At 39.6% G+C, this 538335-nt stretch overlaps 10 protein-coding genes and 1 pseudogene across 19 annotated transcripts; 7 read left to right on the top strand and 4 right to left on the bottom strand.

Annotated features, from left to right (window-relative positions):
* The first annotated feature begins 25181 nt into the window (after positions 1-25181).
* On the top strand, positions 25182-54212 carry pcdh8l.L (protocadherin-8-like L homeolog). Its single transcript, XM_018225303.2, has 6 exons — positions 25182-25449; positions 33509-33584; positions 46671-49084; positions 49597-49664; positions 50630-50763; positions 52953-54212. The coding sequence occupies exons 1-6, from the start codon at positions 25435-25437 to the stop codon at positions 53318-53320; spliced, it is 3075 nt and encodes a 1024-aa protein (XP_018080792.2). The 5' UTR covers positions 25182-25434; the 3' UTR covers positions 53321-54212.
* Positions 54213-105596: 51384 nt separating this feature from the next.
* Positions 105597-172570, top strand: entpd1.L (ectonucleoside triphosphate diphosphohydrolase 1 L homeolog). The gene is given in 10 exon segments (NM_001092268.1): positions 105597-105635; positions 155335-155462; positions 157629-157746; positions 159965-160115; positions 161532-161691; positions 162081-162314; positions 164868-165128; positions 166641-166754; positions 167703-167840; positions 170998-172570. Coding segments are annotated over 10 exon segments (1527 nt in total). The 5' UTR covers positions 105597-105619; the 3' UTR covers positions 171205-172570.
* A 32650-nt stretch (positions 172571-205220) lies between these two features.
* Positions 205221-232145, top strand: cpn1.L (carboxypeptidase N subunit 1 L homeolog). The gene is made up of 10 exons (XM_041570000.1): positions 205221-205442; position 205999; positions 207720-207916; positions 208529-208684; positions 219639-219812; positions 222352-222463; positions 224728-224867; positions 228508-228607; positions 229877-229995; positions 231892-232145. Exons 1-10 carry the CDS (start codon positions 205221-205223, stop codon positions 232015-232017), a joined length of 1347 nt encoding a protein of 448 aa, XP_041425934.1. The 3' UTR covers positions 232018-232145.
* A 14410-nt stretch (positions 232146-246555) lies between these two features.
* dnmbp.L (dynamin binding protein L homeolog) lies at positions 246556-351471 on the top strand. Of its 6 annotated transcripts, none has more exons than XM_018225296.2 (18): positions 246556-246698; positions 269084-269230; positions 273603-273692; positions 277198-277320; positions 280893-282848; positions 323914-324110; positions 326284-326383; positions 333207-333354; positions 333827-333844; positions 336914-337113; positions 337212-337342; positions 338363-338467; positions 341982-342110; positions 343834-344166; positions 345141-345320; positions 345426-345624; positions 346840-347348; positions 348829-351471. In XM_018225296.2, the coding sequence occupies exons 2-18, from the start codon at positions 269086-269088 to the stop codon at positions 349012-349014; spliced, it is 4749 nt and encodes a 1582-aa protein (XP_018080785.1). In that variant the 5' UTR covers positions 246556-246698; positions 269084-269085; the 3' UTR covers positions 349015-351471. The 6 variants fall into 6 exon arrangements, with proteins under 6 accessions (XP_018080785.1, XP_018080787.1, XP_018080786.1 ...); XM_018225297.2 differs by lacking the exon at positions 246556-246698 and adding an exon at positions 259347-259803; XM_018225298.2 differs by lacking the exon at positions 273603-273692.
* Positions 351472-353053: 1582 nt separating this feature from the next.
* Positions 353054-393509, bottom strand: abcc2.L (ATP binding cassette subfamily C member 2 L homeolog). The gene is made up of 33 exons (XM_018224735.2): positions 393417-393509; positions 392522-392609; positions 388605-388778; positions 387076-387216; positions 386802-386936; positions 378610-378720; positions 377186-377241; positions 376285-376513; positions 374825-375009; positions 373737-373914; positions 372968-373222; positions 372436-372501; positions 371784-371921; positions 371395-371541; positions 369500-369584; positions 368049-368115; positions 366709-366835; positions 365971-366147; positions 364323-364490; positions 363791-363974; positions 363216-363336; positions 362770-362893; positions 361947-362166; positions 361628-361782; positions 361228-361383; positions 360767-360966; positions 360264-360390; positions 358706-358807; positions 358369-358512; positions 357158-357316; positions 355576-355742; positions 354357-354551; positions 353054-353618 (listed from the first exon to the last, which is right to left on the bottom strand). The coding sequence occupies exons 2-33, from the start codon at positions 392561-392563 to the stop codon at positions 353489-353491; spliced, it is 4665 nt and encodes a 1554-aa protein (XP_018080224.1). The 5' UTR covers positions 392564-392609; positions 393417-393509; the 3' UTR covers positions 353054-353488.
* A 5600-nt stretch (positions 393510-399109) lies between these two features.
* On the bottom strand, positions 399110-414437 carry cutc.L (cutC copper transporter L homeolog). 2 transcript variants are annotated; one of them, XM_018224646.2, is made up of 9 exons: positions 414351-414437; positions 413633-413709; positions 411855-411914; positions 410883-411092; positions 410365-410400; positions 405242-405375; positions 404137-404164; positions 402067-402172; positions 399110-400306 (listed from the first exon to the last, which is right to left on the bottom strand). In XM_018224646.2, the coding sequence occupies exons 2-9, from the start codon at positions 413703-413705 to the stop codon at positions 400195-400197; spliced, it is 759 nt and encodes a 252-aa protein (XP_018080135.1). In that variant the 5' UTR covers positions 413706-413709; positions 414351-414437; the 3' UTR covers positions 399110-400194.
* A 59-nt stretch (positions 414438-414496) lies between these two features.
* On the top strand, positions 414497-472455 carry cox15.L (annotated as a pseudogene).
* On the bottom strand, positions 436570-440509 carry LOC121395458 (protein kinase C delta type-like). Its single transcript, XM_041569021.1, has 9 exons — positions 440329-440509; positions 439291-439394; positions 438577-438738; positions 438189-438277; positions 437923-437985; positions 437666-437804; positions 437250-437438; positions 436983-437111; positions 436570-436701 (listed from the first exon to the last, which is right to left on the bottom strand). Exons 1-9 carry the CDS (start codon positions 440507-440509, stop codon positions 436570-436572), a joined length of 1188 nt encoding a protein of 395 aa, XP_041424955.1.
* On the bottom strand, positions 462011-486739 carry entpd7.L (ectonucleoside triphosphate diphosphohydrolase 7 L homeolog). 4 transcript variants are annotated; one of them, XM_018225290.2, is made up of 13 exons: positions 486623-486739; positions 484270-484395; positions 482278-482460; positions 477340-477545; positions 475302-475452; positions 474348-474451; positions 471898-471957; positions 470283-470431; positions 468145-468311; positions 467524-467848; positions 466097-466182; positions 465493-465654; positions 462011-465137 (listed from the first exon to the last, which is right to left on the bottom strand). In XM_018225290.2, the coding sequence occupies exons 2-13, from the start codon at positions 484275-484277 to the stop codon at positions 464906-464908; spliced, it is 1833 nt and encodes a 610-aa protein (XP_018080779.1). In that variant the 5' UTR covers positions 484278-484395; positions 486623-486739; the 3' UTR covers positions 462011-464905. The 4 variants fall into 4 exon arrangements, with proteins under 4 accessions (XP_018080779.1, XP_018080782.1, XP_018080781.1 ...); XM_018225293.2 differs by lacking the exon at positions 486623-486739 and adding an exon at positions 486482-486601; XM_018225292.2 differs by lacking the exon at positions 486623-486739 and adding an exon at positions 486471-486573.
* A 4193-nt stretch (positions 486740-490932) lies between these two features.
* slc25a28.L (solute carrier family 25 member 28 L homeolog) lies at positions 490933-499483 on the top strand. Its single transcript, NM_001094037.1, is given in 2 exon segments — positions 490933-491312; positions 496341-499483. Coding segments are annotated over 2 exon segments (561 nt in total). The 5' UTR covers positions 490933-491006; the 3' UTR covers positions 496596-499483.
* On the top strand, positions 496595-504414 carry LOC121395366 (mitoferrin-2-like). The gene is made up of 3 exons (XM_041568736.1): positions 496595-497610; positions 501387-501443; positions 502206-504414. The coding sequence occupies exons 1-3, from the start codon at positions 497526-497528 to the stop codon at positions 502712-502714; spliced, it is 651 nt and encodes a 216-aa protein (XP_041424670.1). The 5' UTR covers positions 496595-497525; the 3' UTR covers positions 502715-504414.
* The last annotated feature ends 33921 nt before the right edge of the window (positions 504415-538335 follow it).

The following is a 538335-nucleotide window of genomic DNA, read 5'->3' as shown; positions in this document are numbered from 1 at the left end:
ACTGATTTTCTTTTTCTCTGTAATAATAAAACTAGCTTGTACTTGATCCCAACTAAGATATAATTACTACTCATGCTAATTAGACAGCCACTAGGCATGTATGTGTATGTATATATATATATATATATATATATATATACACACACACACACACACTCAGGTATGGGACCGGTTATCCAGAATGCTCATGACCTGGGGTTTTTAGTTAACGGATCTTTCTGTAATTTGGATCTTCATACCTTAAGTCTACTAGAAAATCATGTAAGCATTAAATAAACCCAGTGGCCTGGTTTTGCTTCCAATAAATTATAATTATATCTTAGTTTGGACCAAGTACAATGTACTGTTTTATTATTACAGAAAAAAGGGATTTTATTTTTAAAAATTTGGATAAAATGGAGTCAATGGGAGACAGGTTTTCCATTATTCAGAGCTCTCTATACGGTGAAAAAGAGATAACGTTTATTTGTTATTCCAATGTTTCGGTCTTTCTTAACAAAGTAAACTTTATGTATTTTTCAGCATACTTTAGGACCTGTGAGTGCCTTGCTTTACATGATATTCTATATATATATCTTGACACTGGTGCTCTGACAGTTGTGCTGTATGGCATCCCTATCAAGAGAGAACACCCTGCCGTGGGACTTCCTGATACAGAGCTAAGCCTGGGAGTAGCAGTAGCTCTTTAGTTATATTGCCTGAAGGTGTATTTACAATCCTGCTCCGGTATGTTATTAAGGTGTGTTCATTTTCCTGGCTGCCTTTGACATGTTTGCTCTGCTTTTTATATTGCAATGTATTTCTACTCTGTGAGGTTTCTTGCTGCAGGAAGATAAACACGGTAGTTAATAAAAGTGAAAGGACTGTACCTAAAGTGTTTGTTGCCTGATGAACCCTTTAATCCTTGCCGTGCTTGTAGATTGTAGCTGAACCCAGAGCCAAGGAAAGGGTTAAAATTAGGCCATTAAACAGGCTTTAGGGCTCTTACACAGGAGCGGTTTTACCTGCCCTCCCCTGCGTTGCACTTTCTTACGTTCAGCCGCAGGGGAGCTCAGGAGTAGACGCACTGAATTATTGTCAATGGGGCTGTACTCACACAGACGCAGGTTGAGACGCAGCATGTTGTATTTTACCTGCGTTTGGCGCTTACATGCGTCTGTGTGAGTACAGCCCCATTGACAATAATTCAGTGCGTCTACTCCTGCGCTCCCCTGCGGCTGAACGGAAGCAAGCGGAACGCAGGTAAAACCACTCGTGTGTAAGAGCCCTTAGTAAGACAAGGTGGCCATCTCGCAGTGGTGGAACTGCGGGTAGTGGGACTTCACCAGGGTCCGCACCTAAGGTTGCCTACTTTTACTGAAAAATATTACCGGCCAGTGGGGGGGTGGGCACCAAATGTGGGCGGTCCGTTATGGGAAAAGGAGGCAGGGCTACGTGGTGTGCCACAAAAGGGGTGGAGCAACATCGCAGAGATGTCCACAGCGCTGGAAAAAAGGTAAGTTCTGTGAGAATTGGGGGCAGGCCAGGGGCTTTTTTTAAAAGGAATTACAAATAAATTTGTAATACCGGCCCCGGCCCTGGCAGGTGTTTTACCGGCTAGGCCGGTAAAATACCAGCCGGGTGGCAACCCTATCCGCACCCCCTCGGGGCTTATGCGTAAGCGAATCTGCAGTGAAAGTTGCTTTTGGAGGGGGGTAAAGGGGGCCTGGCTGCATGGCCTGCACCCGGGCCCCGCGGGTGGTAGTAACGTTAATGCCATCTTGTGCCTTTAAAGCAGGACACATTCACTTCACATGAATGCATAACTGCGCGCAAATCAAACTTGAGTTGGATGGTGACATGCATGTTATTATGAATTCCAATCATCCCCCATTAACTTCCACCACGTGGGGCAATTGTAAAGAATAATATTTAAGTCATGGGCACACTAAGGGGCATATTTATTATGTGATGTAAAAAACAGCGGGGATAATTCACAGCACATCACCAGGCTTCACCATGTAAAAAATGTTTTAAGCATTTAGAATGACTTCCACCGGAAACAATAACGATGGCAAATCTGGCGTTCGCATTGGTGTAAAATAACACACCTCAAAAAATTTGTAATTTATTGTACACAGCATTTTACACCGTTTTTCCTGAGAATTCCATTTTACACAGCATAATAAATATTCCCCTAAGTCAGGGATCCCCAACCTTTTGAACCCGTGAGCAACATTCAGAAGTAAAAGGAGTTGGGGAGCAACATTAACATTAAAAATGTTATTGGGGTCCCAAATAAGTGCTGTGATTGGCCATTTTGCAGCCCCTATGTGGATTGTCAACCTACATTGAGGCTCTTTTTGGCATTACACCTGGATTTTATGCAACCAGAACTTGCCTCCAAGTCAGCAATTTAAAAATAAGCACCTGCTCTGAGGCCACCGAGAGCAACATCCAAGGGGGTGGAGAGCAACATGTTGCTCACGAGCTACTGGTTGGGGATCACTGCCCTAAGTGTATGGCCTGCATCTCTCCTTCTGCATTTTGTAGGCAGCCAGAAAGAAGTGGATCTGTTCCTATAAGCATACATGTATGGTGGTACTAACAGGCACTGTATAAATCAGTCGTCTTCATCATCTGCAGAAGAAATTCTTTGCAGTCTTTGAACACACCCAACATCACATAAATCTTCAACAGCTGCAGCTTAAAGGTAATCTAGTGTCTCGTATCAATTAACCTCTGCTTTACCCTGTGGTGAAATGCACAAAAACTGCAAGAAAAATGCCCATAAGTGTCCTTCAGTAGGTACATTCATAAAAATAAAACGTAAAAGTACTTTTTTGCAATTATAAAAAAAAAGCATACCATGATTTAAAAGGTGTACACCTTTTCAGTTAGTCTTCATTTTTTATAGTGTTTGAATTATATGCCTTTCTCTTTAACTCTCACTGACCCCAGCAAAAAGTTATTGCTCTTTGGGGCTACAATTGTGTTCTTATTGTTGATTATTATTACTGATATTTTTCTTCCCATTCATCTTCCAGGCTTTGACTGAAACCTTTTCCTGGTTGCTAAGTTGAATTAGACCCTAGCAACAATATACCTGCTGATATTTTAAACTAGAGAGCTGCTGAGCAAAAAGCTAAATAACTCAAAACCACAAAAAATAAAGACCAGTTGCAAATTATTGCAGAACATCGCTGTCAACATCTAGGTGAGCTACCCTTTAGGGACATAGTTGTCTTTTCTAATTAAGAAAGCAGTTTTTACATCTTTTTTCACCTTTAGGGCTCTTACTGACGAGCGGTTGAAGCTGCGCTCCCCTGCGTTGCGCATTAGGTTTTTTTCAATGGGGCTGTACTCACACAGGCACGTGTGGGCGCCGAATGCAGGAAAAATGCAGCATGTTCCGTCTCAACCTGCGTTTGGCGCCTACACGCGCCTGTGTGAGTACAGGCCTATTGAAAAAAACCTAATGCGTCTATTCCTGCGCTCCCCTGCGGCTGAACGCAGAAAAACAGAATGCAGGGGAGCGCAGCTTCAACCGCTCATCAGTAAAGCCCTTATATCAGTTTGGCACCCCCCCCCCCGAGCCCCAAAGAATTTGGGAATCATTGTCATAAATTACCTAGTTTAAGCTCAGGATGGAGCAGTGTTAGTTTTTGCACATACAAGGGGGGTTAAGGTTTATGTATTATAAAGTATGGAGTCAGCCCTTCTTATAAAGCATTCCAGGCAGAGGGCTCCTTAGTCAAACAGTTCTTACACTGATTGTAGCAATTTCTGGAAGCTTTTTCTATGCCCCTTTGATCTTAGCTTCTTGCACAATTTCATTAATGAGGTGCAGTTTGAAAAGTATGCATTTTTTTTTATACTTATTATCTCTTGCAATTGACCGTAGCAATGTCTGGGAATTTGGACCAATATAAAAATGTTCTGTGCTTCATTATTACAGTGATTAAAGGGGTGGTTCACCTTTAAAGTAACTTTTAGTATGTTATAGAAAGGCCAATTTTAAGCAATTTTTCATTTGGTTTTTATTTTTTATAGTTTACATATTATTTGCCTTTTACTTCTCACTCTTTCCAGCTTTCAAATGGGGGTCACTGACCCCTTCTAGAAAACAAATGGTTCGTCAAGTTACAAATTTATAGTCATTGCTACTTTTTATTATTCATCTTTTCCTCATAGTCCCTCTCCTATTCGTATTAAAGTATTTTATTCAAATCAATTCATGGTTACTAGGGTAATTTGGACCCTAGCAACCAGACTGCTGAAATTGCAAACTGGAGAGGTCCTGAACAAAAAGCTAACAACTACAAATAATAAAAAATTAAAAACAGTTCCAGAAGTACCTGTTGGACAGCATTGTTCTAAGGATTTCTGGAATCACATGTAAAGAGATGAGCAATGACCAATATCTTTTCAATTTAATTGAAAAGTTATATCATGGGATGCTAGGATGTTTGTCAATTTAAAAAAAATGATTTCCTTTTTCTCTGTAATAATAAAACAGTAGCTTGTATTTGATCCCAACTAAGATATAATTAATCCTTATTAGAAGCAAAACAATCCCCATTGGCTTTATTTAATGTGAGACGCGCGGCAAAATAATTTTGACGCCCATTGACTTCAATGCGATTCAAAGCGAAGCGGCACAGATTCGCCCATCACTATCTACGAAGTCTGAAGGTGACTAGCTCTAGGGTTCCCACCACGGCCTCATCAATCAGCACAGTGCACTTGTATCTAAAGAATCAGTGCAAAATTGCCAAAATTTGAACACAATTGTTTTCCGCACAATTTGCATCAATGCGCAAGTGCAGTTGCATGTATTTTATTGCATTGGACACAACTGTGTCCAATACACAACTGTGGAACACCACATGCAATTACATTTGAATTATGAAAACTCTCCCAGCTATCAATATTGCACAGTGAGAGTAAACCTTGCATTGCATCATGGGATTTGTAACCTTTTTTTGTATATGCTAATGCTGAAAGCCGAATATGTGTGACCAAAGTATAGGCAAATGGTCAAAAAATACAACACTGATGGCACTGATGACACCAGTGGTAGAGGGGTTGTAATCTTGTTTTTGACGTCCATATGTTGTGATGTTTGTTTCTTTACAAAGCATTGTGCAAAAACACTTTTGAACTTATTATAAATAAAACAATGGGCATTACTGTCGACAATCACACAAATACATACATAAGAGGTGTTGCAAAGGAATTTCCAGTTATTTATTCACCTTTCCATATTGTGATATTAAGTATATTATAAATATATGGCATTTACCTATTACTGCTTTCTTATACCCTGTAGTTATTAATAAAACATTTATTATATGTACTAGTGAAAATATTATTTGCCTTTCATTGAGATGTATTCTGCAAATGTAGAATGTGTTTTATGTTTGAAATATTTTATTTGGTTTTCACAATAAACCATAAAAATCAATATGATAACAAATAGTATGCAGAATAAGAAGATTAATACGACATATTATACAGAATGTATAACTTACAATAGAATATGTTTTAATGTAAAGTATTCAGATAAGTTAAACAGAAGATTAGGTCCTGCTTACAAGTGTCAAAACATTCGTTGTTGGAAGTGAGACAGGTGACTCAATAGGTAGGATTTTGGGTGTGGTAAGGTCTAGCAGCTGAATAGATTCCTGCTTTTAAGGGCTTATTTTCAGCAGTCATGTATGACCTTTAAAAATGTTCTTTTTTCTTCATTTTAAGAATGTCACTAATAATTTATTTGGAATGAAAACGTCTAAACTTAGGGCTCTTACACATGAGCGTTCTGACCTGCGCTCCCCTGCGTTCCGTTTTTTGGCGTTCAGCCGCACGGGAGCGCAGGAATAGACGCAAGTCATTATTTGAAATGGGGCTGTACTCACTCAGGCGCGTGTAGGCGCCGAACGCAGGAAAAATGCAGCATGTTGCGTCTGAACCTGCGTTCGGCGCCTACACGCGCCTGAGTGAGTACAGCCCCATTTCAAATAATGACTTGCGTCTATTCCTGCGCTCCCCTGCGGCTGAACGCCAAAAAACGGAACGCAGGGGAGCGCAGGTCAGAACGCTCATGTGTAAGAGCCCTTATTAATGAATGTACTAAAAAGGAATTCTAAAAAACGAGAAATCTAGAGAAACATTCAGCCATAGTTCTAGAATTGTAAATACATTCTCTGCCTAATTTACCTTTTCATGTGTCACTAGGAGAGCAGATAGACGTTATCCCCTAATTGGCCTTCAAACTGCCCCTCCCATGCCACAGATCCAATCACCCTCCTTCCATGGGGGCTACCCTACAGTTATGCAACCACTTTCAAGACTGAGGGGAACACAGAAGCTGTCGCTAGTAGGTTTCCATGTGGTATATGGAACAGCTAAAGCTGGCCATAGATGTTGAGATTTTTAAAAGATCAGATCCTGATCGTGAGACCACGATCTTCTCAGAACGATCGTACGAATCTACCATCAACTAAAAAGACCAATTTACCAGGAAAACAAAGGGGAGCTGCCTGCTTGGCCCTGCAAACATAGAGAGATTGCACTGGGACCGACAAAGATTTTTTGACCTGGCCGATCAATTTCCCGACAGATGTCGGCCGAAAAATCGTAAGATGTACGATCGTTTGAATACCACTAACCGCACGATAATTTCGAAGGATTGGTCGGGCTTCCCTAAAATCGGTCGTTCGGCAAGAAGAATCGTCGCGTCTATGGGGACCTTTAGGGTAGCCTCATATAGAGAAACAGATGTAGATAGAATGGCAGGAGAATAGGTCGGGAAAGAGAAAAACAAGTAAAACATAATACAGAGAAAGGGAACATAAAAAGAGGGGATGAGAAAAAAAGGAGAGGAAACATGATTGCTAGAGATCAGACTTACTGTGTGAGATGACAATGACATGGCATAATAAATATTAGGGAAGAAGCATAAATATACAAAACAATGGATTGAGAATGGAAAGAGAAACAAGGTAGAAGAGAGGTGGCAAACACAGGGTTGTTCAACTGGCACTCCATAAGTAGTGATGGGTGAATTTGCGCCGTTTCGCTTCGCCGAAAAATTCGCGAAATTCGCGAAACGGCGAAAAATTCGCGAAACGACGCCGGCGTCTTGTTTTTGACGCCGGCGCACGTTTTTGACGCCGGCGCCCGTTTTTCCGAAGCCGGCGCCCGTTTTTTACGCCGGCGTCCGTTTTCCGAAAAAAAATTTTTGACGCCGGCGAATTTTTTACCGCGAATTTTAGCGGGAGTTTCGCGAATTTATTCGCTGTCGGCGAATCGCGCAAATTCGCCGCGAATTCGCGCCTGGCGAATAAATTCGCCCATCACTATCCATAAGTAAACTGCCTACAGCCCCAAACTCTTTGCTATTTCAAGCAGCATGTCTTCCTTCCCACTGTAAAATCACAACACTTTCATTACTGGAGTTACATGATGTCCATTAAAGAGAAAAGCCAAACCATTGCTGTACAAAAACTATGAGTGAGGCAGAAGGTGGTAGCAAATGTAAAAGTCTAAAACAAAGATTCAAATTCCCATTGTTTCTGCCTAAATTGAGAGGAGGGGGTACATTTGATACAGCAGTACCTGTTGGACAACATTGTTCTAAGGATTTCTGGCATCACATGTAAAGAGATGAGCAATGACTAATATCTTTTCAATTTAATTGAAAAGTTATATCATGGGATGCTAGGATGTTTGTCAATTTAAAAAAAATTATCCTTTTTGTTATAATAAAACAGTACCTTGTATTTGATCCCAACTAAGATAGAATTAATCATATTAGGGTAAGTTCACACAGGGCGTTTTGGGGAGATTTGGTCGCCTGGCGGCTAATCGCCTCGTTTTTGCGGCGACTAATCTCCCCAAACGCCTTCCCTGTTCCTGCGCCGGCTAAAATGAAAAAACGTTATTTTCTTTATTTTCTTTATCTTTATAACCAAGTCAGCATTCCTACAGTGCCTGGTCGCCTGTTTCACAAATGAATTTAGTATCTAAGCTAATGCATGTATTTTGCAAAACAGGGTTTTTGGTTACAAAATTATGATCATAAAATTGATAATCCACTATACCATGACAAGGTAACCCCCATATGGTGGTCCTAACTATTTACTTCTGGTCAATTCTTTTCTGGGTTCGCACCTCCCTGCATAACTTGATCATTTTATCTTTTTTGTATGTTTGTAACTATCCTGGCCATATCAGCTGCACTTCCTTTGTATTTTTATTTGGCCTTGAAGTGCTCCAGCAACTGCCCCTTTTTTGTATACTTCAGCAGAGTGCCTAGAGTTCTACTGCAGGAAGAATGGCCAGACTTCAATGTGGGTTTTAGCATCCCCACACTTTTCCTTTTTAATGGTAGTCTTATACCTTTAAAAATAGGTGTTGGTTTGGGCAATCACTCTATTTTAGGGCTCTTACACACGGGCAGTTTTTCCTGCACTCCCCTGCATTGCGATTTCTTCCGTTCAGCCGCAGGGGAGCGCAGGAGTAGACACATTCAATTATTGTGAAGGGGGCTGTACTCACATAGACACATGTAAGCGCCAAACGCAGATGGGACGCAGCCAGGTCTGGACTGAGAATTAAAATAGGCCCTGGCATTTCAGGTACACAGAGGCCCAAACAGACCACATAGAGGCCCTAAAAGCCCCCACCAGCCCACTAAATACTGACTTTCTATTGGACCTTATAGCAGCCCCTCTGGCATTTGCCAGAACCCACAGATTGCCAGTCCGGGCCTCGACGCAGCATGTTGTATTTCACCTGCGTTCGGTGCTTACATGCGTCTGTGTGAGTACAGCCCCCTTCACAATAATTGAGTGTGTCAACTCCTGTGCTCCCCTGCGGCTGAACGGAAGAAATCGCAGGGGAGCACAGGAAAAACCGCCCGTGTGTAAGATCCCTTAAAAGCCGGAGGCAGGGGAGGAAGGACAAGCCTATGAAACCATTGCTTAGATCAGGGCAACATCTCCCTTATAAATGCTGTGGCATAGGAAAGGATCAAGCCAGTTAGATTTGTACTTTGGTGCTGGTCTGGGCAATCACACTCTTTTACAAGCTGTAATCGGGGAGGAAGGAACAAGCCTGTGTAAAAAAACAATGCTTTTGTATTGGCAAACCTCTCCCCTTATAAAATACTACTGGCATGGGGGAGGATCAAGCCCATTTAAGCTGATGCCTTGGTCCCCAAGACATGCAGTTATGCAGGGAGGTGCCAACAAAGAAAAAGCTTGACCAGGGTTACTGTAAAAAGTTAGGACCACCATATGGGATTTACCTTGACGTCGTATGGTGGCTTATTTAATTTTTTTTTAAAAAACCTGTTTTGCAAAATACATGCATTGCTTAAAAACTAAATTAATTTGTGAAACAGTGGACCAGGGAATGTGTGTTGATCAACCTTTACTTTTTTGTATGTTTGTAACTATCCTGGCCAGATCAGTTGCACCTCCTTTTTATTTTTATTTGGCCTTGGAGTGCTCCCATAACTGCCCCTTTTTAGCATTCCTACAGTCCCATCTTGTGTATCTGTGCCCAGTCTCACCCCACAACCAGGGTATATTTAGGTCCGATGCTGCCCTAGGCATCGGACCTAAACACACCCCCACGTCATGCTCGCTGACGTCAAGTGGCGTATTCAGCGGAAGTGACGTCAGCACGCAATGCGCATGTCGTAACATTCGTCCACATTCTTTCATAGACCCCCTATCCCTCAGCTCCGTCACTTTTTTTTTTTAAAGAAAAATCCCAAAAACCAAAAAAAAATAGGCAACCCGAGGCCCCCCCCACACAATTGTGCCGCCCTTGGGGGCCTATATATAAATACGGCCCTGGCCACAACACTATATTGTAAGGTTTGTCTGACTGCCATAAGGGAAATGCCTCAAAGTGTGAAATAAATGTGTAGCACAAACACCAACCCTCATCCTGAACCTGAGCCAAGAAATGTGACATCTAGACTTAAACTTCTTCGTAAGCAGGAAACATTCACAAATAGCATTGTACTAATCACCGAGTGAGACAAAGTGCAAAACAGCATCTGCAGCCTCTATGCTAAGGACACAACCTCTATTTTAGTTTATTTACAGTGTAGAAAACAGATAAATGTTTTAATGTACATGCAGAACCCCATTGAATTTAATAAGAAGATCATCAGTAGAGTTTTTTTTTTATATGATTTACATGGGTAAGTTTATTTCCTTGCATTGAAAACAGCCCTCATTGTGATAAACGCCAGACATTATGATGTTTTGGGGTAAAGGCCTAGCAAACAAGAGGACAGGGTTCATGGTTGGGAGGAGAGTCACACATAAGCAAAGGAAAGACTCTCACTAAAAGGGACTATAAAACTTATTAGCATATACCTTTTTCCACACTAGGTACTTCTAACAGTACTATGGATTCTGGTGGGTAAAAGCATTACCTGTTGTTAACAGTGGAATGACTAGGATAAGACTAGTAACAGGTAACTAGTAACTAGTAACAGGTGCTTACCCTGGAAGTATAGTATGGAAACCACCGATAATATTCAGATAAGAAGGACCAAGCAATACAGAAACAGGAACAACCTGTAAGTTCTCTTATAGCTTCTATGGTCAGATGTCATAAGGCCTATGTTTCACCTAGAGGTGTATGGTATAAATAAGCAAAGCAGTACAGGTATGAATCCTGCTATACAGAATGCTCAAGACTTGTGATTTTCTGTATAAGGGATCTATCTGTAATTTGGACCTTCTTAAGTATCTTAAGTCTAAAAGATAATTATTTAAACATTAAATAAACCCTATAGGCTGTTTTTTCTTACAATAAGGATTAATTATGTCTTAGTTTGGATCAAGTATAGTGATGGGCAAATTTGCGCCATTTCACTTCGCTGAAAAATTCACGAATTTCCATAGAAATTCGCAAAACGGCGAAAGATCAACCATTTTTTTTACGCGGGCGAATTTTCGCGCCCATTTTGCAAATTTATTCGCCGGCTGGAAAAACGTGCAAATTCGCGCCTGGCGCGAATAAATACGCCCATCACTAATCAAGTACAATCACAGAGAAAAAGGAAATATTTAAAAAAAAAATCGGATTATATAGAAAATATGGAGTCTATGGGAGACAGCCCTTCTGTAATTCATAATAAGCTTTCTGGATAACGGCTTTCCGGATAAAGGATCCCATACCTGTAATAGTCATTTTCATTTTATTTATACTAGCTGCTTTGCTCTGTTCAAACAAATACAGACTTTTCCAGTGGAGGTCATTATTTACATTAACTGAATAGACACACATTATGATAATATTTCCACCTATATTTATTTAAGAGAAGGATATTACCCTGCCACAATAAAGCAGAAAATTGTGGAAAAGCCCCAAGGGAACACTCTCTACCAATCTGCACACATTATAGCTGGGGTCAGGCAATGGGAAAATGCTGAACGACTATTTGCACATTGATAAGATAGCATAATAACCTCTTGGCATTTCAGAGAATATGGACTGTAAATAATATATTCATAACACCATAGAAGAATGTATTGTATGCCCTCACATTGGAGTTCCCAGTGTGACACACCTATATGCAAAAACAGCAATGCAGAATATAATATTAATAGGGAAATCCATCCTGTTGGACCTGCATTTTGGGGTACAAGTTGGCACTAATATTCACTTGTATGAGATTTGTAGAGGCATGTTTATGAAAGGTTAACCCCTTAAAATCCCAGTGAAATGGGGGCAGTGGAATTTTCCTCTTGTGACCTGTGGTGAGCTCTATATCACATTTTTATAAATATGCCCCATTATATTCAGATAACAAACATGTCTATTTACTCAATGGCATCATACATCTGTAATGCTATTTAGGAACTGAACTTGTTCTGACTTTAGATGCACTGCCCCTTCCACACTGATTTGTCTCTTGTCATTTGCTTGGCAGGCTTTAACTCCCCGGGGAGCAAACATTACAGACACCAGTGGTTCTTAAACGCTGAGATAACTGTTTATTCTCTGGAACTTTACAACATTCTCTTAGAAAAAGGTTTCTCAGATGTATAAGTTCAATAGTGCATTTAATATATTCACTTGTAAGGAATTCTTAAAGCATTCTCTGTATAAATGAACCAACTCCTTCAACATTCCTGCTGCCTGGGTGGGACAGTGGGGAAATATAATGTTAAAGTCAGTTATATGTACATATGTTATTGTATATTTTTTTTTGTTTTTTTATCTTCATTATTTTCTATATGTTATGTATTGAACTTATTGCACCAGCCTAAAGTTTCAGCTTGTCAATACCAGCAATGATCCAGGACTTCAAACTTGTCACAGGGGGTCACCATCTTGGAAAGTGTCTGTGACACTCACATGCTCAGTGGGCTCTGAGCAGCTGTTGAGAAGCTAAGCTTAGGGGTCGTCACTACTTATCCATCTGAAAATGAGGTTTGTCTGTAATATAAGCTGATGCTACAGGGCTGATTATTACATTCTGATGCTAATTGCACTGGTTTCTGTGCTGCCATGTAGTAATTATCTGTATTAATTATTAATCAGCCTTTTCTTTTCTATGTGTACCAGGGACGGACTGGGGGGGTCAGGGCCACTGGGACTGCTGTCCTAGGGCCCCCCTCCGACCCCCCGCTCCCCAACTGTGATGCGATGAGCCTCTCGGTGCGCATGCCGAAGAATTTTTTTTTAACTCAACCCCAATATCGGGAGAGCGGGTCTGGCCTGGCGGGGGCCCATGAGGGTCGGGCCCACCGGGTTTTTTAACAGCAATTGCTGTTATCATATAGTTACAGGGTCGGACTGGGCCGATGGGATACCGGGAGAATACCCGGTGGGCCCTGGCTCTTGTGGGCCCTGCCGGCCCAGGCCCTCTCCCTGCCAAACCTCTCCTACCCTAGACTCCTGAAGAGAAAAGGTACGCATGAGGGCGCTCACAAGGGGCTGGAGGCACAGAGGGGACTTTGCACCAGGAGCTTGGGAGCCGGAGGGGAGAACCTGAGACCAGGGCCAGATTTACATAGTGGGTGCCCCTAGGCCCACTTCCATTCGTCGCCCCTGTCCCCCCCTTTATTCGTGCAAATTTTCATCATCAATGGGGATTGGCGCATGGGAAATTTAAAAAATGATTGTATCTCCAGGGCATCCCCAGTGTTTTTGAACCAATGTGGTTGTGGTTGGGCAGCATGCCACCCCCCTAAAATCCTGCCGCCCTAGGCACGGTCCTAGGTGGCCTTTCCACAAATCCGGGCCTGCCTGAGACAGCAGCCCAGTGGGCCCCGGGCCCCCAGTCCGACCCTGTATAGTTATACAACATTAAATGTGACTAAAGGGTTTTTTTTCCCATCAGCAGACCTTTGTGAAATGCATGGGTCACTGTTTCTGTACATGATTCATTTTTGATTTCCATTATATTTTAAAGGAAAACTGTACCCTCGCACAATGTTGGTCGCTATATTGCATATATTGCTGCAGTATTTCTGGTCAGGTGATCTCTGAGGCAGCACACAGGCCATCAAAAAATGGCAGCTCAAGGAAAGAGATGTAAAAGGGAAATATTTACTGATAAAAAAAAATATATATACATATATACATATATATATATATATATATATATATATATATATATATATATATATATATATATAATACAACACCCTGGAACATGGATTAATTAATACAGACCAAAGCTGCAAGGTAATTGCTGCAGCTAAAGTACCTGACTGACCTTGGGAGGAGGGACCCCTCCCACCTGAGAGTGAATGAGAGAGAGAGAGAGCAGGAGCTGCACTGCACAGGGAAGGTACTAATTACCAGAGTTTTGTGTTATATTGTGATTCTTTTGTTTTAAGTTGGTGTTGGGAAAGCCACCCAACTGTAGTTAGGCTGCCAACTGTGTTTAGCCAGCTCTCTGGTGCAAGGTTTTAATCTTCCTTGTTTTGATTTCTTTGTGTGCTTGTTACTAAAGACTGTGTAACAGAATAAATTGCAGGCACTTGCCTTTAAGAGGAGCGACTACTGTGACTGTTTTTACCCTAAAAGACTGTGGAAAGCGGCCCCAAGACACTGACCCAGGTACCCCTACCGGTCTAGTTGTCACAATAAATATATATATATATATATATATATCCTGACGACGGTTCTGAGGGAACCGAAACGCGTTGATGTGGGGTAATCTGTAACACTCCAATAAAAGACTTTTCTTTATCACCATACCCGTGAGTGCTCCTATCTGTACACATGTGTTTCCCCCTGAGAAGCACCCGGGATGTGATCAACTGAGGGTGAGTGCCGGAGAATCGTTTGACTATATATATATATATATATATATATATATTCCAGTTTGGTAAGATTCTTAAATAGGCTTCTTAATATGATATAAAGTATTTTTTGCTTAAGTATTAATTTTCGGGGCAAACTTTTCCTTTAAGGAATGGCACAAACAAATCTTGAAAGGAAATGATACCTTATGAAGCATTTGCCTTCCATTTATTTCCTTAAAATAGAACTGAAAACATCATGGTTGTAGTCGCCATGCAGATAGATTACTGTATTTATTTTGCTTTATATTCATATTCATAAACAGGTACTTGCATGTTCCTTACCTCTGCCAGACCATTCTGTTTTTTGAAGGCAAAATGAACCCTCTAGTGGTCATAAAGAGATGTTAATCATCAGTTCATATTTACAGAAAAGGGCCGTTACTGCCACCATGTGCAAAGCAGGTTCCATTGCCGTGAACTGTGTTCATTTCATCATTAATACCCATTATGTTTTAGTAATGTAATTCAACAGCAGTTTTTTTATGCTTACCATTTATCTTATTCACCACTTCAAAGGTTTACTAAAGTCTAACATCAGAATAATCACAATCGCCATTCCAACAATAACTATCACCACCCAGAGAGTGATGTTATGTGAAATAACGCCCCAATACTGTCTCTTGGCTATATATATACAGTTTATCAATTGAAAACATGACCAATATCCATTAATGAGTTTAATTGGGTACAAGTTTATTACTGATATTAATTAGATGGCCATAATTGATTTGATAATAATTGTTATTTATTTATTAAAACAATTATTCAATAAATAGGGGGTTATTTACTAAACTCCGGATGCAAAAATCCCGAAAAATTTTTGATTTCTTTAAATAAAATCGGACTATTTAAAAAATCGGAATTTATTAAACCCTGTGGATGGAAAAGTCGGAATCAGAAAATCCGGCATCTCAGACCTGTCGAGGTTGCATATAAGTCAAGGGGAGAAGTCTTAATGATTTTTTGATGTGCGCTACCTTGAAGTTTTCTGAGTTTTTGGGCAAAAAGGAAGAAAAATCTGAAAAAATCGTGAAAATCTGATTTTTTTCCCCGCAAGGCTAATTTTCTGGAAAATGTAATAATAAGTGTAAAAAACCCAAGCGGATTTAATGGGAGTTTGTAGCAAAATATTTTGAAATTAATTCAGACTTTGATAAACAACCCCCCTAGTATAAACCATTTATAGTTTTTTCTTTTGCTATATTGTATTTATACTTTGGAACCAAAAAATCTGGATTATACTTTGGAACCAAAAAAGTTTGGTCTGTAATATAAGATGATGCTACAGGGCTGATTAAATTCTGATTCTAATTGCACTGGTTTCTGTGCTGCCATGTAGTAATTTTCTGTATTAATGACTAATCAGCTTTATATTGTGACATTTCTATTCTATGTGTACTGTATATTGTGAGTGGGTCCCTAAGCTCAGTAAGTGACAGCAGCACAGAGCATGTGCAGTGAATCAGCAGAAAAGAAGATGGGGAGCTACTGGGGCATCTTTGGAAACACAGATCTTTACTGCTAAAGGACTGTGGTTGCCTTGGGCTGGTACAGAAGCACAAAACATAATGTACAACATTTCTACCTACTTCTTTAGTTCGGCTTTAGATCTCCTTTAAAGGTACAACTACATGAGCGTCGGCAGATCCAAAGTGGTGTACCAAAACGCAGGCATCAAGTCGGATGCAACGCAAAATAAGGTAAGAAATACAAATGTCGAATGGTGTTGCAGTGTTCATCCGATGCGACGCGACTTTCGGATGCAGACGCTGCACGCTGCAACACCATCCGACATTGCTATAATGTGGACATTTCTGGCATATTTTATGTTTTAAAGTTGATTGTTGCTTTACACACCAGTGGTTGTAATAAGAAATGGGAAATAATGGGAATTTGGGTGATATAACATGCCCAGGTGCTTTCTGAAATACTAGCAGCTTAAACTACAATATAAAATGTTTTATATGAATATTATTGTAATGTACAGAGCGGCCTCTTACCTCCTGCAGCCTCTCACAGTGCTCTCATGTCATATACAGCAGTAGGATATGAAGGAGCAGCTTGTGAGAGACAGCCTGGGGCAAGTGAGAGCGCAGCAAGGAGGGAGCAGGTACAGGTAAGATGAGGAGGAGTCTGGAGTGAGGTAAGAAACTGGATATTAGAAGGTTAGCTGCACGGCACTGATCCAGCTACAAGCAAGGGGAAAGATAAACAGAGAACAAGGAACTTCCTAGTAACCCCATTAGTCCAGTTGTACGGGTGGTGAAAGAAGAGTGCTGTGTATCTTGGTGTTTAAACAAAAGATTCATAATAAAGAGATATTCTTTTATTTGCCAAGACTTGTAATTACATATTGTATATAAAGGCAATTACACAGGATATTTCATGTCTTGGAAGACAATTAAAAATGGCACATAATGTCTTCACTGTTATTGCCATAAAGTGTGACTACAGCTGCAACCAATATTGAGAATTTCCGCACCTCCTCTCCTTTCCTATGGTACTCCTGCCTGGTGGTGCAGAGCTCCCTAGACGGTCAGCACACGTCACTCATATATGGATAGCGTTGGCAGAGAGTCGCACAAACATAATGTTTTTTACCAGCAAAAAAACATGGTGTTTGTGCGACAACAGCTGCAACCCCATACTACCCCAACTACCTGCAACAGCACAGCCCCTAACCCAACGTCCATTAGGGAGTCCTAAAGCTTAATTCTGTATGCTGTATTTATGTTTCATTTGCTGAAAAACCATGTGTTAGAACAATAATCTTTCCAAAATGTTATTTAGATGTTAAAGCTGATACCACAAATTAATAATTTCACTGTTGAATATTTAAATGGGTGGTTCACCTATACGTTAACTTTTATTATGTAATAGAATGGCTAATTCTAAGGCATTTGCAATTGGCTTTAATTTTTTGTCTTTTTATTAAGCAGTTTTTAAAAAGTTTTTTTTTTTTCTTTTCAGGACAATTATAACAGTTAGAAACATACATCTATTAAGCTTCCTGATGACCAACGTATCAACAATTCCTAGTTAAAGGGGTAGTTCACCTATACGTTACCAGTTACTATTTTTTAGAATAGCTAATTCTAAGCAACTTTTCAATTGGCCTTCGTTTTATCTTTTGTATAGTTTTTGAATTATTTGCGTTATTCTTTCCAGTATTCAAATGGGGGTCACTGACCCCATCTAAAAACAAATTTTCTACAAGGCTACAAATGTATTGCTATTGCTGCTTTTTATTACTTGACTTTCTATCCAGGCCCTCTCCCTATTCATATTCCAGCTTCTTAATCAAATCAATGAATGGTTGCTAGGGTAATTTGGTCCCTACCAACCAGATTGCTCAAATTGCCCAAAAGCCACAAATAAAAAAAAAAGGAAAACCAGTTTCAGCTTGTCTCAGACTATCACTCTCTACATCATACTAAAAGTTAATTTAAAAGTGAACAACCTTTAAAGTGATCACAACTAGGGCATTAATTACCTAAGCCAGAGGCTTCATGAATCAAAATCATTTCTGCACAGGCTGTGTTCTAATCCCTGGTCAGTCTGTTGCTAAAATGGTTTCATGAAGAATCATACAGCTTTTTAGCAATACAGGTATAGGATCCCTTATCCGGCAGCCCGTTATCCTGAAAGTTCCGAAATTACAGAAAGCAAGTCTCCAATAGACTCCATTATAATCAATTAATCCAAATGTTTACAAATGATTTCCTTTTTCTCTGTAATAATAAAACAGTATCTTGTACTTGATTCCAACTAAGATCTAATTAATCCTTATTGGAAGCAAAGCCAGCCTATAGGCTTTATTTAATGTTTACATGATTTTCTAGTAGACTTAAGATATGAAGAGCCAAATTACAGAAAGATCCATTATCCAGAAACCCCCAGGTCCCACGCATTCTGTATAACAGGTCCCATACCTGCATAACTTTGAAGGAAAGCTTCTGGTGATGCCTTCATCTTAGGTAATGCAGCCCTAAGTCTAAATCCTAGGTATAACTCATGTGTCACATTACAGGAATTGGACCTGTTATCCAGAATGCTTGGGACCTGGGGTTTTCTGGATAATGGATCTTTCTGTAATTTTTATACTCATAATTATACTAGAATATCATTTAAACATTAAATAAATCCAATAGGCTGGTTTTGCAGGTCCTGACTGAGAATTAAAATAGGCCCTGGCATTTCAGTTACACAGAGGCCCAATCATCCTACACAGAGGCCCAAACAGCCCACACCAGCCTACTAAATAGTGACTTTCTGTGGGACCTTATAGCAGCTCCTCTGGCATTTGCCAGAACCCACAGATTGCCAGTCCGGGCCTGATAGTATGTAAAGAAAAGAGACTATGAGAATAAAGAGATTGAGTGAGGAGAGGAGGTATAAAAGTTTGGAAACTGGACCCTCAGCCTAAGGTTTTCTGGTGGGCCCCTGGTATCTCAGTCCGACAATGAACAAATTATATATCTGAGTTAGCTGCCCCCCAAAAATTGATTATAGTTATAAAGTGTAGAAGCTATATTATATTCTGCCTTTCAAGATAGCTCCCCCTTAATGCTACAGCACATGCTTGACATTCTTGACAATTCTGTGCTTCAAACTTAAAATTTAAAGAAAGACCTTTCCTGTTTCAGAACAATAATGTCCCTATGCAGAAAACAAGGTCCATAAAGAATGGGTTTGCTGAGATGGGAGTAGAACATATTGACTGGCCTGCACCAAGTCCTGACCTCAACCCAACTTAACACCTATGGGATGAATTGGTCAAGGTCTGAACACCAGTCCCCAATCTCACAAATAAAATAAAGAGGTTCAGCCTGTCTAACAAATGGCTACTAGAATTAAATCTTCCATGGGCTACTGATAGTGATGGGCGTCAAAAACGGGCGCTGGCGTCAAAAACGAGACGCCGGCGCCGTTTTGCGAATTTTTTGCCGTTTTGCGAATTTCGCAAATTTTCCAGCGAAGCGAACGGCGCAAATTCGCCCATCACTAGCTACTGACTGTCTGCTGTCAGTCCCCCAGACCCCTCAAAATTGACCCATACATTAAAACTATGCCATAGCACCTAATCTGTCACAACACAGTCAGTGGCGGAACTACCAGGGGAGCAGGGGTGCGAGCGGACCAGGGCCCGCACCCCCTCAGGGCCCCCCGGCAGCCCGCTCGCCACTAGAATCCGCCATGTATGGAGGGGGGCGGGGGCCCAGCTGCACATCACGCACCAGGGCCCACCCCCCTCTAGTTACGGCACTGAACACAGTCTTCTCATAGGGTGGCCACCCTGCAGGTCTAGCATTGATCATACATGATGTTTTTATTTTATATTATAATATAGTAATAAATATGGGTTTAAAAGATGAATTGAGGCTGTGTTTGCAGTATCCAGTGTACCATAGACCACCATAGCAAATTTAAATGGTTTTGAAAAAATCCTGAAGGTTGTCAATTTATTATTATTTATATATTATTGCCGCTAATTGGATCTTTGATTTCTTTCCCTCTAATATTTAAATCACAGTCTTCTTCTTGCCTGGCCCAGGTATTTTATGCACCTGAAAATACTTTTACTACTTTTGCACATACAGGTACACTCATGATCACAAATTAGGCTAATGTCAACCTAAAGTTATCACAAATATTAGAAAAACAGAATGGCCCACACAGATATGTGATCAGAAACTATATGTAGGAGATTAAGAGTTGAGAGAAAAACGCATAAGATAAGAGATAAGAGGTGGGAGATAAGAATAGATAAGGAGCTCGGAAAATCTCAAGACAAATGTTAATGAAATCCTGGAAAAATATACTTTTTACTGCCTTGGCTGTAACCTTTGTGGAAATATCCTAAAGCGAGAGTGCTTGTATCATCCCTTATCCTTTTACCTTCTTGATTGCTTGTTTTTACCTGTGAATATTTGTTTTGAGGTGTCTATGTGGAACATAGATTTGTAATACTATGGATTCCTTGCATCAAACAGACTTCAGAAGAACACTGGCATTCACAATTAGGATGATTTATTTTGTACATAAGGCTATGTGGGCCATACAATGCTTTGAGACAATTTTTAAAACTTTCTTTGAAAGTTTAGAAAAAGTTTGATTATTTGTAGTTTATTTTGGTTTAATCAGAATGTGTACTTTCTAAAAAAAAAATATGTGGGTTTCTAGGGTCTACTTATTGTATGAAACAAATTCATATACACTATTTTCATTTGGAGGTCTCTATATAGCACATACTTGCATACTGGATGTCAAGACAACTGGCTTTGACATGATGAATGCCATCAAAACTGCTAAGCAAATCATAGTATTATAGTTTGGTGGTATGTAGAATTAAGACATATTAAACCATGATTTTTTTTTACAATTATATGGTTTTCTGTGATTTTCTTACTATTGGATGGACAAAACAAAAGCAGCGTGCTTTTACAGAACACAGGACGTCCTGTTTCCATATACACTTTAAATTTGGGGTCACTAACTGGTACATACTTTGGAAATCCGCTACATATTGGGTATTCTATTTATTTATTTATTCTATTTAGAAAACCCCCTAACATTCATATTTTGGATGTTTAATCTTTGTACCTAATGATATAAGGGATAAATGCTGCTGTGTGTAATGCGCTACAAGGATTCCCTGCATTGTACCATCTTACAGCTTACAATAGAACACACAGGAAGGACAAGCATTATAATACATAAAATGTATAAATATATAGAGATTAAGTGGCAAGAGGCACAGTAGGAAGAGGCTCCTGCCCCTAAGAGCTTACATTCTAAGTCAGTGGATAGCATTCAGACAGCAATTGTAAGGCAAAAGTGCACAAGGTTTGGGCATTGGCCTTTAAGTGCCAGGACCAGACTAGACTAATGTTTTTTATATTTAGATAGTTTGCCCTATGGAATAATTGTGGCTTTACCCCCAAGGTAAATTGATCTACTTAAGAGAGAAATAATAGAGCATAAGGGGTATTTTCATTTTGGGGTCTCTACATGCCATACACAACCCAGTATCAATATATTTAAGACAAAGACATTTTGTGCATACTGCTACTAAAAAATGCCTTACCCTTTAAACAAAACAGGGATTGTTTGTCCATATATTGCAATATATTTAAGTTGGCCAACTACGTCAAAGTCATCCCATATCTGGCCAGTCCTACGCTCAATTTTCATCTGATTCATTAAGAATTCTATTGATTCATTATACAGTTTACAAAGATGTATACAGCTCACTCAAATAACTGATTCCAGTACAAACAAAATCTAACAAAATAACTGCCTTTTGCACAAATTCTGCATGTAGAGAGACATGGTGTCTGGTGATTTTAATAATACATCTTCTAGGCAAAAGGAGCCCCCCTATAAGATATATTGGATCCAACTGTCAATGACTATCTAACACCCAACTCCTGCATGAAGACAGAATAAAGAGAAACAGATGCTGAAAGAGTAAACTTTATTTCAAAAATGATGCAGAATATTTAATTGATTGTATTTAGAAAGTTTCTTATTTCAGTATGCTGCAGCATATATTACATTTTCATTTTCGCGATCGTTCCCCTTTAAGGACTGATCAACTCCCTTCACCTAGGAAAGTCTGCAGGTTGTAGTCCTCAATGGATGTCCTAGACACTCTGAAAGCAAATTGAAAAGTGTTAAATCCACATATATAGTACACAACAGCCATTAATATCCTGTAAATTGTTTCTTTATAAATGGTGCTTAGTGATGTCATCAGTTATAATTAATTCTCAGTGATGTCGTATCTGTCACATGATTCACTGAAAAGTGTGTTTTATAATAAAAAATGTACCCTCTGCTAAAATACGAGGATATTAGAGGTCAACTTGGAGTCCAATGGTTTGTATAAAAGCAGTTGCCCATATTATATGGTCATGGAACTGTTTGGTGACTTATACTTATATTTTATGATAGGGGTAAATGATTCACTATATGAACAGAATATATGTATTTACTCCTGGAACTTCTATGTTCCAGTGCAATGTAACCTAGGTACTGTATTTATCCAAGACAAAAATCATCACTGTCTATTGATAAACTTTATTTAATTTAGTTGTATCACTTGACCCGCGCTGATCCTACCAGTCACCTAGGTAACCAAGCATTTGCTTTGATGCAAGTGCAAATTCTGTTCCTCAAGTCTAATCCTCAACAAAGAACAAGAGGCCACCCCTTTAGGGCAGATACAGATGAGAAGATTCGGGGGATTAATCGCACGGCAACAAATCGCCTCTTCTACGGGTGACTAATCTCCCAAACTGCCTCCCCACCAGCTACAATGTAAATCGCAGGCGGGATTTAACTCGGAGCACTTCGATTTCTGAAGTTGCCCGGAGTTTCCTTGTGGGGTAAATCTGGGCGACTTCAGAAAACTAAGCACTCTTAGTGCAATCCGGCTGCTGATTTCGATTCTATCCAGCGGGGAGGCAGTTCGAGGAGATTAGTCGCCCGAAGAAGAGCCGGTTTGTCGCCGGGCGACTAAATCTCCCCAAATCTTCTCGTCTGTCTCTGCCCTTAGACTTGAGGAACAGACATTGATCACAAGCAACAGTTAAGGTTAAGGAGTTGTGACATGTTATTTGGGAGACTTTGCATGTTCACTGTACAGAAAGGGAAAATAATAGAAAACAATAGCCAGTATATACCCATTACTAGGCCTGATTTAGCAAATAACATTAGGGGGCAGATTTACTAAGGGTCGAATATCGAGGGTTAATTAACCCTCGATATTCGACCAGGAACTAAAATCGTTCGACTTTGAATATCGAAGTCGAACGATTTAGCGCAAATCCTGCGATCGAACATTTAGATCTATAGTTCAGGTGTAACTATGTCAGGTGTAACTAGTACTAGTACAAACACAACCAAGACAAATAATCTTCAATTACAAAATTGAATCCTTAGGATAGGACTACACAGACATTTTTGGCGCGATACGACGCGCTGCGGCAAAACGCTGGCGTCAAAACGCATACGACGGAAATAAGGTAAGTGAATACATTGTCGGATGCATTGTCGTTGATCCGATGCGACACGCAGGGGCCGATTCACTAAGGGTTGAATATCGAGGGTTAATTAACCCTCGATATTTGACTAGGAATTAAAATCCTTCGACTTCGAATATCGAAGTCGAAGGACTTAGCGCAGATAATTCCTTCGATCGAACGATTAAATCCTTCGAATCGACCGATTCGAAGGATTTTAATCCAACGATCGAAGGAATATCCTTCGATCAAAAAAACGCAGGCAAGCCTATGGGGACCTTCCCCATAGGCTAACATTGAGTTTGGTAGCTTTTAGCTGCCGAACTAGGGGGTCGAAGTTTTTCTTAAAGAGACAGTACTTCGATTATCGAATGGTCGAATAGTCGAACAATTTTTAGTTCAAATCGTTCGATTCGTAGTCGAAGTCGTAGTCAAAGGTCGAAGTAGCCAAAAAAACACTTCGAAATTCGAAGTTTTTTAATTCGAATCCTTCACTCGAGCTTTGTAAATGTGCCCCTAGGTGCCCATTTTTAAAAGGCATCAAAGTAAAAAAACTATTGGTGCTTGCAGACTGCCACAATGTTTGGAACATTTCTTTACAGATCATCAGATCATCTGTTGCCACTTTCCTTCCCCATGCTCAACAGTGGAGCTGAAGTTCTGTAAAGAAAAGAACTACCTTGTTACTCTTGCATTCCTTTCTTTAGCTTGGCTCAACCAAATGAGTGGGGCATGGTCTGTAATAAGCTTAAAGTGGTGCCCCAATATAAAATACTTAGAGATTTGAGGGCCCACTTGAAAAGCCAGACACTCCTGCTCTACAATTCTGTAGTTTTTTCAGGCTGAGTGAGTTTTTGGCGCAAAACGTGCGGGAAACTCGAAAATTGACGCCTGCGTCAATTTTGGATGCACGTCTGAGAAGTTGCTTGCGTCAGTTTTGACACCGGTGTTAAAGTCAATGGGCGTCTGAATAATGTTGATGCGCGGTGATTTTGACGCAAGAGACTTTTTGGACACGCATCCAAAATCCGTGGGAGTTTCGCAAATTTATTCGCCGGCAGAGGAAATTCGTTGCCAGGCGGATTTATTCACCCATCACTACTCACCATATTCAATTTATAAAGTGTATAATATTATGTGTAATAATTATGATTTATGAATTCTGTTTATTGTGATCACTTGAGGGTGTCTAACTTTTGGCACCCCCAAGTAAAAAGGACTTTCCTTCTCCATTAAACAAGTCAGTATTATATAGAGGAGAAAAATAACTATATGTATTTAAAAAGTGTGTTTTAGTGCAAACCAGTATATGTGCTAACAATTCTAGTATGCCATAAATAAGCTATAAAAACTATAAACAAAAATTCTTATAGATCATAAAGGAATAGAATTCTTACCTGTATAATAACTAAACCATGTTTTGCTATGGGTGTAACAGTCACCAAGCAGGGGAGAGAAGTACGCCATTTGTTTTTGTTTTTGGTTTAATATTGCTGTATAGCTGATATTGCTGCATTACTGTATTCATGGATATGCTCTGGGCTTACCATACTTCTATAGAAAGATATACACTCAGTTTTGAATGAGGAGATGGAGATGACTCCCATTCTACAATTACCAAAATGTGGCGAATATCTGACCTTATGTAATTTAGAGTACTTCTCAACTGAGGATGATGGGAGCTGTGAGCTCATAATAAGTAAACAGAGAATGGTCATTAAATCTGGAATAGACAGTAATATAAAGAGGTAGGGCGTCTTCAACTATAACTGCAACTTCCAGCATCCTTGGCCAGTAGTGATACTAAATTCCTGTTTTTGTAACTATAGGCAGAGTTCTTAGCGATGTTGTTGTGGAAGGTCAGCAATCAAAATTTCCTGAGGAAAAGGTTTAACCTGCAATAAAGGAGGAAGAAAGAGCTACAGCAGCCATCACATTAGCCAATGTACCAAAGCCAACACCGGGGACAACTGCAGTGATCAATAAGACTCAGTAGGGGGCTGTCAGGGTGCATTTTGCAACTCTTTATTTAGGTATCTGGCCATGATTGATTGATTGAAACCTTAAGATAAGGAATGAGTCGAAAGTGGGTGAGTTTTTCACTTGAGCTCTAATCTCATATTTTCATAAAGCTGCCCCTTCCATTTGCAAAACACTTGCTTTAAAAATCATTGACATGTTTTAATTTATTTTAAATGTAAAAAATTGCTTGGCATTACATTTTGTGGGTGGATAGTCCCATTATGAATCTTAAAAAACAGCTTGGGTATCCTTAACAAATACACACAGTTATCTAAGTGGCCAGGCTCAGGTATAGTGTAATGCTGTGAAACACTTTTTGTTTTTTATTGTTTTTTATTTACAATAGACATACTCTTTATAGAAAGGGCAATGGATATAGGGAGTCATTTACAGAATGACTTCTTAGCAGTAAGTCCATATTTTTTTATTTGCACGTCAGGCAGTTTTCTCAGCACATCGCAGCATAACATTCAGGATTGGTTAAGTAACCTGGGCAATGATGTAACTGTGTAACAACTTTATAGCAAAAATGAGCAGGCACTTCCAAAGACCAATATTCCAGACAGATTTGTTATTTAAAAAGTATTTTTATTTCAGTGCACTAGGATACAGCCTTACGCGTTTCATATCATTAGGATACTTAATCATAGGCAACTTTGCAGAATTTAAGAGAGTTGGGTCATGCAGAAATACTGTGGCTTTAATTTGGAGTGAGGCTGCCCCAGGATGATGCAGAGAGGTGTGTGTGGGATGCAGGTAGGGTTGCCACCCGGCCGGTATTTTACCGGCCTAGCCGGTAAAACACCTGCCAGGGCCGGGGCCGGTATTAAAAATTTACCGGCAATGTAGCTGCCGGTAATTTGTAATGCCCTTTACAAAAGCCCTTGTCCTCCAGTAAAAACTTACATTTCCTTTGGCTTCTGCGATGTGGCCCCGGCCCTTCTGCGGCGATATCCTGCGACCCCGCCCCTTTTTAAAGTCGCTGACCACTGGCTCCGCCCCTTTTGCATTACGGCCCGCCCCTTTATTACCCGCCCCCACCACTGGCCGGTATTTTTTTTTTTTAAAAGGTGGCAACCCTAGATGCAGGGTTTCTCTGTTTAACAACAACAACCTGGAGGAACAGGGGTTGTGGACTCTCTGCCCCCTTGATGTATATACTGAGAACATCTAACAATTGTTACTTACTGTAATAAGCTTTAGTTACCAGTAGGTCCTTCTAACTGGCACGTGGGCACAGATTCTGATTAGAAGAAAAGAGGTTCCGTCTAATTATTTGTAAATGGTTTTGTTACAGTGAGAGCTGTGAAGATGTGGAATTCTCTCCCTGAATCAGTGGTACAGGCTGATACATTAGATAGCTTTAAAAAGGGGTTGGATTGCTTTTTAGCAAGTGAGGGAATACAGGGTTATGAAAGATAACTCATAGTACAAGATGATCCAGGGACTGGTCTGATTTCCATCTTGGAGCCAGGAAGGATTCTTTTCTGAGGAAAATTGGAGAGGCTTCATGGGTTTTTTCGGCCTTCCTCTGAATTAACTAGCAGTTAGGCAGGTTATATATAGACTTAAAAGAATGTTTCAATTTAATTTACTATGTAATATGTCTTTAATATTTTTAGAAGTATTTGCAATACTCCTCGGGCTCCTTCTGGTGTTGGGGGCAAAGGGAAAGCCCTCACAGCTCTACCCTAACCTAACCAGCCCTGAATCTTTGTACTGCTTTCCCATGAGTAAATAAAGGTTAATATCCTAAGAACAAACATCTTATGCTGCAATTTAAAGAGACTGTTCAACATACACATCAGTCCCTGTCCCACTGGAGTTTAGTTTATCCTTGACACGTTGTCACAATGACAAGGGTCATTTCTGTCACTTTTCCGCAAAGTATTTGGAGTGGGGGAGGAAATCCACACAGATATAAATACTCCATGCAGAAAGTAGCCATGCTAGAATAAATCTTAGGAACCTAGTGCATGTGAAATGACTTTCCATTACTCCTAAGTTTTGTACTGTGCCACTGCTAACAATCTATTTGGTACCTTGTTGCAGTGCCCTATTCTGTCTTTTCCACTGAATTAAACATTTAGGGCTATTCCACACGGGGAGATAGCCACGCGTTTGCGGTCGCGGCGACAAAGCGCCGCGACCGGCGCAGGCGACAGTTTTGTATGGGCGCCTATGTAAAAACGCCTGTGCTAACCACACGAGGCGATGCGCTTTTCAACAGTCGCCTGAAAATGCTTTGCCAGGCTTTTTCAGGCGACTGTTGAAAAGCGCATCGCCTCGTGTGGTTAGCACAGGCGTTTTTACATAGGCGCCAATACAAAACTGTCGCCTGCGCCGGTCGCGGCGACTGGCGCGGCGCTTTGTCGCCGCGACCGCAAACGCGTGGCTATCTCCCCGTGTGGACTAGCCCTTATACTATAGGGCAACTCACATAGCTATTTCTGTTGAAGGAAACGTAAGATGGGCTTATCTTATAATTCTGTCAATGGGGCATTTACTGCCAGATGACTAACCTTTGAAATGCTCCTTATTCTGCAATCATTCTTTCTAAACCAACTGACCCTGGCATTATCAGTGATCTCTGTCCCTTATCTCATGGCTTCCCAGTGGGCTCTGCAGTCTGCCTGTCCCAGTAGGGCAGCAGTAATAGCAATGTCTGAAGATTGCATCTCCTGATATGGCTGCCATGTTTATATTAGGCATCTGGCAAGTACAAACATGTCTTTTGGAGAGGAGATAAAGGGCATCCCACTGGGTGGCAGTGACAGCTGGGACAAGAACATTCCTAATAATCTCCACATCAGCTAACTTGGCACTTTAATATCTCCTACAGGCAACAAAGGGGGAAGGCAAGATCTTTAATTTGCAGAGGTGTGAAACGCCTCACCTTCCTACTCTCCATTTGTTCTAATATTCCCCCATTTGCTTTCATGAGGAAAGCTCCAAATGTTGATGTGGTACCTAATAAACTGGTGGAATATTTCCATCTTGTAATTGGCAGCAATGATTGTGAGAATCATGGGTCATTTCCCTCAGAATACCATTCCTCATGTTCCTTAAGAATAATCCACTGTATTTGGGATTTCACACTCATCCTTTTTTATACAAAAACTGTGCCTATAGTCTCAAAAAGCATTCAGTTTTACCAATCTCAGCCACTCGCACAGAAAGAAAATTTTCCACTACTCAGTTAGCACATCTGGGTGAAGACCAATGTAAGCACTCTCCTTCAATTCTTACTAACCTTATTGATCTGACTGCAGGCAGAGACAGGCAGCCACTGTAAGGGTATGGGTACATGGAGTGATTTTGGTCTTTTTGCGATCCAGGCATTTAATAGTTATGCAGGCAGATATCAATATACCTTATAACTGGATTTATGGATCAGACCATAATTGGAAACATGGCAGTTAGCATTTCTTAGGACAATCTGCCAGTGTACCTATGGGTTCAAGCGATTGCTACAGAAGGGTAGAACTCAAAATGCCCAAATCTGTGCCACTGCAGAAGCAAACGAAAATATCCCTTGCTGTGAATGGGCCTGAGACTGAATTTTAGCTAGCTTGGTGCACTCTGTTTATTTCAGGTCCTAGGATACAGAAAGGCTTTTGTGTCTTTTACCTTAATATTAGGAGAGACAAGTCATCCACAGTGCTTATTGCTGCTACTCAGTAGCAAAATACATATCGTGCCTTATTCCTTAAAAGAGATGCAAAGTTACAAACAATGTGCTCATTTTGCCACTAGAGAGCATAAAAGTCACTTTGCAAAATACTTCTATTTTAATTACCGACTGAGACTGTGAGGAGGCATACCTGGTAATGTGTGATAACTTAACGGTTAACTAATATAACCCATAGCGTAAATAACAACACTGAAGCAAAACTTCCTTTTAGTGGGTAAGGGTCGGCCACAGCTTTTATTTAAACAGATTCTTATTCATAACGTACACAGAAAAAACTTGCCATTAATTTACCAACCATTAATTTCCAAATGCCAGCCACCGCAGCCGCGGTGGGCATGTAGGTCATTCCAAATACCGTCTAGGTAACCAATGGCAAGGACACTTTTACCCCGCTGTGACAAGGAAATACAAACACTGGAAAAATGTAATTTTTTTTTTTTTTTTTTTTTTTTTTTTTGACACAAACATACAAAACTTGCAGAAACAACAGACTGTAGTAAATGACGGGAGGGTGGGTGGGCAGCTCCACCAGCGCTCCAGGATCCTGAGGGAAAAGGAAGCAGGTAAGGCACTCCCTGCTATAAATAACTGCCCTCCCCTTCTGCTCCCACCAATGATACTCTAGTCTAAAACCACCAATCACCAATCCCCTGGCCTGTCATCCCTCCTCCCAGTCATTGGCACCCTCGCTACACCCTTTGGTGCCCTCAAGTAATAAAATTGTTTCTTCATTCCAAAAGGTGCAAACCAAAAAATCCTCTTATTTTGCCTTATTTTTGTCTGCTGAGCAGCAAATCAGAAACAAGTAGTCTCTGTTACTGTAGATCATTGTTGTCCTATTGGCCAGTGCTCTGCTTGGTAGTGAGAAGTGCAATGCCCCCCAGCAAAAGGATTAGAGCAGCTATTCAATTGCAAAATCAGTAAAGAAAATTTTAAAGATGCAGCAGTGGCATAACCAGAGGTTTTACTCCCCCCCCCCCTACCCAAACCTGTTTTAACAATTACTGACAATTTTTGGGGGGCACACACACATACACATATTCACTATCAGTCAAACCCCTCTTTGGGCTCTTTATAATCCTATGCCCTCATTAAATGTAAATGTGTGGATGTACCTTGCTACTTAGATCCAGCAGCTTGCTTGTTAGCCTTACAAATGGTGGCTGTCAAGCAAATAATATTTTTTTCTTTACATTATGAAAGTAATGTCATTCTCAGCCACTTTCCAATAAATATGAGTTACAGTTTTTCCTTTATTAAAATCTGCAAATGAAGTGGGAATTGAAAATACAGGTATGGGATCCATTATCCGGAAATCTGTTAGCCAGAAAGCAACCGAATTACAGGAAAGGCCATCTCCCATGGTCTCCATTTTATCCAAGCAATCCAAATTTTTTAAAATTATTTCATTTTTCTCTGTAATAATAAAACAGTACCTTATAATTGATCCCACCTAAGATATAATGAATCCTTATTGGAAGCAAAACCAGCCTATTGGGTTTATTATGCAGATCCAAATTAAAGAAAGATCCATTATCTGTAAAACCCCAGGTGCGTAGCAATCTGGATAACAGGTCCAATACCGGAAATTGCTGTCTGCCATGTTATTACAGTTTCAGTTTACCAGACTACAGACACAATGTATCAGAAGTCAGCTCTACTCCAGCCAAGATTCCAGTTCCCTCAATGCTTTGCACTCCCCTTTTGCTAAAGAGGAACTATCTCGAAAATGAAAATTTAATATAAGCTTCAGAATACTGAAATAAGAAACATTCTAAATACAATCAATTAAACATTCTGTACTGTTTCTGAAATAATCAAGTTCATCTTCACTATTCCTCTCTCAGCGTCTGTTTCTCTTCATTCTCTCTTTATGCAGGAGTTGGGTGTCAGATAATAATTGACAGTTAGATCCAATATTAGGGGCTCCTTTTGCCTAGAAGATGTATTAGAGCTCACTCTTATTAAAATCACCAGATATCATGTCTCTCTACTTGCAAGATTTGTGCAAAAGGCAGTTATTTTGTTAGATTGTGTTTGTAATAGAATCAGGTATTTGAGTGAACTCTAATTCATCTGCTAGGAAAGGAAGCCCCCCCTATAAGATATATTGGATCAAACTGTCAATGATTATCTGACACCCAACTGCTACATGAAGACAGAATGAAGAGAAACAGATGCTGAGAGAGAGATAGTAAACATAAACTTGATTATTTCATAAATGATGCAGAATTTTTAATTTATTGTATTTATAAAGTTTCTTATTTCAGTATGCTGAAGCTTATATAAAATTTTCATTTTCACTATAGTTCCCCTTTAAGGTGGGGATAAAAGTGTCCCTTCTGGGCTAAATTAGCAGTTTATTGGCCTGTGTATGGGGCCTTCTAATAGGCCTGCTGACCAATATGTGGCTGAAAATCCCATCTGGGTGAGAACTGCATCGGCTCATTAATGCAGTCCTCACCCTATAGCCAAGAATTATTTCTTATTGCAGCTTTGGGTTGGCATCCCTTGATGGTGTTGACTGATCACTAGATGTCTGTCACTATTCAATAATCCACATCCTCCTTGGCCTTTTATTTGCAGTTTCAGGCCAGAAGTGGAGACAGCTTGCTCTCTTCTTTTAGTTCTGGGTCTCTTGCATTCTTGTGTGAAGTCCTCATTGTTCATCATAGAAAAATCATACATCAGTATAGGGATGACACTTAAAATATATTATAAATTCAAATTCAGATTTATCCATGATGTAACTATTTATTTTTTTTGAAATTGGTAGTGTGTCTTAGGCTATAGACAAATTGGAAAATGAGGTTGAATGTTGATAAGTGCAAGGTTATGTACTTTGGTAGAAATTATATAAATGCCATTATGATATTAGAGTTATACCCTAAATGGCAGTTTGTTGGAGATTTCCTTAAAGGAGAAACAAACCCTTGATACTAAAATCCCCTACCCCCCTATCTTACATAGAAATCCGCTGGACAGAATCTGCACCAAGGGGTAAGTAAAGAGTTAGGGGCATTTAGCAAAGGTACCACCAAGGCTGGGGGGAGCAGGGAGGGGGGTCTATGTAGGGTAAGGGAGTAGGGGATTTTAGTAGCAATGGTGTACTTCTCCTGGGATCTGAGCATGTAGGGTCGGACTGGGTCAGTGGGACAGCGAGGAAAAAAACAGGTGGGCCCCCTGCTCTTGTGGGCCCCACCGGCCTAGATCCGCACTCAGATCCTTCTATTTGCCGGCTCATTCCTGCCTTGACCACTGCCCGGCAGCCCGAAAAACATACTGCGCCTGCGCACGCGCACCCCGGGCCCCCAATCCGACCCTTTTCTTTACAGTGAGGACAGTGAGGTTGTGGAATGCACTGCCGGGTGATGTTGTGATGGCTCATTCTGTTAATACTTTTTAGAGTGGCTTGGATGATTTCTTGGACAAGCATAATATCCAAGGCTATTGTGATACTATTTTCTACAACTAGCATAGATATTGGTTTATATATAAGTTTATAAATGTCAGTGTACAGATAGGTCACTATGAGTATGTGTATATATGTGCACTTGGGTTCATATGGAGGGGATCATATATGTGATGGATCATCTGACCTGTGATGTTTTAAATGTTAAAGGAAACTGGAGTTACTTATTGTAGCCTTGACAAAGGGAGCGGATACTCTCAAAATGTGTGGGTATATATATATAGGAATTATCGGCACTCACCATTCACATAGTCATTTGCTGGGTGCTAACCGAAAAAATTTTTAGCAATCCACGAAAGCACTCACAGCAGTCGCCACCCAGCTGTATCTGAAATCATTTATTGGTGCATGGTGTATCTACGCATTTCGGCTCACCTGGAGCCGTCGTCAGGATAATAACAGGAAGTGTGGCACATCATTAAATAGCCCCCAACCAATCAGAATTAATGAGGGATTGATTCTGATTGGTTGAGGGGCCATGCGTTGATACACCATGCACCAATAAATGATTTTTTGATACACGCTGGATGGCGACTGCTGTGAGTGCTTTCGTGGACTGCTATACATGAGCTGACTTATAGACAGCTACCTCCCCTGTGCATCATTAGTCCATCAATTCACACTTGGCCCCAAGCACACTTAGCACCTACCGATGTACACATGAGGCAACAAATGTGTCATTATCCAGACACATGCTTGCAACTTGTGAAAACTGTCACCTCTGCACACCGTGTAGTTACCTCAAAGGTTTTTAATTACAACCTAAATAAATACTCTGAATAGAGAATAAAGGAGAATTGTTTGCACTTCAACTGGCAACTACATATTTTATTTAACAAAATTTATAGAGAAACCAATCAAATTGCAATGAGTAGAGATAAAATAACTTATTTTATTATATTATGCCGCAGATGCCTAGATGACTTGGTAATGTTAAGTGAGTCTCCCTTCATCTTAGCAGCCTTTCATCTGTGATGACTTCCTGTATCCAAAGAAACTCCAGCTACTGAACTACATCTCCAGACTGAGGCTCAAAGGTTGGATATTCCTAAATATAAATTTGTGTACCTTATATTGGGAGCACAGTCCACTAGTGATGTGCGAGCTGGCCCGAAACCCGCAGGACTTGTGGGTATAACCGCGGGTTGGGCAGGTTTGGACCAGCTACCGCAAAAAACTTCAGGTCACGGAGCGGTTTCAGGTTGAGCTCTCACTTCTGCTCTACCCACCTGCCTCACACTGCCAACTTCCAGACCTTTGATTTATAGACTCACATCTGCTTTCATGACATCACTGCAGGTCGGACCAAGGTCTACCCAGGGACATAGGATTGGGAGGGTACGGGTGCAGGTTGAGAAAAACTCGACCCACTACAGTCTACCTACAGACAACTGATAGCAGTACAAAGAAAAAGATGGGGATATTCTGGGAACATCTTTGTAGGCACAGATCTTCAATGCTAAAGGGATGTGGTTGCCTTGAACTGGTGAAGATATACAATATAATGTGTAGCAGTTCTACCTTACTTCTTTGTCATGCTTTAGTTCCCCTTTAAATATGGCAGGCTTATTCACCATAACAGAAACTGCTGTGCGTGGAGCATGCCAACAATTACACAAGTTGTGTATTTGTGGGTGAAAGTTGGTGTAATAAACTAATCTCTAAAACCTTTGCAAAAGTCAGGGGTGGATTTTTTGCTCATTACAAAGTTATTGCCTAGAGTACACATAACACTACATTAAGTACTTCTTTAATGTCATCAATTAAGAACGAATTAGTAATTAAATGCCATGTGCCTTGGGCCTTTCCAAATACAAAAGGCTATACCGCTCATAAAGGCACAATTGCTGCTTGTTAAACTAAAGAAAGATGTTGTTAGATACCCCAAAGCCTTTTGCTACATGTGTCCCTTTAGGCTGGGGCCTCACGTGAGTCTTTGGTCTTTTTCCTGGGAAGGTAGCATTTTAGGGATAGAAAGAATTGTGTTAGACTCTTTAAGAGAGTTTTAGTTATAGCACAAGCAACACTGATGGCATGATATTGGCATACAGCAAAAGGGCTTGGGGGCTTTAAGTACTAAAACAGCCTCCAATAGAGTTGAAATTGTCAAACAATCTTGTCATTATGGGGGATGCGGCTGCATTTTCAGACTACTACAAAATGCTGCAAATAAGTCTATTATGGGAAGACTAATAACGCTCAACTGGTTTTCTTCCAGCCTCCAAAATGCTGAGATCACTCTGCCAGTCTATGGCACACGCAATGCTTAAAAAATGCTATTTGCCCAGTGGAAGGAAGATTCTCCCTTTATGCAGATGACTTATTAGTCTACTTAGCAAATGCAGGCCCTCACTAGTAGTGATGGGCGAATTTGCGCCGTTTCGCTTCACCGGAAAATTCGCGAATTTCGCGAAACGGCGAAAAATTCGCTAAACGGTGCCGGCGTCTCGTTTTTGACGCCGGCGCCCGTTTTTTCGACGCCGGCGCCCGTGCCCGTTTTTGGCGCCGGCGTCCGTTTTTTCGGAAATTTTTTTTGACGCCGGCGAATTTTTGCCGCGAATTTTCGCCGGCGTTTCGCGAATATATTCGCTGGTGGCGAAACGCGCAAATTCGCCGCAAATTCGCGCCTAGCGAATAAATTCGCCCATCACTACTCACTAGCTACATAAAACACTTTGGAAAACTTTGGATAAATCTGATTTATTACTTGTGGATCCGACACCCCTTTCTGCTCAACTGCAGCAAACCCGCCTAATGACAGCAGAGGTGTTTAAATACCTTGGAATCCAAATCCATCCATATCTAGCTACCTATATATCACGTAACCTTGAACCAGTCCTATCCTCTCTGAGGGCTGAATGATCGCATTACAACGAGTAGCAATGGGCTCCGACGGGTCGGCCTGTGGAATAATTAAACCTTCCTGATTTATATCGTGGCCAGATATCGATCGGGAAGACCCGTCGGAAGCCCCCATACATGGGCAGATAAATTGCCGAATTGTTCTAAAGGACCGGTATCAGCAGCTTTATGTGCCCGTGTATGGCCAACTTTAAGCTGTACCCACAGTACTCCCCAATGTTATTACACCCAATGTGCCTCAGTGGGAAAATTCCCACCTCTCGCATTTTTATAAATTTCCTGACTTCTTATATTGGCACCCGCAAGCAGGTTAGGAGTTTTCAGGATGTGCTTGATGGCTGCATACTTGGTACATATAAGTTCTTTAAAGAGAAACTTGCAGAGCTCACTCTCTCCTAACTCTGGTGTTTCCAATTCAGGCAGGTTTTCCAATCACAATTTGGTGGAGTTGATATACAAATTTCCTAACCACAATATGAAACTGCACTTTGGTCTCCCACCCTAACGAAACCTATAAAATTTTACTGCAAACAACCTCTCCATGCCTTCAAAAGGCCTATCATAAATCCCGGGCCCAATAGAGGAGGACTAGGATGAGGCAATAGACAGAGGCTACGATTATTATTCTATACGGGATAAACAAATTCAGTTTAAATGGTTACACCAATTCTATCTTACACCCATACTGCTGAGGGACTAAGTTCCTACACATGGCCATGTCCTGTCTACAGGTAGCCAAGTTTTGGACTGAGGTTATGCTTCTACAAGCAGATAAACTAGATTTTCCTAAGTTGTTAACATATCAGGTGTGTATATTGGCAAGGAAAATCATTGGATGAGATCCAAGCCCCCATGGGGGCTGAAATAATCTGAATAAATCTGGAGCCCATGGTGGGAAGCAGAGTTAGGTGGACAGGGTTCCCTGACATGAACTGAGATACACAAACCTACCTACTTTGAGGACCCAAATGTCCTATGTAGACCCTGTGTGGTGGAAACAATACTAGCTGCTACTTTTGAATAGGAGGCACCCATGAAAAGCACTCCAAAACTGCAGACCCACAGTGCTCCCCTTAGCGGTGACTTCAAGCCACCCAGTACAACTAATGGCTTTTGATAACCTCTACAGGTAACAGCGATCAAACTGCTGCATGTGCTATAGTCTTTATGTAGCTTCCTCCTCACTGCCCATGGGGCCCCAGCCTTAATACAAGCAATTTTGCAATTGAGCCAGCCTGGAGGAATAAACACTCCTGTGTCCTATGTAACCTCAGTTATTAAAGTAATAATGACAGGTTCCTATAGCTATAATGTTAAGTGTTACCAATTATGCAACATTGATACCAGTACTGACACCTGCACTTAAGCTGCCCCAGCCTAAGTCCATCCAAATACTGAGACAGGGATATGGGGAGAAAGCGGTTTTCCTAGGTCATTCCGGGCAATTTTTCCACAGACTGGAGTACCAAGATAAACAGTAGTCTAGCCTACAAGGATTGTGTCATTAATAGAAATGAATGGTGCAATTCTGCATGAATAGTAATACTAGTATGTTCCCTATAGTTATATGACTATGTCAATATCACTTTAAGGAAATTTGTTTTTGCAAAAAAATTGGCTCTGATTTAACATGACAAACAAAGAAATTCCAGCATTGTGCTCATTTGTTCCATTTGTTCATTAGTCTCCCATATGGAACAAGCCGTCCAGGCTGTGTCTTTTGGTGCTAGTCTCTTGGACCCTCATTAAAAAGGCTTTCTTTAATCTAAGTGCACAAAATCCAGTTTGTTTAGAAACAACATGTCGGTAACAAAAGTGACACTTAGGCACACGAGGTAATAACAATTTGTTCCACTTGCACAATTTGTTAGAGAGTGTCTGTGGCTGTTGGAAGCAATGAAAGGGACAATTGTTCCCCCGCAGGGCTGATAGTTGTCCCAGACACATGTGGAACCCTTATTTCTCCTAAACACTCTCTAATTGGGAATAATAAATGAATTTTATTCCTGACAAAATGATGGGAGAATTATTAGGAAGCTGAGCTTGCTGTGTTGTTTAGGTATCTAATATTCTAGTAAGTGTTTGCTATGCATTGTGCATGGACCTGCTACTAAGGGTAGGGCTACAAGGACGTTTATGGCCCACCATAAAACATTAGACCAGGGGCCCATTGTCAGTACTAATATCCTTCATCTCCTCAATCAACCTCTATTCCCGCAGTTTGTTTTCTTTACATACTATAATCTATTATTCCATCTTTTTGGCCTCTTTGTTCTCATAGAATAGGGAATGGCCATGAAATAGGACAAAAGTTTAGCAGCATGAGGGCTCACTGACACCTGGGCCCACTGGAAGTTTTCCTGGTATCCCGGTGGGACAGTCCGGCACTGTGTGTCGCGTCGGATCAACGACAATTCATCCGACAATGCATTCACTTACCTTATTTCTGTCGTATGCGTTTTGACGCCAGCGTTTTGCCGCAGTGCGTCGTATCGCGCCAAAAACGTCTGTGTAGTCCTATACTAAGGATTCAATTTTGTAAGTGAAGATTATTTGTTTTGGTTGTGTTTGTACTAGTACACCTGACATAGTTACACCTGAACTATAGATCTAAATGTCTGCTAAAGCTAGAGACCAATAAGGGATGTACCCAGTCTTTATAACAGTTACATTTAGCACAGCCAAAGGGCATATTTACTACAGGTTAAAAGTTATAATTTGTTGTATTTATGCCAAAAATTAAAATATGCCAATTTCTAAAAAGAGTTGCATACCAAGGTTTAGCCAGTGAACTTGGCATTGGCAAAGATTCACATCTTTTCACCAGGTGAAATTTCTCCAGAAACTATGAATATTCTCCAAGAATTGTCAGTAATTGTTACTAATATGTGCCATTGGGTAATCATAAATAGAAAATTGCCATTTTAAAAAATAAGGGCCGCCCCTGGGATCCTAGGTCACATGAGCCAATTAACAGACAGATTTCTGTCTTTTACTTCCACACTTCTTCCTGTTGGTAATTCAAAGCAAGAGATGTAAAAAGGCAATATTTACTTAAAGGAGAAGAAAAGGTAAAATACAAATACAGTTATACGTATATATTGCCCCTTGAGTGAAGAGCTACTTACAGAAATGCTGCCTCTATACGATTTCCCCTTTAGCTGTATTCCGAGAGCGATGTCAAAAATATTGTAAAGTGCATATAAAAGGGCTCTTACACATGAGCGTTCTGACCTGCGCTCCCCTGCGTTCCATTTTTGGCGTTCAGCCGCAGGGGAGCGCAGGAATAGACGCAAGTCATTATTTGAAATGGGGCTGTACTCACTCAGGCGCGTGTAGGCGCCGAACGCAGGTTCAGGCGCAACATGCTGCATTTTTCCTGCGTTCGGCGCCTACACGCGCCTGAGTGAGTTCAGCCCCATTTCAAATAATGACTTGCGTCCATTCCTGCGCTCCCCTGCGGCTGAACGCCAAAAAACGGAATGCAGGGGAGCGCAGGTCAGAACGCTCATGTGTAAGAGCCCAAATAGAAGACATCCCTCTGTAGATCCAAATCTGCTAGATAAGGACTTGCACATGCGCAAAATCAATCATCCAAGCCCTGCGCATGTACAAACAGTTACAGTCTATCCCCCAGGCAAGCGAGGCAAGCGTTTGGCAGCATTGAAAGCATGATGCGAGGGGTCATTGGGGAAGGAATAAAATTAGCGCATTCACACTTTCGGAAAATAGGCACAGGATGTACATCAACAAAACGCCGGACGCAAAGTCCGCAACAGGGATTTAGTTCTATCTGTCGCTACTAGAAATCCACATCGAATTGGCATGGCAGTTATCTTGCAGAAATTCACGCAGATATCTATCAGGCAGTTTTAAAATCCCATTGGGGAGAACTGTATCATCCATTCCCTGTCTATTTGGCCCTGGAGTGTGGGCAGGCCCGAACTGTCAATCTGTGGGTTCTGGCAAATGCCAGAGGGCCTGCTGTATGGTTCCACAGAAAGTTACCATATAGTGGGCTGGTAGGGGGCTGTTTGGGCCTCTGTGTACTTGGAATGGCAGGGCCTATTTTGACTCCCAGTCCAGGCCTGAGTGTGGGCAAGATCTGCTAGTTTGGCGACCTTAATAAACTAGCTGATCTTTCTGTGTATGAACAGCTTTAGTTATAGGTAGTAACTATAGTGCATGACTGTGACCTGGGTTCCAGTATCAAACAGGGCTTGTATTGGATGGCCATCTAACAGAATGTCCAGCAAGGACTTAGGGCCCACCACGGTTCTATCCCTTTTCCCAAAGGATTTTATAAACCGTCTGGGGCAGCTACTCTGTCTCCCACATGACATTGTCTGCACTGGGAAAATCAAAATGTCTATCCTTAACACACCCGAAACAACTGGTAGGGTTAGTGGCAAGTAATCCCTGGTGCCACTCTGACTGGGACATTTTTTGGGTCATGGTTATATGTGGTACCTCACCTCCTTCTTAATAGGTAAATCGGAGCTCAACAGAGAAATTAACCATTATGCTATCAGATCTTTACATATTAAGGAATTTGACAAACCGTTTGGTGATGCAATGCAACATTTTGGACCGGTTTTAGTCCACATTCAAACAATACTTCTATGAGTTTATCTCCGTTTTATTTCATATAAATCACTTGTTAGAAGAGTTATGCAATGCAGTGATTATCTAAATTATGCAAGAATGGGATCCATTATCCAGAAAGCTCAGAATTACAGAAAGGCCATCCCCCATAGACTCAATTTCAACCAAATTATTAAAATGTTAAAAATGATTTCCTTTTTCTCTGTAATAATAAAACAGTACCTTGTACTTGATCCCAATTAAGATATAATTAATCATTGTAGGCAAATCAATCCAATTGGATTTAAAGTTTAAATCTTTTTACTTAAGGTGGCGTGATCTAAATTACAGAAAGATCCCTTATCCGGAAAACCCCAGGTCCCAAGCATTCTGGATAACAGGTCCCATACCTATATAAATCTTCCTATGCCAACATGTTGTGCACCTATTTAACAAAAGGTAAATGCAAATCTTCTTAGAGATATGCCATAATATCTCCTTGGCCTAATTCACCCATTATTTTTGGCAGAGCTATTAATTAATTATTGTTTAAGGTAAGAGTGGCAATGAGAAATATAAGTGCCAAATGTGAGACAACACTCAGTCCTAGGGGAAACTAGTAGGGGAACAATTGTGCCTTTCCTTGCTGCAGCCACAAACTCCCTAACAAATTGTGCAAGTGGAACAAATTGTTCCACCCTCGTCTGTTAACTTGTCAATTTTGTTACCTCCATGTTGTTCCAAAACAAACTGGCATTTTTTGTGCATACGGAACATTTGCAAGAAATCTTTTTTAAATGAAAGCTTGTTGTAGAGGACTCATTTTGGAGGGTTTCTTCCATATGGTAGACTGATACACAAATTTGGAAGAACTTTTTTTTTCATGAACTTTCTTATATTAAAACTGAATCCAGTAATTGTTAAAAACATTGTCCATCTGGCTCTATAGGAATGGCTACAAAATACACTGGCATGTCTGTTCCTTTGGTACATGCCTCCACTATGCCTTCAAGATTGCTCCCACATTTAACAGTTGTTTTGGACTATAAAATTGTAGCACTGCTCACACAGTAAGGAACGGCTTAAGGGAATTCAATGCTTAGGGCTGTTCAGCGTCATGTTGAGTTGGTTTAACAAGGAGGCCCTGTGTCCGTATGATGTCTATAGGTTTGTAAAACTGAAAACACCTGAGGCCTAATGGATTTAATTACCTATTCATTTCTAATTGATGCCATTTGCAAAGGTCCTCTAATCACTGAAGTGTCATGTGAACTCTTGTCACAATATGAAAAAAAGTTCTTCAGCCTTAAATAGAAACTTTTAACAAGAGTATTACTGTTTCGTGAGGATGTTCTGCAAATAAACACCTACACAGGAAAACATACACCAACTCATAAACACACATAGAGCTTGCGTGCAAATTCACACTGTCGGAAGTTGCCCTTTAAACACTGAATCGCTAACACTTCCATTTCAAGATATTTCATATTTCTACAAAACATGTAAATAAGAAGGTTGAAGTGTTGTGTTTTGGAAGGAGCCAGGTGTAAACATAGAATCAGAGGGGATTAATATTATCATTAAAGAGATGGTTCACCATTAAGTTAACTTTTAGTATGTTATAGAATGGATATTCCTAAGCATCTTTTCTATTGGTCTTCATTTTTTTTCTTTTTTATAGTCTTTGAATTATTTGCCTTCTTCTTCTGATTCTTTCCAGCTTTTAAATGGGGGTCACTAACCCCATCTAAAAAACAAATGCTCTGTAAGGCTAAAAATGTATTGTTATCGCTACTTTTCATTACTTATCTTTCTATTCAGGCCTCTCCTATTCATATTCGAGTCCCTTATTCAAATCAACACATGGTTGCTATGGTCATTTGGATTCTAGGAACCAGCTTGCTGAAATTAAAAACTGGAGAGCTGTTGAACAAAAAGCTAAATAACTCAAAAAACACAAATAATAAAAAATGAAAAATAATTGCATATCATCCAGAATATCACTCTCTACGTCAACACCAGAATAAAAATTTGCATAATAAATTAAAACATATTTCTAAATAACTTTGCAGTATACATTAATTACAATTTTTCTATACTTTATAAGTTATGTGTATATGTATTGCTATTGAAAGCAATGTTGACGAGGCAGCTGATTAACAGACCTGTCTTTGCTGGGGAACCAAAACTTTTGCAACATTGTTTAAAAATTAACAACCAGGAGTTAAGCAAATGCTGCTTTCAATAGCAATTGTTTTTACAAATAACTTGAAGAGTGGTGAAAATGATTGTATTTTGGAAAGTTGCTTATACTTGTTTTTATTTGAGGCAAATTATTATTTTGGGTTGACTTGCCCTTTAAGATGTCCATACATGGTGGTCAAGTTAATGTCTGGATTAAATGTTTTAGACCTCCCAATATCTGCCATGTATGGCCCACAGCTTTACTCCTTTTGTTATGTGCTGCTTTACACATGGGAGTGGAAAAATTAAAGCGAGCGGTTATGGCTAATAAAATGTCATTTTAAAGTAAAAAATAAATAAATAAAACCACTTTTGTTATTTATATCATAGTTACTTGGCTTCTGAATAGGTCTTAGGTCAGACCACAGATATGGGCCCTAGCCTCAGAGTAGGCCCATGAACATATATGTCCTTCTCATTCGTGCTATTTACACTGACCAAAATCACATTAAGAAGTCAGGGCACACAGGCAGATTCAGTGAGATTAGTCACCCGGCGACAAATCTCCTCTTCTTTGGGGCAACTAATCTCCCTGAACTGCCTCCCCTGCCTTCCCGCCGGCTAAGTAAATTGAAAGCGGGATGGCACTTGGTGAGATTCGTTTTCCGAAGTCGCCCAAAGTTTCCTTGTGAGGCGACCTCGGGCGACTTTGGAAAACAAATCACGCCAAATGCCATCAGGGGAGGTGAGGCAGTTTGGGGAGATTAGTTGCCCCGAAGAAGAGGAACGGGACCATCGCTAGTGGTCATTTGTACTCTATCACCAGGCGACTTTTCGGTCTGGCGAATGCACGTTACTCCGCAAATTCACTAAAATGCAGATTCTACTGAACATTACCTCTTTTGCCAGAGTTGCCTTCGCCACTCTTCGCCAGGCGAAGTGCTATAAAGAAGTTAGATCTTCCTCAATCTTCTAATACATTAAAGTTCAAAAAACTATGGCGACATTTTTTTTTTTTCCACACATTTTAATACATATGGAACATTAATTTTACAGTGGGCTCATGTGTAGGCCATTATATAAATTCTCTTGTCTTTATTAAGGTTCCCTGGACATGTGTAATATAAACCAGTAACTTAAACCATTTGCAGCAACATTTATAATAAAGACGTCCATACAACTTTAAATTACCTGCCCTATGCAAATTGACCTAAGCGCAGGATCACTAGCGAAGTTTCACTAGGCATAAATGAATGCTAGTGCATCTTCACTATGAAATGCTCACACAGCCGAAGTAACGCTACCGAAAAGTCGCCAGTGTTTGATGCCCGGGACGAAACTTCTCATTCTAGTGAATTAGCGCATTCGTAGCGTATTTGCGCCTGGCGAAGTGGTGCGATGGGTGCGAAGTGGTCGCTGTTGACAATTCGCCCTTTAGTAAATCTTTTCCATGGAGAGGATATTGACACAGAAATTAAAAACGACCACTAAGAAGTAGAGCCTGCGTATAGTGGCCCCTTAGCTTTAAACTAGGGATGCATCAAATCCACTATTTTGGATTCGGTCGAAACCCCGAATCCTTCACAAAAGATTCGGCAGAATACTGAACCGAATCCGAATCCTACTTTGCATATGCAAATTAGGGGTGGGAAGGGGAAGCTTTTTTTACTTCCTAGTTTTGTGACAAAAAGTCACAAGATTTCCCTCCCCATATGCAAATTAGCACTTGGGTTTGGTTCGGCCGGGCATGAAGGATTCGCCCGAATCCTGCTTAAAAAGGCCAATCCTGGCCAAATCCAGAATCGAATCCTGGATTCGGTGCATCCCTACTTTAAACACCAGTTGCAAGGCTGTGGATTAGATATTACTGATTATTTTTGATCAGTAAAACTATGGCCCTAGACATCATGCATTGTCAAGCCTCCCACCCTTTTATTTGTCTCCCCATATAATACACTGTTTAGCAGCCCTGTCTCCGGTTTATCTTTTGAAGCACTGCAGATCTCAGCTAATATGTGCAGTCACAGCAATTACTTCTAAGGCCAATTACACTTAGGGTACAAGGGACCCATTGTGTTAAGTAGAATACACCAGAGAGAGTGCCAGCACTGCCAGCTTGCAAGTGATAGTAACCTGACAATGCATTACATAGTTACATAGTTACATAGTTAAATTGGGTTGAAAAAAGACAAAGTCCATCAAGTTCAACCCCTCCAAATGAAAACCCAGCATTAGTTCACTTAGAATTGTATCCATCCATTTTTAAAATACTGCAACTATTTAAGTTATTTAATCAAGTCACCAACTTTATAGTGACTTTAATAATGTGTCGCAAAATATGGGACTAAGATAGTTATGGGATCCTTTATATGGAAACACGTTATTCAGAAAGCTCCTAATTAAGTCCATTTAAAGGCTCTTACTCACTGGCGTTTTGACCTGCGCTCCCCTGCGTTCCGTTTTTTGGCGTTCAGCCGCAGGGGAGCGCAGGAATAGATGCAAGTCATTATTTCAAATGGGGCTGTACTCACTCAGGCGCGTGTAGGCGCCGAACGCAGGAAAAATGCAGCATGTTGCGTCTGAACCTGCGTTCGGCGCCTACACGCGCCTGAGTGAGTACAGCCCCATTTGAAATAATGACTTGCGTCTATTCCTGCGCTCCCCTGCGGCTGAACGCCAAAAAACGGAACGCAGGGGAGCGCAGGTCAAAACGCCAGTGAGTAAGAGCCCTTAAGCAAATCATTTTATTTTTTTCTCTGTAATTGGGGGCAGATTTATCAAGGGTCGAATTTCGAGGGTTAAAAAACCCTCGAAGTAAAAATCCTTTAAATTCAAATATCGAATTCGAAGGATTTAGCGCAAATGCTTTGATCGTTCAATCGAATAAAAATCGTTCAAATCAAAAGTTTCGAATGATTTTAATCGATCGATTGAACGGTTTTTTTCGATCAAAAAAAGCTTAGAAAAGTGCTGGGGAAGGTCCCCATAGGCTAACATTGAAGCTCAGTAGGTTTAAAGTATGAAGTCAAAGTACTTTTTAAAGAGACAGTACTTCGATTATCGAATGGTCGAATAGTCAAACGATTTTTACTTCGAATCGTTTGAATCATTCGATTCGATCTAATTTGATAGAATTTGACCCATTCGATGGTCAAAGTACCCAAAAAAATATTTCGAAATTCGAATTTTTTTTCATTCGAATTCTTCACTCGAGCTAAGAGTAAATCTGCCCCTAAGTGTAATAAAAAAACAGTGCCTTGTTTTTGATTGTAACTACACTGCATTAAAGGGGTGGGGTGGTTCATCTTTAAGTTCATTTTCAATATGTTCTAGAATGGCAATTTCTAAGCAACCTTTCAATTGGTCTTCACAATTTATTTTTTATAGTTTTTTTTAGTTATTTGCCTTTTTCTTCTCAATGTTTTGAGGTTTCATATGGGGGTTACTGACCCCATCTAAAAACAACTGTTTTGTAAAGCTACTAATTATTGTTTTTGTTACTTTTTATCACTCATCTTTCTATTCAGACCCTCTCCTATTCAAATTCCAGTATCTTATTTAATTCAGTGCATGGTTGCTACTAATTTGTACTCAAAACCCACAAATAATAAAAAATGAAAACCAACTGCAAATTGTCTCAGAATATCACTCTCTGCGTCATACTAAAAGTTCAATTAAAGGTGAAAAAAAACCTTTAATCCATATTAGTGGCAAAACAATCCTAGTGGGGTTATCTCATGTTTAAATGAGTTATAGCAGACTTAAAGTATGATAATCAAAATTTATGAGATCCCTTATACATTTTTAAGTCTATAATATATGTTTTCTTAACTATATAATCATCAAGTAGAAATAAATCATTTAATTTATAAAATTATGGATAGAACCCTTATCTGAAAAACCCCATGGTTTCAGCATTCAATTTAATAGAGCCCAGATAAATCCATATTAGTGGCAAAACATTCCTTGTGGGTTTATCTAATTTTTAGCAGACTTATGGTATGATAATTAAAATTTCTGAAAGACCCCTTATACATTAATATTATTACAAGTCTATAATATTTTTTTTAAACATTTAATTATCAAGTAGAAATAGATTTGTTAATTTCTAAAAAATATAAGAAAGTTGAGGGAGGTCCAGTATGAAAAATCTTTAATGTAGACATGCATTTAGAAACTCAAAAGAAAGCTAGATTTTTTTTCTCTCTTCATCCTTACATATTTGGTTGTATTCATATAAATGTGCATTTTGTTGGGAGACTTTAATGCCTTTAATTAGGGCCATTTGCTCATCCTTACTGTCCATTTGTCTCTGAGGAAAGTGACAGCCTAATGGGATGGCTCATTTACATATCACTGGGGATATAACCCAGGGCAGAGATGGGAGCAGCAGATAAACTCTCTCACTCCTGCAGACAAGACCCACCCACTGGGACTGTTTTAAATGATTACACCTTTGGAAGGAGTCCAAGTTCTTCACTCTTTCTAAGCAGGGTCTCACAGCAACTTTTTTGGTGCAACTTTACCACGAGAGATAGACAAGATGTTACTTCTACTAAAAGCGATATCACTGCTGCTTCTGGGACTGATGGCTTCACAGTCACTTTGCGAAACTATCCAATACTTCATAGATGAAGAAGAATCCCCTGGCACTGTTATTGGAGTTTTGTCACACCATTCAATGTTTAATACCACAGACAGTCTTGCCAACAATTTCCGTCTGATGAAGCAGTTCAACAGTTCCCTCATTCATGTCCGAGACAGTGATGGGCAGCTGAGCATCGGTGAAAGGATAGACAGAGAGCAGATCTGCAGGCAGTCTCTTCATTGTACCCTGTCTTTGGATGTGGTCAGTTTTTCCAAAGGACAATTCAAGCTGATAAATGTGAAAGTGGAGGTAAGAGACATTAATGACCACAGCCCTCACTTTCCCAATGATGTAATATATGTGGAGGTCTCTGAGAGCACCCCTGTTGGCACCAGGATACCTGTAGAAATTGCTGTAGATGAAGATGTTGGCTCCAATGCAATCCAGAACTTTAAGATCACAGACAACAGTCACTTCATTATTGAGGTGCAGACCAAGGGAGATGGGGTCAAATATGCAGATCTGGTCTTAATCAAAGAGCTCGACAGGGAAAACCAACCAACCTATAAATTGGAGATAATGGCTATGGATGGTGGACAGCCTGCTCTGTCTGGCACTGCAGTAGTTAATGTAAGAGTCCTGGACTTCAATGATAACAGCCCTGTATTTGAGAGAGGCACTATTACTGTGGACCTTATAGAGGATGCTGCAGTGGGATATATTTTACTGGACTTAAACGCTGCTGATGCTGATGAAGGTGTGAATGGAGAGGTGGTCTATAGCTTCAGCCCACTGGTATCTCAAGAGGTACGTCGCCTATTTAAAATCAACTCCAGAACTGGTGGTGTTACCTTGGAAGACCAGGTTGACTTTGAGACCAAGCAGTCTTATGAATTTGAGGTCCAAGCCCATGATTTGGGTCCAAACCCACTTAGTGCTAGCTGCAAAGTCATTGTGCATATAATAGATGTAAATGATAATGCCCCAGTCATCACCATCACCCCACTCACTTCCATAAGTGAAGACTTTGCCTACATTACAGAGTCAGCTGCCAAGGAGACTATTGTAGCTCTGATCAGTACGACAGACAGAGACTCTGGTCCACATGGGCAAGTTCATTGCATTCTCTATGGGCATGAACACTTTATGCTGAAACAAGTATATGAGGATAGTTTTATGGTAGTTACCACTACTAATCTAGACAGGGAAAAGATAGCAGAGTACACCCTGACAATAGTGGCTGAAGACCTAGGTTTCCCTTCACTAAGCACCAAAAAATACTACACAGTCAAGGTGACTGATGAAAATGACAATGCTCCTGTATTTTCTAAGCCAAAGTATGAAGTGTCTGTTCTTGAAAATAATTTTCCAGGTTCTTATATTGCTACAGTGGTAGCCAGGGACCCAGACACTGACCATAATGGCAAAGTAATTTACAGGCTGGTGGAAGCAAAAGTAATGGGCCAATCACTATCTACATTTGTTGCTATTGATGCAGATTCTGGGATGCTCCGGGCTGTAAGGTCTCTGGATTATGAAAGAATAAAACAAATAGATTTTGAGATAGAGGCAACGGATAATGGAGTCCCTAGACAATCAAATCGTGCTCAAATTAAACTCAAAATAGTTGATCAGAATGATAATACCCCTGTCATAACATATCCGCTGCTGAATAATGGGTCAGCGGAGGTCCTATTGCCAGTCAGTGCCCCTCAGCATTATTTAGTTTTTCAGCTCAAAGCTATGGATGCAGATGAAGGGCAGAATGCACAGCTAACCTATACCATAATGAGGGATACCCAAAGACTATTTGCTATTAACCAAGAAAATGGAGAAGTATCCTTAAGAAAGCAAATAAACCCTGACCAGACCAAGGAACTTAACATTGTAGTTGCAGTGTATGATTCAGGAAGAACTTCCTTGTCCACCAATGCTACAGTAAGGTTTATCCTCACAGACTCTATGCCTTCCAGCATTGAGGTGGTCATTTTGCAACCATCGTCTGAAGACCAGCACCAGATAGATCTGTCCATTATCTTCATTGCAGTTTTGGCTGGAGGTTGCGCATTGCTGCTTGTGGCTATCCTGTTTGTTGCGTGTACTTGTAAAAGAAAAAGCAATGGATTTAAGCAGGTACCTGAGAAGCAAGGGGGATACAGTAGTGACCACCTACTAAAGAACTCCCCTTCTGAAATGGGATCATCTAACTCCTCTGTGTCTCAATCCAAGTCATGCCAAATCTCAATCAGTGCTGAATCTGAAGACTGCAGCATGTCCTCTAACAAAGAACATTGTGGAGACCAGCAAACAGGTGCAAAGGTATGCAATTATTTCATTATTTGCTTATTCATACTTGTTCTAAATTCAGTTTCTCTCATCTCTTGCTGAACTTCAACTCCCAGAATTCTCTATCAGCCTTCAGCTTGCAGTTAAATCACAAGTAACAGGAAAGAGGTTGTTGTCATCATCAGAATGCAGACAACCCAGTAATGTATTATTATTTGGAACTTTATCGCATAACAGAATTAGCCAGTAACCAATCCATTTCTTGCACAATATTACTTTCACAAAAGATAATGTTTGTGTTACTTCTGGAATTATAAAAGTCAGAACACTCATTGCAAACTCAGCATGAAAATCCATTCAGTAAACACAGTTCTGTATTTAATGGCTAGGGTTCTTATGGATGAGAGATGCTCCTTTGACAAAACATAGCCAGTTGAGGCAACTTCTCATACCAGCATTGCTGTATCAAATACATACAGTATACTAGCACTGAAAGAAAATATAGAATATAAATACTAAAACACTGTTTTTATTTTTTTTTTCAGCACCTGGAGTCTGTCCCATCTTATGAGACATCTAGCTGGCAGCGGGACAGTTGTGCAGGAAGTGTAAGGTAATAATTACTCTTCTCTTACCAGTTCTGTTTTAAAGTTAGGGGCAAAAAACAAGCTACTATAACATAACCATATTGTAGTAGATATACAGTACAAAATATTCTGTCACAATTGTATCACCTGTATTTGGCCATTGTTACTGTCTTTTTAGTATTTTAAGACTTCCGTAGCAGAAGCATAAGGCAAGCCCTCTCTGTGGTTTAACTGAAAAATAAAATACAAAGAAAATAATTGTTTTTTTTAAATGATGTATGGCATGGATAGACAGTTTAAGGTACTCAAGCTGTTTTAATGCAAAACCCAGCTTGCCCTAACAGGCTTCAGCAGTCAGGAAGATTCTGAGATTTGTAGTTGAACAATATCGAGTGGCTGTAGGCTCACTACATCCACAATAAAATGATGCATCATAAAGGGGTGGTTCACATTTGAGTTAACTTTTGGTATGTTATAGAATGACTCATTCTAAGCATTTTTTTCAATTGGTCTTCATTTTTTATAGTTATAGTTCTTTGTCTTCTGACTGCATTCAGCTTTCAAATGGGGGTCATTGACTCCATCGAAAAACAAATATTCTGTAAGGCTACAAAACAGTTATTGCTACTTTGTATTACTCATCTTTCTATTTAGGCCCTCTCCTATTTATATTCCAGTCTCTTAATTATTCAATGCATGTTGCTAGGGTAATCCGGACCCTAGCAACCAGATTGTTGAAATTGGAGAGCTGCTGAATAAAAAGCTAAATAACTCAAAAACCACAAATAATAAAAAATGAAGCCCAATTGCAAATTATGTCATACCACTCTCTACATCATAATAAAAGTTAATTTAAAGGTGAACAACCCCCTTAAGCCCCACTGGTGCTCCAGCTAAGGTTGCATTATAAATCCACTTAGAGACATAGGGGATTAGTTGACACTTTGCATGCAGGACATGCTTTTGTGACATCATGTATTTACCATCGCAGTGGGAATTCTCACGTGGAACAGTACAGCACAAAGGACAGTGGCAAAGGAGACAGTGACTTCAATGACAGTGACTCAGATACCAGCGGAGAAGGGCAGAAAAAGAGCTGTGAGCAGCCAATTCAGACTCAAGGTGGTAAGTGTTAAACATTCTGTAAAAACACATGAATACTGTACAGGGCATTACTACATGTAAAACTGGCCTGCTCAGGCTGACCCTTTAAATCAGTAGTTTTATGATATTTTCAGTTACACTTACCTCTTAATACTGTCATAGATATGTGAATACATTGCCGTATTAGCCATTCTGTTATAGTTCCAGGGATAGCTAGTGCAGCAAATGATTATTGAGTAAATAAACATTTCCCCAAATCTCGCACTAACACATAGAGCATTTTGTCCTTCGTCCGTGCACGATTAACTGTCGAAATAGAATTGTGCATATAAAACACTTTTCACAGGGCTAACAATGTAATTGTGCAAAAATGCAGAAGCATTCTTTTTTCATGAGATTGTACAGGATTGCTGCTTGTTTTACATTTGCATTTCTAACACTGACAGACAGCAAGGTATTGTCAGGCACTTTGGCACCCATGGGAGAGGCAATTTCACGCAGATGACAATGCACCCTGTCTGTCATTGCCCTTAGCCTCAGCCCTGCATCAATCTGCTTGGGGCCCCATTGACGGACATGTTTACAGTTTGGGAGTCACTACTAGTTCTCCAAACAGTCATCTCATTGCTAAGCTCGCTAATCTTAGCATCAAGGCCATATACTATCATAATTAAGGTTTAATAATATAGTCATTAAATCATTTCACAATCAGCTGTATAATGGTCACCTGAGCTCTAGCAATCACCCAGAGCTTTAAGTATAATTGTAAAGAGGGAGAGAAAGATGGGATATACATTTAAATAATTAAATAAGCACTGAAACATGTTTCAGATTCAAATTATAGTTTTTACCTGATGTGGCGCATTTATGAACATTGAGAAAATCTGCACATGGGCAGTAACCCATGGCAACCAATTATAACTGGCTGCTTCATTATTTTACATGCAGTGGGCTAAAAGTAGCTAATCATTCATTGGTTACTGTGGGTTGCTGCCCAGGTACACAGAGGCCCAATCAGCCCACACAGAGGCCCAAACAGCTCACACCAGCCCACTAAATACTGATTTTCTATGGCACCTTATAGCAGCCCTTCTAGCATTTGCCAGAACCCACAGATTGCCAGTCCGGGCCTGGTGCTCGACATCTATATACGTTTCTCTAACTGAGGTGAGACATTAAAGAAGAATGTCTTGCTTTCAGAGTGAATGGATTTAAATGAACACATAGAACAGACATGGCCTTTTGGGATATATCCTGGGTGAATCAGACATATTATTTATTATTAGAAGGAACCATAGAGGAAGGACTGAGGTCACATGACAGCTGTAGCCTTTTATGGCATTGCTACCACATGTGCCACTTCCTGTTCTCTCAATCTCCCTGTTTCTGTCACAGGACGGTGCTACTTTCTCTTTTGTTTGTTTTTACATGGCTGGCCTGGGACAATAACAGGGCAAATGTGTAGCGTTAGGGCAATGGCACATGTCACATTCTATCCAGCATGGGAAGCAGTCTCACAGGTCCTGGCATTTATCCTCTAATGCAAACAAGACATGCACCAATACCATCAAGGCTCACACATATTTTACATACGTGTTGCTGTACTACAACATATTAGCATGAGCTAAAGCATGTTGGGAGACGTAGTCCAGGAAGATTAGCCACTTAATGCAAGAGGAACTTTTCCTGTCTGCTTTGTGAACGCCTGCATTATTATTATTTTTCATAAGGCATTCAATATGCCTTAATAAAAAAAATGAAAACTGGGTAAATAGATAGGCTGTGCAAAATAAAAAATGTTTATAATATAGTTAGTTAGTGAAAAATGTAATCTATAAAGGTTGGAGAGAACGGACAGAACAGAACCCAACTCTCTTACTCTGAGTTAGTCAGCAAATTTAAGGAGGGCCACTTGGGACATAACTATTCAGTGAGTTTGCAATTTATCCTTAGCTTGCAGTTCAGATTCAAAAGAAAACAGTTATGACCCATGTGGCCCCCAATCAGTGGAAACCAAGAGAGCTGCAAAGCTATTATGTTAGACATCCGTTCAATCCAGCCTTTATAGATCACATTTTTGGATAATTAACTATATTAGAAACATTTTTTAATTTGCACGGTCTATCTATTTACCCAGTTTTTATTTTTACAATAAACTATTCCTTTAATAAATGTAAAAAATATTTACTCTTCCTTTATTTTCCCCCCAGGTGTACCATACACAAAGGAAGTGATGTCATACCGGCATGTAGATAACCATTTTGGCCACAGAAGCATCAATGGTAATCAATGTGGGAACTACACGCTGCAAAAGGGTTATGCAGTGTCTTACTCATTGGCTCCTGTCGGCACCTACCATACAAGTCAACCAAAACTGTTGCCTCTCCCTCACCACAGAGACCTATACTACCATGTCAGCCAACCTAACAGAATGAGGGCAGAGTATGAAAGAGATATAGCATCCAGAAGTGGAACATTATCTCCGCAAAGAATGTCTAGAATAAGGCACCAAGAACTGCACCACAATCCACAGGTTTCTCTGCAGCACTACCCCACAGAAATAGCTACAGCCTTCTAAGAATTAGGCATGCACCTATTAGAGCTTGTTAATAATTGGCCTGATATAACTCAGGCTTACACAGGCTTTATCTGCTTTTTAATCCACAATGGCTGCTGTTTTTTTCTGTATGAGCCTAAAATAATGCAAAATCACTTTCATCCTATGTGGCTGTTCACATGTGGATTGTAGGTGTCCCACCTGAGAATGACGAGACTTTTTGTGATATTCTAAACTAGTTTTTGTCCAACCTGACATGGGGCTCCTCTGTTGAAATGACAAATCCCATATTATTACACTGAAAAACTTAATGTTCAAGTCAGGAATGTCCAATCTGTTGCCTTCTAGCAATAGTAGAATTTTGAGTGTTGTTGTTTTTTCCTCTCAATTCTGGGCCCCAACTTTTCGTTACTGACAGGACCCTAATTGGACCACTTACTGTATTTAAATAAAACTACTGATGTGTTTTTATCAAGGCCTCAAGCTGGCCATACCTAGGCTGATAAAAGATGCTTATTTGGCCCCTCTATACCAAGTTTAAAACTTATCAGTTAATTTATGTAGTGCTTAAGTCTGCTGGAGCGAAATCTGGCTGAAAATTGTCCAAATATATCTTTGGGGCAGGTTTGAAAATCCCACAAATCTGTGAGTTAATGGTTCATGTACTAATGCTGTATAATCTGAGGACCAACAATCTGATGTGCTTGGTGAGCCACCAAGCCATGTATGGCCAACATAATTGTATGTACATGTACTACTAGGAAAAATGGATTCTTGTTGCACTGATCAGCATTGATACTGTATAATATGTATATAATAATATACTGTGCATTCATGTATATTATGTGTCCAAATTTTTGTACATAGAAATTTCTTTCAATGTAAAATATTCTTAAAGATTTTCAATAAATATTTATATGAAAATACACTAAATGAACTGTTTTTATTATCCTGTATTTATATAGGCTTATTATTGAGGTTGCCACCTTTTGAGGGTGGGCAGGGAGGATTGGCAGGGGAGGCTTGAGACATTGTCCAAGAGCCCCATTGGATGACAAACAATGGTACTCTATCCCTTTTTATTTAAATATTGTAAGTTTAATAAGCACGAAAAAAAATAATATATATATATATATATATATATATATATATATATATATATATATATATATATATTGTATTTATGATACAATATACCAGGTCATACCAGTCACCCGAAGAGTTTTTGCAGGGCCTGGCAAGGTAAATCTACGGTTAGCACGATTCTCACCTGAAGATTTGCATATATTGCATTTCTTTTAAATACAATTAGTGCCCCTCCAGCAAAATTAATTTATTAGTAAAGTCCAGGTAGTGATCAGGTAACCTTGTGATTATTCATAATTTAAGCAGAAAGCTGTTTCTGTTTTTAATGCCTGGTGGCAGAATGCAGAATCTATTGCTAACTTTGAACATTTGTAAGTACTGAAAATTGTATTTACTGATTCCTGTGAAGTTGAATATAACTTTGGAGAAAGGAATAATGATTTAATTGGCAACTGTCTGATTTAAATAACATGATCCAGCATCAACAGCTTCTATAGAATTCATTGCCTCTGCATTTACATTACAGATCTGTGCACCTAGTACTGACTGTATTGACTGCAATGAGAATTGGACCAATGTTGATTGGTTTACAATAATTTAAATAAGCCCCTCGGTCTCTTCACCAGGCAGATTACAGTTCCTAAAAGAGGAAATCTTAATACCCACTGAAATAGAGCACAGTGCTTCACAAGTTAAATAAACAGCCTCCTACAAATTATCTTTATGCAGACATGTGGGTAATAAATATAAACTGTGGGTAGTATACAGGGTTGTGTGAAATGGCCATTAGCTTCTTTGAAGTGAAATGCCTTTCAATCGGTGTTCTGCAACTGATGTGGATATTTACAGCTGCCTTCCAGGTTCTTTAGACGCAACGATCGTAGCTCTGGACTTGACGTAATACTGTATATAAAGCATCCATATGCCCAAATCACAAAGGAATGTAATATAAGGAATGTAAGTCAAGGCAAGTGTCTCCTATTAATACTGTAAACTTGAGGTTTCTGTATATTTTAAAGGTCCTGAATCCATGTGGTATTAGTTTACCAATACCACCCTTAAAGGCGTTGTTCACCTTTGAGTTCATTTTTATTATGATGTAGAGAGTGATATTCTGAGACATCTTGGAATTGATTTTTGTTTATTATTTGTGGGTTTTGGGTTATTTAGCTTTTTATTCAGCACCTCTCCAGTTTGCTATTTCAGCAATCTGGTTGCTAGGGTCCAAATTACCCTATCAACCATGCATTGATTTGAATAAGACTGGACTAAAAATTGAAGAGGACCTGAATAGAAAGATGAGTATTCAAAAGTAGCCGGAAAGAGTCAGAAGAGGAAGGAAAATAATTTAGGCTTAGAATTTGCCGTTCTATAACATACTAAAACTTAACTTAAAGGTGAGCCACCCCTTTAACCAAAGATGTTACAATTGAGGTGAGCTATGGTACAGTATATATATATATATAAAGGAAACCACATTGCCTACAGAACCAATTGATATAAAGCTACCCATCAAAGCATTGATAAATATCAAATCCGCTAAGCAAAATGCACAAGGCCCATTATTTAGTTTTGTAGTTAAGCAGGTGTAGAGAATTTTTAAAGTGGAACTCCGGCTTCCAAACCAAAATTTGATAAAGAGGCCCACATAACACAGAAACCCCTAATATATCCATCACAGTTACCGGTTTCTTCAAAAAGTATGAATAAATGCCATTTTCTATGCTAAATCCAGCTGTTTAACAGTTCTTCTCTTTCTGCATCATTTGAAATCCTGGTAGGGAAGGAGGGACTAAATACTGATGTTACAAATTGTAACAACTTCTCCACAGCTTACAGAAAGCATGCAGGAACTACATAACCCACAATGCATTGCACCATGATGTTCTGTTCCTTATTGAAATCACATGTGCAGGGAATTGTGGGGTTTGGAGGATGCAGTCAAAAGGTTGCCATAGATGCAAAGATCCGCTCGTTTGGCGATGTTGCCAAACGAGCGGATCTTTCCCCGATATGCCATTAACAGACTTGGCTATATCGGGGGTAATCTGATTGTTCGGCTGTATGGCCGAACGATCAGATTACGATGTGCCATGAGCTCCGGCGGGATCGGTCGGGTCAAAATCAAACCTGAACGATCGACCAAACGACGATCTCCGCCGGACGAAAGATGTCAGCACACGCCACACACGATCCGAAAATCGTACGAATCCTCGATTCGTACGATCGGATCTGTGTGTCTATGGCCACCTTAAGGGTTGCTGACTGTTGGATACAAAGTAACAGTAGTCAGCCAGCTCAGCAAATTAGTCAGCCAGCTTAGCAGAAGAGCAAGGGGCTAGGCTTAATGAACTGTCAGAAACCATTAAAAATCATGAAAAGTCTGCATATTTTTTAATTGATGTATATTGCAAAGTTGCTTGAAATTATGTTTACTGTTCAAAAAGCTTAAGTTATGTTTTTGTGGAGTTCCCTTTTAAGAACAGGGTTTTTTTTTAAAGGGGAGACACCCTTGATGGGTAGCTGCTAATAATATCATATAGCGGAAATGTTTAAATGCTATTATGGGAACATAGAGCCCTTGTTACCTCATGGGACAATACTATGAGGCAGGTGTTCCCCTGTGGATGCCTATGAACAAAAGTTTCACTTGTACAGTTTGTTAGGGAGTTTGTGGTTGCAGCAAAAGGAAAGGGACGAACTGTTCTGCCACAGAACTGAGTTATCTCAGACACTTCGCAATTATGGTTGGTAGACAAAACACTGGCATCTTAAATGTGCCAAAATAATGAATTATTTTAAGGGAAAGTATTTATACGTACATGACTTACTTTCTTCTTATTATCTGCAAATGTATGTAGGGCCCTATAGGGATACAGGCCCTATAGAGTTAATCTTTTCACCATTTCCTTGGGTTATTGGGTAGAATCCCTGTTACAGAATAACCTTTACAGTGATAGGCTGAGAGATTTGATGACACTGCTCTGACTCACTCCTATATAGTGTGTGCAGGGAGTGGCCTCTTCCTCTTTTGCCTCTGGATGTGATTCCAGCTGGATGTGCTCAGGGGGACTGAGTGCAATAGGCCCAGAAGAAGGCATGTGTCCAAGTTGGGGACCAGGAAACCCCGTGAATGAGGAACAGATACACTAGGGCAGACTTGTCATAGTCTCTCTAGGAGAGAAAGGCAGAGAGGATAGAGAGAAAGAGCAGCTGAAGCTCCAACAAGGATTTGCAGAAAGGGAGTAGCTTCCCAGAGGCTCTGTGTGTTGCCTCCAGTCAGGGACCTCAGTGAAGAGGGACTGTAGGGTAGAAGCTGCTTTCCTGACAACTTCCAGGAGGGAAAGGTTGTACTGCAATTGCCTGTGTACTCTCTGTGTGAGCCCGCCTTGTTCTGTGTGAACTCTCAATATGCTGTTTTCCTCAACTCCTGCGTGAGTATTAAAACCTGTGGTCATTTGTAGAGATGGCGCGAACTGTTCGCCGGCGAACTTGTTCGCGCGAACATCGGGTGTTCGCGCTCGTCGGAAGTTTGCGAACGTCGCGCGACGTTCGCCATTTTGGGTTCGCCATTGTTGGCGCTTTTTTTTGCCCTCTCACCCCAGACCAGCAGGTACATGGCAGCCAATCAGGAAGCTCTCCCCTGGACCACTCCCCTTCCCTATAAAAACCGAAGCCCTGCAGCGTTTTTTCACTCTGCCTGTGTGTGCTGAAGAGATAGTGTAGGGAGAGAGCTGCTGCCTGTTAGTGATTTCAGGGACAGTTGAAAGTTGAATCGTTTTGATACTGCTCTGTTATTGGAGGGACAGAAGTCTGCAGGGGTTTGAGGGACATTTAAGCTTAGGTAGCTTTGCTGGCTAGTAATCTACCTTCTACTGCAGTGCTCTGTATGTAGCTGCAGTGGGCAGCTGTCCTGCTTCTGATCTCATCTGCTGACTGCTGCAATAACAGTAGTCCTTGTAAGGACTGCTTTTATTTATTTTTTTGTTGTTTTACTACTACTACTACTACTACTATAAGAGCCCAGTGCTATTAGTCTAGCAGTGTTGGGGAGTGGGACTGGTGTGCTAATCTGCTGCTCCTAGTAGTTCAGCAGCACCAACTTTAATTTTTTTTTTTAATATTCATTTTTTTTTATTTTACTTTTTTTTATTTTACTACCGCTGTAGTAGTGTATAAGTTGACCTTTTAGGCATTATTTGCCCTGTAGGCATTTTTTGCCCAGTGTGTTATTCAACCAACTGCCATCTAGCTGTGTGACCTTGTTCACATTCTGTCTAAATATCCATAATATTACCGTCTCCAGAAAAAAACACCGGAGTGACTTTTTTCAAGCAGCCATAATATATTTTACGTAATCCGTATCCATCGCTGTAGTAGTGTATAAGTTGACCTTTTAGGCATTATTTGCCCTGTAGGCATTTTTTGCCCAGTGTGTTATTCAACCAACTGCCATCTAGCTGTGTGACCTTGTTCACATTCTGTCTAAATATCCATAATATTACCGTCTCCAGAAAAAACACCGGAGTGACTTTTTTCAAGCAGCCATAATATATTTTACGTAATCCGTATCCATCGCTGTATTAGTGTATAAATTGACCTTTTAGGCATTATTTGCCCTGTAGGCATTTTTTGCCCAGTGTGTTATTCAACCAACTGCCATCTAGCTGTGTGACCTTGTTCACATTCTGTCTAAATATCCATAATATTACCGTCTCCAGAAAAAACACCGGAGTGACTTTTTTCAAGCAGCCATAATATATTTTACGTAATCCGTATCCATCGCTGTATTAGTGTATAAATTGACCTTGTAGGCATTATTTGCCCAGTTTTTTTGGCCGCAGCCACTGAAGCACAGAGGCCAGAAAAAATATGCCATATAAATGCTGAAAATAGTCATTTTTTGCCATACGTTGACTCAACGTATATGGCAAAAAATTACTATTTTCAGCATTTATATGGCATATTTTTTCTGGCAACTGTGCTTCAGTGGCTGCGACCAAAAAAACTGGGCAAACAATGCCTACAAGGTCAACGTATGGCAAAAAATGACTATTTTCAGCATTTATATGGCATATTTTTTCTGGCAACTGTGCTTCAGTGGCTGCGTCCAAAAAAACTGGGCAAACAATGCCTACAAGGTCAACGTATGGCAGTTGTTTAAAGAGAACAGTAGATTACTAGCCAGCAAAGCTACCTAAGCTAAAATGTCCCTCAAATCCCTGCAGACTTCTGTCCCTCCAATACAGAGCAGTATCAAGCAGATTACTAGCCAGCAAACTTACTATCATCTGTCCCTGAAATCACTAACAGCTCTCCCCCTACACTATCTCTTCCAAGCACACACAGGCAGATTTTTCAGATACATTTTTGCCCTTGATCCCCCTCTGGCATGCCACTGTCCAGGTCGTTGCACCCTTTAAACAACTTTAAAATCATTTTTCTGGCCAGAAATGTCTTTTTTAGATGTTAAAGTTCGCCTTCCCATTGAAGTCTATGGGGTTCGCGAACCGCTCGCATTTTTGCGCAAGTTCGCGAATATGTTCGCGAACTTTTTTTCCGACGTTCGCTACATCCCTAGTCATTTGCCCTTTTTGGCATAATAAACCGTTCCTGATTAAGAAACTCCTGGCGCCCAAGTTGTTTTTGTGTGCACAGTAGCCTGGGGGGGATGTAGTTGCACTACACCATAGAGGGAACACTTCCACTTAGCGAAGGCCCTGCCCTGGGTGTAAGTCGCGTGTAACCCATGCTCTAGTGTTCTAGCTGGTGAATTAACCCCGAGTGGCCCAAATAGGTGTTACATGTATAAAACATGTTGGCATATGGAGCTGCAGTTACCATTCTTTTCTCTTTGCACCAGAGGGGACGTGTCTGCCATCTGCTGGTAATGTATGATAAGCACACATGTTAGGAAACCTCCACTCTGAATATTCTGTGCAAATTTAATATTATGATCGCAAATGCAGTGAGCAAAGTGAAATTTTAACCACAGTTGCCATGTTTTTTCTCACAACGCAGCATTTTTCCCAGATATCAGAATCATTGTGGTTGTAAGGGGGTGTTACACTTGACACAACTGTGTTAAGTTTCCAAAATGAACACAACTGCGCACACATTCTGCTGTAGATCAGACTTCTGCCCCCACTTCTTTAGGGACAAGTTGTACCTGTGTCAATAGAGTGCTTGATTTGGAAGGGATGGCAGGAAGGACTGAGGAAGGATTGAGTTGCACTAAGCACAACTTTACAGAAAGAATACATTTTGGCAGTATGTGACCCACAAGTAGACATTGAACTGATTATTAATAGATCCCAGCATTACACCTAAACAACTACTTTAAGTCAGCCGTGTACTACAGATAAATGTAACCATGTTTGTTTTCTCTGTAATGCTATGAGGGTACATTTTCTCCTGATGCATTAGCTTCAGTAAATACAAACTCCATATTGTTAAAATGTAAAAACCTCTGCTTGAATCCTATGACATCTATTATCCGGCATGCTTGGGAGCAGGGGATTTCCAGATATGTTTTTTCTCTGTAACTTGGATCTCCATACTTTAAAGGGGTTGTGCACCTTCAAACAACTACTTGTTTTCAGATAGATCACCAGCAATAACGACTTTTTCCAATTAATTTCTATTTTCTATGTGTCACCGTTTTTCTAATATTGTAGTGTAAAGTGTAATTTTTCAGCTTCTAAAGCAGCTCTGGGAGGGGGGTCGCTGACCCTGTAAACTGTTCTAAATTGATACATTTAGTTGATACATTTCTTATCTTTGTCCCTGCTGAGCAGAATCTCTGGGTTTCATTACAGGCAACTGTTGGAATTGATACAATAGTTACTAATACTCCAGAGATGCTGCTGAGAAATGTATCAACTAAATGTTGCAAAATTGTAACAGTTTAGAGTCTGCACCTGAATTACTGAGCTGGCACCTCAAACACCAGAGACAGGAACATTCACCTTTAAACTTAGATTCTGGAAAAATGGTAAAAATAAATAATGAAAAATAATTGAAAAAAGTCTTTATTTCTGGGGAACAATCTGAAAATAACTGAACTGAAAAAAGTGTTTGGAAGGTGAACAACCCCTTTAAGTCTACTATTATTATTTATATAGCACCATTATTTCCCATAGTGCTTTTCAGAGTAAAGAGATACAAATAGAAGACCAAATACTTTCAGACAAAGCATTACACTAAAAGGGATTCACAGTTACAACTGAATATTGCTGGAACACGATAGGGGGGAAGGCCTTGATCAGAAGAGCTTACATTTAAAGAGGGAGAGGCAGTGAGACTAAGGTGAGGGTAACCTGTTGGTTAGGATAGTAATGGTAAAGGTGGCCATAGACGCAACAATTACGATCTTTCGTGGAAAAGATCTTTCCAAGAAAGATCGTTTGTTTCAATACACATGTGTATAGCTGAATCATCAGATATACAGGTAGAAACAATAGAATTCAACCTGTATCTGACGATTCAGCACTAACAATGACAATGATGTTTGGGTGCCTTTAAGGGCAACTGATCAAAATTTTCCATCCAGCCAGATCAACGAGCCGACCAATATCCAAGTTTTCTGCCGATATTGATCGGTCCTTTTCCCACCATAAACACACCGAATATCATACGAAAATTATTTTCGTATGATATTATCTGTGCGTCTATGGCTACAGTGTGAGTGTTAGACGTGCTGGGAGATTGTTACTTCCCGGTGCCTCTCCCCGAATGACGGTGCCATTACATTGTGTGCAAAATAGTTCATTGGCCATCCATCAACAATTGAAGAGAAATATACAGTACAGTGATCCCTTTATCTAGTGTTACAGTATCAGCTGCAGTACAGCTTTCAAAACATATTTCAACGTTGTTCTGTTCATGGAGGCCAGCAATGGATATAAATGCCCACAAGATGTCTCTAAAGATACATGCTGATATACATTAGGGGCAGATTGATCAAAGTGTGAGATTAGAACTCGCAACAGAAAAAACTCACCCACTTTCTATTCATTCCTATGGGATTTTTTTTGTTAGAGTTCATCATTTGATAAATAAGCTTCTAAATATGTATAATGAGAAGCACAATATTAATAACAATAATCTTAACTGACCTTCCTGTCAAACTGCAAAGATTTTGAAAAAGGTTTGAAAATAGATGTGTATATGGACTGAAACAGTGACCTATATTATTATTATTAACATGTATTTATATAGCACCAACATATTTAGCAGCGCTGATATATATCTGTGGCACTTCATAAAGAAATTCCTGTTGAATTCCCATTTTGTAAATTTATATATATATAAAAAAAAAATTATATATATATATATATATATATATATATATATATATATATATGAGTCTGTGGAGGAGTCGGCACTCACGTCACTCGGTTCAAACATGCCTGGGTGCAATGTCCAAAATTTTGAAATATCTATCCCACAAAGAAGGTCCGCACTCTTAGGACTTTTGTTTAAGTCCTGAGAGTGTGGACCTTCTTTGTGGGATATAATTTAGGCACTAATCAATCTACATGTGAATGCACTTTTCTATTTCACATTTAAAGTGCATTGTCAAGGAAAACCCATTTGGGTATCTGTGTCAGTCAAAATGAGAACCTTATAACTTAATATTGCGAATATTTATGAAGTTGCCATGCTGTACATAAGAAATATAATCAATACACTGGTATATATCATACTTACCAATGAAGTGCCAGTTTTTGCATTTGCATATTGGCATGAATATTATAATACGACTCTGTTGTTAGCTTATCATAGGAACCTTGAAATGCTTCTATAGATTTGGTCACTTTTAAACAATGTGGTAGATTTTCTGGGACAAAAATGGAGTGAATGGTCAAAATGGGGGCAATGCCTGGAATTTGGGTTCCTATGACATAAAATTTACATTCCAGTTTTTTTAACCTTGAATGACCTCAAAACTCAAATGGTACTTTTCTTAAGAAAAAACTTGATTCTACAAGTTTGAGTCCCTCACTCGAAAACTCAAATTCAGAGGAAAAAAATTCTAACTTTTAACCTTGGCAAATGGTCCCAGGAACCTCTGCCATTGACTTATACAGAACCTCGACAAGTTTTGGGTGGTGTATTTTCAGATTCAAGCTATTTCCAGGGTTGAGGTATAATAAATCTCGGATATTCCATTTTTTTTTTTTAAAAAAAAACTTGATCGATTTGAGTTTTTTTTAACCCGAAAATTTGACCAAAAAATACTTTAGTGGATAAGATAACACAATATGCTCCTTGGTGCCTTAGTAGCTGCTCCTCAGCTTTAGACCTAACATCGCTAAATACAAGGTGCTTTGTGTGACTTGGATTAGACATTTAATCAATTTGCACAGTGATTTCTTGATATCTGCAAATCTAGCATGCATAACATGCTGTAAGTAATCGAGACCACAACCACAGCCAACCAGCTGCAAAGGAAATCAGCAGCTATGTGACATAAATGAGTTAACACACAAATCTGTTGCTATTTAGGGCACAAATATATCTTTGGAATAAAACATTTAGAATGTGCCCTGAATATACTTTGTGTGGATCTCATCTGAGTCTCAACATATACTAATGGCTAAGTATGAATAAAATCATAGGCTGTTTCATAACATTTAAATGTCTGTCTGTGAATGTAGATGTGGTGCAATGATGCAGGGCTGTTGGAAAGGGAAATTATAATTTGGAGAAAGTGGTGGGGCTTCTAACGTCAGTAGTTAGAAGCAATATTTTGGTTTACTTTTACCTATAATAAAAAGCTCAGTGCTGCAGTGCTGGCATTTTTTTAATGTCCTTTCAGTCCAGTGTCACTGTGTCATACAGCAAGAGCATGCTTTACCAGTGAAGACCATTTTTGGCCTTTTTTGTGGAGCCAGACTTTGTAATAATACTCTGCATGACAGGTGTTCTTTTTGTATGCAGTTTTTGCACAGAAATTCAGTAATTCTGACTTCTAGGTCAAGAATAATGGATACTGACCAACAAGCAGCTTACACTGATCCCAATCGAGACAAGAAACCATCGGAGTGGTGATGCCAGGCCAGACAAGGAACCAAGGATAAGCAGATTGGCGATCAGGCATATACTGTACAAGGATGGGGCACAATAACATCCACTAAAGTGATCCCAAGGGCTGGGCGCATTGGCGCAAACTATAAATTTGCAAACGGTCTTCCACTGTCGGAAGTGGTCGCTAAACAGTTTTCGGGTTCGCAAAAGCTATATTAAATTCATGCAAAGCAAAATTCGTTCGTGTAAAGGCATAACTTTTCGCATTGCGAATAGCTTTCCCGTTACCGACTTTTATTAAATTCCCCCGATAGTGTCATAAAACACATGGCAACATTATGCAAGCACAACAACACTTGCATATTTACACATCAGCATGAGCATAATTTTGCACATGGAAGGACAGCAATGCACAAAAATGCCATGTAGATCGCTGGAAGAGCAGTTTTCTCATAATAGGAGCACCAGCCCAGGGTGTCAGGTAAGTAAATACAATCACTTGTTGTGCCTAACTTTGGCACCCCCAAGTATAAAAGGACTTTCCTTCTCCTTTAAGGAGTATAAAATATTGCGTCTTGTGGCCCAACACTTGGGGCTAAGAGCAACAGTGTGGTATGTGTCTTTTGTACTTTGCACCTTGCCCCATACATGGTAAATTAGATTATGTACAGCTAAGGAACAGTAGTGCATGGGTTACACTGGACTCAATGATGGGCCTTCACTATGTAGAAGGAATGAAGGGGACATCTAGTAGTGGATCTACAACAGGTTACTGTCCTTAAAAATAAAATAAGGGTGCCTGATTCCCTATTCATGCTGCAATCCATCCCTTACCAAGCACTATATTAAGGGGGTTATTTATCAAAGGTTGTATTTTAGAGGTTTGTGAGCTTTTTTAGACCTCAAATTCACTGAATCAGTGAATTTGAGTTGAACAACCCCAAAGCTAGGGCCGGATTTATATAGCGGGCACCCCTAGGCCCGTTGCCGTTTGTCAACCCTGTCCCCTCCCCTTCATTTCCACAAATCTTTATCATCAGGTTGGGAGCACCAGGGATTGGTGAATGGGAAATTAAAAAAAACTATTGTATCTCATGATGAGCCCCAGAGTTTCCGAACTAATGTGGGTGTGGTTGGGCTTCATGCCGCCCCCTAAAATCCTAGGCCCGGGCCTTGCTGGCCTTTTCAAAAATCCGGGCCTGCCCAAAGCAAGAATTGATTAAGTCTTCAGTGGGAAAAAACTTGAATCGATCGAATTGATTGAGTTTTCGATCAAAACCCACCAAAAAAAGTCGAACATCATGAAGGCTATTAACTTCTTAAAATGGTTGAAGGGACCTCAGCAATTGACTTCTACATGACCTTGACAGGTTTTAATTTTTTTTTTTTTTTTTTTTTTTAAACTTGCCTTTTTAGAGCTATTTTTTAACCTGAAAATTCGAGGTTTGACTGAAAAATAGAAAAAACAACTCAGCCTTTAATAAATATCCCGTTAAGTGTGGCAATAAGTGGTCACAAGCCTATGGGCCTATGATATATGCTTATATGCAAATATGCTTATAAGCAAATCTAGATACTGTACATCTGTCCAGCAACTAGGGAAGTGATGAAGTGTTGGGATTTAGGGTCCCTATGGGGCACTGCAATAGTTTTTGAGATAAATCACTTTTACATTTACTCCTTCCACCTGTTTTATTTTCCTGCTGCAAACAGCTCATTGAGAGAAGGAGCAGTCAGTTGTAGAAAGCAAAAATTCAAACAAACTGATTTCTGTAAGAAAAAAGGTTAGGTTGCTATGATACACTAATAAACCACCTAATATCTCAAAAAAAAAAAAAAGGTTTAGAAAAGATATTTATGAATCAACTGCTACACTTTGAATCCATTCTTTGTGTTACACGTTTAGCCAGTAGAACTACCCAAATTTAGCAGACACAAAATGCTGTGCTCCCAGGGTCCTTCATGTGGGAAAACAATGTCTTTTACATTCACAGACCAATTGCACAAAGACGACTCTGTCTTTTTCAGAAAAGTCTATTAGAAAAAAAATATTTCTGTTGTTAATTTGGCACAGGAGGATAAAGTCATTGAATGAATAGAATTGGTTTTCTAATCTAATTGGAGAGCCAGTGTCAGGCACTGAGTGTTTCACAAACGAACGGCATTTTCATAAAGCAGTAAATAAGGCTTCAGATATTTATGTATAGATACAGCATGCACACCGACTGTTGTGCACAAACACATGCAGCTTCCTATATAGACTATCAAGTCACTCACTGTGGGCTTCGTTAACCAAAGTGCCCACTGGTGAAAACCATTAAAACAGAGGCAAATGTTTTAATATAAAAATGCCATACAGGAGGGTTTTGCACCAAACTACTATTTTAGCACCTATGGACACACCAGGCTGTGTCGTAACTTCATATACAGCAGACCCCGTGGTTGTGGGAGGGCCCAGACAGTGGGGTCTGCTGTATCATGTTCTCCTCTAATGGAACCTACCTTAAAGGAATACTGTCATGTTTTTTTTTTAAATGCATCAGTTAATAGTGCTGCTCCAGCAGAATTCTGCACTGAAATAAGTTTCTCAAAAGAGCAAACAGATTTTTTTTTATATTTAATTTTGAAATCTGACATGGGGCTAGACATATTGTAAGTTTCCTATCTGCCCCCAGTCATGTGACTTGTTTGATAAGCTTCAGTCACTCTTTACTGCTGTACTGCAAGTTGGAGTGATATCACCCCCCTCCCGCAGCAGCCTAACAACAGAAAAATTGGAAGGTAACCAGATAACAGCTCCCTAACACAAGATAACGCTACCTGGTAGATCTAAGAATAGCACTCAATAGTAAAATCCTGGTCCCACTGAGACACATTCAGTTAAATTGAGTAGGAGAAACAACAACCTGCCAGAAAGCAGTTCCATCCTAAAGTGCAGGCAAAATGACCTGAGATGGCTGCCTACATGGTAATATTATAAATTAAAAACAATACACTTGCTGGTTCAGGAATTCAATTTTATATTGTAGAGGGAATTATTTGCAGTGTAAACAGTGTAATTTAGAAATAAAAACGACACCATAAAAACCATGACAGAATGTAAACGGCAAAAAGCCCTGTAAGCAGGTAGCAAGGGGGGTGCGGAAGGAGGAACTGTTTGCACTGGACCCTCCAAAGAGTTTTTTGCAGTCGGCCACTGTGTGGATAACATTTTGACCCTGTGCCTTTGGAATAACAACATCCAAACACCTATGGTTTTCAGCATACCTCCCAACATTTTGGAAGTTAAAAGAGGGACAAAAAGTTTTTTGACCACACCCCCAAAAATTACAAAATTTGGCAGGTTATGAAAGTTTGAAAATATTTCTCCTTATCTAAACTGTGTTTTTGTGTCTCAAAATTGTTACAAAGTATCTTATTTGCACCTGTGGCTGTTCTGGACTCTCTGCTAAAAGCCAATTAAGTGAGAAACTTTGTTTCTTTTTCTGGCTGTTCAGTGCAGAGAAAAGAGGGACTTTCCAGTACAAATGAGGGACTGCGGGTTGAGCTGTCAGAAGAGGGACTGTCCCTCCGAAAAAGGGACAGTTGGGAGGTATGTTTTCAGCACAATTGTGTCCAATCACACGTTTTTTACACATTGCCCATAAATGTACCAGGCAGGGCTGGATTTCACAGATGGGCATCCCTAGGCCGCGCGGTCCTAGTGCCCACCCGTACTAACTCCACCCGTGCGCGGAGCAAAAAGACCAGAAACGGCATGACGCCCCCAATACAATACCAGGTGGCCTTGATTAGCAAAAAAATACCCAAATAGCCAACAATATTAAACTTCTAATTGACCATAGAATATGTGATTTTGTAGTCAGGCCCGGATTTGTGGTGAAGTCACAAAGGCCCAGGCCTAGGGTGGCATGATTTTAGGGGCAGCTTGCAGCCCAGCCGCACTGGGGACACGTACTCCTGTACACGTAATCCTCAGTGCTCCGGTGCATGTGTGCGCTTGCATGTTGGGGGTGACATAGGGACTCCCAATCCCGAATCCTGGCTTGTATGTAAAGGTGAATTCCAACTCTAAGTCAGTTATAGACAGAGTCTGGGAATTCTGCCAGTTATTGTTCATTCACCTTACAGCAGAACAGCCAGCAGATGTATTTATTATCTGTTATTTATATAGCATTTCTGCAACACTTTACAGACATTATACATCATTCACATTAGTCCCCACCCTAGTGGAGTTTACAATCTAAGGTCCCTATCGCTTTCACACACAGTAGGGTCAATTTTATCAAGAGCCATTTAACCTGTCTGTATCTTTTCATTTAGGAGTATGGGAGGAAACTCACACAAACAAAGCAAGACTTACAAATTCCTTGTAGTTCCATTGGCTGTAATTGAACTCAGGACCCCAATGCTGCAAGACATCAGCGATACATTATTAATAATTAGTGATGGGCAAAATTCACGAAACGGTGAAAAATTCGCAAAACGGCGCAGACAATTTTTTTTTTGACGCCAGCGAATTTTCGCCAGCAAACTTTTGCGGCCGTTTCGCGAATTTATTCGCCCATCACTATTTATAATCCTTTCTTTATATAGTGCTGACAGGTTACTCTACTTTTTATAGACATTATTATTTTATTTGTCTTATTTCTATACAGCTTATACATATTCACTTTATTTATGTTATTTATATACAGCTTATACATATACACAACAATGTACAGAGATTGTTTATCATTTACATTTCACCCCAGTGGAACTTACAATATAAGTTCTGTGTTACAGTCATACACACACACACACACACACACACACACTAGGGTAAATTTCACCATAAGACGATGAACCTTCAATTGCCCTGCAGTCATGGGGAAAAGTGCTATTCTGTTGGCAAAAAACTATCAGCACCAGTTTTGACAAGCTCTAGTAGTGATGTTTGTATTGCTTCTCTACTATAACCTCAGGATTGTAAATCTGAGACGGTTACATTTATGGAAAGGGTATACCAGAAGGCTGGGGTAAGGAGCCTGTGGATGTATGGTATATGGTGTTACAGGTATGGGATAACTTATCCGGAAACCTGTTATCCAGAAAGCTCTGAATTACGGGACGGCTATCTCCCATTGACTCCATTTTAGTAAACAATTCTTAATGTTTAAAAATGATTTCTTTCTTTTTTCTGTAATAATAAAACAATCCCTTGCACAACTAAGATATAATTAATCAATAATGAAGGCAGACAAATCCTATTGAGTTTATTTAATGTTTAAATTATTTTTTGGTAGATTTAAAGCATGAAGATCCAAATTACAGAAAGATCTGTTATCTGGAAAACCCCAGGTCCAGAGCATTCTGAATAACAGGTCTCATACCTGTTTCATAAAAATAATTGGATGACAATGTTCTTGGGAGCATGAGCCAAAGCATTGCACTGTAATTTGAAATAAAACACTTTAATTTTTTGGTGTTACTGTTCCTTGAAGCCGGGTATGGAGATCCAAATTGCAGAAAGATCCCTTATCCAAAAACCCCCAGGATAAAGGATCCCATAATCTGTATGTGTCTGTGGCATAACCACTTTGTGAATGCAGTGTGAATAACCCTGAATTTTGGATAGATTTGTGATTGTTTTGTGCACCAAATACATGTATCCTATATAGTGATGGGAGAATAAATTCGGCAGCCACTAATTTGGGACGAATTTCCACATTTTGTCGCCAGCGAATAAATTTGCAAAACTGCAGCAAAAATTTGCTGGTGAAAAATCCAATGAGACAATAAAAATTGCACGCATCAGAATAGTTGCGTTCATAAAATTGTCGCGCATCAAAATTATTCAGACGTCCATTGACTTTAATGCATTTGGATATAATAGTCGCGCATATAAAAATTTCGATCGCGTCAAAATTGACGCTCGTCAAAATTATTTTGACACCCATTGCCCATAATTGCCTCACAAGGAAACTTCAGACGACTTTGGAAAATGAAGCGACGCTCGTGCCATGTCACAGGCGAATACATTCTAGCAGGGGAAGCAGTTCGGGGAGATTAGTCGCCCCAAAGAAGAGGCAATTAGTCACCGGCGACTAAATCTCCCCGAATCTCACAGTGTGACCTTACCCTTATAAAGTCATAATAGGAAAGGCATAAACAGCTGATATACCTAAATCTTTTGTATTCCTTTAAATACACAAGATATAGAGGTTGTTGATAATGGAGTTGGTATGTTTATACTATTTATTCATTAAAGCACTTTAAAGGATTAACACTAGATTTCTGAAGTGGCAACGGATGGGTAACAGCTGTTGATCTCAATAGAAATCTTGCTGATCTTATCATGTTATTTTGACTTGTCATGATTACAGTTTAAAGAAAGCACAGCAATGTGGGCAACAAGCTGGTAATATTACAACATGTTCCTAGGAGTTAGCTTAAATATTTATGGATTTCACAACATTGAAATTAATAGTTCATGCAAAACATACAAATTTGAATAGAACTTCCCCTTTTTCTGTGTCCTGCAGATGCCATGCAGAGACCTAAATAAGAATTATTTCGGTAATGGCATGGAAACCGTGTAAATAAATATTTATGTTAAAAAAATAACCTACTTATGTTTGGATCCAAATTTAAACTCTTGCTCGGGGGAGAGGCAACAGAAAAGTCTTTCTTATTTCCAATCTTGTCCATATAAAGCAGTATTGTAAGTTTAGGTGAAGTTGTAGAAATACAACAGAAAAAGATAAAGATAAAAAGCCATGATATGAATTGGTAAAAAAATTCTGTGCATGTATATTTCTCCCATGGTTCTGATATTCTTATTGTAGCTGCACCACCCAATGCTATTCCTAATCCTACTGCCAATACTGGAAAAAGAGGATTACAATGTTATCATAGAACTCAGTACTTATATATTGATACAGGTATAGGATTCTTATTCACAAACCCATTATCCAGAAAGTTAAGAATCATGGGAAGGCTATTCACCGTAGACTCAATTTTAAGCAAATCATTGTTTTTTTTCTAATTATTTTCTTTATCTTTGTATTAATAAAACAGTACTTTGTACTTGATTCCAACTGAGATAGAATTAATCCATAATTCTGACAAAACAATCCTATTGGGTTTATATTTAATGCTTAAATTAGTTTTTTAGGAGACTTAAGGTCATGGAGATCCATACTGCTTTATACAACCCTTCAAGTAAATGAAATAATAGAGGAAAGTGGAATTTCAGCTTGGGAAGTTTACTAAAACTTTCCATTGGAGAATTCATCATTATATATGAATACAGGAATTTCTTGGGAATCCTACTACTAAAATTAGTTTCCCAAAACCGTCATTATTTTCCGCTTATGGAAAGAATGTGAATTTTATCGTTTGCACAAGTGAGTAGTGCAGGGCTGGAACTAAGAGCAGGCAATAGTGGCAGCTGCATAGAGCACAATGGGGTGCCTCAAATGACAGGAGTAGTGAGGGACTGGGGGAAAAAGGAGGTAAACCAGCGAGTGGTGACTGCAGCAGTGGAGAAGGGGGTAGTATTGCAACTGCTGGGCCTTGGGTATCAATACAACCTGGGCACTGTGTCTGTAGCACTGGCACAGGCACAGTGCAAGTACTTCAAACACAAAACAGCCTATACACAAACCAAAGCTATACACACTATACAGTGCTTAATTAACACAATTCAATTTCCAGAGCAGATGTTTGACACACTTTAAAAATGCTTTGTAAATAGCAGTACCATAATCTGGTTTGGGTGCTCACTGCCCCAAACCCATTGCTTCAGATATAAAAGTGCAGCACAATGGCATCCCTGCACAACAGCACATACATTAGTACCTGTTCCTTCCTCTGACCTGGGTGCAGCCACCTTGAGTCGATAGCAAGGAAACACAACGGTATACACCAACAATAGATTTAGCCTCAGACTGGAGTTCCGGAGGCCCACTGGAGCTTCCACCACAATGGCAATGGGGATTGATGCACAGGAGATTTAAAAATCTATTTTATCTCCTGCTCATCCCCAGTGTTTCTGAACTAATGTGGGTGTGGTTGGGCAACATGCCGCCTCCTAAAATCCTGCCGCTTAGGCCCGGGCCTTGGTGGCCTCTGCACAAATCCTGGCCTGGCCGGGTGGCAACCCTAGCTGGGGGGATGCTATTAGGAGCAACATGGGTCGTAGGCCCTGAAGAGATTGTAGCAGTGCACACCAGAACTACAAGGACCTCAACACTTGCTTTTAAAAACTTCTAAGCTTTATTAAATATCAATTGACAGAATTGTCTGATGAATTGCTTGCTTATGCTCTTTGGGGGTTATGCCCAGGAGCAGTAACCCATAGTAACCAATTAGCAGGTATAATTTACTGGTCACCTGTTTAAAGCATACATCTTATTGGTTGCTATGGGTTACTGCTACTGGGCAAACTTAGTGGCTTTTAATATATATGGGGGTATGAGTTTTTGAGGAAGAGAGTAAGCACAAAATGCATGAGACCTCAAGTGTTCTATAAGTGGATGTTTACTAAAGCTCAAACGTTTTTTGGAAGCAAGTGTTGCGGTTCCGGAGTTCACTGCTACAACTGATATTTTGCACTGGCACAGTGTCTGTAATAAAAAGTACTGAAAAAGTTAATTTTGCGTCAGCAAATAAACAACCTTCAAACAATCCTTAAAAAAATGTTCTATGACCAATCCAAATTTACAATGTAAGAACTGTTTAATAAACAAAAAAAAAAAATATAAAAATATTACATTGTGAAATGCACATTTTTATGCAAACTTATTCCATTATAAGTTTGATTACATTTTACCTTGATTTTACTTTAGCTTTTCATGTTGATTATAGTCTTAAGTTGTTGTTATGTAACTAATGCCAGGCTCTATTTTATTTTAGTCAAATTCCAATAAATACTTTCCCTATGGTTTCACACCCTGCCAGGGTGTTGGACTCTGCTTCCTTCTAAGGACCCTTTAAAACATTAGAAGCTTAATAAAGCTTAATCTATTTCCAAATTAACTAATGAACCTGTGGTCATACACAGCAGCAACATATTTAAATGCATCCTTGTGATTCCATTTCTAAAAGTCCCCTGCTGAAAGGGTAATTAGGTCATCTTATAATGTGAGACTACCTAATGGGACGTTTCAGCACAGCCCTTTCCATGTAAATTCTTGCTTAATGAGAAGTTATGGAAGCTACTGTATAAGCAAATCTGCTAAAAGCAAAATCAGTGTTGTCCTTCCTGGTGGCTCAAATGAACAAACATGTATTCCAAAGGAATAACCTTTAAAACCTGTGAGCAACATTCAGAAGTAAAAGGAGTTGGGGAGCAGCACTAGCATGAAAAATGTCCCTGGGGTGCCAAATAAGGGCTGTGATTGGCCATTTAGTAGCCCCTATGTGGTGCTATATAAATGTACAGGACTTTTAAGAATCTTTTGTGTGTTCAATGACAGAAAACTATCATACAAAACAATCCCTGCGGTTAGCTGTGGGTATCTTTCAGCGGGTTTTAAAAAGAAAAAAATATCCTTTCTTGGGGTTTATAGATACGGCAGTCCAAGTTCACAAGTGGTATGTGTGTGCGGTTTTTGATTTTTCTAAACAAATGTGACCTTGTAAATCTGCACATGAAGGATCGCTGAGTGGACGCTTAAGCCCCCCATACATGGGGCGATAAAAGCTGCCGACAGAACGAGTCGGCAGCTTATTGGCCCGTGTGTGGGGCCATCCAATGGGCTTCCTCCGATCGATCTCTGGCCGAAAGTCAGACAGATCTAAATCGGGCAGGTTAAAAAACCCGTCAAACTGTGGCTGCATCTGTGCGTTTATGCGGTACGGGAATCCGACGGCCCTTATCTGATGCATTATGAGCCGATCATTGGGCCCTAGGACCCATGATCGGATCAACCCAATATCGCCCACTTCAATGTGGGCATAACAGGGAGAGATCTCTACCTCTATGGCCACCTTTACACACAGATGCAGTTAATCTGGAACCAGTTAAATCTAATTATTTAAGGCAGTGGTCTTTTTTCATTCAAACCCCATTTGAGACCCAATATTTGGCCAGGCCTCCCCCTTAGCCTATAACGAGATTGCACACATATGAGAACAATTCTGTGTCAATCAATCATATCTAAGAATATCTAGACATTGACTCACCTTTAAGTTTATTTTTAGTATTTTCATATTTTATGAATGGATAATTCTAAGCAATTTTCAATTGCCCTTCATTTTTTCTTTTGTATAGTTTTTGAATTATTTGCCTGTCTTCTTCTGACTTTTATTAGCACTCTAATATCTAAAAAAAAAAATGAATTCTCTATAAGGCTACAAATCTATTATTAACTGATACTTTCTATTACTTATCTTTCTGTCCAAAAATAGGTTGTACGAAATGAAGACTAAATAACTCAAAACCATAAATAATAAAAAATTAAAACCAATTGAAAATTGTCTCAGAATATCAGTCTCTACTAAAAGTTCACTCAAAGGTGAACAACCTCTTTAAGACTACCATATGTTTATCAAAAGATCTCGTAAATGAAACTATTTTTGGAGTGAAAACTCCATGCTCCCATATTTCATTACACTGAACTAATATCTGTGGCAGATTAGGTTACACTTCAAAGCTGCCTCAGATGCCAAACTTTGCCGTCTTCTTCTAACTCTTTCTAGTATTTGAAAGCTAGAAGGAATCAGAAGAAGAAGGCAAAGCTTTGGCAGCTGAGGCCCCATTGACTCCATTTAAAAACAAATGCTCTGTAAGGCTACACTTTTATTATTATTGCTACTTTTATTAATCATATTTTCATTTTCCAGTCTTTTATTCCAATCAATGCATGGTTGCTAGGATAATTTGAGCCCTAGCAACCAGATTGCTGAAATTGCAAACCACTTGTTCACAATTGTTCACTTAACATCTTGCACAAACTGACCTTCAAGATGTCCTTCCATGAGTATCTATAACACAAAAGGTTATTCTACTCAAAAATGTCTAACTGGTCTTCAGGCTGGGCAGCCTTAGCCAACGCAAGTTCTGATAGCAAAAAACACTTGGGGATTTGTAGAGTTTGTCACCCAAGCAATTTATCATCCTAAGTAGTGATGGGTGAATTTATTCGCCCGGCGGGAATTCGCTGCAAATAAATTTGCGAAATGGCTGCGAAAATTCGCGGGGTCAAAAAAAATGTACCGTCCGTTTTTTGGACGCCGACGCATTTTCGCCAAAAAACTAGGGATGCACCGAATCCAGGATTCGGTTTGGGATTCGGCCAGGATTCGGCCTTTTTCAGCAGGATTCGGATTCGGCCGAATCCTTCTGCCAGGCCGAACCGAATCCGAACCCTAATTTGCATATGCAAATTAGGGGTGGGGAGCGCAATCGCGTGACTTTTTGTCAGAAAACAAGGAAGTAAAAAATGTTTCCCCCTTCCCACCCCTAATTTGCATATGCAAATTAGGGTTCGGATTCGGTTCGGTATTTGGCCGAATCTTTTGCAAAGGTTTCGGGGGTTCGGCCGAATCCAAAATAGTGGATTCGGTGCATCCCTACAAAAAACGCTGTTTTGCAAATTTTTCGCCGTTACGCGAATTTCACACGAAATTCACTAATTTTACGGCAAAGCAAAACGGCGCAAATTCACCCATCCCTAATCCTGAGGAAAGGGGGAAGCAGCAGGTCTCTGCACTCTGAAATGGATACTAGATGGTGTAGAAGAAGAATGGGAACGGACTAAAAGCCATCATGGCCGCTTACAAAAAAAAAAAGAGGCTTTAAACAGAATTATACTAAAAACAGTGCAAATATGACTCCTGGGCAGGACTGTTTTGATATTTAGGCCCCCGTTGTTATGTGCCTATGGCCACAGCATGCCTATATAGAAAACCTTTATAGAAAATGATGTGCCTTTTTAACCCCTCTCCAACCCAAAGCTGGACACTTGTGATTTAATTCAGCAGCTAGGTAGAGGAAAGTAGATCTCTTCTATGCAATTGTGACATGCAATGGACTGTCCTGTGCATGCACTGATCACGTATATCAGGGCAGAAGAAGGGGGCCATGCCAAGGCTTGCACCGTGTATAAATCTGGAACTGCTCATGCAGCATAGTGAGAGTAAGCATCAAGCAATTGCATACAGAAACCAATTTTACAACTTAAAGCCATTGTTTGTGAACTGAGAATAGATATGAAGTTCAAAGCCAAAGTGTGACGCCATGGTGGAGACTTAGAATATTAGATTGGTACAAATTGCCTGAGTTGTTTAGAGATCTCATTTTCAGTATAAATAGAGATGGATACACCACTTTGTTTTTCCAAGCAGCATCTTGTTTTAATAACGTCCTAAGGGACATTAGACAGCGACAGCAAAACTGTGCCCTCATTATGCTGTAAATAAAAGGAGAGCAGCATGAAACACCAAGAAAAATGCACTTACTTTGTGGAAAAAAATGTAATTATACTTTTTATACTTAATTAAAGGGCAACTAAAGTCTGACTGACTTTTACATAGAGTAGGGCTATATGTGTGTGCAGATTTAGAACCACATTCTAGTTACCCATATCCCTATGAAATTAATTATTGTAAATTCACAAGCTGCAGTTCTATTAATATTTACTTCACATAAAAGCATGGCTTAACAGAAAGGAGTAAAGTCTGCATGACACCATGATAATTATTTTTTTCTGTAGTAGATATTTACTATGGAGGTAATTTAATTTAATAACTGCAGATCAGGGTGCAAAGTGCAAAAAAAAAAAAAACTGACCCAATCTGGCACGTTTTTTGCACTGCCATTCACTTCAGGGACACTGCTACCATGAAGCAAGATGAGATCCTTGCCGCAGGCAGCAGCACCTCACTGGGTTACCAGGGGTGGCAAAAAGCCACTCCTGTAACTGTAAGTTTCCATTTTTAAATCCCTGATGCTGAAAAGTTAAGTGTGGGGGGATGAGGGCAGCACCTCGGGTGGCACAGGGGCCAGTGTCACCTCTGCTGCACTTAAAAAAAATTGCTGCAAGATCTTGTCTCCAAGATCCAAATGATCTCCCCATTGATAAAGGTCTGCCTGCATTGGGCAGTGCTGTATTCATGGGGGGGGGGAGGTGAGGCACCTTGCACCCTCCGGCCCACTACCTGTCCCCATGTCATTCATGGGCACAATGTTTTGAGAGGCTGCAGAAAGGAGGCAGAGAGCCTATGAAAAGGTAGGCCATGGAGATCACAAAAACTGTGGGGTGAAGGTGAAAAGCCACATTCAAACAATAAGGTAGGCCCATATCCCTATGAAATTATGCACACTGATTTCACAGGCACACTGAGGATTGGAGAACCCATAAGGAGGCAGAAATGAGTAACAGATGGAAAGATTGAGAAGATTGGGGGAAGCATGGGGATAAATGGATTAAGCTGGCTAGAACCAGGGGACTGGGATTGATTGGAGAGGAAGTGTTGTTACAATAATGTAAGTTTTCAGGAAGACATTGGCTCCATCCAAGTTGTGTCACACACACCAATAGGATTAAAAATTTTATTCAGATATTTACACCTCAGTACAAACCCATTGCTGTAAACATGACCTGGATGAAACCAATTCCTTCCTGGATACGTGGCTTTGTTTTAGTGATATGCTTTTTTCCCAATGAAAGACATGTGTTTGCATAGCTCAGTGGCCTGCGTAGCAGTTGTTTGTCGGCTCGGCCCCAGCATATGCTTCAAGTTTTACAGTCCTATACATAACAGATGTGCTTTCACAAACAGATATAGAGAGTCAATGAGTTAACTGGTAAGGCGCTCCGAGCAATAAAGAAATTGACATCCATATGGTTACCCCACCCTTACAGTGCCACTGTGATATTATTTGATAATCATTCGACTGAGACAAACATGGGGGTGATACTGGGGCTGCAGCTGCCGGTAGCAAAGATGTTATGACACTGCTGCTGTTTGTCTCTGCATTTAGTTTGAGGACCTTGGAGAAAGACTGTTATGCAGTGCAGCCTTTAAACTAAGGTTATTACCACGAAGAAAGCAAAACCTTTTTTCTTTAAGAATTTATTACTAATTTGTTTAAACTCGCAGGCTGTTCTTGTTGATACTAGGACTGGGATGTAATTCCCTGCATGGGGGATATCATCTTACATTACTAAATGCATTATCTCACACTTGCAGTTTCCCATGGTACACAATGGAGTTGCTTTAGGCCAAGGTCACACTTAGCGATTTGGGGAGATTTAGTCACCTGGCGACTAATCGCCTCGTATTTGCAGCGACCAATCTCCCCAAATACCTTACCTCTGTCTTGCGCAGGCTGAAATGAAAAATTGCCTGCGGCATGGCACATGCGTCACTTCGTATTCCAAAGTCGCCCGAAGTTGCCTCGCAAGGAAACTTGGGCGACAACGGCATACGAAGCAACGCGTGTGCCATGCCGCAGGCAATTTTTCATTTTAGCAGGCGCAAGACAGAGGTAAGGCATTTGGAGAGATTGGTCGCCGCAAAGACGAGGCGATTAGTCGCCAGGCAACTAAATCTCCCCAAATCGCCCAGTGCGACCTTACCCTTACTTTCCATTTGCATACAACCATTCTCTTTTTCACCCCCACCAATAACATCTCCCTGAAGAGAGCTTTGCTTACATTTTCAGACTATTAGCTGGTCTATTTAGATCTTAAAAAAATAAGCACTTTACAAATGTAAACCCTGCTTCACAGATGTGACTTAATACAGAACAGATGCTCACCTAAACATTCCTTTACAGAAAGCACAAGGCCCAAGGCCAAGAGTAATGAATTTAATTCAGATGATTTCTGCTGCTATAGTGTTTCCCATTCCACCACAATGATACTGCTGAATGTGAGCCTGTATTCTATCCAGTGGGGATGGATGGTTCGATTTCAGAGGAAGTGTGCCTTGGAAACTGCTTTACCCCTGTGCTTATAATATACAGAATTGCAGCTGTATTGTACTTTTCTCTGTGAGCCAAGACATATAATGCACTGTGAGGGTACTGGAGGTGCCACGACTTGATACCGCAGATCCAGCATTGAGCATTTCTGCACCTGCCACAAGAACTTGCTCACCTGTTTTATCTTATGTGTGTGTATGTAGCAGAACTAAGTATTTACTACTGAGACCCTGCCCCTATCAAACATTGACCCTACTGTTTGTAAATCATGATAGAGACCTTAGATTGTAGGGTCCACTGGGGCATGGACTGATGTAACATGTAATCATTACAAAAATGTGTCAGAGCTATATGCATAAATAACAAATAAAAATAAATAAACTTGGGGTTTTCTTTTATGAAGCTTCAGGATCTATGGAAGTGTCGAGTAGGAAAAAAATTATTAAAATGAAATGTTATGAATAAGATTTATAGCGAATATCGTAGAATTCAGTCAAACAAGAAATAGTGAGGCCACCATGGAAAGAATCATATCATTTTCCATAATCCCCTTTTCTGCAAACAATGTTCTTCAAGCGAAGATGGAAAAACCAGCATATAGTCAAGATAAACATAGGGTTGGAATATAAAAGGGTGTTTCATTGATACATTAGATAGCTTTAAGAAGGGGCTGGATGGCTTTTTAGCAAGTGAGGGAATACAGGGTTATGGAAGATAGCTCATAGTACAAGTTGATCCAGGGACTGGTCACATTACCATCTTGGAGTCAGGAAGGAATTTTTCCCCTCTGAGGCAAATTGGAGAGGCTTCAGAAGGGTGCAGTAACCCACAGAATCCAATATTTTTCTGATTATACCTCTAGCAAACGTTGCATCTTTTACTAAATAACTACTGAAAGCAACCAAAAACTGAATATGAGCCTGTCTTCCACTCATCTACTTCAGGCAAGCAAGTCAAATTGTACGCTCCGGTTAAATCAATTTTAGAAAGGATCTATGCATGACATAATCTTTGAAATAGTTCTAGTATGACAGACAATATTGATTCTCAGGGTATGATGTTACTTCACTAGAACGGAAATTTACACCCCAGAGAGTAAAAAAGGAAGGAGGATCAATCCATTGCAGTGATTTTAATCAGTATAGTTCTTCATCTTCAATGCAAGTAACAGGTGCGTAAACACAAGAAAAAGGAATAGGTTTTTCAAGGAAAGAAGCTACTTGAGCCGCTGTATTTTCAATGAGCTGGACATGTCTCTGAAGATCCCGTAGAACACATCTAAGATATAGGGATAGTGTGTAGGCACCAACCGATACCCATCTTCTTCCAAACCAGCTGATATTTATCTTCTTCCAAACCAGCTGATATCCATCTTCTTCAAACCAGCTGATACCCATCTTCTTCCAAACCAGCTGATACCCATCTTCTTCCAAACCAGCTGATACCTGCCTTCTTCCAAAACAAGATGGCTGAGAAGTAACAGAAGTAACAGTTCTAGAAATGATAAAAAAAGTAAATGTAGTTCTGTCAGTAGCCCAGTCTATAGTTGGATTATGGATATTTAACCAGGCTAGAACTAGTATTACAGCAAAAAGCAAAGATTCCATAGCTTTAAATTTTTGTCTATGTGACAGGACATGGATGGTGTTGGATGCTGAGAAGACTCTTGAATGGAGATTGGAGAACTCTCCACAGAAGGGCTGAATGATATACTTTACACCCACAAGCTTAAAGTAATAATCTTTACTACTTGTACTCCTCATGTATCCCACTGCAGAGAACTAAGGAGGAAAATGTAAGTAGGAGTAATAGTAGGAGATAGAAAGTCAGTTAGAGAGTTATTAAAAAGTTTGCCCTCAGTTTGTTCAGAGGAGAGAGCCTTCATCTCCACAGTACGAGAAAAGATTCAGTCATCTGACAAATTACTTTCTCACCAAGGAGAGGACAACGGATGACAGTTAAATACAAGAATCTACAGAAGTAAGAGACGTAGAAGTGACTTCAGGCAAGTCAGGTGGTAGAGCTTTATGCAGAAACCAAGGATAATTTTAGGCATTCCCTCAAATGTCAGTCTAATGTTAGACAAGTAGAATGAAGTCCTCTAAAGTATCATAGGGTTAATTTACTAAGGGGCAAAAATTCGCCAGTGATGGCTTTGCAGCCATCGTAACACTTTGGCAGGCAAAAATTCGCTCAGGCAATGCTAATTTACTAAAATGCAATGTTGCGTCCAGGGCTCCGAACGCTGGCGAATTTTCGCTAGAGTTACTTTGGCGATCAAAGCGAAGATGCGCTAGCGTTCAATTATGCCTAGCGCAACTTCATTAGAGGTCTTCGCTTAGGCTAATTTGCATACGGCAGGAAATTATAATGTTGAATGGACGTATATGTTGCAGCAAATACTGTACATTACATTACATAAGTTCAGGGAACCTTAATAAAGACAATAGAGTTGTTATAATGCTCTATAGATGAGCCCATTGTATAGTTAATGTTCTGTATTTTAGAAAATGTATGGGGGAACCCGGTTACCCATAAAAAAAATTTCAAGGACTTTTGCAGGCTATCACTCTGAAAAAAGGAAAAGACGCCCCGAGGCAACTTTGGGCGACTATTGAAAACGCATCGCCGCGTGTGCATTAGCGCAGGCGATTTTGCGCTGTAGCCTATGGGGAAAAGACGCTGAGGCAGTTCGGGGAGATAGTCGCGCAAAAGATGTGGCGATAAGTCGCCAGGCGACAAAATCTCCCCGAATCTCCTCGTCTGGCCTTACCCTTACTCAGGCCAACTCATAATTGGTGTTATCTGTTTGTTGTTATTATATATGAAAGACCAAGACAGTATTAAAGGGTGTCCTTAAAAAGCCTTATAAAGCAGTCAGTTTGTTTATTGATTTACTAATCTCTTACCTGATATGAATATATATATATATATACTGTATATACTGTATATATTTATATGGATGTATACACATGCACATCGCTCCCCTTCAGCCTTTGGTCCATTCTTTCATTGGAATTACAGCTAACACTTTTGTGCAACTTGTAACCGAAATCACTTCAGATTGAAAATAAAAACATTGTATATAAAATGATTCTAGATTTATAAGAAGGATGCAAATGAATATAGATAAATGCATGTAGTGCTCTGTCAGTTTTTGTTTTCACTTACCCTTTAATACTGCATGTCCACGATCTCTTAGTCTGTTTACTTTTAAAGTTTCCTAGTATTCTAATAATGTGAACTGTTATTTATTTGGATTGACCTCTCTTTGAGGCCAGATGGCTGTGTAAATGTTATAAAAACATAATAACATTTCTTTGGATCCTCAGAGAGTTCACCAAACCTGTACTATGAAATTATGCTTGGACATAAAAGAAAGAGATTTTTAACTACAGTGTATACAAGTCCAATATACAACATTAAAGCAAGCTGTGATTTTATAAGACACTAGGATTAAACCCTGATTTTTACCTGCACAATCTCCTCCACCTCATTGTTTTGCGTCAGTTTAATAAATGAATTATTTATATGACAAGTAGTAGCAGAAATGTTTCTAGCATAAGTCTGCATGTGCCACTTTAAAGCTGGGACAGGACATCAGATTTTGTAATGTCTTGTAAAGCACTGCGTACATTTGTGGTGCTATATAAATACAATACAAATGGAAATTAGCAGCCCAAGGGTTAATTGAATACAGTCTATCGAGGCCTTCATAAAGCTGGTGATCTGAAAGCCTGCCTAGAAGCATTAATCTGTGTAAAATTGCTAATATCTCTTAAAAAAACATGCAATAGAAAATTCATGTAAATTCCAGAAGGACCACCCTGAGTAATTTTACATCAAGTCATTAAATATTAAAGATCCCCTTTAATGAACACAGAGGTATTATGTGCATCATGGATATAATATGTACCAATAAACTCTGCTCAGTCAATAAGTATAGTTTAGACTGTAAATGCACAAATGGAGGGATTAATCAGACTCTCTTACCCCCACCAAATATTTACAGAGTTTAGCTCATGGGCAGTATCGGGGGGGGGGGGCTGGGTGCACATTCTGTCACTCTTGCGGTCACCCACCACCTTAATTTTCTTGGGAAAGTCACACTACAGAAGTATAAAGCCCACCCTTGGTCATTACTCCACTTCCTACTCAAGTCAAGGTCCATAATATGTCCCTCATCACTTAATGATTCTGATAATTCTGGTTAGTAGTTTGAATACTTGTCACTCTTTGGAATACCGTACATATTGATCATTAGCCATGTTTTAATATTTATCTCTAATGAATGCCAGCAGGACCCTAGTTCAGCTCACGCTGAGTAACATATAAATGCTGGCACATAATATAATGAGCTGCTATAATTTTATATATACACTTTTGGAGACCTTTGGAAGCAACAGGTTTTCTCAGTAATCCTTAATAGCATAGTTTTAAAAAAGGGCGATGAAAGAGAAACAGTAAAATGACAATGAAAGCCTGTTTACAGATGTTTATATAGGCACAAATTACAGGGTGGCGGTTAGTAAAAACACATATAAAGTTCTTGAGATATATTGAAGAAGGTCTCATTGTAAAGGCTGTTTTCGAAATAGATTTCTCCTATGGAAAAGCTTTATATTCTGTTCATAAATGTTTGCTCATACCTTTAGAGAAACTCATGAATAAAGTTTCTGTGTAAGTCTGAGCTTATAAATGAAATAAATACTAGGGATTCACCTAATCAAGGATTCAGTTTGGGAGTTGGCCTGACTCCAGCAATATTTGGATCTGGCCAAGTCCTTAGTTCTCAGCCAAATACAATCTGAACCTTTTAAATCATGTAAAGAACTGGATTAAATCAAGCTGATATTTTAAACATTTGGATTTTACTCAAATATGAAAATACAGATTATTTAATTATTATTATTCTTTTGCCCAGGATTTGGTATCCAGCTTCATTTTAAAAAATTTCCTTATTCCCCTTTTGTAACAAAAAGCACAAGGTTAAACAGACAACCAATAAATGCTACCTGCTGATTGGCTGCTATGGGCTACTGCATATAGGAAAACATAGCAGGGCTCATTTACTTTTGTCAAGGGTGTATGTGCTAAAGCACTAAGAGTGCACCCCTTGGTGCTCACCTAACAAGCCCCAAATACTAGGAGAATGTCCAGGACAGCCCTGTCCATACCACCTGCCCTAGGGCACGTAGTAAGGAGAGGGCCTGGTTGACTTAAAGGAGAATTCAACCCTAAAGTTAAAAAAACCCTACCCTACATATACCCCCCAGCGTAAGTGTTACCCCTGTCAAATGCCCCTAACGTTTTACCCACCCCTCGGTGCAGATTCAGGCATCGGATTTTACGGGTGCCATCATTAGCCGTTTATATGTGGGTTAAATTCCCACAGAGAAGCCAAAATACAAGCATTCTTTAGAAATCTGAAAATGGGGCAGCGACATTCACAGAGACCATACAGAGAAGGGAACAAGGATCCGAACTGTGAAAGCAAGATCCTGCCCCAGAAATGGATTCCTCAGGACCTTAATGGAGCTCTTTGGAGACAAATAGAGCAACACTAAACTCTGTAGATGAATAGTAGAGTGGAATGTTTTATAAATTTGTGAAATGAAGAAGGAATACTTTTTACCAAGTTCCTAAGAACAGACCAGGAAGACTTCCCCTTTCTGTTGTCATAGGCATAATAACTTCCAGTTTGTAATCTGTAATTGCTCCAATAAATGCTTAAAATTACAGGTATAAAATGGTTACATTATGAACAATTATAAGGTATTATATGCATTATTCATGAAATGAGTAATAGGGAGGGACTTCCTTTCCACATTAAGACAAACTGTGCATTATGTTTATGTTAGATACACAGATTGTAGCTGCCTGTAATAGATTCTATTGTTTTCAAATACAGCAGATTAACTAGAGGTTTTGGAGTCATGGAGCAAAATTTGTCTGAATCACATCTCCATTCCTACAAAACTCTATATGTCAAACATCAAATGCTTCATTCCTACTCAACATCAAGCATTCATATAACCTTGCCTATCCAATGATGGGTCATAGATTTAAAGGAATAGTTTTACTGGCCTGTAAAGGCATTATTATACAAATTGAATTGCTTGTTTAGCTATATGTGAATATAGATACAGTAAGAGGTAGTGGAAAAACAGGAAGTCTGCTTAGCAACTAGGGCTGAACAAAATATTTGCTCAGCAACTTTCTCAGCAAATAATTTCTTTTGCTTCTCAAAACCTTGTTGCTTTTGTTTGACTCGTATAGAATACTAAAGGGGATGTTAAAAAACTAGATGTAGGAGAGTGGTCCATAGCATGACTTTTAGGTTTTTTTTTTTATCAAAGTCAGAATTTATCTTAATATTTTCTACTACAAACTCCAATCAAATCCGCTCAGTTTTTTACGCCTATTTATTACAAAATTTTCGCGAAAATTTGCTTTTCAGGAAAAAAATCTGATTTTCACAAATTTTTCGGACTTTTTCATCCTATTTTCACGATTTTCGTCATTTTCACCAGAAAACTTCGGGGTATTGCCCGAAACCCAGCGCACATCAAAAAATCATTGGGACTACTCCCATTGACTTATATGCAACCTCGACAGGTCTGAGATGGCAGATTTTCAGATTCGGACTTTTCCATCCTCAGGGTTTAATAAATTCTGAAAAATTTGTGATTTTTTAAAAGTCCGATTTTATTTAAAAAAAAAAAACACAAATTTTTGCATTCGGAGTTTAGTAAATAACCCCTTAAATGTTCAAAATAAAGGTTTCAGCAATTATTTTATTTACTGGCCTATTACAAAACCCAGAGAATAGAAGGTGACCAGAAGACCCTAATGATCTAATATAAGCAAATGGAAGCAGATTCGCTAAAGGGTGAATTGTCGCCAGCGAGCACTTCGCACACTTTGTGCGCCACTTCGCCAGGAGAAAATTTGTTTTCACAACGCTAATTTCACTAAAATGCAAAGTTGCGTTGTGAATGCCGCTAGCATTACTTCGGCAGTGCAAGCGTTTCAAAGCGAAATTACGCTAGCGATTGCTTCTGCCTATTGAAACTTCGTTTGTCCTCTTACACTTAGGTCAATTTGAATAGGGTTAGTACATAAAAGTCATATGGACGTCTTTATTAGAGATGTTGGTGCAAATGCTTGAAGTGCCCACTTTTTATTACAAATGTCCAAGGAATCTGAATAAAGACAAAAGAGATCCTCTAATACCCTACCCATGAGCCCACCCTAAAAAAAATGTTCCATGCCCCTCAAATGTCTAGGGAAAAATGTTAAAAAAAAAAAAGTTTAATAGTTTGGACTTTTGCAGGCAATCCTGCTTTAAAAAAGGACAAGTCACCAGATTGAGGAAGATCTAGCTTCATTTTAGCAGTCTGCCTGGAGTGGAGGTTGCGAAATATTAAACGTTCAGTAAAATTCGCACTTTATTGAATTTGCGGCGTAACGTTCGTTTGCCAGAGCGAAAAGTCATCTGGTGATAGAGTGCAAATGAACGCCAGTGAATGTCATGTTCACTAGCAAATTGTTGCCTACACCTGTTAGTAAATTGGCAATGTCCCTGCGGATGGGCTTTCTGGCGAAATGTCGCTAGCGTTGCCACTTCACCCTTTAGTAAATCTGCCCCATGGTGTTGGAGGGGGTCCCAAAGGTAAAACCTTTATTACTGCTTTTTTCTCTCCTGAATGCATTGTTTAAGGCTCCCACACCCCTGTATATGGTGGGAATGAAGAGACCATAGAAGCCTATAGTTTTCAGGAAAGCGTGTGGCACTATGCTGTCTTTCTATCTATTCATCCTCTCTGCCTTTCTATAAACTTGGGAAGCTCTCATTCTGTCCAAGGATTTCATAAGCGTCAATATTTTAATATAACTCAGCTTGTAAACATTTATGAAACTGCTTGTGCATATTTATATTTATATTCCCATATTAGAGTCTGTATCTAATTACTGAAGTAAGTCTTGTCGGATACATCCAGCAGCTTTTGAATTGCTCAGATGGCACTTACTCGGTGTTGTGAATCCCTGAGCAGGTACCCTGACTGTACTGTAAAATACCTGTCATGTAGGTACCCATATGTAATAAACATGCAAAGGGGAATATAGAGAGTATAGTTTTACCAACATACAGTTATTAGAGAAAGACATTGACAAGGTGACCATTTATAGACATTAAGGGGGTTATTAACTAAACTGTGTTTTTTTTAAACTTGAATTTTTCAAGATTTATTAAAGCCCGATGCAGCAAAAACCCAAAAATCCACCATCTCAGGCCTGTCAAGGTTGTGTATAAGTCAGTGGTCAGAGGTCCCTATACTGTAGGCCGAAAATCTGGCCATTTCTGTTTTTTAGGGCAAAAATCAAACAAAAAAAACGAGCATTTCGGGAAAAAACTTGTACGATTTGGGTTTTTGATGGATTTTATCAAGTTTTTACCTGAACCGATTAAATCGAGCTTTTTTAGTATTAAAAAAAGGTATAATTGTGCATGGGAGTTTAGTTGTGGTTTTTTATTTAAAAAGAGATACATTTGGATTTTAGTGAATAACCCCCTAAAAAACGACAAATTCCCCATTAAAGGGGACATATATTATACATTTTTTATACTTTACTTATACTTTTTAAATACAATAAAATAGAAGGAATCTTTTTTCTGTCTAGTACCTTTTGTGTCAAATATCCGTAAAAACAAAAACAAAAAATGATTTAGGGATGCACCGAATCCACTATTTTGGATTTGGCCGAATCCCCAAATCCTTTGTGAAAGATTCGGCCGAATACCGAACAGAATATGAGCCCTAATTTGCATATGCTAATTAGGGGTGGGAAGGGGAAAACATTTTTTACTTCCTTGTTTTGTGACAAAAAGTCACACGATTTTCCCTCCCCCCTAATTTGCATATGCAAATTCGGATTCGGTTCGGCTGGGCAGAAGGATTCGGCTGAATCTGAATCCTGCTGAAAAAGGCCGAATCCTGGCCGAATCCCGAACCGAATCCTGAATTCGGTGCATCCCTGGTTTAATTAATTTTTTTGTTTTTTAATACAACTCCCTGCATCTGTTGTTATAATACATGATATACACTTTCTGCACATTAGTATTTATTAATATCTAATTACACAACTGTATCTTCTTTTTTTTAGTTTTTCCTCTATGCACCACATATTAACATTACACGTACAGAAACTGTTTATCGTTTACAATGTTAATAGGTGCCGGGAGTTATAATACTAGGTGCAAGAACAGTGATGTGGAAAGCTCAGGCAGTCAGGTGGGTGGCAGGGAGGCAATCAATGTGCGTAAAATAAGAGAAAGTTAGAACAAAAGGAGTTAGGTGAGCATATTTTTTTGAAAACAGTATTTTAATAGAAAGGTATAAGGAAAACAGTTTTAGATAAATTAATAGAATAACATACATTAGTGCATTTTGATCATTTATGATATATGTCCCCTTTAAGGCAGTGTGCTTGGAACATACAGGCAGGAGGGTAGGAGGGGTTGCCCTGCAGAGTTCAGCCTATCAGCCTATGACCACTTCCTGTGGAGAATGAAGGGAAAGGTTCTCTCTGCAGCTCTGATATAATGACAGCTTTAGGAGGTAAAATGCTTTCAAAACATTTTTTTTCCTGTAGCATTACATATTTTAAAGAAGGATGAAAAATGTAGCTGAAGGTGATTATTATATGAAATGTCTCCTTTAAGTGATGGCTCATGGTCCAAACAGAATTTGAGGGGCCAACCTTCATATAAGTATCATTGACTAAAGTGTACATGGTCTTAGACTTAGACTTAGACTCCTACAACTCTTAACAGCCTTTGGCATAAGCTTTTAGTCACTCCTCCTGGCTAAGGGTGCACCCTATTGTACCACTAGTTAATCATGTAGAATAAGAAATCCTCATTATTCCTACAAAAATGGAATCAATGGATTTGCCCATTATTATGACGAAATCATTATACCTAGAGTTACTTAACCTCCATTTTTTGGATTAGCATTTTTATGTCTGTTATGAGTAAAAAAAAAAAATCTCATAATACACAATTTAATTTTGCCAGAAGTGTACATAACTAAGAATACCTAACTAATGCCTACATGGGCATCTCATGATTTAATCACCATTCTAGGGTGTGCATGGAGCACCAGCAGGACACAGTCTGAGACACCTGTTTTCCAGCTGTTTCACATATCCTGATCAGATTTGTGCTTTGTGTCTTACTCATTATTGCTACTGTCTGTTCCTTGACTTCAGCTTTGTATTCTCTGGCCTAAGCTCTTGGGATGCCTCTTCGCTTCCAACTTGTATGATCATGTAAAAACCTGTTCTACCAGTCCTGAACTACTTATATAGTGAATAAAGTACTACCTATTCTAAAATATAAAGATATTTTAAGTCACGAGGAGTTCCATGACCATATAAAAACATGAAATTGAGGTCACTTTTTACAACGTTATTTATTATAATGCACAAATTTAAGTCAAGGGACAGAAATTACATCACTAAGCACCATTTATAGGGCTATAATTTACAGGATATTCATGGCTCTTGTGTATTATACCCTGTAACTATGCTATCTGACCAAACCTCTGGCCTGCCTTATTTTGCTCCTTTATTGTTTCCAGCACTCAAATTTGTTTTGCAAATTAACTGCTTTCTCTTTCACATTCTTTGTGATATCAGGGTTATGTCACTACAATAGTTTTGCAGCCACGTGTTGGATTACTACACACTCCTTGGCCAATTCTCACATCTGAATCCACCTACAGTCTCTTGCATTGATGCGTCTTTTGTAGACTGAGTCACCATTGTTAGGTGTCTTCATAAGAATGAATAAGATCATACAACCGGTCACCACAAACCTATGGTGGTTCATCTGGTAGCTACATGATAATTAAGGTTAAAATAGATCAATATCAATCAAGTTAATCATTTTTCCCAAGTAAATCCCACAAATCCTTAGTTATTGCAGAGAAAGACAAAAAAGAATCCATCTGAAATGGTGAATTAACAACCGTTAATTCTAATTCTAAAATGGTACATCCTAATCCATTTACCTAACAGAGCAGGATTTCAACTAGCTACAGGCTCAGTAAAGGGTAATTGGCGAAAATGCTCAGTTGCTTGGGAAAGAACTTCTGCACACAACCAGTTTGCAACCCAAACTTACTGTACCTTCTCCTGCTCCACCTGCTCCACAGGTACTGTACCACCTATTGTAATACAACCCAGACATGAAGCAAATGTTGTCATTTAGACTGATTATCATATTAAAACTCACTGGGGAAAAAAAAGCAATGGGCCATTGGACCACTAGTGGTTCTAACAGGGTTGCCACCTGTTTGGTTTTTCTTAGGAGTGTTTGGGTCACAACTGCCTGTTCGGGTTTCAGCCTTGTGAAACCAGAACAATAATCTGGCCACTATCCGCCTCTGATGTCAAAACCATGCCCACACAAAGCACAAACATATCCCCAAATGTCATAACTCCACCCCAATACCATCATCCTGCCCCCTTGTTCGGTTTTTGCAGATGTAAGGGCAAGGTCACACAGGGAGTTTTTAAATTGCATAATTAAAAATGCTTGGTCGAGAGTAAATACGCCAATGAAACCACACGCACATAATAATATGCGTTTTTCAGCCAGTAGTATTCTTTTTCCCAACATGCATTTCTGTTTTTTCTCATTCGTTAAGAAAGACATCTCACAAGAATTTTAGTAGACTTTTGTGAAAAAAAAGTCAAGCGGGAAAGCTATTTACATGCAAAATGTAGCCGGACAGCTTGTCAATATGCAACATAATTACGTCACCATCATGCAACGCCGCAAATGCATATATGTGCAATCCATCTTGCTAGAGTTTTTCCGCCATTTTGAAAACAAGCAGCATATTTCAGCGAAGAGTATTTTCAAAACTGCAGATCCCACAGAGTTCAATAATATGGCGTTACCTTGGTGTATTGGTGTTTCTACTGAAAAACGCAAATTCTGGCATCGCGTGGAAAATGTTGGCTTGCAAACGCCCTGTGGGAATTATTATAGTGTGTATTAATTTCAGTAGGGCTTAATTTTGTAAAAACGCCCCATGTGACCTCGCCCTAAAAGGCGGCAACCCTATGTGCTAATTATACTCATATGTATGTATGCAATAAATATGCGGAGAAGAATAACTGTACAGAAAAAAAAACAAATATTAGTTGTTGCCTACATTTTTATTTGAGTATGACATGATATTTTTGGAGTTAAAACTCCATACTCACAAATTCTATTGCACTGAACCAATATTTGTGGCAGATTAGGTTAATAATAAATAAAGCTGCCTCAGGCATGCAATGGTATGTCCCAAATCTGTGCATTCCTGAACAGAAACCCTCTTAAAATACTTCTCAAGAGTAGGGTTGCCAACTTTTCTGGAAAGAAAATACCGGCCTTCCTATATATTTTTCTTTTTGCCATATTAATAACATTGGGATCAACCATCATTTTTACCATGCATGCCGGTAAAATACCGGCTACAGGGCAACCCTACAGGCACCCATATGTAATAAACAAGTGCCCAATCAATACACACAGATGATAAACAGCTAATTTATTTGACTTAAAATAGAAATCATTAGATGTATTACTTATGGGGAAAAATATATATGCACCATGTCAGGACACACTAGATTCACTTGAAACTGTGTTTGTGAGGGTGATGGATTTAACATGTGTGATATTAAATCAGTGAGTCAGTGTGAGAGTTGCAAATACATGCGTAATCTCACATGACTCAGTAACGTCACACCGATTTACAAGCTCGCATTGAAACAAAGCAATTAATTCTTCGGCACATCACTTAAAATTCATGCTTCAAGCAGAAAAACCGTTTGCCAGCAAGTTCCCTTGCCTTCTGCTTGTATCTTCCATACAGACACCCACGTGAGGGGAACAGATTAAGTTTATCTCCGTAACACCGGGAGCCCCGTCTTCTCTTCCCACATCTTGAGCAAAGGAGGGGACCCTGTGACGTAGTTGCAGTCACAGATGGATAAACTGGATCACTCTCTGCTTATATTCTCCTCCAGATCCAAAGCTCCTTTAATGGAGTTGTTTTTGGCTGTCACGTGCCATCCATAGGCAGCCCTGCTTTTCTTCTGTTTGAGAAAAAATGAATGAAGTGGCCTAGGAATGTTACAATGCAGCGTGCCTTATAAATACATTTTTTGGACGGAATTTATTTTGAAGAGGCGTATGAGTAAATCCTCTGCACGCCTGCTAAATCATCATCCTAATGACAACTGTAACACAGATATTCTGTAAAGCTGAGCCATAAAATGGCTATAGATATGATATTGCCTTTATTTGGTGTGATATTAAAGTCATTTTAATCCCCCACTCTCATATATGCTGCTAGTATGAAACTTAAGACTTCCTGAAATCGTCTTTTGTAGCAGTTACCGATAAAGGGTTAAATGTAATTAAAATCACCTTTAGGCTGCTGGCACACGGTAAGATTTGGGGGAGATTAGTCGCCCAGCGACAACAAGGGTGTCCAGAATTGAATCAAATACTATACCAAAATAAGAATGTACTTAGCCCCTTGATGACATTTAGGGGCACATTTACTTAGCTTGAGTGAAGGCTTAGAAGGAAAAATAGTTTGAATTTCGAAGTATTTTTTTGGGTACTTCGACCATCGAATTGGCTACTTCGATCTTAGACTACGACTTCGAATCGAACGATTCAAACTAAAAAACGTTTGAATATTCGAACATTCGATAGTCGAAGTACTGTCTCTTTAAAAAAAAACTTTGACCACCTACTTCGCCACCTAAAACCTTCCCAAACACCAATGTTAGCCTATGGGGAAGGTCCCCATAGGCTTTCTAGGTAATTTGTGATCAAAGGAAAATTGTTCGATTGATGGAATCCTTTGAATCGTTCGATTGAACGAATTGCGGTAAATCCTTCGATCTAGATATTCGAAGTCGAAGGATTTAACTTCGATGGCCGAATATCGCGGGTTAATGGATCATACCAATTTTTCAGATTTTCCATCCGAAAACCACAAAATCTTCGGATTATTGCACAAAACCCAGCACAGATCAAGATATCTTCAGGACTTCTTGCATTGACTTAAATGCAACCTCGGCAGGTCTGAGATGCCATATTTTCGGATCGTTTTTTTCCCCACTAAGAATTCTGATTTTATAGTAAAAAAACACAAAATTTATGGGTTTTTGGCATTCGGACTTTAATAAATAACCCCCTAAAGTGTCATCAAGGCATTAAGTCCATTCTTCTTTTGGCGTTATATAGTAAAGTCATAAAGGTTTCACCTCATCTAGGAACCAATCAAATGTTTCTTTTCAAACATGTGATGCATAAATGCTACCCCCTGATTGGTATGGTTTACTAGAACAGTATTCTACTTCTAACTGCCAGTTCAGAGTTGCAATGGCTGCTATTATCACTAGTGATCTCAGCTGATGTATGTGATACACACCAGTGGTAATACAGGATAGGGCCACAATAAAGTACCCAGATATCCTGACCACATGAAGACTTTACAAGCTGTATGTATAAATTATATAGTGATGGATGAATTTAAATAAAGGAAGAGGCCTCTGTACAGCTTCACCCAGCCAGCCAGTGCTGAGGTCATATGTAGAGCCAGATTTTAGTTAGCTGAGAAGTAAGAGGGGCAAACTAGACACCCCATTTAGGTGACCAGTTTGTGTTAAAAAAGACTTCTGGAAAACCCAGCTACAAGGGTTGTATTGATGCTATTTCATTTACATGCAAACAGTGCAGCCCAGCAACCTGCATTTATAAAAAGTTCCTTTGACTTTTTAAGTATCTGGAACCCCCATTTTTCAATAAAACTCCCCGAATTAAAATAGTATATATGTACATTGTAAAGGTAGAACAATATTTATGACAGGTTCATACATAATCCCTGGCATTTTGTTACTCAGTTTAGGAAAAAATGTTGGAAAATTGCATTGCAAAATCAGGACTGGGTCATTCTCACACATGCCTCAATGCAAAACAAAAGATACAGAGAGGAGGGTAAAGGCCCTATTGGATCAAAATCACTTTTTTTCAACAGATTCCTTAAAGCAAACATAGAACTGTTGGATAATGTTAGGATGTGAATCTGTTAATGCTTTTAAGAGGGACTTAAAAGTCCCCTATTCAATCCATGTTTCTTTAGTGTCCTTCATCCACAGAACACAACCAAATTCAACTGAGCTCATCTTCAGCCAGATAGAAGATGTCTATCAAGCAACTATTCTGCTGAAAGGCGCTTTTAGTGCTGCTACCCTATCACATATAACAGGCTTAAGTAAGGCTTACATCTAGGGGCAGATTTATCAAGGGTCGAAGTGAATTCGAGGGAATTTTCGAATTAAATACAAATCAAAGTAATTTTTTGGATACTTTGACCATTGAATAGGATACTACGACTTCGAATTCGATTCGAAGTAAAATTGTTAGAATATTCAACGAAGTACTGTCTCTTTAAAAAAAACTTTGATTTCAATACTTCGCCAAATTAAACCTGCCAAAGTGCTATGTTAGCCTATGGGGACCTTCTAGAGCATTTTTCTAAATTTTTGGAAGTCGAAGTAAAATCATTCGATCGATTTATGAAATCCTTTGAGATAGAATCCTAGGAGATAGAATTGATTTTTAAGCAAAGACTTTAATACCCACATGCTGCAAGGCTCCAGTGTATACTGCACACAGCACTGGTTTCTGGGAAATCACTTTGAGCCTTGTGGGTTAAAGGTCCTTACACTGAGGCATTTGGATGTGTGTCTATTGAAATGGATGCACTGTGTGAATTCAGCATGCATTTCTCTATTTTAATATATTTTAAAACTGTGGCAAATTAATAAAAATGCAGCATTAAACATGACTATAAAAACAGATCTGAATGCTCATGGGTACAACCAAAAAAATTAGCACATCAAGCACGCATAAAATAGTCAATATTTCAGGACCATTGCTATAAAGTGAGAACCACTGACAGAAATATACTGCATGACTGATAAGGCTTCTGTTGAGCCGCATTCTGCCCAGTTACAGAGAAATCTCTGAAATCTGAAGCTTTCATATGGACTTATTAGTAATCACTGATCTGGCATTTCTGGAGTATTTTCTGATAAAGCTGGTTGCATGGCTGCCAAACTAGGAAATCTTTTCCCGATTTGGTCACTACATGCAGGAGCAAATCAGGCCCTGGGGCCAAACAATAGGATCATGATGGAGGCCTATACAAGTCAAACTTGCATTACTTCAAACAGGTATATATACCCAAATATATTTATCCACCCCTTTATAAACAGCTGAAACAGAGGCTCAGATCTCTAACTGCCTCCTGGCTATCTCAAATTGGATGAACCAGCGCCACCTCAAACTCAACCTAACAAAAACTGAACTTATCACCTTTCAACCTAAGCCTGGTCCTACTCCCCTATTTACTATCACTATTGATGGCATGCTCATTAATCCTGTCAACTCAGCACGCTATCTGGGGGTAATCTTTGACTCCTCTCTCTCCTTCTCTGATCATATTAACACCACTGTCAAAACCTGTCTCATTTTCTTAAGCAATATTGCGAAAATCCATCCCTTCCTTTCACCTGATACATCCAAGACGCTCATGCATGCTCTCATCCTATCCAGAGGAGATTACTGTAACCTTCTACTAACTGGCCTCCCTAACTCCCATCTCTCCCCTCTACAGTCTGTATTAAACACTGCTGCCAGAATTATCCTCCTCTCATCCAAAAGGGTACAGGCCCCTCTGCTGAAGTCCTTATCATGGCTTCCTATAAAACAAAGAATAACTCATAAACTCCTCCTCATAACCTTCAAAGCCCTTCAGTCCTCTGCACCTAACTACATCTCATCTTTTGTTTCTCTATATGTTCCTGCCCGAAACGTCCACTCCTCTCAGAGCAACCGCTTGGTTGTACACCCCACTACTACTGCTGTTTTCCGTACAGTGTCGGACTGGCCCGCCGGGATACCTGGAAAAGTACCGGTGGGCCCAGGTGTCAGTAGTCCCTCATGCTGCTAAACATTTGGCTTATTTCATCGTCATTCCCTATTTCTTTGAGAAAAAGAGACTAAATAGATGGAATAATGGTTTATAGTATGTAAAGAAAAGAGACTAAAAATAGAGGTTGAGTGAGGAAAGGAAGAATAATATTACTGAGATTGGCCCCCTGGTCTAAGTTTTTTGTTGGGCCCCTGGTCTAGGTTTTTTGGTGGGCCCCTGGTCTAAGGTTTTTTGGTGGGCTCCTGGTGTCACAGCCCAACACTGTTCCCATATCAAACCCTTCTCTCTTGCATTTGGAATGCCATTCCTGAATCTCTCAGGAGAGAGAATCCTCCTTCAGTGTTTTTAAAACAAAACTCAAAGACTACCTCTGGGAGCACCTGGATAAAACCCGAACTGGCACTTATATAACAGTGTAACAAACTGTAGCCCACAGCACCTTAATACCCCTCTGAATTGTGTCTGTATGTTACCCTCCCATTTAGACTGTAAGCCCTACAGACAAGGTAGGGTCCTCTAGTCTTTTGTTTCCTTGACACTGAGCACTTAATCTGTATTATAATTATATTTTTTATATTTATGTGACTTGTATTTCTAATAATGCACTTATTGTTACTTTTTATTCCAATGACCCCTTGTTTGTTACTACTAATTTATTGTTTTGTTGTACAGTGCTTTGTTTTCGAGGAGCGCTTTACAAATAAAAATATACATACATACATACATTGCGTACACCTAGACTGTGTGACTTTTCCCAGTAATAAGCTTTGAGTCAAACTTGCATTACGTCAAACAGGTAAAACCTTATGCTGCCTCTAGCTTGTGGTTTCCTTTACAAACCAAACAACTAGAAAATAATTAGACCATACCATCATTTTATCTGAGAACCACTCAGATATCTGTTACGACTTTCATTGTTAGTGTCTTAATTTAAAAGGATGAACTAGTCAGGGTGTTCGTAGCCTCTGACATTCCATCTTAATATAGTATATTTCTAAGGAAGGAAGAGGCCTTCTATGTTGCAATCTCTGACATACAATAGATCAGTTAAAGTGTACATTGTTGAAGGGGAGGGTTGGAATCTATGGTTTATTTTAGTTGCATGCAGTTTTGAAGAGATAATTTGCAACCCATTGGTCATACGCGGTTAAAACTGGACAACCAAAAATGCAAGCTCATCCCTTCAACTGAGGAGGTATGCAAAGTAGATAAGTGCAGATAAGTACATGGTGTTGGGGAAACGCCACTCAAATCCACACACTGCAGGGATTGTTTTCAATGCAGGGTAGTATAGATAGAAACTAACAGAGCTACCAGTATGCATCACCATTCATTAATTTGCCCCGCTGCATGGGGTCATATAGGTGATCACTTCTGCACTTATGGGATTCAGGAAAGGCTGCTCCTGTTTGATCTAGTACATACACACGTGACATTAACAGGTATCACTTCCAAAAGAATGACCAAAAATATGCGTAATGTAACATGTGTAATGTTTTGATAGGATTCAGTAAGAAATCAACAAGTATTTAGTATTTTAATATTAGTGTTTCTTGTTAGGGATGCTATAGAAGCACATTTATCAAGGGTCGAATTTTGAATTCATGTTATTTTAAAGTCCCTTAAATTTGAATGATTGATCCCTGCACCTCTCCCATTGGCTTATACAGCAATTCGGCAGATTTTAGGTTGCGAATAGTCGAAAACTAATTCTTGAAGGGCCAGAGTATGACAAAATCTCGAAAATCTAATTCGAATTTTTAAAAAAACATGAATCGAGTTTGGATAATTCCCTAGTCGAATTTGATAGTTTTAACCATACTTCAAATTTTCAATTGGACCCTTAATAAATCTGCCCCTGAGTGTTTAACTGGACCAGGGGATCTTTCTTCTGCAGCCAATGCTCCCCCCTTAACCTGTCTTCTCAGTCATCCATGACTTAAACTCATACATTTGCGACTATTGAAGGATTCTCTGTATTTAGACAAATCCTAGTGCCTGGTTAACCAAATCCAAACCCTTGATATGACATAACTTTTGACCAATGGACAAAAACAGGGTAAAGATGGCAGTGCAGCATTTCTGATGAAAGATTTCCAAAAAACATTGTAATTTTATTCAGGTGGGGTGTGTCTAACTCTCTGGATCTGGGAACTCAAAAGCAGGCATGACACCCCTAGATATATTTCTGTATATTTCAGTGGAATGTTAGATATGGAAGTTGGGGAGCTGCAAGCAATCAGCCATGATGTATTTTCTGAAAATATCCCTCCCAGAGGACCATTTTGATGCTGGAAGCCCAGGGCAACTACACAACTACTTTAATTGCCAACTTAAGTGCCAGTGAGGAGATTGCACAGAAATGCTTCTGCCCATTTATGGAATTTAGAACTAAATGAAAAAAAAAAAAGGTATACCTCTTTACTGGATTTACAGTGTTACTCCTAGTTAGAATTTTAGTTTGTTTTAGGCCAAATCCACAAAACATAAAATTTGATGGCTCAATTAGCAAATTGTGAATATGGGCAGTAATTAAGGATTCACTGATACCATAGTTTTTTTGGATTCAGTCAAATACTACAACCTTAATATAGTCAGAGAAAGAAAGAAACTAATTGAAGGGAAGAGAATTTCAGTGTGCCCCCTACAAAGTGTTTCTTTATTTCTCCGACCTAATACAGCCGTAAGTCACCCCCAGTATCCAGGTAGCCTCAGTGTCGGACTGGCCCACCTGGATAACGGGAAAAGTCCCGGTGGGCCCCAGTCCTTGTGGGCCCCCACGACCACACTATGTCACTGTCAGTGCTTTGTGAGCTGAGCTCCGGTTTTTGCGCTTGACTTGCATTGTGCGCTATCCCACAGCTATTGGCCCCCCGGGCCCCCAACCCGCTGCTGCTCCACTACTCCACCTGATAAAGCTGTTGGGCCAGTGACACACTGTACGCATGTTTTAGCTGTGCCGATGATGTCACTGGCCTGCGTCCTTCATGTGGGGGAATCAGAGAGGCTGAGTGGAACAGCTGACAACCATAACTTCCGCCTGACAGGTTCCTGCACTGCACTCGCTTCATGTCCTGTAAAAGTTTGTTAACAGCAGTGGCGGCTGGCAGGGAAAGAATGATAACTGTTTCTTCACAAAACAAATATTAGAGAGGAGGGAGTGGGGAAAGCAGGACGCAAATTAGATATTTCTAAGCAATCGTCAGTCTGCCCTTGGTGCCCTGTAATAGGAAACTTTACTACAGCTGAGACAGTGTCAGAGATCTGTAAATTCCAACATTCTTATCCAGGCACACAGTTTAACTCTGCATTTCACGGACCACACAATCTCTGATGTAGTGATGTTTTCTATCACAGGGCAGCGGGCAGGCTGTCCATCACTCAGGAATATATGTGTTCTGCTTTCTCTCCCGCCCTACCCTCTACAAAATCTTCTTATTGTGAAGAAATAGTTATGCTCTCTCCTCTCCACTCTGTGCTAACAGACTCCCTGTCTGCAAAATAGACTAGCACAAGATAGGGGAGAGGAAGGCTGAAAAGGAATATGAAAAGAATACAGGTGGAGAAGAGAATTGGGGAATGGGAGGAGGGGAAAATAGTAAAAAGTTATGCATCATGTCATAAGGAAAGAATAAACCAGAAAAAAACAAAAGGGGCAAGGAGATATATAGAAAAGTGTCAAAGAGATATCATTGGTAAAGAGAAAAGGAACAGATATTAAGCAGAAGGGGTTTTACAAAAAGGGAGAGGAAAATCAAACTAGAGGGCTAGTGGAGGAGAGAGAAGCAGAATGAAGTAAAATGATACTCACAGGAAGAGGCAAGAGAGGAAAATATGAAAGTTAAGAGCAGGAATACCGGAAGAAGAAAAATGCAAATGGATAGTGAGAAGAAGAGAAAATAATAATAGAAGACCGGGACAACAAAAGCGAGTATGTGAGTAAAGTGTTGTGCATTATAGTTACAGTTATACTGTTTTTGGTCTTGGGCCTCTGCTGCAGTTTGTGTTGGACCTGCAAAAGTCCTGCCTTGTGTTTGGTTAATTTATACATGGAGCTCTGTGTTTATCCTATTTTGTTTTCTGGGGGATTGATACATAAGGGTAAGGTCACACTGGGCGATTTGGGTCGCTTGGTGTCTAATCGCCTCGTCTTTGTGGCGACCAACCTCCCCAAAAGCCTTACCTCTGTCTTGCACTGGCTAAAATGAAAAATTGCCTGTGGCATGGCACACGCGTCACTTCGTATTCCTAAGTCGCGGCGTTGAACAAACAATTTTAATTTAATATTCTTTTTTTTTAATAAAAATGTTTATTTTGACATTTATTTGGGGGCGCTATTTTGTATTAGGTGGGCCCTTGAAGTCAGGTTTCCTGGTGGGCCCCAGGCACCCCAGTCCGACACTGGGTAGCCTCCCTACATTTGTGCAGACTAATCCTTTACTTGGCCATAACTGATTTGGTAATGAAATACTAAAACCTCCACAAATACATAATCCAAAACCTAATTTGCATATTCAGATTAGAGAAGAATTAGAAAATTGCATGCAGAGCAAAGAGCTTGTAGCATTGAGTTGTCTAGAGTTTTAGAGCCACATATCAGTGGTGTAACTAGATGTTACTGGACCTCACAACAAATTCAAAGTTGTTCCATTCTACCAAGATTGAAATGGCTAATATTGAAATTGGTCACTAATTAGGGCCTTACTGGGCCACCTACAGTCATGGGCCCCCCTGCAACTGCAGGGTCTGCTTCCTTTGTATTTATGCCCCTGCCACATTACCTTTTATGGCAATTACACACAGGGAATTTTGGGGTGGAAATTCGCCACCTGTGTGGGTGACAAAATGCCCCAAAATAACTGTCACAGAGATCACTGTATCCAAACCAGTGCAATAGCGTAATCCTACAAAATTGCTTCCATCTGCATTTTAAAGGGGTTGTTAACCTTCAAATGTTCTTTTAGTATAATGTAGAGAGGGATATTCTGAGACAATTCGCAATTGGTTTTCATTTTTTATTATTTGTGTTTTTTGAGTTAATGCTTTTTATTCAGCAGATCTTCAGTTTGCAATTTCAGCAATCTGGTTGCTAGGGTCCAAGTTACCATAGCAACCATGCATTGATTTGAATAAGAGACTGGACTAAGAATAGGGGAGGGATTGAATAGAATGATGAGTAATAAAAAGTAGCAATAACTATGAATGTGTAGCCTTACAGAGCATTTGTTTTTAGTTGGGGTCAGTGACCCCCATTTAAAAGCTGGAAAGAGTCAGAAGAAGAAGGCACATAATCAAAAACCTAGAAAAAAAAAATAATGAAGATCAATTGAAAGGTTGCATATAATTGGTTATTCTGTAACATACTAAAAGTTAATTTAAAGGTAAACACCCCTTTAATGCAATTCTCTTTGGATTTGGCCAAATGCAAATCCTGCAAAAAAGTGCTAGTATGTGGCTAAATCCAAACTTAATTCTGGATTGGATGCAGATAATGGCTGTCAATGTTGTAAAGTGTGAGCATTAACCATTTTGGGCTGGAACTAGAGGTAGGCAACAGAGGTGGCTGCAAAAGAAGCAACAGAGTGGGGGCAGTAAGCTAGTGACTGGCGGGGGAGAAGGTACGTAAGCAACTGGCGACACTGGAGGGGGGAGGTGCTTCCTTAAGAATTAAACTCTGGGACAGCAGAGGGAAACAGCCAGAGTGTCAAGCATTGGCGTTAGTGATGGGCGCAAAATTCTCAAAATACATCGAAGTCAATGGGCGTCAAAATAATTTTGACCCGTGTCAAGTTTGACTAAATCATCAATTTTTTTACACGCAACTATTTGGTCCAAATGCATTGAAGTCAATGAGAGGCTGAATAATTTTGACGTGTGACAATTTTTGTGCAGATTTTTCACCTGCGAATTGTCGCTGTAGTTTCACAAATTAATTTGCTTGAGGCAAAACGTGGAAATTCGCAGTTAATTCATATCTGGCAAATTTATTCGCCCATCGCTGTTAGTCATCGATATAACTTGGCCCAGCACTGGCACCAGTGATCACTTTACAGAACACATTGCTCCTAATGTTACAGCCTAGCATCCAAAATTTACCCCCATCAGTACCTGCCCTCCACCCCCTCAGGACTAACCTGCCCCCTGGTTCTGCCCCCCTTTTTCCCACCAAAAAGACATTACCTATTGTTCCAGCCACTGCCCAGGGGGGAAGTTGGGGGCGACCATGTACCCTGAACACTCCTAGGGGCGAGGGGGCCCTGCCTAAACTCATATCTGCCCTATGCAGGCCTCAGAGGTGAGAGCTATTCACATTCCAATAAGGGGAAATAAAAACCCCTTGCGAGTGCTATGCAGCCCATACTGGGACACACTGACCAATACTACATCACATACATGTGCATAATGAGCGAGCTGCAGCACTTATACACCATGCCCATGTGTGTGCCCCAAGATGGCCATCCACATAGTAGCATAGCATAGCTCTCACAAGGAGGGTATTGTTTTGTAAAATAATATTGATTTGTCCAACAAGAATACAGGCTCTCGGTGGAGAAATCAATTTCTGTAGCTCAGCTCTTCAGTAATTTGGTTGCTAGGGTACAAATTACTCTAGTAACAATTCATTGATTTGAATAAGATACTGGAATATGAATAGAAGAGGGCCTGAATAGAAAGACTGGTAATAAAAAGTAGCAATAACAATAAATATGTAGCCTTACAAAGCATTTATTTTCTAGATGGGGTCAGTGACCCCCATTTGAAAGCTGGAAAAAAATCACAAGAAGGCAAATAATTCAAAACTTATAACTTATAACTTATATCTTTTTAACATAGAAGTTAACTTGTGAACATTGTTTCTGTCAATCTGACCACTGGAGGGCAATGTTCACTGGCAGTTAGAAGTAATACTCATAATCAATATGGCAGCATCCATGTATGCAGATATGCAGCATCATATCCTCTGATTTTTACAAAATTAAGGTGAGATGGGCAAATCCTAGTGAAAAATCAATAATATTATAAAAATTATCTCCGCAATGATTTGAATTTGCAACACAGCACACGCTCCAACCCTCCTCCCACTGAGGACAATTAGAAGAGCTAAACTGGTTCAATAAATAAGATATTGTGTTACCCCTGGGTGATCCAACCAGTTCAGCCCAGTTCAGGAAAAGCTGCAGTGCAAGCTGAGAAGCCACAGCAGATGAAAGATGAGGATCGTACCATAGGTGTCCATGGGGGGGGAGGTCACAGCCTGGTCACATGATGCTGGAGGAGAAAGGCTGAATCTACTTGTGTGTGTTTAATGCATTTTTGAGTATTATTGTGCTGTAAGTGGGGATCATGTCAACCTGTGGCTGTTGCACCAAACTGAACCAACCAGAGTCCAGTGTGAGCCTCTCTTTTATTTATTTGTTATACATTTAAGCCACTTTTATTGTGTATATATCATTTCCCACAAAGCCTGTTATGTTTTGGCTTAGTCTCCCTACTGACTGGCAATTTTCCATGTTTGCTTATAAAGAATCCCTATAAGTCTCTTAATATAAATTATTTAGTAATCAATCAAATATTAGCTAGTGGCTGGCCAGCCTTCTACGTAACCCATAGAGTTGGGATAGCCACATAAATGACTGTTTGCATATGAATTCATGTTTAAAATAGACATTTTTATTAGGTGCTGTTATTTGAGAAAGAAGGAAAGTCACCCCTCAGTATATGTTATTTGAAAAAAAAGCTCCATCCTGCTAAATAAAAGCTTTGTAGTTCAACAATAGCTTGAGGAATGCAGACAGGACCAATTTTTTTTGTGGGGGTTGCAATATATTTATTCTAATGTGGGGCTCTCTGGCTGTATGTGTACTTTGGTGGAATTGTTGGGTACAGTTCAGCTGCATGGAGTATAATTTAATTAATTCTGTATAATTGGGATGTTGTCACTCTATGTGCTGTAAGTACAGGGAAATTACAAATTCCAAGGATTTGATATGGTTATTGAACCTGGCAGCATAAGGATGGAGCATTTGTTCCCAAATGATATTACTTGTCATTAGGGCTGCCACCTTTTCTGGAAAAAAATACCGGCCTTCCTATATATTTATCTTTTTTCCCTTTTAATATCATTGGGATCAACCATCATTTTTACCGGCTAGTTACAAAGTTATATAAACTGTGGGCTGCTTGCTGGGCTTTGCCAGACCTGGTATTACCTTAACGGAGAAAGAAATGTATTTAATTGGGGGATGCCAAATGTTAGGCACCTCACACCCCAGGCCAGGGGAAAACTGCAACAATTATGGGGTTCTTCCAGCGAGCATTACGGAGCGATCGGCTTCCTTCTTCTTCTTTATTCAAATTTCCCGGGGCAGACACATGCGCAGTTGAACTAAATGGCCGACTTCTTTATTAAAGTTTGGCTTTTCGCACTACTGCGTATACGCACCCAAACGAAGAAACAAAGAAGGCAGAAGCCGATTGATCCATGGTGCTCGCTGGAATAACCCCAGGACGGTGCAGTTTTTTCCTGATAAGAGCACCAGCCCAGGGTGTGAGATAAGTATAGACAATCACTTGGGGGTGCGTAACTTTTGACACCCCCAAGTAAAGACCGCCTTTCCTTCTCCTTTAAGCCCACTTATTGTATAGAGGCTAAGGCTAGGGAAACAGGTTGCATTTGGTTGATGACTTTGCCTCCCCTGGAAGATTTCCTGCAGCCGCCCATGGTGGGAGCTGCATTGTACGTGTGGCTGCTGCCTCTTTAAACAGGTCTTTCCCCCTCCCTCTCCCCTGTGCTTTCTCCTCTCCAGTGAATAATGACCGCCTCTCCCTGCTCTCCAGGCTGATCCCATGTGAGAAGCTCAGGCTGCTGCTGCTCGGGGACTGCTGCTGCTACACTGCCTGGCTGCGCTGGGGAGCCGTGGGCATGGGCTGTTTACAAGGAGGGAGCCTAAACCCAGAAGGATAGAAGCCAGTCGAGCCTCCCTGGTTTGTATCGTAGAGGAAAGCACAGCATCTGCAGCCCAGGCCCCCTGTGCCTTGTTCCATCCCAGGAACCAGACCACACTAACCTCCTCAAGCAGGCTTTCCCATGTCAGCACTGTGAGTCCACCCCCAGGCATGGACCTTTAAATAGGCAAGTCCCCTGTGCATCAGTCAGTGAGAGCACGCCAGGCACAGGCTGAGACACGCACAAGCTGAGCTGAACTGATGGACGAACCAAAGGGTAAGTGCAACACAGCTGACTTTTTGTTTTTAATTTAAACTTCCCAATTAAACCTCTGGAATTGTAAGGTTTAACCCCTGACTGCATAGGGGACCATGGAGCAGTTGGGGTCACCAAGCAGAAGACTTTACACAAAGTTTCCATTGAAAGAGCTCACAAGATGTCAGGCTTGCCTGCTGTGTCCATCCGGCTTCTTCAGCTGTTGTCACTGCAGGGGAGATGTGCCTCTGTCTGTGACATGTAGTAGAGAGTCAGTCCCTACAGTACCTGGGAAAGTTCCTGTTCCTTGGGAGTTTCTGCCACAAACATTCGGAAAATGCTCTTTAACTCCTTGCCTACCTGATGGTAATGGTACCTTTGTGTCAGGTACTCAATCATGCTAAATAGTAAGCTCTTAGCCAGAACACGTTGCGTTGTAGCAGGAGAAAGAGCACCTCTGCAGATCACCCATTCTTCATTAGTGATGTAGGACCCTAGGGGGGCCCCAGAGTTCCTATTGTCAAATTGTATGAGCATACACACTGTGTTATTATAGGGCACACAGATGGAGGCAGGATATTAAAAACTGATGTTCTGATTTATGGCACGTTAATCCGGAGCAGTTTTGCACCATTACATCATTAGTCATATATTATTATTAATTGTTTTGTTACAGCAGGGAGTATATTCATTTATAAAAGGGTGGTTCACCTTTAAATATTACTTTTACTTTGATATACCGAGACAATTTGTAATTTATGACTTATGAAGTTGTTCAGCATCTCTCCATTGGCTGCCATTTGAAAGCTGAAAAGAGGCTTAAGGGTAGAACTCCACGGGCGATTTTACCTGTGATACCTTCCGTTCCGACGTGGATGAAGGCGCAATATGCAGCGTTCGCATCCGACAGTCGTGCAATCAGCTTCTACGTGCAGCATTTGTATTACTTACATTAGATTCGGCGAATCTGACATGACGCCTGCGATTAGTCTCATCGCGTCAGAACGGAGGTGTATCGCAGGAAAAATCGCCCGTGGAGTTCTACCCTGAAATTCTGTAATTTATTAAAAGTTAACCTAAAGGTAAACTGTTAGTTTAAAACATGTATGGGATAGCCTTTCAAAATATTTATCAAAAGTTATACATGCACTTAATGAAAATCAGTTCCAAAACATAAAAATGGCTGTGAATAATGACAGGCCCTAGTCCAAGGAGCTGACAATCTACATGTGTAGATGGTGGTGCCTCTTAAGATTCAGTGTAGTTGTTTATATAAGTAGGTTTATATGTACTAACCATGTACTAAATAAAATACTAAACCCCTCCAAAATGTATAAGCTACATCTCCCAGAGAGATGAAGGCTGCTAGGAGTTGCCAGGGATCTGGTGGGGCACTCAATCACTGTTCTAAAGCCTCATGCAGTCAGGGTGTCACTTTGTACTATATCACCGAAATAGATTGGAAGCTCTAGGTAACAGCAACTTAGTGTACTTATAAAGCCTATGAGTACTACGTGTGAATGTAGATGACAGCAGGTTAATAACTGATGTTACTAATATTTGCATATGATATATTTTTATCAAAATTTTGTAGAAATAACATTATTTAAATATAGAAATAACATTATTATAAATATGTTATAACAAAGCAGTTAAACAATGGACATCAATTTCTGATCATGTAATACAAATGGCAAATATCAAGCAAACAAAAGCAGACTATTAAGTCTACAGCAGGGATCCCAAACCTTTTGAACCCGTGAGCAACAGGCCCGGACTGGCAATCTGTGGGTTCTGGCAAATGTCAGAGGGGCTGCCATAAGGTGCCATAGAAAGTCACTATTTGGTGGGCTGGTGGGGGCTGTTTGGGCCTCTGTGTGGGCTGATTGGGCCTCTGAGTACCTGAAAGGGCAGGGCCTATTTTAATTCTCAGTCCGGATCTGGTGAGCAACATCCAGAAGTAAAAGGAGTTGGGGAGCAATACAAGCATGAAAAATGTTCTTGGGGTGCCCAATAAGTGCTGTGATTGGCCATTTGGTAGCCCCTATGTGGATTGCCAACCTACATTGAGGCTCTGATCTTTATTCAATCCATATTAAAACACGCTGCTGGCTTGACGCGTTTTGGGCACAGCTGCCCTTAATCATAAGTTAGGGCCAGGTGATTGGGCAGGACATTACATCAGCACCGGATTTCCATCGGATGCTGGCAGTGCTGGATTTGAGTTTTAGGGAGCCCAAGACAAGCGCCCCCTGGCACTTGCCTGCTTGTTTGTCTCTTGTGAGTGTGCACCCACCTCGCATGTGCACAACTCCAGACAAACACACCAATGCACAGACTTTCCAACAGCCAAAACTAGCAGAAGGCAAGGAGAAGAGGTATGTTCCAGTGCCCCGCCACTGTTGCACCCTAGTCCCGTGCCTCTTCTTCCTACCCCTAGTTTCATCACTGGATGTACTACTGCTCCAGATAAGGCTTGGTTTGATGTACTTGGCCGGAACTAGGGATCGAGATCTGGCCAACTTTCGGCCAGATCTCGATCGGGGAAGCCCGTCGGGGGCCCCCATACACGGGCCAATAAGCTGCCGACTCGGTCTGTCGGCAGCTTTTATCGGCCCGTGTATGGCCACCTTCAGAGACAAGACTTCAGTCTAGAATGCTTGGGACTACCTCCTGTGTTAAAGGACTCCAGGTGAAAGTTTTGTTTGCTTATACTCAATTCCAGCCATGATATTTGTACCAGCTGTTGGAACCTTCATTCAACAACAGCGTACTGATAAAAATACATTTTGTTCAGTTTCTTGGGAAAGAAACTTATCATCAATTCGCAATACCATGTCTAAGTAAACCCCATATGGTGTCCCTAACCATTTGCCTCCAGTCAAACTTTTCAGAGACTGGAAACTCCCTGCCTTCCTTCGGAAAGTGTCTCCTAACCAGAGCATCCCCCCCGTTAGTATTTATAGAGGAGAGATTGCCCAAATACACATTTTTAAAGGCATAAGACCTCCATTAAAGGCACAGGTTTTGGGTGTTACAACCATTTGAAAATTGGCCATTCTTCCTGTGTTTCTAAATGATTGCTAATAAAGGGAGAAAAGGGCATGGAGTGCAGAGGAATTAAGGGAACTAAAAGTTTGCTGGTTGGGCCTTTTATCCAGAATGTATGTAACCTGTGGTTTTCCAGATAGGAGTTTTTCTTTCTAGGACCATAAATTAAGCCTACTTAAGGAAACATTACCAAAACCCAGATAGATTGTTTTGCCATCAGCATGACTTTATTCTAGCTTAGTTATCATCAGTCACTACGTACTGTGATTAAAAAGCAAATCAGCCAAAAATTTTAATTTGTTAATGTAAATAGGACAGTATGGGAAATGGCATTCCTGTACTTTCCGGATAAAGGGTTTCCAGATAATACAGGCAGAGTTTCCTGACATTCCCATCATTTTCTCTCGGTGGAGCAGAAGTTAGATATTCAGCAACACATATAGAGAGCTGCTTTATAAAGCACAATATTATCCCCCAAGCCTGTTGGAGTGACTTAAGGGGGATAGAATGGGGGAGGGCTGCTCATCTATTGCTGTAAGTGATGTTTATCATTTTACAGAACAGAATGACCTTGCTCAGCAGTAGAAGTTTGAACTGAAAGGCAGTCTTGTTGCTGTGGCAATTCTCAATAAATGAATAATAATGCTAAAATACTTTTGGGGGTAGAAATGGTGTACAGTAACATACACATGGAATCTTTCCAAACCTCAGCAGAATTGTAGCTAATCAGTTCCTACTCTTTCTCAACAGGCTGAGGGGAATATAGAATTAAAGAATATTCCTTTACTCTCCTTAGGCTTTGGAATCTTGGCCTGGGAATGAGTTGCTATCCTGTCACTAGGGGTGAACTTAAATATTTAGCTACAACAGCATTTTGCAGCCCTAGAAAACTGGCAGCACAGGTGTGCCCTTATAAGGGAGCAGCAGCCATGCAGTCTTTCTCTTCTCTGTATATTGCACTTCATCATCTTCAATCCTTATGAGCTGATTGGATGTGTCTATATCAGTGCTGTCCAACTGTTTCTATATGGGGATCCACAAACTGCATGTTCATGGGCCAGAACATAATAAACATTTTAGTATGCTAAGAGATCATTTTCCGAAGTTGCCCGAAGTTTCCTCGTGAGGCAACTTCGGGCGACTTCTGAAAACGAAGCCCTGCGTGTGCATTGCCGCAGGCGAGGGGGCAGGGGGAAGGCAGTTCAGGGAGACTGTCACCCCGAAGAAGAGGAGATTTGTCGCTGGGGCGACTAATCTCCCCGAATCTGCTCGTGTGGCCAGACCCTAACACTGCAGGGTGGACGGATCAAAACAGCTTAGCACACAAAGGGTTAAACTATACATTGGTCTTTTAAAGGCCCTGTTCTGCTTCAAATGACCATGTGAACTGTATTGTTAAAGCCATCAGTAGTTTATCTGTTAATGACTAGGATCAGGGTGTGGCCTAGCTAAGGACATGGACTCCTAGCATCAGCTTACCCTATGTCAGCAGGTAGATAATGATGCAGTCCTGGCATTTTAGGGACCATATTCCAAACTATTGGCTGGTTTAAAGTGTATTAAAGACTTAAGAAACCAGTTATGGGTTATTTTTTTCCTGTTGTCATGGTGTTAGGTAAAGAGGGTCAGTTAATTGATGTGTTCCTTAGTGGTGGAACAACCAAAAAGCCATCACGGGGAGCACCGTTAGAAAATGTGTAAGCACCCTTAGAGAGGAAATCGTTTGAAAAATATAATTTAAGGACTTGTTTGTGACTGAACAATGATTTTGATCTGAGTCTCTTGAATTATAACTTCACAAATGAATGTTAGGTAACACCCACAGTCAGTTTATGTTGCAACTCTCCAATTTGTCTGACTTGTGTATAGAACATTACTTAGGGTTTCCAAACCTCCCCATTCATTTCGCCGACACTCGACACAGTTAAATAGCAGTTCATTTAGAAGCACTTAATTTAGACATTCATGCAGCAGGAATTAATTGCTAATTAGCCACAGAGGTTGTGAATCTAAAGCGTGTGGTTTTAAGTGGTGAGGCGGCACCCATAGTATTAGGTGCAGGTTTAATACAAATGACTCAGATTCATGTTTCATCTGTTTGACGCAGAAGGAAATTTCAGCATACTCGTAGGTGTGCGTGAAGCCTTCACTCCTGTGATTTGTAAAGAAAAATGTTGCTCATGGGAAATCTGGTCTTACAGAAACCAGAGCAGGAAACAGATTGGTTTTCCAACAGCATATTCATTTTGATTCAGGATCAGATTTCTTTCCTTTCTTACAACATAACCCCATGGGTTCTTCAGCTTTTTCCTTTGGGAGTTTATGACAATAGCTTGTGCAGGAAGAATGCCATCCAAGGCATTGATCATGCATAACCACATACCCAGATCACTAAACCCAACCCAGACACACCAAGAGGCCAAAATAAACCACAACTATATATAACACAGTGGTTAAGATAACCTGTAAAATACACGTTCAAAAAACAACCTTGAAAAGCTTGACAAAATTTCCACAGGAATGAATGGGCCACCCACATTGCCAGCCAATCGGCACAAGGTTACCAGATTAGTTGAAAATTCAGGGATGTGACCAATAATTTATCTGGATATTCTAGATGTGTCCCTGAATTTTAAATTGATCTGGTCACCTTAACCTAGGTTCAGGTGGGCAAGTGAAAGCAATTCAAAGTAATCCTCACTCTAAAACCCTAGCTACCTCCTGGGACCAGTGCCCACGTTAATACCAAACTGAGTGCTACTTACGGGGATACTGTCATGTGGGAAAATAAAATGCATCAGTTAATAGTGCTGCTCCAGCAAAAGCAAAATTCTGCACTGAAATCCGTTTCTCAAAAGAGCCAACATATTTTTTTATATTTCATTTTGAAATCTGACGTGGGGCTACGCGACATATTGTCAGTTTCCCAGTTGTCCCCAGTCATGTGACTTGTGCTCTGATAAACTTCAGTCACTATTTACTGCTGTACTGCAAGTTGGAGTGACATCAAACCCCCCCAGTAGCCCATCAGCAGAACAATGAGAAGTAGGGCCGGAACTAGGGGTAGGCAGAGTAGGCATGTGCCTAGGGCGCAAAGCTGGGGGGGGGCTAGGCACATACCTGCTCTTTCGCCTACCCCATGTCTGGTCCCGTCTCTCCCTGACTGTGGCTGGTATTTTTTGTGCTTCTGTGCATGCGTTCACACTATTTCGTGCTTGAGTGCAGTTTCGCATATGCACGCTTGAGAGCAGTTTCGCGCATGCGCAATCGAGAGCACATTCAGCCGGCGCCGTGGCTGGCCAGGTTGCCCAGGGCGCCTGGTCAGGTTGACCCGGCTCTGATGAGAAGGTAACCAGATAGCAGCTCCCTAACACAAGATAACAGCTGCCTGGTAGATCTAAGAACAGCACTCAATAGTAAAATCCAGGACCTAGTGCTACACATTCAGTTACATTGAGTAGGATAAACAACCGCCTGCCAGAAAGCAGTTCCATCCTAAAGTGCTGGCTCGTTCTGAAAGCACATGACCAGGGAAAATGGTGTGAGATGGCACCTACACACCAATTTTACAACTAAAAAAAATACACTTGCTGGTTCAGGAACAAATGTTTTATTGTAGAGTGAATTATTTGCAGTTTTAATTTAGAAATAAAAACGACATCATAAAAATCATGACAGAATCCCTTTAATAGGAGGAATACCAGCCCCCTCCCAAGTCTGTTAGTCTGTTTTCTGCACTGAAAACTGTGACAGGCACCAATCAACTCCAGCAGAAACCCTCATGTGCCTAACCACAATGAGGGCAGGATGCTGCTTCCTTTGGCATAAACCAGGCTGGGACTCTTATCTGTGACTACCCTCGTTTTAGTTCCTTTTTCCAGTCAAGGTTCCTCTTTCTTATTTATGGCATTTGGGTAGCACCAATCTGTGAAATTGATAATTCTAATTAAATGTGTTCCTTGCACTTCCATATAGTTGCGCTCAGTGCTGCTCAGTCCTTCCTACCTCCTGTTCCGAATTAGGCACAGTTGTGCCTAGTAATGATATAGGGAAAAGAGATGGCCTGGGGGGCCTGGGGTTCACAGAGGAAGAAGTGCTTGGAGCGGGTCTGTGCCGGCTGTTTTTTTCCCAGTGTTCCCCCGGCCCAGGCTATGGCCTGGATGGAAGTCCCATAAATTCTGTGGTTTCCACAGCAGGCTGCACTAATCGCAACAGTATAGTTACATCAAAAGAATAGTGTGCACAAGTCACTCACATGCCTTGTGCCAGAAATGATGCCAAATGGACTTGGAAAATTTTTAATGCAACTGTGTCCGATTGGCTTCAACGTTTTAAGCACCATTCAGGGACAATTGTGCTAATTTTAAGACATAGGCTGAAATGGAATCAGGCACAAGTCTCCCTGTTGATAGCAAAACGCAGCTGGCACAAAGCAGGGGCAGAATTGGACAGAAGGTCACAACGTGTTGAAGGTTTGTGCAATCACATACTGTAGCGCAGTGAGAGGAAAATGCACCTTCCACTTAATAGAGGAGAATGTTTGTTTCTAATGACCTGTGAAGAGTCTCATAGATGCCATGTTTTCAAGTCATATTTACAGTACTTGCCTAAATCCATGAAAAATGCCCTGAATGGTTTTGTTTGCATTGGGGCACTGTATGGCTCCTTGGGAAAGATCTTTCTCTGTACACATGTGATAAATGTTCAGTCTTTTTACATTCTAGGATCGCAGTCCCTTGCTGTACCTGAGAATTTGCATAGCAGCCTTGTGCATCAAACAAGCATATCTTTTGCAGGAGCTCTAGCTGTTTATAACACATTTTGTACATAATTCGCATTTAAGTGTTAGCCCGTGCCAGTTCTCTTTGCAGCGTCAAAGCTAAACAAGGTAAAATCATTAGGTAAACAGAGTGGTCCTACGCAGGCGAGAGATAAGTGGGAAATAAAGCAGGTGTGTATACAATTCCAAGTATCTGTTATCTTCTCCAGCACCCCCCCCCACACACACACACACACACACTTTTTGAGAGGTGGACATTATACTAAAAATGAGCTATATCTGTGATTACGTTTTTAAAATTTCTTATATTAAAAGGGGAAAAAATAACTAAACTACATATTTGCCATGTTCATAATTTATTACCCTTGCATTTCATTTATATAGCATTATATTACCAATTATTTTTAACTGGGAAACAGGCACTAGAGACACACTGTTCCGATCATAAATGACTGCCAGGGTGAGTAGATAGTGGAATATTTTCAATGTCATAATAATAGATTTGTTGTACAGCTTTAACTACACTTGGGAGGATAGGGACGAGAGGCACATCATCATCATCACATTAAGATCCACATACTCGGGATTTTAGTATTGGTGTGTAAATATTTCACTCAGAATTTTCACACTGGATGTTAAAAGGAGTCACACTGGATGTAAAAAGGTGTTATGTAGCATATCTGAAACCCCTACTCATTACGTAGGCAATGATGTATAATATATAGGGTGCCTGATTTCAATTAAGGCTCAGAAGGATTGTCACCTTTAAAATTGACACCTTCAATGGGGCTTCTCATACTGTAGGACATCTCTAGCTCATTTAAATATACAGTATGTTATGTTTTCATTAAACCATAACTTCATTTACTAGACATTCTCCGCCAATACCACTAAACCCTCTCGGTTACAAACACATTAGAAAAATGAAATTGAAAAAAGATTAAATTGGGTGGAAACAAAGATTGATTAACAAAGGGACATCACCATAACAGCCAGAATCAGAATGTCTACTAACAGTTGTGTTATACTTACTGTAGATGCTGAAGGCTGCCCATCATAGGAATAAAACATCTAAACTTAAAAAACAAACATAGTTATCTTAAATACCCTGCACCAAGCCTAAGAAGAAGCCTCCATCCTCCTCATCACCCCATCACACCTGAGACTGAGACTCTTTGCTAAAACTTGGCTTCAGGTCTATCCCTCACACACCCCCACCAATGCCTTGGTATCCTCCATTTTCTGGCTACCCCCAGGGCAGCCCAATCCTGCCAACTGCTGCAACTAAAGTCAGTACTACCTCCCCACAACACTTCAGAGTCCATTCCTAATGGTGGATTGGAGGGAAGCTATTCTCTCCATGCTGAAAAGGTAACTGTCTACTGACTTTTTACCCCTTTGACCTCCTAAAACAAGTCTTATACCCAGCCCAGTCAGTACAACACCTCGAAACTCTCAACCCCCCATAATACCCAGCCTCATCCATTAAAGTCAATTAATTTGTGCCCCAGTTATGGCCTATGTTGTTCCACCAGTCTGTGAGTGTATTATATCAGACAATATGTCAGGTGTTTGGTCCACATCAGCTTTATTGCTGTAACACCTGTACAAGGTAAGTTAGGTGGGGAGAATGGCTCAGTAAAACGTTGGAACGACGTGTAGGGTGACAACATGTTGAGCAATTTTTATCAGATTCATAAGCAATTTGATGGGACCCTCTTCTGCTCTGGTTGGACTGCATTAAATGAATGGAATCAGAACTAACCTTATCTGTGCGATGCTTGACCTACCTCCCTTGATATCATACTTGTTTTAACAACCCGTGTGAGCACGCACTCTTTTTACACCCTGTGATAATTATATATCTGATTTGTGTATCTATGTCTTCGTTATATATTTTTGGAAACACTAGGACTGGGTGGCATATGCATACTACATATTACTGCAATTAAAGTTCAATTAAACGGTTGACACACAGACCACGATCGTACGAATTTACCATCAACTAAAAAGACCAATTTGCCAGGAAAACAAAGGGGAGCTGCCTGCTTGGCCCTGCAAACATAGATAGATTGCACCAGGACGGACAAAGATTTTTTGACCTGGCCGATCAATTTCCTGACAGATGTCGGCCGAAAAATCGTAAGATGTACAATCGTTCGAATCCCACTAACCGCACGATAATTTCAAAGGATTGGTCGGGCTTCCCTAAAATCGTTTGTTCGGCAGGAAGAATCGTCGCGTCTATGGGGAGCTTTAGACCAGTTTTGGTCCCTTTACTTAGTAGACTATAATACTTCAGTCAGAGAAATATTTTTTTCCAATTTGGTTATTATTGTACTTTTGTTATTCTGCCTTTCACTATATTTAGTGAATAAAGTACCCCCTATTGTAAAATATTAGGATATTATAAGTCACAGAGGAGTGCCATGACTATATAAAAGCACAAGGCCGAAGGCAGAGTGTTTTTATACAGGTCATGGAACTTCAAATATCCTCATATTTTCCAACAAGGGGTACTTTCTTTATTTATTATAATATACAAGTTTTAGTGAGTCATGTGACAGAAATGACATCACTACTCACCGTTTATAACTGATGACATCACTAGTCACCATTTGGGGCAAAGTCACACGTGGCGTTTTTACGTTCCGTTTTTACGTTCCGTTTTTAAAACGTACGGCCGAGCGTAAATACGCACAAAATTAAGCCCTATTGAAAATAATGGAATATGCATTTCCCATGGGGAGCTTGTGAGCCAACATCTGCTACAAGACGCCAGTATTTGCGTTTATTAGCAGAAATGCCAATATGCCAAGGAAACACCATATTATTTAACTATATGGGATCCGCAGGATTGGAAATACACTTTGCTGAAATACGCTGCGTATTTTCAACATGTCGGCCAAATTGTCGCGAGATGGATTTTGCATCTGACGTAATTAATTGCGTATTGACAAGCAATACGGCTACATTCTGCATGTAAATTGTTTTCCACTTGGCTTTTTCTCACAAAACTTTTGGAATTGTTGGGAATGAAAAAAAACAGAAATGCATGTTGGGAGAAGGCTAAAAACTACAGGCTGAAAAATGCATATTATCATGTGGTTTCATTGGTGTATTTACGCTTGACTGCATGTTTTTAAAAACGCAACGTAAAAATGCCACGTGTGACCTTGCCCTTATAAGGATATAATTTACAAGATATTCATGGCTTTTGTGTATTATATATGTATATATGAGTATTGCGTTTTATATGACACATTCCACCACATTAGAAGACCATGGCATTGGCTGAATTATGGGAAATGTTAATTTAATAAATACACTATAGTTATGAGCATGTTGCATTATTACTGTTGATTGTGTGATGTGTCTTCTAGTCCTTTCTCTATATGCATTGTTCCTTCTGGTTCTTCCCCTTGTATCCCACCTGCAGATTCAACAGTACACTATTAGAGCAGTTGTACTTTAACAGTTTTAGTCTTAATTAAAAAGGAGTTAGCTGCCAGCCAGAAGCAAATGGGGGCCTCATTTGTGCAGTGATCCAAATGATCAGATCAGCGCAGTTCAGCCATCAATGGCAGACAAGCCAAATTACACAGTATCCTGTTTTTGATGTTTAGTTAAATGTTTGCTTAAGATTTCTGGCTCAGGTCCTCTCCAGTCCACTAAAATATGAAGGGCACGTGGTCATCAGCTCTGATGCCAGTCATTGTGTAACTTACCTACCGCAGTCATATTGTATCAGTTAGAATAGTGTCAGTGGTGGTAGCATGATGCTGACGGGCTGCTTTTTATCAGCAGGTTCTGGAAATCTTGTTAAAATAGAAGTATGTACACAATACAGGTACAAGTATGGCAGAAGAACTTGTATACAGCCAGCCATAAAGAAGGGTGATTAAAGGAACAGTTCAGTGTAAAAATAAAAACTGGGTAAATAAGAAATGCTGTGCAAATTAAAAAATATTTCTAATATAGTTAGTTGGTCAAGAATGTAATCTATACAGAGGAGGATGTGGATCTAGACTAACTGCAGTAGGAGGTAATACTTGTATGTAAAACTGTTTTTTTAATATATATGTACTTGAAATGAACCTGTGTATAATTAACCTGAAAGTGAATGATAACATCATGCTGGTTAATGTTTGTAAAGATTGTTTATTTGGTTAAAAGGAAAAAACAAAGATGCAATGCTATCATATAATTGCCTTTCTGTATTGATATAATTGCACAATAAAAGAATTGTTAAAAAAAAAAAAGAATGTAATCTATAAAGTCTTGAGTAACTGGATGTCTAACATAACAGAACACTACTTCCTGCTTTTCAGCTCTCTAACTCTGAGTTACTCAGCGACCTGAAGGAGGGCCACATGGGACATAACTGTTCAGTGAGTTTGCAATTGATCCTGAGCATGCAGCTCAGATTCAAAAGCAAACCATGATGAACGATGTGGCCCTCCTCAAGTCTCTGAGTGGTTACTGCCTGGTAACCAATGAGTGGAAACCAAGAGAGCTGCAAAGCAGGAAGTAGTGTTCTTGCTATTATGTTAGACATCCAGTCGCTCAAGGCATTATACATTACATTTTTGGCTAACTAACTATATTAGAATCATTGTTTTTTTTGCACAACCTATCGATTTATCTAGTTTTTATTTTTACACTGAACAATTCCTTTGGTCCCTCCAGCTATCAGGATATTGGTCTGTGGCCAGTTCATTCCTGCATGTCAAATATATGTCTAGTGGGCAAATTTAAAAAATCTCCCTGGCCCCTTGCCCCTGCCGCAACCCCCCTCCATGCCCACTGCCCTATCCGCAACCCCCCTCTTACCCACTGCCCCAGTCGCAATCCCCCTCCAAGCCCCACGGCCTAGCCACAGCCCAATACACCCCAGCCGAGCATTCCTGTGCTTTAATTGCAATCGCAATCAGGGCTGGGGGGGGAGATCAGGGGGGGGCAGTGTGGAATCTCAGAAGGGTGTCGGTCTTGAATGGTGGAGCCTACAAAGGTTGAGGTCCACCTGGTTTTTTACCCAGTGTGCTGCCGGCTCAGTCCTGAGAACTGCATTTGAGTAGGATGAAGGCCCCAATTATGACCATATAGTTGGCCCAGGGGCCAAACAATCATCATGGATCATCATGATTTGGCCCAGTACATGGATGGCAAGGGTCCGCTAGTGCATGCCCAGCTTAAGTCTTATAAAAAAAAATCTCATTCTACAGAAAACGTTCTTTTCTTTCAGCAGGATAATGGTCCCAAACACAAGGCAAAGTAACACTGGAACATCTTTAGAACAAAAAAGATGAATAACCTTTAAGTAATTCAAAAAGGGGGATGCTGAATACATATGCAAATTTTTCTTTACTTCTTCCCCCCTAACATAAAACAATGTCACACTGAAAAAAGCCACTTCGGAGCTTTTGAAATCTAGATATCAGACATAACCCAATTTATGGTTTGTATTTCAGTAGAGATGGGCTCAACGGGATGAATACTTTGGCAAGACATTAGATTTCATTACTTGTAAAAAAGGGAACTTTTTAGAGTATTGAAGGAAGTCAGTGTGTTGTAACTCTTCATTTTTCTTCAGCTATAAATACTTTGCTCACTTTGCACATGGAGAGAAAGCACTCAACTGTGTAGTTTCAATATGAAAAATAGCAACACATGCAAATATGCAGCTTACTTAAATTTTTTCTCTTACATTTCTTGTTTGTTTTATGCTAAGGACTATTCCATTCTAGCAGTTTGGACCGACGCATATATTATAAATGTCATTGCTGGTTTCCTTTGAAGTTGGCTATAGACTACCCTTTAGTTTGTCACGGATGGCGATGCTTGTGGTTTTTAGCATTTGCAGCACATTAACCACAATGGCTCTGCAGATTTTAGGAAATGACTGTGTAAATTGTATAAATGTCGAATTCAAGTCACACAAAGAAACCGTGGGATGTCTATTTTCTCCACACCTTACATTCAGAAATGTTTGTGAATAACTGAGCACTGTGAAATTTGGTATGAGAATATTTTATGTTTCCTGATTCAATATAATAGCCATGTGTGGAATATAAATGTATATCAATCTATATGTTGTGTCATCTGATTTCCAGATATAGTTTTGTGTTATTTTGTTGCACTGTGAATATTCAGCTAAAACAGGAATTGCTGTACCACACCCTACCATACAATGCATGCATAATAAATACGCTTTTAGCAGGGGAATTGTATAATATGACTTTGCTAGGGATCCTTTTTGGTGATGAGTGAACTTTCGCAAGTGAGAGTGATAGTTTTATTGGTTGGGGAATAATATAATGGAATCTGGTTGGCTGGATTTTTTTGAAGGGGGAGTTGTACACTATTTATTGTTTTTTTTTTAATTTCTGAAATAAATATGGAATTACTGTATATTGTGTTACTTGATGTGTTGGAATCTGGTGTGAAAAAGGAATGTGCAGTGCTTCTATTTGGGAAATAGCTTTGGACTGATGAAGGGAGTGGGAATGGAAAGTGACCATACTGTTTTTTTATATAGTTTTTTTTAACCTCATGAATCGAGTATAGGTATACAATCCCTTAACCCGGAAACCCGTTATCCAGAAAGCTCCAAATTACGGAATGGCCGTCTCCCATAGACTCCATTTTATCTGTCTAATAATACAACAGTGCCTTGTACTTGATCCAAACGCATTAATCCTTATTGGAAGCAAAACTAGCCTATTGGATTTTCTAGTAGACTTAAAGGGATACCGTCATGAGAATTTTTTTTTTTTCAAAATGAAACAGTTAATAGTGCTGCTCCAGCAGAATTCTGCACTGTAATCCGTTTCTCAAAAGAGCAAACAGATTTTTTAATATTCAATTTTGAAATCTGACATGGGGCTAGACATTTTGTCAATTTCCCAGCTGCCCTTGGTCATGTGACTTCTGCCTGCACATTAGGAGAGAAATGCTTTTTGGCAGGCTGCTGTTTTTCCTTCTCAATGTAACTGAATGTGTCTCAGTGGGACATGTGTTTTTACTATTGAGTGTTGTTCTTAGATCTACCAGGCAGCTGTTATCTTGTGTTAGGGAGCTGTTATCTGGTTACCTTCCCATTGTTCTTTTGTTTGGCTGCTGGGGGGGGGAAGGGAGGGGGGTGATATCATTCCAACTTGCAGTACAGCAGTAAAGAGTGATTGAAGTTTATCAGAGCACAAGTCACATGACTTGGGGCAGCTGGGAAATTGACAATATGTCTAGCCCCATGTCAGATTTCAAAATTGAATATAAAAAAATCTGTTTGATCTTTTGAGAATTGGATTTCAGTGCCGAATTCCAAATTTTTTCCCAAGACAGTATCCCTTTAAGGTATTAAAATCCAAATCACAGAAAGATCTGTTATCAGGAAAACACCAGGTCCCAAGCATTCTGGACAACAGGTCTCATACCTGTACTGTAATTTTAAGGCTAAAGCAACCAGATCTGCTGAGTTATCTTGACAATGTTTCACTGATGTTTCCTCTCTAAAGGTCTGACTCTCTAGGCCCAGCCTTTCCACAAATCCAGACCGTGTAGCTTTCCTTTACACTATACTATTTGTACAAGCAGGCATGGTCCACAGCTGAGAAAACATGATTTTGATAACATTTTTCACATCTTTCCATAACAACAAATGAATCAAGAGAAAGGGAAATATGTAATTAACAAGCAGCTTTGCCCCTTTGAACTCGCTCCTTTAGATAAGGTATATGGGCATGTGCCAATGATCTAGAACAACAATTTGTTACAGTTGTTGCCCTTTCCTTTCCAGCAAAAGTTCACTTTTATTCTACAGCACTTGTTCAAAGACAAAGCCGCAAGGGATATCTGAGTCAACACAATGGTGGTGTAGATCTCACTAAAATTGCTCCTAAGATTGACGTTTTTCAGCAAAAAGGAGCGCCTGACCAGGGTCTGAGGTTCTATATAAAGCAGAAGTTTAGAACTTCTAAGGCTCTTTACCTCTTCAATAACCAGTGTTTTTTTTTTTTTCTTGTATATAATCTTTATATTCATTGAATCCACCAATTTATTGTTCAGCTCAGCTGAATATGTTATCTCTTTATAAATAATACAATAAGTATTATTGTTAAGTAGACGCAGTCTTTAATTTGACCTTGGTGCATTTTTCTCAGGGGACACAAATTATGTCAGATAATTAGCTTCATGGCCCAAAATGAGTTTATGTATTTCCCTTTATTGTATGCTGGTATTTCCTGGTATTCCCCACAATAAAAAAAAAGCACAAAGACCCATACATGAAGAATTCCTGGCCTACAATAAATTCTGTCTGCAGTGTTCTCTTTTTTTCCGTGCGGTCACACTCAAAGTCTTGCAAGAGAGGGGCTACAATTAGACACATCAATAACAGGCAATTATTGTATTTTCCTCCTAGACAGGACATTGGTAAATCTCATGAGTTACAAAGACAGCACTGTTGTGTAAATAAAACTTTTAAACCCCAGTAATGGGCAAATTTCCTCTTTAAGTTTCCTTGCTGTTCAATGAGAGACTAGCATGTTGTCTTTGCAATAGAGGTGTCCTTTCTAAACCCTTCACCATTCACAAAAGGTAACATATACTGAGTGGGGGGCACATTCAAATGTTGTAGTAGCTAGATATACCACTTGCAGATTTTATAATTTTTTTAGGTTTGTCTTACAGTATATCCTAATACCAACCCAGCCAGCTCTAGTTCTGAAACCAGTCCGCATAAAAGCAAAAGTACAAGGTACAATAGCCTTGCCAACTCACTGCTCTCTGGATTACCCCATGAAACACTTTAGGAATGTTTCCCAGCACAACATGACCAGTTAGAAAGTATTTCCATAGGGCATTGTAACCAACCAACCCCTTCAAACAAGGAAACTTGTGCAGAATCAGTGCATGCCTGTCAATGAATATGATGCAGTTAGCTCAGATGTACTGCACTGAATGCAAACTGTTCTGTTCTCGAGCCCCATGGAGGGAAATGATAGATTGGGCAGAATACAGGCTGAGAGATGAGCACCCCTGTATGTCAATTATTGGTGCATGTGGGACCGCAGCAGTACTTCATTGCTTTGCGTGTGTCCAAACAACATTGTGTGTTTAATTATATGCCGTTCAATTGGTTGTCTGTGGACAGGGAAGCTGAAACAAATGCTTCTCCAATATGTACCATTATATTTTTCCCAAACAACCACAGATACAGTATGAGCATAGAAAATAATTATGACAAATGAGTGATTTTTCTCATTCCAGTCCACCCAGCATTTCATTACTAGGACCCAGTAATCCTGGCATCCCACTTCTAATTCTTACTGAACTATATATCGTATATACTGGATTTAAAGTCCAAAATAAATCATGTCCTGTTTTTTAATTGACTCCACTTCATAGGCTGACAATGGCTGAAAAATGAGAATATAATTTTAGCTTGAGGCCACTAGAATTCATTGCATCTCACATCCTTGAGTTTACGACTTAAGGAAATCACCTCCCTTCCCTAATTTTTGTGTAATAGAAGCGACAGACATGTTACAGGCCATGATGTATTGCACATTTGACCTATTTGTTGACCCTTAGTAAAGTTCTGTAAGAGACCATATTTCAGCGAAGAACCAAAAGAATAAATCACCAGTACTTGGTGTAACCCATGCTGTAGCGTTGACCAGCTGCTAGAAATTATATTTTGTGCATGGGCACAATAAGGGGCATATTTATTATGCTGTGTAAAACAAAATTCACTGAAAAAAAACTGTGTAAAAAGCTGTGTAAAATAAACAGCAAATTTATCAAGGTGTGTTTTATTTTACACCATACGAACGCCAGAATTGCCTCCGTTATTTTAGTAGTGCATCTCTACAGGGACCAAAAGAGGCCACTGTTAACAGTAGATTTATTATTTATTTATTTATTAACCAAATTTCCTCTTTCACAATGAAATCTTATTTCTTTTCAGTTTCAAGAGTGTAGGCAAAGCTTGGCATGATTGATATAACTGACCCACATTTACAACACAGTAATGGGGAACTTTTAAACGGGAATTTCAGAAGCACAAAGACTCGCATGCCAACAATGACCCAATATCTAAGGGTGTGTTGAACTGAAAAATGAATGTCGTGCTTATTGCGTGACTATTCACAAAACATGTTTCTTTCTATGCTGTGTTTTCAGCCACCATGGGAACAAATGGAGCAAAGCAGGCTAGGAGAAGAGTCCCATGGGATGTTCACTGCTTGAGAGGCTAATTGTGGGACAGTTATACCTACACACACACAAAAAAGCTCCTTAAAGGGCATGTAAAGGCAAAAAAATAAAATCCCATTTTACTTTCTTTAATGAAAAGGAAACCTATCTCCAATATACTTTAATTAAAAAATGCGTACCATTTTTATAAGAAACCTGACTGTATGCAGTGAAATTCTCCCTTCATTTACTGCTGTGGATAGGAATTGTCAGATGGTCCCTAACTGCTGAGCAGGGAAACAATCATACTTATGAACAGCAGGGGGAGCCCCCGCCTTACTTCCCAGCCATGCAGAACTCAAGCAGCTTTGTTTATGATGATCCCTAAGCAGCCCAGACCACACTGAGCATGTGCACAGTCTTAGTCTTGCAAAGATGTTTAACAAAGTTACAAGATGGTGACCCCATGTAGCCAACTTTGAAAGCATAAATTATTTGTTTGATTAGGCTTGTGGTGCAGTGAGTTCATGTTTATATTTAGTATACAAAATACAGCATTTCTAGCCTTATTCTATTTTAGACTTTACATGCCCTTTAACAGTCACCAATGCCATTTTTAATTAGAGTAATGGGATCTCCACTCAAGAAGTGTTGTTTTTTTTTGCATAATGCAAGACAATGTAATTCTAAGCAACTTTCCGATATACCAATTCTATATTTTCCATGGTTTTAACATTTATTAGTATCTGTAGTTGCTACTGAAAGAAATCTGTTTGTATTCTCTCCACTCTTGGTTTCGACTGTCCAAGAAAATGTTACATGTCTGCTGGTTAACAGTCTTAGAGGATTTATAACTCCTGTTCTATAGTTAATTTGGGTTGAAAAAAGACCAAAGTCCATAAAGTTCAACCCCTCCAAATGAACCCCAGTGCACATATATATACACATATTTATACAGATCTATCTATACACTCACATACAGTATATAAACAATATATACCCATCTATACTAACTAATTGTAGATCTTTGCTGCTAAAACCGGCTTTAGCCTCTACTCTGGCTTTTCACTTGATGTTGGTGAAAATCTTCCATTTATAAGTATGATGTTGGGCAATCAATCCTGTTCCAATACATGCCACAGATGTTCAGTTGGGTTATATTCCAGGTTCTGTGCAGATCAGTCAGGTTCTTTGACTCCCATCTAATTATCCTGCTAGAATAAGAAAAGGTCTTCCCCAAATTGTTGCCACAATGTAGGAAGCTTGGAATTGCCAAAAATGCCATTGTATGATGTAGAAGCACCTGTGTAATCAACAATGATTATGTCTTAAATAGCTAAGTCCAGTTATTATAAGGGGTAGCCACAGTTTTAGGACATAGAGTGTATGTCAACATAAACACGGGTGTCTTTGTTAAGCTTCAAGTGATTTGTGGTACCCTTGTGCAATACTTGCCTTTCAGCACAAGCAATCTTTTAGGAAACCCTGTCTGAGTTTACTAATCACATGGGGTTTCATGCAGAAAAAAACAATGCCATTCTTTGGAACAAAACCTCACACAGGGTTTCCTTAAAGATTGCTTGTGTCGAAAGCCATAATCAATCTTAAATTCCTCCTCTAGGTCTTGCCATGTCTACATATAGTAAATCCAATAAACTTGTCATTATGAGATTTTCTGTATTTATCAGAATCCTGTAATTAATATGAATTCTCAAGGTCCTGAGCTATTGATTCGTCATCTTTTACATCAACAGATGACGGACGTCTGTTAACTCTGACTTGACATATATATTTACTGCAATGACACTGACTAGTATATAGTCATACATAAACACCACTTATAGAAAGATCAGTGTAGCTTTGCATATACATTTTAGTCAGAATCTTTACCCAAACAACATTGACACTGGCACTTCTTGAAGAACCCCAGACGTTGGGAGAGAAACATCACTAATCAGGATTTATATTTCCTGTGCTGATGATTTGTTCCTATTCAGCAGATTAGTGGATTTCTACATCAGTTTGGCTCCAAGAAATAGAAACCTCAATCAGGGTAAACGTGCCCTTCATATAAAAACTGATTTTTTTGCATAATGAAAAAATTCTAAGTAGCTCCAATGATACTAATTTTAAAAGGTCAATACTTTAAAGGTTATTTGTAAATGTAATTGCAGTCAAAAGCAGTATTTGCTTATTTTTGGGCCATGAGTGCAGAGAAGACAAACATACTGTACATTGCTTTCAATAGCAATTACATTTGCAAATAACTTTAAAAACACTGACATTTTCTGATGAATGTATAATGGAAAGGTGTTTAGGATTATGTTCTTTCACTATGCAAGTGGGGTGGATAACTGCTCTAAATAATTTAGGAGAAACTAAAGACCTCCTTTCTATTTCAAGTGTAGAGAATATTCTCAAGCACAAACTAACTAAAAAGGCGGATGTTCCCCTTCCAAACACTCTTTTTTCAGTTCAGTTGTTTTCAGAATGTTAACCATACTTTTTCAATTGCTTTCCATTTTTTATTTTTTTACAGTTTTTTCCAAAATTTAAATTTGATGTTTCTGTCTCTGGTGTTTGTCTGGCAGCTCAGTGATCCAGGTGCAGATTCTGTTACAATTTGCTACATTAGTTGGTAGATTTCATAGCAGCATCTGTGAAGTATTAGCATCTATTGTATCAATTCTAAAAGCTGCCTTTAGTGAAACTCGGATTCTGCTAAGCAGGGCCAAAGATAAGAAATGTATCAACTAAATTAGGGATACACTGAATCCACTATTTGGGATTCGGCCGAATTCTTCGAAACATTCAGCTGAATACCGAACCAAATCTGATCCTAATTTGCATATGCAAGTTAGAGGCGGTAAAGAAAAAAGTGGAAACACTTTTTTTACTTTCTTGTTTTGTGAAGAAAAGTCACGTGATTTCCCTTCCCACCCCTAATTTACATATGCATACTAGGGTTCAGTTTGGCCAGGCACAAGGATTCGGACAAATCCGAAATCCGAATCCTACTGAAAAAGGCCAAATCCTGGACTCGGTGCATCCCTAAACTAAATGTATCAATTTAGAACAGTTACAGGGTTGGTGATCCACTCCCCCGAACTGCTTCAGAAAGTAAAAAATAAAATGTTAAACTTCAATATTATTAAACAGTCATTAATAGAAAATAGGAAGTCATTGAAAAAAGTCTTCATTTCTGGTAAAAACTGTCTAAAAATAACTAAACTGCAAAAAAGTGTTGGAAGGTGAAAAAAACTTTAAATCTGGCTGAAAGAAGAAACTTACAGCATGAAATAATGGAACCCAGTCTTATTAGATTCTGTTATGCAATAATTTCTGACTGTTACATGGCAGGGAAACGCTAAAACTTTATGCACCCCCACAAGTAAATATTTATTGAAGTCGTCCTTTTAAGAAGAACAATGTCACCATCTTACTTCAAATTTCCAGGGATCCCTTACAAAGGCTTGAGCTTGCTCTTGAGCATTATACTAAAAGTGGAGGTCCAAGCCTATGCAAACGATCCATGGCAATAGACGAAAGATGGTAATAGACGAAAGATGGTAAATTTACCCTTGTCAGTGTTCCTTTTTGGAATAAAATGCACTTGCCCTGGGGATCTTCCTAAGAAAGTCATCTTACTTCTATTTCTATGGATCCCTTCCATAGGCTTGGGCTTGCAAGTGTGGTGTATAGTAATATTTTCCAGGGAAAAAACTGTGAGATTTAATTAGCCTTTTCTTGTCCTTTAAATCGGCAGTGGCCATAACTAGTATTTAACCACAGGCACAAGACTTCTTTCCCCAAAACACTATCGTTCTGAACAAAGACAAGAGCTTTGACAGGTTTGCTGTGCACGATCCATGACTCATCCTCTCAAAATGCACAATTAAATAAATAAGTATATATATGTGCGTTTGTATTCCATTTGCTAGCCATTGTTTTCCTTTCTTAACTGATGATGACCATTGTGGAACAGAATGAATTGTGCAGAGAGCACTGTAATTATTCCAATCAGTATGTTCTGAAACAGATATTGACTGTACTGATTATTTATCATCGTGAGGCCGTTCAGTTTCTGTCAATATAATTCTGTAGATTTAAAGGGAAGATAAAGGTTTTTAACTGTAATTTATTCAGCCATCAGGACAAGGAGGTGCAGCAGATTGGCAAGAGGCTAATATCTAGAGCAGTGATCGCCAACCAGTGGCTTGGATGTTGCTTCTATTGGCCTCATGCAGGTGTTTGTTTTTGAGTTCTAGAGCATATAATTAGCACTAGGTACAGCAAATGGTTGTCAGTTTATTGAGAAGGAAACTCATTATTATGATCTGTAGAGGATACAGTGATGAACAGAGCTTGACACATACAATGACATATACATACCTCTGGCAGGTCCAACAGGTAATTCATTCACAAGAATAATAAGCATTCATTATTAATTGGCATTTACTTCCTCTCATCTAGTGTATTTCATTATCAGCACAACAGCCAATATTACGTAGGTAAAACATCAGCAACATTTCAGGAGAGAATTAATAACCACTCCAGTCCCATTAAGGCTTCACTGGACTCTGGCTCAGAATATTTACCTGTCCCTAAACACATTAAGTGAGGTTGAAATAATCGCTCCCTGAGCATGTTCCTCAGATATTCCTCAGGAAATAGGAACAAGTTACCCCTTTAAGAAAAAGGCAGATGGATCATACACACAGTAAGTATGAGTAAATTAGATGGTTTATCTGCCATGAATTATATCATATGTGTAATATATGTGTTTATTAGGAATTGATCTAGTGAGCACTGAAAGCTCCTTTTCAGGTCCGGTATTTCCATGTCCATCCCTTACTTTCGTTTTTAGTTCCTTCTTCATTTTTCTTCATTTCATTTTTACTATGTTTACTATGACCCATAACTGCTTGATTGCTATACCTGTACATCATATCAGAACTGGGGCATGAAAATAGAGTACACTCATATACTTTTATGTTTACAGCAGTTAAAAGCTAGCTATAAATAAATATATTTTATATTTTTTTATACAAGAAAGGCACCATCCTTCCTTTACCTCTATTGCTAATCTATACCCCTATCACTAGCTACTTGAAGGAAAAGGAGAATACACCTATTCAACATCTAGTGTATGCACGGGGTGATTTTTTATACTGAACGTATTACGCTATGCTTGTTTTTAATTTCTGTTGCCACAGGCGCTGATCTCTTCCTATACATACCCCCTTTGGGAGTATATATATGCTTGATTTTGGACTTATATACAGTTGAGAGACTGTGAAGGGGTTGGCAAGAAATAATCTTAGAGACTGACATTTTTTAATTGGCTACATCTGTAAGCTATATATTGTTTTTATAGTGTGATGTGTACGTTTGAACCTGAAATACAGGTATAGGATCTGTTATTCTGAATGCTCTGGACCTGAAGTTTTCCGAACAAGGGATTGTTCTGTAATTCTGATCTCCATACCATAAGTCTACTAAAAGAATCGTTTAATTTGGAGCTTCCTGGATAATGGGTTTCTGATAACGAATCCCATGCCTGTATTATTAGTGGTTATATGAAACTCAGGCTATTGGTTATGGTATGCTCATTCCATATGGGGGTCATTTATCAACACTGGGCAAATTTGCCCATCGGCAGTAACCCATGGCAACCAATCAAATTGCTGCATATATTGTTCTACTTGCAGCTGGCTTTAAAAAGCTATTCACTGATTGGTTGCTATAGTTAACTGCCCAGTGTTGATAAATGAGCCCCAATTGTGGCTGGGTATATAAAGGGGTAATGACAAAGATAGGGAGCCACTTAGATCAGGATTTCTTAGACTTTTTTTTTTTAATTTAACCGAAATTAATTCAGTGATTCTACCTCGTGATCCAAAATTCAGTGTTTCTCTTAATTACTATTTTTTTTTAAATTACCGTTGTCAATCATTACCCAGCTTAGATGCGCCCATTCCATCAGATGCAGCATGTGTGAAGTATTAGCATCTACTGTATCAATTCTAACATTTGCCTTCATTGAAACTTGTATTCTGCTCAGCAGGGCCAAAGATAAAAAATGTATCAACTAAATTAGGGATGCACCAAATCCACTATTTGGGATTTGGCCGAATCCTCGAATCATTTGAAAGATTCGGCTGAATACTGAACCAAATCTGATCCTAATTTGCATATGCAAATTAGAAGTGGGAAAGGAAAAAGTGGGAACATTTTTTTACTTCCTTGTTTTGTGAAGAAAGGTCACGTGATTTCTCTTCCCACCCCAAATGTATATATGCAAATTAGGGTTCGGTTTGGCCAGGCACAAGGATTCGGCCAAATCCGAATCCTGGACTCGGTGCTTCCCTAAACTAAGGGGCCGATTCACTAAGCTCGAGTGAAGGATTCGAATGAAAAAAATTCGAATTTCGAAGTATTTTTTGGGTACTTCGACCATCGAATTGGTTAAATTCGTTCGAATTCGAACGAAATCGAACGATTCGAAGTAAAAATCGTTCAACTATTCGACCATTCGATAGTCGAAGTACTTTCCCTTTAAAAAAAACTTCGACCCCCTACTTCGGCAGATAAAACCTACCGAAGTCAATGTTAGCCTATGGGGAAGGTCCCCATAGGCTTGCTAAACTTTTTTTGATCGAAGGATTTTCCTTCGATCGTTGAATTAAAATCCTTCGAATCGTTCGAACGAAAAATCCTTCGATCGATCGAACGAACGTTTAGCGCTAAATCCTTCGATATTCGAAGTCGAAGGATTTCAATTCGAGGGTCGAATTTCAAAGTATTTTTTACTTCGAAATTCAACCCTTAGTGAATCTGCCCCTAAATGTATCAATTTAGAACAGTTACAAAGTTGGTGACCCTCTCCCCCGAACTGCTTCAGAAAGTAAAAGATAAAACATTAAACTTTAATATTATTAAACAGTCATAAATAGAAAAGTCATTTAAAAAAATACTTCATTTCTGATAAAAACTGTCTGAAAATAACTGAACTGCAAAAAAAGTGTTGGAAGGTGAACAACCTCTTTAAATCTGGCTAAAAGAACAAACTTACAGCATGAAATAATGGAACCCAGTCTTATTACATTCTGTTATGCACTAATCTCTGACTGTTACATGGCAAGGAAAAGCAAATTCTGTTTGGGGGTGCCAAAACTTTATGCCCCCCCCAAGAGAATTTTCCCTGTGCCAGACGTCCTTTTAAGAAGTACTGTGCCACCATCTTACTTCTAATTCCAAGGGATCCCTTACAAAGGCTTGAGCTTGCTCTTGAGCTGTATACTAAAATTGAAGGTCTAAGCCCACACAAGGGATCCATGGCAACAGAAGAAAGATGGTAAAACTTACACATGTCAGTGTTCCTTTTTGGAATAAACTGCACTTGCCCTGGGGATCTTCCTAAGGAAGTCACCTGACTTCTATTTCTATGGATCCCTTGCATAGGCTTGGGCTTGCACATGTAGGGGCACATTTACTAAGAGTGAAGGATTCGAAGTAAAAAAACTTTGAATTTCGAATATTTTTTTTTGGGTACTTCGACCATCGAATAGGCTACTACGACCTTTGACTACGACTTCGATTCAAACTAAAAATATTCAAACTAAAAATAGTCGAAGTACTGTCTCTTTAAAAAAAAACTTTGACTACATACTTCGCCACTTTAAACCTACCGAGGTACGATGTTAGCCTTCCCCATCACTTTTCCTTAGGTTTTTTTGATCGAAGGAAAATCGTTCGATTGATCGATTAAAATGCTTCGAATCGTTCGTTTCGAAGGATTTTATCGTTCGATCGAACAATTTTTCCTTTGATCGTTCGATCGTAGGATTTGCGGTAAATCCTACGATTCGTAGGATTTTACCTCGAGGGTCGAATTCGAGGGTTTATTAACCCTCGATATTCGACCCTTAGTAAATGTGCCCCGTAGTGTTTAGTAAGATTTTTCAGGGAAAAATCTCTGAGATTTAATTAGCTGAGATTTTCTTGTCCTTTAAATCTGAATAACTAGTATTTAACCACAGGCACGAGACTTTCCCCAAAACACTATCTTTATAAACAAAGAGCGTTAACAGGTTTGCTGTGCACGATCCATGACTCATCCTCTCAAAATGCGCAATTAAATAAATAAGTATATATATGTGCGTTTGTAATCCATTTCCTAGCCATTATTTTCCTTTCTTAACTGATGATGACCATTGCGGAACAGAATGGATTGTGCAGAGAGCACTGTAATTATTCTAATCGGCATGTTCTGAAACAGATATTGACTGTACTGATTATTTATCACAGTGAGGCCGTTCAGTTTCTGTCAGTATAATTCAGTAGATTTAAAGGGATGATAAAGGTTTTTAACTGTAATTTATTCAGCTATCAGGGCAAGGCGGTGCAGCAAGCTGGGAATTGGCAGAGGGGCTAATATCTAGAGCAGTGATCGCCAACAAGTGGCTTGTGAGCAACATGTTGCTCACCTGCCAATTGGATGTTGCTGCTTTTGGCCTCATGCAAACAGTTTTAAAGGATATGATCAGCACTTGGTACAGCAAATTCAGCAAACTCATTAATATGATCTGAAGAGGATACAGTGATGAACAGAGCATGACACATACAATGACATACACATACCTCTGGCAGGTCCAACGGGTGATTCATTCACAAGAATAATTAGCATTCAGTATTACCGTTATTGGCATTTACTTCCTCTCATATTGTACTTATTATCAGCCCAACAGCCAATATTACGTAGGTAAAACATCAGCAACATTTGAGGAGAGAATTAATAACCACTCCAGTCCCATTACGGCTGCACTGGACTCTGGCTCAGAATATTTACCTGTCCCTAAACACATTGTGAGGTTGAAATAGTCTTTGCCCAAATTGAAATATATGATTATTGACCATGTTCCTCAGATGAGCATGTTCCTCAGATATTCCTCAGGAAATAGGGACAAGTTAACCCTTTAAGAAAAAGGCAGATGGATACACACAGTAAGTATGAGTAAATTAGATGGTTTATCTGCCATGAATTATATCATATGTGTAATATATTTGTTTATTCTGAATTTAACTAGTGAGCATTGAAAGCTCTTTTTCAGGTCTGGTATTTCCATGTATATTCCCTTGCTTGTAGTTCCTTCTTCATTTTCCATCCCTTTACTGACCTTAGCTGTTTACTATGACCCATGCCCCCTTGATTGCTACACCTCTGAATAATATCAGAACCGGGGCATGAAAATATACTTTTTGGCTACAGCAGCTAAAGCTAGATTTTGAAGAATCAGAGACAAAAAGTTTGGATTGAAGAGTGATGTGCTAATCATTGAAGTGTGATGTTTTCATATGAACCTGAAAAACAGGTATATGATCTGTTATTCTGAATGCTCTGGACCTGGGGTTTTCTGGGCAAGGGATCTTTCTGTAATTTTGATCTCCATACCATAAGTCTACTAAAAAAAATCAGGTAAACGTGAACTAAACCCAATAGGATTGGTTTGTGTCCAATTAGGATTACTAATATCTTAGTTGGACTAAAGTACAAGGTGTTGCTTTATAATTACAGACCAAAAGGAAATATTTTTTTTAAAAATTAGAATTATTTAATTAAAATGGAGTCTATGGCCTTCGCATAATTGGGAGCTTTCTGGATAATGGGTTTCTGGCTAATGGATCCCATACCTGTATTATTAGTGGCTGTATGAAGTTCAGGCTATTGGTTATGGTATGCACATTCCATTCATTGTGGCTGGATATGGAAAGGGGTAATGGCAAAGATAGGGAGCCTCTTAGATCAGAATTTCTTGGACCCAAATTCATTCTGTAATTCTTCCTCGGGACCATGATTCAGTGTTTCTCTTAGATTACTATTTTTTTTTAAATTACTGTTGTCAATCAGTACCCAGCTCAGATGTGCCCATTCCATCAGATGGAAATTCACTGACAATCACTTGTAATAATACGTTTCGATTGTAAACTCTTGCAAGTAGGGTCCTTTGATTATATTTTATACTTGTAACCCTTGCCTGTTAAATTATTGTTTGTTAGAAATTAATGCTGAGCCTTGTGTAACTTGGTGACACTATATAAATGATGATGATGATGATGATGATGGTGATGAACACAGTATTTACGTGGTTCGAGATCATTGCAGTAATCTGTACAGCAGTGATCCCCAACCAGTGGCTTGTGAGCAACATATTGCTCACAAACCCCTTGGATGTTGCTCCCAGTGGCCTCAAAGAAGGTATTTATTTTAGAATTACTGACTTGGAGGCAAGTTTTGGTTGCATAAAAATCAGGTTTATGGCCAAACGGAGCCCCCTGTAGGCTGACAATTCACATAGGGGCTACCAAATAGCCAATCACAGCTCTTATTTTGCACTACCCAGGAAGACCATCCAGGAACAAGTTTGGGGACCCCCACTTTACAGAGTGCGCCTGGTTCCACAAATATTAAAGGCAAAATGTACCCCCCCCCAAGTCTGCCGAGTAGTCATTGAGTGAAACTTCTACCAAGTCTGGAAACATTTTAGTATTTTTCCTATGTTACAAAATCCTTTTTTTGTGTGGGAAACAGTCCTTCTCATAATTGACAACATTAAAAAAATATTTTCTGTTTTCATCAGTATGGAGACAAAAAGGCTTTTGTGCATGTGATTCAGGCTTTGATGCAGTTGTAGAGTGAAGCCATTTCTTGCACACTTTATAATGTGACCAAAAAAAGTTTGTTTGTATGGATACAGATTGTAGACATCTGTAGGTTAAATGTCACCCATGCAAGAAGCAAAGCATTGTCGGTAATTTACATAGACAGTACGGACAATAGATTTGTGGACTAATAGAGCCAGGTCTCTGCTTGCAAGACTTCTTTAGGGTTTTGCAGTCTGTGGATAACGTTTAATAATACCACTTTGAATAAACAGCTTCCTACCTCTGGACCTGCACACCAACAAGCCAAATCATAAGGGTGGTGCTCTCTCTCACTGTATATATATATATATATATATATATATATATATATATATATATATATATATATATATATATATATATAGTGAATAAAGTACCCCCTCTTGTAAAATATAAGGATATTATAAGTTACCGAGGAGTTTCATAACCATATATATATATATATATATATATATATATATATATATATACATAAAAATACAGGTCATGGAACTCCGAAGTAACTTCTAATATCCTCATATTTTGCAACTGGGGGTACTTTATTTATTACAATACACAAGTTTCAGTGAGTCATGTGACATCAGAATTCACCGTTTATAACTGATGACATCAGAACTCACCGTTTATAAGGATATATTTTTTTATCTATAAAAAATAAATCACCCTTAGCATAGAGGTATACACATATGTAAACATTATCTATCTATCTATCTATCTATCTATCTATCTATCTATCTATCTATCTATCTATATATATATATATATATATATATATATATTGCCTATGTTACAAATGATTAATACAGGTTACCATCCTCCTATTCTAAATTCTGCTTTTGCTTTTCTAGTTTTTTCAGATCCTGTACTTTGCTCTTATCTGTTGTTTTTCTGCTGATATCGGCAGGCACGCAGCTGGGCTGATTACGTGTCATTAAATAATTTTTTGGTACAGTTTGACAACAGTACTTCATTCATAGAAAATAAAGGACACCTTGCTCTAAAATATGACAATATTAATAGTAAGGAGTTCCATGACCACATAAAGGGGTACATTTGATTGTCACTGTTTTTATATATATATTTTACAGGGTTAATTATGGGTGTTATTTAGAATGCGTATATATATATATATATATATATATATATATATATATATATATATATATATATAGATGCAGATAGGAGCACTCACGGTTCTGATGAAAAATGAATGTCTTTTATTGGAGTGTTACAAACTGCCCCACATCAACGCGTTTCGGTTCTCTCTGAACCGTCGTCAGGATACGACGGTTCAGAGAGAACCAAAACGCGTTGATGTGGGGCAGTTTGTAACACTCCAATAAAAGACATTCATTTTTCATCAGAACCGTGAGTGCTCCTATCTGCATCTATTTAATTCTTCTATGAGGAGCACCTGGGAATTGATTGATTGAGGGTGAGTGCCGGTGAAGCATTTGTTTGTTTATATATATATATATATATATATTCCTAGAAAAAGGCTAAGTGCACACTGGGAGCCTTTTAAAAATTAAAAAAATTCATTTATCACATATTGACCCCTTTTTAATATGTGATAAATAACATTTTGTGATTTTTTTATAGTTTTTAAAGCCTTTTCTATGAGTATTTTTGTATGCAGCTTTGCTTGGTAGCACCTGGGTCATATATCCAATTTTCGTGGAGTTCTGGAACCTTTACCCCCTACTGTAAATATAAGGCTATTAGAAGTCACCAAGGAGTTCCAAGACTTTTGCAAAAGGGGGACATTATTTGTTGTGATACATACCATACCTGACTGTGACATCAGCGCTGCCTTTAGATCTGTGCAATTATATGTCTTTAGTAATTATCTCAACACGTGCTGGTATTTCATTCGCATACACAGCTGTGCTTTGGCCGAAAGTCAACATTCCATTTCAATAGGCGTACGTTTGTTGTTTGCCGGTATTAAGTGTCTGACATAAGCATGAGGACACCCTCTAATATCTAATGAAAACCACATTGATTACCTAAACCATTAACAAGCTCCGTGTGTTTACAAGACTGCAGAGGCATTTGCTAATCCTTGAATGTTTGTTTGGACACTGCTGGAGTGAGACAGATTGGAATAGCATGTAGCAGTAATGTACTTACTAGAGAGTTCCAAACTGTGCCTATGAAAGGGGAAATATGACATTTGCACCATTAAGGCTCTGCATCTTTGGTTTATGTTTTCTAAAGGTGGCTATGACTTTTAAAATGTTTGGAATATCTAATTTAGAGACATGGGTAGAAGCAGTAAAGCTACAAATCACTGTTGGTGACAAGTTGGCTACCACTCCAAAGTTGTTTTGGATGTGCCTAAAAGAGCAGCTTTAACATTTTTGGCACATTTCCCTTGTTTTAAACCTGTACTTGGGCACATTAGATCACTAATGTTCCACTTCTGATGACTGATAAGAACAACCATGGCAATGGTCCCAAACATTACAAAAACAGTTACTGCCGGTGCCACATCATCTTTTATTCAGCACACCTCATCAGCAAGAAAGCCATAATTTCATGCTGACATGTTAAACACAGCTTAATTTCCCCCCTATTTTTGTATTCCATTGTATAGAACCAAATGTGTCTCGTACATTTTTGAGGTTTGTTAGATAATGTGCTGGTAGCTGATTAGGTTTCTTTCTAGACAAAAAAGAAATGAATCATGATGACCTCAGTGGAAATTTCTGCAGAGTTTCAATACCAGTTTCAGATCAAGTCGAGTGCCTTTTAGTTGCAGACCGTCTTAACCATAGATGCTCAGGGGAGCTTGGCATATCTGCAACAACCAGGAAAAAAAAACCAAGATAACAGACAGAAGGTGATGCAAAAGCTTCATGGTCCTTGAGTTTCTAACAAGGATTGCATGACTCAGTCAACATGCATGTGGTGGTGGCGGTGGTGCAGATGGGTATAGCCTATAGAGGGTAGCGTGGAGTTAGCTCCTGATGAAGGATTGTTATATCTGAAACATGTTGTTCAGTATAGAATAAACAAATGCAATGACTTGATACTTGACGTGGTTCTCAAGAATGACATTTGTGCTGACTTATGAGTGTCTAGTAAAAGGATCCAACAAAATTTTCGGTAAAATTTAATGTACAGGGGTTCGCCCTGCTTCACTTGCCATTGTGTGCTTGGTAAATTTTGTTTCTTACACGTCCGAGAGGTGCTGGGCTCTCTAACCAGCACAATGCAGTTCTAAAACAAAGAGAATGGAGGGAAAGAGGAAAATTGTTTCTTTAGTAATACAATGACACATTTTAACCAGTATGTCACCATGGTCTCCATCAGATTTATTGGGTTAAAGTGCTTGTAGGCAAATACTTACACCTTATCCATTTCTTTCTTTTTCTTTGTCACAGCACTCCAAAAGCTATTGATTGGTTAGATCTATCCACAAGGCTATATGACCAATAACCAGCTAAGATTTTTGTTACTAGTACAGGTATAGGATCTGTTATCTGGAAATCTGTTATCCAGAAAGCTCTGAATTACAGAAAGGCCATCTCCCTCAGACTCCATTTTATACAAATAATCCACATTTTTAAAAATGATTTCTTTCCCCCCCCCTGTAATAATAAAACAGTACCGTGTACTTGATCCCAACTAAGATATAATTAATCCTTATTGGAGGCAAAACCAGCCTATTGGGTTTATTTAATGTTTACTCGATTTTCTGGTAAACTAAATGTTTGAAGATCCAAATTATGGAAAGATCCATTATTCAGAAACACCCAGGTCCAGAGCACTCTGGATAATAGGTCCCATACCTGTACATATAAAGTTTCCCCACTATAGTGTTCCTGTAGAAGGGAAAACCCAATAAGGGTCCTTAACTACACAGAAAGCAAAAAATGTGTGCAACCTGCCATGTTTTTGTCTTTTTTACAAAAAAGTGAGACGGTGGGCACAGGCTTGGTCCGATAAGCTTGGAATGGTTCATTCTAATTCTTTTCATGGTGGGACACAATTAACCAAAGGGTATAAAGGATTTTAAAGGCAACTGAAGATTTTTTTTTAATTTATCACTGGGTTATTAATGTTCCATTTTATTGTTACAATTCCGAAGTAAGCCTTGGCAGACATCTAAAGAAAGAAATGGCTTTATTGTGGTTCAGCACTGTTCAACGTTGTTGGACAGATGAGGTGTGAAATATCACACTTGGTTCAAAACACTGGCAAATATTTGCAACTGCCTGAGTTTCTAAGAAACAGACTACAGTACAAGTGTCAGACATTCACTATTTGGGAATCAAATGACAGAGCTTCATCACACAGCCGTTGCATTCAGCATTCATTCTTGAGTGGGATTGTGATTGAAATCTGTTGGGCAAGACTAGGTGAACTGGATGCACTATTTAATTCTGTGTTTGCCCTATGCAAGTATATTTGATCAGTCTGAGAATGTAGGAAGGGAGAACTATTTAGAGCACCATGACCTGTGCTTTCTTCAGAATGCCAGCTGTGTAGTACACTAAGCTATGCATAATATTGTGCATTGGTCAGCTTGCACCCGGGATGATTTGGATTTAAAATACCAGAGATTAGCGTGTTTATGTAAAAATTGCTGAATCTGGACATAACTGGGAACTGGAATTCAGTCCGAGTGGAGGAGGATGAATGAATCAAATATGTTGTGTCTTTATAAGGTGTTCTTTCTGCGTGACTGTTGCACCACTTCTCCCCTAGTGGTTAAAAAATGCATTGAAGGCCCATTGAGTTTTCTGAGTACACTGTATACTATAAGGGCAGGGGTACAATGCTATGCACTGTTGGGGGTGTTAAATGGTTCATGCTGTTGCCAGATGCAGAGAGGTAGTGAGTGCTGTTTTTTTCTGCATCTGTTACAAGTTGTGTGTTTGTAATATATTCAGTACCCTCTGTGTTTAATATGTGACATGCAGCTGGCACATTTTGAAGTGGTAGCCCCAAGTTCTGTTTGCTGCACAGACCAATAAATTGGATACCAATTATGTGAATTTGCTTTCAATACTTAAACATTAGTATCCAGGCCCAGATTTTTGGAAAATCCACCAAGGCCCAGGCCTAGATTAGCAGGATTTTAGGGGCGGCATGCTGCCCAAGCACATCTACATTGGTTCAGAAGTTCTGGGGCTGCTCAGGATTACAATAGTTTATTTTAAATTTCCCCATTGCTCCAAACCCAATGAAATGCACAAAATTGTGCATTGGCACGAATGAAGGAGACGGGATAGGGGTGATGAACGGCAGTGGGCCTAGGGGTGCCTGCTACTGTATGTAAATCCAGCCCTGTTAGTATCATATTGAAGGATGGTAGACAGGTCAGGATTTTTCCTTTAAATTTCCTTTGTGCCAATCCCTGTGCTCAGGATGAAAAGAGATAAGATTTGTGAGTATAAAGGGGTGGGGGGCAGGAAGGGAGGAAGCAGAAAGGTGGGCAACGAAGGGGCGCCCTATGTATAAATCCGGCCCTAATGGTAGTGAGTTTGTGTGTTGAACCCACTAGCGGAATTATCAAAAAGTGCCTTTCTGGCAGTTGCTGGATTGTACTGTAACTCCCAGCATCCTTTGTTAGTTGTAGATACAATATGTGGCAGCCTCTGGGGGGTTATTTATTAAAGTCCGAATGCCAAACACTCGAAAAATTCTAGTGTTTTTAACTATAAAATCTAAAGTTTTAATGGGGAAAAAAAATTGTAAAACTTTAATTGGAAAAAAAACTTGAATTGTTCGGGATTTATTAAAGCCCAATGATGCAAAAAGTCTGAATTCCAAAATTTGGCATCTCATACCTGCCGAGGTTGTATATAAGTCAATGGGAGAGGTCCCTATCCTATTTGGAAGTTTCTGTGGTCTGCGCTGGAATTAGCCCGAAAATCCAACTATTTCTGGCTCTTCAGACAAAAATCCGAAAAATTCAGACTTTTCGGGAATACGTCCGGAAAAATTGAGAGTCGGGGGAAAAATATGAAAAAATAGTACGATTCGGATCTTTGCTAGGTTTTTTTTTTCATTCTTGTCCCTGATTCAATAAAATCGTGATTTTTTTAAAAATAAATAAGGTCCAATCATGGATTTTCGTTTGGTTGAAATTTTTTCATTTAAAAAATCAGATAAATTCAGACTTTGATAAATAAGGCCCTGGGAGTCACTGGCAAGGCACTGGTTAGTTCTGACTTTTGTTTTTAAAATTGTGAAAAACTAAAATTAGACAATACAGAACATGCTGTATGTACTGTACGACAGCGGCAGCATACGTTTCCTGTTAAGGTTAATAACTGAAGTAAGTAGCCTTCTTATCACTTAAAGCAAGTTCTTTTTTGTAATGGGAATAATGACTGAGGATATTGGGTTAAATGAAATGCCTGCAGGGTGTGGGATTTTGATAACGTGTTTCTTCTTGGTGGTCTATTGGTATGAGGAATGTTTAGTATGATGGTCATGGTTTCCTTACTATAGGGCATTAATAACACATGCTTATTCTAAGATAGCCAGCTTGGTCAGACGTCTCCATGACTGCAATGTTTTGTTATTTAATTAAAAATAACAGCGTCCTCACACGGTGCCTATTATTTATGAGGCCAAAAGTTTTCAGCTTTGAACACTTTCCTGTCTGAGCTACATATTATGCTAATCTGAAAAAGACAGAAGAACCGGTCCTCCCTTCAGTAAGCTGGTGAGGAATTGGATTCTATACAGCAAGGACTTTCTCTCCCTGGAAAATATAATATATATATATATTTTTTTTTTTTAAGGATTTATCTATTGAGCAGCAGAAATTTTAGATACTGGCAAATTGAGGATTTTAGAAATACATATATATTTATTTGTTTTTATAATGGGATTTTTTTAGTAGGCTGGCCAGCCGCTACTTGTTAATACTGTTAAATAAATGATATATGATATCTATTATTTACTGATAACCTTAGTTCAAGTGTGCACTACCATAACAATCATTTGTGGGTGTAAACTGATTATAGATTCAATTAAGACATTGTTTTGTTATTGTTGTCTCTGGGGGGGGGAAGCCTTAGTATTCTACGGCTCCCTCATTTCTTTAGGGCTAGTCCACACGGGGAGATAGCGACGCGTTTGCGGTCGCGGCGACAAAGCGCCGCGACAGTCGCCGCGACCGGCGCAGGCGACAGTTTTGTATGGGCGCCTATGTAAAAACGCCTGTGCTAACCACACGAGGCGATGCGCTTTTCAACAGTCGCCTGAAAAAGCCTGGCGAGGCATTTTCAGGCGACTGTTGAAAAGCGCATCGCCTCGTGTGGTTAGCACAGGCGTTTTTACATAGGCGCCCATACAAAACTGTCGCCTGCGCCGGTCGCGGCGACTGTCACGGCGCTTTGTCGCCGCGACCGCAAACGCGTGGCTATCTCCCCGTGTGGAATAGCCCTTAGGGTCTGGCCACACGGGCAGATTCGGGGAGATTTGTCGCCAGGCAACAAATCTCCTCTTGTTCTCGGCGACTAATCTCCCCGATCTGCCTTCCGCCGGCTAAAATGAAAATTGCCTGGGGGTAGGCACACGGAGTGCTTCGTTTTCCGAAGTCGGCGTAATTGCCTCACGAGGAAACTTCAGACGACTTCAGAAAGCAAAGCGCTTCGTGTGCCTGCCCCCAAGCGATTTACATTTTAGCCGGCGGAAGGCAGATCGGGGAGATTAGTCTCCGAGGAAAAGAGGAGATTTGTTGCCTGGCGACTAATCTCCCTGAATCTGCTCGTGTGGCCAGACCCTTAGTGTGGGGATTTCTCGGTGATCCACCGTTTCATAGAAATGTATATAAAATTTAAATTGGTCATATTTTATCTGCAAAGACTGCTGCTATAAGTTGTAATTTTTGTACCTTTCCTTAGCTGATCTATTTTAATTCACCTAATAATATTATCAGTTTGAGCCTGCATGATTTTATGCATAACGGATCTTGCCAGACTAATTTAATTGCCTTTTATGAGGAGGTGAGCAGGAACCTTGTCTCTAAGATGGCAGTGGATGTGATCTACTTTGACTTTGCTAAAGCATTTCATAGAGTACCACACAGAAGGTTCATGGTTACATTTTATTATAAGAATATTGGCCTGGAACATAGTATTTGTACATGAATACATTACAAAGAATAGCAGTAAATGGAACATACGTACCATAGGGGCCTGTACTTGGTCCTTGCTTTTTAATTTGTTTATTAATGACCTGGAGGTGGACATGGAAAGTACTGTTTCTATTTTGGCTATGATGATACTGAATTGGAAAATGAGGTTCAATTAGGGTTGTCGTCTGTCTGGTTTTCACCCCGGACAGCCCAGTATTTTGGAAGGGTTGTCCGGGTGAAATCTGAACAGGACATTGGAGTTCATCAATGGAAAATGTGGCAACCCTAAGCTCAATGTTGATAAGTGCACGGTTATGCATTTTGGCAGAAATAATATAAATGCAAGTTATATACTAAATTGCAGTGTGTTGGGAGTTCCTTAATTAAGAAGAATCTGGGGGTTTGTCTAAGTTGTCTAATTCCAGGCAGTGTCATTCTGTGGCTACTAAAAGCAAATAAAGTCCTGTCATATAAAAAAAGGCATTAACTCAAATGATGTAAATATAATTTATATATGTGAATGTCACTTGGGTTCATTTGAAGGGGTTGAACTTAATTGACTTTGGTCTTCTTTCCAACCGAATTTTACTATGTAACTATGATAATTTTCTACCAAATTACCATCAAATGATGTCTTGGATGTCACAAACAGGCCTTAAGCTCTCCATAGATGTTGAGATTTTTAAAAGATCCGATCGTCATCGTGAGACCACGATTATCTCAGAACGATCGTACAAATTGTCCATCAACTAAAAAGACCAATTTGCCAGGAAAACAAAGGGGAGCTGCCTGCTTGGCCCTGCAAACATAGATAGATTGCACTGGGACCGATAAAGATTTTTTAACCTGGCCGATCAAATTCCTGACAGAGGCCGGCCAAAAAAACATAAGATGTTCAATCGTTTGAATCCCACTAACCGCACGATAATTTCAAGGATTGGTCGGACTTCGTTAAAATCGGTCGTTTGGCAAGAGAAATCTTTTCTATGGGGACCTTTAGATATCTTCCCCAATTATTTGTAATGTGTATCCAGGTGGCACTTTGGTGAGTAGATTTTAGTAGTGCGGGGAGTGGATCTTGTCTTATCTACAATGATAAAGCCTAGGACAGGAGTGCAACAATATGTAGGGTTGCCACTTGGACAGTATTTTACCAGCCTGGCCTGTAAAATTATGCACATCACAATATTATTAATAGGGCAGCAAGATAAATAATATAGGATGGCTGGTATTTTTTTTTTCCGGATAAGAGGTGTTTCTGTAATTTGGGACACTAGATCTTAAGTTTGCTAAAAATCATTGAAACAATAATTAAACCCAATAGAATTGTTTTGCATCCAGTAAGGATTAATTATATCTTAGTTGGGAATCAAGTGCAAGCTACTGTTTTGTTATTACAGAGTAAAAGAAAATATTTTCTGAATAACGTGTTTCCAGATAATGGATCCCATACCTGTAAACGTTGCATGGTAACAACAGGCAGTGGGTGGAGGTGTTGCCAGGCACATGAAACTGCATTTGGGATATTTCCTTTTAGCTGTTGTCCCACATGACTGGCCAATGCAGGACTTTTGGGACAGATGTTATACTACTTAAATGTTAAAAAAGAAAATATGTACGAATACCATTACGTGGGATACTGCAACGTTAGCTGATTACATATACATAAGACTGACATGAATAGGAGCAATTAGTGCCTCTCTAAGGAGCTGATTGGGCATTGTGATTCTGTGAGCTCATCCACTTTATCTGAGGGTTTCATTCATAATTTTATTTTACGTGGGTTTCAGGGTTTGGCAAAAAGACGTCATCATTTAAATTCTGCAAATTGTCAACAGGTGTTCCTGCAACAATCCCTATTTATGCCACAAGAATAAGTCTACGTCTTTATTGCCTCTCAGATGTTTGTGCATTGTTTTATAGCCTCCCCTTTTTATTGTAAGATATCATTTATTTGGGGTTTGGGCACTTCTTAAATTACAACTGTTCAGAAATTTAAAGGGACAATAAAGTGGCGGAAACATTATTGCTTGACTGCTTTAATGCCTTGCGCAGAGCTGTCGAATGACACAACATCCTCAGCAGCTATGTGTAGAGGCTTCCATATAGAGGCAGATAGAGAGAGCCAATTGTAGGCAGCTGGAGAGGTAACCACTACTCTCAGCCCCCACACCAATGAAACCAACATTTTTAAGTTTGGATAGACCAAGATCCGACACGATGCATGCTTGCCAAATTGGAAATGAGTAAAGAGGGACACAACAAACCGTCTCATGTAACATGGTGCAAAAAAATAGTCTCCAAAAAAAACTATATGTTTTTAATGTTGTAGAGTGCTTCTGTATTGTTACAGCTATGATTTTTATATCATTCTTGTGTCTCTGTTATGTCTTTAGTCCCTTCTTGCTCTTTCCTCATTTCTTATTCATCTCACGTCTCTTAATTTCTCTTCCTTAAGTGTCTGCAACTTATTGTCCTCCTTTTCTTCTTACCCTTCTTCCACTTTTTACTACTTACCCAAAGCCCCATTTCTACTTAGCCTTGGTAATTGACCTCTGGCTTTCTCTCTGTTCCTGCCTTAACTTTTCCTTCTTCTTTTTGCCCACACGCCTTTCTTCTGCTCAGTTTTTCTATTCTTTTTTACTCCTTTCGCTGTTGTCATCTCTTTCCATATGTTTTCCCCTCCCTCTTGAGTCGGTTCCTTCTTTTACCTAGTGTTTCTCCTGCTACATGTATATAGTAGATGAGGGAGCTGCACAGAGTCACCTCTCTTGAGCATTGTAAATAATGAATGGACTCACTAGAGAGAGTTCTTTGAATCACCCACCTCTCAAACCAGGGAAACCAAGGAACTGAGCGAGGAATGCTTGGCAAGAATGGGGCAGATCCTGGATCTGGAGGTGATCTACAGGGCTGGTGCAAAATGCAGGTTGTTGAGTAGCTTGACCGGGAATGCAGGACTGTCCTGCGAAAATTGGGACATTTGGGAGGTATGAATGGCAGATGGTGGCTGAAATAGACACTGCCAGATCAATGTGTGTGTGGCCACCTCAGTATGAAAAGAAGGGAGACATCACAGATGCTAGCTGTGGGTGGGATTAACAGGGAATTGGCCCATAAGCCCTAGCAACCAGAAAACAGTTTGGAAGTCAGAATGGAACATCGATAGGAGATCTGTTTTTTAGTGCCGGGTTCGGTTACGCAGCTGATAAGAAGTATAATAGGAATGCTAAAAATATAGAAACCATATAAAATAACTAATAAAGACCAACTGAAAAGTAAACATCCCCATTTATGGCCTACACTTGTCCAGCTATTTGCTGGTCATCTGTTTGTACAAGTGCACTTGTATTGCCTTATATTGTAGCATGTGACTTTTGATTTTTAATTCCAATGTAAGCAGGGAATGATCTGTAGACACACAGGGAACAGGCAACAAGGGCCTGGCTGCAGAAAAAAATGTGTCCTTTAAGCACTACTACTATAATGAATTCAAAACAACAGCTAGGCCTGCTGATCACTTCAGTCAGCTAGCTAAGTTTGACTGAAAATTAATTTTGTGAGTAAATGAAGTTAGTAAGCAGAGTCATCTGACATTTCCCTGGCTGGTTCTAAGCAGAGCAACATCACAGGACTTCACAAATGTGTTTAATTGTATATTAATTTGTTTTGAGGTTTATAACTGAGAACTGAAGTTTTATTAAGGCCTTTTCTAGTATCTTGGGTTCCAGTGTAGCATAGATTTACATTAGAAGAGAAACAAGACATGACCCATATTTCATAGGATTTTCCCCCGAATGATCACTGGCTGAATCCGAGTGCTGCTGTTTCTTTTCTCAGTGCTTAACAAAATGTAGGGCAGTAACTTATGCAGACTATGCAAATAGTTTATTCATAAAGCAATAAAACATGAATATATTATGAATTTATTGCACTTTAAACACATACGTTACCGGTATGGGATCTGTTATCTGGAAGCCTGTTATCCAGAAAGCTCCAAATTATATTATAGCCATTTCCCATAGACTCCATGTTCAGCAAATAGTTCAGATTCTTAAAAACGTAATGCTAACTAATCTACAGAAATCCATATTCGGGCAGACCAATCTTATTGGGTTAATTTTATATATAGTGTTTTTAGTAGCCTTAAGGTATGATGATCCAAATTATGGAAAAAAAATAATTTCTAGTTAATATATCTATGAAGGCCAGCTTTAGCAGTCAACATGGCAAGCAGGCCTGGACTGGCAATCTGTGGATTCTGGCAAATGCCAGAGGGGCTGCTGTAAGTTGCCATATAAACTCACTATATATTGGGCTTCTGGGAGGCTGTTGGGGCTGCTGTGTGGCCTGTTTGGTCCTCTGTGTGCCTGAAATGCCAGAGCCTATTTTGAATCTCAGTCCAGGCCTGATGGCAAGTCAGTATTCTAGTTCTGAAAGAAGCCCAGTAAACTGTGTGTGAAGCAGATTAATTGAATATGCTTCTAGTCTGTAAACTACTGCTGAAACTATAAAAGTGCAGGGATATATTTACACATGCAGTATTGCCAAATATGGCTAGCAGTCTCCTCTACATTGTTTCTGTTTCATTAATCAGGTGAGGATATTATCTAGTGTGCTAGCCAATAGATTAAAAGGAAACATGTACTTTTACTACTTACTTATTATTTCAGGACCCAAATTTATATGGAAATTGCTCATCATCAGAGGGTCCCACTGGGCCATTAGTGGCTCCTGCTTGCAGGGTAATTATGAAAACATTATTGAAATATGATTGTTATAATTTTGATTCATTTTTAGCATTTCAAATAATCAAGTTCTTGTTGGGCACCATAAGAGCAAACCCACTTGGCAAAGAGCCTTGCAAGGGAATGCTAAAGACACTTCAGTTACCAGACCAATATATAGCGGCCGATTCACTAACCTAAAGTGCAGGATTCAAAGTAAAAAAACTTTGAATTTCGTAGTGTTTTTTGGGCTACTTCGACCATCGAATGGGCTACTTCGACCTTCGACTACGACTTCGAATCGAAGGATTCGAACTAGAAATCGTTCGACTATTCGACTATTCAATAGTTGAAGTACTGTCTCTTTAAGAAAAAACTTCGACCCCCCTAGTTCGCCATCTAAAAGCTACCGAACTCAATGTTAGCCTATGGGGAAGGTCCCCATAGGCTTTCCTAAGTTTTTTTGATCGAAGGATATTCCTTCGATTGTTGGATTTAAATCCTTCGAATCGTTCGATTATTCCTTTGATTGTTCGATCGCACTATTTGCGCTAAAATCCTTCGACTTCGATATTCGAAGTTGAAGGATTTTAATTCCCAGTCGAATATCGAGGGTTAATTAACCCTCGATATTCGACCCTTGGTGAATTGGCCCCATAGTGTTAGGAGGAGCGGTAAGTGTCAGCTGATGGTTCTTTGAATCCCCTGATGCTTGCAGTTCCACCCTGCTCCCTATTTGTGCTACGTATGCAGAAGTCAAGCAGCTGGATAGTTGTTGAAGGAAAAGGAAGACTTAGCTCTGGTTGAGAATGGGGGGCAGATCCTGAGTCCTGGAAGTAATCTCTTGGTTTTATACAAAATTTAGGACATTTACAGTACCAACTTCGGCCCCAACCCTCAAAACTGGGATTGTTGGGAAGCATTATATATTTAGGTGCTGGGGGATATGTTTGCAGGTACAACCAGCTAAAATAAATCAAAGAAAAGTGCCAGTTACCATTCAGTAGCAATCATCATGAACTTTTAAAAATATATGGTACGCATATAGGTCTGTACAACTGTGAAGCATCATAATTGAATCCCCTGATGGTCAATGTACAGTATAATAACATTTGAGTAACTCCTATTTCCCAGCAATTTCCCTAAAAATGACCATTTCTGCAAAATCTTGAGACTTGACCTGAAAGAATTCTACTGCATTTTTATGTAAAAGGCAGTGAGACAAAATGTGTCACCCGCCTGTGTTAAGAGGTACGTGATGAAAGAAGCCTTGAGTTCAACAGGAGTTGGAGTAACCTTTGCTTCTTTATTATAGTAATACGGTGTTGGCAGTAGCGTAATTAGATGTTACTGGGCCCCAAAGTGAATACATTCTAGGATCCCCCCCGAAATATTGAGGGGATGTCCTGTTTTACCAATACATGTTGAAATTGCTTGTTAATTAGGGCCTTGTGGGGGTCCCTATACCTTCTAGGCCCCCTTGCAATTGCAGGGTCTGCTTCCTCTGTAGTTATGCCTCTGGGTGTTGGAAAATGTTTCATTCTCAGATCACACAAGGTTCCCTCAGAAAGATAGTCTAATAATAACTGCCTTACAGAGGATGGACAATACTGCCTTAGAACTACTGCAAACATTTAAATTTTTTCCAGCATTCATCAAGCCTGGAATTCCCTGCACTGGGGGATCCCTGCTATTAACGGATATAGTTAGAAGTTACTTTCCTTAGATGACCTCTTAAGTTTTCCTTTGGTTCCACTTGCCCCAAGGATATTTATAGCCCTTAAGAGTAGTTCTGGCTTAGTTTTTAACCACGAAAGTTTCAAGTTTAATGTGCTCACATTGAAAACCTGGAAGCTCCAAGACAGTGGTCCGTTCTCTTGCTTATTATGTAAATGAAGCTGAAAGGAAAGAAAGACCTTCAGCTCTGGAAACTGATTCTATCTTGGGCATTTCTCTCTCTTTCATTGCAGCGTTTGGCTAAGGAGAAATGTATCCAGATGGAAAGAATGTGCTTTGTGCGAGGCAGTGAATGGTGCAGATTGTTAATATGTATAAAGCAGTGCTGAAGGGAATTCCTTCTTTCAAAATGTGACATAATTCCACCGGAAAACAACGTATTACTTCCTCGCCTGCAATCAGAACATACAAACTTCCTTGCTTCAAAGCCTGATTTGCATTCAGAACTCCAACTAAATGGATCTTTTCTCTCTAAAAACCCTTTAACAACCAGGGAACATGGAATCTTATGAACTTGGAGTCCTATTTTCTTTGTAGTTACATGTACACACAGCCCCAGGGAGCAGCCAAGGCAGACCGTTTCTTTCTTTAACTCATATGGTGCTCTCAATCTGTCGTCTACCTATCTACCTCTGTTTGAATGAAAGGCTGAACCTGTAATTATAAAGATACTAGATTAATAAAAGGGGTCACATTTCATACCCAACTTTTTTGGGTCTATAGAATCATGTCATCGTCAGAGGAAAAAATTCAAACCTACTGTTCTTACAGCATGGGCTTAAACTGATTGCCACAGGACTTAATTTCACATCTGTTAGTTATCCCTTTTTTTAAGTTTTTAAGACTGATCTGATGTGGAGGAGCATTTCCATGTTCCTATGATCACAAAGTACTTCCTCAGTCTGATTCTATTTTAGAAGCTACAGATAATTAAATAAGGATAATGCGCAGTAACCATAGTAGATAATATGTAATGCACTGACCCTGTATTATTTCTCATCAAGTTTCTGCAATGAGTTATAAAGGGTCCAAGGGTCATTGGGGTCTAAACCTTGCAACACCCACACTCTCTCTATGATCCCCGTTCCATAGTATGTGCTACATAAATGAGTATCATGCACAAAACATAAATAATATACTGTGTTGATAATTGCCTTCCAACTAAGTGAGTTATCTAATTGCTAATCTTCACCGATGAGTTCCTGCTGAATATCTCGGATTAGTGGTATCCAGATTTTCTGTGAAGCCATACAAAAGAAGTCAGAAAGCAAGAAAAAACTGTTGGCGTTAAGTATGAAGCCCCTTGGCTTCCAGTTGGGAAGTTCTAATGGTGCCTGTTTGGACTATTGTACACTTAATTCTAAGGGCTGAACAGTACTGTTGGGGTTTGGGTTGGGCTGAACAGAATTGGTACTGGTACTCATTCAAGTCGATATCAGGCAGCAGGGTTTTTTTTTAACCAGGTAAAATTCTCCCCATTTGCTAAGAACCTTATTATGAGCAGTGACATGTGGGGCCCTAGGCTACATCCACATAAGACCTCTTTCAAGGCTACTGCTGGGCCCAGATTCATACACCCAAGCTCTCTACACTGGGTCAAGTTTGGCACACGCAAATACCGTCACTGGATCTGCATGCATCTGGACGCACGCCCTGTCTTCTTCTTCCAGCAAGTGCCTCAGACTGGACCCAGCAGTGCAAATAAAAATAATATTAAAAGAAAATAGAAATGGGCTCCTGATTACACTAGGCCCTAGGCTATAGCCTAGGGTAGCCTGTGCATTAATCCACCAATGATTATGAGTTTTTATGTAATGCATGGAACTGCCATTTAAGACACCAATGTCATACTACCGGTATATACTGTGGGTGGTCTTTCAGTCCATTCCCATTGGCTATATAAGTTTTGTATAATGGGACATATAAAGGACACTCATTTTGTTTCTATGGATGGTGACATGTCATCCCATCATAAAGGGAATACTATGAGCTTCTATACATTGATGATGAAATGAAGTTTCATAGCCTGGGGGTAGCAAGTCCGTTGTTGGTTATGGTAATTATCGGAAAGCACTAATACAAAAGACTGATGGAACTGTAGAAATGTCTTTGAGTTAATCATGTCCCAGTAATAATAGAGCACATAATTCAGCTATAATTATATATACATCTTTATGAAAAAAGGTGGTTTCCCCTGTAATTACCAGGAGAAGAACATCGGGTAGGTGGTGGGACAGGTGCTCTGGCTTAGCCCCTCTAACTGGGTGGCACATTAATGAGCTGGCTCCATGCAGATGATGCCCTAGCTGGATCTGAATAAAAGACCCAGGCATTGCAGGGTATCTGTACTGATTATAGGTATGAGACCCGTTATCCAGAATTCTTGGGACCTGTTTTTTTCCAGATGAGGAATCTTTCTGTTCTTTTAATCTCCATTCCGTAAGATTTGAAAGTAAAATAAGAATGGAATTTTTTTTTAAATCAGATTGAAATAATGCAATTAAAAGAAGTGGGGCTAGTAATCCCAGCACTAAAACAATAATACAGATAAATGTAGTGGTACATGATGAGCTTTGTATGGCTGCTGCTGTCTGTGTTATGATTAGATTAATATTTGTTGTTGTTTGCTGCCTTGACTACAAATCCTCAGAGCCCATGTACATAATCATAACAAAGATATTATTGATTCCAGACACCGCAAGCTATTCAGACCTAGTGCTCACATGTACAGGTTCATAGACAAATAAAACCATCAAAAAGTAACAGACAGCTCATCTGGATTAAATCATTTGCTATGAGAAGTTTTATTTCAGCTCTTTCCTGTGGGTGATTAGTAACACTATACTGATTTGGAAAGTGTCTGAAAAAGAATCTATGACACTTTCTGAATCAGTAAAAATAAAGGAGAAGGAAATGTAAAAATTAAGTAAGCTTTATCTATATACACCAGTAAATCATCAAAGTAATGCTGCTCTGAGTCCTCTGTCAAAAGAAACATTGTATTTCTTTCCTTCTATTGTGTACACATGGACTTTTGTATCAGACTTTCTGTTTTTAGCATAAAACTCCAGGGCTAGGGCTTGAACATGCTCAGTTTGCTTCTCTCTCTCTCCCTCCTCCCCTCCCTGCTGTAATCTGAGCCCATAGCTATGAGCGAGCAGGGAGAGACTCAGGCAGGAAGTGATGTCACACCAAAATAATATGGCAGCTGCTATCATAAACAAAAAGTCTTAGAAAATCGCTTGACGTGACCTCAAAAGGAAGCTTTTCCACTCGCAATAATGTGAATCACTGGTGGTAAAACCCATGTGTCGCTACAGTCTCCAAAAATTGCTTGAAGTTTTTTGAATCTCTGGTGGTAAAACCCATGTGATGCTTCAGTCTTCCAAAAATCTCTTGGTTTCTTCTTGAGGCATCCTCAAGCGAATTTTGGGAGACTGAAGCGACACATGGGTTTTACCAGCAGCAATTCACATTATTGCAGGAGGGAAAGCTTTTACGGAAGATTAGTCATCCACAGAAGCAGATATTTATCGCTACAGATTAATCTCCTGGTGTGCCATTGCCCTAAAGAAGAACACGGGTTCATACAGTACATCAGCCCCATAATATTCTCTTTAGTCTACGCTTTCAAAAATGGGAAACCACTTCTAACAAAATACCTGTATTTTTCAGTTCTTGAATATATAAGATCCCTTTTATGGAAATCTAATATCCAGAAAGCTCCAAATAATGGGAAGGCCATCTCCCATAAATTCCATTATAAGCAAATAATTAAAATTTGTAAAACTAATTGTATTTTATTTTTTTTTGTAATTCTAAACCAGCACCTTGTACTTGATCCTACCTAACCTGTATGAATCCTTAGGTTGGTGGCACACAAGAAGATTCTGGGGAGATTGATCACCCAACGAAATATCTCTTCTTCTGGTGTCTAATCTCCCCAAATGCCTTCCCGCCGGCAAGAAAAAGTATAGCTGGCAGGATGGCATACATAGCGCTTCGTTTTCTGAAGTTGCCTCACGAGGAATCCCGCCGGCGATTCGTATTCTTACCAAGGGGAAGGTATTTCGGGGACATTAGTCACCCGAAGAAGAGAAGATTTGTTGTTGAAGAAAATGTTGTAGTTTTATGTTGTATCCTTTAGATGGATGATTAACATTCTCCCCTTTAATAATGCTATTACAGCATCCACATGATAGGCACGGGAATGTCCCTATACTAGGATTCCCAAAGAAAGTTGGTTGCCTTATCTTAGGCTGTAACAAATCCACTTTCATTAGTGTACCCCCTATATTCCTAGATCTTCTATATGAAAAGAGGGGTATTCCTTTAAACAATTTGCCAAATTCTACATCTTTTTACACAATCGCCGAATGTTTATGGATAATGGACTTGATTTTCCTTGAGGAAGGATAGAGCTACTCTCTATGGATATTCCCTATGCAGTGACCTTGTTCGACTACAGTTTCCATCCTTTGTGTACAACAAATAAAGGGGTATATTTATCAAAGAGTGAAGTTAATAGTGAGGTTCTGCCACTAGAGTGAAATTCCGCCACTCCCCATTCATTTCTATGGGATTTTTAAAGGCTTATTTATCAAAGGGTGAACTTTCACTTTCACCCATTGAAAAATAAATAGGCCTTTCAAAATCCCATAGAAATGAATTGAGAGCTGCGGAATATCACTCTAGTGGCGGAACTTCACTCTTTGATAAATTTACCCCAAAGGGTGGACGAACTGATAGCTAACATAAATGTTTATATATGAAAAAATTAGTTTGCCATCATATTTTTCATTATTCTGGTGTAACTGGCCCTTTAAGTTTTATGGAATGTTCTTTTTCCTCTTTGATTTAGTCATAATGATAACATGGCCTGCCAAAAACTCCAGGGTGAGAAAATAAACAAGCCAAAAATAGGAATGAATCAAATGCAAAAAATAAATACAATATATCTGATGAAAGCTATACAAATCCCACTGTTTAGGATAGAGCAGTCTGGGTTTTCTCACCCAAAATCACACATTTTGAGTCACTCCTGATTATTATTTTACTTTCCTATGAGCATTAAAAAAAACACTAGCTTGTCCACCTTCCTTACACTTTTATTACATCTTGAAGTCTGACTCACTGGACAGAGAAAGGCTCACTGTTATCTATATAAAAGGATTATGTCCAGTTTATAGATAAATATAAATCTGCATCAGGATATAAGAAGAATGGTTGTCACACAGTAAAATAACAGATATAGAGAGTTGCACCGGTAAAGCCCTCCAAAAAAAGAAAGAAATATATAATCAGTATTTCTAAAAGCAAAATAGAAAATGTAAGCAACCCAATTATTACTTTTAGAAGAATGCAATGTATATTTAGAATGCCTACTCCACTGCATTGTGTCCCTTTTTTTAAGAAAATTGCACGAATACCTTGTTTGATGGGTGTGGGGGGCTGCGGAAGTGATCTAGTTTAGCAGCTAGGGATACAGCTTGGATCACCATTTCATTGTGCTGCTGGTGGGTTTTGTAATTGGACGTCACCATTTCATTGCCAGATTGCATTGCATCCTCGTTATAAATATGCTGTGATGTTAGAAGAGTGGTTCACCTTTACAGTATATTTTTGTATGTTATTGAATGGCTAATTATAAGCAACTTCTCAATTGGTCGTAATTTTTTCTTTGTTATAGTTTTGGAATTATTTGCCTTCTTCTTCTGACTCTTTCCAGCTTTCAAATGGAGGTTACTGACCCCATCTGAAAAACAAATGGCTACACATGTATTGTTATTGCTACATTTTATTACTTTCTATTCAGGCACTCTCTTATTCATATTCCTGTCTCTTATTCAAATCAATGCATGGTTGCTAGTAATTTGGGCGCTAGCAAACAGATTGCTGAAACTGCAAACTAGAGAGCTACCAAATAAAAAAACGAAATAACTCCAAAATAATAAAAAATTAAAACCAACTGCAAATCGTCTCAGAATATCGCTCTCTACATCATACTAAAGGGTAATTTAAAGGTGAACAACCCATTTAAGCTTATTTCTACACTACAGGTAGTCTATATAAATAAAACAGCAAATAATCTTTATGCTGTGCAACCAAACCAAAGAATCCCCTATTCAGAGGTTGGATGGATGACACTGCAAACTCTGATACTTAGAGGCAGCTGATTTAAAATCTTTTTTTAGCTTGCAAGTCACACCAACACAAGGGCATCAAAGTCTAGGAGTATGCACATTGTTCAACCTTTATTGCCTTGTAGCTTCTGCCAACGTGCCCTCACCTATCATCATAGAAAAAAATGGCTACCCAATGTTTTATAAAGGTCCCAAAACAATCTGTTTATGGCTTAAATATGTGGAAGCACGTCCTTTCAGTACAGAGGTTCTGATCCCGTTTTTATCTCCTTTGTTGCAGCTGCAAAACAGAAGAGGACATGCAACAAAAAAGTCATATTCCTCCTAGGAGCTCTGTTTCCGTTGGGTGTTATCGCTTTAGTCACAATCGCAGTAGTACAGAATAAACCTCTTCCAAAGAATATTAAGGTAACGCAAATCAACACCGATAAATATTGTCTTCACCTGTAAATTCTGTTTCTTTCATAGCACACAAAAATCAATCTCCACGGCTAGAAAACCTCAGTGATGGGCTGTAGGTGCTAATGTGGAGGAGAATTGCAAGTGTTCTCATGGTATATGAATATATTGCATTGTGAACATAATAGCTTTTAGATCTAGGTGCTTCACTTCTAAAGTATTCAATACTGCTGGCTACCGACAAAACACTTCTCAAAAGAATAAAAACCTAGAAATATGAAAACCTCCCTCCTGGGCTTTTCATACCTATACTGCAAACAGTCTCTGCTTATCCCCTGGATATACACCTCTCCCCAATAGCCTGAGGCCAGTTTCCTCTACAGCTTTCATCTCTTTCTATGATTCCCATGGTGTACTTAAAGCAGATAAAGACTTGAAATTATTTGTGCTACTACAAAGAAACTCTTTATTAAGAGTTGTCCTATGGTGTCCCACCTCAAGACTAAAGCTCCTCAACTCCCTCCAAATTCTTCTGCTTCCCCTTTATCCTATTTTTCATACTGGCATTCTACTCTAGGTCCAATTTGCTTCTCCATCCTTTCCATATGATGTTTCTTGCTCAATAGCAAAGAACTTAGGCATAACTCTTCCTCGGTTAGGTCTACTGTAATGGCATAGCCCTGCAACGTAGAGGTTTGTAAACATGGATAGCCATCTAAAAGGATTTCTGATTTTTTCTGTTTCCTACTAAAGTTTGGCAACATACCCAGATATGTAAACCATAGAGATGTTGAAGACACAACAAAAGAGGAAGGACATTGTAGTAAATTGTAAGCAGAACAATAATAATTTCTTTGTACATGAAATTATTATTGTTATTACATGTAATCGATTCAAAAAAGGACTTGGATTCAGCCAAATCCTGCTGAAAAGGGCTTAGATTCGGCCAAATTCTCGAGCCGAATCCTGTATTCTGTGTATCCCTAATTATAACCAAAGAGCATCTTTCTCTGTCACTATTTAATGTGGCTCCTGTTCCTGTTTTTGCCAGAAGTTAAGAAGCCTTCATGTGATGCAGAAGAGCTCATTAACTATCATTTTTACCCCGGAGTGTATTGCATACAATAACAAGAGTACAAGACCTGTCCTTAAAAGGGGCTTTTAGGTCTTCCTTGCAGGCATATTGTTCTACTGAAGATAAGCTCTTACACTGTACTTGTAAACACTAAAACGGAAGAAAAAAACACATGGGGAGGCCCATTTATCAAAGTCCGAATTTATCTCATTATTTACTCCGACCAAATCCTCACAGGTGTTTCCCCCTTACTTATCAAAACATTTTCCTGAAAATTTTCTGTGCAGGAAAAAAACCTAAAAAATTATGAAAAGAATTAATCATACGAATTTTTCAGAATTTTTCACCTGAAGACTCAGATTTTTCAGATTTTTGCCGAAAAACTAAAAAATCTTCGGATTATTATACCCAGTGCAGATCAAGATATCTTTGGGACTTCTCCCATTGACTTATATACAACCTCAGCAGTTCTGAAATGCCGGATTTTCAGATTCAGACTTTTCCCATCCTCGGGGGATAATAAATCCCGTAAAAATCTAGGGTTTTTTTCCACTAAAAATTTTGATTTTATAGTAAAAAAACACACATTTTTCCTGGTTTTTTTTGGCATTCAGAGTTAATAAATAACCCCCATAGTGTAATATATCCACTCAAGGGAAAAATCTCATGTGATGGTGCGTATAGCCAAATAAAGTGCTTGGAAAAAAGTGCCAAATAGGTCACACAGTGAGTCAAGCTTCTCACCGGACCTAGTTGAATGTGAGCTCAGTATACAGTACCCACCAGGGCCAATATTCTAATATGCAGAAAATCCAGATGTAGCAGACAATTCCAGCTTCAGGGGCATGTGTCAATTTTGGCTGATTACCTAATACTCCACCAAAGATTCAGCTAAATAGGGTACTGCATGCAAACTCTCATTTGTATATTCAGAAATACAAAAATTGCAAACATCTATGAACAAAATATTGGCAGCTTCAGTTGTACAGAGCTTTAAAGTCACATACATTTAAAATTTCTGTTGAACCAAATAACTATTCTAACGATTCTTGGCCCACTGCCCAAGATTTATTATAATAGTGCCTCTGTTTTTCTTCTAGTATGGCATTGTGCTGGACGCTGGTTCGTCCCACACCAGTGTGTATATATATGAGTGGCCGTCAGAAAAGGAAAATGACACTGGAGTTGTACAGCAGATAAATGACTGCAAAGTTGAAGGTTGGTAAATCATTCCTTTTTTAAAAAAATATTTTGTCTTTCAATGTTGTATTAAATTGTATGCATGAAGTGATGGTATTAGAGTAACAGGAGTAGTGGCAGATTGCAGTCTCCTGTAAGGGTTAGTCCTTAGGTTCTGGCAGCCTGGGACCTGGGGTTTTCTGTATAATAGATCTTTCCATAATTTGGATCTTCATACCATAAGTCTACTACAAAATCATGTAAACATAAAATAAACCCAATAGGCTGGTTTTGCCTCCAATAAGGATTAATTATATCTTAGCTGGGATCAAGTACAAGAAAAAGGAAATCATTTTTAACAATTTGGATTATTTGGATAAAATGGAGTCTATTGGAGATGGCCTTTCTGCAATTCAGAGCATTCTGAGAATTTTGATTATTTGGATAAAATGGAGTCTACGTTTAGTATGTTATAGAATGACTAATTTTAAGCAACTTTCAATTGGCCTTCATATTAATTTTTTTTATAGTTTTTGAATCATCTGCCTTCTTCTGACTCTTTCCAGCTTTCATATGGGGGTCACTGACCCCATCTTAAGGGCAGAGACACACGCAAATCGCCTCTTCTTCAGGCAACTAATCTCCCCAAAAAGCCTTCCCACCGGCTAGAAACTAAATCGCCAGCGGGATCGCACTTGGAGAGCTTTGTTTTCCGAAGACGCCCGAAGTTGCCTCAGGAGAAAACTGAGCAACTTCGGAAAACAAAGTGCTCAGAGTGCCATCCAGCCGGCGATTTCGATTCTATCTGAAGGCTTTTCGGAGAGATTAGTCACCCGAAGAATAGGCGATTAGTCGCCGGGTGACTAAATCTCCCCAAATCTTCCCGTGTGTCTCTGCCGTAAAACAAATGCTCTGTAAGGCTAGGGCCACACGGGAAGATTCAGGGAGATTAGTCGCCTGGCGACTAATCGCTGTGTCTTTGAGGCGACTAATCCCCCTGAATGGCTTGCTGGCAGGGTCGGACTGGGGGGCCCGGGGCCCACCGGGACTGGTGTCCAGGGTCCCCCTCTGGCCCCCGCTACCTAGGCGAATCGCCGCTCGGCATAATTGCCCAGGCGGCACATCGCGCATGCGCAAATGGCGCTAGGCGCGCATGCGTAAACGGAGCTCGGCGCGCATGCGCAAACGGGGCTGCGATGCGCCAAATTTTTTTTTTTTTTTAAAAACTGGTTGGGAGAGGGGGGTCTGGCCCGCCGCCAGTCCGACACTGCTTGCTGGTATCTCGCACCCGCTAGCGCTAAAGTCGCCTGCGCCTATTCTCACGAGGCAATTTCGAGTGACTTTGAAAAACGTGTCGCCGCGTGTGAATAGGCGCAGGCGACTTTAGTGCTAGTGGGTGCGAGATACCAGCAAGCCATTCAGGGAGATTAGTCGCCTCAAAGACGCGGTGATTAGTCGCCAGGCGACTAATCTCCCTGAAATCTTCCCGTGTGGCCTAGCCCTTAAGATACACATTTATTGTTGTAGCTACTTTTTACTACTCTTCTTTCTATTCAGGTCCTTTCTTATTCATATTCCAGTCTCTGATCCATATCAACGCATGGTTGTTAGAGTAATTAGCACCCAGATTGCTGAAATTGCAAACTGGAGAACTGCTGAATAAAAAGCTAAATAACTCAAAACCCCAAATAATAAAAAATGAAAATGAAGTTGCAAATTGTTTCAGAATATCACTCTCTGCCCCATACTAAAAGTTAATCTAAAGTTGAAAATGCTTTAATTCCTTTCTGCCTCCTACATCAGCCTTTTATGTATTTTGTAACTATAAATCCAGTGTATGAGATAATAGTTGGCTGAAAGAAAATATCCTTGTAGACATTTACACGTCTCCTATCAGACAAAATGGGAAGCTCAGCAGACACTTTATTTATTTTTGGCTCACAATGGGAGATCTCTTTATATCACCTTAGGATAAAGCTGGCATATGAGCATAAACAGTGAAAACCATGCCAAGAAAAGCTTTGAATTTGCTGAACTTGCCTGTGTCTCTATTCTCACTGCTGGCCAAAACTATATACTTGTGATGCAGAATGTTACAGTGATACAAACAGAGGGCTGACCAAGGAAAAGTCCTTTAAACCCCACAAGAGGGGTTTATGAGAAAAAATCGAATACACATTAGATTATAAATTAGTTTTCCAATTTTTACATGTGAACCTGAAATCTTCTTATAATGGGGTTCTTTTCTCTATGAAAGGCAATGGTATCTCCAGTTATGGCCACGAGCCATCGAAGGCCGGTCTTTCCCTCCAGAAGTGCATGAATAAAGTCCGTCAAGTCATTCCTGAGATGCAGCAAAAGGAAACACCCGTTTATTTAGGGGCCACAGCAGGAATGCGTTTGCTCAGGTATGAGATTAACTAGAATATTGCATTGAAACGTATACTGTCATTAAAGGTGAACTAACCCCTCCAATAAGAAAAGCACCTACCTACTACCCTAGATAGTCCACCCTCCCTGCATAGCTGATAACCCCTGAGAGTACTCCTAACACAGTACTAATGTATCGGTGCAGAGTAAGCACAGCGGAGCTCATGGGCACCATCTTTCGACTCTTTGGTATTTTTCCTTAAAGGAACAGAAGCACCAAAAATGAAAGTGTTTTAAAGTAATGAAAATATCATGTAGTGTTGCCCTTCACTGGTAAAACTGATTTGTTTGCTTCAGAAACACTACTATAGTTCATATAAACAAGCTGCTGTGTAGCAATGGTGGAAATTGAAAAAAGTCTATATGGCACAGATTAAATAGTGGATAACAGATAACACCATTATGTTCTACAGAGCTTATCTGCTGTGTAACCTGAGCCTTTTCTCCTTTGAATGGCTGCCCCCATTGTCTCCATTAAAACACTTTAATTTTTTGATGTTACTGTTCCCTTAAGTTAACGCCATATTGATGCATGTGCAGTTGGAGCAGTCTGCCTGTTCGTAGCAACTGCGCATGCACCAAAAGTTCTGGAAATTGCTGAAGGGAAGGAAGAGGACCCTGCAGTTTTGAGAATTTTTCAGAGAAGCAGGACAGATTCGCTCATCGCTAGTTAAAAAGTGAAATCAATATAAATTAGATTATAAATCAGATAAGCAGCAAAAACATAACATCTACAGGGTGGCAGATTTCCATAGGTGGATGTACTTCACTGTAACACGGTAAGAAGCTACTGATGTAACGGGACATTATTAGTGTCTCTAATAATATGCACTTCTGGAAATCCCCAATATTGCCCAATGTGGCCATTTTTGTATTTCATGACGTGAATGGCCTCTGTTTGTCAATGTATGCAGAAATTTTGGCAGAAAATGCAGTCTGTTGCTGAGTCTAGGGGGAAAAAGCAGGACTTTGATTCTGAGGGTGTAACCAATTTATGGGAAATGTAAGAAAAGATACAAAGTTTGCTACTGGTCTAATCATCCATAGCAACCATCGTTTAGTGGTTACCTGATTAAAACATCTTATTGGTTACAATGGGTTATTGCTCCTTTGCAAATAACCCAAATAATGAGTTTAAAATGAATTACGGTGCAACCCCAAGAATTCCACAACTAATGTAAATAATTGGGATAATTTATAACTTGTGAAATACGTGAATTTACCACATATGATAAACCTTGCTATCCCGAGACAAACTGTAACTGATCTTCATTTTTTCTTTTGTTATTTTTTTACAGTTGTCTCCTTCATGCTACTAACTGATGTAAAAGTAAATAGCCCCCTAATGAGAATTACTTTGAAGAGTCACAGTGTTTTTTTTTTATTACTCACAGGCTAAATAATGCAACAATGGCCGAGGAAGTCTTGTCTTCAGTGGAAAATATGCTGCGTTCCTTTCCGTTTGATTTCCAGGGTGCCAGAATAATTACAGGACAAGAAGAAGGAGCTTACGGATGGATCACAATTAATTATCTGCTTGGAAACTTTATCCAGGTTAATTTATGCTTTTGGCGCACTGCTCCTACAAAGGAGTCAGTGGGGGGTTCTGTGCTTGATGTGCAATTGAAAGGAAGAGTGGGAAGGAGAGGAACAGTAGGAAGTAAATACATTTCATATTCCTATGCCAGATCTTTGTAATCTGCGTCCAAAATTACCCATTGTTTCCCAGCAAAATCACAGTTTTAGATTATATTTTTTTAGTCAGGTAAAAACCTGAGACCCCCCTGCCCTTACCCAATACATATTCTACAATCCCCTATTCCAAGGTGTGGGTTGCTGGGAGGGGGCAGCCATTCATAGTTACCCCCCTGATCTCATAAATGTAGTTATGCCATACACAGGTCATTATTGCTTGAAAACACAGTTTTTTTTCTGTTTTATAGGATTCAGGTTGGTTCAAATATATGCCAAATTTTAAACCCACTGGAACATCTGGTGCACTGGATCTTGGAGGGGCCTCAACACAGATCACCTTTGAGTCAAAAAAAGAGATTGAATCCCAAGAAAATTCCTTGCACTTCCGCCTGTATGGTAAATCCTATGATGTCTATACACACAGCTTTCTCTGCTATGGAAAAGACCAAGCTCTGCGTCTTCAGATAGCTAACAGTGTACCGGTATGTAAAGATCTACTACACAGCTCTACTGAACGAATGTTGGTTAAACAGGATCTTTTATCCAGAAGCCCAATATCTGGAATCTAAATTACATCCATTTTAAAGGGGTGGTTCACTTTAAACTAACTTTGAGTGTGATGTTGACATTTATTTTCTGACTATTTGCAATTGGTTTTCGTTTATTTTTTTATGGTGTTTGAAATATTTAGCTTTGTGTTCTGCAACATTCCAGTTTGAGATTTTCAGCAGCTATCCAGTTGCTAGGGTCCATTTTACCCCTGCATGTGGCGTTAATAAGAGACTCGAAGATCAATAGAAGATGGTTTAAATAGATTAAAAGGAACAATAAAATTGTAACCACACAGAACAATCATTTTTCGGCTTCCGGAGTGACTCCCATTTGACAGCTGTAAAGAGGCAAAAGAAAAAGCTATAAAACTATAAAGTATAAAAAGTGAAGACCAATTGAACAGTTGCCAAGAATAGGACATTCTATAACATACTAAAAGGTAACTTAAGGGTGAACATCCCCTTTAAGCATATATTCTAATTCAATTGCAGACCTTCTACCTTGGGCTGGTGTGTTTAGTCTTCTTCCCAGGTACTATTAAAAAAAGTACTGTATTGTGCATGTACCTCACCCAGGGGGCAGCACAAGAATATGTGATAGAAGACTAACCACACCTGCTCAGGTCTTCAGTTTTACTTATTTACGGTTAACAGCCAGGAAGCCCGTCTTGGTGATTTTCCCCAGCACTAGGGATCCCACAGGTTATCTTGCTCCATGGTACTTTCCCTACTCCTGAGCTCTTGCAACTGGATCACCGCAGGGGTGCTAACCCCAACTACTCTATTTGGAGCCAGAAAGCTGCACACTAAATACACTACCTCTAACATCTGCTCCTAGAGTTACTATTAATTCGATTTCTACCACTACATAATCTCTTCCTAACCAAGGCCTGTAACCTGCTCAGTCCCACTCCTGTACAAACCTCCACGCAAGGTGGGATCCAGGAAAATAGCCCTGAGCACATGGGCTCTCCCTTCTAAACTTTTAAACACTGCCACCTACTGGGCAAGCAATGAACCAGATCAGATTACTGATAACATTCAGGAAAAGGGTCTTGCGTCCAGGGGCTCACTAAGGACCACTTCAGGTGTCAAAACTACAGGGGGAGACTGCCTATGGCGATGCCTAACCCTCAGGGTCTCTACATTTGTTTTTCAAGAGATCCCCAGTGACAATTCAGCAAGTGCCAAGGGCTTAATATTGGAAATAGGACATGGAAAAGGAAACTGGAAAAAGCGCAAGACTTATAAAGAATGACCTCTCAGATGCTCAGCCCAGCTCAGCAGTAAATCTCACAACACTTGATAACTTTATCTTTTCGGCTGCTAAAAATTGCGACAATCGGAATTTTATTGCCGCCTCCCAAGTTATGTAAACATATGATTTAATCTGGCTTCAGTATATCTTACTATTCTTGAAAGCCAATTGTAATGGGTTCAGAAACATCTCATTTATTCAGTGCAGCTTTGCCAATTTTCTCCTGCTTGCTACACAATTGCAACAATCACGTTTTTATCATTGCCTTTTCTCAACATTCTGAAATGTGCACTGAGATATTATAAAACTTGCCTCAAATAGTTGATGTATTTTAATCATAATTGCTCCAATAAATTGCTCTGATGATCTATATATATGTTTAGATGGGTTTCCTAAACGGTTCCCACTGTTTAACTTACAGTGAAAATATTTACTTGCCAATATGTGCAACAATGCTGTTATGATAATGGGGGTTATTTATATCATCTAAGTTAGCAACTTTTCCAATTCAAGACTTGATTTCAGCTGAGATGCCTTTTTCATAAACTGCAGAAAAATCAAGCAAATTGTAAAGAGGAAAACTCAAAGCCTTGACAATAGAGAGAGAAGGTGCCCATGATAGGCAAATGGTAGCTATAAAGCAAGAGACCAAGACCCTTGGGGTCATATGGGAACCCATGGGTCATACTAAGATCTTAAAACCTGCCCTCTCATCATATGAACCAGTTGGCAACCACGTGTTTCTCTACCTAAGGATGTTTGGCTTTCACTTGGCTTTTTACTTATAGATGGCCCATAACTAATATCTACACATTATACCCTAGTGTTTTGGAAGGATGAGGGTCTCTGACCCGTCGGCAGAAATCTTAAGTTTTCTTTTTAACACATCTTTTGTTGCACCAAAATTTCAGCCGTCTGCCCTACTGCTTAATGAGCACTATGTTTCATTGTTAAGCAAAAATTGCAGAATACCCAGTTTTAGACATCAGCAAGGTCACAGATGTTGCACTGGTTGGCTGTATTATCATTGGAGAATTCTCTTGCATTGCTAATGAAGTTTTTCCGCCATCTAACGTTGACACCTGAAGGATAGAAACGTTAGTCATTAGCCAAGGTTAACTTACCCTTTAAGTTTTCTAAAAGAGGTTCAGTTAATAATTCAGAATAAAGACGATATTTTGAGATTGTCCGTTAGTAGCTTATTTTATTTCTCTCTTTCTCTACAGACTGCAACAGATTCCATCCTTATGGATCCTTGCTTTAACTCAGGATATAGAAGGAACACAAGCACCAGCGACCTCTACAGTAGTCCCTGCATATCTAATCTGAGGATATCAACAGCACCCAGCTTCTTAGATGTTAAAGGGACTGGCAATTACCAGCTATGCAAGCGCAATGTCGAGGCAATCTTCGACAGAACACGTTGTACTTACTCACATTGCTCTTTCAATGGGATTTTCCAACCAACACTGGATGGCACATTTGGGGTAAGAGGGTTAGATCCTACATGTAGTCACTCTCTGGGAGCATGAGGCAGAAAGTCATATTAAGTGAGCAATCTAAGGCTCACTAGGAATGTAGTGGGTTAGTATGCTTGGTGTGTGTTTCCCCAGTGGATCTAGAGACAGAGACACAAACAAATCTTGGGGGAGGGGGGCGTGACACTAACAATTCACCCCTCCCACCTGATCCTCATCCACCTGTATGCGTATTTGCAATAGGCAGCAATGTTGGAGCAAAAGAAGGGGCTGGGGAGGCAGACTAACATACAGCAGACCCTGCTATATGGTAGTTGCACCACCGGTTAGAGAATATTTTTCTTGGTGGGTCCACCTTGGACAGGCTTGATGGTACTATGAAAAATATAGCAGTTAAGGGACATAGTTACATAGTTAAATCAGGTTGAAAAAGACAAAGTCCATCAAGTTCAGCCCCTCCAAATGAAAACCCAGCATCCATACATACACCCCTCCCTACTTTCACATAAATTCTATATACCCATATCTATACTAAATATAGAGTTTAGTATCACAATAGCCTTTGATCTTATGTCTGTCCAAAAAATCATCCAAGCAAGCAAAATGCAGTGAATTTGTATTGTTGCAGTGACAGTTGCCCCACGTGACACTTGGAGCCTTGTGAATTTATAATAAAGGAACAATTCCAGACAACACCTGCAATTGGGATTCACTTTCCTTTGATTCTGCTAATCACATGACACAGGGTCAGACTGACCTTTTGTGCATCACATGTTGTGTTTCCCATGGTCCCCAAAAAGATAAACATTACACACAACTGTCCAAAATGCAGACTTTTAGCTACTACCAGCTTTCTGCTCTCATGGGCTGCAGTGAGTTATGGGGTACTTCATCAGGCTGGGGAAACAATAATTTATGATGACATATTGCATCATAAATCTAAAGAAAATAAATAGTTTACTTATGAGACTACAAGATGTTCTTGCACAACAGCAGTCTATATTTCTTGCAAGTATACAGACTATCGTACCATTCCCAATTTGTTTACAGATGTGGCTGCAGAGAGAGTGGCTTTTGAAAATGTTTAATGGAAAACATAATCTGTAAAGTAAAGTGCAAGGTGCCTATAAGATTCCTTATGTGCACATTGCCATACAGTATGTATACATAGACTCTTTTACACTGCTTTCCTTAAATGATCATTTTCCATTTACTGCTATAGCAGAGTTACCATATAGTGGTCATACATCAGGAAAATATGGCAGTCACTGGTCTCTAAATAAGGTTTGTGTGCAAATCATTAATGAATACCTTATAAATTAATGCAGGTATATGTGGTTTTCCTCCCACGGAAACCCTGGAATATTATTTCAAAGTCAGTTCTGTTTCTACTTACTGTTTTTCCTTTACAAGGCCTCTGACCACAAGTTCCTCTGCGCCTCGGTTGGATATGTACAATTCAAAAGCAAACTAAATTTGTTGTTAATATTCAGTCTTAATTCTGTTTTTTCCCTGCTCTAGGCATTCTCGGCATATTATTTTGTTATGGATTTTTTAAAACTCACCAAGGGGGAAATATCTCTTGACAAAGTAAAAGAGACGGTGGAAAGACACTGCTCCAAACCGTGGGACGAGGTAAGAAAAATGGAGGGTTTTTTTGCGGATAGGCAGATCCTGGTCAGTATTAACACTGCAGATCGTATTTTGTTCGATTGTCTGAACTATGATCTACATGGTTCAACTCTTTACTGCTGGTATCATCCCATCAAAGAATCCAAGGAATTAGAAACGGACTCCACCGGAAAAGAAGCAATCAGCATTGAAACCAGCGTAAAAGTTAAAGTCAAGAGGCGTCCGAATAATGTTGACACGTGACTTTTCCGACGCGGGTCCAAAATTTTTTGACACCGGCGAATTTGATGGCGGCGAAACGTGGAAATTTGCTGTGTATCCGCCATCCGCGTCTGCCAAATGTATTCACCCATCACTACTCCACGATAGATGCAAAAAAAAAAAAGTCACTGTGATTTCATTGTTTGCAAATGAAGCTATCTAGCTGCTGTGCCTTACATTCCCAAGCAACCAGCAAGAAGATATTAAAGAGATAATAAAACCTACAAGTGTAGCCGTTTGATAAATCAGTTTTTGTTTGTTCAATTTCAAACCTGATAGGGTTGGACAAGGAATAAATTCATTAAAACAATCAACATAAAAATCAATACTAACTTGATCAGAATTGGTCAATACACAAAATATTTTTTAAAAAAATTAAATATATTTATTTTTTGTAACATATTTTTTTTAATTTAAAGGTGAAGTTCCAAATTCAGTTTAGATTAAAGCAAACACAGTACCATTATTATTATTATTATTATTATTATTATTATTATTATTATCCACCAAATAAAAATATGTTCATCTTCAATTGGTTCTATCAGCACAATAACTGCAAAGGAATGTGGGATATTCAGTATCAGTTCATATGCGCTGTCTATTAATAACTGTTGCAAAATAACTATAATACAATATGTTTTAATACAATGTCTTACAATTTGATTGTAATATGTTTTTCTTTCTTTTAAGGTAAAAAAAGAGTTTCCAAAAATTAAGGAAAAGTACCTTAGTGAATACTGTTTTTCTGGAACTTATATATTAACTCTTCTTGAATTTGGATACGGCTTTAACTCTGAAAATTGGAATGATATCAGATTTTTAGGCAAGGTAATAATAATAGTTTTCTCATTCAAGCTGGAAGGTATTGCCTATTCAATCTCACTTATCTCTGGGAACATAAAGGTGGCCATACAGGTGCAGATTTAATCGGCTAATTTGGACCCTTTGGATCACGTTAAAGGAACAGTAATACCAAAAAATTTAAGTGTTTTAAAGTAATGAAAAATGTACTGTTGCCCTGCACTGGTAAAACTGATGTGTTTGCTTCAGAAACTCTACTATAGTTCATATAAACAAGCTGCTGTGGAGCAATGGCGGAAATTGAAAAACGGCTATATGGCACAGGTTAACTAATGGATAACAGATAACACTATTAGACAGACCGAGCTCATTTGCTATCTGCTGTGTAACCTGAGCCTATTCTCCTGTGAATGGCTGCCCCCATTGCTACACAGCAGCTTGTTTATATAAACAATAGTAGTGTTTCTGAAGCAAACACAGCAGTTTTACCAGTGCAGGGCAACACTGCATTATATTTTCATTACTTTAAAACACTTTTATTTTTTGACATTACTGTTCATTACGTGCCTGTTTATGGGGACCTCCGATTGCTCCACTCAAGTGATATCTGGGCAAAAAAAGGCAGATGTCATTCAGGCAGGTTTGATTTTCCCATTGGTTCAGGCTAGCTGATGTTGTCCTCACCCCAACAACTCGTATACCCACTGTTGTAATCCGATGATTTGGCCCTACGGGCAACAAGCCCAAAACCATCCACCTTAGGTGGGCATATCGGAAAAAGATCCCCTAGTTTGACAACCTTACCAAACAAATGGATCTTATAGTGTAAAGCCACCTTAATTCATCAAAGTGCCTAACAGATTTCAACAGCTCTTTGTTTGATCATTGATCTGCTAGAAAGAAATTAGCACTCTGGTGCTTATATAATAGGGGTAGATTGTTGTTTTACATTTACTAACCCCACCCGCCCACCCCCAGAGTCATTGAAAGAACAAACTCATCCATCTCCTATGTGCTACCTGTATCACCGACAAAACAGACTAGCAGGAGATTATTCAGGGAATAATGCACCCCTATTGTAAAATATAAGGATATTAGAAGACATCAAAGTGTTACATGACTATATAAAAGAGCTACATGCTTTAATATAAGTCATGGAACTGTAAGGCGACTTCTAATATGCTCATATTTTAGGGAGTGCATTATTTCTTATAATACACAAGTGTCAATAAGGTATTACACATAAGTGACATCGCTAAGCACCATTTATAAGGATATATTTTACAGGTTATTCATGGTTTTTGTGTATTGTTTATTATGTTCTTGGCAGGAACTCATTTCCCTCCTTCACTAGAGTTCAGGAGAAAGGGGTTAAAGAAAATGAAACCACTCACTTGAGTTGTTTCAGATATACTGTACCTTTTTAATTAAACAACAGCAGTAATATATTTTAAAACAGACCTTAACTATTGAACTAGTATTCAGTCTAGGAATATTAGACATTGAAAGGGGCTTTGACCAGTGGATTTAAAAATAGAACCACATTTTAAAACAGGAGATGGTCCAACCATTAAAGCATTATTTGAAAAATGATGATAGCACTCTCCTGCTGATCATAATAATTTTAGCACTATGTATATCTTGTCTCAGCGAAGTCTGTGGATAGTATTTTATCTTGACTACTCAGAAGATATGGTTTGGCATTTCCCCCTTTATTAATAAACACATAAACATTCCATAATTAAATACATAGATGAAGGTGAAGATGACATTTTTACTATATTTCATTGATATTAACATTACAGGTTTCCTGTAATAAGCACAAGAAGGCCTGGGAAAATATCCTGGCTGATCTTCTTTCTTAGAGGCCTTCTCTATTTACTTGCTTGGTTATTTATTACCTGTCCTGTCTAGTGCCCTTTTTCTTTTCATTGCAAAGGTGTCACCTGCATTGCTAAGATCTTTGGCCTGCTATATACTATATTACTGGCACGCTGCTGTGCTGCTCAGGGACTTGCAGGCATTTCAAAGACAAAATTTCAGCAACTTTTCCAATCGCCATCGATGTGGTAGTACTATTACGAGCGAACCTAAGATCCTTAAGCTGGCCATAGACGCAAAGATTTGATCGTTCGAACTCCCGACATGCCACTAACCTTCAGTTTAAATAAAGTAGTAAAAGAACAGATCAGCCAATGTTCTGCCTCTGACAGCGTTCGAAAAGTTTATGTCAAACAAAGCTGTTGACAGTCTCCCACTGAAAATCGTCCGATTGGTAATACATGCAGAGATATTATCGGCACCCGACAGAAATATTTTAACCTGGCCGATCCTCCAAATGTCCGTTCTTCGTTGCCCGAAAAATGTCAGGACTCTCCACACACGGTCCGATGCAGTCCGGATCTTTGCGTCTATGACCAGGTTAACAGTGCAGGTATCAAGTCTGCAACGAAAGGGAAAAGGGCACTATATAGAAGGACAGCTAAGGAATAACCAATCAAGTAAATAGAAGAGAGGATTTAGAAAGAGGCCCACCGGGATCTTTCCTGGGCCTTTCTGTGCTTATTACAGGGAACCTAATGTGTTGCATTGTAAGGGCAAACTAGCTCTAGACCAGGGTTCCCCAGCCTTTTTTTACCATGAGCCACATTCAGATGTAAAATAGAGTTGGGGAGCAACACAAGCACAAAAATGTTTCTGGGTGGTGCAAAATAAGGGCTGCGATTATGTAGCCCCTGTGTGGACTGGTGGCCTACAGGAGACATGGATATTTAACAGTGTGTGATTAAGAGAAGCAATTTGAATTAAATCTGAAACAGCAAGAAAGAGAACAGTAAATTAAACTTGGCAAAATGAAAGGGGACAGGGAGAAAGAAGGAGAAAACAAAAGAGATGAGAAGAGACAAAAAAGAGAGATGTAAACAGGGATTTGGCCTTGGGGAGAGAAGGTAGATAGAAAGAGGTTTGGGTTGAGAAAAATGGAGACTTAAAGAATGTGAAGAGACAGAAAGAAAATATAGAAGGAAAAAGGTAGAATTTATTGTAGTTGCAGTTTGTCAGCATAAATAAATGACAATACGTTTGGTGGGCCCTTGGAATTATTTTCTTGGCACAACAATCCAACACTGACTGAGCAAAAAGAAATTCCAAGACAGCCAATGATTTTTCATTCGTCTCTTTATAGATCAAAGACAGCGATGCAGGATGGACACTTGGCTATATGCTGAACCTGACCAATATGATCCCAGCGGAGCTGCCTTATTCTCCACCACTGTCCCATGCTACCTACACTGGACTTATGGCTGCCTTCTCCATTTTGTTAGTCTGCATCATTTTGATTTGCTGGCTGACTTTCCGCAAACCAAAATGTCTACACAAGGGCATCATCTAGCAACAGTAAAATTAAGACAATTGGAGATGAAAGGGAAATTATTCTGTATGCCACTGCCTACGGACTTAAGAAAATGCCTCTTGTGGGCTCGACAGTCCGTGTCTACAACAAGGAACTTGAGAAGTAGCTTGTAAAAGCGCATTAAGCTTGAACACAAAATAAGCAGTTTGAACTCTTTGGAACAGTTCTTGCTGTACATGGATTTAAGTTGTAGTTCTCGAACGGGTCGTTTAATCCACTTCATATTTATGAAGCGTGTTTGCATTATGTTTTGAAGAAGGACACATTGGAAGTTTGCCTGTGGGCGAATGACTAAAACCAATGAAAGTACCAATGGGACTTTAAAAACTGATCTCAGGTTACAAGACACGATTCACGCTACTAGTGCATTTTTATAAGTTTTCCTTTATGATAGGAATCTGTTCTTAGTTCTTGTTAATAGAGTCCTGATCTGGGTAGAGGCCACTCTTCCAAAGCCATAAACAGGCCAATATTTTAAACCTTGGATGTACTTTGAAATTCATTGCAAGGATGTACTTTTATTAAAATTGCATTCAGTGTGGTGGCTATTAAGTAGGAGATGGTATTACCATACAATTGTCCTGCACATGTACATATTGTTACTGCATTGTTGTAAATCTGCATCTGCCCCAGATTCAGCCCTTTATTTAGCTGTCTCTATATTATTATGCTTCCACATAGACCCGATCTTCCATAAAGAAGATCTACTCAGTGTAGACCTATGGACTTACCCTTAGAGTAAAGCAATGCACAACAGCAATTGGCATACCAAATGGAAGATCAAAGCTATAGGCAGCGGCAGACTTGCAATGGGAAAAAAGTGAATATGTGCATTCGTATTGAGACAAGTCCACTTGTTAAACAAATTATAGGGACACTGCCATGGCCTCATTATACTGTGAACCTACTCCCAAAGAAGCAGACGTTGCAATTTGCTAATGCTACAAGATCTATTGCTGTGACAATTAACATACACTTTGGCTTTTAGACTTGTAATTTCCTCTTTTACTTTACTTCACTGCTTCAGGGGTTTGGTAAGTAGGTGGACAGTGAAGTTCATTGAAGTTTGCACCCCCCAATATGCAAGGCCAGAGCCTGCAAGTTTGACAAAGGAACAAAAGTGAGCACTGAAAGTCAATGAATCTTTGGTTATATCTGTGAATCTCCCAGCAAACTGCTAAGGCTGCTAAGGGAACTGGTTTGCATTGGCAAGAGGGTGTCCTTTAAGAGGTAAAGTTATCCATTAATCCTGGAAGTAGCCCTTGAGCACTATTGCTGCCTTCTTCTGCCATAGCCTATTGTTATTGTTGATGTATTCAGAATCAATTAATTATGTTTATATAAAGAAAAATAACTCAGTTATCACTGTGTTGTGTGTACTTTACTTGACCAGATGTTGTGCCTTTGCCTATTGGAGAGATTTTGTTCTCCTGTATGATGTATTATGATACATATACTATTCTGCACAAACATACACATTCACTACACTACTGTTATGGCCATACACCTACCAATTGGATTACTCCAGATATTGGTGTATAGAGCCAACATCATGACCTCTATTATAAGTCATATATCTTATAAGCCAGGTTTAAAAGTATGGTTGGATGAAGACCGCATTAGGCTGTTCATGTAGTCCTCTCTTGATGGGTCTGCATTGACCCCTGTTATCATCCAATTTTCAGCCTGGGGCCAAATGATCAGAGGAGCTCGATTTGAAGCACTACCTGGGTTACCAAATCTACCTAAGAGGCATTTGTTTATCAATTTCATCAACCAAGTGGATCTTTGTGTTTATACGTATAATATTTGGTGGAGGGTTTTCAGTGAGTGTTTAGATAAAGATCCAATCCAATCCAATATGTATTGAGATGTATCCTTCTATACTAGTATGCCTAGGTGTTTGAACTAGTAGTGGAGTAGTGGAGTGGAGGGGAAATCATTGGGGGATGTAGCTGTATCAGTGGGGAAGATTTTGGAGACCTGAGAAGTCTCCAAATAGGCATCTTACAAAGGTGGGCCAGGGCTCACCGAGTATTGCAAGATGTCCATGTACATCGGTTTTTCCTCTACTTCCCATATCTTAAGGCCTGGGATATCTGGTGCAGTTTTTATTTAAATGGCTAGTGGTTCAAACTGTAGCAGGGAAAGTCTTGTCTAGCTTCCCTAGTGATATTGAATGAGGGTGAACAAATGTTGTTAACCCACATTTGTGCCTGTTGAGATTGATATAGGTCCAGGGCCGCCATCAGGGGGGAACTAGGGGGGCAGTTGTCCTGGGCCCCGTGATTTTTAGGTCTTAGGGGGGCCCGGCCACTGTACTCACACTGTAACCGGGCCCCCACTGCTGTCAGGAAGCTGCAGAATTGTGTGGGGAGGGCAGAGCTTCTTCTACACGTCTTTCCCGTCCCCAGTTTCTAAACTATTGGTAGTTTCCCTACAGCCACATGGTGATTGGATAAGCCTATCCAATCCCTGTGTAGATCTACCAGGATTACTAAGCACTATAGCTCTGCCCACCCTACCTGATGCAGCTCACTGAGAGCAGAGGGGGGGACTTAATTTTTTTGTTTTATATTTTAATTATATTCTACAGGGCCCCTGACCACCAATGTTTTAGTAAAACTTTTATGGGGGCTCTCTGTCATCACTGTTTTTGTAATTTATTGGGGGCCCTGACCACTAATGAATTTTTTTAACTTATAGGGGGGGGCCCTGACCACCAATTATTTTTGTTAACTTATAGGGGGGGCCCTGACCACCAATGATTTTTTTTTAACTTATAGGGGGGGCCCTTACCACCAATTATATTTTTAACTTATAAGGGGGTTCCTGACCACTAATGATTTTTTTTTAACTTGTATGGGGGCCCTGTCAAATGGTTTTTTGGGGGTGGGGCTTGGGGTAGGATCTGGGGTGGGCAGGGATCAGAAGGCCCAGAAAATGTTGCCGTATGGGGCCCCGTGATTCCTGATGGCAGCCCTGTATAGGTCCACCTACAAAAGTTATAGGCAAGGCCAAATCTCTTCATCACTTCCCAAAGATTTGGGCCATTTGACCGAGTCAAAAGTCTTAACAGCATCTAGGGAGATTATGACTTGAGAGCCAGAATTAATGTGGTGGTCATGCATATTAGTGAAGAGTCTATAGCTATTAGTGAAGAGTCTACAGATTTTGATTTTTGTACACCTTCCAGGCATGAAGTCCAATTTCTCTGGATGTTCAAGCTCTGTAAAAACTTTACTCAGCCTTGTGGCAAGTATTTTAGCAAATATCTTCACGTCTGAGTTTAAGAGCAAAAATGGGTGATAAGAAGATAATATTGCCACAATCATGGCTGAGGATTCTGATTATTTCCCCTGGTCCAGGGAGTGTATTAGAGTGTTGTGTAGGTACCCTGTCAGAAACACTGCCCCTCATTTGTACTAGTCTGGAGGTAGTCCAACAGTCAATGATCTTCATATTGTCCTTAGAAGGTTAGTCGCTAGAAAGGCCTCTGGTTTTCAAAATGAGCTAATTGCATAAATGAATGCATCAAAAGGGGTGGTTCACATTTAAATGAACTCTTAGTATCTTATAGAATGGCTAATTATAAGCACATTTTTAATTTTCCTTCACTTTTTCTTTCTTATAGTTTGTGACTCTTTCCAGCTTTGAAATGGGGATTGCTGACCCCATCTTAACAATAAATGCTCTATAATATATATTTATATATATATATATATATATATATATATATATATATAATCGTTAAAGGATGGACCAGCACTCCAGTTTCAATAAATAATGGTGCTTTTATTCACATCGTGCATCCAACGTTTCGGCCCGCATTGGGGCCTTTATCAAGGATAAAAGTGCTTGTGATGATAAAACAATTTATATACCCACAATACCCTCCAAAATGGGTGTCATCATGACATCATCAAGTTGTGCCATAAGCATTTAGTGCAATTAAATTCACATGATCAAAACATATGATTAAAAATACATAGCTGAAAAGTACATATTAAAAAATACATATTAAAAAATACATATTTAAAAGTACCTTATAATTTTGTGCCGCTAGGTGTCATCAAATTATAGTGATACAATTTCCTTCACCAAATTGCAATGATACAAAACGCTGTGTATTTAATCCCAAAAAAAGGTTAAAAGAACTGTTACAAATTGCTTATGTTGATTCCAGAAACAGCAAATACACTGTAACAGCACCTATAAATAGAAACAAATTTTATCTCAACCATTTGAAACATATGTGTCAATCTTATCAGGACTATGTCTAGTATTTAGATACATATTGTCTATTTTTCTATAATGAAAATCATAAGGTGCTGTTTAGTACAAAGGGAGAAAAAAGCCAATTTAGACTAAAAAACATCCTAAAGATTGTTGCCCATTAAGACCCTTCGGTACCACACAATCCAACTCGTGGATCCAGAACGCTTCCCTTCTTAGTAATGTGTTATCATAATCCCCCCCTCTCACTTTCCTGGGGATCTGCTCAATTGGCATGCATCTGAACGATGCTGGACTATGCCTAGCCTCTGCCCAATGTTTTGCCACGGGTTGCTGTGTGATATCCTGCTTTTTATTTTTATTTTTCTCCATTCTGTCCGGATCCATTGCTGCCCTAATGCTCGACCTATGCATTGCCATTCTTTCCTTAAATTGTCTGGTAGTTTTTCCACAATAAATGAACCCACAGGGACACTTAATGATATATACCACCATAGTGGCATCACAAGACATCCTCTGTCTGATGGTATATTTTTTACCCGTATGGGGGTGGGTAAAGAACGAACCCAGAATCAGTGCACTGCATAATATGCAGCCTTTACATTTATATACCCCTGGTTTTTGGAGTAAAAAGTGCTGAACTTGGGCTTTCTGGTATTTATTTACCGGATCCGAAGGGCTCAATATCTCCTTCAGATTGCTCCCTCGCTTATAGCTGAATTTTGGTTTAGAGGGCACCTTTTTGGCAAGGGTCTCATCCGTAGTTAGAATCGGCCCAATTCTTTGTGACACTTTGTTTAACCGCTGTACTGTGTGGCCCATAGCGACTCACATAATATAGATCTTTGCCGCTACCCTTATTTTTATCTTTGCATTTCGACCCCTGTTCCTGCAGTACATCCTCACGATTAAGTGAAATGGCCCATTCCTTTGTGTCTAACAACAATTTTTCTGGGTAACCCCTATCCAAAAACTTTTTACACATATTGGTGAGGTCTTCCTCCCTCTTGGTTTGATCACTATCAATGCGCACCACCCTTAGCATCTGTGACTTGGGTAACGAATTAAGTAGATGCCTCGGGTGGTTGCTATGGTAGTGAACCAATGTGTTTCTATCCGTTGGCTTTAAATAAATACATATTTTTAATTCTTCAGCATCTTTGTATATTTTCACATCCAAAAAATCAATTTCCTGTACATCATGTTTGACTGTAAATTTTACTGGACTATCCAGACAATTTAGACGTTCCACAAATGTATGCAAATGCTCTGCTGGTCCCAGCCATAAGAAAAAGACATCATCTATGTAGCGTCTATAGAATGCCCCATATTTTCTAAACAGCAAATCGCCCAATATATGATCCATCTCGAATTTATACATATACGCATTCGCATAGGCTGGGGCCACTTTCGACCCCATTGCAGTACCTGTGCGCTGTATATAGTAGCTATTTTCAAATTTGAAGTAATTTTTATCCAAGATGAACCGGAGTAAGTCCAACATAAACTCAATGGGTGGACCTGAATATGAAGAATTGCCGGTGACCAATTCCCGCACAGCCTCCACACCTGCATCATGTGGGATGCAGGTGTAGAGGCTCTGTACATCCATTGTCACCAATATTATGTCTTTATTTGGAAAATTGATGCTCCGTATCATTTTTAAAAAATCATTAGTATCTTTCAAATAGCTACATATATTTTGTATACACGGTTGCAATAAATAATCCACAAATGCTGCAATGCCCTCATTTAGAGAGCCATTCGAGGAAATTATTGGACGGCCTGGCGGCTTTTGCAAACTTTTGTGGATTTTAGGCAACGTGTATATCATAGGTCTGATCGGATGTTTCGGCAGAAAATATTCAAACATATGTCTCGTGATCCACCCACTATTCACAGCAAATTCCAAAATGTTATTAAGTTCTTTATACAACTGTTCCGTGGGGTCAGAGGGTAATTTTTCATATTTGCTTACGTCAGATAATTGGGACAAAAGTTCATGTTTATAGTCCACATAATTCATAACAACAATTCCCCCTCCTTTATCAGCAGTCTTTATGATAATATCCTTATTTTGTTTCAAGGACTTAATGGCTTCTTTTTCTGCTACAGTCAGATTGCCCCTTAATTTTCGCTGTGTACTATAATAGTAGGACATGTCCACGTTTAACATACGATTAAAAGTCTTGATGGATGCATTGGCACTCACTGGGTCGTATGTACTTTTAGGTCTAAATTTACTCAAGGTAGAGACTATCCCCTCCGGGGTGCCTGCATGCCTGTCAATCATATTTGTATCGTGGGGAGCTGCCATAGTGCTTGCTTCCATAACACTATTGCCACTATTGGGATCAATATCTTTGGCATATTTCTCCTTAAGCCTCACTTGTCTAGTGAATTTAAAGTTATCCACAGTATGCAAAAAGGAGTTGCCACTTACCATCGGAACGTATCCCAATCCTTTCGATAGCAGCGATTCCTCCGGTGCTGTTAGCTGGTATCCTGATAAATTAAATATTAGGCTTTCTTTTTGGGCCCCTCCTGCGGCCTCCGTGACCTTGTATTTGCTGGCCCTCGATTTACCGCCGCGGCGGGTGGCCTTCCAGGGTCTCGGCCTTCCTGCTGACGCTCCCCTAAAAAATGCGCCCGTGTCGATGGTGATCCTGAGGCGCTTCCCTCTCCTTCGCTTTCCGATGCGCCACTTGCGGCTGACTGTCCAGGCGATCTGCGCGGTCTCCATTCCACGCGCTTTCTTCTTGTCACTCCGCTCTGTTGCCAGCGATACACCGCACCTTCCTTGTAGTCCTGATTTACCTTAAGCCGTTTAGCGCTCTTAAATGCGAGCAGCTCACTTCTATATTTTCCGGTCTGCTCCTGTAGACGCCCCAGCCAATCCGTCTCCTTGTCACTCTGCAGGGCCCCGCGGTGTGCTGACTCGAAGCTGGAAAGATCACTCCGTACAGACTTCAGCTCCCGGCCTACCTCCTCGACAACCAGGAGCATCAGATCCAACGAACAGCGATCCAGGATCTGACACCACCGTGTACAGAAAGCCGGGTTAGTTCTCCCAAGAGTAGGCGTGCTGTTGATCCGGAAGCCTCTAGGAATCCTATTCTCCCTGTAGTAGTCTGACAGAGAGACGCCGTGTAAATGTAGCTCAATTTCCTTTTTCTTTAGTCTGAGCAGTTCGTGGTAAGCTTCTTTGGCTCCCAACTTACCAAAGGTCTCCTCATACGACTCGGAGAATAGGATCCTTTGCACTTCCTCTCTAGTAAAGTTTTCTCCATGTGTAGTTGCGTTCCTCTGGTTGCCATCTTCCATGACTTCCAAATCACGAGGTCCGTATTCACAATTTCTTTGTGGGGTGCAAAAACGGTACAAATAAGGAGAATAAACCCCAAATGTATAATATGTCCAAGGTACCTGCACTCCAACCACTTAGATTTTTTCACGGGTGCTTGGTCAAAGTAGTATTGTATAATCGTTAAAGGATGGACCAGCACTCCAGTTTCAATAAATAATGGTGCTTTTATTCACATCGTGCATCCAACGTTTCGGCCCGCATTGGGGCCTTTATCAAGGATAAAAGTGCTTGTGATGATAAAACAATTTATATACCCACAATACCCTCCAAAATGGGTGTCATCATGACATCATCAAGTTGTGCCATAAGCATTTAGTGCAATTAAATTCACATGATCAAAACATATGATTAAAAATACATAGCTGAAAAGTACATATTAAAAAATACATATTAAAAAATACATATTTAAAAGTAACCGTGTATACAAAATATATGTAGCTATTTGAAAGATACTAATGATTTTTTAAAAATGATACGGAGCATCAATTTTCCAAATAAAGACATAATATTGGTGACAATGGATGTACAGAGCCTCTACACCTGCATCCCACATGATGCAGGTGTGGAGGCTGTGCGGGAATTGGTCACCGGCAATTCTTCATATTCAGGTCCACCCATTGAGTTTATGTTGGACTTACTCCGGTTCATCTTGGATAAAAATTACTTCAAATTTGAAAATAGCTACTATATACAGCGCACAGGTACTGCAATGGGGTCGAAAGTGGCCCCAGCCTATGCGAATGCGTATATGTATAAATTCGAGATGGATCATATATTGGGCGATTTGCTGTTTAGAAAATATGGGGCATTCTATAGACGCTACATAGATGATGTCTTTTTCTTATGGCTGGGACCAGCAGAGCATTTGCATACATTTGTGGAACGTCTAAATTGTCTGGATAGTCCAGTAAAATTTACAGTCAAACATGATGTACAGGAAATTGATTTTTTGGATGTGAAAATATACAAAGATGCTGAAGAATTAAAAACATGTATTTATTTAAAGCCAACGGATAGAAACACATTGGTTCACTACCATAGCAAACCACCCGAGGCATCTACTTAATTCGTTACCCAAGTCACAGATGCTAAGGGTGGTGCGCATTGATAGTGATCAAACCAAGAGGGAGGAAGACCTCACCAATATGTGTAAAAAGTTTTTGGATAGGGGTTACCCAGAAAAATTGTTGTTAGACACAAAGGAATGGGCCATTTCACTTAATCGTGAGGATGTACTGCAGGAACAGGGGTCGAAATGCAAAGATAAAAATAAGGGGTAGCGGCAAAGATCTATATTATGTGAGTCGCTATGGGCCACACAGTACAGCGGTTAAACAAAGTGTCACAAAGAATTGGCCGATTCTAACTACGGATGAGACCCTTGCCAAAAAGGTGCCCTCTAAACCAAAATTCAGCTATAAGCGAGGGAGCAATCTGAAGGAGATATTGAGCCCTTCGGATCCGGTAAATAAATACCAGAAAGCCCAAGTTCAGCACTTTTTACTCCAAAAACCAGGGGTATATAAATGTAAAGGCTGCATATTATGCAGTGCACTGATTCTGGGTTCGTTCTTTACCCACCCCCATACGGGTAAAAAATATACCATCAGACAGAGGATGTCTTGTGATGCCACTATGGTGGTATATATCATTAAGTGTCCCTGTGGGTTCATTTATTGTGGAAAAACTACCAGACAATTTAAGGAAAGAATGGCAATGCATAGGTCGAGCATTAGGGCAGCAATGGATCCGGACAGAATGGAGAAAAATAAAAATAAAAAGCAGGATATCACACAGCAACCCGTGGCAAAACATTGGGCAGAGGCTAGGCATAGTCCAGCATCGTTCAGATGCATGCCAATTGAGCAGATCCCCAGGAAAGTGAGAGGGGGGGATTATGATAACACATTACTAAGAAGGGAAGCGTTCTGGATCCACGAGTTGGATTGTGTGGTACCGAAGGGTCTTAATGGGCAACAATCTTTAGGATGTTTTTTAGTCTAAATTGGCTTTTTTCTCCCTTTGTACTAAACAGCACCTTATGATTTTCATTATAGAAAAATAGACAATATGTATCTAAATACTAGACATAGTCCTGATAAGATTGACACATATGTTTCAAATGGTTGAGATAAAATTTGTTTCTATTTATAGGTGCTGTTACAGTGTATTTGCTGTTTCTGGAATCAACATAAGCAATTTGTAACAGTTCTTTTAACCTTTTTTTGGGATTAAATACACAGCGTTTTGTATCATTGCAATTTGGTGAAGGAAATTGTATCACTATAATTTGATGACACCTAGCGGCACAAAATTATAAGGTACTTTTAAATATGTATTTTTTAATATGTATTTTTTAATATGTACTTTTCAGCTATGTATTTTTAATCATATGTTTTGATCATGTGAATTTAATTGCACTAAATGCTTATGGCACAACTTGATGATGTCATGATGACACCCATTTTGGAGGGTATTGTGGGTATATAAATTGTTTTATCATCACAAGCACTTTTATCCTTGATAAAGGCCCCAATGCGGGCCGAAACGTTGGATGCACGATGTGAATAAAAGCACCATTATTTATTGAAACTGGAGTGCTGGTCCATCCTTTAACGATTATACAATACTACTTTGACCAAGCACCCGTGAAAAAATCTAAGTGGTTGGAGTGCAGGTACCTTGGACATATTATATATATATATATATATATATATATATATATATATATATATATATATATATATATATATATATATATATATATATATATATATAAAACAAACAAGGGAAAGTTGTGCTCACCACTATTTTTTAAAAACCATTAGGCGGGGGTGCAATGAGGGTGTGACCACAAAATACATATAGTCAACTACAAGAGGTCCTCTGCACTCAACCCATTATCAATATATTTAAGACAGAGACATTTTGTGCATACTGCTACTGAAAAATGCTTTACCCTTTAAACAACACAGGGATTGTTTGTCCATATATTGCAATATATTTAAGCTGGCCAACTACGTCAAAGTCATCCCATATCTGGCCAGTCCTACGCTTAATTTTCATCTGATTCATTAAGAATTCAATTGCTTCATTATACATTTTACAAAGGGACTAAGTTTTACCTGCAACTTACTAGCTGCTTTCAAAGTAAAACTCCCAAACTTGGCTGCCCTTTTATTAGACACCAGTCGGATCACCTGACTATAGCTGGGAAGGGTGGGAGCTACAACATGGAGCTGGTCACTGCTCCTGTATAACTATAACAAACAAGGGAAAGTTGTGCTCACCACTATTTTTTAAAAACCATTAGGCGGGGGTGCAATGAGGGTGTGACCACAAAATACATATAGTCAACTACAAGAGGTCCTCTGCACTCAACCCATTATCAATATATTTAAGACAGAGACATTTTGTGCATACTGCTACTGAAAAATGCCTTACCCTTTAAACAACACAGGGGTTGAGTGCAGCCCTGTCTCCCAGCAGCGCACATTCTGCCAAAGCGACCCCCGGACTTCTTTGCACAGTTGAAAGTGCCAGAGAATTGCCAAACGGATTACTGTGTGCATTGTCCCACTTCCATGTGCAGAGGGTGCTGTGTGATATTGCCATCACTGTTAATCCTTCATATTACCAACAGAGGGCGCTGTGTGATATTGCAGTCACTGTTATTCTTTCATATAACCAACAGAGGGCGCTGTGTGATATTGCAGTCACTGTTAATCTTTCATCTAACCAACAGAGGGCACTGTGTGATATTGCAGTCACTGTTATTCTTTCATATAACCAACAGATGGCGCTGTGTGATATTGTAGTCACTGTTATTCTTTCATATAACCAACAGATGGCGCTGTGTGATATTGCAGTCACTGTTATTATTTCATATTACCAACAGAGGGTGCTGTGTGATATTGCAGTCACTGTTATTCTTTCATATAACCAACAGAGGGCACACTGTTATTCTTTCATATAACCAACAGAGGGTGCTGTGTGATATTGCAGTCACTGTTATTCTTTAATATAACCAACAGAGGGCGCACTGTTATTCTTTCATATAACCAACAGATGGCGCTGTGTGATATTGCAGTCACTGTTATTCTTTCATATAACCAACAGAGGGCGCACTGTTATTCTTTCATATAACCAACAGATGGCGCTGTGTGATATTGCAGTCACTGTTATTCTTTCATATAACCAACAGAGGGAGCACTGTTATTCTTTCATATAACCAACAGAGGGTGCTGTGTGATATTGCAGTCACTGTTATTCTTTCATATAACCAACAGAGGGCGCACTGTTATTCTTTCATATAACCAACAGAGGGCATTGTGGGATATTGCAGTCTCTCCCCAAGTGAACTGTTGGTATAGGAATGATTAAAAGCAACTGCAATCTCAGCTCTTGCCCGCTAACCCGAGTATAAGCCGAGGTAGACTTTTTCAGCACATTTTGGATGCTGAAAAACTCGGCTTATACTCGGGTATATATATATTCATATTCCAGTCTCTTAATCAAATTGGACCAAGTTGGACCGTAACAACCAGATTGTTGAAATGATAAACTGCAGAGCTGCTGAATAAAAAGCTAAATAACAAAGAAACCACAAATAATAAAAACTGTAAAGTAATTGCAAATTGTCTCAGAATATCACTCTACATCATACTAAAATTTAATATAAAGATGAACAACCCCTTTAATGAGAGGATGGAGTTTTAGATATATATCATATCACATATGGCTATATATACTGTATATAGCCATATGTGATACAGTAAAGTGTAAAGAGGGCTGTAGTGGGATACCCTTACCAACCTTCAATTTCAAACATTCAGCAAGAGCACAGTTCTGCAAGAGCGTTATTAAGTGCATTTCAGCATTCTCCATGTGCACATAAATTAGTGAGATTAAATAGAGCCAGTGAGTCTCTAGTTGCCAGCAAGGCTGTGAATCAGGCACTTGATGTAGTACAACTTAACAACTACAGGGGTAATTGTAATTTCTTACATCTGATTCATTATGAATTCTACTACTTATATTAAATATTTTTACATATAAGTTTTACCTGCAACTTACTTGCTTTAAAGGTTAAAACTCCCAAATGTTTGCACTTTTATTGATCACCGCTTCGGTAATCTTCGGGTCTTCTTCTTCAGCAATTTCTGTCACTTCCGGCACATGCGCAGTTGCTGCAAACCGTCAGATAGCTCCTCTGCGCATGCGCCAATACGGCGCTCACTTTACAAAGATTACCGATGTGCTGAAGATGGTGCCCATGAGTTCCGCTGTGCTCACACTTTTGCAGACCTGACTGGGGTAGGCAGCAGTGAAGTGCCTACATGCCTACTCTGCCTACCCCTAGTTCCGTATCCTGATTTGGATAAAATAGTGTCTATAGGAGATGGCCTTTCCATAATTCAGAGCCTTCATCTGGGTTTCTGTATAACGGATCCCATACCTGTATATTAACAAACAATCCCTGTTTGTTTAAAGGGCATTGCGTTTATTAGCAGCTCAATGTCAATGGATTAAAAGCAGAGGACCTCTTGTATTTGTCTGTATGAATGTTGTGGTCACAGCCTCATTGTACCTCCGCCTAATGGTTTAAAGTTTAGTAGTGAGCACAACTTTCCCTTTTTTTACTATAGTTTATACAGGAGCAGTGGCAGCACCATGTTGTAGCTCCCACTCTTTCCAGCTACAGTCAGGGGATCCCGGTGGTGGCCAATTGAAGGGCAACCATGTTTGGGAGTTTTAGTTGAGTGTAGGACTGGCCAGACCAGTGATGACAAGTTGGCCAGCTTGAATATATTGAAATATATGGACAAACAATAGAAGTTTTGTTTAAAGGAGAGGACATTTTTTGTAGCTTAAAGAGATACTGACACGAGAAATTATACTCTTTTTTATATTTATCATAATATTGCCTTTGAAAGCTACTTCTAACTTTGCCATAAAGTATTTGCACAATGCTTTTATATTACATGTCTGATGCCCCATGTTCCTGTAAGAGGGGGTTGCCATATTTATGCAGCAGGGGTCCATTAGCATTAGAATCTCTAACTGACAGGCTGAGATGAAACAGTCAGGTTGACAAAACAGTCAGGTTAAGGAACTTCAACTAACAATTACTTACAAAAACAGACCTCTCAGCAAAAAACATCAACATGACCTATAGGTAACTTTTAATATGTTTAGAAGTAATTTTTATCAGTATCACTTTAAGGCACAAAATGTTTCAATGTTCTGACTCCTTAATATATTGATAATGGGTGCAGAGTACCTCTTGTCTTTGTCTCTGCATCACTCTGGTATTGTTTTAATATTTACATTAAGTTAAGAATATGCTGTAACGTTAGCATGATGTTAAAGTTAATTGTTCTTCAGTGTAAGGCTAATGTCATATGCTGGCTTTGTATGCTAGAACTGGGATAGAGTCTCACTATAAGGAATTTTAATCAATAATACCAATAAGCAGAACCAGAACTATGGTTAGGCAGTCATGTGCCCAATGAGCAACAGAGTGGGGACGCTAGACACGTATCTACTTATCACATATTTAGGCTTTCGAGAATTGCAACTTTTGGTTCAGCTAAAGATGTGGCACAATCAGTGCTAGAATTGGGGAGGGATGCACAGGGATGCCATCCCCTCACTTCTTTATTTTTTGAAATAGCATCCTCTCAGGGGGGATGCAAGAGTTTTGAATCCCGGAACTTTGCTCCTCTCCACTTCTGCATACAAATAAAATGCAGAGGTAAAATAAAATATAGTTAAATATATACAAGATGAAAATAGAGAAAAGATTGCTGGGAGAGAGATAGAGAAGTGTTAAACAGATAAAAAGGGGGGGGCATCAGAGAGGGTTATAGAGAAAAGGAGGGAAAAAGAAAACAGGGGAAACAAAAAGAGAAAATGAAGGTATTAACAGCAGCCAATTACGGAATAGTGAAAGAATGATATACACTATATGAAATAATCTTGGGTAATATAGAATATGATGGGGTTGTGCTATGTTATGACACACAATACACAGGTACGGGGCTGTGTTTGCAGAATCTGAACTGCCAGCCAAGAAAAGTCATATGCACAATTTTTCACTTTGGGGTCCCTACAGGTCACATACGGTACTTAAAATCTAAAAATCTACGCATACTGGGCATTAAACTGTGCGTTAGAAGGAAATACCAAAATGGAAATAGCAAAATAGCTTTGCATTAAAGTGAGTGAAACCAGAAGGTATTTGGGTGTGAGGCTTATTATAACAATGGGTGTGGCTTATGGTTGTGGGAGGGGCTTCTTTCCGCACGCCACTCTACACTCACCACACTGAGCATCCCTCCACTTTTTTTACTCCAATTCAAGCACTCTGCACGATGGTTAATCACCGCTCCCACTCATCATGGGGGGGCATTGAGGGCCTCCCCACTCAATCATATTAAACATTGCATCAGTAATCCTGCTCGTCTCACCTCACCCCCTATCACTGCATTGTGTCACCACACAGGGCTCAGGTACAGTTAAAGGCTTGCCCTGGGTGCTGCATACCTTTGGACTGGCACTACCAAAAAGTCCACACTACAACTATGACACATTAAGAAAGAAAGTACAAATGACTGGGTGAGCCAGGGCTAACCTAAGTCCAGGTGCGATGATCCGCTTTGCTAAAAAAAATGCACGGTTCCATAGTAGAATCCTGACAGCAACTCATCACCATCTTTGAGTTCCAAGTGTAGGGGCTGCCGACTTTAAAAGAAAACTAAAACCAGCCTGTGTGGCCTGGCAGGGGCAGACAGTGGCATGAAAGGGAACAATGATGTCGGTGGCAGGGCAGGAGGAGATTGGACAGATTGGGCCAGGGTCTAGCCGAGAAGGGGAAGGTCCTGGCCTTGGTGTTTTATTAACTAGGCCTTGTAGCAACTTTATTCCTGGGGTTGATTGTAGCTGCTACGCTATTACAATGGACATGTTCCATGTTCACTAGTCACCGCAGTGGACCTGGAAGCAGGTTACATTGGCACAACTTTATAAGGGGAACACTGGAGGGTACCTAGTAAGCAGGGTCGGACTGGGCCAGCGACACCAGGACAAAAACAGGTGGGCCCAGCCCTACTGAACCAGAGGTGGTGGGGATCCTACAAGGGGTGTGGGGGCCCCTGGGGTAGCAGCCCCAGAGGGCCTTACACACCTCAGTCTGACCCTGCTAATAAGTTACTATCGCCAGCAGACAGAACACTAAAGCTTCATAAATATATTTTTCTATGCATTTGACATGCAATGGAATGTATAATAATCAACAGCACATGCATAAGAAATTCCCATGTTTATAAAGGCTTAAAGGGGAAATATCATTTTCGAACATGTAAATTTTATATTAGCTTCAGCATACTGAAATAAGATGTTTTCTAAATATAATCATTTAAAAATTCTGTAATGTTTCTGAAATAATCAAGTTTATGTTCATTATCCCTCTCTCAGTATCTGTTTCTCTTCATTCTGTCTTCATGCAGAAGTTGGGTGTCAGATATTCATTGACAGTTACAACCATTATATTTTATAGGGGGCTCCTTTTGCCTAGAAGATGTATTAGAGCTCACTTTATTAAAATCCCCAGACATCATGTCTCTCTACATGCAGGACTTGTGCAAATGGCAGTTATTTTTTTTTAACTCTAATTCATCTGCTAGGAAACGAGCCCCCTATAAGATATATTGGATCTAACTGTCAATGAATATCTGACACCCAACTGCTGCAAGAAGAGAGAATGAAGAGAAACAGATGCTGAGAGAGGGCTAGTGAACATAAACTTGATTATTTCAGAAACGATGCAGAATATTTCATCGAAAGTTTCTTATTTCAGTATGCTGAAGCTTATATTTCATTTTGATTTTGCGATAGTTCCCCTTTAAATATGCAGTGTGAGATCACAATACAGAGTATCACAGTTGGGCAAGGAACGTGGACAGGCTGGGATTAACATCAACTGAAAAAACAGTTATACTACAAGGGTAACTACATAGTAACCGCTACATAAAATTGCACCATAAAGATAGTGCTGTACAAAGCATATCAAATTAATCAATGGCAGGTGGCGTAATAAATGTGATTTTGGTTGAAATAGACATGCTTTCAGTGTGATCATGTTTGTCAGCCGGTTATTTTACAGCAAACAAAGGCTGTCCAGATTTCCTGTCTTTAAATGAAGATGCTCTAATAGTAACCTTGCAGCTTTGATGACTGGTCCTGTAATTATATGTACTGGTTGGTTATTCCGCTACAGCTGCGATCACCAAAGATAGCTGCTCTTCAGAAGCCAGAAGTTTAGCCCCACTATGATCACGCAGCTCGCAGATCCAAGACTCTACACACCAGACTTGTCAAAAGTGGATGATAAAGGCAGATTGAAAAATTCTCAGCAGTTAGAGACCCGGTGTCTCTAAGCAGTGATGCCCTTAGTGATGGCAGGGCTTGGTCAATAAATACTCTCTCATGGGACCTGCTGGTCTTTAGTTTTAATTAAGTTACAACATCCACAATTCCCATGTCAGTTGTGAGTGAGTGTGTGTTTTGCCTTAATAGTGACATTTAGTCAGTAGGAATGTATATTCACACATCATTTATATGGCACTGAGAAATCGATAAACTAGTGTTACTAGGGTTGCCACCTTTGTCAGAGGTTAAACCCGAACAAAGGGGGCAAGGCAGATAGCAATGGGGGTGGGGCAGTGATGTTGGGGTGGGCCTGATGACATCAGAGGATGGCACAATGATGTCAGTGGAGTTATGGGTTAGTCATTTCTGTTCAGTTTTCTGAATGTTTTAAACCGGACAAAAAGTTTTGAACAGACAGCCCTTTGAAAAACTAAGATGTCCGGTTCAAAACCACAGGGTTGGCAACCCTATCTCTATTTTTTATTTTGCCACATGAGTAAACCCAAACCTCTAATTACAAGTATGGGATCTATTTTACAGCTCTGAAATACAGAAATGCTAATTTAGACAATTTCTTATTTTTGATTGATTGGACATTGGTCTTTTTTCAACCCAACTTAACTATGTAACTAAGATTTACTTTTTTTAAGATTTCTGTAATAATAAGAAATTAACTGTACTTTATAATAACTAAGACTTGTTAAGTTTAGTATTTAAATGTTTTTATTTATTGGCCAGATTATTGTTCGGGTTTCACAAGGCTGAAAATCTAAATAGAAAGTTGAGACCCGAACAGGCCTTAGAAAAACCAAACAGTTTGGGTCAAAACCGAACAGGTGACAATCCTAAGTGTTACCAGCCCAGCAACATTTCACTGTCAAAAAGCACCTTCAGTGGGGCTCCTGAGCACCTGGAGCTCAATACAACTTCTCTTTTCTTTAACATTGACTTTTGTGATATCCACAGTGGCAGAAGACATGCTGGGGTTGCTGGCTTGGACCTGGGGTTGCTCAGATTGATACCCTCTCTATGTAGCACCGGCAACAGAAACTGTCCATCCCATCCCTGTTTGACGTTCACCTTAGTTCTTGGATCTCCCTCCACGACTGACCTTTCTGTGTGTCAGGGGCAGATTAAAGCACCGGCTTCCCTTGGCTATAGCCTAGGGGTCCAGTGTGATTCATAAACTTTTATCATTTACTTTTATTTGTGCTGGGTTTGGGGTGCACCTGGGACTGAGGAAAGATAGGCACATAGATGTATGCAGATCCGACCATGTGTGCACCTGAGCTCGGTGTGCCCAATCAGGTTTGGCCGCACCGAACACGAACCGGCATATAGTGCATGTGAGCCTAGATCTACAAACGGGAGTGAGAGTAACCTAGAACCTTGTGGAAAGTGTAGCCTAGCGGTATCACATATCATCTACATCTTTATCATTAACTATAGGCTCTCTGGGACTGGAGCTGGAACTTAACCCTTTCCTAGCCTTTTATACCACAAGGGGATCATGTGACTTGCTGGCACCAAATGGACTCTGCCAACATGATACATTCTAAAGACCTGGTGCAGTTATCCTAATCTTTCTAGGTCCTACCTAGCTCTTAAAGGAACAGTTCAGTGTAAAAATAAAAAGTGGGTAAATATTGTAGATAGGCTGTGCAAAATAAAAAAAAATGTTTCTAATATAGTTAGTTAGCCAAAAATGTAATCTATAAAGGCTCGAGTGACTGGATGTCTAACATAATAGCCAGAACACTACTTCCTGCTTTTCAGCTCTCTAAACCTGAGTTAGTCAGCGACTTTAAGGGGGGCCACATGGTACATTTCTATTCAGTGAGTATGCAATTGATCCTCAGCATACAGGTCAGATTCAAAAGCAACAGTTATGACTAGGGTTGCCACCTGGCAGGTATTTTACCTGCCTGGTGGCTGGTATTTTTTTCCAGAAAAGGTGGCAACACTAGTTATGACCCATGTGCCCCCCCCTCAAGTTTCTGCCTGGTAACTAATCAGTGGAAACCAAAAGAGCTGAAAAGCAGGAAGTAGTGTTCTGGCTATTATATTACACATCCAATCACTCCAGCCTTTATACATTACACTTTTGCCTAACTAACTATAATAGAAAATTTTTTATTTTGCACAGCCTATCTATTTACCCAGTATTTATTTTTATACTGAACAATTCCTTTAAACTTCATGTAGGAGTCCTAGGAGCACTCAGTATAGAGGAGGGTACCTCTCTTTGAAGGTATGTACCTCCTACACCTGGGCAACAATATAGTGCAATAAGTCAAGGCACACTGACATGGCAATTCTAAAAATGGCATTAAATAAGACAATAAGACATATTTATTTCCATTGTGGTTGACATTTGACACACCTGCCAGGAAATGGCCACTGACACCGATCTGGCTTATTATACATAGTTATACGGTTACCATAATAATGATGCTTGGGGTATATTGAGCTTACTGAAATAAGTGAGCGGTGCTCTTGGAAACTAATATTTACCACGTAGAGTTGTGTGGGAGCCGAGATCAAATGTGTCAGGAAATGAAGGGTTTTATATCTGCTTTTCTTTCTCTGCTTTATTATTTGTCTATCACTGCGTTTGAGGCCGTTTGGGGATTCCTAGCAGAACAAGTGATTCTTTTTTTTAATATTTTAGATATAGAAAGTGTTAATACTAAATACTATGTATCTGGCACATGTACCCATTTCCATTACATTACAAAAGAGAAAAAACATCTTTCCCTTTTTTCAGTTTACATTACTGCTTTGGTTATTTGCATTCATAAATAGAGGAACCTATACAAGTGTGCTTTGAAACGGCAAATAAATAGTTTTGTAAGCGTTATTTCCATTATTTGTCTGTACTGGTTTTCTCTTGATTATTATTCATGATGATGTTTGCAAAGAAGGAAGGAATATGAATGGTTCCAAACATTTCATCATTTTTACCCTTGGGCCACACCAGTGTCTCATAAATGACACAAAAAGACAAATTGCTTCCTCTAAAACTAGATGGGACCCTCCATCCCCAGCCGCTTTATTACCTTTGACCAGGAAAGGAGGATGAAGGCAGCTGGGAGACTCCAGTGCGGGGCGGGGTGTGGGCGGGCAATGGGCAGGGTGTGGGCGGGCACAAGGCAGGGAGTGGGCAGGTAGGAGGGCGGTTGGGGCTTGCAGTTTGCCTGGTCTCTCTGAAGATATTTTTCTGGGGGTTTCAGCACACTATAGTTATGCCCAGGCTCGGACTGGCAATCTGTGGGTTCTGGCAAATGCCAGAGGGGCTGCTGTAAGTTGACATAGACAGTCCCTATTTGTTGGGCTGGTGGGGGGCTGCTTGGGCCTCTGTGTACTTGGAATGCCAGGGAATATTGTGAATCCCAGTCCGGACCTGGTTATGCCAATGTATGGTGCTCAAGATAGACAAACCATAGTACTGTATAAAATGCTGATTGTGCAGCTATGGATCTCTTTCCTCTCTTACAAAACAGTTTCCTCTTTAAAAAGGTTGTTCGTCTTTAGATTAAATTTTAATATAATGCAGAGAGTGATGTTTTCACCAAATTTGCAATTGGTTTTAGTTTTTTATTATTTGTGATTTTTGAGGTATTAGCTTTTTATATAGCAGCTCTCCAGTCTGCAATTTTGACAATCTGTTTGTTAGGGTGCAAATTACTTGGACGCTAATTTGGACTATGTGGCCTATCACTTCACACAGTTTGAAAATAGCCCAAATGAGCTGTCATTATATATCCACGAGTTACAAACTTTAAGGGCTCATTTGTGAATGCAAGTGCAATTTTACCCAAAATGCAGTGCCCTTGCAGGTAGAGGGTGAATTACCCATTTCTAGTGCTTGAGTACAACAGTGTTTGTGTTTGTTTCCTTAGGGAAAATTCTACTTCATGCTGTTACTGTTGGAACCTTTGAGGTGGTGCTAGTTTTAGAGTTTTCATAATCAATTGAACAGACTGGCTGGGTGCAATGGCGCTTGGCACCAAAATGTTTGGATGCAAGGAGCATGTTTGGATGCAAAGGACTGCATCTATAAACAGAGGCTAAGCTGATATAGTGGAATTTGGGTTATTGTTTTTACCAACCATAAAGGTTAGCTCCCTTGACCTTATGACTGAGATGAAATTAAAAGAACATTTTAGGACCGAATCCGCTACTGCTGTATCACCCCCCAAACACCAAGTCAATCACATGGTTTCACATTGTTTGCCGGTAGACTAATCCCTTAAAGTTAGGATGACTAACTATAACGTCACTGGCCAATAATCCACACATACGTCCAGCAGATAAAGGGGGATTAGTTGTGGTCCTTGATTATGGCAATTACAGGAAGAACAATTGAGACAATTTAGTGACACTGCAGTCTAAAACAATTAGATGGTGTCCTGACTGGTAAAACTGGCATGGGCTCTAAAGTTGCTCCAGCCTTTGTAAACTTATTTATGGAAATCAACTACAATATATCTTTCCAGTCTACAGAACATCTATCTACAAAACTATGGCATTTCATCGATGACCTGCTGTGATTGTAAACAGGTGCCAAGGACCAACTCTACCAGATGGTGGACACGTTAAATTTTCTTCCTACCCCAATAAAGATCTCTGATTGATCATTTCTGGTTCTCAAAATAAGACTTCTACCTATAGCAAGTCAACAGACAGAAACATCCTTTTCCATCATTCCTCGTGCCACCCTCCCAATCTGCTACAGAGTATCCCTTATTTGTAGATGATTAGGATGGTCCCGAACAATACAGATGAGGTGACGCTAATCTCACAACTTGATGAGTTAATGACGTGCTTCCTACAACATGGATATCCCCTACACAAATTACTCAAAAACTACTCATTAGGAGGGACAAGGCACTTCAAATGACACAGGACATTTTACTTGAATCCTCTGACATGCCTCCTAGTATACCTAAAGAGGAAGGTATGACCTTCCTGACAACATACTCACCTGAAACTAGGCTTTTCACAAAGGCCATCTACAATCATTGATCTGTTTTGCAAAAAGACACTTCCTCCAGTTTTTAAGGCACTACTATGGGTAGCATAACAAAGGGGACGTAGGCAGAGGGACCGTATCGTTAAAACTGGTTTGGTTCATTGCTACCAAAATTCAATGGCCCCTACATGGTTGCCTACAATGAAATTGGATTTTTATCGATGCACTGACTGTACCACTTGTAGGCAAATATGTAGCGGTCCTTCTTTCATCCCCATTTGGGCAAACTGATATATATCAAGCACAGGGTCATCTGTACATCCAAGTTTCCATAACCAGTGGCTCATGAGCAACATGTTTCTCTCCAACCCCTTGGATGTTGCTCCCAGTGGTCTTAAAGCAGGTGCTTGCATTTGAATTCATGGCCTGGAGGCAAGTTCTTGTTGCATTAAAACCAGTTGTACTGCTAAACAGAGCCTCCTGTAGGTTAACAGTTCACATTGGGACTGCCAAATGGCTAATCACAGCACTTATTTGGCATCCCCAGGAACATTTTGCATGCTTATGTTGCTCCCCAACTACTTTTAAATCAGAATGTTGGTCACGGGTAAAAAAGGTTGATGACCCCTAATCTATATTATTAAGGGCCCCTGTGGATTGGTCTATGTGGGCAAGACTGTTACCAACTGTAGGCACAGGACGGTGAAGCTCGACTGGCAATTCGCTCTGACAGTAGCAAGGGGAAAACACAGGTGGCTCATTGGTGTCTTTGAAAAGCATGATTATAGACTATGTCCCGGTTCCTCCCTGCGGTGGGGATCAAGAGAAACCTTTAAGGTTGCTAATATTTATACTTTTAATATCAACTTGATTGCCCATCTGGCTTCTGGAGTTGAGAAGTTTGAAAGAAAGTCTAAACACACAGGTGGCCAAATATTTATGGAACTAAAACACTCCTTGGTGTCTTTGAAAAGCATGATTATAGACCATGTTCCGTTTCCTCCCTGCGATGGGGATCGAGAGAAACTGTTAAGGTTGCTAATATTTATACTTTTAATATCAACTTTATTAGCCATCTGGCTTCTGGGGTTGAGAAGTTGGGAACATAGAGTTGTTGCTATCTTGTATACTGTGCACAACAGTTGGTTTTGTGTAACCCAAAAGTTGTACAATATTGAGTACATAGGAAAATGCTCTGTTGACTATAACATAAGTCAGGGATGTTCGCATTCAGGCCTTAAATGCGTCAGATATTAGCTTTACCCTCAGTTAAGAAGTAGTGATTTTTAGCTAAGCCTGGATGTGTATCAAACTTGAACTCAACAGTCAGCAGCATTAGTTCTTGTATAATGAAATGCTCAGTTGTAATAAAGAGATGGAAATATGAGTAGTGCTAAGAAGGAAGTTTGTGAGTATGTATGTATGTATGCATATTGTTATTTATATAGTGCTACTTGTATAAAGCACTGTACAGCAGAACAATGCAAACAGGGGGTCATTAAAAAATTACAAGTAAATAAATACAAAGTACTGTTACATTAAAGAGTAAGAGTGTCTGAGAGAGCTTACAATCTAAATTGGAGGGTAACAAGCTGGCCATAGATGTAAAGATTTTTAAAAAGATCTTTTCGTTATCGTGAGACCACGATTATCTCGAAACGATCATTTAAATATACGATTTGTCCATAAACTAAAAAGACTATTTCACGCGATATTGCCAGGAAAACTGAAGGTAGCTACCTGCTTGGCTCTGCAAACATAGATAGATTGCACTGGGACACATTTCGGACAAAAAATAATAATTTGACGGATTGGTCGGATTGCACTGAAATCCATCGGTCACCAATGTAAGATCTTTGCGTCTATGAGGACCTTAACAGACAGAAATAGGAGGATATTAAGTGCTGCAGGTTACAGTGGGTGACACTACAATAAAGTGCTAAAGCTATGTTATTGCCTCCTTTTAATGGATAAGTGCCATAGTAACAGCAGCATATATAATTGCACCATAAATCGATGCAGTCCAATGCATTTAAAAATTAAGAAGGAGTAGTGCAATAAATTTGATTTAAGTTGTTGCAGATTTGCTTTGGGTTTATATGGGAATTATGTCTCTCAGTCGACAACAAAAGCAGGCCAGATTTCTTGTCTTTAAAAAGAGAAGTTTTAATAATTGCTTGTAACCTAACAGCTTTGATGACTGGTCCTGTAATTAGATGTACTGGTTATTCCGCTACAGCTGCGATCACCAAAGATAGCTGCTTTTCGGAAGCCCGAATTTCAGCCTCACTATGATTACGCAGCTCGTAAATCCAGGACTTGAGACATCCGGCTTGGCCAAAGTGAATGATAAAGGCAGATCTGAAAACTCTCAGCACTCCCAGCAGTACTTCTCCTTAGTGGTAAAGTTTTTTGGCCACAAAGTATTGCAGAAGACTACACAAATGAATATTTATGAGATTTATCAATAAATTGTGCTAATCATGTAATTTTTACCAATTTATCAATGCATTATCCAGTTCATTACAGCCAGTTATTAGATATCAATTATTTGTATTATGTATTTAACCATTATTAATGAAATCACTTATAATAAATTTATATGTGTCAGTCTTCCCCATTTGGAATCACTAATAAACAATGGCAACCTGAAACTTTTATATGTTGGGTGTTTCCTGGCCTCAGGCAACACCCATCTGTCTCATCTCAAGAAAATCCTAGTTAAATGTACTCTGCTGTGTAACCTAAATATTGGGTAACATGAATACCCTTCTATAACTGGAAGGAGTCATCTCCACTTAGGGCTGTCTAATGGGTTTCTTAGTCCATAAAGGGAGGTGACCATGAGGTTCAGCCTATTTGACGCTTGCTTGAGGAGGTGGAAGGAGGCAGGAGAGTTTAAGTAGTGGGTAGGTAGCACTAGCTAATGTGTGGGCTAGCTAATATAGAACCAAAGAAAGAAGATAGCAGCCACTCACAGATCCCACGGACAGGCAGGTAAAAGAACTGGAAACTTTATTTTAGGCCACAAGTAGAGCCTTACGCAGTTTGTGCACGTCTTAGGCTCATATCGTTTATATTGAGCTCACCCGAGTGAGAGCTAGGATTAGAGTTGTTAGTACAACAGCCAGAGGCTTCTCCACAAAGTATGATAGACTTATTAAGAATTATTATCCAAGTATCATCCTTCAGGTGAGCAATATCGGGCTGATCTGATCATGGGATCTAGGGCCCAACAATCAGTTCACAACGAGGAGAAAATGGGCGGTCACATCAAGGTCCGCATCGCATGAACCGATGCGGCCCTCGACCCAACGGGATTTTTAAGACCAGGTATTGATCGGAGGGCCCCATACACTGGGCAATAAGCTGCATGTACATGGGGGCCTTAATACTTTATCTTTATTGAGGAGTGGTACTAAAATGGACTATTTAACACATTCACGTTTCCAAACCCAATATAAACTGAAGCTGGTACTTTAGGGATCTAGTGAACTCCTTTGCTGGTGTCCTAAGTCTCAGAGGTGCCTGAATGTGTCCATGCACATAATATGCAAAGCCAGAGGTTATATCCATGTATAGGATCAGTTGTTTAACATATACATTATTAAACAGCAAATGAAAAATGCTCTGATGTTGCAAAATGCTTTAGTTGCTTATCATGGCTGCTTTTAAATGTTTTGTGAGCTATACTGCCATCTGCTGTTTCTATGTCAATATTAAACAAATTGGAATAAGGTTGAACCCCCAAATGTGCAAACTACACTTTCAGATGCATTAGCCATGTTTTTCTACCCACAATGCAACGTTTTCCCATAATTGCAGCATAATTATGGTCTCAAGGGGGGAGATGCACCTGATGCAATTCTGGTCAGCGTGTGATTGAACTTCAGCGCCAATCGAATGCAATACAGTTTTTATGTTCGAAATTCTGCCTTCAAAATTACTTCTGTGTGCGATTCTTTAGGCTTATGTGCACTATATATATTGACTTGGGCTACTCTGGGACAATGATTCTTCAGGGTTCCGGTCAATGCACTTGTGCTAATTCCTAACAGAAGTGCAAGGAGCAGCTTTTGATGAAAGTGCCTTTAATGAATGGAGTTCTTTTGTTTAGCAACTGCGTGTCATTTTGTGCAACTACAACTGCAGTTTTACCCGTAACTGACCCCTCAAACCCACGGGAAAAGCGATATGTATTGCACAAACCTAACACTGGCCAAACCCAGGTCTGGATTTTCCATTATTGCACCCCAGGACACCTAGCAGAATGAATGCAGTGCCAAATTTATGTTTAATAGACCACAAAAACACATCAAATTACAGGTATGAGACCTGTTATCCAGAATGATCAGGACCTGGGGTTTTCCAGATAACAGATCTTTCCATAATTTGGATCTTCATATCTAAACTCCACTAGTATATCATGTAAACATTAAATAAACTCAATAGGCTGGTTTTGCTCTCACTAAAGATTAATTTTATCTTAGTTTGGATCAAGTGCAAGGTACTTTTTTTTATTATAGAGAAAAAGGAAATCATTTTTAAAAATCTGGATAAAGTGGGAGACGGCCTTTCTGTAGTTCAGGATAACAGGTTTCCGAATATCAGATCCCACACCTGTATAATTAATGAATAATGCATTTAATTGAATAGCCACCCTTCTTTCAAATGGAAGGAGCACCCTATACTCCACCAACCCAATACATTCCAGCCAAAACCATAGATAACAAAAAGCAACCTCCAGCTAATAGTAAGGAATCAAGATGCATGTAGCAAATAAATATACACAAATAAACATCAATAATTGCCAGAGTAAAAAGTTCATATTCGTAAAAGTTTGTTGGCTAAAAAATATTATATAATAATTAGCAGATGAGTGAATTGATGCATAAATCAATGGCATGATGAGTAATGATAGACAGCATGAATGAAGGGGGGACTTGCTATGGGGGTAACGGAGGGGGAGTCCCCAGCCCAATGCTGCCCACAGTAAAGCACATTTGGGAGCTAATAAACTTGCTTGTAGGTTTTTGGAGTACCCAGAGGAAATATAAGTAGACACATGTAGAACAAATGTCTTTTGTAGATGGTGCCCTCGCTGCAATCAAACTCAGGATCCCAGTACTGCAAGGCAGCAATGTTAGTCAATGCAACACTGTGAATCTGTGGGACTGTATAGCTGTGTCAAAGCAGAGGCCAGTAGGGGAAACTAGAAATTAGCCAATAGCTTAAACTGTAATGGAAGACATATACATTCTACTAGCAATAGGTACCACTACATAAACCCCCCATGAGGATTTCTGGAACAGGACATAGCTAGAAACAGGACCAGCCAGATGATGAGCACAACCCCATGACCTGTCCCTCCCCAAGAAATATTGAAAGAAGTCTAAGTGGGCATAAGACTCATACCAGGGTACAGGTTCCAGGGTTTTTCAAGGCTGACATGGATGTTGGTGATGTCCATGGATGGGTACAATGAGCAAAGACAGAAATGTTCAATCCAAAATGAAGGCTGGTTAAGCAATAACATAAATACATTTGGCTGACGATTGGTGCAGTTGTCTCACAGTGAATCCAGTTTGGAGCCATTCTACTTGACGGTTACTAAGCTGTATAAATCCATATTGGTGGCAAAACAATCCTTGTAGGTTTATTTAATTGTTTAACTGGTTTTTAGCAAACTTAAAGGACATGCAAAATCCCTCCACAAAAATTGAATCAGTGAACAGACTCCTCCCCCCTCCTAGTTGGAGCTGCCAGGCTTCTCTTGCTCACTACTTCTATCTGCCTCACTTTCCTAGAAAGTGCTGTTACAGAGAACTACCCTGTCTGACTACTCCTCATTCACGTGGTCCATGTATCCCCCACTTCACCAAGGGCCTCACCACCTTTGGGTCCTTCCCTTTACTGGGGCACAAGTTCCCTACTGGAGGGGCAGGGGAAGAGGTAACTCCACTCTCTGCCCAGTACTATACTGAGGTGTGACAGAAACTTGTCATCAACCTCTGGGCCAATGAAACACAATACACATTATGCTAATAAGCTAAAGTAGATGTATGGGTTTTTGCTCAGCAACTAGAGAACAAGGAAATGTAGGCAGGTAAAGCCATAGGGGAGCGTTAAGCCTATGGGTCCCTATATCTATATCATTGCTGGCCATAAACATGGGCATTTGGGATAACCTGTGTCCTCTCAAGTAGAACTTCTGCTACCCTCCTGGTCCCCATCCATTTCAATGGGAAAAATGAGACTAGGACAGATGGGCACTGCTTGTAAATGTTGGCTTCTGCTTTCCTGAGCAGCACCCTCCTGGTACCAATATTCTAGAGTGCACATTTCCCATTCCTGAATTGAAAGCTTCTGAAGGGTGGATAAGTATAGAACTAAAAAGTTTGAATTATGTTATCTGTTTATAATGGGTTTATCTATTTCAATTTCCAATATCAAATTAGATTTGGAGCCAGAGCCAGCTTTAGACAGGGGCAGCGAGTGCCCACCAGTGCAACAACACCAAGGGCCCTCCTGGCAACGTCCACCACTCCTCTGGCACACAAACACACAACATTGTGTCAGGCACCACATCCTGCGTATCACCTTCCTTCTCCTAAACCAGGGATCCCCAACCTTTTGAACCCATGAGCAACATTCAGAAGTAAAAGGAGTTGGAGAGCAACACTAGCATGAAAAATGTTCATGGGGTGCCAAATAAGTGCTGTGATTGGCTATTTGGTAACCCCTATGTGGATTGCCAATCTACATTGAGGCTCTGTTTGGCAGTGTTTGAAACCAAAGCACTGGAGATGTTTACATAAAGAATTGTTACTACACAGAGAGGTAATGTTCCTTTTTTACTATGACTAAAGATAAATAAGTTAGGGACCACCATGTGGGGTTTTACCTTGACGTGGTATGGTGGCTTATCAATATTATGATCATAACTTTGTAACAAAAAAACCCTGTTTCAAAATTACATGCACTTGCATATTTACTTGAATCATTTAGACAGGGCTTTAAACTTTTTGAAATTGGCCTTAGGTGTGCATCCACAATCTCCCCTAGTTCTGTTTGGCAGTGCACATGGTTTTTATACAACTAAAACTTGCCTCCAAGCCTGGAATTCAAAAATAAGCTCCTACTTTGAGGCCATTGGGAGCAACATGCAAGGGATTGGAGAGCAACATGTTGCTCATGAGCTACTGGTTGGGGATCACTGTCCTAAACCTTCAGGGAGCAGCTGATTGAGACAGCAGACCTGTGTCGGCAAGGCCCACCAGGATTTTTCCCGGTATCCCCCCTGCCCAATCCAACCCTGGCCATTCTTTGGTTATGTAACCTAGAATGTATATGTGCCGTTGGTTTGTGTGTGAGCATAGTGCCTCCTATGAGCCAGAGGGAGTGAATTCATGCTTAAAATGACAGTGCTCCAGTATGGAATTATCAGTTGCATAAAGGTATTAAAAAACTAAGTAGGTGTGACTTATAATTGTGGGAGGGGTGTATTTTAGCACTCAGAGATAGGTTTTTTTTCCTTTATGTTATTTAGCTTTTTTTGTCCGCAGTTCAGAATTTCAGCAGCTATCTGGTTGCTAGGGTCTTATTTTCCCCAATAACCAGGCAATGGTTTGAATCAGATACTAAAACAAGTAAAGGGGGGGCAGGCCCAGACTGGCAATCTGTGGGTTCCGGCAAATGCCAGAGGGGCTGCTGTATGATGACATAGACACTTACTATTTAGTGGGCTGGTCAGGGGCTATTTGGGCCTCTTTGAACTTGAAATGCCAGGGCCTATTTTGGACTCCCAGTCCAGACCTTAAGGAGGGGGGGGCTGAATATGAAGATAAGTAATAAAAAGTTTTGCTTGCTGGGGGGGGGTCAGTGACCCCAATTTAAAATCTGGGAAGAGGTAGAAGAGGAATAGGACATTTTATGACATACTAAAAGTAATGTTAAAGGTGAACCACTACTAGAGTGGGGCTGGGTCGGTGAGACACCAGGAATAAACCCTGTGAGCTTCAAGATCCACTCCAGGGTGGCTGGCAGAGCTTCTTTCTTCCTGGCCTCCCCATCTGACCATACCACAAATCTGTGCACTAAGAAGGTACACATGGGGGTAAGGGGGAAAGAGGGGGGTTTGCCCCTGGGAGGGGGGCCCTGGGAGTAGTGGAGTGGGGGTGGGGTTGCAGGCCCTTGATGTGGCAGCCCCAGTGGGAACAGAGAGGCTAAATAATAATAAGTTAATAGAAAGAAAAGAAACTTTAAAAATAGAGTTTGAGTGAGCTTCCGACACTGGAAGCAGCAGTTTGCATATACACGCTGCACGAATGCAGCAGTTTGCACCCTGTCAGCATGCGCCAGACCGGCCAGGTTGCCTAAGGCTTTTGGCTTTGGTGTCCAGTGTTCAAACAGGATGAAGAGAAGGGTAAGGCTTTTTACAGTGAGAGTTGTGAAGATGTGGAATTCTCTCCCTTAATCAGTGGTACAGGCTGATACATTAGATAGCTTTAAGAAGGGGTTGGATGGCTTTTTAGCAAGGGTTATGGGAGATAACTCATAGTACAAGTTGATCCAGGGACTAGTCCTATTACCATTTTGGAGTCAGGAAGGAATTGTTTCCTCCTCTGACATATCTTACTATGTAAGTAAAATACTAGTACAATGGAAGTGCAACTGTTCTGGCCAGATTAGCTTCAAGCATATCAGAGAGGAGTTTGATCAATGTACATTCTCTGGTCCCGTTTCATTAGTAATTCAATATCTATGCAAGTACATATACAGATATGGGATCCATTATCCGCAAACCTGTTATCTAGAAAGATCTGAATTATGGGAAGGCCGTCTCCCATAGACTCTGTTTTATCCGAACAATCCGGATTTTTAAAAATGATTTTCTTTTTCTCTGTAATAATAAAACAGTAACTTGTACTTGATACAAACTAGGATATAATTAATCCTTATTGAAGGCAAAACCAGCCTATTGGGTATATTTAATGTTTACATGGTTTTCTAGTAGACTTAAGATATGAAGATACATATTACGGAAAGATCTGTTATCTGGAAACTCCAGGTCCTGAGCATTCTGGATAACAGGTCCAATACCTGTACTTTCAAAACTGGTGGGTTTTGTTACAAAGTTTTGATCATAAAATTGACAAAACACCATAAAATGTTAAGGTGAACCCCATGGGGTAGAAATAACTACTTACCTCTATTGTGCTTATATATTTTACTTTACCTTTACATTTCTGTAATTCTGCAGGAAGAATGAGTAGGACCACCATATGAGGTTTACCTTGACATGGTATAGTGGCTTGCCAATTTTATGATCATAATTTTGTAACTTAAAACCCAATTTTTGAAGTATATGCACTTGCACGGATACTGCATTAATACTGAGAGAGGGGACCAGGGAATGTGCATTGATCAATCCCCCCTTTATTGTATGTTTATAACATACACATTCATCAAAAATCATTGTTCAGCCAGGTTGGTAAAATACTAGCCAGGTAGCAACCCTAGCAGCTCTGCGATGTGGAATTTTAGCGGCTATCTGATTGCTAGGGTCAAATTTAGCCATAACAAGCAGGAAATGTTTGTGAGAATGTGAGACTGGAATGCGAATAGAAAAGGGTTGGAATAGAAAGTAATACAAAGTAAAAATCACAAAGCAATAGGTTTTTGGGTGCCAGGGTCAGTGACCCCCATATGAAAACTGGAAAGAGGCAGATGAAAATGGCAAATAATTCAGAAATTATAAAAGAAAGAAATATGAAGACCAATTAAAAAAGTTGTTAAGAACAGTACATTCTATAACATATTAAAAATTAGCCTAAAGGTGAACAATCCATTTTAGAAGTACTTAATGTGTACTCCACTGCAAATAAGCAGTTACAAGGTGTTCGAAAAGCTTTGCCAGCTCTGCTTTATAAGTGGTACAGATCTATTAAAATGTATTTTAGGTTTTTTTCTACAAAACCCAGAAAGAAAACGACAGCATACGGTCTAACCCACGCTGTGGCATTGACCAGCTGCTAGAAATACCTTTGCACCAGCGCTTGGTCTAACCCACAAACTGGAGTTGACCCGCTGCTATAAGCCAATATTTGTACACATAAAGAAGAAGAAAAATTTCCAGTGCATGGTTTGTGTGCGACCATCTTCATATTAATTTTATAAAACTTGTAAGGGGCCCTCCAGTTGTAATAAAGGGCACACTGCACCAAACATATAAAAATTGAAGATTTTATTGAAGAACTTCTTTCCTTTAGAAATGTAACAGCTCCAACATGTAAACAGGCTTATTCCACAGAGGTACAGCAAACGTTTCAAGCCCCACAGACGTCAGACCTGCGAACCCAGTCTTGGCCTTTTGTTGCACCACCTACCGGACAGGTAGTCCGCCGTACGACCTACGAGCCCTCCACCTCTGGCCCGGTAGGACTTTTTCGATGTGCCACCTCCCTCCTTCGGCCAGCGAACCACCACAGCAGTGCTCCTGGCTTTTCCGGGTAGGAATTTTCACCAAACGACCTGGGTTGTCCACACTGTCCTGACTGTCTCTTATTGCCCTATCTGTGGCCGAGCCACGGCCACTAGGCCTCTATCTCCTTGGTGGGGTGTCAGCTACCCGTACTAGCTTGCCTGACTGACTAAGGCACCTAGTGCCCCATTTAATATGTACCTTACTACTTGTCCTGCTTCCAATCTCTCTCTCTATCCTGATCATTGCTATCCTCCTTTATACCCTTAGCCCTGAACATTACTATGTCATGCCTTCCCCATGTGTTTTCCCATATTGTACACATATGCTCTGCATGTGCCTTACCACTTGCTGTCCAGCCTGAAGCCTCCTGAACACTTATTTGACACTCATGCCATCTAGTGGACAACCCTTGCAATTACATCAATTTTAACATTGCAATACTTTTCACTCACACCACTCATATACATGTCAAACACTTATTCACATTCATTTTCATACAATGTCATTTCAATCACCTTACAAACTACCAGTAATTAAAAATATCAACTGTTAGAAAATCCTTGTCCCATACAGTCCCCAAAAGTCCATAAGGTATATAGAAAGCGCATAACAAGTGTATGAGTTCTGTGAAGCTATGCCTCATTATTTCCCTGTGTTTTTTCCATGGATCATTTGTGCTGCTGAATTGCTGTTGTAAATGACATTTCATCTACTGCGTGATATGCTTAAATCAGACACTTTGCACTGCTTTAAAGGGGGTGGTTCACCTTTAAGTTAACTTTTAGTATGTTACAAATTGGCTAATTCTAAGCAACTTTTCAATTGGCCTTCATTATTTCTTTTTTTATAGTTTTTGAATTATGACCCCATCTAAAAAACAAATCCTCTGTAAAGCTACACATTTATTGTTATTGCTACTTTTTATTGCTGATCATTCTGTTCAGGCCTCTCCTATTCATAATCCAGTCTCTTATTCAAATTAGTGCATGGTTGCTAGGGTAACGTGGACCCTAGCAACGAGATGGCTGAAACTACAAACTGGAGAGCTGCCGAATAAAAAGCTAAATAACTCAAAAAATAATAAAAAATGAAAATCTCAGAATATCACTCTCTACATCATCCTTTAAATGTAATTGAAAGGTGAGCAACCCCTTTAAAAGCAAGTCTGGTTATCCCCCACTCTGATTTCTTTCTAGTTAATAAATGAAATGGGGTCAGTTTGAATTTCAACGTGCGTAGACCAGCTCACCTTGCAGAGAGTGGGATGTGAGGACTGGGGGGAGAACAAATCATGAATGAGAAATGTATGTAGGGTTTAGATGATCTGTAGGGAGGAGTCCTGCCAAAATCTGAAGTCCACCTCTTGTGCTTCTATCCACTGGGCTGCAATAAGCTGGCACACTCTTTGGAGACTGGAGCAAGCTAGAAGTACAAGAAGGGCTGTGCTTACTTTCTATTTAGAAACTTAAGTTGTTGTAGAGGCAAGAGGAGCTGGGAGAATGGCACTGGGATTGTGGTCATTGCTTAAACTTTTCCTCCTATGTAAGGTAGCAGACTCAGTCAACTTTTTCCATCACCGTTATGATGATCTGGTCCGGGCTCTGTATAATGTGCAAAACCAGTGTCCCGATATCACCAGAATTTACAGCATTGGAACAAGCGTGGAGGAAAGGCAACTCTATGTGATTCAATTCAGTGGCAACCCCGAGATCCATGACCTTGTGTAAGTACTGCTGATGTATAAATACACTCCTTTTAATGCATGGAAGGGCAACCTGCAGCCTTCTAATTGTTGATAGACTGCAACCTCCCACATTCCCAACGGCTGGAGTAGTAAAAGGGCTGCCATTGCACCCCCATAAAAATAATCTGTTCTTGCCAAGCAATATTCGCTCTAAGCAGTGCACAATACACATTTACAGCAAATATATGTCATTTACACCAAATTTGTAATATTGGAGACCAAAGGGTTTCACACCAATTACTGTTTTAGTAAAAACTGAAACAAAATTGAATGACTACTGTAAACAGACAAAACCTACAAGTACAAGGAAATGTGCCAACAGAATAGTGCTAGAACTTTTTTACAATTAAAGAAATGACATTATTCTCAGGCAAAAATAGTTTTATATGGTATGACAGCATCTCTTTGAAATGGCAAGCAAAAACAGATAAGGGATCAGTTATCCAGAAACCCATTATCCAGAAAGCTCTGAGTTACGGGACGGCCATCTCCCATAGACTCTTTTAAAGTGATACCTTGTACTTGATAGTTAGTGTTAATCCACATTGGAGGCAAAACAATCCTATTGGGTTTATTTAATATTTAAGTTACTTTTAAGAAGACGTAAGGGGGTTGTTCACCTTTGCGTTTACTTTTAGTATGATGTCGAAAGTGATATTCTGGAACAGTTTGTGGTTTTTGAGTTATTTAGTTTTTTATTCCGGAGCTCTTCAATTTGCTCTGGTAGCTAGGGTCCAAAATACCGTAGCAACCATGCATTTATTTGAAAAAGAGACTGGATTATGAATAGGAGAGGACCATACTAGAACAATGAGAAATAAAAATTAGCAATAACATATAAATACATATTTAGCCTCACAGAGCATTTGTTTTTTAGATGGGGTCAGAGACGCCCATTTGAAAGCTGGAAAGAGTCAGAAGAAAAAGGCAAATAAATATAAAACTATAAAAAATAAATAATAAAAACCAATGGGAAAGTTGCTTAGAATTTGACATTCTATTACATACTAAAAGTTTACTTAAAGGGCATGCAAAGGTAAAAAAATAAAATCCCATTTTTACTTTTTTTAATGAAAAGGAAACCTATCTTCAATATACTTTAATTAAAAAATGTGTACCATTTTTATAAGAAACCTGACTGTATGCAGTGAAATTCTCCCTTCATTTACTGCTGTGGATAGGAATTGTCAGATGGTCCCTAACTGCTGAGCGGGGAAACAATCATACTTATGTACAGCAGGGGGAGCCCCCGCCTTACTTCCCAGCCATGCAGAACTCAAGCAGCTTTGTTTATGATGATCCCTAAGCAGCCCAGACCACACTGAGCATGTGCACAGTCTTAGTCTTGCAAAGATGTTTAACAAAGTTACAGGATGGTGACCCCCTGTAGCCAACTTTGAAAGCATAAATTATTTGTTTGATTAGGCTTGTGGTGCAGTAAGTTCATGTTTATATTTAGTATACAAAATACAGCATTTCTAGGCTTATTCTATTTTAAACTTTACATGACCTTTAAGTCTAATTGAAAATCATGTAAATTTGAATTAAACCTATAGGCTGGTTTTGCTTCCAAAAAGGATTAATTATATCTTAGTTTGGATCAAGTACAAGCTACTGTTTTATTATTACAAAGAAAAAGAAAAATCTGGATTTTTTTGTTGTAATGGAGTCTATGGGAGACAGCCTTTTTCGTAATTTGGAGCTTTCTGGATAACGGGTTTCTAGATAACAGATCTCATACCTGTACTCTTGTGCATGAATGCAGCTTGTACTATATATGACATAAAAGTCCCCAGATCTTAACTCCAGATCTTATTTACTTTTAAAACAATTAATATATGACTTGTGCGTTTAGGCCCAAAGACATGGGAAGGCCATCAAATAATTGAAAAATGTTTAAAAATGATTTCCTTTTTTCCTCTGTAATAATAAAACAGTACCTTGTACAGGCATAGGACCTTGTATCCAGAATGCTCGGGACCTGGGGTTTTCTAGATCATGGACCTTTCTTTAATATTTATCTCCATACCCTAACCCTGCCTGAATGAGCACTAAGGGGGAATACTCTTGCACTTCATCCCCAGGTCTTTGTAATTGACCTCTTGTGGCTTCTAGGTACAAATATTTATGCTACACCAATCCAATGATTTACTGTTTAGACAATAAAAAAACACTACTATCAATGCTCCTCTTTATATTGTACCTTATTCTTCAACAAACAAATTCATCTTACAATGTTGTGTTTAATCCTCAGTGGAACCAGAATTCAAGTATGTTGGGAATATCCATGGTAATGAGCTATTGGGACGGGAACTCCTCATCCAGCTTGCTGAGTTTCTTTGTGAAGAGTACCGGAACAACAACGAGCGCATTACCAGACTCATACAGACCACCAGGATACACATTCTACCTTCCATGAACCCAGATGGATATGAAAATGCTGCAGAACAGGTGCTAAAGCATATATCATTATTTATATTCCTGATTCTGATCCAGGAGGGAATTAGATTACAGCGTAAACCTCCTGAAAGTAAGAATTGTGTCCAATGCTGATTCGTATGAAAGCTACAGTGAAGGCTTGCCCAACTTATGGCCAACCCCTGTCCCTCCAGGTTTCTTGGTCTACAAATCCCGGCTCTGTTGGGCAGCTAGGTGTAGCAGATGAACAACAGCTGCAGGGTTGCAATAAGAGCACCGTTAATATACATACTAAAATCCCTAACAATTATACAATATAAAGCATACTTTCTGTGTTTGTGTTTTAAATATTTTATTTGATTTTCACATTAAACAAATAAAATCAATAAGACAGCAAATATTATGCAGATGAGGAAAATATGTTGCATTCGACACAATGGTGTGTTATTATCAAAAATTTATACTATAACTTTCTACTTTTATATATATATATTTCCCCTACTAGGGACCCGCCAATGCTGGTTATACTGTAAAATTGTCCCTCACTCAGCCAATGCAGTTATGAAAAAGAAAACTAGAGATAACCATTTAAGTCTGTAAAAGTATAATGTGTTATAATTTCCCTTTAACCTTACTGATTGTCAGGGGCCAGACAGAAATGGATACTTGCCCGGGAGAAGTAATGGGCATCATGCGGATCTAAACCGTAACTTCCCTGATCTCAATGCTGTCATGTATGATAATGAAAAATATGGAGGCCCAAATCACCACCTTCCTCTTCCAGATGACTGGATGGCACTGGTAGGTAACAACAACAATTATATTTTACAGCTCTGTAGCCATTTATACACTAACACACAATTCTATTGCAATATTTTTGGCTCTCCTGTTGATTGACAGAGATTGGATTAAAAGCTAATTCAGCATCCAGGGGATTCAAGTATAGTACAGGGGTAGTTCATTATTTGACATGCGTAAATTTGGCCCAAACGCATTAAAGTCAATGGGCGTCCGAATAATTTTGACATGCGACAATTATGACACGCAGCAATTTTTTTTTAAGTGGGGGTTTTTCCGCCGGCGAATTGTCGGCGCAGTTTCGTGAATTAATTTGATTGTGGCATAAAATGGAAATTCGCTGCAAATTTGTGTCTGCCAAATTTATTCTCCCATCACTATCTGTGCCTCATCTTACCACTTCCAAAATGCCCAAAATACCTGTACCTAGTTCACAGGGTTCCTGCACTCAGCATGCCCATGCACACCCCATAAACAAGTTAGCAGGCTGACCGGCTTTGATAAAACAAAGAGGCGATGGGAGTAATGTAATATCGGTCATAACGCAAAGATCGCTCGCAATGTCAAAATGTTGCCTTTGCAAATACTATGCCCCTCATGTGACAGTAGCATAGTGATTGCGAATTGTATAGTATGTGATAGTGTGCAGTGTATGTAATAACATTTTGCAATTGCAAACCGTTTTTTTCAACAAAATATTTAACAAAACTCCAGAGCAGTTGTTAATGGTTTCGCAATACGTAATTAAGATTCCCGGTGCAATAAAAGCCTAATGAAGAAATACTTTGCGACATGCAAATTTTTATTTGCAACTATTGGTGTAGCAATAAGCATAACATGCAGCAATAAGTAGGGATCATAATAATAATAGGTAGCTAGGAAAAACATTATTTCCTAGAGTTTTTCCTAACTGCATATTATTGCAAATAATAAATAATTAGAATTTAATGAATTATTTAAAATAGCGTCAGTTCCCCTTTAAACTAAATTATCTTGTATCTTAAGCCTGTGGTTATCTTGAATCCTATATCTTACATATATATTTGAAAGATTGAGATAAGGGTTTGTATGTATCATCTATATGATGTCAGTTATGTCAACTGATTACATTCTTATTTTATTTAAAATATTAAACTTGTTAAAATGTAATATGAAACTGATTTTCTGTGGAGTAGCAGTCAAGCTGAACATCCAGTTATAGAAGGATGTTTCTCTGAACTAGAAACAAAATAAAATGTGTCATTTTTATTTGCTTACAAATACCACCTGACAGACGGTGTAGACTCACAGGGTGTAAGATTTATAGGTACGAGGGTCTACTTTCCAGAATGTGTGGGAATCTTGGTATTCTGGGTAAGAGGTCCTTCCGTAATGGTGAAGGTCTTGCCTTAATGCTACTAAAAATAATTTAAAATTAAAAGCAAGCCAATAGGATTGTTTTGCCATTAACATGGCTTTATTCTAAAGCTGGCCATACATTCCCAAATTTGGTCAGGCAGTTTGGTTAATTTGGTCCTTACTACCCAACTATCTAGGCATGTATGGCCACCTGGGGAGCCATTCAGACAAATCCAGAAAGATGCTGTTAGCAAGCTGATAGGGATTGAAGAGGAACTCCTCTTCACTTTCACCTGTTCCGATCATTCGGGCGGCCTATATTACCATAGTAAGTTTCAAGATACTGATCCTATGCCTCTACTACTGTAGATTGCAGATTTTTCTTTGCTTACAAGATGTTTTAGCAGGGTATGCTTCTGGGCAGATTAATTGCTTCTTCGGTCCTGGTCTGTGCCACTGCCCCCAGCCCCTCCCCATCATACCCCCCCTTGTCTTTCAATTGACTTTACCGCTTTGGACAACTGAACATGATATTTTGCTCACAGATAATGCAATTTGGCTTTGGGTTCTATTCTGCTGAGACCTTTTTAATCATAATTAGGCAAATCCAAAGATTGAAGATTTGATACATCTCTCATTTTTACTCATTTGAGCAATTAATTACAATCAAAATGCATAAAAGAACTAAGGACAGTTGTCTAAAGTCTAAAAATCACTGAGCATGTGTATACCTCAAAGTTCTGCTCCCTGTTACGAGTAACCGGATGAGTTGTTCTGCCTCCTGGCCAAGTTGTTGTGGAACACCCACACTCTTCACAAATGACGAGTAAATATGCCCACTGCATATTTGTGAGCACGATGGAGACTATGGGGCAGATTCACTAAAGGGCATAGTGGCTAACGCTAACGACATTTTGCCAGAAATCCCATCCGCAGGGACTTCGCCAATTCACAGGCGTAGAGGACAATTTGCTAACGAAAGAGACCGTTGCTAGTGTTCAATCACACGCTGTTGCCAGGCGACTTTTTGCTCTGGCGAACGGTTGTTGCTCCGCAAATTCAGTAAAGTGCAGATTATACTGAATGTTACCTCTTACGCCTGAGTTTCCTTTGCCACCTCAAACCAGGCGAACTGCTAAAATAAAGCTGACATCACTGAGCACTGAGCACCCAGGCAAAGTTGGATGCGCACCACACTTCCCGGGGGAGGGGGGGAAACATCGCTTCTAACCACCAACAGCTACCCTGGAAAATAATTTTATAGGGTTTTATGGCACAGGAGACGCCACTCAAAGCGCCCCCCCCCCCACATTTTGGGTTAATACCCCATGCAAGGGTTGAATTTGCCCAGATTAGTTTGGTTTGGGAAAAGTAGCCTCAAAAGTTTTTTTTTTAGTTGGAATGGGGCCACGGGGAGGGATGGGAAGTTGGATCATATGGTTTGATGACATGGTAAATGTTAATTGTTTTATGGAAGACAACAATGATATGATGTATGCTATGGGAAATGCTAAGGGGAATGTATATATGTGCATAGAGGATAGCAGAACCGTGATATACCAATGGAAAAAAAGCTTGAAAACAAGCCAAAAATTGCTGTGTTGAAATATTTACACTTTTTGAAAATGTACACATATATGTTCAATATAGTAGGGATAGTGGGGAACAAAAAGAGACCTCTACAATTTACACAATGGCGGGTAATATAAAACAAATTATATGGAACGTTAGGGGATTGAATGATCCTATTAAGAGACGCACAGCCCTAAGCCATGCCAAAACACATCATCCGGATATAGTGTTTCTTCAAGAAACACATCTCACAGGATCATCTATATTAGCACTTAAAAAACCCTGGGTGGTTTGGGGCTATCACTCTACTTATTCAGTGTACACAGGAGGAGTATCTACTCTGATAAATAAAAAGGTTGTATTTGATATGCTACATCTTAAAACTGTGATCACACTTGATAAAGGATCCATGTTGATCCGAAACATGTGGTGATCAATAAGGTATTTTGCAGCAGAGTCTGCAACCTGTGTGCTCCATCCTATCCCTTGGTTTGTAAGCAAAAAACTACACTGTGCCCTTTAATGCAATTAGCCCGTAAAGTGTGGGCGCGTGCACAAGCTTTGTGCGCCCATCAATCCAAAAACCCAGATACACCTCTATGGGATAATCAGCAACTATGGGAATTTACTTTGGTAGCGGTGGGTCGAGCATGGGAAAGTGAAGGAATAAAAGTACTACACCATCTGTTCCATAATAACACTCTTAAAATGTTTGATCAGATCCAACGGGAATTTGATATCCCAGCTAATCATTGGCTGTTATATAGGCAGATCCAACACACATATACCACTGACCCGTTTAAAATTGGGAAGCCACCTTTTTGTAGTGTGGTAGAGTGACTAACAAAAGGAGGAAAATTTAATTTCGCCCCAGGTACTGAGATAGGCTCCAGGAAGGGAGTTATGAAACAGAGAATCAGTGCTCTGTTTAAAGACTTTAGTAGCCAGGGACTCCATTCCGCAGATCCAGTTCAGAGATTGGAGTTCACCTTCCACAGGAAAGCTGTCCTGTGGAAAGGCTATTTAAACTTAATTAGAATGGGAGAGGGTGTCTCTCATCAGGGCACAGCAGGTAGGAGACCTGGCTGTGTGAGGAACTTCTAGAGGAGCTGGGAGTGCCGCCTGATCCTGCATGAAGCAGAGGGAGCCCTTGGCTGTGACTAAGAGCCAGATTTGTTGTCTGTGTGGGACATTGAAGAAAAGCCAGGAGGCTAAAGCGTTCACTCCAAGACTGTGAGTACAGGGGTGAGCCACAACAATTGTTTTGTTTGCTGGTAGTCCACAAGGGGCCCAGCCTAGTCAGGGACTGCTTCAAGGTGTGAAGGTAGTGCCCAATGGGCTAGGTTTTTATTTTATTATTTGTTTGAATGATAAAATGGTCACCCCTGTGTTTCTGTACAATACACTGTGTTGGTGAAAAGTGGGAAAATAAACGTGTGTTTTCCTTGAAGAAGCTGTGTGTCCCTGTCTTCATGCTCCTTTTTCCTATGCTGCCTGCTCACCATTGACTAATCCCCCTAAAAGTTACGTGTACAAGCCGCCAGCTTGCCACAGTAGAGTATTGGAATTGCAAGAAAATCAGCACCTTATCTCAAATGTTTATAAAGTATTACGATCCAGTAAAAATGACAAAAACCAATGCGAGCCTAAGCATAATTTGGCAGGCGGATATTCCTTCACTTACAGATGAGCATTGGTTAGATGCCTTGGAGGCACCTGGATTTGTATCCCCTAATGCAAATCATAAAATGATTCAGAGATAGGGCCTACTTTATCTCGCTCGGTAGGAATACACAGAATGAATCCCCAGATCCCCCTACTTGTACTAGATGTAACTCAGAGTTGGGAACATTCAAACATTTGCTCTGGGATTGTAAAAAAAAATACAACAGTACTGGAAAGAAGTGTTTGCTACATTAACAGACGCACTGGGAATGCCTCTTGCTCCAACCCCTGAACTAGCCATATTGGGAGCTTGTGATGAATCTCAGTTTAATAAGAACCATCTAATTACTATACGCCACAGGCACGCAAATGCCTAACCCATAAGTGGAAAAATGTAGACCCCCAACTCATCAGATGTGGATGGAACAAATGCTTAATTATATTAATTGTATGTCTTATCTATATACAAAAAGGAAGCCCTCTAGTAAATTTGAAAAAGTTTGGGGATTGTGGCCAACTCCTTAAGCAAGGTAAACAGATAAGATCAATGTGTATAATAAATACACTTATTAATGGATACTATTAGTACCCACACGTGGAATTCTTTTTGTACCTTAGAGATGCAAAAGCTGGTTTATCATAGTCTTGATGTTTTCCAGTCAATTTTTCTTTCTGTTTCTTTTTCTTTTACTTTTATTACCATAATGTATAATTCATGTACAACTGGTGTAAATGTGTACTAAGAAATATCAATAGACGCACTTATATGGAACTTATAAGTATTGCAATATCAGAAGTACATGTAATGCCTATTATTTTATCAATAAAGGTTATGATGTTAAATATATATATATATATATATATATATATATATATATATATATATATATATATATATATATATTTCTGCATTGGCACGTGAACAGGTTAGAGTAAATATTAGGGGAGGTGACTTACTGACTCTCTTACGTAGACAAGAAGCAGGGTCGAACTGGGGGGCCCAGGGCCCAACGGGACTACTGTCAAGGGCTCCCCTCCAAGCCCCCCGCCCCCCTACTGTGGCACGCCGGGAGCATGCACAAAAAGACGCAGATCACTGCACCAGCGTGAAGGCGCCTGGTGCCTAGCGCATGCGCAGAAGATCTGGAGAGGGGTCTGGCCCGGCGGGGGCCCATTAAGGGTCGGGCCCACTGGGTATTTTCCCAGTTTTCCGCCGGGCCAGTCTGGGTAAGCATGAAACTCGTTAGGCTTTTTTGTGGAGTCTAATGGATTTTAATTTTATGTCCCAATAACTTTACTTTTTTTTTTTAAATGCATGAGTACACTAATTTAGTTTTTTTTATAATTTCCTCTTTTGGTCACTAGAGGTCACTCATGCATTAATCTATAATAGGTGTGTTGATCGGCTAAACTGTGTTTGATTTTTGCGGAAGTAATGCTAGAGAAAAATGTCACAACCGTTCGGCTCCCAGGACTCAACTTTGCATTTTAGTGAATTAGCGAAGTGGTAACACATTTTCACCTGGCGAAGTGTGGTAATCGTTCACTGGCGACAATCCACCCTTTAGTGAATTTGTCCCTATACTGCGTGCTGGTGCAGAGACTTGCAAATTTGCCAGGGGCAGCATTGTGACCCTGGAATAAAGAGTCGCAAATGATAATTTGTTTCTCAGATCACTACTGTAGTCATATGGAAATGTATCAGTACATTACCCCATTTGTTGTTCCAGACAGACCACAGGTACATGTGATGACAGAAAAGTTTAGTGCTTGACATGTGTCTAGTCCACTTGGTATTAGTTTAGCACTACCAGTGGCAGATCTAACTAGGCAGTAGCCAGGGGCTCAGAAAGTTGAGAAACCCACCTTAGGCAACAGCGCCCCACTAGTTACCAGGGGTTGCAAAAATGCCGCTCCTGGTAACTTTAAGAGACGAAATTCATCCTGGACCCCTCTGCCGACATCGTGGACCCCCTCTGGCAGGCGGCCGGGGGACCAGATTCGCCACCTGCATAGCACAGGAGTTGTGGGGGTGGAGCTGCGGCATGACATGGGCTCTAGCAGTCTCATCCCCCTGGCCCTTTGGTAGTTCCACTACTGATCCCATACCAAATCCTGGAATTGGTGCATCATTAATAATAATACAAGATAGGGAGTGTGTAAAATAAAAACTCTGTGCCAATACAGTACTGTATATACTTAATGTATCAGGAGTGCCCGATGGCGCTCCCATCTCTGGCAGCAGTGCCCATGGCTGCCACGTGGGTAGCGGCACCAACGTCTAATCGTCCGGTGTGAAGAATCGTAATAAAAGGACGCCGAGGTCACAGGTTCAATGCCCAAAAATAGGATTTCTTTGCCACATTCCTGTATGTTCTATAATTCATTTTCATGTTCTATTGATTCCTGGACTTTGACCTTGCCTGAACCTTGACTTTGCTACTTATCTGCCTGCCTATTGAACTATTGCCTGAATATCGACTGTCTACTCCGGATCCCCAATTGTACTGCAAACTTGGACTTTAACCCTAAGCTTCCTCCTTGGTCCTAAATACTCCCGCTGGGAGCCGATAGGCCCCCTGACAGTATTTTCAGGCCATGGACCCCACTGAGGAAGCTTCATCTGATGTCAAAAGAGCTTTCCACGGATTGGCGTCCCTCATAGAAGTGTCTGAAGCTCAGCAGGTCCGCATTGGGCAAGTACTGGACATCCTCCTTTCCCAGATGCCATCCACCCCCTCAGTTGCTTCTCCTTCTGCGGCTTCATCGGCTGCAGAGCCTCGCATTCCTCCACCTCCCCACTATAATGGGGATCCACAAGCCTGCAGAGGTTTCGCTACTCAATGTCTTATCCAGTTTGAGTTTCAACCCTCGCAGTACTCCAGTGAACACGCCAAGGTGGGGTATGTGATGTCAAGCTTGGACGGGAAACCGCTCGAGTGGGCAACACCACTTTGGGAGAAGAATTCTCCTCTGGCCTTTAATGCCAAGGCCTTCCTCCAAGCCTTCTGTACTGTTTGACGTACAAAGTCTTCCCTGCTTCTACAGATTAGGCAAGGGAACCGCAGCACCAGTGAGTACGCATTTATTTCAGAACCTTGATGGCTGAAATGAGCTGGAACAACGAGGCTTACGCAGCAGTGTTCTATCAAGGCTTGTCATCCAGATTCAAAGATGACTTGGTCTCCAGGGAACATTCTGAAGTTTTGGAAGATCTAATTGCTCTCGCCATCAAGGTGGATACACGGCTCAGGAAACATCAATCCGACAGGGAGCGCTGTAAAAGATTTCAGCTTATATTGGCTCCACGCTTCCAAAGACACCTGTTGTCTTCTCCATCCCAGCAGCTTCCTGTTAATTCTTCTGAGGAACCTATGCAGGACAGAAGGGCACGTCTCTCTGAGCAGGAGAAAATTCACAGGCACTCGGCAGGTCTGTATTTATACTGTGGCGGTCAAGTTCATTTTGCCAATTCCTGCCCTGTGAAGCCAAAGAGTTCGCATCTTCAAGGTAAACTGGGGTGTCACACGTGGGTGGCATTACACCAAAACCCCAAGAGAACTCTCAAAGATTTCTTCTGCCCCTACAGATCCATCTGGCCGCTAAGCGAATCATCAGTTCTGCCTTTCTTGATTCCAGGGCTGCATGGAATTTCATAGACGCTGCCTTTGCCAAATACATGGAAGTGCCTCTGTATACTTTTGACTACTCCCCTGCAGGTTCTAGCAATTGATGACAGACCATTAACGTCTGAGATAATCTCCATGACAACAGGAGAATTACCTGTGCAGGTTGGGACTTTACATAAAGAGAAACTATCGTTCCTGATTATTATCTGCTCATCTGTTCCCGTGGTGTTGGGGTTACCCTGGCTTTGTCTGCACAATCCCTCCATTGATTGGTCCTCCAATCAGATCTCTCTTTAAGTCCCTGCCAACAGTCTACAGGGAGTTCATAGATGTCTTCTGCAAAAAGTCAGCGGAGACTCTTCCTCCTCATCGCTCCTACGATTGTCCCATCAAACTTCTTCCTGGCACCAAGTCCCCCAGGGGTCGTACCCACCCCTTATCTCCTGCCGAGACTTCTGCGATGAAGGAATACATTCAAGAAAACCTCCAGCGAGGATTTATTAGATCTTCATCTTCCCCTGTAGTGGCTGGGTTCTTCTTTGTGGAGTAGAAGGATGGTGGATTTCATCCCTGTATAGATTACAAGAGCCTAAATAAAATCACTGTAAAGAATTGATACCCTCTGCCGTTTATCTCTGAACTCTACGATCAACTCAGAGGGGCTAAGTTCTTCACTAAGTTGGTTCTCCGAGGAGAGTACAACCTCATTTGCATTATGAGTACCTGGTAATGCTTTTCAGGCCTCTGCAATGCCCCTGCCGTCTTCCAAGAGTTTGTAAATTATATATCCAGAGATCTGTTGGGACAATCTGTGGTCGTGTATTTAGACGACATTTTGATCTTCTCCAAGGACTTGGCAAGTCACCAAACCCAGGTTAAAGAAGTTCTTTCCCGTCTGAGAGAAAACTCTTTTTGCCAAGCTGGAGAAGTGTCTCTTCAGAATTCCTAAGATTCCCTTCCTGGGTTACATCATCTTTCGTGAGGGATTCGAGTTGGATCCTTCTAAAGTTTCTGCAATCCGAGATTGGCCTCTTCCTACAAGCACTAAGGCCATACAGAGCTTTGTCGGGTTCGCTAATTACTACCGACAATTTATCAAGGGGTTCTCCTCCCATATTGCACCTGTATTGCCTCTTAATCGGAAAGGAATTAAAACCAAATGCCTGGCCTCCTCATGCCCTGGAGGCGTTTCAGACTCATTTGTTTCAACTTCTGTCCTTTAACATCCTGATCTGCTACAAGATTTCTTCATTGAAGTCAACGCCTCTGACGTCAGAGCTGGAACTATCCTCTTACAGAGACCAGTTTCAAATGAGAAGCTTCAACCTTGTGCCTATTTTACGAAGAAATTCCTGCCGAGCAAAATTATGATGTTGGAAATCGTGAGCTTTTGGCAGTTAAACTTGCACTCGAGGAGTGGCGACACTTCCTTGAGGGAGCCCCTCACCCGGTTACCATTTACACCGATCATAAGAACTTGGAGTTCATTCAGACTTAAGAGATTAAATCCTCATCAGGTTCGTTGGGTCGCTCTTCTTCACACGATTTTGTCCTTAAATATCATCCCGTCTCCAGAAACAGAAAGGCAGATGCCCTTTCCAGGAGCATCAGTGAAGAGCAAGAACCAATTGTTCAGCTCGCAAAGTTTCCTCAACTGGCGAGCCAGATTCTATCTGTCCAGTCCTTCGCCCCTGCTGAGACCCCCATAGGCATGGTATACGTGCCACCTGAGTTCCGCATTCCTGTTCTTCAACAGAGCCACTGTTTCAAGCAAGCTGGACACCCTGGCACTCAAAAGACTGTAGAGCTTGTCAGTCATCTCCTTTAGTGGCCAACTTTCTGAAAGGATGTGAAAGACTTTGTAGCAGCCTGTGCAATTTGTGCCTCTTCCAAGTCCAGTCATTTTCGTCCTAGTGGTCTATTGCATCCTCTATCCATTCCTTCCCGTCCTTGGACTCATTAAGCTATGGACTTTATTGTAAAACTACCACCTTCTAAAGGAAACACTGTAATATGGGTAGTTATTGATCGTGTTGTGCCGATGATTTTTCTCTTCTCTGCTAGTTATTGATCGCCTCAGTAAGAAGGCACACTTTATCCCCCTACGAAAACTTCACTCTGCCATTGAACTCTCTCAGTTGTTCATTCAATATATCTTTTGACTTCATGGCTTCCTGGTGGAGATTGTATCAGACAGAGGTTCCCAGTTTGTGTCCAAATTCTGGCGCTCTTTGTGCAAAGACTTGGGTATCGCTCTTCAATTCTCCTCTGCCTATCACCCTCAATCCAGCGGGGCAACTGAAAGAGTAAACCAAGCATTGGAACAGTTCCTGAGAAGTCTGTCTATCAGGACAATTGGGCCGATCTACTCCCTTGGGCGGAATTCTCTCAAAATAACGCTTGTCATGCCTCCTCATTGCCCTTGACCGTGTATGGGCAGCATCCCCAAGCCTCCCCTCAAGACTTCCTCTTGTCTGATGTTCCAGCAGCTGATGATCATGTAGCCCATGTGTCTGCCATTTGGTAGGCTACCCAAGCCAATTTGGAGAAAAGCTCCCTATCTCACAAAAAATATGCTGATCAAAGACGGAAATCTGCTCCTTTATTTAAAGTTGCGAGCTGCTTTAAAAACTGTGAACAAAATAATATAAGAATTATATTTGTGGCTGTGTTGTGAGATAATGAATGTACTCCCATTCAACATTATTTTTATGCTTTCATGACTTATGTTTCATACTTCTTTGGTTTCTTAGATTAAGCCTGAGACTCTGGCAATAATTAAGTGGTTGAAAAATTACAATTTTGTGCTTTCTGCAAATCTACATAGTGGAGCTGTCGTCGCAAATTATCCATATGATAAAATTAAGGGCGGCAGATTCTTCCGTGCTTCCTATACTTCAACACCAGATGACGCTCTCTTTAAAGAGGTAATGTGGTTCCCTGTCTAATAATCTAATCAAAATGAATTGCTGACTGTTGCTATAGGTAACTGTGCTGGTCCAATTTACCTCTTATGTTAGTAAACTCGCCCCATGATCTATTTTAATTTTATAGCCTGAAATTAACAGATAGAACATCCTAGTTATATATCTATACTTCAATGTTTATGTTGCTTGCTTCTGATTTGTTGATTCCTGTTACAACCTTTGCTGTTACGCTAAAATAATGTACACAAGCAAAATATGGGAGAAATAAATTCGGTTTTGGACATGTACCTTCTTTAATCCTCTAAAAGTAAATTCCACCTTTCTCCAGAGGCTGGAGGAGGGTTTCAAATCAAATATTTACGTAGAGTTGACATTTTCGATAATTTGCATTGCCACTGTAACATAAACCAGAGCCCAAAATCTTATATTTGTAACAGATATCTAAAAATTATTTTAAATGGTGCGGCTACGGAGGAACAAATAATGGGTCAAATTTATTAAGTTTCGAATGTAAACTCAAATATAAGATTTATCACACCTCTACCATGGAAACAGTTCTAATTCAAATATTCACCACTTAAAACCTGTCAAATTCATTTACATGTCAATGGCAAAGGTCCATAGACCCATTTGAAGATGTTAAAAGCCTTCCTGAAATTCGTGTTTTTTTTTAGGAGTAAAATTCGATTCGAGTTTCGTTCTTATTCAATTCCAATACGAAATCGAATTTTCGGGTCGCTCCCATTTGATTGTATTTTAGACGTTCTAATTTTTTTTATAAATCACCTCCCATTCAAGTTGTGACTACATTCGAATTTATTAGAGTAAAAAAAAAATTCACATCAATTCAAAATTCGACCTTTGATAAATAAGCCTCTTAGTGCTTTGTTTCTTTTAAACTTGAACTCAGAAACCCAGCATCAGACGGAGCGGGCCGGTTTAGGGTTTAGCTTTGAGAAAAACTCAACCCGCACAGGCATAGGATACAGTATATTATGTGGAATGCTCGGTTTTCCAGATAAGGCATCTTTCCATAACTTAGATCACCATACCGTAAGTCTGCTTAAAATAATTTATTAATAATCCCAATAGGTTTGTTTTGCCATCTAATTCTTGCAGCTTAGTTACCATTAAATACAAGGTACAATTTTGTAAATACAGAGAAGAAAATTTGAATTATTTACTTAAAATGGGAATTAGCCTTCCTCTAATTATTGTGGATTTCCGGATGAGTGATCCCATACCTATATTTTTTTAGTATAATTACTTTATTAAAATTCATAGAACGCCTTCCAACAGCACTCATGTACAAAGGTCTTTGGAGCTACACCACAAGTATTCATGCCCCTTGTGCAATAACCCTTCAGCCTAGTCACAAAGTGGCAATTAAACACAGGGTTAAATGCTCCTGCTCGCATCACTTCACTTGTAAGCCACATTGGAACACCAAATAATACGTTGTACACCTAAAATGGTGTTTTAACCAGTTTCAGTGATCCAATTGTAAAACTCTAAAATTGTCTGCCAGTCCAGTGACCATTCTTTTGAAACTGCTATGGCAATATGGGGCAGATTTATCAAGGGTCACATTTTGAGTTCATGGGAGTTATTTAATTCTAAATTCGACCAATTGCAATTTATTAAAAAATATCTGATTTTACAAATTTGGGTGAATAGGATCAACCCACAAATTCGAATCTATTTGAGTTTTTAAAACGCGATTTGAGTTTCCACAAGGGACGCCAAAAATAAAGTTGAAAATATTGTAGATTGCAAATTTATTAAAAAAGGAACAGTATCTCCATTGGGCCAATGGAGATACTGTTCCTTTTTGAATCTACAATAAATATTATATTTTTTACGTTACTTTTGGCGGCCATTGTGGAATCTTTCTGATTGCCCAATAACCCTCTATTCGTCCAATGAAACCTTACCAGCTGCAGTCACATTTACAAGTTTTGCTTCGTTTACTAAATCAGTCTTGAGACATGGGACTGTCTTTTGTTTTATTCGTGATCAAAAATAAAAAAAATAACTATTTCCTATTGTTTAGAGAATTCACACCTTGCCAGTATAATGTCACTTTAAAGCAATATACATGGGTACTTGTTATTTATATTATTATTCTTTATTTATAGCACCGACATATTGCAGATCTTTACAAAGATTGTACATCAAATTATACAGGTCTTGTGTGAATTAGATTACATTTCTGTTTTTGAAGCATGACTTTCTTTCAACATGACACAATTAGGGTTGCCACCTGGCCAGTATTTTACCAGCCTGGCTAGTAAAAATGATGGTTGATCCCAATGTTATTAATTGGGAAAAAAGATAAATATATAGGATGGCCGGTATTTTTTTCCAGAAAAGGTGGCAACCCTAGACACAATGCAGTTGACTGAAAGAAGCCATCCATAAGCTGCTGTGTCCCTGCAGTTTTTTTTAGCTTCATGTGTCAAGTGACTGACCTCTTATGAGAGCACTTCTGTTATGTTGAATACCATACCATATATCTAATGCCATTATTTCTCCCCAGCTTGCTAAAACGTATTCGTATGCACATGGCTGGATGCATACCGGGTATAACTGTGAAGATTTCTTTGAAGAAGGAATCGCCAATGGAGCGATTTGGTTTTCAACCTACAAAGGTAAAGGAGGAAACCTTGTAGAGGGTATCTTCCTTCAGTCTTATTAAATGATTTGCAGTGTGCAGCGCTTCAGTGCAAAGGTAAAATGTAAAAACAATGGGTGCAGCACAATCGCCTTATTTTAGAAACTGCACCACATTTATGAATAAATCCCCCAACTGTCATCAACCCAAAGAATATAAATCTTTATAGCTAGTGGTAGTTATAAGTGTAGTATAATAACTTGCAGCTACTCATATGCTGATGCCCCAAGGACTGGGGGTCATCATGCATTGGCAGATTCAGTTTTCTAAATGGCCTGACAGAAGAGTCAACCAGTATCCATGGTACATAAATATCGGTTTGGATTTGGGTTTGGTACCATATTTTTGCTGACTTAGCCCTCCAGACTGAGTTGGCAGCGGGTCCCCCAATGGCCTGTCTGATTGATATTTGGGCAAAAAATCAGACAGATATTCCATCTGATGAGGTTGGTGCATTGATGTAGTCCTCGCCACTCCATAGGACTGCTTACCCTAGGCCATAGAGATCGCCAAATGAAAGGATCTCAAGGTGTATGGCCAACTTAATAAGGTTCCTAATCTGATGGGTATCTTTACACACATACACATTTATTACAGTATTCGATGATCTCAACTAACTGCTGGTTGGGTGGGCTGCTGCACTGTGTATATAGCATGCAGAAGTATAGGACAAGTAACTTGATAGTGTGGGGACCTATAGGATTGCTATGCCCTATAGAGTTAAATCTCTACCTTCATTCTGTACTCCTTTGTTATTTGGTACAAACCCTGTAACATTCTCTTTAGTACACCACTAGTTATTGGCCAAGGGTGTAATGACCTCTTCCTGCCACACTCCCATATAGTGTTGGAAAGGAGTGGCCTCTTTCTCTTTGGCTCCTGGTGTCTGTGCAGCTAGGTGTTCCCATTGAGCCTGGGATCACCAAGGTCCCAGTAAAGCCCAGAATCATCCCATTATTTCTATTGATAATTTGACCACCAGAATATTTTATACCAATGTTTTTCAATAACTGTATACAACCATATACAGGATATAGAGTCCGTTTTCCGGAAACCTGTTATCCAGAAAGCTCTGAATTATGGAAAGGCCATCTCCCATAGACTCCGTTTTATCCAAATAATCCAAATTTTTAAAAATGATTTCCTTTTTCTCTGTAATAATAAAACAGTACCCTGTACTTGATAAAAAATAAGATATAATTAAACCTTAAGCCTGTTTGACTTATTTAATGTTTAAATAATTTTCTAGTAGACTTAAGTTCTGAAGATCCAAATTACAGACAGATACCTTATCCAGAAAACCCCAGGTCCCGAGCATTCTGGATAACAGGTGCCATACCTGTATAGGTAAATAAAATTAATTAAAAACAAACTTAAAGGAGAACTAAAGCCTTAAACAAAATATGAAAAGAAATGCTGACTATTGCAGAGCCGGCCGGGCACCCTAGGCAACCCAGACGGCCACCCTGCTTCTAACCCTTGCCCCCCTTGCGTGTGTGCCTCCGAAGGACAGCGAGAGAGATGAAGGGGAAGGGGGGAGAGCGACAGAGGGGAGGGGAAGGGGGAAGATTGGCGGAGGGGAGAGGGGAAACAAAAGTGGGCTGCAAAAATGGACTAGGTGAAGGCAGAAGACAATTTAAGAAGTCTAGAGCCCCCATATCATTGCACCCTAGGCAGGTGCCTCTTCTGCGAAACTCTAGTTCCAGCCCTGGTATATTGTATTCTGAACTTACTGTTCCAGTGCAGAGGTTCAGCAGCCCTATAAAAGTACTGATCCAGGCCTTAAAATTTGCTGAAATCATAAGGCAGAATATGAGATTCACAGGTCTGGCTGTACTGATGTGCAGGTTGACCTGAAACCCACGGTGACCGCAGGTTGACCACTGGTTGAGTTGAAATATGGCTGATCATTGCAGGTTAGGGTTGGGTGAGGGTCAGACTGGGGAAGTACACTCCTCCTCTGCTCCCAAAGATTCCCTGTTTTTGAACTAGAAACTCGCACACAAGTAGCGCAGAGAGCAAGAAAACCCTGGGTCCTGCAATTGCAACAGTTTGCAGATTAGGGTCGGTGCGGGTTAAGGCTTTTTGGGTTAGAGCCAGCTGTGGTTGAGTTTTTCCTGACCCGCACATCACTAATTTATTGCATTGCCTGCAGGCTCCCGGTGTTTTCTTATACATTTGTACAATGCAGTAGCTCCAAAGCTCTGTTTTCCTAATGATATATCTACTGTATTATATCAGGCATGCAAGACTTTAATTACCTTTACACCAACTGCTTTGAAATCACCTTGGAGATAAGCTGTGAAAAGTTTCCACGAGAGGAAAAACTAGAACAAGAATGGCATGGAAACCGTGAAGCTCTAATAACCTATATCGAAAAGGTGAAACTGTTCAGATAATTTGCATATTATCAATGTGAAGAACAAATCAGTAGATTTCATTTAATATACTATGGGGAATATTCATCAAAAGCTAAAATAGAACTCCCCTTAGAGTGAAATTTTTCTGATCGCTATTCACTTGTATGGGAGTTTATTAAACAAAGGGCAGACTCTCAATTTCACATTTATAACAAAATCCCAAACAAGTGACCACAGAGCAGCAGAATTTCCTTCTTGTGGACTGTAGTGAACAAGTAGTTCAGTAGTTTTACTCTTTATATTAAATATTCCCCTATGCATACAGCTTTAAAGAATTGTATGGATATGATCATTATGATCTGGAATGCTTAAAGGAGAATGCCATATTTTATATACTGAACTTACACCAGCCTAAAGTTTCAGCATCTCAATAGCAGCAATGATCCAGGACTTCAAACTCATCACAGGGGGTCACTATCTTGGAAAGTGTCTGTGACACTCACATGCTCAGTGGGCTCTGAGCAGCTGTTGAGAAACTAAGCTTAGGGGTTGTTGCAAATTATCAAGCAGAAAATGAGGTTGGCCTGTACTATTAGCTGATGCTACAGGGCTGATTATTAAATTCTGATGCTAATTGCACTGGATTCTGTGCTGCCATGTAGTAATTATCTGTATTAATTACTAACAGGGGCGCTCCACCAATGAGGCGAGTTGAGACACTCGCCTCAGGCGGCAGCGCCCCCCTGGTTGCCAGGGGCGGCAAAAATGCCGCTCCTGGTAACTAAGAGCCGAATTTCCGGTTTTCAAACCGGAAATTCGGCTCTTCTAGTGCAGAGAGCGCTATTGCGCTCTCTGCACTAAGCGTCGCGGACCGCCCCTGCCCTCTCCGGCGATATAAAGGTTAGTGCCGTGGGGAGGGGTGGGGGCGGCGAAAGAAGGCCGCCTCAGGCGGCATTATAGCCAGAATCGCCCCTGATTACTAATCATCCTTATATTGTGAAATTTATATTTTATGTGTACTGGATATTTTGAGTTGGCCCCTAAGTTCAGTAAGTGACAGCAGCGCAGAGCATGTGCAGTGAATCAGCAGAATAGAAGATGGGGAGCTACTGGGGCATATTTGGAGACACAGATCTTTACTGCTAAAGGGTTGTGGGTGCCTTGGGCTGGTACAGAAGCCCAAAACATAATGTACAGCATTTCTAGATACATTTTTAGTTCTCCTTTAAGACAAAGGGACTTTATCAAATATTGATCATCATACCTTAAATTTACTAAAGGACAATTAAAAATGTAATAAAATATTGGTTTGTTGCTAGTGTGAATTTATGCAGGTTCTTTAGCATCATTACAAGGTATTGATATATTATTACAGGGAAAAAGGAAAGCAGTCGAAAAAATACTTCTCTCTATCAGAGATGGCATACTGATAATTGGAGCTTTCTGGATAAATGGTTTCTGAATAATAAATTCTAGATGTTTAGTTGGATAAAGGTCCACAATTTTAGCTTTGTCTGGTTATAAAACACTAATGGAAAAGCCTTATCCAAATACTACAGGTATGGGACCTGTTATCCAGAATGCTGGGGACCAGATGTTTTCTGATTAACAGATCTTTCCGTAATTTGGATCTTCATACCTTAAGTCTTTTAGAAAGTCATTTAAACAGTAAATAAACCCAACAGACTGGTTTTGCTTCCAATAAGGATTAATTATATCTCAGTTTGGATCAAGTACAAGGTACTGTTTTATTATTACAAAAAAACAGAAATAATTTTTAAAAACTTGGATTATTTGGATAAAATGGAGTCGATGGAAGACAAACCCCATAATTTTCAGGATAACAGGTTTTTGGATACTGAATGCATTCTTTGACCATTTACTCTTATTTTGCTGTATTCATTAAAAAAACAATGCTGTTCCATTAACTTATACCTTGCAAAATACCGTTTTTGTTTAAGGTTTGGGCATTACTATGTTCTGTATCCCAACTGGCATCATGACAAATTTTAGACTGGTGTAGCCAAATCCAATTACATGCAACATGTTTTACAAATATACAGTGATTAACAGCCAAATGGGTTTATTTATCAGAGTGAAGTGAAGAGATCACCAGAGTCCACTAGTGTGAAATTCCACCGCTCTCCATTCATTTCTTTTGGATTTTTGAATAACATCTTCCAGTAAATCAATTACCTTCCCCCGAAAATAAATCTGTAAAATATACAAGGGGGAACCGCTGAACAGAAATTAATAGTAAACTTATACACACAGGGAATTATACGTTGCTTCCTACATTTACTCGGGGCACATTGACTTTACACAGTACAGACTTTGTTGGCCGCCCTGCGCCACTTTTATGGCCTTGGCCAACAAACCCTGAAAAAACCCAAGACACCGGTATTTTATAGGCACTAAAATTCCTTCGACACGCTGTTGAATTTGTGTTAGCAAATATTGCTGCACGGTTGTGTTTTCCAAGTACAGGTATGGGATCCGTTATCCGGAAACCCATTATCCAGAAAGCTCCGAATTACGGAAAGGCCGTCTCCCATAGACTCCATTATAATCAAATAATCAATATTTTAAAAATGCTTTCCTTTTGTCTCTGTAATAATAAAACAGTATGTTGTACTTGATCCCAACTAAGATATAATTAATCCTTATTGGAAGCAAAACCAGCCTATTGAGTTTATTTAATGTTTACATGATTTTCTAATAGACTTGAGGTATGAAGATCCAAATTATAGAAAGATCTGTTATCCGGAAAACCCAAGGTCCCGAGCATTCTGGATAACCGGTCCCATAACTGTATTACAGGAATGATCCAACTGGGCACACTTCTAACACTATAAAATATTGGAATCAGGCTAAAGTTAACAAATACACCCAGATTCCTATAGATTATTGAAAGTTACCAGCAAAAACTGAACTGTACAGCACTGGGCTGTATGAAACCTCCTTCAGGGTTAGACAGGCCTGCTGGGGTACAAGAGGATCTCTAAGTCGACCCCAGTCTGGGAAAATTCCCATTAGTCCTTCCTTAAATCCACTATAGAGCTATATGACATATATACCATTTGGCACTGTCTCTAGCTAATTGTTGTGAGAGTGGCCACTTATATGGCCTGTTCATAACTTTTCTTTTACTTTATATCCCTCTTGAACAAGAGCAGCAGAAAGTACCTGGTACTGATATGGGACCTATTATCCAGAATGCTCAGGACCTGGGGTTTTTCAGATAATGGATCCATAATTTGGATCTTTATACCTTAAGTCCACTAGAAAATCATTTAAACATGAAATAAACCCAATAGGTTGGTTTTGCTTCCAATAAGGATTAATTATATCTTAGTTTGGATCAAATACAAGGTAGTATTTTAATCATTACAGAGAAAAAGGAAATAATTTTTAAAGATTTGGATTATTTGATTATAATGAAGTCTATGGCTGACAGAGTTTTCTGGACGGGTTTCTGGATAACAGATCCCATACCTGTACCTTTAAGAGCATGTTTTTATTTAACCAGAAATAAAGTTTAATGAAAATGTTCATATTTTAGCAACAAGTTTTAATGAGCAGATTTTGATTCATGGGTTTGTTTTCAATCATCACTAATATAAGAGAGACTTGAGAGTGACTGAACATGTTTGCTGTTCAGGTTCACCAGGGAATAAAAGGAATGATAACAGATGAAAATGGCAATGGAATAGCCAATGCGGTGATCTCAGTCAGTGGCATTGCCCATGATGTTACTTCAGGTATGTTATTATAGAAACCAAACTTAAGCTGTCAAGAAAAAGGGACCCGGGACAAGGCAGCGAAGGTTGGGACTCACAATATTACTAATTATATATATATCACATATGTTCAGTGCAGTGTCGGACTGGGATGCCAGGGGCTCACCACAAAAACTTTAGACAGAGGGCCCAATTTTAGAACTACTATACCACCTCTCCTCATTCAACCTCTTTATTTTCCTAGTCTCTTTTCTCTACATACTATACTCTATTCTTCCATTATTAAGCCTTTTAGTTCCCATAAGAAATAGGAAATGACCATAAAATAGGCCAAGAAGAAATGGCTAGAAGAAAAGGCCCACTGATACCTGGGCCCACCGAGAGTTTTCCTGGTATCCCTGTGGGCCAATCCGACACTGGTTCAGTCTATGGCTTTGCAATAGTTAATAGCTCCCAGCAAACAATCTAGGGCATGTAGGCAGTTGTAATTTAAGGTTAGGCATTACTGATAGTGATGGGCGAATTTGGGGTGTTTCGCGTTCGCCAAAAAATTCGCGAATTTCCTGCAAAATTCACGAAACTGAGTCTCGTTTTTGATGCTGGCGTCCGTTTTTGAAGCCTGCGTCCGTTTTTTTGACGCCTGTGTCTGTTTTTTTGACACCGGGGCAAATTCGCTGCCGAAAATGCACCGGCGGCCAAAAAACGGACGCCAGGGTCCATTTTTTTGACACTGGTGAATTTTCACTGCCGAATTTTCGCAGCGGTTTTGCGAATTTATTCGCCAGGGGCGAATCGCAGGAATTCGCCTCAAATTCGCGCCTGGCGAATAAATTCGCCCATCACTAATTACTGATGAATACTACACATAATAATTATTGAGATGTGAAAATATGCCATAAAGCCAACATTCTGGGTTCATTTGCTCTTTCTGTGCAAGAAGAAAAACTGTCATGTTTTTGCTCTTGGTTCTTATCCAAACTCCCAAACTGCAAAATTTGTACCTACTGCTACATGCAAGGTGCATGCCACAAAACTTGTGTCCATTTTATTTATGGTAAGGTTAGATTAATGTCATTGTGGGTATTTAATACCAGGCAATGCTAATAATGGCCTTTCCGTATAATTCAGGTGGTGCTATGGAATTCTTGTACAACACTTTCCTTCAAAGTTAGGCTATAACTTTATTTCTACTTCCCACGCATATTTGGTCTGTTAGCTGGGGCATTCTCTATCTGCATAATACTAAAATGCTAAACACTTTACCAACAATAATCTTTTTCATTTTCACAGGTGAAGGTGGTGATTATTTTCGGCTATTATTACCTGGCACATATGAAGTTACTGCATCAGCAGAGGGCTATTATTCCAAGACTTTGTCTGCAACTGTTGGCCCAGCTAATGCCACATTGGTAAGTTCAGAAACTGTTTATATTGCTGAAAAAACTGTCCATCACAGCACATGTCATAGAATCCAAGCTTCAGCGTGTTATCAAGGTCATTCGCCAACACAAGATTCACACCTGAAGTATCAGCTAAATCCACTAACATTTTATATAACATCAATATTATTTTATATAACATCAATATTATTGATAGGTTGAACCAGTATTACAATGTGTTATTGAACATGATACAACCATTTACTCCTAATGCATCATTATACATTTAGAAGTCTAAAAACACACTGTTGCCAGGAGTTACAAGAATGTGTCCCACAAGGAATGTTTGTTTGAAGACACCCTTGTGAGCAGAGACATTGCAGCCAATGGGGACCAGAAGCCAGGCTGCAGTTGAGTGGCGCTTTGAGGGGTCTGCTGTTTCCCTATATAAAGTTGTGCTCACGTGCTGCTCCCTCGCTCCCCACTGCACCCTCTACATGGGCCACTCCCCTGAAAGGGCTGTGCAGGGGGCTGTAGACCATTTGAACTGTTTCTGGGGCTGCCTAGGCAAATTTGTACTTATTGGGACTTCCTGGAAGGGGCATCTCTGGCTCTGTCAGCCGAGCACCCCAAGCATCTTACACAAGTAGGCATGGCTTTGCCATAGGCAGGCCCCTGGGCTTGTGCGTCTCCCCCCGGGACTTCTGGCGAGAGGCATCTGCATCTTCTCTCCCAAAGTCACCAAGGCCTCTGTCCTGGTCACATGCACCCAGTTCCTTCTCCAGGGGACCTTCTGCAAATAGGCAGCTGATGGTGCAACCAGAGAGCCTTCACTCCTGGGACTCCAGAAATGCGGATGGGGTTAAGCATGGGGACTCCAATCTGCCCGCGCCTCTGCACCCTCTCCGACACCCCTCATGTGGCCAAATGTGTAAAAAGCAACTGTTCAGACCCGAGTGTCTGGCAGTAAAAGGGTTACTCTTTGAGACATGGTCTTCCCCCTTCTGGATAATGGGTTTCCAAGGTAAGCAATCCCAGACTTGTGTTTGTATTCCTGGGATGAGTCTCAGTAATGTAACTCAAGGGGGGCAGGCCCTGGTGCGGGACGTGCAGCCGGCCCAATCGCACCCCCTGCTCCCCTGGTAGTTCCGCCATTGGTGCAGCTTCAATACTCACCCAGATCTTTCTCTGCTGTTGCTTCAGTAAAAATGAAAGCTTCTGCACAGACTCTGTGGTGGCGCTAAAATAAAAATATACATACATACATACATTCATTCAATAAATTTATATTCATCGTCATCAGCAAGGCCAGTACCAGGAGTAGGCAGAATAGGCACCTGCCTAGGGCAGGACGATGGGGAGGGGGGCGCTGGGGAATCCTGCAATTTGTCTGACTGACCAGGGTAAGACTTTTTATATTCATTTGCTACAATGCTGCACCCATTACATCACCAATCACTTAAAGGGGTTGTTCATTTTTTAGATAACTTTTAGTACGATCTAGAGAGTGATATTCTGAGATAACTTGCAATTTGTTTTAATTTTTTTTATAATCAAAGGTTTATGAGTTATCGTATTTCATTTTTTATTCAGCAGCTCTTCAATTCGCATTTTAAGCATTCCCCTAGCAACCATGCATTGATTTGAATAAGAGACTGGAATATAAATTGGAGAGGCCTGAATAGAAAGCTGAGCAATAAAAAGTAGCAATAACAATACATGTGAAGCCTTACAGAGCATTTGTTTTTTAGAAGGGGTCAGCTGCAAAGTGTCAGAAGAAAAAGGCAAATAACTATAAAACTATAAAAAATAAATAATGAACACCAATTGAAAAGTTGCTTAGAATTGGCCATTCTATAACTTGATAAAAGTTACGTTAAAGGTGAACCACCCCTTTAAGACAGAAACATATTCTCTTCCTTCCAGGTTCATTTCCAGCTAAAGCAGCAGAAAGCAACAATAGAATCAAGGATCCTGAATCGCAATCACAAAAAAAATCTGGAAGGTATCATGGCAGATTTTACATCTTGGAGAACACATGAAAACCTATGAAAGGAAGAGTGAAAATGCCAGTAGCATAAAAAAAAAAAGCAAACGAAAGAGAAAATGAAAACTACAGAATGTTAATTAAATCTTTTGTAGTGCTATTTGAAGAAATATTAAAGAATAGGGTTATAGTGATCATTCCGAAATCTTTTGCTTTTTGGTGATCCTTGGTGCTGATTGTACAGAGATATTAAACAGATATTAAACAATTATTTAACAAACAAACTATTTTTTAAAACCTTCCTTGGATTATTCAACAGCTAATGGTGCTTGGGTGATGGCACATTGGTCAGCAGTGCTGCCTTGGGAATACTATATAAAGCATAAAAGATGTGTTTTGCACATACACAGGCTATTTAAGGCTATTTAAGGTTTGGGTTCAGTTCGGTATTTGGCGGAATACATTAAGTAGGATTTGGGGATTCAGCCGAATACTGAATTAGAGGGTTCCTATACCTATCTGTGGGTGTCCTTCCCATAATAATGGCTTACTGGATTGTGATGAAATTGATCCTTTTTAGAAGAGAAATTAGATGTTCACTTCCAATAAAGGCATTAGGTATTATTATTAATGGTAGTAAAAATGATAAAATATATTTACAAAAGGTAAGAAATTACAATGATAGTAACATGAATTTTGATCTTACAGAAAGATGGCTTTATCTTTTTTTTAGGAAAACAATATTTACAAAATACACAAAAACATATGTTGATTTGTTTTGTCAGCATCTGCCACAGTCAGTTTAAAGTGGGTTTAGTATTAGAGACCAGGAGCCCTCCCAAACACGACAGCATACTTCCAAACAATCCCAAATTTGAAAAAAGAATGGGTGGCATTTGTGCATGCTTAGGTATAACTGTGGCACAGAAAAACTCCTAGAGAGAGGCCTTTGACCAAGTGGTACTGCAAATTAGTTACCCCAAATACTGTGAAATTGCTGAATTACTTTGTCTGAGCTGTAGAAACCGCTGAGCAACCAATGTATATAATTACTGGTAGGGCCCCTGCTGAGTATAAAGGAGCCTGTTATGTAATCCATGCAGTGTTCAGAGAATCTATGCCCTGCAATATAGTTTATATGCTTTGCCAGTGCTTCCAGGTCTGATTCAGGTTAACCATGTAAGAATTGAGGCAGTAATTCTAGTCATTTTGTGTTCTTTCACAAATTGCTTAATTTCTCAGCCAGAGGGCCAAAAGTGGTTGGACGTGTTACTTAATACTGTGGTGCACATCTGCTCATTTAAAGGGCATGTAAAGTCTAAAATAGAATAAGGCTAGAAATGCTGTATTTTGTATACTAAATATAAACATGAATTTACTGCACCACAAGCCTTATCAAACAAATAGTTTATGCTTTCATTGTTGGCTACAGGGGGTCACCATCTTGTAACTTTGTTAAACATCTTTGCAAGACTAAGACTGTGCACATGCTCTGTGTGGTCTGAGCTGCTTAGGGATCATCATAAACAAAGCTGCTTGAGTTCTGTATGGCTGGGAAGTAAGGCGGGGGCTCCCCCTGCTGTTCATAAGTATGATTGTTTCCCTGCTCAGCAGTTAGGGACCATCTGTCAATTCCTATCCACAGCAGTAAATAAAGGGAGGATTTCACTGCATACAGTCAGGTTTCTTATAAAAACGGTACACATTATTAATTAAAGTATATTGGAGATAGGTTTCTTTTTCATTAAAGAAAGTAAAAATGGGATTTTATTTTGCCCTTTAAACAGCAGTCCTGGGGCACTGGAGACCCTATGACATTTCTGGCTGGTCTATAAACAAAGAAGATGCATCTGTTTCTGGGGGTCTCCTGGGGAGGGGTTACATGCCCCCCTCCAGTTCCTCCCAAGGCAAGGGCAAGAGCCTCAGATTTTCCTAATGGCGTTCATTCATCTAGTATATCTGTCCAACCAGAGATCCATATTTTGAATGTGACCCTCCAAGAGTTTCAACCCCCTTCCCATTATATGCTTATAGGCAATAGTTCCGTCTAATTACCCTTACACAAACCAAATATACAAGGTTGCTAGGAGTCGTATAACCCATATTTGCATGTCTCCGCCCATGATGCCTTATGAGAGAATCAAAACTCTTATTTTGGTATCTAGGCAGTGCTGTGTGTATGGCATGAGACAAGTAAATACCTTCTGATTTCAGAAGGCTTCACTTTACTTTCAGGATAGAATCTTAAAGGGATACTGTCATGGGAAAAAACATTTTTTTTCAAAATGAATCGGTTAATAGTGCTGCTCCAGCAGAATTTTGCACTGAAATCCATTTCTCAAAAGAGCAAACAGATTTTTTTATATTCAATTTTGAAATCTGACATGGGGCTAGATATATTGTCAATTTCCCAGCTGCCCCAAGTCATGTGACTTGTGCTCTGATAAACTTCAATCACTCTTTACTGCTGTACTGCAATTTGGAGTGATATCACCCCCCTCCCTTTTCCCCCCCCAGCAGCCAAACAAAAGAACAATGGGAAGGTAACCAGATAACAGCTCCCTAACACAAGATAACAGCTGCCTGGTAGATCTAAGAACAACACTCAATAGTAAAAACCCATGTCCCACTGAGACACATTCAGTTACATTGAGAAGGAAATACAGCAGCCTGCCAAAAAGCATTTCTCTCCTAAAGTGCAGGCACAAGACACATGACCAGGGGCAGCTGGGAAATTGACAAAATGTCTAGCCCCATGTCAGATTTCATAATTGAATATAAAAAAATTAGTTTGTTCTTTTGAGAAATGGATTTCAGTGTAGAATACTGATGGAGTAGCACTATTTACTGATGCATTTGGAAAAAAACATGTTTTCCCGATGACAGGATCCCTTTAACTGTATACATTACTCTTTGCTTCCATCTAGTGGCTAAAGATAAAAATGACCTCAGAATAAAATAGACACAACTTTCCCACTAGTGATGTGCAGGCAGGCCAGGTTCGGGCCGACCTTGCTACTCCTCTTGCGGGTCGCTGGCGGGTTCGGGTTGAACTCTTACTGCCTGCTCTCCCCACCCGCTACCTTATATCGCCTACTTCCGGCTCCCTGTTTTATAGACTCGCACCTGCCCTGCCCCACCCCTATTGTGACGTCATTGGTGGGGCGGGTTGCCACGGGTCTTTAAATGGAGGGAGTGAAGGCTGCTGCGGGACGGGTGGGTATGGGTCTCGACCCACATGTTACTATTTCCCACCTCTTTACACTGGAACGTGCTTATCCTTGCAACATCCTCCTTGCTGTTGAACTCAAACTATACCACAAAGTCTATACAATGCCTCAAACATGTTGAATACAGCAAACATACAAACACCCATTGGGCTGTTGCATACCTCCCAACATTTTGGAAATAAAAAGAGGGAGTAGCTCGGGGAATTTTTTGACCACACCCATTTTTCTGGCCACACTTCCTAGTTACCATGTTCATTTTACAAAATTTGGCAGGTTATGAAAGTATGAACATATTTCATGGAAAGCAAGATGAGCAGAGGGCACTGCAGCAGTAGCAGAGTCTACTGGAAGAGTTACTGATCCTAGGTAATGTGAGGCCTAGTGGTGTAATAGTACACTCTAAGAAGTGTAAGATAGCAAGGTAACTAACATGGGCGGCCCCCAACTAGGAGTGAGTGGGCATACTGTTCCCAGCGGGAATCCCACCAGCCAGGGTTTGAGAGGAAAGGCTAGATCCGGATTGAGCCAGCCAGGGCCCAAGAGGGGTGCCTGTGAGAGTGTGTCCCCCCTGGCAGTGTGCTGTTAAAGGAAATGTTCTGCAAAAGGGACATTGAGCCCTGTGAATGTGCTGCTGTTCTACTGAGGCCATGACAAATAAAGAGAGCGTGATTGAACTACAACTCTCTACCTGGTTTGCTTCACGCAAGGGTTCCCACACAGATAAAGGTTGGTAGTACTTCAAGGGTTAACAACGGGTAACGCATGGAAGATATTTGCCCCTGTTACATTCTTCTGCATCTCCATGCACTGAAAATGACAGCTCCCACCTGATTACAGGTACATGAAGCAGAGTGGAAATTGCCCTGAAAATACCTGCTTTGCATTTTTCAGACTAATCTCCCCTACACTCTGCGTACCTGCACTCAGGAGGAAGCTATACTTTTCAGTGTAAAAACATGAAGATGCAGAAGGGAGTGAATCAACTTCTCTCAGCCTGCAGAAAAAAACAGTCAAAGCTCAGTGTGCCCTTGTCCTTAGACACAAAACCCTGCTTTTTCACTCTACTATTCATGCACCAGCCTGGGTCTGGAGAAAAGAAGAAAGCAGAGGAGTACAGCAAATGAGCTCCTACAGAAATACCCCAGGCTGGTAAGCAAAAAAGTGCACCAGCAAGGGGTATCAGGTAAGCAATTATGATCACTGGAGATGCCTAAGATTTCGCAGCCCTAGTGATAATTCATGTCCTTTCCCTTTACACGTTTCTAAGGCTTGTGGCACACAGAAAAAATGCAGATACAATCTGCTCCTTCTTACAAGTGAACTTACGGGCACTGCATTAGCCCGTTAGTGCAGAAATTGAGCCGATATTGGTATAAAAATGCATACATTTGTGTTTTGTGCCAAAATATGATCCATGTGTGCACTCACAGGTTGACGCTATGCCTGCGAGTACATGTCTAAGAAGGAGCGGAAGGGACCACATTGGCTTTTCTCCACCTGCATTTCTACACAGGCAGAGAACAGCCCGGTGTGCCACTAATTGTACTGTAAATAATCTATTAAAAAATGTGATCAAATTTGAGATAATGGGGAATCCTTTATCAGCCCCAGTATTGTGACACCACATGGTAATATAAATTGCCTGGTTTTATAAGTGCATCTTTAATAGTGTAATGTGAATATTTGTTAACTATTAAACAATTCAACAATCATAATAATGTTTTGTGATTTTGTTTGCTTAAAATAAATATAATTTGGCAGGCATCTATCTTTGTAAAAACAAACCCTTACATTTTTGTGCCTCACTTCAAGCTAAATCACCCCTCACATTGCTGCATGCTCATTAAAATAAAAAATAGAATGGCATAACCATGAGACTTTATAAAACTGGTATAACAAAAGGAAGATCTGTAAAAATAACTGGGAAAGTCACAGTAAAAACACTAGACTCTATTTGTGCTGCCCAGACTAAGCTTTTGTGTGCTGATAAATTAAAAGCAGATTGCAGGTTAGTGCACTGCCAAAATGTGTAACCTCCTCACCACCAAAAACATCATGTAGAGCAGCACTGCAATGTTCAAGGGGATTAGTACAAAGGGTTAAAACTCATAAAGAGAGGCATCTCTCTCTTGGGAGAAGATTTACAGAATTCTAATTATTCTATTGCAGAAGAAATATTAATAAAAGATGTATATTTGAAGAGACATTAAAATAAATGTTGGATTTAAAAATATTAGACATTGGGTACATACTATACTGATTTTTCTTAAAAGATGCTATTAAAATAAAGCCAAGACAAAATTCTATATCTTAAGCTCATTTATGCGCACTGGAATACTGGTGAAACAATGCTGCATTGTGGGAAAAACACTGCAATTCCATCTGAATTGTACCTGAGGTACGTAAATGCACCCTAATAGCTCTATATAAATAAAAAATATACAGACATATTATCTATTATTTTAGTATTATTTAATATGATGTTTACATCATTCCTATCAGTTCCTGCCACAGTAAAGTTTATAATATAAGGTCCCTATCACATACAGTATGGTCAATCTTATCAGGAGCCAGGTAACCAGAGGTCCTAGCCTCTTGCACTCGTTCAAATGCAAAAGCATTAAAATGAACTCTGCGTGACAGCAAGCATAAACGTATCCTATTGTTCCATTTATTAAAACATTTCTCTGTTTGACTCTTCTTTTCATATTCTGATATTTCACCAATGTTTTCTTCCAGCCCACTATGTACAAAAGCATAATGATGCTCATTCATGACAACACAATTCCTTATGTAAATGTGCTTTTCTTTTGTTAAATAAAAGAATTCCAGAGCAAACCATGAGTCAAAAGGAACATTTTACTGGAATCATCTGTGAGTGACTCATCCAAGCAATCAGCAGATGAATAGACCTGCCTCTAATTTTGCGTAGGCACTTTATAAATAATAATCTCCATTGGATGTTTTGACCCTTGAAGCAGGCGTGGGTCCTTCAGCATAGCACCTGATACCAAAAATGGTATATATTCAGAGGTGTAAGCTCTCTGCTTCTGTTACTGCAACAGCTATAATAGCTGGAACATTTTTTCCTGCTCTGCAAAAATAAAAAGGTATTAAAGCCTCTCTGTAGGATACATATGGATATACTGTTTATTACTGCAAGTTATGCAGTAAATCAGGTATGATCCTGATCTTTCAATACTTAAAATATATATGCAAAGATAATCCTTGGTTTATGTCACTCTCCACAACCTCTTCCATCTTTCGACCCAGTCACGTGATCAGACCATGCAGCAGCCACATGTTGATACCACATTTGTCAGAACAATCCAATCAATGGTTCACAACAAAAGGCTGGGGAAAAAAGGTCACAGCCACATAGTTCCATTTGATAAAAAAACTGAAAATAAATATGTTAGCATGTTACATTTTGCAACTTTTGTCCCCACTGCTGTCAAATTGCTGCTGCTGCTGTTGTTGAATACTATGTGTCCAGGTACTTCCAGGCCATCAGTAGCCATAGCAACCAGGAACTGTGAAAGTACTTCCAGGTTACAGGGCAACAAAAACGTAAACAAAGAGTGGTATCATTATAAAAAGTAGACAAACACAGAGAAAAACAAAACAAACTCTAAAAAAAGAGTGAAACATGCAAATAGAACTGAACCAAGGCAACAAAATGCACACAATGTGCCAATAGAAACTGTTATAGCATGATCGGCAGAAAATATCTGGGAAGGAATATTGCATTGTGAATAAAAACAAAATGTGTCATTTTTTGTTTGTTTTAATGTATACTCCTTTAGTAAATGAGCCCTATAGATGGCACTCACACACCCTATTCTGGAGTACACACTTTGGGTCTGGATGAAATTAAATATCAGTTCCCAATGCTGACCTACATACAGCCAAACCCACATCTCATATCTGCTCAGGGCAGGTTCCTATAGGTCAAGGACAAAAATCTAAATAAGCAAAAACCATACAACAACTGCACAAGCAAATTTATAGAAATTTGCTCTTGGGTGCCTGTGGGTAAATATATCCTAGAAGTAGATTTATCATTTTTGAATCTGAGTGGAAAAAAACTTGCACGCAAATATAAATTATATTCAATTAGGCTAAAAATCTTGTCTATTTTAATAAAATAAGGGGGGGGGGTTAAAATTGCTTGAACTCTTCAGAGATCATTCCTACTGCATTCCTTCTTAGTTCTATAGAAAAACAGGTGCTTTTACTTGTTGGGTTTTTTCTTGCACATTTTTGTGTGGTTTTTTCTCAAAAAACTATTTTGAGTTTTCAAAAAATATTCTTGATTAAATTCATAACTAGGTTTTCTTGTCACATTTTTATTGAATTGTGGAAAAACAGAATCTCATATATCAATAAATATTCCTTACTTTTTGCTTGCTGTTCTGCCTGTTGCTACATTTTCTGGAAAAAATACCCACTTTTTTTCTGCCCTACACAGTGTTGGACTGGGATGCCAGGGGCCCACCAGAAACCCTTAGGCCGTAGGCCCACTTTACAAACTATTATTCCTCCTCTCCTCATTCAACCTTTTTTTTAGGGATGCACCAAATCTACTATTTGGGATTCTGCCGAATCCCCGAATCCTTGGTGAAAGATTCGGCCGAATACCAAACCAAATCCGAATCCTAATTTGCATATGCAAATTAGGGGCAGGAAAGGAAAAAGTGGGAAAAAAATCTTCTTTTGTGACAAAAAGTCATGTGATTTCCCTACCCAACCCTAATTTACATATGCAAATTAGGATTAGGATTCGGTTCAGCCATGCACAAGGATTCGGCCAAATCCGAATCCTGCTGAAAAAAAACATACATACATACAATACTCTGACACCTGGGCCCACCGGGAGTTTTCCTGGTATCCCTGTGGGCCAGTTCAACAATGGCCCTAAATGCTACCATAATGGAAGTTAATTCAGTCAGTCTGATGCCATGCATTTTCACTAGCAAAAACATATAATAAAAAAAAAATACCCAAAACTGCCTAGTGCCATTTCCCTGAATGCACATGTTGCTTTTCAAAGGGAACACTGCTTGTAGTTATTTATCTTGCATTATGAAAAACATTCAAATTTTTCAGAGTCTGCCATATTTTCAGACAGAATGTATATTTCTTTCCCAGAATTACAGCATACTGCACCTGAAATTAGTGGCACTGTGTAGTATATTGTGTGAGAATGAGAGCAGCTCCTTTAAAGAAAGGTGTACACTTGCCCGCCCTCAAATTGTGGAGCAACAAAGAAATTGGGGGTATTCTGGGTGTTTCTTTTTCAGCTGCCAACTGTCACATTATAGCTGTGTGTCATTAAGGAAAAGAAATGTTTAGGTGTACCTAGATAATTAGGAAACTGGCTCAGCACTGGGGAGCAAAAAGCCTCAGAGTAGTCAGGGCAAATTTATAATGTGGTATAAAATAACAGCAGTACAATTTGCCACAACATCATTTTTTTTACGGAGTGACTTCTGCTGGAACAAAGGTCTGAAGCAATGTAAAAAAATGGTGGCAAATCAGGCATTTGCATGGTGAAAACTGTAAAATAAAACACACCTTGATAAATTCGCCATTTATTTTACACAGCTTTTTACCCCATTTTTTCAGTGAATTTTGTCTTACACAGCATAATAAATATACCCCTTAAAGGAACATAATTTGGCCTGTTGGGCCTCCAGTTGGACAGCCCTGTTCTATTACATTCTAAAGTTCAATCCACTTATGCCTGGTCTGGTACCATATTATAAATACTGCCAATGGTATAGGGTTTGCAGATCCTGTGGCAGCAGGGGGCAACGAAGGAGCTAGAGGATGTAAAACACTGAAAATGAAATGGCTTTTATTTTTTACTTAAAGTTTTTTTTTAGCTCTTGAAGCCCCAGCAATGACTAGCATAAGAATCAGTGTGTGGGGGGTGAAGTTGGGACTTTGCAGACTTCACAGAAACAACTTCTAATCAGTCTGCACTGTATGTTTTATATCCTTGTGATATATATGAGCACCCATAGAAATTACTTGCATGGCATGGAGCACAATAGCCTTTAGTAAGGCCCTTGAAAACTGGCTCTGGCTCTTGCTTTACCATGCTTCTCTTTCTAGGCACACTCTCTATACTTCTGGGCTAGTCACAATGTCTCAGATTCTGTAGAACAGCAATGCTTTTCGTGGCCCTTCAAATGGTGATAACTAATGGCTGCTAAATATTGGAGCCTTGATTCTAGTCAGTTGTTGAAAAAGCCTTTTAACATGGTGGTTAACTATTAATAGTTAAAATATGGTTGAAACTTCAAAACACTTCAAAATTCAAAATAACACCTTTGATAAAATTACACATTAATTATGCTAATTCTATATGTGTTACTTTTGGTGACACCCAGCTCATTCACTTTCTTAGTCATACAGCAACTTTTACCTAAGCACATGCAATAAACACTGTAGGCAATAAAACACCCTTAGATAGCAATAGCACAAACAGTAGCACACAGATAGCAGGAACTTATATCACAGTATATATCGTAATGCAGTAGCAGAATTTTACATGAAAAAATTCCAGTAGTATATGTACAATGTTAGACCTGTGAATCCAGAGATTATATACCAATAATCTACAGTCTGGTCATTTCCCTATGGGACCACACTGTAAAGTATATCCTTATAAACGGCGCGTTTATAACAGGGCCAGTGCGTCAGAATTTGATTCAGTGCATCGCAGTTTGACACCACCCGTCCGTAACGGACGCCGGCGCTCCCAAATTTGACGCCGGCGACCAAAATTTGAATGCCGACCCCCCCACAAAATTTCGTTTATAATGCATAATGTACCCCCTACAAGAAATTTAGAAAGATATCAGAAGTCACCTCGGAGTTCTGTGACCTGTATAAAATCACAGCGGCCTCGTACTTTTATATGGTCACTCCTCTGTGACTTATAATATCTTTATAAATTACAGTAGGGGGTACATTATCCACTATTTCTCTGCCTCAGTGGAGTTTACAATCTAGGATCCCTTAGATGCCTAAGTGTTAAAGTTAGTGTTTAGTATGTTATAGAATGGCTAATTATAACCTACAGTTCAATTGGCTTTATTTTTTATTTGTTATAGTTTTTGAATTATTTACTTTCTTCTTTTGACCCTTTCCTGGTTTAAAATGGGGGTTACTGACACCATCTTAAAAACAAATCCTCTGTAAGGCTACAAATGTATTGTTATCTCTACTTTTAATTACTCATAATATTTCTTTTAAGGCCCTCTCCTGTTCATATTCTAGTCCAGGGTGCCCAAAGGGTAGATCGGAATCTACCAGTAGACCTTTAGCTGGTGATCAGTAGATCTCAAGACACTGTCAACAAACAGCTTGTCTAAATCACCCTCCTATTTTTGATGCTTTTCAATCCTCAGTGTCCCCACGGTGTCGATATAGCAAACTCAATGTATTGGACGGCACTTCTGAAAAAAAGGCCTTTATTGGTGCAGAGCTGTTAACACCTAACGCGTTTTCGGGATTAACTCCCTTAATCATAGGCTTCTATGTCTACGCCTATGATTAAGGGAGTTAATCCTGAAACGCGTTAGGTGCACTGCTCCAATAAAAGCCTTTTTTCCAGAAGTGCTGTGACCGTCCAATACATTGAGTTTGCTTTATTATGTTGTGGTTACATAAGAAATTTTTGTTTGTTAAATATTCACTTTCTCATAAATCATTTATATCAATGGTATAAATCAATATTTAAGTAATATATTCCATGGAACAAAATGCTTATAGAGTAGATCATCAAGGTCGGATTGGGCCAGCAGGATACTGGGAAAAAACTTGGTGGGGCCCCGGCTCTTGTGGGCCCTGCAGACCAAGATCCACACCGAATTCAGGTTCCTAAGCATTTTCATATGCCCGCACACACGGCGCAACGGTGCATGCTCACAAACGCGGCACACCAGCACATGCGCACAAATGTAGCGCTCCGGCGCATGCGCACAAACGCGTATCAACGGCACATACACTCAAACGCGGCACAGCACAGGGGCGGATTGGGGGCCCTGGGGCAGTAGCCCCAATGGGCCCCGGGCCCCCCAGTCCAACCCTGTAGATCATAATGGGACAACATCACTAAAAGTAGACCTCACATTAGTAATGTATGGGTACTCCTGTTCTAGTCTCTTATTTGAATCACTGCATAGTTACTAGGGTAATGTGGACCATAGCAACCAGATTACTGAAATTGCAAACTGGCAAGCTGCTGGATAAAAAGTTAAAAATATCACTCTCAACATCATACTAAAGGTTCATTTAAAGGTGAACATACCTTTTAATTAAGCTGCCTATATTTTCAGAGTGTGGAAGCAGTGGCATAACAAGCAGGCACATTTGGAGGGGCCCAGTGCACACAAACTGCTCTCACCGCAACAAACTCCCCTTCCACCACCTACTCACGAGGCCAATGCAAAATCTGGTGAGAGGCGGTTTCAAGCTATAGAGGAAGTGGACCTAGCTGTCCAGGCCCCATTTTTCCCTGCTTCCCCCCCCCCCCCTGTGACCCTGGAATCTGCTTTCTCCATAGTTAAGCCACTGTGTGGGAGAGAATTGAATACCCAAAGTAAACCCACTTGAGCACAAGAACTTACAAACTACAACACATATTATTAGAGAAGGACGAATTTCATTGAAGTTGTTGAGACTCTAGTTGTTTACCTCCTGTTTCAAGCTGCCACTGCAAAAAATGCACCAGGTTATTTGCTGTTATTTTTAATTTGTTAACCTACCTTTTATTTTTCCTTTGTTAAAAAGTTCCTTTTTTTCCTTTTTGTTATAAACCTATTACTCCTATAAATAAAAAGTTATACAAAAAAAATCCACCAGGGGTACTAAAAGGGGTTGTTCAACTTTTAGTATGATGTATTGTAGAGAGTAATTTTCTGAGACAGTTTGCAATTGGTTTTAATTTTTTATTATTTAAAGTTATTTCGCTTTTTATTCAGCGACTCTTCAATTTGCATTTTAAGCAGTCTGGTAGCTAGGGTCCAAATGCATTGATTTGAATAGGAGACTGGCATATGAATAGGAGAGGCCTGATTATAAAGATAAGTAATAAAAATTAGCAATAACAATACATTTCTAGTCTTACAGAGAATCTGGTTTTTAGAAGGGGTCAGCGACACCCATTTGAAAGCTGCAAAAAGTCAGAAGAAAAAGGCAAATAACTATAAAACTATAAAAAAAATAAACAATTGAAAAGTTGCATAGAATTGACTATTCTATAACATACTAAAAGTTACCTTGAAGGAGAAACAACCCTTTAAAGGAGCAGGAAAATTTAAATCACGGGGGTCGCCAAGTTGTGCACATGTGCAATTCAGAAAGAACTCTGCCATACAGCACAGGAGATGCATAGGACACAAAATTCAGTACTGGCATTTACAAGAAAGTAATCCAGCTGGTCATTATTTTAAAGAGGATGAGCATTGGCCCCTGGTAGACAGTAAGAATCCTCAGTGTTTCAACCCTTCTTCTCCTTTAATTGTTAAACTTTTTATTTACAGATAAAATCTAGGCATTCAGAGATGGAGTGTTACATGCAGTGGCGTTACTACTCGCTGGTGGGCCCTGGTGCAGGATGGTCATTTGGGCCCCCATGTCAGACCCTACCCATATGAATCACGCGCTGGAGTGCTGCTAGCATGCGCACTGTAAAATCTCCCCCTGTCCAGCCACCTGCAATAACCATTATCCCGTTTCCAGCATGCGGACCCAAGTGTGATTGCACCTCCTTCACCCCTGGTAGTTACACCACTAGGGTTGCCACCTTTTCTGGAAAAAAAATACCGGGCTTCCTATATATTTATCTTTTTTCCCTATTAATAACATTGGGATCAGCCATCATTTTTACTGGGCAGGCCGGTAAGATACCGGCCGGGTGGCAACCCTATATGCCACTGGTTAGATGAAAATGAGTTATAAAAGCAATTTGCTTTATGATAAAAAATAGAATAAGCAGTCTAAGACAAGGATGATCAGAAATTTGGTATCCATTATACCCAATAAACAAAATTCTAGTACAGAGATTTGCAGCACATCTTATATTTCTGCCCTAGGAATGTGTCTGATCCATGTACCCCTAGCACTTTAGGGTGCTCTGTATAGAAATCCACCATCTCAGCCGCAAGTGGGGGTGGGAAGCAGTGGATGTGAGTGGGTAGGGTAGGGTGTGTGCTAGGCCACTCTGGAGATTTTTTTTTTGTGGGGGGATGCTGTGTAGTTGCACCACTGATCCTAGTACCCCCTCTATTGCGCCCTAGGCATGCCCCTCTTCCAATTTCCCCTAGTTCCAGGTGCTGCTGACTCTGGAGTGGCCAAGTTAATAACTTTTTGGCCTGTATATAGCTGTGTATGGTCACTTCCGAAAATAAAATCAAGGGGATCTAGAGACTTGGGGTACTAGTTATGACACGTAACTAGCAGTAATGGTGAAAGGGGTGATTGGGCGGTATGATCCATGGGCCCTTACTGGTGGCCCCAATTGCCCCTATGATAATGCACCACTATATGTCACCTCCTTTGGGAAAATGCTGGACCTCTAAATCAGTCCCAAGCATAGGCGCTGGGCCAATGAGGTGAGTTGAGAAACTCGCCTAAGGAGGCAGCAATTGGTTACCAGCCACTCTTGGTAACTTTAAGAGCCGATTTTGAAAAAAAAAAAAAGACGTCTCTTCTAGCACAGAGAGCGGAATTGCAATCTCTCTCTAGCATACTGGGCCCCCTCCAGTGGCATCGTGGACCCCCCTTCAACCCCCCTCCGACGACAAAAAAGGTGAGGGGGGAGGTAGCATCAAGCCGCCTCAGGCAGCAGAGGAGCCAGGATTGCCCATGATCCCAAGCCTAAACAAAGGCAGTAAAATATGGTGGTTATAGGTTTAAAGGTCAGGAGCAAAAGAGCAAGAGTAAAAACCTGAAGAGCAGGAGGGCTCTTGCACAATGAGCTTACAGTCTAATCAATGAAATGCAGGAGACTATTAAGTATAGGACCTGACAATACTGGTGAAGTAAAATATAAGTTAATAAAGCTGCCACATTGATACAGTTCCAGCAATTGCAATTTGCAAATGGGATAATAACTAATAAGCACATTCCATAAAGATTTGCATCATCTTCCATCAGTTGTGCCAGCTGTAACTCTCCAGACTGTAGCAGTCTGATGTGTAGTTTATACAATGTGGCCCGCAGGAAAGCTGCTATTTGTAGTTTATTAGTCATACATGAAGCGAGGGGCACAACAAGGCAGAGAGTACACATTCACATCACAGCCTGGGGTGTACAAGGCCAGGGAATGATCCCTGAGGATGGGCGGGAACAAAAGCAGTTTAGGGAGGGGGCGGTCTCATGACTGGAGGCAGGCGGAGTTGTACCGGGCCACACTGACTCGCAGGAGCTTTACAAGGAAGGAAAGTGACAGCCCGATCTCGGGTGGACAAGCTGGCTGGAGCCCGCGGGACTGTGTGCAGGTAGGGGGATGGGATCTGGAGGCGTTGGGCAGGGGAACAGCCTGTTGGACCGGGGGAGAGTGGGATCTATTGGTCTGTATGGGGGTGTGTTCTGTGCGGGGAATCCTGGCCACTATTAACTCTGCAGTGCAGCTGAGTATTCATATACAAATACATATATATATATATATATACACGTACATGATACATACATACATACATTCCTATACATATATACACACATACATACTACATGCATACTACATACATACATACATACATACATACATACACACAAAGCAGCGGGGAAGAGTCTGCTGTATCTGATAAAGTTTAAGTTTCTTTAAGTTTTTGCCTTGCAGTTTTCAGCTGCAACTTCCATCAGGCAGTTCATACAAAGATTCTTCCCTATACACATGATTCAGGCAGACATTAGCTGGATTGATTGATTGACATGCTGTTTTACATGCTGTTGGACTATCACTCCCAGCATCCACTGAGAGGCACAGCGTGAAGACGAGAAACACTTGCTTGTATTAGTCTAATCGGCATAAGGATGGGGGCGTCAGACCTGTAGGAGTATCGCTTTCAGGGAACTACAGCTTCTGTGTCTTATGTACTTTGTCAGCTCTGCCAACTGTTGTGGAACAAATTATTGACAGACACCAATGGAGTGTGTAGCTGCTGGAAATCCCTGAATAAATATGTTAAAAAAGTTGCTTTTCTGTGCCTGGAGGTAGTAGTGCTCCAGGATGTGTTGCACTGGGATGGTGGTTACTTGGCCAGGCCATATTAACTTCATGCTTCAGCACTTGTACAATTACAGTTCTCAGCCTGAACTCACTGGCTCACTCTGCAGCAGCTACCACAGGGAAAGATTGCTTTATATCAGAGCAGGCAGGGGTACATGGCCTACTATGTGTTTATGTGTGTGGAGTGCCCACAACTCATGGGTAAATAGTCCTATGTTTCCCCTTCAGCATAAGATATTTGTTTACTTTTAAGAGGCACATCCAAGAAAAGTAGGGACTGCAGCTGTGTAGTAGTAGTGAGAGATGGTGCCTATAGTAACAGTAAATAATAGTCTCTGGGAAGGGACTGTGGGATAGCAGGTATAGTAGGGAGAGATGGTGTCTATAGTAACAGTGGGATAATAGTCTCTGGGAAGGGAGTGTGACTGTGGGATAGCAGGTATAGTAGGGAGAGATAGTGTCTGTAGTAACAGTGGATAATAGTCTCTGGGAAGGGAGTGTGACTGTGGGATAGCAGGTATAGTAGGGAGAGATGGTGTCTATAGTAACAGTGGGATAATAGTCTCTGGGAAGGGAGTGTGGCTGTTGGATAGCAGGTATAGTAGGGAGAGATTGTGCCTATAGTAACAGTGGGACAATAGTCTCTGGGAAGGGACTGTGGCTGTGGGATAGCAGGTATAGTAGGGAGAGGTGTATCTATAGTAGTAGTTGGATAATAGACTCTGGGAAGGGGCTGTGGGATAGCAGTTATAGTAGGGAGAGATGGTGCCTATAGTAACAGTGGGATAATAGTCTCTGGGAAGGGAGTGTGACTGTGGGATAGCAGGTATAGTAGGGAGAGATGGTGCCTATAGTAACAGTGGGATAATAGTCTCTGGGAAGGGAGTGTGACTGTGGGATAGCAGGTATAGTAGGGAGAGATGGTGCCTATAGTAACAGTGGGATAATAGTCTCTGGGAAGGGAGTGTGACTGTGGGATATCAGGTATAGTAGGGAGAGATGGTGCCTATAGTAACAGTGGGATATAGTCTCTGGGAAGGGAGTGTGACTGTGGGATATCAGGTATAGTAGGGAGAGATGGTGCCTATAGTAGCAGTGAGATAATAGTCTCTGGGAAGGGAGTGTGACTGTGGGATATCAGGTATAGTAGGGAGAGATGGTGCCTATGGTAACAGTGGGATAATAGTCTCTGGGAAGGGAGTTTGACTGTGGGATAGCAGGTATAGTAGGGAGAGATGGTGCCTATAGTAACAGTGGGATAATAGTCTCTGGGAAGGGAGTGTGACTGTGGGATATCAGGTATAGTAGGGAGAGATGGTTCCTATGGTAACAGTGGGATAATAGTCTCTGGGAAGAGTATATCACTAGATATTCTGTTGTTGTTGTCATAAACCTAAATGATGTGCCACTTTCGCAGGGCCAGGGATTAAGCTGTCACAGCATCACGTTACACAGTGTCCTGTACTGCTTAGCGCTGATGGACTGAAATAGAGAGGCACGTGTCCATCCACTGAGTGGCATAATCAGCCCCTTTCTAGAAGGGCAGCACAGTGCCCACACACAGCTCTTTTGTGTATCACAGTGTTAAAGCAATACAATTGTGTCTGTGAAAAGTACCTTGTTATTAGTATTTGTATGGCATCAACATATTCTGCAGCGCTGTACAATTAATGGGTGTATATATTGAACGTACAGATTGCATAGAAAATACATCTGATAACCTATACAAGGGGTACAGAGGACCTTGCTCAACAGAGCTTACAGTCGAAAAGGTTTGATAACCGCAACAGTTTTTAAGCATGCTATGAAAGGCTTGTGTGATGCAAATATTGAGCCTTCTCAGCCGCTGGTAGGTCAGTTGTGGAAATCAGTGTCTCACTTTACCCCCAGTACATGCCATTTGTGCATAACATAGCCTATTACTTATTATAATAAAACAGGGACTGATAATTGCGGTGAGAATATTAAAAAAAAAAAACAGGTGAAATAAACTAAATAAATCCCACTCCAATTACAGATAGTATTTTTCTGGTAAAGGGCATGTACCCCCCCCCCCACACACACACACAAAAAGGTACATTGTTTCTAGAGTCTGAACCAATAGTGCAAAAAGGGAGAGAAACTGTACTTTGGTAAGGTCCTTAGAATTCTTTACATTTATTTTTGGGTTCATGTCCCCTTTGCAGGCTAAAGAAGAGGCAGATGAAGTAGTGACACTTCCCTGTATGGTACTATAGCAGCCAGTTAAATAGACTGGAGCAGTCCTGTGATGTGGGAGTTATACAGAGGAGTTGCACTCGCATTCCTATAATATTTTATACAGGGAGGCAACAAGTTGTACCAAGTTTTGGAGGTGTGAGTCTGTTACAGGTAATTCCTGTTTTATCAAATAACTCCAGAAGAACTTCAGCATTGGGTCAACTTGCTGAACCTTGAAATAGGCTTTTATTATAGTTAATTTATTATTGGACAGTGGAGGGCCTTTCAGCTCCTTTTAACCCTCAGCTCTCTGTTCCTTCAATACGGTGTAGTGGTATTCTAAGACAATATGCAATTTGTTACTCTTTATTTGGGGGGCGGTTATTCCACTTTTTTCTGCAGCACATCAACAGGGGGCCTGGATTGTAGGATCTGCTTTCTCTAAAGAAGCTCTCTTTTCTGAAAGTTTGCTGGCCCCATTTAGCAAGCCTACGTGTGCATGCGAGCGTGCATTAGTGCATTGGGTGGTAGTGTTACTGCATGCGCTGGGCCCCTCTGAAGTTTTTTTTTGCAGGGGGGCCTGGTGCAAGGTTGGCACTGGTTGCTAGGGTACCATTTACCCTAGTAACCAGGCAGTGTTTTACTGGCAGACTGGAAGATGAATAACGGGGTCTGACTAGACAGGTAAGTATTAACAAATATTGAATTGGATTAGTCAGCCAAAATGTTGTTGGGTTAGTGATAGCATTTTAAATTACATTCTTGCAAGGGCAGAATAGGCAAGTAATTCAGAAACAACAAAAATAATTAAAACCCTGTTACTCTTAGGGCTGAACTCGGCGCGCTGTTGTCCAACACGTTGCCATGCGATGACACGCATTCGATGTTTCGGATGTGCAGAAGAGAATGGAACTGAATGTGGGTACAAACTACATGTATCCAACTGTCGGATGAAAACGCCACATGCTGCGTTTTCATCCAACTGTCGGATACATGTAATTTGTACCTGTGATTTCACATTCAGTTCCATTATCTTCTGCACATCCGACTGGTGACATGCGTGTCATCGCATGTAAGTGTGCAGTGTAGTTCAGCCCTTAGACTGTTAGGAAGGGCAACACTTTTTTTCTCTTGGAAGTAAAAGTATTGGATATAAAAACGTCAGGTCCCATTCTGAGTTGCAAGCAGGAGCCAGTATCCTGTAAAACAGCAGCTGCATACAGAAAATGGACAATTGTGGCCTTTTTTGCACTTTGCACATGTGTTTGAGTTCTCAAATGAGCCCTTGTATAGTGTATAAATAAATACTATTTTACATATCATAGCTTTCTGCATTTTAAAGTGCCACGCCTACAATTAGCATTGTTTCTAGTAAAAATCTTCTGCAACTGACAATAGAAGTCATTTAGTGACACACAGCCATGCCAGTAAAATGATACAAATAACTTTCCATTGTGCTCTGTAGAGCTGACAGTCATCATTGTATGGTAACATGTTACCTGTTGTGATAAAAGAATTAAAAGAATTAAAGGGGCCACAAAAACTCAGATACCTACAAAAAGGAACAAAGTACGGGTAAGCAATGTATTAGCAATGTATTATGCATACTGACTCACTATTTATGCTGCATGCCACTGCCCACTTTGCCCTACTCATAGGGTACTTAGAACTCTGCTATTGTTACATGGATGCTGCCATTATTCAGCTCAGATTCCTTCAGTCCTACAAGTGGGTGTCTCATAAATGCTGATCTATTATACGGTAACAGTAAAATGTAATCCTCATAGATAATAGCTTTTGGCTGCTGGGGTCATTGAGCCCATATGAAAGCTGGAAAGAGGCAGAAGAGGAAGGCTTCCTAAGAGTAGGGCTTCCCATGATGTTAAAAGTTAACTTAAAGACCAACTTTAATACCAAAAGGCAGCACAATGGGTAGAACGGTTGCCTTACAGCAATGCAGTTTGATTCCAAATTGGGCAATCTGCAAGTAGTTTGTAAGTTCAACCACTGTCTTCATAAGTTCCCTCAGGGTTCTCCAATTTCATTCCACACTCCGAAAATATAGAGGCAGGTTAATTGGCTGCTGATAAAATTGTCCCCACTGCATGTAAATGTCATAGGGACCTTAGATTGTAAGCACAGCGAGTACATTTATCTGCTGGATAGTTACATAGTTAAATGGGGTTGAAAAAAGACAGTCCATCATTGGTAGCATGCACTTTTAAGGCATATCAGAAATCGAATGCTTCTTAAAATTATCTTAGCCAGTTTGGTTAACTGTTCTTTTGAAAGCTGCTCCAGTTTGCAAAATTCCTGGGTGCTTTTTAAGTGTGCTTTAGGTCATTGTCCTGCTAGAAGAGCCATAATCTGCAATGGAGACCCAGCTTTCTGGGTTCAATATTATGCTCCAAAATGGATTTGTAATCTCCTCGTTTCATGATGCCATGCACAGACTCAAGGTACATAGTTCTGAGAGCAGCAGAGCAACTCCAAGGCATCAGTGAACCTTTTCCATGTTTAATTTTAGGAATTTGTTTTCTTTGAAGGCACCTTTTTTTTTTGTAAAACAAGAGATGATGTGCTTTTCCAAAATAGCTTTACGTCTGTCTTTATTACGTTCTTCCAACAGGATTTTGGCTTGTTCGCTATGTTTCACTGTCAGCAGTAAGGTGTTTCGAGTGCAAATATAATCTGTTCTGCCTTGTGTCTGGAGTCAGTGATCACGTTTCTTGCAATTTTTGATCCTTTTTACATTGCTTCAACATCAAGGGAGAATTGTGAAAAGGGGAGACAATGACATTTAGGTTTGTGGAGATGGACTTGTAGCCTTAGGGTTAGTCCACACAAGGAGATTCTGGGAGATTTAGTCGCCTGACGACTAATCACCTCTTCTTCTGGGCGACAATCTCCCCAAACTGCCTTCGCATGTCTTTTCCGAAGTTTCCGACTTTTCATTATAGCGGATGGGAAGACACGCAAAGGCAGATTGAGGAGATTGTCGCCCAGAAGAAAAGACGATTAGTCACCAGGTGACTAAATCTCCCCGAATCTCCTCGTGTGGACTAACCCTTAAGACAAGTGCCGGACGATGGCAGATCCAGAATCTCTTCCCCGCTGTGCTTCCACTCCTCGTCTGCCTGCAGCATTGATTCGGCTTGGGTGCAGGCAGACGCGGCGGATTTCGATGCATAAACATAACATTTTGCATTTCACACTGAAATCCGCCGGTGCGCCTTCAAGGATCAGCATTTAAAAGTGTTGTCTGGCTCTAGCCTAAGATTACCCTTTTTGCTTTTTCCTCAGACAGTTTTCTGCTTTTCTTTCTTTTCTCTATGTTCAGTGGGGGTCTCACAGGTACTTTAAACTGGCTGAATGCATGCATGAACCTGCAATTTTAGGAGAATCACCTGCTGAAAATCCACACTTTTATTACAACATCAAAACGATTTCATTAGTTTTTGTCCAGTCCATTTAAGGATTGCTGTGTAGAATAAGATTGGGTTTTGTAATTTGTTAAAGCTTTTTGGTGTTGATTCACTTTAGACAGAAATAAATATGTGAATACCATGGCATTGTTACTTACAGCAGTTTTCTGGCAGAACTGGAGCATTATTTCCAAAAAGTGCAGAAGACGCCAATATTTTGGTCCACGACTGTATGTGAACATTTTACAACGGAAGGTTCTAAGTGAATCTCTGTGTTACTGTTGCACATTAATCAAACCACTGCCAGATTTTGTCAGTGACACGTGGCTTTCCTCTCAAGGCAATCTGTCTGTAGAATTCTGATGCTAACTGACTTTAAAACGCAAGGGCTTCCTTGCAATTATAGACTCTGAACAGCAGAAGCGCTGGTGCAATTTAGTGCCTACCTTTGTAAATTAGACCCATACTGAGATTGGGCTATTTTTGTTTTTCTTTCAGTAGAAGACATAGGTTTAAGGTATTAACAAGCATATAATAATGCTATCCAGGATAAACTATGTAAAATTTAGGGGGTTATTTACTAAGGATCAAGTTGTGTTTTCCACAAAAACGAGATTTATTATACCCCGACCCGGAAATAGATCAAATCTGAAAATATGTCTAAAATATCTAAAACCTGTAGAGGTCAATGGCAGAGGTCCCTTGAACCATTTGAAGATGTTAATAGCCTTCATGATGTTCGAGTTTTTTTCAGTGGATTTTGCCCAAAAACTTGATTAAATCGAGCAATTTGAGGGTTTTTTTTTAATTAGAAACCATTCGAAGTATATAAAGCACTAAAATTCGACTTTTGATAAATAACCCCCTTAAAGTCTGCATAATAATTGACTTTCAATAAAAAAGATAGGGGTTAATCATGAGAAAAGATAAGTTGTGCTTCTGTATGACTCTCCTCTGAAGAGTGACAGCATGGGATCCTTAAAGCAACTCTCAAAAGATCTGAAAACAAAGATTGTTGAGTATCAGTATCAGTATGGTTTAGGGGAAGGCTACAAAAAGCTATCTCAGAAGTTTAAACTGTCAGTTTCAATTATAATGAATGTAATCAGGAAATGGAAAGCCACAGACACAGTTGCTGTAAAACCCAAGTCTGCCAGGCCAAGAAAAATACAGGAGTGGCATATGTGGAGGATTGTGAGAATGGTTACATACAACCCAAAGATCACCTCCAAAGACCTGCAAGAACATCTTGCTGCAGATGGTGTATCTGTACATTGTTCTACAATGTGCATTTTTCCCAAAGAACATCTGTATGGCAGGGTGATGAGAAAGAAGCCCTTTCTGCACTCACGCCACAAACAGAGTCGCTTGTTGTATGCAAAAGCTCATTTAGACAAGCCACAGTCATTTTGGAACAAATTTCTTTGGACTGTTGAGACAAAAATTGAGTTATTTGGTCATAACAAAAAGCGCTTTGCATGGTGGAAGAAGAACACTGCATTCCAAGAAAAACACCTGCTACCTACTGTCAAATTTGGTGGCGGTTCCATCATGCTGGAGAGATTTTGTATGAACGAATGGTCAAAAATACCGCCATCCAGAATCCAGACACTCGGATAATAGGATAGTCTGCTTAATTGTTTCAATCAAATTTTATATCCACTTAGCCATAGCAGGAGTCTGACGTTAGTCAGTAAATTTTTATAAGAGAAATGATTTTCTATAGAGAAAAAAGAGAATAAAGTATAATGTATGATGGATCTATTCTTTGCAACTTTTCAGACGGTCTGAAAAGTTTTTTATTGTTTTTACATAATTATTTGTCTGTTTTTGTTCTGCAACTGGAAATGGTAGATGGTTGGGTCTGGAGGAGTTTTTACTATTCATTGGCTCTTTCTGCAATAAAGAACAAAGGTTTTTATATTTATATATTTTCCGAGTGCTCTTTTTAAGGGTCATAGGCAAAGTGTTTCATTAAGTGTTAGTGCTCTCTACCACCACTTGTGTATTTTACTGAGTTCCCAATCTCTCAGAGGCTTTAGCTCTATCCTAGCTAGGGTCACACAGGGCTGAAATTATGCAGGCCAATTTCAGCCCCTACCGTGGGCAGTAGCCTCCCTCTTCTGTTTGCATCCGGAAACCATTGTGTCCGCTTTGAGCTGAAGCCTACACAATGGTTCCAGATGTGAAAGAATAAGGATACTTCTGGCTATGAAACAGTAGGAACAGTAACACCAAAAAATTAAAGTGTAGCAAAGTAATGAAAATATAATGTAGTTGCCCTGCGCCGGTAAAACTGGTGTGTTTGCTTCAGAAAAACTTCTATAGTTTCTATAAACAAGCTGCTGGGTAGCCATGGGGGCAGCCATTCAAAACTGAAAAGGAGTAAAAGCACAAGATACACAGAGGATAATAGCTAAGCTCTGTAGTATAAAATTATATTCTTCAGAATTTATCTGTTATCTACGGAGTATCCTGTGCTTGAATGGTTGCCCCCATGGCTACACAGCAGCTTGTTTATATAAACTATAGTAGTGTTTCTGAAGCAAACACATCAGTTTTACCGGTGCAGGGCAACAGTACATTATATTGTCACTTCTTTACAGTTTCATTTTTTGTTGTTACTTTTCCTTTAAAGCTGTACTTTATGTAATACTGAGTACTTTATCGTACAAAGAAGCATTGATTATTTCCATGCTCAGTAAATGTTATTCTAAAAGGCAACTGAGCATTGCAAATCTAGGAATACCTCTCAACTGTCCCGTTTTTTTCACGGGACAGTCCTGAATTTGACAGCTTAACCTGCAGTCCAAAATTGTTACTGAAATGTCTGACTTTCTCTTTGATCTCTTGAATTGAACAGCATTAAATAGATTCAAAGTTTCTAACTTAATTGGCTTTTGGCAGAGCCCAGAATATGTGGCAGGTGCACTTGATACTTTGTAACAAGTTAAGCTAAGCAAAGAAACTATTGTAGCTAAGATAAGCAGGTCTCTTATGGAAAACTGTGACTGGCAGCTTAAAGGCAATACACCTTCATTAGCAAAACTGTAATAGCACATAAAAACCACAGAAATGTGTTCAAACTGTCATAGCCTGGGAGGTATGGAATTCTTAAATGTTTTTCACAATTGTACATTTCAATGTTCCATTTAATTGCTATGTTTAATTAAGTAATAGGAAATTGCAGTTTGAAAGAATATACTATAGGCTCAGCTGCCCTCAAAGGCTTAAATGTCTGGCCAGCTCATTCAAACAGGACCTGATTACGTAAAGGTTCAGTACCTTGACTTGTAATTTTGAGCATCTAATAACTACAAATTCCGTCCTTTCATTTTCTAAAGGGGATATACCGTATAAAAAAGTTATTATAAACACTTACCTGATACCCAGGGCCAGTGGCCAGGGGTTCTTCTCAGCGAGCACCACAGAGAGGTCCTCTTCCTGCTTCTTCACCAAGACTTTGAAGAAAGAAGAAGCAGAAGAAGATGATCGTTTTGTAGTACTCACTGAGAAGTACCCTGGGCAAGTGCAGGTTCTGCATCGGCCTGGGGTAACGGGAATTATTAACCATTCAGTGATTCAACCTTTCCTTCTTCTTTAATTGTGATTTACACCCCTTGGTGCTGTAGGACTTCATAAAGAACCCTCAGTAAACAACAGTTCACCCATTTTCTTGATAAATTGCTGATTAGACAGATTAGAGACTGTTGTTGCAGGCAAAAATTTGCAGATGTATAAAACTTGTGTTAATTCCAAATAACCAGAATAATAAGCATGGTAAGATACAGTACTTCGGCTTCTTTTTGGTGCAACCCGGAAACCCGTTATCCAAAGTGCCGAATTATGGACAGCCCACATCCCTTTGACTATCCGGAAAATCCAAATTTTTTAAAATGATTACTTTTTTCTCTGTAATAAAAAAACAAAAACAATACCTTCTAATTAATTCAAACTAAGTTATAATTAATCCTTAGCGGAAGCAAAACCAGCCTATTATTTAATGTTAATGATGTTCTAGTAGACTTAAGGTAAAAAGATCCAAATTATAGATCCATTATCCGGAAAAGACATTGGCTCATTGGCTTTCATTGTACAAGTAAAATTGAATCAGTGCCCTGTCCTGATACAGGTCGCCTCTCCCAGGGTGACATTTCTAGGGCTTTCACCATCCCTAAAAGTGACTAATTGTGCTTTTCATTTACATGTTTCAATGGATACCATGTGCCAGTAGAAAAAAAAGAGAGTCTGGCCTGTGCACAAATTATGTATTGTACCTACGAGATGATTCTAACTAGAGAAAGAATTGAGCAGAATCAGCATTAAGAGATCAAAAGGCCCAGGGTTTGCCGGTTCCGGCCATTCCTGCTGCCTGTTTACACTGTTCATAATAAAGGGCAATCTCTATTGCTTCTCGGCTGTTCCTGAACTATAGCAGTCCTGTGATTAGTGCTCTGCCGCTGGGACTGTCCTGTTGCTCTTACCCTGGGTGACACTGAGACTGGCTGCTCTTACCTTACATGACACTGAGCTAGTTAGTACACAGGGGAGCAAGCATTCACATAGTGCACTGCTGTGTTACCTTGAGCATGTCTGTGGCCCTCCAACTGTTGCATTACCACCTAGCATATTCAGGATGCTTTCTGGATACCTGAAGGCAACTGGCAAACAGAAAGGGGGTCAGTTTTTAGGTTAGATTTTTATTGATGATATTAGCATTACTTATATTTATTTATATCTTTCTTTCCTATTACATTCCAACAGTCAAGCCACTGTCTGTGTGTTGGATAAAGCTGACCCATGAGCTAAACGACTGAATCATCCCAGTGCAGGGTCAGACTGGGCCGGCGGGACACCGGGAAAAAACCCGGTGGGGCCCGCCGGCCCAGAACCGCTCCCTGCACTTCTTCTTCCTGCTGCTACCGTCCTTCTTCGGACTGGTCGTGGCAAAAACACTGCACACGTGGCGCAGCTGGGGGAAGGGTGCGGAGGGGGGGCCTGAGACAGCAACCCCGGTGGACCCCAGGCCCCCCAGTCCGAGTGTACAATAATGTCCAGATAACAGTTTTTGAAATTCCAAACTAGATTTATTTAAATAATTTTAAAAACAATAGAAACCAACTGCAACTTGTCTTGAATTACCATTGTCTATATTGGTGTTCCCCAACCAGTAGCTCTTGAGCAAAATGTTACTGACCAACCCCTTGGATGTTGCTCCCAGTAGTTTCAAAGCAGGTGCTTATTTTTATATTTCTGGCTTGGAGGAAAGTTTGGGTTGCATGAAAACCAGGCCAAACAGACCCTCCTATGTGCTGCTAGTCCACAAGGGGCTACCAAATAACCAATCACAACCTTATTTGGTACACCCAGGAACATGTTTCATGCTTGTGTTGCACCCCAACTCTGTTTACATTTGAATGTAGCTCACAAGTAAAAAAGTTTGGTCTTTATCATACAGTGTAAAAATTAAATTAATAGGGAGAAAGTAAAGTCTGTAGGTAGATAACTGTAGCCAAATGAGCGGATCTCTCCCCAATATGCCCACCTTGAGGTGGGCAATATCGGGCTGATCCGATCGTGGGCCCTAGGGCCCAACGATCGGATCCCAACGAATAGTAATGGGCGGTCGGATCGCAGGACCGCATCAACGAATAGATGCGGCCGCGATCTGACGGGATTTTTTGTCCCATCCAATTGAGATCTGGCCGACTTTCGGCCAGATCTCGATCGGTGAAGCCGGTCGGGGGGCCCCATACACGGGCCAATAAGCTGCCGACACGGTCTGTCTGCAGCTTTTATCGGCCCGTGTATGGCCACCTTTAGTCAATTATTGTCATTATGTGTTAATATTCAAAATGGGACACTGTATAAGGCATTGGATGGCTGTAACCCAATCATGCTTTGATCTATTTAGATATGTTATTTGTTTTGTTTACTATCTGTTTATATGGCATGGCACAGTGGATAGCATTGCTGCCTAGCAGTGCTGGAGTCCTAGGTTTGATTCTATCCTGGACACTTCTGGGCAGCTTAAGAATGTGAAGAAACTTTGATTGTAAGCTCCACTGGGGTAGGGGCAAATGTGAATAATGTATAGTTCCTGGAAAACGCTGTGGAATATGTTTGCACTATATAAATAATAATAGTGCCAAGATGTATAGACAGCTTTAATACAGCTATTGTTTACATTAGTCCTTTGGATCTTACAATCTAAGTTTCCTATCAAATTCACACAACACACTTACCATGTATTTAGGAATGTGCATTATACACTTAGCTCAACATTGCTAAACACAAGCCCCTGAAGCAAGAGATCTTTAAAGAGGCATGGTGATGGAAGATGTACACCCTGGGACAAAACCGTGCCTGCACATGCCTGGAAATGCATTTCTGGATAGCTGACAGAAACTCCCATGCACAAGAGAGATTTGTTCTTGCTCCGTTCCAGGCTGGACTGCTAACGCCCAAGATAATTTCCTTTTCCCAGATGTCTCCTGCAAATGTAAATGCAGACCTTCCAGGGTGGTCATTTAGCTGTGTTGGTTAAAGGGATGCAATCGCTGTTTACCAATGAAAGATGAAGCTGATTTTTTAATCACAATCACTCCTCCCGTACGGGCTGTTATTTTCTGCAAGGATTCTTTTTAAATCTAAGACTAGTTTACTGGAGTGAACTACAACTCCCAACATCCTCTGTTTTCCCTGTGTGGCTTAAAGAGACATGATCACTTTTTGTCAAGAGGAAACACTGTGGGTTTGATTTTCTTGTTTTTCTTTGCTGTGATTTGGAGCTGTGTGTAGTTAAATCTCTGCTGCAAGTACTTAAATCTGTGTGTGTGTGTTTGTGTGTGTGTGTGTGTTATCTAGCTCTGGGTACAGGTTTGGGAATTGTTATGTAGAATGCCTGAGACTTGTTTATTAATGTAAACATTAAATAACAATAACAATTGACATTGTTTTGCCACCAATAGGGATTCATACAGCTTAGTTAGAATCAAGTACAAAGTATTGTTTTATTATTATGGAGGAAAATAAATAATTTTAAAACATTTTAATTATTTGCCTAATATGGAGTCTATGGCAGCTTTCTGGATAACTGGTTTCCAGATAAGGGATCCCATACCTGTATTAAGTGATATGTGCACCGTCCTAAGCCTTTTTCCATTAAATTGCCGTCAATTCTGGGCATTGTTCTGCAATAGAGGCAATAGCAAAGATAACCGATTCCTAAATTAGATTTATGTTGGCAAAGGTTAATATTTCATACTGTTACTCTGGGTGTTGTAGGTTCTGTTCTAATTATTTTTTACTTTAAGTGGGCAGGGCTACAACCACTGTAGCCAATCAGAATATTCACAAACCAAATGCCAACATCATCAGGGACAGAAAAAAAGTGTGCCAAAATGCCTCAATGTAAAACCACAAATCTACCCAAAATGCAACACTATAAATTTTATGGCTTGTCATAACTATAGGTGACATTTTGTACAAATTATGTTGGGATATGGGGCAATTATCAATATGCACATTATAGTATTTCAACTTGAAATTCAGCTTAATGTTTTGTGGAGAATTTTATATTTTGGCAAATCCAAAAATTAACGATTCAATTCGCCCATAATGCATACACATCCATAGCCAACAAAAAACCAGGCCATAGTATTCAGTAAGTTGAGCCATGAATCTTATTTGAAGACCTGTTTTCCAGAATGTTTGGGACCTGGGGTTTTCTGGATAACAGATCTTTCAGTTATTTGGATCTTCATACCGTAATAATAATTTGGATTATTTGGATTCATTCAGAGCTTTGTGGATAATGGGTTTTCGGATAATGGACCCCGTACTTGTATATGAAACTGTACAATATTTTGGTTGCTGGGGTGGTATAAGTAAAGGACCATAATAATGCAGACAATCTCATTAACTAGAAATCTGTGTTTGAGGGGGTGCCATAGAAATGGAAGCTATTGCAACGTGCCTCTGTTTTCCATCACCCTTTGCCTGCCTTGTTTGTTTTCTTATTGACATGACAAATAACTGTTTCCAGGCTTTTCTTCTGTTGTTTGTATGAGAAATGCAGGTGGTTATTGCATCAAACATTAGCTCTTTGTGGTCTGTAAATAATGTATTTGGTGAGCATTTAGTCCTGCACAAAGGCTTCTAAAAGGCTCTCAGATTCCAGGCCAGGAAAAGCTGATGAATGAATGTACGTGGGCACCTTATTTAGGGGGGTTGTTGCTGGATAGTTGGATATAATAGTAGGCATATACAGGTATGGGACCTGTTATCCAGAATGCTTGGGACCTGGGGTATTCCGGATAAAAGATCATCCCTAATTTGGATCTTCATATCTTAAGTCTACTAGAAAATCATGCAAACATTGAATAAACCCAATGGGCTGGTTTTCATTACAATAGGGATTAATTATATCTTAGTTGTGATCAAGTACAAGGTACAGTTTTATTATTACAGAGAAAAAAGGAAATCATTTTTAAAAATTTGGATTATTTGGCTAAAATGGAGTCTACGGGAGATGACCATTCTGTAATTCGAAGCTTTTTGGATAACAGGTTTTTGAATAAGTGATCCCTTTTACTGAGTGCAAAGCCTAGGGGACTAGTGATGTGCAAGCTGGCCAGAAACTTGTGGGACCCCCCGGGTTTGGGCCGGCTACCGAAAAAAATGATAAGATACTTTGTAACAATTTTGAGACACAAAAAAAACAGTTTAGATAAGGAGAAATATTTTCAAACTTTCATAACCTGCCAAATTTTGTAAAATGAGCATGGTAATTAGGGGGTGTGGCAAAAGAAAGGGGCTTGGTCTAAAAAATTTGCTGTTCTAAGTGCGAAAACAAATTTTTGTCCTCTTTTTACTTTGAAAATGTTGGGAGGTGTGCATCACTATATTCATTGCTCCTTCTTTATTGTTTTTTTACCTTTTTTACAGCTGATACAGTTGATCCTTTTCTTCTACAAACTTCTTATTTTATTTTATTTATTCAGTGTTTTCTTTTCTAGATCATTTTCAATTCCATTAGGCCTGCCTATTGTAGTACCACATGGTTCAGTCCTTGTGTACTGCATCTACTCCATGTACAGTATACTTATAAATGACCTATAATAATATATTCAAGCAGCAATCTTAGAAGCTGATTTATGGTATAGCAGAAAGTATTGCCTTTAAATCCCAGGTACTGGTTTGTGGGACAGAGTAAAGTATAATCATCAACGGAGTTGGTTACAGCTATAGAAATATGATGCCAACCCATCTAAGCTTGCAGTTTTCTAGCCTCTAAAAAGGGCAACTATACCTGAGCCTTTAACATTCTCCGCCTTCTGCAGAGCCTCAAACTCCAGCAACAACACTTGCAGGCTTGCTGGAGTATGTTTGTATGTGGGATGGGGGACATGTGAGGTTTTTCCCAATCTTCCGTACTAGAACTGAATATAAAGGGCCCTGGGGATTTGCTGTTTTTGATGTTTTATTTTGGACTGTCGTTATTGAGTTACTTTTACACTTAACGGTAAGTTTAAGTTAACTTTTTGTATGTATATAATGGCCAATTCTAAGCAACTTTTCAATTGGTCTTCATTATTTATGGGTTTTTTATTATCAATTAATTGCTTTTTTCTTATGACTCTAGCTTTCAAATGGGAGTCACTGACCCCTACTAAAGCTGGCCATAGACGCAAAGATTTGATTGTACAAATCTCCGTTTCATACGATTTTCGGGCCATGTGTGGAGTGTCCCACATTTTTTGTGAGATGGCAATCGGTCGTTCAGTTGATCGGACAGGTTAGAAAATTTCTGTCGGCTGCTGTTGTCTCTGCATGTATTGCCGATCTGACGATATCAGTGGGAGACTGTCACCAGCTTTTGTAGGACATAACTTTCGTACAATTGCTGGGGCAGAATATCATCTGATCTGTTCTTTTACTACGTTATTTGATCTGAATGGTTAGTGGCAGGTCGGGAGATGGCACCGAACGAACGTTCATCCGATATGAAGATAAATAAGTCTATGGCCAGCTTAAAAAACAAATGCTCTGTAAGACTACACAGTTATTGCTACTTTTTATTACTCATCTTTCTATTCAGGTATTCGTATTCCAGTCTCTTACAGGGTCGGACTGGGTCAGCTGCCTGCCCAGACCCGCTCCTGCACTCCGCGATGCTGTACCAGTATAACGTGCGCACTCACACGTGCATGCGGGTGGGGGGTGACGACGGCAGCATCGGTGGTGCTGAGTTTTGTGGCAGGGGGGCCCGGGGGATGGTGTGGGGGGGGCACTGAGGCTGAAGGCCAGTAGACCCTGGGCCCAATCCAACACTGGTCTCTTATTCAAATCAATGCATGGTTGCTAGGGAATTTGGACCATAGCAACTATATTATCAAAATTGCAAACTGGAGAGCTGCTGAATAAAAAGCTAAAATAACTCACAAATAATAAAAAAATTAAAACCAATTGCAAATTGTCTCAGAATCTGGGGTGTTTCGCCAATGAGGCGAGTTGAGGCTATCGCCTCAGACGGCAGCGCCCCATTAGGTACCAGGGGCAGCAAAAATGCTGCTCCTGGTACTTTAAGAGTGAATTTCTGGGGGAGGGGGGCAGCAGCAACTGCTGTCGCCTCAGGCAGCGGAGGGGCCAGGATCGCCCCTGCTCAGAATATCACTTTCTACATCATACTACAAGTTAACTCAAAGGTGAACATCCCCTTTAACCTTAGTGGGTTACTGGGCTGGGCTAATAGTTTATTGCAGTGTGCAAGTACTTACAGTGCACATAAAGAGCATTTTACTGGATAGTGATAGAATTTATGCAGAAGAACAGTTTATTGATGTGTAGGGATGGGCGAATTTGACCCGTTTCGTCTAAAATTTGCGCGGCATTTTTTTTTTTTTTGACGCACATCCCCATACAAGTCTATGGGCGTCATTTCTGCAGCGAAACAAGCCGAAAAAATTCGCCCATCCCTATTGGCACGTGCTAGTATTTACACATAAGAGCACTTTTACTGGGGAGTGCTAGCACAAACCTGCCTATACGTGACAGGTATTCTTTTCATCCATCTGCCTGTTCTCAGGTGTCAAGCTGTCAGCTGCTGGAGTAGCGTTGTCATTCTGTTATTGCCATAAATATTTTACCTAGTGGAACATAAGCAGGATATCCATGCTTGTGGTGTACTGTAACAATTTTCTTGGTAATATATTCCCTGTTGCATTTGTTTTGCTATAGAGTTATCTACTGCTAGAATTCATAGATGCAGTTGTAAGTTATTATTATTATTATTATTATTATTAACATGTATTTAAATAGCTCCAACATATTGTGCAGAGCTAATCTAAAAACATAATTAAGCTTCGACAGTGCAGGTACAGTATGCATATGTAACCTTTTATCCAGAATGCTTGGGATCTGGGATTTCCTGGATAACGGATCTTTCCGTAATTTGGATCTTAACATACATAGTTAAATCTAAATTATATATATCTATATCAATACTGAATATAGAGTTTAGTATCATAATAGCCTTTGATATTATGTCTGTCCAAGAAATCATCCAAGCCACTCTTAAAGGCATTAACAGAATCAGCATCACATCATGTGCTAGAAAATCATCTAAACATGTACTTATAATTACAGAGAAAAGGGAAATCATTTTTAAAAATTTGGATTATTTGGATAAAATTGAGTCTATGGGAGACAGGCTTTCTGTAATTTGGAGCTTTCTGCATAACGAGTTTCCAGATAACTGATCCCATCCCTGTACTGTTTTATTATTACAGAGAAAAAAGGAAATAATTTTTAAAAACTTGGATTATTCTACTCTAGTAAGAAGAGTTCTTAATCACCCTTCCTCAGCTCAGTAGTAAATAGCAGGGGCCAAAACCTTATTTAAGATTAATTAGTTCTGTAATCCCCTTAAAGCCCCTCCCCTCTCAGATGCTAAGTATGGAATTGTTATGATGACCTGGAATTGGCCTCCTAACTGTGACCTTGCTGGATGTAGATTCCCCGATAAAAACAAGCAGCTGCCTTATGATGCTTCTTCTGTCATTTGTGTGTGCTGTTCTTTTTTGTAAGGACAAAGGGGGCTATGTAATAATAGGTGCAAGGATTTAATTTTTTTACAGGTCCTATACCTATAGCAACGAATTAGCTGTTGCCTGCTTTTAAATGTGGCAAATTTGCAAATAATGTTACTTACATCTAATTTTTATGAGAACATCAATATTTTAAATAGACACAAACTATTCAATAATTGCAATAATTTTATTATGATGTAAAGAGTGCTATTCTGAGACAATTTGCAGTTGGTTTTCATTTTGTATTTGTTGTTTTTGAGTTATTTTGCTCTTTATTCAGCAACTCTGCAGTTAGCAATTGGTTTCAGTTTTTCATTATTTGTAGTTTTTGAGTTATTTAACTTTTTATTCAGCAACTCTCCAGCAATCTCAGCAATATGGTTGCTAGGGTCCAAATTACCCTAGCAACCATGCATTGATATGAACAAGAGACCGGAATATAATTAGGAGAAGGCCTGAATAGAAAGATGAGTAAAAAAAAGTAGCAATAACAATACATTTGTAGCCTTTCAAAGCATTTGCTTTTTAGATAGGGTAAGTGACCCTCATTTGAAAGCGAAAAGTCAGAAGAAAAAGGCAAATAATTAAAAGATGATTAAAAATAAGTAATGAAGGGCCAATTAAAAGTTGCTTAGAATCAGAGTTGAACTGGGGGGCACAGGGCCTGCAGCCTCAGGGGCCTACCACACCATCCCCTGGTCCCCCCAGCCGCAGATAGGGTTGCCACCTTTTCTGGAAAAAAATACCGGCCTTCCTATATATTTATCTTTTTTCCCTATTAATAACATTGACATCTCCCATCATTTTTAAAAGGTGGCAACCCTAGCCGCAGAGCCCCCTCTCCTCCCATCCCAGCCGCAACCTGTTCCCTCCCCCGCCCTCGCACACCCCCCTGTAATTTTTTCTACGCGCCACGGCCGGGGTCAGAGAGAAAGGTAAGCAGCAGCAGTGCAGGGTGCAGGTCTGGGCCGGCGGGGCCCAAAAGAATGCTACCCCCAAGCTCTCTCTCATCACTTGCCAAAACCATGACCCCAGTACTTAATGCAGTTCTGACTCTGCTTAGAATTGCCTATTCTATAACATGCTAAAAGTTAAATTTAAGGTGGACCACCCCTTTAATCATGTATAATACATGTGCTCTACCATTTCTATTCAACCACCCCATCAGCTTTGCATAGTAACCCAAATATTAACAGATTAATTGATCTTTGGATCAAAGAGGCCACAGTGTTTATTATATAACATGTTAATATATATTTTCAAGTACAAACTCTGTTAACTAAAGCTGGCCATAGACGCAAAGATCTGATCGTACGAATAGAGGATTTGTACGATTTTTGGACCGTGTGTGGAGAGTCCCGACATTTTTCGACCGATGGAGATCGGTCGTTTGGTCGATCGGAGAGAAAATATCTGTCGGCTGTGGGTAATAATCTCTGCATATAGATTGTACGATTTTCAGTGGGAGACTGTCACTAGCTTTGTTAGGCTGATCTGTTCTCTAACTACTTTATTTGATCTAAATGGCAAGACTTTGATCTGATTGGTGAGTGGCAGGTCGGGAGATGGGAAAGTCCGATCGTACGTTGATTCGTACGATTGGATTTTTGCGTCTGTGGCCAGCTTAACAGATAACTTTATGACTATCGCAGACCTCCTATTCCCTTCATTGGCAGATGGCCCATGGAAAGCACCAGATTTTGCCTCTTTCCAACTCGCCAGCTGCCACCACATAAATTTGATAAACGCTCTCTCATCACTTGCCGAAAACGTGACCCCAGTACCTAATGCAGTTCCCATTTCAGTAAAGAACCTCCAAATTATACCCAGCTGTTCTCATAAGTTGTCTACCTTTTGTAGCTGTGACAACCTTTGCCATGCTCAGGCCCGGACTGGCAATCTGTGGGTTCTGGCAAATGCCAGATGGGCTGCTGTGTGGTTCAATAGAAAGATACCATATAGTGGGCTGGTAGGGGGCTGTTTGGGCCTCTGTGTACTTGAATGGCAGGGCCTATTTTGACTCCCAGTCCAGGCCTGGTGCTCATTCCTAACACCAAAGCCAATGTGTTTCACAGTCCATAGGAGGGCAGGTAGGGGTTCTTCAAGGCCTGCTGTGCTATTCAAGTGGCACTCAGATAGAAGCGCCTGCATTTTTACCACACCCACCTTCCCCAGTGCAGCTCCTGTATCAGCCCCACAACCATTGGCCCATCTCCCCTTTGTCTCCATGTCTCCCTACATCCTTATTTCTCCATGAGGCAGTAACTTAGGTCCATGTTACTCATCCACCACTATATCCACAGGAAACCACTCCCCTTTTTTAAACCTAAAGCCTTAAAGGAATTGATCAGTGTAAAAATAAAAACTGGGTAAATAGATGGGCTTAGCAAATGTATAAAGGCTGGAGTGACTGGATGTCTAACATATCAGTCAAAACACTATTTCCTGCTTTTCAACTCTCTTAGTTTCCACTGACTGGTTACCCTGGTTACCAGGTACTAACCAATCAGAGACTTGAAGGGGGGCCACATGGGTCATATCTGTTGCTTTTAAATCTGAGCTGAATGCTGAAGATCAATTGCAAACTCACTGAACAGATATGTACCATGTACAGAGAACTGAAAAGCAGGAAGTAGTGTTCTGGCTATTATGTTAGACAATCCAGTCACTCCAGCCTTTATACATTACATTTTTGGCTAACTAACTATATTAGAAACATTTTTTATTTTGCACAGCCTATCTATTTACCCAGTTTTTATTTTCACGCTGAACTGTTCCTTTAAACCCCCAGGAATCCCTACTCTGTGTCAATCCTGCTACCCTCCATTAATCTGATTCCTTTATTTATTTACAGTGTTTCAGTTAAACAACTGTTTTGTGAAATGGACACATCACATTATTTTGTTATCTAATGAACTTGCCAAAGTATTTTAACCCTTTTTCCTGCTCAGTGTTTCAAAGGCAGACGATTTATGGCAGGAAGTCATGTCCTGTGAAAGTTCCCTCCTACTTCCTTCCTCATATTCATCACACATCCTTACACTGATCCAATATTTTATTCCATATGCCCCCACCAGAGAATCCATCTGCATGATCACTTTAATGTGTGTTTGATGTCAGCGTGTTTTCATGTTGTGCGTCAGTAGCTTTTGAAGTGTGAACGCGACAAATTAAAGGCAAACTACATAGTGAATAAAGTACCCCTTCTTGTAAAATAAAGGATATTATAAGTTACCGAGGAGTTTCTTGCCTTTGGGTACCACAGTAGAGTAATACCAGCCTGTTTTAACTTATAGGGTTCAATATTGGGATTACATACTGACTTCTTTGCAGTCCATATATTATACTTCAGCATAAAATATTATTTGCATTTGAATAAATTCTTTTGGAGATGTTTGGCTAATCCTCCAAAACTATCTCAGTACAAAAATAAGCATACCTTTTTTTAATATTTATTAATTAACATGTCCCCCCCCCCCTTAACAGATGTTCTCCATTTGTGCTGCCCCTTCTGTTTCCTAGTGTGATTGCATGCTTGGTTTCTGAACTTATAAACCCACTACATTAGTAATGTGTAATTGACAACTAGGACTGATACACCTAGGCTAAATTTTATTCTTTTTCAACAGTAAACAATTATATGACCGGTGTATCATATAGTTGTATCATATACACTTATATATGTTTGTGTCTGTGTGTAATAAATACTGTATGTATAAAAATGGCATCCACCTGCCAATGGAGACATGTATATTGAAAAATGGCTTGACATGAGCCCTGCCTGAACAAAAAGTTCAGTTTGGGATACTACACTGCCACCAAGGTGTCTTGAGCACAATTGAATTAGTTCCCAGAACAAGTGTCAGAATCATAAACTAAACCAAACAAAAAAGTATTTCTTTTTTATTTACCATGCTCTTTTTCTTTTCCCCCTTTAGGGATGGAGGTGGGGTCGGTGGTCCGAGCAATCTTTGATTTCTGTCCCAGTGTGTCTGAGGAGCTGACGCTGTTTGCTGGGGATGTCATTGAAGTTTTGAGTGTTATAGATGAGTTCTGGCTCATTGGCACCAAAGAAGGAATTACTGGTAAGATACTTTTTTCTGTTGTTTGTTTAAAAGGGTTTCTGTCACAGAAAATAAGTTCCCTCTACCGAAGATTAAAACTATGGTCTAGATGGGAAAATAACAGTATTAGGGTAATGTTACACCTGGAGATTCAGGGAGACTAATCGCCTCTTCTTTGGGGCAACTAATCTCCCCAAACTGCTTCCCCCTGTATTCCGCCTGCTAGAATGAAAAAAACGCCTGCGGCTTGGCACTCGCAGCGTTCATTCTCCAAAGTTGACTCACGAGGGCGACTTCGGAAAACTAAGCGCGACGAGTGCCATGCCACAGGCGGAAGACAGGGGGAAGCAGTTCGGTGAGAATAGTCGCCCCAAAGAAGAGACGATTAGTCGCTGGGCGACTAAATCTCCCCGAATCTCCAGGTGTGACCTTACCCTTAGTGGACTCCCCATGCGGAGGTTTCAGCACTCACTGGGGCCTTATTTCTCCAAAAATACTGCTGTTTTCTCATTCAGCTTTTGGTCACTGTTAGCCCACACCTCCAGGGGTGTTATAGGTTCCCTTTAAAGGGGTGGTTCACCTTTAAGTAGACTTTTTAGTTTCTAATAGAATAGCCATTTCTAAGCAAATTTTCAATTGTCTTTCATTATTTTTATTTTTTTATAGTTTTATAATTATTTGCCTTTTTCTTCTGGCTCTTTTCAACTTTCAAATGGGCGTCGGTAACCCCTTTTAAAAAACAAATGCTCCGTAAGGCTACACATTAATTGTTATTGCTACTTTTTATTACTCATCTTTCTATTCAGGCCCTCAACTATTCATATTCCAGTCTCTTATTCAAATCAATGCATGGTTGCTAGGGTAATTTTGACAATAGCTACCAGATTGTTTATAATGCAAATTGAAGATTTTGCTGAATAAAATGCTAAATAACTCAAAAACTTGCAAATTGTCACTCTTTACATCATACTAAAAGTTAACTCAAAGGTGAACAACCCCTTTTAAGGAGAACTAAAGCCTAACTAAAGAAGTAGGCTAGAAATGGTTTGGGCTTCTGTAACAGCCCTTTAGCAGTAAAGATCTGTGCCTCCAAAGATGCCCCAGTAGCTCCCCATCTTCTTTTCTGCTGATTCACTGCACATGCTCTGTGCTGCTGTCACTTACTGAGCTTAGGGACCCACTCACAATATACAGTGCTCTTAGAATATAAATGTCACACTATAAGGCTGATTAGTAATTAAGATGTATAATTACTACATGGCAGCACAGAAACCAGTGCAATTAGCATCAGAATTTAATAATCGGCCTTTAGCATCAGTTTATATTACAAACCAACCTCATTTTCTGCTTGATAATTTGTGACAACCCCTAAGCTTTGCTGCTCAGAGCCCACTGAGCATGTCACAGACACTTTCCAAGATGGTGACCCCCTGTGACAAGTTTGAAGTCCTGGATTATTGCTGCTATTGAGAAGCTGAAACTTTAGGCTGGTGCAATAAGTTCAGTATATAAAAATGAAATTTTTAGCCATATTAATTTTTAAGGTTTAGTTCTCCTTTAAGTACTTTCTGTGACTAGTACTACAATACATACCTTCATAAGATGTAGATAAATAATAATAAAGAATATAAAAGGTAAGCTTTTCCAGAAACATTAAAATGTTGATTAAGAAGGAAATGGAAGGACATAAGGATTTACAGAAGGAAAGAGAAAAGTAGAGGGGTATGGTGGGAGGTATGGGAAAGATTCTGAACTTTTTCTTTTAATACTGTATGTTGTTCCTCCCTGGAAATGCTAGCGGGCACATTTAAATACATTTTTCTTGAATTTATTTTTATAGACTTTTAACACAAAAAAACAGAACGTGTTTTGTATGCTTCAGAAGCACATTGGTATAAATAAGCTGCTGGTGAACCATGGTGGTACCCATTCAAACTGAATAGGACAAAAAGGCACATTTACACACTGATAACAGATGAGCTCTGCAAAATACATTAAGGCTGATGTACTAAGGTTGCAAAATGCACAATCTGCCATGTTTTTTGCACTTTGCGTCTGTCTGTAGAAAAATCATCAGATTCAAACGGTAAACGTACCATATATAAAATATTTTTACTTTTTGACGTCACTGGCCCTTTAAACATCAGCTGGTGCTGAATTGCATGAGTGCAGTTACCAATCACAGTTAATCAATGATTCCTTAATAATGTCTTAGGCAAGTTAGAAAACGAAAGCACAGTTTTCTTTTTTTCTTTTTTTTCCAAAATACAAATAGATAATATCCACATTATTATACACATTGCTTAAAAGAAAAACAATACGATAATTTTAATACATATATTAATTACTAGAATTCTTTCTATAGAAGAAGACATGTGCCTATACTCATCTAAAAAAGGGAAGTGTCAGTGTAGGACAGGTGTCAGTGCCAGTGAGGAGCTAGTGTGAGTGTTGTTCTTGTTCTAAAAAGAGGGTGATGGTACTCTTTGCTAGTATTCTTTCTGTAGGAGGTTTGTGCCTATATTCTTCTAAAGAAGAAATGTCTGTGTTCTTGTGTGGGATTAGTGTCTGTACCAGTGAGGAGCTAGTGTCCGTGTTATTCTTATTCTTAGAAAAGAGTGATGGTGCTTTTGTGTGGGACAAGCCCATGTTATTAAAAAAGGAAAGTGCCAATATTGTTATAAAAAGCAATTCACAGTGCTATTTTAGCGGCAGATACTCATCTCATTCCAATAAAGGTGCTACCGTTTTTAAAGTGAACAAGTGCCTACCTTCTTGTGAATGGGAAAGCAAAAAGAGAGGTGCTTTTAGTGTTATCAGGAACCTGTGTATTTATTATTATGAGAAACTAATACTCTTACCCTGTGAGGGCTGTGTATAGATTTATATTTTGGGGGAAAAGTACCTGTGCTATCATGAGTAGGTAATGTATTTGCTATATATATAATTAATATATATATATATATATATATATATATATATATATATATATATATATATTCCCCCACAATCACAGCACTCACGTTTAAGGATCTCTTCTTGGCCTGGGTGCGTGTGTCCAATGTAAACTGTAGTCCTCCAAAGCAGAGACCGCACTCTCAGGGCTTATGAGAATATAAATTATTTTATTAGAAAAAACTAGTTTTTTCTAATAAAATAATTTATATTCTCATAAGCCCTGAGAGTGCGGTCTCTGCTTTGGAGGACTATATATATATATATATATATATATATATATATATATATATATATATATATATACACAATAAAAAACAAAGAACAAAAAAATCACAGTATGAAAAAGAAAAGGGAAATTAAAGAGGGTAATAAAACAGTAGGGAAAGGAAGACGAAAATATCCATAACAGATATTGATCATTTGAAAAGCCTGCATTGCCTTTTCTTGCTTATTTGATCCAATAGCTTTATATATGAAAATGACTTTGCTGAAGAAGATATTGTCCATTTAAAAAGCTCTGGCCATATTTCTGCCATAGTCTCATAGCCAAAATCCGGGAAGTTTGGGTCTTGTGTTGGGCTTCCCTCACAAAGTATTTCCTCACATATATATTAAAAACAAAGGAGAAAAAGGAAACAAAATTTAAATAAATGGAAAGTTATATACATGTATAGGCCCGAAGACACAAAAATCTCATTTGGTGCATATTGAAATGTTACATGACTGCTTGGGGTTCGTGATCCGTTGGTACTGCTTTAGTAAAAGCCATGTTTGATGAAGATCTTGTTGGAAGCCAATCTTGTCGAAGTTTAGGTGCTTTAGTTATCAATTTTTGAGGAGTAATGGTATGATGTGGCCATATATGCCACTTTTTTAGTAATTGTATCCTGTGTTCAGGGGAGTCAGCTACTCATGAGAGTATCCTCAGTTTGACTGGAAAAAAACACCTATTTATAATTCTAGAGCTTCTCAATACGGAGGTTACTGGGCTGAATTCTCTGCGTTTTTGCATTGTATATGCTGAGAGGTCTGGGAAACAGGAAAGTGTTGAGTATCTTTGAGGCAGAGTTTGTGTGTTGCGGAAAGCTGTCAAAGTTAGTTCTTAAATGTGGAAAAAGTGGAGGCGCAAAATGACGTCTCTAGAAGCATTTGGTGGAGCATTTTTGTTCTTAGGTAATCTATGTGCTCTATCTACCAATAGTACCTCTTGTTTTTCCTTCGGATGAATTTCCAGAAAAATTTCCTGGATTGACCGAATTAGGTCCTCTGCTTTTATTTGCTCTGGGATACCCCTTATACAGATGTTGTTCCTCCTGTTTCTGTCTTCTAAGTCTGCTAATTTTTAGTTAGAAGCTGCACTTCCCCTTCTAGGGTATTATTAGCATCTATCAGCATGTTATGAGAGGTCACAAACTCTGCCATTTTTGTTTTCAAGTAATTGGTATGGTCCCCCAACTGCTGTATCTCATGGTGCAGTTCTCCTACTGCTTGTCTGAAATCTGCTTGGAGATCCGACCTAAGCGTGGTAAGTAAGTCCTTTATTTGTGGCAGTGTTATGGCTGCTTGTTGATGTAGTTTGGTGCTGCATTTTGTTTTAATGCTCATCTGCACTGTTTTCTGGACTGCTACCGTTCAAGTTCACACCTTCTTGTATGGGGGAACGCGGCTCTACTTGCGAGACGGTTTTAGGGTACAATTCTGTCATTTTCATGGGAGATGCCTTTTTTTCTAGTTTTACCCATGGCTGATAAGTTATGGCCGGTGTTAAACCTTATATTGATTGCTCTGAATCCTTTATGTTATCGGGACCAAGACTAGACCCCTTTGTAGAGATAATATCTCAGATACTTAATTATATTTCTGCAGGCTCCTTCTCCTTGTTTCTTCTGTGTTTCCACTATACTACATACGAGGAGTATGATAAGAGAGTGTTGGGGGTGTTCTTCTCCACTAGACCATACCCACACAATTTTTTTAGGAATCGTAGCTGGGGTAAAGTGGCTCCAAAAATTTCTGATGTATGTAATTAGAGGGTTGTAAAAACTCCTCCGAATCTTATCCTCAGTTTTAATAAAAGTTCTGAAAGCTGCTGGAACACAGGGGCACAATGCAGCTACCAATAATAACAGTAACAATCAGTGACACCAATAACACCGGCACACTAGCACACTAGTAAATTGCCTACACCTCAACTTTGCCCACTAAATTAGTTGAAGGGCTTCTCGAACCTGTGCAGAGGCACTGTACGAAACCAGATACCGCAGTGCTTCGTATCCTGCTGTCCGCTTCCTCCAATGGAGGTCTACCGCCAGCGGTCACTTCGCTGACCTCCCACCAATAGCGTCGTCCAGATCCCGGTGTCCCTGGACCCCTGCCCGAGTCGTGCTCTCCGTCGGCAAGGCAGCCTATATCTCCGTCTCCTCTAATGCTCTGCATTCAGAATCTGCCGGCTGTGAACACGTGATGAGAGGAAAAGGAAAGACAAGGGAGCACTCACAGACCTTGTGAATCTTCTTCCTGCTGTACTAACACGTGAGAAAACGCTCCCGACACGTACAGCCTTCAAGTAGATATATTGAACACAGAGCACCAGCAGTCATTAAAATCCATATTTTATTAATTCTTCATTAAAAAGATAACCAGGACATGTATCCCAAGAGTCGCTTGACGTGTTTCGTGGACTAAGCCACTTTCTCAAAAGCTAAAAAGGCTGTGAACACGTGACTGTTCTCCACTGCAGCTGCAGCTTGTTTCCGGGTTTCCAGCGTCCCTGGTTCATATGCCAATTTTAGCCCCGACAGCTTCCCCCAAACAGTTTGTGGGTAATAATACCCTCACATTTCACTTTTCCACCTTTTTTTTTTTTTTCCGCCTACCAGGCCATTGTATTTAGGGAATATGCCCTATAGAGCACCACCGTGGTGCAGAGCTTTAGGTCAGCGCGGCCATCTTGCCCCCTCGCTCCCCTTCTACAGCTGAAAGCACATTTTTCATTAGTTGGCATGGGTAGTTGTGCTGAAGACAGTTCCCATCTGTGTTAGTAGATGAATCCCACATGTCTACACTGAGTCAGAGTTCTTGGATGCAGGGGGTAGCCTGGGACTGCTGTGGGTGTATAGGGCCCAGCATCAGACTCTAACTAAAAAATGATCATCCTTTTCACATTTTTGGAAGGGTCTAAAATTATTTTGCAACTGTGCCCAGTAACTTCTAGTTGCTCCACAGCTGGTATCATTAGTCCTTGACAGCCCAAGAGATTATATTGCATTTTCATGTTTGACTTTTTTTTTTCAGAGAATGGCACTGCCAGTCCAACAGATGGTTAATTTCCTACAGTGTAACACAAACATTCAGCACATTTACAGGACAATTTGGCAAGAAGGACCTTTCTTTCATTTGTCTGTAGATTATATTTAGATTGACTAAGGCTATTAGTGCAGAATATACATGCACTTATATATTACTTAAAATATTCCCTTTAAATGGGATAATTTTAATCTTTACCAACGATTAAATACAGTTATGGGACCTGTTATCCAGAATGCTCAGGACCTGCTGCTTTCCAGATAAGAGATCTGTCCATAATTTGGATCTCCAAAAGTTAAGTCTACTAAAAAGTAAACATGAAATTAATTTAAACATGAAATAAACTCAATAGGATTGTTTTGCCTCCAATAAAGATTAATTATATCTCAGTTGGGATCAAGTACAATGTACTGTTTTATTATTACATATTAATATGTGGATTATATCATTATAATGGAGTCTATGGGAGGTGGCATTTCCATAATTCTGTGCTTTGTGGATAATGGGTTTCTGGATAGTGGATCCTATACCTGTACTCACATCGGCAAACATTTGGGCTGCTTCTGGAATTAACCCAAGTTTGTGTATAAGACCAATGGAAGCTGAGATCCTATGGGATTTTGCACAGAGGCAAATGGATAATGTTAGAAAGTGTCTTCCATTAGCTCCTAATTACTGGTATAGGATTTATTATTGCCCAACCTATTAACCTGAAATCTCATGAATACAGAAAAGTAATTTTCCATTTAAGGAACTATTTCTATTAACTATTTGCTTTTTCTCTTTAAAGGTGTATTTCACATGTACATATCTTTTAGTATGGCATAGATATATTCTAAGGCAATTTGCAATTGGTCTTCAGTTGTTTATGTTTTTTTTTTAGTTATTTAGGTTTTTGTTCAGCAGCTTTCCAAATTGGTATTTCAGCTGCTAGCTGGTTGCTAGGGTCTCATGTGCCCAAGAGACTAGGCAGTGGTTTAAACAAGTAAAGCTGGCCATATATGTTGAGATTTTTAAAAGATCTGATCGTCGTGAGACCATGATTATCTCGGAATGATCGTACGAATTGTCCAACAACTAAAAAGACCAATTTGCCAGGAAAACAAAGGGGAGCTGCCTGCTTGGCCCTGCAAACATAGATAGATTGCACTGGGACCGACAAAGATTTTTTAACCTGGCCGATCAATTTCCTGTCAGATGTAGGGTGAAAAATCGTAAGATGCACGATCGTTCGAATCCCACTAACTTCACGATAATTTCGAAGGATTCGTTGTTTGGCAAGAAAAATCTTTGCGTCTATGGGGAGCTTAAGAGAGGGCCTGCATACAAAGACAAGGCATAACAAGTAACAATAACAATACAGTTGTAGCCTCACAATAGTTTTTAGCTGCTTGGCTCAGTAACCTCCATTTGAAAGCTTGAAAGAAATAGAAGAGGAAGACAAAATATTCAAACTCTATTGGAAAAAAATTAAGACCAATTGCAAAGTTGCTAGTAATAGGGCATTCTATAATATACTAAAACTTGACTCAAAGCTGAACCACTGCTTTAATAATATGAACTGTACCATTTAATAGGCTAGTATAAGAATAAAAAGAGACCCTATGAGTGTACTGTACCTGTTTAACTGAGTGTACTATACTATTTTATTATCAGGATGTCCTGTTATGACTTACAAACAGATTTTGACTTTCTCCTTACATTTTTCATATCTGTCTTTGCAGGCCAGTTTCCTGTGAGCTTTGTGGAACAGCTGTCCATCCCAAGTCTTAAGCATGGAGAGAAGCTCTATGTCTGCATCAGTGAATTTACCTCCCATGAACCAGGAGCGCTCTGCTTACAAAGAGGTATGATTTTTACAGAAAAATGCATAAGCAGGTGTAAAATTCTTTCTCATGATTTTAGATTAAAATTGTGATACTGCTGCTAACCTGATAAAGGGGTTACCTTTGGGTTAACTTTAAGCATAATCTAGAGAGTAATATTCTGAGACAATTTGCTATTGGCTTTCATTTTTTATTAGTTGTGGGTTTTGAGTTATTTAGCTTTATATTCAGCAGGTCTCCAGTTTCAGCAATATGTTTGCTTGGGTCCAAATTACCCTAGTAACCATGCATCAATTTGAATAACTGACAAATGAGTAGGAGAGGCCATGAATAGAAAGATGAGTAATAAAAAGTAGCAATAACAATAAATGTGTAGCTTTACAGAGCATTTGTTTTAAGATGGGGTCAGCTACCCCCATTTGAAAGCTGGAAAGTCAGAGAAATAAGGCTAACATTTCATAGAATGATCTTGTACACTAATCAAGCACAAACAAGCAGGTTTTACTGCAATTGTACATTACAATATATACAAGTCAATATATACAACTGTTCCTATAAACAGCGGAATGCTTGATGTCCAAAAATTTTGTCAATTTCTTCAAATCTCTTCCCAGACTCATAGGCAGCTTTAACTTTCTTTCTAAAGGCCTCAAAGAGCTCTTTCATTTGAGCTATGATCAGGACTGGACTGGGATTCAAAATAGGCCCTGGTATTCCTAGTACAGAGAGGCCCAAACAGACCCCACCAGCCCACTTAATAGTCACTTTCTATGGCACCTTATAGCAGCCCCTCTGGCATTTGCCAGAACCCATAGATTGCCAGTCTGGGCCTGGCTATGATGATACCACACACTTCAACAACAAAGAGCAAACCTTAAAAAGCACAAGTTCCTCCAAGATCCTCTCTGATCTGGGCTACTAGATTATAACTTGAGGTATTTGAGCTAGTGATAGATGTAGGGGGGTGCAGACACAGTGGACTACAAAATGTAAACGGTGCATGATATTTTTATCTTTATTTAAATTTTTATATTTCCTTTATCTATCAATATTATTGAAATGAAGTGTATATATATATATATATATATATATATATATATATATATATATATATATATATATATACATACATACCCAAACAGTCCGAACACTCTCGGTCCTTCAGTTCCACTTTGAGTGCTGCACTTAGTTGTGTGTAGTATATTCATCCAGAAAATGTGCGCACTCCACATTTATGATGTAAAACAGTACATTAACGTTTCGGTTGTGGTCTACAACCTTTATCAAAATGTATTAACATCTAAACTTCCGTAGAGGTTTATATATATAATAACCATTCATAGAGGCGTCAGCACTCTCGATACTTAGTTCAAATGTGCCTGGGTGCAGTGTCCAAAATGTAGAATATCTATCACACAGAAAAGGTCCCCACTCTCAGGACTTAAATAAAAATAAAAAATGTTTTATTGAATGACTAACGTTTCAGCCTTTCTCAAAGTGTGGAAAAGCACAATGTGAATGCCTTTAATACACATGACGGCAGGAAACGTTAATTGGCTGACCTATCAACATTATCATCAGATAGTTGAACTACACGTATAACCATTACAAAAAACATTACAAAACAACAAATTACATATATTGTGTCAATACTGCTGTAAGTAAAAACCCTTTTCATTTGGCTACCTAAATAATTAAAAACATGTAGAATTATTCAACTATCTGATGATAATGTTGATATATATATATATATATATATATATATATATATATATTTATTATCAAATATTGTGTGGAGTGTAATTAATCAAATGATATATTAAGCTGCTCCTTATTTTTAAAACAGGCTTTAAGCTGGGTGAAAATATATGTTTTATATTTTATTTAAATTGTTATAGTTCCTTTATTTACTTAATTATACATTTTACAAAGGGACTAAGATTTACCTGCAACTTACTTGCTGCTTTCAAAGTAAAACTCCCAAACTTGGCTGCCCTTTTATTAGACACCAGTGGTATCACCTGACTATAGGTGGATATATATATACAGTATATATATATATATATATATATATATATATATATATATATATATATATATATATATATATATATATATATATAATCATTGGATAAGGACCCGCACTCCAATGTTTCGTGAAAAAAAGTTTTTATTTTAACTTGTGCATCCAACGTTTCGGCCCATGCCTTGGCCTTTATCAAGGATGCCGGGTCCTTATCCAATGATTGTATGCTGAAGCTTTGACCCAGCACCCACAGTATCTCCAAGACTGGATCAGAGTGCGAGTGTTTGTCTATATATATATATATATATATATATATATATATATATATATATATAAAAAGCTGGGTGAAAAGATATGTTTGCTTATAAAAAGGCTCCTCATTGGACTGGTTATTTGTTTTGATTGTGCTTGTATGAACCAAGAAATAGGACGTATGTTTACTTTCAGCTTCAGATATTGCCATACATAAACAATAGGCAAAAGGTATGTTCAGCACAAGCCTTATACTTTTAGTTAGCATGAATGTCAAGGGCCAATGTAATACTTCTCTACACAGTCTGGGAATAAACAAGATGTGTTTTCGAGATGTTTTATCATCTCAATGGCAGGGACAAACAATTAAACTTGTTACATCATATTGCTTTGAGTGTTCAGAGTTACATAAGTAACTTACAGAACTTTCAATGTATGACATGAAGAGATGGGCAGGGCTTGAACTTTTAAATCCTGGGGGCTCAGTTATAGAAACTCACTGAAGTGTGTGTAATGTAGCGTAATTACCTTTATCTGAAACATGTGTGGATTTGGTTTACTTAGCTTTCCAGTAGAGGTCGCTCTTTGTCTAGATTATGCTGGTAAACTTTTAGAGACACCCACTGAAGTTATTAGTTAATATACTTCTGGACGAGCTATCAAGAAAATTAATTAAACATGTTGTAAATCAGCCAGTTTTAAAATTATTTGCAAATAAAATAAATGAGAAATTATGAGCACTGTCTGTCTTACAGAGAAGAGAAGTACCATACTTGTAACAATCTAGGCAAAGTTAGATTTCAGTTCAGTAGGGTATAATGCTGAGGGAAGTTGGAGTTCATATTTTTTTTAAAAAAATGCCTTCTAGTTACCTTTATGCATGGTATTTTCACAATAAATGTAACCATGATTATTTTTATAATATAATAATAATAGGGATGCACCGAATCCAAGATTCTGTTCGGGATTTGGCCAGGATTCGGCCATTTTCAACAGGATTCAGATTCAGCCAAATCCTTCTGCCCGGCCAAATCGAATCCTAATTTGCATGTGTAAATTAGGGGTAGGGAGGGAAATCACGAGACTTTTTGTCACCAAACAAGGAAATAAAAATATTTTCCCTCCCCCCTAATTTGCATATGCAAATTCGGATTTGGTTTGGTATTCGGCCAAATCTTTCGTGAAGGATTAGGTGGTTCGGCCGAATCCAAAATAGTGGATTCGGTGCATCCCTAATTTATAATATCTGTTCAGTGTTGCAAAGTTCATCAATTCTCACTTGTTTTTTTATGTTGTGTGGCACTTATTTTAACAGGTGATCTAGTGGTTCTGGAGGGAACATTGACTTCCAGTTGGTTACAAGGACGCAATTGTTGGGGGTCCAAGGGATTTTTCCCATTATCGTGTGTCCAGGAATTCTATCTGTCATCCAGAAGCCGCCAGCTTTGTCAGAACTCTACTCTTGAGCTCCCAAGTTATGCTATTGGCCAGGCAAGAGCCATTTTAGGACTTTCTGCTCAGCTGGAAGAGGAGCTGGATTTTATAGAAGGAGACATTATTACAATCACTGGCGTGCCAGAGTCTGGATGGTTTGAGGGTGAACTAAATGGGCGAAGAGGAATCTTTCCAGAAGGCTTTGTAGAATTGCTAAACCCCTTGAGGGTTTCTGATGTTAGAATTATTCGTAACACCTATGATGACTTTAAACATGACAAGCTATCAGAAGTAGCCGAGTTCCCTGAACAAGGAAACTTCAGCAGGGAAAAACGCAGGAAAAATGAAGACCAAGATGGCACTTTTGCAATTGCTCTTTATAAATTTGAGGCTATGGAGCAGAGAGAGCTTGATTTTGAAGTTGGTGATAAGATTAAAATAATTCAGACGTTAGAAGACGGGTGGCTTGAAGGGGAGTTGTATGGAAACAGGGGTATTTTTCCTCACAGATTTGTGAAATTGGAGAGCTCAGAACAAAATTCTTTTCACCAGACGTCACCAGAGGGAAACAAGATCAGCAACACCTCATACAATGTTGACTTCTCCTCTGCAGACAGCCACAGTGGTTCTGATCCTCATTACTGGGATGTGCATGTTGAAGATTCCTCAAGTGTCTCAACTGCTGAATCACAGGTGCAAATTCCAAATTCAGAATTTCATTTAAATAGCATTAATGAAATCCCTGTAAATGACTATGAAATGCTACGTAGCAAATCTCCTAAGCCACAGCTACCTCCTCGCCCACAGAGTAAGGTATATGGCAGCCCTGCAAATCCTGTTCAAGATGCTAATAAAGTCAAACCGATTACTGCACAGTTGCCTGTCGGTGGACAAGGGTCTAATGGTTCACATGAGAAGTGGTCTTCCAAAAGGGCTCTCTCTTTAATTACACCTGATGAGGCAGTACATGCTCAGAAGAGTTCAGAAGAGTCCAAGAACAAAAATAATAGAAAAAGTAGCCTTCAGGACCAGGATATAGCTCTTTTGGTAGATGATCAGCAGCAGAAATCTAAGATGTGTTCTAACTCCAAAAATAAACAGGAATGTCCTTCCACATGTACATGGTCTTCACAGGCAGAGAGGCCACAAAGTGGAACACGTAGCGTAAACAGTGGATGTGAATTAATCAACCTGGACTCTAAATTATCTGAGCAACTTTCTCAGTTTGAAAAAAGCCTCTCCAACCCTATAGCAAATGGCAACAAGTATGCGTCAAGACATTTGTCAATACTGGATAACAGTTCTGAAACAGACATCATTAGAGGCACATCTCAGCTCTCCAAAGTCCAAAAATCACCCGAAAAAAGAAAAACATTAAGACCCCCACCCCCTCGGCCAACCATCAGATCCAATTCAACTTCATCTATTAGAGGTAGATCACAAAAAAGTGCATATACACAAAGCGCATCTCCTCCTTTCCCACTCAAACCATCCAGGCCTGCTCCACTGCCTCCACCAGGCAACCAAAGAAATACACCATCTCCTAAACCATTATCACAAGTGAGCCCACAAACTGAAAGTGTAATTGCACCTGAAATCCATGACCTTTCTTCAGAAGAGCAGTGTGACAAAGACCATGCTTCACCATGCCCGTTCCTGCAACTCAAGATTGAAGAAGTTGAAAGAGAGCTAGATGTGTACAGAAAGACTCGTGAAGAGTTGATGTTAATGCTTGAGGAAGAGCAGGATGAACTTGTTAGGGCAGAAACCATAGAAAACTTGGAATTCTGTGACTCAAATATAGAAAGTCTACATGGAGAACTTCAGCGCCTTAAAGGTAAGTTCTGCTGTTTTATTTTTTTATCGTTTTGATGTATAGAAAGGTGAGAAAAAGTTTAAAAACAAAGATAGGATTGCAAATCACTTATCTACCTTAAGCTTACCATTCGTCCCCATCCCACAGAGACAGGACCTGTTTGAGGAATTCAGCCCCCATACAGAATTGCCCCACGAAGCGTCCTCTTCTGGCAGAATAACTTTCAAAAATGACCCCCTGACCCATGCAGAATTATTATCAGATCCTGCATTGGATTTTTTCTTTTTACAGCTAAGGGACAGAGAAGAGCAAACAGGAGGCTTTATGTTTATTTATCTGCATTCCCACTTCCCTTATATTGCAACAATTTTGCTCTGTTTCTTCCACAATGATGCCATTAACTATTTACTTGCCTTAATTAGCCATTCTGAGTTTAAGGGAAAAGGGCACCTGGGCAGACTCGGGGAGATTAGACGCCTCGTGAAAAATCGTCTGTTCTTCGGGGTGACAATCTTCCCAAACTGCCTTCCCCTACCTTCCCATCGGCTATAATGAAAAATCGCCAGCGGGATGGCACTCGCGACTTTGAAAAACTAAGTGCCAAGAGTGCCAGGGAAGATCTGTGCCTTCAAAGATGCCCCAGTAGCTCCCCATCTTCTTTTCTGCTGATTTACTGCACATGCTCTGTGCTGCTGTCACTTACTGAGCTTAGGGACCCACTCAAAATATACAGAACGCATAGAATATAAATGTCACAGTATAAGGCTGATAAGTAATTAATACAGATAATCACTACATGGCAGCACAGAAACCAGTGCAGTTAGAATCAGAATGTAATAATCAGCCCTGTAGCATCATATATCACAGCCAACCTTGTTTTGTGCTTGATAATTAGTGACGAGCCCTTAGCTTCTCAACAACTGCTCAGAGCCCACTGAGCATATGAGTTTCACAGACACTTTCCAAGATGGTGACCCCCTGTGACAAGTTTGAAGTCCTGGATCATTGCTGCTATTGTGAAGCTGAAACTTTAGGCTGGTGCAATAAGTTCAGTATATAATAAAACATGGTGTTTTTAGCCACATTCATTTTTAGGGTTTAGTTCTCCTTTAACACCTCCCTTCATACCCTCTATTATCGCATGTGTCTTACCCACTACCTGTGAAATTGTGTGTTGGTCCCTTAACACTGCAAATGCTTTGTGGAAAATGTTTTAATCTATTCACAATTCACAAAAGTGGATATAGCATTTTTTGAAGTAAAAGTGGTGTTAACACTGGTTTAAATACAATCATCATGTTCCCAAATTAAAGCAAAATGTTGCACCATATTGGCCTTTAAAATGGCAGGGAATCTCTTGTCTGAAAAGCTTAAACATTATTACAAGATACAGGTACAGCCGAGAGTCACCTAATGGTAGACTGATAGGTTTAGCATAGCTAAAAGCAAATTAAGGGGATTTTTTCATGATTTTTATAATGTAGTTTTTATTTCTAAATTACACTGCAAATAATTCACTCTACAATATAAAATGTAATTCCTGAACCAGCAAGTGTATGTTTTTAGTTGTAATATTGGTGTGTAGGTTCATCTCAGGTTATTTTGCCTGGTCATGTGCTTTCAGAAAGAGCCAGGACTGGCAGGCTGTTGTTTCTCCTACTCAATGTAACTGAATGTTTTGCAGTGGGACCTGGATTTTACTATTAAGTGCTGTTCTTGGATCTACCAGGCAGGTTCTGTTGTTAGGCTGCTGGGGGGCAGGGGCACGCCAGAGAGGTTTTCAGGGGCGGCAAAAAGCCGCTCCTGGTACCTTTAAGAGCCGAATTTCTGTTTTTTAAACCGGAAATTCGGCTTTACTAATGTGAGAGAGCGCAGTTGCTCTCTCAGCATTAGTGTTCCTGCTTCCCCTCCCGACAGGTAAGTCTGTGAGGGGGGGGCGGCATTGCATGAGCCGGTCAGGCGGCCCTTAGGTAAAAATCGCCGCTGCTGGGGGGGAAAGAGAGGTGGGTGATATCACTCCAACTTGCAGTACAGCAGTAAAGAGTGACTAAAGTTTATCAGAGCACAAGTCACATGACTGAGGGCAGCTGGGAAACTGACAATATGTCTAGCCCCATGTCAGATTTCAAAGTTAAATACAAAACTTTAGTTTAACATTTTTCCATGACAGTATCCCTTTAAAAAAAATGTGGGTAAAATGTTTCTAAATGTTGTACGAAAGAGAATCTGCAAACTGTTTAAAAGAATCTCTTAAAGTTATGTGTTTAAAATGACACCAGTAAATTGTGGTCATATCTCTCAGCAGAGCACGGATACTGAATACACTCTGGGTTGCTTATTACTGGAATGATAATAATCTGACCAAAAATTGCAGCAAGGAAGCATGCAAACCTGCTAGTGCACATTTATAGTGATACACTGGAGCCCGGATTCCATGAGAGTGCAGCCTGTGTGCAAGTAAATGTGGGCACTTGTGTACAGGTATGGGACCTGTTATACAGAATGCTCAGGACCTGAGGTTTTCCGGATAACGGAAAACTCAATAGGCTGGTTTTGCTTCCAATAAGGATTAATTATATCTTAGTTTGGATCAAGTACAAGCTACGGTTTTATTATTACAGAGAAAAGGAAAAGCATTTGAAAAAATTGCATTACTTGGATAAAATGTAGTCTTTGGGAGACAACCTTTCCGTAATTCAGAGCTTTCTGGATAATGGGTTTCTGGATAACACATTCCATACCTAAACAACCTAAAAAAGCAAAGTAGGTAAATCTGCTGTTGTGGCAACCCTGGGGTACGGTGCTGACCTCGTCTCTCTCTATAAAATCACTATATTTGTGATTTTTGCTGTATTTTATTCACTCCTGTCTGAACGAATAAATAACTTTCACCAGTGCTTCTTTTACTTCCCACATAAGTCCTTTCTAGCCCATCCCATGCCTTGGCCTGTGCAAATAGCCGGTCACACCCAGCACAGAGGCCTGGTTTATTACTATTGTCCCTGTGTCTGACCTGCTGTGGAATGTGACCTACATGTCATCCTATAAATGATTATTCTTTCTCAGAGCTGTGTTTCAGCTGTGTTATTCTTAATCACCAAGAATTGTTGTGGTTCGACTGCAACTCCCAAAATCATTACTCACTCACCAGGAGGCATATCTTCAGATACCGAGAGCCTCCATTCTATTCATCCTCGTCCTTTTGGCTGTGTGCATAAACGTTACCTTTTTTGCAGATTATGATAAAGCCTTCTATAGAGCAATGGCATCTTGCTGGAGAGCTGTAAATCCTGTTGTTTACAAATTGAGCCTGCCCATTACCGTAACTTCTCTGTCTTCTCACTAACTACTAGTAAGAGCAGTGTACCCCTTTCTGACTCCCATTATCTGCTTTGTAAAGGGCTGTGTACTTTCAGATTGAAGTTCCGATATAAAATATGCAAAATGTATCTATATTTATTACTCTATGGCATGTATTCAAAAAATTATATTATTAATTAAAAATGAAATCAAATAGTTTTCATATGATTTCTTTGAATTGTAATTGCTGTGGGGTAGAGCCTGCAGACCCACACAGGGCCGCCGTTACATATCATGGGGCCCCGTACAACAACATTTTTGTGGGCCCCCTTGGCCCCGCCCATCCCGGCCCCCAAGCCCCACCCCGCCCCCAAGATCCCACCCACTCTACATCACAGTTAAAAGACCACAAAAACATCAGCGTTAATAAAGGTAACCCCCCCCACACACAAACAAGTTATAAAAAGCAATTGGGTACCAGTGCAACCCTATATAATATTTTTTAAAAAAACATTGGCACCAGGCCCCACCTTAAAAGTTGAAAAAATAGCGGCCCAAAGAATATTTTTTAAAAAAACATTGGCGCCAGGGGTATATAGAGTATTAAAATAATACATTGGTGGCCATGGGATTAAAAAAAGAAAAAAAAAACACACATTGGTGTTCAGAGGAATTGAACTCGTGGCTTCAACTTCGCCTCCTTTTGTGACTTTGGGTCTTTTTGCCGCTTCCGAACTTCAACTTTGGCTGTTTTCGTGACTTCGGGTCTTTTCGCCGCTTCAGGACTTCAACTTCGGCTGTTTTCGTGACTTTTGGGTCTTTTCGCCGCTTCGGAACGTTAGACACTTCTGCATTACGGCTGTTCGGGACGGCTTTGGCGCTGTCAAGGGGGCCCAGCTCTTTCGAAAAGTTCAGCACTGCCAAGCCCCCCGTCAGTCCCAGGCCTGGTACACTTGTACCCCCTGTGCCTCCCTGATGGCGGCCCTGGACCCACACCTAACCAGGACCCGCTGACCTGCAACCCACCACCCCTCCATCCTGCAAAGATTTACTCACCACCCGATTTATCCGGAAGTGATATTACTCCAGAAGTAGAGCAACTGGGTAAAGTAATAAAAATTGCTAGATCAGCGAGGGTGGGCTAGACCCGCAGCTGAACCGGATACCCAGGCAGGGTACCCGCGGATTGCGCGTCTGGTTGGAATGTTCTACCCGAAAACCCACCACTTTGCAAGTATACCGGGGTACAGCATGGGGTGTTTTTCAAGGGGAATGAAAGGGTCCCCAGAAAAGTTATGTGTCTGTAAGTCGTGGGTCCCTCAGCACCCCCTGTTGTTAAGTCACTGCTTCAGCTACAGGTAAAATAACTCCTAGCAAGCCTGAGAGCTGCAGAACAAAAATAAAAATTAAGACTTAAGGTGGCCATACACAGGCAGATAAAGCTGCCGATATTGGTCGTTTAGACCAGTTTGACAGCTTATCTGCCCGTGTATGGGGGCTTCCGACGGGTCTTCCCGATCAATATCTGGCCACGGTATTGATTGGGAAGGTTTGATTTTTACCCGACCGACCGTCGGAGCCCCTTGTCGTATCGTAATCCGATCGTTCGACCATACGGCCGAACGTTCGGATTACCCCCGATATAGCCATGCCGTTAGTGGCATATCGGGGAAAGATGTCGCCAAACGATCGGATCTTTGAGTCTATGGCCAGCTTTATTGCAAAATAAAATATTGCTGTATTAATCATAGTAAAAGTTCATTTCAAGGCAATACATCTGTATTGCAAACCAGCCACTAGGGGACACTTCTCTCACTATTTTATATGCCTGGTATGAGTACATTATTAAGACTCATCATTCCCTTCTTTGTATCTACCTTATCTTTATACTTGGGCTAGACAGGTATTTATTTTAATTAAACCAGCTCTTGTTAGTTTTATATCTAGCACCTTCCTTGTGTAGAGCTTTGAACACAGACTTTATATTGTTCCTGCATGGTGCAAAAAAAAACTGGAGGTACTTGGGGCTTATGGTAGAGACACATGGACAACCTTTTCTCTGGTCTTGCAACCTACAGCCAATTTGTACCTTTACTGGTGTAATTAACGGGGTGGTTCACCTTTTTTTTTTTTTGTATTTCAAGAAAATTTTTATTCATGAAGAAAAGGTGAACATACAGTGAACATATATGAAAAAAATCACATCTGGTCAACATTCAGATATGTAAGCATGCACGGTAACAGGAGTACAGTTCTGAAAGTGAACTAGTACCAGCAATGTCGTAGGACAAAAGCAAGTAGAAAGGGAAGAGAAGGGTAGGAAGGGGGGGGGATTGGGGATAGAGCCTGAAGGCTAACGTTCTAGCATATTACTGTGGTTTCACAGTTTGCCATGTGCATGTAAGTAGGAGATCCAGGGCTGCCAGGTCGATGTAAAGTTATCCTTTCTCATCGTGAGAAATGATGTCAATTCTTCCATAATGTAAATATCCCTGACATTCGCAATCCATTCCTCTAAGGTCGGGGGAATGACCTCTCTCCAGTGTCTAGGGATCAGTATTTTTGCCGCTAGTAGTAATTGGTTTAGCAGACTATGTTTGAAAGTATGTTCTGGGAGCTCAGTATGAAGCAAAAGGAGCAAGTGAGGTGAGAGATCGACCTGATAGCCCAGAACCTCCCGACACGCCTGTTGTATGGGTGGTTCACCTTTAAGTAAACTTTTAGTATGTAACAGAATGGCCAATTCTAAGCAACTTTTCCATTGGTTTTCATTATTTATTTTTTATAGTTTTATAATTATTTGCCTTTTTCTGCTGACTCTTTCCAGCTTTCAAATGGGCATCGCTGACAGCATCTAAAAAGCAAATGCTCTGTAAGGCTACTAATTTATTGTTATTGCTCCTTTTTATTATTCACATTTCTATTCAGGCCTCTCCTATTCATATTCCATTCCTTATTCAAATTAATGCATGGTTGCTAGGGGAATTTGGACCCTAGCGCCTAGATTTTTTATAATGCAAATTGAATATTTGCTGAATAAAATAACTCAAAAACCTTAATTAATAAAAAATGAAAACCATTTACAAATTGTCAGAATATCACTCTCTACATCATACTAAACGTTAACTCAAAGGTGAACAACCCCTTTAATTTAACTTTTAGTATGTTGTAGAATCATTTCTCAATTCGCCTTAATTTTTTCTTTTTTAAAGTTTTTTAATTACTTGCTTCTTCTAACTCTTTCCAGCTTTCAAATGGGGTCACTGACCCAATCTAAAAAACAAATGCTCTGAAAGGCTATACATTTATTGTTATTGCTCTCTCCTTTTATATTCCAGCCTTCTTTTCAAATCAGTGAACGGTTGCTAGGGTAATATGGACCCTAGCAACTTGCTTGTATTGTAAGCTGCTGAATAAAAAGCTAAATAACTCAAAAACCACAAAAAGTAAAAAATGAAAGCCAATTGCAAATTTTCTCACTCTCTACATCATACTAAAAGTAAAAGTAAAGGGGAACAACCCCTTTAATTGAAAATAATGAAAGCAAACATCTCATTATTGCTACTGCAATCAAACAAATGTTGCTAACTGTATGTACACGACCTATGGATAATGAATTCTCCCCTCCCTGTTATGCTCCCATATTGCTTTAGCTGTGACCTGTGAACTTCTGTTCTCTCAGAGGTTTGTGCAGGGGTAGTCGGAATGGACAATTAAAATTCCACACTGCAGGGAAAATGCATTTTTTATTGTAATTAGTCTGCTTAACCGTGCGATTGCTGTCTCGCGCTTGAGGTCACATTTATCAAACCTCTGAACAAAAAAAAAACCACAATGCTTTCTTGTTTTTATTTTCTCCATGGGATGGATGTTCTATTCCTAGTTCCTATTTGGACAGCTTATATTTTAATTATTTTCTATACTTTTAAGGGGTGGTTAATCTACTAAGCAACTTTTCAATTGGTCTTCATTATTTTGTATAGGTTCTTTTTGTAATTATTTGCCTTCTTCTTCTGACTCTTTCTAGCTTTCAATTGGGGGTCACTGAGCCCATCTAAAAACAAATGCTCTGCAGGGCTAAACATTTATTGTTACTTTTTATTACTCCTCTTTCTGTTCTTTCTATGTCTTCTCTAGTGATGTGCGGCCTGACCTCGCACTCCCCTTTCCGTGTCGCGGGCAGGTCCGGGTTGAGCTCTTCTGCCTGCTCTCCCCACACGAAACTTTACAATGCCGGCTTCCGACTTCCGGGTTCAACTTTTATAGACGCGTGCGAGTCTTTAAAAAGAACCCAGAAGTCAGGCTCAGGCGGGTGGAGGGAGGGCGGATATCGGGTGGGTACGGGTTGGGAAGAACCACTAGTCCTTTCCTATTCATATCTCAGGCTCTTATTTAAATCAATGATTGGTTGTTATGTAATTTGGACTATAGCAACCAGATTGCTGAAATTGCAAACTGGAGAGCTGCTGAAGAAAAAGGCACATAACTCAAAAACCACAAATAATAAAAACCAATAGCAAATTGTCTCAGAAATCACTCTCTGCATCATACTAACAGTTAAAGAGGTGGTTCACCTTTACGGTAACTTTTATGCCATAGAACGGCCAATTCTAAGCAACTTTTTAATTGGTTTTCATTATTTATTTTTTGTAGTTGTATAGTTATTTGCCTTTTTCTTCTGACTCTTTGCAGCTTTCAAATGGTTGTCGCTGACTCCTTTCTAAAAAACAAATGCTCTGTAAGGGCTCTTACAGACGAGCGTTTTTGTCTGCGCTTCCCTGCGTTCCGTTTTTCTGCGTTCAGCCGCAGGGGAGCGCAGGAATAGACGCATTACATTTTTACCAATGGGGCTGTACTCACACAGGCACGTGTAGGTGCCGAACGCAGGAAAAATGCAGCATGTTGCGTCTCAACCTGCGTTCAGCGCCTACACACACCTGTGTGAGTACAGCCCCATTGGAAAAAATGTAATGCGTAGTAATACACAGAAAAATGGAACGCAGGGGATCGCAGGTAAAAACGCTCGTCTGTAAGAGCCCTAAGGCTATAAATGTATTGTTATTGCTACTTTTTATTACTGATCCTTCTATTCAGCCCCTCTCCTATTCCAGTCTCTTATTCAAAGCAATGCATGGTTGCTAGGGCAATTTGGACCCTAGTTACCAGATTGCTTAAGATGCAAATTGAAGAGCTGTTGATCGAAAAAATCTTTAATAATAAAAAATGAAAACCAATTGCAAATTGTCTCAGAATATCACTCTCTATATCACACTAAAAGTGGTGAACAACCCCTTTAACTCAAAGGTGAACAACCCCTTAAGGCAGGGGTCCCCATCCTTTTTTACCTGTGAGCCACATTCAAATGTAAAAAGAGTTGGGGAGCAACACAAGCATGAAAAAGTCCCTTGGGTGCCAAATAAGGGCTATAATAAGCCCCTATGTGGACTGGCAGCCTTACATAAGGCTTTACTTGGCACTATACTTAATTTTATGCAAATATAACTTACTTCCAAGCCTGGAATTCAAAAATAAGCACCTTCTTTGAGGACACTGAGAGCAACATCCAATGGGTTGGAGAGCAACATGTTGTTTGCAAGCTACTGGTTGGGGATCACTGCTTTAAGGTGTAAAACTGTTTCTTGTTAGATATACAGTCTTCCCATGGTAAATGATAATTTACTGAATGTAAATGTGCTTGTGTGCAGTGATGGGCGAATCTGTGGCGTTTCGCTTCGCCGAATAATTTGTGAATCTCCTGTGAAATTCGCAAAACAGCGAAAAATTTGCAGAACAGCACTGGCTTCTCATTTTTGACGCGGCTTCTGGTTTTTTTTTTACCCCGGTTTCGAAAATTTATTCGCTGGTGGCGAATTGCGGGAATTCGAGCCTGGCAAATAAATTCGCCCATCACTACTTGGTTGCAGTGCCACATGGGGTTAATCAGAGCATAGGCTGCACAAATGATTTCCAGCTCAAAAGGCAGATGTAAAAAAAACACTACAAATGCCCCTGTCCCCAATTTATTGCTAATGCCTGTACCTAGAGGATGCACCTACTGATCAGACAAAAGCATCACCTACCTAACTGCGGATGCACCAACAAGGGCAGGTGATTGCCTCAGAAATCAATAGGGGTTTTGAGGATTTGTTGTCCATCAAGCTGGAAATTGCTCAATCAACAATATGCTCTCAGCTGCCCTATGTTTCATTGCCCCTAAACCTTTTAGTAAATTGTTTCAGATGATTTAAAATATTATTCTGTGACTTTGAGCTAATACATGTCATTTGCTGTGAAAGGGGTGGTTCACCTTTAAGTTAACTTTTAATATGTTATTGAATGGCTAATTCTAAGCAACTTTTCGATTTGCCTTCATTTTTTATTCTGTATAATTTTTAATGATTTGCCTTCTTCTTCATACTCTTTCCAGCTTTCCCATCTAGAAAATGTGCTGAAAGGCTACACATGTATTGTCCTTGCTACTTTTTATTACTCGTCTTTCTGCTCAGGCCCGTTCCTATTTGGTCCAGTCTCTTATTCAAATTAGTGCGTGGTTGCTAGGGTAATTTGGACCCTAGCAACTAGATTGCTGGTTGCAAACTGGATTTATTTAATTAACTTAAAAACCACAAATAATAAAAAAATATATCACTCTCTACATCATACTAAAAGTTAATTTGATAGTAAACAACCCCTTTAAGATAAACAGATAAACCAAGTGTATCTGGTTTTGTGTCTCTCTCCTACCAAGCTGACAATGTGAAGAGAAACTCCATGATTTTGGAAGCCCTGCATTGTAATAGATATTAAAAGTATTTTTCATTGGTTCATTTCAAAGAGACAAAGGGCTGTCTCCATGGCAGCGAGAAATAGTAAACGTCCGCTCTTTTGTTTCACCCGAATCTCCCGTAATTGAGGTTTCTGAGGCAGAAAGGGGCCTCCACACACAAAGAGGCAGAAACTCTACGCTTTAAAAACACAATGTAAATTTAAATCAGTGTTTTCCAGCTTTTCTCACACATCTCATCAATCCTGCTGCCTTGGTCCAACCTATAAAAACGTCTTAAATTAAGAATGTCCATATAAGACCACTTTGTTTACAGTTGCCCGTCTTAGAATATATTGATGGACATATGAAAAATGATAGAATAATTGTTTAAAAAGCACTTTGTGTTGTAATATATATATATATATATATATATATATATATATATATATATATATATATATATATATATATATATATAGAACCATTGGCACTCACCTCTGCCGTTCGATAATTTCGCCGGGTACTAACCCAATTCAGTATAAAGTCCAAAAATAAAAGGAAGCACTCACGGCATAAAGGTTGTTAGAAGTCCTTTACTGAATCATATAAACATCTCAAGGGACCGTCATCAGGATGTGCTCCTATCAGCAGAAAACTGCACCAGTCCGGGTTTATACCAGTGAGCACCACAGAGCGATCCTCTTCCGACTTAAGTTCGGCTTTTCTTTCTACTACACATGCGCAGCCACGCAAAGAAAGAGGAAAAAGTATCGCTCCGTGGTGCTCACTGGAATAACCCTGGGCCGGTGCAGTTTTCTGCTGATAGGAGCACTGGCCGAGGTTTCAGGTAAGTAAATACAATCACTTGGGGGTGCCTAACATTTGGCACCCTAAGTGCAAGAGCCTTTCCTTCTACTTTCTATGTCTTTTAAGCACCAGTTTTGACATGCTTGCCTTGGCAATTGGCAGAAGTGGATAAGCAAAGTTGATCAGCGCTCTTGTGTTCAAAGGCAATAAGGGTGACATTACTGAATGCATCCCAGTCTTGGCCCATCTACGAAGTGCAGCATAGGTTTCAAAGTGGCAAACCACCTTTGTTTTTTGCACCCTGGATACGTGTTTTTGTGCCCCAGAATAGAGACAAAGACTTGTTCTTCCCCCATAAACACATTGATACCCACCCGCATACCTCCCAACTGTCCCATTTTTAGAGGGACAGTCCCTCTTTTGACAGCTCATCCCGCAGTCCCTCGTTTGTACTGGAAAGTCCCGTTGTTCTCTGCACTGAACAGGCAGAAAAATAAGTAAAGTTTCTAACTTAATTGGCTTTTGGCAGAGAGCCCAGAACAGCCACAGCAGCAGATAAGATAATTTTATAACAGTTTTGAGATAAGCGATAAGCGAAGTAATTGTAACAATATAAGAAAACAGGTCCCTTGGAAAAAGTTAAACTCACAGCTTAAAGGGCAATTCACCTTCACTAGCAAAAATGTAATAACTGAAAAAATACTACAGAAATATGTTCAAGCTTTTATAAAATTTTGTAAAATGAACATGGTAATTAGGAGGTGTGGCCACAAAAATGGTTGTGGTCAAAAAAATTTCACTACTCTAAGCGAGGCAACTTTTTTGTCCCTCTTTTTCTTTCCAAAATGTTGGGAGGTTTGCTCTAACTTGTGTTTCACTCAGGGCAAAAGTTATGGAGCCTCTGGCTGATGTAAAGTACTTCCAATTCCTAATAGGACTGTGATCTGCACCTTGTGCTAAATTTTTAACCTGGCGTGTGGTTCAGAGTGCAGCAATGCCATTGACACAAGTGCTGAGTAAACAAGCACTAAGCTGTAGGATTTTGTGTTCCTTAGTGCTCTCGTACTTCCACCTGTTGCTCAAGTAAAAGAGCCCAATCAGCACTGAGAAGCGCTATATTCACATCTCTTTCGAGTAAGTAATATGAATCCTCCATTTACTCCCTCAAACCTAGCACAGTCATGTAAACATCATGTCACGCACAAGCAATGGATATTTCACCCAAATATCCATACTAAAAAGAACTTTCAAATATTCTCAATCCTTTAAAAGTATTTTATAAATTTATTTTTGCTTTTGTAAACAATTTCTGACAGACTGTTTATATGTTCTGCACTACTGGTTGTGACTCCTGAAAACAGTGTAGTACAAGCCAGCTGATTAACAACAGCATGGTAAATCTGGAAAGAGAAACTTTAGACAAGGAAATAAAGTACTTCTTGGTTTTTTTTTCATAACCACAAAAACAAATGAATAACATTTTCCTTTGTAGGACACCTCGCCCTAAGCTGTAAGAAAAGCTTTCTGGGTGCCGTGGAAGTTTTGATATTTTCATGTACAGAAACATTTTTGTAATCAGGAGGGGCCTCAGAAAAATGTGCTACGCCTTTAAGCAAGTCTTACTGACATGCCAAATCCAGATAATAGGAATTCAGATATTCCAGCTACACTAGTGTGAACTAACCTGGACACATCTCTGCATCGCTTCTCCCCTACCAATCTCGCTTTCCCTTTATAGATATCTTCTAGAACCTCTTGTACTCATTTATGCAGTTTCTGCCTATATGGTTTAGTATTTGATTACAGGAAAATAGCACTATTAATATTTTCATGCTTAAAATAAACTAACATTTTTTTTCCATGAGCCATTCACCAAGGATTCCACCTGCTATGTGACATTTTGTCTTTCTATGGATTTTTTTCCCACCTGGTTTCTTGGCCTTTGATATGACTTTATACATTAAATATTGGCCGCTCTGTGCACTTTTTCTGTACCCCTTGGCGAAGCTGTCTGCTGTCATCAACAACATTATCCTGGTTTCATCGCGAGACAACAAAGGTATTGTGTATGTAGCCACTGTACAGAACTGGGAGAATTGAAATCTAAAATTTGCCTCCGCCTCCTGCAGCATAGTATAGTTAAATTTGTTTCTCATAAAGAAAATAGGATATGGGTTTGACTTCTACACAAAACTACTTTAATACGACATTGTGTTCATGAACTGTTCCATGCTGGTTCAGTGAAAACAGTCTGCACTGTAATCCTACAGTTTGTATAGGTGGCTATCAAACAAAATTTGGAATTAAATCAACAACAGTTCTACAGCATCTCTCTTTGGTAAATTCTTCATATTTGTGCTCAGAGTTGGTCCTGTCTGTTTTCCGTTGCCTATTGTACCTGTGCAGACAGCATACAATACTTTACACTGCACATGAGCTGTAGACTGTCATATTAACTTCAACTAATAACTTATGTGCCCTGCATGATGTGTATTTTTATATCATGATCTGAAAGGTTCAAACCCCTAAACATAAATTGGTCTTATGGAGAAATGTAATAAAAGTTGCAAAGTTTTCACCAGGTCTAGTAACCCATAGCAACAATCAGCAGGGAGCATAATGGTCACCTGTTTGAAAGCAAACATCTGATTGGTTGCTGTAAGTTACTAGACCTCATAGAAACGTGACTTCTTATTTAGTATCCATATGTTCCACGTTGCTGTACCCTTCCAGAACATGAGATCATCTTACATTATGGAAAAAAAGACTGTAGCCTGCATGTGAAGGGCAGGTATTATAGGTATGGCACGTTTATTATGAATCCGTGCGTGGAGTGGTGACATAACCAGCCATATTAGATCTGCCAGCTCATGGCAATAATATGCATATTATGGATTTTTGTATCAGAGGTTTAGCATTTATACCAACACAAATACATTCCATCGCAAGTTTCGACTTGCCATGTCATCCAGGTAGTTAATATTTTAAACAGGTTGCATCTTATTGTTACATAATGTGTCTTTGTCTCTATCTATCCATCTATCTATCTATCTATCTATGTATCTATCCCTAGTTATCTATTCTACGTATTTACCCATATACCTGTAAATGCTTCCTTTTTTCCAGCCAGTCAGCATTTTAGTCATTGCCAAAGACCTTTATGAAGCTGTTGTATATACAGGTATGGGATCTGTAATCCAGAAGCTCGTTATCCAAAAATCTCTGAATTATGGAAAGGCCTTCTCCCATAGACTCCATTTTATCCAAATAATCCAAATTTTTTAAAAATGATTTCGTTTTTCTCTGTAATAAGAAAACAGTACCGTGTACTTGATCCAAACTAAGATATAATTTATCCTTATTGGAACAAAAACCAGACTACTGGGTTTATTTAATGGTTACATGATTTTCTAGTAGACTTAAGGTATGAAGATCCATATTACGGAAAGATCCGTTATGCAGAAAAAACTCAGGTCCCAAGCATTTTGGATAACAGGTCCACTACCTGTTTAAAAAATAAGTGTCCTTTATTCAGAAGTGTTGACATATTATATAGCACTTTACAAGGCTTTTTCATCATTAGATCAGGCCATGCGCCAGTGAAGCTTACAGTCTGTTCTTCACCATTCATTCACACGTGCACCCACAGATTAATTCATTAACCTGTATGTTTTTGATGTGTTTGAGGCATCTGGAAAAAATTGAAGTCCATACATAATTATTATTTTTTGTAGCACCTGTACATAGTAAGGGGATACAAACACAAGATAGAACAGTTTACACATACGTCTCTTGAAACCAATATAGTCAGTTACAAATTCATTATGTTAGGAAACAATAGGGGGAGGGTGGTGCTCCTAAGAGCTTACATAAAACCTCTCACTAATAGGGGGATTGTATAATCCTCTGGGAAGGGCTAGGAAGAGAGTGCAGTTATAGTAAAGACCCCCAGATGTAGGTGGAGGATGGTGTAAAACACACTTGGTGCAGAACTTAGCAAATGTAACGCAGATTCGTGGGCATCAATGCCTTTATACCTTTTAGCACCAGCTAATTAGCAGACAGGCAATCATATATTTCAAATATATGCTTTTAGATTTAGTTTATCCACTGTGACTTCCTAAAGTGCAAAATAGCAACAGAAAAAAGGGACACAAATCCCAGTGTTCAAATAAATGGTGTTAGATGGAAAAAAGTGCGCAATGCAATGCAAAAATTTTTCCCTTTGCGCATAGATAAGAAGTGTGGAATACAATGCAAATCAAACACCACCGGGAAAGAGATTCCATGTTTTGTTGTTTGCACTTGTGCATGACCCAGCCACTGCCATTGCTTCACAGCACATCAAACTGCAATTATTTTGCACAAAGCTTTCTAAAAATAAATGCCTTTTTTTACTTCTTCCCCATGTCCTGCTGCCCAAGTTACTTTAAAAACAAGGTAAACAGATTCTGGAAATTAAAGGAACAGTAACACCAACAATTGAAAGTGTTTTAAAGTAAAGAAAATATCATGTACTGTTGCCCTGCATTGGTAAAACTGATGCGATTGCTTCAGAAACACTACTATAGTTCACCTAAACAAGCTGCTGTGTAGCAATGGTAGAAATTAAAAAAATAAAATATGGCACAGGTTAAATAGAGGATAACCGATAACATTATGTTCTACAGAGCTTATCTGCTATGATCGGTTTACTGATTAGAATAGACAGATATAAATGTGCCCTGAAATGGTAATAGTCAGATATAAAACTCACATGATATAGAAATAGACATGGCCTGTTCAGGTATGTTAATAAATTAATTTGTGGGTGCACGTGTGAATGAATGGTGAAGAACAGACTGTAAGATTCACTGGCGCATGGCCTGATCTAATGATGAAGATGCCTTGTAAAGTGCTATATAAAATGTCAACACTTATGAATAAAGGACACTTATTTTTTAAACAGGTAGTGGACCTGTTATCCAGAATGATTGGGCCCTGGGGTTTTCCGGATAACGGATCTTTCAGTAATTTGGATCTTCATACCTTATGTGTACTAGAAAATCATGTAAACATTAAATAAACCCAATAGGCTGTTTATTCTTCCAATAATGTGGATGTTATGGAAATATATAGATATGAATATGCCCTGATATGGGAATATACTAAATATAATGTACATGATATGAGCATAGACCGATATGAATGTGGAATAGACAGATACGGTATATTTGAATCCTTGAAGAGTGTCTTGATGCAGGTTGGGATTGAGCTAATGCTCTTATCTTTCTTATCTTTGTTCATTTTCAGTTAGGAGTGCATGGGTGATGTCAACTGTTACAACCGTGAGAATAGGTTGTAATAAAGTAATATTTATTCATTATACATGTATTCATTATAACCCACAGTATAGAGTTTATATTGAACATTACTGTGTGCAGTAGCTGTTTACTTTTGTGTTGTATGCGTCCGTGTTTTTTTCCCCAATTCAATAAAGAGATTATTTCCCCTTTGATTTGGCAAATCTCTGCTTCGCATGCCATAATCTCCTGTCTGCCTCCTTGAGTAGTTTAGCATAACAATAAGCAGTCAAGCCTGTTCATCTGGTGAGAAGCCTGCCTTCCCCTGCCGAGGGGGACGCCTTCAACCAATCATATTCAAGGACTCATCGGCGCTCTGCTCATATGACCTTAGCTACTAATTAATTCTGGAATCAGGTGGGAGAGGTAGTAGAAGTTTGTTCATTGGCTGTTTAAGATAAAGGAAAGGGGAAAAAAAACCTCCGCATTGAAGTTTCAGCAGAACACAGTGAGCAGGGAGTGTCTGCAGGTATGCTGAAAGAAAGTCAGACAGAGTTTCAACTGCAGGAACGGTAGACAGTTCAATGGATTCCTCATTACCAGGCACCAAACCGTGTTGTTTCCAGGCTTCTGTATCAAGGGGGGTTTTGGGAATTAGGCTGCCAGTTCAAACCTGGTAAAAGAGCCAGTGTTCTGGATGAGCACTTTTCAGCATGTACCATACAGGACGGCAGAACATGGATCTATAATTCCTGAAAGAGAGTGCAACATAATGAGCTGGGAGTTTGAGGATTATCAGAACCTACGGCAGCGGGATCCGTTTGAATATCCCAAGTGCTACAGGGAACAGAGATACGAGGAGAACGTTAGAGCATCGTTTGTGAGGGAAGAGCAGTATAACACCGACAGCAGGAAATATGATAGAAGAGCAAAAGCCTATAGGCAAGCAGATCAGTGTGATTATTACAGGACGTCCCAGAATGAGGACTGGATTGGGTATAGCGACGCAGAAAGATATTATGACTACAGGGAGAATATCTGTGACTACCCTGGAAAATACAGGAATGGAGGTCGGTATGAGGACAGAAAAATAATTTATGACGATGGGAATTACTGTTCACAGAACATAAACGCCAACTCTCGTTATGCTCCCAGAAGGGAGTATGACATTCCCAGTGACGATCGACATTATCAGGAATATAGTCCAAGAAAGAGTGAATATTACGATCGAGACATGGAGCCATACGGATATACCTCACATCGGACTTTAGATAAGAGATATTCTGACCCAGATCGGGGAGATTATTACTCTATGGATCGCAAAAGTGGTGATTATTACCAGAAGGACAATAGGAGGACCAAGGATTATTATAGCAGAGACCCCAAACTGGACAGATATGGAGAAATTTCAAATGGAAAATCTAGAACCTCTTATAAGGACTATGAGGATTACCCAAGGGAGAAAGAAGAAGAAAGGGAATACATCGAAGTTAAAAAATCCAGGCAAAAGGACAGCAATGTAATGAAGGGTAATGCTCGCCATTATGACTTTTTACCTTTGGATTGTGATGATGTGGATGGTGACAGCAAGAGAATTCAGACCAAGGACCAGAGCTCATCTGATAGATATTATGATGACAGACGGAGAGACAGAAGCCATTCCTTTGAATCAAAACCTCAGAATTATTCGAAACGCACTGGGTATGATTTTGAATGCAGTTCTCCTGATGGAGTGGACCTGTGTTTGAATTTTCAGAGAACTTCCAAGGAAAACTACAAAGATCAGTACAGGGACAGAAAGCCATTGGATGAAAATTGGGGGGAGTATGATGATTTTGAGACTGGGGGGAAATGTACCAGAGAAAAGGATAAAAGAGATTATCTCAGGAGTTTGGAGGATATGGCAACTAATGGCCCTGATAGGTATGACAGAGACCAAAAGGATATGTACAGATTGGAATATGAGGATTGTCATGCGCCAAGAAGTTCTCATTCATTTGAACGACCGCAGAACCAGGATCATGAGACCTACATCAGGCCCGAAGTCCTTTCCAATGTAGACATCATGAAGAGAAACAGCATTTACAGGAGGACGGCACCCAGCAGCCTACGACGGTCAGAATTTGTGCAGAACAGGAAAAAGAGGCAAGGTAAGTGACCACATTCTCAAGAAAGTGCAATGGTTTACGCCTTTATTATAGTGTCTAACATATCCAGTTCCCTGCAGCAGTGCTAATGGTACAGTTCAGCAGCAACAAATGATCTTGGTAGTTTCTTATGTTTTAGGATTGTGAGTAGTAATATATGTTGTACCAAGTGCTGTGCAGAGTCGGTAGGCTAGAATAGAAAAAGAATGGCAAAAAGTTTGCTGGGAAAAAACATTTTGAGACAAGTGGACGTGCAATAACAAATCAAAAGTGACACAGATCCAGGTTTCTGTTATTCAGACCCCTGCTGCTGTCTGGCTTGTGATTTTTAAGCTGGCCATAGACGCAAAGATCCGATCGTATGAATCGGGAATTCATACGACTTTCGGACCGTGTGTCCCGTCATTTTTCAGCCGGCTGAGATCGGTCGTTAATATCTCTGCGTGTATTGCCGCTCGTGTGATTTTCAGTGGGAGACTGTCACTAGTTTTGTCGGACATAACTTTCGTACGATTGCTGTCAGGGGCAGAACATCGCATGATCTGTTCTTTTCTACTTTATTTGATCTGAATGATTAATGGCAGGTCGGGAGTTGGGAAAGTCCGATCGTTTGAGGATTCGAACGATCGGATCTTTGCATCTGCACAAGAACTTTTAGGCAATTGCCAAATCAGGCAGTAGGGTGATATTTGCCCCCCCCCTCCCCATGCAGTTAGGGGAGTACTAATACCTATGATATGTGCATAGGAAAATTGCTCCCACTGGCTGCTGCAAAACTGTTGTAAACCACAGTTCACTCAAGGGCACCCCCCCCTGCACTCCCTTCTTTAGCGGCACGTATATTAAGGGGCCGATTCACTAAGGGTCGAATATCGAGGGTTATTTAACCCTCGATATTCGACTAGGAATTAAAATCCTTCGACTTCGAATATCGAAGTTGAAGGATTTAGCGCAGATATTATTATTATTATTAACATTATTAACATGTATTTATATAGCGCCAACATATTGCGTTCGATCGAAGGATAATTCCTTCGATCGAACGATAAAAACCTTCGAATCGAACGATTCGAAGGATTTTAATCCAACGATCGAAGGAAAATCCTTCGATCAAAAAAAGTTAGGCAAGCCTATGGGGACCTTCCCCATAGGCTAACATTGACTTCGGTAGCTTTTAGATGGCGAACTAGGAGGTTGAAGTTTTTTTTAAAAAGACAGTACTTCGACTATCGAATGGTCGAATAGTCGAACGATTTTTAGTTCGAATCCTTCGATTCGAAGTCGTAGTCGAAGGTCGAAGTAGCCCATTCGATGGTCGAAGTAGCCCAAAAAAAACTTTGAAATTCGAAGTTTTTTACCTTCGATATCCTTCACTCGAAGTTAGTGAATCGGCCCCTAATTGTTGAAATTGATCTAGTATTATCAAAAGTTATGGAAGCTTTCACATATATAACAGTATAACAATTACATCAAGCTCTTTCTGAAATATTTTATACAAGTGAATAGAGAACTGTGACATCTCATTCTTGGTGGCTCTGTTTTCACCCTGTGATAAATTTCCCCCTTTGTGTACCTAAAGTATAGTTAGTATGTTAAAAATAGTACCAGCATGTTTTTTTTCTCCCTAAGCAAAACTTTAACTTTATTGGTTGTGTGCCTTGAAGACAACACAAGAATCAGAAGTCCTCAGAATTGGAATAAAGTGCAAGGCAATAAGCAATAAGCTAGCCTAACAATGTCATCAAATTAACATAAGCTAAAGTTAGTGTTGCACTAACCCTAAATATGTTCAGTATATACACCAGTGGAGAAAACGACATGTTTGATGCTAGGCTTAATATTTAATTGTAAACGAATAGATCTGCTTCACTTTTCCTTTACAAGCCTTCACTTTTTCAGACACTTGTGTGATCTTGTATAGTACTGCATATTTCTGCAGTGTCATTACATTCATAATAAAAAAAAAAGTTCATACTTTTGTAAGTATCAGAGATTTATTACCAAGTATGTTCTGCATCATTAAAAGACACGTGTAGGTTGGTAATGTTGGGGGTGTATCTCCTGCCTTAGAGTAATTAGTAAAGTAATAGCTGACCTAGCACCGACAGTGGGCATTTGAGTAAAACAAAATAACCCTGTTCTTTGTCACATCCCCCACAGGCTATTCATCTTTCATTCTATTCCTCCCACTTTCTTCTGACACTTCCATTCACTCCTGCTAACCAGCCCCAGCTTTATGTTTATGGGCAGTTTCACAGCACATTGTGTAGGCCGGCCTTTGAATGGTAGCAGACTGCTATGTTAGAAGTACCAGAAACGCAGTATGTAGCCTTCTACCCTATAGATCTGTGGTCCCCAACCTTTTTTTACCCGTGAGCCACATTCAAATGTAAAAAGAGTTGGGGAGCAACACAAGCATGAAAAAATCCTTTGGGTGCCAAATAAGGGTTGCGATTGGCTATTTGGTAGCCCCTATGTGGACTGACAGCCTACAGGAAACTCTGCTTGGCACTTTACTTAGTTTTTATGCAATTAAAACTCGCTTCCGAAACAATTGGATCATAATGTAGACCTGTTGGAAGTGGACTGTCCAAGCAGGACTTTGATGAATTTTTGGTCAGCTACTGGTCAGGCAGGCCACATACCTGGGACAATACGCTGCCAATTCTTAACCCTATGGAAGATTTACGTTAAAAGTGTCAAACAGAAATAGTACTAAAACTGTAGCAGCCATTGAGTACTAAATAAGGCAGTAGTATAGGAACTCATGGCAACCAGTTTCATGTTGTCTTTAATGGCTCCAGTGCAGATAAGAAAAACGAGCATGCACAAATGACAGAGGAGACTATAGCTCTCTGGGGCCCTGTACAGGTATAACATTTTGGGCTACCTGTGACTACAACACATGAGAAAATAGAATGGCACACCTTCCTGTGACTACACCCACTGCTCCACAACACTATCCTCCGTTAATTTAAATTTCTTAGGATGGAAAAAGGTTTTGGTCCCAAACCAGTCTGTTGTCCAAAGTAGAGACACCGGCACCAGCAAGTTGTGGTGCACACTGACATGTTTGTTTAAGACATCAGACATCTAATGTACATTGTTAGACTATGGGCAACAGGCTGTTGTCAGCGGCTGTTTCAGCTTGCATATTTGGGCTGACCTCAGCCTGTGTGTGATCGCACACAGGCTGATCAGATTCAAATCAATGGAGCAGGGGCACTGAGCAGATCTGCTTCTCTCAGCCTACAAAATTACGCAGTCTGACAGCCTGTGTGCCCATAGCAAAGAGTAGAAAGAGCAAATAGGAACTAGAGGCCCCCATAGACGCAGCTATTTTTCTTTTATGAGCGACCGATTTTAATGCAATCCAACCAATCCGTCAAATTATCGTGAGGTTAGTAGTGGGAATCGAACAATCATGTATCTAACGATTTTTCGTCCGACATCGGTCAGAAAATTGATCAGCCAGGTTAGAAAATTTTCATCGGTCACAGTGAAATCCACCTTTTGTCCAATTGTTTGCAGGGCCAAGCAGGCAGCTACCCTCAGTTTTCCTGGCTTCAACTAGACAACATTGCTTGAAATGGTCTTTTTAGTTGATGGACAAATCGTGCATTTAAACGATCGTTTCAAGATAAGCTTGGTCTAACGATAAGGGTCACAGGCAGATTCGGGGAGATTAATCTCCCCGCGACAAATCTCTTCTTCGGGACGACAATCTCCCCGAAATACCTTCCCTCCGGCTAGAATGAAAAATCGCCAGCTGGATGGCACTCGCGTCGCTTCATTTTTCGAAGTCGCCCGAAGTTGACTCACGAGGAAACTATGGGCGAAGCGCAGCGAGTGCCATCCCGCTGACGATTTTTCATTCTAGCCGGCAGGGGAAGGCAGTTTGGGGAGATTGTCTCCCTCGAAGAAGAGGAGATTTGTCACCGTGGTGGCTAATCTCCCCGAATCTGCCAATGTGTCCTTACCCTTAAAAATCTTTACATCTATGGCCAGCTTAGTGTAATGTATCATTGTTCATTAATCTTGCTAGGACCAACCTACCCTGCTTTGCACACATTTCACACTATTTCTAGAATGCCGCACAGCCTGGCAATTGCTACACGTGACCCCGAAGTTTTGACCTGAGCCGTGAGTTTCCAAGCTTTGAAAGAATTTTAAACTTTCCTCCTTAGCAAACAGTGAGCGCCAGATGCACCAGTTACTTGCCAGTTCAGAGCCCGGCCCCATACACATATCATACCAGGACTTTGGAATCGTTTGTAGCCTGCAAAAAGCACACTGTAAATACAACCTTTGTGACGGGTGTGCGTTGTAGGAATTTCCTTTTTACTTTACTCTCAGCATTGATTCTAACGGGGATTTGTGTCTGTAACTCCTATTTTCTGACAGTGATAGAATTTTAATACAAGTACCCAGGGCTGCAGCACTCTTGCATATTTCCATAATTTGGATTGTCATACCTTAAGTTTATAGAAAATCACTTAAACATTAAATAAACCCGATAGATTGTTTTTCTTCCAATAAGGATTAATTATATCTTAATAAACAGAAAGAAAGTGCAGTGGGTCTGCTCCAACAGAAAAAGTATGGATATAAAGTTATAGAAAAATAACAAACAGTCTCGTTACATAAACCCTAGTCCAAGGGTTGCCAAAACTAGAAAAAACGTAAAGAGGCCTCCTAACAATAAATGCATTATATGTATGTATACATGTATAGCCTAACACGTTTCGTGCCAAGTGGGCATATGAGCATGTGCCCACTTTACAATTTCTTATGCTACTGCATTTATTGTTAGCAGGTCTCTTTACTTTAGTGATTTTTAATTATATCTTAGTTTGGATCAAGTACAAGGTTATTATTACAGAGAATAAGGAAATCATTTGTAAAAAATTGGATTATTTGGATGAAATGGAGTCTATGGAAGATAGCCTTCCTGTAATTCAGAGCTTTTTAGATAACGAGTTTCCAGATAAAGACAAATTCGCTACTTAGGTTTGCAGTATGTAGCTTTTAATCTATTATCTATCAGCGGGTTCATGTTGGGTTTTAACACGCAGTCAGGGTATGATAATTTTTTTTGGGATGTTCATCTTGTCTGCAGTGAATATCAGCAGAGCTTACTAATATTTATGGGCTACAGATAACAAGTTGAAAGTTGACAGAAAAGCCTATAGTCATCATTCCATTGTGGGCAGGATACTTTGCTACTTCTAACTGTATTAAATATATTGTTTTTATGGGTGTGCACTCAGTTTCATGTCGATTTTGTATCCATCCAATTTTAAAGGGGTGAGGTGGCTTCCCTGTCTGAAGTGACGCAGGCTGCCCATCCCATTCCAGATTGTCAGACTTTTAATATGTGTGGAATGTCAGCATTAAAGAGGTTAAATTAATATCTCGACTGAATTCTATTGGTTGTCATTTATATGCTTCTCCTCTCCCTAACAGGTGGTTTGTCAATATTTGGCAGTTAGTCACTGTGGCTAGAGATACTACCTGAAGTGACTAACCCAAAGGAAAGTCTGTACTTATTTCTCATTGCAGTCTGTTAGGAACACACCTTGTAACTCTGGTTTCCTGGTTTTATAACTGAAACGATGGACATTATATCTTAGCAAGAGATGGTTATGGGGCTATATATCATGTGAATAAACTGACATTTGTTTTACTTTATTTTCTTTTAAATGTTCTGTTTATACCTGTACCTTACAGTACAGTAGACCCCCCATTTTCAGGGGACCAGGAAAAAATTTTGTAAAATATGGGAAAATGTAAAATCAGGGAATTGTGTTAAAGTAATATATTCTTCAAAATCTTTTAAAATCAGGGTACTTAAAATCGAGGTTTCACTGTATATATATATATATATATATATATATATATATATATATATATATATATATATATATATATATATATATAGTGTATATATATAATATATTGATTAAGTAACACATCTTGATAAAGGTTGCAGAACACAACCGAAACGTCGATGTACAACCGATGTAATTGCTCTTTGTATTCTAAATAAACTCTTTGGAGTAAAGAAGATACGGTGTGCGTGCTACTCTCTGGTCTTATATATATATATATATATATATATATATATATATATAGATAGATAGATAGATAGATAGATATATCTATCTATCTATCTATTTTTTTTTTCTATTAATTGATATTGATTGGGAGCTGTCATATTAAACAGTGCTCCCACTGGCCAAATTATCATGAAATGGTCAGTGCTGTTATACGTCAGTGCCCTTTTGTTACAATACAGAGTAGTGCTTGTCCGACTTGTGACTGCATATTTCCCATACTGCATGCTTAAGTATATATTGTATTAAAGTGATGATGCCATGTTAGTTAGTAGTAGCAACAGCAGAAGTAGAATTTGGTTGTGTTCAACTGACTACAATAGGGATTGCAGAAAGTAGCACCATCATATCCAGGACAATAGCATTATCTCTATAGTAATCCTCTACACTACAGTAATAAAGGTGTGGTGTTCCCTGATCTGGAAACCCAATTTTCCAGAAAGCTCAGAAATCAGCAATGCCTTTTCCTTGCTTACACACAAATAATTATTTTTTGGCTTATTTGCTTTTTTCTCTATAATAAGACTGCTGCAGAAATCTGCATTGTTAGCAACCTGTTGGGGTTGTTTTGTTGCAGCCTTAAGGAAGGGTGCTACAAATTTCAGAAAGACCCCTAATCTAGAATACCCAAGGTGCAAATGGGCATAATAGAGCCCACACCTTGTTTGGCTGAAGGCAGCCATTGTGATTTGCATGATATATTATTATTAACATGTATTTATATAGCGCCAACATATTGCGTAGCACTGTAAAGTAAATGTGATTATACAACTAAATCACATGAATTATATACATAGAACATATGGAGTTACATACATCACAATCAATACCGGTACAAAAGGGAAGGAAGGCCCTATGCAGAAAAAGCTTACACTCTAAAGGGAAGTGAGTAATACACAAGGTGTGGGAGTGGGCAACATCGAATTAAGTGGGTGAGAATTGTGGTACTGTATGTGGTGTTGCATTTGGTAGTTAAGCAGAGTGAGGGTAGGCTTCACGAAAGAAGTGCGTTTTAAGAGATTTCTTGAAAGCAGAAAGGTTGGGAGAAAGTCAGACAGACCATGGGAGAGAGTTTCAGAGGAGGGGTGCAGCCCTTGCAAAGTCTTGAATGCGAGCATGTGAGGAGGTAATGAGAGAAGAGTTGAGTAGCAGATCAGTAGAGGAGCATAGTAAGCGGTTGGGTGAGTATATAGAGATGAGTTCAGAGATGTAGGGTGGGGCAGAGTTATGAAGTTCTTTGAATGTCAGGGTCATTCATTTGAATTTGATTCTGAAAGGTAGTGGAAGCGAGTGCAGCGATTGACAGAATGGCATGGCAGAGGAGGAGCGGTTGCTGAGGTGTATAAGCCTCGCAGCAGTGTTCATTATGGACTGGAGAGGTGACAGTCTCTGGAGGGGAAGGCCAATTAAAAGAGAGTTACAGTAGTCTAGACGTGATATGACGAGAGAATGAATAAGAATTTTGGCAGCATCTTGGGCGATAAATGATCGTATATAGGGAGTGATATTATGAGACAATTTCCAATTAGTTTTCATTCTTTATAATTTGTGTTTTTTTGACTTATTAAGCTTTTTATTCAGCTGCAATTTCTGCAATCTGGTATCTAGGGCCCAAATAACCCTAGCAACCATGCATTGAATAAGAGACTGGTATATGAATAGCAGAGGGCTTGAGTAGAAAAATGAGTAATAAAAAGTAGCATTAAAGGGGTTGTTCACCTTCAATGTACAAATCTTATGAAACCACTAACAATGCTCTCAATGTGTTAGAAAAACCATTTTCCATAACAAAAAGTAAAAATGCCATTGTAAAAGCTAATTTCTATACCTATTAACTCAGCCCTTCTCCTGTCTCTCTGACCTGTTTTCTGAAGTGATGGGAGTGGCCTATTTTGAACCTGACACACCAAGAACTTCCTATATGATGACATCATCATGCCCAGGCTTTGCCCTTACTTGTTTCCTATTGGATGTTGATACTGCCCTCCTCCTAGTAATTTATTGGGTGCTTGTGAACTGTAACCAGTCACATAATTTGAATGATCATTGGTTGATTACTCAATTGTAATGGCAGAGGTTAACAGACGCAGCATATAAACAAACCTGCCTTGCAACAAACAATCACACAGTCATGCAGACAAATACTGCAGAAAAGGAAGGAGCAATATTGTTTGGCAACCTTTGGCATTAAGGGTAATGTCAGTTATTTACAAAATTGCAACAAAACCAGCACTGACTTGCTTAGAAACGTATGTAACTTACACATCTAGCAGGGACAGTAGGGCTGCCACCTCTCCCTTTTAAAACCAAACACATATGAAATCCACAGGCTGCATGGCTAATTATCAACTCATTTAGATGCTGCAGACTGAACTGATTTCTGTGCAGCCATGTATCATGCATCTAAATGAATTGCTAATTAGCCATGCAGGCTGTGGATTTCATATGTGTTTGGTTTTAAAAGGGTGAGGTGGCAGCCCTAAGTGACAGGCAGAGCAGTGATGAGGGCAGGTACATTTTTTGAACATTTTGTGCGCTCTCCCAGGGGGGCAGTAATTTACCTTGGAAAACGATACCTTTTTTAAGTGTTCCACTTCTGGAACAAGATTTAGAGCTCTAAATACCAAAAAATTAAAAAGTTATATTTTTCATGATATAGGGATCTATACCAGAAAAATATTTTACCTTTTTTATGAGGTAAATACACAAAATAATACATGGACACCCCCCCCCCCCAAAAATAATAATATATTTCTGGAAAGTACAAGTGTCATCTCCCATAGTAGCCATTATAATCCAATAATTCAAATTTTTAAAAATGTGATTTCTTTTTCCTGTGTAATAATAAAACAGTCACTTGTACTTGATCCCAACTAAGATATAATTAATCCTTATTGGAAGCAAAACCAGCCTATTGGCTTTATTTAGTGTTTACACCATTTTCTAGTACTAAGATCCAAATTACAGAAAGATCTGCTATCCGGAAGACCCCAGGTCGCAAGCATTCTGTATAACAGGTCCCATACCTGTACCTTGTACTTGATCCCAACTAAGATATAATTAATCCTTATTGGAGGCAAAACCAGCCTATTGGGTTTATTTAATGTTTACATGATTTTCTAGTAGACTTAAGGTATGAAGATCCAAATTATGGAAAGATCCATTATCCAAAAAACTCCTGGTCCCAAGCACCTTGATCCCCCCATCTGCACAGTTGAAGTCTCTACAGTACACAGCCCACACTCCCCCTCCCTCTCACAAACTTGTAACAGTTTCTCTTCAGTACCTGAATGCTGCTCAAATTCCCCAGCACAGCCCAGCACAGGAAGCAGCGGCAGATTGACAGCAGACATAGCCAATAGGAGTTAAGTTAGCTGCCAGTACAATGTGTGATGTCATATAAGGAAGAGGAAGTGAACACTGTAGTGTTTTTGGGGGTCAGTGACCCCCTCCCAGCACAGGGTCTGTGTGGAACTGAAGGATTAGTACAGGGACACTTCTGAGGTGAATATCTCTTGAACTGTACTTTTTCTGTTAACTATTTCTATGGAAAAGTTTTTTCTATTCATGTGAACTGTTAGATTTGTCAATTTGTTACAAAGGTGAACAACCCCTTTAACAATAAATTTGTAGCCATTTGTTTTTAGATGGGGTTAGTCACTGCTTCATTTGAAAGCTACAAAGAGTCAGAAAAAGAAGGTAAATCATTTTAAAAAATTAAAAAATGAACAATGAAAATCAATTGAAAAGTTGCTTAGAAATTGCCATTCTGTAACATATTTAAAGTTAACTTAAAGGCGAACCACTCCTTTGAAGAAGAGAGGATAGGTAGGGACAGTGAAGTTTTCATTTAAGCACTACTCACTCACTCTCTTGGAATGAGGAAAGTTGCTGGTGCGTCTGGTTGTGTGAAGTTTTGTTGTGCAACATCAGATTCCTCCGTGCAGCAGGGCCGTGTCTTGTCCCCGTGACATTAGGGAAGGAAAGGGAGGAGTGTGATGGAATGCAGTGCTGTTAATCCCCTCTCTATGTTAAAAGGATACAAAGTTTGGAGAACAAAGACTGGGATTACAGGAAAACCACTAATACAAAAATATACAATTGCTCCAAAATGATGTGATTTATCCGTGCTTTGATCAGTGCACAGCTGGAAAGCCAGGGTTGTTGCCTTCATTTCTATCATTTTAAAGTCTGTTTTTAAACAGACCAGAAAATAAAAAAGGTATGAGTAGCATACTGTGCATGCAGAACATTTCTTCTCAGTTTTAAATACAAAAGCATGCTCTTATGTTCTTGCCCCACTAAAGTAAATCAAGTCTCAGAAGTCCTAGGACCTAAAGGGCAGAGACGCACAGGATTCGGGGAGATTAGTCGCCCGTCGACAAATCTTATCTTCAGGGCAACTGCCTCTCCGCCGGCTAGAATGTAAATCGCCGGCAGGATGGCACTCGGAGCTCTTTGCTTTCCGAAGTCGCCCCGAAGTTTCCTCGTGAGGCAACTTCAGGCGACTTCGGAAAACGAATCAATCCGAATGCCATCCCGCCGGCGATTACATTATAGCCAGCGGGGAGGCAGTTCTGGGGGTTTGTTGCCCCGAAGAAGAGGAGATTTGTCGCCGGACAACTAATCTCCCCGAATCATAGTGTGTCTCTGCCCTAAATTAAAGTTATGACGTTTCCTGTAAAGTAACTATTGCAGGGCTTTCCGTCTTCTTTGGCATTTAGTGTAAATCTTATGTCTTGTAAATTACTGTGGGGACTAATGTTTCCTCTGAAACATCTGTGGACATGATTTACAAGTGACACATTTCCAACGTGACGTATGATTCAGGTGCCTGATGATGTATTTAGCAGCAATGTTAATAACATCAGCTCCAGTGCCTCACCTCAGTTTCATCATAACACAAATATAATATATTAGGACCATTCTCCTGTTCAGCAGTGCATTGACAGCTTTCTTATATGGAAACTTTCAGTTCACTGGCTGTGGAGAAATAAAGCCTCTGACTCTACCTGCCCCTGTTCATTACTTTCATCACTTTACAAGGAATGCTTTGAGTTCTCAGGTGACAGTGTGTGGCCTCTGTATAAAGCGTGCACAAAGGATACACTGGTATATGCATTGAGATCCGGCTCTCAAATCATATTCAGTACAAAGAACCTTTCTTCCTCATTAAAACTTCATCTCTTCTACAGAATCCGGCATTCAGAAGATTTTAATGGTGACTTCGGTTGATACCCACAACAAATTTATGTACCGTATAATTACAGTCATTTGTATTTTGATACAATTTCATATGAATCACTGAGCAAACTACATATTTAAGGGCAAGTCAACCCCTAAATAAAAAGAAACCTAATTCTAAGCAATTTTCCAATATACATTTTTATATTGTATCATACATGTTTTCAATGCAAATGAATGCAGCATTTGTTAAATTCCTGGTTGTAAAAAAATGTTCCCCGGCAAAGACAAGTCTGTTAGGGCAGAGACACACGCTCAGATTCAGGGAGATTAGTCTGCCTTCCCGCTGGCTAGAATGTAAATCGACGGCGGGAGTGCTGTTTTCCGATGTCGCCCGAAGTTTCCTCGTCAGCCAACTTCGGGCGACTTCAGAAGACAAGTGTTCCGAGTGCCATCCCGCCGGTGATTTACATTCTAGTCGGCGGGAAGGCAGTTCGGGGAGATTAGTTGCCTTGAAGAAGAGGAGATTTTTCGCCGGGCAACTTATCTCCCCGAATCTGAGCGTGTGTTTCTGCCCTAAATCAGCTGGCTTGTCTTACATTGTATCAACACTCTGAGCCACCAGGGCAGTTGCTTAGAATTATGTTTTATAAGGCAAATAATTATTTTTTGGGTTGACATTCCCTTTAAACATTGCATAATAAAAGAGAATGCTGGTCACTATGGCACTATAGACACACAACGGGGGATATTTTATTTCAGGGAGTGCTATGCCCTCCATATTATATGGCAACACATGAATAAATGCCAGTATGTGATGGCCCTAAGACACATACAAATTCTGCATACTTAATTGCTAATAAATGATTATGACTTCATGGTGGCACAGACACCAGTAAAGACTTCCGCGTGCATTTGAATAAACCACTAATTAGCCATGTAAGATGAGGAAGAGGTGAGATGCCAGTTATACATTATATAGTGATTGTAATATAATGATCCTCAGTGTTATTATTATTCTGCTATAACCTGCTCTATGTCTGTGCTCATACCTCTTCCCCACATATATGCTCAGTCAGCAATTTGGGAATTTCTGGGAGTAAAAATGAAGACCCGGAAGGTTTATAGGTTAAACACGATCTTCGAAAATACAGTAAGGGGCAGATTTATTAAGGTTTGAGTTGTGTTTTCCACGAAAATTCAAGTTTTCGAGTTGATTTTTTTGGTCAAAATTCACATTTTCATGTTAAACTTTTTTTTTAATTGTTCATGTTTTTTTTTTAAAGCCCAAATTTTTAAAAAATGTATTATATCCTGACTCTGGAAATAGCTCAAATCCAAAAACACACCATCTAAAACCTGTCAAGGTCATGTAGGAGTCAGTGACAGAGGTCCCTTGAACCATTTGAAGGTATTAATAGCCTTCATGATGTTTGAGTTTTTTTCAGAGGGTTTTGCCCGAAAATTCGATTAATTCCAGCGATTGGAGTTTTTCCCACTGAAAATTCGATCAATTAGGGTAGGACTAAACGGACATTCTTGGCGGCTTCCGATGCGCTGCAACAAAACGCATGTGACAAATCACATGCAATGGAAATAAGGTAAGAGATAGAAATGTCGGCGGAAGTCACAGCGTTGATCCAACGCGACACGACTGTTAGATGCAGACTCAGTGTGCAACATCTACATCTGACAGTCGTGTCGCGTTGGATCAACGCTGTGACTTCATCCGACATTTCTATCTCTTACCTTATCTCCGTCTAGGGTTGCCACCTGGCTGATATTTTACCGGCCCGGCCGGTAAAAATTATGGTTGATCCCCATGTTATTAATAGGGAAAAAAGATAAATATATTTTTATCCAAAAAAGATGGCGACCCTATTTTGATCGCAGCACATCTGATCCAGGTGAAAACATCCATGTAGTCCTACCCTTAGAGTTTTAAGGTTGTTAACCCGGAACTCGCTGATTTGATTTTTATTTTAATTTAGAAACCATTCAAGTTGTGAGTTCATTCGAGGTATATAAAACTCTAAAATGTTACCTTTGATAAATAACCCCTAAGTGTATTTGGAAATGTTATTGGAATTAGGGGACTATTAATCAAAAATACACCAACCAAAACCTGTTATGTCTCTGTTATGTCATACTATTTCACATATATAATAAACAACCGGGTCTTCAGGTTTCAGGTAGTTAAAGGAGAAACAAACCCTTAGTAAAAAAAAAAAAAATACCCTACACAGACCCCCCTCACCCATGTGAACTCCGCCGACAGAATCTGCTCAGAGGGGTAAGTAAAGAGTAGGGCATTTGCCTGGGAGAGGGGGAGGTGGGTCTATGTAGGGTAGGGGTAAGGTTTTTATTTTCTTAAGGGTTTGTTTCTCCTTTAATAGTCCCTCACCCCCCCCCCTGCAAAACAGCCTTTCCTAAATTCCTGTAGTTTTGGGCCTGGTTGCTAAACAGTTGCTAGGGGCCACACATTATGGCTGCATTCTTATTTATTTTAACCCCTTTTGTCCTAGGATGAGTTTTAGGGCAAATCCTTTTAGAGGCATCTTGGGGGTCCCAAGAATTTGACACAGAAGCAGTCTATCGCAGTTGATAAAAAAAACATACCAATGTGATTCTTAATAATTCCGTCATAAATGAATAGTATAAATGGCAAAAAAATGACAGCCTGTTTTCTGTGTTTAGATTTAGAAATATATTTTAAAAATAATTCTTTAAAATGCAGATGTGTTTTCAGGGAAGAATCAGTTTGTTAGGGATACCATGCTGCCTGGTCTTAAAGGGCCATGTCTTCTCTAAGACCATCCAGCAATACAGCACCACCCACTCTATATATGTATGTATAACTTTATTTTTAAAATGTTGAAGGGATCTGCAGCACTGTACAATACATAAAAGTACACACAAGGAGAACAAGTACAATAAGTATACACAAAGTACACATAGATAATATACGGACACAGAGCTTAAGTGCCATGTGGTAAGAGAGACAGTGGGAAGGAGGTCCTTGCCCTGTAGAGCTTACAATCTAAGTGCTGTATCTAATTATCTGCATTTTCCCTAATCATTATATAAATTCAACCAGTTTTATGTTCTTGTGAGGTCGGTGAAAAATTAGTGTGCAGCTCCCTCTCAATTGAGCAGAGAAAGGAAGCCTCGAGCATACAGTAATTTAGTGCCACCGCAGACAAAACCTGTACATTGTCAAATAAATTCCTTGCGCTCAGTTCAGAGTTTTTTCCTTTATAATTAATAAACTGAAGTGCAGAAAGCAAGTAGGAAATACAGGAATAAAAAAGCTATGGTTTCATCCAATGTGATTTATCCCAAAATGCCTCTAGATAATGTAGCAGTTTCTGACATTCATGGTGTGTTTATGCGCAGGACTGTGTGTGAAGCATCACATTGTATGGTAATGTTGTGCTGCCAGGTGTGCAAGCTGTTCTGCCGTGTTTGTACAGTGTGTGGATTTGGACCTCTGCACTCTTACATTGTATTGTCAGGATAAACAGATGTTTGTTTGTGTATTGTCTTTGTGATGTGCCCCCAGAAACCACAAATAGTTTCTCTCTATTATTGTTATTCATAGTGCAGGGCTTCTGCTTCCAGGGGTTTTCTATTAATGTTGTGACCAATAAATAACTAGGCTGGTTTGGTGTATTGGAAATGTATATGTTTACGTGAAAGTGATTCTGTTCAGTATATATAGTATAGTGCTATAAAGTTTTCAGTCAATTTCATAGAGGGTGTTAGTGAATATTCTCATTTATTCGGGTCATGGTATATCTGTAGAAATAAGTCAAATCAACTGGTAGTATATATATTTTGCCCTGCAAATCACAGACAAATCTGAGCATGTAGTAACACAAGGTGCAAGGGTAATATGTGAATCACAGCAGTCAGTTAAAAGGGTGGTTTGCCTTTATGTTAATTTTTTTGTATGTTATAGAATGGCTAATTCTAAGCAACTTTTCAATTGGCCTTTGTTTTTTCTTTTTTATAGTTTTTTTTTAATTGTTTGCCGCCTTCTGACACTTTCCAGCTTTCAAATGGGGGTTGCTGACACCACCTAAAACAATAATGTATTATTATTGCTACTTTATGACTTGTCTTTCTATTCATGCCCTCTATACATATTCCAGTCTCTTTTTCAAATCAAAGCACGGTTGCTAGGGTAATTTGAACCTGGAGAGCAGCTGAATAAAAACCTAAATAACTCAAAAACCACAAATAATAAAAAATGTAAACCAATTGCAAATAGGGTTGCCATCTTTTGTGGAAAAAAAATTCCAACCTTCATATAGATTTCTTTTTTCCCTGATCAACCATCATTTTTACCGGCCAGGTGGCAACCCTAATTGCAAATTGTCTCAGAAGATCACTCTCTACATGATAGCAAAAGTTAACTCAAAGGTGAACAACCCCTTTTAAGCCCTACAAATATACCTGTCCTACAACCATCATCTTATCTGCTGAGTATACCGAGCAGGTTGAATCCAACGGTATTCCCAGAATTATACAGGCTCTGGCATTTCAGAAATGAATGTATAGAGTTTGAGCTGTGAGTTCCCTTGCTATGAGGGATGAGAATTTCTATCTCATGTCCCTCCCACTATCCGCAGGATTAAATGCCTTTACTCCTGATCACTTGCTTGTGGCCTCCCAGCCATTGTTCCTGGTGCAGTCCCCAGCTATTAAGATGGTAATAATGGGAGAGCGGAATTGTTTCTCCCTGTAGTTGCTGTGAAGGGAAATGGGAGTGTGTGAATCCCCCCACAGATGAGAAAATCTCCAAGCAGTAGAAAAAGCAGGGAGCAACTGCAGTAGAACCCAAGGTAAGGAAATCAAGCTGGTGCTGGGGATTCCATTCCAGCCTGTGCAAAATGAACACAAGGTTGAATGGCTGAGGATGCTGGGAATAATAGTACACGACAGCTGCAAGGCTTAACTCGCCTGTTGCTCAATGGCAGCGACTGTATTGCTTAGACATTAACCACTTTAATGCCAGAAGTGGAGTGTAAAGCTGGCCATACACGGAGATATCTGCTCGTTTGGCGATGTTGCCAAATGAGCGGATCTCTCCCCGATATGCCCACATTGAGGTGGGAGATATTGGGCTGATCCAATCATGGGCCCTTGGGCCCAACAATGGGATCATAATGCTGCCAATACGGGCGGTCGGATCTACAAACAACGGGATTTGTAACCCAGCCAATTGAAATCTAGTCGACTTTCGGACAGATAACGATCGGGGAAGCCAGAGGGCCCCACGCATGGGCCGATAAACTGCCGACTCGGTCTGTTGCCAGCTTTTATCGGCCCATGTTTGGCCACCTTTAGGTTCATCATGAGCTGGGAGCTGCATGGCTGCAGGTTGGTCTGGTTTTGTGCAACGGAGGAGGGGGGGGGCAGATTAGTTCTGTTTAACCAAGTTCAAGACTTTCTTCTCCCTGGCAACAAAGAGAGAAAAAAATGCACCATTCAGCACCTTCTCTTATTACTCATTGTTGGCAAGTTCTTCCCCCACACATTCTTATCTTGAGACACTCATATATCTGCAGAAGAGACACGTGTAGTCAGACACCTATGGAAAGTACCCGGCTCAGGGTAGCACTGAAAAAACACAAGTTTTCCTTTGAGTTCTCTTTAGTAATGTGTTGCGGACTACAGTACTTACAGCAGACACAACATAACTTCATTGTTCCTTACAGTTTGTGCCATGTATAGGATTGACGCCTCACCCCTTTAATACCAACCACATATTGAATCGACATTCTGCATGTCCACAAAAATAGAAACAAATGGCACACTCACTTCAATGCTTCTGCATCAATTCAAACTGTTGACATTTTTATTTCGGTTTCAGCTGGGATCTCACTGAAATAAAAATGTCAACAGTTTGAATTGATGCAGAAGCATTGAAGTGAGTGTGCCATTTGTTTCTATTTTTGTGGACATTTGATGAAAGCTCTTTTTGGCAGCAGAGCTAACATTTGAGCACCTCTTATCGATTTACCCACATATAAGAAGTATAAAAGTTCTAACAGAAGAAAGTTGTGATATTTTGTACCTACGACATTCTGCATGGCTAATTAGCAATTAACTTAAATGCTGCATGGCTGAACAGAAATCAGTTCAATCTGCAGCATGCATCTAAATGAATTGCTAACTAGCCATGCAGAATGTCGATTTTTCCAATGGGGCTGTACTCACACAGGCGCGTGTAGGCGCCGAACGCAGGAAAAATGCAGCATGTTGCGTCTCAAACTGCGTTTGGCACCTACACGCGCCTGTGTGAGTACAGCCCCATTGAAAAAAGCTAAATGCGTCTATTCCTGCACTCCCCTGCGGCTGAACGCAGAAAAAGGGAACGCAGGGGAGCGCAGCTTCAACCGCTCATCAGTAAGAGCCCTTAAATGAACTTTTAGTATGATCTAGAGAGTGATATTCTGAGGCAATTTGCGATTGGATTTTATTTTATATTTTTATATTTAGCTTTTTATTGAACAGCTCTCCAGCTTGCAGAGTCAGCACTCTGGTTGCTAGGGTCCAAATTACCCTAGCGACCAGCATTGCTTTCAATAAGAATCAATTGGCCACTCTATAACATACAGGTATAGGACCTATTATCCAGAATGCTTGGGACCGGGGGCTTTCCGGATAACTGGTCTTTCTGTAATCTGGATCTTCACACTTTAAGACTACTAGAAAATCATGTAAACATTAAATAAACCCAATAGGCTGGCTTTGCTTCCAATAAGGATTGATTATAACTTAGTTTAAATCAAGTACAAGCTACTGTTTTATTACTATAGAGAAAAAGAAATTAGTTTTTAAAAATGTAAATTTATTATAATGAGTCTATGGGAGACAGCGTTTCCGTAATCCGGAACTTAAAAGTGAACCTTATCTTTAAAGGGGTGAGGTGGCAACCCTATCCATGTGCCATAGAAAAAAATGAATATTTACCTTTAGCCTGCTGCTAATGCTGAACTAAAGGCCACCTATGAGGCTTAGGCCTTAAAAGGTAGGCCCAACATAATCCGAGTGGGCCATTGTCTAGAACTGCCCTTGCTCTGATTACATACAACATTATTATTTATTGTATATTTTACTTCCACTGACTGAAGCTGTAATGTTGCAAATTCCAGCATCCTCTAAAAGCCAAAGTTAATGCAGACACAATGCCATTATGAATCATGTATCGATCCAGTTTCGATTTTACCGAATTGCCCTTCTTTTTGTTTGCTGCAGGTATAGATAACTTTCAAACTGAATACATATAAAATATACATGTTACATTTCTAATTGATGCAGACTTCTCTGGTTTCCATGTAGTCACAAATAAGGGCTGAACTCCGCAGGCAACAAGGTGGATGTAGTCGCATGCGTCCAAATATAATTGGACTGATAGAAAAATCGCCGGTATAAACTGCACATGACAAGACTGTCTGAAGACGCAGCATGCGTCAGGTGGAATGTCGTTATACCTGTGATTTTTCTATCAGTCCCATTCAATTTAGAAGTATCCGACTTGTCGTCTGCTTTTTATCGCGGTGACACCATCTGTCAAAAAACATAGTGGAGTTCAGCTTTAAGAGTTCGCTACTAATCAGCTACAGCATAGTTGTTGTTACATAATCCATATATAGTGAAATATAATCTAATATCGCTATACTGGAAGTGCTTAAAGGGGTTGTTCCCCTTTAAATTAATTTTTAGTATGATGCAGAGAGTGATGTTCTGATAAAATTTTCAATTAGTTTTAATTTTTTATTATTTGTCGTTTTTGAGTTATTTAGTTTTTAATCACCAGCTCTTCGGTTTGCAGTTCCAGCAATCTGGTTGCTATGGTCCAAAATACCTTGGCAACCATGCGTTAATTTGCATAAGAGACTGGAATATGAATAGGAGAGGGCCTGGATAGAAAGATGAGTAATAAAAAGTAGCAATAACAATACATTTGTAGTCTTACAGGGCATTTTTTTTTTTTTAGATGGGGTCATTGATCCCCATTTGAAAACTGGAAAGATCCAGGAGAAGAAGGTGAATAACTCAAAAACGATTAAAAAGTAAAAAATGAATACCAATTGAAAAGTTGCTTAAATTTTGCCAATTTATAAAATACTAAAAGTTAACCTGAAGGTGAACAATGTAAGCATTAAAGTGTGCAGGTTCAACTGTGTAACTGCCAATACTATAACCTGTAGTTTGGCACCAGCAGACTAACTGAGCTTGGTGCCTTTTCTAGATGGTCAAATACTTTTGAGGAATATTAGATGGAAGGTGTCTATACCGCTAAATTGCTTCATAATGTTGTTGGTTGAGGTTTGGGCTCTGTGGCCTGGAGCCATACAGTCTTACTCAGCCGCAAGCTATTGAGAAGCATGGAGATCGGGCTTCAGTGCAGAACCTGAAACTCCTGAGTAAGCTACCACACCTGCAGAAATATGCCGGTGTGAAGGTACACTGCCTTTCAATAGCCTGTTATTTCAACTGTCTGCCCCAAATGGTACTGAGTCCAACAAAATAAGTGTTAAAGTCACTCGGTTGCAGGTGGGTATAGAGCAGACACACCCAGAACATTACAGCAGTAAATGATTTAGTAATAATCATACAACTAAATCAGAGATCTGGTTCTTTCATCAGATCTATAGTAATAGCCAAACTGAAAACCTAGTATTTTTTATTTTTAAAGGGTACGTAAACCCCTGGATAAAATGTTGCAGAAAAGAAAACTATATAAAAGGTCTAAAGTTCTTTGTAATTGCCAGCTCTCCTTCAGCCAAGAATCCCATTTCCTACAATACCTTGCATGTTTCTTCGTGGGTCTGCTAATCAGTCAGGCACGGACTGGCAATCTGTGGGTTCTGGCAAATGCCAGAGGGGCTGCTATAAGGTCCCATAGAAAGTCAGTATTTATTGGGCTGGTGGGAGATGTTTGGGCCTCTATGTGGACTGATTGGGCCTCTGTGTACCTAAAATGCCAGGGCCTATTTTAATTCTCAGTCCAGACCTGATAATATCAGCTGCCACACTGTTTCAGTAGTCAGAACCAGCAGTGAGTGCAGAGAATAACAAGGGGGAGACAAATATTGCTTTCAGTAGCAATTACATTGCCCTAGTGCCATTGCTCTAATATGGAAATGTTTGCACAATCCTGTGATTTCATTCAGTTGGGCCCAATTTCAGCGCTCCCAATCTGTAATAGTTAACTCGTACCCAATCTATAGCTTTGGGAGGAATAAACCAGTGTACCCAGTGGGAATCACCATGACAATATTCATTATTTTTTTATTACATTTTGCTTATGTCATCCCATGTTATCTGTACTTAACTGTCTTTATGGTCTCACTGTTGATCAGAGTTCAGTTAACTTGCTCTGGGCAAGTTGTATATTAACAAGCTTTCATTTTACTTTCACGTGTTTGCGTTTTGCAAGAAACTGTTGCGACACGCTCTGTTCATTGGGTGTGTAAGCAGTGCAGGTGGGGTAGGGATATGACAAATATCTTTCACAGCTCAACATATTCCCAGCTGCTTGTTTGGCAAGGTTGCAGATCTCTGCCCATTTTGCTAGGCAGTGGGGTTATATAGAGCTGATCAATCATTTGGCCCCATACACAGACTAATAATGAGCCTTGAATCGCATAACTGACAGCTAATATCCAGTACCAGATTTGTGGGGAAGCAACAAAGGGCTGGGCATTGGGCAGCAAGATTTTAGGGGCCCCCGCCGCAATTCAAGGAGCGTTGGGGATGCGTTCTCCTGGCGCTAGGACCCAGAGGCCTAGGATTGCCCAAGCCCGAAATCCAGGCCTGCTAATATCGGTCCATACATGGTCACTTTTGTGCAGTGGAGGAATGTATCAAACAAGGAAAGCCCTGATGCTCCGCTTTTAGAAATGTCTCCTGTGATAAATACAAATGTTATCTGTTATTTTTAGATTTATATTATTCAGAGGCATTTGGATTTTAGTATTCTGGGGTGGGGGGCTTCACTTTACAATTTAGTTGAAGCCTACATGTTTGTTACGCTATGGTCACACAGGCCTGAAATCAGCCTTCAAATAACAGGCCGTTTTCAGCCCCTACCGCGGGCAGTAGCCTCATTCTTCTGTTTTCATCGGGAACCATTGTGTTGGCTCCGGGGAGATCACGCTCTGTAAAATTGGCTGTAAAATAGGAGACTCACAATCCGCTGAGTGTGTAGATGCCGGGCCCAACACAATGGTTCTGGATGCAAATAGAAGAAGGAGGCTACTCCCTGCAGAAAGGGGCTGAAAACAGCCTGCATAATTCAGCAGGCTGATTTTGGCCCTAACAAATCTGTAGGAGTCAGAACTGAGAGAACAGATAAATTCTGCTCGCAATAACAAATACATTTATAAATAATATTTAAAAAAAAATTAAATAGTGTATATTGGAAAGTTGTTTAGACTTAAATTGTTTTTTCATAGTGCAAAATAAAAGTTTTGGGTGGAGTTCCCATTAAAGCCTTAGGGATGGAAGATCGGTATAGTGAGCAGTAAGTGAAACTCATTGCAGTGACACAATAGAGCAAAGGGAAAGGCAACATGTAATTATTATGTTGCTGAGCAACCAGCATGCTCTTTATTAATAACAAAGGTTTGGAGATAGCCCTGCCTGTTCCTTATCTGCCTAATCTTAGGGTCAGGGCACAGCGGCAGATTCTGGGAGATTAGTCGCCTGGTGACAAATCTCCTCTTCTTCGGGGTGACTAATCTCCCCGAACTGCCTTCCCGCCAGCTAAAATGTATATCGACGGCGGGTGATTCGTTTTTTGAAGTTGCCCGAAATTGCCTTACTGGGATATACGCCTGTGCATTCCTGTTAGAATTATCAGTCCATTGCATTGCACTAAAGGCATACAACCTCTTCTTTGCTCGTCTTGTTGGTTAAAGTTGACTCTAGTGAGGAATGCTGACCCTGGAAGCGTGCAGGGAAAGCAAGACCTGAAAGATTATTGTTGCCTTTACTAGAATGGTCTCAGTGACGAAATGCACCTATGTGTAGAGTGAAGTCAAATGTCTATTTTATATATTTATTTTGGGGGCATGTATTTGTTAATCAAGTGCAGGTTACTGTAGAAATTTGACGCAGCCCGATATGGGAACAATGGTAATACCACCACTTTAGGGTGGCAGTAACTCCATGGCTACCTAGCCACAATAGCAGTATTTGCTCAGAATTCTTTTGTGAAACTGGACTGATAAAATGGCGCTTTCTGACAGTATCAGGAAGTGCAAGGAGTGGGGTTTTCCGCAAGTACATTTTGGGGCCATTTTAACGTCACCACATTTGCTGCCCTAAATGCGGCTTCAGGACTTTTATAGCAACTATTGAGTGTCTCGCCATAGTTGCCACCTGCAGTGTTCTCATTATTGGGCTTCCATCTTGCTGATGGGTTTATAACTTCCTTCTAATCAAAGGTCTCTGCTTTCTCCATAGATATGACCTTGCTCTCCTCTCAGCCAGAAGGTGTGGAGCAGACTCCATCCTCTGCGTCCTCCACAGAGAATTCGGAACAGAGAATGCTGGAGAAGAGGTCGAAGGTGATTGAGGAGCTGTTACAGACTGAGCGAGATTACCTGAGGGTCCTGGAGACATGTGTGGAACACATCATGGGACCCTTGCAGGCAAAGCAGGTGAGATATTTATCATTTTATCATGTACAGTTAGGGCTGGGACACACTGGGCGATTTGGGGAGATTTAGTCGGCTGGCGACTAATCGCCGCGACTTTTCTCCCCGAATGCCTCCCCTTGCTCTGCGCCTGGCTAAAATGAAAAATCACGAGGAAACTTCGGGCGACTTCGGAAAACGAATCGCCGCATGTGATTAGCGCAGGCGATTTTTCATTTTAGCCAGGCGCAGAGCGAGGGGAGGCATTCGGGGAAGATTGGTCGCGGCGATTAGTCGCCAGGCGACTAAATCTCCCCAAATCGCCCAGTGTGTCCCAGCCCTTACAGTGCTTAACAGAAATGAGTATAATGGATCTATGTATAGCTCTTGGGATCAGATCATAAATAAACTTTATCCAAAGCTTTAAAACTAAACTGAAAATGTGAATGTTTGTGCATACTAAAGAACTGAGTCTGGCACATGGGGAAACTTTATGATTATTTTTAATGGTTTCCATAGTGGGAATCATGGTTCTTATAGCAAATCCTAGCAACTGTCACCCTGCAAAGGGACAACAAGAAAGAATCTGATGGCACACAGGACTGCAGGAAATCTTCCAATTTTTTTTTCACAGCGGAGTGCAAATGCAACGTTTAGGGTATAAAACCCCTTTGTGAAGCATTCCCCGTTGCATTTGCACTCCACTGTGAAGTAAAAATTGGAAGATTTCCTGCAGTTTTTTCTTGTTGTACCTTGCTGTGAGGTGGCCGAGCCTCAACCGTTGTGCACCAGGCGTCTCTTTCATTCTGCAGGGTGTGCGAGGTCCTGCACTGTTCTGAACCCCACAAAGGGAACCACATCACTTGGCAATAATTATCTATAACAGCAGTGAGTCACATAATGTACAAGGTACAGTTTTGTCAGAAAAAAACAAATAAATGCCATGTTAGAGCAGATAAGCAACTACATCCTATAAATATCAGCACCAGATATAGAAAGTACTGGATGGACAGCCATAATCTCATTTTACTTTTTGGGGCACATCATTGGGTAAAAATGTTCCCAGCAGTTCATATGGGTTACTGCATTGGGTCAGATATGCCGGCAGTTCATAAAGGGATCTTCCCGACATGCTGTATTAATCTTGCCTGCATTTTCCCTTATGTGTACAGGTATAGGATCGCTTATCCGGAAACCCGATATCCAGAAAGCTCCGAATTACGGAATGACTGTCTCCCATAGACTCCATTTTATCCAAATAATCCAAATTTTTAAAAATGATTTCCTTTTTCTCTTTAATAATAAAACAGTAGCTTGTACTTGATCCCAACTTAGATATAATTATTCCTTATTGGAAGCAAACCCAGCCTATTGGGTTTATGTAATGTTTAAATTAATTACTAGTAGACTTAAGGCATGAAGACCCAAATTACGGAAAGATCCGTTATCCAGACAACCCCAGGTCCCGAGCATTCTGGATAACAGGTCCCATACCTGTATAAGTAAAGCTGGCCATACACACACATACTGATAAAATCCAAAGGCCGATATTCAATTCCGGTATGGCCAGCTTTACTTATACACACAGATAGAGTACAAAAATCTCATGTAACTTACACTTTTAAATCAAGTCAAAACTTGTATTTGATGCTTTTTGCCAGTATCAGAGACTGCCGACATGTCGGGAACTTGTCAAAAGGATCGAGCCGGTGCTTATGTGAAAGTCATTTTCCCTGTGAAACATTATCTAACAGCAGACACAAAGCACAGAAACAATTCTCTGAACAATACCTTTACCTTGTGTCTTCTTATCTATTGTGTCTGCGCTTTATCAGTTTTCAAACCCGACTTAACCTTTGCAGTGCTCGCAATCATTAAATTGTTCTTAACGGTTCCGGGGGTTGCAGTTTAATGCCTTGTCAATTTTGTCTTTATTGGGGGTGATAGGGAAATCGATGTATGCCAAATTGTACATCTCTGCTGTTTGTAGTTATACGTCTGCCAATAAATAGGGTTTCTGTTTAAACTAGGAGACTGGCAGTCATAACATGTTCAACACCAGTGGCTGTTGGAGGCATCTGTTGTTCTGCCAGAAGAAAGACACCAGTTCATATTCCATGGCTTTGTCAAGGCCCTTATTGAATTGTTGTGTCTTTTTTTTTTTATACTACTTTAGTTTTTATTCTTCTTTTTACAGATGGCCAGCGTGGATTTTGATGTTCTGTTTGGAAACATTCAGAGTGTGATTGACATTTCTAAGAAATTTCTTGCAGCTCTATCAAGCTCGGACTCCATTGGTATGTACTTCTACTCAGCCCTTCTATTGTATGTGACATAAACAGACTTTGCTGACCCCATAATAAGCAGAACCGTATGGCAATGGACAAGCCCAGTGTTTGTGTATGGACCTATAATATTACAGAAGCGAATGACTGAAACTTGTCTATCTTTTCTTAATTTTCCTTTTGTTACTGAAGTTTACTTAAGCCAAATGTGTTATATAGTGATGGGAGAACATTTTCGCCAGGTTGTGCCGCAAAAAAAAAGTCCATAGAAGTTTGTTTGTTTTGGTGAAGCAAAATGGCATTGATTCGGCCATCACTGTTCTTAGCACTTCAAAAATGGTTCATTGCAGCTGGGTCTATTATGTAACAGAATATTATATAGAATTAATCAGTCACTTATCCCTGCTATAGTCCCTGTTATACTCCATACATAGAACTGATAACAGTCCCTGTTTTTCCTTGATCTGGCCTTGTCTGCTTCCTATTTGTTGCTCTGTAAAGTGTCTGGAATCTCTTATAAAACATTAAGGAATGCTGTCATTAAGACATCTTTGTCATTATGCAGAATGTTTTGTCATATAGATACTATGCACCATTATGTAGTGTCAGTTTTCATGTGATCCTAATTATAAAGCATAATAACTTTAAAGCATGTACTGTAAACCAATGAATATATTATATGAGGGTTATGCAATTTCCTTTTCAAGTTATCCATTTTACAGTTCTGCATGTGATGTTCAGTTTGCTTTATACAGTTTATGTAGGATAGCAATGTGTATGATCCCCTATTTTGTAGACGGTGACTGGAAGAAGAAATCTATGTGGGTTGCTTGCTTTACTAGGGAAATTGTGCAGCATCCTTACACAGTTCTATAAACATAGCTGCTTTTTGTTAGTGATACAAACCCACAATCAAAATGGCCGTATAAGGATAATTTTCCATTCATTGTCTGTTGTGACATGCCACTGGCCTGCACATGCACTTTTATGGGGGAATTAGCGTTTGGTAGGCAGGTAGCGTAGGATTTTTGAGCTTAGAGACAGGGACACCAAGGCTTCAGACAAAAAAACACAGCTTTATTAAGCACTGGACATTCCAACGAAAAGGCAACAGAAAAATGTTCAGGTTACAGTTCAACTTCACTGTAGAACATGCAGGGTACAGTTCAGTAAATACACTGCAAAACATTCAGGGTTTTCCCCCCTCTGGTCGCTCACCATCAAGGGAAACTCTCACCCTCATGCACCTTGAAGTATTGGGCTTCACACTCAGCCCTGCTGGCTTCCCCTCCTGGGACTCAGACTCACTAGCCTCTGCCAGTCCTTTTCTCTTTCTTTCCCCACAAGGGATTTAGGCTCCAAGCTCTGGAACTCTCTTGCTGGCAGCAAAGCTCCTTCTGCCCAGCTCTGTCTCTCACAGCACCTCACTTCCCTGGAGAGCCCTGAACTGTGCTCACACAGCCCTTTTACATTGCCAGGTAGCTCCTCTCTCAGCTGCCACTTAATTACCTGGCTGATAGGGAATATTAACCCTACCTGAGCCAAATATTCCTTTGCAGCACATACAATGCAGTTTAAATGCACTCTTTTGTGTGTCTTTTGCTCTAAGACAGTGGTGTTTCCCAAACACCCTGTCACATATCCTCCCCCTCTGTTTCGACCCAGGGGCGGAACACATTGCCATCCCAAAAGAAACTCTCTTAACGGGATTTCTACCTCCAGTCTTTCTTTGGTTGAAGGGCTAGATTGCTGCTTCTCAGTTACACAACCCTTTAAACATGATTTTGACCTTTCTTTAGCATGTGAAAGATCCAACACATACATGTTAATCAGAGTATACAGACACATGCTCTCTTGTAAACTTGAACCTTTTATCTTTAAAGGGCTCACTCTGCCTTTGAAATGCAAGGTTTTACTCACTTTGTCTTTCACTAAAGGGCTAGGGACCCGTTTGTCCATAGCGCATCCCTTTAAAAGGGATCTTGGCCTTTCTTTAACCTGCAAGACATTTAACACATGTGTTCCTATGGAAGAAGTCACACACCATTCAGTCTCCTGCTTCTGATCAAATAGGGCAAGATCAGACACACATGCTTCAGTGTCTTTGTCCACACCATGAACACTTTGAATTTTGCATTCATGGGTTGTAGGGTGCTTTTTACCAGAGATTTGTGTCACAAACTCTGACACACAATCAAACACACATTCTGTGTTAACAGGCAACCCACACTTGACCTCTTCTGTATCAGGTCTTAACTCACATGCCTCTTTAATAGACTCAGCTGGTGCTGAATCTGTCACTTTCACTTCAGTGGGGACAGGCACACATTTTGCTAAAGGACTTTTAACTTCCCCTTTAAATATGCCTTCACGTACATTTTCCTCTCCAGAACACTGTTTCAACTCTCACACAGACGGGCTCACTGGAGAACAGTTGTGTGGTTGGCACCTGCACACACACAGATTCAGGAGGCAGGTGTACATTTTCATCACTCACCTCCTCAGACACTCTGTCTAGCTTATTACCATTAACACTCATGGTACTATTTTCCACAACATCATTTGCACTGGCTATGTTCACACACACAGCTTGGCAGTCAAAGATTTCAGGTCTCTCACTTAACACACTTTTAGGTGTCTCATTCCCATAGTTCTGCTTGCACTTTTGCCTTATTTTACTCTCCCTGGTTATCATGCCTGAACCATGGGAGTCACAGTCGGATGGACACTTTAAGGCCAACTTATTATCGCTACTACATGAATCTGACACATGTGTCTCTATGGAAGCAGCCACACACACTTCCAACTCCTGAATTTTATTTACTAGGGAAGACACACACACTTTGGCATCTCTGTTACCATCATGCACGCTTTGCATTTCAGTTTTACCCACTGCCTGGGATATAGGGTGTCCTTCCACCACTGGCAATGATGGGTTTTTAAACACACCAAGGGCTTTCACTTCAAGCCCATGGCCAACAGTTTTAGTCTGCTTTCTGGTTGCATCTTGCTCACAGACTTGTGTTATACAACCAGACACACACTCGGTCACACGCTCAGGGTTAGCAAGCAACTCACATTTGGCATTACTTGTATTGGGACCCAATGCATCCTCTGTCAGACAGACAGATTCTGACTGCAAGACACCTTCCAAGGAATGTAACACAGGAGTCATGACTTTGCTTTCAACCACAGTCACTCCATGTGGCTTATCCCCATTGACAGCCATGTTACCATTCTCCATATCAGCACACTCAGGTCTGTTCTCACTCACTACACACTCAGTGAGCCGGACATATCCCTGTCTCTCTAAGGGATTGCTCTCAGTAGACTGGGACTCTCCACCTGAGTTGAGTTGCAGACACAACTGGTCATAGACTTTGATCAGCTCGGTTATTGCCGCAGTAGACCTTTCGATTGTGCAATTATCAGCCATATGACCTGGGCCAGAACAACTACTGCACTTTACAGGCTCTGTTTTGTACACAGTTGCAGATTTGTACACATTCACAGACAAGTCACACAAAGTGCAGGGCTTAGGTTTTGCCTCACCTTTAAGACATTCACACTTGGAATCACAGACATGCCTCAAAGAGTTTTTCTCCCTTTGATTTAACCCTTCAGGTAACAAAACATTAAGGCACATTTTACTCAAGACATTTTCTCTCTCACTTGAGCTACTTTGTTGCAGAAACACCTGCTTTGCTTTTTGGTGATCCCCACTGTGAATTACCTCATTCACCTTTGCTAGGGGAACATTTACATTGGGGGTCCCCCTTATACTTTTTACTATGGGTGTTACCTCACACCCCACAGTCACACACATAGGATTCCCATCTGGACATTGGACAGCAAAATTACACATAACATTTTGCATAACCCCAACATTATTCACCACCTGGTTTGATTGTTCCACATCCATTGGGTTGTTGTTTCCCCACAACTCCCAGAATAGGGGAAAGTCTGTACCCAGAACAATTTCCTCTTCACCGTCACTCGCAACCATAAGTGAGTGGCTAACAGTCCCTTTGGTGGTTTCAAAATTTAGACATACAGTGGGGTTTGAGTTCTCTTGCATCTCAGGGACCTCGTGCGGTAGTAGAATAAACATTAACAGTTCATGCAACACCACTGACTTAGTTGAGTTAATGTCCAGTGTGACCCACAGTGAAATCCCATTCACTTTCACCTCTACTGACTTTTCAGCAATACCTTTAACAGGCACAGTGCACTCTGATTGCACACTTAACTCTTTAGGTCCCAGGACCTTGCCTTTCCTCCCACAGTCCCAGTCTTGTATCCCCCCAGCCTGCCGTTCCCTTTCAACCACCCCTTTAAGAACAGTCTCACCATTCCTGTAGGGCATCCGGTATGTAACTGCTGGGGATGAACTCTGGCCAAATATGCCAGACTGGACTTGGAAATCAGCATAGCCTCTCTCCTTGGTATTCTGCTGGAGCTCCAATTTTGGGGTACCACCTCGTTGGAACCAGTTTCCTGCCTTGGATCCAGATGTAGGGGTCTCCTTTCGCACGAGCGAAGTTGCTCTCACTTCCTTGGCAGTCTGTTGCAATCCCACAGGCCACTGCACCTTTAAGGAAGCCTGCTGGTAGAACTTTCTTTGTGGTAGACAGAAAAAACGAGTCTGTTTTCCTACAGACTTTACAGGAGCTGCCACTGCTCCTTGCAACTCACAGAAATGCTCACCTTTCACTTGTGAGGCATTTAACGGTCTCTTTCCCAGACTTGGCTCGCTGACTCTTTCCCAGTCACGGTGGAACTGCAGCCACCAGTCGCCATCTTGCTGTTCCTGTTGCTTTCCAATAGCACTCACAGCCTCCTGCTGAACAGCTGTAGCATGGGGATTTACAGCACCAGTTGCCATATTAGTACAGTCTCTTAAGGGTAATGCTTACCAAGCTTTTAAACAGGTGTATGTCTCTTTAAGCTCTGCCCGCATCCGAGCACCAATTGTGACATGCCACTGGCCTGCACATGCACTTTTATGGGGGAATTAGCGTTTGGTAGGCAGGTAGCGTAGGATTTTTGAGCTTAGAGACAGGGACACCAAGGCTTCAGACAAAAAACACAGGTTTATTAAGCACTGGACATTCCAACGAAAAGGCAACAGAAAAATGTTCAGGTTACAGTTCAACTTCACTGTAGAACATGCAGGGTACAGTTCAGTAAATACACTGCAAAACATTCAGGGTTTTCCCCCCTCTGGTCGCTCACCATCAAGGGAAACTCTCACCCTCTTGTACCTTGAAGTATTTGGGCTTCACACTCAGCCCTGCTGGCTTACCCTCCTGGGATTCACACTCATTAGCCTCTGCCAGTCCTTTCCTCTTTCTTTCCCCACAAGGGATTTAGGCTCCAAGCTCTGGAACTCTCTTGCTGGCAGGAAAGACCCTTCTGCCCAGCTCTGTCTCTCACAGCCCCTCACTTCCCTGGAGAGCCTTGAGCTATGCTCACACAGCCCTTTTACATGGTCAGGTAGATCCTCTCTCAGCTGCCACTTAATCGCCTGGCTGATAGGGAATATTAACCCTACCTGAGCCAAATATTCCTTTGCAGCACATACAATGCAGTTTAAATGCACTCTTTTGTGTGTCTTTTGCTCTAAGACAGTGGTGTTTCCCAAACACCCTGTCACACTGTATACAACACAGGGTGCTAAAAAAGTATCTGTGAATGGATTAGCAGTGGCCCCAGTTATACAGGAATAGACACACACTTAACTAAAAAAAAGTTGCTTTACAAAATTAAGGCTGAAGTCCGTGGAAACCTTATACCTACGTGGCTCTGCCTTTGTCCTCATGGTAGTGGATCCGTTGTGGAATTTTCTGGGATATTCGTATTGAATAAATATCTTGAAATTATTTTATAATGCTCCTACTCTCCCCATACTGAGCAGGATTTAGTACATTAGTAAACCAACATAGAGGGATAATGGCACCGCTTGCTCTACTCTTCTTCGTTCGGCACATATACCAAGTTTGTGCTTTGCCATAATTCACTACAATTTCAGTTACTGATTACCTTACCCCTGTGCAGCAGCCCTTCTATGTCACTGAACCGAGCACCCAAATATAGGGCAGGGCAGCCGGCAGAGTCTTAAAATGTCAGTTTGGCTCCCACAGAAGTTGACTGGCAGTTTCAGTCCCCCTAGGCTCTGACTTTTTTTTTAATGAAACTGCATGCGGTCTCTTATAGTCTCCATTATCAGACACACAGCTGTACACACATACATTTACAAAACCCAATGGAGTTATGAGCAAAGTAATATGAGCAAAGAATGGTTGAGCTGTTAATCCTTTGTAAAATCTTAAGGTGGCCATACACGGGCCGATAAAAGCTGCCGACAGACCAAAAGTCGGCCAGATCTCGATCGGATGGGGTTAAAAATCCCGTCGGATCGCGGCCGCATCTGTTCGTTGATGCGGTCCCGCGATCCGACCGCCCGTTTGGCGAACGCTAGGATCCGATCGTTGGGCCCTAGGGCCCACGATCGGATCAGCCCGATATTGCCCACCTCAAGGTGGGCATATCGGAGGGAGATCCGCTCGTTTGGCGACATCGCCAAACGAGCGGATCTATCCGTGTATGGCCACCTTTAGTCAAGTATTTGGAGGCCAGTTGCCAGCAGTAACTTTAGGTGGCCATAGATGTAGTGGGTGGTATCGGGCTGATCTGATTGTGGGCCCTAGGGCCCAAGGATCGGATCATAATGAATCTGATAAAGGTGGTCAGATTGCGGGCTCAATGTTCGGTGATAAAACCTCACGTTCCACTGTATCACAGAAATCCCACATCTTCTTTATCAATTTCATAGGGACGGTTTTCCTTGACCATGCCTCCGACTTGGAAAACGTCTACAAAGAGTACTGCCAGAATCATGAAGAGACTATCGCACTGCTGGAAGCATATGAAAAAGATGAGAAATTCCAGAAGGACTTGTTGGAATGCATGGAGACTGTCAAGTAGGTTTCTCTGCCAAGCAGTTCACAACTTTATATATAAACATTGCTCATCTAACTTGTAAAGGGTTAAACAAGGTGTCTCGTCATAAAATAAATGTTTATTGATGTCCAGATAAGCAAATTAAAGGGCACGCCACTGCCAAACTGTTTTTTTCTAGTAATGTAGAAAGTGTAAAGGCAATAAGAACACTTTTTTTTCTCTGGAATGACTGTAGAGCAGAGTCCCTTGCTCTAGCCTGTGCTACAGTGATTCATTTAGGTGTAAATGTTGATCAAGAGGATTTTTTTTTTATGTTCCGTGATGGAAATTTATAGACTGAAAAAATCCATATTGGTATGACATACAGCAACTCCACCCCTAATTAGCCCTGTGCATTGTTCGTTAATCAGTTCTCAGCATGAGTCTTGTGTTTTTGAGACTAAATATTAATGATTTCTTCCTTTCTAAATTGTTTTCTTCTTCTTGTTTCAGGAACCTTTACCAAGAATGGTGAGTGTTTTTTTAAGATGTTTGATTTTGAAGGTCAAGTGTAGAAATGTGTATCCTTAGTCTCTATGCCGCAATATTTCAACAGCCAAAGCACAAGTCATGCGTGACATTGGCATGAACTCATAGACAGTGTTTGTCTTCTATTTATTTTCTCTTAAATAGACCGGAAAGTACGTATGAAGACACTTGTGTATTTTGTGTGCACAGTGAATTCCCTTTCCTTTTCTATTGATATAAATGAAATCTTCCATGTGGTTTCCCTATCAGAGATTTGATAAATAGATCCCAGTAGAGCCCGCAATTTCTTTATCACTACACTTGTATCATCTCCGTAAATATTAAGTAGAGTTTTTCCTGCAGGAGGAAGCAAGGGTAGGATCTCTCACTTATGTATTTTTGGCACCCAGTGGGTGTCTGTGCAAAAATAGATGGAAGAAACTTTAAAATACTAAATTAATTGACTAAAAATAACATTTACAGAATAGAATTCCCTGAACAGATTTCAATCAAACTAGAGTTGTTTACAATACTTAAACACGTGTGTACAGGTAAAATAGTTCAAACTTATTTAAGCGTTTATGTTTTAGACAGACGTAAATCATGCTCAACTGGGGCATGATAATTGCTACATTCATTGTTTGTGTATCAACTCCGCAATTAAGAGTTCATGTGCAGTGACACAAGAATAAAATTACATTTTTATATGCTCTTTCCAACAGCCTATGGGTAAATGGTTTTGTTCTGGGATCCTGTATGCCCTGTTCATGCTAGAGTCTAGAATGATTCTGAAGCTTGGAAAGCTGAACAGACAGTGTTCAGGTTGTGTCATGAATGTCTTAATGTGTTTAAGGCAGTTACAGTATATCCTAACTCTTTAAACTGGAGGTTTCTGAAAAATATAAAATATTGTCTGAAAACTGGCTTGTATTTGTAAGTCTGATCTGGGCTGCACATGACTCCGTAGGTCCAATTTACTAAAATATTATGGCCCTGTTTACAGCAGTGACACCTCCAATATTCACTGGTGTGCACAGGGCCATAGGCTAAAGTATGTTGGTCCTACAAAACCTGTCCCCACAATTCAAAGGGCCAAACATTGGAAAATGTTTCTACTAGAATAAACTGCCACCACTCGTGCCACCAGTGTGTGAGTTTAGAATGACTTGTTTTTTCCAGATCCAAGACACAGTCAATTGATTGGGTTAGCTTAAAAATCCAGGTACCCAGCGAGCAAAATATGTAGTTGCATCGATCGCTAGCTTATTGGCCCGAGTAGAGGCCGTCTGAGGGGCCTCCTTGACTGATATTTGGATGAAAATCGGGCAGGTTAAAAAACTTGTCCTGTTATCATCCATTTATTTGGCCAAACAATCAGATCAGCCTGGTATCACCTAGCTCAACGTGGGTGCATACTTACATGTATGGCTACTTTGCCAGATGACAAATAGGGATGTCGTGGACTGTTCGCCCGCGAACTAATTCGCGCGAACATCGACTGTTCGCGTCCGCCGAATGTTCGCGAACGTCGCGCGACGTTCGCCAATTTGGGTTCGCCTTAGCTGGCGCTTATTTTTGCCCTCTCACCCCAGAGCAGCAGATACATGGCAGCCAATCAGGAAGCTCTACCTCCTGGACCACCCCCACACCCCCTGGACCACTCCCCTTCCATATATAAACTGAAGCCCTGCAGCGTTTTTTCATTCTGCCTGTGTGTGCTTGGAAGAGCTAGTGTAGGGAGAGAGCTGTTGAGTGATTTGAGGGACAGTTGATAGTAACTTTGCTGGCTAGTAATCTACTTGATACTGCTCTGTATTGTAGGGACAGAACTCTGCAGAGATTTGAGGGACATTTTAGGTTAGGTAGCTTTGCTGGCTAGTAATCTACCTTCTACTGCAGTGCTCTGTATGTAGCTGCTGTGGACACTGCTGCTGATCTCTCATCTGCTGACTGCTGCCTGTAACCCAATAGTCCTTGTAAGGACTGCTTTTATTTTCTTTTTTGTTTTTTTACTTTGCTACTATAAGAGCCCAGTGCTATTAGTCTAGCTGTGTTGGGGAGTGGGACTGGTGTGCTGCTCCTCCTAGTAGTTCACCACTACCAGCACCAACCAGAGTCAAAATTGTTACAAAGTATCTTATTTGCACCTGTTAGCTGTTCTGAGCTCTCTGCCAAAAGCTAATTAAGTTAGAAACTGTTTTTTTCTGGCTGTTCAGTTCAGAGAAAAGAGGGACTGGTGTGCTGCTCCTCCTAGTAGTTCACCACCACCAGCACCAACCAGAGTCAAAATTGTTACAAAGTATCTTATTTGCACCTGTTAGCTGTTCTGAGCTCTCTGCCAAAAGCTAATTAAGTTAGAAACTGTTTTTTTTTCTGGCTGTTCAGTGCAGAGAAAAGAGGGACTTTCCAGTACAAAAGAGGGACAGGGGGTTGAGTGGTCAAAAGAGGGACAGTTGGGAGGTATGCAAGTGCCACCTAGCTGTGTGAGCTTTTTCACATTCTGTCTAAATAACAATAATAATTCCGTGTCCATAAACATCACCTGAGTGATGTTTTTACAGCAGCAATAATATATTCCGTACCCACTACTGTATACGTTGCCCTTGCAGGCATTGTTTGCCCAGTCTTTAACCAAGTGCCACCTAGCTGTGTGAGCTTTTTCACATTCCGTGTCCAGAAACATCACCTGAGTGACGTAGTGTGATTTCTGCCCTTTACAGCACAAAACGCAGCGCTGTGTCAACAATGTATTTTTCAGATACATTTTTGCCCTTGATCCCCCTCTGGCATGCCACTGTCCAGGTCGTTGCACCCTTTAAACAACTTTAAAATCATTTTTCTGGCCAGAAATGTCTTTTCTAGCTTTTAAAATTCGCCTTCCCATTGAAGTCTATGGGGTTCGCGACGTTCGCGAACCGTTCGCATTTTTGACGCAAGTTCGCGAATATGTTCGCGAACATTTTTTCCGCCGTTCGCTACATCCCTAATGACAAATGTTGTTTATTGAAGTTTTCCAATATTTCGGCATAGTTTCAGTCCAAAAGGAACTAATGTAAATGTTTCACTTTACAGGGGCTGTACAAACTACATTAACCTGGGTTCCTTCCTCATCAAACCAGTGCAGAGGATTATGCGTTACCCTCTGCTCCTCATTGAGCTTCTTGGCGCGACCCCTGATTCTCACCCTGACAAAGCCCCTTTAAGAGAAGCTGTGCAGTCAGTGAAAGAAATCAATTGCAATATTAATGAGTACAAGCGCAGGAAGGACTTGGGTGAGTAGTGGAAGGATCCCCTGAGTAACACTCTCATCTAACAAATTAGTTGTTGCTGCTGTTATGCCAATGAGTTGTGTTCTTTTCTTTTCTTTTAGTTGTAAAATATCGCAAAGGTGATGACAATAGTTTGATTGACAAAATCTCCAAGCTTAATATTCACTCGATCATCAAGAAGTCCAATCGGGTCAGCAGTCATATCAAACAACTCACAGGATTTGCTCCCCAGGTACTGCCTTCTGCCAAACATGTCCTGTTTATAATGTGTCTTAACTGCATAGTTCATCTTAAAATTAACCTTTATAGAAAATGACATTCTAAGACAAGTTACAGTTTAGTTTTTTTTGTGTTTTTTTTTTTAATTGTTTGCTAGCTTTCAAGCTTCCAGTTTAAAGTATTGTCTGGTTGCTAGTGCTTAATTACCATTGGAATCAGTCTGCAGATTGCATAAAACGGTATCCCTATAACCTTTTGTTTATTTTTGTAGGCCGTTTAATATTCTAAACAAACTCTCATAATAAAGCATGGCTTTAGATGTGTAATTACAGTATGTAAGCTCTGTTAAACAAGGTTATCTTTACCTCTTGTAGCATTTACTAAAAACCGAATTTAGAATTTTTTGGACCACACTAAATCAATTTGGACTTTTACAGGTTTTCGTATTTTTTTTTTACCATATGTACTTTTTTTATTCTGATTTTGTAATCTCGCGAAATACAACGTTTTAGGGTTTGTGAGTTTATTCGTGGTTTCAAAGACCACTAAAACCACGAAAATGAGACTGTTGAGGGTCAGGGCACACGCTCAGATTCGGAGAGATTAGTCGTCCGGCGACAAATCTCCTCTTCTTCGGGACGACTAATATCCCTGAATCTGAGCGTGTGCCCTGACCCTGATAAATAGGCCCCTATATGTTTAATGTATGAACCCATCTATTGTCATTATAAGAATGTGTTCATATGTGTAACCATATGTTTTATATATCCATATATAGGAAACTTTGTTGAATCAGTAATATTACTGTTCAGGGATCCATAATAAGACTTTACCCGAAATATTGTATTGTTTTGCTATAAGTTAATGCACCTGCGCAATTTTATGGGGTTATTGCATAACCCCATCAGTGTAGCTTGCTTTGTTGTACTCTGGATTATAAATAACGTGGGAACAGCAGTCACGGGCGTGAAGCAAAAGTCAAGGTTTTCATGTGTCTAACTAACAAGAGTTTGCATTTTGCATGGTCCCACAGATCAAAGATGAAGCATTTGAGGAGACTGAGAAAAACTTCAGAATGCAGGAAAGGCTCATAAAAAGCTTCATACGGGATCTCTCTGTGTATCTGCAGCATGTCAGGGTAAGCTATTCTCAGAATACTGAAATATAATATGAACACCACATCTTTAGCAGCCCAAACACACTTGTATATTATTCCTTTAGATTTTCCATGTAATGCCAATTAGGCTTCCTAGTCACATCTATTTGTCTTTCCATGTTTAATGTGCCTGAGGTGTCTCATAGGCAGGTCTGGACTGAGATTCAAAAAAGGCCCTGGCATTTCAGGTACACGGAGGCCCAAACAGGCCACACAGCAGCCCCCCCCAGCCCAATAAATAGTGACTTTCTATGGCATCTCACAGCAGCCCCTCTGGCATTTGCCAGAACCCACAGATTGCCAGTCCGGGCCTGCTCATAGGAAAGATATACTTACTACTGTTACTACTCTAGAAGTCTTACATTCAATTAAAAAGTCTGGCACAGTATTTCTGCACAGCGAGCCCTGCATATTTGTATTTTATTATGAAACAGCAAGCAGATATGATTGTTCTGACTAGGTAATTTAATTCCCAAACACAAGAAGAGACGGACAATATTGACTAATTATCGTGATGTGGGATTGACTTTTCAAGTTTGATAATCTCCTGGGTAATATGGGAAGCTCACCAGCATTGTTATGGGGGAAAAAAATTTAATCTGGAAAGCTTTGGGAGACTCTGGATCCATTACAGAGGATTGGCACGTGACCACTCTTGAATTTTAACTCTCTTTTGCTAGCCCCATGTCCCCCTATTTTTACTCTTTTGCTAGACCCATGCCCCCTACTTCTTCTTTAAGTCCAGTCTGGAAGTTGCCAAAAACAAGCAGTACAAAATGGAGACAACCCACTGGTACTGAGTTATTGATCATTCTTTATAGTGCTATTAATGATAATATAAACTGTTCTCACTGTAGCATTGTACTCAGCGGGTTCAAATGGACACCCTTTTAAGCTCTCCACACATGCATTGGCCCTGTGTTGTATGCTTTAATAACCAGATTCTGAGTTTGCAACAGCAACTTATTTATTCAAATACAGTGCATGAAGGCATGTTTCTCTGTCCAGCTCACTCTTATCTCCTGTGTCCTGTCCCACCTCTCTGCTTCCTTGTTATGACAAACTTTATTAACATCAACAGTTATCAAAACATCCTTCGCTTTTTAACATTAATGATGGCAATAAAAACAACCCATTGAAATAGTTGAAACTTAGTACAGGTGGTTTGCTACACTTATATTGCTGTGGCAACAGACCATGTCACTTTAACACTGTTCAACAAGTCTTGATGGTTTCTTGATAATACGGCCATAACGTGTTTGTACACCATGAGTAAGTGTTTGTGCCTGGTTATTGTCAGTTGTATTTTGTGTGTTAATTGTGGACTGATCTGAGTTTCGTGTTCCTTGAATGGGTGAAGTATCTCTCAGAAAGGATTCTGACATGTCCATCTGGTTGTCCTTCTCAGTGTTATCTTCTGACACCTGCTTATTCCATTGGCATCTTTTCCTTGTATGTCCTCTGGCCAGTAAACATCCACTGGTAGATGCTGCTCCATGTGAATCCAATCCTGATCCTGTGCTTCCTCTGATGACAGTGCTGGCCATCCGAATGAGTCACGCTTGGTATTTTGGGGATTTTATACAAATGCCTTCTATTTCGCCTTAAAATTTTCCTATCACTTGTTTTAACCTCATAAGAATGAGGTGCGACTAGGCGTACCACTTGAGCTTTTTCATACCATTTCAAATTCTGGCCACATCTCCAATGTGTAAATATTCAAGTGGTTTGGTACTTTTATCATCATTTTTTTTTGTCTCTCACGCATGTTTTGTTTCTGTTGTTTGTACCGTTTATGAAGGGTCTTATCATTGTGGTTACACTTAAGCTCCAATGCAGGTCATTTTGTCTTCATTTGTCTTGCAACTCTGCTGGAGATTTGCCTCCTTCCAGGGATGTTGCTCTGTAGTTTAAAAGTGCCACTTCTGGGTCGTGCCCTGAATGAACAGCTTTTTTTTCATCAACTGTTTTATAATCTTTACAACAACACTCTGCAAGTCCATTAAGGTGGCCATAGACGCAAAGATCCTATCATACGAATCTTGGTGTGTGGAAAGTCCCAACATTTTTCGTCCGGCTGAGATCGGTCGTTTGGTCGATCGGACAGGTTTGATATTGGGGAAAGATCCACTTGTTTGGCGATGTCGCCAAACGAGCGGATCTTTGCGTCTATGGCCACCTTTACTCTGTGGGAATCTTGGGCTTGTGACATGGTTTAACCCAAACTCTTCTGAGTCTGTTTCTCTGTCCAGCTCACTCTCATCTCCTGTATGTTGGCCCCACCTCTCTGCTTCCTTGTAATGACAAACTTTATTAATATTAACAATTATCAACACAGGGCCCCCCAACAGATATCTGTCCAGTTTGAAAATTTCATCAGACTAGTTCTGCATCCGCACGATAATGGCCAAGGGGACAAAATCGGCCTATTTTGTCCATGCATGTAGGTGGCCAAATTGGGCAAATATGTAAATGAATAACTGGTCAGTTTAATGTCCCTTTCTTTAAGTACTTGTTCTAGCATCCTTTATGGGTTGTGTATCTGGGTATAAACTGAGGCCCAGAGGTGGTGTTTTTAGGCATGACGTTCATTTGTGTTTCATACACAGCAATTACATACAAATGTTTACCCAGCATCAGTTTTTAGCTAAAGGCAATTTTTTAAATCAACATATGATACTTGCAAACCGGCTCTTGCACAGATTTTATAATCTTGGGTGGAACCTGCTAATAAGATGTATCTCTATGTATAATTGCAGCTTTGTGTGTTATCTGAGTGCAGCTTTCTTGGAGCTTGAATATTGAGTCACTATGTTATCGATAGTGGTTACTGTCATGGAAATTCACTTACTGGAGATCATTTGAGACAAAATATAAAGTTTATTGGACATGAGCTCTATGGATTCTGAACTCACAAACAGTCAGAACCCCGAAAAAAGGAATCCCGAGTTTTATTGATTTGGGAACATATGACATGAGAACATATGGAAGAGCATAGATATCTCTTCTCAGCACAGAGAACAGAAAGAACTGCTCTAAGAACCAAAATGGTGGTAATGCTTCAGGGTTAGGGTTCTAGCAACCAAGGCTTGCTTGAGAACAGAATCCATCCAAGTCAGGGGGACTCTGCATACACAGAACGTTATTCTTTCTCAATATTGAATATTAATGCTAGACAATTGACAGAGACTAGACTAGAACTCTAGTGCTTTCCTCCCAATGGATTCAAGACTCTTCTGCTCTTTCTTTCAAGTGCTACTTATTTATATAATTAACATACATGAGAGAATCCCATTGCTTGTCTGGTTTAAATACATTATGAAAACCTTTGCTTCTCCTCTCTCTTTTGAGGAGGTATTTATCCGAGTTCCATCCCTAGTATGGAGCAAAGGGTAATTGTCGTCTCCTTACAGTTATTGTTCTGAGACAAGATAGTAACCATTTTGTTTCCAACTCCACAACAACTCTCACACTCTTATTTTCTCTTGTGTTCTAGGAATCTGCCTGTGTGAAAGTGTTGGCCGCTATGAGTATGTGGGATCTGTACTCAGACAAAGGAACCAGTGATGTGGAGAAGTTCCACAAAGCCCATCGTTGCATCAGCGAGAAGCTTTTCACTGATTTTGTGAGTGACCTCCTTTTTTTTTAAATTTGTGCGATCCCATTAAACAGCTGTCAAAGGGAAAGTGCACCCAGTGTATAACTAAGCCTCTGTCTTCTATTTATTTCCCATTATTAGTGCATAAATTATTATTTGCACAGGACCTGCCATCTCTGAGTAATTCCATATATTCACATACTACAGCCGTACTGCTTTAAACTGAACATAGCTTTGTTCTAGATATGAGCCTCAAATATATGCCAAGATCTTTCTTTATGATATCATGGTTTAAATAATACAACCCAAAGATAAAACTTCGCTATAAGATATTTCTGTTTCAAATATAACTTATAACTGTGACCTTTAAACCTTCATACTTTTTTATGTCATGTGTGTTTATTTTCTGTTGTTGGCACCCAGTAATATAGCTCATCAGGCCGCATTCTCCACCCGATTATCTGATAATTCAGTTCTGTGGCTGCAAAATCCAAAGATAAATACTTATTGGCTTGTAAATATAATACAAATATAATAAGGTTAAGGTTTACATGTTCATGCGTGTCCTGAGGCTCTTTATGGAAATGCAAACCTTAATAAAGATATACTATTTATCTTACTTTAACCCATCAACGTTGGATCTTTGCGTGCATGCTTAATCTTGTAATATATCGTTTGACCCACTCCCTCCAGCTGTAGGTTTGGGGCAAGTGTTTCTACTGGTGAGTCTGTACATGCTTACATTGTTGGGGTCAATATATTTCTGTGGTCCTTAATAAACCCCATTTCGCTTTAATAAATAAAGTCCTACCCATCCTGGTTCTCCTCTTCTTTAAAAATGTAGAGGTCCAGGATTTTGGTATAGAGTGAATAAAGCTGAGCACATGTGTAGTAAAGTATTTGCCAAAGAAGTTCGAATCCAGGGTCACACAGGGGATACTGAGAGCAGGCAGAAAGATGGAAACTGCACACTCTACACCAGTTTTCCATTGGTCATGCAGAAGTGCATGCAGGGAAAGGAGGATAGCGTTTAGAGTCATACATTGGCACCCCTCAGTGAGTTTTGGTTAAGTTCTCCTTTAAAGGGGTTGTTGTTAACCTTTATTATGATGTAGTGTTATTCTGAGACAATGTGCATTAGGTTATCATTGTTTATTACCTGTGGTTTTTTATTTATTTAGCTTTTTATTCAGCAGCTCTCCAGTTTCAGCTGTCTGGCTGCTAGGGGCCAAATTACCCTTGCAACCATGCATTAATTTGAATAAGAGACTGGAATCAATAGGAGAGGGTCTGAATAGAGAGACAAGCAATAACAATAATTTTGTAGCTTTAAGGTGGCCATAAACGCAAAGATCCGAATCGAGAATTTGTACGATTTTCAGACCGCGTGTAGAGAGTCCCGACATTTTTTGTCCCATGGAGATCGGTCGGCTGCCGATAATATTGCCGATCGGACAATTTTCAGTTGGAGACCGTCACTAGCTTTTGTCATCAGCTTTGCATCTATGGCCAGCTTTACGGTGCATTTGATTTTAGATAGGGTCAGCGACCCCCATTTGAAAGCTGAAAAGAGTCAGAAGCAGAATAAGGCAAATAATTTAAAAAATAAATAAAATATAAATAATGAAGACCAAATGAAATGTTGCTTAGAATTGACCATTTTATAACATATTAAAAGTTAACTTAAAGCTGAACCACCCCTTTAAGCTTTGAATTTGCATAGATAACACTTTACTCTCTCACCCAACAGAAACAAAGAACAGAAAAGCTGGTCGTTTCACCCCTGAATCAGCTTCTTAATATGTTTGCCGGGCCACACAAATTGGTACAGAAGCGCTTTGACAAACTCCTGGACTTTCACAATTGTACCGAGCGAGCAGAAAAGCTGAAGGACAAGAAGTCTCAGGAAGAGCTCCAGTCCGCCAGGAATAACTATGAAGCTCTAAACGCCCAATTGCTCGATGAGCTGCCCAAATTTCACAACCACGCCAAGGAACTGTTTGCCAGCTGCATGCGGGGCTATTCTAATGCACACTGCGAGTTTGTGAAGCTTGCTTTGGAGGAACTGAAACCACTATTAACGGTGAGCAATAGAGCTTGAACATATTCCTACTGTGTAAGGACCTACATCAGCCACTTATCATTTTCACTTGGTGCACATGAGATCTAGAAAATATCTGTTCTGGTTATTCTTGTATAAAAATATTTTCACTTTAATTCAGTGCCTATTATACTAAGCGCTTGTTGCCAGTAATCTCTGCAGGCAAAGGAACTCAAAATAAAAAGAATAGACTTTTACAGGTCAACTGAGACACTTGCTCAGGAATCAGACTGAAAGGGCCAGGGCTGCAGACTGTGTGCCATTCTATTGGCAGCCTGTTGCTCCGAGCCATGCTAGACATACCTGGGGTTTATTTAAAGGGATTTTGTCATTATTTTTATGGTGTCGTGTTTATTTCTAAATGACACTGTTTACACTGCAAATAATTCACTCTACAATATAAAATGTCATTCTTGAACCAACAATTGTATTTTTTTTTTAGTTGTAATATCGGTGTGTAGGCAGCAATCTCAGGTCATTTTGCCTTGTAATGTGGTTTTAGAAAGAGCCAGCACTTCAGGGTGGAACTGCTTTCTGGCATGCTATTGTTTCTACTACTAAATTTAACTCTTTGTGTCTCAGTGGGACCTGGATTTTTACCATTGAGTGCTGTTCTTAGATCTACCAGGCAGCTGTTATCTTGTGTTAGGGAGCTGCTATCTCGTTACCTTCCCTTTGTAGGAAAGGGTAGCAAAGGGAGGGGGGTGATATCCCTCCAACTTTACAACAGTAAAGAATGACTGAAGTTTATCAGAGCACAAGTCACATGACTGGGGGCAGCTGGGAATCTGACAATATGTCTAGCCCCATGGCAGATTTTAAAATTAAATCTAAAAAAATCAGTTTGCTCTTTTGAGAAATGAATTTCAGTGCAGAATTCTGCTGGAGCAGCACTATTAACTGATGTGTTTAAAAAAAAAATGTTTTCTCATGACAGTATCCCTTTAAACTTTCAGCTGCTGGGAGTTGGAGCCACAGAAGGGAACCTGATTTCCGTTTTCCAGGAAGAGCACAGCAAGGTTCTGCAGCAACTTCAGGTTTTTACCTTTTTCCCAGAAAATCTTCCACCTTCCAAAAAGCCTTTCGAGCGAAAGACCATTGAACGGCAGTCGGCCAGGAAAACCATCCCGACCCCGGTGAGCCACCATCATTTATTGATTCTGCTCTGTGTGTTTCTGTAAAACATCACACTGTGTATTTGTTCTTGTGTTTTTATTGTATACCTACCACTGTACTTTCAGGCCAAGTACATCCCGCAGCTGGATGAACACCGGGTTGCAGTGCTGGCCAGGTACCCACCAGAGAAACTCTTCCAAGCAGAACGAATCTTTAATGCTGCTCAGGATTTGGATGTTTCTTTACAGGAGGGTGATCTTGTTGGGGTGATTAAACAGCAAGATCCCATGGGAAGTCAGAACCGCTGGCTCATTGACAATGGGGGTAAGTTTTGTTATAAGCATCCTGCTTGATATAGAGTGCTGTTTTATTTGTCTCTTCATGGTCACATGATTAGAACTGCTGCAAAGCAAACAAGCTCTCCCTCATACCATGTGACTGTACACCAGATTAGAGTGGTGGCAGACGGTAAGATTCCCGGGGAGATTAGTCGCCCACAAACAAATCTCCTCTTCTTTGGGCAACTAATCTCCCCAAATGCCTTCCCGCCAGCAAGAATGTGAATCGCCGGCAGGGTGGCACTCAGATTGCTTCACGAGGAAACTTCGGGCAACTTTGGAAAACCGAAGCGAGTGCCATCCCGCTGGCGATTCACATTCTTGCTGGCGGGAAGGCATTTGGGGAGATTAGTCGCCCGAAGAAGAGGAGGAGATTTGTCGCTGGGTGACTAATCTCCCTGGAATCTTACCGTGTGCCACCAGCCTCGAGGTTGAAGAAACACAGAGATATTTGTTTTTTTGGCATTTTGTAGCTGTGACAAGTAGCTGCTACTAGAAGCTCAGAAGCAAGTAGTAGCAGCTATTGTTGTGGCTACAAAATACCTGCCATAGACAAGACTGAGAGTTTTTTCTGCTAAGACTCGTGTAGTCTACTTATCACTATTGTCTACTTGGTAGCTGTGACAAGTAACTGCTACTAGTAGATCTGTGTGTCTTCACCCTAAGGGTAAGGCCACACGAGGAGATTAGGGGAGATTTTCGCTCGTCTTTTGAGATAATCACTCGTCTTTTGAGATAATCGCCTCGTCTTTTGCGCGACTATCTCCCCGAACTGCCTCTGCGTTTTCCCCATAGGCTAGAATGAAAAGTCGCCTGCGCTAATGCACATGCGGCAATGCGTTTTCAATAGTCGCCCAAAGTTGCCTCAGTGAGGCAACTTTGGGCAACTATTGAAAACGCATCGCCACGTGTGCATTACCGCAGGCGACTTTTCATTGCAACCTATGGGGAAAAACGCAATAAAACTGAGGTTTCAGCACGAGCTAATGGCTGTTTCACATTTTTATCTTATTCATAAGGATATAAGGAAGATAAATCTTAATTCTAAAGTGTAATAAGTGGGTTTGTCCACTAGCATCCTATATATTTGACACAACGGAGGCTATGGACAAATATTGAACTGAAAACACAAAGTATGGCTTAGGCTTATTTGTATTTACTTACCCTTGGCTAAATTGACCACAACATTTTTATTTTCCAGTCACCAAAGGTTTTGTCTACTGCTCATTCCTGAAGCCTTACAATCCTCGGCAGAGTCATTCCGATGCATCTGTTGGGAGCCAGTCTTCTACAGAGTCCGGCTACGGAGGTTCCTCCCCCAACTTTTCAAGGCAGAATAGCAAAAATACCTTGACATTTAACCCAGGCAATGCAACAGTGGCCTTCACCGCAGGATCCATTGCAAAACCCAGTACTGATTCTACAACCACAAACAGCGGTCAGGAAGACTCCCCTGTCTGTCCGCCTGATAGTAATTTCTCCAAAAAGTCAAGTGAAACCGAGGTGACCATGCAAGCACGGACCAGTGAAAGGGTAGCAAAAAGTAGTACAGACACTGAATCAAATAATCGCAGGAGGCAGACAGAAAATGGGAATAGTGTCGTCTCGCAAAATAACGGCGACAAAGAACAGACATTGGACAGCTGCAAAGCATTTAAAAAGAAAACCACTTCACCTGTTGGTAGTGACTGTGAACTAGAAGGGAACCAAGTAAGTATTCAGAGATAAATCTCCACTTAGAGGACAGATAAAACTGTGAACTGTAGGGTTTCTTGTGTGTTATGCCAACACACACACACACACACATAGACAGACACAGTTCAGGGCCTAAATGTACTTGGAACAGTTGAGCAGTTTGAGGGTTTTAAGGACTCTGACTTTGATGAGTCAGGATCACAGTATATTCCTGTCTGAAGTACAGTTTTTAGGGTAAGGCCACACTAAGCGATAGCGCGGCGATTTGACTCGCCGCGACTATTCGCCGCGACTTTTAATCCTCAATCGCTGGCGAAACTTTGGTGCTGGCGTCTATGGGAAATCGCGCAAAATCGCCAGCGTAAAAACACACGCGGCGATCTTTTTTCTATTGTCGCTCGAAATCGCCTAGCGAGGCGATTTCGAGCGACAATAGAAAAAAGATCGCCGCGTGTGTTTTTACGCAGCGATTCCCCATAGACGCCAGCGCCAAAGTTTCGCCAGCGATTGAGGATTAAAAGTCGCGGCGAATAGTCGCGGCGAGTCAAATCGCCGCGCTATCGCTTAGTGTGGCCTTACCCTTAGTCTTCTTGACTGGGGGGTGGGGTTATTTACTAAACCTCAAATTTTTCTGGTCGGGCTTTTTGGGGAAAAAAATAGAATTTTTCGTGGATAGAAAAAAAAGCTAATTTTTCAAGATTTATTATACCGCAATGGCTGCGAAAAGGCCAAATCCGAAAATCCGACATCTCTGACCTGTCAAGGTCCTGTATAAGTCAATGGGAGAGGCACTTGTCTCAATTTGCAGATATCGTGGTTTGCGCTGAGTTTAGGCCATAAATCTGAAAAATTCAGGGTTTTTTGGGCAAAAACATGGGAAAAATAGAGCGATTCAGGGAAAAAAGTCAGAAAAAAACGATTCGGGTTTTCACTCAATTTTATCAGGTTTTTCCCTAAACTCATTATTCATTAATTAATTATTCATTAATTAAACTTATTCATTAATATATAAGGTCTATGAATATAATTCATTTTTATTTATTAATATATAAGGTCTAATCGGGCATGGGAGTTTGGTTATGGTTTTTTTTTTTATAAAATATGAGATAAATTCTGAGTTTAGAAAATAACCCACTGGATGTTATTATTTATTAATTATTTATTTATTATTTTTTAATTATGTTCCTGGTCAGCCTGCTTAGATAAATTGCTGGTTGCTATGGCCAGATGTTATCAACCAGTTGTGTGTGGTGGGTATTTGTTATTGTGATTGCCAATATAAAATGTGCCAAAGACATGCTTAAAATCCTATTTATGCCTTAAACCAACCACATTCCTGCTTTATTACATACCTAGGATGCTTGGGCCTTTCAGATATTTATTAACAAACGTCTTGCAAGAAGAAATGTCTTTATTCTGATAAAGATCAATCGACGGACACTTATATAAATGATGTGACTGTAAATGGGAACTGATGTTTATTTTGTCATTGCAGGTGTTTTATGCAGTGTACACATTCAAAGCGCGCTCTCCAAATGAACTTTCAGTGTCAGCCAATCAGAGACTTAATATCCTGGAATTCAGAGACATGAATGGCAATGGAGAGTGGTGGTTGGCCGAAGTGGAGGGAAGGCAGGGCTATGTGCCATGCAACTACATCCGGAAAACAGAATATACGTGAAATGGAGCTTCTCGATGATCCTGTGAACATTGCAAACTTTACAGAATTCAGTTGTGCCTTTTCTGGATGAATTTCTGTTGGGTTTTATTTTTTTTCTTCTTTACTGCTGAAATCACTTGAACAATAATTACAGCTGACGAGGCTTTAATCGAATGGATTTTGCGTCAGCTCTTGGTCCATGCAAAGAGTGTTTTATGGGAATTGATGCCGTTGTTGTTGGACCTGCAGAAGAATAGATCTTAAGAGCAGACACAAGAATTCCTAGATTAGTTATCAGGTGCTGTGGAGTCCACTTTGGTTTGATCTGTTTTATTCATTGCAACAATATAGGGCATTCTGCTGTCGAGTATTTATGGCTTCGGTGCAGTGCAAATGAGATGTCACAGAGAACAAATATCCACTGACAGGACATGCTGTGAATGGTTTTATGTATTCATTATGTCCCTGATTTTATTATTTTATCTGGTTACTCTGTAAGCATTCCCTAGGTTCCATGAGAAACCCTTGCAGGATATGTGTGTCCGACTATTTAACAGACTGAAGTCTTGCGTGCAGCCAATACTGTCTTGTCTGTTTTATTGTGCAGAAATGTGTGCAGCTCCCCCAGAGGTCTGTAGGAGCGTCCAGTGCATGTTGTATGCGGCTGCATTTTTATTTTTTCGCATCCTGCACAATATTTAATTGCAGATTGCTGTAATATCAATGCTGGTTTCCCTGAAAGATACAGAAAATAATTTTCTATGCTGCACCCACCCCATTAACAAAAAATTCTATATGAGAGGCCCACTACTAGTAAAGCAGTAGCCCAAGTATTTAGTTGGCTACTAACTGTATGTCCTAACTTTATTAGGACATACATAAGCCTAACGCATTTCGTGCCTAGATGGGCACTAGCTCGTATTGAATTTTCCGTATATCGCAAAAATTGATGGGCAGCCCTTGGACTGGAGGTTGTATAGGTGAGAGACCTTTTCATAATTTACATTTTTTTCTTATGTCTATTTTTGGATTTACGACAGTTTGTTTAAAGAACAGAGCCACGCACCATTGTTTCATGTGTTAATTTGTGACCCACCCCATTAAAATTCCATCTCCCATAGCTCCACCTGAGGTGCATCTAGGGTAGGGATCCCCAACCTTTTTCACCCATGAGCCACATTCAAATGTAAGAAGGGTTGGGGAGCAACATAAGCATGAAAATAGTTCCTGAGGATGCCAACGGAGGGCTGTGATTGGCTATTTGGTAGCCCCTATGTGGACTAGAAGCCTACAGAAAGCTCTATATAACTGTTTTTATGCAACCAAAAGTTCCTCCAAGCCTGGAACTGAAAAATAAGCACCTGCTTTGAGGCCACTGGGAGCAACATCCAAGTTGCTCACGAGCTACTGGTTAGGAATCACTGATCTAGGGCAAGGGCGAGCAGGGTGCAATACACAGCAGGCCCACCTGAAAATGCCCAAGAGCAGGATCTGTATTCTCAGACTCCATTTGCATTTATCTATCTGTTTCCATAAAGGCCTCAGATTAATTCCAAAGTGAAGCAGGAGCTCATTTGCCCAACCTTGCCCACATTGCTCTACTTTGAGGTGTTCCATATATACAGTTGGTAGATAGACTCATTATTTTAGTTAATCAATTATAAGACCCTTCACGGTAAAAGTATACTTTCTGCTAAATATTCTGGAATGAGCTTTGAAGTCTAACATACAAGGAAAACACCTTTTGGTATATTTTTGGTGTATTTTCAACATTCTCTCAATAAGCCAAACAGTATTATCTACATTAAATACATTTCAAATGTACTGAAACATTAGTTGAACCTGGACATTGGTGTTTATGTTGCCTTAAATTCAACGAATATTAGGGGGAGTTGGGGGGCCGTCGCAGTAGGACTCCTTGGCCCACAGCACTTAATAGCAAAGCAGAGCAAATTGCAGAGTAAATGAATCTTGCCAGCATCCAGGGTGAATGGAGCCAGGCAAGAAACATGTACATAAATTTAGAAATTCCTATGAAATAAAGCATTTAAGACTGTGTGTATCATAAAAGCATCAAGTGGAGCAGCGATAAAAGTGTGACCCAGGAGCCGCCAATAAATACAACTCTACCGAGGCTGGAGGAACGCACGCAAGGAAAAGGAATAACTACTGATGCAATGGGGCAGCCTTCTTGTTTGTAAATTCCATTGAAATGTATTATATTTTTTTTAGGCGTACATGCATTTTTACAATGTAGCATTTGCACATTTTTAATAGGCACCTTTTTAGGAAATGAAAGTCATTTTTGACTTTTACCTTTTCTTGTTAGAACAAACCTGTACGATACGATTGTGTCATTTTATATATTATTCAAGTTTTTTTTTTTTTTTTTTCCAAGAGGGATAATGACGTTGCTGAAATGGGGAGGGTAGTTCTGTGCGGTGATAACACAGGAGCAATAAACCTCTCGTTCTCTTATTATGTGTGTCTGTGCTTTAATTCGTCCTTCTCTGTGGCAGTTACAAAACAGAATTGAAGTTAATGGGGTGGTTCACCTGTAAGTTCACTTCTAGTACAGATCTGTTACCCGGAAACCCGTTATCCAGAAAGTTACGAATTACGAATACACTCCATTATAATGAAATACTATAGAACCCCCATTTTACATGTTTCAGGAGACCAGAAAAAAATTGTGTGAAATGCAGGAAAATTTAAAATCGGGGAAATGTTTTATGCATAACATGTAGGTGGGACCACAAAACAAAAATGTAAAATGAGAGAAAACTTAAAATCATGGGATGTGAAATTGAGCTTCCACTGTAATCCAATTTTTAAAAAAATATTTCCTTTTTCTCTGTAATAATAAAACAGTAGCTTGTACTTGATCCCAACTAAGATGTAATTAATCCTTATTGGAAGCAGAACCAGCCTACTGGGTCCAAAATTATGGAAAGATCCGTTATCCGGAAAACCCCAGGTCCCGAGCATTCTGGATAACAGGTCCCATAAATGTATGTTATAGAATGGCCCGTTCGTAGCAACGTTTCAATTGGTCTTCATTATATATTTTTTATACTTTTTGAATTATTTGCCTTCTTCTTCTGACTCTTTCCAGCTTTCAAATGGGGGTCACTGACCCCATATTAAAAAAAACAAAACAAATGCTCTGTAAGGCTACAAATGTATTGCTATTATTACTCCTCTTTCTTTTCAGGTCCTCTCCTATTCATATTCCATTCTCCTATTCAAATCAGTGCATGGTTGCTACGGTAATTTGGACCCTAGCAACCAAATTGTCACAAATAATAAAATTTTTTAACCAATTGCAAATTGTCTCAGAATATAACTCTTTATGTCATAATAAAAGTTAATTCAAAGGTAAACAGACCCTTTAAAATGGTGATTTGCCGATATATGTGGACAAACCTCCCTTTGTCACACGTTACATTTCGGGTAACGGGTTATCTGTCAATTCAGCTGCAGTTTGTGTGTGTGTGTGTGTAGCTCCTATTCTTGACAGCAGTGCAGCTTGAAACAATCCAATTGGGAGATTAAGCTAATGTAGAGATATGTGATATGATCCAAGGTCATATAAGTTGCATATACCTGTCTCCCCAACAGCGGCTTGAGAAAATGGTATATGGTTGTAAAAACTCTGTATAGAAAAAATATATATCAATATAACTGTTATACAGAATGCCCGGAACCTGCGGTTTTCCGGATAATGGATGTTTCCGTAATTTGGATCTTTAAAGGAGAAGGAAACCCTTTTGGCGCAAATGCCTCCAATAAGGATTAATTATGTCTTAGTTGGGATCAAGTAGAAGGTACTGTTTTATTATTACAGAGAAAAAGGAAATTATTATGGTAAAATGGAGTCTATGGGAAATGGCCTTTCCGTAATTCAGAGCTTTCTGGATAACTGGTTTCCAGATAACGGATCCCATACCTGTATACAAAAGCCTGAGTCACAGGCTAGACATTGATGACTCTGAAGGGCTCAACTCCAACCATGAGAGATCCTTCATGAAAATAATCAGCTTTGCATTCAGTTATTGTCTTTTTTTGCCAAAATGTCTCTTTAATTTAAGGTATGTTTCCACAAATATATATGTACATTCAAGTATAAACGGGAAGGCAGCGCTGCCTTTATACTGCCGCTGATACAATCCCCACAGCGTGGGTAAATTAAATAGTTTACTAAAAAAATATCCCACTGTAATCATTTCGATTAGATTTTATGTCCAAATAAAGATTTACCCTACAACGAAAAGCAGGTACATTAACATTCCAGTGGGTGTATTCCATCAGGTCAGGATCTGGAGCCCTTCATTGAGATTAATGAGCAATCAGAACCTTCTTCACTGTTGCAGCTGCACATTACTGTGTGTGAGAGCATTCTCATATGCTCCAGAGTCAGTTGGTTTTCAGAAAATTCTCCTGTAGTCTCCTATGTGCAGTTATGTTGGTGTCTTTGTAACTTCTTTTCCCATATTTATAGGACTGTACTTTGAGTGCTATCAATGCCAGCGTCCTTGGCCATAGAAAAGAAATGTCCCTGGCGCTGAAGGAGCTCATCTGGACTTCCAAATTCTAAGATCTTCCCAGCATCCAACACCATTAACCTGAGACCAATTGCAAAACCACAAATTTAGACACCAGTAGATATGTTAAGGCTTTAAGTCGTTTAACATTAAGCATTATTTTCATCTCTAGAGATCCAGGGTCAGATTTGTAGAAGGCAACAGAACGTGGGCAGTGCCTGCTGATCTGGTTTATAATAAAAATCTGTTGAAATCAGTAGAAAAATGCCTCTTTGTAGCCCCAGGTGTACCATCTGCCAGTGTAGGTTAGTGCAAATCAGTAAAAAACAAACATTTAATGAAGTGCCATTGGCAGTGTTTCGGCCTTTACACCAGTCCTTTGTCAAGCCTAGCCTTTTCAAAATATTACCGGAGTGCTGATGTTTTTTACTGATTTTCTGATCTGGTTTATGTTACTTTCTGGCATATTGCATTCTATGAGCCATCTGCTTGCTGCATACTAGTCTGTGTGTTTAAATGCATGTATTCTGGATATCCAAAGACTTAACTATAGAGGGATCTGTTTCAATATGATTTAAATATTTCACATATGAGTGATATCCCTGCAGTGAGCACCAACCATTTGGTGTTATTGTGTGCTTCCACCATTAATGTGAATATAGTCTTAAGAATTTTTGTGGTTACAATGGCTTCCATTATCGGCCCTCCACCATGTAGGCCAGAAAAAAATCTGACTCTTGGTACCACCAAAGTTGGACAGCACTGGCTTAGTACTTGAGAAAATTTGGACAAAATATGGTTACAAGTAGCTGCTCCTACCTGCTGCTGTCCATAATGGTGTGCAACCGATGCGCAATAGTCAGGACTGTGCAGTCTGCAAACTCGCTGCGGATTGTCCTCTGGATTAAGTTATCCGTCTCCAAGTCTACAGCAGCTGTGGCTTCATCTAGGATTAGGATCTTAGATTTCCGAAGCAAAGCCCGAGCAAGGCATACAAGTTGCCTCTGACCAACACTGCATTAAACAGAGAAATGTAAATGATAAACCACATATAAGTAGCCAGCACGCTTCTGTAATTATAACTTTTTCCATGTTTAACAGTGAACAGAGACAAAATAGTCTAAAGTCCCTTTTTGCAATCCAGAAGTATTACCATTGGATGGGACTTTTAATTAAAGGGATACTGTCATTTTTTTCCCAAAATGAATCAGTTAATAGTGCTGCTCCAGCAGAATTCTGCACTGAAATACATTTCTCAAAAGAGCAAACAGATTTTATTATATTCAATTTTGAAATCTGACATGGGGCTAGACATTTTGTCAATTACCCAGCTGCCCCTGGTCATGTGACTTGTGCCTGCACTTCAGGAGAGAAATGCTTTCTGGTAGGCTGCTGTTTTTCCTTCTCAATGTAACTGAATGTGTCTCAGTGGGACATGGGTTTTTACTATTGAGTGTTGTTTTTAGATCTACCAGGCAGCTGTTATCTTGTGTTAGGGAGCTGCTATCTGGTTACCTTCCCATTGTTCTTTTGTTTGGCTGCTGGGGGGAAAAAGGGGGGTGATATCACTCCAGCTTGCAGTACAGCAGTAAACAGTGACTGAAGTTTATCAGAGCACAAGTCACATGACTTGGGGCAGCTGGGAAATTGACAAAATGTCTAGCCCCATGTCAGATTTCAAAATTAAATATAAAAAAATCTGTTTGCTCTTTTGAGAAATGGATTTCAGTGCAGAATTCTGCTGGAGCAGCACTATTAACTGATTCATTTTGAAAAAAAAAACAAATTCCCATGACAGTATCCCTTTAACCTATTTCACACTATTTCCCTAAAGCTGGGCGAGCAGAAACAACATGAAAGTTAGAACTCTTACATAAATGTAGACAAACAAAGGAAAGTCCACTAGAGGTGATGGTTCTCTTCATACACCAGATTTAATCATTGTATAAATATTAAGGAATGGTCACATCATTAACACCCACGTACGGATTGTGCATTTAAGAGCAAATTGTGACTTTTCCATGTCTGTTGATCTTACCTGAGGTTCTCTCCTCCTTCGCTCACTTCATAGTAGAGTTTCTCCTGAAGCCCTTCCACGAATGGCTTGAGATGTGAGAGTTCAAGGACTCTCCAGATATCCTCATCTGTGTACTGGTTGAATGGATCCAGGTTCATCCTTAAGTTGCCCGAAAATAAGACAGGGTCCTAAAAAGATTCGAATCACAAACTCGTGAGGTTGTGTTTAATCTAAAGGATTTGCATAAAACAGCATTGTATATGAAAAAAACAGTGAACTTTCACCCTTCGATAAAAACGCCTATAGAAATTTCACTCTAGAGGACTGTGGTGATCTCTACCTTCACTATTTGATAAATATACCCCATATAATAAAATATTTCATTTTGTGATTATATTAACCTCAAGCATCCAGGGATGAACTTAAATATGCAACATCATGGAGTATGTACACACAGAGAAGACATTCTAGGAATAGTATCTTGTGTAACCAACTTGGATAGTGTTCTGCATATGTCCCAGGTGCAGATAGAAGCCTGAGAAGAGTGTGACTGGCGGATCAATTTTTTAGGACAGTTCTAATAATAAAAAGAACTCCTGTCTGTCTCACATGGTAATATTTTGAGAAAATGGGGACCAGAACAAAAATACGTATAGGATCCTTTCTCTAGTATCTTTAATATCTTGGGCACATATACTGTCCCACTCCCTATGTACATCTATTCCCCCCAGAAACTGCTGGGCACATTGGCCATAACAATGTAGAATTTGATTAAAGAAAAAAATAAGGGTTTAGCAAGACATCTAGCAGGCCTATTTGCTTTGCTTATTTCATACATAGGCATATTAATATCTTGAGATCCAAAACTATAACTGAACATGCCGGAATGCTAAGCTTAACTGTATTGTGTCAGCAGGTTACTTTGTACACTGTCTTAAAGGGCATGTAAAGGCAAAAAAATAAAATCCCATTTTTACTTTCTTTAATGAAAAAGAAACCTATCTCCAATATACTTTAATTAAAAAATGTGTACCATTTTTATAAGATACCTGACTGTATGCAGAACTCAAGCAGCTTTGTTTATGATGATCCCTAAGCAGCCCAGACCACACTGAGCATGTGCACAGTCTTAGTCTTGCAAAGATGTTTAACAAAGTTACAAGATGGTGACCCCCTGTAGCCAACTATGAAAGCATAAATTATTTATTTGATTAGGCTTGTGGTGCAGTAAATTCATGTTTATATTTAGTATACAAAATACAGAATTTCTAGCCTTATTCTATTTTAGACTTTACATGCACTTTAAGTGCTGGTTCAATACTTATTGTAAAGGTAAGCGCACAAAACCATTGCTTTAGCAAATGGCATGTCAAAAGACAATAGGCACAGCAATCCACAATAAAAAAGCCATGCCCACTGCCAGCTACTTCCTAATCATGGCAATAATGCATTGTCTATAAAAGGTGCTCCTGGTACCCAGGGGTCACCAGTGTAGTCAAAACCCACAGTCCTCTTTTCCACGCAAATCTATGGAGGGAGCTTTTCACAGGCTTCATTACAAACCATACAATTGTTTATTTGTAAATGGAAAATTAAATTTTACCTGTGGAATAATGGTTAGTTTTTGGCGTAGGTCATGAAGACCAATGCTGGCAATGTCCAGCCCATCGATCATAATCTTGCCACCTGCTGACTCAATGATCCGAAAGATGCAATTGGTGAGTGAGGATTTTCCGGCGCCCGTCCTGCCGACGATACCAACCTGTGCATCACATAAACAATTGCGCTTTCAAACAGGGAGGCATTAATATAATAATACTTATTTATAGAGTAACAGGAAATGTAGTCATGCCTCGAGAAAATATATCCAATTGTGATAATAAACAGCATGTGAAACCCTTCCTAAATATAACTATACAACAATATTTATTCTTTACAATCATAGACATTTCTATTACAGTTACAGACATCAGGGGTGATCATTTACAGCAGGGGATGTCCTGCCTGAACCTTCCAGACCACTGATCCCAAAAACTTTTTCATGCTTATGAAGCTCCCCAACTCTATTTATATTTGAATGTGGCTCATGGGTAAAAAGGGTTGGGGACCCTCATTTCAGACCTTGCTAAACTGCCAAAATCCTTTAACAGCTGAAGTCTTTCTACAGGTGCTCAACTCTCAACATATACATACTATGGTTCTTGAGATGTTTGATCCTAATATACTGTATCTGGGTCCTATGAATATTTTAGATCTCCTCTATCTTTGATTGAGATGTTAATGGATGTAGTCTTGGCGCATAAAGTTTCTAAGTTACCAACAAATGAACAGGACAGCTGTATAGGTATACAGCACTGCAGCCAACAACAGTCTATCTGCTGCTCAATTCTAATGCCTTCTAGTTGCTGTAGATCTTTAGATCTTTAGATTCAAAAACAGCCTAAAGTCTTTGGCAAATGGCACATATAACAGTATTACCTTCTCCACTGTTTCAGAGTATCATTGTGTATATAGCACCGTTCATAAATGTTCACTTTTGGGTTCTCGTGTTTTTTTTCTCCATTTTTCCCCACTTATATAGAATTCTGACTTTAACCAAATTGCACAGACATTACTTTTCCAAGATCTTGATATTTGCGAGAAAAAGGCATTCATATTTAGCAGTGATATTGAAAATATGATTCCATTGATGGCTTATAAATTGGACCTGAGGATTTATCCTTGCCTAAATAATGGCTAGTCACTCTAAGGATGTGTTTGATCCATTTCTTTAAAAATGTGCATTTGTACTGCTGTATGTCCCATGCAATGTACCTTCTCCATGCTTTCAATGGAGCATGAGACACCCTTCAAGACAAGGTCCAGTTCAGGCCGGTAACGAACTTTGTAGTCCACGAACTGGACAACTCCTTTCTCTGGCCAATTTATTGGTGGCCGATGGTCTCCTACCCACTGTGCCTATTGATAGATAAAGTGAAAAAAATACAGTTGGTTACAAAATTTTATTTCAAGCTACTGAGATGTTAGCTTTATGCTATTAGGAAGTTAATGGGCTAGTCCTTTGAGGTAAAGTAGAAGTTCTGAAAAATACAAGGACTGGACGATCCTCTTCCTGATGGCATTTGGGGATACAGAAGGCATGCCCTCTTACCTCTCTCTCCACCTTTATATACTCATCTACTCGCTCCACCGCAACTATGTTGGTTTCTAGCTCAGATGTCATTCTTACTAACCAGTTGAGGGTTTGAGTTATCTGTTTAAAAAAAATATATACATTTTATTTGTTAATTAATTTATAATTAAATAGTACTTATTTATATTTAAAAACAAATAAAGCACATTTTAATAAGATATAAATACTAAATAAATATTAGAGAGTTCAGGCAAACAGATTTTCCTATAGCTGATTCTCATTCAGGGTTATTAAAGGGACCAAATACTAAAGAGCCTTGCTCAATATGAGTTCAGTGAATAAGGCTTGCGCTGAGCATACTTTTTGTCTATTGTTTTAACCAGGAAAAATCTCAAAACAGGGCAAACAGGGGAAGCGGAAGCTTGTTCCTTGTGAGATAAATCATTCGATTATACCAGTATACAACCTCCTTCAACCTTCTGTTGGGACTGTTTTGTTAGCAGAAGTCCATAAAGTAAAGGAATTAGTTGTGCATCAGTAATTTACATAGTAACATAATACAATAATAAATTTGGTTGAAAAAAGACACACCTCCATCAAGTTCAGTCTTTTAAGTCTATATATATATATATATATAATATATATATATATATATATATATATATATATATATATATATATATAACCTGCTTAACTGCTATAATTAACTCCCATGCAAGGACCCAGGCTGGTGCAGTTTTCTCCAGATAGGAGCACCGGCCTGGGGTGTCAGGTAAGTAAATGCAATCATTTGGGGGTGCCTAACTTTTGGCACCCCCAAGTATAAAAGGACTTTCCTTCTCCTTTAAAACAATAAGCAAAACTATTTTGAGCAAAAGCTGTGTTCCGTAGGTTCAATGCTACCAATAGCTCATTTCACCTATAAGAAACAATTAAAAATGAAAAAAATACTGGGCAACAATGAAATCAGCCCTCTCAGTCTTCTTATCAATGTATTGCCTTCCAAAACAGAGGGGTGATTTACTACTATACATTCAGTTGCCTCTAATCAATCAGCAACTATTATTTTTGCATCTTTTCCTGCCAGTTAGAATATGCAAGCAGGAATATGATTGGTTTCTATGGTTAAATGTACTTATATTTTAAGGATCACAACTGCCTGGGTGCTGGTTATAAATTAATGTAAAGGTACAAAAACGGAAGGAACCGCACTCGCAGGTCTTTCATGACAAATTCAGTGGTTTATTTCAATGTTTTGGCTCCTAAACTCAAGCCATTTTCCTGAAGCCGAAACGTTGAAATAAACCACTGAATCTTTCATGAAAGACCTGCAGGTGCAGTTCCTTCCTTTTCTGGATATATATATATATATATATTGTACAGTAGCATAACTTTCCCCGATAGTAACACCACTGATACTGTAGATAAATTAGCATCTATCTTTGCAATTGAGCGCCAATATAACCTCCTTAACATGACCTGAAGGAGGCTGTAGCACAGGAATGCAGGTAAGAGAAAACTAGTGGGTGAGTGCAACCCCTTGAAAAAAAAACAATCTCAAATCATTCGGACTCACATTGAGAGCGGAAGAAATGGAGAGCCCTACGGTCCCACTCTCCAAAGTCCCTCGCGCCAGCACAGCGAAAAGGGCAGCAAAGAAGACTGTAAGGTTTCCTACAAACTCCAGACGAATAGCCAACCACCTACAGAAGTATACAGAGTAATCATTAAAATAATCAGAGTGCTTTTTGTATGTATTATAAATGGTTTCCTTATGCGAAGCCTCTTTTCAGAGGGAGTAAAAATGTATCATCAATCTTCCATCCGTGATGCTGACCTTATAAAATAAAGGGAACACTAAAATGGAAAGAATAAGGGGGTAAAGGAGAAATAGGTGTTCTGAGTGCTTGGTTAAGAGAGGTTAGTAGTATATTGATCCACGTGAATGTCCCTAAAAATCGCATATAGTCATAAGGGATGAATTATTGAGATTAATAACTTAGTTTTTACTGGGAAACCATGTTGTTCTTGTTTCTATATGCAATGTGATGACTGATATGACGGTGTGTCCCTTCTCACCTGTTGGAGACAATCCAAGAATAAACACTTTTCTGATTATTATCGATGGTCTCTTCGTTGTATTGCAGAAACCGATCTTGATGTCCATAAGCACGAATTACAGACAGTCCAGAGACAGTCTCCCCAAAATGGGAGTAGATGGGAGACCTAGTGACAGAATCCAGGCGTCTCAGCTGGCGGGACGTGGTGACATAGAATCTCTGGATATGCACAGAAATACAGAAATACAAAAATAAAAAGAAGGATGAATTCTGTTACTGGGAGATTCTTCTGCATGTCATTGATTCATTTTATAAAAGTATGCTAATTAGGTAACAAACCATATTCATTTGATAGCATTTTGTGAGTATATACAGCTTCGATGTTATAGAGAAACTGCTTGGCTGCGATGGCAATAGTGCTAAGAGACCATACCTATAAAAAGACATAGATACAGTTCTTTTAATATTGAATCCCATTACCTGAACAAAGTAATAGAAGATTGCGAGTGGCACGATGACAGCAGCGAAGATGGGAGTAGCCAAACATATGATAAATAAGGTTCCAATAACTCCCAGGACGCATGCAATCCAGCTACGGAATGACATTGGGATGGTCTCATCCACAGTCAGGATATCCTACAAAGACAGTGGATGTTAAAAGTAACTGCTACATTAATGTGCCCTATCAGATATGTTTGCTAAATAATGTTTTAGCTGTGCAATACCTCCCCTACAGTAAGCAACAAGCAGAACCGGGACAGAGACAGACACAACTCTTCATTCCATAACAGGTGCAGCTCATGGGGGGGGGGGTCTATTTTTGTATTATGGGAAAAAAATGGCACTGTGCTGAGGCATTAAGACTAATGTTATTGCTTACCTTAGCAAACCTGTTAACAATACGTCCTGTTGGAGTAGTATCAAAGAATCGCATAGGGACCCGCAGCATGTTGTGCAGAAGTTGCGTATGAAGCATTCTGGAAGCCCGGACAGCACCGCCAGAAACAAGAAATGCACCCAGGAGCACAAAGAGAGCTGCAATGAAACATATTGCTCATCACTAGGAGGCGCTGTTCATTCTCATTAATGGAGTGAAACCTTGCACACAATCTACATAACATAACCATTTCAATTGGTAAGAATTCAGCTCAATGTAATTTGTTACTGTAATGTTTTGTGCAATGGACCAGTGATGTTACCTTGTGCCACTCCTAGAGCTCCGAATACTCCAACCCTCATGTCTCTCTGTGAAATAGGATATGTCATGTTGTAATATTTTTCTGCATCTCCAGTCCAGTCGCTCAGCCATATATTTTGTCCCACAAAGGCTGCATTCTGGAGAATATAGCTCAGAAATATCCAGAAGCTGAATCCCCATCCTACAGCTCGCAAGTATTTCATGTACACTGAGAATTTCACCTGTGTAGAAAGGTTTATTAGCAAGTCAAGCAGCAATTCTCTGCACTTCCATACACAGAGGAACAACACATTGTGCAAAGCAACTGCAGGAATAGGCTCTAGTATCAGACTTTCCTCTGGGAATATACACCATCATTATATGGAATTTTAATTTTGTCTTAAAGAGACATCATTGACCCTCATTCACTGAACTGAGACCTCTGTTGGGCCCAGCCTTCCAATTTAGGAACAGCTGGGCTAAGATATTTCCCAGAAATTAGTACCAATAGGGCCATTTATTTATGATGACTCAAGGGGCTGTTACTATTGTGATTATGGAGACTGCCTGAGCCAAAGCAAGAATCTGGCAGCTCCAAAACTAATGCATTCTCGTTGGAGATAACGTATACACATCTATAGTGACCCCATATTCCAGAATTCAGGCTTGGCTTATAATCACATTTTGGGGAATTATAGGCTTCTGTATGTATTACATGAACATGCACGCTGGAAGGGAAGGTTGATGATAGAATGGAGAGCTTATCAGACAAGACATAATATAGTAGTGAGTTGCAATAAAAAGCACGTGGCTATTGCATATTGAATAAAGCATGCATGCCATACCTTTCCTGTTTCAACCGTTTCCTTTTCAATAAGCTTCTGTCCTTTTGTGCCATTTGGTTCAATCTCTGTCTTTTTCTTTGTAACATCTTTCACTGACCTTCTTAGGGTGCCATTCATGCTCACACTAGAACAAAATACCCATATCACTAATCTGCAGATTGCATTGGGAAGTGCAGAAAACACTGTGGCTCCTTTATATAAAGGAGGAGAAACCTTCTCAGGCTCTTTAATTATTTGATTATTTATTATGTAAATTATTTGTAAACCTGGCTATACATTCCTATGTTTTACATTTTCTTGCAAAATGCAGCTGTTCCAGTACCTTTTGGTAGAATGATTACAGAAAAATAATAAGTATAAGAATAAAGGTGGTGAAAAATCTATATTCTATTCTTATACTGCATCTGATTTCTAGAAGCATATTGAGAACATAAAGGAGTTCATACCTGCTACGTTTCCTCTTCCGCATGCTGTTTTCCCTCTTTACTGTTGATGCCACAACGTCTTCAAGAACCTCAGCCGTCTCAACCTGTTCACCATCATCTTCATCATCTCCACCATTAAAAACTAAACCAAAAAAAATATAGTTAAAGATTTCAGCCATGTTATCTGATTAGAGAGTAACCTAGTGTACTCACAGCCTGAAGGCAAGTTCTATATCATCCATCTCTTTCTCTGTCTACTATCTATCTATCTATCATCTATCATCTCTATCTATCTGTCTGTCTGTCCGTCCGTCCGTCTGTCTGTCTGTCTGTCTGTCTGTCTGTCTATCTGTCTATCTATCTATCTATCTATTTTTCTTTTTTATCTATCATCTATCTATATCATCCATCTCTTTCTCTGTCTACTATCTATCTATCTATCTATCTATCTATCTATCTATCTATCTATCTATCTATTTGTGATTAGTGATATCATCTGACATTTAGTTATATTTTATATATTCAGGTAATACATTATCTCTGGTTATAACAGTTTCATTGGCAACATTTGTTCTATAGTTGATGTATTTTTTTACCTGTGGCTTCATCTTCCATCTTATCGTCCTGCTTTGCATACAGCCTTAGAAACTCTGCAAATGCACCATTGTTGGCCTGTAAGGTTTTGTAGGATCCAGTCTCAGTGACCCTGCCATTCACAAGGACCACTATATTATCAGCATGCTTTAGGAAGCTAACCCCGTGCGTGACTAAGATCCGAGTCTGGAAGACATAAGCAATATGTGAAATTACCATCACTGATAAGGTGTCCAGCTGGTGATTCTTTGGGAAGGTTATGTACTAATGTGGGAAAATGTTACCATAGTCCAGTAACCCATAGCATTAAATAACCCATAGCAAATACAGATGACATAAGAGATCATTGGACAAAAAGTTTGTCTAAGAGCAAATGTAAGCTTCAAACCTAGACCATTGTTATGTTTGTTGGGTTTACTTCTTTTAAAACCTTTTTTTAAGTTAAATGCTAATATAGACATATGGTTTTTGGAATTGAGGACTAGTCATGGCTAATTAGTGAGGAAGAATTTAGAAGTTATAAAACAGACTCACCTTATTTTTTAGTAATCCATTGGGTCCCACCACTTTTTCAAATATATGCTTCCCAACATGAGCATCGACAGCAGAGAGAGGGTCATCAAGGATATATATGTCTGCATCATTGTACACAGCCCTGGCTAAACTGACCCGCTGCTTCTGGCCACCACTCAGGTTTATACCCTGCAAACATTAAGCAAAGTATTATGATAGGAACAGGTACACTGATGAGTTAATACTACTCATGAAAAAGAAAAGTGTAGTAACTGACAGTCTACTATTTCATTCTGTTGTGATGGGTACAGCATTGAACCTTGTTTATAACCACATTTCCAGGCCTTGATTTGATTATAATTTATATTACTCATTAAATAAGAGACAAAAATGGGGAGAATAAGATGAAATGTTAGATTTGAACACAAATGTCTACAAGCCAATAGTGGTTCCAAAACTGTGAGTCTGGACCCCCAGGTGAGCCCAGAGCCATGGCCAGGTGGACACCATTTGCTCTCTTAGATAAATCTGGAAGCCCAGCTTCATGGTCAGTTTGGGTGATGAACATTTATTTTCTGTCCAATATATTTATGGAATTATGGCTGATATACCAATGTTTTCCTATACCTGTAACATTGTTATGCACTAAGGCACCACCTGAGCAAAGGTTGGAGTTGCAGGAGGGGCTTGAACTGAAAAAAGTCAGGCAATAACTGCTCTAACATATGACTGAAATGACTGCACAAGTACCTAGCCGGTAAAATACCTGCCAAGGCCGGGGCCGGTATTAGATATTTACCGGCAATGTAGCTGCCGGTAAATTTGTAATACAATTAAAAGGAGCCCTCGGCCTGCCCCCAATCCCCTGGAAATCCCCTGGAACTTACCTTTTCTTTACTTCTTCAAGCGTCTGTGGTGTGGCCCCGCCCCCTTTGACGTCACGGCCCGCCCCTTTTGACATCATGGCCCGCCCCTTTGTGTCCCCGCCCCCCAGCAGCCGGTAAAAAAATTAAAAAAGGTGGCAACCCTATGCACAAGTCACATGGGGGAATGTATAATAATTCTACTAGTTAGTAGTCCCAAATAGCAGGGTTGAAAGTCTTTACCCACTTGTGATTTACACTGAAATGGCACTATGTATTATCGCATAAAAGTGTGATCACAGCAGAAGTTGATTGGCATTGTAATTACTGATACATAACAATCAGGTGCTAGAAATGCATTGGCTACACTAAATTTGACCTAAACCTCATCTTTGTTACACGCAAAATACCCATGCCATCCTAACTTTTGTAATCCTACTCCCTCTATATATTCCTAGCCCTAAATCCGGTTGAAAAGATATTTGTTTAAATGATTTTTTTTCTTTTTTTATTACAATTATTAATTCATTTTGCTTTTTTTAGCTCTCTTGTTATTCGTTTAAACTCCTGTCTGGTATCTAACATCAGTGACATTAGTAACAAGGAACTGGATTTAATGGCTTGGAAAATTAATAGGAAAGGGACTGAATTGAAATCTAATTAAAAAATTAATTAAATAATAAAAAGATATTCAGCCTCACAATCAGTTTTCTCACTGATGGGGGTCACTGACCATAGCAAACATGTGGCAATTAGAATTAATTGAAGGAGAAAACAAAAGAGAACGGCGTATATAGTCATGGTACCTTTTCTCCTATTTCAGACTCATCGTGTCCAGGAAGCATCTCCAGATCTGGAAGAAGGGCACATGCTTCTAAAACCTTTTGGTAACGCTCTTCATTCATCTTTGATCCAAAAAGAATATTGTTCTTTACTGTGGCATTCTGGATCCATGCTTGCTGAGGAACATAAGCGATGGAACCCTAGAAACAAAGTTGTATATTTCATAAAAGTTTCCTGTAGCTGTTACTTTGTGTCGGAATCAACATTTACTGTATTTGAATTATTATGTTCATCTTAGATAATTATCACATTGCCATGTATAATATCTGTGACAATTAGGGCTAAAATATTTATAATACAGTATTTGCATGTAGGAATGGTTGCAAATAACACAATGATTGGCTGATTATAACTACAGTAGATGTGTTTATTATTGATATATGAAATCACCAAGCTCAAGGGCTTAGCTGTAGGGATAGTGACCATAATCATTCCCTGTGATCTCAGGTCCCCCGTGGGCATAAATAATTATATCATTCACCCCAAAAACAAATCTGTAGCTTGAAGACAACACTTTCCATGACACATACAGTGTTTGAATGGTATAGGTAAGGCAGATATAGGTAGTGGCAACCAACAGCCCGGTTTTGTTGGAACTGGGACCTGCAATATGTTTTCTCCAGAACCCATGGTCCTCTAGGTAAGTAGCATATATTTAAGAAAGAATAAATACATTAAGACGCAAAAACAGACTAGCAAACCTTGATGTTGATGTGTCCACTGACATGGTCCATTTCTCCAAGCATTGCAGAAACAAGCGATGATTTCCCGGACCCTACTCCACCCACTACTGCAACCAGGTGACCTTCTTTGACATCCAGATTCACACTGTTAAAATAACATATTGTAGAGTGGAGACATGGGGAAAAGACAGGGGGTGGGGAAGAGAAATAGAGTGAGAAAGAAAAAATGCTTCAAATAAAACACATCACACAGAAGTTGTTATAAAAACACAACAGTCCTGGATCTGAGGATAGCTTTTGCCCGTCCCTTCTAGGTTAGGTTTAACTGGTAAGAAAAACATCTGAATTTAATTGAGTGGATTTTATGATTTACCATCAAATACAGACAGAAATATAGAACAAAGAGTCACACAGAAAATTCTGCAACAAAGAAATTTCCCTCATTTATTAAAGCCACCAGTACGCCCACACTGCGGTCTCATCACCCAGTCTAAGGGTTGCAAGAATTAGAAATCTCAAAATAGGTGAAAAAGACCCACTGATAGTTAATGCAGTAGCAAGAATAGTTATAAAATTAAAAAATGTTTATTAGGACATGTGTAGCCTAATGCGTTTCATGCCAAATGGGCACTTACTAGGCATTTACTATCAGTAGGTTTTCACCTATTATGAGATTTCCTACTCAGGATGACATGGCACAATTGTGTACACAACACTATGTTCTACATTTATGGTGACATTTTCCTGACAGCCATAGAAGAGACAGAGCCAATGCAATTAAGAGATAGTAGAGGTGCAGCTATGGACTTTGTATTCCAATAAATACTGCCAGCAGCAACCAAGAGAATTTTAGTATTTCTCCCAATTCAGTTCCAGTTTTTTTCCCATAGACTTCAACAGAGTTTTCACCAGATAAGTTCTGAATTTAATTGCATCTCAAATTGAATGTTGTCCATGGGTTTTCACCTGATAAACCCTTTTCTCACTGGATTAAATCTGGCCCTTTATTTGCTGACCAATAGAACATGTTGCACAATATGCGCAGTCTTTTCAGAGACAAAATAGCTTTGATTAAATAAGTAAAGCGCATTGCTCATAGAAATCAATAAAACCTGTTGCAGATCAGCCAGACTGGCAATCTGTGGGTTCTGGCAAATGCCAGAGGGGTTGCCATAAGATGTTATAGAAAGCTACTATTAAATGGGCTGGTGGGGAGCTGATTGGGCCTCTATGTACTTGGAATGCCAGGGCCTATTTTGACTCCCAGTCCAGAGCTGTTGCAGATAGAAGTCATTTGTGCAGCTTAGGCCTAAATATTACAACTTGGTAACAGGTTCCAAGAACACCAAGTTTCTTACTTGTTGATTGCAGGGTTTGAATCTTCCTCCCAAGAAAATGTAGCATCAGAAAACTGAACAGCAGCATCTGTAGAAATACATGCAAACATTGGTGGCAATCCTATCCAACCAAGAGGAGATAAACATAAACAGAGAAATGTAGATTTATATCCACCCTGTGTCTGCTTTTCTATTGTTCCCATTATACGGGTAAACAGTCTAAACTACTGAAACAGAAGGAAGTGAAACGGTGCGGTGGCTCCTCTTCCTCATCTGGAACAGCTAAGTTTATACAGTTTAATTATAGAATACAGGACCCATAATGTTCTAACCCTTGATAGTATAATGAAGAATAGTATGAAGCAGATTTATCCAAATTCAAGATTGAGAATATACTCTGAAATCTTATTTGAAAACTCCAATAGTGACGGTTTATTAAAGTAAAAATGCCAAAAGTATGATGAAAAACTATCCTCTATAAAGTTCAGTTGGTATTATCTCTGAAGATTTCCAGCAACTTTATTTTGTTTATTTCTTTTTCCAGTTAAATTAAAATAGTCAGCCTCGTTGAAACTGAATGGAACAATGTGATTTTCGTGTGTTCAACTTTTTCTCCATGACAAAAAGTGACTATGACTATTCTGTCCAGGTTTTTTCTAATATATACTAATACAGGTATGGGATCCCTTATCCAGAAACCCATTGTCCAGAAAGCTCTGAATTACATAGACTCTATTTTAACCAAATAATTATGATTTTAAAAAGAATTTCCTTTCTCTCTGTAATAATAAAACAGTACCTTGTACTTGATCCCAACAAGATGTAATCAATCCTTATTACAGACAAAACAATCCTATTAGGTTTTAAATAATGTTTAAATTATTTTTAGGGAGACTTAAGGTGGGGAGATCCCTTATCCAGTACACCTCAGGTTCCAAGCATTATGGATAATAGGCCTCATACCTGTACTGGAAAATATAGGTTGCAGGGAAAAAAAATCACATGAATTTTGTTGTTTTTTTCCCACTAATTCAAAAAAATAAACTTTGTCTCTTTAATCCGGCAAGATATCATTTGTTGGGTTTTCTAGTGAAATTCAGAATAGTACCCAATGTGAAATGTATAACAAATTTCATTAAAAGTTTTGTCAAAAGGCTGGCCTGGAAACTTTGCCCATAATAGAAACACATTGACAATGTGATGCAACTGAAACAATTTTTTTGATATGGGTTTCATAACTAGGAAAACTTAGAATTTTTTTTCGATATTGGAGAATTTCTAATACAGGGAAATTGTAGCCTTTGATTTATTGCTACAAAGATCACAAGGCTCTCGCCAGCATAGGAATAACTATTACAGCAGCTCTTATGTATTAACTCTCATTCACTGTGCCTGCCCTAGTGAGAGATTTGCTGTTTAATAACTGCTTACAGCTTTACTGTACTGTATTAAGCATTATACATTTTGCTCACCGATATTTGGATCATATTGAATGGCTGAGGTATCTAGGTCATCCCCTCCTAAATATTTCTCGAGACGGGCACTTGATACACTTGTCTGTCAAAATATATATTCTGTTAGAGGTCTCCTTCAATCAGATATTATTTACCAAGATCATAGTCAGCCTAACTGTAATTGTTCTATTTAAATATTGATTCAGGTGAATATCGATGGTCTGATTATCCACTAGAATAAATTTGGGATACAGATTATAATATAACAATTATGTCACACTAATCAGGTCATTGAAGCTCTCAAACAATCTGGGCTTCATTCTGCAAGTGTCTCCAGTAGTATAGCCCTGATCTAGGCTATGTTGCTGTGTCTGTTGGCACATTTCACCTGAATCTGATAACTGGCAATATGCTTTTAACATGCTATAAATCATAAACAGCAATAGAGACGGATATATTTTCCTGCCACAAGAAAACGTTATTGTTTTTTGTTTAAATTGTACTAATATATCACACCTCATAGGAGGATTAATAAAGAAAAATGCTGAACTATAATTTGCAACATAGCTAAGGGTAGGACTTCACAGACGATTTTCGCGCGTTCAGACGCGCTGGGCAAAAACACAGGCGTCACATCGGGTGCGACAGAAATAATGTAAGTAATCTAAATGTCGGATCAATGCTGCGACACCATCCGACTGCTATTACTTATCTTATTTCTGACGCATCCGATGTGATGCCTGCGTTTTTGTGCAGCGCATCGTATCACGCGGAAATCGTCCGTGAAGTCCTACCCTTAAACTGAAGATGCTACTGCAATATTCTTGGTGGTAATGGAACATTTTTTTCAAACATTTGTATATTTTGCTGTGTTGGATACCCTTGGAGCTGTAACCATGTAATGAATTAAGATGAATTAAGAAGGCTCCATTTATTTTTCTGGTCAAGGTTTTTAGGGGGGAGACTTGAATCTTTCATGGAAAAAACAGCTCGAATTTTTAGAGATTTATCATAACCCAAAGCTGCTACCAATATAACAAAGGTTTTTGGAGCGTCAATCCTAAAATTCGAATCAACGCTTGATTTTGTTGTGAAGTTTTGTCGCTCAGATTTTTTTAAGAAAAAATATTGATAAAATTGTGGAAGGGAATTTGGTTGGATATGTTTTCATAAAACAATGAGTTTAATTCGAGTTTTAGCAAATGTGCCTCTTAGTATGATCTAGAGAGAATGATATTCAGAGAAAATTTGCAGTTGGTTTTCATTTTTTTTAGTTATTTAGCTTTTTATTCAGCAGCTCTCTGTTATGCTATTTCAGCAATCTAGTTCCTAGGGTCCAAATTACCCTAGCAACCATGCATTGATTTGATGGAATATGAATAGGAAAGGGCCTGAATAAAAAGAGAGGGATACAAAGTAGCAATAACAATACATTTGTAGCCTTACAGCTTATTTGTTTTAAATGGGGTCAGTGACCCCCATTTAAAAGATGGAAAGAATCAGAAGAAGGCAAATAATTAAAAAACTATATAAAAAATAATGAAGACAAATTGAAAAGTTGCTTAGAATTGGCCATTGTATAACATACTAAAAGGTGAATCACCCCTTTAAATTAAGTTTGCTCCATTTTTTACCCTGACCTCATTTTCTGCACCTCAAAGTACTATATTTTCTACTATCTTTATTCACATACAGAACCTCTAATTTTATTCAGAAAATTACAGAGCATACAGACTAAATATAGGGCCACAAGTAGTTGTCAAAATAAATGAACCCCAGTACATCTTGGGCACATGATTCAACCAGAGAACCATCACTTATCATTTATAAGAGTAAACTAGGTTAATCTATTGACTCTGAGCTCATTATGTGAAAATTGGTAATGTAATATAAGGTTATTGGCAAGTATTTACCTGCACCATATTGGAAATAAGCATCGGAAGCATGGCGAGCGGAAATCGTAGAATATTAAACAAGGATATAGAAGTAAAAGCTTTTTCTGCATTTAGAACATTGCTTGGATCTACTGCAACATAGACAGCAAAAGTTGCAACAGAGACCTGCAAAAAATAAGACATAAGGGCTCATTTACTGTGGGTAGGAATACAGGTGCTGGAATGCCAAGCTGAGCAAAATGGCCACCACTCCAGTATGCAATATCTTAGTAAATGATCCAATTGTGACCCATCTTTGATGCCTTTTAATATGACTAATATGACTAATATTGGCAAACCCGTGGATACATATAGATACATATAGAAATCTATATTGAACCAGTGTTCATAGAAATGCAAATACATACCAAGAATGGTGCACAGGTGAAAACAAACAGGGACACTGAGTGCAGGTAAGTAAAATGTAACATGTCTTTCAGCTCCTTCTCCCGGATTTCTTGCACTTGATCCTCAAAAGATGACTCCCAGGCATACAGCTTTAGAATCTAAAAAAAATGAGTGAGATGCTTAAAAATGAGATAAAATCAGACATGTACATGATGGTACTAAATGAAGGGCTTAACTTAGGGGGATGGAAAATTACATCATCATCATAGGCAACCTATGACCCCTGACTTGGAGACTTCTGATCATTCTTGTTGATATTTTTAATCAATATGGGTAAAATAATTGCTCAATAGCTACCCAAATGTCCATATATACTTAAGAAGGATTATTCCTCCTTATGAAAGACAATAACTGCTTGTGCCTATTACCTTAAATTGAGCAAAGCTCCGTGTCTGGAGCCCAAGGTCTCATTTGGGTCATCTGAGATGAGAGGCATTTGGTTTTCCTACCCATTTTACATCGATACCTGTGTCTTGCCGATAGCTCTAAGACTTCATAACAAGTACAAAACTATGATTGTATGGCCCTTCAAGGTTTGAGATCCCACTCATGCTGAACTACATTTTGCAAGGATTATGTGCATTATGCACTAATCTTTATAAGAATATTTACCTTAATACCATTGAGCATTTCATTCATAATCTTCATTCTTTTATCTTTGTTTTTCATGTTCTTCATCTGTAAATACAAAGCCCATTTGTTGCTTTCATTCTGAGTACAGTACTTTGGCTTTCTTTGATTTGTATCTTGTCTCTCCATCATTAACCATCCAAATCAATGCCTATAACATATCATCTATCCATCCATCTACAAACACTTTTCTATTACACTTGAGATACAGGATGGGTATCTTTCATTATATAATTGGGTTTGATTAAAGAACCCAACTTTATTCTTCTAGGGGAAAAAAATATTGTGAAGGTCAATAATATAATTATCAATATAATATCAAGGTAGCAGCTCTCTTCTGCACTCCCATTCCTGTATAAGGTTGCCAGTCCAGGACTGCTGTATTTATTTTAGAAGATATAATGAAAGTTAATTATATTAAAAATGAAACATCCTTCCTTAATACAATAACTGTGTGTCTGTAGGCTATAATGCCTGCATGAAAGAGAAATAGAACAAATTGCAAGCTCCTTACCTGTAGCTTCCTTGATATTGTGGCCAACACTGCATTGATGGGTATCAGCAAGATCATCACTCCAAGTCCAGCAAGGACTGAGGGACCTAATTCTTCCCAGAGAAAGACTATAGAAATAGCAATCTGCAGCGGGGAGGACCACAGTAAGTGAATAAAATTTGTCAAGTCCATGAATCTCTGGGCATCCGCAGACATCAAGTTCACAGTTTCCCCAACTGTTGATTCTTTCCGAATGGAGTTTGACACAGTTAGTGCCTGCGTAGGATGTAAATATTTATCAAAATGTGGATACATTATAGAAAAGAGCTATGCCCCTACAGTGGCTATTGTATTTTGTAATTGTTCAGAGTATTTAATAGCTACTCTTCCACTCTCTGCACTAAAATAGATGAAAACTATTTTTTGAAAGTTACCAGGAGCCTGAGGATCCTAGATATTATACAATGACTTATGATTATGGCTCTGGGCCCAGCATTAGCCCATGCATAGGTTTTATAGATCACATACAAATCAGGGACACTTCTATAAAATCCAAAATGTGCTGCAATGATTGTATTGGAGTCCAGCAGATTTCATTTATCAGAAGTGCATCTTTCAGAGCCAAGCATAGAAAAGTTAAAGAACTTTGGCACCCAAGATAGGGTTGCTTTCTGTACCCACCCAACCCTTCTTATCAGGCAGGATCCCTCTACAATCAAAGAACCTCCAGCTACCAAAAGGTCTGCTTTCCCTGATGTTACAGCCATGTTTACAGTACCTTTAAACTTACTTTTTTATATACTGCAGCCATTAGGAGGCTTCTCACTCTCATTCCCAAAACGAAGCAGCCATGAAAATATTGCTGAAGCAAAAAGGACTGTAGTAATGCGGCTACTAAGAGCAACACTGCATAGAAAAATCCCTGCCATTGGTACTGAGATGGATCAGCCGTAAAAGTCACCATTAACCTGCAGAGAAAGACCAATGGGTGGGATCAATAAATTAATAATTTATCTTTGCAGACTGTTAGAAACATCATTGTACTTAACCTAGTGATGGATAACCTTGGCATCCTGTTCTAAAACATGAGCTACTGCCCACTCCCCTATCCAAGTCATTATACAAATCTATTTTATCTCATGGATTTTTTAATGTACATATCCCAATGTTAATGCAGTTATCATACTTTTATGTAAATATATGAGCATTGTATACTAAATATAAACATGAACTTACTGCACCACAAGCCTAATCAAACAAATAATTTATGCTTTCAAAGTTGGCCACAGAGGGCTGTCATCTTGTAACTTTGTTAAACATCTTTACCTGACCCTGACCCTGCACATGCTCAGTGTGGTCTGTGCTACTTAGGGATCGTCATAAACAAAGCTGCTTGAATTCTGCATGGCTGGTAAGTAAGGCGGGGGCTCCCCCTGCTGTTCATAAGTATGATTGTTTCCCTGCTCAGCAGTTAGGGACCGTTTGCCAATTCCTATCCACAGCAGTAAATGAAGGGAGAATTTCACTGCATACAGTCAGGTTTCTTTTAAAAACGGTACACATTTTTTAAGTAAAGTATATTGGAGATTATTTTTTTTTCATTAAAGAAAGTAAAAATGGGATTTTATTTTTTTGCCTTTCCTTGTCCTTTAAGCTTATTAGAAACAGTTCAAAATGAGCCTGTACATCTCAATACATATGTTTATAACAAGGAACTATAATATGCAAATATGTATATGTAACACTATTTCACAGTTCCTATCTTATTTGGTAGGGACAAGAACTAGGAGGGAGATATTATACTTAACTTATTTTAACTACTAGGATTCCAACCATGAATCAGTATTCAGTAAACAAAATATTTGCTCCGCAACTTACTTTAAAATCTGTGGGCTGACAAACGTCAGCAAATCATGCAGAAGCTTAAAGATAGCCGACATTATTAAGGTACGTGGGAAGGTTTTTATTAGTGTTTTAATTAACCAGCGTTTGGGAAAATCTTTAGTGGTTCCATCTACGGATTTTTCCTTCTTCTTTTCCTTCTTTTTTTTCTTCTTTTCTTCCTAAAAAATATTAGAAAAAACATAGTATGGTAAAGCAGTACGAAGATGCAGCCAAGGCTTTCACAGATCCCCCAACAGATGTATTTGAAGCATCCGTCAGTAAATTTCCATCTAAACATGAGGTCCTAAAACAGCTGATCTCTATAAGTCTGCCTAGAGCAGAGGCCTTCATTTTTTTTGGTTTAAGTACCCTTTTGAGGTTTATCATTTGTTCAGGTCCCCACTTAGCTTATAACAAGATGACAGGTATAAAAAACAATAATCGTGCAGCTCTAGTTCCAAGAATATAGTACTGCAAATAAGTCTTGACTCCAAATGTCACCCTAGGCTTGTAGGAGCACATTGAATAGCAAACAGGCTTTATCCTCAAATTTGACCCTAACTTTCAGATTGAGCTGTCAGCCCCTCCAGTCTAGGGCACAACAACTGCCCTACTGGGAACAACTGCACTACATACAAGTTTATCATCTATTAGCACCTTCTACTTTCAGACATAAGTCTCTGATCATTTAATATGTTCTTCAGACAAAGGGAAATGCTAGCAGAAAAAAATACATGGAGAATTCCTTTTATTGCTTATTATACAAAGTTCATACACATATTTTCCTTATTTATTTCATTTTTCGAGCATGCGCATAAAAATGGTTTATATATCCCTAGACGGGCATTTCAATGAACAGCCTTTTGTCTGACCCCAGTTTATTTTCTATTTGACTGACTGACATATTTTTTTGGAAATGTATCAAGCAGAATAACTGCAAGCTATGACTGCACAGAATGTGCCAGGATTTCTGTGGGATACAGTGGTCACTATGAACAAAACTGACTGAATGGTATAGTTCAGGCTTATACAGGTATATGATCCGTAATCTGGAAACCAGTTATCCAGAAAGCTCTGAATTATGGGAAGACCATAGACTCCATTCTAGTGAAATATTTCAAATTTTTAAAAACATTTCCCTCTTTCTTAATAATAATAATAATAATAATAATAATAATAATAATAAAACAGTACCTTGTACTTGATCCCAACTAAGATATAATTAATCCTTATTGGAGGCAAAGCAATTCTATTGGGTTTATTTAATTGATGAATAATTTTTAGTAGACAAAGTATGGATATCCTTATTACAAAAAGATCCCTTATCCAGAAAACCCAGAGGTCCTGAAAATTCTGAATATCAGGTCCCACCCCCCAAACAATATTGCCCACTGACTGGATCATGAATGCCAGACATACAAATGTTCAGGGAGGACATATGATCAGATATCTACCATTACAAGGACATCTTGGCTCTGTGCCTTGCTTATGCCATTCATTTCAATTCCAGCCTCCTTGTGTTTTCTTTTATTTTTACGTTTTTCCAAGTCCTTCCTTGCTCTTCTCACTTCATGTTTCATGTGCTTTTCAAAAGTTTCATACATATTTTGGGTTTTGTCTTCCTCATTTAAATCCCACAGATCTTCCATCTCTAGAGGCTTTTTATAGCCTTTAATAACAATGCTGAAAAGCAATTCCAGGCAGAAATTTGTGAAAGGTGATGACATCAATCCTTTGATCCAATTATACTGTATTTGTTAAATGTATTTCCCATTACAGCATAGCCCATGAATGATTTAAAAAACTTACACATTCAGGATAGAGGTTGATATACAACCACTTAAAAATGAAATTGAAACCACGAGAAATAATACAGCAGCAATGCAGGATATTACATGCAATACTTTATTACTACACGGAACATGTAATGTGTAACATTTTTGTGAATTTGGAAAATAAAGCATTTTCTTGGTTAAAAAAAAAAAATGAAATTGAAACAAGCTGGTCTGCCACTAGATGGAAGCAGATACCCCTTCTATGTTTTTTTTTAGCAATGGAGGTATTCATTGAGCTCAGCAGGGAATCACTCTTGTCAGATCAATGTCTGTGCTATGTAGTGGAGGAATTATTGGGAGTAACTTCTACCATAATATTTGAGATAACTCAATAAATATGTCAAATTGTACTAAACCTAATTATTTTCACGCTTAATATGGGGAACGCCATTATTCGGAAGTACTTGTACAGGCACAGATGTCCCTGATCATGTGCATAAGTCAAGTTCTTTTCATTGCAACACTAAGCTGTGTCCTTTGATATCAAAAAATAAAAGTATTTGTTGATAATGTGTTGTACCTGTTGTACCAGTTGAAGGATATTCTACTTAGGAACGATGCAGTCAGCTCTGGATTCTGTAACACAACAGAGATAGAAATCATCATAAAGTCACAGGGAAGTTGAAATAGTTAATAAAAAAGGTTACATAAGAAGGCAAGTACTTGTGGTTGGCCAGGCTCCATTTGCAGGCATAACTAGCATGCAGTGTATTCTATGCATAGCCTTATTAGGGCATCAGTATTATATTGCTAATTATATATTATTAGCACATCAAATATTAGGGCTCAATGAGGAATTGCACAGCATTAGTCTGAGCATTATGGATACGGATGGCCTTAATCAGTCCTAGCAATCCATTCATGCCTAGGGTTGCCACCGGCCTGGCCAGTAAAAATGATGGTTGATCCCAATGTTATTAATAGGGAAAAATGATAAATATAAAGGAAGGCCAGAATTTTTTGTCAGAAAAGGTGGCAACCCTATTCATGCCATGTGATGGAATATATAGAATTAAACTGTATGGCATATGCACACTGAAACAGTAGGTTACTACACATTAGTAGGGAGTTTCATAGATACGGTTGCAAATATGTTTGCAGCTTCAAAAATTCTGAAAAACATGCTCTCTCTATCTCTTTCTCTCTCTCTCTCCATTTCTCTAGTAGATGTTTGTTACTGGTGTTAATAAAGTTATTAGTGGGCAAAATCTAACCACTTGTAACTGGGTACCCATAAACTATGTGCCTACATGAGAAGCTAGGTTACTCAACCAGAACTCAAAGTGCTTCAGAATGACAAACTGTGGACTGGATCAGTACCATGCAAAAGGATAACACTCAACAATAGTGCTGTACATCATTAGTATATGCTAAGAGATATTTGCTCTGTTTACTGAACAATGTTGCAGATCAGCAAGGCAGCTGTATGACACATACAAACAAAGCGTTTCTATTATGGATGGATGACCAAAATATTGTTTAGAACATCAGGATGCTGAGTTCCTATTCTCAACCACAAATCTACTTGTTAATTATCAAAAAAATACCAGAAGAAACCAACTATATTGGTCTATAATATAAAAGAGAGGTTAGAGAAGCTTGGACAGGAATCCTAACTAACTCACTCATCACGGAAATATCTGAATCTTAAAAACTGTCAGACTACAAGTAAATCCAAGAACTATGCTATTGCATTTGTGTCTTACTTCCCTTCTCTTTTAGACTGTAGGCATCTTTTAATCGTCTTAAACACTACAAAATCTCTACAATATGTATTTGCTTCAGTAAAATTTAATTTATTGTTATTTATTGTGTCTTGTGTTTGTATCCCCTTACTCTGTAAAGGGCTGTGAGATACAATGCCCCTATATATAATAATAATAACACAAGCAGGGGATCAATATGCATATCTTATAAATGAGGGCTAACTGGCGGTTACCGTACCTGTTTGGTGCTTTCATTTTTTTCCGAAAAGGCAGAGATGATCAATGTAAGAACTTGCAGAGAGTAGGAGATGAAAAACAAACAGACCCGGGGAAGATCGGGTATATCATCCTAATGAAAGAGATACATGAAAAAATCACACCCTTAAGCCTTAGGTGTTTAATTATGGAAACTACAACTACTTTACTAGATATAATATAACTCTGACAATGTCCTAAATTGTATGAAATGTATAATATTAGTTAACTAGACTATATAGAGTCAGAGTAATGTAATAAAAGCCTCAGCAACTGCTAGAAATCTGTAACAACGGTGGGTTTCTAATTCTAACAAAGTTGTCATCAGATTTGATGTAGTATTTTCTCTTTAGTTCTTGCTTAGTTCTTGGTACATAGCCATATAAGTAGAAAATTTCACCAGTTTCTACGTGGGGTCTGGGCAGGGACGGACTGGAGCACCGGGACTAGGGATGTAGCGAACGTCGGAAAAAAAGTTCGCGAACATATTCGCGAACTTGCGCAAAAATGCGAGCGGTTCGCGAACGGTTCGCGAACCCCATAGACTTCAATGGGAAGGCGAACTTTAACATCTAGAAAAGACATTTCTGGCCAGAAAAATGATTTTAAAGTTGTTTAAAGGGTGCAACGACCTGGACAGTGGCATGCCAGAGGGGGATCAAGGGCAAAAATGTATCTGAAAAATCTGCCTGTGTGTGCTTGGAAGAGATAGTGTAGGGGAGAGCTGTTAGTGATTTCAGGGACAGATGATAGTAAGTTTGCTGGCTAGTAATCTGCTTGATACTGCTCTGTATTGGAGGGACAGAAGTCTGCAGGGATTTGAGGGACATTTTAGCTTAGGTAGCTTTGCTGGCTAGTAATCTACTGTTCTCTTTAAACAACTGCCATACGTTGACCTTGTAGGCATTGTTTGCCCAGTTTTTTTGGACGCAGCCACTGAAGCACAGTTGCCAGAAAAAATATGCCATATAAATGCTGAAAATAGTCATTTTTCGCCATACGTTGACCTTGTAGACATTGTTTGCCCAGTTTTTTTGGACGCAGCCACTGAAGCACAGTTGCCAGAAAAAATATGCCATATAAATGCTGAAAATAGTAATTTTTCGCCATACGTTGACCTTGTAGACATTGTTTGCCCAGTTTTTTTGGTTGCAGCCACTGAAGCACAGTTGCCAGAAAAAATATGCCACATAAATGCTGAAAATAGTCATTTTTTGCCATATACGTTGAGTCAACGTATGGCAAAAAATGACTATTTTCAGCATTTATATGGCATATTTTTTCTGGCCTCTGTGCTTCAGTGGCTGTGGCCAAAAAAACTGGGCAAACAATGCCTACAAGGTCAACGTATACACTACTACAGCGGTGGATACGGATTACGTAAAATATATTATGGCTGCTTGAAAAAAGTGACTCCGGTGTTTTTTCTGGAGACGGTAATATTATGGATATTTAGACAGAATGTGAACAAGGTCACACAGCTCGATGGCGGGTTGAAGAAAACAGTGTGCAAATAATGCCTACAAGGCCAACGTATACACTACTACAGCGGTGGATACGGATTACGTAAAATATATGAATGCTGCTTGAAAAAAGTGACTCCGGTGTTTTTTCTGGAGACGGTAATATTATGGATATTTAGACAGAATGGGAACAAGGTCACACAGCTCGATGGCGGGTTGAAGAAAACAGTGTGCAAATAATGCCTACAAGGCCAACGTATACACTACTACAGCGGTGGATACGGATTACGTAAAATATATTATGGCTGCTTGAAAAAAGTGACTCCGGTGTTTTTTCTGGAGACGGTAATATTATGGATATTTAGACAGAATGTGAACAAGGTCACACAGCTCGATGGCGGGTTGAAGAAAACACTGTGCAAATAATGCCTACAGGGCAAATAATGCCTAAAAGGTCAACTTATACACTACTACAGCGGTAGTAAAATAAAAAAAAGTAAAATAAAAAAAAATGAATATTAAAAAAAAAAAATTAAAGTTGGTGCTGCTGAACTACTAGGAGCAGCAGATTAGCACACCAGTCCCACTCCCCAACACTGCTAGACTAATAGCACTGGGCTCTTATAGTAGTAGTAGTAGTAGTAGTAAAACAACAAAAAAATAAATAAAAGCAGTCCTTACAAGGACTACTGTTATTGCAGCAGTCAGCAGATGAGATCAGAAGCAGGACAGCTGCCCACTGCAGCTACATACAGAGCACTGCAGTAGAAGGTAGATTACTAGCCAGCAAAGCTACCTAAGCTTAAATGTCCCTCAAACCCCTGCAGACTTCTGTCCCTCCAATAACAGAGCAGTATCAAAACGATTACTAGCCAGCAAACTTTCAACTGTCCCTGAAATCACTAACAGGCAGCAGCTCTCTCCCTACACTATCTCTTCAGCACACACAGGCAGAGTGAAAAAACGCTGCAGGGCTTCGGTTTTTATAGGGAAGGGGAGTGGTCCAGGGGAGAGCTTCCTGATTGGCTGCCATGTACCTGCTGGTCTGGGGTGAGAGGGCAAAAAAAAGCGCCAACAATGGCGAACCCAAAATGGCGAACGTCGCGCGACGTTCGCGAACTTCCGGCGAGCGCGAACACCCGATGTTCGCGCGAACAAGTTCGCCGGCGAACAGTTCGCGACATCTCTAACCAGGACTGCCACATGAAGGGCCCTCCAGGCAGTCACCGGGGGCCCCCTTCTGGCTAACCTCAGCGTGCCTGTTCAAATGCCGGTGCAGTGCGAACCTGTGCTAAAGATGACGTGGTGTGCCTGTGTGAACGCCATCATGCAGCGTGTCTGTGCTGAGGCTCAGAAGCACAAGTTTTTTAAGGGGCCATCCGAACGGAGGAGCAGGTCTGGGTGCCAGCCCAGTACGACACTGGGTCTGGGTACTCATGCCCCAGATCTACAGCTCAAGATGGAGGTATCAATCCATAGAAAAGGAACCGCAGGCACTCAGAGATCCAACAGGACAAGCAACGTAATAGAACTGCAGACTTTATTAGGCAATAAATAGACAAAGCCTTACACGTTTCATGCACTTAGGCACTTAATCATAGCCAAGATTAAGTACCTAAGTGCACAAAACACATAAGGCTTTGCCTATTTTTTAAAGTGGATGTGTAGAGAAGCACGCACTCCTGCGACCACCAAGTTTGTAAAAATTTGATTTTTATTCCAAGGGTAAAAGCAAATGTCCAGACACGTTTCGTATCCAAAGATACGTAGTCATAGGCACAAATGCAAAACAAACCATTACATTTTTAAACCTCCAAAGAGGAAATGACGAGAGAATTAATCTCATTAAAAACATTTAACCCTATGGTACAAAAATACAGTGTCCATACTTCTTACTGTGTGTCTAACTATAATTCTAACACCATAATCATGTGAAGTATAAAGTATAATGTTTTCATTAAAGGAATGGACATCGTTACCATTAAATCAAATTTTTAAATCAACGGGAAGTATAAATATAACTACAACATAAATTAAATATTGATAAACCCATTGATGTACAATCTTTGTAATATGAGATTTAAGGCTTTGTTTTATTTTTCATTTTTCAATTCCTAGATTTTCAAATTTTCAATTTTCAATTTTTAATTTTTAAATTGTTATAAACAAATTATGGAATTAAATAAAACTCATTAAATTATTGAATTATTAAATTTATTCTATTAATTATGAAATTTAGCACCAAGATTATTAAATCAATAGAGCATTTCACCATGGTTTAATCATTATCCATTCATTAAGTTCATCAGTCAAATGTAAAAACGACAAAAAAACATTAGATCAATTCATTTGTACACATACAAAAACGGCATAGAATTTATTAATTTAACAGGTAATCCAATTAAAGCAGTTTACTCGTTTAATTAAACAAACACCACGAATCATTATTTTCCGTAGCTTTTAAATGATTCATCGTTTAGGCAGCCAGACAGCTAGATAAAATGTAATGAGATTCAACGAACGGGTTAAAGATAAAAACTGCAAACCCACCAAAACCATATCGCTATGAGAATGATCGAATGCGTGTTAAATATGCCGAGTTTAGCTGGAAAAGAGCTGTACGTGTTTTTCTCGGATAAATTATGTGCACATGAGTTGCCCTTAAGGTCCCCATAGACGCAAAAATTTCTCTTGCCGAACAACCAATTTTAGCAAAGGCCAACCAATCCATCGAAATTATCGTGCGGTTAGTGGGATTCGAACGATCGTACATCTTACGATTTTTCGCCCGACATCTGTCAGGAAATTGATCGGCCAGGTTAAAAAATCTTTGTCGGTCCCAGTGCAATCTATGTTTGCAGGGCCAAGCAGGCAGCTACCCTTTGTTTTCCTGGCAAATTGGTCTTTTTAGTTGATGGACAATTCGTATGATTGTATGATCGTTCCGAGATAATCGTGGTCTCACGATGATGATCGGATCTTTTAAAAATCTCAACAGCTATGGCCAGTTTAAGACCCTTCGAAGTTACAAGCCAAAAATGTACAGTATATGAAATGTGTCCTGATGTCTATAAGTGCCGACATGACGTATATCTATTTTGTGAACTCCAACATTAAATTGAGCCAAAAGTACTAAAACTAGTTAATGTGAGGGTATTTCAGAGAAGAATTTTAGGGTGAAATTGGGAAGGAGTATCCCATAAAAATGAACATAAATCCATGAAAAAATTCTCAGTTAATAAAAAAAGGTAATATGTAACAACGGTTTTTATTTATAGGAAACACTAAAGCTATAATTATGTGGTTAGGTGGCTAGATGGAATGTGGTCAGATTCAAAGACCAAGTAAAAATTTAAATTAAGATTGATAATTAAATTAAATTATACTTGAACCGCACGAAAACCACATAAACGTTTTATCTAACGAGGGCTTCAACATACAGGTGAACATGTTTGTGTTAAGGATACCTTACTTTGCGTGGAAGTTTTTTATCTAGGCCATACGCAGTTTATACAAAAAAAATAAATAAATAAATTGTGTTGTATACGGACTTTTGAAAAATGCAGACAAAATGAAAATTACAAACAGAATGAAAAACAAAATATGAAATGTAATGTGAAATCCCTATATCCCAGTCAAAAGTGTGTGTATACCTTTGTGTCCAACTTAAAAATATCAGCACATGATGTAGAATGGATATTGGTGTACAGCTGGGAAACTATAAAAGCTGAAAGGGTACAAAAAGGAGAAGGAAACAGTGTAAGTGTTTGAAGTGTCGGGATATATATATATATGGATTTGGCGTGGAATTGTGAATGGATGTCTGAGTGAATGTGAAAAATGTAAAGGGATTACTCGTGAGTGTGATATGTGTGTGTTATAATCTGGAATGTGATCGTAGTGATTTGGTGGTTCTGTATGTACTATTCTGTGTTGGTGAATGTATCACTCAACAAAGGAACGGAGGGCAGTGGTATGTATACCAATGCCCAATTGGACAATGGCTAAAGTATGTCAAATGTCAACCGATGGTGACAGCTGTATCTCATTGTGAATCCAACGCAGCGTGTACTAAGAGGGTGATAGTGTGTGTGATATATGAAGGGGATAAATCAAAGGAATCATTTGTGGTTGTGTGGGGTAGTGAATACATTCCGTGATGGTGAGGGTACGTGGCAGTGTTGGGAATACTTAAAACATTGGTGTGGGTGATGGTGACTGTGAAGTGTGATAATTAATTAGGGGACCTCTCCGTGTATGCTGCAGTTGAGTATTGTACTAAGGTGATGGATATTGGGGGACACATTTACATGTGAGTGGAATATGTGTGCAATGGGTGTGCCTGGGGAAAAGTGGGACCAAAGTCGTGAATGTTGTGGAGAAAAGGCAAATTGGTGCTATTGAAGGCCATGTGAAACCGGATGGAGAAAATAAATAAATAAATTTAAAAAATTGTTTAAAGGATATAGAGTGCCTAAAAACTGTATGTTGAATGTGCAAGAGTGGAATATAATCATCTGTATGGTGGCCAAGGTATCGTGCTATTAAACACAACATGCAACATCAAACCGCAATTTTAGACCTTTCAGCTGATGTGTGTCTAATGTGAAATCCCCAAAGGCTTCTCGATGGAGCAATAATGAGGTAAGATTTTTACATTTTCACAATCTCCATCACTACAGTTCAAAAAGTGCCTTGATATTACAGTGCTCTTACTTGGGGGTAGCTATCTGATTGATGTGCACTTCAGTTTTCTAGTAGTGCAACCCACATACTGAATATTGCATTTCTTACAAGTGAGCAGATGAACCACGTGCATGGTGTTACAATTGATGACGTTTTTTGTTTAAAATGATTTGCCGGTGTTAGTGCTGATGAATTCAGTTGATTTATTCATATATTTACATGTAACACAACGTGTGGCACCACAGCCATAGGAACTAATGGTATTAAGCCAATTATTCCATTTCCTTTACTACTCACATCACTTGGTGACAAGATATTTCCCAGAGTTTTCGCACATCGTGTGACAAACTTACAGCCATATTGTATGACCCTTTCGTAATTTTTCGTCACCATTCAGTGTCGGACTGGCCCACCGGGATACCAGGAAAACCCGGTGGGCCCAGGTGTCAGTGAGCCCTCTGCTTCTAACAGTGTATTTTATGGTCATTCCCTATTTCTTTATAGGAAAAAAATACTTAAAGTGGACCTGTCACCCAGAAATAAAAAGCTGTATAATAAAAGTCCTTTTCAAATTAAACATGAAATCCAAATTCTTTTTTTTATTAAAGCATTCATAGCTTTTATAAACTAGTTTAAAAATCTCAGCTGTCAATCAAATATTGCCTGCCCCTCCTCTATGCCTAGGCATAGAGACGGGGCAAGCAATTACTTTCACTTTCCATTCAGCACTTCCTAGATGTCACTGCTTTCCCCATATTCCCCCAGTTCTCTTAAACATTTAATTGTATAACCAGTGCATGGGGATGGACATCAGGTCCCGCATTCTGGTGCACAAACAAGATTCTGAGATGATACAAGGCTTGTCTTTATAACAGTGTCCGCAAAATGGCTCCTGCCTGCTTGCTATAATTATGAGTTCCCACACTGATGGAAACAAGTTTTAAATAATATATACAATGTAATTAAAGTTCATTTTGCTTGACTGACATGATAAAGTAGGATTTGGAATACTTTTTTTGGGTGACAGGTCCACTTTAATGGAAGAATACAGTAAGTAGATATAAAAGACTAGTTGAATAAAGAGGTTAAGTGAGGAAAGGAGGAATAATAGTTTGGAAAGTGGGCCCACAGTCTAAGGTTTTCTGGTGGGCCCCTGACATCCCAGTCTGACACTGTCACCATTTAAAACTGGGAGATATTTCTTAACTATGTTCTTAATAGCATGGTACTGTTTACTATACTGTATGTAGTAATAAATAATGGCATGTCTTTATGTGCCTTTTCTCTTTTTTCGATGTTGATGTTACTTACTTTAGTGTTATTCAATAAGTCAGGTCTATTACTCTTAAGGGCCCTCACAAAAGCCACCTTTAGGGGCTGTAAAGTGTAGTGTCACAATGGATTGTGTTATAAATTCCTTGTCAGTACTACAATTTAGTCGCAGGCGTTGGAATTGCCCTATGGGTACAGCTCTAAAAATGTGGCAAGAATGTGCTCTTAATAAAAAATTTCCAGCCGTTTTCTTCCTAAAAACCGTGCTTTTTATACAACACTGATCACCTGTTAATGTTAAATCCAAAAAATCAATGGTGGTGTGATTAAAGGTTAAAGTTTTCTTGGCCATTTAGCTCATAAATGCTTTATTGGTGGAATTGAATTCATTTGGATAGAGCCGCAATGGGTTTTTCTTTTCTATTTGCCTAATAAAGTCGGCAGTTCTTTTACTTTGCTTGTCCTGTGGGATCTGTGAGTGCCTGTCGTTCCTTTTTTTTGGTATCAGATTTGACGTCCATGATTTAAAAGGGCAAAAGACCCAATTTATCAGTAAAAGTTCAATGTATAGGGCTTGTGTTAAACATACTTTTTTGCCTATTGATTCTGTTAAGAAATATGTGTGTTTTTTTTGTTTTGTTGTTCTTGCAGTAAACAGGACAAATTCTGAAACTAAAGTAAAGTCGCATTCTACTTCCTGTTTGTAAAAGGCAATCAAAACCCTGGTCACAAATGTAATATTTTAAAAACTGACCTTCAGTGCTTTCCGGATAAAAGTCTGAAGTGGAAAAACTCCGCAAATGACAGAGAGAGTCCAAAAGAGGAAAAGGGTGCCGGTATCTTTCCGAGCATAATATCGCCTGGTGTGATGAATGAGCAAAACTAGCAACTGCAAAAACATAATGAATTGTTATTTTAATTGGTTTCCTATCAATTGCAACTGCATTTTATCCCATGTCACTATATATAACGCCTTTTGGTACATTGAGATCGTTTTAATATCTGTCTTAGAGGAAATGTAAACATACCCAGGTAGCTGCATAGATTGCTGGATTGACATAGAGGACGACAGGGAGTGGTTCGGTAGAGTTGGACTGGGCTTTAACATGTTCCGCCACAGTAATTCCTATGCCAGCAATGGACGTGAAGAATAGGAGCAATGTCAGGCACTGCAATGGCAAACATGGAAAAGTCAGGTGTATTTCTTTGTGGTAGTGGGTACATTGCTCTGGAGATGGCTTTTATTCCCAAATGCCCTAGCTAGAAAGTATGGTGACACAGGGCAGTATCAAATCAATTGCAATGATATCAATAACCTTGAAAAGGTTCTCAAATGAGTCATTGACTATTTATTGTAAGTCCTTTAGGATTCCCTTAAAATTGAGTCATCAAAATGCACAAGAACAATATGTAATGTTTGGCTGAGTAACGCAGGATAATCTTGATACAAAATGTATTTGAAAAGCTGTGTGCTGGTTGGACTAGGCAGATTGTCTACTACATTTGTGAATGAGCCCTCTTCCTTACGTTACAGTAGTCCTGTTTCAAATTTCTTAGGGGGTTATTTATCAAAGGTCAAGTTTTAGAGTTATTTGAGCTTTTTAAAACCTCGAATGAACTCTCAACTCGAATGGTTTCTGTTTTAAGAAAAAACTCAAATGGAAAAAACCTGAATCAGCAAGTTCAGGATTAACATCTCTAAAACTCAAATTAATCGAGTTTTCCTGCGGGAAAAAACTTGAATCTAATTATTCGAGTTTTCGAGTGAAACCCTCTGAAAAAAGCGAACACCAGGAAATAACAGCAGATTGGGAGGAGGAAGAATACAAACGGTATTATAAATTTGTTATAAATGTTGAATATTAATTTCCACAAATCAACTTCTTTTCTCTATAACAAAATCATTAGAAACATGATAGACTTTGTATAAATGTGGCACTTTATAAGAGCAATAGAACTCACAGTTGAGTTTTATTGGCCATATACACAGAACCCAGAGACAAGCTCACATTTATTTTATCATTTACAGTATGGGAGTAGATAATACAATATAATGCATAAGTAGTTTTAACATAAACATAGCGTTAGTAAAATTCATGGCTGTGCTATACAAAGTGTCTCATTAAATTGGAAACGTTGCACCTTTCTGCTTAATAAAAACGCAAGGGCTTGACCCTGCTTGCACCAGCCTTCGAGTGTCAGTGAATCTTTCCTCGTATTGTATTGGGAGGGTGCCGATCCCTCCATCACCGTGCACTAGGCCGGGGTGTGCAAGCTGTGCCTCCTTTCTCCCATTATACCCAGAGGTCAGTAGGTAACTATATTCCGGTTTTACATCCAGCCAATGGACCATCAGCAGACAACCCTGTTAGAGACTATAGATGAATAGCTACAGTCTGTAGCATTGGATGTACTGTATATGTAATATAATAATAATATGAGTAAATGGGAATTTCTTTAGCAAATGTAGTTTTCTGCTAAATCAAAATCTTTGGTTTGAAAACAAACTCTGCAACACAACAAAAACAATAGACATAGGCATAAGAGTGGAACGTACCTGCTTGGCTAGATAGAGGCGGGTTATAGGGGATTTAACAACCCCTGGTTTACACAAGCGAAGAAGCTGCCATGGGGCACAAAGCCAAAAAAAGATAAGAGGAATCCAAACCAAAACAGTCTGTTCAAAGCACAGGGGAAGGTCAGGTTCTGCACTTTCCAAGAGTGACGAATTCTGAAATGAGTCATATATTGTGTAATGTTAGATAGTGCTTGCTCAGCTTCATGTGTTTAACTGGCCCTTTAAAGGAACAAAACATACGCAACACCTAAAAGTAAAGTATTATAAAACGACTTTGGCAAAGTAACCCAAATATTGATGTTGGTGTAATTCTTTCATTGGATTTTTTTATGACTTGAGCAAACGCAGCAAATTTTTTTTCATATGCTAAAAATTGAAACAGGGGAACCCTGGTGAATTCCAATCAGTTGAAATCTGATCATATTTAATAACACTTACTTGACAGTCAGGATTGTATTATTTCTATTGTAAAAGGGAAGGCTGTTAAAAGGGTTATTCATGGGAAACAATATTTGTTATTTTCCCTTTGGGTGTGGTACTGTAACTGTCTCTATTTTAACTGTCTCTGTATCCAAAACTCCCCTATATACAGTGATCATGGCCTGGTCTAGTGGCTGGTTTGTGTGACCTGATATTATAGGGCTGTGGCCAGACAAACAAATCCAAACAATAAACATGCAGGTAAAGGGGACACAGAAGTTGCCATAAAATAAGGTTCAGAACATTTATTTATTAGTTGGAGTGGTGAAATGCAATGAAATTCTGTTAATCAGGGTCCTGTCTTGGGACATTTTTGTAATGTGCTATATTAAAGGAGAACTAAACCTAAAGATGAACTTGGCTAAAAATGCCATATGTTATATACTGAACATACTGCACCAGCCTAAAGTTTCAACAGCAGCAATGATCCAGGACTTCAAACTTGTCACAGGGGGTCACCATCTTGGAAAGTGTCTGTGACACTCACATGCTCAGTGGGCTTCGAGCAGCTGTTGAGAAGCTAAACTTAGTGGTCATCACTAATTATCCAGAAGAAAATGAGGTTGGTCTGTAATATAAGCTGATGCTACAAGGCTGATTATTAAATTCTGATGCTAGTTGCACTGGTTTCTGTGCTGCTACGTAGTAATTATCTGTATTAATTACTAATCAGCCTTATATTGTGACATTTCTATTCTATGTGTACTGTATATTGTGAGTATTGTAAGTGACAGCAGCACAGATCATGGGCAGTGGATCAGCAGAAAAGAAGATGGGGAGCTACTGGGGCATCTTTGGAGACACAGATCTTTACTGCTAAATGGCTGTGGTTGCCTTGGACTGGTACAGAAGCCCAAAACATCATGTACAACATTTCTAGCTACTTCTTTAGTTAAGCTTTAGTTCTACTTTAATGACTTTAACTTGGCCTGGAAATGACTGAATTGACTGCAGATGGATGCCTCACAATTACAACATCCGTTGACAAATGTTCTTATTCAATGATTCTGATTCCAACTTAGATCATAGTGTCTGCTATTACATGACTAACAGAGGCTTTTGGGTTCCAAGTCATTATTCCTCCTCTTGTGAATTCACGCTGACTACTGGTGAATTATTCCAAAACATTTATAGAACCAGTAGCATAAAAAAGTGAAAATATTTTATTTACTTTTAAAACCCCTACAAATAACCCATTTCTTGGCAATACATGTTCTATTTTATAAAAGAGAAGTGTTATTCTTGCTGTGTAAGGACGAAACCATCGAATTCTATACAGCCTGGCTATTGTCTGCTGTGAACACATGATATTATTTGCCCTATTCATCTTGAACTATAGTAGTCTTTCTGAAGCAAACATGCAATTTGTACCAGTGCAGGGCAGCAGTACATTATTTTTAAATGCATATAATACACTTTCATTTTTTGGTGTTTGTGTTCCTTAACTAGGAGGCATAGGCCCAAATAATCACCTCTCTCTATCCTAATCTATACAGCCCGGTGGGAGAGCATTGATTCTCCATGTGTGATGCTTTATAAATGCCATAAGAAAAAGCACCTATTTATCGGGCTTTTAAACACTGGGGAATTCATTCACTTTAAGATAAGGGCTAGTTATTACAAGGGCAGTAAAATGAAGAAATTTCTTGGATTTCAAGGTGAGGCTTTGATAACACATGGCAACCAAAACAAGGACTCGCACGCTGATTGTCACCATATATGGAGTAGATATATATTTATATAATATATACCTACATATAAATATATACTGTATCTACACCATATATGGGTTATTCTGTATGGAATATCCTTGTTATGGTTACAAGTTACGGCTCAGTACATTTGCACCTTGGCCACTTGAGTAAAACGGTCAGGGATCATACTATTGTGCTGTTATTACTGGTGAATATATCCATGACGAAGAAGAATAAACAATAAGCTAGTCTACTAGGATAAATTAAATGGAGTCTTTTGTTTAAATGTTCCCTTTGATTTGAAAATAGTATAGGTCACAACCCATACTGGCATTATTTCATGGTATCGATCTGCACAGTCTACAAGCAATTGAAGGGGACATATTTTTGGGGGATTACAACATAATACTGGATCTATAGGGGTGGTATAAGGAAGGTTGTACCGGCTAGTTGGAAAGACTTAGAAAGGCTAATAAAGCAAGATAAGACAGTGATATTTTCACATATGCAAGAAAAGCAAAAGGAAATGAACTATTTTCACTTATTAATATTTCCATTAGAAAACACAAAAGGGGGAAATCTGACATGTGCGTCTCTGGTTAGAACCAACCTGAAGACGGTCTTGAGGATGATCCTGCCCTGAGGCTGAAGGTGTAATAGTAGTCACATGTACGTGAATAGATAGTGTATTGTATAATGATAGACAGAAAGATAGTGATAGACATATAGATATGGAGAATAAAACATATATATAATAGAAATGTATAACTAATCAGAACAGACATTTATTTTACAGACCCATCCAACACATTGTATCATCCTTTATCCGTCTTTTAGCAGGAATGTTTAACCCTCACCTTCTGCACCCTAAGGAGTCTATATGCCCCCTAAGGAGTCTATATAACAGTACAGGTATGGGATCCATTATTCAGAAAGCTCCAAATTACTGAAAGGCCATCTCCCACAGACCCCATTTTAGCTAAGTAATCCACATTTTGCAAAATGATTTCCTTTTTATTTGTAACAAGAAAATAGTACATTGTACTTGATCCAAACTAAGATATAATTAATACTTATTAGATGGGGGTTTATTTACTATTTACATGATTTTCTACTAGAATTAAGGTATAAAGATCGAAATTAAAGAAAGATCCCTTAACTGGAAAACCCCAGCATTTTGGATAACAGATCCCATGCCTGTACTAAGTAGAAACATACCTACATAAGATTCATAAAGTACTCAATACACATCAATCATAGAGCCTAGATTTAATTAATGTACCCTTGCTCAGAAATCATTGACCCTGGGAGTAGCACAAGAGTATGTTTAATATATATATATATATATATATATATATATATATATATATATATATATATATATATATATATATATATATATATATATATATATAGTATTTAGGAGCACTCACGGGGGGATTCTGTGAAAACTTGAATAAAGTTATTTGAGGAGCACCCGGGAATGGATTTGACTTGCTATATCGTGAGTGCTGGTATACTCTGAGTATATATATATATATATATATATATATATATACATATATATATCTATATATATTTATATATATATATATATATATATTATATTTATAATATATATAAATATATTAATATATACACCGCAACAGCCAGCTACAACACCATGCAACATGTTCCTCATTATACATTTATTATTAATAACTGGGAATATTAAGCACTCACCCAGAAAACAGAACCACAATATGAATCCAAAGCTTTAGACATGTTGTTGACACGGAATCTCACGGGATCTGCCTGCTTTGGGATTGTGCTGCGGAATAATGATGTTATATATCATTAGCACCAATGCTATCACTATGAATCAGCAGGTTAAAAGTCACCCCCTGCCCACACTGCTCTCTATCCTCTTGAGGTGCATCTCAGTGCAGACTGCCTCTAACTCGGTTAAATTTTAACCATTGTAACTTCTTTCATGAGCCGGCACCATTTGCCTGAACATGGGATTGATGTTCCTGTCGTTAGGAGTGCTGTTCTGTTTGAATGGAATCTACTAGGGAACAGCTTAGATTGTTCCCTTTGTAAGAATAAACCTTGCCACAGCACTTAGCCCAACTGGAATTTTTCATGCCATTTTCCACTGAACTTGGTGCACTTTGCCTTGTTTCAACCTAATTTACTATGTTTTTATATATATAAACAATAAGGGTCTTACATTACATTATAATCTACACAGCAAATTGAAAAACAAATTCATACAAAAGTTGGAGTAAGGTAGAATAAGGAAATCAAGCTCTGTTTCTTAATTACTTCTAATGAACCAACTTAATGACACGGCAGAGGGCCACCCTGCACCCTGCATTAGTTATATATGTGTGTAAAGTCCTTTCCACAAACAACCAGGGGAGCTGGGTAAGTGTTATGTTGATAGCTCTCCTACAGATGTTGAAAATGGATATAGGATATAAAAATTGGTACCTTCAACATCATTCTGCTGGGACCGATGAGCAATGTGATCCTTAGGTTCGGTGATGGGAACCACAGGCTTCAAAAATTTTCTTGCAGAAAATGTTCCTGCACTATAACTATGCCAGTTCTGATTACATGAGTATGGACTTACCTTTGTGCTCTGCCACAGCCACTTACACTCCTTAGATGGTTACAATAGTCTCTCCACCATCTCTTTCAGAGTCACTGCAGTTCCTCCCTGCCCCACTCCTTCTACCTTCGTTCTCCAGCAGTTTTTATGATAACATAGTTGAACCTTCAGTTCTGGTTAATGAAACACTTGATGATACCAGGTCTGTGAGTTAACTCCATTCACTCTGCACTTTGTGTATTCACAGATTCTTTAGTTTTATCGACAGATAGATAGTAAGTCCATACAATGGAATACTATCCAAGCTGAGCTTTTAATCACCCAGTGGCAAAGTAGAGAGAACTGCTACATGTGCCATAACCAAAGTGATTATAGATAAATATGCAAAAAGAAATTCTAAACCTTTACTAAGGTGGCACTTACTGCAAATTGCAATTGTCGGGTGCAAATCATCATGTTTTTTACCTATATGGCAGTGTTGATTTCCTTAGAATTGCAGTAACTCACTAAGGGAACCCATGTCCAAGTTGTCAGTATTACATTAGTAAGTAGTGAAAGCAAGAAATAACCCCTGTGCTATTTACCATTTCTACACTGTCATTAAAGGAGAAGGAAAGTTTTCTTCCACTTGGGGGTGCCAAATGTTAGGCACCCCCAAGTGATTGTATTTACTTACCTGAAACCCCGGGCGTTGCTCCTATCAGCAGAAAACTGCACCGGCCCAGGGTTATTCCAGTGATAACCATGGAGCGATCCACTTCCAGCTTCTTCTTTCTTATCGTGGCTGCGCATGTGCAGTAGTTCAAAAAGCCAAACTTTAACTAAAAAGTCGGGTATTTCGTTCTACTGCGCATGCGTCTGCCCTGAGAAATTTGAAGAAAGAAGAAGCTGAAAGAGGATCACTCTGTTGTTCTCGCTAGAATAACCCCGGGCCGGTGCAGTTTTCTGCTGATAGGAGCACTGGCCCGGGGTTTCAGGTAAGTCAATACAATCACTTGGGGGTGCCTAACATTTGGCACCCCCAAGTGGAAGACTTTCCTTCTCCTTTAAAGGAAAACTATACCCCCCAAACAATGTAGGTCTCTATAAAAAGATATTGCATAAAACAGCTCATATGTAAAACCCTGCTTCATGTAAATAAACCATTTTCATAATAATATACTTTTCTAGTAGTATGTGCCATTGGGTAATCATAAATAGAAAATTATAATTTTAAAAAATATGGGCCGCCCCCCCTGGGATCGTAGGATTCACAGTGCACGCAAACATACCAAACAAACTATACTTGTTAGGTCACATGAGCCAATCAACAGAGTTGTGTCTTTTGCTTCCACACTTCTTCCTGTTACAGTTAGAGTTGCAGTATTTCTGGTCAGGTGATCTCTGCGGCAGCACACAGACCATCACCGAATGGTGGCTCAAGGCAATAGATGTAAAAGTACAATATTTACTTAAATATATAGACCAGTTTGGTGAGATTCTTTAATATGCCACTTAACTTGATATAAACTGTTATCTGTATATGATATCTGTTGCTTCAGTATTAATTATGGGCGTATAGTTTTCCTTTAAGAGGGTTAACAGTCTACTGGCAACCAAAAGTATATCTTTATAGGTTGTAGGTCATATTTAAATAAAGAAAAGAAAATAGGCTAAGGGCCAAATTTACTTACGTGCAAATTTTTGCTTTGGGAAACTTCGTCATACTTTGTGCAACTACGTCAGACGTTATTTTATGGTGAATACGTGTATTTATGAAAATGCAAAACTTTCGTCTCGTCAAATGGACGCTGGCATACTTTCACCAGCGAGAATTCATCAGCGCGAAAGTTTCTTAGCAAATTTTCTCTAGCGTTACTTTCTTCCTAGCGAAACTTTAAAATACTTGTGCTTATGTCAATTTAAATATGGCGGGTACATAAAGGTCATATGTATGTATTTATTAGTGATGGGGAAATTGCTGGAAGTGGCCACTTATTAAAAATGTCCAAGGAAGCAAAATTAAGACAACAGAGAGCCTCTATTTTCCTAGACATAAGCCCACCCTAAAATAAATGTGACATGAGCTTCAAATGGTTTAAATAAAGTGTAAATACTGTGACATTTCTATTCTATGTGTACCGTATATTGTGAGTTGGTCCCTAAGCTCAGTAAGTAACAGCAGCACAGAGAATGTGCAGTGAATCAGCAGAAAAGACGATGGTGAGCTACTGGGGCATCTTGAAGACACAGATCTTCCCTGCTAAAGGGCTTTGGTTGCCTTGGGTTGGTGCAGAAGCCCAAAACATAATGTACAACATTTCTAGCTACTTCTTTAGTTTAACTTTCCTTGTCCTTTAAGGGGCAGATTTGTCAAGGGTCGAATTTCGAGGTGATGAAAGTTTTTTAAAACTCCCATCAACTAGAAATTTGAATAAAAAGAAGACCAACTGAAATTTATTTAAAAAATCGAATTCTTTAATTTCGAATGAATAGGCTGCATTCGATTGATTGAATCAAATTCGGATCGTATTCAATTGAATTTAGGGATGCACCGAATCCACTATTTTGGATTCGGCTGAACCCCCGAATCCTTCGCGAAAAATTCGGCCAAATACCGAACCAAATCCTAATTTGCATATGCTAATTAGGGGTGAGTATGGGAAAACGTGTTTTACTTCCTTGTTTTGTGACAAAAAGTAATGCGTTTTCCCTCCCTACCCCTAATTTGCATATGCAAATTTGGATTCGGTTCGGCTGGGTAGAAAGATTTTGCCGAATCCTGCTGAAAAAGGCCTGGATTCGGTGCATCCCTAATTGAATTCAATTCAAAGTATTTTTTTTTTTTTTTTTAAAAACTTTGATTTTTCAAAGTCCACCAAATACCTTCTAGGAGGTCCCCCATAGGCTAAAACAGCAATTCGGCAGGTTTTAGATATCGAATAGCCAGAGTTGAATTTTTAAATTCCAGTACATGATCAATTTCGATATTTGAATTTTCGTTTTTTTTCCAAATTCAAATCGAATTTGGACTATTCCCTAGTCGAAGTACACTAAAATTAGCGCGAAATTCGAATTTATAAACTTCAATTTTTCAATTCGACCCTTGATTAATATCCCCCTAAATGTTGGTTTTCAAGATAGCTCCCCTTAACGCTACAGAGCACAATGACATTCTTAGAGGTACTTTATTTCAAATTTAAAGAAAGCCATTTCCAGCTTCACCACAATAATGTGCTCAAGCAAGGTCCATAAAAAATGGTTTGCTGAGATGGGGGTAGAACCAAAAAATCTGCACACAAACCTTGGTTGGGGGAGATACTTTCAAACAAATCTGTTGTAAACATCGAAGAGCTCACAATGAAGTAAGCATAAAAATATGCAGCGTCATCCTTCGTTACAGTAGGACAAAAGTAAACCGGGACTAATTAGCGGATGCTCTTGCATGAATATGAACTCCCCTTACTTGAACTATAAACAAGGATCATAGGGGCAATGTTCAGAGATAGCAGAACAGCTAAACTGTTTACTCATTAATTATTAAAGAAAAGTTTCATCCCTGTTCACTTCTCTGTAAAGAGACAACTGTCTGAAAAGTCTGCTTGGCCATGGAACTAGCTTTTCAACAGGGACCAGGCATCCACATACATCTGACATCAGAAAAGAAGACACTTATCTTCATTGTTACTTTACTAGTCAAATATTAATCCATGTAAATTGCACAGTCATTTCATCATGTTTCTACACTATTTTTTTCGGTATATACCAGGGAATGTGACGACTACCATCACCAACAATCCTACTGTCTTGATTTAAAGACATTGCTCTTCCTTTACCCTTATGTGATTACGTGAAACCCGAAATATGAAAGGTGTTCACCAATAAAAGAGGTTTGGGGCAGCCGTAGCTACTCTGTCCTCTGAGAGTAAATCACTGTGGCTTGGGGCACATACTGTAGTAGGCAACAAGAAAAGTTGTGAGTTTCTCAAAAAGAATCAACCGAAAATGGTTAAAAATACAAAAACATTTATTAGGACATTACAGATGAAAGCCTAACGCGTTTCATGCCTATTGGGGAACTTAGTCATAGACTACATACTGTAGTACTTATCATTTTATCGTGAGGAATAGTACAATCACTGGGGGCTGCCAAGTCACTTACTTCCAATCCTCAGTGGCGTTCCTCTGGGGTTAGGGTTGTCACCTTTTAATTGGCTTCTTACTGGCCAATTATGTAGGAGCAGATGGTGGAACCTGGAAGGGATGGATCTGTGAAATAAAAGGGTGGGACTAAGATTTTACAGGGAGGGTCAATGACACAACGGGGGTCAGTGGTCAAAATGGAGGGAGAATTGTTGCAAAGGCACAGTTAGAGAGGTGCTGGGCAGTAGTGATGTGCGATGTTGCCATTGTAGGACCAACGTCCAACCCATACCCTTGTCTTCTCCCACTGCTTCTGTGCACACCTCTGGTTCCAAGACAGGAAATCCTCAGGAGTAGTGGAGGAGTGTACTCGCGACCAACTCTAACTTGCAATGGCTGACCACATGTCAACCTGAACCTGCCCAACCAGTGGTCAACCCATGGGTTTCGGGTCAACAGCACTAATGATCAGGATGGAGGAGTGGGGAGGCTGGCTGAAGTAATGCAAATTTGTCCTAAGGGACAGTTAAATTTAAGGGTGGCGTTTCCTCTGCTTTCACTCATTGATTAATATGCTTCTACAAATCCTATACAAGGGAATAGTGAGTAGTGAAATTTCCATTTGGTAAACTGGTGAACTTTGCAAGCCCCAAAAAGTATTATAAAAAAAAAAAAGAAAATAATTCAAACCAAAATACAAAAAGGGTAATAAACGTCCACAAATGCAGTTATGAAAGTGCAATTTCAAGCACAATCGCCATGCTTTTTTTCAGTACTGCGTTTTTTTTCTCTCATAATTTTAGTGTTGTTGCACTGACCAGGCGGCATTGTGCCTGTCCAACTGCAGTAAAATGAACACAATCGTGCAAGCACCTCAACACAAATTGGAAGTAATCTTGCACTGAAGGTATACTCCACTTATAATTTCCAGTGTTTAGCTTGACAGTGATTTTTGTCTATTGATGCAGGGAATGACGTTAATCCTAGAGCATGGAGTTGCCAGTAGCTCCAGGGCTTCCCTGAGTCAAGTTGGCAAAGCAGAGTTCAATTCAGAAATGGGAGACAGGAACAACTGAGTGTTGCAGAGTGCAATTTATATGGAGGTGCAAAGAGCGCATTTTAACTTGTGAAAATTTGAGCTTGCGGTTGTAAATGGCACCTAAAATCTTTCATCACTATTGTATCTTTTGTTTTGGATAGTGTAGTCTTAATAATATTCATGTTATAGTACCTGTACTTGTTTTTATCATTTACTATATCTTTTAAATACATTTCAATTTACAGTGGAGGGAAGAGGTAACTGGATTTGGAATAAATGGAATATGCATTATTTTAGCTCCCACGACAGGTACAAGATTTCTAAATGTGTCTCCTGTTGCAATCAGTTCAGAATTTTGGCTTGCCCGAATGGAAACCAGTTTTGGTTAATCAATGCATCAGAAATTACTGCTAAACAGAAGAAAATAAATACAAGACTTTCTGCAGCAACGAATACATTTGCTTAAATAGTAGTAAGCTGTATTCATTTTCTTTCTTCAGTGAATCCCCCCTCCAACATCCCCAGCCTGTGCAAGTCTATCAACACAATAATGTACACATAGAATAAACTTTATTTCTCTTGAACTTGAAAGTCGATTGGAGTGGGTATCCCCCCATACTTGTATCACAGTGGAACAAGGAAAAGCGTTGCCATACAGAGCCGGAATCAAAACAGAAATTTAGATGGACATAGGTAAAGGACCAATAACAGCAAAAAATTCATTAGTATGCTACGAAAAAAAGACACCAACACATATTAAACTTTAAAGTCGCTAAGTATTTATTAAGAAATAACTTACTGAAACTCTGCTTGCGCTCCTTTTCTGAAATGTCAACAGGGCAATGATCCATTGTGCAGCTGCCTTCCTTATAGGCTATCTCCTATAAGGAAGGCATGGAGGAGAAATGGAGCGTCGCACGATGGATCGCAGATCACCTTTTTTAAAGAGGAATGCAAGCGGAGTTTCGGTAATTTATTTCTTAATTAAGACTTAGCAACTTTAAAGTTTAATGTGTATTGGTGTCTTTTTTTCGTAGCATACTAACGAATTTTTTTAAAAAATTTTTTGCTGTTCTTTCTGTCCTTTAAGCATGTCTGGAATCTCAGAATTAACATCACTGCATAGTATAGAACGGAAACATTTTGGCAAAAGTGAGGTAAGACACAGCAGTGACAAATACAGTATATCTTCTGAAATGTACAGCTTCCACTGTTCCTATGTTCTTTTTTACCATGTGCATAGTTAACTGAATCATTTCCCTGCTTGAGTGGCCAGAATTGAGACATAAAATGCTCCATCGCTATGTACAGTAATAATCAGCACTGTATTATGCACCAATGCACCCAATGGTCCTCTATTGGTATAATCAGCTGTACAAAGGAAAACAGTGAAGTCTCCATTAGCATTACACGTGCACAGCACAAGGAAGTGTTGTTGGCAGGGAATTAAACAAAAAAGAGGTCTAGCATGCTTATTTACTTTCTGTATTTTCTATTCTCTTTCAATATTGGGTCCAGAATTGCCAAAACCAGGTATGAGTTGACATACCACCATAACTGTCACTGTAAATGAAGTTCTCAGGTGCTTCGTTGCTGAGGTGGCGCAGTTCTCACCCACTCTGATCAGGGTCTGCCTTCTCACAGAAAGTTTTTTGCCATAGCATTCAGGGTTCTGACTTTCGCCACATCTGTAACCTTGGTTGAATATTCAGAGGTAGAAAGTGTAGCTCCCATACACACAGAGTTGTTCCTGTTAATGAAAGCATATTCATTTGTCACTATATATACATAAATATATACCATGCTACAAAGACATTTAAGGTTCTATATCTATTGTGTTTTATTATGTTGCCATCAAATAGCTGTACCCAAACAATTAAAGCAGACCTTTAAGCTACAGCAACTAGAGGACACAGAGCAAATTTAGTAAATAATCTTGCACAGGGTACTGAGTTACAGCTAAGATTAAGGATGGTGGTAGTACCACTGGCTGAGGGTTGGATTACCCAGGCAGGAGACATCACAATGCAGAAGTTTCTCTGCATAGAAGTCAATGTTATACTGTTGAAAAGTTGTTTAATCCCAATCAAAAATTAATAAAGGTAATGTGGCATTCAGAGAAAGAAAAACTTTAACTGGTCTTTAACTGGTCTGGATCACACCTTAAATCCCCAAGGTCCTTTTGAGGATAACAAATAATTAGAAGATTAATTAAAGGTGTGTTTGGAGACCAAGTTAATCTGAAAGTATACACTTTTATTGTTCAATAAAATTGTCCACCTTAAAACTTGGCCGGCCAGGAACTAAACATATAACAATTTAAATATATCAATATAAACATATAACAATATAAATATATCAATATATAAGTATAAGATTAAAAAAAGAGGACAAATTGTATTTAAAATATTTCTGGGAGGTGGTCGCTTATTATAAATCAGAGTGATATAAATTATAAACCAATATTAAAATGTTTTCTCTTTTTTAATCTTATACTTATATATATTTATATTGTTATATGTTTATATTGATATATTTAAATTGTTATATGTTTAGTTCCTACCCGGCCAGGTGGACAATTGTATTGAACACTAAAATGTATACCTTCAGATTAACTTGGTCTCCTAACACACCTTTAATTAATTGTCTGATCCCAATAAAACCGAGCTTAGAATGACCAGGGATCAAAGCACAGACTGTGCAAAGAGGCTTCTAATTGATGGAGAATAAAATGGAGACCAAGGATTGCCGCAGTTCCTGTTACAATGAGATGGGTAATAAAATTATTACTAGTTCTTTAACATCTAAATAACAGTACATTTTGGAAAAATAGGAATATTAGAGTTTCTAAACAAATAATACATATAACACAAATAAAATTAAACTTTAGGACTACCTTATCGATCGCAATACAAAGAAAACATTCAAGCCGCATTAATCCACTTTTTTATTAAAGTAAAAGCAAATAAAATGAATAAATTAACAAAGCAAATAAAAACAGAAAAGGAGTAAAACTGTTTATTGTTTGCTAATTGACCGTTCATAGTGCTTGGTGCAATGCAAAGCTTTTAGCTGCCTTTTGTTTCTATAAGGGAAAGAAAGCAAACAGAAAGCTCAAGTTCAAGCCCTATTTATACTAGGCCTTTAGTCAAATATCCTCAGATGTACAGATCGAGTTGCTAGGATAAGAATAAGGTAATCCAAGGTTTGCAACCACAGAATAAACTGAATTAAAATGCAGCTTAATTGATGCCATAGTCTGCATTTTGAAGTTTTATGTTTTCATTTTGGCGCCCTCTGTCTTTTTGTGGTGAAATGAGTTTCAAGATTTTCAGTTATTTTCCATTATTCCACAGCTTTATATCTTGATGATATTTTCACCTTTTAAATGATGCTTCACGGCTAAACTATAAAACCTAGCCTTTAATAAAGTACCTCATATTTTGTTTACTACTATGAGATAGAATTAAAAGTTCAAGCTGAAGTCAGAGCCTTAACACAGCCTCGCACCTGTACTTCATTGCTGAATCCTTTGTGGAACGTGCTGAGCAATGGAACTCCTGTACTGCGGCACCCTCAAGTATCCTTTGTAGGTTTCTCTCAGTAATGCCGCCACCTACAGGAATCAAGAGCAGTAAAAGTACATAACAACAAAATTAGCTGCATGAATTTAATAAAAAAAAATGTATCCCCTCTCTTACACAGATTCAGTGAGTCATGTGACAGAAATGACAACGCTAAGCGATTATAACCAATGACATCACTAAGCACCGTTTATTAGTTTATAATTTACAGGATCCTGTATATTATGTATATTTATAAATTGTGCTATGTGACATTGCTTGTGCGCATTAACCATATGTGTGTGTATAAGAGATAACATGCTGCTTGAGGATATCACATGTCATCTCTGAAATCACAAGGAGGCTGCATACAGGGGCGCTCCACCAATGAGGCGAGTTGAGACACTTGCCTCAGGCGGCAGCGCCCCCCTGGTTACCAGGGGCGGCAAAAATGCCGCTCCTGGTAACTAAGAGCCGGATTTCCGGTTTTCAACCCGGAAATTCGGCTCTTCTAGTGCAGAAAGCGCAATTGCGATCTCTGCACTAGCGTCGTGCAGCGACAACGGAAGGCCGCCTCTGGCGGCATAAAGGCGCGGATCGGCGCTGGCTGCATAACAAGTGTTTTTTTATGTCACAGAACTAAATATTCTGTATTTGTCAATTTACCAGAAATACAGTCTCAATACATTCCGCCGAGTGTGTTCAAGCAGGCAGAATGGTTCCGGACACGGAAAAAAAGGAGTATGCTACCAGTGTCGGACTGGCCCACCAGGAATGCAGGAAAACTCCCGGCGGGCCCAGGTGTCAGTGGGCCCTCTTGCTTCTAAGAATTTCTTACAATTTCATGTTAATTCCCTAATTATTTTTGGAAACAAAGAGGCCAAATAGATGGAAAATAAGAGAATATCATGTAAAGAAAAAGTACCAAGAAAATAAAAATGTTAAGTGAGAAGTGGAAGAAAATTAGCTAATGGGCTCATGGGCTAAGGGTTTCTGGTGGGCCTCTGGCATCCCAGTCCAACATTGTATGCTATTGCCGGTGGTAGGGGCTGAATTTAGCCTGTGGATTTAAGATTGTGGATTTAAGATTGCGGATTTCAGCCAGCGGATTTTAGCAGGCGGATTTCAGCCCCGTGTGACTCTAGGCTAAAGACAGACTTTTTGAAGGATAAATCAACCTGTGGGGAAAAAAACCCATACCCCCCACCCCAGGTAGACCTCCCTCCCTCCTCCCCCCAGGCTAACTACCCCCCCCCCTGGGGAGGTGCCCCATACTCCATACTTACCCCTTGCCGCAGATTCTTCCAGCAAAGTTCCACGTGTCCATCTTCCGGCTCCTCGGTAAGCAGACTGGGAGATCGGCAATTTCCGTGTAATTCGAGCATACGCAGTTGTCACAAACCGGCAAACTGCTCCAACTGAGCCTACGCAAAAATACCGATCTCTCAGTCAGCTTAGAGAGGAGCCGGAAGATGGACATGTGGAACCTGGCTGGAATCTGTGGCGGGGAGTAAGTATGGAGCATCTCCCCGGTGGGGTAGTTAGCCTGGGGGGAGGAGAGAGGGAGGTCTACCTGGGGTGGGGGGTATGGGTTTTTTCCCCACAGGTTGATTTCTCCTTTAAAGCTTTTTAAATTTTAGCAGAATGTATATCTTCCTTTATAATCTACAAGAATAGCATCCATTGCTATGCCTCAAGATGCTTCTATTGACAAACAAAGGGTGCAGTGCTTATAGCAGCATAGACAGGCGGTGCTATGGGTGCCCTGTGAGAGCAGTTCCAATTGCAACACTGACTGGCACAGTGTTTTCACCACCTCTAGCAGTGTGGCCAATCAGTGCTGCTGTCACAGACTATTCATAGACAGAGCCTGTCAGTACTGTTCTCTGATGTCAAGTTTGTGTGCTGCTAAATGGCAAAAACATAACCTCAGCATTGCCAATTACACAGCCTTATGTGACACAGCACTAGGAGTACATTTTTATGCTTAGACAAACACATTTGTGTTAATATTTACCTGGCATTACTATGATTCGTCCTTTAGCCTAGAATATAAAATTGATGATGTTATTAGTTTGATGTAGACTTAATTACAGTAATGGCTGACTGATTGCAAGAATGCAGAATAATGTGACACTCATTGGCTGTTTAAGAAGTGTATAAACCACATAAAAACCTTTGTTGGAGGGATCTACACAATATAGCAGTAATAAATGGTCCTGTTCACTAAGCACAAAAACTGGATGAGCATGACTGCATTCAAATACCTTATACTGTTCAGTAAAAATTACATTTAATTGCTTTCCAGACTCTTAACACAAGTTACAGTTCCATTGCAGCTACTGGGCCTAAACCTGCCCCAAACTTCATACCTGGTTCTTCCTCTATGTACTTTTATGGAACCAGACATCCCTTATCTGCACAAATAGGAATTTATTGCTTTTCATGGATGATGCATTATTAAAATGTATTTATACGACTACAGGTATGGAACAGAATGCTTGGGACCTGCAGGTTTCCAGAAAATGGATCTTTCATTACTTAGATCTACCTACCTTAAGTCTGATAGAAAATCATGTAAACGTTGAATAAACCCAATAGGCTGGTTTTGCTTCCAGTAAGGATTAATTAGAACTTAGTTTGGATTATGTACAAGGTACTGTTTTATTATCACAAAGAAAAAGGAAATATTTTTTTTTAAAAATTTGGATTATTTGGATAAAATACAGTCCATTGGAGATGGCCTTTCCTAATTTGGAGGTTTCTGGATAACGGATCCCATACCTATACTATGTTAGTTTTTGCTTATAATTGATATGAGATGGGTGAATACAAGAAAAGGATAACACAGTCTAGATCATTCTCCCATTCCACTTGTTTTTAGTCCAGAAATCAAAAACCTCATATAGCAAACTCTGCCCACTTGTATGAGGCAAAAAACAAGTTTTTCTTGTTGCATTACCTCTAAAATAGTAGCACAAAATATTTTTTGTGCTATCAACATAATGAAAGCAAATGCTCAATTGTCTGTTATGAGGTATTGTGTTGGATCAAACATGCTCAAATGTTTGAAAAGGAAACCTTACAAATATTCATTCAGGTATTACATTTCAACATCTTACTTGTTCCACAAGTCTTTTTATTAAAGGTAAACCTTCCAAAGCAGATGTGTCACAGCCACTGGTAAGAACCCTTTCAAATCCCAAGGAAATCAGTGTCTCCATTGCAAGCAGAGGGTCATAAACCATGTCAAAAGCTGCAAGAGAACAAAATGAGATTAGAATCTATATATAATCCAATATAATAAGCCAGATGTAAAATCACAGCACATTTCAGTGTAACAGCCACCCAAGTAACAAACCCAAGTTTCTCTGTAGTCAAAAGGGGGACACAGGGAACGATGGGTTAAGCTCCATCCTCCAGGAGGCAGGACACTTGAAGTAATTAAGGGGCGTGCCAGTTCAGGCTTAACCCCACACACTGTACTTCTCATATTCAGTTTGTTCCAAAGCTGCTAACGGCAACTCAATAATTAGAACCTTAAACATTAGGCAGAACTAGTAAACTAGGAAACGTATTCAGTAAGAACCTAAGCAGTCCCAGACAACAGCATGGGGTGCGAGCTTAGACCAGTGCTGCGAATTTATGTTATTACTGATTGCAACACCTTTTGCCCGAGGGAAGCCTTGGCGGAAGAAAAGGTATCAACCTTGTAAAATTTGGCAAAGGTATGAACAGAAGACCAGGTAGCCGCCCTGCAGATCTGCTCCAAGGATGCAGAGTTACACCATGCCAAGGATGCACTCACTTATCTAGTGGAGTGAGCCCGAATCCCCTCTGGTGGTGCTCTCCCCTTTGCAAAATAAGCTTGTTTTATTGACTCTCTGATCCATCGAGAAATGGATGTCTTTGAAGCTGCTTGTCCTCTAAAAGGTCCGGATGGAAGGACAAACAGGGACTTGTATGATTCTGTATGACTTAGAGCGTTCAATGTACCAGCGTATCGCTCTAACTACATCCAAACTGTGTAGTCGTCGTTCCTTGTTATTTTTAGGTTCCGGACATAGAGAACGAACTACGATCTCTTGGTTCACGTGGAATTCCGACATGTCCTTTGGAAGGAAGGTCGGCACTTTGCGCATCACAGCCTTATCTCTGTGAAAGGTCAAGTATGGAGATTCGCATGACAGAGCACTGAGCTCTGAAACTCTTCTGGTGGAAGAAATGGCTATGAGGAACACTACCTTCCATGTAATCCACGTATCGGAAATCTCAATCATTGGTTCAAATGGGGTATCAAGCAGAGCATCCAGCACTAGGTTCAGGTCCCACCTGGGTGTTGGTGGTCGGAATGGCGGTGCTATATGGGAGACTCCCTGTACAAAAGTGTGCATCGCATCCTCATTTGCCAGGCGAGATTGAAAAAGGATAGAGAGAGCCGACACTTGAACTTTGAGAGAACTAAGCTTATGGCCTAACTGTAGGCTTTGCTGGAGAAAGGTCAGGATTCGTGGAATATTAAGTTCCAAAAATGGTAAGTCCGTCTCCGTGCACCACTTGAAGTAGGAGTGCCAAACCCTGTGGTACGACTTAGATGATGGCTTGCGGGCCTTCAACATTGTAGAAATAACCTCCTCTGTCAGTCCTTGTCCCCGCCAGATGGATTTCTCAACAGCCATCCCGTCAAAGCAAACAGTCCGGGGTTGTGGTGCACTATTGGACCTTGCAGGAGAAGGTCTGGTCTGTATTCTAGTAGGATTGGTTGTGCCACTGACATTTCCTGAAGATTGGAGAACCATGTCCTCCGTGGCCAAAATGGAGCTACTACTATCACTGTAGCTTGTGACTGCTTGATCTTCTTGAGGACTCGAGGGAGCATTGGAAGTGGAAGGAAGACATAAGCTAGATTGAACTGCCAGCACTGCGTCATTGCATCTACCCCCTCTGCAAGGGGGTCTCGGTAGCGAGCGAAAAATGTTTCTTTTCTGTTAGTTTTGGATGCCATCAGATCTATTCTTGGTTCTCCCCAGTTTGATACGAGCAGGTCGAATGCCGATGGGCGAAGTTCCCATTCCCCTGGATCCAGCTGGTTCCAACTTAGGAAGTCTGCTTGTGTGTTGGTCACTCCCGGAATATGCATGGCAGATAACTTCACAGTGTTGGCCTCTGCCCAATGTAGTATCTGCCTGGCTTCCGCCAGTGCTTTTTGTTCCTCCCTGGCAATTTATGTACGCCACCGTGGTTACGTTGTCGCTCTGTATGTGGACAGCCTGTTCTTGAAGGAGGTGTGTCCACTGATTGAGGGCTAACTTCACAGCTCTTAGCTCCAGGATATTTATCGGTGGCTTAGACTCCACAGGAGACCAAAGACCTTGTGCTGACCGAATTTTGCATGTTACCCCCAGCCGAGGAGGCTGGCTTCTGTGGCTATCATTGTCTGGATTCAGCCACCACTGAAGTCCCTCCTGTGTTGTTTGCGCCAACCGGATGGGTCGAAACAGAAGTCTCCCTTTCCAGGTAGACAGGATACTGGCTTGAAGTGGACATAGATGAATCTGTGCAAACGGGACTGCCTCGATGGCCGACACCATAGTCCCCAGTATTTGCATTGCTCTGTGCACTGTTGTCGTTTGACTGGATAGTAGAGCCTGGACCTGGGTCCTGATCTTGATCTGCTTGTCTAAGGGAAGGCTCACAGTTTGTGAAATGGTATTGAAGTCTAGACCCAGGAAGGTCATCTGATGATTCGGATTCAGGTTGGACTTTGACCAGTTGATGGTCCAACCGAAACTCTGCAGTAGAGAAACTGCTTTGTGAAGATCATCTCTGGCCTTCTCTTCTGATCCGGCCTTCAGGAGCAGGTCGTCTAGATAGGGTTGGAGGGCACTCTAGACATAATAAACCTCCTGGATGGTATTGCTGCCAGATCTAGATGGTATCCCTCCGAAACTATTTCCTTGACCCAGGCATCAGAAGAGTGACGGATCCATTCCTCCTGGAATCGTAGCAATTTTCCTCCGATCCGTTCTGACGATTCCGGAGGGAGTGCCCCGTCATGTCGACGTGGGCTTATCTGATGATGGCTTTGTTGTGGGGTCTGTTGGTCTTCCATTGGGGGCGAGTTTTGTTGGAGCAGAACTGGGATCTTTGTGGCGGGCTGTTCCACCGCGTGAACCGGCCACTTTGGCCACTAAAAATGTTTCCCATCCTGTTGGCTGATGAAGCTCTGCTCCTGTTCTGAGGGAGAAAAGTGCTTTTTCCTCCCGTTGCCTGGGAAATAATCTTTTCAAGTTCCTCTCCAAATAGTCTCTGACCCTTAAATGGAAGGGAAGTTAGTGATTTCTTAGAGCTAAGGTCAGCTGACCAATTTTCAAGCCATAGCATCTTACGTGCGGCTATAGAGTGTGCCGAGGTGCGAGAAGTGAGCTGTGAGGAGTCTAAGGTGGTGTCGCAGAGATAGCTGGCTGCCTCCGTGATTTTTTGTGCGGATGACAGTAGTTCTATTCTGGGAACACCTACCTGAATGTCATTGATGAGTGATTCAGACCATGCTTGAATGGCTCTAGACACCCATGCGGAAGTAAGACAGGGGCGTAGTGTAGATCCTGCGGTGGAAAAAATGGCTCTCAGGAATCCCTCTAGCTGTCTGTCTAAAGGATCCTTGAACACTGCTGCATCAGTGACAGGCAGTGTGGTAGACTAAGAGTCTGGACACTGGTGCTTCTACAACTGGTGGGTTTGACCACTTATCAACAAGTTCTTTAGGAAAAAGATAGGACCTAGTTAATTTCTTGGTCGCTTGAAACTTTAGTTCAGGTGCATTCCATCTTGGATGATACCGAGCAGTTGTTCATGTTCTGGGAAACAGACTGTAGTCGTGTGCTGCCTTTTGAAGAGACTATGTGCGTCCCCATGTTTCTGTGTCTTTTGTGTAATATTCAAAACCTCAAGCACCCCTTTGATGATACGGTCTATATCATGGGGGCTATCCTTGTCTCTGCCCTCACCTTGTTCCTCCTCCTCGTCTGCGGAAGACGAGTCGGCTGAGGAAAGTTTGCCTTCTGAATGTGACGATATTTGTCACTGTAGAGAGGCCAGGGACTGGGATAGCTGTATTGCCCAAAGGGGGGGGGGTGGCTCTGCTGATGGTCCCGGGACAGGGTCTTGACCGCCCCGTGTAGTAGTTTCCTCTTGGTTCTCATTCTGTGTCTCAGAATCAAGTGCTGCCCCATAGTGCAAGATCTGCATAGAGGTTCCCCCTGCGCCCCTTGGATTTTTTGAAAGCACTTAGTGCAAGACAAATACCTCACCTTTGCTGTGGGGACTTTCCCCCCCGCCCTGGTGAATAACCCTCCTGGTTTACCTTCTGCCATGAGAGAAGAGGTTGCAGGGTTAGCCAGGAACTGTGTGCTGCCTAGTGTACACGGGAGAGCACCGTGACACGCTGCCAGATCGCGGTGTATGTGAACAAAATGGCCGCTGGAACACGCGCATTCAGTGTGCCTAGTAAAAAGCCCGCGAAGATGGAGGAGGGTCCGTGGTACGCATTTGCGTTCCAGTCCCTGCTGCTGAGTGCCAGCACCCCAAGCCTACAAATGGATGTCCCTCTTGAAGCCGCCTACTGACTGAGCGAAGCGCTCCTTAAAAAATAGCGCCTATGGGGATGCACATGAAGGACTGCCAGCACAAACAGACCTAAACAGGTAGCAGCAGCAGGGACTTTTGCTGAAGGAGTGGGGGGGGGAGGCAGAGGTAATGGCTGAATGAAGGGGGGAATAGTACACAGTGACATCCAGAATATAATTTTATATATATTATATGTATATATTAGGGAGAAGTCACTTACCCCCCACACCGGCCAGACCTTCTGTACTAACAATAGTGCAGGCAGACGTCTGGGTGATCGGTATAGCCCCCAGGCTAGTGAATGACCCCGGTGGGAATCTCCTCGTAGTGAGCTAACCTTTTAAAAACAGGTATTCCTGTTTTTGGTGTCACCCCTGGTGTCAGCCACAAGCTGACCGCAGAATCATCTGACAGGTTATTGTCCATCCTCCCGGTAGCAGAACACTTGAAAAACTGAATATGAGAAGTACAGTGTGGGGTTAAGCCTGAACTGGCACGCCCCTTTATTACTTCAAGTGTCCTGCCTCCTGGAGGATGGAGCTTAACCCATCGTTCCCTGTGTCCCCCCTAAGACGACAGATGTGTTTCACTTAACTGACAGTTTGCATGGAATACTCACCTCGATGGAAAGTAACTGGAAGAGGACGGGATACAGCTGGAAAGAAAATACAGATTATTTTAAGTAACACTCCTTCCCTGATAATTTTGCATTATGCATCTCTGCGTAACTACATGAAACATATATATGTGACAAATGATGACACCAACATAGTAAAGCAATGGCCTCTTATGTGAGTCAGTGGAGGTCATCAGCACACAATTTTTTTCAAATTATCTATATTGAAGTTTTAATAATCCAGCAGCAAAGTTTCAAACAAACAATATTTGCTAAGATTCTATGTGAATCTGCAAAGAAATCAATTTAACATTAACAGATATTAACTACCAAGTGACCAGAGATCTACTTCATCTTTTTGCTCGAACACTAAATTCTCAGTTTCACAACACACTCTGAAGCAACTGCCATGATCTTTCATTAATAAAATAATGGCCAACCATTTAATAAAATGTATCATCATCTCATTATAATCTAGTGCAAGCTTATTTGGGTAATATGGGTAGATTTTGAAGATTTACCAAGAAGTTCCATGCACAGTTCTGCATCAATGCGGCCATCTTCTGTGAGAGCGCCAAACACAAGTCCATCAGCTCCGTGAATTTTAGCTAATCGGATGTCAGCCTTCATCACTTCCACTTCACGGTCAGAATAAAGAAAGTCTCCACCTCTCGGTCGAATCATGACAAATATTGGAATTTGGACATATTGCTTAACTACCTGCAGAAGGCCTGATAACAAAGAGATAGTTCACTAATAAAGCCCAGCAATTATACCCTAAAATAATGTACATATGTATTAATGTTATTCATGCATCATATAAAAGTGTGATCACTTACAAAAATATAAAGAATGTTCAACATTTATATATAGAAAGGTAAGTCAGTGACCAAAAAGTCATGTTGTTGAATCAATTGAAAAGACCTGCAGAGTACTGTTTTAAGTTGCCAATAAGCCTCACAACTTAAAACACTTTTTCCCAATAGCGTCAATGAAAATTTTAGTTATACATGTTTTCTATAAAAAACTGTTTTTAGATCTTGTTCCCCTCCTTTTTTCCTCCTTATCCACAGATAAGAAATGCTGGGATGATTTCATATGATGTCAAGGTACGGTATAAACAGCCCCATTGGCAGTAAGTAAAAGATTTTGTAATTTTGATACTAATGTTTTATGGACTATTAATTGATATTTGACTACACAGGAACATTGTAAGTTGGACAATTGACATTTATGATATTAATCACTGGATTGATCGTTTCACCAATTGGGCTGTAGTATGGGTGAGGAAGGCGGGATTTGTGGGTTTAAAGGTGAATGTGCACTTGATTCATGTATCCTGATGAAGGGAGGGTTGGGAAACATTGATACTGTTGGTAGCAAAATAAAAGGGCTAAGCTCTCCGACTGCAAACAATTGGGCCTGAAATCCAGGACAAACAAACTGCAGTTTACCCCACTGATAATAAACTAAATATGACAAAAAGCACTCACCAACAGAAGGTGTGATTCCTCCTTCCAGCAAACTGGCACACAATTCAATTCGACCTGCACCTAATATATTAGACAAGATTATGTTTAACATTTAAAGGAGACCCATAATTCAGAGTATAATTTTTAATATTACATACTCCTCTTCTGAGCTATGCTTGGACACATTCAGATAGATAGTGGAGTACAAATAATTATTCCTCCAAAAATCACAAATGTAATTTTACATATTGTAAACCTTTCACTCATCCAATCGGCTTCTTGTATTTAAGCTAGTGAAAGGGAATCCCAACTCCTCACTTCAACTGAAGTCACTCAGATGAGCGGTGAAACATTTTTAAGATTATTCAGCAAGTCAAGTTGCTTTACCTTACCTCTGCTAGATACTATATGCCCAAGGTTATAATCTGTGCTCTTCCAGTTATTTATTGCATGTAGATTTTTTGCCATAAAATTGATTAGGCAGGGGTTAAATTCTGTGAATGGCTATCATTTTAACTTATATTATACACTAAACAAAAAAAAACATTTGCAAGGAGATAGTGGGCATAGTATTTATCTAATCAAAGTATTGTTTAGGTGTGTGTTTCCTATTTGCTTTACTTATGTAAAAGTAGAAAACAATGAGAGATAATGTTTCAATACACTGGGACAATATTTCGATATGTGTATGTACTTTTTTTTAACCATTTGTAAGTTTGTTTTGTTTTTCAGTAAACCTTTAAAACGAGTGAATGTAAAATTGATGAGGGTGCTATTCTAAGCAGTTTTGCCATGTACGTTTATTATTTATTTTTTTTATTCCAAGATATTAAGGGATACATGTACTGTTAACATGAATGAATTTTGTTACAACAGTGCTGCTGGTCATTTTACAACCATTCTGACAACCAAGTAGTCAAGGAAGTTGTCACTGGTTCTCACTTACATGTCGCCATTTTTAGTGGTAGTATTAGCAATAAGATACCTGCACTAGAATGGAAGTATATTGGACAGCTCTTTCAGTTTAATGTCAAGTCCCCAGTGCTCCCTGGTTTCTAATACTAGCCATAAGCATTTCAGTAGAGAGTATAGGACCAAATGTCCATAGACAGCTTTTACTGGTCTAGTATAATTACAATAATAAAAGCAAACATCAAAGGTATCACCCATGTTAATACAAATCAACCATCAATATCAGCTGAAACCTAAGCACAGCCAGTTGACTTGTGAGATTTCCCCTGCAATTGTCATGGAGAGTTGCCTTTAACATCAAAAATGGAATTCTATAAACCAAGGCACGTGGGCCAATGTCCAAAAAACCCTGGTAATAATAAAAATGTATTTTTAAAACTGTGGCCTAGTATAATTAAAATAATGAAAGCAAACATCAAAGGTATCACCCATATTAATACAAATCAAACATCAATATCATCTGAAACCTAAGCACAGCCAGTTGACTTGTGAGATTTCCCCTGCAATCAGGCCCGGACTGGCAATCTGTGGGTTCTGGCAAATGCCAGAGGGGCTGCTATAAGTTGCCATAGACAGTCACTATATTTTGGGCTGGTGGGAGGCTGTTTGGGCTGCTGTGTGGCCTGTTTGGGCCTCTGTGTACCTGAAATGCCAGGGCCTATTTTGAATGTCAGTCCAGCCTGCCTGCAATTAATTGTCATAGAGAGTTGCCTTTAACATCAAAAACGGCCTTCTATAAACCAAGGCACGTGGGGCAAAATCTAAATATATCCTGGTTGTAATAAAGATGTATTTTTAAACCTGTGGCCTCTTTGCTTTAGGCTTACCTCCTCTTTCAGCATTTATCGCAGACTCAACTGAATCCACACAAACTTCCATAATATATCCTTGATCCGCCATTTCTCTATATGGAAAAGGAAAGTAAATGCAAAAGAATCAAGAGGCTTTGCACATGAGACAGCCATGCCACTAGATAAGGTAACGGGACAAGGATAAAGTGATTAGACAAACTGCAATTAAAAAGCACATGGAATGACTGCAAATATCAGACTTTATAAATATACTACTAAAGACGCAAACGTTTATTTGAGAATTATTTGTATTTTTAAGAGTAACAAGGGCACAACTTTTTTTCCTTAGGTCATCAATATGGGGGAGGGGGTAATGTATTTAGGATTTCAATAGCAGTAACTGTCTTTCTACCTCAAACACAGTCCAAACCATGGTTCCAGTATGTATTTGGGGCAATGCTATTTGTTCATTATTGTCTATAACAACAGTCAAGCAGTCAACATTTGCAAAGGAAAAATACCATGTTCATTTGCCTTCCTGAGGCCTCCCAGCTGTCTGTAGTATTTGACAGGTATGACACAGACTAGGTGCTGTAACACCACATAACAGGAAGCCTGGGAGTCTCATACTGGACAGTATACAAATAGAGAGGTATGTGCAGAGCAACACGAGTAGAACGTGACTTATCGGGAATATAAAATGGTCTCAGCCACACAACACACTCGCAGCAGACAAACTGCGTGTTTACTATACCTCCCAAGCTCACCACCATCCCTCCCTACTCCCACTCCCTGATTGTCACGCCCCTCCGTCTGCTGGATTTTTATTGGATAGCGTATCTAGTTGAGAAGGTTACGCTGGGCGGGCATTAAAAACAAGGCTACTTCTCATTTGACGGTCGAGCTTTCCGGGTTCCCTCGGATTGGATATACGTCTCACCACCAAATTCTTATTGGACGAGACGTTCATTCTGATTGCTTGCTTGGGCGAATCAAGAATCGCCTGTTCTAATTGGGCGCTACAGTCTGCCTTTGACTTTTCGCTGTTTGTAATCGCTGCTACATTGCCCTGGGCTAAGGGGGATTTTACTATGATCGCACGTTGTACTTAAACGTCATACCTATTTCAGCCATGGTTGTGTTAGCGACGTCGTACGTAAGGGCTACGTCACGAATATGGCTGCGCCCATGGGTGACATTTCTCTGCTGTGTTAGTGGTTGCAGAGAGGCAGGACTAAGAACTCGCTGTTTGTTATGCGCATGCTCGGACTTTGCAGTCAGAGACTCTACTCTTGCATTGGATCTGCATTATTACAGCACCAGGGGTCTTGGATGTCCTGTAAGTATTATCAAACTGACAGTTTAGTTCAGCTTAACCCAGCTGCACTCTGGGTAACAGTAGGCTTACTTTAAAGGGGATCTGCACTCAAGAACAGTTCCTTTGCTTAATGAAAGAATATCTACCAGCCTATAAGAAGCTTAATGAGACACACCAACTCAACAGATGCTGGTTCTGACTCCTGAGACAATGGGCCAGCGGACAGACCTGCTGGAGACCCTGCTTTCTGCCAGGCAGTTTAAAGAGTCAAACAGGATTCTTTGTGCAATAAATAAATACTGCTTTCAATGGCAATTCGAGTTAGAAATAATGTTATATAACAAAAATGATTCAAGATCCCCTTTACATTATCTTTTTTTATTGGAAGGAGTTAATTGCAGTGAGTATTTATTTTTAATTTACTTATTCCATTTCTCTTCAAAGTTAGAACTTCCACTTCGGTTTGAATGCTAGGGTCACAGATCCCAGTAACTTAAAAGCTTGATCGTCGGGCTAGATATTACATGTACAGGTATGGGATCTGTTATTCCGGAAATCCATTATCCAGAAAACTGGGAAAGCTGTCTCCTATAGATTACCTTTTATTCTTTAATAATAAAACAGTAGTTTGTACTTGATCCCAACTCAGATATAATGAAATCATTTGGAGACAAATTAAGCCTATTGGCTTTATTTAGGGGACCATTTACTTAGTTCGAGTGAAGGAATAGAGGAAATATAGTTCAAATTTCGAATGTTTTTTTTTGGCCACTTCGACCATCAAATGGGCTACTTCGACCTTCGACTTCGATTCGAACGATTTGAACTAAAAATCGATCGACTATTCGACCATTCGATAGTCGAAGTACTGTCTCTTTAAAAAATACTTCGACCCCCTAGTTCGCCACCTAAAACCTACCGAGGCCAATGTTAGCCTATGGGGAAGGTCCCCATAGGCTTCCTAACAATTTTCTGATCGAAGGATTATTCCTTCGATATTTCGATCGAACAATCAAATTGCGCTAAATCCTTTGAATTCGATATTCGAAGTCGAAGGATTTCAATTTGGCAGTCGAATATCGAGGGTTAACCCTTGATATTCGACCCTAGGTAAATTTGCCCCTTAATTTTTTAATGATGTTTTAATAGACTTAAGGTGTGAAGATCCTTATAGGGAAACCCAATTTCCAGAGCATTCTGATTAACAGGTCCCATACCTGTATTTCTCATTTTATTTAATTTTATGATGAGGCAAATCTATTATTTAAACGTCATACCAATCACATTGAAGTTTGAATTGCAAACCAGGTACTGTAGATGGTTTACAGGTCACAACTGATATAATAATGGGATGTTGAAAGGCTACTAATTTTATGGAATAGATTAAAGCCTACATTGAGAAATATGTGAAGCAACATTTATTTGAGCATTTATTAAGGTCATCATTAGTCTGTCAAGTTCTTTAATAGACTTAAGGTGTGAAGATCCTTGTAGGGAAACCCAAGTTCCAGAGCATTCTGATTAACAGGTCCCATACCTGTATTTCTCATTTTATTTAACTTGATAATGAGGCAAATCTATCATTTAAACGTCATACCAATCACATTGAAGTTCTAATTGCAAACCAGGTACTGTAGATGGCTTACAGGTCACAGCTGATGGGATGTTGAAAGGCTGCTAATTGTATTGAATAGGTTAAAGCCGACATTTAAAAATATGTGAAGCAGCATTTATTTGAGCATTTACTAAGGTCATCATTAGTCTGTCCAGTTCTTGCACTGTGTTGGTTTTCTTTCCTGTTCTTTGGGCAGTGTTGTGTTACATATCCCTGTGCCAGTCATAGTAATCTGCAGCCTTTCCTTTAGGGGACCGAGCTGATTTAAGGAATAATTTTAATCTTGCAGACAAGCCTGAACTGGGGCTTGTGGGTTGTGGAAAATGTCAGAGGGACTGCTGTAAGATGCCATAGAAAGTCACTATTTAGTGGGATGGTTTGGGACTGGTTACTTGGAATGCCAGGGCCTAGTTTGACTCCCAGTCCAGACCTGGTTGCAGGTTTGCAGGTTTGCAGGTTTACAGGATCCAGCATCAAAGCTTCCTGATACCTGGCTTGGAGATGCAGTTTTGCATTTTAATTAACCAACCATCACAGTGAATCGCTGATTTACATGTTCCAAAATAATGCTTGCAAATGCAGCGTGTCATAAGCAAGTGGCAAGGGCTCTTTTGTTACAGCAGCTTTCCTTGAGAAGACTGTGGTAATCATAATGCCACCATGGAATACAATGACGAGGAGACCGGAAACCTGCTTTTTTCACTTCTTATTTGGGGCAACTGTCCTTTATACTGTGCTTCCTAAAAACTGCATAAGCATAAAACATGGTGCATAAGCTGTTTTTTTTTACCTGCTAAGCTCAAAGACTCTCCAGACGTCTGTACTGTTATTGTGGTAGATATCAGATAGCTGTGTGTCCCACATTGCTTCTTTCTTGAGGAAGGTTGTTGTCAAACACTTAAAATAACCAAGAATAGCACAGAAAACCAACTTAAATACACTCACCAAGTTGAAAAGTTGGTCTGGGTGCACCAGTCTCAGACCCTCAGCATAGGAAGCGAAAAACTGACTGCAGCATAATAAAGGGGGTAGCCAGGCGCTGAAGGATTCTACTAGGGTCAAATAAATAAAAGGGGAAAAAGTGTATTGGAAGTTGCATTAAAATGATCAGCATCTCCAATTGCTCTACACGTTTTGTGGCCCATGTGGAATCTTTGAGTGCCTGGATGCCCCCTCTTTCTGCTGCTGATAGTTATTGTTGTATACCTTGGGTGTAAAGTCTTCCTTGTTGTGTATTTGAACGTGCCCTTGGCACTGGTGATTACTCATTTTTTTTATTTGTAGGTTCAAGGTGATCAGCTGAAGTTTGCAGTTCTTCTGAATCTGCTTGATACTGGGCCAAAAGATGCTGCTTTTGATGACTCTTCGCTCTGGTCTTGCACAGAGCAAGATGCAGGCAATACGCTTCATGCACACAGCAGGCAGACAGGTAACTGCTTGTATGGAGTTTTATTATTGCACTGTTTCTTGTTTGTTTTCTTTTAAAGTGGTTATATTATATACAGGAGAACCCCTATTTTACATTTTTCAGGGAACCAGAAAAAAATGGTGTAAAATGCTGAAAAATCAAGGCATTCTGGATAATAGGTCCCATACCTGTATTTTATAAAAAATATGTGATTGATATAGGTCTTTTCCAGCCTATTTAAAGGGGTGGCTCTCCTTTAAACTTAATTTTAGTATGTTATAGAATGGCTCTTTCTAAGCAACTTTTCAATTGGTCTTAATTTTTTAGTTTTTACAGTTTTCGAATTATGTTTGACTTTTTCCAGCTTTCAATGGGGGACACTGACCCTCTTCTGTTCAGGCCCTCTCCTATTAATATTCCAGTCTCTCATTCAAATCAGTGCATGGTTGCCAGGGTAATTTGGACCTTAGCAACCAGATTGCTAAAATTGCAAACTGGAGAGCTGCTGAATAAAAAGTTAAATAACTCCAAAAACCACAAATAATAAATAATGAAAACCAATTGAAAATTGTCTCAGAATATCACTCTACATCAGGGGTCCCCAACCTTTTTTTACTTGTGAGCCACATTTGAGTGTAAAAAAGAATTAGAGCGCAACACAAGCATGAAAAAGTCATAGGGGATGTCAAATAAGGGCTGTTATTGGCTGTTTGGTTGCCCCTATATGGATTGCTAGCCTACAGGAGGCTCTATTTGGCAGAACACCTGGTTTTTATGCAACCAAAAGTTGCCTCCAAGCCTGGAATTAAAAAATAAGCCCCTGCTTTAAGGCCACTGGGAGCAAAATGTGGCTCGCGAACTACTGGTTGGGGACCACTGCTCTACATCAAGCTAAAAGTTAACCTAGAAAGGAACATCCCTTTTTTAGGGTAAAAATGTATTTTTAAAAACAGTTGTCTAAAATACTCTGTTGTTCTTTCAGAAAACTGGTCCAAACTGGAGAAACTTTATTCAGAAGAGATGGAAAAGCACTACAGTGTCAGAAATTACTGCCCCAGCCAGAGCTGCAGTGGGGTCTTCACCCAATTCTTCTGCAGAGCGTATCATGGGGCGCTGGCTTCTTGTGTGCAGTGGGATGGTGGCTGGTGCAGTTATCCTTGGGGGAGTAACAAGGTGAGATGTTTATCGGTAAGTTATATATGAATATCTTCTCACTGTGTTATAGATGAAAGTTCTTTCATCACATTTAACACTGGAATGTAACATTGACATCAGCCTAAAATAATAAATGTTAACATTGCTTGTAATCTTAAATCTGCATCTGGTATATAACTTGTTACATGCAATGTCCTATTCTGTAGATTGACTGAATCTGGGCTTTCCATGGTCGATTGGCACTTAATAAAGGAGATGAAGCCGCCCGCAACTCAAGAGGAATGGCAAGCAGAATTTGAGAAATATCAGCAATTCCCAGAATTCAAAATGTAATGCAATGCGTAATTTAAACATAATCCATCTGAAAACCTATTTGTGTATATCATGTCAATCCAATTTAAAATATTTCTTTTTAAACACAATATTAGAGACATTTCAACCCAACCCAAACCCTAGTGTGTTCTTCGCATAAAGACTTTCAATAACTGCGATACATTAAAGTAAATTATTTTAATTTGCAAGATAATGACAAAATGTAAACTGCACAGGCTGAAATATAATTTATAGTATGTTTTCCTGGTAATCCTACATGGTATTGTGAAAATGATTCTTAATGAGCCAACTAAAACACTAGTTGTTTTCGTAAACTCTTTTTAATTTACATCAGTGGAAACTACTGCATGTAAACCTGATCCTTTGCCTAAAAAACTTCACTCATATCCTCCTGTGGCAGCCAACCCCGTTATAGACCCCGTAACCCACCACCCTGCGCTTACATCAAGTGCCTACAATGGTTCAAGGGCTGCCACATATCTAGTGCAGAGAATGCATTCATCTCATTGCCAGTTGTTTGCACCCCCAAGTTGGACTTGATTGTATGGGGATTTGGTGCTTATGAATTTGGAAGTTAGTAGTTTGAGCAGCAATTGCATGATTTGCCAGTGTGCCAGTGTGAATCCAAGTGATTGCCATGAAGAAGGTAAAATGATTCTAGGTTTCTCATAGCAGAACTACTAAACTCTCTGCTAAGGAAACTGTGAAATTTCTGCATGTATTGTTGCCCTTAAAGGGCATGTAAAGGCAAAAAAGTAAAATCCCATTTTTACTTTCTTTAATGAAAAAGAAACCTATCTCCAATATACTTTAATTAAAAATGTGTACCATTTTTATAAGAAACCTGACTGTATGCAGTGAAATTCTCCCTTCATTTACTGCTGTGGATAGGAATTGTCAGATGGTCCCTAACTGCTGAGCAGGGAAACAATCATACTTATGAACAGCAGGGGGAGCCCCCGCCTTACTTCCAAGTCATGCAGAACTCAAGCAGCTTTGTTTATGATGATCCCTAAGCAGCCCAGACCACACTGAGCATGTGCACAGTCTTAGTCTTGCAAAGATGTTTAACAAAGTTACAAGATGGTGACCCCCTGTAGCCAACTTTGAAAGCATAAATTATTTGTTTGATTAGGCTTGTGGTGCAGTAAGTTCATGTTTATATTAAGTATACAAAATACAGCATTTCTAGCCTTATTCTATTTTAGACTTTACATGCCATTTAAAGTGCTAAGGATTAGGATAAGTATATATGGAATATGTCTATGTTGTCTTGTGCAATCAGATCCCACAAACAAAAATTAGTTCCTCCATGTTTATTACTTGTATTATGTGAACGCAAGTTGCATAAGGTGATTGTTAAAGGGATTCTGTCATGGTTTTTATGGAGTAGTTTTATTTGTAAATTGTACACAATAGTTCATTAATTGTTTGTTTTTTTTAGTAATATTGGTGTATAGGCAGCCATTTCAGGTTATTGTGCCTGGTCATGTGCTTACAGAAAGAGTCGGCACTTCATGATGGAACTGCTTTCAGATAATATATTGTTTCTCATCTCACTGGAGTAGTGGTCCGACATGGATGTTATACTACGGAGTGTTATTCTCATATTTACCACTAGGTGTCTGCAGGGAGTCGTTATCTTGTTAAAGGGATACTGTCATGTGAAAAAATGTTTTTTTTAAAGCGCATCAGTTAATAGTGCCGCTCCAGCAGAATTCTTCCCTGAAATCCATTTCTCAAAAGAGCAAACAGATTTTTTTATATTCAATTTTGAATTCTGACATGGGGCTAGACATATTGTCAGTTTCCCAGCTGCCTCAAGTCATGTTACTTGTGCTCTGATAAACTTTATTCACTCTTTACTGCTGCACTGAAATTGGAGTGATATCATTTCCCCCCCCCCCCCCCCCCGCAGCCTAACAACAGAACAATGGGAAGGTAACAAGATAGCAGCTCCCCAACACAAGATAACAGCTGCCTGGTAGATATAAGAACAGCACTCAATAGAAAACAGTTTAATTGAGTAGGAGAAACAACAGCCTGCCAGAAAGCAGTTCCATCCTAAAGTGCTGCCTCTTTCTGAAAGCACATGACCAGGCAAAATGACCTGAGATGGCGCCTACACACCAATATTACAACTAAAACAAAATACACTTGCTGGTTCAGTAATTAAATTTTATATTGTAGAGTGAATTGTTTGCAGTGTAATTTAGAAAGGTGGGAAGGCTCATGCTATTGATCTGGTCTATTCATGACATTAGTTCAGTCTTCATGTTTATGTTGCCTTTGTGCTCCTGTTCCAGAATGAATCAGGCCAACTCTTCTTGTCTTCATAGTGATCTGGAGTTCATTCTGATACAATGTTGCAGTCATGAGTTTTCCAACACTGCACAATAAATTCTTTCCGTTTAGTCATCTGTTGTAAATAATGCAACCCCACAAAAAATTGTCTAATTTACATGACAAGTGTACACAATAGTTATGTGCGGGCTGGGCCAAAACCCGCATCAAATCTTTGGGTTCCTTCCTCTCTCCCAGTCTGCAACCTAAAATTGCCGACTTCCGACAAAGACCTGCGCCCGCAATGATGTCTCAAAAGGGGCGGTGCAGATGTGAATCTATAAATGGAGGCATTTATAGATTCGCACCTGCACCGCCCCTTTTGTGACGTCACTGCGGGGCGGGCGGTGGTCTTTAAATTGAGGAGTCAAGCTGGGTCGGGCATCGGACCTCCCAGTCCAACACAAATGGGTTATTTACTAAACCTCAAATTTTTGTGGTGGGGCTTTTCAAGATTTATTATACCCTGATGCTGCAAAAAGCCAGAATCTGAAATCCGCCATCTCAGACCTGTGGATGTCCTGTATAAGTCAACTGGAGTGGCACCTATCTCAATTTTACGTTTTCATTGGCTGTGCAGGGTTTAGCCTCAAAATCCAAATTTTGGGACAAAAACTAAAAAAAAACCTAACAATTCAGGGAAAAAGTCTGTAAAATTAGAGAGACAAGGGTTTTCGCAACAATTTTATTGAGTTTTCCTGCAATCCAATTAATTTGGGTTATTTTATTAATACATAAGGTCAAATCGAACATGGAAGTTTGGTCATGGTTTTTTTTAATAAAATGTGAGATTAATTCGGTTTTAGTAAATACCCCCGAGTGTACACAGACAAGATGCACTGGATCTGAGGATTTGCTATTAATGTATTATATGTTTATTTTAAGAGAGTGGCTTAGGAATGATTAAGCATGATTTGTCTTGCAATTGACCCTCTAATGCACTGTAGGCTAAAGGTGGCCATACACGGGCAGGTAAAGCTGCTGATATCGGTCGTTTAGACCAATTTGACAGCTTATCTGCCCGTGTATGGGGGCTTCCGACGGGTCTGGCCACGATATCGATCGGGAAGGTTTGATTTTTACCCGACCGACCCGTCGTAATCCAATCGTTCCACCATACTGCCGAACGTTTGGGTTACCCTCGATATAGCCATGCCGTTAGTGGCATATTGGGGAAAGATCCGTTCCTTTGGCAATGTCGCCAAACGAGTGGATCTTTGAGTCTATGGCCAGCTTTAGCCATTTCTGTGGTTATTATTGTGCATATTATTAACACATTTTCTCTTGTTTAGTAAATGGGAGAACTGGAACTTAGCCACTGACATTTATTTCCACATTCTTTATCCATAGGTGCCTTTGTGGCTGGACTCGATGCTGGTCTTGTCTACAATTCTTTTCCCAAGATGGGAGATCGATGGATCCCAGACGACCTACTTACATTCTCTCCAGCTTTTAAAAACTTCTTTGAAAATGCTACAACTGTGCAATTTGATCACCGAATTCTTGTAAGTATACTTCAGTTTTACATGCAGGCACGCAACTGTCTGCCAGTCAACTTTTAGTGTGTTTTGGCCCAACACTTTCAAAGGCATCTTCGTTGATTAATTTGGCACATGCTAAACATGCAGCAGTAGTAATGAGAACGGCATAGATAACGCTGCTGTAGACTGCCGTAGGTTTTGGGAATGTGACCTTCTAGATAACACAACACCTAAAAGATAAATAATAATCTGGGCAGTTAATTCTGCAGATGTCCAGGGTTTTGTTTTATAATTTATTTAAATGTATTTTTTTTTTGTGCAGCTGAATGTGTCTCTTCCTTGCCTGAATTTCTTAACCCCCCACCTAATAAGTTATGTTGCTCCTGGGCAAATTTAGTGCCTTTTATTACATAACCCCCCTTTGTGTCCTGTCTGTATTTGTGCCATTGGTTAATCTGTGATAAATGGGGGCTAAAATTGCAAATACGGGTTAAATTGCTTGTCATGCTTTTTGAATTGTTTTTTCTTTTTTTGTATATGATGTTTAGCATCTTGTATCAAAATCTTGTAGCAAATGTAACTGATATGTCGGTCACAGCTTTTTTTTTTTTTCAACTATAATTATATATCTATTTAATGCAGGGGATTGGTTCCGTGGCTGCCGTCACAGGATTGTACTATTTTTCCAGGAGAATTCCTCTCCCACGACGAGCTAAACTGGCATTAAACTCCTAATTGCTGTGGCATATTTACAGGTATATAGTTCACAGTATCCGTTTTGCATTGCAGCTGTATTAAGCAGGGTAGGAGCCAAGCTTCCTGAAATAGTTAAAGGGGTTGTTCACCTTTTAAATTTTTAAATTGGTATGCTGAGGCAATTTGCAGTTGGTTTTTATTTTTTATTATTTCAGCAGCTCTCCAGTTTGTAATTTAAGTATACTGGTAGCTAGGGTCCAAATTATTATAGCAACCATGCATTGATTTGAATAAGAGACTGGAATATGAATAGGAGAGGGCCTGAATAGAAAGATGAGTAATGAAAAGTAGCAATAATGTGTAGCCTTGTTTTTTTTATTTTTTTATGGGGGTCAGTGCCCCCCCCCCATTTTATAATCAAAGAAGGCAAGTCATTCGAAAACTATAACAAAAAAAAAGGCAATTAAAAAGTTGCTTTGTTTGAGCCATTTTATAACATACTAGAAGTTAACATAACTGCAACCCACAAAACAATGTCATTTTAAAAAAGATATATATAGACATATTTTAGGTTTTTTTTTATTCATAGCATGTAGGGATCCATACAAAAGGTTAGACCAAATACCAAACCTTATCCATAGTGGGATTTGCATGTTAAAATTTGAGAGAAAACCAAGATGGCTGGGGATCATGAGATCATGAGACGGGGTGGGGGCAGAGCCCTGGAGGTCAGGGCCTTCAAGTGGGCCCATGGGTCTGCAGTCTAACGCTAAGTACAATGTAGGCATCTGTGATAATGCTTGTGTCCTTTTAATTTTCTTTTTCAGGTGACTCTGGGCATAAGCACTCTGCTTTTATATGTGCCAACCTCATTAGCAGCTGCGCATCAGTCTGGTTCATTGGCTCTCCTCAGTATGGCTCTTTGGCTAATGAATGAATTGAGACGGCTACCTAAATAGTGACTCTGAGAACACATTCGCTGGATTGGGGATTTTCTAATTTATCAATTTCTATGTAAGTCACCTGTAACTAACTTTTATACATTAAAAAATACAAATATATATAAATTAGGCTAGTACATGCATTCTCCTTCGGCTTGTCTTTATTATTTTCTAGCACAGATCCAGTATTGCATTGAGACCATCTATTTTTATAAACAAGTGATGATGTGTATGTGCTTATAGGCATAGCAATTTAAGCATTTCTTCAGACTTTATTTTCTGGAATATGTAGTTCCAACAATCGGTGCAAAAAAAAAATCAGAAGCAGCATCTCTGAATGTAAATTAAAAGCTTTCCAGCAGGGCATTCTTCTTTATGTTTTGTATATATATATATATATATATATATTTGTATATCTTTATATTAAAGAAGTGGTAGAAAAGATTTTAAATCTTAGTTATTTCTTTCATAGAGAAGCAGTCCTACATATAAAATAAAAAGTGTAGACTGTTATCTTACAAGAAATAATTTTATACAGGTATAGGATCTGTTATCTGGGAACCCATTATAAAGTAAGTTCCAACTCAATCAAATAATTCCAATAAAAAATTAATAAAACAATACCTTGTTCTTGATCCCAACTAAAATATAATTAATCCTTATAGGAGGCAAAATAATCCTATTGGGTTTATTTAATGGATCAGTAACACCAAACAATGAAAGTGTTGCAAAGTAATTAGCATATAACATACTGTTACCATGCACTGGAAAAAGCTGTGTGTTTGCTACAGAAAGGCTACTATAGTTTATATAAACAAGCTGCTGTGTAGCCATGGGGCAGTCATTTAAGCTGGGGAAAAGGCACAAGTTACAAAGCACATAACAGATAAGCCCTGCCCAATATAATGGAGTTTTATCTGTTATCTGCTATGTAACCTGTGTCTTTTTTCCAGCTGGAATGGCTGCCCCAGGGCTACCCTTTCCGTATTTGGTGTTATTGTTCCTTTAGGCTAGAGACATACGTGAAGATTCGGGGAGATTTAGTCGCCCGGCGAATATGTGTGTGTAATAAAGCTATCTGAAATTTTACCGATGCCTGTTTAGTGTTTGCCATTCATTGGTCCAAAAGCCCGGGGACTAATCACCTCTTCTTCAGGCGACTAATCTCCACGAATAGCCTTCCCGCCAGCTAGAATCTAAATCACCGGCAGGATGGCACTCGGAGTGCTTTGTTTTCAGAAGTCGCCCGAAGTTTCCTCATGAGGCAACTTTGGGCGACTTCGGAAAACGAAGTTCACGGATTGCCATCCCGCCAATGATTTACATTCTAGTATGCGGGAGACAGTTCGGGTATATTCGGGGAAGAGGAGATTTGTCGCTGGGCAACTGTCCTATTGCTTGTTTAGGCAGAGCTTTTTTTTCTTTCAAAACCATTAGTGAAACTGCCCTCTTAGCATTAAGATATTTTGCATTGTTTTGTATAGAGTATTGTCTAAATTCCAGAGCCCACCACCTAGACCTGTGTTTATAGCATCACTAGTTTGTCCTGTAGAAGGATTTATTATTGGACTGATACACCCTGGGAAACCAGTAGTAGTGGATAACGCAACAACAGAAAACATATGTTCAAGCAATATTCACTTCCAGAGATACTATACCAGTATGGAACCTGTTATCTAGAATGCTCAGGACCTGCGGTTTTCTAGATAAGGGATCTTTCTGTAGTTTCAAACTCCACACTTTAAGCCAACCAAAAATCATTTAGAAATTCAATAAACCCAATGGGATTGTTTTGCTTCCAATTGGGATTTATTATATTTTATTTGAGATTAAGTACAAGGCAGTTTCAAAGGAAACAGTTTTTGGATTATTTGACTAAATTGGAGTCTATGAGTGATGCTTTTCTTATGATTTGGAGCTTTCTTGATAATGAGTTTCCGGATAACGGATCCCATACCTGTATTAGATTCCAATTCATGTGGTACAATTCAGTCAAAGTCACTAAGTGAACCCTGGGATTAAAAGGCTGGCAGTAACTTCAACGCTACATTTATGCCATGCATCAGTTCATCGCAGCTGGCACCAGAGGTTGCTAAGAGACATGTATGGAGACAAGTTCCTTGCTAAATAGCATCAAGGTGATGTTAGTTTTGTGTCCATTTCAGAGCTTTGCAAATAGGATTCTGGACTCTATGAGTGATCTATTGAGTAAATAATCAGAGATTTCAGTAGAAGCCATCTTTAGTGGTCACAAATCATGAGTTTGGATGAACTAAAGCCTGTCACGAATGCCTTAACTGAGAGTAAGTAATATGGCAGCTTCACTAACATGCATAATTGCATATAAACAAAATCACATGTTTTTGAGCCACTGTGTTCATAATTCACGGTGTTATTAAAGGAGTTGTTTACATTTGAGTTAACTTTCAGTATGTTATATTCAATTTGCCATTGATTTCCATTTTCTATTATTTGTAGTTTTTGAGTTATTTAGCTTTTTATTCAGTTTGCAATATATTTGCTAGGGACCAAAATACCCTAGCAACAATGCACTGATTTGAATAAGAGACTGAAATATGAATAGGAGAGGCCCTCAATAGAAAGATTAGGAATAAAAAGTACCTGTAACAATAAATATATATATAATAATTGACAATCCACATAGGGGCTACCAAATGGCCAATCGCAGAATTTATTTGGCACCCCAAGAACATTTTTCATGTTTGTGTTTCTTACCATTTTTTTTTCTTCTAAATGTTGCTCACGGGTTCAAAAGGTTGGGAATCCCTGCTCTAGACCTTGTAGAATGGGCACTTGTGTATATTGACCATGTATTTGACCCTCAATGATATAAACAATCAGTAATAGATTTCTTAAGTACAATGATTTACACCAGGAACAACATTGACCTTTGGGGAGGTGGGTTATTTATGTTTGACCAATGTTGGGTTTTTTACTGCAGGATACAAGAAAGGGGTAGCCTGGGGGTCTATTAGAGGCTTATTTGAAATCATTGCTGCATTAGGAAGCCCAGTGCGGTAACTAGAGGGGGGCGGGCCCTGGTGCATGACGCACAGCCGGGCCCCCGCCCCCCTCCATATACGGCGGATTCCAGTGGCGAGCGGGCTGCCGGGGGGTCCTGAGGGGGTGTGGGCCCTGGTCCGCTCGCACCCCCTGCTCCCCGGTAGTTCCACCACTGGGGAAGCCCTCTATACGGGGTAATGTAATAACAGCTGGGGTTTCTTCAAGTTTAAGTTAGTAGTTAATCCTTAATTGAATGCACTTGATTTTACTGTCAGTCTATAGTTACATTGCCCTGATATATTGATTTGGTGATAAGAGGGTAATGTAATATCAGCTGTAAAGTTTGCTTAACCCTTTCCCTGCCAGCCGTTTTGTCCTAGATGCGAACATCTACTGCCAAGCAGTTTTTAGATATTTTGCACTCTTTCACTTTAAGGGCCTTTCCTGGGGTGGTCTTTTAGTTAACCCAGGAAAACAATATATTGTTTTTTTCAGGACAACCTGAACTTTCACAATATGCAATATTTTGGTGTAATTCTACTTCTCTAAAAAAATATTGGATTCTAAGTGTCAAATAAAATGAAAAAAATCATGTTGCACGAAGAACAATCACATATATCTGAAACATCATTCATTTTATGTACGAGAACACAGCCGATTTAGAAAGGTCTATGTCTCCTGAACGCGACAATACCAAATATATATAGTTTTATGGAGATTTCTCACTTGTATAGCTCAAAATCTACAAGCAGTACACAACCAAATTTCCAAAGCAACACTCCCCAAATGGCATACTTTTGATTTCAAGGCCAAACATTCCGCTAACAGTAGGTTTACCCTAGAAAACTACCCATTACTAGAAAGAACAGATTCTGGTGAATCAAAAATGGGTAGAAATATCTTTGTACTCCAAACCACCAAGTTGCAATTGTTTCCTAAAGTTATAATGTTTTATAGAAATTGGTGAATTTTTTGAAAAATGACCTCAAAGCTTCCACTCTACAGCAACATATCTCCCACACATCATTAGGTATCAATGTAAAACACCCCAAATATAAAATCCTGGGTCCACTGAACAGTTTGATGCCCAATATGAATAGATGTACCCAAGCACGTGGCATAGGAGGCCCCAAAAGGAAGACCCCCCATTTGTTCTGTCATTTCAGATACTGCAAAATCAACACATTTACATCGTTTTGGGGGGCGGCAAAGGTAGAAAAAAGTACGTTCACCCCAGAAAACCATATATTTTCGGAAAGTACACATTCCCCTGAATCCAAATTGGGTATGCATGTCTTTCTACACCAAAGTACCAAGCGGCAAACCATTCCTAAATTTGGTGATTTTGGCGACATTTCCAAAAATCACCTAAAAATTTCTACCCTGCAGCATCGTATTACCCACATACTTTTAGGTATCAAGAGAAATCACCCCAAATATGAAAGCCTAGGGTCCTCTGAACAGTTTGATGCCCAATATGTATAGGTGTACCCAAGCACGTGGCATATAGGGGCCCTAAAAAGAAGACCCCCATATAGTCTGACATTTCAGGTACTGCAAAATCAACACATTTACATTGTTTTGGGGGGGGGGCAAAAGTAGAAAACAGTAAGTTCACCCCAGAAAACCATATATTTTCAGAAAGTACACATTCCCACGAATCCAAATTGGGTATGCATGTCTTTCTACGCCAAAGTACCAAGCCGCAAATCATTCCTAAATTTGGTGATTTTGGTGACATTTCCAAAAATCACCACAAAATATCTACCCTGCAGCATCGTATTACCCACATACTTTTAGGTATCAAGAGAAATCACCCCAAATATGAAAGCCTAGGGTCCTCTGAACAGTTTGATGCCCAATATGTATAGGTGTACCCAAGCACGTGGCATATAGGGGCCCTAAAAAGAAGACCCCCATATAGTCTTGACATTTCAGGTACTGAAAAATCAACACATTTACATTGTTTTGGGGGGGGGGCAAAAGTAGAAAACAGTAAATTCACCCCAGAAAACCATATATTTTCGGAAAGTACACATTCCCACGAATCCAAATTGGGTATGCATGTCTTTCTACGCCAAAGTACCAAGCCGCAAATCATTCCTAAATTTGGTGATTTTGGTGACATTTCCAAAAATCACCTCAAAATATCTACCCTGCAGCATCGTATTACCCACATACTTTTAGGTATCAAGAGAAATCACCCCAAATATGAAAGCCTAGGGTCCTCTGAACAGTTTGATGCCTGATATGTATAGGTGTACCCAAGCACGTGGCATACAGGGGCCCCAAAAGGAAGACCCCCAAATAGTCTGTCATTTCAGGTACTGCAAAATCAACACATTTACATCGTTTTGGGGGGGGGCAACAGTAGAAAACAGTAAGTTCACCCCAGAAAACCATATATTTTCGGAAAGTACACATTCCAACGAATCCAAATTGGGTATGCATGTCTTTCTACGCCAAAGTACCAAGCCGCAAATCATTCCTAAATTTGGTGATTTAGGTGACATTTCCAAAAATCACCTCAAAATATCTACTCTGCAGCATCGTATTACCCACATACTTTTAGGTATCAAGACAAATCACCCAAAATATGAAAGCCTAGGGTCCTCTGAACAGTTTGATGCCCAATATGTATAGGTGTACCCAAGCATGTGGCATATAGGGGCCCTAAAATGAAGACCCCCATATAGTCTGACATTTCAGGTACTGCAAAATCAACACATTTACATTGTTTTGGGGGGGCAAAAGTAGAAAACAGTAAGTTCACCCCAGAAAACCATATATTTTCGGAAAGTACACATTCCCACGAATTCAAATTGGGTATGCATGTCTTTCTACGCCAAAGTACCAAGCCGCAAATCATTCCTAAATTTGGTGATTTTGGTGACATTTCCAAAAATCACCTCAAAATATCTACCCTGCAGCATCGTATTACCCACATACTTTTAGGTATCCAGAGAAATCACCCCAAATATGAAAGCCTAGGGTCCTCTGAACAGTTTGATGCCCGATATGTATAGGTGTACCCAAGCACGTGGCATACAGGGGCCCCAAAAGGAAGACCCCCATATAGTCTTTCATTTCAGGTACTGCAAAATCAACACATTTACATCGTTTTGGGGGGGGCAAAAGTAGAAAACAGTAAGTTAACCCCAGAAAACCATATATTTTCGGAAAGTACACATTCCAACGAATCCAAATTGGGTATGCATGTCTTTCTACGCCAAAGTACCAAGCCGCAAATCATTCCTAAATTTGGTGATTTTGGTGACATTTCCAAAAATCACCTCAAAATATCTACCCTGCAGCATCGTATTACCCACATACTTTTAGGTATCAAGTGAAATCACCCCAAATATGAAAGCCTAGGGTCCTCTGAACAGTTTGATGCCCAATATGTATAGGTGTACCCAAGCACGTGGCATACAGGGGCCCCAAAAGGAAGACCCCCATATAGTCTGTCATTTCAGGTACTGCAAAATCAACACATTTACATCGTTTTGGGGGGGGGGGGCAAAAGTAGAAAACAGTAAGTTCACCCCAGAAAACCATATATTTTCGGAAAGTACACATTCCAACGAATCCAAATTGGGTATACATGTCTTTCTACGCCAAAGTACCAAGCCGCAAATCATTCCTAAATTTGGTGATTTAGGTGACATTTCCAAAAATCACCTCAAAATATCTACCCTGCAGCATCGTATTACACACATACTTTTAGGTATCAAGACAAATCACCCCAAATATGAAAGCCTAGGGTCCTCTGAACAGTTTGATGCCCAATATGTATAGGTGTACCCAAGCATGTGGCATATAGGGGCCCTAAAATGAAGACCCCCATATAGTCTGACATTTCAGGTACTGCAAAATCAACACATTTACATTGTTTTGGGGGGGCAAAAGTAGAAAACAGTAAGTTCACCCCAGAAAACCATATATTTTCGGAAAGTACACATTCTCACGAATTCAAATTGGGTATGCATGGCTTTATACGCCAAAGTACCAAGCCGCAAATCATTCCTAAATTTGGTGATTTTGGTGACATTTCCAAAAATCACCTCAAAATATCTACCCTGCAGCATCGTATTACCCACATACTTTTAGGTATCCAGAGAAATCACCCCAAATATGAAAGCCTAGGGTCCTCTGAACAGTTTGATGCCCGATATGTATAGGTGTACCCAAGCACGTGGCATACAGGGGCCCCAAAAGGAAGACCCCCATATAGTCTGTCATTTCAGGTACTGCAAAATCAACACATTTACATCGTTTTGGGGGGGGGGGGCAAAAGTAGAAAACAGTAAGTTCACCCCAGAAAACCATATATTTTCGGAAAGTACACATTCCAACGAATCCAAATTGGGTATGCATGTCTTTCTACGCCAAAGTACCAAGCCGCAAATCATTCCTAAATTTGATGATTTTGGTGACATTTCCAAAAATCACCTCAAAATATCTACTCTGCAGCATCGTATTACCCACATACTTTTAGGTATCAAGAGAAATCACCCCAAATATGAAAGCCTAGGGTCCTCTGAACAGTTTGATGCCCAATATGTATAGGTGTACCCAAGCACGTGGCATATAGGGGCCCTAAAATGAAGACCCCCCCTTGTATGTTCTGTCATTTCAGGTACTGCAAAATCAACACATTTACATTGTTTTGAGGGGGGAAAATGTAGAAAAAAAGTAAGTTCACCCCAGAAAACCATATATTTTCGGAAAGTACACATTCCCACGGATCTAAATTAGGTATGCATGTCTTTGTTCTCCAAAGTACCAAGCCGCAAACCATTCCTAAATTTGGTGATTTTGGGGACATTTCCAAAAATGACTTCAAAATTTCGACCCTGCAGCATTGTATTACCCACATACTTTTAGGTATCAAGACAAATCACCCCAAATATGAAAGCCTGGGGTCCTCTGAACAGTTTGATGCCCAATATGTATAGGTGTACCCAAGCACGTGGCGTATAGGGGCCCCAAAACGAAGACCCCCATATGGTCTGTCATTTCAGGTACTGCAAAATCAACACATTTACATTGTTTTGAGGGGGGCAAATGTAGAAAAAAGTAAGTTCACCCCAGAAAACCATATATTTTCGGAAAGTACACATTCCCACGGATCTAAATTGGGTATGCATGTCTTTGTACTCCAAAGTACCAAGCCGCAAACCATTCCTAAATTTGGGGATTTTGGGGACATTTCCAAAAATGACTTCAAAATATCTACCCTGCAGCATCGTATTACCCACATACTTTTAGGTATCAAGAGAAATCACCCCAAATATGAAAGCCTAGGGTCCTCTGAACAGTTTGATGCCCAATATGTATAGGTGTACCCAAGCACGTGGCATACAGGGGCCCCAAAAGAAAGACCCCCATATGGTCTGTCATTTCAGGTACTGCAAAATCAACACATTTACATTGTTTTTGGGGGGGGCAAAGGTAGAAAAAAGTAAGTTCACCCCATAAAACCATATATTTTCGGAAAGTACACATTCCTGCAAATCCAAATCGGGTATGCATGTCTTTGTACTCCAAAGTACCAAGCCGCAAACCATTTCTAAATTTGGTGATTTTGGTGACATTTCCAAAAATCACCTCAAAATTTTCACCCTCTAGCATCGTAGTTCCCACATACTTTTAGGTATCAAGAGAAATCACCCCAAATGTGAAAGCCTGGGGTCCTCTGAACAGTTTGATGCCCAATATGTATAGGTGTACCCAAGCACGTGGCATATAGGGCCCCAAAACAAAGACCCCCAAATGGTCTGTCATTTCAGGTACTGCAAAATCAACACATTTACATTGTTTTGGGGGGGGGGGCAAAGGTAGAAAAAAGTGCGTTCACCCCATAAAACCATATATTTTTGGAAAGTACACATTCCTGCGAATCCAAATTGGGTATGCATGTCTTTGTACTCCAAAGTACCAAGTCGCAAGCCTTTCCTAAATTTGGCGATAAAAGCAACTGTTTTTACATTTCTGAAAATCGCCTAAAAATATTGCAATTGGCCGCATTTATCTCACCCAATTTCTTACATACAATTGTAAAACACCATAAATATTGATGCCAAGGGTCTACTGAACAGTTTGATGCCCAATATGCATAGATATACCAAGGCAGCTGGCATGTGCGGACCCCAAATAAAAATAGTGAATATGAGTTTTCTCCGCTGCCGATTCGCCTTCTGTGAACATAGACCCTTGACTTCATATTATTTGCCTCAAGACCCTCCTAACAGCAATGACCCCCCAAAACCATACATTTTTGGAAAGTACACATTCTGCCGATTCCAACAAAGATAACGACGTCTTTCTACACGAAACTACCAAACTGCAAAGCTTTTCTAAACATATAAGTTTTTACAACATTTCTGAAAATCGCCTAAAAATGTTGCAGTTTGCCGCATTTATCACACACAATGTTTTACGTACAAAGAAAAATCTCTCTAAATATGGACGTCAGAGGTCTAATAAATAGTTTGATGCCCAATATGTATAGATTTACCAAAGTATGTGTTGTGTATGGACCCCAAATGAAAAACGTGCCTATGAATTTTCACGCTAGCCAACTAAGCTGCAGAAAAGAGAACCCTAACTGTACGTTATGTGCCGTAAGACCCCCAAACTGTAAAAAGACCCCCAGAAACCCATATATTTTTGGAAAGCACATATTTTGGCGGATCAAACTAAGTAAAATCTATCTTTCTATACCAAAGCACCAAACAGCAAAACGATACTAAAGATACATAAGGAACAATAATGCAGGGATAAAATTGCAATAAAACCACAAAAATAGCGTAAATCAATGAAATAACGAAATAATTGTTCTGACAGCGTAATTAGTGGCCGAAATCGATTATCCAATAGTCACGCTGCCAAAATAACACGTTTTTAGGCAAAAAAAACAAAAGATAACAGTATAATGAATTCGTAAAAAAAAAAAAAAACACCTGTTTGTGTATACATATTTGTGCACTAATAAAAGTTATCTGAGTGTGCAAATACATGTAAATAAGTGTAAATAACTGTACAAAAGGGACCAAGTGTGCTAAAATTAAAAAAAAAAAATTTAAAAAAATTCCAATCTTTACTAAAATGCATAAATGCATGTAAGTATGTGTAGGTGCAGGTAAGTGTGTAAAAAAAACGTGCACTTACCGTTTTTGGAGCAGGAGAATCGCTGTCTTCTTTGGAGGAGTCCTGGCAGCGTGTCTGCAGAGTTGCTGCGCAGCAGGAAGTGCGTGGGCGGCTCTGCAGGCTGGAAGAAGGTGAGTGTAGTAGCAGACGCTCCATGCGATGCGTCTGCTACTTTGAAGTCGGATCTGCGACAATCGAGTCGCAGATCCGACTTGACAGCCCCCCAGCCTCGTTGCCTAGGGGGCTGTCTTCTCTCCCCACTCTCTGCGGAGGCGGCAAAAGCCGCCGAAGCAGAGAGAGAGCTCAGCTGCCAAAGAACGTACAATGTACGTTCTTGGCAGCCTGAGCATTTGCCTGCCAGCACGTACGCCGTACGTGCTTGGCAGGCAAAGGGTTAAAGTCTAGCCTTTAGCAACCAGTTGGATATTAGCTTTCAAAACAGAAGGCCAGAAGATACAGGTATGGGATCTGTTATCCATAAACCTGTTACTCCAGAAAGCTCCAAATTATGAAAAGGCCTCCTTCCATAGACTCCATTTTATTTAAATAATCCTTTTTTTCTGTAATAATAAAACCTTGTACAGGCATGGGATCCATTATCCAGAAGCCCGTTATCCAGAAAGCTCCAACGTTACGTGAAAGGTTGTCTCCCATAGACTCTATTTTATCCAAATAATCCAAGTTTTTAAAAATGATTTCCCTTTTCTCTAATAATAAAACAGTACATTGTACTTAATCCAAACTTGGACATACTTAATATTAATTTGAAGCAAAACCAGCCTACTGGGTTTATGTTGTAGAAAAATTGGACCTAAATAACACAAATTCTGCCAATGCATTTCCTCACTCACAGTCACACCACTGGTTGAATTAGCACATGTTTATACATGTGAGCAGTAACGCCACGCCAAGGCTTCAACCCTGTTACCGGCACGCCGGGTGTAACGCCTCACACAAGACAAGACAAACGTGACAAACAAAGACAACAAACGAGGTTTAAACTGCACATGTCTTATGACGTCCCACCCTTTGCTCGTTTGACTAAAACTAAACTTAAACCAGGACAAGGTAAAAAAAAAACCATCTTACTTCAGACAGGGAAAAAACCCTTGACCTGGATTTTTACAGAACTGTCAGAACTATATACAAAACTAACTGGGTATAGGATCTATAGACATGATGTGCAGGAAGACGAAGCAGTCTGTGATCTTACCATCTGCTTGCCTTCTCGTTACACCCTTATCCTTTCATATCTCACATTCACTCACCATTCGCTCACATATATATACCCACCTAATACTTACCCGCCATGCACCAGATGAGTGACTGCGCCTGATGTTACCAAGGAAGGAAATGCAGATGATAATACGGCCTTTGTGCAGCAGGTGGAGCTGATCTTGAAGTCCACAGATATTCCCACTGCCCTCTGATCTTATGTACCTACTGTATGCTAGATGGAACAGCATGTTATCATGACTGGCTGGATCATACACACTCACATACTCACTTACTCCAGCCAGGAGGAATGTAGGAATGAAAATCCAGAGACGATTTTATTGTCCCCTGATGTGGCTTCATCTTCCTGGGACCCGAGGAACGACAGCTTTCCCTCATACGGCTTGAAGAGCTTTTCTGATGGCTGAACGGAGGGAAAAAACAATTTAGTTGAGATCCTACAAAATACCTATTATGAGCAAGAGAATAGTTACTGTATTTGTGTTTAAATGTTGTTAGCAGGCTTTGGTAGTAAAAATAGCAGTTTGTGTTTCAGTTTGTTGTGTATTTCATAACACTAAACAATAAAGATTACAATGAAAATGTCCAGCCTTTTGAAATGGAAGTGCATTAGATACTTTTGCATTTTCCTTGTGTGTATTGATTTTCATGGCATAAATAAAACTTCAGAAATCATGTACTTACTTCACTTGGCTGGAGAGGGGGCTCTGCTCCTTGTTCTTCCAGCACCACCCAATCAATGGACTCATAGAATTGGTGGCACCTGATGTCCCCTTGTGCACCGAGTCGTCGCCTCGGATTCTTTCTAAGGAGCTAAAGTTTGAAAAGGCAATTATTTTTATACCACAGATTTTATACTCACTGAAAAACCCATCAATGAAACCACTGCAAATGATCCATAGGTTTGCAGGATAGTTATTCACATTTCTCTATCCCACTGTTGATACCCACCTTTTCCAGAAGATCTATTAGATCGTCATCCAGCCATTCAGGTATTTCAGGCTCATCCAAGGTGATGGATTCAATGAGTCTTTCTCTGTCATCGTTGTAAAACGGGGTCTCTCCACTGGCCAAGTTGCAGATGGTGATCCCAAGTGACCACCAGTCGACCGCTGCATTGTATGGCAAATCTTGTAGGATCTTGACCAGAAAGAAAAGTTATTACTTAAGAGAAAACTTGCAGGCATATTCACAGATTTAAAAAAAAATCGAAATAAAGCCAAACGTGCTTATTTATATAACATGTAGGTATAAAAGTATTTGATAGACATGCGCTAGATACAGTTCTTTTATCCTTGCCATAATCTCCTTTACTAATTATTTTCACTTGGTTTCTACTGTAAATATACTGTAATTCCATGTCTTACCTCCGGGGCCACATATGACAGAGTTCCGACCCGGCCAGTGATGGTGTCATGTTTGAAGACATTTTGTACAGCCAGGCCGAAGTCTGAGATCTTAGCATGGCCTTTGCGATCCAATAGGATGTTGAGGGGTTTGATGTCTCTGTAATAAAGAGATTAAAGGAGTTACACAGAAGAAGACAAGGGATGTTGATTTGCAGAACAACCTGAGTGTGGCCTCTGCTGTATAATGTTACAGAGATGAAGAAATCTATACTGACCGATGGATGATCCCCTTGCTGTGCAGGAACTGCAGGCCGCATATCATCTCAGCTGAATAGAACCTTTTAAACAAGGAAAAAATGGTTAGAAAAGATTACTCTATAAGATATGTGTTTCCAAAGAGTTAACTAGCAAATTATATATGTTTATTGGTTATTAGCCAAGCTGATTTTTTTCCATTACCCCCCCCCCCATAGGTTTAATTGGTATAAAAGTATTTCTTAGTGATATTATACTAGTACCAGTCACCAGATGTGCCACTTACTGGATTCTCTCCCTTTCGAGCCACCCGTTGTCCAACTCGTCTTCCAGGCTTCCCCCGCTCAGGTATTCCATGACGTAGAGGGCATGCCGCTGGTTACACAGACAAAAAGACACATATAAGTTGGCACTCACAAACATCAAACCAAATAGGATTGGGCAAGGAGTCCTCTGAGTTTTCTAAAGTAAAAGTAACTCATTGCTGTACATGTTACATAAAATGAATGAAATATATAATATGAATATATTGCATCAGTTTATTAATTTTGTGGGTAGTTGATGGGTACCCTGGCCGGTCCAATGGACTGGCACCAACTAAGAGATGTTCTGGCAGTTTGGCATACCAGCCCAACATGTGTGGGACTGAATGAAATACTGAGTCAGTGCTGTACCTGGGTTTGAAAAGCGGCATAGCCTTGGCAAAGGAATTGACAGTCCCTTGAGATTTTTAGGACCTGTGCCTCGGTGACAATGCTGTCATATTCTGACTCTGTCTTTCTGATGTACTTCAGAGCCACGTGTGTCTTCCTGTCTTTTAACTTGGCCAGCATGACCTGAGAAAGGCAAGAAAAGAGTCAATAAATATACTGAAATTAGAGCAAGATGGAAAACACATTGATATATAGGGGTATATTTATCAAAGAGTGAAGTTAATAGTGAAGTTCCGCCACTAGATTGAAATTGCGCCACTCCCCATTCATTTCTATGGGATTTTGAAAGGCGTATTTATCAAAGGGTGAAATTTCACTTTCACCCATTGATAAATACGCCTTTCAAAATCCCATAGAAATGAATTGAGAGCTTCGGCATTTCACTCTAGTGGCGGAACTTCACTCTTTGATAAATTTACCCCATAGTTGGAAATATTATTGAGTTTTGTATTTGTTCTTTCGTACATTGGGCCAGATTTAATTCAGTGATAAAAAGGTTTATCATGTGAAAATGTATAGGCAACATTCAATTTAACGTGGTAAACCATGAGATAACTTTATGACCCATAATTGGAAATAGTCTACAGAACACTCATTCCACTCATTCGCATTTAGGATCTAGAAACTATATATAAAAAAAAAAAGAATTGCGCCTAATGAAAACCAGTCACTCACTTTGCCATATCCTCCTGTTCCCAGCATAGAGAAGATGTCATAGCTGGAGACACTGAGCGGGTCAAGCCTTGAAGACTGAGCTGGTGTTACGGTTTTGGCATCTCCTAGTGAAGAAAAGAGATATTATTTACAACACATGTAATAATATATAGTTAATATATCACTTCTAGAATTCTTTAGACACAATTTGTTGCATGATACATAATTTTACTTCTACCATAAGCTTGAAAAACCTTAAGAATGGAAAAGAACTGAATCAAAATAACTGAGAGGCATTTTAAGTTTGCATTTTATTTTAATTTATTTTAATGTATAACATTTTATTTAATTTAAGTCTGTGACATACAGTTTGATTATGACAATGATAATGCGATTGTGTAATTTACAGTCAATATCACAGATTTGTTACATGATTCTACAACATAGACATTATCATTATGCAATGAGCATGTACTGATTAGTCAGTTTGAATTACCTCACCTGGGCAAACTCATTACATTTGTGGGGATTTGTTAATGTATATTGTTCCCAGGCATTTTCTGATTGGTTACTATAGGCGACTGCCCTTGTGCAATTTTGAATCTATATTTGCAACCAAAACCTAAACCGCAATTGCACTGGTTAAATATTGAATCAACATTTATGTGGGCTGCCCCTTTTTTGCAATTTATTGAAATATGTAGTCAATATAAAAAGTGCACAGGCAGGTTCTCTCAATGTAACAGAACGGTTGAATTTGCTGGTCAACTGTGGGTTAGTGTCAATGGCAAACTTAATGTATTTTATTACATATGGGGATAAGTGTTAATAGCACCAGTAAAATTACTCCTAGCAACCAATCAAATCTTTCTAGTCATTTCAGGATAAAATAGACTGTTTCAAGCTGTTTGATGATTAGTTGCCATTGGCATCTGCACTTGTACAATTTAGCACCTATGTTAGTAACTAAGCTCTAAACACTCCAACACAGCCCCAATAAATTATGTCAATCACGTGGGCCACTCCTTTTTCCCAAAAAAAAGCTATTTTTTTCTTTACCTTCATCATTTTTCTCCCTTCTCCTTTTCTCCTCCCTGCAGCTCTCATCTGGTACATGCTGCTCTTCCAAACTCCTCACTCTCTTCTTCTTGGTCTTTCCATCTTCTTTCTTCTCACTTCCTGGTCTTCTCCTTTTCTTCTGCGATGGCCCTGGGTCTGAATTGCGACGATTCCTCTTCATTTTCTCTCTAAAGTCGCGTTGATCTCTCTTCTCTCCTCTCACTCTCTGATGTCTCCTCACCAACTGTCTCTTTCCAACAGTTGAGGTCTCATGGCAGGTGCCACTTCATGACATCATCACCTGGGCACAGGCTGGAAGATACCATTGCAGCGCAGAGCCAGGTACATATCTCTACCTGGGCACAGGCTGGAAGATACCATTGTAGCGCAGAGGCAGTTACATATCTCTACCTGGGCACAGGCTGGAAGATACCATTGCAGCGCAGAGCCAGGTAAATATCTCCAGGTAGAGACCTGGGCACAAATTAGATTCTGAGCTATTTAATATATGAAAGTTCATGAAAGACCAACAGTCTGTTCTATACTCCTGTTCATGTGCATGGGGAGGGGAGTCATTTGTTTTTGTGGTAGTTGCCAAGTTTGTTGTGTGTATATATATATATATATATATATATATATATATATATATATATAGGGGTAGACAATAGAAAAGGTGCATGCTTGGCCCCCCCACCACCACTGTTGTACCTGCCTCTTCTGCCAACCCCTAGTTTCGGCCCTGATATGAACAAATCATTCATTTGACTTCTCTACAAATGTAACATAAGGGCCAGTGCCACCTATAGATATTAATCAAGTGCAGGCTCAAAAAATTATATCTTGTAATGGGGTATGTTCATGCACATCTTCTAAAAATTTTGTTTAAAAAAACCCATGTGCAAGGTACTGATTTATTATTACACTTGGCTCTACATCATATATATGGGGGACAATGATGTTTAAGGCACATGGAACACTGGGTCTAGAAGTAACAAATCAAATAGCAACATAGAAATGGGATTTCTTCTGGAACCGAGGGCTTTGGGGTCACTTTGTACAGAGCCGGCCATTTCTCAGCACAGATTCCTCATTTCTGCCCTGTGTCACATGCTGCTGGTCACATGGCTCACATGGCTTCTCTGTGAGAAGTGATCAGAGGACTTGATGGGAGATGTAAGGAGGCAGGTAGGGAAGTTACATGTCTGTGCTCTCCTACGTACCACTGACTTATAGCATTGGCTGGGGGCTGTTGCTCTCTATTGCACACATATGACTTGCATACAGTACAGGGGTCTGTTACACACGTTACAAAGGGGATTGAACCATTGCAGACATGTAGGGGGGAAGCTCCACTGCAATGAAGGATTCAACTGTTGGGAGGGAGTCCTATATTTTATTTCTGACTTGTTACTAATTCATGTTCAGTCTGGTCCAAGTCACTCCAGTTAGTTAAAGAGATAGTCCTTCCAATGACAGAATCAGTATGATTATCCATGCTACACTAGAAGTGCAATTTTATATGCTGCAGCTCCCTGTATTGTGTGTGGGAACAGTGTGGGCATCGCTGGTCCCTGGTGTTTCTTGCCAGCCCCCCCCCCCCCCACATGGGATTGACCCACAAGCCCCTCAAGGAGCACATGACCAAAACCTACTACTCTGCATTATGCCTTATTATATTAGTGAACCCTTCAAGTGCCCACAGTGTTGTTACTGGCAATCAGCAGGCCTGGGTGCAGGATGAGCCAAAATTCCCATTTAAAAACTGGAATTTTGCCTCTTAAAGTTACAAGAAACAGCTTTTTCCTGCCCTTGGTGAGTATCTCATCTCACCTCATGGCAGAATCCCAATGGTACATGCCAACAAATGAATGGTGAGTGGTGTTCTTTTCACAGAAGGCTCTATTTGTATTATGTATATCCCCAATACCCAAGTTTTGATTTAACTTATGTGTTTGAAAGGGACACCCATCTTTAATATTTCTTTATCTATTGACCTGACAGAGTAGTACCGTAGTTTAGTACATCCCTGTTGTTGGACACACTCACAGTGCTCCATGTACCATAGTGCTACTCAGACTCCAGCATGTGGACTGCTTTGTTTTTTTAAGAAACACAATTTCCCATTGAAACACAAGTTTTCTGCCAGTACTAGAGGTAGGGGAAAGGACTGGGGCTTAAGCAGATTTGCTATATTTTGGACAGACTGATGAGACATGTGAATTGATTTGCAGTTCTTATTCACTCTGTTTGTCCATTAAAAGCATCACCCAATACATCTGCAGTAGTCTGGATGCAAACATTCAATGTCAATGGCTCATTTAACCACATTATGATTTTACTAGCTTGGCAGTCAGTGGTTTAATGACTTGTCATTACTAGATTAATTAGTCAAAATTTGTTTTTATAATTCTGTGTGTGTGTAATTATAAAAATAGTAAATCAAATAACTGATGGGTACAGAGCCAAGCACAGCTTGTAGGATTTGCTACAGATGTACCTATTGTGTCACGAAATTGAAAGTTGTGCACTAAAAGTCTTCAGTCTTCTTTATCAAAGAGTGAAGTTTGCTAAAATGATATTCCATCACTCTCCATTCATTTCTATGGCAATTTTAAAGGTGTATTTATCAAAGGATGAACTTTCACCCATTGATAAATACTCTTAAAAATCCCATAGAAAGGATTGGAGAGTGGCATATTTTCACTCTAGTGTACTTTGGCAATCTCTAACTTCACTCTTTGATGAATATACCCCATTGAGTGCTTGGCCATGCACCTTCTGTCTTCCTGTAATGGGTTTATGAAACCCAGGGGAAGGTATTAAGGAGCTTGTGGCTAGCCTGCTAGTAAGACAATGGCTGATTAGGAAAGCTAAAACTGCAAGGTGAGCAAGGACCACTTCACAGAAGCTTGAGCAAACAACTATATTGTCAACTCTTACTACATTCATCAGCCATATCCATGAGGAAAATTAAAAATTAATGTATAGTGGTGAGTAAGTCTTTTTTTGGTCAGTTTGTCAGTGCTGGGTAAAATGGCAAGACAGATCATTTGTATGCATATAATATATAACTATCCTGAAAAATAGATAAAGAATGACTGCTCTAAACTCACCCCACCACAATGTGCCCCTCAGGTCAGCTCTACGAAGCTTCGTGTGCTCAGACACCAGCGTCCCCACTGTACTATAGATCCAATGAGCAATTAGTTCAGACGGCACTCCAGATAAAACTTAGGAAAAGATTTTTGCAACAGTAGGGTTAAAATCATCACCTTACACGTTTCGGGAAGCTCTCCCTTAATCATAGGCATTAAAAATAATACAAAAGCAATGAGCTAAACTCAGTTTGGTACAAAGTAACTGCTCATCGTGATAGAGTTTCACCTAGGGGCGTATTTATCAAAAAGTGAAGCTGGAGATCACCACAGTCCTGTAGTGTGAAATTCCTCCACTTTCCATTCATTTCTGTGGGATTTTTACAAGGGTATTTATCAATGGGTGAAAATGAACGCTCACCCTTTGGTAAATAGGCCTTTCAAAATGCCATAGAAATTAATAGAGAGTGGTGGAATTTCACTCTAAGGGGCTGATTCACTAAGGGTCAAATATCGAGGGTTAATTCACCCTCGATATTCGACTGGGAATTGAAATCCTTCGACTTCGAATATCGAAGTCGAAGGATTTAGCGCAGATAGTACGATCGAACGATCGAAGGATAATTCCTTCGATCGAACGATTAAATCCTTCGAATCGAACGATTCGAAGGATTTTAATCCAACGATCGAAGGAATATCCTTCGATCAAAAAAAGTTAGCCAAGCCTATGGGGACCTTCCCCATAGGCTAACATTGACTTCGGTAGCTTTTAGATGCCGAACTAGGGGGTCAAAGCTTTTTTTAAAGAGACAGTACTTCGACTATCGAATAGTCGAACGATTTTTACTTCGAATCCTTCGATTCAAGTCGTGGTCGAAGGTCGAAGTAGCCCATCCGATGGTCGAAGTAGCCCAAAAAAAACTTCGAAATTCGAAGTTTTTTTTACTTCGAATCCTTCACTCGAAGTTAGTGAATCGGCCCCTAGCTGTGCAGATCTATAACTTCACTCTTTGATAAATATGCCCCTAGAGACAGACCCATACCCAACCTGGATCTTCCAACCTGAGAACTGCACCCAGACACACATTTGTACCTACTCTGATATACTGATATACTGCAATCATTCAGCACAAAGATTTGTGTATACAGACAGAACAGACATACATCTGAACACTCTCCAATTGTGTGGTTTGTGCTTAACCCCATGCACCATAGGAGGTACAACCAGCAAATTTGTCCACATTTTATAATACATTTTTATCGGTGCATTTCCACACCATTTTCACACCCAGAAATTGTATACAATTACCCAAGTGTTTGTCCCTGGCATAAGAAGTACACGCCGCTTTAGTAATTGCTTCACAAAATCTTTGGAGAAATATAAATATTCTGCAAACCCATCAGGAAAAGAAAAGATGAAGGCTGAATGCTCTGTAATGTAGTGTTGTTAAGGACAAGAACAAATATATATATATGTTGACAGTGGCAGCTTGAACAAAGTGATTTTTTTGTTATTTCTTGAGCTAAACAGCTCTAATATTGCCATACCACAGCTCCCAGCCTGCCCAAACCCTTTAACAGTAAATGCTGTCTTCATTATTTGGTTGCAGCAACGCTACTATGGAAGTTTTATGTCCCCTTTAAACATTTGTAGAAGGAGTGATAATTGGACTGATACACCCTGGGAAACCAGTAGAAACCAGTAGTAGTGGATAACAAGAGAAAACATATGTTCAAGCAATATTCACTTCCAGAGATACTATACCGGTATGGAACCAGTTATCTAGAATGCTCGGGACCTGTGGTTTTCTAGATAAGGGATCTTTTTTTAGTTTCAATCTCCACACTTTAAACCAACGAAAAATCATTTAAAAATTCAATAAACCCAATGGGATTGTTTTGCTTCCAATTAGGATTTATTATATCTTATTTGAGATTAAGTACAAGGCAGTTTCTTATTTGTTCAAAGAAAAAAGAAACAGTTTTTGGATTATTTGACTAAATTGGAGTCTATGAGTGATGCTTTCCCATGATTTTTAGCTTTCTTGATAATGAGTTTCCGGATAACGGATCCCATACATGTATTAGAGTCCAATTCATGTGGCACAATTCAGTCAAAGTCACTAAGTGAACCCTGGGATTAAAAGGCTGGCAGTAACTACAGGGCTACATTTATGCCATGCATCAGTTCATCGCAGCTGGTACCAGAGGTTGCTAAGAGACATGTATGGAGACAAGTTCCTTGCTAAATAGCATCAAGGTGATGTTAGTTTTGTGTCCATTTCAGAGCTTTGCAAATAGGATTCTGGACTCTATGGGGCAAATTATCTAAGCGCCTAACGCTAGCGTCAATTCGCTAGCGTTGGGCATTTTCGTTACTTCGCAAATTCATGAACGCTGGAGTAACTTCGCTAGTGTTACTTCGCACCCTTACGCCTGGCGAATTTGCGCAACGGACGTAACTACGCAAATTCACTAACACGCGCATTGTACTGACCGCTACCTTTTACGTTTGACTTCCTTCGCCACCTCAGACCAGGCGAAGTGCAGTAGAGTAGATAGGGATTGCTTCAAAAAAAGTTCACATTTTTTCTAAGTCCCAAAAAACGCTGGCGTTTTTTCTATATTATGGGTGATAGGCTGAAAAAGATCAAAAACTTTTTTGGGGCTCCCCTCCTTCCCCCCTACATTTCCTAATTCATGGCAACTTAACTATACAGTGGGCACATGTGTAGGGCAAAATAAAAATTTTATTTGATGTTTTGAAGGTTTCCCAGGCATTTGTAGTGCTGCTACATATTCCTCTATAGAAATTTGAATTTGGCGCCGTATGCAAATTAACCATCGCTAGCGTAACTTCGCTTTGCTTACCGAATCAACGCTAGCACAACTTCGCAACCTTACGCTACCCCTGAGTGCAACTTCGGATTTTAGTGAATTTGCGGAGCACTGGCGAAACTGCGCCTGGGGAAGTGCGGCGAAGATACGTCTGGCGCAACTACGAATATTAGTGAATTTGCCCCTATGAGTGATCTTTTGAGTAAATAATCAGAGATTTCAGTAGAAGCCATCTTTAGTGGTCACAAATCATGAGTTTGGATGAACTAAAGCCTGTCACAAATGCCTTAACTGAGAGTAAGTAATATGGCAGCTTCACTAACATGCATAATTGCATATATAGAAAATCACATGTTTTTGAGCCACTGTGTTCATTATTCATGGTTTTATTAAAGGAGTTGTTTACATTTGAGTTAACTTTCAGTATGTTATATTCAATTTGCCATTGATTTCCATTTTCTATTATTTGTAGTTTTTGAGTTATTTAGCTTTTTATTCAGCAGCTTTCTAGTTTGCAATATAGTTGCTAGGGACCAAAATACCCTAGCAACAATGCACTGATTTGAATAAGATACTGAAATATGAATAGGAGAGGCCCTCAATAGAAAGATTAGGAATAAAAAGTACCTGTAACAATAAATATATATATAATAATTGACAATCCACATAGGGGCTACTAAATGGCCAATCGTAGAACTTATTTGGCACCCCAAGAACATTTTTCATGTTTGTGTTTCTTACCATTTTTTTTTTTCTTCTAAATGTTGCTCACGGGTTCAAAAGGTTGGGAATCCCTGCTCTAGACCTTGTAGAATGGGCACTTGTGTATATTGACCATGTATTTGACCCTCAATGATATAAACAATCAGTAATAGATTTCTTAAGTACAATGATTTACACCAGGAACAACATTGACCTTTGGGGAGGTGGGTTATTTATGTTTGACCAATGTTGGGTTTTTTACTGCAGGATACAAGAAAGGGGTAGCCTGGGGTCTATTAGAGGCTTATTTGAAATCATCGCTGCATTGGGAAGCCCTCTATTCGGGGTAATGTAATAACAGCTGTGGTTCCTTCAAGTTTAAGTTAGTAGTTAATCCTTAATTGAATGCACTTGATTTTACTGTCAGTCTATAGTTACATTGCGCTGATATATTGATTTGGTGATAAGAGGGTAATGTAATATCAGCTGTAAAGTTTGCTTAAAGTCTAGCCTTTAGCAACCAGTTCGATATTAGCCTTTCAGAAGGCCAGAAGATACAGGTATGGGATCCGTTATCCATAAACCTGTTACTCCAGAAAGCTCCAAATTATGAAAAGGCCTCCTTCCATAGACTCCATTTTAATTAAATAATCCTTTTTCTCTGTAATAATAAAACCTTGTACAGGCATGGGATCCATTATCCAGAAGCCCGTTATCCAGAAAGCTCCAACATTACGTGAAAGGTTGTCTCCCATAGACTCTATTTTATCCAAATAATCCAAGTTTTTAAAAATGATTTCCCTTTTCTCTAATAATAAAACAGTACATTGTACTTAATCCAAACTTGGACATACTTAATATTAATTTGAAGCAAAACAAACCTCTTAGGTTTATTGAATATAATGTTTATTATATGATATTCAAGCAGACTTAAGGTATCAAGATCCAAATTACAGAAGGATCCTTATCTGAAATATCCAACTCCCGAGCATTCTGGATAACAGGTCCCATACCTATACTTGATCCAAACAAAGATATAATTAAGTCTTACTGGAAGCAAAACCAGCCTACTGGGTTTATGTTGTAGACAAATTGGACCTAAATAACACAAATTCTGCCAATGCATTTCCTCACTCACAGTCACACCATTGGTTGAATTAGCACATGTTTATACATGTGAGCAGTAACGCCACGCCAAGGCTTCAACCCTGTTACCGGCACTCCGGGTGTAACGCCTCACACAAGACAAGACAAACGTGACAAACAAAGACAACAAACGAGGATTAAACTGCACGTGTCTATGACGTCCCACCCTTTGCTCATTTGACTAAAACTAAACTTAAACCAGGACAAGGTAAAAAAAAACCCATCTTACTTCAGACAGGGAAAAAACCCTTGCCCTGGATTTTTACAGAACTATATACAAAACTCACAGGGTATAGGATCTATAGACATGATGTGCAGGAAGACGAAGCAGTCTGAGATCTTGCCATCTGCTTGCCTTCTCGTTACACCCTTATCCTTTCATATCTCACATTCACTCACCATTCGCTCACATATATATACCCACCTAATACTTACCCGCCATGCACCAGATGAGTGACTGCGCCTGATGTTACCAAGGAAGGAAATGCAGATGATAATACGGCCTTTGTGCAGCAGGTGGAGCTGATGTTGAATCCACAGATATTCCCACTGTCCTCTGATCTTATGTACCTACTGTATGCTAGATGGAACAGCATGTTATTATGACTGGCTGGATCACACACACTCACCTACTCACTTACTCCAGCCAGGAGGAATGTAGGAATGAAAATCCAGAGACGATTTTATTGTCCCCTGATGTGGCTTCATCTTCCTGGGACCCGAGGAACGACAGCTTTCCCTCATACGGCTTGAATAGCTTTGCTGATGGCTGAACGGAGGGAAAAAACTATTTAGTTGAGATCCTACAAAATACCTATTATGAGCAAGAGAATAGTTACTGTATTTGTGTTTAAATGTTGTTAGCAGGCTTTGGTAGTAAAAATAGCAGTTTGTGTTTCAGTTTGTTGTGTATTTCATAACACTAAACAATAAAGATTACAATGAAAATGTCCAGCCTTTTGAAATGGAAGTGCATTAGAGATACTTTTGCATTTTCCTTGTGTGTATTGATTTTCATGGCATAAATAAAACTTCAGAAATCATGTACTTACTTCACTTGGCTGGAGAGGGGGCTCTGCTCCTTGTTCTTCCAGCACCACCCAATCGATGGACTCATAGAATTGGTGGCACCTGATGTCCCCTTGTGCACCGAGTCGTCGCCTCGGATTCTTTCTAAGGAGCTAAAGTTTGAAAAGGCAATTATTTTTATACCACAGATTTTATACTCACTGAAAAACCCATCAATGAAACCACTGCAAATGATCCATAGGTTTGCAGGATAGTTATTCCCATTTCTCTATCCCACTGTTGATACCCACCTTTTCCAGAAGATCTATTAGACCGTCATCCAGCCATTCAGGTATTTCAGGCTCATCCAAGGTGATCGATTCAATGAGTCTTTCTCTGTCATCGTTGTAAAACGGGGTCTCTCCAGTGGCCAAGTTGCAGATGGTGATCCCAAGTGACCACCAGTCGACCGCTGCATTGTATGGCAATCCTTGTAGGATCTTGACCAGAAAGAAAAGTTATTACTTAAGAGAAAACTTGCAGGCATATTCACAGATTTTAATAAAAAAATCGAAATAAAGCCAAACGTGCTTATTTATATAACATGTAGGTATAAATGTATTTGATAGACATGCGCTAGATACAGTTCTTTTGTCCTTGACATAATCTCCTTTACTAATTATTTTTACTTGGTTTCTACTGTAAATATACTGTAATTCCATGTCTTACCTCTGGGGCCACATATGACAGAGTTCCGACCCGGCCAGTGATGGTGTCATCTTTGAAGACATTTTGTACAGCCAGGCCGAAGTCTGAGATCTTAGCATGGCCTTTGCGATCCAATAGGATGTTGAGGGGTTTGATGTCTCTAATAAAGAGATTAAAGGAGTTACACAGAAGAAGACAAGGGATGTTGATTTGCAGAACAACCTGAGTGTGGCCTCTGCTGTAGAATGTTACAGAGATGAAGAAATCTATACTGACCGATGGATGATCCCCTTGCTGTGCAGGAACTGCAGGCCGCATATCATCTCAGCTGAATAGAACCTTTTAAACAAGGGAAAAATGGTTAGAAAAGATTACTCTATAAGATATGTGTTTCCAAAGAGTTAACTAGCAAATTATATATGTTTATTGGTTATTAGCCAAGCTGATTTTTTTCCATTACCCCCCCCCATAGGTTTAATTGGTATAAAAGTATTTCTTAGTGATATTATACTAGTACCATTTACTACATGTGCCACTTACTGGATTTTCTCCCTTTCGAGCCATCCGTTGTCCAACTCGTCTTCCAGGCTTCCCCCGCTCAGGTATTCCATGACGTAGAGGGCATGCCGCTGGTTACACAGACAAAAAGACACATATAAGTTGGCACTCAGAAACATAAAACCAAATAGGATTGGGCAAGGAGTCCTCTGAGTAAAAGTAACTCATTGCTGTACATGTTACATAAAATGAATGAAATATATAATATGAATATATTGCATCAGTTTATTAATATTGTGGGTAGTTGATGGGTACCCTGGCTGGACCAATTGACTGGCACCAACCAAGAGATGCTCTGGCAGTTTGGCAGACCAGCCCAACCTGCATGTGTGGGACTGAATGAAATACTGAGTCAGTGCTGTACCTGGGTTTGAAAAGCAGCATAGCCTTGGCAAAGGAATTGACAGTCCCTTGAGATTTTTAGGACCTGTGCCTCGGTGACAATGCTGTCATATTCTGACTCTGTCTTTCTGATGTACTTCAGAGCCACGTGTGTCTTCCTGTCTTTTAACTTGGCCAGCATGACCTGAGAAAGGCAAGAAAAGAGTCAATAAATATACTGAAATTAGAGCAAGATGGAAAACACATTGATATATAGGGGTATATTTATCAAAGAGTGAAGTTAATAGTGAAGTTCCGCCACTAGAGTGAAATTGCGCCACTCCCCATTCATTTCTATGGGATTTTTAAAGGCGTATTTATCAAAGGTAAAATTTCACTTTCACCCATTGATAAATACGCCTTTCAAAATCCCATAGAAATGAATTGAGAGCTGCGGCATTTCACTCTAGTGGCGGAACTTCACTCTTTGATTAATTTACCCCATAGTTGGAAATATTATTGAGTTTTGTATTTGTTCTTTCGTACATTGGGCCAGATTTAATTCAGTGATAAAAAGGTTTATCATGTGAAAATGTATAGGCAACATTCAATTTAACGTGGTAAACCATGAGATAACTTTTTTTTTAACTGAGTTGAATCTGACCCATGATTGGAAATAGTCTACAGAACACTCATTCCATTTGGTTCCCATCGCATTTAGGATCTAGAAACTATAGAAAAAAAGAATTGCGCCTAATGGAAACCAGTCACTCACTTTGCCATATCCTCCTGTTCCCAGCATAGAGAATATGTCATAGCTGGAGACACTGAGCGGGTCAAGCCTTGAAGACTGAGCTGGTGTTACGGTTTTGGCATCTCCTAGTGAAGAAAAGAGATATTATTTACAACACATGTAATAATATATAGTTAATATATCACTTCTAGAATTCTTTAGACACAATTTGTTGCATGATACATAATTTTACTTCTACCATACGCTTGAAACACCTTAAGAATGGAAAACAACTGAATCAAAATAAATGAGAGGCATTATAATTTGCATTTTATTTTAATTTATTTTAATGTATCACATTTTATTTCATTTAAGTCTGTGACATACAGTTTGATTATGACAATGATAATGCGATTGTGTAATTTACAGTCAATTTCACAGATTTGTTACATGATTCTACAACATAGACATTATCATTATGCAACGTATATATATTACTGTTTGATATATTCAGAAAAAATATGTCCATACTAGTACAATAAGAAAGTATGTTGTGAATATAAATGAAAATCAATAAAAATTATAGATACAAAAATAACACCTTCAAAATGTGTCTGTTTCTCTCCCTTATAGAATAGGAGAACCTTGGCATCATGGGAGGTAATGCCATGGCAATACAGAACAGTCTGTTCTACTTAACCCTTTGAGCACTAGCTGATTTCCAAAAAAACCATTCACATTTTAATATTTTTCAATATAGGCCCTGTTTTTTTACCTAGGAAAATGATATATTATTTTTAAAACAAAATTAGATTTCTTCATATGCTTAATAGCATTATATACTGTGACACCACTGTAGTGATCCTAGTGGATAATGATACAACATGTATAGATTTCTGACTTGTAAAGATCAAACCCCAAATGAGCCAAAAGATGGTTTTCAAAGCACCACAAGGTCAAAACGCTTGGTAAACTATACCCCATGGCTTACGGTTTTAGCAGACACCCCATTGATATGAAGGAAGGAGAATAGAAAAAAAAATACTAAAATGGTAAAATCATAATGATGTGGGGGTACTATTATACATTAGGGGGCACTACGCTATTATTTGCCAGGGGCCACAATTACAATACCCTATACTGAGTTTATCAATACATTCTCATAAAGTCAATGTATGAGCATGTACTGATTAGTCAGTTTGAATTACCTCACCTGGGCAAACTCATTACATTTGTGGGGATTTGTTAATGGATATTGTTCCCAGGCACTTTCTGATTGGTTACTATAGGCGACTGCCCTTGTGCAATTTTGAATCTATATTTGCAACCAAAACCTAAACAGCAATTGCACTGGTTAAATATTGAATCAACATTTATGTGGGCTGCCCCTTTTTTTGCAATTTATTGAAATATGTAGTCAATATAAATAGTGCACAGGCAGGTTCTCTCAATGTAACAGAACGGTTGAATTTGCTGGTCAACTGTGGGTTAGTGTCAATGGCAAACTTAATGTATTTTATTACATATGGGGATAAGTGTTAATTGCACCAGTAAAATTACTCCTAGCAACCAATCAAATCTTTCTAGTCATTTTAGGATAAAATAGACTGTTTCAAGCTGTTTGATGATTAGTTGCCATTGGCATCTGCACTTGTACAATTTAGCACCTATGTTAGTAGCTAAGCTCTAAACACTCCAACACTGCCCCAATAAATTATGTAAATCACGTGGGCCACTCCTTTTTCCTAAAAAAAAGCTATTTTTTTCTTTACCTTCATCATTTTCCTCCCTTCTCCTTTTCTCCTCCCTGCAGCTCTCATCTGGTACATGCTGCTCCTCCAGACTCCTCACTCTCTTCTTCTTGGTCTTTCCATCTTCTTTCTTCTCACTTCCTGGTCTCCTTTTCTTCTGCGATGGCCCTGGGTCTGAATTGCGACGATTCCTCTTCATTTTCTCTCTAAAGTCGCGTTGATCTCTCTTCTCTCCTCTCACTCTCTGATGTCTCCTCACCAACTGTCTCTTTCCAACAGTTGAGGTCTCATGGCAGGTGCCACTTCATGACATCATCACCTGGGCACAGGCTGGAAGATACCATTGCAGCGCAGAGCCAGGTACATATCTCTACCTGGGCACAGGCTGGAAGATACCATTGTAGCGCAGAGCCAGTTACATATCTCTACCTGGGCACAGGCTGGAAGATACCATTGCAGCGCAGAGCCAGGTACATATCTCCAGGTAGAGACCTGGGCACAAATTAGATTCTGAGCTATTTAATATATGAAAGTCCAACAGTCTGTTCTATACTGCTGTTCATGTGCATGGGGAGGGGAGTCATTTGTTTTTGTGGTAGTTGCCAAGTTTGTTGTGTGTGTATATATATAGGGGTAGACAATAGAAAAGGTGCATGCTTGGCCCCCCCCCCACCACCACTGTTGTACCTGCCTCTTCTGCCAACCCCTAGTTTGGGCCCTGATATGAACAAATCATTCATTTGACTTCTATACAAATGTAACATAAGGGCCAGTGCCACCTATAGATATTAATCAAGTGCAGGCTCAAGAAATTATATCTTGTAATGGGGTATGTTCATGCACATCTTCTAAAAATTTTGTTTAAAAAAACCCATGTGCAAGGTACTGATTTATTATTACACTTGGCTCTACATCATATATATGGGGGACAATGATGTTTTAGGCATATGGAACACTGGGTCTAGAAGTAACAAATCAAATAGCAACATAGAAATGGCATTTCTTCTGGGACCCAGGGCTTTGGGGTCACTTTGTACAGAGCCGGCCATTTCTCAGCACAGATTCCTCATTTCTGCCCTGTGTCACATGCTGCTGGTCACATGGCTCACAGGTCACATGCACAATGCAGGAAGTGTTTTCTGTGAGAAGTGATCAGAGGACTTGATGGGAGATGTAAGGAGGCAGGTAGGGAAGTTACATGTCTGTGCTCTCCTACGTACCACTGACTTATAGCATTGGCTGGGGGCTGTTGCTCTCTATTGCACACATATGACTTGCATACAGTACAGGGGTCTGTTACACACGTTACATAGGGGATTGAACCATTGCAGACATGTAGGGGGGAAGCTCCAGTGCAATGAAGGATCCAACTGTTGGGAGGGAGTCCTATATTTTATTTCTGACTTGTTACTAATTCATGTTCAGTCTGGTCCAAGTCACTCCAGTTAGTTAAAGAGACAGTCCTTCCAATGACAGAATCAGTATGATTATCCATGCTACACTAGAAGTGCAATATATGTTATTTTACTGTATATGCTGCAGCTCCCTGTATTGTGTGTGGGAACAGTGTGGGCATCGCTGGTCCCAGGTGTTTCTTGCCAGCCCCCCCCCACATGGGATTGACCCACAAGCCCTCAAGGAGCACATGACCAAAACCTACTACTCTGCATTATGCCTTATTATATTAGTGAACCCTTCAAGTGCCCACAATGGTGTTACTGGCAATCAGCAGGCCTGGGTGCAGGATAAGCCAAAATTCCCATTTAAAAACTGGAATTTTGCCTCTTAAAGTTACAAGAAACAGCTTTTTCCTGCCCTTGGTGAGTATCTCAACTCACCTCTTGGCAGAATCCCAATGGTACATGCCAACAAATGAATGGTGAGTGGTGTTCTTTTCACAGAAGGCTCTATTTGTATTATGTATATCCCCAATACCCAAGTTTTGATTTAACTTATGTGTTTGAAAGGGACACCCATCTTTAATATTTCTTTATCTATTGACCTGACAGAGTAGTACCGTAGTTTAGTACATCCCTGTTGTTGGACACACTCACAGTGCTCCATGTACCATAGTGCTACTCAGACTCCGGCATGTGGACTGCTTCCTTTTTTTAAGAAACACAATTTCCCATTGAAACACAAGTTTTCTGCCAGTACTAGAGGTAGGGGAAAGGACTGGGGCTTAAGCAGATTTGCTATACTTTGGACAGACTGATGAGACATGTAAATTGATTTGCAGTTCTTATTCACTCTGTTTGTCCATTAAAGGGCATGTAAAGTCTAAAATAGAATAAGGCTAGAAATGCTGTATTTTGTATACTACATATAAACATGAACTTACTGCATCACAAGCCTTATCAAACAAATAATTTATGCTTTCAAAGTTGGCTACAGGGGGTCACCATCTTGTAACTTTGTTAAACATCTTTGCAAGACTAAGACTGTGCACATGCTCAGTGTGGTCTGGGCTGCTTAGGGGTCGTCATAAACAAAGCTGCTTGAGTTCTGCATGACTGGGAAGTAAGGCGGGGGCTCCCCCTGCTGTTCATAAGTATGATTGTTTCCCTGCTCAGCAGTTAGGGACCATCTGACAATTCTTATCCACAGCAGTAAATGAAGGGAGAATTTCACTGCATACAGTCAGGTCACATTTTTTAATTAAAGTATATTGGAGATAGGTTTCTTTTTTATTAAAGAAAGTAAAAATGGGATTTTATTTTTTTGCCTTTACATGCCCTTTAAAAGCATCACCCAATACATCTGCAGTAGTCTGGATGCAAACATTCAATGTCAATGGTTTGTTTAACCACATTATGATTTTACTAGCTTGGCAGTCAGTGGTTTAATGACTTGTCATTACTAGATTAATAAGTCAAAATTTGTTTTTATAATTCTGGGGCCGATTCACTAACTTCAAGTGAAGGATTCGAAGGTAAAAAACTTTGAATTTCGAATTTTTTTTTTGGGCTACTTCGACCTTCGACTACGACTTCGACTTCGAATCGAAGGATTCGAACTAAAGATCATTCGACTATTTGACCATTCGATATTCGAAGTACTGTCTCTTTAAAAAAAACTTCGACCCCCTAGTTCGCCATCTAAAAGCTACCGAAGTCAATGTTAGCCTATGGGGAAGGTCCCCATAGGCTTGGCTAACTTTTTTTGATCGAAGGATTTTATCGTTCGATCGAAGGAGTTATCCTTCGACCGTTCGCAAGGGGCGTAACTATAGAGGAAGCAGAGGGGGGCCAGGAAGTATAGGGGTCCCACAAGGCCCTAATTCATATACAATTTCAATAAATATTGGAGAAACAAGTCAACCTCTAAACATTTTGGGGGCCGGAAAAATAATTTGCTGTGGGGCCCAGTAATATCTAGTTACGCCACTGATCGTTCGATCGAACTATATGCGCTAAATCCTTCGACTTCGATATTCGAAGGATTTTAATTCCTAGTCGAATATCGAGGGTTAATTAAGCCTCGATATTCGACCCTTAGTGAATCGGCCCCTCTGTTTGGGTGTATAATTAAAAAAATAGTAAATCAAATAACTGATGGGTAGAGAGCCAAGCACAGCTTGTAGGATTCGCTACAGATGTATGTATTATATCACAAAATGGAAAGTTGTGCACTAAAAGTCTTCAGTGTTCTTTAACCCTTTGGGGTATTTTTATCAAAGAGTGAAGTTTGCTAGAGTGATATTCCACCACTCTCCATTCATTTCTATGGCATTTTTAAAGGCGTATTTATCAAAGGATGAACTTTCACTTTCACCCATTGATAAATACTCTTAAAAATCCCATAGAAATGACCCCATTGAGTGCTTGGCCATGCCCCTTTTGTCTTCCTGTAATGGGTTTATGAAACCCAGGGTAAGCTGATGAGGAGCTTTCGGCTAGCCTGCTAGTAAGACAATGGCTGCTTAGGAAGGCTAAAACTGCAAGGTGAACAAGAACTGCTTTACAGAAGCTTGAGCAAACAACTATATTGTCAACTCTTACTACATTCATCAGCCATATCCATGAGGAAGATTAAAAATTAATGTATAGTGGTGAGTAAGTCTTTTTTTGGTCAGTTTGTCAGTGCTGGGTAAAATGGCAAGACAGATCATTTGTATGCATATAATATATAACTATCCTGAAAAATAGATAAAGAATGACCGCCCTAGACTCACCCCACCATGCTGTGCCCCTCCGGTCAGCTCTACGAAGCTTCGTGTGCTCAGACACCAGCGTCCCCACTGTACTATAGATCCAATGAGCAATTCATTCAGACGGCACTCCGGATAAAACTTAGGAAAAGTTTATTGCAACAGTAGGGTTAAAATCATCACCTTACACGTTTCGGGAAGCTCTCCCTTAATCATAGGAATTAAAAATAATACAAATGCAATGAGCTAAACTTAGTTTGGTAACTGCTCACCGTTATAGAGTTTCACCTAGGGGCATATTTATCAAAAAGTGAAGCTGGAGATCACCACAGTCCTGTAGTGTGAAATTCCTCCACTTTCCATTCATTTCTGTGGGATTTTTACAAGGGTATTTATCAATGGGTGAAAATGAAAGCTCACCCTTTGGTAAATAGGCCTTTCAAAATGCCATAGAAATTAATAGAGAGTGGTGGAATTTCACTCTAGCTGTGCAGATCTATAACTTCACTCTTTGATAAATATGCCCCTAGAGACAGACTCATACCCAACCTGGATCTTCCAACCTGAGAACTGCACCCAGACACACATTTGTACCTACTCTGATATACTGATATACTGCAATCATTCAGCACAAAGATTTGTGTATACAGACAGAACAGACATACATCTGAACACTCTCCAATTGTGTGGTTTGTGCTTAACCCCATGCACCATAGGAGGTACAACCAGCAAATTTGTCCACATTGTATAATACATTTTTATCGGTGCATTTCCACACCATTTTCACACCAAGAAATTGTATACGCTGTATACACTGTTTTAGTAATTGCTTCACAAAATCTTTGGAGAAATATAAATATTCTGCAAACCCATCAGGAAAAGAAAAGATGAAGGCTGAATGCTCTGTAATGTAGTGTTGTTAAGGACAAGAACAAATATATATATATGTTGACAGTGGCAGCTTGAACAAAGTGATTTTTTTGTTATTTCTTGAGCTAAACAGCTCTAATATTGCCATACCACAGCTCCCAGCCTGCCCAAACCCTTTAACAGTAAATGCTGTCTTCATTATTTGGTTGCAGCAACGCTACTATGGAAGTTTTATGTCCCCTTTAAACATTTGTGCATTGATTGTTTTTATGCATTCCCTGAATGTGTTTTTATTCGAATGACTAAATGAGCAGCAGCTTAAACCATCATGTTGGAATATATTATGTCCCCTTTTGCCTTCAGAAAATAAACAATTCATACTGCATTTGTACATACTACGTGAAACACACTGGCTCAGACTATTCTGCAGTCCCATTTCAATCTATTATCAAGGCATACAGTATGCTGACACTTGTAGTCCAGAAACATCAGGGTTGTACTCTTAGTAGAGAGTGATAATTCTGAGACAATTTGCAATTGGTTTTCGTTTTTATTATTTTGAGTTATTTAGATTTTGATTCAGAAGCTCTCCTGTTTGCAGTTTTAGCAACCCAGTTGCTATGGTCCGAATTAATCTACAAACCATGCATTCATTTGAATAAGAGACTGGACTATGAATAGGAGAGGGTCTGAATAGAAAGATGAGCAATAAAAAGTAGCAATAACAATACATTTGTTGACTTACAGAGCATTTGTTTTAGATGGGGTCAACGACCCCCATTTGAAAGCCAGAAAGAGTCTGAAGAGGAAGGCAAATAATTCAAAAACTATAAAAATGAAAAATGAAGGCCAATTGAAGAGTTGCATAAAATTAGCCATTCATTAACATAATACAAATTAACTTAAAGGTGAACCACCTCTTTAAAGGAATACTAATCAATAAAACCTTTCCCATTACAGCATGATCAACTAGCACTGCATAGCACTAGTACATAGAATTCTCTATGTACATCATTTTGCCTCTGTAATTATGTGAACATGGGTTTATTTTGAGAGTAATGAGTCCAAATTTTGCTGGTGAAAACTCTTTGTGTAATTCATCCACCTTATATCTATAGAAATAAATCAAATCAACTGGACTTGTGTTTTTCTTAAAGACATTTCACCAGTCATCCAGCTGGCTTTCTCAATTCAGAATAGATATTTTACTTCGATGGTCGAATATCGAGGGTTAATTAACCCTCGATATCGGACCCTTAGTAAATGTGCCCCCATGTGCAATCACATACACTGAAGCATCTGGAAAGTCTTGTGAATACTAAAAGTTTTTTGTTTTGTTTTTCTTTTTGTCGATTCCAGGAGGGGGTGTCATGGGAACATCAGGACGCAATGCAACTTTATAAGCATTACGAGATCTTAGCTTAGCTGAAGTTATTTATTGGAACTTTGAACTCTGGAAATTGATTTTTTTCAGCTCAGTGTCAATAAAGTCATGTCTTGGTTCATTCTTGTTTTTTCTCTGCTACCTGTGTTACCCCAAAGCAGCAATACACGTTGTACTGCTGTTTGTTTAAACTAAGGGAAGGTTTTGAGAGACTAGCTTCAGTGGCAAATAGCTCTACAATACTGGTCCCATCACACTAGGAGCAGGAGAGCAGGTAGTAGAGTAGCCAGGCTTTGCTGCTTCTAGAGAGAACCTAGTTATCAATACCAAGAAATGAATTAGGAGGAAGTACCTGATAATCCTGTCCTCTAGTGATATTAATAACTTAATTAACTTATTGTTAAGGTCTGAACAGAGGCATATCTTATCAGAAAAGACATAGAATTTGCAGGTGCTCGTATTCACCAACACCTTTTTCAAGCTCCTATGAAAATCTACCAACACGAGACTAGAAGGCCAAGACAGTCTACAGCCTAGACCTCAAATTTGCTTTTCCTGTGTCTTCATTAATTTCCTTTGGGCACTCTAGTCTCCTACCACCCACCGTAAATACTAAGAAAGTGTTCATTCAAACTACAGTACAGCACAAACCTGCAACTCTTTGTCAGGCCTTCTCCTAAGAAGTCACCCGCAAGCAGGATAGGATCCTCAGGGGAAGCCACCAGGGTGGCTGATAAAAACAGGAACAAATAGGAGTATGATTATGAGTACTGTCCACTTGTCACGTACTGTACCTAGGATCCTCCCATTTCTTACCCACCTCTTGCTCTTTAAATACCCTAAAGCAGGATTGTCCAACTTGAGTCTCACCGCTTGAATATGAGCCTTCACAAGATCCAACTGACAGCCCAAGAGCTCGACAGGTACAAATTATAGGGCACAAGCACCCAAAGGACAACTGGAAGTAATACTTGCTTTGAGGTGCCATTACTTGGCCTCTCTTTGCATGTTGCAACCACAGAAGCAACTGACTTATGAATCACACCCTGATGTAATTTACAAGATTGTCTGTGTTTGCTTGTGTCTGAAATTACTCTGGACAGCTGCACTGTGGGTAAAAAAATATGGTGGATTGCTAACAAAAGGTGTATTGTAATACTACACAGGTATGGCACAGTAGCCAAAATGTTGGGCACCTGAGGTTTTAGGGATAAGAGATCTTTCTGTAATTTGGATCTCCATACCTTAAGGCTAAAAAATATTTAAACATTAATTAAACCCAGTAGGATTGTTTTGTTTCTAATATGATGTCATCAGTTATAAACGGTGAGTTCTGATGTCATTTCTGTCACATGACTCACTGAAATTTGTGTATTATAATAAAGTACCCCCAGTTGCAAAATATGAGGATATTAGAAGTTACCTCGGAGTTCCATGACCTGTATAAAAACATTATATGGTCATGAAACTCCTCGGTAACTTATAATAGCCTTATATTTTACAAGAGGGGGTACGTTATTCATTATATAATATTATTCTTCCCTGAGCTGCCTATATAGAAAAATCTAACTGGCCGACGGGACAGTATCACAATTGTTTATACCCCGCACTGAGAGAACCAGTCCACTACAGATAAGTGACAGGTATTCCTTTTTATTAACCAATGGACCAATGGTTTAACCATGACGCCATCACCGGAAGCCAAATCAGCCAATCCAGTGAATAAGATGTAGGCAGGGTGGGTGGAGTGAGGCGGATTTATTGGATCTTATAGTTTTGTCCAGTGATTGAGCGAGAGCCATAGCGAACCGTAGATCAGTCCCTCAGCTTGACGGCACACTCGTTCATAGTACCAATGATCATCTTCACAACCTTCTGGGGCCTAATCGGCATCACAACCTTCTGGGGCCTAATCGGCATCACAACCTTCTGGGGCCTAATCGGCATCCTTGGTTTGTCCGGAAGGGCCCTAATCGGGGGTGAGTAATGTCCCTAAACGAAACACTGATCATTGGGGGAACTGATGTTAATCCCTACACATGAAGATGAATAGTCAGGGGAGTTATGTACAGCTCCCAGCATCCCCCTGGTCAGCATGGGGGGGGGTTTGTGTGTGTGAGATAATGTAGTTTTTATTTCTAAATTACACAGTTTACACTGAAAATAATTCACTCTACAATATAATCTCATTCTTGAACCAGAAAGTGTAGTTTTTTTTAGTTGTAATATTGGTGTGTAGGCAGCCATCCCAGGTCATTTTGCCTGGTCATGTGCTTTCAGAAAGAGCCAGAACTTTAGGATGGAATTTTGCTTTCTGGCGCACGCACACACACACACACACACACACACCTCTCTCATTATTTCATAATCATGTATGGCTTACATTATATTCATAGGGAAGAATTGAAACCAAAAAAGTAGAAATGTGTATTTTTAATTGACAGCTGTTAACACACAAACCACACACAATGAGCAGTATACAAATAGAAACCTAGAATAGAAACGTGCCCTTCTCTTTGCAGACAACACATATTTTCGAAGTGGAAAGTTTCACAAGAAGGGTCAACAGGAAAAATTAACAGCATCAAACCCTCAACAAGGAATGCTTTGTGTGCAAGTCTTTTTTGCCCTTTATCCGAGCAGAACAGAAAGCTACAAAAATCATCATTTAAGTCAAATTTTACACATCTCTGTTCTGTAGAATTCACAGGTTTGCTTGTGGAAGCCTTTGGCATAACGTTTGTGCTGTGAAATTACTCTTCTGAAGTTGAATGAGAAGCCTTCAGGTAAAAAGTACAGCCAAGGTGATTGCGATTGAGAAAAGGCAGGTGTCTGTATTAGGAAATAAAACAAGCTGGCAATGGAAAACCAGTGGTATGTGTGGAACGATGTGAACCCTTGGGATAACCTGGCCTTATTTCCAAGTTATGTATTAAAGACCTCTTTTTATTAATTTGTTACTATAAAGCAGTGATCCCCAACCAGTAACTTGTGAGCAATGTGTTGCTCTCCAACCCCTTGGATGTTGCTCCCAGTGGCCTCAAAGCAGGTGCTTATTTTTGAAAGTAAGTTTTATTTGCATAAAAATGAAGCATAGTGCCAAGTAGAGCCTCCTGTAGTCTGCCAGTCCACATAGGGGCTACCAAATAACCAATTATAGCCCTTATTTGGCACCCAAGGGACTTTTTCATACTTGTGTTGCTCCCCAACTCTTTTTACATTTGAATGTGGCTCAAGGGTGAAAAAGGTGGGGGACCCCTGCTATAAAGTATACAGCAGTATATTAAGTGGCCTTATCGGCAGCATTCTGCTAGATGCACAAACAACCTTTGGCTCCACACACACAAAAAGCGGTGACATTTAAATACACGAAAGATTCAGCTTATTAAATTACCTAAAACACAAAAGCTTCAGCTTATTAAATTACCTAAAACACAAATGCTTTAGCTTATTAAATTCCCTAAACCTTTAAATGTTTAGTATGAGAAATAACACAATGGGTTTAAAAAATGATAAAATCCTTTATAAATATAGCATGATTTGGAATGTTTATATTGTCTGCAGTACAAACAAGTTTATCATTCGTAAAACAATCCCATAATACTAAATCTGATCAAATCTAGTATCTGATCGGAAGAGAATCACGCATTTTGGATTGTGGAATGAAAGTACATTTGGCAATGGTTATTGTTTCTTAAAGGAGAACTAAACCCAAAAGTTAAAAAAAACCCTACCACCTACCCTACAGCTGTTCAGTGGAGTTCACGGGCGCCATCTTTAGCCGCTACCCCACTACCCTACATAGACCCCCCCCCCAGCCTAGCTGTTACACCGGGCAAATGCCCCCGAGTCTTTACTTACCCCTCCATGCAGATTCTGTCCTGCAGAGTTCACTTCTTCTCTTCGGTAATCTTCGGAAAGAGACGCTGCTGCAATTTTCGGCACGTGCGCAGTTGTGGGGAAACAGAAAATTGCACCAACTGCTCATGCGCTGCATCGCTGGTCTCATTCCAAGGATTACTGAAGAGAAGAAGATGGCTGCCGTGAACTCTGCTGGACAGAATCTGCACGGAGGGGTAGGTAAAGACTTAGGGGCATTTGCCCAGGGTAACAGCTAGGCTGGGGGGAGGGGGGTCTATGTAGGGTAGTGGGGTAGGGGTTTTTTAACATTTGGGTTGAATTCTCCTTTAAAGGCCTAGTTTAGGGTAAACCTTTAAAAAATATATATATTTTTAGAACATAGGTTTGCTGTGCATCTTAATATGCCTTTTAATTGACCGCCCTACATGGAAGCAGAAACTCACCTTAAGGGCCATACTTTTCCCTATTTTTCTGCGGTTGCTCAGTTCATGAACAGGGAGTCCTAGATGTAAAGGCAGAGGGCCATGTCACTGGAACCCTAAATACTGGTTTGAAAGTGGGGCTGTATTTTTAACAGGCACAGGGCTGCTGACCATGATAAGCAACAGTTACCCTATATACCTATAGGCTATAGGATATACTTGGCCTTGTAGTTAACAGTGGAACACCCATTAAATTTGTACATAGTCCCCATTAAAAGTGAGAGCTTGCTATCTGCTCGATAGTTCCTCGAAACCTCATTAACATGTTGGTTTTATGTTCTATGTTCCCTTAAAAGACAGCATCATGTCAGTGGAATTACTTATTATAAGCAAAGACTCTCTCTTCATTTAACTTCTGCTTTTACACATATGAATGCGAGCAGCCACACCATTTGCCTCAGCAGAGGCCTACCCTTCAGACTGCAAAGTTGGTGCCATTCTTTATTTCTTCCCGAACCACTTACCTAGGGAGAGGAAACGAAATGTTCCCCAGTTTCACATGTTGTGTCAGAATAATATGAACATGACATAATGGCAGTCTGTACATTAGTTGCATTGTTTCTTCATTATTTGTAATAATCAAAAAACTAATCTGATACAAACACTGAACTGGAGGGAAATAAACACAAAATGAATACACATGGAGTGAGACAAACTGAATTGTGCGCTATAAATACTATAAATGGGAATGTTGTGTGACAGAAGGTTGCTAGTATATGTTGTCAATGAGATGTCAGACAGACACCCACACTTCGGTGTCTTTCTAGTGCAATGGTGACAAACACCATTCTTTTATCCTCTATGTTCAGATACAGAAGAACTGAACTTCTATAGGGTTTTTTCTATAAACTAATATGAACGGTTTGTCCTTAACTGTATTTAGTTTTGGTCCCATGTTGGCAGTGTGAGTTGTTTGGGAGGTGCTGGTGTTTAACCAATATACTAGGCAATCCTGATTGTAGCTGTAGTTTTACGTAGAGATCCCAGGTTCCATCATTGCGCGCCCTCCCTCTTCCATCAATAGCAAATCAAGAGCAGAGGCACGAGCCTGACGTCTGTGAATACGGCGAAGCCGTAGGATGTAAAGTACAATGGAAAGCAGCACCACCAGAATACAAACAAAGAAAAGATAGTGATTGTAGACAAAGGAGATTCGAAACCAGCTCACATGGGCAGGGCGAGAGCTCTCCTGGCGGATATCCCTGCATGATAAAGAAAAATGATTATTACTGTATTCATATACTGTATACACTTGCTCAAAATCAGTTCTGTCCTGCTCCTCAAGGGATTAATTTGGCTTCCCCAAGTTCTGTACATATAGTTTCCAGGGAAGGCAAGTTCTTGCCACGTCCTACTCCATGTGCCATTGCCCTTACAGCAGATCTACAAGACGCAAACATCTGAAAGTGCATAGTCATGCAAAAAAACAACCGTGAGCAGTTTTGTTTAATTGCATGATTGTTTTAATTGCCATGCTTATAGCAATTCCAGTGCTTACTTATGTAAGGGCGTTTCTATTTACTATTACTGATTTTTAACTCAGTCCCTAACAGTTACCTGAGAGGAAGGAAACGCGTCTTGTACAGTATGGCTCCTAGTGTCCACTGCACTTCCTTGTCATACACCAGCTGTGCGGTCTTGAAATTGGGGTAATCATGAGGAAAGTGGAAACCATTGTGAAGAATACTGTACATCCATGCTGATTTAAAGCACTGATACCTGGAGAGAATTAAAAATAGCAATGCTGAATATCAGTATGCCATCAATTATACTATAGGCTTAGCATATAAGGTTTTCAGATACAAGATATTTTTGTAACATGGCTCACAATGTCTAAGGGTGGTGACACACAGGGAGATTAGTCGCCCCCCAGGGGGGGCAGTTAGCCTGGGGGAGGAGGGAGGGGGTACGGGTTTTTTTCTACAGGGTTTCCTTCTCATTTAAAGGGCCAGAGTATCATAAATCTCGAAATTCTAATTAAAAATCAAATCGAGTTTGGATAATTCACAATTCGAAGTTAAGAGTTTTGACCATGAAAAAAATTTGAATAAGAATTTTCAATTCGACCCTTTATACATCTGCCCCATAATGTCTAAGAACGTCAGTTTTGGGATTACTGAGACTTGAAAAGAGCAATAGTTTGTGTAGTTGCAACACTTACTTTAACCGGTGTTGATCAGCATGAGAAGAATAGAGGCCATTGTTAAATCTTTCTTGTAAAGTTGTCCAGGCCATGCTACAGTATTCCTGCAGTGGAAACAAAAAAAACAACATTAAATTTCAAAAAAATATATATATATATATATATATATATATATACATATACTTAGTGACACTATTATCAGAATAGATGGTTTTATATGGAGCTGGAAACAAAGAGTAAGTAGTGTAGAGTAGTACTGGGTGGGTGGGGGACACCTGTGTGCCTTTCACTTTGCTCTCTGAAAAAAATTTGTACCCTAATGTTGCTTTTCCAGATACCGGAAAGAAACAGGGTGCGGAGAGGACAATTCCAGCCCCCCTTCTTCCTCAGAGCCCCCAGACAGAAGAGGTTTTGCCGCTAGTCTATTTACATGCCATAGCAAGAAAGTCAGGGTAAAGGTAGTGAAGAAAGTTCCTTATGCTGGAAGAACACATCTATCTCAGAGTCTGGAAGAGAGGATTTTTAGATTTTATTTGGTGTAAGCTCCTCTTTAAAGATCCAGTATTTGGCCAAGACCCAGTCTTAGCTCATAACAAGCTCATAAATAAAATAATATTTACAATATTGTTTTAGTGTGTATAAAACTTAAATGTTATTATACAATAAATGTAGTAAGAATGCAAAGAATCCAGGATTCGGCCTTTTTCGGCAGGATTAAGATTTAGCTGAATTCTTCTGCCAGGCCGAACCTGAATCCTAATTTGCATATGCAAATTAGGGGTGGGGAGGGTAATTGCGTGACTTTTGCCACAAAACAAGGAAGTAAAAAATGTTCCTAGGGATGCACCCAGGCCTGGACTGGCAATCTGTTGGTTCTGGCAAATGCCAGAGGGGCTGCTATTAGGTCCCATTGAAAGTCAATATTTAGTGGGCTGGTGGGGGCTGTTTGGGCCTCTGTGTACCTGAAATGCCAAGGCCTATTTTAATTCTCAGTCCGGACCTGGATGCACCGAATCCAGGATTCGGTTCGGATCTGGCCTCTTTCAGCAGGATTCGGGCCGAATCCTTCTGCCCGGCCGAACCGAATCCGAACCCTAATTTACATATGCAAATTAGGGTCAGGGAAAACCCGTGACTTTTTGTCACAAAAAAGTAAGGAAGTAAAAAAATTTTCCCCTTCCCACCCCTAATTTACATATGCAAATTAGGGTTCGGATTCAGTTCGGTATTCGGCCGAATCCTTCACCGAGGATTCGGGGGTTCGGCCGAATCCAAAATAGTGGATTCGGTGCATCCCTAGTTTTTCCCATCCCACATTTACATATGTAAATTAGGATTCGGATTGATATTCGGCTGAATCTTTTGTGAAGAATTCGGGGGTTCGGCCGAATCCAAAATAGTGGATTCGGTGCATCCCTAAAATATAGTGATGATGGTTTTGATACCTTTGCTGCTTTGGCAAACTTTGGACTATCATAGATGCCTCCCATTCGAAGTACATCTTCTGTGCAGTAAAAGAATTCAGAGAAGCCATAGAACTCGCTGTTTGAGAAGTCAATGGAAGGCTGGTAAACGCCATTCAAATAGGCCTGAGTATCATTGGACTTTAGCAAAAGTGGTTCAAGCTGCTGCCGACAACTGTCCCAGTTTCCTTTGCCAAGAACATGGAGGTCCTGGTCCTGTCTGTGAACTTGGTCTGTAAGTCCCTGGGGCAGACAAGGGTCCTGAAGTGGTGACTTAGGATGGACTCCGATCTGCTGGCCATGTATTCTAAAACAGCAAGAAAAGTATTTAAAACAAAGCCTTGGGACAGTTTTTGACCAAGAATTTCTGTCCACTTGCTGTAAAATATATCTCCCAGCATCCTCAGCAAACACAGACCTGTTAGTTTGACATTCCTGGTGTGCTTTCCACAGACCTGTTAGACATACTGTATCCCATATGCATCACACCTAGAAAATCTACTCACAAGAAGGGATATCTATTCTCCAACGACTGTTTTAGTCTACCAATACCCCTCCAGGACTATATAAAGATCATGATACCCGATCCTGCACCAAGTGTACCTGTTTTTTGTAATGGTTTCATTAAAAACCATGTCTTCATAGCGCTGCCGTGCAAAGTTGCCCCCAAAGCCCATAAATGTCGTAACGTAGACACGGTAAACATGATCAGTGTGCTGCAAGTCACAGCCCAAGTTAAACTCTGCCAGCATTGATTTGGCAACTTCCTCCTAAAAGAAAACAAAGAATATTATTAGAAGTCCAGGCCGTGCAGCAGCACAGACGTGTGGCATTTGGATTTGACACTACCGGGAGCAATGCAAAAAAACCTCATCTAGTAACCCATAGCAACCAATCCAATTTTTTTTAAACCACCTATTACATCACCCCATTAAGGGCATGTGATCTGGACAAAAGCAAAAGCTCTGGACAACTGAATCCAACAAATTTCATAAACTATGCAATTTTTCTGTTTTAGCTGAAATTCAATATGCAATTAGGGTTTGGACCCTGTATTCAGAAAAGTCATGAATAACGCAGGAAGAAATGGACAGCTCATAGGCTGAGATTATAAACATACGCAAAATCAAGTGGGGAGCATATGCATTACAGCAGTAAGTTAATATTACACAGATTACAAGACCATTACAAATATTCACTCAAGTGTGAGATAACATTATTTATTTACTCTTTAAAGAGAAACATGCAATTGTGAAACTGCTGGCAGTTACTCTGTGTGTCTCATATGCTTAGCACCATAGCCTATGCTGTGGAAACCATAAGTAGCCTTTTAGCAACAACTGAAAGGGGGAAATAAACCCAATGCTTTAATTTAGACTTTATTTGTGTATTTGTATTTATTAAATGTGAATGAGAGCTGCCACACTGTTCCTCTGATAAGAAGAGATACAATGTTATCCATAGAATTAAAATTATGCCTCTCACTAGCCAGTTAGGTAAAGGAACAGAAACACAAAAAAATGAAAGTGTTTTAAAGTAATAAAAATATCATGTACTGTTGCCCTGCACTGGTAAAACGGATGTGTTTGCTTCATAAACACTACTATAGTTCATATAAACAAGCTGCTGTGTAGCAATGGGGGAAATTGGAAAAAGTCTATATGGCACAGGATCAATAGTGGATAACAGATAACACCATTATGTTCTACAGAGTTTATCTGCTGTGTGACCTGAGCCTTTTCTCCTTTGAATGGCTGCCCCCATTGCTACACAGCAGCTTATTTATATAAACTATAGTAGTGTTTCTGAAGCAAACAGCAGTTTTACCAGTGCAGGGCAACACTGCATTATATTTTTATAACTTTAAAACACTCATTTTTTTAATGTTACTTTAAGAAATGGATAGACAGCATTCTTGACCCTACATGATTTTTTTGAAACAAGCTAGACACAGTAGTTGTAATGTATAATCAACAGGAAAACATTACAGACATAATTTGTAATGGATTTATCCCTTTAATTGAAGAGCTAAGCGGTAAATTGGGTTATTAACTCTGTACCTTTTTAACTTTCTACATGGGGTCATAGAGCTTACCCAGGAATTAGTCCAGCAACCGAGATATTGAACAAATCATTGACTGTGACCCGTATTCACGGACAGGCATTCGGCATCCATGTGTTTTTGGGCAAGATCCCAGTTAGATATAAAAGGAAAACAAAACCCCATGGGATGTAAAGAACGTATAGACTTACCAATAGAAACACTGGGTTTGGATGCAAAGCCTCATACCTATTGCCAGAAGGAGTGGATTATACTATTCAGAAAACATGAGCAGGCACTATTACCATCTGTGACAGGATTTTTTTTTTTTTTTTTTGAGTGTCTGCTCATGGTTTCTAAAATAGTTTAAACCACTCCCTCTTGCTAGAAGATCCCATTTAGGATTTTAATATTATGGTAAATGTCATTCATGGTGACCTTTGAAGAAACTGGTGACAAACTGTGGGGAATCATTTTTCCATCTGAAAATAACGCCGTTGATTTTAAAGGTGTGTATCAGTTTCCACTCTCCACAATGGGAAGGGATCCACAAGAACTGCCTGCATTTAGTTGGTACCTCTTTTAACATAGCAAAGACAACAAATTGTGACGTGTAACACTGCGCTTACAGTGGGCCAGAGCAGAACATATGAGAAATGTGATAAGGCTATAGGTTTATCCATTGCCAAAATATACGTACATGCTCCACAGAGGGGTATGTCATAGAGGTCGGAACCTCATAGGCAATCTGAAGGGAACCGCCTCCCATATCGATTACCCCTACTGTCCGCTTGCGAATGATAGACTCTTCTTGTGTTCCAATAGTAACAGCAACAACAGCATCTTCCTCTAAAGCATAAAAACAATAAGAAACTATGTAAGAAATTATAATGTAAAATAGGTGGTTCTATAGTACTAGATTACTAATAACCTAATATCCTAATGGACTCAATGCAGATGGACACAAATGTTTTTTTTTTTTACTCTATCTATAGTAAATGTCTGTGTTTTGTACATGAAGGTATATAACTTCAGATTTATTAAACTATGCAAGCATCAGACATTCATTGTGACAATGGGATTGAGTTTGTCATTAAAAAGACCTAGAGAGCACAGAGACCAGTAAAGCTGTGGAGGTATAGATACACATTTTGCACTTAACACAGATTTTTTGGGGGTCTTAAAGGGGTTGTTCACATTTGAGATAACTTTTAGTATTGTGTAGGGAGTGAAATTGAGAATTTGCAATTTATTTTCATTTTATATTATTGAAAGTTTTTGAGTTATTTAGTTTTTTTTATCCAGCAGCTCTTCAATTTGCATTTTAAGCAATCTGGGAACTAGGTTCCAAATTACCCTAGCAACCATACATTGATTTGAATAAGAGACTGGAATATGAATAGGGGAGACCAGAATAGAAAGATAAGCAATAAAAAGTAGCAATAACTATACATTTGTAGCCTTACAGAGCATTTGGTTTTTAAATGGGATCAGTGACCCCCATTTGAAAGCTGTAAGAAGTCAGAAGAAAAAGAAAAATAACTATAAAAAATAAATGATAACCTATTAAAATGTTGCTTAGAATTGGCCATTCTATAACATAATAAGTTACGTTAAAGATGAACCACCCCTTTAAGTTATCCTTAAGTATGTTCTAGGATGGCCAATTCTATACAACATCAATTGGTTTTCATTATTTATAGTTTTAGAACCGTTTGCCTTTTCCTTCTGACACTTCAAGCTTGCAAATGGGGGTCACTGATCCCATCTAAAAAACAAATGCTCTCTAAGGCTACAAATATATTGTTATAGCTACTTTTTATTACACATCTTTCTACTCAGGTCTTCTTTTCATATTCCAGTCTCACATACAAATCAATGGATGTTTAACATGGTAATTTGGACCCTAGTAACCAAGATTGCTGTAATTGTAAGACGAAGAGCTGCTGAATAAAAAGCTAAATAACTCAAAAACTACAAATAATAAAAAATGAAACCCATTTGCAAATTGACTCAGAATATCACCCTCTACATCATACTAAGTTAATTTAAAGGTGAACAATCCCTTTAAGTAGAATAGAGGTGTAGTACAAAGTACTGCTTAATATACAAGCTCATAAATTCATTGGGATGGACTTTGCACTTGAACCAAAATAAATGCACTTCCAATTATATATAGTACATGACTTGTAGCCCAGCTACGGAGTATCCCTAATAAATTCCATGAAACTGCACTGCAATTATGAATAGTAATTCACATAACCTTGTGTTTATTTAGCAATTTTTCTGCTACAATAAAAACACATTTTACTCACCATCAACCACATGGTCAAATCTCCCAAGAACGAAGTTAATACTGATCCACGCATACACACCTGAAATGGAAACGGTTAGTACCATGTTTATTTACAGGTTAGGAAAATATCAAGAAATGACAGATGATGAAATTATAGATTTCATGCTTTTTTTTTTTTACTAAATTGCCCGTAAATACCTCTGTAACATGAGCCTAAATATATACATGAATGTCTATAGTGATATAATATTGGTCATTCTAAATGTTGGTTGGTCAAGAAGCCTTTATCCTTGGCAAACCTGTTCATGCTATATGCATGTGTTTGAAAATCTTTTACACCAAATGTAAAACCATGCTGCCATAATTGTACATTAATTAGCATCACTGCAGCAAATAACAACCATGCACCCTCCAAGAAAGCAGGCAACTGTCTGCTGGAACATGAGTACAAAGTACAATGCAAGTTTATTGCAACAGGCACTGTGATCAGAATCTTAGCTAGTCGCCTGAGTTGACTCGTGTGTAATGTACCGCAGGGCCGCCATCAGAGAGGCACAGGGGGTAGTGTTGTACCGGGCCCGGGCCTAAAGGAGGGCCCGGCTGTGCTGCACTTTTTGAAATAACCGGGCCCCCCCTTAACAGCAATGAATACGTGCCTAAGCTGCCAAAGCCACGAAAGGAGTCGAAGCTGAAGTCCTGAAGCCACGAAAAGAACCGAAGCTACGAAAGGAGCCGAAGATGAAGTCCTGAAGCCATGAGTTAAGTTCTACTGACCACTAATGTGTTTTTGTGTAACTTATCAGGGGCCCTGGCCACCAATGATTTCTTAAACTTATATGGGGGCCCTGGCGCCAATGTTTTTTGTTTTTTTTTTACTTTTATGGGGGGGGCCCTGGAGCCACAGTTTTTTTTTTTAACTTATAAGAGGGGCCCTGACCATCAATGGCTTTTTAGAACTTGTGTGTGTGTTATACTGTTTTTAGCATTGATGTCTGTGTGGTCTTTTAACTGTGGTGTGTGGTGGGATTGGGGTTGGGCAGGGCCCAGAAAATTTTGTTGTAGGGGGCCCCATGATTTCTAATGGCGGCCCTGATGTCCCGCAACCACTTCTCTGAAATGTGGCATTTAAAATATTATGTATAAAAGTCCTTGGACTAATGTAACATCAGAAAATACATTGGACCAGTGACGTTTCTATGAAAAAGCAAAAAAGACAAAGCCTGCAGATTTGTTGCAAAAAAAAAGCCTTCAGGGAAGGGTGTGAATTTATATTTTTTATATATATTCATTAATTTGCCACTTAAAAATTCAGTAGTTCAAATACTTAACGTCTGCAGACTTTTGATTGCTAGAAATTGGAAAAAACAAGATGTCCCTAGTATTTCCCAAGTACAAAGAGAGGTGACCAAATATTTAGAATATGAAAAAGCAGTGCCAAGACGTTTAGGGGAAAAAACGGTTCTGAAAGCTCACAAACTTTGGATGTCAAAGGTAAAAATCTAGTTTATATACAGTTTATATGTATTGTATGAATTGTAACGACCCTGAGAGACAAACAGATGTAAAACAGGTTACTAAATTTAATTATGTGTATATTATTTTGGTTAACATATTGAGTATACCTGCAATGGTCTATTCTAGACCATTATATACCAATGTATTGATTGTATTGTTGAAAACTAATAAAAATTGTCAGATAAAAAAAAAATTCAGTAAGTAGAATGGAGACAGAAAATGGAAGGAATGGGAGGGTCAACATTTAGCAGGATAGAATAGGAGTGGGAGTTATTGTTTTAAAATATCTGCTATCTTTACATACACATTAAAAATGGGCTCAGACGTGAACAAGAAAGCACAAGCAGGGTAAATTCACTCAGATTCTGGTCTTATACAATAGTGAAAATTACAGCATTCTGTTTGTGGCAACTGGCAACCTTTTTTTCCCACAGTTACATTTTTTTTGCCATATGACTTTTAAAGAGCGATTATCCATGATATGCCATTTCCATCTTACTGTTATCATTAAAGGAACAGTTCAGTGTGAAAATAAAAACTGTGTAAATAGATAGGCTGTGCAAAATAAAAAATGTTTCTAATATAGTTAGTTAGCCAAAAATGTAATGTATAAAGGCTGGAGTGAACAGATGTCTAATAAAACAGCCAGAATCCAACTTCCTGCTTTTCAGCTCTATAACTCTGAGTTAGTCAGCGACTTGAAGGGGGGCCACATGGTACATTTCTGTTCAGTGAGTTTGTAATTGATCCTCAGCATTCAGCTCAGATTCAAAAGCATCAGATATGACCCATGTGGCCCCCCTCAAGTCTCTGATTGGTTACTGCCTGGTAGCCAGGGTAACCAGTCAGTGTAAACCAAGAGAGCTGAAAAGCAGCAAGTAGTGTCCCGACTGACATGTTATACATCAAATCACTCCAGCCTTTATATATTACATTTTTGTAAAATTACAGTACCTTCCTGTTTTCCAGAGATGACTTCAGCATGGGCCTCTGAAAAAAGAAAGTCAAATTCTTGGGGAACGTCCTTCACCAGGTCCTGAAGAATGGCTGTCTGTTGGCTAAAAGAATATGGACACAAAAGTGATGTGATCTGATGCATCACACAGTCATAAAAGAACTTCTGTTGGGGCAAAGTCAATAAGAGAGGACAACTCTGTCCCTACTTTGTGCTCTTTGGAGAGGTACCGGCCATGATTGTGGATCCATGTTGAGGGACAGCAAGATTGACTATAATTAATCTGCTTGTTGTATGTTATCGTGTAAGGATTAGTATGGTCTCACTGCTTACTTAAAGGCTCATACAAGACATTAGTCATCCCTAAATATTGATCTCATAGAAAAACAAACATTCATATCAACACATTGAAGATTTAGGTAAAGAGGGCTGGAGGCTGGGACACACCACATTGCTAAAACATTGTTGAATTTAATTCAGGGTGCATGTAAGTAGGAATACGGAAGGCAATTCCCCTATAGAAATATATTTAGTTTTAATATATTTAACTATAATGGAATATAGTTTTAAAATCATTCACCTTCATCTGACTCTTTCCAGCTTTCAAATAGAGGTCACTGACCCCATCTAAAATGCTACAACTTTGTATTTCTTTCTATTTAGGCCCTCTCCTATTCCAGTCTCTTATTTAAATCAATATGGTCCAAATTTTCCTAGCAACCAGATTGCTGAAATTGCAAATTGAAGAGCTGCTGAATAAAATGCTAAATAACTCAAAAACCACAAATAATAAAAAATGAAAACCAATTGCAAATTGTCTCAATATTGTTTTCTACATCATACTAAAAGTAACAACATTTAAAAGAACCCCCCCCCAAAAAATAAAATCAGTACCACTAGGAGTAATCGAATACACTCAACTTGTAGGCTGTGCCTAATACCTGTATTCTCACCTCTCAGGTAGGATGCGCATACCAGCAGTACAGAGGATATACAGAGGGGTCTCCTTGTGTTTATTTTTTGGAATATAAGAAGCAGCAAAGCTCAGGAGAGGATTCATGTAATCACTTGTTTTTTCTGGAGTCAATGCCATTGTAGAAATGCCTGGATAGGAAAGCATCAAAGAATTTTAGATGTTTGATAGGATGATGCACACCTGTGCAGCCACTACAAAACTAACATTGTAAATGAACGTTTTATGAATATACAAGAGATGACTGTGCCAAAAAGCTTTCAGCTGTGCAAAACATTGTTAAATTTATAACAACTTAAAAATACATGTATTCATTACTTATAAACTAGCAGTTTTTCACTTCAACGCTTCAGAAGCCTTAAAGGACACTAGGTGGCAGCATATAACCATCTGAAAAGTAAAAGAGCAAAATCGTTGCTATATGCTAGCAGAAGTCAGCTAAGCCCTAGTTTGTACCTTGAGTAAAAATAAATGAAGCATAACAGTTGCATAAGTTATATTTTTAAAACAACGTGTGCCTAATGTAGATGTTGAAAGCATCACAAAGGTGTAATTAGTGTAGTTATTAAAGGCAACACAAAAGGTGTAATTAATGTGGAAAACAAAAGAAACTGCTTAGGCCTCATTTCCACAACACTTGGAGGTCCATTTATCAAAGTCTGAATTTTACTCAATATTTTCTGAAAACAACTACGAAAAAATCTGTACAGGTTTTTTCTCCTTAATTATCAATACAATCTCCTGAAAATTTTGTTTGTCCAAAAACCACAAAATCTTTGGAATATTGTATGAAACCCAGCACAGATCAAAATATCTTTGGGACATCTTCATTGACTTATATGCAACCTCAGTATGTCTGAGATGCTAGATTTTCAGATTCTGACTTTTTCCATCCTTGGGGTATAATATATCCTGAAAAAAATCAGGGTTTTTTTCCCCCCCACTAAAAATTCATATTGTATACTAAGAAAAAAAAATACAAATTTTTCGGGTTTTTGGCCTTCGGAGTTTTGTAGTTTGTAGTGCTGCCCAGTTTGTGTATTCTTAATAAATCATAGGCTAGCTGTGTTTCAGGCTACACTCACTTATATACTTCCCATCCTTCCTGCTAAACGTTACACCTCAGGGTGTAATTGTAGTTTTTCTGGTTAGGTGATCTCTGAGGCAGCACACAGACTATCATGAAATGGTGGATCAAGGCAAGAGATTTAAAAAGGGCAATATTTACAATATATATTCCAATTTGGTAAGATTCTTTAATATAAACTGTTGCTTAAGTATTCATTTTGGGGCTTTAGTTTCCTTTTAAAATGCATTTATTTTTTGGTGTACTGTTCCTTTAATATACTAATGTAATTTCCATGTTGATTGAAAGAAGTTAAGTACACAATTTACAAGGCATTTTATCACTGCCAGAGCTCAAAAATATAAACAAATAATGTCCTCCGCACTGCCTTTTCAATCTTTTTTTAGGAATGCATCGATCCTCGCTTGGGTAAACCGCTATCCCAACCAGTGACAAATTTTCAAAAATGAGGAGAGCACTTCTCAATAGCAAAATCGCTGTGGTTGTATTTATTTAAAGGCTACTACACGACATGTTTCGGGTAATAACCCGAAACATGTCGTGTAGTAGCCTTTAAATAAATACAACCACAGCGATTTTGCTATTGAGAAGTGCTCTCCTCATTTTTGAAAATTTCTCAAAAATATAAACCACAGCCTTTGGTAAATCTAACAATTGGAAAACCCAAAACTACTTGTATATTCACTAAACCTGGCACATATCTAAACTATTGTTCTTAGAAACAGAATTGCTTCTGCCATATCCTCCTTCATAGAAATTCTTAAATCCGATTGGATTACTTTCAGTGCTTGTATTTAAAGTTATTAGGAGCCGGCGTTGGTACATTTTTGGCGACTCAAACTCGGACGACCCAAAATATTCATTCATATATTTTTCTCTCTCTCTCTCTCTCTCTAAAAATATCTACAAGATATATATATCTTGTAATTACCTGGTTTGATCTTCTTGACCACGGGTTTGCTGCCTCGGTCTCGCATTTGCTTGATATCCAGGAGGTCGTGGGGGTTTCCATTATGTGGGGGCCAAAAATACACAAAAACCCGAGAACCACTGCTGCCACAGTCAATGACAACTCCATAGTTCAATTTGGCATCCTTTATGTCTGTGGCTTCTAAGTCCTCAATTTGGTCCAAGTACCTGTTAGTCACGAATCGGCAAAGGAAAGGCCCTTAGGACAATGTTACCATAAGTCTACAGATCAATTAATGCACATTTGTAACATCAACATCACAAGGACTATAGACTGGATGCACTTTTCTATATGCCATCTTAGTGTTTCTGGCTCCCTGTCCATGATGGCCGCCCAGGAGCGTGCACAGTGGAAGCCAGGACCAGATTTATTATTTAATTAAAAAAAAAAAAAAGTATTTATAAAGCTCCAACATATATCGTAGTGCTTGTACAACAGATGGCTGTATACTATAAATTTACACAGTAACTGATTTAAGAGGTAAAGAGAGCCCCGCCCAAATTAGTCAGTACAGGAGGCCTAAGGACTATTGGGGTAGGACTACATGGAGGATTTCCGCGCAATCCGACGCACAAAAACGCAGACGTCACGTCGGATGCGACAGACTGTTGGCATCGATGCTGCGACATTATCCGACAATGCTATTACTTACATTACTTGTCGCATCCGACGCGGCGCCTGCATTTTTGCGCAGCGCGTCGGATCACACGGAAATCGTCCAATCGTAGTCCTACCCTTAGCTGCAGGCACTGGTGAGGTTTGGGAGAAAGCAAAGGGTCCCCTGTAGGGGGATTATCAGTTTAAGATACATAACAGGGGGTTTATTTCTCCTTTAAAACCATAGAAAATATTTAATAAATATAGGGATTCTCCGGGTTACAAAAATCCGACTTACATATAACTCACACTTACAAACGGAGGCTATTACAGTAATGTACTGTGGTTTGCTTGGCCTTTATTAGCATTTAGCTTTACTATAACACCTGCCCCAATCCCCACTGGCATGTGTTGTCTACTGTGGAGCACAGAGAGGTAAAGTAATATGCACAGAAAAGTTGATTTAATAGATAAATGTACCAATTTAGATAGAAGTTGAACTTAAGCACACACCTACCTAAAGACCCGATCTTGTACTTAACCTGGGGATTGCCTGTATTGCAAAGTTTCTAATTTACATTTTCTTGTTTTTGTTTATAGAATTTAGGATTGGAATAAAGTTCTTTTAATATCAACTCTTGAAAATGGCATACTTTGCTATATATGCAACCTGTTTCTATAATACAGCAAAGAACATGTGCTGCTATCGGCATGTAGAGATTATAATTTTAGACCATATTCAAATCAATGAGAAAACTTTAATTTATGTTTAAACACATGAAACCTTATGGATGAAATTTAATGAGAAAAAAAATTTAAATTCAGTTACAGTTTTTTTTTACCATTTACTTCAATTCGATAAACCGTGAGATATGTTTTTCCTCATTGGAATTACATCTGGCTTTATGGGACAATTGGAATTGAATTAGGATAGAAGTCTTTCTCAAGTGAATATGAAAGGGGCACTTTTTAGACTAAACTTGTTCACTACTGACAGTCACAACAGCACTGGAAATGAGAGCAAGCTCTGAGAATCTAGTATGGTTGTCACACAGCTTTTAGGGTCCATATTCAGTATGGCTCAAAATGTAGGAGTTAGTCAGACATTTAGAAGTGAACTGCCCATTTGATTAAAATGTAAACTTAAAACATTTCAATGGAAACGGCCAGAATTAGCGTAAGCCAAATCCAGACCAACACACAATGAGCAGGATTCCAGGCAAAGCCATTACAAGCAGTGTAAATCTGATAATGGTCAACAAAAACAACTGAGAGTATCAAACTCTCCACTGAGGATGTCAATAGAAGAGCGATTATATTCTGCTTACATCTTCAGTGTGTCTGGCTTATCGTAACAGTTTGTCTATTATACTTCATTATCCCACAGCAAACAGGACCACTACATCATCTGGTTTTTGCTTTGTGTGCAGAAATTAAAATGAATCTGTAGGCCGACCCAGAAAATTCAGAGACAACAGACTACATTTGTTATTAGTAAACGCTTAATATGATTAGGATTCCGCAGCCCAATGCGATTATCCTGGACTAGGCATCATGTTCCATGCCAGGAACCATTCCATCCCTCAAGGGTGTTGTGTTAGGAGCAGAAACCAAACTGTAAACCAATTGTACAACGATTCAGTGGTGACTAAACTGGAATCTGCTTGGCTTATGTGTAGCTTGCAAGTAAAACCTCAATCAGGTTAGGTTGGAAGAACTTGTTTCTGCAAGCAAAAAAATAACCACAGAGCTGGAGAAGTGAGATGCTCAGCATTGTTGAGCGTTTGCCTAATTTCATTATTCAAGGCCCCATCTGGCTCCCAGTCCTACTGAGGGATTGGTGTTACATCATGTCTCAACTTCCCGTCAACAGCAAGTCCTGGGGCAAATCTAGAGCCACTTTTTCTGTTACAATGAGCAGTGAAATATGCCTGCCTATTAAGGATATTATTATTAACGGTTGCCGTTTGCTGTAGCATTTTTACAGAATTTATACATCATTTAATGCCTCGGTGGAGCTTGCAATCTAAGGCCTCAATCACTTTAACGCACAGTAGGGTCAAATGTTATCAGAAGTCAGTTAACCTGCCTGTATGTTTGGCATATGGAAGGGCACTGGAGTACCTGGAAAAGAAATCCATGCAGACACAGGGAAAACATACAAACTCCTTAAAGACAGTGGTTGGACCTGAACTCAGGACCCAGTGCTTCAAGGCAAAATATTTACCCACTGAAATATTTCTCTTTTTTCTATTCATATTGCCTCCTAGTTCTCCTCTAGTCTACCACAGAAGCCAGTGCCAACATTGAGAAATGTAGGACTGATCAAAGTGAAACAATTAAAATATCACCAAATAAATACATATTACATTTAGGTAACATTTGCTTAATTGTCACCACTAGAGCTGTCTTCCACTGAAGTAGGGTTGTCACATGCTTTGAAAACCTGATTTCTAAAACAACACAGACATAACCCTGCCATTTTGGCCAATGCCTGCCCATTGTCTCACTACCCTGTCCATTAAGTCCTCACTCTGCCCCCTAAACAGCATCAACTGCCCAGACCTTGACATCACTGTCTGGACCTGCAAAGCATAAAATGTGGCAACCCTGTACAAAAGTGATGGGAAACATTACATACATATTCAAATCAGGAGTACCTGCCTGAGGTTAGGGATTATAAAATCAACCCCGGTGATTAACCATATCCTTGTCCTTTGAAGGGGAACAAAACCCTTGCCAGCAGAATCGAGTAATGGTGCTGACATGCACAAATCTTTACTATTAATCACCTTTGTCATATTTTGTGGCTACTTGTACGTATGGTCGACACCTTTTCTGGGAAGTATGTCTAGCTTTCAATCCTAATTTATTATCTTTCTTGCCTATTAAAGTGACCGGTCACCCTAAGAAATAATTCCAAATACTAGTTTATGATGCTATTCAAGCAAAATAAACTTTACTCACAAAAATTATCTTAATCTTGTTTCTTTTAGTCTTGGCATTTACAATCACTTCAAGCAAGCAGCAGCCATTTTGTGGACACTGTTATTAATAAGGCAAGCTTTGCATCATGCCAAAATTATGTTTATGCATCAGAATGAATGATGATGACTTGATACCCATGCACTGGCTACACAATTAAATGGAGCGGAGCACAGTGACATCTAGAAATGCGAGTGGAAAGTGAAAGTAATTCCCTGCCCCGCCTTTAGAGGAGGGGCAAGCAATACATGATTGATAGCGGAGAGATTTAAATGGTTTATAACAGGTGTGGGTGTTTTAATATTAAAAAAAAAAATTTGGATTTCAAGTTTAATTTGAAGGGACTTTTATTGTACAGCTTTTTATGTCTGGGTGACAGGTCGCCTTTAATAATGCATTCAACGATGTGGGGGAAAACACAAAAAAAAAAAAAAAAAAAAGAGTAGGTTTTTACAGGACAGTGTCTTATTTTGTTATAGTTACTATTTCCTTTCTTGTATTGTGACTGTGTATACATTTGTGCTGGGTTCATTTACTAGTTATACTACAGCTCAAGGTCCAGCTATACTCTAAACTAGATATTCATCTACACGTTGTGTGCATCTGGCTAGTGCACATATAAAGGCAATACATATCTCTAGGGTAGATAAATTAGTATATACTGATGATCCAGCAAGCTTAATCAGGCTTTTAAGTCACACAAAATGCACTCCTTTTAGGTCTGCAGTAAGAACTGGTACGGATAATGATTTCACTGAAGTTTGGTACACAGTAGCAGAATGAACCCTAATGAGTTATTCTGGTCAGTACATAAGGTTTTAATCATGTATAATGTTTGCAGATCTGCTCAGATCGCCAGAGCCCCTCCTAACCCCAGCAGCTGCTGTACTGTAGTCGGTCTCATGGAGATTGCTTCTGGGATTTTGAAGACATGTTTGACCCTGGAGACAGCTGGACCTGTCACAAGTAGGCAGCGTGAACAATTACACCTGGCTTTCTGGAATCCTGCCTGCTATAATTAATCCTGGGAGTTTCAAAACGGTGGAGAGCATTGCATTTCAGTGCTCAGGCTTCAAGGCCAAGCTTTAAAGGACCTTGTGAAAGCAAGAGAGCTGGAAACAGAGTACAAAGGTTACTATGAGAAAATCAGCTCAAGCATGACTAAGTCAGTACAATAATTAATAATGATCCAGGGAGACCAGAGATAATTTTGGTTGCTTAATATTATGGACTTTTAATACATAATATGGGGGGAAAGTTGAATAATTACAGGTATGGGATCCATTACTGCAGAAACCATTTACAGCATTTACTGACCTTTTAAATTGCCGGTCCCGAAAAGCTTTAGAACTCCATAGCTGAAGGTCTGCAACAGTAGCAAACACCAGTATAAATACCGCAAGGAAAATGATCAAGAGGGCCACTCGCTGGCGAGAGAACTGGGTTACAGAAGGCAGGCTACAGTGCCAGGATCCAGGAAACAAGCAAGAAAAGCTAATTCTGAAATACAGAAAGTAAAAACAATATAACTTAAGTGTAGCTACTATGTTTTAATGCCAACAGAACTACTTCCACATTGTGCAGAATTATTTAATTGGAGTGGTAAAAGCAGCTTAGTGTCTTTTAAAAAGAGGGCTACAAGTATAAATTGTATACAGGTATAGGATCCCTTATCCGGACACCCGATATCCAGAAAGCTCCGAATTACGGAATGACTCCATTTTATCCAAATAATCCAAATTTTTAAAAATGATTTCCTTTTTCTCTGTAATAATAAAACAGTAGCTTGTACTTGATCCCAACTAAGATATAATTAATCCTTATTGGAAGCAAAACCAGCCTATTGGATTTAATGTTTAAATGAATTTCTAGTAGACTTAAGGCATGAAGTCCCAAATTACGGAAAGATCCGTTATCCGGAAAACCCCAGGTCCCGAGCATTCTGGATAACAGGTCCCATACCTGTACTCCTAGAAACAGGTGTTAGCTGGGAGAGTTGCATGAATGGATGTGTGAAATGTTCTGGATGTGTCAAGGAGTTGCACGACACATTGGTAATCCTATCATAGTACTACACAGAATCAACGGGGCAAATTCACTAACATTCGTAGTTTCGCCAGGCGCAACTTCGCCGCGCTTTGCCGCACTTCGCCAGGCGTAGTTTCGCCAGCGCTCCGCAAATTCACTAAAATCCGAAGTTGCGCTCAGGGGTAGCGTAAGGTTGCGAAGTTGCGCTAGCGTTGATTCGCTATGTAAAGCGAAGTTACGCTAGCGAAGGCTAATTTGCATACGGCGCGAAATTCAAATTTCAATGGAGGAATACGTAGAATCACTACAAATGCCTGTGAAACCTTCAAATCAGCAAATAAAAATTTTATTTTGCCCTACACATGTGCCCACTGTCTAGGTAAGTTGCCATGAGTCAGGAAATGTAGGGGGGAAGGAGGGGAGCCCCAAAAATTTTTTCGATCTTTTTCAGCCTATCACCCATAATGTAGAAAACACGCCAGCGTTTTTTGGGACTTAGAAAAAAATGTGACTTTTTTTTTAAACAATCCCTATCTACTCTATTGCGCTTCGCCAGGTCTGAGGTGGCGAAGGAAGTCTAGCGTAAAAGGTAGCGTTCAGTACACTGCGCGCGTTAGTGAATTTGCGTAGTTACGTCGCTAGCGAAAATTCGCCTGGCGTAAGGGTGCGAAGTAACACTAGCGAAACTACGCCAGCATTCGTTAGTGAATTTGCGCAGTAACGAAAATGCCAAACACTAGCGAATTAACGCTAGCGTTCGGCGCTTAGTGAATTTGCCCCAACATCTCTGTAAATTTCAGATGTTATCTCTCTGAAGAGTTACAATGTGCCATTGTGATTGGATTAGTGGAACAGTTTATATGCCGGGGACTTCCCACAGTTGAACTGAAGAAGCTGCTCGGATGAGTAGTGAAACTTCTTCAATGATTACTCAGCAAGTCCAGTTGTTTTAGAATTACTTATATCAGATATACCTAGCTTAGTGTATAGCTGAACCAGATGGTTTAGTCTATTGTTATCAAATTATATCTATTGGTCTATTGCTATCAAAACCCTTAAGGAGGCCCTGTTTTGAAAAAACTAGGTCAAACAACATATAGTATACAGAATGTTAAGGATTTAGGAAAACTACCTATACTTCAAACTGGAGAGTGCCCTTTCCTAACTGCCTTGTGAAGGAAAATATTTTACTGACATCACTATTAGATTTATGCTCAAGCTTACTGTGAATCTCATACCATTCAAAATCATTCAGTCACACCACAAAGCAAAAACGATTACCTGGCCATAGGCAGCCTCTCCAGTCAACTGCTTTCACAGCTTGTGCACAACATGTCACCTTTTCCTCTGTCTGTCCCAAGAAAGCTGTGTCATATCTTCCAGCATTGCCTCCTCCTCCTGCACTCACTGTGCAAATAGAAAACATGATATGCACCTGCCAGGTATACTTAATTTACCCCCCCCCCCCCGATTATAGAAGGCAGAAAAGCCAGGTTAAATATTAACTATGTTGATTATTGTATTTAGAACCCAGTTAAAACATTGAAACATATTCCAGCTAAATATTTATACAGATTGGTGTTTAATCCCATGTCTCCTTTTAAAAAATTTTATTTAAGTATTAATACAAGATGTACTTTTTTTGCCGGGCTACACAAAAGAAAAAGCTTTCAAATGAATAGCTCTGCAGAGTCAGGTCTTATAAAGGACATTAATTTATATTAGAGTGCACGCAGAATAACTGATCACATCAAACTGCATGGGGTTTGTATATTGCGCGGGTCCTTATCTGCATGGGTTTCCTTTGTATACTCCCTTTTCTTCCCACACTTTAAAAGCATACAGGTAAGTTACTTGGTTTCTGATAACACTGACCTTAGTGTTTGAACGTGATTAGGGCCTTACACTATGAGAAACACCCGGGGCAGGGACTGATATGGATAATTTATAAACTCTTAAACCCCTCTGGAATATGCCATGGCTAAAGAAGAATAACAACTGGCCATGAACATTAGGGCAATCAAAAATTTGCATCCCTTGACTACATTTAAAATTGGATACTCTTTCTGCAAATGCAATTACAGGTATAGGATCCCTTATCCGGAAACCCGATATCCAGAAAGCTCCGAATTACGGAATGGTTGTCTCCCATAGACTCCATTTTATCCAAATAATCCAAATTTTTAAAAATGATTTCCTTTTTCTCTGTAATAATAAAACAGTATCTTGTACTTGATCCCAACTCAGATATAATTAATCCTTATTGGAAGCAAAACTAGCCTATTGGGTTTATTTAATGTTTAAATTAATTTCTAGTAGACTTAAAGCATGAAGACCCAAATTACAGAAAGATCAGTTATCCAGAAAACCCCAGGTCCCGAGCATTCTGGATAACAGGTCCCATACCTGTTCATTCTCTTCCATGTATAATTTAGGGCTGCCTTCAGTAAACATGGGGCCCCAGACTAATAAATGAACAAGGTCTCCCCCAAATGGGTGCCAATTATTAGTCCACTGGTCAGGCCTACCCCACTTAGGTGCCCCAATTTTTAGTCCACTGGTCACATAAGCCATCATACTACGCACGAAGCGAGCAAGGCATTCCCGAGGGGGGGGTTGAAATAGTATATATTACAATATTATATGTAGTGTTAAGATTATAAATTGCATGAATATTGTCAAAATATAAAATACATAGCACGTTTAATCCATAAAACTTAAATTAATGGAAAAATATACCATATATAATAGGCGTTACAGTCTCATTATGTTCCTCGAATTGGCTATTAAAATCTTTAAGTTACCTTTTAGTATGGCCAATTCTATTCAACTTTTCGATTGGTCATTATTTTTTTATATATAGTTTTAGAATTATTTCCCTTTTCCTTCTGACTTTTTCCAGCTTTCAAATGGGGGTCACTGACCCCCATCTAAAAAACAAATGCTCTGCAAGGCTACAAACATATTGCTACTTTTTTATTACTCGTCTTTCCATTCAGGCCTTTCCTATTCATATTCCAGTCTCTTATTCAAATCAATGTGTGGTTACTAGGGTCATTTGAACCCTAGCAACCAGACTGCTGAAACTGCAAACCGCTGAATAAAAATCTGAATAACTCAAAAACCACAAATAATAAAAAATGAAACCCAATTGCAAACTGTATCAGAATACAACACTGTACATTATACTAAAAGTTAATTTAAAGGGGAACAACCCCTTTAACAAAGGTTCCTTGAGCCAATCAAAGGACTCTTCTTTCAGATTTATAATGGCTGATGAGATTGTGGTCTCTTGGGAAATGTCCTAAAGCAGCACGAGCAAATAATGTATTTAACATAATGCTTCTTTGTGTACAACCTGATTTAAAAGCGTACATTTTTGCTTCCTCACTAGAAGGTTATTTATACAATTCCTCCTTATTGAACTACGCCACAGCTAAACACCAGCACCATCTATAGAACATCCATAAACCCTGCTGTACCAACTTGGCACCTTCAACCTGTGCCTCTCTGAAGATAACGTAGCGTTACCCTACAACGTGCACCGAAGAGTTCTATTTAAACAACCACTCGCAATCAAGGAACCTGAAACCACTCTATCATTAGCCGGTAGCATAAAATCACACACAATTACCTTCTGCTGCTGCACCCGGAAGTCAAGAGCCGGCTTTCCACGTCAGAGCTGCCACGTCATCGAGTTTGAACTATGTAACTTTATTAAAACAACATGTTTCGTCACTGAGTGGCTTGCGCATTATATGTAAAGACTCGCATAGTTGAGCCTGATTGTTTTACTAGAAGCTCAAGGAAATTTTCATTAACCTTAGAAATATTAACCTTCAATATTGTACAGATAAGCACACTCTGCGTATGTACATTTGGTTTACATGAATCTGTATCTGGCTTTGTAAAAGTTAAAGGGATGGTCACTTCTATGTTAACTTTAATGTCATAGAGAGAATGACTTATTCTAAGCAACTTTTCACTTGGCCTTCATTTTTTATAGTTGTATATGAATGATTTGCCTTCTTCTTGTGATTCACTGACCCCCATTAAAAAAAATTAAAAAAACACGCTTTGTAAGGCTACAAATTTATTGTTATTGCTACTTTTTTATTACCCACCTTTTTGTTCAGACCTCACCTCCTCCTAATTATATTCCAGTCTCTTATTCAAATCAGCGTATGAGTTTAAGTTATTCTGCTTTTTAATCGGCACCTCTCGAGTTTGCAGTTTAAGCAATCTGGTTGCTAGGGTCCAAATTACCCTAGCGTCCAAATAGGGTCCAAAATACCCTGGCGTCCTGCCACTTCTGATGAAGTGGCAGGATGCCATGAAACGCGTTAAGCGGGCAGCCAGGGTTCACACTTTGCTGCTGTAATTTGCTTTTATATGTATATTAAATAAAATTTTGACTTTTTACACTTTTACTGGCCTCCTCGGTGCTCCGCTGTTTTTGCCTTTTTCCAAATTACCCTAGCAACCAGATTGCTTAAACTGCAAACTGGAGAGGTGTCATATAAAAAGCAGAATAACTCAAAAACCACGAATAAAAAATGAAAACTGTCTCACAATATCAATCTGTACATCAGATGTACATTTGATGACAATCCCCTTTAACTATTTATAGCTCATATTTCAGTGATTTCTGCAATTATGTAACCTCGTTCACAAGTCTCCTTTTACCAGTCTGGCATGTACAAGATAAAAATTTGGCAACAGGGCGCTTTCACAATGCAAGTGAAGGGGCGTCTGCCCAGGCCCCACTGCTTTTGGGGGCCCACTGAGCCAAAAAATAGAGGAGACGGGGCGAGACGCAGGGAGGAAGGCGGAAGGAGGGGACACAGGGAGGGAGGAAGATGGAGGGAGGGGACGCATGCAGGGAGGAAGACGGAAGGAGGGACACAGGGAGGGAGGAAGGGGACGCACACAGGGAGGAAGATGGAGGGAGGAAACACGGGGAGGTGGGACCTGTTTCAATTTTCTGGTGCGCTGCGCGCGTCAGGGGTATGGGGGTCCCACTAGTTGACTCTTTGCCCAGGGTCCACAAAGGCCTTAAAACGCCCCTTTGTGGCAACCTTACTGACACTGGCCATAATTCCAGGAACATTGCTTGCTCAGGTTCAACACACAATATTGTTAGAATGATGTATCTGTCCTACATTGTACTGCTCCTGATTATTAAATTGTTTCTTAAACCAATAATGTTCCTTTAACTCTCATATTTTACAATTTAAATATATTATGACTTATCTAGAAACCCGTTATCCAGAAAGCTCTGACTTATGGAAAGACCGTCTCCCTTAGACTCCATTTTATCCAAACAATCCAAATTTTTAAAAATGATATCCTTTTTCTCTGTAATAATAAAACAGTACTTGATCCCAAGTAAGATATAATTAATCCTTATTGGAAGCAAAATCAGCCTATTTGGTTTATTTAATGTTTACTTGATTTTCAAGTATGAAGATCCAAATTATGGAAAGATCCATTGTCTAGAAAACCCCAGACTTGTTGAGTGTCGCACCATTCATGTAAAGTTCATGCTTCTTTATACTACTGGTCATATTAATACCTGATGCTTTAGGGCAGCTGGGCAGTGCTGTCCAAAATTTCCCATACTATTTCATGTACTGTATTTGTAGGTCAGAATGTTAAAAAACATTGATGTATTACAGAGATCTGTGTAGTTCTTTTTCATACTGGTGGCCATAAACATGTATTGGAAGGTCACATGTCAGCCCTACCTAGGGTTGCCACCTTTCCTATATAGTTATCTTTTTTTCCTATTAATAACATTGGGATCAACCATCATTTTTACCAGCACTACAATGAATTGGGATACAGGAAAGCTAGGATTAAAATACAAAATTGAATCATGAGTAGTCTTTGTAGTATTTGTTTTTCTAATATGCTGTGCTTAGCCTCTTTTTGGCTTCTGTCTCATGGTATCCCTTGGTTTGAAAAACACAGGTATGTGATGTTTGTTGAAAATGTTACAGTTCCAGACACTGTTTTTTTTTTGCTGTTTTGTTTGTCTCAGTTGTAGGTATACAGTACATGTGAATAGAGATGCTTTATTATACAACATTATCTTATGACTATGAAGATTTTCATTCATCCAGGTCATGTTATATCTAGTATAGGTCAATCTAAAAACAACTGGACTTGCTGACTAATCAATGAAGACGTTTCACTACTCATCCGAGCAGCTTGAACTGAAGAAGCTGCTCGGATGAGTAGTGAAACGTCTTCATTGATTACTCAGCAAGTCCAGTTGTTTTTAGATAGACCTATACTAGATATAACATTATCTTGTCATTTCCCTTTTTCCCCTCACAAACTTTATTGGAGTCCATGAAGTTCTGAATGTGCTATAATGTGTTACCAACTAAGGAGGCTAAGATCAATATATAGAAGGCATTATTACATTTTGTGCATTAAACTACTAAAAAAGTGCCCTTCCCTTTAAACAAAACAGGGATTGTTTGTCCATATATTGCAATATATTTAAAGGATCAGTAACATCAACATTTTTTAAAAAACATTTGTTTGTATACTACGGGAAAAAAAAAACACAAACACAATCGCAAAGTCTTTATTTAGAAATAACTTACCAAGTCTCCACTTGCGCTCCTCTTCAGAAAAGGCGAATGGGTGATCCATCGTGCGGCACTCAATTTCTCCTCCCTGCCTTCCTTATAGGAGCTAGCCCGGGAGGAGAAATTGACGATGGATCGTCGCCCTGTCGCCTATGCTGAAGAGGAGAGCAAGTGGAGATTCAGTAAGTTATTTCTAAATAAAGTTTAATATGTGTTGGTGTTTTTTTTATGTAACTGGTCCTTTAAGCTGTACATCAAGTACATCAAAATCCTAAAATCAGCATGCACTCCCTTTCACTGTATATAAAATGTTAAAATGTCAGCATCCAATATCACTTATTACAGAAAGGGCTGCCACCTGGCCAGTATTTCACTCTCGACACTAGCACTACACACCAATTCCTCACTGATTCTGCTGTTGATGTCATAACTCCACCCCATTTATGTCATCACCCTACCACTTTGTGCAGGGCAGCCATTAGGGGGGTACAGTGCTACCAGGCCTAAAGGGGGGCCCGACTGTGCTGCACTTTTCAATTAGTTGGTTTCCCCCTTGACAGCAACGAAGTGACACCAATGACTTATACGAGGTTTTTGGTGTGTGGGGTCTCTAGGACGGGGTCTTTGATGGTGGGCCAGGCCCAGAGGTAAGAAAGGTCAAAATGTAGGAAGGCAGGTATGCTGCTTGATAAATAAACATCCAGGCATACAAACTCATATACATGATCACATTTCAATGGATCTTCACTTGATCACATTCTTTTGCAGCGTTCAGGGAAAGTCTCACAGGGCTCTTGTAAAACAGGATTTGAATTGAATATCCAAGCAGCAGCAGCAGCAAGCTTTTTGCTAACCCCATTTTATTTGGAAGGTCATTATCCAGTTCTGAGCACTTAATAGCGCTTATTTCTGTTTATCAACAGGTGTCAGCTAAGCATGGTGCCCTCTGACCTTGATCTGTCTACTATGGGCCATTGGGCCTTGCCCATGACATGCGCACAACTAGGCCTCACCGCCTGTCTGTCAATTGGCCTCCTCCACGCGACATTGCAAATGCAAACTCCCTGAAAAGCTCCGTAAGGATTATGAAATAAAAGCGGAGGTGCAGCTCAGCAAAAGCCAATCAAACTTCGACCCGCCTACCTACCCAAACCAATCTGAGCGCAATAAAAAAGGAAAGCGCCAAAGGACAGTGAGACGTCCTGTCGGGCTCTCTAAATATTGAATAGCAGTGCCAGTAGCCAATCGGCAAAGTGATTATGCAACAGGCCCCGCCTAGCTGTCCAATGGGTGCTGGATGGGCGTGTTGTCAGGCCGCGAGGTTGCTCCACCACGGCGGTGTCTGGTCAACCTCGAATCCGGCAGCGGCGCTCAGGGGCCCGGATAGGTGGCCGTGAGCAGCCCGGGCAGTGCAAGATGGAGTTGGAGGCCGTGCTAAAAGAACGGACCGCCGCTGCCGGGGATCCTGGGCGAGTGTTGGGTGCTTGGGTCCGGCGCGGTTGGGCAACAGCCGGGCCCGGCGTGCTTGAATCTGACGGTGGCTCCGGGGGGACATTAGCTTTCGAGTCTACGAGCAGCAGCCGCATCCTAGAGTTGACCTCTGACAACGACCCCGAGTACGAAGCGCTGCCGGAAGGATCTAATGTAACTGCGCACATGTTAGCGGGGGCCGTGGCCGGGGTCATGGAGCATTGCCTTATGTACCCTGTAGACTGTGTCAAGGTGAGAGCGGTCGCAGCGGGACGTACCAAATCTCAATGACACGGGGGGCTGCGAGCATGGGGCCCACTTGTCCAAATATAAGTAGTTTTTAATCTATGCGCCTCGTTCATTCACAGATTATTAGTCACTCCCGTCTTCTCTGCTTCATACTTCAAACGTAGGGAATCCCAGACGTTGTACTTCTTACATTCACACATATTGGGCTTCCTACATTCACAGGTAGTTGCAACCTCTGTGCCTCATAAAAGCCAGGAGCGTAGGAATTCCTAAACTGTATATGTTTTGTACAACTGCAAGGAGTAGCAAGCGTCAGTCCCTCAGTGGATCTGCACTCACTGACTCAACCTGTCTGTCCAGCAGCTTCATTCATTTTTGGCAGCCTGTGTTTTTATTCAGCAGTCACTTCCCATTCCTATTGATGTGGATGGCTTGGGAAAGCTTAGTGTTCCCTCCCTAACTGCCAGTTTTTGCAACTGCCACTTTATCATATAGTATATAAATTTCACATCATTGCAGTCACAAATGACTGATGCTATTTTGTGGAAATTAAATTGCGTAGATCTGTACCCAGAAACTGCTGGACATTATATCACCAACTGTTGCTTTAATTATCGACAGTTTGCTTTATCCCGAAATTGTTTTAAAGGGGTTAGTTAACTTTTAGTATGATGTAGGGACAATTCCAGTTTGCAGCGTTGGCAATCTGGTTGCTAGGGTCCAAATTACCCTGACAGCCATGAATGCATGGCTGCTATGGTAATTTGGACCCTAGCAACCAATGAGAATATGGAATATTTATAGGGGAGGGTCGGAACACAAAGGTTAGTAATAAAAAGTAGTAAAAACAATACATGTGTAGCTTTAGAGGGGATTTGTTTTTAGATGGGATCAGTGGCCCCCTTTTGAAAGCTAGAAAGAGTCAGGAGAAGGCAAATAATTCATAAACTATAATATAATAATAATGAAGACCAATTGAAAAGTTGCTTAGAATTGGCCATTCTATAACATACTATAAGTTAACCTGAAGGCCCGTGGAAACTGTCTGTGGCCCTTTTCTAAAGCTGGCGATTTTCTATCATCTATCTATCTTTCATTTATCTATCTGTGTGTGTACACTCGTGCAAAGGCGTATGCTGGCGTGGCAATCCCAACTGGTACTTGTATGCACCTTGTTAGCCAGTTAACTGAACAATAAATAGTAAGGTGTGTGCACAGTACCGAAAATGAAGATGACTACCTCTGAACAGGCGCAAACCTGAATGAGTTATCAGGCTTTATATATTGCCTAAATATTCTGGAAGTATTTATGTACTACGGATATGCACCTTGTTAGCCAGTTGAATGAACAATTGTAAGTGGTGCAAAATAAAAAAAAAAAAAAGTTTCTAATATAGTTTGTTAGCCAAAAATGTATAAAGGCTGGAGTGACTGGATGTCTAACATAATAGCCAGAACACTACATCCTGCTTTTCAGCTTTCTCTGTTTCCACTGATTGGTTACCAGGCAGTAACCAATCAGTGACTTGAGAGGGGGGGGGGCACATGGGTTATAACTGGTGATTTTTGAATCTGAGCTGAATGCTGAGGATCAATTGCAAACTTACTGAGCAGTTATGTCCCATTTGGCTCCTCTTTAAGTCATTGACTAACTCGGAGTTAGAGAGCTGCAAAGTAAGCAGTAGTATTTTGAAATTAATAATAATGAGGCCCCCCAGCACAGTTCGATCAGGAATCTCACAGCAGTAATATTAAGGCACATTAGTGAAATAATCTGCCACTTGCTGGCATGTAGAGACGCGCTGTTTTCGCATACTTCTTTAGGGCTGAAGGTGTCAATAGACGTACTGACGTGCCAGTACAGTAAACTAGTAGAAGTATGTGAGAGCGGCGAGTCACTATGTGCCAGTTTGTGTCTATTACTAACACTTTCAGCACACAGGCAGCAGTATAGACCAAGTGGCAGATCATTTCACTAATGTGCCCAAATATTACTGCTACGATTACTCGATTCCTGTAATTTAATGTTAATGGTTCAAAGAATGTCGGGCTGAATGGTCGGCCCCCACACATTTTCACCTCACCAAATCTGGCCCTCGTTGCAAAAAGTTTGGGCACCTCTGCTTTATAGAGTACATTTTGACTATTAGAAACTTCCAATCTATTTACCCAGTCTTTATTTTTACCCTGAACTGTTCCTTTAAAGGGGTTGTTCACCTTTAAGATCGCTTTGAGCATGTTCTAGAATGGCTGATTCTAAACAACTTTTCAATTGGTCATCATTATTTATTCCTCATAGCTTATTTGCCTTCTTCCTCTGACTCTTTCCAGTTTTCAGACTGGGATCACTGACCCCATCCAAAAACAAATGCTCTGTAAGGCTACAAATGTATTGTTATTGCTACTTTTTTATCAATACGTCCTCTCCTATTCATATTCCAGTCTCTTGTTCAAATCCGTGCATGGTTGCTAGGGTAATTTGGACCCTAGCAACCAGATGGCTGAAACTGCAAACTGGAGAGCTGCTGGAGAGCTATATAACTAAAAAAAACATTGATAATGAAAACCAATTGCAAATTGTCTCCGAATATCACTCTATATGATACTAAAAGTTCATTTAAAGGTGAACAACCCCTTTAAGGCTTACAGTACACTGGGTGGTTCGACCACTAATGCAGTCTGCCTTTCACTGCTTCGCATATAATTATATGGGGAATGCTCTGTATGAGGCAGACGTGGTGACAGACATTTCAGAAATGCTCTGTTTGGCATTTGCATGGAGTTCCACCTGTCGCCTCGTCTGTTTTTGGCAACTTGTTTTCCATACATCACTCAACAAACCGTGACTGCTGTTGTTCTCTGCATGACTACAGTGTTGGTCAAAATGCCTCACGTACTCTAGACTTTACCATGCCTTCATAGCCAGATTGTGCAGCTGAGCCGGCAAACCCCAGGAACAACCTACTGATCCATTTGTTCAGCTGCCAGGCCAGAGATAGTATCCTATGCTGTGAAGACCTGTCAAGGACAGCATACATTGCCCAATCTTGTTTCCACTTAACAATTTCCAGTTTGCCTGATTTCATCAATAAGGTTAAATCATAAATCTGTTGGCGGTCTGCATTATTTTGGGCCATTGTGATGCTACAATCATCCATGTGACTATCGACTGTGCTATTTGCATGCACAAAGTGGTCTGATCCAGTGTGCACTTGTGTGTGGCTCGCAGGCTGCAGTGCTTGTGCAAATGTTACTAGCATCCGTTCCCCAGAGCCATTGTGGTCAAACAAGACCCACTTATTTCTGCTTTTCACTTGGGATGTGAGGAATCCTAAGATGATTTCCAGTATTTTAACAGAGCATATAGGATCATTTAAATGTGTTGTTCACCTTTAAATTAACTTTCTGTATGATGTAGAGAGTAATATTCTGATTCAATTTGCAATTGGTTTTAATTTTTTTTATATTTGTTGTTTGAGTTTTCGCTTATTTTACAGCAGCGCTCCAGTTTGCAATTTTAGCAGTCTGGTTGCTAGCGTCTATATTACCCTAGCAACCATGCATCAATTTGAGCAAGAGGCTGGAATATGAAAAGGAAAGGCCCTCTATAGAAAGATGAGTAATATAAAGTAGCTGCAGGTATGGGATCTGTTATCCAGAATGCTCGGGACCTGGGGTTTTCCTGATAATGGATCTTCCCGTAATTTGGATCTTCATACCTTAAGTCTACTAAAAAATCATGTAAACATTTAATAAACCCAATAGGCTGGTTTTGCTTTCAATAAGGATTAATTATATCTTGGTTGGGATCAAGAACAGGGTACTGTATTATTATTACAGAGAAAAAGGAAAGGTTGTTTTTTTTTTTTTAAAGATTGGGATTATTTGGATAAAATGCAGTCAGAGAGACCGCTTGTCCGTAGTTCAGAGCATTCTGGATAACAGGTTTCCAAAGAACGGATCCCATAACTGTATAACGATAAATTTGTAGCCTTACAGAGAAGTTTTTTAAAGATCCATTTCCATTTGAAAGCTGCAAAGAAAAGGTAAATAATTAAAGAACTATAAAAAGTAAAGGACCAATTGAACTGTTGCTTCAAAACATAGTAAGAGTTAACATAAGGTGAACCACCCCTTAATGTAACTGTAGCTACACTTGTGAAAAATCGCTTTCCCCAATCACCCTAGGCGTGGTTTTAGAAATTTCTTCTAGTTTTTAGGTTGGCAGTCAGGAGTTGTACCAGCATGGTTTTGATTCAATTTCGTAAACTGGGATGACAGGCTTAGTATTTCCACTAATGTGGGTGTAGTGTACTTGAGACGCCATCTTACAGACAGACTGCCAGCCTGAGATTCCAGTAAGCCAGGATGTTATAATTACAGCATTAAGCAATTTGTCATTGAAATACTTTGGTTCTCTTTTTTCAGAGACAAATCCTTGGCATTATCATGAATGTCTACTAGTGAAGCACTTACAGGATCCTCAGACTAATCTGTACATGGGTAGATGGTTTGGTGGTTGTGGGGACTGAACTGAAATGCTTCAGTCATGATAAGCTGAAAATTATGGAAACAAAAAAAACTAAACAATAATTACATTCTGAATAACCAAGGTACATGGCTTTAAGATGGCATTGGTATTTGATTTCATAATGGCTGTCCTATAACTGTGTCTAATAAGTCAGTCTTTGTTTGGATAATTTTGTTTTTTAGAATAAAAATAACATTTTAATAGCTACAAACTTTAGATATGTGTTAATAATTATAAATGAGTCTGCCTGATTTTATGATGTGAACACACAAACAGTCATCCAAAAGGGGGGAACCACAGGTCGACCAACAATCTTGTAATTAGACTGGAGATCTCCCCCCGAATCACATGTTCACCCTTTTCAAGTTTATTGTTTTCTTGTATACTTTAAGCTGGCTATACATGGAGAGAATCAAGACACATGCATACTGTGGCTGTGCACCTATAAGCAAAATTGTTTAAAGGCCTGTCTCTCTTAACAGTGTTTTCTTTTGTTCTAGACCCGCATGCAAAGTCTTCAGCCAGATCCTGCTGCCCGTTATCGAAATGTAATGGACGCCCTTTCTAAAATAGTACGAACGGAAGGCTTCTGGAGACCATTGAGAGGACTGAATGTTACTGCAACAGGCGCAGGCCCTGCCCACGCTCTCTACTTTGCCTGCTATGAAAAGTTAAAAAAGACATTGAGTGACATTATCCACCCTGGGGGCAATTGCCATGTTGCTAATGGTATTGACAATTCCTGTCCTGCATAACTCCTCATATTATTTTTTCTTTTTTTTTTTTTTTGTAACATAAGTCTCTTGCTGAGACATTTCTGACCAGTGTCCTTTTTTAGGCATCTTGGCATAAAATAAACTAACTGTCACGCTAGCATACATCACATCCTCTTAGTGGCCTGCGATTATGGCTGACTCCTTAAGAGCATTACTGTGGTCCTGTACTGCCTAAAACATTTAATACACATACAGTCCCTTTACTTACACTGACTGCATTATAGATGTTTGTGTGCAAAATTCTATATCAGGTTTGCACGTAAAAAGCACTACCATCTAAACTGACACATAATTGGGTAGAAGATTCTCATTTCCCCATGTTATTTTTTAATGAGTATTTGAGTGTTTAACCACAGTATAAGTCTAACAATGTTGGGCACACAAAAACACACACTCCCGTCTGCCAGTGCCTTCACTTTACTAACACCCTGCTGAATTTTAAGTGGACGTTATTTGGAACCCTGACTCCAAGTGACTTGAAGGGTTTAAAGGTTTCACTTATTGGAGGCGGTGGCACTCATAAGACTGCTGAGAGAGGGTGTGCTATAGAAGCCTTGTTTTCTAAGGATGCCTGCAGCAAGTTTACGTCCTTATCAATGACATTTTTTCTTGAAAGCAAATACATTCCAATGTATCAGCATTCACCCCTCTTGTTTTGCACAAAAAAAAAAATCTTTGCTGCTGAACAGTGATCACAGGAGCTGCATATGACTAGACTGTAATAGTGCCAGTTGATAGAATTATGATGATGGACTGGCGGAGGCTCAGGTTGCACAGTTAGGCACATGCCTCTGCAAAACATTAGACTTTACACTGTCTGGGCATTGGTGTTACGTAGAAACCGCACCTAACCTTTCAACACAGACTTGATTCGTGTTCCAGACACATGTCGTCAGTCAGACTGTTCCTATGCACGCAGCTCTATGCCAGCATTGGATCTCTGGAAATCAAAATAGAAGGGCAGCTAAAATGGAAGCAGTGTCTACTGGGCTGAGTGATTTCTTTCTTTGCCAATTCCAAGACATCTACTGTTGATTTGTGTTTCTAGTTTAAATGTTGCAGGATGAATTGGTCATGTTTAGTGCTATGGGTTTCATGCTAGAGACCACTTAGAGAGTAAGAGCACAGTTGACTTCGACCCAGTCAGTATGCATTGTTTGTAGTTTAGACTACGTCTACTGCACAGTTATTGATCTTTTTGGTCCAGTATGCAAACAGGCAATTGTATCCTGCATCCACTAGTTTGAGAGTATAGGTGTTTATGAAACTATATACTGGCCCATATTGATAGTTTAACTTTACTGGCCTTCCACTGGGCATCTGAACCATTGTAGTTCATTCTTCAAAGCAAATTAGTCTAGGAGACCTGGAATAGCAAAGAGCAGCTAGATAACATTTGTAGTATTGTATCGAAGACAATGGTGTATATTTTTCAAAGATCGCCACAGTACTCTAGATCTTACTAGAGTGGAATTCCGCCACTCTCTATTCATTTTTATGGGATTTAAGAGTATTTATCGAAGGGTGAAAGTGAATGGTTTGATAGAACACCTTTCAAAACCCATAGAAATGAATGCAGAGTGGCGGAATTTCACTCTTGTGGTGATCTTTAACTTCACTCTTTGATAAATATACCCCCATTGTCTTGGTAGAACACTTCCATTTGGAATTTAAAGTGTGCATGATTTCTCCAGCATGATTAAAATTGGTCAAGTTGTTCCCAGGTGAGTGAGCATCGGGTCCATGTTGGATCACAGACACAACTCGGCGCTCACTCATAAAACCGTAATATGATTACAGAAAAGAACCTGTTGGTCTGTTTAGTCTGCTCATTAAGTACTTCATTCTTCTTGTATCGTTATCTGTGCTATATTTAAAGTGGCCCACAGGTTACTGTTCATGGAGCCATAGCCATTCAACTCAGGACAACCTGAATGATCTGAGCAGCAGGAAGTGAACAGGAGCCACAGAGTTGCGGCTCCTTTTTACTTCACGTTTAGCCAACAGCCAAGTCTTCCACAATAATCCTCAATCTAATAGGATCATGGGATTAGTGAATCAGACAGTCCCCTGACTGGCCATATAAGATTGGGCAGTATGGTATAATTGGCTACAAAAAAAATGTGGCTGTACCCACAACTATGGCAAGCTTCAATTCTGACCCCCATCTAAAGGAAGGCTATTCCTTGTGTTTATCCCTTTTTCTGTAAAGAAAACTTGCCTATGTTATCTTGCAGTTCCTCCCTCTTCTCTATGTAGAGCAGCATCTGAACTAAAGAGCTGAAAATGGGCTTTTGAGCTTATTTAGATCTTTTTTTTTTTAACTGCTTTGCAAAAGTGCTCAAACTTTTCTTGGAGCAATTTTACTTTAAATAAGTCTTACTGGAGTGTTTCTGTTCCCTATAAACTTGGTTCCTAGTCACTTCTAGAAGTCTGGCATTTGAATGAAGAATTGTGGAGGGTGCAAGAATACAGACAAGCCACAGACAGTTGGTTTAGTTTAAATTTTATGTTTACAATTTATTGTAGTAAACTGTGCAGGAATTTTTTATAGGTCTAATCATATATCAACCAATCAACAAGTAGTGCATGTCAATAGCTGGGTTACTACACCTTTGGGCACTTAAACTGCATCAGGCTAAGATTTTGGAGCCTGTGTGTACAGCACTTTTGTTTTGTTTTTTAATGCTATTCTTTAGTCTGTGGGGAGCTAAACAAAGTGGAGATGTGCATAAAAACGTAAATGTAAGAATTTTCGAACCAACCACCACTCTATAAAGTTCCCTACAGACTGATGCCAGCCTGTCAATGGGGGTGTGTGGTTAAGAGCACATCCACTTTCCTCCTCCTCCTCTTAAAAAAAAAAATAAATAAAGTATAGGGTAAGCCTAGGAAAGCAGACAATCCACCTATTGTGCCCCTGACCTAACAGTCACACTATCATGCTACTTTGGGTGCAGTACAAAACACATCCCGGTGCTTAAGCATATTGAAGGTGTGTGAGATATATGGAACTTTAAGGCTTAAACGAACAGTAGCAAAAAATGAATATTTTAAAGTAATGACAAAATAATGTACCATCGTGTTGCACTGGTAACACTTGTGTTTTTGCTCCAGAAATTCTATATAAACAAGCTTTTGTGTAGCTATGAGGGCAGCCATTCAAAGCTGAAAAAGGAGAAAAGGCCCAGGATGCACAGCAGATAAGATATGCTCTGTAGTATATAATGTAATTCTTCAGAATTTCTGTTATCTACTGTTTATCATGTGCTTGTATGGCTGCCCTCATGTCTACGCATCAGCTCCGTTATATAAACTATAGTAGTGTTTATCAAGCAAACACACCAGTTTTATCAGTGCAGGGCAAAACTACATTATATTGTCATTACTTTAAAACACTTTAGTTTTTTGGTGTTACTATTCCTTTAAGATCCAGAATTATCTGAATAAAACAAAAACATGTTGGTAGCCATTTCAGTGCTGCATATGGTTTGCATAGTAGCTCATAGTAACTCCTGCATCTTTCCCATGTGAATTTGGCTTCTGTTTAGAAAAGTAGGTATGTAAGAGTAGATTGCATTGCATGTCTCTTTCAATCATCCATTGACTGGCTTAGTGCAATGGGAGTTATAGTTTGCTGCATCTGGGGGGCTGAAGTTGAAACTTCTGCTTGAAATATTTACTGTTTTTATATTAGTGCTTTGTGCTGTTATAACAATGCCTTGATCCTCCTTTGATGCCAGATATATATTTGCACGCTGCAATTATATACATAATCCAGCTATACAGAATTTACTGCATCCAAACAAGCATATAGTAGCTTGTACTTGTAAAATGAGTTGTGCTGTTTAGTAAGCAAAGCACTAACTTGTAATAATGACTACTTCACACTTGTTTTTCGATAGTATTTTCACTAAAAACTTGAATTTTTGAGATTTATTATGCCCCAAAGCTGCAAAAGCCTTAGGCTAAGGCCACACTAGGCGATAGCGCCGCGATTTGACTCGCGGCGACTTTTGCGCTGGCGTCTATGGGGAATCGCGAAAAATCGCCAGCGTAAAAACACACGCGGCGATCTTTTCTCTACTGTCGCTCGAAATTGCCTCGCTAGGCGATTTCGAGCGACAATAGAAAAAAGATCGCCGCGTGTGTTTTTACGCTGGCGATTCCCCATAGACGCCAGCGCAAAAGTTTCCCCAGCGATTGCGGCTTAAAAGTCGCGGCGAAAAGTCGCCGCGAGTCAAATCGCCGCGCTATCGCCTAGTGTGGCCTTAGCCTAAATCTGAAAACACTCCAGCTAAAACCGGTCATGGTCATGTAAAAGCCAATAGCAGAGGTCCCTTTAACCCTTTGAAGATGTTCTTTGCTTTCATGATTTTAGTTTGTTTACGGCGGTTTGTGCTTAAACTCTATAAATTTTAGTTTTTTTTCATAAATAAGCAAACATTCGAGTTGTAAGTATTTGAGGTAGAAAAAACCTCACAAACTCAACCTTTGATAAATAACCCCTTGGTGTATGTAAATCATGGTGCCCCTTTCTGTGTATAGTTTTTGGGAAATATGCTTGGCCCACTGTAAACCTCCAAGAAAGTATTGATCCTGAATCTGCCATCAAACGAATGTACAGCATAGCACACTGGGCAGCACAAAGTGAAAGTTCTTATATAGCATTGTACAACACTGGCCAGGTTTAAGTCTGCACCAGCAGTTCAATGCGTTTGTATTTAATATACAATAATCACAATATTACTGACTGTTTCTCTTTTCCAGGGGCAGCTGGGTGTTTTGCAACACTGTTACATGATGCAGCTATGAATCCTGCTGAAGGTGAGGGAGTTATAACTCAAACGCTTCCACTGATTCATACTTAATGCTACAACCATTCATAATTCCGTAAATCCACATGTTCACAATAAAGACTAGAAAACTGTATGGAATATGTTAAAGTGCTAAAGTGCAAGTATAGTTGGGAACAGATAATGAAGAGCTTTCAGTCACACTTGACCCTTGAATAAAACTAGCATGGCTGCTTCAAAGTAAAACAGGACTGCAATTTGAGCATTCATTAGGTCTCCTAAGCGGCTAAGAGGCACAATGACCCCTCTAGCAGTTTGACTCTGCCCATGGAGACTGAATCAATGACTGGAGAGTAGTGTGCTGAGCAAGAGACTGTTGAGAGTGTGTTGTTCACCAGCACCTCCTTCCCTATTTACTTCAAAGTGTAGAAGAAGCAGTAATTAGAAGTTGAGAAGTGATTTAGGTTTTAGAAAAATAAAAACTAGATGCTGTACCTAAATGACAGGATAGAGAGTGGCTGCTCAGCATATGCGTGACTGATCGCAGCAATACTTTTCTGTACAGAAAACTATCACCAGCGTTTTCTTGTAGCTACCGACTTTCTAAACAGAATAACGAGAGGTTGTTGCACTCAAACCTGGGACACTGGGGAGTCCCTAGTTTCATTTAAGGGGGTTTGAGTCATATTAAAATGATTAACTGTTTTTTTTTCTCTTTTTTTTTTTTTTTTCTTCCCTACATGTGGCTTTGGCCAACATCATGTTCATTTGCAATGATTACGCTCCACAAAAGTGATAAAGCAGAGGATGCAGATGTACAATTCACCCTATCGCAAAGTGACAGACTGTATGAGGGCGGTGTGGCGAACTGAGGGTGCTGGTGCCTTTTACAGAAGCTACACAACTCAACTGACTATGAATATACCCTTCCAGGCCATCCACTTCATGACCTACGAGTTCCTGCAGGAGCACCTAAATCCTCACAGACAATACAACCCAACGTCCCACATGCTCTCTGGAGCCTGCGCAGGAGCTGTGGCTGCTGCTGTCACTACTCCACTGGATGTCTGCAAGACCTTGCTCAACACACAGGAATCTCTGGCTTTGAATTCCTCTAACATAACAGGCATGGCTAATGCCTTCAGGACGGTTTACCAAGTGGGCGGGATTACTGCCTACTTCCGAGGGGTTCAGGCCAGGGTAATCTATCAGATGCCCTCCACAGCCATTGCATGGTCTGTGTACGAGTTCTTCAAATACATCATCACTAAACAACAGGAGAAAAGGAGGGCTGGGCACTGATGCCAGCTACCATAGCACGCCCTATAGAGACCCTCCAGGCATAGTTAACAACTTGTTCCAGCCTGCAACTTTCCTTTCTTTTAATGTTTTAATGTATATGTTCTAAGCGTGGGATCTATTGCTTGTTCTGCTGGGGCCTCTCTGGTTTATAGAACAAAGGAAAGTGTGCCATTCACATATCAGGAAGTCCTTAGAACATCCGCATCCCAATGGGTTAAAATCTAGATTAAGCACTACTACCGTTCCAAAGCTTTATTTAATTGGCATCTTTTCGAAGCTTGGTTATTTACACATACAGCCTGTCTGCACACAGTTACTGCCTTGCCTTTAGGTCAGTGGCTTTAATTTGTAATGTAATATTATATTGCTGGTGATTTTAAACTGAAGTTTGCAATTTTGTGGGCTAAATGGGCAGTAATGGATACAGGGTACCAGATGCACTGTTTACCACCTAATGGGCATGGCTGGACATTTAGGTTTGACTGGAGTATAGCTCTCTCTTTCTGTGCTGTATTTCCTTTGTGCTTCTGCTTTAAAAGGTTTAACTGTTACTGTAATTTTCAAAAGGGACCCTTGGAAGTCCAATGTTCCCTACGCTTACCCACTCTCCGATGTTTACCATTGTTCTCTAACAGTACCAAAGCCTATTGGTAGTTTGTCCTAAGACATGAAACATTTAGGCCGTTGTCAGCACGCACATGCTTAAAGCACTTACACCACGTTGGTGGCTGGGGACATATTTGTTTCTTAATCCTAAGAAATAGGTTGGGGAATAATATATATTTTTGACCCATACCACTTCTACGTCTTATTTACTAAGGCTTCTTATATTTGCTTTCAGTACTTCTAATATGCAGAACCCAAACATGTATCAGAAAGAGAAAATGCAAAACTGCTGCTAAAGTTCTACATGAGGGGGACCTGTCTGACCCTTAAAGGCATTTGTGTTATCTTGATGAGAAGGTTTCTTAAAAGTATGTGGACCATGAAGCGAAAATTTGGTGAAGGAAAATAAAGTCTGGAAAGTGGAATTGTTTGTTCTACAGTAGCCAAATTTGTATTGAAATGTATATGAAGCATGCAATCCAAACTGATGTGTTTGCTTGTAAACCTGCTGGCCTTTGCTCTGATTTGCCTACATCAGTGCCTTGTTTTGTTTTAAAATGAGTCGGATAATTGTGCAGATATTGCACACCCATTATTTGCTCATCTGAGGAAGTTTTTGAATTTGTGAAATCATCTACAAAAAGAATTTACCCAAACACACCGGTAGCTTTAAGCAAGAGTAATGAGCCTGTTGCGGGTTTTTTTTGCAAGTCAAATATCTTTTTTTAATTGATGGGCTGAAACTTGATCTGTGACCATCCTTTTTTTTTTAATGCCCCTCTGCTCCTGTTGTAAATTCAGTTCACAGCTAAAATGTCAATTCTCTTCTTTCCAAATCAGATGCAGTCGAGTCTGGACCCATGTTTCTGAATGTACTCTTGACGTTTAACTGCTTCTTTCTGTTCTAGTGGTTAACTCAAGTCTAAACCTGTAAGCTCCTGGTCCACATACCTGATTTCATAGAGAGGCACTAATTGCTATGGGTGTCTGCACTTGCCATCATCTCCAAACTTACCTTTCTCTTCATCTGTGTTTCCAAATTTATGCTCCCTTCTTTGAAGGCCAATTGGGTGGAAATAAAGACTGGGAAGTGACTTTTCCTCTCTGGTATTTTTATTTTTCTAATGTGAGGGATTGTTTGCAGGTATATAGGCAAAAGACAATTGCATATATAGGTTTAGGGAGGGGATGTATATAGCAAGAGAACCAAGTGCCATTGCAGAGATCTCTTACACATGGGTCATATGTAAGAAGCAGAGTTATTGTATTGCTAGGTAAATTGCTAATAGAAAGGGATTTAGGAATACACATAACATGAGTTGTATCCGATCACTTAGATGCAATGAAGGCTAACAGAATGATAGCATGGTTTAAACTGGTATTTGATTCAAGAAATCCAATAATAATTCTGCCTGCTGTATAATTCTATGTAAATCAGGGTCATTTATCAAAAATCATGTCTTTCACATCATCCATATGCTTACAGTATCTTGAATTTCCTAAAATACAGAGGTACTGAATAAAAATCTACCTAATTCAAAAAAAAAAAAAGCGCACAAAAAATAGTCACTGTAAATTGTCTCAGAATAGCACCATCTATGTCATGCTAAAAGTTAATTTTAAGGTTAACTGCCCCTTTAAGAAATATTTTCATGCGTGAATTTCAAACCAAAAAATTATCCTCAAACATTTGTGATAATTGTATCAAATCCAAGCATTCTATGCACTTTCCAGACATTTGAGGAGGCAGATGACAACTCGAATAAATGTGGACATTTGGAGTTTTGTGAAAAAAATTTCCAATTTTCAAAATATGATTAGCCAATTCCTATTGTTTTCAGTTTTGTCTGGGTCGATCTGTGCTGGCTAGATGAAACCTCAGATTAGAGTTAGGGTAGAATTACACAGACTATTCCCCACGATTATGCCGGCTCCGAAGCGCTGCGCCAAAACGCAGGTGTCAAGTCGGATAACAAGGTAAGCTATAGCAACGTCGGATGGTGTCGCAGCCTTCGTCCGACGCTACATGACTGCTGGATGCAGACGATGCATGCTTCGTCTGCATCCAAGAGCCGCGTCGAATGAACTCTGCGACACCATCTGACATTTGTATTTCTTACCTTGTTTTCCGTAGCATCCGACCTCCTGCGTGCGTTTTGGCGCGTCTGGGCCGGCACAATCGGGGGGAAATCGCCTGTGTAGTTGTACCCTTAGTCATAAATCTCGAAAACCATTTTGGGATTGTCCAGACATTGACTGACCATTCATGATAAATCAAGGAGAAACTCTGATAAGAGTGCATTAGACAGGAATCCTCAAACTTTTGATAAATGTGTCCCTGAGACTTGAGTTTCGGGATTTTAACAACAAAAAGGTTGAAGTGGAAAGTTCAGAGATTGTGGGTGTCTGTCTGGCTTCTGGTGAATTACTTTCCTATATCAAAAGGTTGATTGATGGATTTTACAGATGAAGCCGGTTTGATTGTTACACTCCGGGTCGGACTGGGCCGGCGGGACACTGGGGGAAAAACCCGATAGGCCCCAGGCACTTGACTTGAAAATTCAGCCACACTCAACTTCATATTGAAATGAATGGTGTGATGTATCATTTACTCCTGCATCTTGCTCTTTAATTCTCACTCACTTTTCTTAATAGTATTAATGGCACATGTACTACAGGCCAGTATTAGAGTCTCGTTTTTGAGTTACTGCTTGAAAGAGCGATCATTCCATACTTTTTGTGTGTGTGTGTGAAGGCTGGTATATTGGTGCTGACTGCTATTAGAGCCTGTGAATTAGTATTTTATGAACAGCAGATCCCATCCATTCCTAACTTTATTTTCTTTAAAAAATAAGTCCCCTGAGAGGAAAAGTGCAAAACTATAAGGGGGAGTCCCTGGGTTACAAATATGCGACTTCCATACAGCACTTGCATACAGAGGCTATTACACTAATGTACTGTGGTTTGCTTGGCCTTTAGTAGCATTTAACTTTACAAACCCCCCTACGTGTGTTATTTACGGAACACAGAAAAGTAAAAAATAAATACTTTGAGACAAACATCTGTCTTGTTGCAGTTTCAACTTACATACAAATTCAACTCTTTTTTTTTAAGGAAGGTAACCAGTCACATAGCATACGTTTTGTTTGCCAAAGTGGCTAGAATAAGAGTTAAATTGAGTGCAGTACCTTCAAAATGGGAGCATTTACAAAACAATATCATTCCTGAGAGTAAGTTATCGCAAGCTACTGAAATATTTATTTCACTCTTTTCTACTATTATAGTAGCGTCTAATGGAAGAGTCTGCTTTATAATAACATTAACACCCAGGAGGGGGCGCTCCTGCACAAAGGTCCTTGTTCAACATCAGTCAAGGACTTTTCCTAACTAGTGCAGTATAGAAAAGCAGAGAATGTAAATTTACTATTCGACAATTTATTAGTATAAATATATATATATATATATATATATATATAGGGCTGTGCAATATGTTGGCACTCTAAAAATACATTTATATAATATCTCAAACAAGAGAATGTCATTCATTTAAACATTAAAGTGTCTGGGTGCCTTTTAGCATAAACTGAATAGTACCGGACTTCAAAAAACTATATTTTATTAAAGTAACCCAACGTTTTGGTCAAGAACAGTGACCCTCCCCAAGAGGCAGGTCACTGCAATTTGTTTGGCTAATTTAAATAAAGCCCCGAGTAAAGTATTTTGTTCAGCATATACGTTCTATATGTATATAGCAAATGTGATTGTTCTCCAAAACGTTTTACATTGAATAGTATCCAACTGGCAGCTTCATAGCGAAGGAAAATGTCCCTGGAGGCTCAGCTTGAAGCAAAACTGGAGAACCGAGGCAACCTTGCACCATGTAGACAAGATCCATTGTGACATCCTTTTTGAGCCTCACAGAACGAGGAGAGATGGCATCATAAGTTTTTTCCTCAGGTGGAAACAACTATACTGGCTAGGATATATGACATACTTTATCCACAAGTGGACCTTGGAATGGGCAGTAGTGTAAACATTTTCCAATTTTACTGTACTGTAAAAGTGTCATCCAGCGCTAGAGGTGCCTGAGAAAGGTAACAAAAATGGCAGCTCTTTTCGTTTTTTCACTGGGCAGTGCCATTTTCCCAAAATACTATATGGTTATGATTATTAAAGGATAGAAGTATGGGTGTTTTCAAAAGGAGTACAAGTATTTAGTTGGGTTATTTGTTTTAATCCTAATAACGTACTTGATTTTGTTTGAGAATTTTATATTATGGTTTATGAACACTTTTGTATTGGCCAAGTCCTGTTTTGCGTAGCATGGGGGCGTATTCCTTTTACTTGTCATTCACCGGGGCAGGGATTTTTGGTTCTCATTCTAAATAGCAATTTTTTTAAATGCCATGAGGCCCCATACCCATTGATCATGTTGTCATGTCCCATGCTGGCTTCATGTAAGGGCATAGCTAAACCACAGGAAAACTCTGGGGCTTTATCATCTGACAAAAGTGAAGAATGGAGAATTACGCAAGGCTTAAAGCACCAGCTCAATCAGTGACCCTTTGCTTGTGCTTCAAGGTAATTCCTTGTATCACCTTAAAGCGGTGATACAAGTAATATATTGATTACTGCCATGAAAACATGTCACTGGAAAGCAATACTCATTCAAAGCATGTAAATGAATTAGTAATGATGAAGAATAGGCACAGAGCCCTTGTTGCTAGGTGGTACTGCCCCATAATACTAATAATTTGCTGGAGATAGCTTTACATAAAATACATCATCTGCATGTACAATGCATAATATTGTAACACTGCCACCTACTGTTATGGCCCAGTATCACAAGGTGATTATTATGAATAATAAAAGTACAATGCAATGCAATTTATAGTATCATAAAGGAAAAGTTTGCTACTTCACATCTAGGACTGATTGCATTAAATTTAACTGATATATATATATATGATTTTAAAATTATTCTGTAACCTTTTTATAGGAGCAAGACATCCAGGTCCGGGATTGGTTTAGTAGTTTAAAAGATGTATTAACCTGGGCAAAAATTTGTTTTAAATTTGAAAACAAAAGTCAGCAGTAGCAGCAGCTGTCCAATACCATTCCTAACCATTCCTGGGCAGCGACTGCAGACCATTTAAACAAGTCTATGGTTAGCAAGGCAGCTGTCAGGGTTGGGGATGAACTAGGAGTTTGCCAGCAGTTATTCATACAGTGGTAGGCAGGTTCTAGGCAGCAATCTCCCTCTTTCCCAAGCAGTACATTTGCATCATAGTTATTAGGCCACTAGTGCCCCTAGTGTAAAAAATAATACACCCCTTACTGCCCATGACCACTCATAGTCATATATCCATATATCTTGGATGCCCTATGAGTGGTCATATATATAGAGTCATATTAAAAAGTTTGGGAACCCCTCTTAATTGTTTGGACTTTTGTTTATCATTGGCTGAGCTTTCAAAGTAGCAACTTTCTTTTAATATATAACATGCCTTATGGAAACAGTAGTATTTCAGCAGTGATATAAAGTTTATTGGATTAACAGAAAATATACAGTATGCATCATAACAAAATTAGACAGGTGCATACATTTGGGCACCCCAACAGAGATATGACATCAATACTTAGTTGAGCCTCCTTTTGCAAAAGTAAAAGCCTCTAGACGCCTCTTATAGCCTTTGATGAGTGTCTGAATGGCGGTATTTTTTGACCATTCATCCATACAAAATCTCTCCAGTTCAGTTAAATTTGATGACTGCTGAACATGGACAGCCTGCTTCAAATCATCCCATTTTGATGATATTCAAGTCGGGGGACTGTGAAGGCCATTCCAGAATATTGTATTTCTCCCTCTGCATAAATGTCTTTGTCGATTTCCAAGTGTGTTTAGTGTCATTGTCTTGTTGGAATATCCAACCCCTGCGTAACTTCAACTTTGTGACAGATACTTGAACATTATCCTGAAGAATTTGTTGAAAGTGGGTTGAATTCATCCAACCATTAACTTTTTACTTTGTGTAGATTTAAGGTTTGGAGAGGCAAGTTACAGAAAGACCCCTGGGTCCCGATGAATTCTGGAAAACAGATCCCATACCTGTTAGTGATGTGCAGGCAAACCGGCGAGTCTGGGCCAGCTACCGCAAAAAATCTTTGGGTCGCGGTGGGTTTAGGTCGAGCGCTCCCTTCCACTCTCCCAGCCATGACCTCACGCTGCCAGCTTCCGTTCCCTGAATTTATAAATTTGCACCTGCCCCGCCCCTTTCGTGTCATCATTGCGGACGGGCTCGGGTTTATAAATAGAGGGAATGGAGCTGTCTGGGCCAGGTTCAGGTTGGGAGGGGGCAGGTTAGGGTCAGGTGTGGGTCGAGGGAAACTTGATCCCACATCACTAATACCTGTATATTACCAAGTGATGGTAGTGAGGCGGATGAATGGCAAGCATCTCACTTTTACAGGCAGAAATCTGCTTTTTAGGCAAATACAATGGGAACGTTTTCAGGAAAGTTTATGTCCATATAAAGACCAAGTTAGTCATGTCTCTTCCTGTTCTGTTCCCTACCTTTTCTTTCAGGTGTTGCATTGAAACCACAATGAGAATAAAAAATAAAAGTTATTGGAAAGTTACAGCAGAGCAGTAATTCACTTCCCCAATCATTTATTTTAATCCATTTATTTTTAATCCACCCTTAGCTGCCCCTTGAGTTTTTATTTGAATGTGTCCTTGGCTAATACTGCTGTAAGCAGCCCCAGCTCAGCAATCGGCTTGTTTTCCAGCAGTGACAAATTGTCAATTCCCTTCGGAACATTCGGGAGGTCCCCGCACTTGGATAAATGTCAGGCGGTGCATAAAATGTTGCAGCTGGGGGATAAGTGTTTCTGTAGTTTTGCTTTTGATCTTCCGTTGTTTGCAAAATAAGGATCAACTTGCTCCCATGATGGTTTTATTTGGTTACAATCTAAATCCAAACATGGGGAAAGATCAAGATGCAGGAGTAATACAACCAGCAGCTGGTGGAGCTGTAGGACAGATGGATGCTTAAGACAGTGGCCTCTAGCAGATTCGGCGGAAGATCTTCCTGCCTTGTGGCTGAGCCTCTCTGGAGTAGTATGTTTGGTCTATGTGACAGGTGCACCTGTGCCATTTAACCTCTGTCCCTTGATCTGCAGCAAACAGAAACTGAGCAGCCTTGTTAGTCCATGAATGAGAAACTGTTGTGTCCATTAAGCTCATGTGCTGAAGCTTGAAAAAAACAAGTAGATAGATTCTCCAATCTTGCCTGTGTCATGGATTCCTCTCCTTTCCCTTATCAAAACATCACCGTCATTTTTTTCTCACTGAAATCCTTAGAGCTTTAGAATTTCACTTATTTTACTCCAAGCTCTACTTTTTTTGCTTTAAATGTATATTGCTCTTAAAGCATTTCATCCTGTCCTTTAGGCCATGCCCTTTTACTGTTTCAAATAAAAGCTGCTCAAATTCTCAAATTCACATTGCTGTCGTCTAAAAGGCAACGTTATTACTCTGCACATAGGCTCGTGAAATACCTTCCTGGAAGTTAATATGGCCTTTATTATTTATATTAAATTAATTTTCTAAGAAATATTTCTCTTTGGGTTGTGCTTAGTAATGTTCTCCTTTATAATTAATGCTTTTTGATGTCATTTGTATCACATAAAGCACAGAAATTTGATTATAAATTTTGCTAGATTTTTCTGGTCAAGATACTCCCAGCATGCTCAGTGACAATCTGATCCCATTCTTACCTATAACTGCACACCAATTAGGAGAAGCTGGTTTCTATTCTTTATTTGTGACCGTTTTTCTAATATTGTCTTTATAAAACTGCTCTGGGAGGGGGCTGTCCCTGATTCTATAACTGTAAATTGATGCATTTCTTATCTTTGGCCCTGCTGAGAAAAATCCCTGCCTTTCATTACAGGCAGCTGTTAGAACTAATACAAAACAGTTGCTAATATTCCAAAAATGCTGCTGAGAAATGTATCAACTAATGTAGCAAACTGTAACAGTTCTGAACCTGCACCTGAATTATTGAGCTGCCAGACTGAAACACCAGAGACAGAAACGTTAAAACTTTAAACTTCAATTTTGGAAAAACGGTCAGAAATAAAAAATGGAAAGTAATTGAAAAAAGTCTTTATTTCTGGTGAACAATCTGGAAGCAACGCTCCTGAAAAGTGTGAAGGTGACCAACACCTTTTATGTGATATTCATCTTGTAGTTCTAAAACGGTTAATAAAAAACTATTGTAAATAAATTGCTCATTAATTATGGCCTTACTGGGCCCCCCTGCAGCTGCAGGGTCTGCTTCCTCTGTAGTTATGCATCTGGATGTGCCTCTGCCCATATTATTCAAGAAAAGCATCCATTTCCAATGAATTGGCAAGTAGTATGATGCATAAGACTGGAATGTAACAATAAATGAGCTAATAAAATATAAATAAGCTCTGAAGAATACAATGGGTTTAATCCTTACACAGGATTGGCAGTGTGGCAACAGTACGCTATATTTAATTATTGTAAAACAATGTTTTTGGTATTCCTGTTCCATTAAGACTACGGAATGCTAAGGATTTGTCCATAATGCATACCTCCCAACATGTTAAAATCACAAATCGGGAAAAAAACATTTTTAACACGCTGCACCCCGTAAATACCATGTCCATTTTACAAAATTTGGCAGGTTATAACACATTTCTGGGGGTTTTAGGATCATGTTTTATGTGTTTTTACAGTTTTGCTAGTGAAGGTGAATTGCACTTTAAGCTGCAAGTCTCATTTCTCCCAAGAGACCTGCTTATCTTAAATAGTTACAATTGTGTCTTTGCTTATCTTAATTAGTTACAAATGTATCTAAGTGCAGGCGCTGAGTATTCTGGGCTCTCTGCCAAAAAGCCTGTTATTAAATAAAGTTTCAGAAACTTTGTATCTATTTTTTGGCATCAGTGCAGGAAATCAATGAGAAACTAGGGACATTTCAGTAACAATCTGGAACTGCAGCTGAGCTGTCAAAATCAGGACTGTCCCGCGAAAAATGGGACAGTTGGGAGATATGTTTAATGTTGGAATTTAGCCCAAGCTCTAACTGAAAGTTGAATTTAGTGTATTCCTACCATAAACAGAGCGTGGCATTGTATGTTGTGGCAAAGGTTAAAATACCACTATTATTAGTTACCCAGGTCTTGCAGGCGTATGATTGGGCTGAAATTATTTTTATACATTGTGTTACTGCCTTTATTTACTTTAAGACTGTCCAAAATTTTGAAACAAAATTAAATGGTAAAATACTTGTTTTAAATAAATATTTGGATAATGATGCGGTGCCCTTTGAGAACATAACCACCATGCTCATTAGGCTTGTCGAGTTTTAGGACATAGTACTCAGAACCAGCCTTAGCAAATGTTATATGATATATTAACCATCTGCAAAGTGACCCTGAATGTGATTCCCCACCAGATTTTAGCAACTAAAGTTGCTGAATGAAAGCCTGTAAGGTCCTGCTAAAAACTACTGGCAAAAGAGATACAGAAAATATTGGCTAATCTTTAGCCACTGCTGAAATGATCTTTACATTCCAGTCATCTGTTCTGCTTACATTACAGTAAATACGTACTTGTTCTTCTAGTCAAGGGACTCAGATCTGCCTGAGAAGCAAGGTGTCAAAATGGAAAAGGACATATAAATGTGGCTTTGGATTTTATTCATCCCAAATTGCATCTCAAAATTAGGGAGGATATAGAACATTATGTCAGTTAGAGAAATGCTTTGTATAATTCAGCAACCAACTGCAAGGCAGGCGTGGTTAGAGGGACAGAACTAGGGAAGAGGCGAGTTTACCACCTTATTTTACAGGACTGGGAGTTTTTTTCTTTTTTTTTTTGGAAAATGTTTCTTCATTGAGTGTTTCAAATTTTCAAAAGAGGTAAACAAAAGGTTGGAAAGGAAAGAAGAGAAATTAAAGTGGACAGGAAAAAGATGGGCATTTCAAACATAGTGATATAGTATATCAAGAGCAATGAGGTTCATCATAAGAGAAGATCGTCTCTGTTACAGAGCTCCAGTGTCCGTTTGCAGATCAGCCAACCAGCGATCCCAAATGTTTTCAAACTATATACCCTTGTGCCAAATAAGTTAGCTTTTGCCTTGGGAGAATGTAATCTATCATTTTGATCCAGAAGCCTAGAGTTTTTTTACGAAGTGCAGGAGTTGTTGATTGCACAGTCTGTCACTGAAAGAGAGAGGTCCAAGTCTTCAATGTGGCCCAATAAACAGAATTCTGGAGTCTGGATATTAGACAGGCCCATATCCCACGGCCAATGGGCCCAGGTCGTTCTGTGAACCTCTGTATGCAATCACCATAAAATATTATTTCTACAATAGAGCTATGTAATATTGAGAACATTTTTATATCTTATGGTTGTTTGAGTGGCCCTGTGTGTCTGGTACTCTAGAAGGACCAGTCCAACATGGCTTGCAATGGGGCACTTGTGTATTGCTCATATATAAAGCTATGAATTTATGGATATTATAAGAAATATGCACAGTAAATACATTCAGACTATCACTGACAAGCACAGCCAGTGTTGCCATTAGAAATAACCAAGATGTGTACACCCATCTGACCACACCCATCCATGCCCCAAATATTACCAAACTCTATTGCCTTTCCTGACATCTTAGGCCTCCCACTTGGACTGAGCCCCTGACAGGTCCCTTATGACAGCCTTGAGCAGTATGCTGGGAGTCGAACTAAAGGGGTAGTTGCCCTTTAAAGGGCATGTAAAGTCTAAAATAGAATAAGGCTAGAAATGCTGTATTTTGTATACTACATATAAACATGAACTTACTGCACCACAAGCCTAATCAAACAAATAATTTATGCTTTCAAAGTTGGCAACAGGGGGTCAACATCTTGTAACTTAGTTAAACATCTTTGCAAGACTAAGACTGTGCACATGCTCAGTGTGGTCTGGGCTGCTTAGGGGTCGTCATAAACAAAGCTGCTTGAGTTCTGCATGGCTGGGAAGTAAGGTGGGGGCTCCCCCTGCTGTTCATAAGTATGATTGTTTCCCTGCTCAGCAGTTAGGGACCGTCTGACAATTCTTATCCACAGCAGTAAATGAAGGGAGAAGGGAGAATTTCACTGCATACAGTCAGGTCACATTTTTTAATTAAAGTATATTGGAGATAGGTTTCTTTTTTATTAAAGAAAGTAAAAATGGGATTTTATTTTTTTGCCTTTACATGCCCTTTAAGTTAACTTTAATATGTTATAGAATGACCGATTCATTTTGTCTTCATTATTTATTTTTTATAATTTTTTATTTGTTTGCCTTCTTCTTCTTCTGACTCTTTCCAGCTTTCAAATGGGGGTCACTGACACCTTCTAAAAAAACAAATGCTCTGTAAAGCTATAAATTTATTGATATTGCTACTTTTTATTACTCATCTTTCTATTTACACCGTCTCCTATTCATTTTCAAATCAATCCATGGTTGCTAGGGTAATTTGGAACCTAGCAACCAGGTTTATGCTGGACAGAGTTTTTGCAAGTCTGCAAGTGTGGGTATATTGGAGGACTGTGGCAGTTTAAATCTTCCGTTCAATGAATGGGTCAGTATTAATGTTGCCACCTCATCCCTTATATAAAAGCCACATACTCCATGACTAACTATTCATCACTTCAGGACACATTCAGTAGGCTCTGTTGGATTCTAATCAGCCATGCAATATTTTTCAAAATTTTTATATATGTGTGAATAAGAGGAGCAAATTACATATGTAATGTAGGTATTTTTTTCACATTTCAAAGCACTCTTAGCAGTCAGTGGATTGGAATCTAGTCCTGAACAGGCTAGGAGTGTTTGCTTTATCATTCTCCTCCCACACCTGTTACCTGCCTCATTACTCCTATATCTTTCAGCCAAGGAACCTTATATGAGCTTGTTAACAAAGCAATCAGCTAAAGCCTCTCTCCCCTTCAGCAGGAAAATTTACGGAACATTTATAACCAATAACCCCTTTCAGAGAGAGCCCTCCCCCAGCAGCCTTGCCTGTTGTTGAAACAAAGAAGAAAAGAGTCAGAGATAATGAACTTGCTTTTAACCTTATTTAACCACAGCTGCCTAAGCCACCTGGTGTGAAACATTCACGTACTTCTGCCTTTGACTCTATTGTACAACATTGTAAGTAAAGGGCTAAACTGGAATTTATAATTGAGTAGGCCCGGTCTGATCAAAGTTTGGGCATGTAACTCAAGATTCTTTACAAGTAGACTAAAAGTAGAATCTATGATGAGGGCTTGACGCATGCATGCTCTCTGCTTGTAGAAAGAAAAATCCAATGTCATAAAAGAAGGTTTAGCTACAAAGAACTCCAATACAATATATATCCTCAGCATTGAAATCATTGCATATGATTTCACTGGAGAGACTGTATTTATAAGTACAGGTATGGGACTTGTTATCCAGAATGCTCAGGATTTTTTTTGGGGGGGGGTTCCAGATAAGAGTCCTGTAATTTGGGACTATATACCTTAGATCTACTAAAAAATAATTTAAACATTAACTAAACCCAATAGTATTGTTTGCCTCCTATAAAGATTAATTATATCTTAGTTTTGATCAATTATCTTAGTTTTGTTTTTGTTATTACAGAGAACAGGGAAATCTTTGAATTATTTGATTAAAATTGAGATGGCTTTCCCGTAATTCAGAGCTTTATGGATCATTGTTTTTCCAGAAAATGAATCTCATGCCTGTACAGATTATCTTATTTTTATTTTCTCTTATATAGATGGCAAACTATTAGGGCTTAGCTTATTGCATGTAACCAAACAAAATAAGCTATGTTCTCACAATCTACTGCTGTATTATAAAGGCTGCATAAACCTATAATAATTTAAATCAGTTTAGCTTTTCATTTAAGCTTAGATTTTGGAAAAACTGTAGTAAAAAATAAAAACTGGTTAGCAATTGAAAAAAGTCTTTATTTCTGGTGAACGCTCTGAAAAAAACTGGAAAAAAAAGTGTTTGGAAGGTGAAAAAACCAATCCCCAAAACCATATTTTGCATAATGAAAGAAAATGTTGTTGTAAACATATTTTTACCTGCCGACCCCTAGTTCCGGCCTGTGTGAGAGAGAAACCAAGGGACAACTTTTGGACTGCTTCTAAATTAGCTGGGTCAGGGTCAAAAAGAAAAGAGCAGCACCGATAGATATATGGACCCACTAGTCCATGTGTATTTAAATATAAGCCAGGCAGGGGCGATCCTGGCCCCTCCACGGCCTGAGGCAGCAGCAGTTGCTGCTGCCCCCCCTCCGCTGGAAATTTGCTCTTAAAGTACCAGGAGCAGCATTTTTGCCTCCCCCTTGTACCTAGTGGGGCACTGCCGCCTGAGACGACAGCCTCAACTCGCCTCATTGGCAAAGCACCCCTGAAGCCAGATGAATACGTTTTGCGAGAGTAGGATCAACCTTCAGGTAAGTGCAGACGACCGCAGGGCTCTACATGGGAGAGCCTGACGGTACTTTACTATATGTGATCTAAAATTGCAGGACACAAGGCGGGGATATAGATCTTCTGCGGAAAAGAATACTTACCCGATACACGCTCGAACCACACCGCCATTGTGAGTAGTTTTTACCCTGCACCTCACCACATATTAAAAAGTTAACATCATATAGCGTATCTTTTTCCCCAGGAACGGAGGAATTCGGCTATCACATAGCGCACTGAACCTGGCTTATATTGTTCAGTGTTGTATTGTAACTGGAGTAAGTGGCACTGCATTGGTACTTCCAATAATTGGGTCCAAATTGTGAGGGTGGACACCCTTATCATAATGGTCCCAGAGTGGGAGGAAGTCCCGAAGCGGCGAAAAGACCCAAAAGTCACAAAAGGATGCGAAGTTGAACGTTGAAGTTGTTTTTTTTTTGTTTTTTTTATCCCCTGGCCACCAATGTATTTTTTTAATATTCTATAGGCCCCTGCTACCAATGTTTTTTTTAAAATATTTTTTGGGGCCCCAATTTTAACTTGTAAGGGGGGCCCTGGCGCCAATGTTTTTTTTTAGAAAAAAAATTTCGGGCCCCAATTTTTTTTACTTTTAAGGGGGGCCCTGGCGCCAATGTTTTTTAAAAAAATCTTTTTGGAGCCCCAATAGCTTTTTATAACTTGTGTGTGTGCGGGGTTAATTTTTAAGCGCTGATGTCTGTGTGGTCTTTTAACTATGATGTGGAATGGGCGGGGGCTTTGTCACCAGGGTGGGCGTGGGCCCCCGAAAATATTGTTGTATGGGGCCCCGTGATTTCGAATGGTGGCCCTGCTCCTTCATGGGAGACGTAGGCAGCATTTATTTAGAAACCACATAATCATAATTGACAGACACAAAACACGAACAAGGTGGAGAATGGCCACAGTTGCTATTTCATTATTTAACCATCATATCAATCTGAACAATAACCGCCAAGCAAAGGGGTTGTGGATGTAAAACGTTGCACTTCTGCATTAAATGTGATTACAGCAGCTCTGTGTGCCATTGAATTTCTTTTGCATTACGCATTTCTGAGGTTGCTGGACTTCCATCAGTGTGCACCGGAGCTTATATCATTTGGAGAGGATGAGGGTGTGCTGGTAGTTACTTGTATTTCTTCAATTCTGGAGTGACAAGGTCTAATATTGCTCTCCCCTCATTACTGGTTGCTGTGATACTTGACTTGTGCACTAAAGATGCCATTGGTACCACACTGGCATAGCATTATCTTCTAGCAATTTAATGGTAACAGACAGTTTATTCCAAGTTATTTGAAATACAGATTACATCCCTAGATCTCAGGCAAAATGGCATACATTCACATGTTAAACCCCTTAGGTCATCGTGTGCAAGTAATAGGGATCACTAGTAATTTGTCCATCTGCACCAGCCCCCCGGCCCTGTCATGAACATCTGAGCCAAATTCACTAATCCTGTGCCTTTTGCTCTTTCCCTTTCTTAAAGTATGAGGCTGGATTTGACACCTAAGCAGTTTAGGTTACATCTCTGACAGATGGGAATGAATGTAATGGCTGAAGGTGTTATGAGTGAAACACATAGAGGCAAATCACTCTTACTCTCTCTCTCTCAGGATGATCGATCAACATTGCTGTAGACAAATACATGTAAGTGAAAGCATAGTGTGATACCTTTCTGCCGTCTGAGAGTATTGTTCCAAAGGTAAATGAATTCAGCAAAGCAAGGGTGCACGATATCCGCAGACACAAGAAACAACATTTTGCCGTTCTAACAGGCCTGTAATTAGGCGCACAGGGAGACGCCTGCATTTTGGCTCACCCCTTTGGAGCAGTTAGAAACAAGCCAGAAATATGAAATGCAATATTTTGTATTGACTGTAAAAATTTTAATTTTACATTGACATTGTAATGGGACACACAGTGTCCAATAAAATGTCGATTATAAGAGCATCATAGATATAAATTATCTGAAGGGGCAGAAAAAGGAAATTTATGTCTGAATTTTCCTTGTACGTTAGAGAGTATTCCTTGCAACTGGTACTCTTTTCCTCCTTTTCTATTTTTTTAATTATTTAGCTGTATCTGGTTGCCAAGCGTTGCAGATTCATTTTGAGGCTACATATTGAATGTTTTCATTATTTTCATCACTGTTGTGTCCTATTTATTTTTCTAATTGCTTGGGTGGATGGGACCTTAGCAACCAGAGTTCCCATCTGAAACACAACACATTCAATAAATCAACAACCTATGAAAAAGTAAAAAGTGACCAATCTTAATGAGAAGGTTGCTTTGGTCACATTTTAGTATTACCTTTTGTTTTGGGAGAGAGCAATGTTAGTTCCTGAGTTATTTTGAAGCAGATGGTTCATTTGTAACAATAGGCACCCAAGGACATTTTTTTGTGAATCTGCCAGGAAATCTGTCATCACATTTTATTGCAGTTTTTTTTAAATAAATCATTATTCTGGGGTAAAATTTCAGAATATTTTTTGTTTTGGGTTACTACTGTCAGCATCAAATAACAAGGAGAACAAATGTTTATGAATCTTTCCATGAAAAATAATAGTCTACTGTTAGAATGTATAGCTCTGTTTTCTGTGCTGATGTAGCAACTGTGCATAAAGGGTTAGTTTTCCTTTGAATTAACTTTTTTTAGTATTATGTAGACATTGATATTCTAATGCAATTCACAATTCATCCATTTTTTATTTATGGTTTTTGTTATTTAGCTTTTTGCTCAGCAGATCTCCAGTTTGGGATTTAAGCAGCTATCTGGTTGCTATGATTCATATGGGACGTAGCAACCGGCCAGTGGTTTGAACGAGAGACAGGAATATGAACAGGAAAGGGCCTGTATAGAAAGATAAGTAATAAAAAGTAACAATAGCCATAGGGGGAAATTTACTAAAGGGCGAAGTCGCAAACTCTGGTGAAAATTCGCCAGCGTGACGTTATTTTGGCACTTCGCCGATTTACTAATGGTTGCTGGCATAATTACGCCAGTGAAGGAGATAGACTCTGGCGCAACTTCGCACTCTAACGCCTGGCGAATTTTCGCTCTGGCGAAAGAGCGTTACTACACAAATTCACTACGTTTTTGATTTTACTGACCGTTCCCTCGCCATCTCAGACCAGGCGAAGTGCAATGGAGTAGATAGGACTTACTTGAAATTTTGTTGAAAATTTTTCTAAGTCCCAAAAAACGCTGGCGTCTTTTCCTTTTTACAGGGTGATAGGCTGATCGAAACATTTTCTGCGACCCTTCCCCATAGGCTAACATTGACTTCGGTTTTAGGTAGCGAACTAGGGGGTCGAAGTTTTTTTTTTAAAGAGATTGTACTTCGACTATCGAATGGTCGAATAGTCGAACGATTTTTAGTTCGAATCGTTCGATTCAAAGTCGTAGTCGAAGGTCGAAGTAGCCAATTCAATGGTCGAAGTCGCCAAAAAAAACATTCGAAATTCAAAGTTTTTTTTATTCTATTCCTTCACTCGAACTAAGTAAATGGGCCCCTTAATCATGGAGTTTGGATCAGGATATTGTCCTGCCATGAGACTGCATAAAAAAAGGAGAGAACCTAATTAAAAAAGGGACAGTAAGGTTTGTATCTCACTCAACTCTATGTACATCTGACAAGATCCCATAGAATGACATAATAACCAGTGTTTGAAAACCAGAGCATACCAGTATCCTGCAGGGCCAATATTTGCTTCTCAATCAGACTGAAGCCCTGAGACTTTCCAAGCATGGAAATTAAGTGTAACAGTGTTGCTCCACCCAAAGGCTGTTGAACTACAACTTAACTCAAACAACTTAACTACTCCACTCAAACATATTATCATGGGTCAGAGCATACAGAGCACAGCTGGAGTCTAGAAATATCAGATATTCCTCCAGATATATAGCGCTAGCAACCTACTAAGTGCACAGGGATCCTCCAGTGAGAATCCTGCCAGTCCTATATATGTGCATTTTATTTATATAGTGAATAAAGTACCCCCTCTTGTAAATTATAAGGATATTATAAGTGACCGAGGAGTTTCATGACCATATAAAAACACAAGGCTGAAGGCCTTTTAATTTCCTCAACAGGGGGTAAATTCTCCGTTTCCGTTACGGACACGCGGTGTCAAATTCGGACGTGCAGCATCAAATTTGAACGCGCTGTGTCAAATTCGGCGGCCGGGGGCCACTGTTATAGATGACACGTTCTGACGTCAGAACGTGCCGTTTATAAGGATAGAATTTACAGTCTGGTCCCATAGGGAAATGACCAGACTGTAGATTATATAGTAATACATGTGCACACAATGCTGAAATATAGAACAATGCATTAATAAATACAATAGGCAGTTATATTTAAGAGTAAGCATTATGTGTTAAAGAGACTAGAGAAAAGAAGCCCCTGTCCCTAGAGCTTACAATCTAAATGGACAGAGTAATCTCTGTGCAATAGTAAAATGACTGACATAGTGCTTGTAAGCAGGATTATTATTGGGGAGTCTGTTTGCTTCTGAGTTTCCCTATATGACAGTTCTAATGTTTTATAGAAGGTTAAAATTCCCTATGGAGATGGACCTCTATCTTTGCGTCTGGATATATTATGGGACCTATTGAGGGCAATGCAGGGAAATTACATTTAACTTACTTAGTGATATGCAATTTAGAGCTACATTTTTGGATCACATTGAAAATGTAATGTGTTTATTGTTTTATTTTCCAAAGGCTTTTTTTTTCATTATTGCTATAATTATTCATTATTACTATAATTAAACTATATGTGGTTGCCAGGGTTAGTGACCTTAGCAACAGATTCAAAGGTTGGTTACATTATCTATGCTTCTGTTTTGACACTCCCAGTGTCACGTTTCACAAGTGAGCCAAGCAACCAGATTGCAGTTTACATAGAGAGAAGCAAATAGAGACCAGTTGGAAAAGATATAAGAGTGTTGCTCACATCCTGACAACTGAATTTTTTAAATTCCCCTTAAAAAACTGAGAACACTGAGAAATGAAAATGAAAATTCAGGAATCAATGTGCAAGGGTTAGCTTCCCCTTTACTAATATGAGAGCGGGAACAACATAAAATAGCAAATATTTTTATGTTTATGGTTTAGCTTTTGCATTAAAGCATTTTTTATTTCAGCAGGTGATGGTCTGTCTATTTGGCATGCAACATAATATTGTGACATGTGGCTTCTTTCCTTGGCTAGAAAATCATAACGTGGTGACATTTTATGGAAGAGCTGTTAATCCCTGTAACTAGAAACATCCTTGGCCAGGCAGAAAGGAACTTAAAGGCATAGCAACATTGCAACTGATTTCTAAGTTCACTGGTCCCTAAAACCTGGGGGTATATTTATCAAAGAATGAAGAATCCGTTAAAAATCCATTTCTATGGGATTTTTAAAGGCGTATTTATCATTGATAAGAACTACTAAAATGCGAAGTGGCGTCCAGGGCGCTGAACCCTGGCGAATCAAAGCGAAGATGCGCTAGCGTTCAATTATGCCCAGTGCAACTTCGTTAGAGGTCTTTGCTCAGGCTAATTTGCATACGGCGAGAAATTATTAAGTTGAATGGACGTATATGTTGCGGCAAATACTTTACATTACACAAGCCCAGGGAACCTTAATAAAGACAATAGAGTTGTTATAATGCCCTACACATGAGCCCACTGTATAGTTTATGTTCCATATGTTAGAAAATGTATGGGGGAACCCATTTACCCAAAAAGAATTCAAGGACTTTTGCAGGCTATCACTCTGACAAAAGGAAAAGACGCCAGCGATCCCCGCATCATAGTGAATTTGTGGAGTATCATCCATTCACCAGAGCGAAAATTCGCCTGGCGATAGAGTGAAAATGACCGCTAGCGTCTGTCTCTTTCAATAGCGAAGTTAAGCCTGCTCCAGTCAGTAAATCGGTGAAGTGCCTGAAAGCGGTAACGCTAGCGAATCGTCGCCAATGTTAGTCACTTTGCCCTTTAGTAAACCTGCCCCCTGGAGCTGCCATGTTTAATATAGTGTTAGCTGCATTTAGTAGCTCTATATTCATAAGGGGCGGAAAGGGGGAGGTGTGTGTAATTTAGGGAGTCAGTGTCGGACTGGGATGCCAAGGGCCCACTCTCCAAACTATTTCTCCTCTTCCTCTCCTCACTTAACTTTTATTCTCATAGTCTCTTTTCTGTCTATTCTATAATCTATTGTTCTATCTATTTAGCCTCTTTGTTTCCATTCAGAAGTAGGTAAGGATCATGAAAAAGGCCATAAAAAAAAAGGCTATAAACTAAGTGGGACAATGCGATCTGGAAACATTTGGCAGTGTCCAGCTTATACTTGGAGTAAAAACATCTATAAATTGTATTGCAAATTTAAAGACACAAAGAACATGATATCATATTAAACAGAAATTTATGTTGGAAATATTCGCCCAGTTTGAAACACCCTTTTTCAACATGATATCAATAAATAGGGCTTGTGGTGAACATACGTTTTTATTTTTAATATTTCATGCACTAAACAATATATTAAAACCAACTTTCTGGTTCTACTTAGTTACTGTTTGAGGAGGAGTAGTTAACAGTCCACAGAGCTGCTGTATAATGAGCTGCCCCTTATCTTATAACATAACAATTAAATAAAGTCCTATTTATTGTGCTGATGTTGAGCAAAGATGCGTATAACTGCATATAGCACCTTTTTGAAATTGAAGAATAAAAGTGTCCATATAATTAAGATGTTTCACTTTTATTGTAAAGGGGACTGTAGCTCAATCCAAACACTGATTTTTGCCACAAATCTGCCATTTATTAATAATCCTCCTCAGAAATCTGTTCTCAGCCTCCGTATTTGGCAATGTTATTGCGTTATAACGATAAACAGTGGTATTTAAGGAAAATGGGCCAAAATGATGATGTCAAATCCAGGAAATGCATCCATTGAAATGCATTAGAACATGAAAGGACTGTCCAAATAAATAAATAAATAAAAACCCCATAAAAAAGTCCAGGAAAACGGGAACTTAAAATCTGGGTTTGACTGTATTTCTAATACTTTTTTACTTGCTATTAATGTATTGTAAGAAATGCAATTACCTGTTTATGCAATACATTCTAATTCTATGCCAGCTGTCTACCCCTTTTTGAAACTGGGGGAAAGTGTTACTAGTTTCCCACCACAGTGATGTTTCTGGTACATCAAGTAGAGGAAGAACAGTGGAGGAGTTGATTCTTGGCCTGTGTTTCTCCCCCATGGGGGATCTGCTATGTCTGGCACTGGTCTTAGGGTGTTGACACATGGGGCTTCATCACCTAGCGGAAAAGCTCCTTTCCATTGGGCAATGAAGTGCCGGACAATACTTGTCCCTTCACGTTATTCTGGGTAATCAATTAAAAATGCCAGCCGATTGCCACGTGTAATGTGTTTTACATGCGCTAATTCCAACTGATGTGAAGGGGCAGGTATTGTTGGGTGCTTCACTGTCTGCAGGAGAGAAGATTTCCCTGCGGCTGATAAAGCTCCTGCGAATGGTGCATGCCTTGGATTGCCACAAACCACTCTTGACACCAGAAGTCACAATCACTGCTACCTTCCATACAAGTTTCACTGCTTCTGCAGTTCCCTTGACTTTCCCTACTAGTCACTGATGTAGGAACTGAGAGAGCAGTGATAACAGTCACTGCTATGGGTGCATTGTGTCTCACAGTGCACCCATAGCCATTCCTGTTAGTACAGGTATGGGATCAGTTATCCGGAAACCCATTATTCTGAATTACGGAAAGGTTGTCTCCCATAAATTTCATTCTAATCAAATAATTCAAATTTTTAAAAATGATTTCCCTTTTTCTCTGTAATAATAAAACAGTACCTTGTACTTAATCCAAACTAAGAATTAATTATCTTTATTGGAAGCAAAACCAGCTTATTGGGGTTATTTAATGTTTACATGATTTCCTAGTAGACTTAAAGGATAATTTGACCCTAAAGTTAAATAACCTCTATCCCCCTACCCTACATAGACCGCCCTACCTCCTCCCCCAGCCTGTGTTACCCCGGGCAAATGCCCCTAACGTTTTACTTACCCCTCGGTGCCGATCCAGGTATCGGAGTTCACGGGGGTGCCATCTTCAGCCGCTTCGGTTATCTTGGTAATGAGACTGACGCTTCTACAACTGCGCATGCACTGCCATGCCGGTCTCATTCCAAAGATTTCCGAAGAGAAGAAGGTGGCGCCCGTGAACACTGATGCCTGAATCTGCACCAAGGGGTAAGTAAAACGTTGTGGGCATTTGCCCGGGGTAACACTTAGGCTGGGGGAGGGGGTTCTATGTAGGGTAGGGGTTTTTAACTTTAGGGTTGAATTCTCTTTTAAGGTATGAGATCCAAATTACAGAAAGATCCATTATCCGGAAAACCCCAGGTCCCGAGCATTCTGAGTAACAGGTCCCATACCCGTAGTTCTATCTTCTTATGAAGTAAGCTTTATAACATTATAGTTCACTGCTGCTTTTCTAGTATGTGGAAACGTGGCCCATACACTGAAGACATATATCCTCTCTTAAATCAGCTCTTAAGGTGGCCATAGATCTTTCCCTGATATGCCACTAACGGGCATGGCTATATCGATGGTAATCGATATAAGATCAGATTACAATGAGAGCACAATGGGCTCCGGCGGGACAGTCGGGACAAAACCAAACCTGTCCGATCGACCAAACAACCGATATCCGCTGGACGAAAAATGTCGGGACTCTCCACACACGGTCCGAAAATCATACGAATACTCGATTCGTACGATAGGATCTTTGTGTCTATGGTCACCTTTAGTCTTTTTAAAAACACAAAACACAGAAAATACTATTAGAAGTAAAACTATTCTAAAATAAAATAAAAAAAGATCTGTACGCCTTATAGGAACACCTGTGCAGTTTAATTTGCCTGTCACTAAAGCAGGTGTACTCCAGGGCGCCTCGGGTGCTATTGGCCCAGTCTGTTGACCACATTGTTTAAAACACATTGCGGTGTTGGTCCCTGGCAATAAAGGCTCTGAATGTCACTTTCTATATTCAGAATGGCTTACATAAGGTGTCCTTTGTGTGTTTATATTTTGTAGCTATTTCTAAGAACCATGTCGTTGGGTCCATTATTCATTGTTTTCTTTGCCTTCATTGTGAGATGAAAAGGTCTTTGTGTGCAAATGAATAATGAAGCTGTGAGGTGAGCGGCGTATTCTGCTAATTCACTGCCCTTAATCTTGTGTGCACAATCCTAGCTGTGCATTATAAATGATATCATAGTTTCTTTTCCAAAGAAAACATGTAGTGACAATTACATGTATTTATGGACATGTGTTTTATCAATAAACTGCCTCAATATAGGAACGGTTTCTGTGATGTAAGTAATGATAAGCTTGTGTATATGTATGGTATATGTATGGTTCTTCCTTTCAGCAGCTTTGTTATGCTTTATGTCAGAGATTCTAGACATGTTAAATTTGAATGTTCACACAAGATTGGCAAGACTAATGTTCTTCTATATGTGAATGACAGAGCAGGGTTCACTTAAAGAGGTCCTATGCTATCCTAACATCTGCAATTCTAAGAAACTTTGCTGTACATTCATGAGTAATTTCAGTTGTTTTAAAGTCATTGCGAATGTAATTTCTACCGAAACTAGTATTCTTTTTTCTGTGTCTGACTATTAAAACAGGAGTCAGTTCTCCAACAAGTCTTTTCATCAGCAGGCTTGCAGCATTATTTCAGGAGTCAGAGCCAGGAGTGCAGAAAATGTAAACACGCTGACCGATACTGCCTTCAATACCATGTGCAAACGCCTTTAAAATCATCCAAGGCTGAAATGATTAAAATGTATACATAATCAAACAGGACCATACACTAAACTCTCTGATGATTTATTCACCTATAAGGGTCAGGGCACATGCTCAGGTTCGGGGAGATTAGTCGCCCGGCGACAAATCTCCTCTTTGGGGCGACTAATCTCCCCGAACTGCCTCCCTCTGGCTAGAATGTAAATCGCTGGCGGTATGGCACTCGGAGCGATTTGTTTTACGAAGTTGCCCGAAGTTTCCTCGTGAGGCATCGTGAGTGCCATTCTGCTGGCGATTTACAGTCTAGCCGGCGGGAGGCAGTTCAGGGAGATTAGTCGCCCCAAAAAAGAGGTGATTTCCCTGACCCTTAGTCCTTCCAGGGGAAGAGCGTGTGCCCTGACCCTTAGTCCTTCCATCGGATGTGAGGGCATCCATCAGATTTAGAAGAAAGGAGGAAAGGTTTGTTTTTATAGAGAGAGCTGTGATGTGTAATTCTCTTCCCAGGGCTAGTAGATACTGTACATTAGATAGCTTTAAGAAATGGTTAGTCTAGGGCCACATGTAGCAGATATTGGCCAATGGAGAAATACAGGCCAAGAATCCACTCCTCCACTGCTGCTCTGCTGCCACCCGAATATATATCCTTGACTAGGGTGCAATCAAATGCGGCGCATTTGGTGTGTCTATTCCAGAGCTGAAATGTGTTGAGGAAATCTAATAACCGAGCACCAGTGGCAAAGCCAAGAAACGTAGGCCAAGAACTGGTACAAGTGGCTCTAGCCTAAGATGCCTTTTTAGAAAGTGAGAATCTATAACATTAGTGTAATTCCCTTTTAGTGCAAAGTTGATCCAGAGACAGTTGTTCTGCTGAAGTTAGGAAGAAATTACCCCCCTCCCACATTACCACTAAGGACTCTTACAGACGAGCGTTGTTAGCTGCGCTCCCCTGCGTTCCGGTTTCATGTGTTCAGCCGCAGGGGAGAGCAGGAGTAGACGCACTAAATTCTTTTCAATGTGTACTCACACAGAGGAATGTAAGCGCCGAACGCAGGTTAGGAAGCAGCATGTTGCATTTTTCCTGCATTCAGCGCTTACATGCGTCTGTGTGAGTACAGCCACATTTAAAAGAATTTAGTGCGTCTACTCCTGTGCTCCCCCCAGCTGAACGCATGAAACCGGAACGCAGGGGAGTGCAGCCAAAAATGCTCGTCTGTAAGAGCCCTTTAGCTGGCCATACTTTGGCAAGATTGCTAAACAAGTGGACCTGAGACCAATTTAGCTATACATGTGCATGGCCAAATTGGGCTATTTCAATTCGTGTCCCTAGGACCAACAATCAGATCATTCACTGGGGTCAAAGGACAAGAACAGCATCAATGTGCTGGGGTTGTTCTCATCCAATAGACTTTTTAAATCTGCCTGATTGATCTCTGGTCAGATATTGATTAGACAGGTGCTTTGGTGGGCCCCATACATGGGCCAATTAGCTGCTGTCTTGAGGAACCAAGTCAGCAGCTTTTATCCACCCCTTTATGGGCATTTTGTGGCAAAATAGAGAGGAAGCCTGGTGCACCACGTGAAATGCATAGAGAAATTAATATTGTGGACTGAACATTTGTTCAATGCTGTTTTAATTTTGAATCTTGTGAGTATACCCAGTTGGGGGCTCTTTTACCAACTATTAAAAGCTATACTTCACTATATGGCGTTCCTATCTTTGTTTTATCCAAGGTTGTTACATTGAACTGATTGTGTTTGGCCTATATACCTCTTGAATCTGGTGAGTAAGTATTCTCTCCAGAGAGGTTTCTTATTACCTTTGTTAGTGGGGTTATCATACTGACACGGTGGATGTGTTTTTTGCGCTTCCCCACAGAATATATTTTCAAAATGGTTGCTCACCGCATTAAAACTGAACACATATGAAATCCATAGCCTGCATGGCTAATTAGCAATTCATTTAGATGCATGCTGCATAGCTGCACATAAATCTGTTCAGTCTGCAGCATGCATGTAAGGGCTCTTACACACGGGCGGTTTATCCTGCGCTCCCCTGCATTGCGCTTTCTTCTGTTCAGCCGCAGGGGAGCGCAGGAGTAGACACACTCAATTATTGTGAAGGGGGCTGTACTCACACAGACACATGTAAGCACCAAACGCAGGTGGGACGCAGCATGTTGTATTTCACCTGTGTTCAGCGCATACATGCGTCTGTGTGAGTACTGCCCCCTTCACAATAATTGAGTGTGTCTACTCCTGCGCTCCCCTGCGGCTGAACGGAAATAAGCACAACACAAGGGAGCACAGGAAAAATTACCCGTGTGTAAGAGCCCTAAATGAATTGCTAATTAGCCATGCAGGCTGTGGATTCCATATGTGTTCGGTTTTAAGGGGTGAGTTGGCAACCCTAATTTTCAAGCACATAAATAAATGCTGCTTTTGTCATAATTATGTATATGCATTAATATAGAACAGTCAAGGCAAACATTATTGCAGTTTCTGGTCAGATCATAAAACCTTTATTTTACAGGTATGGGGAATATTTCCCTACTTTTGTACTAGCTAGGTGCTGGGTATATGAATTTGATAATCCAATTCCCACCCTCTCCCTGCAAACTCCTTTGTTCTAGTAAGACAGAGACACCACACCTTGAATAGCTACTTAGAAAGGACATTGGATCTTCAGTTTGACATGAAGCCTCAAACAAGAGCCCGGGGAACACAGGTGCTCAAAATTCTTTTTACACATGTTTTATCCATGTAAAAACAAACAGGCCAATCTGAAGTCTCTATTCACCAGTCCTATTGTTGTAGACCATAATCCACTCCTTACCTTTGAGGTTACTGGGCCTCAGGTCTTAACCTTGGGCAGCCAAAAGAAACACAGGTGGTCAGGTGAGAGTCTTTCTTAGTACTTTTGCTTTTCCACTAATGGAGAAGTAAAATTTACTATTTTCTGTGTAAAAGTGGCTGTATATCTCTCAGGGAGTCGGTACGTGAGGGTTAACTTGGTTGTCTTCCATTGTGAAGGCGTCATCGCTTATGCAGCCCAGGTGTATTTGTGTAACAGGACTGCACATGTTGATCTGAATTTCCCATAACCTGTCATGTTTACCTATATCTTATAGTACTTATGGGTAAGTGTCAAGCTCTACACCGAACACAAAAAATGTCTTCAAGAGTTATTACCCTAGAACAATGTGTTTCTAGTACTCGTTCATACATTGTTTCCTCGCCTATTTATCACCAGGCATTAAAACATTGTTGCCTTTTCTGCAAGTTCTGAGCTTGGGATGCAAATGTTGGGGGAACCTTTCATCTGTCAAACAGCTCACATGCCACCTGCAAAACTCATTTTATTCATAAAGGCGTTTTTTTTGCTGTGGAGTTTGTTCGCTTTCCCCCTTCCCTTCTTTAAAGGGCATGTAAAGTCTAAAATAGAATAAGGCTTGAAATGCTGTATTTTGTATACTAAATATAAACATAAACTTACTGCACCATAAGCCTAATCAAACAAATAATTTATGCTTTCAAAGTTGGCTACAGGGGGTCACCATCTTGTAACTTTGTTAAACATCTTTGCAAGACTAAGACTGTGCACATGCTCAGTGTGGTCTGGGCTGCTTAGGGATCATCATAAACAAAGCTGCTTGAGTTCTGCATGGCTGGGAAGTAAGGCAGGGGCTCCCCCTGCTGTTCATAAGTGTGATTGTTTCCCTGCTCAGCAGTTAGGGACCATCTGACAATTCCTATCCACAGCAGTAAATGAAGGGAGAATTTCACTGCATACAGTCATGTTTCTTATAAAAACGGTACACATTTTTTAATTAAAGTATATTGGAGATAGGGTTCTTTTTCATTAAAGAAAGTAAAAATGGGATTTTATTTTTGTTGCCTTTACATGCCCTTTAAAGGGGGTTGTTCACCTTTAAATTAACATTTAGTATAATGTAGAGAGTGATATTCTGAGACAATTTGCAATTGCGTTTACATTTTTGTGTTTTTTGAGTTATTTAGCTTTTTATTCAGCAGCTTTCAAGTTTGCAATTTCAGCAATCTGGTTGCTAGTGTCCAAATTACCCTAGCAACCATATATTGATTTGAATATGAGGAATATGAACAGGAGAAGGCTTCAATGATGAGTAATAGAAAGTAGCTATAATAATACATTTGCAGCTTTTTAGATGGGGTCAGAGACCCCCCATTGAAAGCTGGAAAGAGTCAGAAGAAAAAGGTGAATAATTCAAAAACTATAAAAAAGTCAGTTGCTTAGGACTACAAGTTAGAACCATCCCTTTGAATATGAGAAAAAAATGCTGTTATTTTTAAAATGTATTTTAAAAAGTAGCATCTTCCCCCAAATCCAATTTTTTAACTTTCAAATGTTTATGATGTTTACCAGGAAACAGCAAACACCACATAAATGTGGTAAAGATATACGTATCTGGGTGACATCACATAACCGTAAAGAATAATCACATCTCAATGGGATGTTTTGGCCCCATAAGGTTTTTATAAGGTTTCCTCGTGAGGCAACTTCGGAAAATGAAGCGCACCGATTGCCATCCTACCGGCGATTTACATTCTAGCCGACAGGGGGCGTTCGGGGAGATTAGTCGCCCCAAAGAAGAGGAGATTTGTCTTTGGGCGACTAATCTCCCCGAATCTGAGCGTGTGTCTCTGCCCTTAGAGTCTGCATCTGAATTAGTGAGCTGCCAGACTGAAACACCGGAGATAAGGATATTAAACTTTAAACTTAGATTTTGGAAAAACTGTAAAAAATAAAAAATGGAAAGTAATTGGGAAAATGTCTTTATTTCTGGTAAACTATCTGAAACCAACTGAACTGAAAAAGTGTTGGCAGCTGAACAACCCGTTTAATGGCAATAACATTTTCATATAATGTTGACTTGCATTCAACATACGGCAACATGTATGCAGTGTTAGTACAGAGGTTTCATTTGTAACATATATATGTGTATGCTTAAAAAATGAGAATACCTGCACTCTGTGTGAGCAGGTGCTAACCTACTAACAGATTCGGAAATTCCCTGTTGTTTGTTGAAGTGTGATTTTAAAAACATTTTTCAGATAAAAGCAAGTTCTTTTTTTCTGTTCTGAAACAGGTGTTGTGTTTGTGTCTGTTAAAAAAATACAATATCCTTTCTGCTGTAAAGAAAAAGTTTGAAAATAAACAATGGTAACGTTCTGTTTTCAACGGCACTATTTTCATAAAATGTATTGCTTATCATAGGGTTAAAAAAAGATGTACGCTATAGAAGAGAGTTAAATGGCTCACTATGAGCAGTATAAGGTATAGCTAAAGGGTTGGGGCAGATTCGGGAAGAAGAATCGACTGCGCTAATGCACTCGCGGCGCTTTGATTTCCGAAGTCGCCCGAAGTTGACTCACGAGGAAACTTCGGGCGACTTCGGAAATCGAAACGCCGCAAGTGCATTAGCACAGGTGATTTTTCATTCAAGCAGCTGGAAGGCAGTTCGGGGAGATTGTCGCCCCGCAGAAGAGACGAGTAGTCACCAGGCGACTAAATCTCCCCGAATCTGCCCGTCTGCCCCAACCCTAAAGCTGATGGAGATGAATGGGTGTTTCATGGAATAATAGAACGCTAGAGGGATAATTTAAAGGGCAGTGCAAGTACCACAATGCTCAGCAACCATTGTCTGGACTGAGATTAAAAACAGGCTCTGGAAATTCAGTACACAGAGGCCCAAACAGCCCCACCACCTCCACAGACTCCATAAATAGTCACTGTATTTGGAATTTTAAAGTAGCCCCTTTGGCATATGCCAAAACCTGTGAGTACCGCTTACAGACCGCACACTTTGCACTTGCCCACTGCTTGAAGATGTCCATGTACAGCCCCACTAGTATACAGCACAATATATTAACCATATAGGCACCTGAGGGAAACCCCTCCCAAGGCACAAACCCTGTAGTGCCTATATGGTAAATATGTCCCTATACCTCAATTTTTAGAATGCAATGTCTACAACTGTTTAACCCACTTTCTCTCTACTAGCTCTTTGTTTGACCCACTTCAATCTGACTTTTGTCCACTACGTTTAACTGAAACTGCACTATCCAAAGTCTCCAATGGTCTCCTGTCTGCTCAATCTAAAGGACCGTTTTCCATATTAATACTATTCAACCTCTGCTGTTTTTGACACTGTGGATGATCAGCTCTTCTATCATTTCCTTTCCTCCCTTGACATACAGGGTACAGCACTCTCCTGTCTAAACATTCTTTCTATGTCTCTTTCTAGATGAAACCTCCTCACCAATGCAAAAGGAAAGACATGTACAGGACATTCTATGGGGCAGATTCACTAAAGGGCACCAATTTGCCAGTGTTACTGCCTGCAGGGACTTGGCAAATTTACTAAAGGGCGCAGGTGCCAACAAAGAGGTGCTAGTGATCATTCGCACTCTATCGCCAAGTAATCTGTTACTTACATCATATTCTGTGAGTGGAAAATCATCAGAGTGCCTGCAAAAGTCCTAATATTTTTTTTCGGGGTAACCAGTTTACCCCATACATTATCTAACATATGGAACATAAACTATACAGTGGGCTCATGTGTAGGACATTATAACAACTCTATTGTCTTTATTAAGGTTCCCTGGACATGTGTAATTAACAGTAGATATATATAACTTAAAGACGTCCATTGAACTTCAAATTTCTCGCCTTATGCAAATTAGTATGAGCGCAAGACCTCTAGCGAATTTGCGCCAGGCAGAAATGAACGCAAGCGCATCTTTGCTTTAAATTGCTTTTTAGTGCATTAGCATTGTCTGAGCGAAGTTTCGTCTGGCAAAGTCTAGCGATGGGTGCGAATTGGTCACTGCCGACTTTTTGCCTTTTAATCTTTCCCTATGTATGGGAAATGCACTTACCAAAAGAGGTGAAGATGGTGAGCTACAGTGAACTATTTTTCCTGCGGTGGTCCTGGGAAGTATTTTTTCTGGGACTTGGTGGTTGAGTAAAAGCCCAATGGTGGTCTAACTACATGTTTTACTTCTTTCAGTAGAGTACATTGTAAAGGGGTACACATATGAGGCAAACTGGGGGGGTACAGTGTAAATAAAGGGCACCATATAGGTAAGATTCAGGTAAGTACTGACAGAACTCCTATGTTATTGCCATCTGTAGATTATAAAGCATTATGGACTCCCAATTAACATTTCTATGACTACCAGGCCTTGTATTTTATTTGCTCATGGAAAGTTTTTTAAAAACCTTATAAATTAAAGTAAGTTGTACATTAGCCTTTATATTTTTTTCAGTACATAACAGTACTTGTGGTATATATTGAAAAGGGGAGTAGGCACTCCAAAAATCACATTGGTTACCAAAAATGTATATTAAAAATAAAAATCTTAATCACCTTATGTGTTTCATGCTCCAACAGCCTATGACTAAGTGCTCTTGGAGCACGAAACGCGTTCCACTTTTGGTGAGTTACTGTTGTTTTTTCTACTAATGTACTGTGAATAACATATTATTATATATGGATTTGAACAGTACTTGTGGCTCTCGTATTATGTGTCAGTAACAGATAAGTAGGTAAAGGTTTCCATGAGTCAACTTGCTTTCATGTCGTCTGCACTGTGCTGTAGCAGGTGCAAATTTCTAGCAACTCGTTTAGTAATTCATAGCACTCAGGGAATGTTGCCCTTCAAAAGTGCTTGTATTTGTGAAAACAAAAAACACATACAATTCTGTATATTCTATCATGTACATTGTAGCACTTACAGATTAGATAAAAAAAGAAAATGTTCAACATAAACAGCTGAAAGGCAGCATAGACACAATGAGATGATGTGTTATGGAAAAATGCACTTCTGGGAAAAATACCCCTATTAAAAGATCATATGTTTTAAGCACCTTTTTTTCTGGGTGGCAGAATTAAAGGAACAGTTCAGTGTAAAAATTAAAACTCTAGTGAACCCTCAGCAAACCTGAATGAAAAAAAAATTATGTAAATAATGGTTGATTTGGGGTTTTCCCTACTTTAACGTTACAGAAATGTTACATTTGTATTAAAAAGAAAAAAACAATATATATATATATATATATATATATATATATATATATATATATATATATATATATATATGTATATATATATACACACAAACGAAAATAGTAGCGCACTCCTGGGATTTCTTCAATAAAAAATTAGTTTATTTTGTCATAATTCCAGTAATCAACGTGTCGGCTCGTGTCCAGAGCCTTTATCAAGATTGGCTCTGGACACGAGCCGAAACGTTGATTACTGGAATTATGACAAAATAAACTAATTTTTTATTGAAGAAATCCCAGGAGTGCGCTACTATTTTCGTTTGTATCTACTGTTCCCCAGGAGCAGCACCCGGGTGTGTATGAGAGGAACTGCCAAGAGGAGTGCGGATCATTGAGACTGTATATATATATATTCTTCTTATATGTGTTATGGTGCAATGGGTTTACTTCCTTTTTCATAGGGGTAGGTAAAGTGGAATGAAGTAATGGAGTAGTAGTAATGTAGTAGTGGAGTAATGGAGAATGTGGCAAAGGAACATTTAGGGTTTCTAAAATGTCCGATATCTTTGATAGTATAAACGAAGAGCTTAATTATGTTTTTCTCTCATTTAGCCAAAAGCCCCTTGGCAGATTTTAAAGAACACATTTGGAAAGTAAGAGTAAGTACCAAAAAGGGGAGTACAACGGATATATCATAAAATAATACACAAAAGCCATGAATATCTTGTAAATGATATCCTTATAAACGGTGAGTTCTGATGTCATTTCTGTCACATGACTCACTGAAACGTGTGTATTATAATGAATAGAGTATGTATTATAATAAATGTATGTATTATAATAAATTAAGTACCCCCAGTTGCAAAATATGAGGATATTAGAAGTTACCTCGGAGTTTCATGACCTGTATGAAAATATTTTTATATGGTCATGAAACTCTTCAACTTATAATATCCTTATATTTTACAAGAGATAGGGGGTAATTTATTCACCATATAGTATATAACAAAGGATTACATTCATATTATTGTTACATATTTTTTTCAGCATTCATTTAAGGCTTTACTGTTTAGCTGAAACTTTTTTTACTGAAATTCTAATTGTTTCATTACCTGCTATTAACAATGCCTGGGAAAAAACATGATTTTAGCATTTGTGAGTGAAGAAAAGGGAGTGATATCTGCATGTTATGTTCCACTAGACAAGGACACTGGTGCATTCCTCCCAAGTTCAGACAATCGAGCCTATTGAACAGAACGCAGAGCATGGGCAAATGTGTCAATGGCTCTCTTGTTTGTTATCTCTGGCAATTAAAACATTTTAGTATATTTCCCAAGTGTGAAAGGGGGTGGGAGGAAGCCTAGTGAGCCTTATCAGGACTTTACTTGCTTTACTCTAAAAAAAAAAAAGCTTAAATGCGATAAGAAAAATATTTTTAAGAACATTGAAGCAAACATTTTCATTTTTATATACAATCCCAAAGGCTTATAGCACACAGGTGTTTGGATTACTGACTCAAGCAGAACCTCATTGACCAAAATGCCTGCCCCTGTCAGTGGCTGCTTCATCTATAAGTCTGGCATTTTAGACAGAACATTGCCCATTAAAGTCAGTGGGAAGTAGTTTCTGGTGGGGAAAGACTTTTTGCTGGCTTCCATTCTACATGTGAGGACAATGGCAATAATGTATATGTAGATTTATAGCCATACCAGAGGAATCCAAAAAGTAAGAAGAGGAAACAAATTTAATTTACTGGACCTTGTATGGCAGCCTCCTTTGCAACAAATTAGGTCATTCATGTGTATTATACTATTATGTATTATAGTTTCCAAAGCAAATATACGATCAGCTTTGCAGACATTATATATACAGGTATGGGATCCGTTATCCAGAATGCTTGGGACCTGGGTTTTCTCTTTGGAATAGCCTTTGCCAGTCTCTACAATCTAACCACCTGCTTTCTGATAGACATAATATCACTAACTTTAAGATGGGAGACACCAAACTTAAACTTGAGTCAGACCCAAGTGATACTCAAGACTACAGACCTGTGCTGCTCCCTTCCGATTATAATAGGATTACATCAAGATGAAGGGGGCAGTCAAAATAACCACATCTGTAAAAAAAAGCACAAACTCACATTTGTAAATACTGCTACCTGCTGTTTGATTGGCCCCTAACACTTTCAGGGCCTTTGCTTCCATTATAATTCACCACTGCAGCTGAATTTTCTGTGGATTTCACCAGTTGTGTTTATTTACAGATGTTGAGGTTACTACAGATATCAGGTCTTGCATCTGGGGATATTCACCTAGTGTCATAACACCTAGCTCAAAGTTTGCACTTTGTTGACCACATATTTTCAAAACAAGAAATAAAAAGGAAAAAACGTTGTATGAGACAATAGTATCTGTATTTGCATGACCAGCTTTGACAATTTGTTACTAAAATATTTTACTCTCACATCCAGTAGGTATACAATGAATTTTGTTAATAAATAATTCTGTGAACCATTTTTTGTATAATGAACATTTTTGTCAACGCACAATGTATTCTGTAATTACAACTTGTGTTCATGGGATTCATTTTGTGCTCAGAAATAATTTGGGACACTATAATATATTTTGTCATAAAGATTATTATTTTGTATTTCAGTGTTACATCTTTTAGCATAGGAAAAAACGTGTGTTCCAGAGAAGTAAATTCACAATGCCATATACAAGGATTATTGGTTTATTGGGTGGTGTTTGTAGATAAAGTACTGTGTAACACAAAATACATTTTGTAAAGCTAAAATGTGTCTACTTTATATGCTGCTGACAAAATAAATTTTTTTAACCACAACTTACATTCCATGGCCACAGAATGAATTAAGTTGGCATCAAATTATTTCTGTAAGCACAAAAATCATTTTGTACTTGTTATCAACTAAGATTTGTGAGCACAATTTGTATTTTTGCCAGGACACATTAAATCCTGTTGACACAAGGTTCATTTTGCAATCACAAAAATAATGTTGTGAGTATTTTATGTATATAATTTTCTTTTCCTCAGATTGTTCTCATTGTGTAAGCCTAGGGCCACACGGACAGAAAACCATTAGCTCAGAAATGCTAAGAGAAGAATGTGGAGATTAATTTTACAAATTTTTGGTTAAAAATAATACCAGTACAGCTCTAACACCACATAGTGCTGAATCAAGTTTCACTGCTCGCATTGTGATGAACCGAAGCATTGATAAATACAGGAAATAAATCTGCCAGTTTTACTTGCTACCTTTATTAGACAAAAATAGAATTCACGCTGTTAGGAATTTTTTAAAAATCTGCCCATATTTTCCATGTAATATTGAATTTTCAGATTAAAAATCATTCGGATGAAAAATATAGGGTTTATTCGACAATTGAAATTCCATGTCTGACTCAAGTACAATTATGATGATGGGTCTGACTGGGTATGAAAAAGTGCTGGCTGCTCAGGCACAGACAGCAATGTGCTAAATAGGCAGATAATGCTGATATTGTAAGTAAACAAATTCAGATGCCATATCCAGGCTGAAGGTTTGACATGTACATATGGCTTATTAATCC

The sequence above is a fragment of the Xenopus laevis genome, chromosome 7L (genome assembly GCF_017654675.1).
Source record: "Xenopus laevis strain J_2021 chromosome 7L, Xenopus_laevis_v10.1, whole genome shotgun sequence".
Taxonomy (NCBI): domain Eukaryota; kingdom Metazoa; phylum Chordata; class Amphibia; order Anura; family Pipidae; genus Xenopus; species Xenopus laevis.
The sequence above is the reverse complement of the archived record's forward strand: the minus strand, read 5'-3'. Positions and strand labels throughout refer to the sequence as shown.

Excerpts from the sequence above, each read along its gene's own strand:
- pcdh8l.L (XM_018225303.2), top strand. Across the intron at positions 33,585-46,670 it reads CTCCAGACTGAGGCTCAAAG|GGTCTCACAGCAACTTTTTT; the intron begins GTTGGATATTCC and ends CTTTCTAAGCAG. Across the intron at positions 49,085-49,596 it reads ACCAGCAAACAGGTGCAAAG|CACCTGGAGTCTGTCCCATC; the intron begins GTATGCAATTAT and ends TTTTTTTTTCAG.
- cpn1.L (XM_041570000.1), top strand. The coding sequence starts at position 205,221 with ATGGCACTGGGATTGTGGTCATTGCTTAAACTTTTCCTCCTATGTAAG. Across the intron at positions 208,685-219,638 it reads CAGATGACTGGATGGCACTG|ATTAAGCCTGAGACTCTGGC; the intron begins GTAGGTAACAAC and ends TTGGTTTCTTAG. Across the intron at positions 219,813-222,351 it reads ATGACGCTCTCTTTAAAGAG|CTTGCTAAAACGTATTCGTA; the intron begins GTAATGTGGTTC and ends ATTTCTCCCCAG.
- dnmbp.L (XM_018225296.2), top strand. The coding sequence starts at position 269,086 with ATGGAGGTGGGGTCGGTGGTCCGAGCAATCTTTGATTTCTGTCCCAGT. Across the intron at positions 277,321-280,892 it reads AGCGCTCTGCTTACAAAGAG|GTGATCTAGTGGTTCTGGAG; the intron begins GTATGATTTTTA and ends TTATTTTAACAG. Across the intron at positions 282,849-323,913 it reads AGAACTTCAGCGCCTTAAAG|ATATGACCTTGCTCTCCTCT; the intron begins GTAAGTTCTGCT and ends CTTTCTCCATAG.
- abcc2.L (XM_018224735.2), bottom strand. The coding sequence starts at position 392,563 with ATGTCTAAAGCTTTGGATTCATATTGTGGTTCTGTTTTCTGG. Across the intron at positions 386,937-387,075 it reads CAATCTATGCAGCTACCTGG|TTGCTAGTTTTGCTCATTCA; the intron begins GTATGTTTACAT and ends ATGTTTTTGCAG. Across the intron at positions 371,922-372,435 it reads AAATGCTCAATGGTATTAAG|ATTCTAAAGCTGTATGCCTG; the intron begins GTAAATATTCTT and ends CATTTTTTTTAG.
- cutc.L (XM_018224646.2), bottom strand. The coding sequence starts at position 413,705 with ATGGCGGATCAAGGATATATTATGGAAGTTTGTGTGGATTCAGTTGAG. Across the intron at positions 411,093-411,854 it reads AGGAATCACACCTTCTGTTG|GCCTTCTGCAGGTAGTTAAG; the intron begins GTGAGTGCTTTT and ends CTTTGTTATCAG. Across the intron at positions 402,173-404,136 it reads ACGAATCATAGTAATGCCAG|GTGGCGGCATTACTGAGAGA; the intron begins GTAAATATTAAC and ends TGATTCCTGTAG.
- LOC121395458 (XM_041569021.1), bottom strand. The coding sequence starts at position 440,509 with ATGAAGAGGAATCGTCGCAATTCAGACCCAGGGCCATCGCAGAAGAAA. Across the intron at positions 438,278-438,576 it reads ATGCCGCTTTTCAAACCCAG|CGGCATGCCCTCTACGTCAT; the intron begins GTACAGCACTGA and ends CTGTGTAACCAG. Across the intron at positions 436,702-436,982 it reads CCCCTCTCCAGCCAAGTGAA|CCATCAGAAAAGCTCTTCAA; the intron begins GTAAGTACATGA and ends CCCTCCGTTCAG.
- entpd7.L (XM_018225290.2), bottom strand. Across the intron at positions 474,452-475,301 it reads ATGCGCATCCTACCTGAGAG|CCAACAGACAGCCATTCTTC; the intron begins GTGAGAATACAG and ends ATATTCTTTTAG. Across the intron at positions 465,655-466,096 it reads GCTGATCAACACCGGTTAAA|GTATCAGTGCTTTAAATCAG; the intron begins GTAAGTGTTGCA and ends AATTCTCTCCAG.
- LOC121395366 (XM_041568736.1), top strand. The coding sequence starts at position 497,526 with ATGCACGCAGCTCTATGCCAGCATTGGATCTCTGGAAATCAAAATAGA. Across the intron at positions 497,611-501,386 it reads AGCAGTGTCTACTGGGCTGA|GGGCAGCTGGGTGTTTTGCA; the intron begins GTGATTTCTTTC and ends TCTCTTTTCCAG. Across the intron at positions 501,444-502,205 it reads AGCTATGAATCCTGCTGAAG|TGATAAAGCAGAGGATGCAG; the intron begins GTGAGGGAGTTA and ends GCTCCACAAAAG.